The sequence below is a fragment of the Hippopotamus amphibius genome, chromosome 8, assembly GCF_030028045.1.
Source record: "Hippopotamus amphibius kiboko isolate mHipAmp2 chromosome 8, mHipAmp2.hap2, whole genome shotgun sequence".
Classification (NCBI taxonomy): Eukaryota; Metazoa; Chordata; class Mammalia; order Artiodactyla; family Hippopotamidae; genus Hippopotamus; species Hippopotamus amphibius.
The window spans coordinates 97,775,481-98,317,793 of NC_080193.1; the positions used below are offsets into that span (position 1 = coordinate 97,775,481).

Below are 542,313 nucleotides of genomic sequence, written 5' to 3' on the forward strand. Positions count from 1 at the left end.
CTCTGTATTTTCGTCAATTATTAAGTACACCTTGGATAATAATTTAAGTTGAATCTCATGAATTTCACTTTGTAGCAACATGTTTAACATAGCAGTAGCGTCTTCAACTCAGAAATTTGGTGTTTTGGGATAGATGGATGGATGCGTGGATAAATGGAAGGGTAGATGAGTAAATTAATAGATAAGAATACCTGGCAATGTTCTAGCTGCTTAAAAATTGCACCTTTAAAAATAATTCAGGGGACTTCCCTGGTAGCACAGTCGCTAAGAATCCGCCTGCCAATGCAGGGAACATGGGTTCGATCCCTGCTCTGGTAAGATCCCACATGCCACTAAGCCTGTGGCAGGTGGATTCTAAGCCCGTGCACTCTGGAGCCTGAGAGCCACAACTATTGAGCCCACGTGTCACAACTACTGAAGCCCACGCACCTAGAGCCTGTGCTCTGCAACAAAGGAAACCACAGCAATGAGAAACCCGTGCATTGCAAAGAAGAGCAGCCTCCACTCTACACAACTAGAGAAAGCCCGCGCAGCAACAAAGACCCAATGCAGCCCATAAATAAATAAATAAATAAAATAATTCAGTGTTTTCCAGTTTGTTAAACAATAACTACGACTCAGGAGAAAATCGTGATTTCTGTCCTTTCCATGGACTAAATATGTAACTTCAAGCAAGTCATTACAGTGCCAGTTCCATCTGATTGTTGTGAGGATTAAATGAGCTACCTGAAATGAAGTACGTAGCACCCTGCCTAATACATGCTAAACAGCATATTTTATATTGTCTTTAAACTGAAGTAATATATGTAAAAGAGCACAAATTCAAATGATAAGAAAAGCTATACAATGCCAAATAAGTTTCTTTTGGCCAAATTTTCCTAGTATTATTACTACTATAATTAGAGACCTTCAAGCAAAAATAACATCTCCCTGTGGATTAAGCAGTGAGAGGTTTACAGACTAGGAGATAACAGCCTTTGAGTCAGAACCAAGCGAAATAACACATGTATTCTGGCTAAATTCCAGCATGAGTGATTAACATTCTCCAACTTCAAATAATTTTTATTATTAGCCAACACTTGTCCGTCCCCAATAATACACACGTTGCACAAAGGCCACAGAATGAGGCAGCCTCCCTTGGCATGTTCGCAATCTGTGCATACTTTCCACTGAGGGTTTCCCTTTCTTTTTGACTGCTATTCCATAGCTTTTCAACTCCCACTACTTTCAGCCCTGGGATGTTTGCCCACACTGGGTGCCAAGTAGTTCCAAAAAACAACAAAATATGAGCACCTGTAGAATCCCAGGGAATGAAAGAGGTAATGTACATTTTAAACGTATTTCTTAATAGTTTTGATGCTTGTGAAGCAATTGATATTTATTTCTTTGAACTCTGAGCCTGGGGTTAATACACATATTCCTCATTATTTTTCACAAAGTCTTGTTGATAAGTAGGAAGGAGAGGGCTGTTCTGCAATTTTGTCTCTCAGTCTGTGTAAGTGGGATCCAGGACAGGAGAACCACAATAACCGCGGTGCATCTCAGCGCTTTAGTCCAGTCCTGAGTCCTGCAAGAACTCAGGCCCTCCTGCCTTTTTTCCGCCTTCTTCCCAGTAGAAGGAAGGGGTAGGGGAGCAGGAAACAATTCAAACCTTCTTTGTAAGCGTGTGAATGAATTTCAAGAATGCTAAAACACCTCAGTCTTCCAACCTAATTAGAACATGTAGAAAAGAGGCATTTTTTTAGGACATTTAAAGCTTGCAGCATAATAACCCATCTGGAGAGCGCCACAGTGCGTCCCAGTGGTCGAGGAGCCCAGCAGGTCCTCTCGTGGGCTCCCGCTGCTCCGTGCGCCCCGGATCCCCGGCGGCGCGCGGGTAGCCCCGGGGGGGGGGGGGGGGCGGCCCCTGCCCATTACAGAGCTTGGAGCCAGTGTTGTTTTTCTCTGCGGGCGACTTCGGAACTGCCTGGATTTTTAACCCGATAAACTGATAAAGGACTGACATGTCTGGAGTCTTCCAAAGACAGAAAGAAAATCACTCTCTTGTCGCAACAGTAAGATTTTGTTACGAAATGTAAAAGTAAAGGTTAAAGCCTGGGAGATAACCGGGGGCATGTGGTGGGGAGAGGGGAGGGGGTGGTAAAAATTGTGCGTGTCGCGGCCCAACTATCTCGGTTCGAATCCCGGGTTTGTCATTTGAGTGCCTACTCTGTGCCAGGCGCTCGGAATACCGCGCTGAACAAGATTACCTACATTGTGGCTTTCTTGGGGGAACTATGATTAGCTCAGTTGCCTTGGTCATGTTTCTAAACTCTGTTTCGTCACCTATAAGGAGTGCCTGCCTCATAGAACTGTTGCAAGGATCTGAGACTTCCTGTATTAAGATGGGAACGATGAACGCGCTGACACACAGGGGCTCAGTAAGCATTTGTACTTCGCTCAGTTTGAGCTCACCTGGTATGAGGGCAGCGCAGAGAGGAGACAGGTGCCACGGTTAAGAGCGATTCCTTGAGCAGTTCCTCTAAACAAGCGCTGAACTCTAAGGATGCTTAGCTGCAGAGAGGAGACATGGTAGGTGCCCTGCAGCAAGGGTTCCTACGCTAGAACATTACAGGAAACGGAGCCCCGCACCAGCGGGAGCCTACAGAGAACTCGGGAGGGACTTCCAGCTAGGGTTTCCCGCTCCGGGTCTCAAGAAGGCGCGATTAGCATTCGCCCCGCCCCCCACAGCTTCCCGGCCCGCGATTGGCCCGCGCTCCTCGGCCGCCCGCTCCCGGAGGGGCGGGAGGGCGCCTGGGGAGAGGCCGAGCCCGCGGGGCAGTAGGCGGGGACGCGCGGAGAGCGTGGCGGGGCGGCCCACCAACCGAGCCCCAGCGCGAAGGGGCGGGGCCGGGGCGGAGCCTCCCGGCGGGCATTAGAAGCAGGTGACCCAGGCTGGGCGGGAGAGGCCAGTCCGCCCGAGGCCGTGACTCCGCCGCGGACCCCGCCGCCGCTGCCGCCGCGCGCAGTTCAGTACCCGCCGGAGGTGGGCGAAAGGGTGCTAGAGCGCGGGGGAGGAGCCGAGCCCGGCGAGTCCCGGGAGAGCCGCCGCCGCCGCCCCCAGGAGTTCGCTGGAGCGCGGAGCCCCCTGCAGGGGAGGAGGCGAGCGGCGGGCGGGACGCGGCGGCGGGCGCGCCCCGTGCAGTCCCGGCGGGTCCGGCGCTGGCCGCTAGCGGTGCTGTGAGGCGGCGGGATTCCCCGGTCGCCGCGCACCGCCTTCCTCTCGCCCAGGTGCTGCCAGGCGCGCTCACCCTTCGTCCGGCTCCCGGACCCTGGTGGAAGCACGGCCTGCCCCCGCCCTGATCATGCGGGGGGCCCCGGAGGAGGAGAGGGCGAGTGACCGGTCTGCGGCGACCTCGTTCAGGGGGCGACCCCCTCTCTGAGCCGCCCCCACATGCTGCCATGCGCTGCCTCTTCGGGTACCCAGTGTGTTGTCAAACTTTTCCGATGCCAGCCCGTCTCTGAGTCTCGTTTCTGAGCGAAGTGTCCCAGAGACGGAGGACCCAGGCTGGCTACGGACTACTGCTTCTCTCGGGATCCTCGGAGGTGAGAGCCCGCTCCTTCCCCTGCTCCACGTTCTTCTCCCGGCCCCTCTGCCCTTCTCCGGGGGGACTGAGCGCTCTGACCTCGGGGTGCAGCCTGGCAGGCCTAGCGAAAAGGGAGGCGGGGTGAGGGGCGGGGAGCCTGTCGTTTGGTTCCAGGAGGTGGTGGGAGGGAAGGGAGAGAGGTTAACTTCAGAGTTTTGGAGACCGCTTGCGGGGATTGTGCCGTGGACGCCCCTCTAATTGGGAGTGGTCGCAATTTTTCTTCTCCCCCACCTTCTTTTTTCAAGAGTACTTCCCCTGGAATCGGAGCCCTAAACGTGCCTCCCCAGCCCTATCCAGCGAAGAGCTGAGCGCTCCCTGCGGAGGCAGCGCCCTCCCGAAACAGTTTATCTTTGGCCGGATATCTTTAAAAGAAAAAGAAACCAACAGGTTGCCAGCCCCAGCGCCGCACAGGTCCGCGGAGAGGGAAACCCCGATCCCGGTCTCCCCCGCCTGAGCTGGCCCCACGCGGGCTGCGGGAGACGAGGGGAGGGAGGGGGCTATGGCTCGGCCTGACCCGTCCGCGCCGCCTTCGCTGCTGCTGCTGCTCCTAGCGCAGCTGGCCGGCCGGGCGGCGGCCGCCTCCAAGGCCCCGGTGTGCCAGGAGATCACAGTGCCCATGTGCCGTGGCATCGGCTACAACCTGACGCACATGCCCAACCAGTTCAACCACGACACGCAGGACGAGGCGGGCCTGGAGGTGCACCAGTTCTGGCCGCTGGTGGAGATCCACTGCTCGCCGGACCTGCGTTTCTTCCTGTGCTCCATGTACACGCCCATCTGCCTGCCCGACTACCACAAGCCACTGCCGCCCTGCCGCTCGGTGTGCGAGCGCGCCAAGGCCGGCTGCTCGCCGCTCATGCGCCAGTACGGCTTTGCCTGGCCGGAGCGCATGAGCTGCGACCGCCTGCCCGTGCTGGGCCGCGACGCCGAGGTCCTGTGCATGGATTACAACCGCAGCGAGGCCACCACGGCGCCCCCCAGGCCCTTCCCGGCCAAGCCCACCCTCTCAGGCCTGCCGGGGTCGCCGGCCTCGGGGAGCGACTGCGCCGCCGGGGGCCCGTCGGTGTGCAAGTGCCGCGAGCCCTTCGTGCCCATTCTGAAGGAGTCGCACCCGCTTTACAACAAGGTGCGGACGGGCCAGGTACCCAACTGCGCGGTGCCCTGCTACCAGCCGTCCTTCAGCCCCGACGAGCGCACGTTCGCCACCTTCTGGATCGGCCTGTGGTCTGTGCTGTGCTTCATCTCCACGTCCACCACCGTGGCCACCTTCTTAATAGACATGGAACGCTTCCGCTACCCTGAGCGTCCCATCATCTTCCTGTCAGCCTGCTATCTGTGCGTGTCACTGGGCTTCCTGGTGCGCCTGGTCGTGGGCCATGCCAGCGTCGCCTGCAGCCGCGAGCACAGCCACATCCACTACGAGACAACGGGCCCTGCGCTGTGCACTGTCGTCTTCCTGCTGGTCTACTTCTTTGGCATGGCCAGCTCCATCTGGTGGGTCATCCTGTCGCTCACCTGGTTCTTGGCGGCTGGCATGAAGTGGGGCAACGAGGCCATCGCGGGCTACGCGCAGTACTTCCACCTGGCCGCGTGGCTCATCCCCAGTGTCAAGTCCATCACGGCGTTGGCACTGAGCTCCGTGGACGGGGACCCTGTGGCCGGCATCTGCTACGTGGGGAACCAGAACCTGAACTCGCTGCGTGGCTTCGTGCTGGGCCCGCTGGTGCTCTACCTGCTGGTGGGCACGCTCTTCCTCTTGGCGGGCTTCGTGTCGCTCTTCCGCATCCGCAGCGTCATCAAGCAGGGCGGCACCAAGACGGACAAGCTGGAGAAGCTCATGATCCGCATCGGCATCTTCACACTGCTCTACACGGTGCCAGCCAGCATCGTGGTGGCCTGCTACCTGTATGAGCAGCACTATCGCGAGAGCTGGGAGGCCGCGCTCACCTGCGCGTGCCCCGGCCCGGACTCCGGCCAGCCGCGCGCCAAGCCCGAGTACTGGGTGCTCATGCTCAAGTACTTCATGTGCCTCGTGGTGGGCATCACGTCGGGCGTCTGGATCTGGTCCGGCAAGACTGTGGAGTCGTGGCGGCGCTTCACTAGTCGCTGCTGCTGCCGCCCGCGGCGGGGCCACAAGAGCGGCGGCGCCACGGCCGCCGGGGACTACACCGAGGCGAGCGCAGCGCTCACCGGCAGGACCGGGCCGCCGGGCCCCGCCGCCGCCTACCACAAGCAGGTGTCCCTGTCGCACGTGTAGGAGGCGGCCGAGGCCGAGGGACCAGACGGGGGCCGGGAGTGGAGGGAGGGGGGTGGTTTTGTTTGGTAGCTTTGCCAAGGTCACTCCCGTTTACCTTCTTGGTGCTGATGCCCCCTCCTGGGGCCACCTGGAGAGAGGGGAAGGGGGCCGTTTCAAGGGGAGTGCTTGTCCCAGGACTTCTCAAAGGGGTTCAGCTCCCGTTCTGTTCTATCTTACTGCCTTTTCAAGGGGAACCCTGTTTTTAATTTATATGTAGTTTTCTTAATTTTTAACATTGTTGCATTTTGGCAACAAAATTTATCTTTGCTTTGGGGGCTTTACAATCCTAAGGTTGACATTATAATGAAGTTCCACTTGGTTCAGGTTTCTTTGAACTGTGTGCTCTAAATTGGGAAAATATATTTCCTATACTTGTGTCTTTAAAAATAATGTGAACAGTGAAAGTTTGGGTTGCTGTGACTGGGAAGTGGTCCGCTGTGCTTTTCCAAGCTTGTTTCTCCTTCCACTGCTTAAAGTGTTCAAGATGCGTTAAGGTGAGCTGCTTGTCCTTGTTTATGGTTCCTAAGTTAGGGGCACCCCACGTCATACCAAGGAGGGGGAGCATACTGTGGTTCAGGCCTCCTGAAAGTGACAAGGTTAGGGAGTGTTTAGAGATTCTTTGTCCCTCCTGGCTTTGTTTAGCAAGTTTCAGTTCCTTTTCTGTAGTACTTGTAATCATTCTCATTCTTAATAGTGCCAGCTTTGCTTGAGTAAGTTAGAGGTAGCATTGTAGTGTTCAGAATAAATATTTGGAATAGTGAGAACCTAAGGGATGGTGATTGGTTGAACTTGAAGTCTAGATTTTAAGATGGCAGCTTTATGCCGGAGGAGTGGGTGGTTCTTAACAGGCTTAAATGATCCCACTTTTTTAAACTGGTGTTATAATTTTGGTAAAAATAAACCCACTTCCTTCTTCTGGAAGTACTTAGTGATAGTGCTGAAGGGGGCTCCTTTTTACATTCAAGGACTAAAATGGATATACCTCCTGTAATTAAGTAAATTTCCAACACTTCTCTTATCTGCTCCACCCCCATCTCACCTCCTTTATCATGTTAAACACTCTTTTTGCTTTTCTTATTCCTCCTCTCCTGGAGAGCTGTGATTAGAAACCACACCCACCCTTGAATGAGGTGCTTGAACGGGGGGAGAGAGGCTGGCTACCTGTGAACAAACATTGGCAGCAATGAGGGAAAATAAGTGTCCCTGGACTTTGGACTAGGTTACAGCCAGATATTCCAAAAGCAGCAAGACACTGCTCTCTGCAGCCTCTGAAAACAAATGAGACCCATGACACAATTGCATAAGCTTTTAAAACATGGATCAGTGTAGCAAAAGGAGAGCTGTTCCCATCACCCCACCTCAGTATATTTTTCTTTTCCTCCTCTTCTGAGAAAGCCTCGGTATTGATGAGCACACACTCACACACTTTACTGTTAGAGAATTCTGTTTGCTTTTCTAATCTGTTGAATCATTCCCTCATTCATATATGAAAGCCTGTGTATTGATGAATACACACATACACACACTACACACACACACACACTTTACTATTTAAAATTCTGTTTGCTTTCCTAATCTGTTTAATCATTCATTCAAGAAGAGTGTGAGGCCATTACTGGCCAGCAAAATACCAATGACCAGGACCAAGTGGGGACTAAATTTAAAAAGCTAAAACGGCAAAAGCAATTAAAATTTGGGAATGCCTCCCTAGAAAAACAGCAAGTGTAGGGATTTGTGCTTCATTTATACCAATGTTGGAAAAGTAAGATTTAAGCCCAGGCCAGTTTTTACTTTATGGATATTAAGTAAACAAGTATATAGGTTCCATAGTGGATTTAAGCACTTTGCTGGTGGAAGGAAGCCTGGTGTTATAGTTTTCATGGACTTTCAAAAGCTGTTCACATTTATAAAAATGCACTGCTCTTACACACTCATCCTCTGAGTCAAAATTAAATTTCAGTATATTCGACAAAACCTAGTACACAGAGCTACAGAATTTTTTGCGCATCTAATTCCTCTACTTATTCAGAAACTTCTTAGAACCTTGAAATAGATCCTCTCTTGTTTTTCAAATGAGGAGCTTTTCTGATCACCTTGACCTCTTCCCTCATTTAACATGTCTTCCCAGAAAGTACATAGATTATTCTGCTTTGGTCATTGTGCCTAATTTGGGTTGTTCCTGTTCCTTCTTTTTGTTGTTGTTGTTGTTGAGTGTTAAAATGATGCAGAATGTATCTAAAAGTTGTGGGATGATGTGGTCGAAGTGATTTAATTCTTCCTTTTAAAATAATTATTTTTCATTTTGGCAACATACCAAACCAAAAGAGAATAACCAATTTACTTAAAAAAAAAAATAGACAGTTAAGACAAAGGATACTAAGCCAAGGAGAGGCAATACAAGTAATGCATTTAGAGGTCTAGGTCCAGACCAACTCTCAGAGCTGCCTCTGTTTTCAGTCTCTGTTCTCACTCCTGCTCTCCCTCTCCCTTCCCTCAAAGATTAAGCCCACCTGCTTCCCTGAAGTCTTACATCAACCACCCCTCCCCCTACCCAGGGCAGAGAAACCCATCTATTTTACGGTCACCCTCTATTTCCATCCCATATGCTATTTTCTCCTGATTTTTATTTTTATTAGGCAAACAATCCATACTCATGAAAATAATTATAAAATGAAAAGTTGTGGTTTAGCAACTTCTTCACAGCCAGCTCTGTGATTTTCTTGAGGATTTAAGGCCCAGTTTCGTCTCACATATACAGCTTTCGGGCTGTCCCTTTCACGGTTCAATTTTAAGCAGTGTCTCCCGTCATAGATTAGGGGGGAAAGATTTAGAAGGAACTAACATGTGACCTCTCAGTGAATCCGTTGACAAGACGTAGGAAGTCTTTTTAATTTACATTATTAACCTCACATTTTGAAGGTGTCTAAATTGGCTGAAAATAAGTTTTCTTGGTGCCTTATTGGTTTATCCTTGCAAACGTTTGTCATATTTTCTGGTGGTCATTTCCAGTTGATGGGCCTGTGTGTGTGTTGTGTGTCATTGTGCGCATGTACAAGCTGAAATAATGTGCCGACAGCACTGTTTCCAAGTTGGTATTCATTAGGCCGTTTCCTCCTGGGCTAGGGCTGCGCGAATCCTGACACTGGCTGCCAGGAGAAAACCTCGTGGATTCCACACCGAACCGTGATAACAGCATCCGTGACCTGCCGTCTCAAGCACAGAATGGGAACCCCAGAGCTAGGAAATGTCGTGGTATATTTTAATGAACTGCTACCCCTGCTAAAGAGGCTTCTTTCACTTTTGTGCTCTACAGAAAGACCAAGGGGGGTAGGAGGGACAAAGCTTTGACTAACTGCTTTCTAACACTGAAGGTGGCCAACAGGACAGAGACCGTCACAGATCTAGGCAGGTGTGAGGGACAGTGGCTGAGAATTGCCCGCTCCCCCCGTGTGCCCTTTCTTGCCTCCAAAGTCCAATCAAGGGATCCTGGAAAGAAATACGCCTGGGTTGAGGAGGGTGTTTCTGAAAGAAAAAGCTACCAAGACATTAAAGCAGGGTGAAGGGTAGGCAGGATGAAAGTAACTAAGTAACCTGACTCAGAACCCTCAAAAGCTTCTAGCAGCTTGATGACAATTATAGGATTTATTTCAGCCAGGATAATGTCTGTGGTACATCATTTGAAGACAATATTACTTCATGTTGTTACAAACTGTATGTATAGTATGTATGTGTTGTGGGTGTGTATATAAATAATATATATTATATATATGAGAGATTTAGTGACTTTTGATACGGGTTTGGTGCAGGTGAATTTATTACTGAGCCAAATGAGGCACATACCGAGTCAGTAGTTTGAGTCCAGGGCATTCAATTCCTTTTCTGATTTCTGTGTACGTATAGTGCCTGTCCCACGTGGTACTGTCGGTGTCATGTCAAATCCAGAACTCACAGAGCAGAGCCAGCGATATTTTATTTGTAGACAATCAACTTAAACCTATAAATTATTACTGGCAGATGCTTATAATTCTGAATCCCTAACAGTAACAAAAGGAAACCCAGAGCATCTTGAGAAGACGTTTTTTGTTTTTGTTTTGTTCCTGGAAGTCAATAGAACAATGGTTGTATGGTTATATTAGTTTCAAGATCCTTAATTTGGTGACATTATTTCAGAAAAAAATTTGTATGTATTATATTTGTGGGAAGCTAAAATAATGGTTTGAGATTTTTATCAAATATGGAGAGTAGTTATTTATGAAAAACAAAGAAATGTCTATTTTTGTTTCTTTGTTCCCAATTAATGTAGATAAATTTTAAAGTGCATTAAAGCAATGGTAAAGCAAATAAAAAGATGCTGTACAAGTATTTTTCTCCTCATGCTTTTATGGAGAGACGCACTGCTTTCTCAAGAGTATCTGAAGGAGATACGTGGATTCTAACTTCATGATCAGATTCCTCAGATTTACTTAAAATATAAGCAGCAATGTTTTTATTGATAATAAAGTCAAGCAAGTTCCAATCGCCAGAAGCAGAGCTAATGAAAACATGTTTTACTTGAATATACTTCATAGTTTCCTCTGCTGATCCTGTGATTGATTCACTTGAAGAAATGAAGGGAAATACACATAAGAACAGACATTGCCTGAGATGGTGTTCTATTTTATCAACGCTCCGTCGATACTCTATACTGAAGCAATTGGGATAGAATTGGTGTTGTTCTGTGTGTCTGGTTGGCAGTCAGGAACTCCCCAGACTTTATCATTCAGCAGTTAGATCCATAACGTGGTATTTAAGGTCTAAATACAAATCAGGGAACCCAGATAAGAGGATATATAGCTCTCCCTCTATATTTGTGGGGAATTGGTTCCAGGAATCTCCCTCTCCCCACCCCCCACCCAATACCAAAATCCATGGATGCTCAAGTCCCTTATATAAAATGGTATATAAGTGCACTATGTGCATATAACCTACGCACAATCCTCCCATCTTCCCCCGCATCCTCCCGTATACTTTAAATCATGTCTAGATCACTTATAATACCTAATACAAATCCTAAGTAAGTAGTTGTAAATATAATGCAAATGGTTGGTGATGCATAGCAAATTCAAGTTTTGCTTTTTGGAACTTTCTAAAAATTTTTTCCCTAAATATTTTCAATCCATGGTTGGTTGAATCCGCTGATGCAGAACTTGAGAATACAGAGGGCCTAATCAACAGTAAGTTGATTTAGAGTTGGCACTTCCCTGACAACCTGGACAGATGCTTAGTAAACCAGAAATAATTAATTAATGAATTAATTTAGTGTCAAAGTGAGTACTATGAGCATTATTAGATTGGTACATATTAGGGCATTTGGGAGAATGGGAAATACAGCAGTTGAGCTGGATCCTGGTGGAAGATCCACTGGGCCTTATCTGTACAGGTCTCTGTAGTTGGCACATCTTCCCAATGCTTTCTCATTGCTCATTTTCCCCCAGTGGAAAAGGGGGGGCACTGTTGGACTTAGGAGGTTGGAGAAATAGATAATGCTTCTTTTAGTGATTTAGTTACAGAGCTCTTTCATTTGTCATGCCCAACAGAATGAGAGGCGGTAGAATGGTTCTGTGCATAGAATTGAGAGCTATACTGACTAGGGATTCAAATCCCAGCTCCATCATTTATGGGCTCTGTGATCCTCGACAAATTACTTAACTTCTTAGTACTTCATTTGCGTACTTCATCTTAAGACTTTCTCATCTGTGAAAGGGGGATAATGATAGTACTTATATTTTAGGGTTGAGAGGACCTAAAAGATTAAATCAGGCTAAGGTAGGTAAAACAAGGAGGAAGCAGCCATTCAGGAATAGAATGGAAAGAGAACTGAAAGACTAGTTTTCAAATTTGTATCTGCATAAGAATCATTTGGGGTTCCTATTAGAAAGGTAGATTCCCAGCCTTCAGCTCCAGAAATTAATTCCAAGAAGTGGGTCTTTTTGTTTTGTTTGCTTGTTTCAGTAAATTTTTAGAATTATTTTAGGTTTACAGAAAAGTTGCAAAGATAGATCCATTTTATCCTAATATTAACATGTTATAGCACATTTGTTAAACTAAGAAGTCAACATTAATACCGTACTGTTAACTCCAGACTTCATTTGGATTTCACCAGATTTTCCGCTAATGTTCTTTATCTGTTCCAGGATTCCACATTGCATTTAGAGAAGCTTCCTTTCTTACAGGCACTTTCAGCCCATGAGAGGCAGGTGGTCTGGGGGCCACATCTTGCGATGCACTAGGACATGTAAAGGACTGAGGAAGGTCAAATTGCCCCATCCTCATGTTGGGAAGATGAATGCAGTTTTGAAGCAGAAGGAAATAAATTGGGGGTGGGGGGGTGGTGGATATAGAAGTTTGACTTTAAGAGTTGGGATGGAATCTCCTCCATTAGATGAGAGGGGTTACCTTAAGAAGTGAAGCATTGGACTTTTCTGGTGGTCCACTGGTTTCCACACTTCCACTGCAGGGGACACGGGTTCAATCCCTGCTCAGGGAACTAAGATCCCACAATGCTGCATGGCACAGCCAAAAGAAAAAAGAAAAAAAAAAGGTGTCTATTCCTAATGCTTGGAAGGTGGGGTTGCTGTCTAGCCTGAGACACACCTAGGGTTGTGGGCAGGTCAGGGGAGTGCAGCAAATTGGGAACAACTATTGATACTTTGGGGGAACACAGGAGGGCCCAAGTCATTGATTAAAGGGGATTGTTATTATTATATTTCCTGGAACCTGGTGATGTTTTGGAAACGGGTCATAGTAGTAACCGACACCAAGCATTGCCACATTGGACACTAGCAGACAGGCAAAAGGTGAAGCTGATGTGAGCTTGTTGAGAGAGGGCAGTGGGAGGTGGACAAAACACATAAGTTCTGCCTTTGGACGAGTCAGTTCCCACAGTGAGGAGATACAGGGCCACCATCTGCGGAGCTAGAAGTAAAGATTAGTAGAATTGAGAATGGCAAGATGAAGGAATAGATGTTTTAAGAAAAAGCTAGCAGAATAATTTGAGGTCTTGAAGTAGATAATCAACACATTCTTGAGGACCTTAGGTTCTGAGGCTGTCACAGAATTTGTCTAATCATATTCAACTTAGCTCCCTTCACAGCAATTACAACAATCACCTAACTTGTTCCTTTTTTTAAAGAACATGAACCACTTTCCGTTTAACTCTGGATTCCTCTTAATTTCTATAGTTTCACTTTTCCTAGTTCTTTCTGCACCCTAGAGATCCTAAACCATAAACTGGTATTCTTAAAATCTGTTTCACATTAAGTACATGTAATCTGTCAAACCCATTTAAAATAGACTAGTGGAAATTGCCTCAGAAACCAAACAGACGGCACCTGCGTACAAGGGACCAGGCTTCACTGAAGCCCTCCTAGATCTTTTGTATTCTTGCTGGCACAGAGTCAGGCTGGCCAGGTTGGTAAGTGGCAAACAGTTAAGATTTTAGGTGATCTAATCTTTAACTTGATAGTTGCTGAGTATAATCTACAGATTCTGCATAGAAACCAGCACTTACCTGGGAGAGCCTCTGCCAGCTGTCGAGTGCTTTACCCAGTAGCTCTGTACTCAGGAATGTGGCTTCTGGGTGAGGGAACAGTGTAGTCATTTTACATGTGGTTAGAGAGAAGGCTTGGGTGATGAAAGATTTTAGCTAACCTACATGCTGTAGGTAAACATTTCCCAAAACACCGCATAACCTGAATACAGAGTGAATTGTTTTCCAGTAAATACCGGCGTCAGCATTTTTTTTCCAAAATCAAGGAATGGTATATTTAATAGAATGGGAAAACTAAACTGAGAAATGAAACTTGAACTGTTCTAAAACTAGGAATTAGAGCTGTGGGATTTCAATAATGAGCATACAGGGTACACGAGGAGTAAATGTGAAAGAACTGTGTCATGATGGAATCTGATACAGGATGGAAAAAATTCCTTAGCCATAAACACTGGGCCCTAAGCAGTTGTCTTAGGGTGAACCATGTGAATTCAACGTACAAAAATGGCAATTTCATTTGGTTCAAACATACATTTCAAATCTTTGTCTTTTCCTTGTAAAGTTCAGTTCACAGTATACCAGAGCTAAAGTTGCACTGATGTCAGTATTCCAACAGAAAAACAAAAACAAAACACAATTTAAGTTGAGGTAGTCAGATATTCTTTTATTATAGTCTTACTACTTTAGGGAACAAACCCTTCCTAGGTATAAAATTGTGAAAAAACTGCCGTAGTTGCCACCCAACTAGTAACTAGTTTCCATGCTCTACCATATTTGTCAGGGAACCTACTTTCAGTGATGTTTAAATTTTTACCTTAAGTTGACTCAATTTCCCATTTATCAAAATGGCTGTATTGCCTCAGAATTAAAGCTGAAAGAGCAATTTTTTAGTGATTCTCCTTATTCTAGCAACTTATTCTTGAAGCTACAGCTGTGTCCAATGTTCCTACCCATCTTTTTTTTAACCTTCAACCACTCAAGATATGTCAGCATTTCTGCTTAGTAACTGGCATATTACATGATGCGAACTATCAGTGATTTGTGATAGATTTTTTTTTTTCCCTTCTGTACTAAATCAGACCATTTCTCCTAATCAACAACTGATCGACAGGGCAAGAATAAGGATGCAGATGCAGAGAACGGACTGGAGAACACGGGGTTGGGGGGGCGGGGGGGTGAAGGGGAAGCTGGGACGAAGTGAGAGAGCAGCATAGACATATATACACTACCAACTGTAAAACAGATAGCTAGTGGGAAGTTGCTGTATAACAAAGGGAGATCAACTCGATGATGGGTGATGCCTTAGAGGGCCAGGACAGGGAGAGCGGAGGGAGTTGCAGGAGGGAGGGCATATATGTATAAATACAGCTTATTCACTTTGGTGTACCTCAAAAGCTGGTACAAGAGTGTAAAGCAATTATATTCCAATAAAGAGCTTAAAGAAAAAAAAACTTAACAAGAACAAAGTTAAAGATCTGACCTTAGGTAGTGAATTATGGTGAATGAAAACACAGCAAAACTATCAGGACTAATGGAATATTGCTTAGGCGCAGTGGCTAGAGCCTTAAAGAACCTTATAGAGATTTGGTATATTTCTAACTGAAAGGTAAGTGGAAATAGCATTTTAAAGTAATATCATGTGGCTTATTTAAAAGTCACCCTCTTTACAGCAACCACAATTCTACTACTTCCTGTTCTTCCATTTTCTTTTCTGTTCAATTGCTTGAAATCCTCAAATAACTCACATTCTGATTCTACAGTATTCCTGTAATTCCTTTCTCTCTGTATTCTACCTACTTTTACTTCTACCTGCTTTTCCCTCTTGGCACATCTAATGCACTCTGCCACTGAGCACTGTAGCCAGTGATTTTAAGTGTTCTAAATTATCTTCAGGTTGAAAACAGCATAAGCCAGAGAAATAAATGACGACATCTTAACTAAAGGCAAGGGTCAAAACAACTTATGAATGGTTAGTTTGAAAATGCTTTAAAGCCAACTATCAGAGCTGACTGAAAACATCTGAGTTAGGCAGAGTTGTAAGGTTATGTGAATAGTGAGAAGTGTTACACAGTAGCCAATATATTTTAATTAAAATAGAGTTTATTAGCTTTTCTTTTAATATAAACATGAGGGAAAAAAACCACATAAGTTGTAGCAATCTTTTCAAAATAAAACTGCAATCAATACTTGAGTCTCCAAACTCCAAACTCCATAAACAATATTTTTTGAGGTGGTAGATTGTAATATTTTATATACCATTATTTATCATTTAGGTCTCTGTCCTTTAAAAATGATGGAACCTGCAGCACTCAATATAATGTGAAGCCTTGCTATAAAGAGAGAAAGTATTTCTGGCCCAGAAATGCTTTGTTTACAGGCAAAATTCCTAGCACTGTATTTGAGAAGATAGGCAGAAAAAGATTTCACATAGTTGAGAACACTAATCTTTCTTTCCTTTTTTTTTTTTTTTTTAATATTTCAAGTTTAGGTGACATCATTACCAATCTCCTAAAAGACTGATTACTGGACCTCCCCGCCTTTTAAAGCCTGAGGTAAGGGTTCCTAAGGTTTATATGTTTCCTCTTAAAAATAGCAGAACTTGACGTGAGACACCTACAGCCAGATTATTAACACACAGGATAGAAAAGCTGTTGCACAGCACTTACTTTCCTATCACCACTATTAGGGTCCAATTCCTTTCAATTTATTACATGTGTATTAACACTGTTGTTCATAATTACTTTATCAAATCTAGAAGAAAAAAAAAACTTAGGTGATCAAGCAGGTTAACAGCCCAGCCTTGCAAAGGATTATTTTAAAAAGAGGAGGGGCAGGTCTGTGAAGATATAAAGTATCCCTTGAAGTCTTAGTGCAATTTTAAGCTTTGATACCTGTAGATGTATAAATGCTACAGACTTACAAAACAACATTTGAAAGTTTAATTGAATTTCTTCTAAACTCATTTAAGTTTTGTAAATTTTAAATACTAAGCTCTTCGTTTTAATTTTTTGTTTCGGCCCATTGTTTGCTATCTTCAAGAGGGGCTGAAACAAAAAATTAAAATTAAAAGCTTAACGTTTAAAACTTTAAAACTTTCAAATGATGTTTGCCAGTCTGTAGCATTTATACTTCTGCAACAGTGTCCTGCAGTGTCAAGCACACATATTAAAGCTTAAAATTGCACTAAGACTTTTGGGACACCTTCTATTTTATTACCTGCGTGCTAATTACTGGACCACCATGTTGGCTGGAATTATGAAAATATCCCTCAATACAAGTATTTAACAGAGAGGAACAATCATCAGAAAATGAGAAGCACCATTATAGTCAAAAAGAAATACAGCACGGACCCAACAGAAGGAGATAATAACATACTTTCTCTGTTTATGATCCCAAACACGCTAATAATGCTAATAAGTAGTGCTTGCAAAGAATTTGAATGACAAGTGTTATTCAGCAGCTTTTTGGTTTAAATCGATTGCCAATACTGACTAGCAGCTTCAATGATGTAGTAGGGAGGAAGAATCCTTCAAACCGAACAATGCTACAACAGTCTGTTCCTAAGTGGCTTTATGAGTTGTTAGGAGTCCCATGTTTTAATGGTAATACTGCATTGATTCTAAAGGAATATGCAGCAATATGGGGGAGTGGGGCAAGAAAAGAAGGAAAAACGTAAACGCTATAATAGTTAGTGTCTTTAAAGTCTAAAAATTTAAACTGGTAATTAAAAAACCTCACATAGTTCACAGCTATTGGCCTACATAGTAAGCAAATAACTGTGTGTGGGTTGGGAGCTTTTAGCTTTGGAGTAGTTTTTGTAACTCTGTTTACATTAAAAAGGACAGAAGAGTGTGTTGCATTGACAAGGTCCCGTTCTTTCCTATGAGCATAATCCTCACTGTCCATGAGTGTCTTGAATTCAATGTCTTTCTTTTAGGTGAAAATATTAACTTTGCTGGTTTCTGAACAGGAGAGGTGATATTTCTCCAGTCCTTGTTGCGAGGGGTTTATGATGTTACAACCCCTCACTTCTTCCTTAAGAGAGGATGGCGTTGGAGCGCTGAATACCAATGAAATTATCAGCACTGAAAGACCTTCTTATAGCAGCTCTGCACAAGTCTTTGTATTTGTCTTCACACAATCTGGAAATGGCCTAGGAAAGTCACACAGAACACAGGTACAATTAGGGGAAAAAAAGGTTCCAACCTTTAAAAAAAAAAGGCATCATTGATAAGCCACACACATCTACATTCTTTTAGATAGTTCATAGTTACTGCTTCTTTGGAGAGCTGATATCTACACTAACTGCCAATTCCCTAAGGTTATATCCTTTAAGGGCTATGATTAGATTGCTGGGGTAAAGGGGAACTTAAGAGTTATTTAAAAATTGGGTTCCCAAAGATAGGCTCCTAATAGCAGTATCATCTGTTACCTACACACTTGATCCTTAAACATAATGAACATACACTTGGGCTAAATCAGTATTTACTAAGTTATTCAACTTCTATTCAATCTTCATCAGTAATTACATACTCTGAGAAAATTTTAATGAGGTAGGTGTGTGCTGAAGGCAGGAGAGGTCTCATGATCGAAGCACTGAAAGGTGCTATTTCACTTGCATGTAAATTACGATAGAAAAGGATCTTACTCTAAAGTACCACCAAGGTACCACAGAGAGTGTCAATTTTAAATGTGTTCATTTCAGTTGTGAATTTTGCTGCATGCCCACCAAAAATCATAAGCCATAAATTACTTTGTCCCATGTATATTACCATTTCTATTAAAAACTTAAGTACTTTCTACATCCAGTATCTGAACCCACATTATACCTTCCAAGTATAGGTCTCTCAGGTTAGCCACTGATGCTTTGTCTAATAAACTCATGGGACTGAACTGTGATACACACACACACACACAAACTGCAAGCTGAGTAAAAGACAGTTAATAGTGGTAAGTAGATTATGTATATACCTATGATTAGGGATATAACTGTAAGAAATCATTCATGTATGGTTACATGTAAGTGCAGAGGTTCAGATGGAAAACCATTAAGAACAGATTAAATCTAATTGAAAATATTCTGAATTATGGTTAAAGAAGAGATAATATCTATGTTTTTTTTAAAAATAATGTGAGATCCCTGTATAAACCACAGGAAATATGATGCCAGGGTTAATAAGCTCTTCAAACTGTTAATTTAACAGCTTTCCATTTTCCTAATCACTGCTCAATACAATTTGGCCACAGACGCTGGCTCTGGTGGCTGACAGAAAACCCCAGTGAGCGCTCCTCACCTCTAGGTTCTGCGCCCGCTCTTTGCTGAGAGGAGCGAACAGAAAGCTCAGGTTGTTGTCATCTGCTAAGGAGCGAAGGTCAAAGTAGTATTTGGCATAAACACTGGCGGGAACATTAATATTAAACTGAAGTAGCTCCAGAAAGTGCCTTTCCATCTCATTCCTGGGGGAGGAGAAGACAAAACCAACACAGGACAATTTTAGTCAACTGGGCTATTTTCAAAAATACCATTCTGAGCTACAAGGATGGCTCTAAATACTGTTTTGAAACAAATAATGGCTACCCAGCTGGATTAATACACTAATGTTCAAACAAGGCACAGCTATCTGTGGTCCTTTCTGCATCCCAGCACTTTGAGTTTGGGACAAGGGGGAAGAGGTTACGGCCCTCTTATGCTCTCGTGCTGCTGACTCGGGGGCTTATTCTTCAGAGTTCCATTAGTGCAGCTGTACGATTCATGCTCCACGCTCACTCACAAGGCCCCGCTACAGTGATCAGATGAAAGGAATGATGTATGCTGTTTATTAGCTCTGAAGAACTTGCAGACATTTTCACAGGGCCGATAACAGGAAGGGGCTTATTGAAGTAGATATGCGCCAACAAAAGGAGTGGGCACATCACCACGGCAACAAATGGATCCATCGAGAGCCACTGCTATTATCTCTGAGGGGGGAAAACTCTTGAGGCAACAAGGATTCATCGCAAATAAATAAATAAGCTACATTCGATGAGAAAGGGAATCCCTTCCCCCTGCTCCAGTGCATGGGGCTGTGGCAAAGCGCCTAAGGCAAGTTTCTGTTCACCTTAACCTTACTAGGGTGAGAAGTTGTCACTACGACAGGACAGGATGTACTTTCTACGCTTTAGAAGGCAGTAAGATTACAGATAGCTGTCTTGGCTGGACTAAACCCACTTTATGATATGACCTCTGACAGAGCAGCCCAGGATGCTCAGCCCCGCAGCCCCCTGCCTGGGCAGAACACGCACATGCCCGCAGAGGGCGAATTCAGTGAAGTGGGAAAGCAGAGTGCTGGCAGCAAGCCTTTGCTACATAACCATATACAGCCATTTGCTTGCCAAATGTTTAATAAACATAAAATTAAAGTAAATCTTACCATTTTCACAGCAATCACTAAATTTAGAGAGTTAATTATATAAGAATGGTAAATACCCAAACATGAGAGTGGCTTATTTTACAATATATTTGGTCTCTTGGTTTTAAACTGCTAATATTTTATCTATTGGATAAGTCAATAAACGCTTGATGCTCTCCTGTATGGAGAGCAGAGTATGAGCAGAAATGAGGTTTCTCATTTGTTGAACTTTAAACCTAACTGAACCTACTTCCAAAATTAATTTCCTGTTCATATGGCCATAAGTCTATAGAAATGTAAATCAGATAATGTTTTGATAATCAGCTAATCAGGACTTAATTTACTACAGAAATAAATGCACTTCACTATCCCTTTTATATTTTCTCCACTAATACATTTTAATTGTCTGGAAATACAGTACTTCATAGGATTAACATGTCTATTAATAGAGCTTTAATCACTGAAGAAAAGCATTATGCCTACAGAATATGCACCTCCTGTGTTTTTTGTTGTTTTTTAAATGGCTAGATGGCTGAAGAGCAGACCATTTACAGGCGCAGCAAATTTTCTGAACAGCAGCTGCTCAGTTTAACCTAGTCTTTTGAAGGGAAATATATTTTAATAAGACACATAAATGTTAGAAAGTTTTAAGGAAAAGCTGTTAGACACCAATTTTTCAATTTAGACTCAAAATGAGACCATTACAGATAGTAGTCAACAGCAGAGGGATGAAACAAATGTGTATTCAACACTTTGTGGTAATGCTTTCCAATTTCCAAAGATCATAAACAAAAGCAGCCTATTATAAACATAACTCCTGGTGATTCTCTGTCCTACACAGGAAAGTGCTGCTTAAAATGTTTCTTCCTGCAGCTAGACACTGCCACCAAGCCTCCTGGGCTCACATCTATGAACACCCACACACTGCCCTGCGTGTTCTCTGATGTTATAACTGGAACCAGAGCACCGGTCAGCTTAGTGGCAGGTTCTCAGAAAATTTCAGCTGCCATCATGGCAGGGTTGGTGTTTATGATTACAAATTTTCCTTCCTTCAAGGGACCAGTTTAAAGACTGATGATGCTGATGGTCAAAGTCACTTTAGTTTTTGCAACTTCCAAAAGTACTTCTATTCATTTCAAAGCCATTATCCGCCATCACACTGTTTACTACGATGGCTACCAGCAATATCCCCATGACTACTTAGTTTACATTATCACCAACGTGGACATTTTCACCAAAAGCCACTTTGACAGCTACCAAACCAACAATCACTGGTCCCTTCACTTAGTCACAAGTTTCCTCACTTCAGTTTTAAATATGCACCTTGGTAATTCTGAATTATCTAGAGTAAGGTGCAAAGGTACAAAAACAAACTCTGGCCACTGCCTGCCATGATCTTGATCGGCCTCTTCTGTTCAATATTATCAAGATGTGTCCTTTCACATTTTCCTAAATGCCACCCACAAAGACATTTTCACTGTCAAGTGAGCACTTCAAGAGTCTGCTAGAAATACCTCTCTGGCTCATCCTGCCTCCCACCCTTGCGGCCCTTCACCGCAGCCAGATTGGAAGCGTGGTGTTTCATGCCCATGTCAGCATGCCATCTGTGAGGAGCACCTGCCTAGTTAACTCAAGGTCCCACAAAATGCTGCTGTGGTTGCTGAGTGCCCTGGGTGAGGCCCGGGTGATGCTTCCTTGTCTGAGAGATCAGAGTTCCCTAACTCAGCAGACCTATTTCTAAACATGGGCAATACTCCTAAATAGGGGAGGAGACAGGAACACAGGGATCTGAAACCTTTATATGTGGCTATCTGTACATCACAGTTTCTATAACAACAAAACCTTAGATAAAAAGGAGGAAAAAGACCAGCAAAAAAAAATATACAATGTGTGACTCAGGCTGAAGTTATAACCTCTCAGTAGTCTAGAGCCCTAAGACTTTAATGGTGGCCACTTACTTCAGAGGCCAGACGTGTGCCCCTTAAAAATGGACTGAACCTGGCAGACAACTTTAAGAAAGCCGTGAAGTTATCTACCATACCGTGTTGTTCTGTAGTGAGCTTGTAAAATGTCTGGCAAAAACCACCGGAAAAATAATTTCAATTTATCAAGCAGAATATTACAGCAATAACATATCAAGACCTACCAATTAATGATGGGAAATACGAATTGATATACTACAGCTAGGCAGGAAGAAGTCTGTAGTTTTATGCCTTTTTCAGCTCTTTGCACAATATAACCTTTCTTAGTAACATTTCTTAAAATGTAAACTTTATGGGAGCAAATGAGGTATTGGAAAATAGAAAGTTCACCAGAACCTTACAAACTCACATGTCCTCAACTGTAATGTCCTTGAGGATCTGGCAGTAGTCCACATTCCATACAGCCTGATCGTCCCAAACCTTGGAGGCAAGAAGAATGGCTCCCAAAACAATTCTTTTCCAGTTAGTGGGGCAAATGTCGATCTCAGCATAAGTTAAAAGCCTTTCTAAGTAAACCTGCAAAAAGTAGAGCACTGATCTTTGATTTTAGTTCAGTTTAAGTGCTGTGATAAGAATTGTTAGGAATGACAGATGTCACCTGTTTCTGACATGCGTTTTATTCTTAGGTTCTACAGACTTTGCTTGGCCAGCCAAGGCCAGAAGCCAAGTCACAGTTGTAAGTCAGGTATTTCTGTTGGTCTGATATTTCTACTCTGCCCATGTGAATTTCCAACCCAGTTTTGGCCACAGGAATGAAAGGACAAAGGGCATTCTAAAGACAGGCATTGTGCTATTACCTTCCCACTTATAAAGGGCAGCACATACAGCCCAGCATGGATCTCAACTGTTCAGTAAACGCCTGAGTGTCTGCATGTGCAATGTACCTACCACACCTGGTGGTGGTCACATGGCAATTTTACATAACGCTTGAGTATGTAAAACTCTGGTAAGACTGAGCACGTCCTTCTCTCCTCTTCAGAGTAACGAGTCCTTTTACGGCATGCACTTGAAGATAGAAACTGGTGGTCAAGAGAGCCTCCCAGTGGCTGCTGTGTCGCACAGCAGGACAGGCAGTACAGAGGGGCTTTCTAACTGTCGAGCATTCCCATATTTAATACTTTTTTAAGGAATGCACATGCATACAAAGGACAGTTTTTTTCATATCCCCTATTTTTCACATCTCTATTATCATTTAATAATTCCTTTCTGTCTTACATAATCTGCAGCTTATTCAATTCTTTTGGTTTTAAGGTGGAAAGAGCTGCCGGTGTTTGTATCCCTGAGGCCCCTCTAAACCTGCCAGGCAGTGTGTGAGTGAATGTCATGATTTCTTTTCCATGTATCAAGTGTCTATTCTACAAAGAAATGGACAAAGTTAACAGTTGAGTAAAGATGATAGAGGTAAGCTGCGATTTGTGGTTACCTCTGCAGAAGAGTGTATATGCCATTTGACAAAAAGAAAAAGTCCAATTTTAAAGAGTATGTTTAACTATCTTAAGGTTATCACATTGACAGCTCAGATTTGCCAATGCTCTCCAAACTCAACTGTGTTTTCAAACATGCATATTGAGATTATATGTGTATGTTCTGAGTGAAATTCCGCTCCCATTCCCCAGAGAACTCAGCACTCTCCAGTACCCTAAGAATGAATCTCCCTAACAAGTTTCAATTCTCTACGGGACTAATTAGAGGCACTTAAAACGACATTGGCAATCTCTCAATTTCCTCTCACCTTCCCTGGCAAACCTGGTATGTGCCCACACTCATTTATACCACTTGCCCTCCTGTCTCAGTGGAAGTGAGATTTCTTTCTTTTCACTAAAGCCAACTCTTCTATGAATGAAGTGGATCCCATCTCACTTCTGCAGAATACTGTTTCCACAATTAACCTCTTTTTGAACACTTTCTCCCTCTCTGTCAGAGATTTCCTGCACTGTGAACACTTACCTGTTCCCAGCCTATGGCCCACGACCCCTACCATCTGTCCTCAGGAAACGCCCTGACACTGCCTCCTCATCGCCTCCTCTCCTTAGCCCACTGTCGTCCGTCCCCTGCCGCCGTGGCTCTACTGAAACTACTCTTGCCACGGTCACTGGTGTCTTCACCGGGCTCTTCATCCCAACGCTCCCCAGCCCAGGCCTTCCCTCACAACTGAAAGACACTGCCACACGCCTAGCTGCTGGGACCAAAAACCTCCATTTGAGTTCTCTTGCTCCAATCTGTTGGAGATTCTTGTTGTCTCTACCTTCCCTGGTGACCAGACCACTTTTCTCTTCTACTGGGTTGGCCAAGAAGTTCGTTTGGATTTTTCCCTAAGATGTTATGGAAAAACCCAAATCAACTTTCTGGCCAACCCACCATTTGTCACTTCTGACTCGTGTTACTGCCGCTGCCTCTGAACTTCTCTGCCTCCACTCTGACTCGCAACAGACTACAGTCTCTTCTCCCCAAAGCAGCCAGGAGAGCCTCTTAAATTAAGTGCACTTCATGTGCCTGCTCAAGATCTGCCAGAGTTTTCCCACCAAACAAATAACTTCTTGGCGTGGCCTGTAAGTTACAAGGCCCTGTGCGGTATGGCACTGTCCTGCGACCTCATCACCTATGCTCTTTCCCTCATTCCCCACTCTGATCACAACGGCCACCTTGCTGCTCCTTGAACACACAGGACGTGTTCCTGTCTCAGAGCCTTGCACTTGTCCCCTCTGCCTGTAACGCCAGCACTCCTGCTCTTCCTCGGTTCGGCCAGGGCCCAGGTTCAAACACTACCTCTTTAAAGAGGCTCTTCCTGATCTTTCCAGTAAGCCCCTCTAATCACTTTATTCCTTTACCTTGCTTTCTCTTCCTGATTTTTACAACTACTTGAAATATTCATTTTTAAAAACTCATTAAAAAAGATATACTTTGCTGTATACCTGAAACGAACACTACATTGTAAATCAACTATACTCCAGTAAAAATTAAAACAACAACAACAAAACTCAAAAAACCTGAGCGGGACTTCCCTGGTGACACAATGGTTAAGAATCCACCTGCCAATGCAGGGGACATGGGTTTGATCCCCTGGTCTGGGAGGATCCCACATGTTGCAGGGCAACTAAGCCCGTGAGCCACAACTACTAAGCCTGAGCTCTAGAGCCCACAAGCCACAACTACTGATCCCACACGCTGCAACTACTGAAGCCCGTGCACCTAGAGCCTGTGCTCCTGCAACAAGAGAAGCCACTGCAATGAGAAGCCTGTGCACCGCAACAAAGAGTAGCCCCCCGGCTCGCCACAATGAGAGAAAGCCCGTGCACAGCAACGAAAACCCAACACAGCCAAAAAAATAAATAAAATTTAAAAATTAAAAACAAACACAAAAACTTATATCTTCCACACTTGCTCCATAAAGGCAAGAATATTATTCAACCTGTTCTCTCCTCCATCCCCAGCACTTAGAATAGGGACAGAGCAGGTATTAGGGAGTATCTATGACATGAGCAACTCCTTGGCAGCAATTAGCACTTGGACCACACTCTCCTTCCTGAACCTCTCCTGGCGCCTCTTATGTTCCCTCCTGGGTTTCCTACCACTCTAGCCACTCCTCTGGGGACTTGCCCTTAAGTGCTAACAGTCCCTACAGATCTTCTACCCACTTTTTATTTTACCTTCTTTCTCTGCATTTGAACAGCTATACTCAATGCCCTCCCTCTAGCTCAGATTCATGCTCCAGTCCCATGCAGTCGAATGATTACTAGACATCGCCACTCTGCTGTCTCACAGGTACGTCACACTCAACATGTCTACAAAGAAGTGCCCCTCTTCCAGCCCCAGATGCTCTCCTCCCTGCATTTCCTGGCTCTCCACATGCAAGCGCCACTGCTGCCTCTCTCAAGCACGTGCTAAGCACTCCAAGTGGCTTGTAGCTCCAAGAAAAGGCCTGTGTCTGATCCAGTGTCCACTGAGGGGTCTCTTTTCAAAAGGACAAGCCTCCTCTGCTAGATTCTGCCTGGACAGAAGCAGGCAGTGGCCTATTCCTTCCCTCCGGACCATGGAGCTGACTTTCCCGTACAGGTGTGCTATAGGGAGGAATAAGTAAAACAATCCCAACTACCTCTCGCTTGATTAAGATTTATTATTCAAATGATCAAATCTTACCGTAGGAATTCAGTATGGATGACACAAAGGTCCTCACACAACTGTAGCTTAGCAGGCTAACTAGAGTAAAGCCTTTTCAAGTACTACTGGCACCCTAATCCTGGGCAACTCCACATGCAGGCACAAGAGAACAACAGGGATGGTTAACACCATCATCCAAGAACAGAGAACTGAGGGCAGTAGTTCTCAGTCAGCTATACATCAAACTGTCTAGGTAATACAGCCTGGGACTCAGAACTACACTGAGTCCGTTTCTGCCTGTGGACCAGATGAGTCATCGCCCCCATCCTACCACCACTGCATGCCTTGTCTGTGTGTACGTGTGTGCACTGTATGTGCATGTGTGCCCTGAGGTGTGCAAGGAGAAACCAGAACTCTCTCCTGCTGCCTTTAATAGCAATTGTTTTGTGATGAGAAGAGCAACGGCAACATTTTAAATCATAATGACTATTAAGCTCAAATGTGTATATTTTACTTTCTTTTGATAGGTTTCTCTTAGTAAAGTTCTGATCATCATTTCAGGAATCTACTTTCATTTTAAAAACAGGACCATACCTTGTGTACAAGACAGAAATTTCTACAGATGTTTTATGAAAGAAAACATATCTTACCAAAGTTACTATTGCACACTCAGCAGTTAGTTGTGCAGCACTGAACAGAGTCCGAACAAATCTGTAAATGAATTTATGTTCAGGATCATGCTTAAAGTATTCCTCTGGAACCTTTTCTCGCTAAAAGAAGAAAAAATGCAATATAAGCATCCACGGAAGAAAAATACTTAAAAGTACCCTTAAGGTAGCAGTCTTCACATTTGGGCCCATGGGCCCCTTAAATTAATTTTGGTTGGGTGATGTGTCTTCTAGTCTTTTAAATATAAACAATGGGATCCTAAAATACTACAGTGACTTAATACTCACCACCATTCACTAAAGAAAAACAGAGGTGCAACCTCAGAAAATTTACATATTTCCACCTTTCTCCCCAAAGAATTCTAACCAAATGTAAACTATTTTTAGGTTCAAAAGTCTTGCTGATCACTATGTGTCATCATGCTTTTCTGCAATCAACTTTGAAAAAAGCACTTCTAGGGTCCTGTAACCATAAGGCTCTAAGAATGTGCTGTCCTATCCAGCAGTCAGCAGCCATATGTGGCCACAGAGCACCTGAAGAAGTGAATTTTAAAACTTTGTCATTTCAATTGGTTTAAAATTTAAGCAGTTTTCTAATTTTCTTCTTAGAGGTCTTACCATATTTGTTAGGTTTATTTACAAATATTTACATTCTTTGATGTTATGTAAAAACATCCTTCAAAAAGATACATCTTCTGTTACTTGGGTATGTTTACTTACCTGCTCACTAATCATACAACGCACAACTCAGTTCTCATCCATCACACCCCTTATACAACATGCCTTTGGTAAAATGACTAGCCACAACATGGGGTGGGGAAGAAGACTTAAGAGGAAGATGATTTTGACCTTGAGCTGGAGGGAGTAATTTTCTTCTAGTAACTAATTTCAAAGCAAATCAGCATGAAATAAACAACTATAAGAGAAAAATGCTTCAATATAACTGACACTTACTGTGAGTGGATGTGATCTCTCATCAAAAATATCCAGGGATCTATTTGCATCTCTATAAAACAAGAATATGCATTTAAAAAGTTAATTAGGAGTTACTATCTTAGTAACATATCTGCTGGGAGTAGAGAGAGGAGTAGAGGAAGATTAACCTTTGACAAAGCAAACAGCTTTTTACAAATTCTTGTCCTGGATTCTGCCCTTAGAAAGGTTTCCTGACCTATTTTTACTCAGCACATCAAACTCTGAAATCTTTTCTACAACCACCAGCCAGAGTTGCCTTCACAAGCACTAACCCTCCCTAACAGGCAATGCTAGTAAACCAATATATTTCCATTCCTCTAACCTCACACTGAAATATATCAATACAAGAACGTTTTATAAAGCAGTGGTGGTGGGCAATAAAGTCCTCTAACTTCAGTGAATGTGAATGAGAGATTCACAGTTTTTTCCCCTGGTTTTTTTCTCTTTATTTCTTTATATTATATTCTTACTGTGTATTTCTTCTTGTCTCTTTTAAATAGTTTGAGTTAAAAATGTAATTGTCTTTTTATTTTAAAAGAGACCAGGCTTATTTAAAATTTCACCACACTAATACACTGTGCTCATAATTTACACAGCAGTTCTCCAAATGTGGTGTGCAGGGCTCTCCCCTATCTCCTCTTCAGGAGGCCCAAGATGTCAAAACTGTTTTCATAAGAATACTAAGACATTACCTGCCTTTACATTGTTTGACATTTGCTGTGACTGTATAAAAGCAAAAGTGGGTAAAACTGCTGGTATCTGAGCAGTGGTACCAAACTCAATTAGAAGTCATTCAATTATTCACAGCTACTTGCAGTTTAAAAAAAAAATCTGCTTTACTTAAGAACATCCTTGATAAAATAATAAAAATTAATACTGTTCTTAAACCTTGATCCTTCTTTTTAATATTCCGAGTAAGTGGAAAGTATGCATTAAGCACTTTTACATACTGAAATACGGTTGTGTTAAGGAAAAGAATTTGTGACTTAGTGGTAAGTTATTTTTTTCATAGAACACCATCTTTATTTGAATGTACAACTGACAGTCATTCTTCCAAAAATGAACAAAGTGAGCCTGTTACTTCAAGGAAAATAACTCTAACGTATTTGTTGCCAATGATAAAATTCAAGCCATCAAGCTAAAAATATCAGGATTTTTGGAAAACTTGTAACTCCTACTGTGAGCTTGATCTACTGTGAGCTTGACAACTTCTCAATATTTAAAGACTTTTCTGGTAAGACTGGTGGTGATACTAACAAAAGTGAGTTTTTGACATTGTCTAAAGAAATGTGAACCAATACTCTCCAAATGCCTGATGTATAATAATATAAAATCATGTACAGGTAAAAAGATCTACTCAATATGCATGACAGTTCAACGGGTATTAATTTAACATAGTATTTACTACAAGTTCACTGATATGACTTAGAATTCCATTTTAACTAATTTAAGAAACTAGCACATGTGGACTTTTAGTACAGTATCAAAGAATATACCAAATTATCTGAAGGCTTTAAAAATACACCTTTTTCCAACTATATATCTGCATGAGGCTGGATCTTCATGTTGTTTCTTCAAAACAAATGACTAAAGACAGAGTCGATGTAAGAATCAGCTGTCTTCTATTAACAATGAGATACTTTTCTCTCAACTTTTTTGTTGTGGAAAACAGTTTAAAAAATGACCTATGTTAAACACTGGGGTTCCCAATCAGGGGTGATTTCATCCCCCAGGGGACTTCTGGCCATGGCTGGAGAGGTCTGGTTGTCATCATGTGGAGGAAAGAAGAAGGCGCTCCTGGCATCTAGTGAGCAGAGGCCAGGTGTGCTGCTAAATACCCTACGATGCACAGGACGACCCCCCCCCCCCGCCCCGCCCCAAACAAAGCATTACCTAGCTCAAAATTTCAATAGTGCTAAGCAAAACCCTGTTTTAACATACAATGGATTTAATTTTTTAATTCTCAATTTCAGTTTCTAATATAGTAAACATCAATATAACCCACATAAACAAATACTCTGAGATACCCAGTAACTTAAGAATTAAGTCTTGAGATAAAAATAAATGACTCACTTCAACATTATAATAAAAGCATTCTAATAATAAAAGCTTACTCCAATAATGTCTATAGTTATCACCTAACACTAAACATGATCCCTTATAAATTAATTAGCTGGAATAACAAGATAGGTTTTAAAAGAGCTCACCTGTTCTTTATGTGGTAATATATTGCTAAGGTCACACTGTGGAGGGAAAAAAATATATTGTAATAATTGATTTTTATCATATTAGGCCTGAAGACATTTTGGAAAGGGGTTGCCGGGGAGGGAAGACCTTCCAGATGTCCAGGGGCCCTGACATCCTCTAATTCAGAACAGTACTCCATGGGTGCTTTCCCCCTTGTTTTAGGTTTTTCAGCTTTTAGCAAAATTAGGAGACCCAAACTGCTAGATATGCTGTTAGATGATGTGTTTTGGTTGATTATTATAATATATAAATTATTACATATTTCCCGTCATTTGTCCTTCTACCCACAGAAGCTTTCGTCCTGTACAAGCTATATTTACCTATACACATGCTTAGATTCAAGCCATACAGTAGTTTGTGTGTGCGTGTGTGGCTTTTTTGTTAGGCCCTGCATCTCAGTTGATTGAGTTCACTATACACCTACCCATCCATTTTCCATTATTTCCCTAAAAGTAAATAATAAAAGTGCTCTATACCAAATGAAATGATTTAAAATCACTTTTACCTAATTATTAGAAATTTTAATAGCAAAATTTTACAGCCACAAAATTGAGGATAGGTCTAGCTACTCTGAAGTAAGCAGTGCTGATAATGCAGCATACTACAACACAGTATACTATCACTGACAGGTATTTTCAAATTACTTAAAATAAAGTATTAATGAACAGATAGATACAAGTCCTCAGATACTCTTTAAGTTTCTATATTCCTAAGTTATGCACAGATGTTGTGTATGAGGCAACAAAGGGGTTCTCTGGTTAAGTTATATGTTTCCCTTTGTTCTCAGTGTCTAAAATGAAACAATAATTGAGGGAAGGCAAATCTGAATTTTATAAGTAGGTCTATAGAATCTTAGCATTTGTATAAAGGCCTGTAACAGTTAGCATCAAAGATGGATACTTCTATAGTGCTTCAAAGTTTCATCTTCAAATTGATTTTAAAATCACAGAATTAGAAGTTATATGATGAAAGGACCACTGACCCTTAGATGACATTTAATTAAACAACTCATTTTACAGATAAGGGAACCAAGGCTTAAAACTGGCTTACCCAAGGTCCCACCAATTATCAGAAGCAGTTCTCTTTCTCCTACCCTCAAACCAGACAGTGGCTCCCAAGCTCAGCTGCAAACTGGGATCACCTGAGAAGCTTTAAAAACTGCCTGGCTTCTGCTTCAAAATGTTCTGATTTAACTGGCACTGGATGTGACTCGGGCATCAGGATTGTTTTTAAAGATCCCCAGGTGACTGCAATGCGCAGCACAGTTTAGGGTTAAGAGCAGGATCACACGGGATGCTTTTGTCCACAGAATCATGCCTCGCATCATTCCCCCGCTTGTCAAAAAGTGCGTGTGAGAGAGAGAGACAGACACACAGACACTGTGTCTCGGGGGCCGGGGGGAGGTGGTGTTTAGTGACATATATCTTGAAAAAGTTGCATAAGTGATTCTAATAAGGCTCACCTACCCCACTGAGAACAACTACCCCACTGAAAACTAATTTCATGATAAAACATTTTTCAAAATCATTCCTAAAAGCCAATTGTCCCTATTAATTAGCTCAGTAAACCTTTATTTCACCAATAATGAATGTGTTGAATGATTATTTTTAAAACTTAATGAGAGCTAATTAAAATTTACTGTACTTCCAAAAATTAGACTAGATTGCAAAAAAAAAAAAAAGCATGAAACCTACTTGTCTGAGCAAGGTTAATCTTTAAAACTACGTTTGAAGTATATACTAGAACATCAGGCTCTTTTGAATTCAAAAGAAGCTGTGACTTCAAAAGAAGTCAAAAAGTAGTGATTTTTTCACCCACAGATTTAGTGTCTTGGCTAAATAAAAACACTCAGTGCCAAAACTCAGGACTTTAGAGACAGACAGGGCTCCGTTTTTGCTGAAACATGATTTAACCACAACTATTATCATAAGTAAGACAGGAAAGTTGCATTACTGTGATTGTGAACTTGCTGTTTCTAAGTAGAAGTTACTGATAATTTATATAGCTAAAAAAAGGCTGGCACATTAGAAACAAATTACTTATCTTTTTAAGATGGAAAATAAAATTAAGGATATTAATATTTTCAAATAGCATTTCCCAAACTGTGCTCTGCAAAGTCAACATTCACATCCTAAGGAGACATTAATGTTCCAGTGACAACACCAAAGGAGTCAGGAAGCTCTGCATCCTGTTTGGTTTTTTCTTCTCTCTCTTAAATAAACTCGAAAGGTTCATCATTAGGGTGTTTTGAAAGTGCATCTTCAATTGTGGACCATGAGGTGCTCCCGGAAATTAAGGAATAGTTTTCATCATCATGACACTGTTCACGTCTTCAGTATAAACCTGACCACAGCCATGTTTCCGAAACTTCACCTCTTTTATTGTTCTTTTGCTGTGATTGATACGGTGTGTTGGAGATGTATTTATAGATATATAAACAAAAATTAAATGTATCTCAAGTTAAAACCTCAATTGAACAAACTGCATCTACAAAGAAATTAAGCTTGAGAGTGTGTTCCTTAAGACTGGTTTGATATATTTTCCCCCTCTTTTGGGGTCAGGAAGGAGAAGTAAAATTTCATACAGAAATAGTGCAGGAAAAAAAATGCACAGTGGGATAAATCTGACAAAATCCAATGAAATTTAAATGCAGATTCACTACGGTGCCAGTAGGGGACAAGCTGTTCCTTCTTCTAAGAGTAGCTTCCAAAGTAGTATACATTGTTTTAGGACTACAACTCATAAAAAAATAATTTTTTCTAGAACTATCCAATACAAAGTACCTCTCTTTCTCATTATGTTCAACAAGGTCTTAACAACAGAAATGCATCAAATAAAGATTTATACTTTTCCTGGGATTTCTTATTTGCTATCTGGCTTTCCCTTCTATCATGCATTCTAAGATTAAAATGGAAACTGAAAATCCGTATTTAGGTCCCTGAAATCAATATATAGTTGACACCAGTTTCTTAACCTGATCACTGAAAAGGACAATTCAAATGAATGAAATTGTGTATGGCTCGGGTGCTTTTAGCAATGAGGGGGTCTCTGTCACTCAGCCCTTGGCAACCTAGTTGTACTCACCATTTTATTGTGGTTCTAAGATTAGGCTGGCTGACTGTGCTGTCATCTAGAAATATTGTTGAGCATGAGCTATACTTTTTAGTAAGCTGCCCTGGAGATACCTGAAGGGGAAGGGAAATAGAAGAAAATGTCACAGTAAGTTAAACCTATAAAAGTGTGTTTTTTCCTTGGTTAAAATGTCAAACGATAAAGCATTAAGATTTTTCTTACACTCCATGAACTGTTTGAGTGTGATATCCTGTGAAGCTCTATGGGCAATCTCTATACTCTAACTTCCACAGATGAGATCTGAGAAATGGTTTATAAAATGCTGCCCTTGATATAGTACCTACAGTCAAATCTGGCAAGCACCTATTATAAATTACCTTTATAATAATGTAAAAAGTTTAGAATAAGATTTCAGTGTTTTTTCCCTAAGCAAAGAAATGCAGCTGAGATTTTCTATTTCTATTCATTTACTACAATAAAATGTAATGCTTTATTTAATATCAATGCAAGAGCATTTCACTGCAGTAAATGAACACCAATAATAGGAAGACAGTGTGACGAAACAAACGTTTTTGAATCAGAGGCTAGGCATGCCAGGGGTGCTCTATCTCTAACAAGCTCTGGGCCGTAAGTCTCTCTGGGCCTCAATTTCCTTATCTGGAGGACAAAAAGGTACTGCTTTAAGATTCACATCCAAAAAACAGATGAAACAACTCTGAGAGTTTAACTTCTCACTTCATGTTTAAGTAAGATTGCCATTACATTACTCAATTGAGAACCTCAGAGAATACTCTCCATTCATTTCAAAATTTTATCAATTCTATTCTACATATTTGACACTCCTCATGACACTTCCCTGCCTCACGCATTCTGCTCTCTGCCTGCAATGCCTTTTCTTCCCGCCTTGTCCCAGCAAGCTTGACCCCCTCTACCTCCAGGATGTATCTGCCAGCAGCCACACCACAAAACTTCTCCCATTCTGTACACTCATCTAATTTACCAACTGTTACATGGTCTCAACTGCTTGCATGGTATCACCCTCATAAGTAAGCAAGCTTCTCCAGGTTAGGGAAGATTCTTCTCCTACCTCCAGCTGCTGAGCACAGAATGTGGGACAAATTAGGATTCAACAAGTGCTTGAGAAACTATTTAAGATCAATTATAAGTGGAAGGTAAATCTTACTAAAGATACAAATTCGTGAGAATTTATCTGCAGTGGTATTGAATAGGTGACAAAGAACTTTTTGAGACCCTCTAGAGAATAAACTATCTTTAAAACACTTTAGAAGTATCCATTTATTTGTGAAGAACCCAAGAATTTAGCAATAGTCAAATACTAAAATAGCCTAAACTATGTTAGGACAATTCTCTTTCTTAAAGTAAGGCCAGTAACCAAATTCCACTCACTGTCAGCAGTTGAAAGTAATAGCAGCATTCTTTAATATCACAGAATACAAACAATGTTAATGCTTGGTTTTGTTTTTGGTTTCTGTTTGTTTACTAATTCAGATAAGCCTTCCTTCCTCCTATTAATATAAAATAGTTTTCACCATGCTGTCTCGCTCTCCCATCAGTGTCCTCCACAAATACACGAAAGGTGAGGAAGGGAGAAAATCTAGTTGATGCTTTTTAAAATACGCAGCACTTAAATAAAAATTGCCAGCAGCCAATAATCAGAAATATACAAATGGTATAGAAAACACCATTTTGCTTGTTTCAGATGTTTTATGGCAAAGCCACTTATTCCTTATTAACAAAAAGTTCTAGATGGAACATATTTGAAAAGTATCACTATTTGGAGGACTAATTTATCCTTCAAACGAGAACTGTTTCAAACTCAAACTCTGATATGGTCCTTAAGCTATTTGGTTACTGTGTAATTTTAGAACCTCAAAAAACAGATACAGCATGAAAAATGAAAATTCATTCATTCAAATACTTTTATTCTAAATGAAGCAGGTTATCTTTTAAGGTCATTGCTATTAGGGTATAATATGACATACACTCACATAGTAAAAGTCAATTCTGACCAAAAATCCGTATATGAGGGGAATAAAAATAGTAAGGAAATGCTATTTCCTTACTAGAGACTAGTTGGTAGAGCTCTGAGTGATAGTTACCCTGTTTTCCTCTATTAAAATTTTTTTTTTCTATTGTGGTCTTACAGCCCTATGGGGGCTCATTTAACGTATCAGCAACTTACAGTCTACTGGCTCGATCCTACCAAAGAAACACTTCCTCAGGCCTACTCCCAAAACTATTCAAACTTTTCAGCATCGAGTATTCACTAAAGGATGGCAGAATTAAAGCCTCTGAGCAAAGCCTGGATATATTACCTGCCAGCAGGTTACTTTCCTCTCATCTTGCTTGAAAATTTAAGATAACTGTCCTTTATGATTAAAGTCTTACCACTGCTGGCTCACAACCTCAATAAACTACACGGACACACATAGGATATAAAATTCAAATCCAAAAAAAAAAAAAAAAATCAAACAGCTACTGACAGTTTAATGTTCATAGGTATTATTTCAACTGGTTGCTGAAGAACAGTATCTATCTTCATTCAGGATAGAATAGATGGATTTTTACAGTCTTTACGAGGGGAAAAGGTTGCTTAGTAGACTTCAGGTTTAATGGCAAAGACTAAAAAATAATCCTGCCTAGAAGGCTAGTGACAACCCCCAAAACTGCTGAAATCCTGCCCCCACCCAATCACTCTTCTCACTGCGCCTAACGCCTCTGATTTTAACCCATTAAAAAAATAAAGCTAAAGTTCACTTTTTTCCTCCCCCTTTTCACAAGTTTTGGATATGTTTATTAAGAATCAATGACTTTAACTTAAAAATCTGTAATACTTCATGCATAACATTCCATCTATGTTGCACATTAATGAACAATAGAACAATATGGTATGGTGAGTGGTTTGAATTAAATTCTTAACAAAGGCCTTAGCAGAAAAGCATAATACTTTAATTAAGGTATAATCAAACATATTGTCTGAATTAATATCATTATATTGAATTAAAACTGTAAACGTAGAACCTATATTCAAAGTATAAATCTAAGTTTGAGTGGACTGACCACAAATCTATTTCCTCTTCCCCTTTCCAGAGATATCATCTCATTAGAATTAAAGGCATTTTTAAAAAATGCTATAAAGGCTATACATAAGACAGGATAAAGACAGCAGAGGATTTTTAACATTTGAAAGATGAAAAGGCTAGATAAAGCAGTGGTAACTGACATGGCAGGAGAGAGGAAGCACAACCTTGGTACCTACAGAGAATGACTGGGACAGGAACAAGGAAGTCAATTTGCCTTATAGAACCCAAAGAAGGCTCAGAATTCAGAGGCGTGGTCCCCAAAATCCTTACAGTGAAGCCCATCAGTTAACAAGTTCTCTAAGTGATGTTTCCAATTAGGTCTTAACAATCAGTCAGGGCCCACTACATGTTTGAGGGAAGGCCCCAACAAGTAAGAGATCAAAACAGGGAGAAGGAATTGATGAGAGTGATAAAATTCAGAAGCAAATGAAAACTTTAAAAAAATATCTTAAACATCCACAGAAAGATGAGAAATTGCATCAGTGAAAAAAAAAGAATGACAGGATGTAAGAACTCTATAAAAATAAGGTAGACAAAACAATATATTCAATAGAAGAATTAGAGTATAATCAAGGAAATCTCCAGTAAGTGGGACAAAAAAGACAAAATGCAAAACAGAAGGGGAGAAAAATTAATTAGAGATCTGTACAGGAATACTGCTCTAGGACTTCCAACATCTTAATAATAGGAATCCAGGAAAAAAAACAAAAATAAAATATCAAAGAAACACACAAAAAAGGTCTATACCAAACCATATTATGAAATTTCAAAATCCCAGGGAGAGAAGGTACTAAAAGTTTCCAGAGAAGGAAGGGATGGGGGAAAATGACTAAAATCGGTAATGTACAATGTATCACATGTCGACAGACTTAAGAGCAACACTGTCAATGAGAAGAAGAGGGGGAAATGTCTTTAGAATTGCAAAAATTAGTTTCAACCTAGACTTCTATACTTTATCAAACAGGAGTTTCAGAGAGGCTAGATCTCTATAAAATTTCTGCTCATGTGCCCTTTCCCCAGGAAAATGTGTCCAGCAAACAAGGGAGTATAACAAGACAGAGGGAAACACAGAATCTAGGACATCAGGCACCCAACACAAGAGAGCAGTTATGTGAGATCCCAGATGACTTCTCAGATATCCCAGGAAAACAGACACAGAGCTGGGGAAAACTAGTCTATATGGGAGTAGGAAGACAAAAGGTTGGGGAAGAGCATCTCCAAGAAAAAAATGGAACAGATGTGGCTTAGTAGATGGAAAATATTTCTGATAGGCATGTGACAAATGTTACAACATTTGGGGAAAAAAATAGCTGTTAGAAAACAGGCAAGTGAATATAGTCAGGAAATTAATTCCACAGAAAAAATGAAGAATGTGAAAGCAGGGAGACCAGCCAGGGAGCTGTATGAGATCACACTGGACTGGAGTATCCTGCAGAAGTGCAGAAGTGCTCAAATTTCATTAATACTTAAGAATGGTGTACAAGGAGGAGGCACAGTCATAGAACTATATGGCTCAGCAATAAATAATATTTACAGTCTTAATAATGTAAACATTGATTCCGATTTCATAAAAACTGATACATGTTGAAGGAACAGAGGGAAGGAAATGAGGTCATGGTGGAGTGAGGAAGCTAAGCTTTCATCTGCTATGACAAGAAGTTAATGGACAGTGCTAAAAATTAACTTACCTATTACACATTTATTACTTTGGTTAAAAAAATAAGATCAAAAGATTAAGGCAAAAGAATTTAAGGCAGATCTTTATACCACAACCACATTACTGAAATTTAACTTGAATGTCAGAATCCTTAAAAAATGGGCACTACTAAGTCAAAGACTTTCCTGAATACATTTGATAATTAGGAAAAGAGAGCTAGAGAATCTACAAAAAAGAGGTCCACACTAACAGTACTGGGGATTCATCATATTTTTTAGGATTCATGGCAGACATATTTTTAATTCAAACCATTAATTTCTTAACTTTTCAACTGTTTACTTACATGGTTTAAGTGGTTGCTCTTCCTCTTTTCTCGCACTAAGAATAAAAAAAATTAACTGATGAATTATGATACAAATGCCACAGAAAAATAAAAGTAGTCACTATCTGATGGATTACCAATAACATAATGAGATAAAATTCCATTTTATTTTTTAAAATAATTTCCAACACAATATATAATTTAAATCACCCAGCAAGATGAATGCTATAAATAAAATCTAAAAACTTAGTTTTACTTTTTGACCTAATAGATATTCTATATTAGGGACAAATGAAAGACTCCCCATTTACAAAGGAAAAGGACAAAGTAAATTAGGCCAGGTGAGAAATTTAGCTAATGAAAAAATTTACCCTGCTGCACAGCTGAACTACTATTCAGTAGTATATTCTAATTCTACATTTATATACAGCTTACTTTAATTACCAGGATCTAAAAGATAACAACTCTAAGAACGAGTTGGCCAGGCACTCATCTCTAATTGCACTAGTATCCCTGGAAGCATCCTGAATCACTTATTGGTAACCTACCCAAATACCTTACTGAAAAAATACATGGGTCTTTACACAACTGGAAAGTAACCTATCTTAAATTTAAATTTTAAAATGAGTGTGCTAGCCTAACTGAACATTATCTACAGCACACAAAACTGTTTTGCTCCAACAAAGGCCAGAAGAATAAAAGTTCGAGAGGGTCTTAGGCCACACTCCTTCCCACACTACCCCCTTTAACTCAGGATGGGCATTACAGGCACAAATTCTTTAAGACTGAAGAGAGAGATGGGCATGGGACAACTTTTCTTTTACTGTCTCCACAGTATCTCTACACGTGAGCAGCTCATGGTTCTGGAAGAAACTGAGAAATACAGCAATCCTAACCAGAAATTATTGTCTCAAGACAAAGTACACACGCTAGAAAAATGCCAAGTTAAAAACACTAGGAGCTTCCAAGCTGGTGAACATGTGGTGCCCTCGGAGATGGCATGAAAGCTCTGCGCCCTGTCCCTGTGCCTGGCCCTCTGCATCTATTCCACCCGGCTGTTCCTGAGTTATATTCTTTTATAAAAACCAGTGATCTAATGGGGAAAAAAGAAAACTCCATTTTTTATTGTGCTGCATCACTTCAAATATTATGGAAGGTTCACTTGTATTTCTGCTCTGGTAATCAACTGAAAAAGTTGGTCATGGATGGCTTTTTAGTAAATAAACTAGGATTTAACATAACATTAAGGAAGGCAAGCAGGAGTGCAAAAAATTCTACAGTTCTGATTCTCCTCTTAAAACAAGCAGGACACAGGAAATTTACATGAGTTTCACATGCTGAGGATAATCTTCTGTGAAACCCCATAAGGCATGTTGCTCTGATTACCCTGGCACAGCACTACATTAGGATGAGAAAGTTTTGAATAGCTTAAAAATTCTAAGTAGCATAAATCCGGATGTGAGATACGCTCATCTGGTTGAGCACTCTGTAAAACAAGGCCAAAATCACAAGACTCAATTCCCATGTATAACAACTGATTTTTTTGATTTGATCAAATGAAAACCTAACTCTGACTTAAACCCTATCATTCATCTTTAACACATGTGCTCTTTGGAGCAAGGGGGAAAGGACAAAGTATCATGCAGAAACAGACCACATCTAAATCATGTGGCCAGTTGACTATGTTGATAAAGAAGCGGCAAAATGTATAAACAGATGGCTTAAGTGTTCTCCTCACTAAAACAGTGACAACTAAGGGAAACTGAATCATCATATATTAAAATAAGACGAGTGAATACATGAAAAAAAATGAAACATTTAAACCATTGTAAGAGTTTTTCTAAATACTTCCCATAATACAAAACAAAAGCAGTTTTCAATCTTTTTCTCAGGGGAAAAAGAGCATTGTCTTACCATCCGTTTGAGATTTGCTCAGGAAAATTGTGCTTGCCCTTGGGTGGTCAGAAGGGTTTGATTCCAAAGCTAAGTCTGTGTAGGAAGAGAAAAAGGTGTGATAATTTAGTTGAGTAGAAAAATACATGATTTTTAAAATAGCTACACACTGATTTCAATCACTTTTAATAGTCTTGAGAAGAGCTTTTAGTAATGACAAGAAGGCAGTTTTAGTTAAAGGCAACAATATAAAAATTCTATTGGGAAACAGCAAAATTGCAGAAATTCTCCATACAAGTGGAATAAAACCATGGCTATGACTTAGACTTTTCTTAACTTGCACCTAAATAATCAATGCTGCTTTTAGATGAATCATATATGTGACTCCCCTCCTACTTATCAATTAAAAATTCAGTTGGCCTCCTTTAAGCTGATATTACTAGCACATTCCAGGAACAGTCTCAAGAAGCAAGCTATGCTGTGGCCAACTATCGTCAGATACCAGCTCAATATATCAAATATGCCAAAAACTAGCAAGTTGCTTTTGGCAAATGTTCTTCAGACAATCAAATGGCTAATTCTAACACCATTCAACAAATGAACTCATTTAGTTGGCTGTGGTTTACGTGGGGGCTATTCATCATGGCAGATTGAAGAGGACTACATAAAAGTTCAATGTTCTAATCTACAGGAACACTTCCATGATAGTGATTTTTAAATTTGCCCTCTATTTCCAAAGCTAAACTCTCACTTCTTCATTCCATGCTGCATGATTAATTTGGGGCTTCAATAAGAGCACTTTCTGGAGCAGATCATAAGGCTACTTAGAAAAAATTTTAGCCATATACGTAAAAAGGTGGGTCTGCCTGCAGTCCACCTTGCACCAAGGTGGGATAGTCTTCTATTCAGGCAGAAATACAAAACAAGCGCAAGCCACCACATAGGATAGTAAGGTTATTGTTTCAAACAAACAATTAAAGATAAAAGCCCCATGACACTTCCTCAGCAAAGTTCATCTCAAACCACTTAACCAATCTTTTAAGAAACTGGACCAAGATTCAGAGAGAGTAATGGTTAAGGCAATATTTCCCAAACCACATAATAATTGTTTTATTTTTTAAAGAGGGATTTGGTGGTCAAAGTGAAATACACTATATCCCTGACTCTCAGAGAGTCAAAAGAATACACACTGATATATTAAAAACTAATCAGTCTAGTAGTGAATTCTGTCTAACTCCAGTATTTCACAAATTTATTTACCTGGAATCCCATTTTCCCCCAAAAAAGAATTTGGCACGAACAGTAATTTGGGACTTCCCAGTTTAGCAGGAATCTGAGCCATCCATTTTAATGTTACTGCCAGCATTAGAAATTTACATAACTAAACCAACTGCTTTGTTCTGCATGAAAATTCCTTCACTGAATTTGAAGTTTATTAAGCCGCTTTTGCAGAAAATAATTCATTCAACATTTTTATGTAAAAGACCCATAAAATTATTTTAAAGTTTTTTCCCCTACATATTTGAAAAATGAGACAATGGGAAAATAAATTTCAGTTGTACACAAAGTGACAGGCAGAGACTTTCACAGCTGCCTCTAACCTAAGGCTTCTGAAAGGATTCATGACTACTTACTCGTACCAAAAAGAAAGTAAGTAGACTACACTTGAGTCTAAAAAATGAGCAGAAATGTTTGCAAAGTAGCCAAATTATTTATCAGTGTCTATGGCATGGTAAAACTTAATTTTCAATGGTAGTCCAGGAAAAGTAAGTGCCAGAATCAAACAGAAGCAAGTTTTAACAACACCCCCACCCCCTGCCCCCGCAAGATGTGCTACTATGGATCTAAATAGAAAAATCAAGAAGGCTGGGATAAAAGAAATGACAACATGCAGAAAAAAGCAAACAGCCCAAGTGACCAGAAAAAAGCTGGCACTCCCCCTAATCTATCCTAGGGGGTTCAAACATAGGCAACATGACCAAGGACTGGTGGGTCACAGCTGTCCTGGGACTTCCCAAGAAAACAGAGAAAGGCAGAGCTGTGCTCCAGGATCCTCAGCGAGTCTGGAGCTGCCAGACACTCCTCCTGCTATCACGAGGGGAAAGCCTTTTCAGAGACATCAAGAGAGGAAAGCAGAATGGAGACAGGCTCTAAGGAGATCATTTCACTCCTGGTCAAGCAGTGCTTAACTTACTCTGTGAACTCTGGTTCTACAAGTCAATACTTTTTAAAAAATGTAAGCTGTTCTGAGATCGATTTTCTTTAACTTGCAATTGAAGGAGACCTGGTTCATCAGCAGTACAGATGATCACAATAAAGGTGGGGAAAGCTAAAAGTCACTTGCTCGTTCCTTTAACAAATATCATGAACAAAAATCTGAGCCAAAACGATGCTCTATTTAAAAATTAACCCATAAATTCACAACCATTACTTTTCATTGCTTTTCTTACACATTAAAAAAAAGTTCTAATGAGTGTACAATTTAGGTCTTTCTGTTCTAACAAGCGCTCTCCACCCCACTGTTGCATATTTTCTGTTTAATGAATACACATTGGCCCATCGAGTGTTACTCCTATACTGTGCTTAGCCAACCCCCTATTGCTGCGGTTTAGGTGCTTACAAAGTTCTGTTCTTAAAATAGTATGAGGAAAATCTTCATGTATATAGTTGTTGTTGTTGTTGTTGTTGTTGTTAACTACAGTCACCATACATTCCCGCAACTTATTTTTCCCATAGTTTTTTTTTTAATAATATCTATTTATAAATGTAACTCTCCAAGATAAAAGCTCTACAGATTTCTCAATAACTTGTAAGAATGAAAGGATCCTGAGAACAAAAACTTAGGAATTACTGAGCAACGTATGTAAATTTGGGAATCATCAGCTTGGGAGTTTCATGTACTATTGTTTGAGTGGTGTTATTTTTTTTTTAAGCTCTTTATTGGAATATAATTGCTTTACACTCTTGTACCAGCTTTTGAGGCACACCAAAGTGAATCAGCTGTATTTATACACATATCCCCATATCCCCTCCCTCCCGCGGCTCCCTCCCACCCTCCCTGTTCCAGCCCTCTAAGGCATCACCCATTATCAAGTTGATCTCCCTTTGTTATACAGCAACTTCCCACTGGCTATCTGTTTTACAGTTGGTAGTGTATATATGTCTATGCTACTCTCTCACTTCATTCCAGCTTCCCCTTCGCCACCTGCCCCCCCTGTATACAGTTTTCTAAAATAATGGTTTTATCTCCTTAGCACAGATCTTCAAAAGTGGGATGACTAGGCCAAAAGATGAGATCACTTTCATGACTCAATGTATAGTGCTAAACTGCTTCCTAAAGAAGGTGGGGGCACATTAGCATATAATGCTACCAATCACGACACTTTTAGTTCCTACCCCTGCTTTGGATATCTGAAAAAAAAAAACAAAACTCCTACTGACATGAATGAGGAACCTCACTGTAGATCTATTTTGTATTTCTTTTGATTACAGTTTTGACCAATCTTCCCATAGTTATCAGTGTTATTTCCACGTTGGTGAGTTGCCTACCATTTGTATGTACTGTACATACTAGGGCCCTACTGCTGTCAATTTGCATGAGGTTTTCAGAAAACATTAATCCTCTGTTTATAGCCTATATAACAATTTTCTATATAACTTGCACTTTTTGCTAATGAAAGATACCACATCACCATTTTATAGAATGGACACGTAAGCCATTAAACAGTAAACTCATACTTACACACAATATTTCTGCACTCTCATTAACTGTTTTCTCAAGAACCTAAGGAGACTATGATAAAACCTACCACTCCTCACGATCACAGGGTAAGACTGCCAACGCAGTAAGCAAAGCATTACCACCCACCATCCCGCTTATCCCCTCCCCCACCACACACACACACACACACACACACACACACACACACACACACACACTTATTTAGAGAGATTTCAGGAAATTACTGTGCATTTTATATGTGAATTCCCCCTGAAATTATTTCTTTAGATACCTCTAAGAATATTTTAACCCAGAAGAAATATTCCTGAGCTCATGATTAGGGGTTATGATTTAAATTGCATTTTAAGACCCATCACTCTTGTATTATCAATTTAAACTGCAACTTATTTGACAGCATGATAGGTCAATGTAGAAAAAGTATGATTAAAAAAAATTAAACTCGGGTCTTAATGTAAACATTCCTCAGAGAAAACCTGTAAAACACCACTGACATTGAATACTGCTTCTCCTCCAATCTAAGATTCTGTTTTAAGATCCATCTCAATTGCAGATATTAAAAATGTGAAAATAGAGGCAACTGAAAACAAATGAAATGCATTACTAAAGCCTAAAAGTGTTAAAATTATGCTATCAAACTGTCAATAAATAATTTTTCCTTGTCAAAATACTAGAGGGAGAGGGAAGTGACCAAGAAATCATCTGACAGAAGCACCATATTTCAGAAAAAGACTAATTTCAACATACTGATTTCAATATATTCCAATTAAACAGGAGGTGTCAGCAGTTTCTGGGCCAACTGCTGGGCACCAGTTTACTTAAAGATTTACTGTGTTTACTAAACTGCCCTAGCATCCCTATACTGTACAGTGTATTCGTTTTATGGCTCATAATACAAACATTACAACTCTTACAATGACCATGTAAACTGACGATTTCATCCCTTTGAGTCCACACTGTCCACCCCAGTCAGGGAGTTCCTGCCACCCAGCCCTGAGCTGGGCTGCCTCACCAGAGGGCACACAGCAGGCTCCTGCACCTGCCAGTCTACTGCTCACCCAAGCCTTGTACCTGCTTTGCCAGCTTCTGACAATCCTGGCTTCCAAACTTTCCAACTCTGGTTTCCAACTGCTTCTGTACCTGCCTCTACCTTGGTTCTCACTCTTGCCTTATTTTAATCCTCAATCAGTGTTTCAGTGATCATGACTGAGAGGTGACATATAGGTAAGTATACCTGGCTTTGTATATTTCTAAAGAGCATTTTACTCAGTTTCTTGGACTTTTAAGAACCTTTCTGGGTTGTAAGTTACCTTCATTTCATTTCACATTATGCAATGTAACTGTTTTAACTCTAAAGTTTTATTACTTTAACACACTAAAACAAACAAAAAAAGGGGGGTGAGAAAAAAGGCAGTATTCCAAAGAAGCTCACATAACGTCAACAAATAAATTCTGTTCCTATATGCTGTACATTTGGAATTTACAGTCCTGATCGATCAAGACTCATTTTTATAACCTTGGACAACTCAATTTATACCTCAGAGAAGAATTCCTACACTACCTAACTCAGAACATGGTAAGAACATTTCAAATGAAATGCAAGAGCAATCCATATACTACATAAAGCACAATGAATGACAAAACAAAGCTTTCACAAATTAACTCAAAAGCAAAAAGCGAACATTTAGCATTCCACAGGAAAGTGTATGCCCACTCATCATGCCCACCCAAATATCGTCTTAAGCAAATAGTGCTTTGGCTACCCACTAAAGGAAAAGGGGATAACAGTCACACACCCAGCAGGAATGACTCCTAGTGTTTTTGTTTTTGTTCTTAAATAAGAAAATACATATTATTTCTCCTGCTGCTGTCATGGAGATTACTGTATATTCTTTCCTTGCTTTTTTCATATAACATCTCCTGGAGATCAAGTCATAGCAGTAGAGCCCCCTAATTCTTCACTGTGTGGATGCACCAGTTTATTTTACCAGTCCCTTACTGGACATCTGAATTATCTCCAGTATTTTCCTACTGAAGAAATGCAACCAAAGTTTGTGAATGTGCGGTTTCATATTTGCAGGATATATCTTCATTATAAATTCCTTTAGTGGGATCTCTGGATTCAGTGAGATTGTGTCAACTTCCCCTTCATGAGGTCGAACCATTTCACACTGCCACTAGCAATACATGAATGTAACTTTCTTCAGTCTCACCAAAGAAGGCAGTGCCAAGTTTTTAAATTTTCTCCCAACAGGAGAGAAACTATAGTAATTTTATTTTGCATTTCTCTTATGTGTAAGGATATGTTTAAAGGCCATATGTATTTCTTTTTCTGTGACTTCTCCCATTCACACCGTTGTTAACCTACTTTTAGATTCACTCAATTTCTTCAACTCAGCCTATTTTAGGCCTTTATTAGTATCAATGTTTTGTTCAAGCCACTGTTGGCTCTCTCACCTGAACAGGCAGTAGCACCAGCCTAACTGGTCTCCTTGCTTCCTTCCACTCTTGCCTGCATTACCATCTATCTTCACAAAGACGCTGCTCTGATCTCCCTCCACCCTCCCCAAGCCCCTTCCCTTTTTCTAGGAATTAACATCATTCCCCTGCATGTAATCCTTCAATGGTTTCCCATTACAGTTAGACTAAAATCCATCTTTTTTCCTCAAGGCCCACTAGGCATACAAGGTCTTAATCCCCCACATTCCTCCCACATTCTTTCACTTAGCTGCAGTCACTCGTGTTTCTCGGCCCTTTGCGTGCACCAAGCGTATTCCCTTCTGAGGAGCTGCACAGAAGCCCCTTCTCCCGCATCCTCACATGGCTCCCTCTCTCTTAAGACTGCTCACAGGTCACGTGAGGAGAGCAGCTGTCTTTAACCACCCCATGTAAAACTGCCCTCCTCCCCAGTCCACGACCCTCATTTTCTTTCCTCTCAGGGTCTCACTACCTGACATCACGCTTGTGTTGTCAGCCCCTACGCACCACTAGAAAGGAAGGACCTGAGTTACAATACAGGTTTTGTCTTGTATAACCGCTGTTTGCCCTGCCTCTGGAATGGTGCCGATACTCATCTGTTTCGGTGTACCCAAAACCACTTAAGTTTCCCAATTTTCCCATATCATCTAAGATTTCTTCTAATGCAAAATGTCTTTTGATGTGTCTGTCACCTAAGACCAGCATTAATTTTAGATCTCTTAGAGTAGCAGCTTAGTTACTCAGAATCAAAGACACGAGAGAGGTTACCAAGAACCACAAAAACCTAAAAGAGGAAATCTAATATTTAGTGAAAAATCAATGGTAACTTTAATTTGGGAGAACACAATGTTAAAATACCTTAACTACAAAATGACCCTATGAATTTAATTCAGTCATAAGACAAGGTGTATCATCAGAATTCTATAGGGAAGTATCAATACGACGCATCAGTTTTTCTCTGTGTCCCCAGAATAAAGAATTATAATGGGATTATAAAAGATGCTCAACCATAAAGGGTGGATAAATGAATGATGCCCCAACCATTCCATGGCACAGTAAACAGCTGGTAAAAGGCAGACGGTAGAGCTACTTGCAACTGCATGCAAATGTATCCTGGAGCTCTCTCTAGGTGTCAGCACACCTCTAGGAGCTTCACGTCATTACTTTTCTTTATAACAAAAAGTTACAAAGTGGCACATAAAGAACAATCTCATGTTTGTAAAATAAACACAATGTTATGTGTATATGCATACAAAAGGTTCAGGAAGAATCAACACCAAAATATTAATAAAAATTCTGGATATTCTAGTATGAGTGAATGACTTCCTTATTTTCTAAATCTTTTACATCAAATGTTTATTAATATTGTCAACAAAAAAAGTAAAAAAAAAAAGTGTTTAAAATAGCTACTCGAAAGAGGAAAGATCTGTTGCTCAGAGGTTTTTCCACATCATATTGCCAATTGCTTCCCTACCCACTCCTCTGGAGGATGGGAGGAAGGGGTCACTTGAGACAGCACCTTTCACCAGAAAACTAGCAAAGCTCCTAAGGTCAGAACATAAAGGCTCTATGAAAAGTTGATGAATAATAATAAATCAGATAATAGGACCTTAGCATCTCATTTTCTATTACTGACACTATATCAGTTATATTAGATACACTGTTAAAGACAAGGTAGTAAAAAAATTCTTTTGAGTCTATCTGAAATCTATACTAGGTTCTTAAGAGTGATTGCTTTGAAATGGCTTGAACAAATCATGTTCTTCTCAAATGTTTCTGAAAAACAAGAGAAGAGCATCACTTATGTATGATTCTGTCTAAGTAACCAAGTAATTCTTCGTTGCAGAAAGGCCAAAATGTTTGTATCAAAGTAGGTATTTCTCAGTTTCCAGGGAAACTGATATAAAATTGTCTGAAATAAAGACATTAAGAGCAAACTTTCAGTGTGCCTGTATTTTATATTTGGTGTTCTGACCTTGTTTCTATGGAAACTTAATAATAGGCAAATGCAGAAACTGAGGTTTCTCTTATCACTTTATTATGCCAAAAAAAGACAAATTGAAATGAAATTTTAACAATCATGTTAAACATAAAAAGGTAAATTCTGTACTCATGAACTCTACTTTTCCAGTTCCTGGTCTAGCACTCTTTCCATATCTTAGTCGTATGCTAAATGCTCAGTACCTTCCTTACCTGCCTGCTTACCAGCTTCTTCTAATGCCCCTCTGTCCAGGGCATTCTCGGCTTCCACTGGAGGTCACCAGAACAAACTCTTTAAAATATATCAACGTGTTTACCTGACTGGTAAATTTAGGCTATTTCATGACTTTTACTTTTATTCATATCCATTGTAACGAATGTACAGACATAGAACAAAGAGGTAAATGTTGCTTCTGAGTTGTGTACAATAAACTTGAATGGAAATAACCAAAACTGGAGTAAGTTGAGATGGCCTACCTTATGGATAAATTATAAGAAATAAGATGCACTCTAAACAGTTTTTTAAGCACCTCAAGAACTGAATTTGGTGTATCTATCACCTCCTAAGTCTGCCTCTTCTGTTGAGTAGCTGTGTTACACAGTCATTTCAGACCTCTAGGTCTTGGCTTCTTCATCAGCAACACAGGGAAAATATACACGGGCCCTATTTGTAGATGGAAGGGCCAAGTGAAATACACATGAAAATATGTTGTAAATCTTAAAAGCATTAAATTTTGGCCTCTCATCCCACTCTAGCCAACTACTGTTTTTTAAAATCACTTAGAGGCTTACCTTACAGTAACAAGCAGAGCAGTTTTCACAAGTACTTACATGATTTGCGTTTAAAGCTACAATTAATTCACATAATTTGTTCATTATTTCACAATATCTGACTATTCTGAAAAGGGAGTAACTTCCACTTACAAAGCCACGTCCATCATACGGATGAATCCACAGGCTTAATTATTCTAACTTTTAAAGAAATTGCGTAAAGCCAACTAAAATTTAAATACAAGAGCTATAAGACATTTCCTTTATGAAATAACCTCTGGCATTTATTTTTTAATTTATTTTTATTTATTTTTTATTTTTTTTGGGGGGGGGTACACCAGGTTCAATTATCTGTTTTTTTGTTTTTTTGTTTTTTGTTTTTTTAATTTTTATTTTATTTTTTTGGGGGGGGTACACCAGGTTCAATCAACTGTTTTTATACACATATCCCCATATTCCCTCCCTTCCTTGACGCCCCCCCTTGAGTCCCCCCTACCCTCCCGCACCTCTGGCATTTAAATGAAACAAATGGGCCAGTGGGGCTTTAACATCTTTATGATACAATGTTTTATACTTCAAAGAACACAGGCTATTAAAGAGCCACCGTGTTACCCAGAATTTTTTTTTTAACCTATAGCCACCCCTTTCCAAAATTCTGGAGGCAAAAATCAAACATTTCCTGTCTTCTCCTCTCCTCCCTGACAATCCGCCCACCCCCCAGCCATTTAGTCTTCAGAACTTTTACCTGAACGTTCTTCAAGTTGAACAGAATTCTACTGGCGGGGGGGGGGGGGGAAGCCATGGAAACACTTTCCTGCAGGATAGGGCATCTTAACTTCCAAACCTTTATATTACGAATTACAATCGAATTTGTTTTCTCTCCTTTGAAACTTCTGACCAATAATCTCAGGAACCACTCCACCCCTCCCTTAGCACAGGCAACGTGTAAATGAAGTCCGTTAAGGCTGTGGGGCTGAAGACATCTTTGTGTCAAAATGGGAATTTTAAAGTAATCAGAACTCCCGTGGGGGTCTCCTTTGGGTAAAAAAAAAACTATTCTCTGCAGCCATGGAAGTAACGTTTCACACCTTTCCCAGTTATTTTAAGCCCCCCCCGCACCATTTTCTTTCCTACGGAGTTCAAGTTACAGTTAGAAGGAATAAGGTAACTTCTATCAAGGCGACTGAAAACGTTAAAATGCAAAGAATTTTACTTAAGAACACCACATCGACTCTGTCAATCTCTATTTTGAATTTAAACGACAAACCCTAAAATGTTTCTGTCTTAATTGTCCCGATTATGAATTACCTTAACGAGTGGAAGGGTACATCAGATCCTTACCTGGTTCCTTCACTTAGGTACCATCTGGATACGGAGATGGGACGGATACGCCGAAGTTAGAGTATTTAAGTTTGAAGAAAAGAGAAAATACACCAGAAAGCCCTTACAAAGTCCCACGAGATGTTAAATAGAACCACGAACAAGAAGGGCCGCAGATGGGAGGGTCTCAGGCCCGGCTGGGAAATGGGAATGGGGGAAACAACTGGGCGTTGGGGTAGCGAAGAGGGCAGGAGACCGGCCGGGCGCGACGGGCAAAGAATAAGGGGTGGGGACGCCAGACAGAGCCAGCCCTCGTCCCCGGTGCCCAGCCCTGGGAGAGCCAACTCGGGGCAGGAAGAAGCCCTAGGCGGCGGCTCCCTCCCGGGGGACCCTGCGGGCGGCGGGGGCCAGAGGGAAGCCGGAGAGGCGACGGCGCGGGCCCCGCGAGGCGCGCCCTCCGCTTCTTACCTTCGGGCATCTCCCGGTCGCTGATGTGCTGCAGGTGGTGGCCTTCGCCGGCTCCGAAATCCACCTCGGCGGGTTCCACGGCAGCCGGCGCCGGCGCTACCGCCACCGCGTCCCCGGCCGCCGCCTCGTAGACCTCCGACTCGTAGTCCGGCTCCGCCGACCCCGCGCGCCGGCCCAACTTGGGGCTGGCATTGGGGGACACGCAACAGGTCAGCGTGTTCCCCATGGGGCGCGCCTCCGCTCCTCGCCGCCGCCGCCGCCTCGGCTCGACCCCCGACTCCGCCGCGTTCAGCAGCCGCCCCCTCCCCCAACAATGGCGCGGCGGGCACCGGCAGCCCCGGGCTATGCCGGGGCTGCGCCGCGCAAGTAGACGCGGCCTCGCCCGCCGCTCGCCCCTCTGCCCCGCCGCCGCCGCCGCCGCCGCCGGGCCCCGGGCAGGGCTCCGGCCCCGGCCGCACCCCCGCCGCCGCGCCGCCGCCGCCTCCCCGGAGCCAGCTAGTCTGTGAGGGCGGCGACCAGCCGGGCTTATTTAAAAGGGGTGGGGACCGGACAAGCGCTGAGACGCGCAGCCACTGCCGGGAGAGAGCGCGGCCGGAGCTCCTCCTCCTTCCGCCGCCGCCGCCTCCCGACTGAAAGCCGCTTGCCTGGCCGGCCCTTGCCAATCAGAACGCGTTCTTCGGTCACCTGGTTACGACGGACCAATCACGACTAGAGTTCGCCCCACACACCCGCCTCAGACCGCAGGCCGTGACTCATAATGCCCTGCCCCTGCCCCGCGGCTGCTCCGCCCCCCCGCTCCCCAGCGGCTCGCCTGGGACTCCGGTTTCCATTCATCGCTCGCCGCTCATAGCTTTCCGGTCCTGCGGGAAGCGCCCCGGGGTTCGTTAATCGAAGCTGTCCTGAGTCTGTGGGCTCTACAAAAAGCCCCGTTCGTAAACAGGCCGGTTCCCGGTTCCGTTAGCAACTCGGTTTCACAGGGTCTGACAGCTGACTCATTTGATGTATTGCTCCAAGAACTTAGTTACACCCTAATTGTTGACCGTTTTTTTGTAACTAAATGCTCCTCCAGTCTTGCCTTCCACAGAGTGTTAGTTTCCGCCTGCAGTTTAACCACAGCAACCCCTGGGGCCCTGGTCCTACTCTCAATAAAGAGCTGTGGCTGTGTCTTGAATGAGACTTGAGGACACGTCACCCCTCCACTTCCTCATCGGTAAATTGGGGGCTGAACTCCCTCCCACCTCTGAAACGCTGGGATTCAGCAGCTCGCTTTTTCTTGCCTGTTTCTCTCGTTCACGGCAGGAGTTTCCAGGTTTCCCTACTTTCGCCAACAGCAACGCATAAATCACGATTTTTTCATATAGACTTGAGAGTCACAAAGTGGACTTGATTTGATGAAGATGCAAACGATAGTTAACATTTGGCAAACACTGTGCGCCCGACCCCGTTCCAAGTGGGGTGCTCGTTCAACCCTTGGGAACAAAATTCTCAGAAACACTCATTTTACAGATTTTACAGAAACTATGTAACGTTCCCAAGGTCACAAGATTGCTCAGGGGTGTGGCCAGGATTTGATCCCTGATTGTGTGGATCCCTAAAGGCACTTTATTGTGATTATCAGAAAATAAAAGAAGTCAAATTTGGTTGGAAGTGGCATAGTGTATCAGGATTTTCTTTTTTTAAGGAGGAACAATTTCTTGATGTGGATTTTAAAATACTTTCCCTTCGCTCAACATTGATTAGTCCCTCCTACGCGCCAGGCACTGTGTGCCTGAAATAAGCCTGCCTTCAATGAGCTCAGGCAGGTGAGAACAAAGGCTTAGAAAGTCCAATTGTCTGAGGTAACAGTGCTGCAAAGTACTTGAACCTGAAATTCAAACCTAGATCTGTCTAACCCCAAGTAGATGCTGGACTAAAGAGCTTGAATTTTTTCCCAGAAACATGAGTGGCACTGAATGTTGTGAAGTTACGGAGCCACTGTCAGGTGGTTTGTAGTGAGGTCACTCTGGATAATAAGGAGAATTGATGGACGCAACAAGACCCATTAAGAGACTTCATATTCATCTGAGACTGGAGTGAGGGTTCAGACTGAAGGCAGTGGCAGAGACTGGAGTGGAGGGAAAGGATTTGAGGTCATTTGGGAGGTAGAATAGAAGTGCTTGGTGACTAGATATGGAACGAGTGGGGGAAAAGAGAGGCAAAAATGGCTGCTGGGGTTCTGGCTTAGGGAACCAGGTAGAGCACAGTGATTTTTTTCCTAGATAGAGAGTGCAGGAAGAGGAAGAGGTTTGGGGAGGAAGATCTTCTTGGGTTCTGTTAACTGGAACATGGAAATGGAGCTCTCTGGTTGAAAGTTGGATGTAAACCTCTTTAGGCTAAGTCCATTTTGTCATATTCCAACCTACATTTTCAGAAATAACACGTATTAAATGAATTTTAAAATGTGATTGGGGAAATTCCCTAATATTGACCGCTAAGACTATCATGTTTTTCGTGGAGCAACTTGGAATCTATGGTTTTAGTAAAATGAAGCATCCTATGTAAAATAAAACTGGTAAATGAGAACATTTAAAACTGTATTGTCAGAGTATACACAAAGTAATTGAAGCTGTGGGTATAGAAGTGATTGCCTTGAGAAGACGTGTATAATAAGGAAAGGAAGGGAGGAAGGGAGGAAAAGAGGGAGGGAAGAAGGAAAGAAAGAAGAAAGGAAGGGAAAGAAGGAAGGAAGGGTCTTAGAAAATAGGAAGATTTAAGTGGCATTTAGGAAAGCCTGCCAAAGGGAGCAGTGGAAATCAAGGGACCTGAGTATTAATCAGGAATGACTGACCAGGTGAGTCCCATGAGGTTAGGGATCACATCTGCTACTCATTTCTGGAACAGAGCACCTAGCACAGTACCTGGCCAGTAGACATTCCATTGTAATTCCCTAAACAGAATCCAGTGTTGTCCGGAGGGCAGGAGAGCTGCGAATACCATTGGCTGTAGCTACTGGGTGACTGGGGATCTGGGCAAGCTGGAAGGCAGGCAGTGAGTAAAGAAACGAATAGGAGGTGAGAAAGCGAAGACAAGGAGCCTCTTCCCAAACATTTGGCTGAGAAGAGAGATGTGGTAGTCATTAGAAGCAGATGTACAGTTAATAATGCTTTTTTTTTTTTTTTAAGATGGAAAAAAATGTGAGTGTATTTATATGTTAAAGGTTAAGAGCCAATGGAGAAAAAGGAGTTTGACGTTAGAGGAGATGGGAGAACTGACAGAACAAGGTCCCCAAGAAGGCAAAGTGGATGCACTCCGGGGTATGCATAGATTAGCTTTGGACTGAGAGAAAAGCAGGGAATCTGGATCTGATGACCTCTATTTTTCTCTATTATAATAGGCATCTATTTGGAGAGCTACTCCAGGAAAGAGAGGATAATGTGTAGAGAAGTTTACACATCAGAAAATCTGCATATACCTAACAAAAAAACAAATAATATCTTCCCTCAAAGTTGGATAAATTGAAAAGAAATTTGAGGAAAAACCAAGAAGCTCAGGTATAAATAGGTATGTCACAAAAGTGGAAGGTGGGAACTATTTGTTCCTCCAATAGTTAAAAGAAATAACAACAACTTTGCGGGGAAGAGCTTAAAAAATTAAGAAGAAAATGGCATGAAATTGCAAAAAGTGTGAACATTTACAAACTCTTTAATCACATGAGACCAAAAAAAGATGGGAGGGAATATTCTCCTTTATTAAAAGGATACCAGGAGGAAGAAGTCACCTCAAAAATCAGGGAAGCAAGGATGAGTAATATTTAATTTAATTGTTTAAAAGATATAAGTAAGGTTTAGGGACAAAAATAAGCAATATATTGAAATGTGGGAAACCACAGTGGAATGGGAAAGGAGTCAATGAAGTTGAGTTTCAGTAAACAACATCTGTTAAATCCTTAGGACCCAGTGACTACATTCCATGATAATAATAATATTGTCTGAAGTCCTACGAATGTCATTAGATACCATCTCAGATGATTCTTATAGACTTGAGACAATGCCTAAGATTAAGTTTCAAAATGGTGCCTGCATTTAACAACAGACACATACAAAAATAGATATGTGTGACCTTGAAAATTAAAGACGTTTTAATTTTCTAAATAGAAAAAATATCTGGAAGCATCATTATGAAAATGGATTTGAAAATAGTTTAAGAGAACACTGGAAGGCAGTAAGAAAAAACTCTATCCTTTCATGACAGTGGCATTTCTGGGAGAGCAAAAGGAAGCAAAGAGAAGTAATGTGGTTGAATTAAGCAGAGTCTGATTCTGTGATAGAACCTGACACTTTACATATGCCTACTGACACCTGAACATTCCCTGGGAGAACTTTATGGTTAGTGTTTTAAATGGACCTCGAGTAAACTCATTCATTCATTCATCTTACTCATCCAACATCTGTTCAATACCCGAGCCCTTCCCACAGGCCACACTTTTTAAGTGCAGGGACTGTTGCTTTGATCAAGAAAAACAAGGTCCCTGTTCTCATGAAATGTATCTTCTAATAGGGGAGTCAACAGACAGTCTTATCCATCACATCTCAAACTCATGGCCCAGGGTGGTTATTGGTCTCCAGCTATTGTGACTTCATTCCTGACAGTAGGGTGAAGGAGGAGAAGAGGGATTTTTCAGAAGACCCATATAGTATGGTGCTAACATATCATTGGCTTAAAGCTTAGTCTCATGGCCACACATAGCTGCAAGGGAGGCTCAGAAAAATGTAATCATATAGCTGAGTAACTAAATGCAGAATGGAGAACTAGATATTGAAACTGGATATTGAAAGCCCTCTCTATAAGGAACGATCTGTAAGAAAAGATTAGAGAAGTTTCAACTTCAAGAATGATCATGAGGGACTTCCCTGGTGGCACAGTGGTTGAGAATCTGCCTGCCAATGCAGGGGACTTGGGTTTGAGCCCTGGTCCGGAAAGATCCCACATGCCATGGAGCAACTAAGCGCGTGGACCACAACTACTAAGTCTGTGCTCTAGAGCCCATGAGCCACAACTATTGAGCCCATGTGCCACAACTACTGAAATTCACACACCCTAGAGCCCATGGGCCACAACTACTGAGCCCGCGTGCTGCAACTACTGAAGCCCATGCACCTAGAGCCCGTGCTCCCCAACAAGAGAACCCACCACAATGAGAAGCCCATGCACTGCAACGAAGAGTAACCCCTGTTCACAGCAACTAGAGAAAGCCTGGGTTAAGCCAAAAATTAAAAAAAAAAAAAGAGTGATCACGATAAAATTTCATAGCCCTTTGCAAGCATATATGAAAAATTTATGCAAGGAATTCTATAATGATCTTTTCTTAAGCTAAGAGAACAGAAAAAGTGAAGAGAGGCTTAAACTGTAGAATGAAACTAAGTTAGATGCAAGAAAAAGTCTATGATAGTCAATTGAACAGGACTGTATATTATATTTGCGTGTTATGACTAATTGGATTCTATCCTGAGTATTACGACTAGTTGTTCTTATAAAGAGGATTCTACGTGTAAGTAATATGCACATTTTTTCTGGACATAGAGTCTACCCTTATCATCATATTCTCAACAGTGTATGTGAGCAAAAGAGTTAAGAATTAGTTACACCTGATTTGATGTGGAACAACTTGACTTCTCTCATTCCCAACTTCAGAACATTATAATCTGGATTTTTTGGTAAGTGGAGCATTCAATGGTACTGGTAGTCATATTGTAGTAAAATACTCAGCGTAGTAAACTACTCCTTCTGAACTGTTCTCCCACCTTCTCTCTTCTCACAACATCTAGGTTTCTTTCCGCCAAGTGAGTCCGTTGAGATGAGAATGTGAATTTAGTTGAAATGATGCTCTAAAAAAATTTTAAAAGTGTTAGTTTACCATATCATCAGGGCAGTTAATGCTTACTGGACAGGTCAGTTCTGGCCCCAGATATCCTCTGTGGCTACAATTCCAAACATCAGGGCATTTTCTGAGACAAGTTCTAGGAAATGTCTGCAGTTTTAAGACAGACTAGGGGTTTCCTTTTGTCTTCCTGGGACCGTTATTTTTCTCTGCCATTTAATGGTTTATTTATTTTCAGTTCCATTTGTTGGAGTGTTATAGGAAATCTAAAATCTTTCTCAGCCCACTGCTAGTGCTTCCTCCAATCACCTCCAAGTGGGGGTGGAAGAGCCTTTCTCTTCTGGAAGTGCCTTGCTCAGGCTCCTGGTTTTCTAAAGCAGATGCCAGCTCTACTCTGAGCTCCAAAGACTGTAACAGCATGTGGTCTGCACTTAGCTAGTTTCATGAGAGAACTTCCCTCTACACTCTCCCAGGAAATAACTCACTGCCAAATCCACTCAGAACAAGGCAGAATATGAAAAACACATTAGATGCTTTCAATTGTTTTTTTTCTTAACCATGCCAATGCTCCTTTCCCCCCAGCACTTCCATATTTCACTATTTCCAGTTGTGTGATATCCTGGTTTATTTAAGATATGTCAATTTTATTCTCTTAAAATGGAATCTTTGGCCAAGTTGCCTTACTAAAGTCAGAACCATTTTCTTGCAATGATTTAACGTGTTCCCCTCAATTTCTCCTAGTAGCCTTTTTGGCAATGGCCTCCTCAAATGAAGCTGATGTCAGAAACACTATAGGAGGAGGAGTTTCATTAAACTTGACAGCAGGAAAAAAGTTTGAAGATGTCCTTTTTTTTTTTTTAAGAACTTTTCTGAGATACAGTTAACATACAATAAACTGCATATATTTAGAGTGTACAGTTTGGTATCCCAATCTCCCAATTCATTCCCCCCCAACCCTCCCTGCTTTCCCCACTTGGTGTCCATATGTTTGTTCTCTACATCTGTCTCTCTATTTCTGCCTTGCAAACTGGTTCATCTGTACCATTTTTCTATAGTCCACATATGTGTTAATATACAATATTTGTTTTTCTCTTTCTGACTCACTTCACTCTGTATGACAGTCTCTAGGTCCATCCATGTCTCTATAAATGTCCCAGTTTCATTGCTTTTTACAGCTGAGTAATATTCCATTGTATATATGTACCACATCTTTTTTACCCATTCATCTGTGGATGGACATTTAGGTTGCTTCCATGTCCTGGCTCTTGTAAATAGTACTGCAGTGAACATTGGAATGTATGTGTCTTTTTGAATTATAGTGTTCTCTGGGTATATGCCCAGCAGTGGGATTGCTGGGTCATATGGTAACTCTATTTTTAGTTTTTCAAGGAACTTCCATACTGTTCTCCATAGTGGCTGTATCAATTTACTTTCCCACCAGCAGTGCAAGAGTGTTCCCTTTTCTCCACACCCTCTCCAGCATTTACTGTTTGTAGAGTTTCTGATGATGGCCATTCTAACCAGTGTGAGGTGATACTTCACTGTAGTTTTGATTTGCATTTCTCTAATAATTAGTGATGTTGAGCAGCTTTTCATGTGCCTCTTGGTCATCCGTGTCTTCCTTGGAGAAATGCCTATTTAGGTCGATAAAAAAGATATCTTTTTAACCAAGTTTATCTCCTAGAAACAAAACTCATAGATTTTAGGACATGAATTTTTCTCATGACGGCTCTGTTGTCCTATTCTGGAGACAAAAGTTCTAGAAGTACTTCAGCGTGGCATCCACCCTGAAGTACTTCTAGAACTTTCCTATCAGAAGGAATTAGGATAGCAAACTGGATGGAGGTAGGGGCCAGGGAACTTGTCTTAAGAATCATATTTGAATAGAAAGCCCACTTGAAAAAAGCTCCAACTACTTAGGTTACAGTGGTTGTCCCCCTCTGGTGCTAAGGCCTTGTCCCCTCTGGTGAGTAAGCCTGGGCTCTGTAGGGCACCGTCTGATGAGCCTAGGTTGAGTAACACCGTACACCCCATGAACTATTTCTTTCTAGTCGTACTTACTATGCAGATAAAATCAAGTACGCCTCTAAAAATAATACTCTGGTTATGCAATCAATGCTTTGCCCAGGAGAGGCAAAGAAAAGCTGAGACCACAGGAGCAGTTGAAGCCAGTGTACAAAATGAGTCTACCCTGTTCTTTGCAACCATAGTGTTTGCTCTGCCCCAACTTGCCATCTGGTAAACCTCTACTCAGTCTTTGAGGCTTATCTCAAGCAGAGCCTCCTCTGCAATGCTTTTCTGACTCCATCAAGGCTGTGAGATTCTGCATCTTCAAGTGCAATCAGTTCAGTCTGTAAAGCAGCCTTGTATCACATTGTATGGTAATTATTTGACACGTTCATTAAACTAGCCAATCCCCTGAGGACAGAGCTATTTTATTCAGCTTTTTGTATTACTCCGCTATTTTTATTCAGTATGCCCCGCACTAACTGTAATGCCTGGCTTGTGGCAGTCTCAGTATATTTTTCTTGAATGAACAGATAAATGAATGAAAAAGTCGAGAGTACCAACAATCACAATTTGAGAACCGTTATAATTATTTTTTATTTTTCAGTCTTTATTCTCTTTCGTGCCTCTGCTTCTAGTTTCTGTTCCCCTATAGCATTTAAAAAAAAAAAACAATAGTCATTTTCTAACACTCACAACTTTGTGGGTCCGGAAATCAGGCAGGGCACAGTGGGGACTGCTCATCCCTGCTCCAGGTCAGCTGAGGCCTCAGCTAGAGTGGATCCAGCAAGTGGACACAGCTGAGATGGCTCACGCAGGACCACGCAGCTGCAGTGTCTGTTCTAGCTGTCAGCTGGCTTCCTCCGTTCCTCTCCATGTCACGTCTCCTGAGGCTGGAATGTCCACAGTGGCTTCTTTACTCCCATGTCAGATCCCTAGCCTCCGAAGGCTGGGATATCTGGGGTTGGCTGGACATCCCTCACCACACAGTGGTCTCGGAGTAGTCGGACTTCTTACTGGACACAGATATGTAATCCCAGTGTGTTTCACTTCTCTGGTAAACACATTAATCTAAAAATATGAGGGAGGGACTTCCTAGGTGGCGCAGTGGTTAAGAATCTGCCTGCCAATTCAGGGGACGCAGATTCGAGCCCTGCTCCAGGAAGATCCCACGTGCCGCAGAGCAACTAAGCCCGGGCGCCACAACTATTGAGCCTGTGCTCTAGAGCCCGCAAGCCACAACAATTGAGCCTGCGTGCCACAACTACTGAAGCCCACATGCCTAGAGCCGATGCTCTGCAGCAAGAGAAGCCACAGCAATGAGGAGCTCGTGCACCACAATGAAGAGCAGCCTCTGCTTGCCACAACTAGAGAAAGCCCATGCGCAGCAACAAAGACCCAATGCAGCCAATAAATAAATTTATAAAAAAATAAAAATAAAAATAAAAAAATATGGGGGAGGGACTTCCCTGGCAGTCCAGTGGTTAAGACTCCGTGCTTCCAATGCAGGGGGTGTAGGTTCAATCTCTGGTTAGGGAACTAAGATCCCACACGCTGTGCAGTGCAGCCAAAAAATAAAAAATATAAATAAATAAATAAATAAATAACAATATGAGGGAGGTGTGGTGAGCAATATTCCTTCAATTAGAGGAAAAAAACCTCAATGCCAACTTCTTCACTGTTTTGAAGTTCATCCGGACCATCACCTTACATTGGATTATGCTAAACTTACTGTAACCAAATCTAAGTCTTATGCACCACCTGCCATTGAAATAATTCCTTTCCCTGCTTGGTCTCTTGAGTTTTTTGGTAGCTAAAAAGAGCACAGATTTCTTGCAGAAACAAATTTGCCATAGGTTAAGCTTATTTTGTGATGTCCTAACTTATATGTTGAAAATAACATATAGTATATTAAATCAAATGGAGAAGAGTAATAGAGGAAATATACTAAAGTTTACAGGCTAAGAATATCATATTGTTCTAGTGATTACTTTGACAGAGCAACTTCGAATCTATCGTTTCAGCAAAGCAGATGTCCTTTGTAAAATGAAACCACTGATGAAAACAACACTCTGAATGTTATTATCCCTGCTAGTTTTTTTTTTTTTGAAAAGCACTTGTTAACATTTAATGAGTCTCCCATCATGTGGCTTCAAGCTACCAGGACACAAGCCCCACCCACACCCTTAATCTTCTCCTCAGCTCTTCTGCTGAAGAATTTGGCCTTCACGACGACAGGCTGCTTTGGGAGCTTTCCCTTCCCCAGAACTTTGTAGTAACCCTAGAAGAACAGAAAAAAGTGTTTCTAATGCACCGTGGCAGTCACCAACTCTGTGATGGGTATGAAGAAAGATGCCTATCAATCCACTCCATCTTGGAGCCAAGGAGGGCTATCACTGCTAGTTTTAACTAGCAATTTCCATGGGAATGTGTACTGTGAAGGGTTTGACATGCATAAACGAATACCCACAAACCCCCGTGAGACAGTACTACGAAAGCCCCTCGAGGAAGCTCTCCACCTGGGACCAAAGACCCACCTGACCCCATTACATAAGGATCTTCCCTTCTCCTAGGAAGGAGGTGGAATGAACACGCTATTTACTATTGCCTGCCTTTGAAGCAAGGTGTGCCAAGGTGTGTGTGCCCCTCCCCAGAAGTATCAGGGGAGGAGCCTGTAACATCTGCAAACTGTGTTTAGTGCTCTTTGGGGCAGAAATCATGCTCTGCTGGCATTTTATGTTTCTGTAAAAGAATAGGGAGAAACTTGCCTCTCAGAGTCCTCAATGAGACAGGAAGACTGTGGTTAGGGAGCAGCTGTGATTATGTATCTGCTGAGGAGAAAGAAATAAACAAGATCAGAATAATATACATTTCCTTTAGATATCATTACAGGGCCTCGACTGAGGGCCAAACATTACAGAGAGAGCAATGCCAGTTCTGAGGCTCAGGATAATTTGGATAATTAATTATAATTAAATAGCAATGAATAATGATTTGAATAATTGAAAGTTCCCCACCTTCCGTCCGTGGGCTGGGAGCAGCGCCATGCTGAGCCGCAATGGAGCCTGAAACAAAGGAGAAATTAGTCATACTTATCTATCTCTATTAAAAGCGTTGACATTTTGTTCATTATAGATTTTTAAGCATATCTTTATTAAAAATATTCCATTAAATATTATTCATCTTGATCATTGAGTGTCTTGATAGCTCCTTAAAAACTTGGCACCTGAGGCACGTGCCCCTGCCGCCCAGGCCCTGTGCCCAGAGGCAATGTGAGGGGTACAGTGGATATTGCCTGGCCTGTCATTGACAGAGAATAAAGGGAGAGTCAGATCCTTGCATTGGTCCCTGAATTTTGGTGTCCTAAAATTTCCAAATCACTGAGCTCCAAAGAATCAAATTTCAGTCTGGGCCAGAGGTGGAAGGCAGCCCCAAGTCTTGTGTGTACCACTATGACCCCATTTTACAGATGAGAAACTGAGACTCAGTACGATTGACAGGTATGCCTAGATGGCAAATCTAGAAAGTGGCACATGAGGACTTCAATCCAGGCTGCGTGGACTCCACGGGCTATGCTCTCAGCCACTGGGCTCCAAGGGACTGCCCACGCACTGTGTTTCCTACTGTTCCCCAGTGAAAAAGACAAATAATATCCTTTTTCTCTCTTAACAGCCAGTTACATGTTATGAGAAAATATCTTCTATTAACTTTTAATAAATGTATGGTCTTTTTCCTCTTACAGAAGTAATAGATATTCACTGAAGAGAAATTAGAAAATACATATAAATGAGAAATCAAAATCCCGCCCCTAGGGCCACCCACTATTAGCATTTTGTTGCATATCTCTCCAAGCTTTATTTCATTTATTTATTTGTTTTTTGTTCTCTAAGCTTTATTTTAATAAAGATAAATTATATATATATGATTTTAAAATGAAACTATGCTACCCATGCAGTTTTTTAAAATATGCTTTCTTCACTTAACAAGATACTTTGAACATCTTTCTCTGTCATTGTTTTTTTGCAGAGTAATTTGTAATGGCTTCATAATATGCATTCATCCTTTCATGAATATTTATTGAGGGCCTGCTACTTTCCAGGCATCAGCTAGGCACTAGAGACACATCAGCTAACAAAACAAAGAATCTGGCCCTCTAAAGTTGACACTGAAGTAGAAGGAGACCTTCAAACATAAATGAATACGTGTGTGTCCGTTAATAGGGACACTACTTAGGATGTGTCAGGGAGTCTTCTTTGATTAAGAGGCTATTATAGGCTTAACTGTCCCATAAAACTGTTCCCCGTAAAATTTATATGAGGAAGCCCTAACCCCAAGTACCTCAAAATGTGACCATATATGGAGACAGGGTCTTTAAAGTGGTAATAAGCTACAGTGAGATCGTTAGGGTAACCCCTAATCCATTATGACTGGGATCCTTTTAAGAAGAGGAAATTTGGACACAGGCCCATAGAGGGAAGACCAGTGAAGACACAGGGAGAAGACGGCCACCTATAAGCCAAGAAGAGAGACCTGGAACTGATCCTTCCGTCACAGCTCTCAGAAGAAACCAACCCTACTGGCATCTTGATCTTAGGCTTTCATCCTCCAGAACGGTGAGAAAATTAATTTCCATTGTTTAAGCTACCCAGTCTGTAGTACTTTGTTATGGCTGCCCCCGGACACTAATAAATTTGGAGAAAGAGGTCCGAATGAAGTGAGAGGGTACAAGCCCTGTGGAGCCTGGGGACCAGGGAGGGCCAAGGCTGGGTAGTTTGTGTTAGAGGAAAGCAAAGGGGTCTGGGGCCTGGAAGGGTGGCTGAGAGGAGAAAGGAAGCAGGAGGCCAGAAAAGGCAGCAGGGCACCGCTGGGTCCTAAAGCACCCCGCAGGCCCTGGAAAGAACTTCAGGGAATACTCTGGGGAAGCGGGAAACCACTGGAGAACAGCTGGACCTGACATACTTTAACAAAGGCCCCTGGCTCCGGCGTCAAATCCAGATAAAATGTATCAAAAAGTTTGTAACCTTTTATTAATCAATTAAATTATTTAGCAGTGCATCTTAGTGAGAGGAGTGAGACCCAGGGGCAGGGCTTCTAGGACCCTGGCCCCAAGCCCTAAGCCCTCTTCGTGGCCCCACCGTCCCATCCGGCCGTCCTGCTCCCCAGTCTGACAAACTGTATAAACTGTCCTTTTAAATCAGCCTCAGACTTTTCCATGAGTCCTTCCCCACAGGGTCATACAGTGGGACCGATCCTCCCCCAGGCTGAGGCCAGCTGGTTGCTCTCCCTTCTTCACTTCTGTCTGTTCCCTCCTCCTGGGTCTCACACCCAGGTTCCCAGCCCTCAGGCTCCCTCCACCCAGCTCAGGCCGTCTTACTCACTGGCACCAACTGCCATCTGCCAAGATTCCATCTCACTCCTCTCTCTCTCCCCTCGTCTCTTTCCCTCATTCCTAGCTTTTCCCAGGAAATGGAGAAATGGAAGCCTCCTCTGAAATCTCTTCCCTAGAAGTGGACAATCCCCGTACGAAGTCATGGCTACTCAGCCCAACTGGAAACCTCATGCCTTCCTAACAAATCAGAGGTAATGGCTGCATGGACAATAATAGCCCAGGGTTGGACCGAACTTTGACCAGTGTGCTCCTCTCAGGAGGCTTTCATTCGTTTTCAGACTCCTCTTATGCTCTGAGGGGTCCTCTCTTATGGAAAGAGTCCTCATCAGTAAATTCCTTTAAGAATGCTTATTTCTGCCTCCTGCTCAGTCTTTCCACATCCTGCACTGCCTCCCACCCGAGGCCTATGGACTCTATCAGTGCATACCTGTCCTCCTATTTGAGGCTGCATTTTTACTGTTATTCACTGAAAACAAGGGCTCAAACTGATCCTCTTTCTTGAAGAGCAACAAACACATAAAAGTGGAAAAAACAAACTGATTCCATTAGTAAGAGTGCCAGCTCAGCGCAGACTCACAGGCTAATCCACTCATTGACCACAGGAGAGAGTTGACATTAAAAAGACAGGCAGTAGTACCTGTATAAGCTGGATATTCCCAAGTGCAGATGCCCTGGGCCTATGAAGGGGAACACCAGGAGGGCCACTGGCCCCAGTCCTCTCTGTCACAAAGGGCCTCAATGCCACCAGGTTATACCTATAATTACAGAGAAGCGTCGGCAGGTCTGAAGAAAGATGATAATCACTGCCTCATTACTGGGCCACATCTGTTGTGTGTGATGAATCAATATTTTTAATAAATCCCCTAATAACTCCTTTATCATCTTGGGAATGGCATTATTGAACTGAATAAATACATGTATACATGTGTGGATTGAAACAGTTTACTCCTTAGATATTGACATTGAAAATATACCACATATTTTATAACTTTATTTTGCATTTCTTTTCCTTCTTTTTATTTCTTTTTTATTTTGTTTTGGTTTAGTATGGAAGTGGCCTGTGCCTCTCTTGACCTCTGACAGGCCCCATGAAAACTTGAAACCGAGGCAAGGTGACAAAGTCTGGTCCTTCAGCATTAGGGCCTCCTCATGTTACTTCTTTACTTAGAAAAATAAAATGTTGTCGCAGAAGACCCAGAGCCACAAATGTTCTTCCCAGGCGAATCAGTTTCCAGAATTCTTAGGTTTTTAGTTTACTTTAGCTGTCAGGGAATTGTCTAGACTGGAAATATCTAGGCAAGACCAAAACAGAATCTCAAGTGTGCATCCATCTCTTCCAGGTTGAGTTAGAATCAGATACGCCTTTGGGAGGAAGGAAACAAGGGAGCTGTTCTCACCCCACACAGTCACACAATCAGATAGAAGGTGAGTAACTAGTTACACGTCTAACTGCATATCTTACCAGATTCCCATTTCTATTTTTTTGAGCAAAAGAGCAAAGTACCTAATACATGTTGTTAAATATGTTTGCAAAACTATAACTTAATCTTTGTGACTGCCATTGCTAACCAGACACAAACATGATCAAATGTTCAGTGTAGAAATGACAGCATGAAACTTTTTAGCAACTCCTTGGACTTCACAATAATACTGGGTCATCTTGAGTGTGAGGGATCATGACACTGCCTGTATGCAGTTTTAAATTCCCCAAGGATGCCAAATATATTTGTGTCAACAGACACTGTTCCAAAATACCGGAGTTCAATTTAGCTGAATACCAGGGGACTGACTCAAATTACTGCGGAGGAAATAAATATATCTTTAACTCAGGTGGCAAAATGTTGAAAACTCAGAAAAACAAAGAGCTGGAAAGTCGTAAAGTAAGACTTTTCCAGAAAAGCTAATCCATTTTGTGTTTTCTTTAATTATAATTATTGTAACTCTTTTCAATTCACATCTTTTCTCAGCCATATGTGAAAAACTGTTTTTTTTAAACCAGCTTATGATAGCATCTAATTAATTATGAATAATAAATCATTGTTAGGGATATAGAAATCTGTTTTATACTCCAGAACTAGTCAATATAGTAAAATACCAATAATGATAGTAATAATCTCCAAAGTAACATGTAATTCTGATTGAGTACTTACCGTGAGCTGGAAGCTTTGCTGAATACCTACATGGCTTGGTTTATATTACCCTCCCAACAGCCTTGTGAGATAGGTAAAATAATTTGCTAATTCCTATTCTAACGAACAGCTAAGCTTTGTATTGAGAATTTTCTGTGTGTCAGGCAGGGTACATACAACTCATCCATTCCTCACAACGCTCCACAAAGCAGGTGCTCTCATTATTCCCATTTTAGGGATGAGGAAACGGAGGTATAGAGTTCAAGTGACCTGCCCAAGGCTACTAAGCTGTAAGTGACGTAGCCAACCCTCAAACTCCATCTGTCTGGCTCTTTCCTTGCTAGACAGCTGCTCAACACCTGCTATATTTTCTTTGAACCTTTTGTGTGCCAGGCACTGTAGCAAATGATCTCCGTATGTTAGTTATCCCTCCTTCAGGAGCTCGTTGTTTTCCCATTTTTCAGATGACAAAGGAAGGCACTGGCCACTTGCTCAGGGGTCAAAATCCGGTCTTACCTGACTGCCAAGGAAAATGCTGGCCTCAGAGACAGAAAGTAAAGAAGCTGCCATCTTCAAAAGCCAGCTCTAGACGGCACCCATCAGTCTTGCGGCAAGCTTGACTTTTTATGGGCTTGCTCAGGCTGGGAGACATAGGGTCAGAACCTGTCCTCCTGGGCCCACCCCTTTCTTAGATTTCTGAGCTGCTTGTTTAGGCCAGTGGTTTGAAAAAGGCTCAAGTCTTGTGTAGAAGCACAAGAGAAACTATTCTTGTAGAGTGAAAACCAGCTTGTAGTTTTTCCTGTTATTCATTTTGAGCTTCCTCTTCCTTAGCATTGAACATTGTTTAAGGAATTATTTCAGTACTAAATTGCAGTCATTTATATTTTCTTAAATTTCCATTTTCTTAAATTTCTGACATACATTCATAGCCTCCGCTTTTTTTTTTTTTTAACACCTTGTATTTTTTTCTACCATATGTATTCTTATATGGTTATATTCCAAATCAAGTCCAAGCTACATGAAGTCAAGATCTATAGCTTACTCATCTTTTTAATCCTTATAGGACCTTACATCTTATATTGCATAAAGTGGGTGTTTGAGTAATAGCTGGTAAGTTAACCAATTTTATAGGCAGTATGTTTGAAACTTAATGATAGCACCTAAAACTATCCTAAAGGGCAAGTAATTACATTCCCAGCACACAAAATCACATATATAAAAATACAAAATCCATCGTCTTGATACATAGCTTCAGCCTCTGACAGCCGCCTTTCACAACCCTGGTGATGGCGCCAGTCCAGCCTACTGCACTGGGCGAAGGACACTTCCCCTGCAGAACGCTGTTTCATTTTCCTGAACTGTGTGCAGGATTTTCACTTTTATTTATTTCTTCAGAAATGAGTCCCTTCATACAATAAAGCATTGTCATTTCTTCTTTCTGAAGTCATCTCAGTCTGTTGTATTTTATATATAAATATAAATATATATATATTCACAAATTGACTTACAGAGCTTGAGTGCTCAACCAGGGCTCACTGTGAATGACACCCCCTAGGACTCTTCAGTGTGCAAACGCATACCCACGCACAGTGCCCTCGAAGTCAGAGCTCTGCTAGAAGAATCCAACACTAGAGCAGAGAATTTAACAACAGGAATTTGCTGTCCTTTGATTTTTTTTTCCCCCCCATGCTCTATCTTGTTTCCAGACTGTAGCATTATGGCTTTAAAATTTTTTTCTCTGCAATGCAGAACCTGAATAGACAAGCAAAGCAATATGTCTACTTGCGTGTAAGACAGAAAATCAGTTGTTGGCCTATTTGAAATAGGGTCAACTTAACTTTTTTTTAATTTGGATTTTTGGAAATTGTTGCTGTGGGGTAAATTTGACCCATTTGATCACATCAGGTTAGTGCTGCTTCTCTTAGTTGAAATGTAATGAAGAGCTAGAAGTTAAAAACGTGGCTCTGATGGGTGCAAGCTCTAGTTGAATGGACATTTTGGTAAACTAACATAGTTTTTGAATGTAGCTACAAAAGTTGTCATCAAATCCTAGAATTATAATGGGAGAAAGTCTGGGAAGGAAGTAATCTAATTCACCTGTTTTAGTGCAGATGTATTCTAAAGATCAAATGAAATAAACTGGAGTTTTCTCGGCTGGCTTAGATCCTATACCAAGAAGGTAGGTGAGTTCCCTCATGCTTCCTCTTTCCTACTTATTCCTTTTATACACACACATACACACACACACACTCTCTCTCTCTCTCTCACACACACACACACTTACACGTGTGTACGGTTGCCAAATTTTCTACAGTGCATGTGATGCTTTTGACAATCAGAGGGAAAAACACACAATAGTAAGTATATAGCACACAGTAGATACTCAGCAAAATTGTTGAATGGAAAAAAATACATTTGAAAACATGAATTATAAAATCAAGTCTTGTCCATTGATTTAAAAAAAAAATCATAGATACAGCCTTGGGACTTACCTGTAGACAAAGATTTATGCACAAATATTTATTGCAGAGTTATAGAAATGAAAAAAATGGAAGCAAGCTAAATAGGCAATAATAAAAGAATTATGAGATAAACAGTATATCCATGAGGAAATATTATGCAACCCTTTAAACTATATTTATAACAACTTTAAAGGACATAGGTAAATGCTTATGGCAGAACGTTAAACTTATAAAATCAAGGGCCTACTGATTTGTATATCGGTGCAAGCTTAGCTCTGTAAGGACATGTTGCACAGAAAGAACTGGAAGGGAATATACTAAAATGTTAATAGTGTTTCAGGGTAGTGAGATTATTGGGTTTTTTTTTTCCTTTTTTACCTCTTTTCCATATTTCAGAATTTGTCTCAAATAATAAAGATGCATTATTTTGATAATGATAAAAGACCTAAAAGCTAGAAAAACGTTTCTATGGAAGAAAATTTATTCACGTAGCAGCTCAAAATCAATGAAAAGTTTACACATTTATAATCTAAACTAAACCCATCAGATGGTTTTAATTATGATGCTATGAAAATCACATAATTGAGTTTCCATTGTCCCTGCAGGTACTCTATTCCAAAGTGTAACAATCAAAACGTGTCAAGTTTACCTTCAGTTCTTTTGTTTCAATTTGGATCTGTTATGACTCAGTGACTTTGTGGGAATATGTGTGCTTATATCACAGTCTAACATCTTTCTTTTACTAAATAATCTATTCGTTTCATCTTCTCTTCCTTGCATTTTCTTATTTTACTGTCTCTTCATTGTTTTACTTCATTCTGTATTGTCTCAAGTTCCTGGGTGCTAATTCTCCTATTTGTTGTCTCCCAGCTCCCCGCATGGTGGACCATTTCCTCATGTAGTCTGTAACTTTAAATTGTGAGCATATCTTTAGCAGGTACACTGTTTCTTTAGATGTCCCAGGTGCCTTGCATTATAAAAGTGTCCTCAAAGAAAGATTTTATGTTTGCTTCTGGCCTGGCTCTCAGGGATTCCACCCCATTCAGGACCGATTTTCACACTAATTTCTGGGCTTGGGATTCTCATACCATGTGGACGTGGGGTTTTAATTTCTCAAAGGAGACTCCTTCTTATACACAAAGTGTCAAGGGCACAGCTTCCTTTAGGCAGCCAGTGTGGTGTGTCTAATGCTGTCTTCCCGGAGGGGCCAGACCTCCAGGACTCTGCTGTGAAGCACACGTGTACTTGGGAAATGATTTGGGCTTCTTCCCTCTTGGTTCCAGCTCCCTACCTGGTGTGAGCCCTCAGTCATGGCCTTCATCCCTAGATGGATACTAAAATGCCAGCCAACAGCCATTAGGACCTGTGTGTGGGGCCAGCGTCCCCAGCACTTCAATGTCATCCCATACATATATTGCTCTAGTACTGAGTTCCATCTTCTGTTCTAGTGCCTAGCTGTTTCCTTTCAAGCTGTATATATATTTTTAAAGTTTTTGCATCTTATCCAGAAATCCTATAGTTTGGAGTGGGAGGAGTTCTGTGGAACTCTTGGAACTCTAGAGTGGGAAGAATTATCTCAGCTGGCTCTCGAGTCCTCAGGAGGTTTTTCGGACAGGAGCACCTCCGACTATATTATTAGCACACCTGGTGTGTTGCCATCCATTTTGAGGCAGTCACAAGAGATTAGTCATTGACAGCAGTTAGAGCATCCAACTTTCAATTTTTCACCTTTTAAAACAAATGCAAGGCTCTTCCTGTGTGACAACGTGACCTTCATTTCCTTAAATTCTTTACTAGGTAAAAATGCTCTAAGAATGCCATCTTTTGTGTACGTTGAGGTGGGCAAAAAAGCTAAGAAGTTACTCCGGACTGTATTCACCACTCTCTCAGGCATCATCTGAAGACATCCTTAACACCAAACCATGATCAAATTAAGTTTTTAAAAAGAAACATAACGACATAACAACAAGAAGAAAACTAGATTTACTTTCTGCATCTTTCTCGAGATTTTTCTCATGATAAATTCCAAAGTGAAGTTTCACCCAAATAAAACATAATTGATAACGGATGTGCAATAGTTGCTCAGTTACCACACCAGGGAAATGATTTTGGCTTCTTCCCTCACGGCAAGTCCAGCCCTGAGCTTAGGCACAGAGCCCAATAGAGGACAAATGAAAGCTACCTTAATGGGGCACCTCTCACCTTGTGCCTCTTGTCCATGCCAGTGACCACTCTGGCTCCTGAGATCGCTGCCATTTGTACCCACGTTCTCCTTATTGTTGATGACAAATTTAAGGAGAGGCCTGGATACAGGTACGCACAACCCAAAGGCAATTGATGGGTAGGTTCTGATGTTTAGCTACGTCACTAAAATGAGTTTGCTTTAATTATATGATGTCTCAGCAGAGAGTAATGGTAGAAATTAACCTTTTTTAGAAAGACATAAAATTTGTTTCCTGTTGTATAGGACATCACCAAGATTTTTCTAAGCTCTTTCTGTCACCTGTCATCTCGCTGGCTTTAAGAGAGTCCTCTAAGAAAAGGAGAGGTAGTTATTACTCATCTCACAGCAGAAGCTGCCAGTGCTAAAGGCCCTCAGCTGTCCCCTGGGCAAACCTGGGGCATCCAGGTTAGCACTGACCTGAAACCTTCCTTGACTCAAGTTGATTCAGTGGTTTTTTCTAAACTTTGCTTCTCTTAGCTCAATAGTTGAGTCTTACCCTCTCATTCTGATCCCTCTGTGTCTCAGCTCTACTGAGATTCCCACGCATGTCACTTCCCTCCCACCATAAATCTTCCCCCTGTTACTCCTGAAATGAACCCACATGTGAAAGCCAACTGCACATTTATCACTTTGATTGTATCGACCATTGGCCACAATCTTCGAAGTCGTAGCAGACGAGCCCGGGTGATTCACGCAGGAATGGTAGGAATGACTGTGACAAATCTTCGGAAAGATAAACATGACTTGATACCTCATCTGTGATGGGAAAATATTCTAGCATATAAAAGGCATCTGAATTTAATAGCTTGGCGTAGCTATAATGTAACCACTAATGTATGGGATTTTTTTCTCACAGTCTGATAACAGCTTTATTGCATGTGAGCCTTTGTCATTTATTGCTTCCTTTGACTGTAAAAGGGGAAAAGAGCATGTTATGCCTTGATGGCTGGCTTAGATTGGTGATTTATTTGATCAGAAATGTACCCTCTAACCACAGCACTTCAATTTATGGTCGCAGTTGGTGTGACAGTAGGTGAAAAGATACAATTAGAGAGCACTTAGGAAATCGAGCTTCTTCCCTAAATTAGAGTTTCTTAATTTGCTCATTATTTTAGCCCCAAATGCTGCTGCTTGCATTTTGATTTTTGCCCTGTAACTTTATAAAAGTGAAATGGATAAGTCAAAAGGGCTAACTAGGTGATGACAAGCCCTGACGTGTCTTCACGTTGCTTCAGCCTGAAGAGAAGGCTCTGTCCAGGGTCACACTTTTGTGTGTGAGGAGCAGGAAACAGCAGGGAGATGAAAGGGAAGGGGCTGTGAGCTACAAGGCTGCGGCACAAAGATCAAAACACCTGTGGTGGGGACAGAACCTGGACAGAGAGGAGAGAGGCCTGGTGCTCGGCTCTGCCCCTTGCCTGGGCACAGAAACAGTGTTGCAGCATCAGTCTGAAAAAAAAGTAAGAAAAACAGATCTCCCAGAAACAGACTCAGAGACAGATTCACAGACATAGAGAACAGACGTGTGGTTGCCAAAGGGGAAGGGGAGTGCGGGAGGGATGGACTGGGAGTTTGGGGTTAGCAGATGCAAACTATTATCTATAGAATGGATAAACAACAAGGTCCTCCTGTAGAGCACAGGGAACTGTAATCAGTATCCTGTGATCAACCATAATGGAAAAGAATGTGAAAAGGAATACATATGTATAACTGAATCACTTTGCTGTACAGCAGAAATTAACACAACACTGTAAACCAAGTATATTTCAATCAAATAAATTTTTAAAAAAGCATAGAAAACCAGATCTCCAACGTCATGACTCTGATGGGTGGCGGGCATGTCATGCTGGTAGGCATGGTCCCGGGTGCACTAAAGAAGAGAACAACTGAACTTGGCAGAAAAAATAACTGTGAGTGGGATTCTTGATTTATATTCAGTACTTGGCAGATATACTAGATCTCCTTTAAATCTTCCCCACTTTTTTTTAAAAATCAAAGGATTGGTTGAGGTCGAGACAATGACAGTTGTGAGAAAAGGTGGGAAATTTAGAGTTTGGTGCTTATGGGTGCTTATTCAGAAATCTCATCAAAATCCAGGGTAGACACAATATAAAGAGACGAGAGGCATTAACAAAGACAGCAGCTGAGGAATGACGAGGAGATCAAAAGATAAGACACTGGACACCCTTCAATGCTATTTCTCCTAGCATTTGAATTTTTTTAAATCTCACTATCCTCAGGTAATCCTTAAAAAACATAATTTATTTTCCACTTAGTGACTGACAAAGGGCTATATCAATTCTTCATATAGACCATGTGATGATCAGTTTTATGTTAGATCATAAAATCTTAGACTGGGCTAATGGATGCCCAGGTAGCTGGAAAAGCACTATTTCTGGGTGTGTCTGGGAGAGTGTCTCCAAAAGAGATGAGCATTTGGCTCAGCAGACTGAGTACAGATCTGCCCTCACCATTGTGGGCGGGCATCCTCCAATCCATGGAGGGGCTGAATAGGACAAAAAAAGGCAAAGGAAGGGCAAAATCTTGGCTCTCTCTTCTTGAGCTTGAATGTCCGTCTCTTCCGGCCCCCGGACATTAAAGTTCCTGGTTCTCAGGCCTTCACACTCCAGGACTTACACCCGTGTCCACTCCTACCCTTCCAGCCCACCCCCACCCCTCCACTTCACAGGCCTTTGGCCTCAGACGGAATTATTCCACCAGCTTTCTCAGTTCTCCAGCTTGCAGAGGGCAGATTGTGAGACTTCTCAACCTCCAAAGCGGTGTGAGCCAATTCCTACAATAAATCTCTTCTTCAGTCTATCTATCTATCTATCATCTATTATCTATCATTTATCTATCTACCTAACTACCTATCAACTATCCGTCCATCTATCCTATTGGTTCTGTTTCTCTGGAGAACCCTAATACAGGCCATTTCTTAACATAAAAACTACTCTGTTAGAGGGAGAATATGAAACACACTGAAAAATACCAGACTTCTCTTCCTCTTCTGTTCCATTCCCTTTCCTTCTTTCCTCTTCTCTTCCTAAGCAATTCAGTCCTAAAGCTATTAGGTGAGACAAAGCAAGGCATGTGTCTGCGGTAGTAGGAATGGGGCGTGGGGAGCCATGATGGCCCGGCGTGGGGTACCAGAGGCTATACAGAGAGGAAAGGGTGCCCATCAGAGAGGCAGCCCTGTGCGCATGCAGAGCCCCAGGGGCGTATAGAGGCTGTTCCAGGGAGGTGGAGGTCCTAGCCTAAGTAGGGTGAGGAGGTAGGGTTGCCAGATTTAGGCAAGGGAAAAAAAGCCTATAAAACAAAATATGACACTCTATTAAATTTGAATTTCAGATAAACAATGAATAATAATTTAGTATAAATATGTCTCAAATCGTGCATGAATTGTTTGTAGTTTATATGAAATGCAAATTTAACTGGACATCCTGTATTTTATCTGGCAACATTATGAAGAAGGCATCCACACAGAGGATGGATTGGTGTGGGGTGTTGAAGTTCAAGTGGGTGAGGAGGGCATCCGAGCGGAAGGTGGGAAGTGGCTTGGAATGGGGAGTCAGAGCTGGGGCAGAGAAAGAGGACTAACGCGGGAGATGGGGCAGCGGAAGAGGCGTGAGGTTCTTAGGAAATCAAGGTGTCTGCAGGGCAGTGCCAGCTCCGAAGGCTCTAGAGGAGAATCATTCCTTGCCTCTTCCAGCGTCAGCTGGCTACAGACATTCCTTGGCTTGTGGCTGCAGAAGTCTAGTCTCTGCCTCTGTCCTTATATGGTCTTTCCTTCTCCCCGCTGACTGTCACTCTTCCCTGTGTGTCTTTTGTAAGGACACCTGCCATTGGATTTAAGGCTCACATAGATAATCCAAGATGATCCCAAGAGATCTTAACTACATCTGCAAAGCCCCATTTTTCAAGTAAGTTCACATTCACAGGTTCCAGGGGCTAGATAATTTTGAGGACCACCATTCAATCTAGCACAGTTATATACAGGAAATCAATCAAATAAGCAAATGTTTCAAAGATATTAGAAGCCTGGTTTTTCCTAATGGAGAACAATATGAAAAGACATTGGATTGGAATTACGTGTGTCAGTGTGAACTTATGGTTTTCAGTATGTAAGTATAGAAATAATTCTAGATGGAAATGTCTGCCTGTGTGTATGTGTGTGCTGTCTACAGGCCAGCGACATCCCAATAGCAGTGAATACATTTAGCACCCAGGTCTTAGCTTCTAAATACCATTTCCCCTTAAAGGGAATCAGCTTTCCTTGGAGGAATGGCTGATTCCAGGACCAGTGCAAGAAAAGTACAAAGCAATCTTGGAATATTTTGTTGTACCAGAAAACAAAGAGGTTTTCAGAAAATAAAGGAGACGTCAGAAGGACACAGAAGTCAGCTTGAATAGGTTCCCAGTTGTCAAACTGGGAACAATTTGAACATCAACATAAATAATAACAATGGATTATAATCCGCGAATAAAGAAAGAATCCATGAGTCCAAAATAATCTAAATGAATGAATGAATAAATTAAAAGTTTAATGAGAAATAGGATATTTCCATAGTTCCAAAGTACCTCCCCAGAAAGTATTAATTACAAAGGGGAAAAAGAGTAATTTTATAATGAAGAAGCCTGGCAGACACCACCTTCATCAAATGGTCAAAGTGAGTGAGACAAATGTAAATCACGCACCACCTGCCAGACTAGGAAGAGGAACACTCAGCATAGGTTTGGTGTTTTTCTTGCCAAATATTCGTAAGAAATCTCAGTTTAATCATGAGGAAACATCAATTAAACCCAAACTGACAAAATAACAAAATAACAGCTCTGTACTCTTCCAGAGTGTCAAGCCCATGAGATCAAGAAAAGGCTGAACCAATGTTCTAGTACGTAGGCGTCTACAGAGACATGACAACTGCATATAATACTTGACTCTGAATTGGAAACTTTTGCTATAAAGGAATTATTGGAACAATTGGCCAAACTTCAATGGGTACCATGAATGATTAGATGATAGTAGTGTATCAGTGTTAAGTTCTGGACTTGGGTTGTTATTTTACGGTTAAATGGGAGAGTGTTCTTTGAAGGAAAGCACACAGAGAAATATTCAGGGGTGATATGGCATCAGGTTGAGAATTTACTCTCAAATGACTCAAGAAAATAGAATTCTTTGAACTGTACTTTCAACTTTTCTGTAATTGTTTCAAAATTTAAATCTGTTATTTCAAAAATTTTAAAAATGAACAAGCACAGTCAGAAAGGCCGAGAAGTGTGTTCATATATGTCCATTGCAGCACTATTTATAATATCAGAAAACTAAAAACAATGCAACTGTGTAACAATTTGTACATGATGATCTCAACTGTGTTTAAAAATACAGAAAAAATAATTATAAAGAAATATAGGAAAATGTTAAGATTATGTATATCTATGTGGAAGAACTATGATAGTGTGTTTTTGCAGGGGCATGTATCATGTACAGAAGGAATGTTATAGTTCACTAGGACTAGATAGTAGAATTTAATTATAAAGTAAATAGAAGTGAGGAAAGGGATTAGATGAAATCATATGAAGTAAATCATAGAATTGAATCATACAATGAAATTGCATATATATGTCTTTAATTTCTGCCAAGTCAACTGTGCACATTCAGACTGTATTTTCCCGACAATTTAGGGCTGAAATGCAAGCCAACAGCCTCATCTGTTGCCTAAAATAGAAACAATGATGGACTTCAATGCTGTAGGAAGAACTGGCTGCACTGAATTCACTAAGGAATGGTAAAGACTAGACTAATCCTGATTATCACTGTACCCTGGGCAATTCAAGGTCTTTTCCAGAGTAATTCTCATTTAACGTATAGCTGTGTAGGAGGTAACCTTTGGTTAAAAAGTGACTCTAGCTTTGATTTTAGGTTAAATTTTAACATTTAATTCCTTCTAGGGATCTTCACTGAATAGTCTAAATTTGTCTTTTTTTAATTGAGATATAATTCACATAGCATAAAAATTTGGTTTTAATGATCCATTTTTAACATGGTACAAGATATCCACAGTAAAAAAAGAATGTTCATTTTAAATAATTCTATAGATTTGTTTAAAAGAAAAGGAAATTCAAGTTTTAACATCTGGAATGAAGTGATTAGATCAAATCAATGGGAAAACCGTCTGACTGGCCCAGCCCTTCATTAAAAACGATCACGGTGGGGACTCATCGGAGCTTGGCGCTGTAGCCAAAGTATTGATAGACGTAAACAAAGTCTATCTTCAGTGGCACCCCCCTCCCCCTGCAACAGACACACACACACAGACACGCACACACTCACGATCTGCTTTGTCCTTCTTTCTCTCTTTGGCGCTTTTCCTCCCTCACTTCTTTTTGCCCTACTTCTGGACAGACTCCCTTTCCCCACTCAGGAGCCACTGGAGGGAGACGTTGTAGTATACTGTGCGTGAGGCCCTCGGCAATTTCGCAACCTCTCCAAACCTCACTTTCCTCCTGGTAAAATGGTTGTATGAGAAGTTCCAGCTTTGTCAGGATGTTGTGAATAGTATTTAAAGGATTAATATGAAGTGCTTTACAGGAATCCTTTAATGTTACTTCTCTTTTGTATTAGTTTCCTGTTGCTGTAACAAATTACCACACACTTAGTGGTCTAAAACAACACGCTGTGATAACTTACAGGTGTGAAGGTTAGGCGTCTAAGGAGGGTCTCACTGGGCTAAGATCAAGGTGTTGGCAAGACTGTATTCCCTCTGGAGGCTCTGGGGGGTAGAATCAATTTCCTTGCCTTTTCAGCTTCTGGGGGCTTTCTGCCTTTCACGGCTTGTGGCCCCCTTCTTTCCATCCCTCCTAGCTCTGCTTCCGTGGTCACAGCTCCTTCTTTGACTCTCCTGGCTTCCTCCTGTATATAAGGACACTTGTGATTCCATTGTGCCCACCTAGATAATCCAGGATAAACTCCCCATCTCAAGATCCGTAACTCACACCTGCAAAGTCCCTTTTGCCATGTAAGTTGACATATTCGGTCATGGATATCTTTGGGGCCAGCATGCATGACTCTGCTCTGCCATGCTTTCCCTTTCCTCCCATATTTCTTAACTCCCAGGTATTCCCAATCTGTCCTAAACCTCCCTTTCTTGCTTGAGTTCTCTCAGGTCTCCTGCTCATGCCCTCACATTTCCAGCTATTACTCTCTCCTTCTCTTCCAAATGAAAAACCTACCCATTTCACAAGTCCCACGCAAATCATGAGTCCTTTGGTAAAGCCTTCCCAGGCCATTGACTTATAAAGACAGCTTCCTAAACCCCATTGCATACAGTAGTTGTACCATTCATTTGGAAAACACTCTGCCTTCTTGTCATATATGCATGGCACACAAGTGCTGCATGTATGTTGAATGAATAAATAAATCTCCACCACCAGCCCATAAGAAATTGAGAGCTGTGTCTTTTTTTTTTTTTCAGGTTTATTGAGATATAATTAACATATAACATTGTGTTAGTTTCAGGTGTACAATATGATGACATGATATACATATATATTGCAAAATGATTACCATAATAAGGTTAACTAACACATCCATCGCCTAATGTGATTACCATTTTTTTTGGTGTGTGAACATTTAAGATCTCCTCTCAGCCATTTCCAAGTACACGATACAGTATTACTAACAGGGGACATTAGATCCCCAGAACTTATTCACCTAATACTGGAAGTTTGTACCCTTTGACCAACATCTCCCCATCCTCCCCTCCCCCGCCGGCTCCTGGCAACCACCAATCTGCTTTAAGAACTGTGTCTTAAGCTACTTTCTAATGCAGCACTGAAGAATGGTTGAGGGGAGATACATGGCAATGATGAAAAGATAAAACATGTCCAGGAGTTCCAGAAAGGAAATGTCCCCAGAGTCCTTAGTTTAGAGCAACACCAACTCACCTCCTAAAAACACATCTAGGGCGAGGGGTCTTTACGTATTCTCTTTGGGTTGGTTTCAATGACAACCTTTAGTAACAATTTTTCCTGGACTCTTCCTGCCCAACTTCTCATGCCCTCTTGATTTGGTACCCATGTGTATGGCCAATAGAAGCTCTTACAGAAATGGCACCTCTGAGAGGTGCTCCAGAGGCCATGATGGCCTGTAGAGGGAAGGGTAGAAGTGAGAGGTGGGAAACCCTCTCATTCTACCTCAGGATATTCTTCAGAATCTGTGGTCTGCCTCAGTTTGCACACCACTAGTATATTATTTACTGGCTGACATTTTTCATTCTTTTAAGAGTTTTGGAGAGGGGGCTTCTGTTATTCTATCTTACCCCCAAAGACAGATATCACTATTTCATGTGTAATTGTCTTTCCAGTTTATGATGACCACTTTCCTTTTACTTTTCTATTACTAGTTTGAGAAAATATCTTTACCAGAACTTTCTTCTTTGGCTAATGGCATTCACTGGGCAGTTCTTCCCAGTCAAGGGAAAGGGATAAGAAGACTTCTTGGTGACTTTTGTACTTATGATTCTAACTACCAGCCTAAAGTTCACATCAAAATACACATCACACAACGCTATTTGTTGTCTTACACTTTTGACAGATGAGTTGAAATCTTTTTATATAACTCAGCAAACAATACATGAACACTTTTCTGGGGTTTTGTGAAATAAATAGATGAACAACAAACAGTTCTGGCCATCCAAGGAAGATCAGACATGAACATAAAAAGCTGCACATGAACTATTTCAGGCATCCCTTCTGACTCACCACTAGTGATAGATTGGGCCTTAGACCAAGAAAAATTAAACTCCAGATTAAATAAAGAAAAGTCCTTTCAACTTACTGGGCAAACAATCAAAACTGCAGACCTTTCAGTTTTCAGATAACATTACAAAGAATCGTTATTGACTGTAAATTTGCTCTTCCAGCAATATACTACTTTTTCTGTCTTCCTAGTTATTGTGCCGTTTCTGTGACTGTGTATTACAGTTGGGCACAGATGTGGAGTTTTGCTTGTGTTCAATTGTAGAAGATGAATCTGTAATTTTCCCCCCTCCCTTTGGGGAAAAAAATCAGGAAGGAACTAAAATACAAGGCTTTTCCTCCCATTTTACATTCAAACATGTCTTTCAGGAAATGAACAAATAGTGATTCTCAAATATAACATTGTGCTTCTGTGTGCTATAGTACAAAAAGAGCTTTACAGGAATTTTGTGTTCCGGAAATTGAGATTTTTTTTAAGGACAAATGTGGGACTTGGACTTTTTCACTTCCTGCAGAATGGAAATGCCAGATTCCTTAGCCTAACATTCAAGACCTTCAAGAGCTCATCCCAACTCACATCCACTCTTATCTATGTCCATCCTCACTCCATGGACCCAGCAAAATCCTGTGAGCCATGCTGAAGATTTTTATCTCCAAACCTTTTTTGCCCTCTGGATTGTCCTTCTATCTTTCCTTTCCCTCCAATCGCACTGTCAAATTATCTGTTCTTCAAGGTACATGTTCAAAGAAAAGGCATCTGTAAAGCAACCCACTCATCATCTCCAAGCTGGAATTTACCCCTTTCTTGGGTTGTCATAATTTCCTATAATTAATGGTTACAGCTTTTGTAATGAGGAATAAAAACTAAAAACTACTTAACAGCTTCTCAAATAAAACTTGAACATAGTTTTTTTTGAAAAGGGCAAGAAATTCTTTCAGAACCAAAGAGGTACAATTCATACTTTTAAATACTTTCCCTAATAATAAGAAAGAGAGAGAAATGCCAGCCAACATAGGAAGCACTAACAAGATAGCGTTGTCCTGCGGACCACAAATTGCTAGTTTTAAAAATAATGGTAAAGGGGTAGAAAGCAATTAAAAAGCTAGAACTGCCTTAAAAAATGAATGTGACCTACAAGAAGAAAATAAAAAACATTTTAATGGGGGATTTTAAAAATGATAAATTAATGTATGCATTCTCGTGCAAAATTTCTTCAAATTAATATGTGGGTTTAATGCAAATACTAATAAAAATTCCAATGTGATTTTTTTAATTAAAAAAAGGAAGTAAAATTTATTGAGAAAAACTAAACAGACATGAATTAAAACATATTTTGGAAAAAGAAAGAATAACGCAGTGGGATTAGTTCTGCCTGATACTAAAACATATAAAAGCTGCAATAATTAAAGCAGAATGCTATTGGAAGATAACTAGAGAGGTAAATTAATAGAACAGAACAGATAGCTTAGAAATAAATCTTATTATATATAACACTTTACAAAATGATAATGAGAAAAGAAAGGACTTTTCAATAAATGGTACAGAGAAGATTTTAGCTCTTTAAGAAGTTCCTCATCCTATACTTTATAATAAAATGTGTTCTAAGTAGAATTTTAAAATTAATGATTAAAATAAAATATTTGCATCTTCAAAGTAGAAAAGGTGAATATTTATTCAATGTCTAGAGGAGAGAGTTCTTTAAGGTTAGAAGTATGAAGAGGAATCAAAAGAGGAGTGAGGTAATATTTGATCACATAAGTCGCAAAGTTTTGCATGTTAAATATAAACAAAAGTACATGATTGATGTCTGGTCAAGTGGTGAAACAGCTTCAGGCTCTGTTAAAACGTTCCCTCCTAACTTTAGTGCCCACACCTGTTCCTAACACATAGTAATAACAAATAGGATATGAAAAGGGAAAATCAAAATGATGTAATTGGGTTCAAAAAAGAAAACGAAAGCAAAAATAAACAAATGGGATCTAATTAAACTTAAAAGCTTTTTTGCACAGCAAAGGAAACTGTCAACAAAATAAAAAGACAACCTACTGAATGGGAGAAGATATTTGCAAATGATATGACAGATAAGGAGTTAATATCCAAAATATATAAACAGCTCATACAACTCAATATAAAAAAAAAGCCCAAAAAAACCAAACAACCCAATTTAAAAAATGGGCAGAAGACCTGACCAGGCATTTTTCCAAAGAAGACATGCAGATGGTCAACAGGCACATGAAAAGATGCTCAACATCGCTAATCATCAGAGAAGTGCAAATCAAAACCGCAATGAGATATCACCTCACATCTGTCAGACAGGCTATCATCAAAAAGACCACAAATAAATTTTGGTGAGAATCTGAGAAAAAAGGAGCTCTTGTACACTGTTGGTGGGAATGTAAATTAGTGTAGCCACTGTGGAAAAGAGTATGGAGGTTCCTCAAAAACTAAAAATAGAACTACTGTATGACCCAGCAATTCCACTCCTGAGTATATATCTGGAAAAAACCAAAAACACTAATTTGAAAAGATACGTTTTCATAGCAGCATTATTTACAATAGCCAAGACATGGAAACAACCTAAGTGTCCACCAACAGATGAATGAATAAAGAAGATAAACTAGGGAATACTACTTAGCCATAAAGAAGAATGAAATTTTGCCTTTGCAATAACATGGATGGGCCTGGAGGGTATTATGCTTAGTGAAATAAGTCAGACAGAGAAAGACAAATAGTGTATCTTATCACTGAGATGTGTAATCTAAAAATAAAACAAACTAATATAGCAGAACAGAAAAAGACTCCCAGTTATAAAAAACAAACTAGTGGTTACTAGTGGGGAGAGGGAAAGGATTTGTATCAAGATAGATGTAGGGATCAAGGAGTACAATTACTATTATTAAAATAAATAAAAATAAGATAAAAATAAATAAAATTATTAAAATAAATAAGATACAAAGATATAGTGTACAGCACAGGGAGTATAGCCAGTATTATATAAAAACTTTAAATGCAGAATAATGTATAAAAATTTTGAATCATTATGTTGTACACCTGAAACTAGTTATATTATTAGTTATATTAAAACTATACCTCAAAAAACAAATTTAAAAAACACAAGTACCACCATAGAACTGAAACAAACAAAAAATGCCACAGTGAAGACAGCAGAATTGCAGCTGTATACCTACTGGTCTTCCATTCCCATGTCCAAGGCTTCAGCTCCCACAGGAACAGTCTCATACAGAGAAGAGTGAGGACAAGGAGTAGGGCTGGGGCTCTCTCTAGTCATATGAAACTGATAGAAACAGTTGGTTCACCCATTGCTTAGAGGTACGGGTTTACATGAAGCTGCAGATGTTGGGAAGTAGGAGTTCAGACACACAACCGGAGGCAGTGAAGAAATCTGTGATAACTACATCTTCCATCCAAGTACTAACCAGACCCGACCCTGCTTAGCTTCTAAGATCAGACAAGATCAGGTGTATTCAGGGTGGTATGGCCATAGACTGATACCTACACTATCAAAGTAAGTCAGGAATATCAAACTACTACTACATACCCAGTTCTCAACTGGGGACTCCAGTGTGCTATGTGCCAAAAAATATGTTGTCAGGAAGGGGTGAACATAGAGGGAAAGGGAAAGGGAAAGAGAATAAGTAAAAGACTGAAAACCTTTCTACTAAATATGAGCCTTCTGCAAAACAGAATTCCAAAACCACATTAAAGTATCTAACAACAAAAACAGAAAGTTTGAACCCCACCTCCCCAGTTGGACCATGAGTTAATTTTATGGAACTGTTTGACAAGGAACTGGAAAGTAAATGTGCTGATGATGCTCAAAGAAATCAATGAAGATAACCTTTCCATTAAAAAAAGAACAAAAGGGACTTCCCAGGTGGCAGAGTGGTTAAGAATCTGCCTGCCAATGCAGGGGACACGGGTTCAAGCCCTGGTCCAGGAAGATCCCACATACCACAGAGCAACTAAGCCCGTGCACCACAACTACTGAGCCTGTGCTCTAGAGCCCATGAGCCACAACTTTTGAGCCCTCGAGCCACAACTACTGAAGCCCGTGCGCCTAGAGCCCATGCTCTGCAACAAGAAGCCACTGCAATGAGAAGCCTGTGCACCACAGCAAAGAGTAGCCCCTGCTCGCCACAACTAGAGAAAGCCCACACGCAGCAACGAAGACCCAACGCAACCATAAATAAATAAATTAATTTATTTTTTAGAAAAGAACAAAAAAGTATGGCACAAAAAAAAATCAATAGTGAAACAACAAACAGGTGGATCTGAAAAAGAAACAGATAGAAATAAAAAAATAGACATTAACATTTAAAAATCAATAGAAAGAATGAATTTTAGGCTGGAAATATTTGAAAAGAGTATTTAATTGGAGGGAAGAATTCACCCACATCATGGTCAAAGAAAAGAAAAATATGAGTAAATAACTAAAGGATACTGAGGTTAGATGGTGAGGATCCCAGAAGAAGAAAACAGAGGGAAAGAGTTGAATCTTCATATCAAATGTGTTCTGTATACCAAAAGGATGAAAAATTAAATCATTACGGGGTGAGTGCAGAACATCAAGGATGACAAGAGGATGTTAAGAGCTATCATAGATAAAAGAGAGATCATGTGCAGCCAGGCAACAGTCTTCCCATCAGAAATATTAGATGCCACAAAGCAGCCAGTGAAGTAATGTCTTCAAAATGCTGAGGGAACAATAGATATCTACACTGCTAGCCTTTTGCAATGTAGCCACAAAATGAATCCATTTTCCAATAGCAAAGCACAGGACCAAGAGCTCAGCCACCTACTGACTGTGGCTGATACCCACCAGGGCACTGGTATGAGCAAAGCGGAGATCCATTACACAACAATGTGTGCTTTAAAATGATTACAATGGTAAATTCTATGTTATATGTTTCTTACCACAATGGAAATAAAAATATCATGCCCAGGCTCTAAGCAGTTCTACCTTAATTTTTCTGTAGAGGCAGGCAAAGTGCATGGAGCATAGGCAGAAGGTATTTTCTTAAATTTCCCAGTTGATTTTTATTTTTATTTTTTTCTCAGGTGATTTCTAATGTGCAGCCAAGGTGAAAACTGCTGACTTATGCCTAAATCAAAACCATATGAAATTTGAAAGAAAAAACAAAAAGGATGGGAAACAGTGTTTGGAAAGAGAGATATAAGGTAGATATAGAAATAGTGGTAATACTCTCCAAAAAAGCCAGTGTAGTAGTTACTGTAGTAGACAAAATATAATATAAAGCCAAAAACTTAGATAACAAGAGATGCTACATAATCATCAAGGAAAGAAGCATATACAATCATGAACTTGTATGTACCCGACAACATAGTACAAAGTGAGCCGAAAGCTGACAGAATGACAAGGAGATACAAATTCAAAATCATAGTGACATATTTTTAACATCTTTATTAGCAACTATTAGATCAAGAAAACAAAAAAACTTTATGAAAGATATAGAATATTTAAAAAGTAAAACTAACTAGTTTGATCTAAGAAGGATATAGAGAATCCTACAGGTGGTAACAGAATGTTTTTTCTTTTCACAAACACATAAGACAATTATAAAAACTGACACCATACAAGGTCACAAGGTAAGTCTCATCAAATTTCAAGACATCAGTATCCTTCAGATTATGTGTATTTTTGTAATTTGTAACTTTTTCTTCTTGAAAAATTTCTGAAATTATGGCAAAACATTATTGGATAAAGCTGGATGTAGGTTCACGAGAGTTTGCTATATTATTCTCTAAATGTCTCTTTATGTTTGCAATATATGAATAATATTTTTTAGAATTTGAACCACCTGAAAAATATATTTCCAACAAACATAACAGCCAATTAATGTCAGTTTATATAAAAAGCCCCAAAGAAAGATAAGAAAAATACTAAAATGTTAATATGTAAGTACACAAAAGACACTGAATGACATTCAACACAAAGAAAAAACAGGTACTTTACAAATGGAAGAGCATTCATTCTGAATAGAGTCAAAATTGTGAAATAACATGCTTACCAATTTAAGATTTAAAAACTTGATTATACCCACTGCTGGGAAGGCGATAACAACACATTCCTTCTCATACATTTGGGGTGGCAGTCTAGATTGTTTAAAACATTTAGGAAAACAATTTGAGAATAGCCATCAAAAGTCATACAATTTTCCATGATTTTTGACTCAGTAATTTGATTTCTAAGGATCTAGCATATGGATATCCTGAATATATGAAAAATTTTATGTACAATGATGTTCATAGCATGTTATTTATAAAAAATTGAAAACAAATTAAATGTACAGTTATTAAGAAAATAATTCCCCAAATTATGATATATTCCCTTGAAAGATCTTACAGCCATTAAAAGGATAGGTAACAGGGGAAAATGCTTGCTAGAGCATGTCAAGTGAAAAGACCAAAATTCAAAACTATTCACTATGATTACTAGTATTTGTAAGAAAAAAGCTTTGCAGGAACTACATCAAAGTGTTCAACCTGATTATTTTTTGGATGATGGAACCATAGGTGATTTTTCTTTCTATTATTCTTATTCTCTAATTTTTCTTTGTGTTTCTATTACTTTAATAATAACCTTTACACAAACTGCTTTAATGTTCCTGTATCTTTCCTAGGTGATGACAGATTGGCAGATTGTTAAATATGTTATAAACTATGCTGTCTCTCCCCTTTAGACCAGGGAGGCACCCAGTAGAACCCCAAAGAAAACACAGACTCCTTCTTTTTGTCCCATGGTATTCTCATGTCAGTAGACCAGGCTGAAGCCTTGGCTTGAAGGGAAAGTCAGCTCCAAGGTGACGGCCAAGTTTGCTTCTGAACTGGGAGGGGAGAGGAGAAACAGAACACATTCACATGGAAGATGGGGCATCTTTAAACTCATGCTGTGCCATCCCAGATGGGAATAACTATAGCCTCCCTTGGGATGAAATGTGAAAGTTGAATAGTTCCAATAATTTAGGACAAAGCAGACAAAGCAGCAAGTCAAAGGACCCTAAAGGATTTTAATTACTGAAAGAGTACAGAATCCCTTCAAATAGACTCCCTTTATAAAAAGACAGCAATCATAATTCTGAAGGGGTAAATTTAATATTGACTGAGACCACACAGAAAAGTAAGATTGCAAAGGAGAGCTAAGTAATTTAAATAAGAATTTTCTGTAGAACGCATCTTTTTTAAAGATAATATTTAAAAATATTTTGGCCTAGCCTCATTTTATAAATACATTCATAAACAATTTTTTCCCAAATTTCTCCCTAAAGAGAGACAGCATCTCTAAGACAAGAAACAGTATTTTGTAAGCATTTAAAAGAACGTATCTACAAATCAACCACTTATTTTGTCTCAGTGATTGAAATAGGTTCTTGTTCTACAAAGGTGGGTTTGGTCCTCCTACCAAATAAAGCACGTTTTGATTATTAAAATGTTTGCCAGTGTAACTATAGTCAAAACATGTCTACTTTCTGAATTCATCCTTCCTCTCTCCCTCTCTTTCTTTCATCTTCCCTGTCTTTCCTGTCTTCCTTGAGTTACAAATTCAAATGTCCATAAGGGCCAGTCAAGTTGTGTAAATGAACACAAGTGGTGGATGTGCATGTAGGGAGTCTGGGGCAATGGTGGACTGGAGAACATAGGCTCCCTGGGAAGGGGGAAATCACTGCCCAGCAAGAGCCAATGCAGGCTCTGCACTGAGTCCCATTTTTGCAATAACCCAGAATTCTAGATATCATATGAAATCTATCAGGTTTTGAAATGGCTGCAACTGACTCAAATATTTGTTTAAACTGGGCAGGCCAACAGTGAGTGGCCAATTTGCAGTCTCTGATTTAACCTGTTTAAGCCTAACCGTCTCCTCTAGCTCATGGGACTATTATATAGACTGCTAGTTTTTCTTTAAATAACAAAAGCTATACTCATTGAGCCCTTACTTTGTGCTAGGTGATGTCTGAAGTGCTTTACAGGTATTATTTTTTTCCTCATATCAACTCCATGATGAAAGTACCCTATAACTTCATTTTGTAGATAAGAAAGAGAGGTAGAGAAAAGAACAGATAAGATGATGCACACTGGTATGCTAATAACACCATACTGTGCCACAGGAACACTAGGTGGTACTATCATCACCACAGAGGAATAAGAGGACTCATGAAACATCAGAGGGAAAAGTCGAACAATAGGATTCTGAAGAACTGGCCGTCTAGATGTGTTCCAGTTACCTTGCTGTGTAACAAATCACTTCAAAACCTATCCGATTAAAACAATACTTTCCTGTTATTTCTCATGGTTTGGGGGTTGATGGGCTCATCTGGGCAGCTCTTATCGGGGTCACTCATGCAGCTGTCGTCAGATGGCTTCTGAGACTGGAGTCACGTGAAGGCCTCTTCATTCACAGATCAGGTGCCTGGGCCAGGATGGCTGGAACCACTGGGTGCTGGCTGGGCGTGTGTTTCTCCACAGGACCTCTCCACGTGCCCAGCTTTGGCTTCCTTATAGCATGGTGGCCTCAGGGTAGTTGAACTTAAATGGTGTCTCAGGGCTCCAAGAATGAACCTTCCAAGAGACAGAAATGGAACAGGCCACTCTATGGAGAGCTAGGCCCTGAAACGGGCACAGTCCTTTCACTTAGTCTGTCGATCAAGGCAGCTGCAGAACCTACCCAAGATTGAAGGGAAAGGTCATAGATGCCACCTTTCTTTTTTTTATTAATTAATTAATTAACTATTTTTTATCAAAGTATAGTTGATTTACAATGTTGTGTTAGTTTCAGATGTACAGCAAAGTGATTCGGTATATTCTTTTTCAGGTTCACACATATATTCTTTTTCAGGTTCTTTCCCCATATAGATTATTACAAAATATTGAGTATAGTTCCCTGTGCTATACAGTAGGTCTTTGTTGTTTATCTATTTTATATATAGTGGTATGTATATGTTACTCCCAAATTCCTAATTTGATGGGAGGGGTGATCAAGAATAGGTAGCTATCTTTAATCAGCCAAAGGATGGTTGACCAATTGGATAATCTCCATTATCCCAGCTGATAGGCTGCCGCTGGGATGAATCACTGGCAACTTTTGTCCTTGTTCTGCCTGAGTTCTGTCTCCATGAGACTGAGATCATCTAGGCCAAGGGGACATGCACTAGGGGAGTCATAGTTCCCCAAAAGAAAACCACGTAGTCCTTACTACAAAAAAAGATGAATGGATGCTATAGAGTAAAAACAATGTCTGCTTCAGACATTTATTGTTTGATTTAAATCTATTTTTGTCCAATGTAAGAATCTTCACACATGCCCCTCCCTCCATACCCTTCACACCCAAACTCTCTGTCTGCGTCTCTCATTTTATTCAGATAACAGGTGTTTACCGGCAGCAATGCTAGGCGGGCCTAGGTTAGGCTCTGTGTGAGGCATCAGAGAAGAATCAGCCCTGGAGCCTGCCCGCCAGTTGCTCACTCTTAAGTAGTGGGAAAAACTGAGAAACAACAGTAACATCAGAGAGGAAAAGAGGAGGTGCCGTAAGAGCACAGATAAAGTGCTCTGGAAATCTAGACGAGAGGGAGATTACCTCCAGCTGCACCCTTAATCACACACTGCCCCACATCACTTGTATTGTCGTCTTGTCTGGTTATTAACAGCAAACCAGTCACCCTGAATAACTCAGGGTGCTGCTCCTTCCTCTGCCTCCAGGTCATCAGCTCCTCCGAGGCAGGGCTGGAGAACTCTGACAGGCATATCGCAGGGGCCAATGTGGATAGACTTAGAGTGCTGGCTCCAATAGAAGAGAACATCAATAAGATGATATCCGAATAAAGTCTATATTTGCTCACAAATATAGGTCTTTATTAGTTTACTAATATTTCTTCAATGCACTAAACAGAAGAGGAGATTAAGAGATTGCTTTTCTCCATGGCCATTTTTTTTTCTCCTGGGAGGAGGAAATGTCTTTCTACTGGCATCTCCTGCTTCTAATGACTGACATCTCAGTTGGGTGTGTTCTTCCACTGCAGCTACGGAGAGATGTCAAATAAAGGTGATTGAGTGTCATAGTAAAACACATCTCAGTGATGGCTCTACAAGGACCTTTTACACATAGTAATCTCAGATTTCTTCATGGAAAGTTCTTTTGTGTGTGTCCCATTAGAGTATCATTTTTGGCATCAATTCCAAGTCTTTCTGAAAAACGTACTGTTTTCTTTCTTGTTTCTTATTTTTAAATGACAGATGGTGAGGAAATATCTTCTTCACTCTCACAATTATTTTCCTCAGTTTTTCTCCATTAAACAGCAATTACCCTCATGCATAATCTTTCTAAGTAGTTATTTTCTAGCTCCTGAAGAGAATAATCACAGTGAAGGCATTCATCTTATGTACTTCATGATTTTTCTCAGCAGGAAACTTCTATCAAATATAATTTGTACCACAGTAACTAACATAGACACTTAAACATACTTGGTAGTTAATTTTTTTTTTCAGTGGAGCAAGTTTTCAGATGAAACATTCATCTGTTTCACAAAGGGTGGTTTTCCTGGATTCTCTCCAAAAGTACCTTCAAAGAAAATTAGATATGTGACTACTGTTTTCCAAGGGAGAGGTGGAGTGAAAAAAATTGTTTCCTCCCGCTTAAATTACCTCACATTTACACTGCGCTAAGCACTTTACAAAACATGCAAATTGTCTGCTTTATCGAGAAGCAAAACCCCTCCTGGATTTAATTCTTGATGCTAGCAATATTGAGAAACAACTTAACTTACATTATGCAAAAAAAGCTTTAGATAGGTTTACAATTAAACCTATAAATCAAGTCTTAGCAAAGTAGCGGAAAACAGAAACAAGCAGTTATGACATCTTTAGAGGAATTATAACTTACCCAGGCTTGGAAATGGTAAATGAAATATCAAAGGACAAAAACAAGAGATTTGATGATTTGTAACTTGTAATATTAAAGATGATTTTAACAAGCAACATTATTTCACCAAAGGTCATTCATGATTAATTTAGAAGAAATTATTCTTGGCCTTTGGCATTCAATGATGTCCATGTATCACAAGTAATCCCAAAAGCCAACGATATAGAGAACTATGTTATTTTGAGTCAAAATTTGAATTATGCCGAGAGCGTGGTATGCCTGACAGAGTCCCTCACTTGAAAGTACCCTATTTGACCCCCCAGCACCTGAATTTCAAGGTGGCCTATCCTTCTCACCTGCTTATTGTGACACACTTCTCTCTAGAACTCACATGTTAATGTATTTGTACAAAGGAAAGCATTCACTGCAATGGTTTTTCTCAAATGTGGAGATTCAGAAAGGTTTCACCTAGGATACACTTCTGGAGAGTGATATCATTGCTGGGAAATTCCAAAGAATGGAGATAACAGAAAGATCAGTGGAAAGTTGCTGACTTTCTAGAGATATTGCCTGAATCAGGACTCTCTCTAGTTGACTTTAGAAAAACTGCAACTTTGAATATGAATGATAGTATTCAAGGGAATCAATTAATGCTACTGGTTAAAAAAAAATAAAGGAAAAAGAAGAAAAGAAAAAGAAACACACACACACACACACACATACACACACATGACCCTTGTCCCAGTCATACAGAAAAACAATCACAAGCAGTTAATGTGATTTCTCACAGGGAGCCCTCTTGAATCAAATGATCTCTCCAGGCAATGTTAACAACACACTCAGCTGGACAAGGCTCAGAATTGCCCAGGCGGACAGTGTCGAAGGTTACACACCTCAGGAACACAACAGTGGTTCCCAGCCACACCTGCATTCCTGCGTGCTGTCACATCTCCTTCCTGTTTCTCTCTGGGCTGGTCACACTATCACTAACCCACATCTGGACCATGGCAGGTCCTCCAGCTGGTCCCTCTAGGCTCCAGCCCGTTCCACGACCAATCCATCAAACACATTCCCAAGAGGCTGCTGTCAAAAATGCAAGTGTGGCCATGTCCCTCCCAGCTTTAAAATGTTTCAGGGAATGGGCCATGACCTTCAACAGACTTCCCAGTTCTTTTTTTTTTTTTTTTTTTTTTTTGTGGTTAAAGAAAACACAAAACCATAACATGAAATTTACCACCATAGTGTTAATTGACTATAAGCACATTGTTGTGCAACAGATCTCTTGAAGTTTTTCATCTTGCAGAACTGAAACCCTATACCCATTGAACAACTCCCCATTTCCCCTCCCCACAGTCCTTAATAATCACTATTGTACTTTCTGTCTCTACGAGTATAACAACTTTAGATACCTCATGTAAGTGGAATCATGCAGCATCTGTCCTCTTGTGACTGGCATGTTTCACTTAGCATAATATCCTCAAGGTTCATCCATGCTGTAGCATGTGACAGGACTTCCTTTTTAAGACTGAATAATATTCCACTGCATGTATATATCACCACATTTCGTTCAGCCACTCATCCACTGATGGACATCTGGGTTGCTGCCATGTCTTGGCTATTGTGAATAATGCTGCTTTGAGCTTCGAGATCCTGCTTTCAATTCTTCTGGTTAAATACCAAGAAGTAGGATTATTGGATCACATGATAATTCTATTTTTGAGATATGTCCATATTGTCTTCCATAGTGGCCACACTATTTTACATTCCCATCAACAGTGCACAAGGGTTCTAATTCTTCCACATCTTCAGCAATACTTATTACAGTAGTCCCCCCCACCCCATCTGTGATCTCACTTTCTGCGGTTGCAGCTAGCTGTGGTCCAAAAATATTACATGGAAAAATTCTAGAAATGAACAATTCGTAAGTTTTAAATTGTGGGCCATTCTGAGTAGCGTGATGAAATCTCAAGCCATCCCACTCCAAGCCACACAGGACGTGAATCATCCCTTTGTCCAGCGAATCCGCCCCTTCGTCACTTAGCAGCCGTCTTGGTTATCGGCTCAACAGTCATGATATCTCAGTACTTGTGTTCAAGTAGCCCTTATTTTACTTAATAATGGCCCCAAAGTGCAAGAGTAGTGATGCCGGCAGAGACTATTATCTAACAATAATAATTATTATATAATATAAATATAATAATAATAATTAGTGAAATTGAGCATCTTTTCATGTTTGTTGGCCATTTGTACACCTTTTTTGGAGAAATGTCAAGTCCTTTGTTTTTTAATCTGTCTTTGTTTTGCTTCGTTTTGTTTTTCTGTTGTTGAGTTGCTGTTCCTAATTCTTAAGCATGGTCTACACCCTTCCTGATGTGATCTGGTCATAAGCCTCATTTCCGTCCTCTCCTTACCTCACACACTTCTCTTTGGCAAGCTCAGTTCCTAGAAGTTCTCTACTAGAGGAGCCAGGCTATTGATTTCTCCACGTGCAGTTCCTGACGGGATGCTCGCCTCCCTACCCCAGACGCTTCTTGACCACCGGAACAAAATCTACTGCTGTCAGAAAGAAAAATTTCCTTGGGGGAATTACCTTTGAGAAGCCTTCTCTCACCCTGTCCTGTAGCGTACCCACTATCCCTTTCAAATCTTTATTGGTGGATCTAATAAAACATTTCCACCACTAAACAGATACTAAAAATAGTGAATACTCATCAGAGCAAAGGCTTTTTGTTCATGTCCACTATATTTTCCCTTTGTACCTCCCACAGAGTGACTAAACCTATTACACTTGGTAAGGTCAGCCGTAATTATACTTAGGAATTTTATCTGAGGCATTCCGGACTATATCTAGAAATGGAAACCAAGCTAGTTAACAGGTGAGCATACTTTTTAAAACATCATTGATACAGAACACTGTGACAGAATAATAGTCCATATAGCATTTCCAAAAAATGTCTCTGTGATGTACATTCTGTTAAACTGGGCGACATTTCTTGTCGTGAAGGTAGATTTTCTTATCATGGTCTATCATGGAATGTATAAGACCAATTAGAAAGCTGCTTGAAGTTTGGTGGCATGTTGAAACCCCAGGTGGTGCTCAGGCAAAGCCCGCTTGTGTTGTCACCATCCATCTACCCTGTGTTCAGGGCTGAGCACGTGGGCTTGTGATTTTTATTGTTATCTGCCGCCCCTATGAGATGATAAGCTCCTTAGGGTCAGTACCAAGCTTACTTAATATTCAAACTCCGGTGCCAAGCATGGAGACTGCCATGGAATCAATAATGTTACATTTCTTCTGAGGGAAGGAGGGGAGGAGGAAGAAAGATTGGTGGGCAGGTGAGCAAGCAGGCGCAAAGGGAAACAAACAGCCAGGCTTCTCCTCTGTGCTCCGTGCTGCCCAGCTCTCCCGCCCAGAAGCCCTGGTCACCCAGGCTGCGCGCTCAGGTCCCCGCCGCACCCCTGTCTCAACTTCCCCAAGCTGAAATGGCTTAGTCCTCACAAAGGCCACCCTCCACTTCCAGCTGCAGGGTTCAAAGTGGGAGTTTAGATCCAGGGACTGCAAACAACCGTCCCATGCAGTCTGGCAAATATACTGATCAGGTCTCAGATTGTTGAGAGAACTGTCATTTAGGAGGCATCTACTCCACGCCAGCCAGCATGCGAAGGCCTTCAGATTTGTTATCACATTTCACACATTTCGACCCCTTCTCAATCCTTTGGGAACTTTGTTATTATCCCCACATTTCAAATGAGGAAAATGAGAGCCAAGCAGGATTGTAATCAAGTTTTTTTTAATGATAAGGCCGTGCTCTGATTATCATATTATGACACCCAAAGTCAGAGTCCTTAGATTTACAATAGACGTGGTCCATTGTTTTCATACTTATTAGGTGTCGGGGCTGTATAGTTCATAGACTGAAAGTCTTTTAGGCCTGGCAGATATCTTAGAAGACATCAGTCTAATCCCCTTAATTTACAAATGAGGAAGCTGACAATTTGACATGATTTATAAACCATACAGTGAATAGAGTGATATAATCATGCTCTTTAAAGAATTTTTTTTCTATTTGATTTTTAAGTGTTTTTTCCCTGAATATGAAAGCAATACAAGCTCAGGAAAATTGAAAATTAAATAAAATAAAAAATTAAAAATAATCCATAATTCATATTCCAACAGTCCTAACACATTGATAAGCATGGTTTTAGACTTTGTTTGTACCTCGTTTTAGGCCTTAGAAAAAGATATACTTCTTCGGTGAATGGTTATATATTTGTATATATATGCACATGTACATATAGAATTAATTGATATATTCTCTATAAAATATGGTATTCTTGCTGAATATTATGAATAGTTTCTTATTTCATTAAAATTCTTTATAAATATTCTTAAATGATGAAAAGGATTTTTATCATAATCATGACAATAATATTTTTTCACTGAGGAACATTTTAAAAAATATATAATTCCAAAGTAAAACTACCTATTATCCTATCACCAAGAGATAATCACAGTTAACACTGGGTTTTTTGGTTTTTTTTTTTTTCAGGGGTGAGTGTCTTTTTGCTGTTTATGAATGTGTATACAATAGAGACAAATGGAATAGACATTTTCAACCCTTGATATATTTTTGCCAAATTACTTTCCAGAAAGTTTGCTCTTATTTAAATTAACAGCATCAGTGAATGAAAATATTCATCTCACAGTATCCTCACCAACTTCAAATATTATGTTTTAAATTTTTTGGCTAGTTTTATAGTGGGGAAAATGGTTATGAATGTGAATTTTAACATATTGATGGTTGTGAAAATAATGGCTTGTAACTGTCTTATTTTATGAAGCAAAAAAGATTAAGCACGTGACGTTAAGAGCTTTGTACAGCTAAACTCTAGTTTATATCATATCTACTTAGGCTATTTTAAACCAAGATAATGGTGGCTTAAAAACTGTTTTGCAAAACTGCATTATATTAAATGGAATTGAAAGAACAATAAAGTACCTGGTAAGACAGGTCAAACAGCCTCAAATAAAACTTCTGTGGAAGAGATGAAGGTGGCATCTCTCCGTCATCTATTTGTTTATTTGTCTCTTTCCTTTCTACCCTATTTCAAAAAGGGAAAACATCCAATACGTTGATATATACAGCACAATGCAAAGAATCAGACCCTACCTTTAATCAGAATTTTTTAAATGTTCTACTTGGGCATATTTTAAAGCCACTGTTGATTTGGAGGTCTGTACATCAGAGTCACAATTCACAGAACACTAGAGTCAGAAACCTAATACACCTTCAGAAAAAGTTCAATTTCTAGTCCAGTTACTACTTTGCTAAGGCTCCCCAATGCTGCTGTATGTGCCCCTCCTGTCTCTTTGCACCTGAATTTTTAAAAACAAATATTTATGCCCATTATATGTTCAGTATAAATTACACACCCTTGTTGACCCTAATATTGTCACTGTGCCATTAGGGGAAGGGAAGGGAAATCACATTTTTGGAACATGCAGTGTTTGGTGTCGGCATTCAGAGTCCACAGCCCTGGGAAGGTCCTCTGCTGTACCTGAGGGGAAGCCCAGCCGGCTTGTGCTATCGGTGTGTAAGGCTACCCCTGGCATCTCTAGATAACTATGTGAGATAACCCTGGGAGAAGGAGCAAGAGTGAAGTGGAAATGTTTGGATCGTATTTCGTAAACACCAAGACACATGGGAACAAATGCAAAATATTGGAATCTATTACAGCCTGTGAATGCAATACGATGCTGTCATTAGGGTTACCATCTGAAAAAACGAAATCCCTTCATACTGAATGTATTGTCTGGTCTGTGACTGTTATTCATCAGGGATTAATGCCATCATTGTTCTGGGGCCCTTGTGTTAAAAATGCATGATAATCATGATAATGGAAGCACAGAATTCAAACCCTTTCTCCCAACATTCAAGGCCTCCTATAACGTTGACCTAACCAACATTTTAAGCTGGATCTCTCTCCTATGCAAAGCTTTGTTCCAGGAAAACTAATTACGCAACACTCCCTCCCCATCTCCATGCTTCGTTAGTGCCAGTCACTCCATCTGGAATGCCCCTCTTACCAACGCTGTCTGGCAGTGTTCTGTCTGTCAATCAAGAATCATCTTCTCAAACATCCCCTCCACCATACTTCCCTTGTCGACTTTTTTCTCTACTCTGAGGAAGGCTCTTTGAAGATAGAAGCTACATCTTACACAATCTGAATGATAGAGACCTTTAGTTTCTTCCCTTCCTTCCCGAGTGTAAACTTGTTGCAGGAAAGTGGCTACCCAGCCAGGGACTACATTGGTCAGTATTTTACAGCCAGGTGTGCCTGAATGACTTGTTCTTAACTGGCTGAATGTAAGTGGAAGTGATAGGTGTCACTGCTGGGCTGGGCGTTTTAAGAAGTGTGCCTGCGTGAAAAGATGATCAACATCGTTAATTATTAGAGAAATGCAAATCAAAGTTACAATGAGGTACCAACTCATACCAGTCAGAATGGCCATTATTAAAAAGGCTACAAATGGCAAATGCTGGATGAGGGTGTGGAGAAAAGGGAACCTCTCTACACTGTTAGTGGGAATGTAAGTTGGTGCAGCCACTGTGGAAAAACCCTATGGAGATTTCTCAGGAAACTAAAAATAAGAGCTGTAATTCAAAAAGATACATGCACTCCTATGTTCATAGCAGCACTATTCACAATAGTCAAGACAAGAAAATAACCTAAATATCCATTGACAGATGAATGGGTAAAGAAGATGTGGTACATATATGTAATGGAATACTACTCAGCTATAAAAAAAGAATTAAATAATGCCATTTGCAGCAACATGGATACAGCTAGAGATTATCATACCAAGTGAAGTAAGTCAGAAAGAGAAAGACAAATACCATATGATATCACTTGTATGTGGAATCTAAAATATGACAAAATAAACCTATCTATGAAACAGAAACAGAATCACAGACATAGAGAACAGACTGGTGGTTGCCAAGGGGAAAGGGGTTGGGGAGGGATGGAGTGGGAGGTTGGGGTTAGCAGATGTAAGCTATTATATATATTGAATGGATAAACAACAAGTTCCTACTGTAGAGCACAGAAAACTATATTCAATATCCTATGATAAACCATAATGGAAAATAATTTTTTAAAAGAATAAGTAAAAAGAAAAAAGAAGTGTGCCTGCCTTCTTCACTCTTCCTCCCCTTAGGCATCTTGAAGTCAAAGATTCTGGTATCCTACAGCATGGCAGGAACTCAAGATAGGTGGAGCCCGAATCCCTGGATCATCAGGTAGAAGAAAGTTGCCTGCTGACCAAGAACAGCATTGCTGAGTTATTAAGTGAGGGTAAAATCAACTGCCATGGGATAAAGCCACTGAAATCCAATGTTTCCTTCCTTACAGATCTAGAGCCATTTCCCTGACTAATACAACTTGGTATATTCATTTAGTGCTTGGCTCAATCCACTTCATATAGCAGGTGCTCAAAAAGTATTTGTTAAAGTGAACTGAAAAGTCAAAGACAAACACAGAGAAATATAAATTAGGTCATACTGCTAGAACATAGTTCAAGATGTCTGTTGACACCAAAATGCTCTTCCAACCTATTTTCTTAAAAAAATACTCCCCTCACCCCAGTCCCTTATCTTACATAAGTACTTATACTCCAAGATCAGTTGTCACTTATTCTCTGCAAAGAGAAAATAAGATGTTTTGAGAACTGACAGTCATTCTCATTGGATGTAGGTGACAAGTTTTCTTCTGGTTATATGAACCAGATGGCATAACTGTGAAAAATAATGGCAAGATGAAAGATATCCTCTTTGATTGTCAGATACTTGGGTCAGATTTTCAAATAAGACATAATTAGTGGATGGGGCCCTGGGCCAGCAGCACTTTCATTCACATTCCAATCCGACTTTCATTGTAAAGTGATGATGTTATTATCGCTGGTATAATTTTTTAGGCTAAGTTATACAAAAGGGAGATCTCTATTAGCTCCAAGTCCAAAATGTCATCAAAACGAGATTGGGTTGTCAGCCTTCCAAATCAAACTTCAGGCTAATCCAGTATGACTGAATTATTGTGTTGGAAAAATCAGCGTGTAAAGCTTGAAGAGTAAGAGGAAGGTGATAAGGTAACCAGAAATTAGGCATATATACAGCTTTTCTTGGAGTTACTCTTTAATCTCTTCTCAGTGTACTTTTTTTTTGGTTGGGGGTGCTGTGTGGCTTGCGGGATCTTAGTTTCCTGACCAGGGATGGAATCCACACCCCCTGCAGTGGCAGTGCGGAGTCTTAACCACTGGACCACCAGGGAAGTCCCCACAGTGTGCTTCTTCTTTCTTTTTTCTCTTTTTTTAACTTTCTTCACCCATTCTATTTCTCATCTATCTCAATAAACAAGCATCCACGTGGAGCCCTATTCCTGCCTCTGTTCAGATGCATTTTCTTATGACCTATCTGTGTTTCTACACCATTTAATTCACCTGGCTGGTCCACTATACCATCAGATGGTTTTCCATAAAAACATTAATGAACATGTATGTATTTGTTTTCGATAATTTTTTTCCAAATATTTTTTGTTTTTTCCTGCAACAAAAAGCTGAACCCACACTTTCTGATAGCAAGTGGACTAACTATGATTCAGACCCATTTTTGTGGGCCCATTAGTAGTTCATAAGAATCAATTTACTGAGTCACAACCAGCATTTCCAAAAACGAAATAAAATAGCATAGGAAAAAATATTAGAGGGTGTTATACATAGTAGTGGGTAAATATCGATTCATGAAAATTCTATGTAAGCTACTTATATATTGGCATGTACTAGGAGGAAAAATAAAATATTTCTCAGTGTGAGCTGAAGCAAAGTCTGAAACACCTTGATTTAGCAGATATTTTTCTTGTTATTATTGCTGTAATAATTTAGCTACCTATTATTAGGATTTCTTAGGGAGGAGGGAAAATGGGAAAGATCAAGATTTTAATAATTAGTATTGTTCCTTAAGGCAAAATGAAGAAGTAGAGATAATTCCTCAATGAAGAAACAGAATAAAAACTTTAGTAATTGTTTTTACAATGAAGCGCTTTGAAGCCTCGTTCTTAAAACATCCATAAAATTCATAAGGAAATTATCACATTGTCCTAAAATTACATTAATACATTAATTTGCTTAATGATTAGCTTTAAAGGCTAACTCACTTTTTAAAAACACCTTTATTGAGATATAATTCACATATTATAAAATTTACCCAAAGTGTACAACTCAGTAGTTTTTGGTATGTTCAAAGAATCGTGCAATCATTACTACAACCTAATTTCAGAATATTTTCATCACCATGCAAAGAGAGCCCATACCCATAAGCAATAACCCCCAATCCCCTACCCTCCCCAGCTCTAACAAGCCACTATTCTATTTTCTGTCTCTATAGATTTGCCTATTCTGGTCATTTCATATATAGTCAAGCCTTGAAAAACATGGGGGTTGGGGGCACCCATGTTCCTTGCAGTAGAAAATCTGTATATAACTTTGCAGTCAGCCTTCCTATATCCAAGTTTCCACACCCTTGGATGCAATCAACCGCGAATTGTATATTACTGTAGTATGAATTTATTGAAAAAAACTCTATATATAAGCAGACCCACACAGTTTAAGGGTAAATTTTTTTTAATTTTAAATGACTAATTCTAAGTCTTCACTTGTTATCGGTTTATTCAGGTTTTCTATTTCTTCTTAAGTCCGTTTAGGTAGTTTGTGTCTCCTTAGGTGTTCACCGAAGTCATCTAGTTTGCTGGCGTACAGTTGTTCATAGTGTTCCCTTATAATCCTTTTTATTTCTGTAAGGCTGGTAGTGATAGCCCCTTCTTCATTTGCATCTTCTCTTTTTTTTCTTGGTCATTCTAGCTAAAAGTTTGTCACCTGAACTTTTGATCAATTTGATCTTTTCAAAGATTGAGTTTTGGCCTCATTGATTTTCTGTGTTTTTCTATTTGATATTTCATTTTTTCTATGTTTACCATTTGTTTTTCATATAGCTCATATCTTTATTTCTCTACACTTATTGCCTGCTTTTGTGTTACGTAGACATTTTGTAGTGTACCAAGTTTATTCCCCTGTCATTTCTTTTACTATATATTTTTCAGTTATCTTCTCAGTGATTGTCTTTGGGATGGTAATTAGCATCTTAACTGGAAACAATCTAGTTTGGATTAATACTAGCTTAATTACAATAGCATACAGAAACTTTGTTCCAATATAGCTTTGTTTCCTCCATTTTCTTTTGTATTATTATTGTCATATAAATGAATCTTTATATTTTATAAGCTCATGAACATAGTTTTATAATTGTTGCTTTACGCAGTTGTCATTTAAATCTGATAGAAGAAAAGATTTATACATACCCCACCCCCCACAATTCCCATTTATACTGTTATTGATACTCACTTATGCTGTATTTACTTTTGCTCTCTCTCTCTCCCTCTCTTTTTTTTGAGTAGATGCATTCTTGAGAAAATAGGGGAAGCCCAGAAGAGAGAACCAATCAGAAAAATCAAATGTTCCTCCCTATACCATGCTATTGATCTAGAAGACAGAAGTAGGAAGTCTTTGGTAAAGCTTCCCCAAGTGTGTGGCATGTCTGGCCTTTTCCTCCATATTCTTGGTACGCAGTATGGTCAAAGGTGAGAACTTTATCTTTTTATGTAGATTAAATTCCTGTCTAGTGTCTTTTCATGTAATCTGAAGGACTCCCTTTATTATTTCTTGTGGGGCAGATCTACTAGTGACAAATTCTTTCCAGTTTTGTTTATATTTATTTGAATGTCTTCATTTTGAAAGAAAATTTTGCTGGATGTGTAATTCTGTTTTTTTGTTTCAACTTGAAATATATCATCCCACTGACTGCTGGGCTCCACAATTTCAGATGAGAAGTCAGCCATTAATTTCACCAAGGATCTCTTGCACATGATGTGTCATTTTTCTCTTGTTATTTTCAAGATTCTCTCCTCATCTTTGGCTTTAGACAGCTTGACTACGTGTATTTCAGTGTGGATCTCTTTGAGTTGATCCCACTGGAGTTTGTTGAGTTCCTAGGATGTGCAGCTTAAACCTTTTCCATCAAGTTTGGGAAATTTTTGGCCATTATTTCTCCAAATAGTCTTTCTGTCTCTTTTCTCCTTATGGGACTCCCATCATGCATGCATTGGTTAATTTTCATTTCCTTATTCAGATTTTTAAATGCAGGCATAAGTACTCCTATAGGTATATTCCTGTAGGTGAAATTGCTACGTTATGGTAGTGACATAAAGAACTTTGATAGATATTACTAATTGCCTCCTCAAAAGTTTATAACAAGGCACCGTATATCAGCAATACATGAGCAAGCCCATTTCTCTTAGGGACATTTCAGTGATTATACTGGAGGTTCTATTAAATTATTGGATGAGGTGCTTCTTTTCAGTTGGGCTGTAGTTCCTTAGATGTATCTTACTGCCTCTCAGAATCTTTTATCAAAATGCTCTTGTTGCTTCCAGCTCCTCCTAGAATCATTCTTAGAAAACATTCATGAAGAAGAAGAAATGATGGGCATATTTCCCAATGCTTTTTTGTTCTGTCTCGTTTTATTTCTCACTAAAGAGAAGACTATTTGTTCTAAATTACATCTGTCTCAAAGGCTAGGCAGACCTGTGGCCCTTCTCTGAGCCCTCAAGGCCACAAGGAGGCTTATATTGTATACGCAGTTTTGTTAACTGCTTTTTTCCACTCAACCACCTCATGTGAATATTTCCTAGTGTATCCTACAACACAATTTATAATGGCTGCATAGTAATTCATAACTGCAAAAAGAAACACTAACATTGGTCATTTTGTTAGTTTCTGACTTTTCCCTACTATAAATAACACTGCAGTGATTATCAATAACCTCCAGGCGAGCAGGAGCCCTGTCTATTTTATTCTCTGCTGTGTTGCAGCATCTAGCAGTCTGCCTCGTAAAAGACACCAGTAAGTGTGCATAGAATCAGTAAGTGGTTGAATAACAAGCTTTTATGTATTTAAACCTATATTTACACATGTGATTATTTAAAAAAATAACCCAGAGGAGAAATTGGCAGGTGGGTAGATCTGTAGTTTTTAAGCCCTTGGCCAGTGTTTTCAAATTGCCTACAGAAAGATTTTGCCAATTTACACACCCATTGGTATATATGAGAATACCTGTTTCTCTACTCTGGCCAACTGCTCATTTGCTTAAATCTACGCAACTGATGGTTGAAGAATAAGGTATCCTTAGCAGTTTTAACGTGCATTTATTTTAGGACAAGTGATGTTGACCTTTTTAATGTCTTTCACCATTTGCTCCTTTGACCAGCAGAGCTCATCACTTTGAGAGGAAGGCTGGTCTCTCTGAGTCCTGGGGGCCACAACCTGGGGCTGCTCAGGGAATGAGAGGGCTGTTCTGACTGTCACAACCCACCTGCTTCTCAGGCAGTCTCACAGGGTGTCATCCTCATTGACAGGAAGAAAAGTAGGGGCAGGTCCAGTTGTACCTTGCTTCTGGCACCGTGACCCGGGCAATTCTGGTTTACCTTTTGGATCTTAGGAACTTAGGGGGCAGGCTGTCACTGCCACCACCTCTACTGGCATTCACCTCCCTGTAGGCAGAGAGTCTCCAAGCTTTTTGAGTTTGGCGCCCACGTTGGCAAACAATTCTCAAGCATGCCTTTCCAATATACGTCTGTTAACTAATCAAGTCTATATGTGTCCCATAATACTAATGTATTAAACACATATGAAGCTATCACATGAAACTCAGCATTTTAAAGGGTGAGATTAAAAAGGTCAACAGAACCAGCAGTTCCAACGTTTCTTCTTGCTCAGTGATATTTCCCTTTGGGCTCCCCCCACCTTGGAGTCCAGTGCTCTAGGGTATTTGTAGGAAAGTGGGTTGTCTCCTGTCCGAGCAGGTAAGTTGTTTACACAATTCTTAGGGAGCTAGGCTTCCTCCACCACTGTCCAGTTGGCTATGTAGACCAGAACTTTCTGTGGGGTGCTGTAGAAGGGCACGTTCATGACTGTTCCGTCAACTGCCCACTGCCCTCTGAGGCAGACTTTGTATGAGGGCCAAATCCAGAACAGTGACAGTGCTGGCTGTCTTTCCCACTCTCCTCCTTATCTGGCTGCCTCGCAATCTGCAGCTAATCTGCTTATTTAAAGATTGCCTTGATATTAAGCAAAGGAAAGCTGGAGCCTAGTCAGGACCTACACTGTGCTGTTGGATTTTGCATTACAATGATCCAACTGAGTAAAATATTTATATCACATCATGCTGTGTAAACATGTAAGGTCTCTGTGCAGAGAAATACACATGCGAAATGATGTAAAAATTCAACTGAAATAATAAAGGAAACAATATGCAAATAAATATTATGAGACAATTTCTTTGTAGTAAAATTTACCACCAAATGCTCTCATGGAAATAGCTTTCCCCCCCAAAAGAAGAAAAATCCTCTAATAGACTTTAGTTGAAAACTTTGGTGGTGGCAGGGGGAGTGGCACAGTGAGAAGGTTGATGTATTTTTGAAAGGTCAAGGAATTTGGAGACAGACAACTGGATTTGAACTAGGTCTAGACTTCAAGCTTGCCACATGCTAGAGTGTGACCTTTGACACTGAGATTTTTCTTTTAATAAAAGGGGATAATAATCCTCTTACATTGCAAAATTATGAAAATTAAATGAGAGAATGCCCACCAACTGCTTGTCATATGGTATTGCTTGATAAATGTTTTTGTTTTTCTTTTTTTTGGCTGCACCATGCAGCATGTGGGATCTTAGCTCTCCAACCAGGGATGGAACCCATACCCCCTGCGGTGGAAGCACGGAGTCTTGATGGCTGGACCACCAGGGAAGTCCACCAGAGAAGTCCCTGCTTGTTTATTCCTTCCTCACCTTTTTTAGACCACGGGAATTTCTTTCATGACTGCTTATGCCCTAACTTCAAAGTTTGCCTCTTTGTTATTTCAGCATTAAGGATGTAGAACATTTTTCCTAGAGTTTCTTTAAACTGCCTTAAAAATGTCTTAAATTTGAAATTTCTATTTTAAAAGTATCTGCTCTATTTGACCATTTCTAAGTCTGTGAAATGCAAACACATGGGTTTATTCTGATGAAAGCTAATGCATCTGCCCTCAGCTACTTCCATAACGCGATTGGCATCAGAATTAGTTTTGGCCTCATAAGCTGACTTTTCTTTCTTTTTTTAATTATAGGTAACTCTAGTGTTCTAGAAATTCACATATACAGCAAAACACACACCCACACCCACTGAAAAAACCTGTTTTAGGAGACAGCTTCTCCATCCAGCTCTTTCTGTTCAGCTTTTCTTTGCTCCTTCTTCAGTTCTACAAATACAGGTTTATATTTGGCCCCCTTTTGATTCTCCATATGTTCCTTCTAAAAAACATTTCCTATTAAGGACTTTTCAGTGGCTGATCTCTTGGAAAACGATTGAGTGGACGTGACCTGGGGTAGGTGTGAGTGAGGTTTGTCTGCCGGTGGCATCCCGACCAAACCATGAGTCAAGGAAGACCCTCAGGGAAAGTTCTGGCCCGCAGCTCTCCTGTTTTTCCAGAAAACTTATTGCTGATGACCAGAGAGGGTCAAAAACGGTGTGTGCGGGGTCAGTGTCACCTTCCTTTGCCCATGTTCTCCACTCTGTGGGAGGGTGAATGGACAGCCAAAGGATGGGACAGGTCAGGTCCCAGTACCACAAAGAGGTAGCCAGCTTACTGGCAGGGAGAGGCCAGCATACCTACCTGCCCAGGGTCAGGGTGGGCGGGGGCTTCCCAGCTCAGCCGGGGTCCCTGACTCCAGACTGCGGTTCTCCAAGGGAGATGACCCTGGCCTCCTGCTCTCAGGGCGACCATTTACGCTTGGCCTAAAGGACAGGGAGGGATAGGGCAAGGGTTTCGAAGCCAGTGAGACTAGCTCTGGAGTCTTTCCACTGGCCTTTTGGGATCTCTCTGGGCCTTGGTTTCCTCCTCTCTAAAGAGTATATCGTGTGTTACTCATATTTGCTTTATTGCGGAGGCCTGGCACTGAACCCATCATATCTCCGAGGTATGCATGTACTGCAACAAAGCAACTCACATGAGTTTTTTGATTTCCCAGTGCATGTAAGAGTTATGTTTACATGACATTGGAGTCTACTGATGTGCAGTAGCATTATGTCTAAATAAACAATGTACATACCTTAATTTAAAAATATTTTAGGGACTTCCCTGGTGCTCCAGTGGTTAAGACTGCACTTCCAATGCAGGGGACGTGGGTTTAATCCCTGGTCGGGGAACTAAGATCCCACATGCCACATGGTGTGGCCAAAAAGAAGAAGAAGAAAAAAATGATAGCCATCATCTGAGCCTTCAGCAAGTTATACTGTTTTTGCTTGTGGAGGGTCTTGCCTCTTGCTCATGGCTGCTGACTGCTGAGGGTGGTGGCTGCAGCAAGTTCTTAAAAGAAGACGGTAGTGACACTTGCCTCGTTGATTGACTCCTCCTTTCACGAATGATTTCTCTGTAGCGTGCAGTGCTGTTTGATGGCATTTTCCCCACAGTAGAGCTTCTTTCAAAATTGGAGTCAGTCCTCTCAAACCCTACTACTGCTTTATCAACTAGTTTCATGTCATATTCTTTTTTTTATTTTATTTTTTATTTTTTTATTTTTTTGGGGGGTACACCAAGTTCGATCATCTGTTTTTATACACATATCCCCGTATTCCCTCCCTTCCTTGATCCCCCCCCCCCGAGTCCCCCCCACCCTCCCCGCTCCAGTCCTCTAAGGCATCTTCCATCCTCGAGTTGGACTCCCTTTGTTATACAACAACTTCCCACTGTCATGTCATATTCTAATTCTTCTGTTGTCCTTTCAACAACCTTCACAGCATCTTCACCAGGAATTGACTCCATCTCAAGAAACCACTATCTTTGCGCATCCATCAGAAGCAACTCCTCATCCATTAAAGTCTCATCATGAGACTGCAGCAACTCAGCCTCACCCTCAGGCTGCACTGCGAATTCTACTGGGTGGGCCAAAAGGTTCATTCGGTTTTTTCCCGTAAGATGGCTTTAGTAGCACTTAGTTGTCTTTAACTTCATTTGAAACAATTTGTTAGATTGTACGTGACAGCTGTCATATCAGCATGCGTTTAAAGAAAGACTTATCAAAATAGGTGAATTTTTGTGTAGCCATTTCAATGTTAAAGATGGAAGAAAAAAGCAAAAATTTTGTCACATTACGCTTTATTATCTCAAGAAAGGTAAAAACACAACTGAAATGCCCAAAAAGATGTGTGCAGTGTACGGAGAAGGTGCTGTGATTGAGCGAACATGTCAAAAGTGGTTTGCAAAGTTTCACAGTGGAGATTTCTCGCTGGATGATGCACCATGGTCAGGTAGACCAGTTGACGTTGATAGCGATCAAATCGAACAATAATTGAGAACAATTAACGTTATACCATGCCAGAGATAGCCGACATACTCAAAATACCCAAAGCAAGCACTGAAAATCATTTGCACCTGCTTGGTTATGTGAATCGCTTTGATGTTTGGGTTCTACATAAGTTAAACGAAGAAAACCTTCTTGACCATATTTCCACATGCAATTCTCTACTGAAATGTAATGAAAATGTCCCTTTTTTAAAACAAATTGTGATAGGCGATGAAAAGTGGATACTGTACAACAATGTAGAATGGAAGAGATCATGGGGCAAGTGACATGAACCACCACCAATCACACCAAAGCCCAGTCTTCATCCATATGGTGGGATTGGAAGGGAGTCCTCTGTTAGGAGCTCCTTCCAGAAAACCAAACAATTAACTACTCAACAGAAAATGCATAATCTTCCATCAGGATAACACAAGACCACATGCTTCTTTGATGGCCAGGTAAAAAACTGTTACAGCTTAGCTGGGAAATTCTGATTCATCTGCCACAGTCACAAGACATTGCACCTTCAGATTTCCATTTTTTTCGGTCTTCACAAAATTCTCTGAATGGAAGAATTTCAATTCCCTGGAAGACTGTAAAATTCACCTGGAACAGTTCTTTGCTCAAAAAGATAAAAAGTTTTCAGAAGATGGAATTATGAAGTTGGCTGAAAAATGGCAGAAGGTAGTGGAACAAAAGGGTGAAAACGTTGTTCAATAAAGTTCTTGGTAAAAATGAAAAATGTGTCTTTTATTTTTACTTAAAAAACCAAGGGCACTTTTTGGCCCACTCAATAGTTATCTTGCTATTTCTACCACATCTGCAGTTCCTTCCTCCACTGAAATCTTGAGCCCCTCAAAGTCATCCAAGAGGGTTGGAGTCAACTTCTTCCAAACTCCTGCTAATGTTGATATCTTGATGATGATATGAATCATCACTAATGTCCTTCCTGTCCTCTAGCATGGTTAGTCCTTTCCAAAAGGTTTTCAATTGACTTTGCCAAGACCCATCAGAGGAATCACTACCTCTGGCAGCTATAGCCTTATGAAATGTATTTCTTAAATAAGACTTGAAAGTTGGAACGACTCCTTGATCCATGGGCTGCAGAATGGATGTTGTGTTAGCAGGCATGAAAACAACATTAATCTCATTGTACATCCCCATCAGAGCTCTTGGGTAACCAGGTGCATTGTCAATGAGCAGTAAGTAATATTTTGAAAAGAATCTTTTTTTCTGAGCAGTAGGCCTCAACAGTGGGCTTAAAATATTTATTAAACCATGTTATAAACAGAAGTGCTGTCATCCAGGCTTTGTTTTTCCATTTATAGAACACAGGCAGAGTAGATTTTTTTAAAATTTATTTATTTGGCTGCATTTGGTCTTCATTGCTGCACACAGGCTTTCTCTAGTTACAGCGAGTGGGGACTACTCTTTGTTGAGGTGCGTGGGCTTCTCATTGCAGTGGCTTCTCTTGTTGCGGAGTGTGGGCTCTAGGTGTGCTAGCTTCAGTAGTTGTGGCACACGGGTTCAGTAGTTGTGGCTCGAGGGCTTAGTTGCTCTGCGGCATGTGGGATCTTCCCAGACCAGGGATTGAACCCGTGTCCCTGGCATGAATTGGCAGGCAGATTCTTAACCACTGCACCACCAGGGAAGTTCCAGGCAGAGTAGATTTAGCATCATTCTTTTGGACTCTAGGATTCTCAAAATGGTAAATGAGCACTGGCTTCAACTTCAAGTCATCAGCTGCATTAGCCCCTCACAAGGGTGTCAGCCTGTCCTTTAAAGCTTGAAGCCAGATATTGGCTTCTCTCTAGATATGAAACTTCTAGATGACATCTTCCAGTATAAGGCTGTATCATATACACTGAAAATCTGTTGTTTAGAGTAGCCACCTGGGTTAATTATCTCAGCTGGAGCTCCTGGATAACTTGCTGCAGCTGCTCCATCAGCACTTGCTGCTTCACCTTGCACTTTTATATTATAAAGACGGCTTCTTTCCTTCAACCTCATGAACCAACCTCTGCTAGCATCAAATTTTGTTTCTGCAGCTTCCTCACTTCTCTCAGCCTTCACAGAATTGAAGAGGGTTAGGGCCTTACTCTGGATTAGGCTTTGGTTTGAGGGAATGTTGTGGCTGGTTTAATCCTCTGTCCAAACCGCTCAAACTTTCTTTACATCAGCAATAAGGCTATTTTGTTTTCTTACCACCCATGTGTTCACTGGAGTAGTACTTTTCATTTCCTTCAAGAACTTTTCCTTTACATGCACAACTTGGCTAACTGGTGCAAGAGGCCTGGCGTCTTGGCCTCTCTCAGCTGTTGACATGTCTTTCTCACTAAGCTTGATTGTTTCTACCTTTTGATTTAAAGTGAGAGACGGCGACTCTTCCTTTTACTTGAAAACTTAGAGGCTACTATAGGGTTATTAATTGGCTTAATTTCAATATTGTTATTTCTCAGGGAATAGGGAGGCCCCAGGAGAGGGAGAGAGATGGGGGAACGGCTGGGCAGTGGAGCAGTCAGAACACACACAATATTTATGGATTAAGTTTACTGTCTTACACGGTCCAGGTTCTTAGTGCCCTAAAACAATTATAATGGTCACATCAAAGACCACTGATCTCAGATCACCAAACAAATATAACAATAATGAGAAACTATGAAACATTGCAGGAATCACCAAAACGTGACACAGAGACACAAAGGAAGCAAATGCCGTTGGAAAAAATGGTGCCGATAAAGTTGCTCGACACAGAGCTGCCACAAACCATCAATTTGTAAAACAAACGCAATTATCTGTGAAGTGCAGTAAAGTGAAGAGCAATACAGAGAGGAGTGTCTGCACTTGGTGGGGTCGTGAATGTGCTCAGCACCTGCTGGTGCTCGATAAACACGATGGTTCTACCTCAGCCGCTGGCCTTACGTCTCTGCTGCTGGTCGCTGGTCTCTCTCTCTCTCTTTCTCTCTCTCTCGTTTTCCTGACTTTTGGCACCTATCTCATCGGCACATCTTGGATTCCCTTTCAGTTCTTTGTCTTTATCCTTCTGCCTTCATTTTCAATGCTTTTCATTCCAGGTGCTTTGATTCCAGTCTGGTCCAGCTGATTCATCCCTGTTGATCCCAGTAGACAGTGGGTTCTGCTTCTTCCTTTCTAGATACTCTTCTGTTCCCATCGTTGCTGAATGTTATCTTATTTATTTAGAGCTAAAAGCCCCTTGAAGAAATCACCACAACCACAGGAGCAGAGCAGTGTTCCTGGCCTGGCATGTTCTGGAAACCTTCCTCCAGCCTTCCTCAGCCTCAGTGCCCCCCGGGGCCAGGCCAGCGAGCAGTGCTCCTTCCTGTTTCTGGGAGCTGCAGGAGTGTCACTCCAGGCCTCTCTGCCCTTTGACATGCTCTGGGGAGAATAAACTCCTGAGATGGGGCTCAGTTCTGTTCGGAAGCAGTTCTGTCTGCTCCTGGGAGCCGGCCTGCGCACAGCGCCTGCACGCTCCGTGCTGTGAGAATCACCCACGCGTCTCACCCTCACCCAGTCGCCTGTAACCCAGCCATGTAAGTCACGCAATCCATGACCTCCCGCCTCCTCTCTCAGTAGATAAAGGGGATATTTTTGCCTTCGGCTTTATACACTGTTTTATTTCCCAGCTTCTTTAGAACCCAGAGAAGAAAAAAGAGATGCTATTTTTTGGGCCCCCTCAAGACCCCCACTCTATCATCATTGAATGAAGCTGGCTGTAAGGGAAAGGCAGTCAGGAGTGGATGGGACTGTGGCAAACTGGGGAGCGTACCGTCCGGAGAGGGGAGAGCCAGTTCGGCTCTAGCTCATTGCTATGTTGTGGGCATTCAGGCTCACTTTAGCCAGATAATTTCAAAATTTTCAAAGAAAGCCAGAGATCTTGATCTTTATCTGACATCTCCCTAGTTTTAAATGTTGACAACAAAATTAAACAAAAAAAACACCATGACAGCCAAGTCGATATGGGACAAACAAAACACATCTGTAGGCCAAGGCTGTCAGTCAGGGACAGCTGCCCACATCCTGTCCTGGAGCCTCAGCACTGCATCCTCCCTGGTCACATTTGGATGTAATTCCACTTCCATCATCCCATCTGGAAAACTTCCATAGAGTCCATCAGCAAAACTTGAACTCCAAACGCCCTTGTGTTGTCTGAGGAGAACATTGCTGTAAGTGAGTGAGTTCTTTTGGAACTACAAGCTAACAATTTTTATTTGATAACATACAGTTCTCCTTTTGATGGTATCTTTTGATCTGACTTACTTAAAATGTATCCACTTTTATACTAGTTACACATAAATTAACACGCCCAGTATGAAAAGACAAATGGCTCCATCCTTTTTCTTGGGATCATCAAAAAATAATCAACAGCTTCTTACCAAACATGGACCACACCTGTGGATGTTATCAAACCCCGGATTGATAAAACACTGATAACTCTTCAGCATCATTGACTCATAGGTGCCTAATAAGTGGAATCTGAACTTAAAAACTCTTGCAGTGAGGTGGGCGATGATTTTGTGTGATGGTTCTGAATCGTTACATTCATTCATTCGTTCATTCATTCATTCATTCACCAAATATTTACTTGGCGGTTCTCTGAAAACCACAGCTGCGATGGCAAAACCCACTAGAACACAAGACTGGATACTTCTCCCCAAGCTGCCTCTTCTATTGTGCTGTCGAACGAGAACATCGGGCTCGGCTGCAGCTACCACACCGCTGTGAACAAGGGTGACCTTACTGGCAATGTGAAAAATCCATATGTTGCTGCTGCAGCTGCCTGTTCCCTTGGTGTAGGGCTACTGGCAGTTCTCCTTTTCTCTTTGCAGTGAGGTCCTGTGAAAATTCTGACATTCAGAAGCTAGAGGATAACTTCAGAGAGATGGTAGTGAATTGGGTTACGGCCTGACTCTAAATACGGTTATATTTCTGTGGCACCCACATGAGCTTTGGTCCTTAGGCTTCTTGAATATCCTTGAGACTGTCACTCTCGGACTGTGTTCACGTCATCCAGAGCATCAGTCTCTCCCTGGAGTCACCCAGGGCTCTGTGACTCACCAGAGGAGCTGGGTGGTGCTGACGCAGAAACGCCTCTCCTGCAGGGTATAAGCTGTCAGCGGAGTTGGTGTCCCTCAAAGCCTTCGGTCCCAGGTCTGACTGCTCTTCAGGCTGGTCTCCTGCCACCTCCCCCTCGCTCACAGCTGGTCTCCCTTCTGCCTGGGGGCTTTTGTATTTTCTACTCCCTCGCTTGGAAAGCCTCTCCAGCCTCTTTAGGTAGCAGTTTCCTTCTAATCTTTTAAATTTGCATTTAAATATCACCCCCTTAGAGCCCTTTCCTTCCTCTCCTTCAAATGGGCTCCCTCATGTGCTACTGAAGATGGGCCAGGCTACTCTGCGTTTGTGAAGGAGCTCCAAATCTCCGTGGCTTAACAGACAAAGATTTATTTCTTGCTCCTGTCAGAATTCAGTGGCTCAGGGATCCAGCTCCTCCAGTCTGTCTGCCTCTGAGGGTGTCAGGATGGGCAGGAGAAGGCTTTCAGGCAGGGCCACTATGGCCCTCCCCCTCCCCCTCATGGCCAGACCCAGGTACCTGGAAGGGCGCTGGGAAAGTTGGCTTCCTTTACAGGCACTCTTTCAGGTAATCCCCACAGCAGGCCTCTGGGGAAAACAGGAACAGCCTGCTCATTTTCCAGGTAGGACACTGAGAGAGGCTACAGGACCCCTCACCCCCCACCCGAGGCCATGCAGCTAAGTGGTGGTGCTGGGATTTGAACCCAGGGTGCCAGCCTCCAGAGTCCCCTCAGAACCCAAACTCTGTATTGCCTATGTTGCTTCTGTGTTAAAGAGAAGAAAAGTGATAACCTATCATTTATGTATTTATATTCGGTGTTAGAAACCCAGAGTTTTACAAGGATTCTTGTTACTTATTCCCTGAATAATAGTAGTTTAGACTTAGAAGACAGTTTTCTAAGAAGGCTAAGGAACAGTTTAGACAAATGGTTCTCAAAGTGAGGTCTGCAGTGTCTGGGGAAACTGGGGACCTTTTAAGGGGATCCACAAGATCAAAACTACTTTCACAATAATACCACGATGCTATTCACCTTTTTACTCTCCTTCTCTCACGAATGGACTATGGGGTTTTCCAGAGGCTCCCTACATATGATGATGTCATTGCCGTGACAGTAACATATAATGCAGGTGCGGTTGCCACTTTAAAATAAGTTAACACACTGTTTTTATCTTTTAAAACTTATAATTTCTAATACGATAAATATTAATAGATCTAAACCACACAAACAAAAGTTCTTTGGGGGTCTTCAATAATTTTAGAAAGTGTAAAGGATCTTGAGACCAAAAAGTGTGAGAACTGCTACTGAGTTAGAAGTTCAAGGTAATGTGTTTTCCAGTCTCAGTTTAAACTCTAGTGCATAGCAATTAAGAGTCTCAGTTTAAAAAATATCTTTTAAAAATGCCCACATGTCAATTTCTATATCTTTTAAAAATTAATTAATTAATTTATTGGCTGAGTTGGGTCTTTGTTGCTACACCCAGGCTTTCTCTAGTTTTGGTGAGCAGAGGCTACTCTTTGTTGCGGTGTGCGGGCTTCTCATTGCGGTGGCTTCTCTTGTTGCGGAGCACGGGATCTAGGCACATGGGCTTCAGTAGTTGTGGCACATGGCCTCAGTAGTTGTGGCACATGGCCTCAGTAGTTGTGGCACATGGCCTCAGTAGTTGTGGCTCATGGGCTCTAGAGCACAGACTCAGTAGTTGTGGCGCACAGGCTTAGGTGCTCTGCAGTATGTGGGATCTTCCTGGACCAGGGCTCGAACTCGTGTCCCCTGCATTGGCAATCAGATTCTTAACCACTGTGCCACCAGGGAAGCTGTCAATTTCTATACCTTTAAAATGAGGTTATGGTACATCTGTAATATATTACAACTATAATATAAATAATCTATATTACAACATCGAATAAAACAGTAATTTAAAACATCTACCATAGTAGCTTAAATTAGAATCGAGCATTCTAAAAAACCAAGACAGAGAGGAATATTATTATTTAATAATAAATTCAAAGAAACTTCCCCAATTTTCTGTTCCTTTTTCTCTCAACCCCATTCTTTTCAAGAATAGTGGGAAAATATGTCCAATTTGCTCTTACCACAACACTCAATCAGTGAACGCTTCTACTTCTCAGAGATTAATAGTCTAATCAATTTACCTTGGCCCATAATAATGAAAAATCACTACAGGTGAAATTCCATGGTAGCAAAATCCATTTTACCTGTGTACTGTGTAAACAAATAGCTCTTGACCTTGGCTGATGGCTTGGTGTGTTGTCCCATGCTGCTGTCATTATGGTAAATTTTAGTTTAAATAAAGTCAAGGCACTGTCTTCCAGTTCACTGCAGTGGCTATACAATGTCACAAGAACTTGATTTTAAAATCCAATTTACCTTCACATAGAGGGTAGGCCATGTGAGCAGAATATTCACTGCAATTGAATATAGTATCTGAATAACTTGATATTTATAATCCCTGTTACTTAGTAGAAGGTGAGCTGTACGAGCACAGAGTAGCCTGTTTACACAACGACAGCTAAGGCTTGCCCAAGTACACAATAATGCTTGATTTAAGGCTTAATAACAATTCATTTACTTAAGGTATTCTAGTTTTTTGAAAAATTAAGATTCTAAATGATAAATTAAAAAAGAGTAAACCAGAATAAGCGGTCAAACACTACTATTGAATTAATAATAGATAAGTCTTAATAAGAGATTTCTGTGTGCAGGTGTTACACATGGTGACTGGCATGTTTATCATGTCATGTTTAGCATGTTAAGTTGACATGTTCACTGACCACCACCACTTCCCAACAGTTCAATGACATAGGCATTAGTATTAACCTATTTCTAAAAAAAGGAAGAAATTGATCTTTACAGGATTTAAACTCAGATGCTATGATTCAGTGGGCCATGCTCTCAATCAACGTCCTACACTGGTTTCTATTACAAAATTGTGAATTTTAAGCAAATTTAGAGTTTTTAAAAAAGGTATTTTCATTAAAATTTTGTCCTCATTTGTTGTCCTTGCTGCTTTGTTGTGGATTGAATTGTGTCCCCTCAAAAGATATGTTGAAATCCTAACACCTGGTACCTATGAATGTGACCGTATTTAGAAAGAGGGTCTTTGCAGATGTCATCAAGTAAAGAGGTCATGTTAGATTCAGATGGGCCCTAAATCCAATGAATGGTGTCCTTATAAAGAGTGGGAGATCTGGAGACACAGACACACAGGGAGAAGACCACCACATGAAGACGGAGGCAGAGATTGGGGTTACATTGCCACAAACCAAGGAATGCTGAGGGCCACCAGAAACCAGAAGAGGGAGGGAAGGATTCTTCCCTTGAGCCTTTGGAGGGAGTATAGCCCTGCCTACCTACACTTTGATTTCAGATGCCTAGCCTCCAGAACTGTGAAAGAATACATTTCTGTACTTATAAGCCACCCACTTTGTCTACTTTGTTATGGCAGATCTAGGAAACAGACATGCTGACTTCATGGGTTGGAGCCCCAGCTGAACCTAAGGTCCTGAGAGTGAGGCCTTGACTATTGCTGCTCTGCTGTGCCAGGCAGAGTAGATGCCCCCAGACACACCACCAACAAACGAACGGACAAGCTAATAATTCAGTCCGGGTTCTGAGACTATTTTGAAGGTCTAGTTTTGTAGTGAGATCATTGAGAATCTTAAAAAAATAAATAAGATACTACCTTAAATACTTTTTTTAAGCTCTTTATTAGAATATAATTGCTTTACACTCTTGTACCAGTTTTTGAGGTACACCAAAGGGAATCAGCTGTACTTATACACACAGCCTCATATCCTCTCCCTTCTCCCACCCTCCCTGTCCTGGTCCTCTAAGGCATCACCCATCATCGAGTTGATCTCCCTTTGTTATACAGCAACTTCCCACTGGCTATCTATTTTACAGTTGGTAGTATATATATGTCTATGCTATTCTCTCACTTTGTCCCAGCTTCCCCTTCACCCCCGGTCCCCACCAACCTCGTGTCCTGTAGTGCACTCTCTGCATCTGCATCCTTATTCTTGTCTTATCACTGGGTCATCAGTACCTTTTTTTTTTTTTTTTTTAGATTCCGTATATATGAGTTTGCATACAATATTTGTTTTTCTCTTTCTGGCTTACTTCACTCTGTATGACAGACACTAGAACAAAGGAGGATAAAAAGAAAAAAAACCAAAAAAACCCTTAGGTCTTTGAATTTGATGCAATGAATTTATAGGCAATAGGGCGCCACTGAAATGCATGGCTGGAAAGATCACGTGCGGGCAGAGTGATCTTTTTCAGAAATGGGCTTTGAGAAGAGGAGGGCAGCAGAGGGATCACCTGGCAGGACACTGACCCCTGGGGCTGCAACAGGTGAGCCAGCCGGGGAGACAGCCCTCAGGCAGCCAGCTGGACTGTCCTGCAGTGTTTTAACTACCAGCAGGGCTGCCTGCTGTGTCCTGATGTTGGTGGCAGACAGGAGACCAGGAGGCCAGTCTAGAGACACTGGGATTTGCCTCAGAGAAGGAAAGAAGGGTTTAGGGAGAAACAACAAGACCCTGCTACACATTAAGTGTTCAGACAAATAAACCAAAGGACAGCAAATCATGTAAGTCCTTCCCGGCGTCCTCAGGTCTGAGGCAGACCCCATGCCAAGCAGCCTGGGCAGAGGAGGATGTCAGGATGAGGACGAACAGAGGGAAACCACAGGCTTCTTCCCCAGATGTGCACCCCAGGGCCAATGCCTTGAGAACACCTTGGTCACTGAAGCCACCTGGGATCTCATGAGCACTGACTGAACAAATTGAAAGAGATGGGCACTGAAAGGCAGGAAGTTTATAAATCCTGTGGACTAGAAAAAAACTGGGCCAGCAGACAGCAGTGAGGAAATAAGTAACAACAAAGTTAATAAATGCTTCCTGTGTGCAAAGTACTGGTCTAAGCCCTGAGCATGTGGTAACCACCTTCCTCTTCATATCAAGCAGGCAGGGTCATGGTAAGATGCCCATTTTGCAGATGAGGAAAAAGAGGTACTAAAATGCTAATTCATTGGTCAAGGTCATACAGCTAGGAAAGGACACAGCCGGGAGTTAAATCCAGACCTTTGACTCCAAGCCTGTTCTCTTAACTCTTCACTTTAGGGATACTGAATAATCGCAGTGTTCAGTGAGCTTTTCCATACATCACCTTTTTTGATGCCTGCAGTAACCCTGTGAGGTGGGTATTATCAACCCCATTTACAGATGAGGAAACTGAAGCTCAAGGCGTGGTAGTGACTTGCCCAAGATCATGTGATTAGGGACTAGTGGAACTGGGACTTGAGCCCACATCCTGTGATCCCAATCCCCTCCCCCGCTCTTACACTGCCCTGCCATTCTGCTGAGCAGAGCACTGGGCTTGTGCAGAAGTGGTACGTTTGAATATGTTGAACCCAAGTGGTACGTTTGAATATGTTAGTGGCAGTAAACCTGCTAAGTAGGCAAGAGTGTAGGAAGAAAGAAAGGCCAGCTTTCTGAGAAGCTGCAGCAGCCTGGGGGAGCCTGGCGGCTGAGTGGAGGCAGCAGGAGAGGGGGAGACCAGAGACTGGTGCCCCGGTGTCCCAATGCCAAAGAAGTCTGGTGTGCGGCACAGAGGCAAGACCTGGCACTGGCCAGAGTTGCTCTGAGAGGACAGAACTTATCATTTGGGCACAGAGAGCAGAGGGCAGGCTGCAGGCAAGGGCAAGCCTGCATCACTCTTAAAATCTTGAAGTTTTAGACAACAGGGGACTCTTGGACTTGTTTGAAGGCAAAAAAGGAGAAGCTGTTGGTGGAACAAGTTGGGAGCAAGCCTCCCCAGAACTGGAAAGGGGACAGAAGTACCCAGGGCCCGGTGGGGAGGGCCACCTTTTCATTCTAGAATGGACAAGGAAGGTGCAGCCAGAGAACATGCTTCCGTTTCGCCAACCTTTATCAAGGTGTGTGTGGACTCAGGTCATCTGCTGCCTGTGAGTGTAGAGAGAAGGCTTTTGTCTTTCAAACAGAAGTCCATCTAAATATTAGGATCATGTTTGTTGTTTGACAAATACAATAGCAAGTTATCATATATGGGGACCTTATAGACCATTTATATTCTGTTTACATTACTTCCTAAAAACAGAAAATATACCAGCTAAAGTGAAAAGTGAAAATTTATTATCAGGTTACACTGGCATCCTATAGCCCCTGGGAGCACAGGTACAGCCAGGAAGGGCCCAGGACAGGAGAACCCTTGGGAAGCCTTGCTTCTCCACACACAGCACACTGAGGATGGCCCTGCATGGGCATGATTTTATTCTCCTCTGTTCAAGGAAGTAGCCCAGACTGAAAGTATCAGGATTGTTTTTCTTCTGCAGGGGACAAAAGAATAAAGCAGCTCAAACTGGCTTAAGCTAATTAGGGAATTTAATGGCTCAAAGAACTAAAAATTCTTGGCCCACTGGATCCAGGAGGTCACATGGCACCGTAGTGGGCACCTCTCCCTCCACTGGCACCTGTGCTGGCTCCGGTCTCTGCTGGCTCAGCCCTCTTGGGACCGGATGACTAACAGGAACTCTGGTTCTGTGAGAGTCCCAGCAAGTCTCAGGATGGGCTGCGGGTAAGCCCAGCTTTGGTCACGTGGCCACTTCTGACCCAGCCACGGCCAGGTGGAAGGACATGCTCATTGGCCAGACCTGGGACACGTTCCTGGTGGTGGAGCCAAGGCTGAGGTCCGCCCCACCCCGGACACAGAGTAGTAGGAGCAAACGCTGCATGAAGTTCACTGTTCGCTGGGCACGGTTTTAAGTGCTTTAGATAACTCACTGTAACCTCAGCTTATCGTCTTTGTTTACTAATTTAATCAGCATATTATTCCCTTTTTGTAGCTGGGAAAGTTGAGGCACGGCATGAATGTGTTTTAGCCAAGGTCTCATAGCTAGTTGCAGCTAAGTTGCAGAGCTGGGATTTGACCCAGACTCTCAGGCCCCAGAAGCCGGGGCCTGACCATTAGCAAAAGGGGACTGCTACTAACAAAACAGGAAGTGGACAGTGAGCTCATAGAGACAACAAAAGACGTCCAATAGCCACCCTGAATTCTTGCCCTGCGGAGGGAATTATTTGCCCAGCCCAAGTCGGGTATGCACCTCGGCCCAAGGCAGGATCACATTGCCCCAAGGTGGCTGCGTTTACTGGGACCTTGTTCATGGACTAGTTCCAGAAACTAGGAGAGATAAAATGGTAAGCTCCCTTCTACCACTATTCTCGAGTGAGGTGTCATATGATTGGGGAAAGGCAATTTTAGTCACAGGGATAAAAATAAAAAGCTATCAACTAAAAGACCCTGGGCATAGTTATTCTACCCCTAAATTCTGCTCAAGGGGCGGGCGGGCATGAAGGGTCCAAAAGCCTGAAGGTACCTGGGGGAACTGTGGCGCTGGAGGGGATGCCCAGGCATGGTCCCTTTTAGTTGTCTGGGTCAGGAGAGGACCAGGGAATGAAGCCCAGTCCCCCTTGCTATAAGGAAAAAGCACATAGATTTACAGACTGTTCTATTATGACTGAGCCCCATTTTGGAATTACGGATAACCAGAAAGTGAATCTACCTTTTGCACATCTCCCACAAGACTGTCCTAAGATCTTCAAGCCTTAGAATCACAGTTGGATACAGTCAGTAGTCTCAGGTGATGCTGATGCTGACAAGAGGGAGGGGGACAGGTGTGGGGCAATTAAGGCATCATGATGAGCTAGGTGGAGCTTCAAAAAAGGATCCGCTTTACTGAAACTAAGCCTCCCACACTAAAAGTTCCTGTTCTGAGATTTCCGTCCCTTTCACACCTGTGTCCTGTCAGCTTCTGCTGAGTTATACAGCAGTAGCAACCCCCAATCTCAATGGTTAGCTCAACAAAGCTTTCTCACTCACGGCTCACACACTTCACAGGTCGGCTGTGGTTCTGCTACCCTGGGGATGGGGCTAGGGAGCAACCCCATCTGGGACCTGCAGGTCTTTAGCAAAGGGAAAGGGCACAATGACATGGTCGTGCAAGGTACCTCCTGCCCTGGCTCGGAAGTGGCAAGTGTCATTTCCACCCACATTCTATCAGCCAAAGCAAGTCATGTGGCCAAGCCTGACCTCAACAGGATGGGAAGACATCCCTCCTTCGGGGAGGGTCAACCAGGACAGACATTTAGAAGGAAGACTGGGTATTAAAAATAAACAGTACAAGCTGCCACATGCCCAATTTGTTTTCAAGGATTCGAAACTGATTTTCAAGTATTCACAGGGAACCGCTGGCTGTTTTGGTTTATTTTGATAAAAAAAGAGCTGCATTAAAAAAAAAAATAGAGCTGCACTCAATGTTTACAGGACAAGTAGACATTAAGTGTCTACATGAGTTGCATACGTTCTTAAATATTCTTTTTGGTGCTTCCTGAGCCGAATGATACCAATTAGAACATCAGTTGGGCTAAAGGACATTCTTGTGTAATACTGTCAAGGAAAAGCAAATGACAACTTCCTAGATAAACTGTAAGTAAATATAATCAGGCAGATGTCTCTGTCAGTTTAGAGGAGTGCTGGAGAGGTTGGGAGGTTTGGTTTGGTTTTGTAAAGTCCTGCGTGTGATTTCAGCAGTAACCGCGGAGAATAGGGAGAAGGAATGAGGGAGGGGCGCAATCCCTGTGACAGGCTCTATAGATGAGGAACCTGGGATCTTGGGAGGTTTACAGTACAGGTGACCCTTAAGCAACAAGGGAGCTAGGGGCACAGATCCTCTGTGCAAACCAAAACCTGCATATAACTTATAGCCAGCCCTTCCCACCCGTAGCTCCCCCGTATTCTCAGATTCAACAAACTGCGAGTCACGTATACTGAAGCATTTACTATTGAAAAACATCTGCCTATAAGTGGACTGGCCCAGTTCAAACCCACGTTGTTCAAGGGTCAACTGTAATTACTCAAGGTCATACCAATTACATTGTCAGAGGCAGAATTTACATTTTCATGGCTCCTCGGGCTCCAAAGCACATCGTTTTTCTTGTACCCAGTGATGGCACCCCAAAGGAAAGGGACAAAGAGAGGAAAAGAGAAAATAAGGAGAAGAGAGGTTTTAAAAAAAGGAAAGTTGAGAGGGAGAAGCAACATAGAGAGGTAGAGGAGGTAAGAGAGAAAGGAGATACTAGGAGAGAAAACAGGAGAGGCAGAGAAGACCAAAAGGAAAAAGAAAAAAGAAGAAAAGAAAAAGGGGAAACAGTGAATAATAATATTGAAAGAGAAGAATAAAGTTGGAGGCCTGACAATATCTGACTTCAGACTTACTGTAAAGCTGTACTAATCAAGACACTGTGGTATTGGTGAAAGAAAAGACAAACAGACTGAACAGAATAGAGAGCCCAGGAATAGACTCATATAAATACAGTTAACTGATTTTTGACAAAGTAGCAAAGGCAATACAAGGGAAAAAAAGACAGTCTTTTCAACAAATGGTGCTGGAACAACTGGACATCCACATGCAAAAAGTAAATCTAGACACAGACCTATACCCTTCACAAAAATTAACTCGATATGGATAACAGACAAATTAAAATGCAAAACTATAAATCTCCTAGAAGATAACATAGGAGAAGCCCTAGATGACCTTGAGTATAGTGATGCTGTTTTAGGTATAATACCAAAAGCATGATCCATGAAAGAAATAATTGATAAGCTGCAGTTCCATTAAAATTAAACATTTCTGGAGACTTCCCTGGAAGTGCAATGTTTAAGACTCTTCACTTCTGCTGTAGGGGGCTAGGGTTCAATCCCTGGTCAAGGAACTAAGATCCCACATGCCATGTGGCACAGCCAAAAAAATAAATAAATAGAATAAATCAGGGCTGGAAGCCTAATGTGACACAAAAATGAGAAGTGAAAAAGTAATTAAACATTTCTGCTCTGTGAAAGAAACTGTCAAGAGAATAAAAAGATAAGCCACAGACTGGGAGAAAAGATTTGCAAAAGACACACCTAATAAAGGACTGTTATCCAAAATATACAAAGAACTCTTAAAATTTAACAATAAGAAAACAATCAGATTTTAAAATGGTACATGAAAACAGGTACATGAAAAGGTACTCAATAGCACTAATCATCACAGAAATGCAAATTGATGCTACAATGAGCTATCACCTCATACCTGTTGAATGGCTATTATCAAAAAGATAAGAGATAACAAGTGTTGGTGAGAATGTGGAGAAAAAAGGAAACCCTTGTGCACTGTTGGTGGGAATGTAAAATGGTACAACCACTATGAAAAAACAGTATGGATTTCCTCAAAAAAATAAAAACAGAACAGAATTATCATATAATACAGCAATCTCACTTCTGGGTAGATATATCCGAAGGACACAAAATCACTATATCAAAGAGATATCAGCACTCTCACGTTCAAGGCAGCATTATTCACAGTAGCCAAGACATGGGAGCAACCTAAGCTCCATCATCAGACGAATGAATGAAGAAAATGTGGTGTGTGTATACACACACACACACACACACACACACACACACACACACACACACAGAATATTATTCAGCCATAAAAAAAGAAGGAAATCCTGCCACTTTCGACAAGATGGATGACCTTGGGGGCATTATGCTAAGTGAAATAAGTAAGATAGACAAATACTATATGATCTCACTTAAATGTGAAATCTAAAAAACAAACAAACAAACAAAAAAGAACTCATAGAAATAGAGAACAGATTGGTGGTGGCCAGAGGCAGAGGGGGAGGTGGGGGAAATGGGTGTAGGTGATCAAAAGGCACAAACTTCCAGTTATAAGTTCTGGGATGCAATGTACAGAATGGTAACTGTAGTTAACAATACTATTTTGCATATCTGAAATTTGCTAAGAGGATAGATCTTAAAAGTTCTCATCATACAGAAAAACACTGTATGTGAGGTGATGGATATTAACTAAACTTATTGTGGTAATCATTTTGCAATAATTACATATATCAAGTCATTAGGTTGTATACCATAAACTAATACAATGTTATATATCAATTATATCTCAATAAAACTGCAAAAAAAAGATGCTTTACATCATGTCATAAGGGAATTGCAAATTTTTTTTCCCATATCTTTATTGGAGTACGATTGCTTTATACTGTTGTGCTAGTTTCCGCTGTAAAACAAAGTGAATCAGCTGTATTTATACATATATCCCCATATCCTCTCCCTCTTGAGCCTTCCTCCCACCCTCCCTATCCCAGCCCTCTAGGTCATCACCAATCATCAAGTTGATCTCCCTGTGTTATGTAGTTGCTTCCCACTAGCCATTTACTTTACTTTTGGTAGTGTATATTGTCAGTACTACTCTCTCACTTTGTTCCAGCTTCTCCTCCCCCTCTCCCTGCCCCATGTCCTCAAGTCTGTTCTCTACATCTGCGTCTTTATTCTTCCTCTGCCACTGAGTTCATCAGCACCGTATTTTGATTCCATATATATGCGTTAGCATACAGTATTCGTTTTTCTCTTTGACTTATCTCACTCTGTATGACAGACTCTAGGTCCATCCACCTCTCTACAAGTAACTCAATTTCATTCCTTTTTTGGCTGAGTAATAGTCCATTGTATATATGTACCACATCTTCTTTATCCATTCATCTGTGGATGGACATTTAGGTTGCTGCCATGTCCTGGCTATTGTAAATAGTGCTGCAATGAATACTGGGGTGCATGTATCTTTTTGAATTATGGATTTCTCAGGGTATATGCCCAGTAGTGGGATTGCTGGCTCATATGGTAGTTCCGGGAATCACAAATTAAAACAACAATAAGATACCACTACAAGCCCATTAGACTGGCCAAAACCCAAGACACTGACAACACCAAATGCTGGTAAGGATGTGAAGCAACAGGAACTTTCATTTCTGGTGGGAGTGCAAAATTGTGCAGTCACTTTGGAAAACAATTTGGCAGTTTCCTTTCTTTCTTTTTTTAAGTAAAATCACTTTTATTTTCATAAATAAAAAGATATTTCAGTATATAAACAACACTTTTACCAGGATATGTTAGCTGTCATTATCTGGTTTAAACTAAGTATGCAGTAGTTAACACAAACTGTTACATCTCTCTATGACATTCACGCAACTTCTTTATATTTGTTAAGTTCCCCAAATTTCCAACACCATTTCAAAGAATATTATATATAATGGGATAGTTTAGTCACAAAGTGTCACCTTTGCTGAGTCAACAGAATATTTACTATCTGCTTATGTTAAAGTTGCCAATTACTGATTAAATGTAATACCAGTATTTACTGCACTTTACCGAAGCACTGAGCATATGACATGTTTTCATCCCACGTATGGTCGTATGACCCATAAAAATGTTACTGTGAAAATTTAGTAACTAGGCTAATGAGCACTAGTTCCTCAAATAAATAGATCTTACAGGCCAAGGGTAAGAAGCTGGCATCAAGTACTGTTTACAGTTTTGTCAGTAAATGGTATAGAGCACAGAAAATACAGTGAGATTCAAGTGTTTTCCTATAAACGACAAAATAAAACTAAATGTTCAGTTATTACTCCACTTATTTGGAAGCTGCAGCTTCAAATATTAAATATTATATAGCAAGGAGTAATTAGCATTTCCATGTACTAAAAAAACCCTCACTGATTCTATGTCGCATTTTCCCCCAAGAGTATAAACTATGATTTAACTAATCGTTTATTTGAATACAATATTGATTCAGATAGGCATAATCTACTTATTTTTCATAATGAAATGTTTATTGCTATCTCAATACTTTATGCAGATTTTACTTATTTCTCAGAGAATTGCTGTGTGGATTCAAAGGCTTATTTATGTACGTGCTTAGCACAGTGCCTGGTACAGACTAAGCTCTCAACATACACTACTGTTACTATTTCTATTATTTGAATTGATCTGTCATTTATCATAGAAAAATTAGCTACCGCCCCAGGTGAATAATCAGGAGATAAACCTATAGGTGTTAAAGTATCATGTATCCACTATTTCCCAGGTTTGTGTATATATCAAACTATTTCAGGTATTACAAGCTATTTTTAAGATATACTGTATCTGTTTGCTAAGTTTTTGCTGTGGTGTTGGCCTAAAGCAATGCAATTCTGAAGGATAAGTGTATTAGAAAACCATATAAAAACCATGTACACTGAAATCGGGTAACAAAGGCATTTTACTCTAATTTCTATTAACAAAGAAGTAGAGATTTACCAATGTAATTCAGGACAACCTATCTTGTTTAGGTTTAAAGTTCTTTCTTTTCATCATGCAGTATTTGACTTCTGCAAAAACATTTTCACTCTGTCTTTTCACATAGAAACACTAAGAGCTGATAGAAAGTTCTGTCCCCTAAGTAAAAAAATCCATTAGAAAAAGTACTTTAAAAAATACTGTAGGTTTGTTTATTGAAACTGAAATGAAGTGCAGGACTACCAACACAGGGGTAAGTTCTTAAATGGTCTCAGCATACCTATGAACACTGATATGCGAGTAAATTATAGATTCTAACATGTGTAAGGGATTTGGTATGAAGATTTTTTGATCTTTAAAAGTGATTTTTTTTTTCCCACCAGAAAAGGTAACTGACACAGAATATAACAAGTCTGTGCTACAAGTGACATAATGGAGTGTGCAAAAAAACTGTCTCTGTTAAAAATCGGCTCCTGTCATTCTTTTGGTATCAAATAAGAGGAAGGAAAATAAACATTTTTTGTGAAGATAGAAAAACATACCTGAAACCACACGATTCTGGCCTATAGTGTATTACCCTGAAACTTAGTACTACCCAGAGTTCAGGGAAAAAAAAACCCAACCGCCAAATATGCCCTTTAGAGGCACAATAAAAATCTTTCACAGCTTGTCCTGATTAAAAAGGAGTTTGGAAACAAAGCATGAAGCATTCCCGCTTTGTTAAAAATCAAGAACAAATAAACTGAAGGCAGATTCCCTCCAAATGTACTAAATTAATCTATAGGTTTCAAAGAAATCATTTCAAGACATATGAAGCTCCATGGTTTATCTTATCTACTGCAAGAGAAGCTCAAAGTGCGCACTATACTCTATCAATGTATTTTAGGAGATATAGCACCCAGTGTTCTTTTGAGGTTTGATATCTGGTTCTTTCACAGGCTTCACCACTTCTTCTGGTTTGGGTTTAGCACTGTTGTCCTTGGGTCTTTTGGTGAGATCAAAAGCAGCCAACGTTTCTGGTGTCCAGTGAGTGCTTGTAGGAGGAAAGTCGAAAGGTACAGGCTCTACGAGACCGTAATTTGCTTTGAGTTCCAGTTGTGGGTCTTCTGTTGGAACTTTGTGAAAGTAAATAAACCCATTTTCTCTCTGACATTTTTCTAGGGTGTTCTTCACAAGACTTCCAAGTTTTCTAAAGAACAAGTGTCCCGAAGGTTTCACTTTGGTTCAGGTCCTTTGGTTTCTCCATATTCTTTGCATAATGCTTCTGCCTTTGTATATTTTTCTGCCTCTTGGAGAGATCTAACTGCTTCACCACACTTATCACTAGCCAACAAAGTCTGACCATGATAACAATAAGCATAAGCTGTGTAGAAACACATTTTCAAGTGAAGATATTTTCTCCATTTAGCAGAGTATGGCAGGCTCCAAACTGGATAAAGCACGATCAGTTTTTTGATAGAAATTGGCTGTTTCATATTGCTGGGCAGCAATTAGTCCAGGAGCATGTTTCAGCTCAATCGCTCGAGCAATTGTTATTTCTTGAGCTTCAGCCTGACACTGGATAATGTAAGCTTCTATGAGTCGTGCCTCTAAGTCCCTCCCCTTTTCTGCAGGTGTAATAAATTTTGGGATATGACTTTCCTCTAAATGCTTAAAAATTCCAGCTGCAATTTTTAAGTTTCGATGGACTTCTTTTGCTTCATCCTCTGTTATGTTTTCTTTTCCAGCCAGTCTTGAAGCATATTTGGTATACCATAAAGCTACATTAAATCCCATGGAAATTAATTCAAAAACAGCTTCCTGCTGGGCACTTGGAACCTGTCCCTGTAATGTATCAGTCCACTTGAAACTCTGAATATATCGTGTAACTTGCTTTCCTGGGAGGATTCATCCAATGAATTAATGAAACCTTGTAAAAGCGAAAAGTGTGAATCTGCTGCATTCTTCATCGAGTCTGGATTACAGCTCAAATCGGCGAACGATTCAAGCAGTCGTGCTCTAGATGATCTCAAGTCACTGCAAACTTTTGAAGCAGCAGGGCCAGTGACTACGCCATAGTAGTTAAAAGGGACAGGAGCTGTGGCTTTTAATGGGTTCCTATGAAACCAATGTGTCATTTTCTCCAGATGTTTCCGAATTTCTCAGAGTCTCCACAGCACCCCTCCAAGAGGGAAGAAAGGGCAGTTTCTTATAAACCTAAACATACTCTTAGCATATGACTCAGCAATGATGCTCCTTGGTGTCTACCCAAAGGAGCTGGAAACTTATGTCCACAGAGAAGCCTGTACAGAAATGTTTATAGCAGTTTTATTCGTAACTGCCAAAACCTGGAAGCAACCAAGATGTCCTGTAGTGGTTAAATGGAGACACTGTACCACATCCATACAAGGGAATGTTTGTCATTCAGCACTAAAAAGAAATGAGCTACCAAACAATGAAAAGACATGGAAGAAACTTAAATGCATACTAAGCAAAGGATGCCAATCTGAAAAGGCTACATACTGTATGATTCTAACTATAAGACATTGTGGAAAAGGTAAAACTATGGAGAGTAAAAAAATCAATCAATCAGTGGTTGCCAGAGTCTCTGGAGGAAGGACGGATGGATATGTAGAGAACAGAGGATTTTTAGGAAGTGCAACTACCCTGTATGATACTATAATGGTGGCTACATGTCTTAAACATTTGTCTAAGTTTATAAAATGTACAACACCAACCGTGAACCTTAATGTGTAAACTGTGGTCTTTGGGTGATAATGATGTGTCAGTGCAGGTTCATCAACTGTAATAAATGTACCATTCTGATGGAGATGTTGATAATGGGGGAGCCCATGCATGGGGCAGGGAGTGTTTGGGAAATCTCTGTACCTTCTTGCCAATTTTGCTGTGAACTTAAAACTGCTCTCAAAAATAAACTCCATTACATAAAACAAATTCAATAATGAATAACTGAGCAAAGCAAAGAAAGTAAAAAAAAAAAAAGTAAAAGACCTTTGTTGGTAATCTACAAAGTTCACTTCAAGTCACCTTCGCAGCCCCAGGTCCTAGCCTTCTAAGGAGATGTGGACAGAGTGTGGGTCAAGCCCCTGTGCGATGCGAGAGGCGAGGAGAGGGGGTGGTCTAGGCCTGGCCTGAGCCTCTTTGCCGGTAGCTGCCAGAGGGAATCAGCGGGGAAGCTCTGAAAAACAGGAATGCTCAGGCCCCACCGCACACCAGCTGAGAGTTTCTGGTGGCAGCGTCTAGCTCTGCGGGGTTGAAAAGCGCTCCAGTTTATTCTAACGTGCAGGCGGAGCTGAGACTCGCCACGAGATAGCCGCGGCGGGTGGGTTGCGCGGGCTGGGGGTCAAGGTGTGAGAGGAAAAAGAAACAGCCCCGGAGAAGGATGCGTGACCCCCACCCAGGGCAGTCACATGCTTGGATGCTCACTTGAGCCGCGCGCTTCCCAAGGGCCTGCGGCCAGACGCCACACTCTCAGCAGTTTCACCTCACGAACAGGTGTCCCCAGGGCAGGCGCGCTAACCTTCTGCCCCAGGAGGAAGGAGACCGGGTCGGGTACTGGCGCGGACCGCACTTCTCGCCGCGTGTAACGGTCCAGTCCGGGAGCCACGCGCGGGCTCGGCGAAGGGCTTTGTCGCGTTTCCCACTCTACCGCCACGGAACGCGCGATCACACCAATTCGGACTTCACTTTGGTGACACGATTACGCATGGGTGACCACGTATTCTTCCTAGCGCATTTCCTCCTACACTTGCTCACTGATCACCCCTAAAACTAAAAACAAGCAAGCACACACATTTAAGAACACGAACGAAAGACGTGCGCGCGAGAACCAGCACACAGACAAGTGGACCCAGCGCCTGTCCAGCGCCAGGCGGGTGGCTTCCCGGTCCCCGGTCGCCACGGCACCCACGCCCTCCGCGCACCCGCCCGCGGCTCCGCACCTCGCTCTCCCCGCTATCTCTGCCCTCGGCTACCCGAGAAACTACCTCGGGGGCCCGAATACCGTGGGGACCCAGGAAGGAGGAACCCCGCCCCCAGCCCGCCACGGCGTCCGGGCTCCGGGTCCCCGCCCCAGAGCGGCCGGCCCGCGCCATCGGCGCTCGGAGAGCGCTGGTCCTGGAAAGGGGGGGGACGAGGACCGGAAATGTGTAGCGCCAGCGCGGCCCGCCCGCCAGGCCGGTCTAGCGGCTCTGCGGCGCTTTAAGGCGGCTCACTTCCGCCGCCGACCTGGGGGCGGGGAAAGCGGCGCGCGCGCCACGCGGGGGCCGCCTCCGGAGCCGTAAGTAGAGGCCGGGCCGCGCCGCGGGCCCCGGTGCGTGGCAGGCAGGCCCGGCTCCGCGCGGGCCGGCGCGCCCTGGGCCCTCGGCCGGGAGGTGGCCGGCGCCCCCGGGGCGGGGCGGGCTGCCTGCGCGGCGAGGGGGGCGCCTCTCCCCAAGCTCCCGCCCCTGCGGCGCCGGCCTCCGCAGCTCCGGGGCCCGCGGGAAGGACGTGCGTACCTGTCGGCCCTTCACCTGGGCGGGCGGGGGCGGAGTGGGCGACGCCGGGGAGGCCTCCGAACCGCGGGTGGCCGAGTGCACGGGGACCCAGGGACTCGCTCCCAGCGAGCGACTCGGAATCCACGAGCGGCTCTCACCTTCAGTCTCCGGGAAGTGGAGCTGCGTCGACCGTGTATATCCAGCGGGTGTCATAAAGCAGGATAATCATACCGTTCACCCCAAGTTTAAGGTCAGGTTTGAGTCCGTGGTGGTCGCAGTGGAACGCACTGATTTAGAGGGAGTGAGGGAAGAACAAAGCACCACAAAATGCCCTGCTGACCGCAGCTGGTTGCAGCCACAGTCCACGCGGGCCCGAGCAGTTTTAGGAAGCGCTACTTTCTACGCGGCCCTGGGCTATCACCCCCGCTTCGCTCACTCTTACCCCGCGGCGAATGCACTGAGTGGTTCCAGCTGAGTACACACGGCATCCTGCACCTTTCGCATGAATTCAGAGCGAAATCTCACTTCCCAGAAGAGCTCTGCAAAAGGAATCAGAGAAAGCCTTCCCCCAACCCTGTTTCTTCTTTTGAACTTGTAAAACATCCTTAAGAAGCATTTGGGGCTTCTAAAGAGATGATGATGCATTTTTCTGGCTAGAGCGTCACTCGGGATTCTTTTGCCCCACAGCTTGGAGGGAGCAGAAAGCCGGGCGCGGGCGACATGGCCCTGGTGCCCTATGAAGAGACCGCGGAAATGGGGCTGCAGAGGTTCCACAAGCCTCTGGCCACCTTCTCCTTTGCAAACCACACGATACAGATCAGACAGGACTGGAGGCAACTGGGAGTCGCAGCGGTGGTTTGGGACGCGGTGAGTAAGCCCCGGGGGGCCTCTGAAAACTTCCGCAAGTGATTGTAAGACTGGTCTTTATTTTTTAAAGATAACGGCTTTATTGGGATGTAACTCATATACTGTACATTTCACGTAAAGTTATTATTATTTTTTAGTAAATTCAGAATGGTGCAACTTTCACTATGCTCCATTTTAAAACATTGCATCACCCCACCTCCTTCAAAAAACTTCTACCCACTGGACTCACCCCCCTTCTCCCTCCCAACCAAATAGATTGCATTTTAAGAGTGAGTAAAGAAAGCCGAAAGAAATTAAATGACTTACGAGTTATTTACCCAGTCTGGAAGACTGGAAGGAAAGCTAGAGCCCCTAGCTGCTTTGGAGACACACTCATTCAGTTAGTTTTTAAGTTTAACATTGCACAAAGAATGTTGTAAACTGACAAAGCCCAAAATGAAGATTATGTGTTTTTTTTCAGTTTTCCATAGTTGTAATGATTAAAAAATTATGCTATAATTGCTGCTTTACTTTTTCCTCTCCCAGCACTGTTCTTTCAGCTGCTTGTGGCAGAGACTTGCCTTCAGCATCTAGCCACACCTGAGATTCGGTGGGAGCTCAGTGAATGTTGGATAATTGATTGGCGTAGATACAATTTTACAGTCTTAACATTGTATTAGGGGTGTTAGAGAAACATTTGGGAATAAAAATCTTGATATATCATAACCCAAATTACCACTTCTAGGAATCTAGGCCAGGATAACTACAAGAAAAGTTTTCTCAGAAAGAGTAATAAAGATACATGAGAGTGAGGAATGGGTGAGTCTCCTGCATTCTCACCAAGAAGAGGAATTGCTAAGTATACTAATAGGATGTGGCCATAAAGAACAAATTATATTTAAAAATTTTAACAGTACACAGTGATTTATAGAGTTGTATGCAAATGCTAACTCACACAGCAAGTCCAAACCTTTGGCTAAAACTTACCTTTTGATGCCTGGCCCCTGGGGAGGGTGATGAGTTTTAGGGACGTAGGAGAGAGGGACGGAGCTCTGGGAGCCTTGGCACTGCTCTACTTTTTCTCTTTGGTTGTGGCCTAGCTGATTTGAACTTGGTTTAGGAACTGGACATTCCTTTAAGGAAAATTGAAGAGACTGTTAATGCCAGCTCTGCCAGAGTACCTTTGTAAACCGCGAGTGTGAAGATGCTGTGACACAGTAAGAAATAACCCTTCCCGGATTCAGCAGGACCCTGTCTTGGGTGGGCAGTGTCACTGACCACTGCCGTCCCCGTAAGGGCCTCTGGTGGGGCCTGAGGCAGCTGTGCGGTGGCACTCGGGGTCTGTGCTTGCTCTAGGTGACCCCCCAGCAGCCTTTGAGTTCCTGTGTGTGCTGTTAACACTGGGAATTGAGCCTTGCGGTGGGAGGAGGGTATGTGGTGTCTTCCTGGAGCAAGTAGCCTGCTTGAAACCCTTCAGGCCCTGAAGAGCTAGTTGACCTTAATTGTCTCGCTGTGTTTTGACTCAGGCTGTCGTTCTTGCCACCTATCTGGAGATGGGAGCTGTGGAGCTCAGGGGCTGCTCTGTCGTGGAGCTGGGTGCTGGCACAGGGCTGGTGGGCATCGTGGCTGCCCTGCTGGGTGAGTGTGATGCGTGACGCGCTCCTGTGTGAGTGGAACTCGTGGAGGGGCGCCTTTTCCTGATGAGAACCTGTTGTTAGTTTCCCTCTTACTGGATTACTTTCCTTCCCCCGTACTTATTACGAGTCACCCGCCAACTGCTATGCTCTTAACTCCAGGGAGGCTGATTCCTTCTCTCTCTCTCTCATCCTGCTATTTATACTTCTCACGGGAGATTACTTTGGCCCCTTCAATTCTGTGATGCCTATAATATCTTAAGGTGACTAAGTTCAAAGAGAATTATCTTATTCGTGTACAGAGCTTTTTACAGTTTAGGCGCTGTCTCTATGCTCTCAGATTTAACCCCAGGAGGCGGTGAGAGCAGATAGTCTCATACTTCATTGCTGAGGAAACTTTGCTGGTTTTCTCTTTCACGGAGGGCTGCCCCCGCCCCCCACAGTTTGTATTGACTTCTATTATTAAACACTAACTGAATTGATATCAAGGTTTGTCATTTTTTGCTTAGCATACAGACATTAATTTAGGCCTAGAGCATTTTTAAGCTTCATTTCTATTTTATAATTCATTGTTGACTGTTTTCTACAACTTCTGGCTCATATAGTTCAAGCAATCCGATGACTGGATGGACCGGCCTCTAAGATACAATGTACAATATTCCCCACTTCAGTGTTGTCAGCTGTAGCTCTTGTTAAAATGCAGTTTCTGCTTCTGAAGGTCTGGGGTGAGGCCTGAGAACCTGCATTTCTAACAAGCTCCCAGGTGATGAGGAGGATGCTGCCACAGCTGCAGGTCCTCAGGCCACTCATGGTTGGTCAGAATCTGGAATTCTATCAAGGTTATAGATACTTGAGGACCCACTAAAGCCCCACTTTCATCCTGCCTCTTTTCTGGTAACTTACATCTTTTTCAGCATTCCTTTCTCAGTTTAGATTTTGCCTGCCGAGATTTGATGGGGAGTACAGGCGGGGCAGTGGGTGGAAGTGTGTTCATAGAAACTGATTTAGGTCCATCTCTCTGACACTGCAGCACTTTCGGGCACTAAGGAGGCCCTTGCTGATGCACTGCCTTTTGATCTGCTCAGGTTAACCTTGTATCAGTCCCCATGTGTGTTAGGTATATTTTTAATTTTCATTTTTCCTGTGAAGCTGGGATTCCGGGAGATTGAGCCACTTTCTGAAGTCCTGATCAGTGGTGACCTGAGACAAACCAGGCTTCAGGCACAGCGGCCCAAGTTCTTTCCTTTCCATGACACTAACTCCCGTCTCTGTGATGTTTGAGAGGAGTTAACTGGTAGGTGAAATGAGATTTCTTCTGCCTTCTCCTGAGAACAGGGCCTCCTCACTGCTGTCGAGACAGCAGAGCGTGGTGACCTGCATAAGGTTAGAGGCCCACTTGGCTCTGACCTCTTTTTATTTTAATTTCATTTTATCAAAGCATAGTTGATTCACAATGCCATGCCAACTTCTGCTGCACAGCAAAGTGCCTCAGCCATACATATACACATTTTCCATTATGGTCCATCACAGAATGGTGAATACAGTTCCCTGTGCTACACAGTAGGACTCTGTTGTCCACCCATCCCATATACAGTAGTTTGCATCTGCCAGTCCCAAACTCCCAGCACTCCCTTCCCACCACCACACCCCCAGATCCTCCAACCACAAGTCCACTCTCCATGGGCTCTGACCTCTCTCAGCTCTTACTAGCCGTGTCACCTTGGGCAAGTTGCTGAATCTCTGAACTTCGGTTTCCCAATAAACTGGGGATGATAACCATGTTCACTGACCAGCGAGGATCAACTGAGATCACGCGCAATCTGTTAGCTTGCTGACTAGCACAAAGTAAGTGCTCAACAAGTGCTCCCTGCATGTTCGCTTCTGATCTAGAAATCTGGATCTGTGGGCTTGGGAAAGCCGGGATAAGGTTCTTCCAAGACCATCATAGAGCAAGGGACTAGTTAGTTGTCACCACAAAAGATGGGGGCTCTGGGAGGGGCGAGAACAACAAAATGGCAGACGGTGTTCTTGCGATTGCTCCAAAGCAGCACTGGTTGCTGCCTTATTTCTCTGCCCCACAGCGCTCTGTGTCTCCCCACCTCCTGCCCTAGCTCTGTCACGTTTCACTGCAGGCAGTTGTTTCGCGTGTCTGTCTCTCCTGGCAGGCTGAGGCTCCTGAAGAAAGGGGCCACGTCTCATTCTGTGTGTCCCTAGTACAGCAGCTGGCATACAGTAGATGCTCAAATAGTCCTAATAAGAGATGAACTAGAAAATCATGAATATTACTGTTTCTGTTATAAAAAAATATCTCTATTACAAAAATAGCCCTAGAAGCAGTCTTAAAAAAGGGATTTTAAAAAAAAAAGGAAAACCTACGAAAGATTCTGATTATTCATGACTTTGCAACATAATTACCATGAGCATTTTGATGTATTTCCTCCTATTCCTTTTCTCCATCCGTATTTTAATCAGTTATAATCATGATTCCATACGTGTGCTTATGTGTGTGCATGTGTATTTTCACACACATACATATGTATGATGTTTCATTTAACATGTCATATGCATTTCTCTGTGCTAAGGCATGATTTTCACACTCATTTGTGGCTACAAAGTATTAGGCTGGAGAAATTTTGATGTTGAAACCTAAGAGTAAGAAAAAGTTAATCTCTTTAAATTGGAAACAGAACTAGAGTTGGTAGTGATTTTGAAATGTCAGAAAGAGATCGATTGTTCCCCTTTTTAAACTGCTTTCATTTTTTTGGTAACCTTAGTCCTGATCCCTGACTTCGGGGAACACCCACCACGTGCCTGTCACGGTTCTAGAGCAGCGGTCCAGTCAGGCAGGTCACTGATCTCAGAAAGTATCCATTCTAATTCTGGAGGGGGGGGTGGGGGGGGAATTACATTAAAAAGCCCTCCTCCCCCAAATGGTAGATGATATGCAGAATGTTAATATAGGGTGATGAGATTTTCTTTTCTTTTTTAAATTTATTTATTTTATTTATTTATTGGCTGTGTTGGGTCTTCATTGCTGCACACGGGCTTTCTCTAGTTGCTGAGAGTGGGGGCTACTCTTCATTGTGGTGCATGGGCTCCTCATTGTAGTGGCTTCTCTTGTGGAGCGTGGGCTCTAGGCATGTGGGCTTCAATAGTTGCAGTACATGGGCTCAGTAGTTGTGGCTCACGGGCTCTAGAGCGCAGGCTCAATAGTTGTGGCACACAGGCTTAGCTGCTCTGTGGCATGTGGAATCTTCCCATAGCAGGGCTCGAACCCATGTCCCCTGCATTGGCAGGCGGATTCTTAACTACTGCACCACCTAGGAAGTCCAAGGTTTTCTTGTTAAAAGTAAAAACAGCTGATGATTCCTGGGCGGTGCCTGTGTTCTGGATGCTGCGTCTTTACAGCCTTTCATCCTCACCACAACCCCGCAGAGTAGGCCTACTTGGAGCTCTTTTCAAAGTGGCTAAATTAAGGCTTAATAGACATCAAGCAACTTGCCCAAGGTCACACACGAATGGATTGTGGAGTTAGAGTATGAATCCAGTTCTGATTCTCAAATCCTGTTTCTTAGTTTGAAAATCTCTTCAGCCTTTATACTACTTGAAAACTATTCTTAGGAAAAAAATTCCATCTTAAAGACAGGGTTCTGTAAGTTGGAGGGTGGGGTCAGGAATCTGGATTTTAAAAACTTCCCAGGTGATTTGATGCCCAACCAAGTCTAAGGACCACTGTCTTAGATATAATGTTCAGGAAGAAATTGTCTCTTCGTCTTCCGTAATTCCAGTGCCAGTCTCTGCTGAACTTTCACCTTGTATGTTTAAATGAAAGCTGTCGATGTCTCTAACCTGGCTATTTGTCAGCACGTGTTTAAACTTGAATTCTTCTTCCCTTTTCAAACCAGTCCTTTCTCTTTGGTTCTGAGTTAGCATCTCTATCCAAGGAATCACTCAAGCCAACTCCCTGACCTGCCCTCCCCACTGCTCCTGCCCTTGAGCCCTGCTGAGTCTTTTAACTATTTCTTGCTTCCATTTCTCCCTTTCCATTCCCACTGTCTGGCTGGAGCTCTCATCATCTGTCTCCTGCTAGATTCTGTCCACATCCCCACCTGACCTTTCTGCCTCTGTCTTATCAAACCCACTTTTCCCAGCAGCTGTCAGGGTGGTCCATCCAAAATGCCGAAGTGATGGGCTGATCCTGTGCCTCCCCACTGCCTGCAGGCCAGACCCCAGGCTTCTTAGTGAGGCTCTGTGATCTCACCTCGCTGACTCTTTCAGGACAGCTGCACTGCGTGACGCTCCAGTGACACACGCACTGCCGGTGGCCTGTGCCTTCTGCCTTGAATGCCCCTCTTCACCTCTTTCCTCTGGTTAATGCCACATCTTTCAAGTGTAAGCTTCGATTTCCTTTCCTTCTGAAAGCTTTCTCTGCCTGCTGCTCCTCTTGAAGAATGTTTCCTCTGTGACCACATATTTTCCTGGTACTCCCGTGTCCCTGTATTTCACTCCCCATATTGCATCATAGTTACGTGTCTGTGTGTCTCTCTCTCATGAGACGCTCAGTTCCTAGAGGGCAAGGACTTTCTTACCCATCTCTGTATCTTTAGCACACACTCTGTGCTCCAGTGTTTGAATAAATTAAGGCATTGCTTATAAAACTAAAGACTAAAAGTAATGACACATGTTTACATGTTCTTTTTCCATTACCAAGGAAGTGCCAGCAGGCTATGTTGTCCTATTGGGTCAGTTTCTATTAGTTTTTCATGAACTGAATATTGTCTCATCTCCCTCTTTACCCAGCATGGATCTCATGGGCAGTCATTTCATTACCATCTTCACGCACCATCAATACCCTGCACTTCCTTGCTTCATCCTCTTCACTGGGCTCAAAACAAGGTTAAGTGCAGCTCCCCGCTTGTTCCAGGCCTGCACCCGGGCAGCTGAGTGTAGCTGGAGGAAACAGACTGCAGCTGGGTCTCATTTTAAATTCCTGGTCAGGACCCTCTGGGGGGCTCTTTGTGCTGCCAAGGAGTCCAGCTCTGCTCCCCCTCTGCTGACCTCCGCCCTCCTTCCTCTGCTTTCACTCTGAGCTGATGACATTTATTCTTATTTTACTGAGAAGACTGAAGCAGTCGGGAGGGAACTTTTATAATGTCCCAGCACTGCTTCTAACCCCGCTGCGTCCGGACCCACGGTCTGCCTTTGCTCCTGAAGCCACGTGTAGAGGGACTGTCTGTCCTGCCCGGGGCCAGCCCCCTCCGCCTGGTCAAGGATGTTGATCTAGTGGTTCTCCTTCCTGCATTATCACTTTCCCTCTTTCTACCTGATCAATTCCATTAGCATACAAACTTGCTGTTATTTCTCCCATCCAAAAAGTAAAGAATAAAACTTAATAAGTGGCTGACTGTAGTTCTTTAGCAGTAAATGTGTAAGTTGACCCTGGAATATCTGGTCATACCAGATAGCAAGGAAGCTATCAAGGATGACTGGGGTTGTGTCAAAAGTCCATTGGCAAAAGATAGCCAGTGTGAACACTGATAACGATGACGGCGTAGGTTTAAATACACCAGGTATGTTTAATGCCTGACTTCATAACACAACAACAACAAAATAAACCCAACCTGTCATCTTTGGAGGATACTTAGAAACCAGCTGTTTGAAATCTAGTTTATAAAAGAGGAGCTAGGAGCAAAATTGACCCTGCCTTTCCTATTGAAACAATTCCCCTACAAAATGAATAACCAAATAGTAATTGAAAGAAGCTTTCTCAACAAAGAAATGCTCAAGGAATCTAATAAACGAAGGATCTGGGCATTGATTGTTTGTGGTTGCTCAAATCACGAAAAGAGAGCCTACCAGATATTATATCCTCTTGAAGAACACCACCGCCACCTCTGAAATACTCTTGTTCAAAAAGTCAGACTCCAACAAACTTACAGGAGATGCAGAGCGCAGAGGAACATGTCCAGCTACACCAGTGGCATAATCAGCCAAATCTAGATTGTGGGAAACTACAGGACAGATGACTTGTCTCGTCCCTAAATCGCGGGAGAAAAAAAAAATAAAGGAGACCAATAGATTAAAAGAAACTTAAGACATCCTCTGTACCCTTCACCCAAATAAATAAGCAAAAACTCCCAGAACAAAACCACAGGCAAAATGCTAATACTCTGTGAGCTGAGCATTTGGGTGATAAAAATCGTGTAATCAGTGAGGGAGTGATTCCCAGAGAGTCAGGGGAGTGGTTACTGCCGGGTGGGCTGTGTTCGAGACTCGGCCTGTGGTGGGAGTCTGGGAGCAGTGACCACAAGGAGGGAGCCTGCAGCTCCTCCACCCGCATCACTGTGGTGGCCTCCTCACAGGGCTCCTTGCTTCTGGCCTTGCCCCACTGCTGGGAATTCTGTTCAAACCTAAGTCCAATCACTAGCACTTTTGCTCAGCACCCTCCAGTGGCTTCCCATCTCACTCAGAAAAAGCCAGAGCCTTTTTGGAACATGACCCGTGAAGCCCCACCTGGTCTGCCTCCCTCTGGTTAGTTCTTCAACCTGTTATTTCTCTAACCTTGTCTCCTCCTGCTTTATCCCTCCTTCTAGCCACTCTAGCCTCCTCCTCGCCTGCCCTGTAGGGCTTTGCACTTGTTCTTCTACCTGCTAGGAATGTTCTTCCCCCTGAAATGCATTCGGTTATTCCCTCACCCAAGTCACCTTCTCAGGGAGGCTGTCCCTGTCTACCCAACTCTCTTACTTCCTAACATTTTATGTCTCTCTTTCCTGCTTTATTTTTTTCCTTGGTGTTATCTCCAGCCAACATACTTTTAAAAACACCTCTTGCTGCCTGTCTCCTCACTTGAATGTAAGTTCTAATAGGGTAGGGGTTTTTCTCCCATGGCTGATGGCAGGCACATGGATATCTGTAGAATTGACGGATGTTATGGGGAAGGGTCAACTGACATTGAGATCCAACTGAAATTCTTTCTAACCTGGCAGGTTAGAAGTAGCCTTAGAAATCCCTGAGACAGGCATTAGAGGGGGTCTACCTCTAAGAGCTGTTAACATGAACACTGAGGTGACATGCAAAAGACCAGATCACTCCAGTATTGCCGGCAGAGTGCTCTGTGGACTGTTAGGAAATCCAGAGGTAAAGTTCTAAGTCAAACCAGGAATAGGCTGTCTGATTTCTGTTATCAGGAGAGATGAAAAGTATCCCTGAACTCTGCTCATTGGGCAGCACTCTGTCTAGCAACAAATGGTCAAAGTGGCAGGTGCATGCATCTAACAACTTGCATATTTTCACAGTATCACACTTGGGACTGAGTCAAATGTCAACTTGAATTACATACTGTCCTAAAGTTACATGTCAACATAAGAAACATTCAGTATAAGCTGCTGCTGAAATGGCTTCCAGCAGCTGGTCTGGGGCCCTCTGGGTGATCACCCATGAACACTGCCGACTGAAGCACGCAGATGAGAAATCTTATGAAAGAAGGAAACATAATTTTTAAATTTCAGAATTTACGGGGTCAAAACCAAGCAGGATTACAGGTATTATAGTGTTAATACAATGTGGATGAGGTGTTTCAGGGCTGACCTTATGCAGTTGCTTCTCCTGAAGGGTAGCTGCCAGTTCAGACTCCTCTCAGCCATATGGGTTCAGAAACTTGGCTCTCTTAGTTCATGGTAAACAACCCACAAGAAACAGATTAATAAAATATTGCCTTACTCATTTTACACATTGCATGTAGAAACTTACACGTAGAGAACATCATCTCACGTTTTAACCTACGGTACTTTAACACAGTCTAGTAATTTGTAACTTTACCATTTTTCAATGATTATATATAATTACATGAATACATATAGATTGCTCCATGACAGCGTAAGGAGAGGTAGACTGATATTTCTTAGCCAATTAATCTTTCCCTAGATTCTTTCAAAGTTTTAGCCCCAGAAAGGACCCTTTGCCTGTTTATGGTATCTTATCATCTTCATAATTGCTTGCTCCCAGATTTTTCACCTTTGGATTCCATGTTACCTCGAGGACTCCTGACGGGAAGAGAGTGACCTAATGAGTGAAGTATAATGGTAGATACCGGCGGAGGGTGGGCCACTTCTGTCTGCAGAATTCAGAAGCATCAGCTGACTTGTCCCTTGGGGACTCTGGGTTTACTAGGCATGACTTCAGCAAACAGCAAGTGTGTCATCAAGGCAAACCGAAGTTCCGCTTTTACCTGCAGGCAGTAGAGAAGGATGCTGGCCCCCGTTCTGCTGTCTCACAGCTCTCCATGAAGGGCGTGACACTGTGTCTATCAGGTGGAATATGTAGACACTCACGCTGCTGTTTAACTTGATCCCTCTTCTGTCAGTTGTACTGATGTGCGCATTACTTTCTGTCCCACGTTCTAGGTGCTCATGTGACTATCACGGATCGAAAAGTAGCATTAGAGTTTCTTAAATCAAACGTGCAAGCCAACTTACCTCCCCATATCCAGCCCAAAGCTGTGGTTAAGGAGCTGACTTGGGGACAGACGTTGGGGAGTTTTTCACCTGGAGAATTTGACCTGATACTTGGAGCTGATATCATATATTTAGAAGAAACTTTCACAGATCTTCTTCAAACATTGGAACATCTCTGTAGCAACCACTCTGTGATTCTTTTAGCTTGCCGAATTCGCTATGAACGGGATCACAACTTCTTAGCGATGCTGGAGAGGCAGTTTACTGTGAGTAAGGTTCACTATGATCCTGAAAAAGATGTACGTATTTACAAAGCACAGAGGAGAAGCCTGAGAGAGGACTTATAGTTGGCTATAGTTTATAAGAATGTTGTCACTGCGTGTGTCAATTAACGTCTTAGACTGGGAATATAACCATATGTAATGAAATGGCTTACTGTACAAAAAGTCTAACCAAAGGCTCTCAAAAGACAAAGCAAACATGCAGTTTTAAAACAAAGCAGTGCTTGTCCCATTGCTGTGACTTTTTAGTTATATTTTACTCACTCTGAAATTCAATTAACATTAAAGGAAAGTGTGCGATGGTGGTTTATGTTGTTTCTGTATCCCATCCTGCTCCCTCAATAAACAGTTTTCACGGATGCTGTGATGAAGGGTTGATATAAAGGCATCTTCAAAGCAGTGAGCTTGTTTTGGTGAGGCTGGATCATGCAAATCACTTAAAACACATTGTAAGACATACGTTTAGCCCAGTTTTCTAATTTTTTGAGTAAAAAACAAGAGATTTAATGTATATTCCCTGAGCTGTTAATACTCTTGAAATCTTTTGTCTGCTGCATTTAGGTCTTAAATACTTTTGGTTATTTGAGATTAGGATGTGAGTTTTCTGAGGTCTCATATGCTTTTTGACATAATTTCAGATTTAGCTATATAAACAAAGGAGTAAGTAAAAGTAAAATTGTAGTTACTTTTTGATAGCACCTAAAATCTTGGACCTCTTTGTGCTGGGAATAGGTTATCTTCTTCAAATCAAAAACTTTAGTTTCTCCCTTCAGCTTTACCCTTTCTCAAATGTTGTTGTATTTCTTTCCTAGGCTTTCCCTGCCTCCTTATAATGCATAGGATGACAGTGAAAAAAAGTTTTAAACCTCATCCGTCCATGCGAGGTGAGCTCCCCAAGTGTAAGCTCCTCCTGTGCTGTACTCGTAATTGCTTATTCACTGTCTGTGCTCCCCAGAAGACTGTGAGCTTCTTGAGGGCCAGGAATGCTTCTGCCTCCTCAGTATCTAGTGTATCCTAACCAAATATTTGTTGAATGAAAAAGATACATTTAGAGGGTATTGATCTCTGGGTTAATTGATTGCTACATTGTTTTATGATTATCTTTGATAGACTTTATGAAGTCACACACATACCCCTTCCTTTTTTTCATAATGTAAAAGCTTAAACAACAGCTTAAACAGATTTAGATCTCGAGAATATTATAATCTCAGTATGGTATTTGATACTAGAGATAGATTTCCTTCATAAAACATGAGAAATAAGACCTCCTCCCTCTTAACTTTTTAATGAGTATTTTGGATGTGGAAACACCAGATACATTGTTTTCTACACATATTTTAAATAGAGGTTTTACTTTAATAAAGGTGAATGTAAAGTTCTGAGCATTGTGATGTACCAGTTCAACACAATTCTGATAAATGCACATGAAATAGAAATATCCATCCACAGCTTACCAAATTCATAAAATGCTGTATTGCACCAGGGGCATGGAGGTCTTTTAAAACAAGTTAAACTAAAGCCCTGCAATATCAACAACACTATAATGAAAGGCTAATCCCATCTAGGTATGTTATTAGAAATGAATATATTAATTTGAGTTCAAACGTCCCTTTAAGAACTTTTATTGAAATATAATTGACGTTATAAATTGCATATATTTAAAGTGTACAATTTGATTTTTTTTTCTTAATAGTAATATATATATGGGAATCCCAATCTCCCGGTTCATCCCACCCCAACTCTCCCCCCCACCCTGCTTTCCCCCGTGGTGTCCATATGTTTGTTCTCTACATCTGTGTCTCTATTTCTGCCTTGCAAACCGGTAGATCTGTATAATGTCCCTAACTTCGGAGAGAGGTATTAGAATGCCTTTCAGTGTGGATGAGGTGGGTGGAGAGCCTGGATGCTCTTCCAAGTGAAGTAAGCAGTGATTGGGTTCTTTTACATTTTCATAAAACATTAAGAATCAGAAAAGGTTGAAAATAATTCTTTCCCCTTGTCCTACATATAGAAAAAAAGGAATAGCTTGGTTGTTTAAGTGAAAATCAAGTGACTTTTTTTGGCTTTCTGTTCAGAATGTGGTCACAGGTCCAGTACCCTAAGGAAATAGACTCAAAAGTGAAGGTTAAGGTGTAGAAAGTTTAAATGAGGATGCTTTCAAGAGCAACACCTCTGAGGGAGTAAAAGTAGCAGGATTGGGAAAGAGGAAGAAATTGGGTTGGGATGCAGTCAGGAAAGTCCTCAGTGGAATTCAGAGCTGAGGTGGCTGGAAGCTGGGTATCAAGGCAAGGGGGTGAGACTTATATCTTTGTGTAGTCAGTCATTGGATCCAGGTATTGTCTTCGCCCCAAGGTTAAGTCAGTCAAGGCTTAACCTTGGGGCGAAGACAATACCTGAGAGACAGTTGAGAGCCGCCAGCCACCAACATTCCCAGAAGCTGGGACATGAGCGCTTCAGGGATGGGGGTGGGGGCTGGGGGGGAGGTGCGAACATATCTGGATACTGTGCTGCATTGTCCACTATAAATGTCAACAAAGTTGTGGCATTTTTTACTTATGAAACAAGGATTAATTGATCCCATAAATGTGCATTTTAAGTTGCTTGTTTTGTCCTTAAGGACGGAAATCTAGTCTCCTCTAGAGCTACTGTACTGTCTTGATTCTCACATTCCTGTTTCTTTGAACTGTTATGCATTTAACGTAGCCAGTGGGTATCAGTAACTTTTTTCCCAGTTAAAATCAAATACCACTGCCAAGATGCGAAGTTAAAATACACATCAGGTTCTTATAACTAAACTATAAAGCATGCGGTTGTTTTCTAAGCAGTTACCTCTTAAGGTTATCTTGCTTTAGTTCATGACAGAACCATCTAAAGCCATGGTACCATCTCCAAAGAGCTCCTAGAGGTACATTTATTCTTTGATACTAAAAGATCAGAATTATAATCGATCAAAATACTTTATCTAAATGAACTGAACACTAGACTGAAAACTGAGGGCAAAGTAACATTGTCTGAAATGTTTCATCTTACCAAATACAGTTTATGCTCCAATAAGACAAGAACTATACCTCGTATTTATATTTCAAGTGTTAACAGTGTTCTCTTCATAAAGGGAGTTCAATAAACATATATTCATGAGAAGTACAAATTCCTTTACAGATCAGTTACCTTATTAAATTGGCTATTCTCAGGGATGTCAAAATGTAAAGCATATTCCCAATAACAAAACTGTCATGAACTTATATAAAAGATTCACCTCCAACATCATTTCTGTTTAATCTCAATGCTTTTAGTTTATGGTGGTTGATAGAAGCATTTTCAGTCATTTTTTAAATCAAGAAACAAAAATAACAATTTAAGGTACTTTAAAAAAAATTCAAGCACTTTAATTTTGAAAATACCTCTGGCCACACCACTCAGCTTGTGGGATCTTAGTTCCCCGACCAGGGATGGAACCCATGCCCTCGGCAATGAAAATGCAGTCTTAAACCACTAGACCCCTGGGGAATGCCAACAATTTAAGATACTTTTAAAAATCACTTTTTAATGTACCAGTATTGGTAAGAGGTCCTAGATATAGTTGGTGAAATAGACGTGTTGTTTATTTTAGTGTCAGAAAAAGTCATAATTTTACTGCTCCTCAGAACCTCTGCCAAGACAGAAGTAGCATTTTCAAGTTCTTTAACAAGAATGAGGCCAGATTACAGTGAGGATATTTCCCTGTTTTGGGAGACTGGAGACTTGGGTTCTCTTATCATTGCTATGAACTGCAGGAAAAACAGGGCAGTCCTCAGGGTATTTTTTTTTTTTGTCACTTTAAAAATTGAGGATTTATTAGCTCAGAAGTTTCTGCTCTAAAATCATGTTATGCTTTTCTTTCTACAACCAGAGAAGGGTTAAAATTTAACACTAGAAAAGATGGCATACTGAAAAATTCTTTCCTAGCTGAGAACAACTGTTTCTCAGGATGTTAGAAGGGAAAACAGTATAACAGAGGTGAGAAAAGGAAGGACTACATACTTTATAACCTTGTGTAAGGCTGGTTCTGCTACTTCTAAATTTTCTTCATGTAATATGTATGTGAAGAGAGAGACTGTGAAGTTTGACATAAAAAATACTAACCAACATGACATTTTTATTAATTTAGTGGATTCTTAATACTGCTTAGGAAACCACCTCCAAATATGAAGAAAACCATATTTAATAAAGAACAGTTTCCACTTTTCAGTATCTCCTATAACCTGTATGTATCTATACTAACATATATATCTTAACAGTCAATAGTTTCAAACAACCTAAATGTCCACAAAAGAGGGTACTGGTTAAATAAACTATGCTACATCTATACAGTGGAATACTTCATATCTGTTAGACCGAGGTAGATATACATATAGTGAAATACAACTATTGCCAAGACACATTCAATGAAAAAAAGCACCATTTATATTAAGAAAGGGAGAGGGAGGAGAGAAAAGACATTTACATTTGTGTGTATATGCACAGATTGTCACTAAAAGGATATACAAACCCACCCATTTGTACTGTTTAGTTTTTTCCAAATACACATATTACTTTAAAAAACTAAGTTAAAAAATAAGAATGAGGACATTATCAAGAAAGTGAAAAGAAAACTGACTGGGAGAAAATATTTCAAATCATATTATCTGATAAGGGTCTAGTATCCAGAATATATAAGGAACTCATAAAAACAACAAAAAAACATTAAAAACTGAGCAATGAACTTGGACATTTCTCCAAAGAAGATACACAAATGGCAAACAAACACATGAAAAAATGCTCAATATCGTGTCATTAAGGAATTACAAATCAAAATCCCAGTGAGATACCACTTCACATCCATGAGGATGGCTTTACTATATTTTTTTTTTTAAAGCAAAATAACAAGTGTTGGCCAGGATGCAGAGAAATTGGAACACTTGTACGTCACTGGTGGGAATGTAAAATGGTGCAGCCACTGAGGCAGTCTGGCAGTTCCTCAAAGAGTTAAACATAGAATTATCATATGACTCATCAATTCCACACCTAGATATATACCCCAAAGAATTGAAAACAGGGACTCAAACAAAAAACTTGCACATTAATGTTCATAGAAGCATTATTTACAATAGTCCAAAAGTGGAAATAATTGAAATGTACAACAGATAAACTATCATATACATACACTGGAATATTACTCAGCCATAAAAAGGAATGAAGTACTGATAAATGCTAGTGTGGAGGAACCTCAAAAACAGTACACTAACTAAAAGAAGCCAGACACAAAATGTCACGTGATATAATTATGTGAAATATCCAGAAGGTAAATCTACAGAAAGATTGGTGGTTGCCAGGGGCTGAAAGGAGAGAATCGAGAGTGACTCTTTACTGAGCACAGCGTTTCATTTTGTGGCGATGAAAATGTTTTGGAACTAGATATAGGTCATGGTAATGCACTATGAATGCACTAAATGCCACTTAATCACTTTAAAATGATAAATTTTGTTATGTGAATTGCACCTCAATCAAGAACAAAAATTGCATTCAAACTCCTGGAAATTACCTTTCCTCTTCACTTGTAAGGCCCTCAATTAGAATCCTAAGCCCCAGTTTGGTCACTGTGCTTAAGAAAGTTGTGCAGAGATTAAAAGCAGTGAGACAAAGGATAATACTGATTAAGGCAGTGCTTTTCTGGGTTTTTGCCAGTTTAGTGGATAATGGCATCATCTACAAGATGGAGAAGAACCAGCTGAAGGAAGAACAGATTTAGAGGAGAAATTAAACGTTCAGTTTGGACCTATGTTTTATAATCAGAATAGAGATGACAAATGTTGAGTCTGGAGTTCAGGGCTAAAATCCTATAAACGTGTTACTGGAATTGTTTCCTTGACTGTGTGTCTTTCTTAGAGCTTCTTGAGGACAGGAACTTTTCAGTGCCCAGAAGTGTGTTCTCAACAAGTACATATTTGTGAAATGAGCAAGTGACAGCAAAGGATGGAGAGAAGAAAGGCACTCTGTGCTTTTACTGGAGGTCCAAGCACCTGAACACAGCTTACAAGGTGGGTCACTGTAGGTCCCGATTTGCTCAGCACAATCCTGGTTTACACCTCACCCTTTCACTCTCAAAAATGTCTGCTTATACAATAAATTACGTGGTCACTTTTTATAGAAGAAAAAAAATGTAATTCCTTCAATACAATGGTGGATATAACAGGCTTAATAAACAACATGGCAATTAAAAAAAAGTCCTTTAAAAGACAACTGCTTATTTTCAGAAATTGAATCAATAGTACAAGAGAGAATCTTTTATTCTTGTGCTTTAAACAAAGAGCAGATTAACCACAACTCCTCCCCTTTCCTTCCATTTTTTATAATCACAGGACTTTAGAATTACAAGGGGACCCAGGAAGTCATCTATTCTTATCATTCTTCCAATGCAAACATGCATTTTATGACATTAGAGAGAGCTGGCCATATGTTTCCCCTTGGTTGTCTGAAAAGAGCAGTAACATCTCCCCATCTTCAAACAGGCACTGTTTAATCTTAATGAAAAAAATTTTGTGCTAAAAACTAGGAATACAGTAAATTTAAGTAACTAAAGATATGCTCTTGTTGCTCGAGCTTGAGTTAGTTTTCTGTTGCTGTGCAACACAAGCTTGTGATACATTCTAGCATAACTTTTGCCCTTTAACAAAATAAGCCAAGTCCAGAAAATACAGCTTGTCACAACTAGCAAAAACCACACTGTAGAGATCCCATCCCAAAAAAGAGACTTACAGAGTTTTTAAAAGCATGTTTATGTGACTGCACATAAATGTTTGTGTAAAAAGGGCATTATGACAGTTGATACCACAAAGATTACAGTAAGAAAAAGCACTTTATGACAATATTTCACAAATTCACAAGGATCACTTTAATATACAAAGCAATTGCTACCATTCTGAACACAAAGTAGCTAATATGTACATAGTGTTAATAAAATGCATTATAACTCAGTACATTTTTTCTCTTTACACAGATAAAGCACAAAAAGATTTAGGTAAAAAAATTAAAACAGGGATGTTTCTAGAATGTAGGGAATTTTATTAGAAATGTATTTCCCTCACTATAATTACTTATTTAGTATTCAACTCCAATAGCAACATCAGAGTTAAAAAAATCAATACCCTGTTTTGTGCTGATAGTTTTGGGGGGAGGTATTCTTTACCCCAATCCTCAAGCAAAAACCAAAAAAACAAAACAAAAACCGAACAAAAACCAACACCCCCCCCCCCCCCCGCCGCCCCAAAACCAAAAACCTTTCTCTCTAGAAACTTCCCTGATTATTTTGTTTCTAAAGTTTCAAGTGATTCAGCTAGGTTAGAAATAATTCTTTTTCTGGGCAGGGATGACAACTGACAAAACAAATCAGTAGGGAACTTTACATGGAAAACTGCGAACTAGCACTCTTCTTCGCCATCCTAATCTATACTCACAGAAAAATGTTGACAAATTATTTCCCACTTTTAATATAAATAATTTTATTACATACACAAATTGGAGTGGCACCCAGATAAAAATACAATGCCTATAAAGCATATACCAATTCAATTTTAAAAACATAAGAAAATAAAACCTCCCAAACACAATGGTAGATCATTTTACTTGGCCAACTAACGTAAGATCATTACCTGCAGGGATTTTCTTCCTTCCCTACTAATTTTTAAGCTAGCTTAGATTTACTCTCACACCTCTGAGATGCTCCTCAGACAGGCGTAGAAATGCCATACTTCTGTAGGCAATTATTAAATAATGCCTGCATAAAGTGGGTAAAATTTGAATTTCCTACTCTTTGACCCTTTCAAAGACATTTCCTTAAGATTGTTCATTTTCCTTTTACTTGCTGGTGAGAATAACTCAAAATGTATTGTGTTTTCCCCAGCTAGGACCTGTATACACAGTACCAGAATGCAGACAGGTCAATATTTTCTCTCTGTGCTAAACAACTCAGCCTGTTTATAATATCAAATTGCTTCACAGGCTTTGTTCTTTTTTTTTTTTCTATTTTTATTTTTTTAAAAAATAAATTTCAAGCTAAAACACCTGAAATATAATCCCTCCGTTCAAATGTTATCTGGTCCCTCTTAAAGTTTGTCTGCCCCCTGAGGACACATACAAAGGCTTAAGCTACATTCACTAATCAATAAGAACCTATCATAAGCAGATGAGACAGATGGAACTTCAGCACCCTGTTTGATTTATTTGAAATTCTTCCATACTGACTCAGCTTCATGATATGTTCGACCCCTCAGGGATTAGTGCCTCTCTTAGCCATTGATTCTAGAAAGTCAAGGAAACCAGTTCCAAGTACATACAGTGACTGTGCAGTCAACTTAAAAAAGTCAACATATCAACATTAAAAATATTCAAGATGTATGTAAGCCATCCAACAAAAAGTTCTAGTTGTGCTTTGTACAACTGAGCAAACAAATTTATCCCACAATTCTTCACCTACAGGCTTACTAAGCACACCTCACTTTTCCCCTCCTCATCTGAAATCAGCCAAATTTAGGCAGTATTTTTTTGATGTTAACAAAGACAATTTAAAGTGAAAAAATTTAATCAAATTATTACATGTGTTCTCCATGATAACAATAATCAATTGCCTTGAAAAGTCTTTTACTGTTCTGGACAAATTCAAGGATATCTTGGAATCCTACAGACAGTATTAATATTGGGATAAGGACAGTCTTATTTAAAATTAGAAATATTTATTCACTTGAGTTGCTTTTCCTTCTATCTTTATCCATGATGAAAGAGAATAAGATAGGGCTTGAACCCATCTTTTAACTAATTGGGCTAGTCTAATCTAATTTCCTCATATTTTTCTTTAACAGCTGTTTATAAGGCTAGCCTTTAGGTATTAAAATATTTTAATCAATGAAAAGCTTCCATTAAAAAAAAGCCACATGATTTGAAGACAGGAGAAAGACATAAAAAGTCACATGACAATTAATTGATGAGGGAATTTCTCAAGTTTGCTAATACCCAAACAGGGTCATTTTTAAAAGTGCAAGTTACACCAAACATTTACAAAGAATATAATGTAAAAATAATCCAAATAAATATACAACTTTTGTATTAAGTCAATGGGAAACAATATACCAACAGTTTTCAGGGTTACAAAAAAAGGCAACGAATGAAGCCTCTTGAAAAAACTGAAAAGGTGTGTAACAATTGTCTCTAAAACCCACTTAATTCAAAATCTTAACTTTAAGATATTAGCCTTATTTAATCCTGCAAAATGAAACAGCCTTCTGATCTTCAAAATAAAGAGACCAATTTATGCTGATAGCTGACTGTAGCTGATCATAGAACTAAAAACATTAAAAATGAAATCTAGATTGAAGTCACTTAAAGTAAGTAAAAGCATCCTGGTTTAAACAAACTTGTTTCTTCCTAAGCCTTTGTATGATTCCACATGTCACCCCAAATGGTCAAAAGGATCAGGGAATAGGCCTGAGAGACAGAGATAAACTTCAGCCAGATGACTTCTGATCGGACAGCCTGCCTGACTGGTATTGTGCTTTCAGATACTAGCACTGCTGCAGATTTACCATCAAAATACATTTTCTGACAAAAATCCCTGCTCAAATGAAAACACCAAAAATTTTCCCCCAGGATGATTTTTGAAAAATCAGTGGTACCTTTTAGAAGCTATCTTCAAAATGTTCTTACCACTGTTATAGCTGCCAGAGACAAAGCATAAAAACCAAATACTTTTTTGGGGGGCCAGGGGGGTGATGGTTCAAGTGACTAGTAACATATTTAAAAGTATTAAGCCAAAGAAAAGTAACAATAAAAACAAAAAAACAACACAGAAGAAAATACAGGAGATAAAAAAATCAACCATGAGTGCTGGAGTAATGCAGTCCAAGAAACTACCAAAAGGGATGCAATAGAACACACAAAAATGTAAAATTTCATCTGACCTCAATATACTATAATACTCAGCATTCCTGACTTAAGAGCTCTCAGAGCTTCAGATTATATACTGTATGTATATATATATGTACACATATATTATACAAATGCCATTTCCCCCCCAAGAATATCTAAATGAACAGAGCACCTATGACAATATTATGGTTGCCAATATGGTAGTTGAGTTCGAAAAAGAATGAACTTAAAAATTACATCTGATATCATTTTTTTTTAATAATGTGAACACATTGGATCTAGCCCTTTCTAAACCACTTTTCAGTTAAACACTATCAAAGCTTGAAAACTCATAAGAGCGATATATAAAAAATAAACCCCTCCCACTTCATTTTTATTAGAGTTAATCTGTCCTATAGATAAAAGTGCCACATGGCCCTATATTTGCAAAGTGAGCAATACCAAACTTGCTATTTTCTAGGCAAATCAGTAGCATATGTACAGATTCCTATGATGACATTTTTATTCCCTTTTGGCCAATATGAAGAGAGAAAACATAATGTGGCCACATATGTTCTTGGCTATAAGATTTTTAAAAATTATGTTGTTTTCTTAACAAAGATTCTTAAAGTTGCATGCTTAAAAACACCTTTTACCCATTCTCTTAAAAAAAAAGTCTGCACAAAATATGCTTAATTTCTATCTGTCTAAACTGAAATCTTCAAGTCTCTCCAAGAGTCTAAACAGATTTAGCAACAGAATACATTTCTTACCTCACCATTAAGTAACTGACTTCAAACCAGTGCAATCATCCTCAAGGTACAAAGAACCCAGTCTTTTATAATTTATAAATCCAACCAGCTAATATGGATGTGACTGCCTTGATTTATCAGGGACTAAGAGGACCACCAACTTTCTAATTAAATAAAAAGCCTCAACTTTTGAAAACATTTAACTTTCTAAATACTAGGCAATTTTCATTTATAAAGCTTATAACTTTTAAGATGTTCAGTTTGACTTATTAAGAAAGAATTCTAGTTTGTGAACAGATTTGTGACTTTGCTTATTTCTATTAAACCAGTTTTGGAAAATGACATATCTATGCTGGTATACAAATAATTTTTACGCTATAACTTTCCCCATTAGCTCAGCAGGATAAACAACAAATTTACAGTCGTTTGAAAGCCTTCTTGAGAATCTGGTGAACTGTCCAAATATAAGACTACATCACTCAATTCTTAGAATGATGCTCCTTCATAAACTCTGTTCATCCTTGAAAAAAGATAACGGTTTGTTACAAACAAAATATACCATTTACAAATATTAAAAATCTTAGTTTTCAAAATTGACTCAATAATTAACACCCATATCTGCATATTTTTAACACATTAACAAACTTAACTTTTAAAAACAACCCATGACTAAGTATAAAACATTAAAATTCTAGACTCTTTAAAAAGGTATATCTTCTCTGATGAGAAATTATAATCTAACATTATGTCAATCTCCAATTTTTCAAATCCACCTAGTCTTATTTTTTTTTTAAAGGGCAACTTTTAAATTTATCAGGCTTAGTGAATAAAATGAGTATTAACAATTAAAAGTAGTATTGGGAACAATGTGTGATACATACAAATACAGACTGTTATAGTCAGGAGTTAAAACAGGTAGCTCCTTTACAGAATAACAAAGGATATATATAGCATATTGGAAAGCTAAAGCATAACTATCTTTTTTATCAACAGAAGAAAACAAGAAAAAAATGTTTTGCAAGAATCACAATCCAAATATTGTAGTACAGCAGTCATTCAAATATGCCTGAAGATTATTTTCCTTGTGCATATCTAATACTGTACTTTTAAAGAACTATATCCTTATAACTTCTTTCATTAAAAAATTCACTAGATACTCTCTGTTAAAGTATGTTAATATGGAAAAGATTTAAAATCAGTATTTTTCTACAACACATAACATTTTATAAACAAATATATCACTTTGCTTTAACATCTTAAAGGCTTTCCTGTTGGTGATATAAGTGCAAAGGGGAACAGTTTAATTAGAGAAACCTTTTTAAGTAAATGAGTTGACAATATAAATATTTTTGAAGGCGATGACAGAAACATTTATTTAAAAACCTTGTTACGTAACTCAAGGGATTGGTTTATTAATGAGCTTTTTACTAAGAATTTAGTACTAAACTAAAACAAGCTTTGTACTTTTACTTACTTTGATTTAATTTAAAATCAAATACCATGCTTTTTCACTCAGTTGGTTACTTCTTTTAATGTATTCAAAAATGTTGAACACATACAGAACTGAATTAAGAAGCAACAACTGCCCTATGGAAGAGCTGTAGTTAATACAGAATATTTTTAAGAACCAAGGACAAGTTTGCAGTATTGAAGAGAATGTACATAGAAAGCACTCCGAATTCATTCTTAATTTCTTCAACACCATCCTAAGATTCTTTTTTGAGAGGTTATGTCTCAACAATTTTACATAATTCACAATGAAAATGTGAAAACATGTCAATGTGGCAATCAACACTTCTTCATTGCACCTTACTTACTTTATGCATGCGGCCCACACATTACTTCAGCTCAAGAGGCTGGGGTAATTCTGTCCCTAAGGCAATCAAGGAGCTCAGCACAAACCTTGAAATCATTAAAAAAAAAAAAAAAGATTTTCTTTTCCTCATTTCCCCCATCAATTTACAAGTAAACAAATTATTACTTCTTGAAGAGGGTGGGGGATAAAAAGCAGAAGTCTCTTCATGATTCCTGGTGCTGAAAATTTCTTGAGGGGAGAAGTGGAGGCAGGTGTTGGAGCATTCACAGTTTAATGCAAAAGCACAAATGAATGAAATTCTGTAGTTGCTTTCAGGCAGTTTTGAGCATAGAAAAAAAGAAATGTTTAGAAAATAAAATGTTTATTTTGTCTTTCTGGTTGTGGCCAAGCCAGTCCTTTTTCCACCATAATAGGTGAAAATTTAAATCCCAAATTAATCTGATTTGTGGCAGTAAAGGTCCTTAAGTGCTTTTAGCTCCTCAATCAGTGTCTTGTTTTGGTTTTCAAGCACTGCCACTCTATTTTCTAGACATTTCACATATTCTTTCTTCTTTCTACGACATTCTCGTGCTGCTTCCCTACAAGCAAAAAAGGACAGGAAAAATTATGCAACATTTCTGTATCATTTATCTTGCACTAGATGAATGCATTAAAAAAACATTTTAATATATTATAGATTAGGCATTTAAAAAAATAAACAGAATGACCTGGAAACTGTCTAATGTAAAATTTTAACATACCATAGAAAGTTGATTAAAAAAAGTTTAGCGCACAATTTTAATTGATGGGGCAGAAGGGTGGCAAGCATTTTCATATTAAAATAAAATTTACTATATTTTGAAGTAGAATACGAAATTCAAATGAGCTTTAAATAAAAAATTTAAAGAAATCTTTAGCTTGGAGAGTGCCTCTTAAAGCTTCTCAAAAATTTGTACCTAAATATTTTTAGATAGAATGAAAAGATTCTCCTAGTGGATTGCATGGGTGAAAGGATACACAAAACAAGGAAGCATGCTAGACACCCCAGAAAAACCTATACAAATATGGTCATTTAAATTTTGACAAAAGTATACGGGCAATTCCACAGAGAAAGGATAGTTTTTTTAAACAAATGGTGCTGGAACAAACAGGTGTCCATACAGAAAAATGAACCTTGACACATTTCACACCTTATAAAAAAGTTAATTCAAAAGGGATCAGAGACCTAAATGTAAAACATAAAATTATGACATTTGATATATAGCAGTTGGAACTTTCATACATTGCTGGTGGAAATGAAAAATGGTATAGCCACTTTGGAAAACAGTTTGGCAGTTTCTTATAAAAAGTTAAATACACACTTACCATTCCATCCATCCAGGCCACTCCTAGATATTTACTCAAGTGAACTGGAAAGTTCATATAAAAACCTGTATGTGTTTATAGTAACTTTATTTATAATCCTCCAAAACTGGAAACAACAAAGATGAACTTCAAGGTGAACAGATAAATAAGCCACATCCCTACAATACCAGAGATAAAACTAACTACTGATTCATGCAACATTATCAATGAATCTTAAATGCACTGTGCTAAGTCAAAGAGGCCAGATCCAAAAGGTGACATGCTATATTTGTATGAGATTCTGGAAAAGACAAAACAAAAAGATGGAAAACAGTTCAGCAGTTTCCAGGGGCTGGGGGAGGGAGTAGAGGCTGACTACCAAGAGGTATCAGAAGAGATTATTTTTAGAGTGGTATAAATGTTCTGTATGGCACTGTGGTGGCAGACACATAACATTATATGTCTGTCAAACCCCATAGAAATATACAGCACAAAGAATAAAGTAATGAAAATTTAAAAATAAAACACAGGATGTCGACAAATCCCACAATTGAATGAAGATGTTGACAAATCTAACTTTACTATAAATCTACTACATTTACATGACATAACCTCACTGAAGAGGGTGGAGAAAAAAGAAACAGCTAAGTAACTTTGAAAACAGTGCTTTCACTGGTGCTTTAAGGCTAGAACCAAAAAGAACTGTACAAAAATGCTGTATTGTAAATTTGTTTCTCACAGGGGTACAAGTTAGCGATTATGAAACTATTTTATATGATACTAGAGTTTAACAAATGGGAAGCCAAGTTTCTGTCAGAGAACAAAGTTACAAATAAGCAAAGCCCGGAAGGGAAGGCTAAAATAAGCCTTGTGGTTACAGATTAGAGTCAGAGGGGTTAGTACAAACATATTTATTATAGTAACATACAGGTAGAGAAATACAGATGTGTGCACACACGGGCTAGTGTACACACACAGGTATATATTTCCTAGCTATGTCCTTTAAGAGGGCCTGTGAAACCTCAGTAGCAAAGAGCACATTTCTATTTCTAACCATTTTCCAATGAAAGAAACTAGGGCTCACTGAAGAAATGGCTGATTTCAAGGCTAAGGCAGGGAAAAACACAAGATGAGAAATTGAACCTGGATGATCTTGTAGTGCCAGAAAGTAAAGATTTGCTTAAAGAACAGTAAGACACCATCTAAAGGTGTCTTACATAGAAACCAACTTGTTAAGAGCCAAAACTGGAATAATCTTAATGTCTTAAGTAATAATGAGTTATAGCCCAAAGAATGAAGTAAATATCTGTAAGTCCATACTGATATAAATAAATACATGGGAAAGGGACAAATTTTCTTTATAGAAGAATTCCAGTTAATAAATGTAGAAGGGATGGGGAAACAGAAAATCCTCATTAAAATATCACAGTAATAATTACTGCAGGAAAAATTCCCCTGTGAACACTAAAATTAGTGGGGAAAACTTGAAAAAGAAATAAGATCTTTGCATAGTCTCCAAGTATCTCTGTGAAAATACACCAATTACCGTGTTGGTTTTCACCTATAACCAAAAGTTCTTTGATACTCTCCTTTCAAGGAGATGGAGTTTAATTCTCCTCCCTTTCAGTGTGGCCTGGATTTAGTGACTTGCTTCTAAGGAATAGAGTGTAAAAAGAGAAAAATGATAACTGTAGCAGGAACACTTGGACAGCACTTTAACCAAGTGATCGAAGTTAACACTGCCAGTAATGAGTCATGCTGGTATGTGCTCCCTGATAGGAAGTGACAAAAAGGGCAGACCATATCTCTGTAGTGTTCTTCCCCCAAATCCATTACCTTCATCTAATCATAAGAAAACATCACACAGGCTCAAAGTGAGGGATATTCTGAAAGAAACTTAACTACTACTCTTCAAAAGTGACAAGGCCATGAAAGACTAGGGGAAAACTGTCACAGATTAGAGGCGATGAGGAGCCACAATGACTAAATGCAATGTGGTACCTTGGATTGAATTCTGGAAGAGAAAGGGAATAGAAATGGAATAACTGAGGAAATCCAAATAAAACGAATAGTTCAGTTACTAGTGTTATACCACAATAAAAAATACTACATTAATTAGTAGACGTAGTATATGACAATGTTAATTTCTTAAGTTTTGATAAATATAGCCTGGTTATATAATATGCTAAAATTATAGAAAGGTGGATGGAGAGTATCTGGAACTCTGTACTATTTTTATAACTGTTCCCATAAGCTAAAATTATTTCAAAATTAAAAATTAAAAACTGTATACTAAAAATATATTTCTCCTTGCACATATATTTTAGGGGAAAAAATTATACTCCAGAATATTAACATTTTGGGTGGCACAATTAGTGGTGATTAAATATTTTCACTTGTTTTATAATGTGCTTATAATGAGCATGTTTTACTTCTGTAATACAAATATATAAAAATGGGATAATATATATTCTTTGGTAACCTGCTCTTTTACACTATGAACATCTTCCCATCTCAATAAAAACATCTTTATTAATGGTTGGTTTTATACAGTTGAAAGGATGTACCTTAATTTACGTAGCATACACTTTAATTGGTTTGAATTTTCAATTTTCTTACCCATTTCCAATTCATTTTCTTTGAATTACTTATTCATATCCTTAACTTATCAGTCTTCTGACTTTGTTAAATGTTTCTGGTTTATTGTTCACTTTGCTACTTTACCTTTTCCTTGGCTAATCAGAGGTTTTATATTTTTAGATGATCAAACTTACTTAACCTTTTCCTTTATTACTTTTACCTATTAAATTCTTCCTGCACTCTAAAATTATAAGACAGAGGTGGTGGGCTGTATTGCTTCCATAATTTTTTACTCCTCCCTCCCTGTGGGGAAGTGCATACATCCCCATTTCAATGACGTTGGGCTTGTCCTAGCCTGTGCTTTGGCTTATGGTACCTGAGTGGACATGATGTTCACTACCATCAAGCAGATGCTTCAAAAAGCACTTTCCCTTTCCCTTTGCTGCAAGAATGACAGGCCTCAAAGAGGTGCTCCTCTCTGGCTGGGAGCATGTGGAGGAGAGCCACAGCATATGACTTGTAGCTGCCAACATGTAACATAAGTGAGGAAGAAACTTCTGTTGTTCTAGACACTGAGATTTTATTATTTTTTGTTACTGCAGCAACAAATTAATGTAACCATCTACACTTTCTTTTAGAATATTTACTACATTTTCATTTTTGAGTAAATGGCAATTTGAATGTTATAGAATTTGGGGAATCACCACCATTTTTTTAAATCAAATTTTAGAAGACAGGCTGTGTTTGAGGTGCATATGGGACATTTATCCTAGTGAATATGTTCAGGGGAGTGCTTCTCTAACTTTTCCATCTAAGTAACCATAATGGAGGAGGAAACAAAATATGGGGGCACAGTCCAAAGTAACTACTGCTGACGTGAATTTCAATTACCTTAAAAATGTTTATTTCTCTCAAATTTTTGAGCAAAATAAATATTCAAGGAAAGCATTCCATGTACGTCTCTTGGTGTTACATACGTCCAGCACACTGCCACGTGCTGCGGTTTGAGTGGCAGAGTAGGAGATGATGGTTGCGTACTGGAATCTGAGAGGTAGCATGTGCACAGGCTTTGGTGCCAGAGCCAGGCTCATATCTCAGTTCTACCCATTTCTTAAAACATGTGACCTCAGGCAAAATATTTAAATTCTTTCTGAACCATATCTCCTCTGTAAAGTGGAGATAAGCGTCTCTCTCATTGTGGGCAGAACTAATAAAATACATAAAGAAACGAGGTATCGTGTCTAGCACATACTGGGACTTGAATAATATCTCAATGGAAAGGTCAAAGCCAGAATATATATAATTAGGTGGTATCAATATATAGGTGATACCTGAAATATATAGGTATGGATGAAAGTTTCAAGGGAAAATTTGAAAAGTAGGCAGAAAACCAGATAATTAAGCCAAAGAAGAGTTTAGGGTAATGACCAGTCAAAAGTGTCAAATACTCCCATAAAGGTAAAATGAAATGAAAAGAGAATACTAGATTTGCCAAATGGGAGGATATCTGTACCTTTTTATAGAATACTAGACATTGGAGTGGTATAGGGGGCACAGAAGTCAGATTCTAGTGAATGGAAGTTGAAAAAGTAGAAGCAGCAGGAATCTGGGAACAAAGGGAAAAGGGAACTATAGCAGAGCCAGTGGGGAGCTTCCTTATAGCCAGTCGAATTAATGTGTTTTCCATAAAATGGGCAGCTCTCTCTAAACCAGAGCAGACAAGAAGCTACAGCGCTGACTCCTCACCCACTACAATTAAGCTGGTTCTTAAGTCTTTCCTGTATAAGGGGAAATGTTTCTGTTCCATAGAGCCAAACTACACAGACATAATCTGAAGTCCTTCTGTTGTTTTCATCAAGAGATTAATTTTTTCCCTGATTGCTGAGAACTGGTTTCTTTAGAAAATGCTATTGTCTTAAACTTTATAACCTAGCCTTTACCTGAGACTTCTAATCAGGCTTGCTTCTAATTTTCAAAAGGGTTACACATTTCCTTACAAACATTTAGAAAAGTTTAAACACAGAGTTTAATTTATATTTTAAAATACACTTAAATGTGAACACAGCTTTTATGCTTCTGTTTATTATTGTAACTTATATACTTAATGAAAATCACAGATTGGTAGAACACAAATAAAATAAGTTATTTGTGTTTGTTTCCAACTCTTTTCCTAACAACCTGGAAAAAATTCTGCCATTTCTCATAGCCTAGGTGTAATTTACTAACATTCTATAACATCTAGGAATATTATAGGAATGAAAGAGGTTGATATGAGCTGAAACATGAATTGCATAAAAATAGACATTTCAACAGAGCACTGAAGTTACAAAGTGCTTCAAAGGAGTTATCTTATTTGACCCACAGAGCAACCTAGCAACCCTCTGGGTGGGTGGTGGGATACCGTTTTACAGAGGAGAAAACTGAAGTTTAGGTTCTGTTCTTCCAAAGTCCCAGCAAAAGGGATGTAGATCTAGGACCTGAATCCAGATCCTCTAAGTTCAACCTCTATGTTTCCTTCACTTTATTACAGCATTTGAAGAAACTTGGGGTGAAAAGCAGAGAAATATTTTCACTATTTCAAACTTTTAATATCTTTATTTTCATTTTCTTTGGTTTTTCTTTGGTCATTTCTCTACCTTAAGCTAAATGTTTAAATCCTAAGGTAAATAAATAAAAATACTAAGGTAAATATAAGTAAATAAAATCTTACTTATTTTATTCTGTTTTTTATGACAAAGCCATTTACAGCTATGAATTTACCTTATGCGAATAACTTTCCCACATTTAATAAATTTTCGATATGTAGCATTTTCATTGCTGAAGACTAGCTCTATTTTAAGATTTTTGTCAATAAGATATTCTCAGAATTAATCAATTTTTTAAGAATCTTTATTTAGGTGTTGAATTGTTATTTTTTTGAGTAAAGATAATATGCATTAAAACTTCGACCAGACATCATACATTTACCTTATTACAAATACATTTAATATAAATAAAGCTTAACACATTTTATATATATATGTATATATATATATATATATACACACATATATATATAAAAGACTCTTAACCTTGACACTACTACTCATGAAAAGACACAATTTTTAAATAACCTAGTTAGTTGGTTGGAGCAATAGTGAAAATACAGCAAAGTTGCATTAAATCTCTCATGGGGAAATTGCTTGAAATAAAACTACTCTATCATCAAAGATGGACCTGTAATTCCATTAGGCATCTCATTGGTGCAGCTTATTAGGTAAAGAAGTTTTAGCAAGATCCATCAATTCTACCAGAAAAATATCTCACTGCAGAGATCCTATTGTCAGCAGATGTTAAAGACACACATCTGGCAGAATATGAAGGTGTATCTGACCTACAGCAATATAAGTACCTGTTCTTCATGAGGCGAACCTCTCTCTTTCGTGCTGCTTCTTCAGCGGGCTGTGTGGGAAGTGCTGGGGAGGACGCCATAACAACTCCAGGGGCAATGGTGCTAGTGGGTGCTGTGCGAATCTGGTATGTTTGTACGTCTCCAGAGGCGGCTGAAAAGAAAAATAGTGAGCATAGTGTAAGACACTGAAGCACTGTGACTTGGTAAAACTATGTGTCAATCATTGATCTAAACATACATTTTGGATTAAAAGGAAAAAAAGCAACAGATGATTCTGACTAAAATGTTGAAAGAATCAGCACTCTTTGGGTCATTACTCAGAAATAATTCCCAATTTAGTGTATTTATTAGTATAGTCACTTGGATGAAAAAGGCTTAACCTATGTCTGTGGGATCTTATATTTATCTTTCCTTGGAATGTAGTTGTATTCTGTTGTTAACGTGCTTACCAACCTTAAGTCTAAAAGGTAAGTAGGGCACAGCTTGGATAATCTTCCTAGATATAGTCCTCAATGTCTTCCTTTGATATTGGCAAATTCATAAAAAATTTCAAGTAGACTCTTGCCACGATATAAAAACCATGATTTTTCATAAAATAGCAAAATGGAAGAGAAAATAAAGCATTATGGTCAACTATTATAAATTCCTAATTGTAACAAAACAAACTGAAAAAGTGTACCAGTTGATGCCAATTATATTACTTGTAAGCATTGTTTTATTTTAAATGATAATCGCTAAATAAATTGAAGTTTTATTTTTCTAACTAAATGATCCATCATTTGTGAAAAGAAAAACAGTTCTATTTGTCAAATCGCTTCTAAAAACAGCTTAATAATATGCCCTCCTAGGAATAAGAAACCTAACATTATCTGAGAGAATTTGAAGCTCTTTATAAAATCATCCATATTTGTTACTAATATCAATTAAAATGTGTAGTTTGAGTGGAAAAGATTTATATACTAAACATGTTACCATCTTCAAACTGACGTTCAGAATTCAAATTCACTGACATCCTGCTTTACAATTTTTGAGTACCTGCATGTAAAGTGAAAAGGTGTTTTACTCCCATTAATAAGCAAAATATTATCTTCTTCAAATATTGGTTTAGTAACAGAAAATATTATTAGGGCCCTTTAAATAAATTCTGACTCCCTAGTTGGTGTTTTAGAATTATTCAAAATTAATCATTCATGGTGGAGGGGTACATCTGTCACTACCTAACAGAGGCAAAACATATTAATGAAAATATCTTTAGAAACAGATTTATTATTATTTCCTTAATATGCAAATTTTAAATCTGGCATAAATCATATTCTTAAAATAGTCAAATGAATTCAAAGAAAAACGATCAACTCCCATCCATAAATATTTCTGAAACAAATAGGAAGAAAATAAAAAAATTAAAACAAAACAAACAGGACTTCCCTGGTGGCTCAGTGGTTGAGAATCTGGGATTGATCCCTGGTCCGGGAAGATCCCACATGCAGTGGAGCAGCTAATCCTGTGTGCCACAACTATTGAGCCCACGTGCCACAACTACTGAAGCCCACGCACCTAGAGCCCGTGCTCCACAAGAGAAGCCACCACAATGAGAAGCCTGCGCACCACAACAAAGAGTAGTCCCAACTTGCTGCAACTAGAGAAAGCCCGCAGCAATGAAAACCCAACACGGCCAATCAATCAATCAATCAATCAATAAATACTTAAAAACAAAAAAAACAAAACAGAAAAAAGCTATTTCTATAATTTACCATGGATTTAACTACTTTTGCTTTAGACCAGCAGACTTGTACAATGGTATAAGATTTTTCAGAATATAATGCTTTCCTTTGAAATAAAAAATGATGATCTTAGAAATGAAGACATAAACTTCTTTTGACTAAAAAGCAGAGAAACAGAATTTTTTTTTTCTTTTTTAATAGGCGAAAAACAAATTTATGATGGTCCAACAGGTATGAGACTCAAGAAGTGACCAAAGCAGGTTGTTTGTATACCTTTTTATTTTTTATTTTTTTCTTTAAGAACTTTTATTGAGATACAATTGACAGACAATAAACTGCACATATTTAAAGTGTACAATTTGATATTTTTTTTCTTATTAGTAATGTATATATGGCAATCCCAATCTCCCAATTCATTCCCCCCCAACCCCACCCCGCTTTCCCCACTTGACGTCCATGTTTGTTCTCTACATCAGAGAAACAGAATTTTGAACCTCCAAAGATTCTTGTCAGTGATTTAGTACAACTTTTCATTTGACACATGAAAAAAATGAGGCCCAGGGAGGCTGGGTCTTACTCAAGGTCACAAAGCAAATCTATATACACTTAGATTTAGAATCTAGCTTTTTTAACTCCTAATTTTATTGTCTTTCCCTCTAGCCTACCCCATTTTTCCTATATCCAAATGTTAAAGGTGTTAAGGATAGATGCTATAATTTGTTGTTGTTGTTTGTTTGCTTTTATTTATTATTTTTTGGGGGGTACACCAAGTTCAATCATCTGTTTTTATACACATATCCCCGTATTCCCTCCCTCCCTCGACTCCCCCCCTACCCTCCCCGTCCCAGTCCTCTAAGGCATCTAGATGCTATAATTTTAAAACTGAAAATAGTTGTTTTTATGCCATGACATTTTGGTCCAACTGGAATAATGGAAGAAGAGTCCATGGAAAACAGTATCTATAATGAAGAAAAACTATATTTTAACAGTGCTTTGCACTATCATACTTACTTTTTCTGAGTCTATAAAATTTTAACCTATCAAAGAATTTACCACACTTGTGAATTCTGAATTCTCTTACCTTGAACAACAACTTGGTTGCTGGGCACTAATATCTGCTGTCCGTCAGTGGTTTGTGCATACTGTAGGATGGTAGTACCCGGCTGAGTGGCAGCTGCATTGGTCATGGTTAATGTTTGCAGGCCCTGTACCCCATCGGTACCATTGTTAGCCAGCTGTATTGCTCCTCCCTGGGTAATGGCAACTAAAACCCAATGAATTCTATTGTTACAAGTTTAATTAATACCATATAAGACTTATACACACACTAAATTCAAAGCAGAATAATTTGCAAGACATAATCTAGGAGAAATTATTACAGCAAATAGCATCACCAAGGAAGGATTCTGTATACTCAAGTAACTTTCTGCTCAGGAAACCTATATCCAATTTCTAGAATACAAATGCACTCTATAAACCACATTATAATTTATAGTAATGTCAGTTAACAATTAAAAAATGAGAAAATGTTAAATACCACTTCAAGTTATTTCGTTCAGAAGAGGTACCACTCTGTGATCCACACTTAATCTGGCATTAACTACACAATACTTTTCTTCTCTACGTTCATGTACTTATTAGCACAGATATGGGCATGTAATAGACACCCTAGAAATGATTATTTTAATTCATAATTAATAAAGCAGTTCAGCAGTGCATTCTGTTCTCTAACTCAGCAATGCATAAAGTATAACAAAAGTCCGCTCAATGAAACAACTGAAATGTCCTATGGAACTTAACGATCACAGACGTCTCATGAAGTTTAAAATTAGAGCCCAAGATCATCATTTAGAAAAAAATATTTTACTGCTATTTCTAGGTTACCTATTCAAGCATTCTCATGTAGGATCTGTTGATTATTCAAAAATTAATCATACTTGTCATTCATCTGTTACAAAGGAATCAACTTTGGCTTATACTAATAGACATTTCACTTCGTAAAAAAACTGAATTAACCTTTCAGTACATGGAAAAAGTTAATAAGATACTTTCCCTGTTAGAGTTCAAGTTTTCCAGAAAGAGAAGGACTAAAAATCACATTACACACAAAATTGCATAATGGGTTTTAACCAAGTCAACATGTATGACTTGAGCATGTTACTTTTTGTTTGTTAGAAGGAAATCAGTTTGGGATCAACTGTCAGTTAGCTTTGGGTAACTAACATCCTGAGTCATCTGTGTATGAAAAATTGGGATTATTTACTGTTCAATCAATAAATAATAACAGTTAATGGCTATGACTTGGTTTAGTAAATAATACCTGTGGAAATTAAGACACTGGCATATATAATTCATCCACTTTAGCTAATCCCATAAATTTTACTCATTTTAGATAAGGAGAAAAAAAGAAATATGTAAAAACTATTCTGAGATTAATACTGTAGGATAACTTGAAAGAATCAGAAGTTAACAGAATCAAACCACAATTTCTCAAATAGAGTTAATAAGCAAATTCCACTGTATTCAACACACACAACTTTCTTCTTGACTACATACCAATGAACTCAAGGTGGGAGGAAAGAAGAAGGAGACTAGAAATCAGGAGATCTGGGTTCTAGTCCAAGTTCCATCACTAAATTGTTATTTGAATCTGTTATCTCTTCTGTAAAAATAAAAATATCTGGTTCTAGCCACTAAGTACAAATGTTATAAAAATCAAATGAGATCATGTATATATGAAAGTACTCTGCAAACTGAAGTCTCTGATCCTATCATTGTTCTTCTCTTAATATTTATTTATATACTTCATATTTCAAAAGGACTGAAGATAGCTTTCAATAAAACTAAATTCATTAAAACAAGAAGAAAAAGATAGAAATCAAGTAACTGATGTGTCTTTAGGTGTATATAATGATTCTACCACAAAATCTAAAAGGAAAAGAATATAATTATACAAACTAAGCTGAGATTTTGAGGAGCCAAAATGAAGAGGAAAACAGTTTTATTTAGTGAAACAAAACATATTTTTCTACCTAAGAATAAAATGTCGCAAACAGTACTTTATTATCAGGGACTGTGAACCAAGTAATGGATAAAACTAATAACAGTATTAATAATAATAAAAAAATAACCAATTTATTGAAGGAGTACAAATTTGTGTAGCTATTGGGAAGGGTGACTGGGCAGGCTGGCTTGGATTCAACAATTCCACTCTTTAGATGCTATCCTAAGGACAGGATGCTACACATATAAAAGAATGTTCATGTAGCATTGTTGTGTTATTTTTACATAAATGTTATATTTATACAGTGAAATACAATGTAGCTATTTAAAAAAACCACATACATAGCTATATATGCATATATTTGTCTACAGTATATAAATAATGTAGGTCTCACTTGTATAAAAATACGTGACATGTGCATGTATAAACAGAATGAAAAAGAATGGAAGGATATATACTAAAGTCTTACTAATGGGGAGGGATGGGAAGGATTTTTACTTTTTATTAATACTATAAACCTCTACCATTTGAATTTTCACAACCATATATTTGTTTTATAAGTTAAGGAACATATAAAAATTGTTTTTTATCTGTAAGTGGTCATTATACTGATTCTTAATGACAATCAAGAACATAATGTTAAATCAGCCCCAGCAAGGTCACATGTGCACATACAGAGAAAACAAGGGATAGAGATAATATACAAAGCCTTTAAAATCTCAAAGCATTAGCCTTTAAAACTAGCAACTATCAGTTGCTGGAGGGGAGGGGTGTGCCAAATTAAACATGTATTTTTCTCAGCTTCATCTCCTTCAACTTCACTTCCCTATTTGAGATTTTGATATGCTTCTTTCCTTCAGAGCATGCTTTCTATTTCTAGTTCAACTGAGAACTGCGATAAGTGAATGTCTGTTACTAACAGGAGTATGCTGTATCCCTCAAGTATGCCGACGTTGGAGAAGAAGTTCATGTATCAATGTCTTAGAACACACACCTTGAATAACTCAAATTATGTGGATATAAAGCTAAAAAATACACACATACACATATATAGATAGTACCTATTTCTGCCAAACAAAGAACTTAAGAAACGGATGAGTGAACTCTAATAAGCTTACAGAATGGACAAGAAGCTTAGTCAAAAACGCCTGCCTTCTACTTAACTATTAAAAGTTTCATCTTTGGTAGAGCTAAAAAGTCTGCTACTTGTTTTTAATACAGTTGGTGCAAATTAGTTATGCAAACCAAGGCTGAGCTGTAACTGGAAAACTATGAACTTGGGAGTCAAACTTTTATACATATTTCTGACACAGACTACTCCAGGGCATTAGAAAACCAATGCAGCAAGAGTTTCAATGTGTACATTTAATTTGTAATTAAGGAAGAGAGGGAGGAAAACTACATAATGGGCAGCACTGGATTTAATGAACAAATCAAAACGAAGACATCAATGTGTGAGGCACTTTGGGAGGCAAAAATATATTTGGAAAAGAAAGGAAAAAGGCACCATTCACATAAATGCCTTTGATCAAACGAAAGCAGAACTCAAAAGTACTTTATAACAGATTTAGGTGAAAGATAAGAAGAGAGACCTGTGTCAGAGACATCAGAGAAATGGAAACTTTGATAATTTTGCAAAAGAAAGCTTTGCTTTCTGTGAGACAAAAAGCAAAGTGTCCTCTTAATTTTAGCAGTCCTTATGTTCACATTATTATAATTCACTACACTACCTTTTATCTTAAAAGGAATAATAATTAAATGTGCTGGTAGACTGCAACCAGGCCTTTCCACCCCACCCTGAAACATTAATACAATTTAAAAATGCTTCTTTTAGAAGGAAAGATGAATTATTAAAATAGGCGAATTATTAAAATAGATGAATAATTAGACCATTTTTGGCCTTAAACATAATCAAAGAATCATTATCTCAAAAACTCATGTTTTCTGTTAATATCATATGCTATATGAGGACTGAAATATAGTTTTAAGTAGTGGTTCAAAAAACTTCTAACACTCTCCATGCATCTGCACAAAACAAAGAGCCATTTAAAGGTCTTACATACCCGAGCAATCCTAACTAAACCCTGAAGAAAATACTTCTGTTACAAAACTTTGCATATAAGTAAAGGAAATATAATAATGACAACTGAGATTTAGAAAAGAGCTGGCACTTGTAAGATTACTTTAAGGAGAATGAAGCCATTAGTTTTTCATCTCATTTTTCTGAAACAGAAATATCTATTACTCACTATACTGTCCACTGCTAGTTTGGTAAATTGGAGTTGGCACTGTTACAGTGGTGATGGCAGGTGCTGAAGTCTCCTCTTCAGACTTCTCCTCTTCAATCCTTGGCACTCCTGGTGCATCAGAAGATAAGTCATTCAAAATTTTCCTAGAAAAATAGAAAACTATATCAACTAAAATAAAAGTAACATTTACTGGATAAATACAAAGAAGAGGAAAAAATCAGAAAATTGGCAGAAAGCTGACAGTGCTTAAGAGAGAATTTAAAAATTTTACAGTTTAAAATGTAAAAATTTACAACAATAATCAATAAAATTTACAACAATAGACAATAAACTAAAAATGGATCAGGGTATTTACATGTCAGAACCACACAAGGACTAGAAAAAACAGATGCACTTCTCTTTAAAATGAACATAAAGAAGGACTACGATTCAAAATCCAGGTGCAATTAAAGAAGAGATTAATAAAATTGACTACAGGAAAAAAAAACCCTTTTGTATGGCAAATAACACCAAAAATAAAATCAAAGATGATCAATAATACTAGGAGTAAATGTTTACAGATAATACAGATAAAGGTCCAATATCCCTAACATACAAATAACTTGAAAACTGAGGGGAAAAAAAAAGACCAAAAACCTGATTTTTAACTTCTCAACTCTCAGATTAGTAAAAACGAAAAAAAGCATAACAATATATTCTGTAAGCAAAGCTGTGAGAAAATACATGCTCTTGTATACTGCTGTTGGGAGTATAAAACTGGCACAACCCTTATGGAGGGAATTTAGGAAACCAACTGTCTTTACATAGCAATCTTGCTTCCAGGAATTTATCCTTAAGATACACTTACAACAGTATGAAAATAAATATGCACAGGATTAATCATGGCAGCATCGACTGCAACTGCAAAGACTAGAAACAATCTCCACGCTCACATATAGGAGAATGGTTAAATAAACTATGGCTCATCCAAATAATGGATACAGCATGATACCTTTTGTATAAGAATGAAGATGAAATAAGAAAATAAAAAAATCAATTCATGTATCTGTTCATCTGCTCAGGAAAAAAAACAGAAAGGATAAACCAGAGGGAGTTTAACGTGATTAGTTATCTACTGGGGGTGGGTGGGAAAGAAGTAAAAAAAGATGGGTAGAGGGACACTTTGGAGTGTGAGAGTATGTGTGTGTACAATTCTGACTTTTGGAACCATGTTAAATGTTTTACATATTTAAAAAAAGAAATTATCAACAAGGATGGGAAAAAATTCTAAAATGGAATACAAACAAAAAAATGAATCCTATCATATTTCAAATCAATAACATAATCATGGAAGGGGGAAAAAAAACACTAATCCAAGTAATTTTTGAAGTCTTAAATTTCTAACAAACCAGTTTGAAACTCAGCTTCAACGGTCTACCCAAAATTTCCCCCCATGTAGTTATTGTAACAAATTACATCTTCATGCCTTGTGTGTTCATTAACAGATTTATAATTATTGTTTTATGCATTTGGCTTTCAAATCATGGGTGAAAAAGAGGAGTTACAAAGTAAAACTATAATAATACTGGCTTTTATATATTTACATGCTGTAGAGAATATTCTTACAGATTTTTTTCTAAATAATTCCCCTTGGAGAATATTCTTTATTGGTGCTGTAGGGAATATTCTTACAGCTTTTTTAAAAAAAAGTAATTCCCCTTGGAGAATATTCTTACAGCTTTTTTAAAAATAATTCCCCTGATTGTATTTCTCATTTCTAAGATTTCTTCCTCATTCTTTTCCACATTTGCCTGCTCTTATTTAGTAAACTTCTTATTGTAAGAATGTTTTTCTCTTCTCTCTTTGCAAACAAGACACAAAACTATTTTAAACAGGCTGGGAACTGACAGCTGGTCAACAGATCATGATGTGGGTATCACTGTTCTAGAACACTGTTTTTCAAACTTCAATATACAAAGGAAGCTCTTGAAGAGCACGTTAAAACACAGATTCCTGGGTCCCCTCCCTAGGGATTCTAATTCATTAGGTATTGGGTAGGAGCCCGAGAATTTCCATTTATAACCAGATGCTGATTTACCAGTCTGGGCTGTGGACCATATATTGAGTAGTATTGGTCTTTAGAGCAATGTTTTTCAAACTGAAGTTATAACCCCTATGTGGGCCATGAAAACAATGAAGTGTGTTGCAACCAACATAAACAACAAATAAAAAATAGCTAAGCATCACACATAATAAGGGTATAGTTTTGTATAACTTGCACTTCAGATCCCTGTATATAGTATGTACATATGTGCATATATCTGTGTACATACACACCTATATATTATGAGGAGAGAGAGAATTGTAAAGATACATGTCTTACTGTGGTTTAAAAAATGTTTAAAAGCTACAATTCTAGACCTGCAAATAAATCTAATTCTCTTTTGCACAAAGCCAGTGATCATTCTCAGTCTTTTTTTCCAGTTTTTCAAATTGCTGCTCCAGACCATCTTGGACATTTCTCCCCTTAAGAGATACAGTTCACTTTCTCTTAAAGTGTGTTCCAAATGTGGTCTGAGCAGTGGGATTAATTCCCTCCCTTAATCTAGACAGCAGTTTTCTTTTTTTTTAAACCAATGAAGTCTTACAGTGTACTGGCTTTTTGGGCAACCATATCTAATCAATGATAATGAAAGAACAGAATTATCTTTTTTAGATGAATTCTTAATCCAGAATCCTATACTTGAATAACTGATTTTATTTTAAACTCAAGTTCAGAAATTTTACAATTATAACCAACATTTCATCCTATTTGTTTCAATCTATTTCCCTTGGCTGCTATGATCTTTCAAGGTTCTTATTCTACATCTATTAGGGTACTTAGCTCTTAAGTTTATGTCATTTGCAAATCTGATAAGCATGGCTTCTATGTGTTCAGCTAAACTGATGGTAAAAATACCAAGCCAGATGAGACCAAGTGAGAACCCTTCAAGGATTTCATCTGAGTAAAAACTGATCACTACAAAGCTGGGCTGTTCCAGTAAAAATCAAGCATGTATTATTTAATTCCTATTTCTCCAACTTAAAAGTATCCTAAGAATTTTGCTAAAGATCTTGTTAATAATCAAGACAGAGGCTAGGTTTCAAGAGTTCATAAACTAAAAGCAAAATAATGGTATACTCCACTATGGAGGTTTGACTGTAAGGGAAGATACTGTCATCTCTCATAAAAGTAACCCTTTCTCTATGCATGTGTGGTCTCAGGCATCTTTTTTTGATTCTTAACTAAAGTCCTGTATAACGATCTTCGCTGGGATACTACAAGCCAATTAAGGCAAATGAAAGATTTTTTTTTAACATAAAGCTCATATTTTATAAGGTCTACAATTAAGATCTGCCTAGAATTTATATATAGAGAAGCCATGTAGCTTGTTGTTTAGTACCAGGTTGAATTTGCTTCAGGATCAAATGTCTTATCTACTAACATGAGATATATTTCAAAGCTAAAAGATAAAACTAGCTATATTTTGAAAAAATTATGAGTATAAATAAATACAATATATATTTGGTAACACAGAATTTCTTAAGACCTCAAAGTCAATTTATTGGTATTTATTTAGGATTCTTAATTTAATTGTGAGGATAGAGAAAAAGGCTAGTTTAGCAGCCCAGAAAGTGGAAAAAAAAATTTGAACATCCCTTTGAAAAACAGAAACATATATAAATGGAAATAATTTAGGCTAAAACAGGGAAGAATAAGTTTGAAGTTTATTAAACTCTGAAGTAAGCTTATGAAGATTTGTGGAATTGCTCTTCCTGGAGATACTTGACATGGAGCCAATTTCTACACAGTATTAAAAACAGTTTCGGTTCATCTTGGAGGCAAGGCATGGATTAGGCAAATTCTGTAGCTTAACATAAAACTACAGTAAGGTGCCCCTAAAATTAGGGACTACCAGCAAAACATCACCCTAAATAACCATTAAATTAACAAGCAGTTACCATGCTATGTACCATGGCATAAGAAATGTGCTGTGAAGCAGGTAGTGCAGTCTCAGAACTGACATATAACTAGAAAATGGTATAACCTTATCAAGTGTATTCTAATCTTTTTAACAGAAAAGCAGGAGCCAGCACAGTCTACAAAAACAGAAGGAAAAAAAAAGTGTTTATCCAGGACTATTCAGAGTAAGAAGTGCTCTTATTCTGTACAATCAGCTTCAACTTATTTGAGAGAAGCAGCTAAGGATAAAGAGTATTCTGTATGGTCCTAAATCCAGCAGCCAATCAGCCTTCTGATACCTCTTCATCTGCAACTACATAAGGGTACCTTTATACTTTTGATTCTAAATTCTTTTAACTATTAAATTCCATACCTGTAGGAAGGCCTCCTTGAAAGAATTTCTCTTCGTTTTTGGGAATCGGTTACACTATCCACTGACTCCTGTGAATCTTCACTTTCTGCAATAGTTGAAATCTGAAAATAAAGAAGAACTTTATCTTGATAATCAAATTTAGTTCCCATAAAATTTTTATGAATTTTAAGAAAAAGTCAAATACAAAAGGACGTATATAAACCTTATACATGCTTCAGTAGGAAAAAAAAAATCAGTATTTATAGGAGACAACCATACCATTCCTTTCCTCTCCTCTTTACTCATCCTACAGAAATCAGAGGGCCTAACATTTTTTTGTCAAAACCAAACTTTTATGATATCCAAATTCAGCCTCATCTCTTTCAGGACTTCTTGTAATCAACCCTGAATATATCAATATTACTTGTCAGTTGTTTTCTTACAGTTATAACAAAACTACCAAGTAAAATAAAGTTTCTGACACGAAGGAAAGAATAAATGACTAAAGCCTAGTGACTATACAAAAATTTTCCGTTAACTACCATGTAAACACTTTTGAATATATTTACAATTGTACAAGTAAGACTGGTGATCCTTCAACCGTGTTTCAGATGATGGTTTCTAGCAGTTTTGGAAGAAGCCCTCTGCTACATATAAACATGTTTCAAAGTTGGCATTCTACAATTTTTATTAAGCAAAACCTTAAGGTAAAGAACTGTGCGTTTCTGGAAAGTATCCTTGGATTGAGAAGTAATAAAGGTAAGTTGAATACAGATTTTACATGGGATAATAATAACAATAGCAACTGGCACTACTGAGAACTTACTATATGCCAGATGCTATGCTAACGCATATACATATATTACATTACTTAGCACTAATATTTACAGTAACTTTAGGTGCTAGGTAAGTATGATTATTATGTCCAGTTTATAGATGGAAGAACTGAGGCACAAAGAGTTTAAGTAACTCACCCAAGTCACAAAGCTACGAAGTAGTGGAGCCACTGTCAACACTTGACATCTCAATTTTAGACATCCTTACCAGCATCAAAATCCTGTTGGTTCCAATCTCAAACCAGTTTTGTCAGAAGCAACAACCCAGGAGCATTTTTAGATTAGAAGTTCACTCATCTAGGCAAGCCTGTCTGTCAGATTTATACTGCCAAGTTTCTCGCCTAATTAGCAGGAAGCTCCTGCTCTTTTCTGAACTAGGTGAGCATGATGTGGTCAGAGTAAAAGTTAGATTGAACCAAGGCAGAAGGGCCTGTATGGGTTAGCTCCCCATCAAAATTTACGGCAATGGCAATAAGAACAAACACAGTTAGAGGAACTTGAGAAATCAAGTATGTGGTCTGAGCCTAAGGGTTCTGGAGAGCAGAACCTCATTTTCATTTTCACAGGGCTTTGTAACACACACTCACTTTAAAATGAAATTTGCTAAATCTAGTAATGCTTCACAAAATATATCTACAATAAAGTAATGCATGTGCCCCTCCAAACACTTTAAAGTATAAGAAGTATAGTCTTATAGATCTAAAAATTAACAGGCAACATTTAATGAATCCAGAAATGACATATAAAAAGATAGGCAAGGCTGAATTTAGTCTGTGATTCTCTAGAGTTAAAATGCTATATTTACTGCAAAAGGAGCACACAGAACAATTTCTTACTAATCTGTAGCTGCTGTTATCTAGCCCACTCTGCATAGGGTCTGCACAGACGTCGAGCTGATGAGGAGTTCTAAAAAGGCCTTAGCAGAGTCAGAATTTTGAGGAATAACAAGAAGACCGAACTCAAAGTGGATAGTACCCTGACAAGTGTTTACCCTCATTAATGCTTCTCAGAATCTTAGTTTCTCTATTGTTCTTTCTGCCTTTTTTTGCTTGGCCGTTATCCTTACAACCTTCTTTTAAGGATATATAATGACTTAGGCACACTCTCCTAAGTTGAAAGTCAATAAAACAACAATTTTAAAACATGCTATGTAAACACCCATAGGACAATTTTGAAATGAAATAAATTAACACTGCTTTTTTAATATATGGCCTTAAAATTTTCCCCCCAAACTCAATGGATCTATTGCTCCCAGTAGAACAAAAAGTCTCCCATTCCATCAGATCTGAAAGAATTTGTCAATTCATACAAAAGGAATTAACTTATCACTCTGTAGTGACTGCAACTTTAAAAAAAATTGAAGTATGGTTGCTGTACAATATTATATAAGTTACAGGTGTACAGTATAGTTAGTCACAATTTTTAAAGGCTATATTCCATTTACAGTTATTATAAAATATTGGCTATATTCCCTGTGTTGTACAATATATTCTTATAGCTTATTTTATACATAATAGTTTGTACCTCTTAGTCCCTTACTCCCATATTGCCTCTCCCCCCAAAGGTAACCACTACTTTGTTCTCTATATCTGTGAGTCTGTTTCTTTTTTGTTATAGTCACTAGTTTGTTTAAGATTTCATGGAAATGGTATGTACTGCAACTTTTTAAATGTAAAGGGAATTCAGAACTATTCAATACTACACAATGAGTGTAACATTTCCTCTTTGGGGGAATACTATCCAGAGAGAACTTAGAATTATGAATATAAAGCCAATTCCTATGCACTATCAAAACACAAACAAACAAAAAACCCCAATCCCACACTCCCAAAACCAAAACCAAATGAAAAAACAAAAAACCCCAAAACCACTGAACCCACATTTCTAAGACCATTAAAAATCATGTCAAAATCTTTTTAAATTAAACAGTAATAGTTTAATATGTATTTAATAGGTTATTAAAAATAACTGCATGAAAATTTATATCCTAATTGTAAGTTTCACAGACGATCATCACATTCCAGTGACAGAGCCCGTTCCTCTGGTCCTCACCTCCTGTCGCCTCTCTTATTAACTCCTTCCGGAGCTCCTTAAATAGGTCTTTGACTGTGGCCACTCAAAAGCCAAGAAATTTTCAAAAACAAACTACCACTTGTACATGTAAAATTTTAGATCTGTATTTCTCAACTTTCTCTTAGTTTGTCAAAAACCCATTCCTTCTGTTTATAAGGGGGAAAAAAAACTTCCTATTTTGATGTTATTTGAAATTTCAAAATAAAATATACGGTGACTACAACAAAATTTTAAAAATGATTGTATTAGATGTTTTCTCAAGCTATACATGGTCCCCTGGAAACTTAAGTACTTTCCTTGGGTAAAGTCCAGACTCAGGTTTAGGTACAGTTTTTTACTCACTGAATTAAGAAGTTTAATAAAAGTCTAGAGCAATAATCTCCAAACTCTTTTGATCTGCAGATCTCCCTTATAAATAAGAACATTTAATGTAAGCATATATATTTATTTGCAAGTTTTAAGTGTTATCTGTATCATAAAACTAATTTTTAAAGAGTTAGGATAAGTATAAATATTAAAATAATTTGTAAATTTCTTAAAGATAAATCACTTAATATTTCATAACAGTGAGAATGATGTGCTTTAATATAATTCATTAAAAAATCATTTAATATTTTATAACAGTGACTCAAAAATCTGATTCTAAGCTTGGACTTTCTGAAATGTGACTTAACATCTGCTATTGTTGAAAAAGAGAACACATGAGAACACATGAGATGAAAGTAAGTGCACTTTTGGCTAGGCTCACTAAATAAAACAATCATTTTTCATTTTCATCTATCAAGTACACAAAATTTGATGAAATTTACCAGTATATTTTCATCTCCCTGGCTCTTGGTCAGTTATTATAATGCTACTAAAAGGTTTTATATTTTAACAAATAAGTTCAACAGCTACTGAAACTCTAGAAGACTTCTGAATAGTTCAGAAAACTCTATTTCCAGAGTTTTAAAAGTATATAGATGTGAGTGCTAGGTGACAAATTTACACTGTTTGCAGTTTAAAAAAAAAAAAAAAGTATGGGAACATTTCCAAACTTCTATATGCAAAATGCTCTGTCCACAGCACAAGTTCCTTTCAAAATGCAGTTATTCTCTCATGCATTGTTAAAATGTCACTTTCTCTCAGAAAGCATAGATGAATATGTTAGGTAACATATCCCTTGCAAGTCCATCTCTTGCTTGCCATCATTAAAAAGATCAGAAACTGTGGAATACTTGTCTTATGTAAAAAACAAACAAGTAACTCATCCTTATGTTAAGCAACTCAAATATGTCGCTATATGATAAAGACTGTATCAAAACTTTCCTCTCCAACCACTATCCCTCTTGCTCACTCTATTCAGGCGACTTCTTCTTACTATTCTTTGGTATGCAAAGCATACTCTCACTTCTGAGCCTTTGGACTCGCTTTTATTATTTATGTGTGGCTTATCCTCCTTCACTGCTTTCTAGTTTTCTCCTCATTGTGTTCCTTGACCATCCTACATAAAACAAAACACCCTTCCCTCCACATCATTCTCTATCCCTTTCCCCTGCTTTAATCATCTTCCCAGCACTTATCCTCACCTGACATATTTTATTTTTTCATTGTCTCTCTTCGCTCAAATGTGATCTTCATGAGAATAGAGAAGTATTATTTGTTCACTGCTGTCTTTCATAGCACCTAGAACAGTGACTGGCACACAGCATGTGATCAATAAAAATTCACTGAAGGAATGAATGTAATAATTTAGGTAACATAATTCATAAATCCTCTGAAATGTTTTAACTGCACTGTATTAAAGACGCATCCAAAACTAACAAATGAAAAGTGAGGATGTCACTGTTAACTTCTATACATTTGCAACTCCCATTATTTTTGTGGAATTCTTACATAATCTGTGAGATCTGACTTGTACATATACGTAAGGATAAAGGTAGGGCACCACATGTCAAGCCATACATGAAATATTAGTACAGCTTAGTTTCTAATACTGAGATGAAAAAAGATAAACAGAAGTCTTAATATCTTATTCTCACATCAAGAGAAATGTACCTTGTATATTTTGGAAATGCTGTTCTAGAATATCAACATTCTCCCATTGAGAAGTTTGAGGAATCACTTCTCTCCTTGTTCGATCACGTCTGATCACGTCTTCTGATATAAACCACTTCCTAGTTATTAATTCTAATCACTATTAACCAGCTGAAATGATCATTAAAGTTTAATAGCTTCTCCAAGGTTTAGGGCCTTTAAAGAAAAAAAAAGCTGTTTGTGTTTCTGTTTGTAGAATTCAGGCTTTTAATTATAAGCACAGCTCACTTTGATGGAAAAATGTATTTCTGAAAAGATGAATACACATTTCTATAAAGTTAATGGTCATATAACCACAGGTCCAAGTTATTGTTATTATTCTTATCTCAAAGTAAAGATTAAAATTAAGAATATAATCAACAATGAGACATCATATACTAAAACCAGTGTTTGTAATCTTAGGAAATTGTGATAATTTTTGTGTTCTTTATAGAAAGACCTCTTACTGTAAATGAAAAAGAAAAAGTAAAGGTTAATGTGAGGTCTGGAATCTAGGTCTCCTGACTAGCAGGTCAGGTTCTTTCCACTATTATCAAGAGAAAGATATGAACAGGGAATTAGTAATGGTATACACAGTATAAACAATAGTTAGGCAGCATTCAGTGAAATGAAAACTAAGGCAAAGGACAGGAGACTATTGTTCAGTCAGTGTGGTTCCATACAAATATCAAATTCTTCAGTCTTTACCTGGACTATATTGTCTCCTACTCAGTAACAACAAATTCCATTCCCAGTATCTTTCAGTATGTAAATGCATACAACTTGATGATTTTACATCAAAACATTCTTTCTTTTTTTCTCTCCCCCGCTCCCTTAAATGGCCAAGCAAACCAAAAGCACAGGGACAAAATGAGGTAGAGGTGGGTTAACAGTGGCTCAATGACTCAATAGTTTAATATGGCTGACAAAATCTAGTATATCCTTTGGTGATGCTAACAGAACGCTTCCAGGACAAAGGAGGGACTTCTCCCGTCTATAAGTATCAATCAATCGGGCTACTAAACTCAAGGAAAACATAACAGCTCTCACCCACAAGAAGACAAGGATGGTGAAGAGGAATCAAAGCTATATCATATATAAATGCCTGAAGAAAAACAGGCATTTACTTAGTCTGGACATTTTTTTTTTAATGGGAAGCATGTGCGAGATGGGGAAAAGGAAGCAGTCCGACAGAAAAAGGAGTTAAATTTGCTTAACTAGTTTCTGAAAACAGAATTGGGACCACTAGGTAAAAGTTTCAGAAAGATATTCTGGTTCACCACAGGGAAGAATATTTTAGCAATTACCCCTAATTATAAATCAGTTACCTTTGGAGATAGAGCTTCCTTTCTCTGAAAGTACCAAGTAATGCTGGACTATCATTTGAAGGAGGGGGAGTAGGATACTATATAGGGAAATTAAGGAACAGACTAAGGGCTGGGTGGGTAACAAGTTTGGCTTAGACCGAGAAGATCTCTAAAATTTTTACTCAACCTTGAGTTCCAAGTTTATAGAGAGGGACAAAGATATAAAGAATAATTTCTCACCTTCCTTTCTAAAAATAGTTCTCTCCAAATCTAGGACCTAGGACTCACCTGAGTTCCGGAGAAAAGTCTTTTTAAGTCCTTACAGGAAGACTGTGAAGCAAAAAATATGAAATGGGAGGCTGGGGTTATGGCCTACTTGAATGAATGTTGAAGTTTTTTTTTTTTCCCCATTAAACTCATCGCAAAGATGTATACTGCCCTAGGTTCCCTACAGTTAAGTACAGGTTTACATGCCTTTATTCCCTTTGGATCCAAACCAAAGGAACAATCTCTCCAAAGAATAAGATAACATGCATGGAAAAATGCCTGGTTCTTAAGGTGCCCTTTCTGAATATATCATTTCAAAGTTATACACTCTAACTTAGAATCCTAAACATAGCTGGATTTTCTCTACATTCAAATAATATCTTAGGTAAGGTTATTAATTTTTGACAAGGGTTTTTTTTTCCCCCAATTGCATGTTTAGAAAATAACTAAAGTTATTATTTTTATATCTTAATTTTCTCTGAGGTACATCAGCCTTATAGTCTCTCCCAACATTTCCACTTTATCCCATATACTTTATGATTTTCCCCAACCAATTTTTTTTCTTCTTCAGTTTAAGAAAAAGTTTTTTCTTATATGTCTGTTATTGTGTATATATATGTTCCTATACTTAAGGTGACTATACAGATGCAGCATATTCCACAATCACTGTAAAGTAAAATCAACTCTGAACTAGATATGTTCCTATTTTCATAATGAAAGGAGAGAGGCATGGCTATAAAAAACAGTTATGAAAGTAGATGCAGAACTTTTTATACACATACCTGAACTGTCTGGACTTGTGGAGACTGAATAACTGATGGCTGGGCCGCCTGAATAACTCCATGGACTTGAACTGTCTGCCCATTGGGCAGCTGTACTAAAGTTACGGTGGGAGCAGATGATGTTGCGTGAGCTGCTGGCATAGATACCTATGGTGTTGAACATGGAAAAAAATTACCATCACAGATACCTCCTTGGGAATACTCATGTTTAATATGAAGCAACTTTTTAGCAGCAAAAGGATGACCCTTCTGCTAGGTTAAGTATTCCACTGGTGTGAAAGAAACTAATCATTAATATTCTTTCTGAAAAAACACTACAAATGCTTCCCATGCCCCCCACTTTTAAACTCCCCCCAATGACAAAAACCAAAAAACTATTTTAATATAATATAAAAATATGTAACACAGACTTCCTTTGAACACTAAATACCACTTTATCTATATAGTGCTTTACATTTTCCCACCTGCTTTCATATTCAATTTCTCATTGTTTCCCTTCGAAGAAATCAGACTGGTTAGAATAAGGGTTATCTCCATTTTAGAGTCAGAAATACGAAGTGCTCAAAGAGATTAAGTAACTTACCCAAGGTCAAGAGATATGCTAGCTTTGAAGAAACATAAAAGCCTTTAGAATGTCATATGCTAAATAAGTCATGTTCTAAAATGTAACTGTTCCCAAACTTGGGCAAAACTTAGCTACTAAGTCTAGAACAAACACATATCTTACAGTATACAGCATATTTTTCTCTTGTAAACTAATTACAAGTATGTCTTTCATTAATGAGAAAGTGTTAACAGATATTAAGAACTGAAAATTTCTATTCCCCCCATCACTGAACTGGTAATAGATGATGTTTTAAGGATTTATTTTCCTCTTGAAGAAATAAGGGATCAGAACTGAGAGAATATGAGAAACCAGTTATCTCCCGAGGCACAAAGAAGGCAATTTTAATGAGTAAATACCCAGGTTAAAAGGGTTCTTAAGTCAAATATCAGATGGTATTTACTGTTCCTGTGCTTGAATGCATTTAGGGGTAGCAATTTTATTTATTCATTTGGTAAACAGTTATTAGGGATATGTGTGCCAGAAACAATGTTAGAACTGAAACTACAGAAATAAGATAGACATAGGTCCCTACCCTTAAAGAAATTATTGAGGCATGTGTATGAAGGAATGGGGAAAAGAGCATAAATAAATATACTCCAGTGAAGTAACGAAGTTTGCAAAGAGGAAAATGGACACACTGAGGATAGCTACCCTGTACCACCCAAGAGGAGGGGAGGCTACCAGTGAAGCATGTGAATTTGAAATAAAGAATACAAATAAGGCACGCTATTATGATTTGCAGGGGGGAGGCACACAATTTCAGGCAGAGGGTAGCAACGGCAAACACGAAGGGAAACAGCAGTCTCGTAAATGGCAGACAAGGATGACCAGCAGTCAGTACTACTAGAGCACTTAAGTGTGTTACTGCATGAGGTAGGAAGTGTGGAGAGAGGGAATAACAGAGGCGGGCAGAGGACAGATGGGCTAGGAGTGAAAATTCTTACACAAGTTACATTAAAGAACTTGCATTTTATTGTGAGATTGGGAAAAGCACTGAAGGGCTTTTGAACTCCTGAATACCATGGTGAGGCTTGCATTTCAGATAGATCACTTTAGTGGCAGTGTGGAAGATACTTATTTCGAGGAAGAAAAAGTGGAGGTGAGACCAACTGAGAAGGTCAACATATAGTAGTAAAGGTGAGATGATAAAGGCCAGAAATTAGGCACTCGTTGTGGTAGGGATGTGAATGAGAGAAGTGATTTAATGAAAATTCAGGAGGCAGACCACAAAGGGCTTTATAAATGACTGACTGAAGGAGGTGAGAGAGAAATCAAATATGACCCACACATTTCATGTTTGGGTGAGAATTGGTAGACTATGCCATAGAAACAGAGAACACAAGAAGAAGCTTACGGGATAGTGGTGGAAGATGATGGAATTGATATGATATCTGTAACTGCAGAGATGTTTAGCAGGCAATTAAATATCTGACTGTGAAGCTTGGGGGAAAGGTACCTACTGAAGGTAGAGGCTAAGGCCATGAGTTTCCCCTTTGAACAGTCAGGAGGTCCTTCCTCATCAATCACTTTTTTCTGGCCACTATAAATCTTACTTAGTTTTATCTGGTTCTCAAAATGTGGTTCACGGACAACCTCCATTCGAGTTACATAGGGTGCCTGTTTATAAAGTCAGAATCTCTGACGGACCCAAGGACACTTTCCCCTACACCAAAGTCTGAGAACCAAAACCATAAATTATTCAGAGTATACCATCTCAATGAAAAACTCTTCTAATATTTGAAGCAATTAGTATGTCCTCTTCTTTCAGTATTCTCTAGGATAAATATAACAAGCTCACTCAACAAATAAACCCTTTTCTACCCTAATCATTCTACATAATGGCTCCTCTCACTGTAAGTTTATAAAATTCAGATAAACCAAAAAAGAAAAAAACTGCTTATATTCCTACTACTCAGAGCTAACCACTTAATATTTTTGCTGTAGACATAGGTGTTTTTAAAGATGCATGTATACACTCAATTTTTATAATGCTATCATGGAATCTACTTTATTCTTCAAATCCATTCTAAACTCTTCATACCATCAATAGTATTCTTTAATGGTAAAAAATGGTATAATGGTAAAAATTACATAATTTGTTTAATAAATTCCTTATTATTGGATATTTAGGTTTTCAAATTTGCCCATTAGAAGAAAGTTATTTTACAACAATATTGCAACAAATCATCCTTTTACCCAACTCTTCACTTAAAACCATCCATAAAACATTCTCATAGTCAAAACCAACATTGTTTTTTCTACTTTAAAGAAAATCTCTGTAAATTCTAAAAGTAAAATAAGGCATTGTTACTGTTTTAGATTGATTTTCTTCCTTTACTAGTTAGGCTGAATTTGTTTTTTACTGTTCATTGATCAAAGCACAATGGTCTTGGACTTAACAATTTTATTATATATTTCTAGTATTAAAGACTAACAACAAAAAATAACTGGTATCAGAACTGTAAGAAATAATGTCAAAAATGTATAATACGTGTGTTGAGGACTTGGATGAGCAAGTGAAAAAAGAAAAAAAAACCTTTGTAATTAGGTATTAAAAAGAACAACAAAAAATACAAATGGGAACGGACACTAGCTTTCCTAAAACTCAAATATGTCATTCCACTTATCAGTGATTATATGCAAATTGAATATGGGCATATAATTTTGTTCCTTCCTGAATTTCCAATTAAGCTTCATGAAACTGATTTTGTTTTTACAGGCATAACCATACCAGCAGAGAAGAATGGGAAAGAAGATAAAAGTAAGAGTTTGGGAGGTTAGAAACAGATGGATGAATGGTAGTGAACTTGGAAGACCTCAGAAGGCCAACTCATGAGGCGGAGGCAGGGACAGCCTGATCTGTGCCACAAAATCCTTAAGAGGCTCAGGATCTAAGGCACCTTAGAAGGTAGAGTGAAAGGAGAGGCTGAAAATAAGGGAGGCTGATTGAAGGCTCTTTGAAAAGCAACTGGATCCCCTCCTCAACTCTCTGTGGAAGAACAAATAATCTACCCTATGCTGACAGAAAAATGGAGATTTATTTTCTGGATAGAGGGTTTCTTGACTGCCTAACACCAGGCACTGCTGAGGTGAGGTACTAAACCCTAGTCCTCTTCCCTCACTTGGCTTACAGGTCTTTACTATAAGCAGGAGATTAGTAAAGCTTTTCTCTGGCGAACCTGACCAATACCAAGAGGAGAAGACAGACGAGATAATATCGGGAAATCACCCTACCATGAAGCTCACAACTCATAAATGTTAGGCCCCAACCATAACCACAGAACTTCCAATACAGGTTTTTGGTCCTCTACTTTTAAATGTAGGCAGACAACCACGAGTTATCAAATATTTTAGGAAAGCTTCTGACATGAAAGATGGTGACCAAAGCAGATAGAAGGAGGAAAAGGTATATAGAAGAAAATCTATGTGGAGAGGAGAAAACTTAATATTATCATAAATAAGAGAAAATACTGTCTTTGTGAAACAAACAGGATGCTATTAAAACACAAAAGGACTATTCAGAAACAAAGGGAACTCTTGGAAACATGACAGCAGAAATAAAAAAGTCTGACAGATGGGTTGAAATGTGAAGTTGAAGAAATTCCCAGAAAGCAGAGCAAAAAGACAAAGAGACAGAAAACAGGAGAGAAAAGATGAGAAAATCAGAGAAACAGTCCTACAGGTATAACATCTGGATCACAAGAATCCTAGAGAGAAAAGAGAAAGAAGAGGGAAAGAAAAAAAAAAAAATCACCAACCAAATAACTTAAATTGCCCAGAATTGAAGACCCAAGTTTCCACTAAAAAAAAAGAAAGGGCCCACTGAATACAACTGCACAAAGGATGAAAACTGATCCAAACCAAGGCTTTGATAATGAAATAGTGAAGCACTGTGAACAAGAGATTTTTACAAGATCACAGATACAAGATAGGAAATGGATTTAGTCTTTTCAAACAGCAACACTAGAAGTTGACTGTAGATCAATGTCTTCAAAATTTGAAAGAAGAAAAATGATTTCTTTACCAAGAATTCTTTACCCAGTCAAGCTTGCTCAAGGAACCACTGGAAACAAAAAACTACAAGAAAAAGGTGGTAGGAAGAAAGGAATTTCCAGGATGATGTTATATAGCGGCTGTGGACAACAACCAGACCAGAAGAATGATGTCCCAAGAAATAGATATGTTGAAGGTTGTCATCACCAAGATCCCTGCTGGTATTATATCTTCTTTTTACCAGAAGGCTGAATGTTTGGATGAGCCCAGATTCTTAGCTGTGCACATCTGCCTTAACCATGTGCTAATGAAGTCCTGAGGCTCTCACCTTTGTTCCTGCACCTGCGTCATCCTGAGTACGTTTACTTCATCCCTAAATGTATTCTGCTTTGCCTTACTCCTGAGGGCTGGAGGTAGGCCCACGCGATCTTAGGAGAAAACACAAAGCAGCCCATTGCTTATGACTACATTCCTGGTGGAGGTCTAGTATTTGACCCATATTTTAGCTCAGTGTGGTAACTATCTGTGGTTAGCCCTCTATTTCCCAAGATCCATTCTTGTTCAAGACCCCTCTAGAAGAGCTTACAAACCCTTCCGGAAGCTGAAGCTCAACATCCCAGAGCCTCAGTTAGGATTATTTTCTCTTGGGAGCTTTTATCTGAAAGAGGCAAAATCCCACTTTCTTACCTAGCAGGTTATTGTTTGCTATTTGATTTTTATATTAACCACCTTTCTCACTCATATATATGCGAACAATTGTTAATAAAACATCCGAGGAAAAATATATAAGAACAAAAAATAAGGATGAGAGAATATAACCTTAGAATGTTTAAGATAAAGACAAAACGAAAATCATGAATCATACTTTAAAATATACAGGGACAAAAACTACTATCATCCTTGAAGTTTACTTGTGTGTCAGTTTATTTGCTTATCCTATTTTTTAGTTTAAGCACATGTAAATTTAGCCTTTCAGGTTATCTGCATTCCCATGTCTACAAATAAATCTATATGATATGAAAAGAAAGGAGTTATCATATTCGGTTTTCTTCCCTTGTCTAAGAGACAATCTACCCATCAGTTTAAATGGAATTATTTCTGAATCATGTCACTACAAATAGTGTGTCAGTGTTTAACAATACATTTTTGTTATGTTACTGAATTAATACTTATTATTTCTAAAATTAGTCTAATACTAAATAGGAATTTTGATATTCTAAGAATGTTTCTGCTCATTCTATGTATATCTCTGTAATAAAAACTAAGTTCTCTTGTTTAAAACATATTCCTCTTAGAAGAGACAACTTGGAATCTCTCCACGTATTTTATACCTGGGCTAATGTGGCAATCTGTGGCTGGGCTTGAACTGTCATTTGCTGGCTTTCAGCTTCTGTTACAGCTGCATCTCCACTCTGCTGGTTCTCTGCTCCAGATTCCATGGTCATTTAGTTACCTACAATAACATGGAAGAGTGTTACAAGCACTACAGTGCTTTGTGTTTTTGTGGTTTTAAAGGCAATTTTCAAGTTATAAATAAGTATATGTGGTGGTTAGGTTAGCAGATGCACTCAGAAACCTAGTTAAACTACAATGTAGTTGAATTATTGTCAGACTTTTCCAAATATGCTGAGCTGTAAAAGTTCTAGTCTTTTCAAAAAAGAAAAAAACTTTCTTTTTCCTTTGCCATTTCTTCCCAATGGGATATCACTCCATCTATTATAGAAGACCGGATTCCTCTCTTCCCGGAGTCTTCCCTACTAACAAGGGGAGGAAGGCAAGCAGCAAAGTTACCATTTTTTCAAAATGTATCAATCAGGTAAGGAGGGAGGGTAGAGGGAAGAGAGTTGATAATGGGGGTCTATGAGATACTGGCTTCAAGGTACCTCCTGTAAGGGTATCCCCTCCTATTATAGGGAATAAAGAGAAAAATTATAAGCTACTTCCTCAGGAAATTATCTGCAGTAGGACAAAACGGCCCAAGTTTCAAGAGCCCAACTTATGTGGCATCAAGGTAGAACAAAACAGACCAAGTTTTAAGAGCCCAACTTATGCGGCATCAAGGGAGAAAGGTGCGATTAACAGACACAGAGTCAAATTAAAGACCTCAAACATTGAAAAGGTTATTTTGTGTTTGGACCCCTTACCCTATATATAGTGTGCAACATTACACATATGCGCCCACGCACACACACACAGACACACACTCACACAACAAAATACCTTTTAAAATTTTAACTGCAAAATTCTGGATAAGTTAATCAAGGCCAATCTTTCTTACTTTTTGGATCCTGCTTTGCTAAGAGTTAAGTATGTTTGTTAGATCTGCCAGTGGATGACAGCAAAAGTGGAGAACAATTCCTAGCAGCAGTAGCTGCTGCTACCTCGAAATCAGAAACTGATTATATACAGCAGATATAACTGGGGAAGAAACTGTGTCTAAAGGAGTCACAATAAGAGGGATTCTCTCTTACTTGTGTACTACTGTTTTCATTCAGTGCCTAGCATATTACCTGTCAAAAATCAATTTAATAGTGAGTACTACCTATGGTGATTCTATAAACAACACAAAAACTCCAATGCTTTTCCCGAATTTATTACATTTATTTTATAACTCTGAAATTGATAATCAAAATAGTTACTGATCCTTATGTGATTATTACATGCCATCACAATGTATCACATACTAACATTTTGCCGTCATTCACAGGATTCTATAAAAAGAAAACGTTTTTACAAATGACAGTTAAAAATGAAAATCTCTCTGTGGAAATGAATATCAATAATTTAGAAATACAGAAGCCACAAAACAGATGACAAAGGAAGAGATCAACAGACTTGACTACATAATTATTTAAAACATTAACAAAAGCCACCAAGACAAGTACACAAGGAGAAAATATCTGCTACATAAAATCAACACAGTAACATCTAGAATACAGAGAAACTACTGTTCAGTAAGAACCTCTTATTACTGGCTGGTTCACAAAGATATATGTTTTAAGGTTAGAATTATTTTTAAATAATAGCAAAAAGTGGAAACAAGTATCCATCATTAGGAGGACCATTAAAAAATTAAAGCAATAAAAAATAATGGCCTATCTATAATGTAATAACACACACAGCTTTCCAAGACAAGAGTGAAATGGCACGTTATGAACATATATATTATAAAGTAGAAACCCATTTATGTTAAAAATAAGTAAAACAACTTGTTGTAAAGGTGTATGCATGAAAAAAGGTGTGGGAAGTTGTAAGTGAATTGTAATAAGTGGTGGCTCTGAAGAGAGAAAGATTTGGTAGAATTGTATAGGATGATTTTCACCTTTTACTTTTTTACATATTTTAGTACTATACTTTTTTTTTTCTTTCCATGAGCCTGGATTCAGGATTACTTGTACAATTAAAGAAATTTTAAAACCAGAAATGATGGATAACATTTTGAAACTATGAACCCAAAGCTTTACTTCAGTCATGATTTTGAGATACCTGATAAAATTTTTTTAATCTGATACTTTTTATATGAAATTAGTGTTCTTGTTTAAAATTTACCTAAACTGTTTACGCTACACTTCCAAAGAGTAAAAATAACTATTTAAAAAGTATCAAATAACTTTATTACCCCCGTGATAACTCACTGAGTTGTACACTTAAAATCTGTGCTTTTTTAAAATAAAAAAATTTAAGAAAGCCATAAAAAATAACTGAAAGCAACATCAATAACAAAATTGTTTATGTATACTAAATACTGTCCATATTTTTGCTCTGGAAGAAAATGGCACGAAAGCAAAAAATCTAATCTTAATAACAATAAAATAAGTAAATGAATCCATTTGAGGATAGTAATGAGTCAAACTAAATAAGAGCAGAAACCCAAACTTTTCTCTGTCTTCTCCCCTAAGTCATCAATATAATGAGAATGAAGATAAATACAAATTTATCATCATAATACTTTCTTTGTAGACAGAGAATATGCAACCATTTTTGAAAGACGTTAGTCCAGGCACATTTTTTTTAACCTACACTGCCATGCATACAGTTTCACTCCACCATTTGATTAAAAGTAATCCAAAGCACAAATCATATTTCTTTTTTTTCTTTTCTTTCTTTTTTGTTTTTTACTTTTCAATGTCAGGGCTATTTAATTTTTTTTTTTTTTTTTTGACATTTAAGGTATAGGGTATCATTACAACTTTTTGTTTCAGAAAATAAAATATTTATGACTCTATAATAATAACAGAATAAAACCATTAGCTAGTGTAAGTAATTATAGCTACAAGGACACACTCAAAACAGGAATGTGATTTGCATCCTTCTTCCCTCCCCAACTAGATAATACTCTTTTTACTTATTTTTTACTTTCTTCTAAAAAACAGTGTGATATTTCCAATGGTTAGGATCCCCACGTAAATATTTATTACCATTTCATTCAGGCAGACTACCAATCCTTTTTCAAGGTGGGGGACAGCCTTCTTAATTAGCTTGAGTAGGTATCAACCACTTGGGCAACAGTACAATTATTGTCTTTCCTTAGATAATCAAGGCCTTTCTTAAACTACAGGTGAGAATTGTTCACAGAACAACAATTTGTTTCAGATGAGAAATTCAAACAACTCAAGTAAAACAGAACTATTCTTTTGGTTTTCACCTTGAAGGTACTGAAATAGCAGTCTCCAACTAAAGTAAACTAGCATTTAACGTGAGCACATTCATTATGACTTTGAAAGCACTTACTCTTTTTTGTTTGCATTTTCAGGTGGAGAGAGAAGAGATGCTATGGTATGATGTATACAGTCTTCAACTTTTCTATTAACGCAGGAGCAGTCTTAGCCAGTAGAGCAGTATTTCAGACACAGAATCAGTTAACAGAGCCAGTATGTGGGTTTCCAAAATTACTTGAGGAAAGGAGATTCCTAATTCGTTACACAAATGAATGTTTTTTGGGAGTGCAAAAACGAACAAAAGACTGAATACAGTATAAAGTTAAAAAAAGATCAGGTACATGTGAACTCAGAGAGAATGTTGTATAAATATTGGACCTGGAACATTAAAAACAATGAATCTTAGAAATCATGGAAAATCTAGTATTAGCTTGACAGTTCTGTCAAGAATTCTTAAGAGTTCTTCCAATAATTCTGAATTCCAAAATTTATTTGGTATTGGTATTTAAGACTTAGGTAGTTTCATGAATTTATCCCTAAAAATTAAAGTAATTGTTTGAAAAATATGAACTTAAAACAAATTTCAAAATTGTCATGCCTAAAGAAGACAAACTAAAAATAAATTCACAGAGATACATGCCATTTTGCTATAATGGTCTCCAGAGTTCTAACTCTTAACATGAAAAATGAAAAGGTAGTGATCCTGTAGTATAATTCACCCAATCTTGAGCGAAACAAAGAATGCTGTTCCAAGTAGTTGGGAAAGAGCCTAACATTTGGTGGAGACCTGGATCTGTCATCAAATGGTCACTGGACAAATTAAGCTTTTTGTGTTCCAGTTTCCTCATCTGAAAACAAGGGAGATGGATTAAAAGATACTTCTCAATTTTAAATGCTCTGATCTTAGGAAATGACAACACAAGATGTATGCACACACACACATAATTATGCAGACCACTGAATAAAATAATATACATATTATTTCCTTTTACTATATGGTTCATAGTAAAGAAGACAAACTAACAAAGAATAGTTCACCTAGACTCTTAATCTTGGGCAAATATAAAAATATTACCATTCATATACAATATATAAAATTTAACAGTCCCTTTTCTTAATTTTCAGAGCGAATAAAGCATCTTTTTCTTTCCATCTTAGAAAGCTTCAAGAAATTTATCTAAGACTATATCACTTTCGTACCTTTACACAGTAAAGACAGTAGATATTTAAGTTTAAAATGTAGTTTAGATAAACATCCTAGTAAAATGTCAAATGACTGCTTCTATGATATGTAAAAGGAGAGTGTGCTGCAACACTCAAGAGTGGTGGAATGCCAAAGAAACACCGAGGACAAATATAGTATTGATAAATTTGGGAATTTATTCTCTGATCAGAAAAATGGTTTAAGCAAAGGCTTAAATTATAGTAGGCCTTTAGAGAAATGAGTGACTCAGTGGCTGGTGTCTGATTTTGTATAGAAGCAAGGATAAAAGATAAACAATGGTCTTTCCAAATGAATCAGCAACTACTAGGGCAAAATGAGAATATGAGAATGATATCTCTTAAAGTAAGTCACTGGGTTTAGAGTTTTTATGTTGCAATGTACTTTACTTCTCCTCTGTATAGCAATATATCCTGAGGTAATTCAGCACAAGAACCAACAGTATCTTCAATTTTAACAATTTATGTTATATACATTACACTTGTATTATAGTATCATATCTGAGCACTTATATGTCAGGAACTCTTCAAGTTACTGGGAACAAAGAAAAATTTTTAAGAACTTTGTGGAATTTATAATTCTAGTGTGTTGAAATAGGGGAGAGAAAGTAAACAAAATGTATAACAGATCAGAAGTTAAGAAGTGTTAGGTAAAAAAAAAAAAAAAGCTGGGAAGGATGTTGGAGGGACTTTCAATATTATAAGAGTGGACCAGTAAAGCCCTCATTGATAAAGGTAGTATTTAAATTCACCTACCCAGCACCTATACAGAACTATACCAAATCAGGGACAAATTTCTGGCAGCACTAACTGTGTATTTTCTGCCTCTACCAAGTCAAGCCAACTACAGGACATCAAACAAGAAAGCAAGCCCATATCATCACTTTTGCTAACAACCATTAAGGAAAAGGAATGAAGGCTGTAAATTTCCACCTTGTTCTTTTTCCTAAAATATTTTAACCTTTAAGAAGTGCCCAAGTCCTTATGATCCTAAACATTCTAGTTCAAGTTTATGAAAAATAAATCCATCTCCCTCACAACTTAGTTTTAATCCCTTAAATCTATAACAAATTTAATCCAGTTTAGGATGAGAGCTAAGCATTCAGAGAAATGAACTGTGAATTTTGACTCTGAAGAAATAATACATTCGTAACTAATAGAACATATGAATATATGCTGTGGTTTTTAAAAGCAATGACCTTAATTATAAATGAGAAAAAAAAAAAAACTCCCCTGCACCTAGCAAGTGGGTGATTCCTCCTGAACTCTTTCACCAATCCGAAAGTCCAGGGATTTAAGGAAATCACATACGCAGAAGTCTAAAGTCTCCAGAGTATTCATAGCAAAAGTCACACTTGGGCACATGATTTTAAAACTATAAATGACTAGTTTGTTGTCACAGTCAGATATATTACTAAAAATATTTTGCATAAGTATACCTAAAAACATCTAGGGGTGAGACACAATACTTTCTACATAGTTATTCTGTACCTGTTATTTAGTTTTTAGCATATTACAACTGTTTGAAAGCCTTGCTTGCACATTCTTACATCTTCAACGTCTTGATTAATATTCTAAAAGTGTTACGATTAATTTACTAAAAAGAGTGGCAAAATGTTCAGCTGCTACATAATGGACTCTAGCTTTCCAGGAATCAATGACTATGTTGCTCTGTCTCTTTTCCTCTACTTTTTTTCCCCTACGTGTTTTTTGGTTGTTTACCTTGAAATACTTCATTTATCTTTATCGTATGTCCTATCTAGCAGAACTGAGATGTATGCAATCAATACTGGAAATGTAATGCTCCAGGTTTCTGATGCTAATAATAGCCTTTTGGTGTTAAATACAGCATACTTTCACTGAAACCAGATAGGAAAACAGCATATTCAACTGTTGCATGTGTACGTATACATGTGTATAGGTGTGTGTATATATGCACACACACACACTCCCCTCTCAACACACATATCAACTTCAACTATAAGAACCTTATTAGATTAGATTGATCACACCTCAACATTTTTAGGGAAAGAGTAAGAATAGCCAATGTGATAAACTAAAATAAACTGGTGTCTTTATCAAGCTAAGTAAATCCTGACATAATCTTAAGAAACAGTTTTCTCTATGCTCCTGCTAAGGTCTTTCTCCCTTAATTGGAAAACAAACCCATACTTTAGCCTACAGTCTAGATATTAGAGGAAGGCAAGGAAAGTTGTATATGAAACTAATTCTGTGTGATCTGAATTTGATGAGATTTAATCATTTATGAGACAAAAATAGAAGCTTGAAAATTTATTCATGTTTTAATAAGTTCTTTGTATTAATAATAAATGCCAGTACTCAACTACCACTACCTAAAGAGAAGGCATACAGCAAAGGAGAATCTTTTCAATGTTATTTAATAAAACTGATTCCCTTATTTGTTTATTGGACTGAACTCAGAGAAACTGCTTTAAGTTCAAGATTTATATGTTATGATTTATTGCAGTTTTGTAATTACCAGAGTACTTGAATGCTATTTTTAATAAACAAAGTTATTTTAAAATGTGTGGCATGCTCTGTAAGAAAGATACTGTCCTCAAAGGAAGTACTTAACAGAAGTAATTAGCAAAGTATTATTTGATATATAGAAATGTACTGCATGATTTATGACAGCCATCCTCATATACGAGTGTGACTAATTCTATAGTATCTTTCAGTAAGAAAGCTTTAGTGCTTTCTTAAATTAAAGTTACTATTATTTTTTTAAGTATTGGCAAAATGTTATTTGCCTTGTTTTCCTTCAGGTAAGACTACTCATGGCTCTGAAACAAGCCTTCAGGTATCTGGTCACCAAGAGACAAACAGTGTTGCTTAGCAAAGCAGCAACTATGACTATGCATTATTTTAGATAATAACATTCTATCCCAATTACTTCCATTCTCCTTTCTTTCCAAGCACCCATCTGATTCCATTTTCACAGCTTTTTACACCTTGAGCCTTTCAAAGAAGTGACCCTATACATTTCTATATATCAAGTTCTACTAAACATAAAGAAATATCAATTTCTATGTATGAAGTTCTACTAAATAGATTTTTGAAGCTGAATTTTTTTTTTAAGGAAAAAAAGCATTATGCACCTCCCACATACAGTTACTTTTAGAAAAGCAATTTCCATGTTGACTAAAGAGTGAAACTGTCTTCAAATTTTAAGTTCTGCTATAAACTAGCTCAAGGCTAATACTGTAAGGACCTACAAAAGTTATGCCTTGAAGTTAAATATTTATAGCCTACTATTCCATTTATTCAACAAAGCCCAAGGGACTATATGAAAATCACTACATTGAAATGGAAAATGAATGTCCAAGTGTTTTCAAAAAATAAGTTTATAAAGTTAACATTTATTATTTTAACAGTTCTGCTTTGAACTAAATTTTAAAATGCTATTCTTGGTGAATTATTTACAAATTAGACATCAAAGAGTGAAAATCAGTTTTCCTGAAGTGAGACAGCACATGTTATATGGTAGGAGTCATAAGACAGGAATTCTGGTTTTAGCTTTGACTTCACAGATGGAGAGCTAAAGATGTTAAGAGATTTGTAAGAACTTCATAAGACTGTTGAGGGCTATACAACCTAGCCTCCAATATTATAAAAAGTGAAGAAATATTTGGCAGCAGAAATGCATGAACTATTAAGCAACACGCTAATCATTTTAATTATGTCTTGCTTACTAGAAAAACCCCAAACACTCAAAGCACCAAGGATATATTGAACTATCTCTTAAAAATTAGCCATGGTTAATCTACAGAGCTGCAAAATGATATGCAGACAACAGCAAAGAGTTTATGTACAGTTTCGATAAAGGCTCACTTCAGGTTTAGGTATCTTTATTTCCAATCCTGAAAGAATCAATATAAAGTCCAGCATTTCAGGTAAATTTTTTACTAATCGGATAGTGATTTCTGGTAATCACTTTGATTCATACAATCTCATGCTATTTTTCATGTTTCAGAGGTGGGAAGTAGTAGTAAAGCATCAGAATTAACTAAAACTCAAAAGAGAAAATTTTTTTAAGCTATGAAAACCAAACCTAATTTCCTTGGCTTTTAAAAAATAAATCTGTAATTTCAGTGTTTTAGTTGTCTAAGCATATATGTCTGCTTCCTTTAACCTGTGCAAATCTAGAGGGTAAATGGTTTTAATCTTGCTTTTCAAATCTGTGACCCTCCAAGAGGGCCTCATTCATCATAAATAAGTTTCCTGTGCATATTATATAATAAATGTTCTGCCCCAAACTACGGGGACTATAGTTTAAAGCATACAAGAACCCTTCTCTCAGAGAGCTCACAAGCTAATAGTAAGAGAGAAAATAGGTATTTATAAAAGAGATAGGTAAGTATAAACTAATCCCTACCATCAGTTTACCTATAAATTCCCTCCAAAAAGTATTTAGATAACAATGATTTCAAAGCATGAACTTCTATTTTGAAATGATAGGAAAACAATGAATTATGGGAAAAAGGAAATCAGGAGCTGGTTATTTATGGTAACCTTTCTGTTGATGCAGACCTAATTAATAAGATAATGAAATCAACAAATTTTTTCAAGACCTTGGCTACAATACTTCCTTTAAGTGAACTTTTATAAACCAAAACTTAACTATTATTGAGGAACAAAAAAATTCTAGTAATCATCAATAAAGCTAGAACCTTGGAAACTTTCTTCACAAAGAGATAATGCAATTAATATTCAAAGTAATGAAGACTATGCTTTACTGTTACTTCTTGCCCAGGAAAAAGGCTCTACTGGTATGTAAATTTAAATTCTCCAGAGCTCAGTTTAGTCATCTACAAAAAATGAAGGAGTTACTACTGCCTTCATGGTAAAAGTCTGCTAAGTGTGAATTCTCCCAATACAGTAGAATTTATGAGTAATACACTACACCCACACAAACATCATAATAAATTCTCTCATAACAAATAATTTTCAAAATGTACTTTGAATCAAAATGTTTCAGTCAAAGTTGTTATTTCTTGATTTTTATCTTTGCTTCTTTTGGTCAGTCACTCAACTAAGGGATCTGGACACAGGATAAAAGAGAAGATCAGAGCAGCTGGGGTGTAACTCCAAATATGCATCAGTAGATTTAGTTATTTTCATTAAAAAGTCGTGTCCTATTTGCCTGGACTTTCAGAGATATTTAGAAAATGTTTGTAATAATTAAGTCAGAATTTATGATGTCCCAGAAATGACACCAAAAAGCACAAGCAATGAAAGAAAAAAATAGGTGACAATTTTGACAATTTTAATTGTCAAAATTAAAAACTTTCGTGCCAAGCAAGTGAAGACAAACCACAGAATGAAAGAAAATTTTATAAATCATATATATGTGGTAAGAAACTTGTATCTAGAATAATAAAGAACCATTACAACTCAGTAATATGACAAATAACCTAATGTAAAAATGAGCAAAGGATCTGAACACTTCTTCCAAGATATATAAATGGCCAATAAGTACACAAAAAAGATGCCAGACAGCATTAGTCATTAGGAAAATGCACATCTAAACCACAATGAGATACTACTTCACACCCATTAAAATGGCTACAATGAAAAATAAAAACAGGTGTTGGTGAGGATACAGGGAAATCAGAACCCTTATACACTGCTGGTGGAAATGTAAAACCGCAGGTTTGGCAAACAGTCTGGCAGTTCCTCAAATGGTTAAACAGAGTCACAATATAATCCAGCAATTCCACTCCCAGCTACAAACCCAAGAGAAATGAAAACATGTGCAATAAATGAATGTTCATGGCAGAATTATTCACAATAGCCCAGAAGTCCAAATGTCCATGAATTCATGAATAAAATATTGCATATCCATAAAATGGAATATTTAGCAATAAAAAGAAATGAAGTCCTGATAGATTCAACATGGATGAACCCTGAAAGTTATTATGCTAACTAAAAGAAGCTCATCACAATGAAGTCCATTTATATGCAATGTTGAGAACAGGCAAATCTAGAGACAGAAAGTGCACTGGTAGTTGCCTAGGTTTGGGGGTATGGAGAGATTTGAGGGGTGATGGCTAAAGGATGTAGAGTTTGTTTTGGGGGTAACGAAAATGTCCTAAAATTGTGGTGATAGACGCACAACCTTGTGAATATGCTAAAAAACTACAGAACTGTACACTGGAAATTGGCAGATTGTATGGTATGTCAATTGCAGTTCAGCAATGCTGCTAAAAAATGAGTCAATGATGTCCAATTTTTAAACTGTAATATAATCTATCATAAAGCAGAAAGGATTAGGAGTCAGGATATCTACATTTTAGCCCAAGACATCATGTCATTCCTCTGTTTATATCGCTCTGCCTCTTACATGAAATTTAAAGCTTCCTGCCTCATACTCAGGGTTCCTCATAGTGTGGGTTTATAAGTTAATGTGACACTCTCTTCACCTCACCAACTTGTGAACATATTAAGTTCATTCTACTTCCATGTCTTCATTTTTGTTGTCCATGCCACTGCTTACAACACACTCCCCTTTACTTTTACCTTCCAAGTTCTTCCGTATGCAATGTGAATGTTATCTTTCTCACAAAACATTTCCTCACTGAACACCTTCTCTCCTAAACTCAACAGTCCTTCAAGATAGTGAAAACTGATACTCTGCTACATATAAATCATTCTTATACTTATTTTTGTCATCTCCACTATACTATAAGTTCCTTGCGGGCAGTAAAGCCACATATTCAGGCTTTCCTGTTTACGACTAGAATACTTCACTTAATGTCTATAAAAATATCTACATGAATAAATTTTCTTGTGATTATTTCATCAACTATAAAAAAGCTGATGGTCAATAAACATTCATTGAATAAATGACTACATTGATAAATGGCAGTAAGTAAAAGCGTAAAAGCAAACAATAAAGCTGTTATTGACACTTTGAAGAAAATGATACCGCTTTAAGAGTACAGAGTTCAAAACAAGCAATAATTTTCACTTCAGTGACGAAAAACAAGATATTTTTGAGTCTCCTATTGCTAATCACTTACACAAATAGGGATAATCACCCTCAAAATTGTTATTCAGCTTTGTTTAGATTACAAACATTTTTAGTTACATCTGTATTGTCATATAATTATAACCAGAAACTCACATGCAGATAACTGGCTCACTAGGAAAAGACTTAAAATTGAAGAAAGAAATCTATTTTAGTCTCCAAGAAGATTCACTAATCTTTGGGAAAGACATTTTCTATTACCATTGGTATAAATAAACGCTCACACCCACCCTCCACTCAAACACCAAGGTCATTACTCAGCTATTTTAACTTCTCACTTCTCTCTTCTCCAAGCAAATGTCAGTCTTTACTTCTCTCCTTTAGGGAAAAACTCACCATCAATCCCTCAGACCTCTTACTCTCCAAACCTTGACTGTCAATAGATTATTCAGAGATTCTAGACTAATCCAACCAAGAAGAATTTGTTCAGACAGCCCATCTCATTTATTGTAAACTCCTTTATTACCTTACCTCAACCCTGAGAAAAAGCAACTCAGGCATTTAAAAGTTTAATAAGGGGTACTACTGTTAAATTGAGATTCATGTAACTAGCCTCAAGAAATGATTAAATACATAAAGGTAATTCTTCATCACTGGATATGTAAAATACTGTCTTCTACTTACCTGCTGGAATTAACACCAGGGTATGAATGATAAATTGCCCTCCCCCCCCACTGGTAACCTAGGAGACAGGTGAACACAACTAGGTAAAACAACAGAACATATCTTTATAGGGCCAAGGCTGGCAGAGCTAAGAAAAGAGAAGAATGCAAAACAAAATAAAACAAAACAAACAGGACACAAGACAAGACTTTGTATATATTAAGGGGAGAGGAGCATGCTGAGTGAGAAGAGAAACAAATGGCTATTCTTATCTGTTTCAAACAAGTCTCAAAAACCTATATTTACAGATTTGATAGTACAGAATAAACTTAAAATGATTCTTCTTACAACTTCAAAAAGTTGAACAAGATTAACCACATATAGTGACTGTTAGCATGTATATTAAACTGGCAGAGGAAAACAAGTAACCATTTTCACATTACCAGTTTATTGTTTTAGTTCATGATCTTTACCTCCACCCCAAAAGGCAATTCACTGATACAATGATACTGTGAGAAATCATTTAATTCCCTGGTAGCCCCCAGATATGTTCCAGAAGAAAACTTTTCTGCCTTTACAGATTTCAATTATCCACTTCCACACTTCCCACCCCCCAAATCTATAAAGTGCTTTGTAAACATTTTAGTCATTGAGCAGGCAGAAATAGCATGTATTAGTATTTTATATAAAATACTAGTAAATCCTCAAAAAGATGTAATATTCTTACATTAAAAGCTTTAACATATGTAACTGTCAACTTAAGCATACAAAGAATGAGATACACCATAACAGCTTCATTTAATGATTTGTTTTTTTGAAAGATAAGGGACTTTTTTGTGTCCCTGCTGCTAGATTATGTTATCATTTTCTAAGTTTAATCAACTTAAAAAAGTTACAGCATGTGTATTTTAAAGATAAATATACTAACAGCATGTATATTTAAAATGTACTATAGTTAAATGCTGCTTAGAAGGTCCAAAAAAGAAAAAGGAAAAAGTTACTGAAACTTGTTTTGTGCTCTAGTTGAAAGGAGTATTACTTGGGCCAACTGGTTGACCAAGGACTCCCACACTTAAAAAAAAAAAAAAAGAAAGAATAAAGAAAATTCAAAGTTTCAGTAGACAATCATATAGGTGAAACACTATAATATCAAATATAAAACTCACTGATAATTACACTAAGCAATATTAGAAAATCATCAAAAATAAGTTAATGAGTATGTAAAAAATTAACTCAAGGAGAAAGCTCGTACACTCATCAGGAGTACTGGGTAATAATATCCCATGAGAACAGTCTGTTTAAAAAAAGGTCTGGACTACATGAGATGTTCTTTCTCATACAGAGAGAAAACCAGACTTTTTTTGGCTGAAATAACAGAAGGAAGTAGTTTGTGCAGGACTATAAGAACCACAACAAAAAGAGTTAAATTCAGACTAAATTCACTTTGAGAGTTAACTCTTATACAGCTTGCTTCCCTCTTCATGTTCATCTTGATCATTTTACTAAAACTTAAACAAAAACAAAAACTGAAACTAAAAAGGTAATTGAGCCAGTTCGAATAACTTCCTATCACAAACTGGCATCTCTCATTCAAATGAAATCTTTCACTTAAAGGAATGAAGGCATGACAGCTAAAAATAAAATCAGTTCACCAACTGGTTAATAAACACAGGTATATCCAGATGATGAAGTGCCTCATAATTAAAAGAATGACGCCCTTACTGTGCTGACCCAAACCAAGTGCTAAGCCATGTTAAGTGAAAACAGCAAGATATAGGAGTGTACATAGTATACTACCATTTGTATAAAAAGGGAGGTGGGAAGGGAGTAGAGTACATACATTTGTTTGTGTATGGATAGAATACCTCTGAAAGGACGAACAAGAAATTGGTAACACGTGGGTGATTGGAGGGTGAGGGCACACAACACATGACTTTCTGCTGTATTACATTTTATGTGTTTTGAATTATGGACTATCTGAATGAATTACTTATTAAAAATAAAACTGGAAATACAAAAATATAATCCTCTTTTCTTCCATTTTCATCAAGTGTGATCTCTTTCCTTTGACTGCTTTCTTATGCCATATATTCTGCTTTATTAGTCATGTCCTTGAGGGTTGAGATATGACTGTGTAATTCATCTTTGGATTAGCTGCAGCTTCTGGCCCAGTGTATTGAAACATAGTAACAATAATAATGATGAATAATTTAAAACATAACAGGAAACATTTGTTTAGCACTTGTGACATGTGCCGTTCAATGCATGTTAACTTAATTCCCACTTCTGTATGAGTTAGATATTGTACACTTATGACCAAGGAAAGTGAGGTATGAAGAAACTTGCCCAAAGTTCCACTGCTAGGAAGTTAAAATAAAGCCTAAAAATAAACAGCTGTCATTAATTGAATTCCTAAGAAAGTACTTTATAATTATTTCACAATGCTAGAAAGTAGCTGGTATTATTCTAATTTTAACAGATAAGGAAACAAGGCTGAGAAAGACCAAGAAACTTCTTGTAGGTCACAAAATTCCTTGAGGGTAGGCACATGACAGTAGTGGCAACAGCAAGATTCAAACCTGCCTGTGATTCCCAAACCCAAAGCTCTTCCCACTGACTACATTCTCTGTCACAGTAAATGCTAACTAAATATTTGAAGTACCACAAATTGTGTTTCAACTGATAATGTAAGAGATGAATTCACACATGAATTAAAAAAAAAATCATTTTTTTCCATTCCCTATCTACTATATCCTTAATTTCAGATCTGAGCTCTATTCAACAGAGAAGCCATCACTGGAAATGACACTATATATCAAGAAAGATATGCTTATCAGATTATGTCACAGGCTGGCTATAAACACGTCTACATAACCATACCTGATAAGACACTTATGGAATAATAAAATTATAAATTTCAGTGATACATTGTAAGCATTAGGTTACAAGTAAATAATCTTTTTCTGTGTAAAAAAGGGAAAAAGATTTTTTAAATGAGGTGAAGTGGGAAATATATACTTAGTTTTACTGTAACCATATTATACCTCCCAAAACAAAACCCAATGTCTTAGAATGAAAGACAAAATAAAGCTACTTCTCTATGAAGAAACAAAAATATCTATTAATCAGATCTAATCATGAAAATGAATTTCAGAAAGCAGAAAAAGGAAGGTGCCATTTTATGAATCAGCTTTCTAAGTTTCCTTAGGCTCTTATGTGGAAAAAAGAAGTAATTCAAAAGGAGCAATACTGGAGTTTTAAATTCCATAAGAAGCGTCCTTTTAATATTTTTCAGTCAATTTGGGTCAAAGACTCACTAGCTTTCTGAATACAAGTCCATTAAAAAAAAGGTTCAAGTAGATTTAACTATAATTTTTGCTGATCCCTGGGAGGGAGTAGAAGTGCTCCAAATGAATTCAAATATTAATGACTATAAAAGTTTAAAATGTTTTACCTGAGGTTGCTAAGAATTAGATTATGAATTTACAAATAAAAATTTTTTTTAATCTTTTGGGTAAGACTGAAGAAAAAACCTATCAAAACTTTAAAAAAAAATTTTTTTTTTAATTCAACAAAGGAAGAGTCACTGTTATATAGTCTCTGCAAGGGAAAAAAATTCTACTCAACTTATGCTGGTCTGCAGAAAATCCTTAAAGAAAACCAGGAACCTATATATAGCATCACGAAGCCCATAATTTCCTCAGTGTTTGGAAATAAAATCATCTTTCCAATTCTTATGGAAAAACACTCTTTACTGCATCTTCTTAATTAAGTTTCTTGGCAATGACAAATTGCTAATGTGGTTTTTTAGACTTGCAATACAGCAAAGTAGCTTTTGGAGAAGTGACTTGGATAAAGAAAATCAGAAGACAGCGCTTCTACTATTTATTCCTAACAAGAAACCTTGTATCAAATCACAATTCTATCACAGCAGTGAGACAGGTAACTATTTTAAAAGCAAATAACCTGTTCATCTTTTGCATCATCTAAAATAACCTTTTTGGCTTTATTTTTAAATCAGGAAATGAGTGTATTTTTGGCAACCAAAAGTATCTTTTAAACTAAACATTTAGAAGGCAGAACTAACGCAAGCTAAGGCTAACATGAAATTCTAACTTCTGAGGAAGGTAAGACAAACTTAAACAGGTCATATCCCAGGTCCTTTAAAAACTGTCTTTTAATCTTTGATGTGTCAATGACTCTTCTGCTGTCCCTCTTCCCCAACAGGGAAAGAAAAAATAAATCTTGTGGCTTAAATTATTGTCTGTCTGGGGCTGGGGTTACATACTACTTGCGGGACGGATAATGGATACTTTTAAATGCCTATTTTTAGAATTAGTATTAACCAATCTCCTATTTACGTTTAGACAGAAAGATGTGAGAAACATGGTAGGGGGTGCGAGGAGAGGTCCAGAGGACCCAACACCGCGGCTGCCCCCCCACCCCCGAAGGTGATGTAAAACAAAACTACATCGGGTAATATTCGTTTCAACAGTGTTTCAGAATGATAGCTCTCAAGTGATTATTACCTTATTGAAAAGGGTTAAAACCGAAACTGTTTTCAAACATCAGCTTCCCGTTTACAAGATCCCAACAGTTTTTTTTAAAAATTATTACAAATATGTTTTTCTTAGCACCCCATTCCTCCCCCGAAGAATGCATTTCCATGACTACTGATTTAAAAAAAAAGGGGGGGGGTGAGGGAAAGAATCAAAAATTATTTTAAAAAGCCCGAGTTCTCAGGACTTCATGTAAGCAAAAAAGCACAGAAAACAGCATTTTCCCAATGGGGTGGGAGAAGGGGGAAAGGGCGTGAATAAAATACAGTACGAGAGGAAACCTTGGGTTTCGAACTTTATTGCACAAAGAGAGAGAGTGGAAAGAAGAGTAGGTCAGACGGAGCAGCGCTTCCCCTCGCGAAGCGGGCATGGCAGACACGGAGGCCACCGGGAAGGCAGGCACCTTCACCTCCTCTGCCCTCAACTGTCGCCTTCTTCTTCCTCCACCCCCCGCGGGCACCCCGGCGGCGCTGCCCGGGCGGACTGCGGGCCGGGTCGGGCCGGGGGCGAGGTGGGCGGCGAGGGCCGGGCGAGCGGCGCGGGGGGCTAGCGCCGGGCCGGGTCGGGCCGGCGGGCGGCCTCCCCCGGGGCGGCTGCGGGCTCCGGGCTCCCGGCTCCGCGCCCGGCCCGGCCCGGCCCGGCGGCTGTGGCGGCGGGAAGGCGGGCGCCAGCTCGCCGCGGCCGGCCGCCCGCACACACCCCCGGCCGCCGGCTCCCACCCCGCCCGCCGCCCCCCGCCATGAGCGCCGCCGCTGGCTGCAGGCAGAGTCGCTGCCGCCCCGGCCGCCGCTGGCTCCAGTCCGCCGCCATTATTCTTTGTTCGCTGCGAGCGGCGGCGATGGTGTGGGGCTCGGGCGGAGGCTCCATCTTTACCGCGGCCCCTCCTGCGAGGGGAAGGCCCCGAGCGCGGGTGTCCGGCGCCTCCCCGTCCCCCCTCCGTCCCCCCGGCTCTCTCCGGCTCCTGCCTCCTCCTCCTGCTCCTCTTACCGGTGGTACAAGCTCCTCCGTCACTGCTTTCGTTCGCGGCCCGGATCTCGCTGGAGTTTTATTCTCTCCCCCACGTAACACACCGCGTCAAACTACACCTCCGCCGCGTCACTCACCAACACTCCGCTTCTCCCAGCCGCCCGGGCCACAGGCAGCAGCAGCCGCCGCCGACTGAGGACTCGCAGCCAGGGAGCCAGCCAGCGCCGCCCAGTGCCGAGTGCGCAGCGGCTGCGCACGGAAACAGCCGAGCTCGGCCCGGAGGAGCTCGAGCGGCCCCGCCCTCCGCGCTGGAGGCGGAATTTGCCGAAGACCTTCGAGTTCCTTCGGGCGCGGCAGAGGGGTTCCGCGGGGAGAGGGAAGGCGGAGGTGGGCTGGGGTCGGGGGTGGGGAGGAGTGGTCTAAGCTCCCCCGCGGTGTCGGCTGATAAAACGGGCAGCGGAAATTTGCAGGAAGAATTGGGGTTTGTGTGTGGCGGGGTGGGGAATTCCCGAGGGGCGTCGACTGCTCGATGGAAACCCCCGCGCGGGCTGCCCTTGGCGGCGGTAAGCGGCGGGCTCTAGGGCGGCTGCGGCGTGCGGGGCCCGGGCCCCCGAGCGCCGCCAGCCCCGGGAACTTTCAAACGCTGCCGGCGCGAGGGAGACGCGCCACCGGCTTGGGGCTGCGGCTGCGGGAAGTCCTGCGAGCCGGGGAGGAAGGCCTGCCGCGGCTCTGCGGTCGCCCCCGAGGCCTGGGGTTTGGGCTAGGCCGCGGCGCCGCGCCGGCGCAGCCCGGGGGCATCGTTGGCCCCGGTCGGGAGAATTCTACGCCCTTCTGGGCAGGCCGGGCGGCTCTGCCCCGAGAATCCGCCGAAAAACCTGGCGGCCACCGGCGGGGCTATTCTATTTCGGGGGACGGAGGCTCTAGGACTCCAGCCACCTGGCGGAGTTCAGTCCAACAACGAGGACGGCCAGGCCCGTGGGGCACATCTTCGGCCCCCGAGCCGTGGCCTGCCCTGACCGAGGCTGCTCTTCTACGCTTTCGAAATGTCTTGCCCTCCTCCTCCCCCTGCCCGCCTTTTTTTTTTTTTTTTTTTTTTGGCACCATCCTTTGTCGGTTTCTTTTCACAGCTCGTTTTCTACAGCACAGGTTTGCAGCCGCTGCACCCTTTTCTTCACCACCCATTCCCCCTCTGAACCCGCACTGTGACTTCCGTTGCCTCAAAGCTACTGAGACTGCTCTCTCAGAGGTCACCCGAGACACGATACTGACTTGACCATGATCCTTTTTATTGAACTCGGCAGTCCTCTCCCCGGGCTTTCGTGTCTGTTGTAATTCTGTTTCAGTCCCTTAAAGCAAACATGTTTTAGGAAGCCGAGAGGGTCCAAATCTGAGCTCCGCCCCATATTGACTTCCTGTTGAAAAAGAAAGAGCTCCCTAGCCTAGTACTCTAGCCAGGCACTGCAGATCCCCTCCTGCTTTCTCTTCGGGCTGAAGAATATCCTCCTTTCCTTCCGTTATTTTCAACCTTTCCTTCTCTACCCGCGTTTCTGTCTAGTATTTGAACATCCTTAAGTCTCTCATTACTTTGAAAAGATTTCTCTCTAAATCCAGCTCCAACGGCGATTGTCTCTTACCCCATGGACATTCTTTCGTGTCCCACTCCTTAGCTCTCTGCAGTCTAGCTGCTGTTCTTACCACACACCTGAAGCAGCTCTGAATTGTCACAGACAAGCTTCAGTCCTCATCTTACAAGACCTGGTTCTGGCATTTTACACCATCGCCCACACCCTCATCTGAATATGCTCTGCCCTCTGCTCTTGTTTTCCTCTTACCTCTCTGGTTGTTCTTTAACAACCAGCTTCTCCTCCTTTAGCCAACTGTTAAATATTGGAATCCTGTTGAGCTTTGCCCTCTTTTCGAGTCCCACCATCTGCATTTTCCTAGGTGGTCTCATCCTCTTTTGGTAGCTTCACATACCCCCTGCCAAAGACTCCAGCTCAATACTCAAGGCTTGGTCTTGCTCTTGAACTCCAGATTCATATTTCTAACTACCTGTGCTACACTTTCATCTGGACGATTTGATGTCAGACTCAACCTATTCCCTCCAAAACCCTCTTCCCATAGCCCTTGGATGAGTAAAGGACATCCTGTCCATCTACTTGGTTCAGAAACCTAAGACCTCTGACACACATCAGAATCACCTAGACCTGCGTTAAAAAAGAAAGGATTTGTGGCTTCTCTCAGTTCTTATGACCACTTTTTCATCCCACTGTAGTCTAAGCTGCCTTCATCTCTTGCTGGAAGTTCTGCAGTTAAGTACCATACAGGTCCTACAAAACTGCCCTTGGCTCATTCCAATCCATTTGCCATACTGCAACCAGAGTAATTTTTAACAAATACAAATCTGATCAAGTCACTACCCTGCTTGAATTCCTTCAGTCCTTCCCTTTGCTTACTGAAAACTAAGTCCTTATTATGAAGGCCAGACCCTCCATTATGTGGGCTTCTCTTCTTCCCAGCCTCCCCAACAGTCCCTCTAGCTCTCTGTACTCCAGCCATGTTAGTCTTTTTATTTTTACCAGGCTCTTCTCTCTTCCCTACTGTAGACTCTCACCTCAAGGAATTTATACATGCTATTCCCTTCCTCTGAAATTCTTTTCTGTTACCCATTCCTCCTACCTAACTGTAACTTAACACTTCATTTTCTGATTCGTCATACTTGTAATTATTTGTTTAATATCCATGTAAGGTCTGTGCAGGTAGGGACCATGTCTGTCTTGTTCACCACCAGTATTTCTCTCCTTCCATCCCCAGCACAATGTCTAGAATGTAGTGGTGCTCAGTAAATATTTATTGAACAAATAATGAACATCTCTGTGGCCCCAGGCAAAATTTCTTAATATTTGGGGATTCAAATCCTGGTTCAGCCTCTTACTAGCTGTGTGACTTTGGGCATATTCTTCACTCTTTTTTTAAAAAAAAATATTTACTTATTTATTTATTGGCTGTGTTGGGTCTTCATTGCTGCACACAGCCTTTCTCTAGTTGCAATGAGCAGGGGCTCCTCTTTGTTGTATTGCGTGGGACTTCTCATTGTGGCGGCTTCTCTTGTTGTGGAGCGTGGGCTCTAGGCACGAGGGCTCAATAGCTGTGCCTCGCGGGCTTTAGAGTGTAGGCTCAGCAGTTGTGGCACGCGGGCTTAGTTGCTCTGCAGCATGTGGGATCTTCCTGGACCAGGAATTGAACCCATGTCCCCTGCATTGGCAAGTGGATTCTTAACCACTGTGCCACCAGGAAAGTTCCCATATTCTTCACTCTTGCACCTCAGTTTTCCCACCTGTGAAATGTCGATGATAATGGCACCTCCATCATAGTGTTATTGTGATAATTAAATGAGATCATTCATGGAAAGTGTACTTGGCACAATGACATGTAATAAGTGTCACTTTAAATGTTGCCTATTATTAGCTTTATTTGTATATCTCACTCTTGTGTCAAATACATTTTCAAAATTGAGCTGATCATCTCCCTGCTCTTCTTACCCTGGTCCTATACATGATATCAGAATATTGGAATTATTTGCTCATAGCCAATACTTATCACTCATGAAATATGGTAATTTTTTTAAAAAATTATATTTATTTTTGGCTGGTCCAGGTCTTAGTTGCTGCACATGGGATCTTCACTGCGGCATGCGGGATCTTTCATTGCGGTGCATGGGCTTCTCTAGTTACGGCGTGTGGCTTTTTTCTTCTCTAGTTGTGGCTCGTGGGCTCCAGAGCATGTGGGCTCTACAGTTTGCAGCACACAGGCTCTCTAGTTGAGGTGTATGGGCTTAGTTGCCCTGTGGCATGTGGGATCTTAGTTCCCTGACCAGGGATCAAACCAATGTTCCCTGCATTGCAGGACGGATTCTTTACCACTGGACCACCAGGGAAGTCCTGGTAATTTTTTATTTAAAAATTTCCTTATATTCTTCCTCTGTTGACACTGACCTTCATTTAGGCCCTACCTCTTCATGTCTCAGTTACTTTGCTAACTTCCTAGGTGCTTTCTGACTGCAGGCTCACTTCCCCTATTCACTTGTGCCCTAGTATCAGACCAGTGGGCCTCAAACAGTTATTAAGTCATATTTTCTCCTTGATTTCTGTTCTCCTGGCCTCTGTTCTCACCTAACTTTGTTCGTTCACTCATTCATTCAATCATCCAGTCATTCAACTGCAATTTATTTTACTGAACACTTTGGATATTCTTCAGATTTGGAATGTAGTCTCCCAGTTTCATGTAATTGCTCTGGCATCTCTATAAACCATAGAAATGAGCTAGAAATATCAAACTTTAGCATCCATTTTTATCTCTGGGACTTGAAAGCTACTCCCAGTTTTGACTCAGTTTTTCAATTGGAAAACAGGGTCAGTATTGGGGAGATGAAAATAGAGAAGAGCACGTGGATGTAAATTGACATAGTATAAGGTAGATAAGATGGAAAAGGGAAGGTCTCATGAGATGATTATAAAAGGCTTCAAGGAGAAAGTGGTATCTTTTTTCAAACCACGGCTTCCTTTTCCTGTTATTTTTCTTTTTGCTTCCGCTCTTGAACCTAATTTTCACCCTCACTGAACTCAAGTTCCATGAACCCTGCCCATTCTAGTTCACCACCTCTCAGGACTTAATTTGTTTTCCTACCTAACCCCAAGGCCATGGTGACCTATTTCATTTATTCTAAAAATACCTGTTGAGCACCTACTTTGTGCCATGTACCACAAAACTGGGGCTATTGCAGTAAGTAAAACATTATTTTTGCTCTCAAAGTTACTAGAATAAAATCTTCAATTTCTTAGTCTTGGTTCTCCCAGAAAGCAGAGGCAAAGGCTTCTATGCTCTTATCTTAATAAGGAGTACAATCCTGGGGAGATGAGGGTAGGGAAAAGTAGTGAGTCAGGAGAGGACGTTAAGATTCAGTCAGAGGATGCTCATACTACCCTCCTCTGCAACATATACACACTTCCGTTTTGTGTGGGCACCGAACAGACCCTTGTGTGAGATGTGTGGCCTGAGTATGAGGCAACACGCTATTGGGTAGTCACTGCCTGAAGTTGGTTGGCCGTGGCAATGAGGACAAAGTAAGTGGTGAAAGGCCCTATAGGCAAGGAGGCCTAGAGGATCCTAGGTGATACTGAGGTGCCTAACAGACATCTCAAACTCAATATGTCCAAAACTGAACTGATTTCTCTCCTCGTATCTGTACCTGCAGCCTTTCCCATCCTTATTGCTGAGGTTAGAAATCTTGGAATGATTCTTAATACCTTCCTTTCTCTCATATTCCACATCTGTTCCCATAGGAAACTTTATTGGCTGTACCTTCAAATATATCCAAAAACTGACTGCTCACCACCTCCACTGCAAGTGAGCTGGATCTATAATACCTTCATCTCTTGCCTAGATTACTCCAATTGCTTCTTAAGAAGTTCCCTTACTTCCCTTGCCATACACCAGCCATGCTTCTGCCTTAGTGCCTTGGGACTGTTTCAGTGTTTAAAATTCTCTTTTTCCAAATATCAAGAGAGCTAACTCCCTCGCCTCCTTCATGTCTTTCCTGAAATGTAACTTTCTCACTGAAGCCTTGACCATACTATTTGAAATTAGAATTTGACACCCACCTCAACCACCCCTATTTTTTCCTATGACACTTAGTACCTTCAAATGTACTATCTGTTTTACTACTTTTTATGTTTATTGTTGACTGGTTCCCCTGCTAAAATACACATTCTAATAAGCAGTGTCTTTGTTTTGTTCACTGATGTTATCAAACACTTGGAACTATGCCCTGACATATAATAGGTGCTCGATATATGTTTGTTGAATGAATTTCCAACTTGCCTATGTTCAGGTGGTTCATACTGTTCAGATTTATTTTCTTGGTTGCTTTTGTAATGAGGAGGAATATAGTAGGTTTCATTCTTATTTGGTAAGATTTCCTATAATCTTGATATAGCAGATATCAATAAGAATTCCTGGAAGCAATTGAAATCCCAAACACCCCTCTATCTATAACAGAAAAAAAGAAAAAGAAATAACCCAAATGTCCCCATACTAAACGTTTAACTATTTAATTCAACTTTTGTCCCTTATATGTACTTGTGCCTCTTTTCACATTACATGGAAACTATTTATTTGCTTGTCTGCATCCTTTATTGAACCTTGAGCTCCCTAAAGGCAAAGCTGTGTTTTGTGGAACTTGCATCCCTAGTAACTGGCATATAATTGGTGCTCAGTAATGTTTCTTGAATGAAAGAATGAATGAATGATTAGAATTTCTCCAGCACTGGTTAAGGGAGAGAAACCCTGCCCAACTGATTCAAACATCTGATCTACTTAACAGTTCTTCCCCTGCAGTGTAGATGGATGCTTGAGAGTCTTCATAATTGGAAACAGTGCAAGATGGAGCTGTTGTCAGTGCCCATGAAGTAATCCTGTGACTTTAATTGTACTTTCCATATAGTTTTCCAACAGAGAGGAGAAAGCACTGATCTGTTACATCTGTTTTGTTTTGTTTACCAGTTATAGTTCCCTATAACTGGTAAACCAAGGCGAAGACAATGTCCAAGTGGAAGTGTGAGTAGGCAGTTGTTTAAATGACTCTAAAGTTTGGGAGAGTGATTGGGAAGAAGATATATAAATTAATATATCACTTCTTAAAATTAATCTTCAACAACAAAACTCTCCATTTCTACTTTCTCTTCTAGCTACTGTCCCGTTGTCGTTTTTTTTTTTTTTTTACTCTCTACAGTAAATATCTCTGAAAGAGTTCTATATTTACTGTCCCAATTCCTTTTCTCTCATTTTCTGTTAAATCCACTCTAACTAGCTCTTGCCCCCAGCATTCCACCAAAACTGCTCTCCGCATTACTTAATCCAATGGCCTGTTCTCAGTCCTCTCACTTAGCAGCAGCATTTGACACAGTTGATCACAACCTGCTCCCTGTAACACTTCCTTCACTTGTTACACTTGTTTCTTCAGTGTTAAAGGGCACTTCGCTCTCCTGATTTTCATTGTGTACTACTGGTCATTGTTCTCAATCTCCTTTGCTCACTGACCTCTTAATATTGGAATGTCCCAGGTCCTGTCCTTGGACCTCTTCTATTACTATACTCTCTCCCGCAGTGTCTCATTCAGTCTCATGACATTAGATATGATAAATATCCTCAGAACCCCCGAGCCTCAGATCTGGCCTCGTACATCCAAGAAAATCCACATCTCTACTTGTGTATTTAATAGACTTCTCCATTTTATCAAACCCAAAACTAAACTCCAGATCTCTCCTCCCCTCAGAAACCTTCTCTACTTACAACTTTATCTCAATTAATGTCAGCTCCATCATTCCCATTGCTGAGGCCGACTCAGCAGCCCTTTTACACCCTACATCCAATCTGTCATCAAATCCTGTTGTCGTCTGTTCAGCATATGTGACCACTCTTCCCATCTCCACTGATACCACCTTGATCCAAGCCGCTATTACCTTTGATTAGGATTCTATATCAGCCACCCTTAACCTTCATTCTTTTCTCAGCCCAGCAGCCAGAGTGATCCTTTTAAACCATAAAGCCGACCACACCATGGTTCTGTTCAAATCTATCCAGTAGCTCTCCATCTCACTCAGAAAAGGCTGTGATTCTTACAATTAGGCCTATAAGACACCATTTCCTCTCTGATCTTACTTTCTGCTCTTCCTCCCCTACCTTCCTCTGCTCAGGCCCGTTGACCATCTTGCTGTTCCTCAAGCACTTTGGAGACACTCCCCTCAGGGACTTTGCATTTGCATTTCTCTCTGCTCAGGATGCTCCTTCCAGACGTTTCCATGTCCTGATCTCCTCAGGTCTTTGCTCAAACGTCCCCATTTCTGTGAGGCCTTCCCTTACTACCCTGATGAAAATTGTTTACCCTACGCCCCACCTCTCCCTTTGCTCTTTTTGCTCTCCCTCTCTCCCTTTGCTACTTAATTTTTCTCCATAGCACCTGTCACTTTCTGGTATGCTGTATGCTTAGCTCTTTTGTTGTCCTTGCAGGTACTATTGTCTTTTTTCACCGCTATATTCTAAACATCTAGAACAGTGTCTTGTACATAGCTGGCACTTAAATGTTTGTTGAGTGAATGAAGTTGAAATTCTGGACTTAATATTAATCTCCTGGTATTGGTTTCCATAAACAGGTCTCCCTCAGTTTGATCACCTCTGTATACATCTATAAATATTGTTTCTATATTTCGGCCTGAATCATGGTGGGTCCACCAAAGTATTACCTTCTTGTGGGGCCTGATTTCGGCATGGCCACGCTCTTTGCCATCTCTGTCTCAGTTCCATATAACCTGAAAGAGATGAAGGCCTCTTTGAAGCTCTCTGATCTTCCCACGTCTCAGAGTCAGAACTGAAGAACTGATCAGGAAGATTCTGGTTGCTTCTTATTTCTATTTTGAGGATCAGGTGGTAAGCTACTAGTATTCCTGCGTTCTTGTCTTCCTGTGGCTGAAAGCAATGCCATGTAAACAAAAGCAGATGGCTTCTTATCCTCCTGGAAACTACAAAAGGCCAGTGGTTGGCAAATGAAACCGGTAGCAGCAACAAGTGAATATGTATTGAGTTCTTACTTTGTGCCAGGCACTGTTTTAAACACTTCTGATTTATTAACTAACATAATACCCATAATAACTCAATGAGGAAAATACAAATATTAGGAACATTTTATAGATGAGTAAGCTGAAGCATGGAGGGGTGAAGAAATAAACATCTTCAAGGTCTTAGAGCTAACAAGTGGCAGAGTCAAAATGTGAACCCCGGCAGGCAGCCCGCCTCCAGAGCCCACACTCTTAGCCACTGCCTGGTTGTAGAATGAAAAGTGGGGGAGGGAATTTGCTTTGAGAAGAAAGCAAATTATAATTCCATCACTGTGAGTCTATCATTCTGAATGCATCATGGTGACCCAAGCACTTTCTTCTCATATCAGTTCTATTGCCATTTTCATGCATGACACAAGAATTAGGCTAAAAAGCTTCCACAATACCTTGTCACTCTTCCTAGGCGAAGGAGTAGGCTCCCTGAAACCCTCTGCCTAACCACCCCCTTTCATTTTTGCTTCACTAATTCCTGCTCTTTAGCTGAACTCTGAGGGGCATGTTATAAACTCTGAGCACCCTATCTAACTCCCTACCCCAAACCAACACCCTAGTCTGATTTAGATGCCTGAATTCCATGTTTTTGTTTCCATCAAAACACCTATCACACTTGTAACTTCCCTGGCCGTCCAGTGGTTAGGACTCCAAGCTTCCAATTCAGGGGGCAAGGGTTTGATCCCTGGTCAGGGAACTAATATTCTACATGCTGCATGGTGTGGCCTTAAAAAAAAAAAAAAAAAAAGTAACAGATAAATCTGATGGAAAAAAATTATTTTGAACAAAAAGCACCTATGACACTTACTGGTGATTAATTGTTTAATTGTCTAGTTCTCTGCCAGAGTGTAACTTCTGTGAGGGCAGAGGTTGCATCTGCCTTATTCACGGCTGTATCCTTAATACCTAGCATGGTGTTTGGGACATTGGAGAAGTTCAATAAAATGTGTCTTTAATGAGTAAAAGTGGTATTTCTGTAGAATATCTGCAATCATACCCATGCATTAAGTTGAATTTTGTTTTGGCCAGACTAGTCCATCTTTTCAGAAATGGGAAAGATAATTTTCTTTTAGCCTGTGCCTTCCAGCTGCTGGGTTTTTATGTTATCATTGCTTATGCCATAATGCTAGTTTTCAATTAGTGCCTCTTTCTGCTTCATATTCAACTAACATTCAATTGCAATGTAATAAATGTCTCCTTGAGGTCTTTCATATATGTCTACTTATTTAAATTGAGATAACTTCTTTGGGTTTCAGCTTCTTCAGCTATGCAACCAAGATACCTGGTTGACTTGTGCAAGATCAAACTGTAAGTTTGAGAATTGGGGTTTGAATTTAGAACTTCCAATTCTAAATTTAGCTTTCTTTTTTTCATATGTGATGTTGCCTTTCTGTTCCCATCTCTGCTTCTTTTCTATTAGTCTATAGTTAGCACCCTTATTACTGAGTGACAAGCATATTTCATAATCTTATAAGCACTTCCTTCAAAAAAATTTTTCCCAGTCCTTTGTTCTGTTTTCCACTTTTATTTATTTTCTTCCTGTTTCAACTCTGTCAAATTCTCTCCCAAACAGTGGCACTCAGTGTTTATGAAAACATTTCTGGGGCCTGTCCTAATCTCATGTATGGATTAAGGGCTTTAGTGATATTTGGTTATTTCTATTATTATTCCTATTCTATTATTATTACCTATTTGAGAAAAAGATATAAGAAGAGTCCCAGGGATTGGAAACAGGACACATACTATTTGGGCTCCTGATCAAGCAAGGTGATTGAACACATACTTTTTGCTTTGCTTATTCCTGATGCCCCACAGTAAAGGTGTAAGAAAAGTAAAAACCCTTATGATAGACAGAATAATTGTCCCCTCATAAATACTCATGTCTTAGTTCCTAGAACCTATGAATGTTATCTTACTTGAAAAAAAGGACTTTGTAGGAGTGATTATGTTAAAGATTTTGAGATGCAGAGATAAGCCTGGATTATTTGAGTGGGCCCAGTGTAATCACAAAGCGTCTCATATGGGAAAGAGGGAGGCAGGAGAGTTAGAGTGAGAGAAAGAGAGAGAGAGAGAGATTGGAAGATGCTCAGCTGCTGGCTTTGATGATAGAGGATGAGGTCACTAGCCAAGAAATGCAGACAGCCTATAGGAACTAGAAAAGGCAAAGAAACATATTCTCCCTTAGAGTTTCTTCAAGGCATGCAGCCCTGCCAACACCTTGATTTTAGCCCACTAAGACTGATTTTGGACTTCAGATCTCCAGAACTATGAGATAATAAATTTGTGTTGTCTTAAGACAGTAAGTTTGTGGTAATTTGTTACAGCAGCAATAAGATACTGATACAACCCCTCAAGCACAGAAAGAACAGAAAAGTGGACAGTGGCAGTTGAGGAAATTCAGCACATGCTTAAAAGATAGGATGGATGGAGGAAGTGTAACTGACTTGGCAGAGTGGGAGAAGCTGATACCTGAGTGCCTGCAAAAGGGGTATAGATGAGAAGGAAACCAATTTGCCTGACAGAAATCCAGAAGGGTTCTGGAACTAGAGGCCATGCCAGCTTTATCCCAATGCAGAGCCAGAAAAGAGTACAAAAAGAGGCCTGCAGAACATTTGTCCAAATATTTAAAAGTTATAAATCCAGCTAACAAACTGCTAACTAAAATATATTCAATCCTTCTGTCTTGAGAAATGCAGAGAAAGGACCTCCATTTGGGGGTACTCCTGTGAATTTAAGGAAATTGTCCAGCGTGAAAGAGAGAAACCAACTAACCACCAAACGGAAAGTCTAACGTGTATGAAGGTATTGAGATGAAATTTAAACAAGTAGTAGAGAGTTTTGAATTGGTGGTATGCGCTTTGGAAACTAAATGAAAAGAAAATACAGTTATTAACTGGAGGAAAACAAAAAGTTTGGCAGGAGAGGAAAAGTAATCATAGTTATTACGTGACTCTAACTAGAATACAAGGTCCCAATATTGTAAGTACTCATTATTAATCTCATCACAGTTAAAATATATAGGGAGAGGAACATGTATGTAGTGGGTGTACAGAGAAGGAGGAGAATAAATCCTCATTTCCATAATGAAAAGTCAATAAGTAATGCCTAAAACAGAAATATCAAGTTACTACAATTAAAACATGTGTGTAGAGATGTGGAGGTCACTTCCAAAGAATTAGCTAAAAAGATTCACAGTGGCTATCTCTGGGAAAGGGTAAATATTCATTGAGAGAGCTTGACTTTGCAAACTTTGAGCATGTGTATCTTGGATACAACTAAATTCTTATTTTTAAAAAAAGAACAAAACATGATCTTAAGGGGAAAAATATTGAAGATTCTTTCCTGGATTTGAAAAACATGAGTGTTAAGATTGAAAAAGACATTCAAATCTCTTGAAAAACATGATCTTAAGGGGAAAAATATTGAAGATTCTTTCCTGGATTTGAAAAACATGAGTGTTAAGATTGAAAAAGACATTCAAATCTCTTGAAAAATATCAGAGCACATGATCACAAAATTTTAGAACACCCATTAAAAGCCTCTGGGAGGGCACGAAGATACATTCAAAGGACTAGAAATAAAAACAACAGTGGTCTTCTCAATAGCATCATTGGAAACTAGAAGACAATGTCTTAACACTTTCCAATTTTGTGGGAAAATTATTTCAAATTCAGTATTCTATTGCTTTCAGACATATTAGATCTTTCTTGTCATGAACACTTTCTCAGGAAACTGCTCGGAAGATATGCACTACCAAAATGAGGTAGTAGATTAAAATGGGCATCATGAGAAAATCTACAAACAGTAAATGCTGGAAAGGGTGTGGAGAAAAGGGAACGCTCTTGCACTGTTGGTGAGAATGTAAATTGATACAGCCACTATGGAGAACAGTATAGAGGTTCCTTGCAAAACTAAAAATAGAATTACCATATGACCCAGCAATCCCACTACTGGGCATATACCCAGGGACAACCATAATTCAAAAAGACACACGTACCCCAGTGTTCATTGCAGCACTATTTACAGTAGCCAGGTCATGGAAGCAACCTAAATGTCCGTCAACAGATGAATGGATAAAGAAGATGTGGTACATATATACAATGGAATATTAGCCATAAAAGGAACGAAATTGGGACATTTGTAGAGACATGGATGGACCTAAAGACTATCATACAGAGTGAAGTAAGTCAGAGAAAAACAAATATCCTATATTAACACATATATGAGCAATCTAGAAAAATGGTACAGATCAACCAGTTTGCAAGGCAGAAATGGAGACACAGATATAGAGAACAAACATATGGACACCAAGTGGGGAAAGCAGGGTGGGGGGTGGGCGTTGGGGTGGGATGAATTGGGAGATTGGAATTGCCATATATACATTACTAATAAGAAAAAATATATCAAATTGTACACTTTAAATATATGCAGTTTATTGTATGTCAATTATATCTCAGTAAAAGTTCTAAAAAAAAAAGAGTAAAAATATGAGGTAGTAAAACCAAAAAAAGAAGATTCAGGAAACAAGAGCATATGTGTCAGTTTAGGCTATGATGCAGTAACAGACAATACCAAACTCTCCATGGTTTACAATATAGGTTTATTTCTCTTCACCCATGTGTCCTTTGTGTTGTTCTGCTCCTTGTCACCTTCATAATGAGACCCAGGCTGATGGAGCATCCTTTATCTGGGAAATTGCTAGTCTTGTGGCAGAGGGAAAAGAGATGATAGATCTGTCTCTTAAGCTTCCACCTTGGAATGTCACATGTCATTGGTCAAAGCAAGTCGCATGGTCACTTCTGAGTTTAACAACACAGAAATGTAAAATGCTTCCGTAGGATGGGACATCACAAGTCATAACCAAGCCTGCCTTCAATGGGGCAAGTATTGCTATAGTCGACCCCAAGGCAGGAGCAGCGAATATTTTGAACAGTGTTATAGTCTTTCCCAAAGGGAACCCCTGCATAGAAGGAGGCAGAGGGCATACCCAGGTCAGCAGCTGTGAGAAGAAGAGGAAAGCCCCAGGAGGAAGGTCAGACTTGGGGAGGTGAGATTGGCATTGACAGTTTTTCTGACAGGTTTGATTACTAGATAGCTGCTACTCTGGGTAGGCACTAGAGGATAGGAGAGTTGGGGTAGGATACTGCTGTCTTCTTATAAGCTTTTTTTGTAAGAAGTGAGTTTTAAAGAAATATGTAATATAATAATTTAATATAAATTTGAATTATTTTTTAAATGGATAGAAATTTGGCTTTACTTTGATGTGTTTGTGTGTGCTTCTGTGATGTATGTGTCCTATGTTTGTGGATATGTGTGTGATTAAGACAGTTTTTTTCAGACTATAGTTAGGAATAGTTTGTTACCCATCTGCCACAAGGTAAGTACAGAAGTTGAGAATAAACATTTACAAATTTTAATAGCAATTCGACAGAGTATTTTGTGTTTGTTGATATCAGTAATACAAAATTTGGGAACTTATATTTTGTATATTTTGTTTTTTTAAAAAGCTGCCTTTCTAGTAACTCATTTCTACTGTAATTTACAAAAGTTTGCAGTTGATTACAAATCTTAAAATTCGGTCCTTCACCACAGATAGTTTTAGAAGTGCTGATTTACAGTATAAAGGTAAGGATTTAGGATGAATATATTTGAGAATTATTGTGCTAGAACAATCAGCAAAGGGCCAATGCCACATTTTCTGGCCACCCTTCTTCCTCCACAATCATATATATGAGAGTTTTATGTAGAAAGAACAGAGGCATATTGAGGTCAGCATTTTCCATCCTTCCACGATTAAGTTGTTTACGATATTTTCCTCTTCCTCCACCTTACTGTCTCAATAAAGCACCTGGAAAGAAACCAGAGAAAACAGTGGTATTTTCCAAGAAGCCATAGGAAGACAGCATTAGTAACCCTGAGAAGGTGGAGACATTTGACTTTCTAAGGATAACAGCTTTCTTTTTTGCAGTCCTATCCAAATTCTGCATTTTTTTTTTTTACTTTTTTTTTTATTATTATTTTTTTTTTTGGGGGGTACACCAGGTTCAATCAACTGTTTTTATACACATATCCCCATATTCCCTCCCTTCCTTGACGCCCCCCCCTCGAGTCCCCCCCACCCTCCCTGCCCCAGTCCTCTAAGGCATCTTCCATCCTCGAGTTGGACTCCCCAAATTCTGCATTTTTAACTGCACTGCTCTTTCTAGTGTTAATAGTCAAATATCTAAGGCACTAGTAGTAATAATATAAAAAGATAAGGTTTCTCTTCCTTCTTAGCTGTCTTACTAGGATCTTAACTCCTTCCCCTTCAGGCTTTATGCCTTTGCTACCTGATGCTTATTCAAAGAAAACATCCACACTAAATGTCTTTTGGGGCATAAAAACTAATGCTTTACTGTGCTGAAGTAAAATATAATTTATAATAGAATGTACGTCAGAAGTACCAGAGCACATTTCTTCTCTAGAAGAGTAACATTTCTTTCAATATATGGATGAAAAGGATGAAGTGGTCATTAATTCTTTCAATCTTAAAGCTGATGTTCACATGCACCTTGATAAAACTTTTCTGATCTCTGTATAAGTTGTGGTTCAGTCATGTATGTTGTCTTGGTGACACTGGAAAACAACATAGATGATTCATGCCCTAAAAGGAATTGTTACTACCTAAACTCAGGTACAGGATACAGCAGTTCAAATCACACCCTAAGAAGCATCGCATCTCTGCATAGTGAAAGGCCATCAGAGGTTAGCTTGTGAGGTAGGAGCTACTGTATCTCCTAAAACTGCATCAAGGTATCTGGTTTTTGTGTTCAGATACTTAATGAGTAGTTCTCAAGTGTTCTTTTTCACACACAGTACATTTCCATCAATAACATTGAAAGATGGAGTGGGGAAAGGGATATTGTCTATTTTCAAAAGTTCCTGCCAGCTAGATTTTGGCCCCCTCCTTCTACAAGGAATTTAGAAAGAAGTTACTTGTTTGAGTATGTAAGGATCATGGAGAAGGGGAGAATAAATCTATTCATCTGTACACATACCAAGGCCACAGATGAGAATAAGAACCCTTAAAAATCTCAGTGTCATGATTGCCGTGATTTTTTTGTGTAGACATTTCTGAGCCAAGAATCTAGCCCTGTCAGCTAAATTCTTATATGTTAGTATTTGACACACTTTTTTTAAGGGACCTGTCAAAAATGACGGTGGTTTGGTATGTGTTTCTGTAAACCACATTAACTACAGTGTTACTTCTTCCCAGGAAGTATCTTCTTACCAACTGAACTTAGAGGATGCACTTGCTTATACCTCCCTTGCACAAGCAGATTTTATATCATTAGGGTCTTGCATTTGTAGATCAGGAAAAAAAAATTTGTTTCACCCTAATCCATTGTTTTGAGCAGATACTATTGCAGTTCTGAGATCCTCTTAAGATAAGAGGTCCCTTAGTACATGTATTCTCAAACTATGAATGAGGGTTATAAACATCAGTGAAATGGAATTGAATTTATTAGAATTTGGTGTGTTTTCGGCCCTGGTTCTTGACAGCCTTGGTTCCTGTTCTAGGTTCACAGAGTCTCCCTAATTAGACTGATCCTTTTCCAGGATGGACTAGATCCTTTTTTCCCCACTCCCTACCCCGCCCGTCCCCCCCCCCCCAACCCCGCACCAGTATAATTACTCTGTGTAGATTCATATAATGAATCTGCAAATGTTATTAATATATTATTGTCTAATGCTCTGCAAATGTCACTAACATGTATCCTATAGTACATTGCTAAGTGGTTTTTGTAACTGTGGTTTTTTGAGCCCAACCAGTAGAATGCTTTTGTAATTGTGTGTCAGAGTTTCTTGTATTTTTTCTGGGAAGCCGGAACTGAATCATTTTCAGGACTTTTATATAACCTAGTCTGTCATCTTTAATCCAAAATTAAACAAACAGTGTATGCTCTTGTGGCCTATGTGGTACAAGGTATGAAAGAGCTGTAATCAAAACACTGCCTGAGTGGCTCACTGCAGCCCAGAAATGTTTACTGGAATTACCCGTAATATAGTGTGAAGCCAAAGGCGTTTAGAAAACACGCCCTCTTTCCTTCTGCTAGGACTTGCCCGAAGTTGTCGCTTCACTGTCAGAGCTTGCTGCACACACACAGGCAGAGCTCCTGGCACGTGAAAGGAAGTAAATCACCCATTCCTGTGTCATCTTTCCCATTGGACTGTAAGTGCCTCAAGCCCAGGGACAAAATTTTACTCATCCCTTTAGCCGTGCACCTCCTTCTATGTGCCTGTGTTTTTGACCTGAACAGAGGGAACCAAACGAAACCCAAAACACACACAGGACACAAAAGACTGGAATTAGAGGTCTATGTGTAGCAGAGAGAGCTGCTATGCTTGGGGTAACATATGGAGCAGGTGTGGAAGACCCAGGCTAAAGATTTCATTCTTAAAATTCTCAAAGGTGAGGAATTATTAAATAAGAGGCTGATAATTTTTTTCCAAGGGGAAAAAATACAAAAATCAAAGATTGTATGGGACATACAGAGGACACATAAGTTTTCTTCACTATTTTGAGCTTTTTCTCCTAAAAGGGGGGAAACTGGTAACCACTTCACAGGATTGTGGTGAGAGTGAAATAAAAATGTCCATGTGTAGCACTTAGCACTGTCCCTGGCTCATTGTGGCTAGTAAGTATTAGTTATTTTTATCATCATATTTCATTGTATCTAATTAAAAGGTATTTTTTGTGTCACTAAGAAAAATATTGCCCATGAAACTATTACACGGTGATTTCTTATCACCAAAATTATTTTCTATTTCTTGAAAATTTAGGTCTATCTAGATGGATTTTTAAAATCATATTTTATGCTCAGGTCATATATAAAAAGGTAAATGTAAACAAATTATTTGAGGTATTTCTAGAACTTTTTCATGTTCAGAATCTAATTCTTCATAATCACTTTAAGACTCAGAGACATTGATTTCTGTGTTTTTCTTTACAATGTTGTCTGTGAGATCAAGTGCTGGGAATTTGAAATGGAGCACTTCTAAAATGTGCCCCTCTGCTGAATCCCAGATTTTCTTTAAGACCACTGACACCCACTCTCCTTGTGTTTATTCCATCTTGCCAGAAAGTGTCAACAGAACATTTTCAAATAACAACCAAATTCATATTCTTTCATGAATTTCTGCTCTTCACATCCTAACCTGCCTCTTCCATGGTCTTCCCACATTAGTTAGTGATACCTCCATCATAGTAGTTGCTCAGGAAAAAAATCCCTGGAGTCGTTTTTGGCTCTCCTCTGGTTGTTATGCCCCATATCCATTTCACCATGATGCTAAATCCAAAATCTGGCTCTCATCTGCCCCTCTTTACACTACTTCTCTGGCCTGAGGCATCATCCTCTCTCACCTATAATTAGCTTCGAATAGGTTTTTCTACTTCTGTCTTGGCTCCACTAGTTTTATTCTCCACGTAAAGGCTTGAGTGAATCTTGCAAAAATAAGTCAGATCATGTCTCTTTGCTACTCAAAACCCAGCGATAGCTCTCCATTTCACACAGAGTAAGACCTAAAGTGTTTGTAACAGCCCCCAAACCCCTACAACTGATGCTCCCTGCTTCACTTCTCTCCTCCCCTTCTACTCCCTCCACTGGCCTCCAGGCTTCTTCTCAAACTCACCAAGCATATCCCTGCCTGAAGGTCTTTGCTCTCGTTCTTTCCACTACCTGGAATCCTCACCTTCTGGGATCTACAGAGTTAATTTGCTCACTTCCTTCGAGTCTTTGCTCAAATCTCCTGTTCTCACAGAAGCCTACCTTGCCACCCTAATTAATACTATAACCTGAACCTTCCTCTCTACCCTAGTCCGCCCTAGCCCCCTTAACCCACTCCACATTTTCATTTTCCATAGCACTTATCATTGTAACATGCTATAAAATTTACTTATTATAGTTTATTTATCATCTATTTTTCCTCACAAGAGTAGGCACCTTTGATTTCTTCACTGATGTTTCCCAGAATGGTACCTCATCTGCATTCATTCAATACTTGTTGAATCGTACTGAATTGTGATAAAGTCCTGTAACTGAGGTCCGTACAAGGTGCCATGGCCCACACAGAACACGCTAAAACTTGTGAAGGACTTATTGCCTCAGCTGAACTTGTAAGGATAAACACAGTGAGGCAGCCAAAGGAATCATGAGAAGCAATTAAGTTACAGGTGCAAAGTACTCCCCTAGGTATTGTTTCTGGTGGATATTTGGATTGGACTCTACCTGTTGATTACAGTTCCGGGTATGAAAGTCAAGCCTCATAGGTAATAAACATTGCAAAAAAATTTCAACAAAGCTTATTTTTGCCTCAGTGCACCACGTTATCATAGTGAGCACAGATAACATTTCATGGTCAGACCGCGTGGGCCAGGAATTTGTTTGATTAGCCAAGGTGCTAAATTTTTGTTTTGATCAACAGAGTAATCAGTAATGAAAATATTAAGGTTCTGCTAGCCAAAATAGTAGTTAAGGAGGTTTACAATCTTTAGAAAGGAATGCAATGGCATGGAGATTTTTCTCATTTAAGGTATTTTTTCAGCATAGACCAGGTATTGTCCTCAGAGATAGAGCCTTTGCTATTTTGGTACATGGGATAAGATACAAATTCCCTCTCAGTCAGCTTTGTAATTTCTGATGTATGACTTATGTGTTCTTAAACATTTATGCCATCTGGTGGCTTAACATTTAAATAATTATTCTTGATAATTAGATGTCAAGCTCAGTTGTTTCTAGCTGTTGGAGGAGTATATGTGCTGTCAACATGTAAATATAACACATTTTAGAATTGTGCACGGTTTAAAATGTTTGCTTGTGCCCTTTAAATCTCATTAGGCAGATACAAAGCTCTTTCTGCCTCCCTAATTTTGATTCTTTTCATAGAATCACCTAAGCTCAGTCTCTGGCTGGCACACAGTAATCAATACACATTATCTGAATGACTGAATCAAATATATTTTGATCTAGAATAAACATATACTCTAAGCCTCAAGAACTTGGGGAAACTTGACTTAATGTACTCTTCTGTGTCAGTAAAATAGGGCTCATCATAGTTCCCATCTCAGTCTTTGTGAGAACTAATATATGTAAGTCTTTGGCATATTTCTTTTATTAGTAGACTTTGTTTTTTAGAACAGCTTTAGATTTACAGAAGTGAGCAGATAGTACAGAGAATATATACCTACATCCCCTCCTCTCACCCCATCCCATGCCTGGTTTCCCCTATTATTAACATCTTACATTAGTGTGGTACATTTGTTACAGCTATTAAGCCAACATTTATATATTATTATTCATCAAAGTCTGTAGTTTATTCACATTTCCTTAGTGTCTACCTAATGTTCTTTTCTGTTCCGGGATCCCATCCAGGATACTAGGTTACATTTACTATTCCTGTCTTCTTAGGCTCCCTGGGACAGTTTCTCAGACTTACCTGTTTTTGATGATTTTGACAGGTTTGAGGAATACTGGTCAGGGATATTGTAGGATGTTTCTCTGTTGGTACATTTTAGGTGTGTAAAAGTGTTATTATATTATTGCTTCATATTTAGATTACATTGTGGAACAGAGGTAGGACGTGGTGGGGAGATAGTTTTGCTGGATGTAAAAGAAAGATTTATTTGAGGTTTGGTCATTTTATCAGTGCTTAAAGACTTTCTGGAAAAATTGTGGTTTTCCTACATCTATCCTTTCATCTGTCTGTTTGATTCAGTAAATATTCACCAAATCGCTCCTGATTTGCAATATCTGTATGTCTGTATGTCTTATCCTCCTCTGTAGAGCCACTTCCTAAGGCAGTGCCGGAAACATAGTAGATACTCAATAAATATTTGTTGAATTAATTAGTGAAAAATAAAATAAAATAAAATATTCACCAAATCCCTGTTGTGAGGGTAGAAGTGTGTTGGATGCTGGGGATTCAATGATGAACAAAACAAAACTGCCCTCATGGAGCTTCCAGTCAAACAGGGAGACAGTTAATAGGCCAAAAAAAAAAAAAAAAAAACCCTAAAGAATAGCTTGTGACAAGTGAAGAAAATAAAATGTTTTTATATTAAAGAATATCTCAGCTGCTGAGAGGAAGGGGAACTACTTTATTCAAATTATATATTAGTTAGGATCAGATTTAACTGTGAGGGGCAGAAAACTTTAAAAACAGAAGCTTAAGATAGGAATTTCTCTCTCATGTTCAGGAAGTCAGGGGTCAGTCTAGAGCTAATGTGGCAGCTCCATAGTATCCGGGTCCTAGGCTCCTTCCATTTTGTTGCTCTGCTGTGAATGGATTCATTTCCCAGGATCACCTCATGATCTAAGACAGTTTCCAGGGCTCCAGCCATCATATGTGAATTCCAACCAGCATGAAGGTGAAAGAGGCAGAGAAGGGAACACCCCCTTTCCCATTTCTGTTTACTTTTTGCTGGTCAGAACTTAGTCGTGGCCTTACCTAGCCACCTTACTTAGTCTTTATGCAGGTGGCCAGGTATACCAGTTAAGCATCAGAAGTGTTATTGCTATAGAACTGTGGTTTTCAAACTGCAGCATGCATCAGACTCACCTGCAAGACTTGTTGAAATACAGATCGCTGGGCCCCACCCCCAGAGTCTCTCTTTCAGTAGGAGGCCAAGAATCTGCATTTCTGACAAGTTCTCATGTCTTGTTGATACTGCTGGTCCAGGACCACACTTTGAGGGCCACTGCCATGGAAGAAGGGGAGCATGGATATTGGGGGAGTGGTCTCTGATTTGGAGCATAATTTGGGCTTTGATCATTTACATTTTTGTATTGGGACAGATTATGAGTTCAAGTATTTCATCTCTGATGTACCAAATCTTGGTAGCTGTACACAATTTAGTCATTTTTGTGTAAGGTCAGTATTTTGGTTATCTACTGATAGGTAACAAATTATCCCAAAAGACAGTAGCTTAAAGCAGTAATTTGCTTATGATTCTGTAGACCTGCAATTTGAGCAGGACTCAGTAGAAAAGGCTTGCCTCTGCTCTACATGTGTTGGCTGGTCATGACTCGGGCTGGAGGATGCAACATGGCCTCACTCACATGTCTGGGGATGGCTGTCAGCTGGGCACCATGGTGCTCCTCTAAGAGACTCTGTCTAGCAGTACAGCTTAGGTCTCCTTACATGGAGGCTTGGGGCTCCATGAGGGTGCCTAGAAATCACACTGAGTCCCTTCTGCCAAATTGTGAATCAAGCAAGTCACAAAGCCAGCCCAGATTCAAAAGGGGAGGAAATAGACTTTACTTATTGATGGAAGGAGTAGCAGAGTCACGTGGCAAAAGAGCATGCAGTTGAGGGGGATTATTGTGTCTGTCTCTGGCAATAGTCTACTGTAGCCAGGACTGAGAATGTCAATATTACAGCAGGAATCCCTAACAATTGTAAATATGGACATAGACCTGTCTATTGTTGTGTTTTACCCCACCAGGACCAGAGTATCATGTGGATGAAACACTTCCAAAATATTTTTGTGCACTGGCAGAAAAGAAGTACAACAAGATCAAACAGGATTTTAGAAAGGATTTATTGGTTATTGAAAACACTTTCCCATACCTTTATTGATCTAAAAGTTCACACACGAGGAAGAGAACACAAGTTGGAAATAAATTCATAAATATTTTTCTGTTGGCCTTCTTTAGACCCATGGCTATTTTGATTGAAAGTAGTGATCTCAACTTTTGAAAGTCAGTATTTTAAAAAATAGTGTTCTCATACCCATACAACAGGAATCCATACTCCAAAAGAGGTCAAGTTTATGGTATATTTATACGTGGTATCATTTAGGACGTGGGTAAGAGACATTCCTCCCCCCATGAAATCTCTACAAGTTCCTGAAATTTTACAAGGAGTGATTCATTATTTGTTCCAAGCATTGCTTATTTTCACTGGATTCTTACGCAGCAGATACTTCTGGGAAGGGGAGGATAGGAAGTCGGTAGCACTGTAGTATGAATAATTTAGCGGAACACTCTTATCAGAGAATTCTGAGAGTCCTGGATACCTTTGGAGGAAAGGGTTGCTGAAGGCAGAGCTGGGTGAGATGGGGAAAGGGAAGATGAGGACTGGTAAGATGGGGTACTGAGCAACACACCTGCTGCTGAGGTGGCATGCACTGGGCTTATGTGATGTTAAAACAACTGATTCCATACCGGCTTTTTATTTTGGAAAGAACATGTTGTTCCTATAATATGATATACATGGACTATTTGTGGTTTTTCCCTAAACACTTCTCCACAAAGAGTATTTCTTTACCCTTAAAATAGCTCCATGCGCCAGCTTTGAGGTCCTTCTCTTTTAACTTTTAGCTGTTGTGCTTTTCTTCTGGAACAAAGTATCTCTTCCAGCCCTTCCTTCTCACCCTATTTTCTCAGGTCGAGAGACAGCCTTGGCATTCTGCTGGAACTCTGAAGCTGCCGGTCCCGGTCCACTCTGGGAAAAGTTCAGCTTGGGCAGAGACCTTGCTGTTTGTTTGCCAGGTGTTGAATTGACCACAGGACGGAGCTGCCCTGCAGCCTGTGTTTTCCTTGTTTGAATAGCAAGCTTATTTACTTCTTTGATTTTCTTAAGGGTACCCAGTCTTTCCTTTTAATGTATGCCTTTACCCAGTGAAAACGAAATTCAACTCAGAAGCCCTGAGGAGTTACATTTTAGGGAGCTGCTTTTGTTTGAGGAGCTAATTTGGTGTGGGACTGTGATTTTATTATTCCCACAGAATGCGAGAGCCTGTTCCGAGGTTCAGATGAAAAGCTCTGTGACTAACAGGATTCTTTCTTCCTTTCTTTTTTTGGGTTACATTTCTCCCATTAGCTGCCAGGTCCTTTTGTGACACTTCTCCCAACTGAAGTGATTTACCACGCAGAGAGAGTGAAGGAGAGAGAATGTTTGGTTTCCTTTCACCCCGTGATGGTGGGGCTTCTACTCCTGCAATCAGGGCAGGCCAACAGCCTATCTCTTAGGTGGTGTGAGCTGTAGAAAGGAGACTTGACTCAGAACTACTGCAGTTCTGGAGAAATCCCCAGATACAGGGCAGAGAGCCAGTGGGTGCAGTCTGCCTCCTGGTTTTCCCTCCTAAAGCCAAAGGCTCTTCTTGAAAGCCAAGACTTAGTTTTGCAGCCAAACTAGAAATGGGGGTCCTTCTGCGGTAGTCCTGGGGATGTACTCAATATGGATTTTACAGTTAGCCAGAGCTTGTTGTAAACTGGAACTAGAGCTGAGCTAGCGTTTTGCCTCTTTTAAGCCTCTGCAAAGGCTTCCTTCTCCACACCCCAGCTGGCTGGCAGGATCCCAGGGGATACCCACAGGCTCTTGAAGGCTTCTTGATGTTGGAGTATCCCATTTTGCACTCTGAAGTCACTATTTTCTCCCCAACCTCTTCACAGAGACATGCATTTTTTTTTTGAAAATATGTGACAGTTTGACAGATCCACTTAGTAGCTTAGTGTCGTGACAGTAGCTGAAGAACCATGCGATAAAAGCATCTCTAGTCTTGACAGCTTGCAAACGTCCACCTGAAAAACAGGTGAACCATGGGCAATGAATTGGAGGGAAGTGCTAATTTGCTAACAAGATAGACCAACAAGATGTCAACAAGTAGAGAACAAAAATGCAATCCCTGGTATCCTCTTGGAGAAATCTCTGCTGATGAGTCCTCCACTTTCCAGCCTCTGTGCATGGGCTCCATCCAATGCCTAGAACTGCCCCAGTTTCTGAGCCAGTCCTGACAAGTAGGGACTATAGCAGTGTGCTATAAAAGTGTAACCAAGAAGAGAGAAACCATGCTGAGTATTTGAATGGGGAGAATGTAATGCAGATAACTGTTTATACAGGAGATGGAAGAGCTGAGAAGCCAAACAATAGATGGTGAGATAACTCAAAGAATGAGAACAGCAGGAAGCCACTGAAACTTCTGAAGTGGAACTCAGCAGGGAAGAAGTGCTTTTTTTTACCAGAGTGGTGGGGGCACGAAGGTCATCTGGCAGAAAACCATCTGGGACTGTCTGGTGGTAGTGGAGCCACAGAGGAGATGCCAGAGACACTGCCTTATACAGAGAAGGAGGGGGAAAATATCCCGGGAAACATGGCTCACCAAGGGTCAACCTCCTGGAATCCAGAGCAGAGCAGCAGAGGGTGAGGGCTACCCCAGGCAGGGAGTCCCATGTGGGTGTGTGTGGAAGGGAGTTCAGAATCAAGTCTTGCTGCTTGTGGACCTTGTGTCTTCAGTGCCAGGGATGAGTCCTGGCTGCCATGAAATGCACCAGTAACATCACCTCCTGTCATAAGATAGTCTGGTAAAGTGTAATGGTTAACATGTACTATAGAGTTCTTGCTAGGAATGTGGGTTGTATGAATGTATGCATTTATTCAGCTATAATCTTTAAGTTATACCTCAGTAAAGTATAAAAATACAGAAAGGGTATTAGGGTCTGGAGTCATACTCTGTATTTGCTACTCACTACTCTTAAGGACCTAATTGTCTCCTTGCCCCACTCTCCCCCCACGCCCAAATTCAGTGTTGAAGCTCTAACTCCCAATGTGACTGTATTTGGAGATAGGGTTTCTAAGAAGGTAATTGAGGTTAAATGAAGTCACAGGGTGGGGCCCTAACCCCATAGGACTTGTGTCTTCATCAGAAGGGGAAGATAGACCAGAGATCTCTCTCTCCACATGTGTACCCAATTAAAGGCCATGTGAGGACACAGCAGGAAGGCAACCATCTGCAAGCCAGGAAAAGAGGCTTCACCAGAAATCAGCCTTGCCAGCACCTTGATCTTGGACTTTGAGACTCCAGAAGGCTGAGAAAATAAATTTCTCTTCTTTACATCACCCAGTCTGTGGTATTCTGTTACAACAGCCCAAGCTGACTAATACACTAGCTGCGTGACTTTGAGCAAATCACATATCTTCTGTCAACCTTAACTTCTTCATATCAAAAATGGAGATGGTAAAATGTCCCCTTCACAAGGTATTTGGGCAAATTAAGTGATACATGAGTTTAAGGCACTTGCATGTAGTAAGTATGCATATGTAGCTGTTACTATTCATATCCCTGAATTTCTGCCTCTCAAGTCTCATCTGTTATCAGATGCTGCCTCCCAACCCCCCCAGCCTCACACATTATCTTGCTGGTCCTCTCCCTGTGTTCTACTCCTGGCATCCTTCTGCCACCACTTGGGGTCCGGCTGGCATCGCTCACCTGCGTTTCTTTTCGCTGTCAGTGCTCCACTTGCCGACACCATCTCCATGCTAAGAAGGTCGTGTCCCTGTGATTTTCTGCTTTTGTCCATCTACCATGTGGCTCGGGTGGCTGAGCCAGCTGTATCCCTTTCCCATGACCCCATCCCCTCTGGTCCTGGCTGCATCCCATCAGCCTGTGTGCTTAGGTTGGCCCAGCATACTGCCTGTCTTCTTGAGCACTCCAGTCTATTTACACTGAGTCTTGAAACTGTGGCTGCTCTAGATCTTTCTGTCTAGAAATGCATTGGGCAGGGTAAATGGATGAGCTGCTTTTGCATAGCAAGCACACTTTTATGTTTGTTTGTTTTTAGCTTAGATTGTGGGCTTGTTGGGTTGGCTTTTAGGAAAAATAATGGAAATTATATGTTTGGGAGGGTTGGGGGCCATGGTCACAGGCCGATTGGATACAACTTCCCAGCACAGTTCCTCACTCAGCGCTTATTACTGTTTTTATTCAGGCCTTGAGATTTGTGGTTGTCTGACTGAGGTTTGTTGGGTGGTTTGTAAGCAGTGGTTCTCAGGTTTGTTATGACTCGTGTATTAGTTTTCAATTGCCACACACCTCAAACTCAACAGCATCAAACAACACATACACTATCTCAGAGTTTCTGCAGTTTTTGGTCTTTTAAAAGTATAAAAATGATACAAGCTGGTTATAACAAGTTTAAACATTAAGAAGTTTATAAAGTAAAAATGATACGTGTCCTTCTTACTCACCTCTATTCCAATTCTCCCCAGAAATAATTGCTGCTAGCCATTCAGTACAGGCATTCATATTTTTCCATGCTTAGATGAACATACGTTCATTCATACATACCCAGTGTAAGCTCACACTTAAATTAGGCAGGACTTTTGTTTGCAAGTGATAGAAACTCTACGTCAACTATTTTAGGCAAAAAGAGGAATTCACTGGCAGGAGACAATAAACCACAGGACACACTCCCTCTGTCTTTGTCTCTGTTTCTCTCAGATCAGAATTCTCCACAAGTTGGAACTCTGGTTACCAAACCCCCCAGGCTTCTACATACAGAGGACTTATCCCTCTGCCTGCAGCTTTAAGTAAAATAGTCCCAGGAAGTGCTTTGGCTGCAAATAACAGAAAACCCAACTATCAACAACTTAATAGGGAGTTGTTCTTTCCATGGAACAAGATGTCTAGAGGTGGATGGTTCTGTAGTCCAATGGTGCAATGGTTATGGGTCAGTTTCTTACATTCTCTTGGTCTTCCCCCCATGGTTGCAAAACGGGTGCAGCAACTCAATACGTCAATACATCATTTTCTTCCTTGAAAATGTCTCTCTCAAAAAAAAAAAAAAAAGTCTCTCTCTCTCTTGCTCTTTTTTTTTAAACCTGACTTCTCTCAAAAGCAAAGCCTGAGACAAAGGCTGTGTGTGGTGACTTGGGGTGATGATTGCAGGGAGCAGGAGTAAGGACAGAGGGAGTGAAGCAGAGAAGGAGGGACAGCTAACGTAAGGATGCAATATTGAGTGGGACAGTGCTGTGAGTGACTTGTGCTAGATCCTGCTGGCACCTCCCAAGGGGCCTTATGGAATATATCTCAGGACTGTCCCCTGGGGGACCAAAGAGAGAAACATTTTTCTATTGGTGTAGAAACTAAACAATACATCAATGAGCATATTTTCCAATCAGTGTACATATATGTGATATATACAATTCATAACTCATAGTATTTTGCTGTACAGATGAGCCACCCTTTGTATTTTCTCCTATTAATACACATTTAGGTTGCAGCTCTGCTTTTATACCAAGTTGCCATAAACATTGAAAGGGGCATGGCTTTTCTTTCTTTTCATTCTTTTTTCCAATCCCAGTACTGAGGAAATTTTATCCCATTTCATGGTTTTGGCACATTGAAAAATATGGCACTATTTCATCTTGCCAAAACACAACTATTTCACACTAACCTATTCAGAACAAAAATAGAAAAGTGGTAAAAATAGCTGCTAAGTAGCCAAATAGATGTCACACACTCACAAAATCCAATGGAATGGGTGGTGTTGTGTGCAGTGTCACTCTGGTTTTGTCTTAAATCTCACATATTTCACTTGTAAGAGAGGGCTTTACTAGGAGCCTATTTAACCCCCTTTACTTACAATTCTAACCAGCATTGTATCCTAGTTACTATTTCCACAGCAAAGGAGGAAGGGAAGGAAGCTGCTAAGGAAGCCATACTGACAAACTTAAAGTCAAAAACTGACCACTGACCAGCAACAGAGGGGGCCAAAAAACCAAGTAACAATAATGAAAAAACCTTTAAAAAAAGTCATAAACATCAAGAGAATACTGTGTTCTATCTACTCTATGGAACAGTAAATGGACTGAGGTTCACAGCCAGAAAGAATTGTTAAAATTGTATTCAGAGTGCTCTTTACAAGGCAAGGGAATGAATAATTTATTTTATGCTGTTATATTCTTTCACACAGTATTGACTCAGTATGATTATTCCTTATGTGTAGTATATTTTAGAGAGATTTCCCAAAAAATAAGTAGGTTTAAAGTGATGAAAAAAGTTGATTCTAAAACCTCTGGGGAATTTCACTCTTCAAACAACCTTTTTGCATGGAATTTTAGCTAAGAAATTTCCTCCAGCAAATTGATTAGGTAGCCAGAGAAAATGATTTCTCTACCTCTCTGCACAAGGGGGCGATGTCGACCAGCCTTTGCCTCTAACTCAGGCCATCGGTGCTCTGTCTCAGGAGTGCACGTGGACAGTCACCATCCATCCTGGCTCTGAAGGATTAAGCTGGGTAGGCAAATGTTAAGACTTTTATCCATCCTCCTAGAACTTTTCCAGAAATGTTAGAGGTGAGCTGGAATGGAGGGGATAAGAAAAGAATCCTTTTCCAGGAAAAAAGGCATTTAGGAACTTTTTCTACAAAAGTTAAATAACTAGCAAACATGTCGTTCATTTCTTCTTTAGTTTGTCTAATTAGCAAATGGTAATATAACAACTGTGGCATCAGCCAACCAACCAATTACTCTATGTGTGCGTGTGTGTGAGAGAGTGTGCGCATGTCATGCCTGCTCATGGGTTCGCACATGTGCAAACGTGTACGCACTTGGAATTAACTAATAGTATTGAATAGAGGTTTTTTTTTGCTTTCTTCCAGGTTCTTATAGTCTAATGCACTAATTCTTATATATTTGTAATCTTATTACTGTTGTTAATGTCACTACTCCATTCTGTTTATTCATTGTCATTTCTTCCTCTATTCTTTTTCTTTTTTTTTGGTCTTACATGCTTTGTTAGCGAGAATAATGCCCCTGCCCCCCAAAGGAAGTGCATGTCTGAATATGTTATGTTACATGGTAAGGCAAATTAAGGTTGTAGATGGAATTAAAGTTGCTAATCAGCTGCCTTTAAATGAAGGAGATTATCCTGGATTATCTGGTGGGTCAAAAGTAATCAGAAGAATCCTTACATGGGCAAAGCAGAGGCAAAAAAGTTAGAAAAAGAGGAATGGCATTGTGAGAAAGGCCTGAGATTGATGGCTTTGAAAATGGAAGGGAGTCACAAGCTAAGGAATGTGGCAGCCTCTAGAAGCTGGAAAAGGCAAGAAAATGGATTCTCTCCTAGAGCCTCCAGAAAGGAATGCAGCCCTGGAACACCTTGGTTAGCCCAGTGAGACCCATTTTGAACTTCTGACTTCTAGAACTCTAAGAGAATAAATTTGTGTTGTTTTAGGTCACTAAGTCTGCAGTAATTTGCTCTAGTGACAGTATGAAACTAATACACATGCTCATAAATTACATTTAAGATGTATTTATGAATTGTTTTTTATATGCTCAACATTGTACATAGGAAGAAGATGCAAAAGTAGTATAAATGTCACACCTTCTTACCAACCATTGATATTTCAGGAGATGAAATAAGGTTTTATTTCTGTTAAACAGATCCTTAGCTATTATTACATGATGCTCATAGTTGCATAGGTAACTACTATTCATCTATTCATCTACATTTATTAGTGCCTTCTCTGTGCCAGACATTGTGCATATAAAGATAAGTGAGACACAAAGGTGAATAAGGTACATTTACTTCATATGACTAGGCAGAATTCTTCATCTCTGCTACCACCTAATCTGTATCTCCTGCAATCTTTCCCCAGTCTCCCAATTCTTCAAACTCCAAATCTATAGAATAGTTGGAGTAGAGGTGCTCAACAAGTGGTGTGAGTGAGAGACATTGCTGTGGTGGGTATGAGGGTCAGGTGAAAATACAATGCCTGGACCTACCCCTGGAGATTCTGACTCAGTCGTCTGGAGAAACATTTGGCTATAGGTTATTTTGTAAAAGCTCCCTAGGTAATTCTTTACCTTGTTTTAGAGAATGACATAAATATAGTAAGAAAAAAACAGGCCAAGGAAATTCCAAGAAGTTAAATATTTGATATCATACAGGTGGTATCATTAGTTGATTAGAATGTAATACAAGTATAAATTAACAATAACAACAATAAAAGAGAGCTACTCAAAAATCTATACATTTGGAAATTAACAAAGCACATTCCTAAATAGTTAATTTTCTGGATGAAAAGGGAGTCAGAGTAAAAATGCAAAATATTCCGAATGAAACCACAATGAAAACAGTACATACCAAAATTATAAAAAGTAGCCAAGGAGGCATTCAGAGGGAAATTTATAGCCTTAAGTTTTGTTAGAAAATGAGAAAGTTTGAACGTAAAATACCCAGCTCAAGAAACAAAAAGAACAACATAAAAAAATCCTAAAGAGTAGAAATATTGACATCAGGTTAAAGATAAAAACAGAATTAATTAAGCAGAATAACCTTAGTGGAATTGATTAATAAAGCTAAAAATTTGTTCCTTGAAAAAGATGAATAACACAAACAAACTTTAGTTGTGATAAATATATGGTATTATTATTAGTTATAGTATTAGTATTAATAGTAGTGGTAGTAGTAGTATTAAGAAAACATGTATATAATGCTCTATATCAGAGACATTTATTATCTACCAACTATGCATTTACTTGCTACTTTTCCAGGCCCTCTTGGTCATGAGCCTGTAAGCAGAATGACATGTACCATTTCTCAACCAAAGCATTTAAGAGTTTGTGTATGATCCTTCAGCTTCCCTCTCTTCCTCTTTCTCTGCAGCTGTGATCTCGAAGGCCATGTCCTGAGATAGCAAAGCCTTTCAATGGAAGCAGTCTAGATTATTGAGTCCCCAAATGAAGGACAGATGCTCTGGGGAGTTGCCTAATTGACATAGCACCCTGAGTGAGCAAGAAATTAAACTTTCATAAGTCACTGGCTTATCTTTTAAGGTAGCATACTCTATGTTATCCTGACTAATTCATGTTTTAAAAAATGTGTTTTTCTAGAGTACCTCTCAGTTGTTAGATAAATACCTATAACTTGACCAATTTACTGTGAAAGTTAAAGTTTAGGAAGAGAGTGGAAAAGGAGAGATTAGCTGAACTCTTCGAAGTTCATTTTTCCTGTTTGTTTCCGGACAAATATACCTAAAGTCCCAATTAGTTTCCAAGAACTACTAACCCAGGTATGCATCCACAAATATACATATACCTCAAAGCCTGTGAAGAAAGTGGTTTCCAGGCACCTCCTTTACTGTTTTCTGTTTAGACTATTTTTCTTAATTTGTTAATTCACTGTTGCTTTAGAAAGATAGTAAGACTAAGCATCAACCTTTTTATTTCTAACTTCAATAAACTATTAATGTGACTTTATTACAATTAACTTGTTACAGCATATTTCCATCAAAATGAGAAATTGAAGATAATACACAACCAACAGTTCTCTGCATTAAATTACCTGTAACCTGATTTTGATGCTAATTCTCACATTCAAACTGCAGTAGAGCAAGCCATTTATTAACATTGATTGTAACACTAGTTCTGTATTATTCATACAGGAGTGTTTTAAATTATTAGTCATATTTCTGAAATGCACAGAACACTGAAGCATGCACTGGTTTAATATACGGAGTCAGCTTGTTTGAGTTCCTATCCCAATTTCACCACCTCACTAGCTAGGTGGCCTCGGGTATTATTTAACCTCTTTGAGCCTCAGTATCTTCTTCTGTAAAATGGGAATAACAGTAGTTGAGGTGGGGATTAAAAATGGTACTCTAATGTAAGTTGCTCAGTAAGTGTTGCTTTTGGTGGTGATGATGATGCTTATGATGGAACAGGTTTGAGTGTAGTCTAAGTCACGTGGAGCTGGCACTGATGAGCAGCTCTGCCTCTTACTTCCTGTGTATCTTTGAGCATCTCACCCTCTCTCATTTTCAGTTTTCTCATGTACAAATGAGGGTAATTATAGAGTATTACAAATAGTGTTTAGCACAGAGTTGGTAACACAAGGCACTCAGTAAATAATAGCTACTGTTATGAAAACCAAAAGTTGGAAAACTGCTATTTAGTTTACCTATATAGCACAAATATGATCCAAAATAATATTCTCTGTTACCATGCTCTTCCACTCATTCCTGTGGCCTTAAACATCGCTATCTTCTGAAGTCAGGAGAAGTTCTGATACCAAGAATTCCAATATATAAAAATAACTAATTTTTTTTTTGGTTTTTTTGTTTTTGTTTTTGGCAGCACCGTACGGTTTGCGGGATCTCATTTCCCTGACTAGGGACTGAACCCAGGCCACGGCAGTGAAAGCCTGGAACCCTAACTGCTAGACAACCAGGGAACTCTCTGTTTTGTATCTTTTAATGTCTAGGTTTCATGAGGTTTTATATCTGGAAACTTGAAAATCTTTTTGTTGTTGTTATACTTATTTTATTTGCCCATGTTAGATTTAACTGAGTCCACGTTTTTCTTTTCCTCTTTTTTCTTCTTTCTTCCTCCTTCCCTTATTCCACCCCTCAGATTTTCCTCCCTCCCTTCCTTCTTGATAATTAATTATATGTCCAAACTGTCTTCCATGCAACTCTCTATAGCACGAAGGACTAGATCTGTTTTGTGGAAGAGCGGCTCTGAGAACGCAGCATCAAAGCTAGCCCTGATCTTTCTTGGCTCCCATATGCTCATCTAAATGATTATCTCCTCTGCCACACAGAGGCTTACATTGCTCTAATTATTGCTTTTTACACTCATTTCTGCCTAAACTTTACATTCTCCCAATGCACTGAATATTAACTTCAGGTTGTAAACATTCGATAATTTTTAACCCATGCTTTCTTCTTCAATGCTACTGTACAAGCGTATTAGCTTCACATTCTCTATTGCTTACAAATTTAAAATATTAATAAAATCAATATTTTATTTCTAGAGAAGAAAAAGTACCAGTGATATTGATGCTAATGTTAAGATAAACAGCTCTTATTATCTCTTCTCTGAAGAGGGGTGGGTCATTGTGAAGTTTGGGGAGAGAATCCCTTCTTCAGGCAAGTTTGGTGAAGATCTTGGAAGAGCAAGTGTGGGAGGAGAGAGTACCATGAACTTGTAGAGGGGGCATATTTGTGGTCAGCATCCTTGGCCCTTCTGGGGAGTGTGGGCACCGTTGTGTGTGTCCATTCTTGGGGGCAAGGTGGCATAATGATTAAGAGCACAGGCTCTGGAGGCAGACAAAGCTGGGTTCAAGAATCAGCTCTGTCTTTTGCTAGTTGCATGGTCTTGTATAAATTACTTCACTTCACCAAGCCTTGGTTTCTTCATCTGTTAAATTGGGGCAGGAATAGTACCTTTCCTTCAGGGTCGTTGTGAGGATTGAATGAGAATACCTGGAAAACATTTAGCACAGTGAAAGGCACAGGGTAAATGCAGTAAATGTTTGGTATTATTGTGGCTGTTTTATTATTATTATTATTAATTTATATAATTTAATAATTTAGTTTAGTTCCAGAATGAGAGTTTGGTTTTTTTAAAAATTTATTTTATTTTTGGCTGTGTTGGATCTTCTTTGTGGTGCACAGGCTTTTCGTTTCGGTGGCTTCTCTTGTTGTGGCTCACGGGCTCTAGAGCACAGGCTCAGTAGTTGTGGCACACAGGTTTAGTTGCTCTGCAGCATGTGGGATTTTCCCAAGTCAGGGATCAAACCCATGTCCCCTGCACTGGCAGGCAAATTCTTAACCACTGCGCCACCAGGGAAGTCTGAGAGTGAAAGTTTTATCACTCCTCCAATCAGTCATGTGATCCTTGACTTCAATCCCTGGCTTTAAATTAGGAAGCTCTTATTTCTTCTCATGTGTTTTTTTGTGTTTGTTTGACTATAAGGAGGGTAAATCTTCTTCCTTTTCTCCTCACTCTTTTTCTAGTCCATTTAAATCTAATAAAACTCTGCCTGGTGTAGGTTTCACTCGAAACCATATAGACACAGAAGAAAGTGGTTGCTTGCTCCTGCCATTTGAAATATGGATTTGGATGCAGTGGAGCCCTGATGGGTGAGACAGAGTTCTAGAACTCTCGGGGGCTTGACTGCTTGAGTTTGAAGGACTCAGCAGTCTCAGTCTCACTAGGAGGGATTTTGTTTTTGGAGCCTGGGGAGTTTGATAGGGCTGATTTTGTTCTGGTGTGGGGGGACTCCCCAGACATCTGTGTGACCTTCCTGGAGGCCTCTTCCTCTCTCGTTAATCACATGCTGGGATGTGAGAGGACGTCATCTCAGTCCCTCCCCGGCCATCGTCAGCTGCATGCGCGCTGGGAGACGTGAATGTCAGCCTCTGGCTGAAACTGAGAGGTGGCAAGGAAATGGAAGCCTGACAACAGATATGGGCGAGATGAGTACTGAAGCAGCAGGCCTGAAATCAGAATGTGTGCACCGGATCTTTTTGGCTTAAATTATCTGTGATTGCTTCATCACTTCAGTCTATTTTTGTGAATATATTTTTTACTTACAGAGGGCTTTCACATTAAGTAGAAAAATCCAGTGTTGCCCTCCCTATGTTTTTTCTTTACTCTCACAAGACTATCACATTCACAACACTTCTGACACTTCTGGTCACCAGATGTGTGGGTTTTTTCTCCCCACTGAACAGGTCTCTGATACCACCTGGATGTTCTACAATTTAACTCAATTCCAATGCTAGTCATCTGGAGACAGTGTCAGATCCCACAGGTTAAGAACTCAGTCCCACAAGACTGCCCCCCCGTCCCCACTTCAGATACCAATCACAATAGTAGGTCCCCAGGTCACCCACAACTCCTGTTAGGTTTGGCTATAAATGAGAGGTTCCCACAACCCCTTCTTGAGGTTCCACTGATTTGCTGGAGCTGCTCACAGAACTCAGGGAATCACTTAGAATTGCTCGTTTATTAAAAGATATGACAGAGGATACAGACGAACGGCCAGATGAAAAGATACATAGATCGAGGTCTGAGAGGGTCCAAAGCACAGGAACTTCTGGCTCCGTGGAGCTGGGGTATGTCACCAACCTGGAAGCTCTCTGAACTTCATACTACTGGGATTTTGTGGAGGCTTCCTCACGTAGGCATGATCAATTATTAACTCCATTTCCAGCCCTTCTTTCTTCTTAAGAGAATGGAGGGGTGGGGCTGAAAATTCCAAGCTTCTAATCACGGCTTGGTCTTTCTAGTGACAAGTCCTCATCCAGGAGCCCACCCAGAGTCACCTCATTAGAACAAAAGACACTCCTATCACCTAGGAAGTTACAGAGGTTTCAGGAGTTCTGTGCCAGTAACTGGGGGCAGAGACTGATATGTATTTTCTATTATGTCAAACACATAAGTCAACTGGCATGATCCTCACAGTAGTCTTTTGAGGCAGGCTGGGTAGATCTCACCCCTATTTGACAGAGAAGAAAACTAAAGCTTTCGCCAGTAACTCGTTCTCATAAGCAGCGATGCAGTTTCTGGCTCCTAGTCCCATTGTTTAGAATATTTTTGGCTGGGCTGATTGTATCCCTAGATAAGCACTATGGTATGGCTTGGGGCCTGCCGGAACAACCTCCAGGCACCAAATTACTTCTACTTTTCTGCATCATTTTCTGAAATTCCATCATTTTGAATCAATCATACATTTGATTTAGCCAGTACCTCTCCAAGCCCTCTCTTACAAAATGCAAACGGGTAGGTGAATAATAAATGGTATACCAGTTTGCCAGATTGCTTTCGCTCTTGGCAACTAGCTGAGATCAGGGCAGTTGGGGTGGAAATGTTGATGGCAGATGGAGAGAGGGAACCTCTGGAGTTTGAAGGGCTCTCTGAGAAGGGCAGGCTTAGGAAGGTGTGTTGGTTTTCCATTTCTATATAAGAAATTACCACAACCGTAGTAGCTTAAAACAGCATACATTAATATCTTACAGTTTCTGTAGGTCAGAGCCTGGGCATGCCTTAGCTGGGTCCTCTGGTCAAGGTTAAAAAGCTGCAATCAAAATGATGGCTGGGCTACATTCCTTTCCAGAACTCGGGATCTTTTTCCAAGCTCCTGTGGTTCTTAGAAGGATTCATTTCCTTATGGTTGTAGGACTGAAGCCCTCTGTTCCCAGAGGCTGCCTGCAGCTCCCTGACACATGGCCCTCTCCACAGGCTGTTCATATCGCATAGCACCTTGCTTCTTTAAGGCCAGCCACAGATTTTCTCTCTCAAGTCTCTAAGATGGAGTGTTATATAGTGTAATATGATCATGATCATGAGATTTCACCTAAAAAATCTAGATCTTTCAGTGAAGCTGGGCCCACATTCTCACTGGCAAGCAGCTGGTAGGAGCTGACTAGTACTGGTAGTTAGTAGTTTGGACATGAAATGACTTTAGTTTTCTTTAGTGTCCCCGCCTCCCGTAGATGCTGCATCTGCACTGCCATCACCTGCTTCCATCATTCACTGTACTCTTCTGTCCACTGTGGGTATTAGCGTTTGTGACACAGGATTACATTCTTTTTAAAAAAAAATTTTTATTTTAATTAATTAATTAATTTTTGACTGCATTGGGTCTTGGTTGCTATGTGCAGGTTTTCTCTAGTTGTGGCAAGCAGGGGCTGCTCATTGTTGTGATGTGTAAACTTCTCATTGCGGTGGCTTCTCTTGTTACAGAGCACTGGCTCTAGGTGTGTGGGCTTCAGTGGTTGCAGCATGTGGGCTCAGTACTTGTGGTGCACAGGCTTATTTGCTCCGTGGCATGTGGGATCTTTCCAGACCAGGGATCGAACCCGTGTCCCCTGCATTGGCAGGCGGGTTCTTAACCACTGTGACACCAGGGAAGTCCCACAGGATTACATTCCTGAAGAAACTGGGAAAGGGTATGACTCCAGGAAATGGAATAAGGAGGCTGTGATTGAAGAATGGGGGTGGGTCTGAAGCAACTATGGCTCTATACCCTCTCATATGTCTAATTATAGCACAAAAAGGTGGGACTGAACAGATCTGGATTTGTTCCTGGCTCTGCACTAACATGTGTGGATTCGAGTGTATAATTTCACCTCTCTGAGCCTCAGTTTCGTCATTTAGAAAGCTTCCCTTCCCCCAGAGTTTCTGATTCAAATAGGCTGAGGTCAGGGACTCGGAATCAATCATTTTCACAGGTGCCCAAGGTGACTCTTCGTGGTCAGGCAAGTTTAGATGATAAGTCCATTCACAACTGGGCCTTGGCCAGCAATGATGGGCTCAGGAAATAAGAGCCAGTACTTGACATTGACAATTGGGGCTCATCTAAGCAGGCTGGAATTCATGGAAATATTTCAACTCCAAAAGGGATATTCTCAAGGAGAAAATATTGTGAAGTTAAAAATCTAGGAAATTGAGTCAGAAACCAAACCATATAGACTGGGCCATCATGGTGGGGTAGGGGAAGAATGGATGTAGTACACAGGGTCCCCTGAGCACCGTCACTTCCTGCTCACTCCCCAGCAGCTGGCTTCCCACCCTCCATAGCTGCGGCTGCCTGCTGGGTCAGTGCAGGGGCTGTACATTTGTGTCTTATACCTCAAAATATTTTGTAAACTGCTGATGGGGGAAGGCTATGCAGTCCAGTAAAAATCAGGGACTCAGTGAATGTTGGCTGAATAAAGCAATCAATAAAAAGTAAACGTTTTCCAGGGTCTTGTGCTTGGTACCACTTTGATGCACTCTCTCACTCTTAACCTCTCTGAGAACATGGAGAGAAGTTCTCCTCTGTCTCTCCACACACTCTTTCTACTGAACTGAGTGCAATCTATAGAGAGATTATAGTTAATGAAGGGCCCAATTTAGAAAAAAATCTTTTATTTCTAGCCAAAAGCAAAACAAGTGCCCCCAATTTCCTGCTTTAAAAAAAAGACATTTTTCATTGAAAAGGAAATTCTTCTAGTGTCTAGAACAAATTTTTCCCACCTAAGGAGCATTTCTAGTAACTTACAGGTGTGGAAAGCCTCCCTGTAGGCAAAGTTGATTTTATCATTACACTGTCACGTTTGAAAATATAAGAGAATTTTAAGTAGCCTAACACAAATGCTGATTGTTATAAAGCTTTGTTGCTAAAAGAACATGAGATTTATTAATGTTGTGCAGTCTCTTCTTTCCAATCACACCTCAATAAGGCTGTGAAAGCAGGAGACACGAAGCACAGAAGGGCACACACGCTTTATGAAGTCCTGCTTAGGGTAAGACTTTGCTTCCCCTAAAATATATTTTGGTCAATTAGTTCATATATTTTTGGTCCTATCTCTTTTTAATACACAACATTGGTTTGGTTTAATAGCCCAAGAGAGCCTTTAAATATTTCATAGCTGTTAGTCCTGATGAAAACTTAACTTGTACCAAAGTTATTTTTTATTTATGGGCTTCTGGGGGCAGCCATAGTGCTCCACGAAGCATGGGAAAGACAAGTTTATGCTCTGGGCCTTCTGTGAGTGCTTAGCATTTAGATAGCAGTGACAGATAGGAGCATGAGTAGCTTTGTGAGTTATTTGGAATGATAGCCTCCTGGTTGGAATGACATGCTGTCCTGCTTGGGGGATAATGATTATACAGGGTATGGTCACTGGTCACTGCATTTGGAATTATTTTTCTGCAAGTGGTGATGAACATTTAAGGGACAGAAAGATTGGGAGGATAGATGGGAAAAAGAGAGGCATTTGAAATGAGGGAAACAGCATGACCCAGGCGCAGATGTGCTGTGTCTGGTATATTTGGGGAATATATTTGGAGGAATAGCATTAGATGAGGCTGAGGGTGTGGTGGGCCTGGATTATGAAGGCTCTGGAGAGGCAGGCCTTGGCATTCTAGTAAATGGAAATAGAAGGTTTTCTATGGAAGGTTTTTTTTTAAAATTATGGTTTATTTACAATATTATTTTAGTTTTAAGTGCATAGCATAGTGATCCAGTATTTTTATAGATTATACTTCATTAAAAGTTATTATAAAATAATGGCTATCATTCCCTGTGCTGTACAACATATTTTTGTTGCTTGTCTATTTTATCCATAGTAGCTTGTACCTCTTAATCCCATATCCCTACCTTGCCCCTCTCCACTGTGGAAGTTTTCTGAGTAGAGACATGCCATAATAGTAATTAATTTTTTATTGAAGGATTACTATACACAAGTAATAATACAACTTTTTTTTTAGATTAACTAATTAATTTATTGGCTGCATTGGGTCTTTGTTGCTGCGCACAGGCTTTCTGTAGCTACAGAGAGTGGGGCTACTCTTTGTTGTGGTGCGCGGGCTTCTCATTGCAGTGGCTTCTCTTGTTGTGGAGCACGGGCTCTAAGCACATGGGCTTCAGTAGTTGTGGCACATGGGCTTAGTAGTTGTGGCTCATGGGCTGTAGAGCACAGGCTCAGTAGTTGTGGTGCAGGGGCTCAGTTGCTCCGCGGCATGTGGGATCTTCCCTGACCAGGGCTCGAACCCATGTCCCTGCATTGGCAGGCGGATTCTTAACCACTGAGAACCTGGGAAGCCCCCCACAAGTTCTTTTGTATACATTGACTCACAGCAAGCCTGGGATGTAAACACCATTTTCAGGACGTCATTTTTCAGACGAGGAAACTGGGCATAATAAAGTGCCTGAGATAGGATTTGAATCCAAGCCGTTTGGCCCTACTGCCAATGTACTTAAGCAGTAGGCTGTCTAGTACTCTTCAGTTGGATAAGTGGTATCTAAGGAAGGTTAATCTCAGGGTTGATTGGTGTGGTGATGAGAAATCCAGTTAGGAGGATATGGCAGTAATTCTGGGCATGTGAGAAACCATTCACATCTTTGCTTCCTGCTTCTCCATCACTGATTTCATCCATCCCTACTAGTCCTATGCTAATTCTAGGCCCCATTGTTTTGTGCCTCCTGCCTTGCTCCCCAGCAATCCACCCTCCACTCTGCAGCCAGAGCATCTTTGTGAAAGCAAATCGGAGCATGTTGCCCCCTTGATTAAACCATCCATGTAAAATCCAAACTCTTCATGAGCTGGCTCTCATTTTCCTCTTCAGCCCCATTTCTAGGCACCTGCATAATTTCACACCAGTAAATGTCAGCTGGTATTATTATCCTGTCACAACCCACTCATTACATGATTGTATTTGCTGAAGGAAGAAAATCAGTGAGTGGGAATAGAAATTAAGAGATGGATATGGTGAATAGGCAGATGTCTGATTTTAACACTTTCTCCTCACCTGTAGGCCTGAGGCAAAGAAACTCAGAGGAAAAAAGATCTACCTTTCTATTTCAGGGCCTCTGCAATCTTTTCTTCCAGAACCTATCTAGCAAATATTTTTCCTCTTAGCGCAGCCCTTTTTGAGGGTCTGTTTCCTGGCCTCCATCCTGCTTATCTGCCTTGACTCCTAGTTCTGCTGCCTGGAAGCCTTGGGCTTGGCCACACTTACTGTAGCTCCAGCTGCAGGAAGCCAGTTCCAGGAAGTCAGCCCCAGAGCCTCTCGCCCCTCTGGTGCCTTGGGAAGGGGATTCAGATCATTTCAAGGAAAAAGGAGAGGGTGATTCAAAGATGACTAGATAGTTTCAAGACGGCTGACTCAGAGAATGACTAAGAAGAAAGCTGGAGGGGTGAGGAGGGAAGGCAGTAGCTGTGGTGGTAAAGGGCAGGGAGACCTCTGCAGGCAGCGAGGCTGGACTTCAGTCCCAGTTCCTGACCTCAGGCATGTCCCTCAGCTGCCCCAAGTCTCAGCTTACTTTCCCTCAAGTGGGGCCAGTCATAGCATCTGCTTCACAAGAGTATCTTGAAGGTTAAAGGGAAAGTGACCCTCAGGCACTTAGCATGATGGCCCATCGCAGGAAGCACCCTCTAAAAGTCAGCTCTCATTACTTTAAGTGGGAAGTGACAATAAAAGGATATGGCCTAAAAAGGCGACCTTCAAACTTTTTGATATCTGGAGGGCCCCTTAGGCTTGTAAATGTTATTGAGGACTTCAAAGAGCCTTTGTTTATATGTTTGTTATATCTAGTGATATTTACCACATTAGAAATTAAAACTGAAATATTTAAGTTATTTATTAATTATGTAAGCACAATAATAAACCCATTATCTGTTAACATATTAACAAAATGGGAAATAATAAGTTTTTCCAAGACAAAAGTAATTAGAAGAGTGGCATTGCTTTACATTTATGTAAATCTCCTTAGTGTTGGGCTGAATGGAAGACAGCTGGATGATGGTACAGTGTGGTGCAGCACCACATTCAGGAAGCCTCTGGATAACTCCACTGTACTCCTGTGAGACAACGAGCATCAAAAAGACCAATAACATTTGGTGCTGTGATGAAATATTTGTGACCTCAGTGTCTGCCTGAAGGAGTTTCAGGGATCTTCCAGGGGTCCCCAGACCACAATCTGAGAACCACTAACCTATAAGATAATTTTGAAAAAATTCTTTTTCAATCTGTGAATAAAAATAATGCCCAAAATTAGATTATATATTACCTCCATTACGTGGGCAAAAATTAGAGTCTGCCGATATCAAGTGTTTCTGAGGATGTGAAACATAGCACAGGTACAAATCGGCTCGAGTGCTTTGTTAGGCATTACCAAACTTCTCTTTAAAGTTAAAGATGCCCCTACTCTACCACCCAGCTATTCTACTCCTTGGGAGAATTAAGAAACAAATAATGATATCTTTATATAACAGAATACTACAATTAAATACTAAAATGAACAGTAATAGAATAGTATAATAATAGTAATGTGATATACTTACATAATAGAATGCTGCGATTAGAAATGAATTCAATAGAGCTATGTTAATATGAGTAAATCCCAAAAGCAATATTGAGCAAAAACTGAGTAAAAGAGATGAAAGTCCAGAGTAACATTTATGTAAAGTTTGAAAATGTGCCAAATAAAAGTACATGTTGCTGATGGGCACATACTTACTTGTGGAAATATATCATCATGCAAATTCAGGATAATGGTTGCCCCTGAAGAATGAGGACAGGCAATGAAATCAGGGAGAAGTTTGGGGAGACTTTAAATATACCTGCAATGTTTTATTTGTCTATTTAAAAAATCTGAATTTAAAAGGTCTTGTTTAAGTGTTTATTTAGCTGGGAAAGTGAATATGGAAAGGAAACAAGGCCATGACAATAAAAAATGAAAACTTACTGCAAAAAGCCTGTGGGCAATGACACCCCCTGCCCCAACTCCTTCAGTCACACTGACTGTGACGTCAGGGTCCACATAGGAGCAGCTGGGTTTCAAAGGCTCGTTTGTAATTGATCCTTTGGGGTTTACCATGGGTGTTCCCACAGATACAGTTAAGCAAGTTGCATAGACTAGGTCACCTGCCCAGCCCACAGGAATCTATTAACTTCACAGCCTGCCTGACCAATAGAAAGGGATCCGCAGGGTTGAGAAACTTTCCTGGGAAAGTTTGTTCTGTCTTAGCTAGGAACAGATCCTCTCCTGGGCATCCTTGGCGTGACTCACCTTCTACTTCCCTTTCCAGCCAGCTTTGGAGAGAGGGGATTCTCTCACTTCTGAGCCAGTCAAGCTTGGCAGGGGTAGGATCAACATCTGGCAGGACAGTCTGGGGTATGCGGTTCTGTGGGTGGATTGTCTGGGAATTGGGGGCCAGGAGATGGGGCGTGGAGCAAGCCTGTCAGCGCAAATCTCCGAGTTGGAATAACTCTTGATCTGTGGTCAGCTTTAGAGTTACCCCTCACTGATTTTCTGCTAAGACCTCTTTTACTTTCTCCTTTACTGACAATCTGGTTGTTTCTGACCTGAGTTTCTCTCCTCTGTTCCTCTGTAGAAAAAGGCCACAGTCCCACAGAGTCTCCTGGGGCCTTAATAGTAGGCATTCTGCTACTAGTGACTCCAGAATTTCCTTATAGGCAGGGTTTAGGGTGCTGATTTGCTGGGAAAGAGGATTTGAAGGTGTGTTTATGTACCATTTTTAAAAAGATGGAGGCAACATCAGTTGTCCCTATTAAATAGGGTGGGAGCTGGTGAAGAGATGGAAGTTGAGGCTAAGGTACCTACCACTCCCAGCTCCTGCCTCCCCTGGCTCTCCCCTAGTTTTCTTACCCAACTCAGAGAGTACCTTCCCCTCCTCCACTCTTCTCAGTGTCTGAACTAGCACTCAGCTTGAGGGTTTGGGGAAAAAGGCAATGATAAAAGTAAAAAGCAAAAGGAAAGTTAAGAATTTTAAGAATTCTCTGGGTCTCCAATAAGAGTTGGTCCTGATATTCATTGAAACATAGGTCCAGTTCATTAAAAGTACGTCTTAAACTTACAATAATGTATAAAAAAGACACTACTCATCATTCCAACTTAAGTGCTCTCATTTTTCGACAGTCCTTTCAGTCCTTATTACATTGATATGTTTGTATGACTAGATTATAGGGGTATATGCTTTTTATCTTACCATTCTCACTAATTATATACATATTTCTTTATGATCCTACCTGGTCCTCACAGTTTTTTTCCTTTGCAAGCATCTCTATTTTTCTAGTTTTACTGAGATATAGTTAATACATAACTTTGTACAAGTTTAAGGTGTGCAACATGACTTGATATATTTGTATATTGAGAAATGATTACCACAATAAATCTAGTTAACTTCTATCACCACACAGTTACAATTTTTTCTTGTGATGAGAACTTTTAAGACCTACTCTTAACAACTTTCAAATATACAATACAGTGTGTGTGTGTGTGTGTGTGTCTGCATGTGTATACACATACAGTCACCAAGTTGTACATTACATCTCCAGGACTTATTTATCTTATAACTAGAAGTTGGTACCTTTTGACTCCCTTCACCCATTTTGCCCACCTCTTCCAACCCCTGCCTGTTCTCCATTTCTGTGAGTTTGGTTTTTTTATTTTTATGTTTTTTATTTTTTTAAAGAAATTTTATTGAGATACAATTGACACAATAAACTGCATGTGTTTAAAGTCTACAAGCTGATATTTTTTTCTTATTAGTAATGTATACATGGCAATCCCAATCTCCCAATTCATCGCACCCCAACAGCCCCCCGCCACCGGCTTTCCCCACTTGGTGTCCATATGTTTTGTTTTTTTTTTTTAGGAACAGAGGAGTGGTGTCCATATGTTTGTTCTCTACATCTGTGTCTCTATTTCTGCCTTGCAAACTGGTTGGTTTGTACCATTTTTCTATATTCCACATATATGTGTTAATATACGATATTTGTTTTTCTCTTTCTGACTCACTTCACTCTGTATGACAGTCTCTAGGTCCATCCATGTCTCTACAAATGTCCCAATGAGTTTGGTTTTTTATATTCCACATATATATACACCTACTTTTTTTAAGGTCTGGTAATTTTCTATTGAGTGGATATTAATGGATTAGAGAAAGTGTTCTGTATTTTAACTCAGGGAGAACATCAAGACCTCATGGAGTTGATTAAGAGTGAAAGGTTACAGTAATGTAGTGTATTTACAATAGTATCTAGACAGGATAAAGACTGACTAAATGTTGGCCATTATTATCTTATAACATATCTTCAACTTTGCTTTTTAAAAATCCCCACCCATTTAATGAACATCTGGGCCTCTCCAGTGACACCCTGCCACCTCTTTTTTTTTCCTTTTAGAGACAAAGGTACACATAGTTGAGAACTCTGGATCTCAGGCTAGCAAAAGACCAAAGTAGCTTTGTTTGCATTTCAGGAGATCAGCTCAGTTAATTTTTAAAAAATTTTTATTTTATATTGGAGCATAGTTGATAAGCTCAGTTAATTTTATCTTCTTTCTTTACTAGTGAAGAGTAACTTCCAGTGGGAGAAAGCGGGGGGAGGGCTTGAGCAGGGGCTCTGGGATGAGGCAATTGGAAAAGTTCTGGGGCCACTCATTCACGCTACAACAGATATTTTTTTGAGCACCATTGGTGTTTTTGAACCAGTCACTGAACAAGGCTGCTAGGCCCTGAAAATACAGATGAAAGACATTTTCTTCTCTCAAGTTGCTCACTGTGTAGAGAGGAGGATGTTAAATGGGGAAAGAGTACACAGGAAGAATGAACACCATGGGAGCTCAGGGAGGAGCCTAACCCACACTGGACTGATGCTCAAACTGAGCTGGGTAGGCTTCCTCTTGGGAATCAGTCTATTGAGGCCATTACATTTCATTAGAAAAGGCAAGAGCCAGATAATGAAGGATCTTTTGTTCTGTGTTAGGAGGGTTCCCCAAACACCCCTGCCCCCAGCAGGCAATGTAAGAAGTTATAAGGTACAGAAGGGACAGAAGAAATGGATGATGAAGTTTTACGCTTTTTTCTTCCCTGACATTTTCCTTTGCTTCCTGCTCTACTGTCCCTACAGATTTATCCTGAAATATCACAAGGGTTATAGATGTGAAGGAGGAAGGGGAGAGGAGAGGCAGAAGGAGGAAGGGGAGAGGAGAGGCAGAAGAAGGAAGAAATCCCAAATAATGGCGGTGGAGAGGAAAGGAAGTATTGGAGCCACCTGGCTGGTGCAGTCATTTGTATTTAAGAGAAGTACCTAATTTAGGCTGAATCTGAAACCCAGAGACTGCCCTAGAAAATAAATTTCCCATGCTATGTAGCGTTTCATCAACCCCAAACTTCATCTCCTAGTTGTTTATGAGTTTGTAGAACTTGAGTAAATGCCAAGCAAATTTTTCTGAGTTGGGTTCTTTATTTAATAAGTTTATTTTGGAATATTTTTTTTCCTATGACCACGTTAAACGTTAGGTTCACACACTAAAAGGTGAATAGTATTGATATTTGGGGTAAATAAAGCAGTCATCCTGATAGCTCCTAATCCCAAACCAACTTTTCTCTCAATAATGAGGCAATTAAACAAAATTAGGTGGTGTTTTTATTGATACTGCAGGTATATGAATAACTGACAGTAGACTTAGCAGAAAATGTATTGTCATATCAACTTTTTGTAAGTTTTTTCTTAAACTTTTTTAACCTAACTTTTTAAACCTCTGTGAAGTTAAAAATACATGAAGTTTTAAAAAATATTGGGGTTGATTTAAATATTTTTGCTTCTGCTACATGAGTCTAAGGCTAATAAAGTGATGCCTAAGATACTATTTGAATATCTGAAAGAACATGCTGATTCCTTTAACAACAATTTTTGAGCAGTCATTTTAGTGAACTCTTTAGAAGTTACATGAAAACTTTTAGTGGAACAGCTATGATATAGGAGTGATAAAGGTTTCAACTCTAAGAGTATATTATATAATGTTTTAAATCTATTATGGTCTTGAAGATCCCAGATATCATGGTAGTTTAGTGATGGAGCAAGAAATAGTTATTAAAAATAACTGGAAAAGTCTAGTGGGAGATCGTTCCAAAGCCTCATATTAAAGAAACTTGAAGAGGAAAATAGCAAGAACAGTGATTTCATCAAGATGAGGTGTAAAAATTAAACAGATGGGGGGACATTGCAGGAAAAAAATGTTATAACAAATCTACTGTTTTCCTTCCAAATAATTTCCCAAAATAATCAAACCTGTAAAAATTACATAATATGAGATTAGTAATGTTTTATTGTATCTCTTTTAGTTTTTCTTTCTTACCTTTTTTTTTCTCTGCTATCTCTGCCTGTGGCCATCTAGGCAGAAATTAGAAGGCATGTGCTTCTCAAAACCAGTGAGGGGCGGGGACGTATGGATCCATAAGCAGTTACCATCAGTCAGGATTGTGTTCAGCTGTATGGAAGAGCACCCTGGCTTCTTTGGTTTAGACAAGGAGGCATGTGATGAGGAATCTGGGCGGGGCAGTCCAGCACAGGTTCTGGTGCCTGAGGAAGTCACTGAGGACCGTCCCACACTCCGTGGTCACCTTGGCTCCACCATGAGGCGTTGTGTTCATGCTCCAGGCAAGATAAAGGGGCAGGATGAGACCTGTGGAGACAGTACTGTGGAAGGCCCACCCTTGAGTTTTGCTCTCATTTGCAATCAGCCAGCACTGATTTCCATGGCCACCTCTAACCATAAGGAAATCTGGAAGAGGGAAGGATTTTTAACTGGCTGCTTTGCCACCCCAAATAGAATCGAGTTCTCTTGATAAGGAAGAAGGGAAGAATGCTTTCATTCTCGATCTTTGAAGTATTTAGTTTATCCCATTAAATGGAAGTGGGGGTTAATCTATTTCTCTTATTCCCTTCCATCTCCTGCTGCACCTAATAGTAGACATTCAACAAATGTGAGTTGATTGATAGATTGATTTACTCATCTTATCAGAAGTTTTCAAGCATACTTCATGTCAATATTCTAGGGGCTTACAGTTGCAATTTAGACATTCATACACATAAAATAGAGAACAACCCAACTGACATAAAGTGTATATTACCTCCATTTGTGTTTTGTTTTCTGCTTATTTATAATGTTAATGTCCTTATTGAACTGAACTTGGTTCCAAGCATGTTTTCATCAAATTACCTCGTTAAATGTGACCAGAAGGGCAGAAAAATATAATGGGGGCATTAGACACTTGGATTCTCATTGCATCGTGGTTTGTGGGATTATCACACAGCCTTTCTGTTTCTCAGTTTCTCTCTATAGAATACAGGCTGTGGCAATGGCCATCCAGTATAAGGTATTGGGAAGGTGAGAGGCTACATAACACAGTGAAGAGCATGCATGGGCTTGGAAATCAGACCACCTGGATTCCTTTTCCAAATCTGTCATTTACTACCCGTGTAACCAGGGATATGTGCCTCAGTTTCCCTACTGTAAAGTGGGATGATGGAGGTACACAGATAGAGGACTGATGTGGAGATTAAGTGGGCCAATAGGTGCAAAGTGTTTAGCAAGAACTTGCACATAGTAAACACTCAAAAAAATTAGCTACAATTATACAGTGTTTCTAATTGTTTATTTAGAAGTAAAATAGGATCAGTCTAGAAGAATGAGCTTGTTTTTCTCCCATGCATGTTTTCATGAATGCTTCCATAATCACTCCCCTTTCCTTCCTCTTCCCTTCCCCATCCCCCACGCCCTCTCCTCCTCACATATTTTGCCTATGTCTGCTTTGACATCTTTGGGGCCAGAGGGCATAAAGGGAGCAGCTAAGATGTCTTAGGAGGCTGGGAGAAGCAGCCCTGTGGACTGACTGCCCAAAACCAGTGTGGTGGGCTCTTGAGCTGGGTGCCAGTCAAAGGAAAGCAATGAGACCTGTCAGGAGAGATGCTGATTTCAGCTGTCACACATGTCCCTTTTTGGACTCTCCCCAGGACTCTTGACCCTACTCTGCAGTGGTTTGAAATGGATTTTATTAGCCTTTCATTAGTCCTCATATCTATTTTTTTCTCTTGGTATCTGGTGTCTAAGCTACATGCGAGCCAGTACCACATACTTGGCCAGCATTCTACCCAGACCTCTGCTGCATGTTCAGCCCTCTCTCTGCTGCACCAAATCTAGAGAGCGAGGTCAGGGGTTTGGAGGCCCAACCCAACTTGTTAATCAACGGAGCAATGAGGCTATTTCGTGTTCTTCCCCTTCTTCAATTTCCTCCTGAACCAGAATTATAAATAGGATGCTCTGTGACCTTGGCGTCAAAAAGGGAATAATCAGGCAAATGAATTTCGATTATAATGACTATTATGAACATAACATATTAATGATGAATATCGAGGATTCAGCTCAAAGACAATAAAGGCAAAGGCTCCATGAGTCTTTTCTCTCTCCCTTTTTTCAGTTACTTTATAACTTATTTCTGGATAGCATGGTGATAGGACTTTCAAAAGTGAGTAAAAATGTTCACCCTAAAAAATGACTTGCTAATTTTTATCCTGAATAATTCTTGACTGATGAAGCCCATTTAAACTGTTTGCAAACACAAAAGGAACAGTAATCCACACTAATAAACAAATCTGAGAAGGTGTATAAAACCCTTTTATTTGCCTAATTAGAGAAATTTCTGGAGAGCGATTTTCAAATGAAAACAGTTATTGCATTTGTGTCTAAATATATCTTCTTGCTTTTGTTCTACTTCAATCTGAGTGTTTTTAAAATTCTTGTGTAGAGTTGATTCTCCTTTGTTAAGGATACTGTTTTTCAGAATAAGTTAAATTTTTTCTTTTTATTTATACAAACCTGAGCTTCCACGTTTCTTGTTGAGAATATTTTTCTCTCTGAATTTGAAGGGAGCGACATCTTGTCAGCATATTTGATATTGAGAGTATGGGTTTCATTTTACTGCAGCAAAGCATTGAGTTCACACTTTCTCTCATCATCCTGGGTAGAGAGAAATGTAAATAGTGACAAACCAAGCTCTTCACAACTCTTTCCCTGATTTTCCTTTGTGATGTCACCGTCTACAGGGTTCAAATATGTGGGACTTTAAGAAGAAATAATCTCATTCGACAATAAGCAATGGCTATTATGAAAAGGACTAGTAAATATTTTGTGAAATACCAAATTATCAGGTAATTTAAATCTGTGAGATGATTCCCCTTCTCCCCGTATTTTGATTATTAGGTACAAAGTTGATAACTTTCACCCTTCAGACTCCAGATATATTCTTATCATGCTATATCTGAACTTAGGGCGTTTTTTATTTAAGCAAGACTTCTCAACCCATTGCTACTAATTCTTCATTGTGGGGGCTGTTCTGTGCATCACAGGACATGGAGCAGCATCCCTGGTCTCTACTTACTGGATACCGGTAGCATCCCTCCTCCAATGAGGCAACTAAAAATGTGTCCAGACAGGCACAGATGTCCCCTGGGGAGCAATGTCACCCTCCGTTAAGAATCACGGGTTTACAGCGCTATTTGAACTGAGAATACAGTGACAATTTCTCCACAAAGAGTAAAATTTCTAGAGGATGTTAAGAGTTAGAAACTCCACATTCTGATGTGGAAACACAGGCACAGAAATTTACACATGCCTTGCGTGTAATGAAAGAGGGAATCAGAAAAAGTTTCTTCAGTGCTTGGATCAGTCTGCCTAATTGATTCTGATGAGATAAATATTAGAAACGGGAAGGAACAAAATAGCTAATCAGCAGTTTCACCTTGACTAGTCCAGTTTGCTTGCTAGCTAGTAACATCTTTCTCAGGAGATTTCTAATTTTCAGGTTTCTAACGTAAGACATGTACTTACTACAAAAGGAGATTTTAGTGGGCTTCCCTGATGGTCCAGTGGTTAAGACTCTTCGCTTCCAATGCAGGGGCCTGGGGTTCAATACCTGAGCAGGGAACTAAAATCCCATATGCCACGTGGTGTGGCCAAAATATTTTTTTAAAAAAAGGAGATTTTATATATGGTTGCAGTTGAAATCAGTGATTAAAATTGAAAATATAAAGAGGTTTTACTTTATTTCTCCCAATCTCTGCCTTTATTATTATTGTTTGTTATATTTCTTATTACACAGCTTACATATGTTCATTACAGGGGAAGTAAAAAATAGGTATAAGCCAAAGGGGGGGAAATCATCCTTAATCTCATTACCTAGATATAACAACTATTAACATTTTGATGTATATTCTCCAAAGATATGATTATATAGCAACAGCTTCTTTTTTCAAAACAGCTTCTTTTTTTTCTTTGAATAACATTTTAATATTTACTTTATATCTACTGCTGCATCCTGGCGATGCTATCTTGGTCTTTATAGGCTATTCTTCTGTAAACTCAGATGTCTTCTGATTTATGGTTATTGTTACAAAATCCCGGTGAGGTAGAAGGAACAAGTATTTTTATCTCTTACTTATGGAGTATTAAAAGGTAAAGAGGGTTTAAGTGGATTACTTAATGCTACAGAGCTTATTAGGGGAAAAGGTTTAAATAAGATCCCAGTTTTCTGCTTCCTAATTCGATGTGCTTTCCATTAGTCTGATTTAGTTATTTTAAATATAGATTTACATTAAAACTTTCTTTACCAAAACTTTGGGTGCTTTAGAGATAACTTTTAACTCAAATAATGCCTAAAACCCTCATGGGAAGTTATAATCATGAAGGAAGACAATGGAGGAAAAGTGTAGGCGAAATGAAAAGAGATAAATCAGAATTTGTGCTTGTAAACTTTGCCTTTCCCTCCCTCAAGTTGGAGTGCTATTTAAATTTGCTGAGCTCTGTGGCTGCTAAAGAATAAACATGTACAGCACAATTCTCTGAGCAAGAGCAAAAAGGTAAATAACTTAAAGGCCTACAAGGCACAGACAAGTATTGTAAATCAATGAAATGGGCTGTGTGTGTGTCAGAGAGTGCTGGGGACTGGGGTAGACCACAGTGGGCTTGCTCCACTCCTCAGCCCTTGTGCAAAAATAGGACCAGTGGTGTCAGGTTTTTTGATTTTACTGAAAAACCCCAAATTGGTTTTTTTTTTAATTAATTTGTTTGTTTGTTTGTTTGTTTGTTTATTGGCTGTGTTGGGTCTTCATTGCTGCACACAGGCTTTCTCTAGTTGTGGCAAGTGGGGCCTACTCTTTGTGGTGGTGCATGGGCTTCTCATTGCAGTGGCTTCTCTTGTTGCGGAGCGCAGGCTCTAGGCACGTGGGCTTCAGTATTTGTGGCACATGGGCTCAATGGTTGTGGGTCACAGGCTCTAGAGTACAGGCTCCATAGTTGTCGCCCATGGGCTTAGTTGCTCCGCAGCATGTGGGATCTTCCTGGAGTAGGGATCGAACCTGTGTCCCCTGCATTGGCAGGCGGATTCTTAACCACTGTACCACCTAGGAAGTCCCCCCAAATTGGATTATTACGTAAAATATTTTGATCAAACAAACAGGCCACACTAGAATGTTAGCAAGTGAAGTGTGCCTTGCAGGTCTCAGTCTACTCTTGGCATTTGGCTTCCATATATTTTCAGATTTAGAGTTCCATCAAGAGTAACAATTGATTTGGTGAGTGAAAATTCTCCTTTCCCTTGCAGATGTTCTTCAAGAGAGACCTTGATGGTGGCTCTATTTCTTCCTCTTTACACAATGCTCCCCAACCATGTTTCTGAAAGAGGCATGTTCTCCCTTTAGGGCCTGTGTCTACCCACCATCCACGTCATGACGTCCATGCAGGTGTGGCTCTCATAGGACAGGTGCTCATGGCACAGGCTGGGAGGTAGCAGGCTTCTGTTAGTGGTTTTGAGAACTGTCACTCAGGTCTAAGAAAATTGCCTTGCAGTGTCTACTCTTAGTATGGTAACTCTTATCTGACAGTCTCTTCTTGGTCTGCAGTTTCTCTAAGTATAAATGATCTGTCCCTGAAGGAAACCAGAAGGTGATTTTCTATTCACAACCACGGACAGTTCTTTTTACCTAAAATATATTTATGAACTGAGCTGTTGTTTCCTTCAAATATAATAACCCCTTTTCCTTAGAATGGAATGGCATAGTCATTTCTGTCAGATAGTGTTCAGATTGGAGACACACAAGTATTTTCTGCTCTTGAGCTCTTCTAAGTTTTCTGTCATGAGAAAAACACTTCTTCCCTGAGGAACTAAATTCTGATAGTTCAGGAGACCCAGTAGCAATGTGATTTATTTTCCATTTATTTGCTCCAGTGCTCTAGAAAACACACGTAAAAATGATACAAACCCAAATCCAAAGTTATATATAAAAATTTGAGAGGGTTTTGTGCTGTGTAAATAATATATCATATGCATATATGTGATGATAAATGGTTGCAAAATTCTTCAAAGTGCTTTGGGAAAATAGGAACACAAAAATGTTCAGATTTAAACACAGAATCATGTTATTAAGACCTTGGCCAGGAGAGGGCAGCATTGCCTACATAAACCCCAGAATGAAGCCTAAATCTGAACCTCACAGATATTTACGAGGTTCTTCCACCACTTGGTTTCAAAGGCAAGGACTAATGATAGAAGCAGCATTATTTACGTTTGAAAATTTGTAATTTTTTCAATAAAACATCCTTATCTCTTGGTCTAGGTAGCCATTAGGATGAGGCTGTTATCATCCAGCCATGGCACCTATCTTTTTTCTTATGTCTCATTCTTTTTCTCTTTTCCAGCGTGGTTCCTTCACAGTCTCCTCTGTTTCTGTCATTTGATGATTTATTTTGTAAAAAGTCTCCTGACTCTTTTATGATTCTGGTCACATTAGTTAACCCCGAGGGGTCTCCGTCTCTCCATCTATAAAACTCCCAGGCAGTTTAGTGGATAAAATGTGGCTGAAACTGTGGGCAGGTATTGGTTCTGCCACTTAGAGACTTGCTTTTCCCCATCAGCGAACAGAAGGTAATAACAGCATGGATGCATAAGATAGAAAGTCCTCAATCAACACTGCGGGAACCGCCGTGGATTTTTTGTTTTGAATTGAATGGATTGCTAACATTTAAAAATCTGGAGCGATCACGTGAAATTTCTCACTGATCCATTTTCATTCACACATATTGCTGACCTGGCTTCTGTGGGCACTCGGGTTGATGTCCTTTCCTTGGTCCTTCCATCTCCCACTGTCTATTCATTATCTTCCGATGAAATTAAAAACTGCACCATGGCCAGCAAGAACAGCAGAAGAAAAAGAGACTATATCTTTCCCCTAGTTTGCAGATGATTTTGCTTAGTCCTAACAGCTCTGCCGAGTCTTCTATCTGAGCAATCTGAAGCCCTTAGCGCTGCAATTTAATCTAATTTGTTTCTTTTGTCAGATTTCATTTTGAGGTGGAAGCCTTTGAGGGACTAGGAAAGGGCGTTTCCTATGGGAAATTTGGCTTCATTCATTCCTAGGTGGCAGGTTGGGGGGTCAGGACTGTCAAACAGGGGCCAACATCTGGGGCCTGATGGTAGAACAAAAAGTCTCTAGGGACAGACTGAGGACAGTTACACTTTGACATCCTTTCCCCTTATCCTCTACCCCTATGTGTTAGGCTTTTCTGATTTTTAGTTTTAATCTTGGAAAAAAAAGAATTTGTGATTTATAAAATAAGGTTTAAATGGTTATTTCCTCGCAGCAGGAGGCTGGGGTGAAGCTTTGCCCTCCCCAGGAGCCCATAGGAATTTAGTCATCCTCTCCTCTGCCTTCTAGAACTCTGCTAAGTTACCAAAGGAAACCACCACACATTTATTCAACCCTTTGCCCTTAAACATTCGGAGACAAATGTGCTTGTTGGAGCTGCTCTCGGGGTGGCAGCAGACACTCAGAATGGTGTTTCCACTTAATGTTGCATTTCAGCTCATTGAAAAACATAGCACATCGAAGAGCTGCTGTGAGAACACTTTTCAGACTATAAATTGGGACTGGAGGAGATGCTTAATTAAATCAGTCCTGAGGTTACAGGAAGGAAAAGCAAACCTCTCCCTCCCAGAGTTGACATGGTTCAAGTAACATGGCAGCTAGGGAACTTGGAAATGTGTTAGTAGGACTAACGTTAATATACCCGAATAAGGCACTTCCCTGTCCAGCTGACAAGCAAGAAATCGCATGTAGAGACAGATGACGGCTCTGATCTTCCAACTTAATTCTGTGGGCAAGAAACACACATGAAGATGGCCAGAGAGGCTGAATTGCTATGCTTCAGATTACAGTGCCAAGGACAGACTTTTTAAAAAGAACTTATTTCTACAGAATCCTGTTACTCACCAGCAGGCACTTGGGAAGCCTCGAGTGAATGCTGTATCAGGACTCCATGTTTGAAAAGGTAAATTATTAACTAAAACCTACCAGTTCATGAATGAGGAAACCTGGTCAGAATTTGGGATCCTACACCGTGGAGTTTGCCACAAAGGAAAGCCTGTCCACACAAAAGGGACAATGAGCAGATTGTTAGTAGGGCTGGGGTACCGAGTATGTCACCAACTCAGCAGGGCACATGCAGGAAGCCCAAACACCCAGTGGGTCCCCGGTTTCTCACTGATGTCTCTCTGTGGTTCACGGGTACGTGATCGCTGTTCACATAACATCTCTCAATGACACATCTCCCCAAATTTAAAGGCAGGATCACATGACTAAAAGAAAAAGAGCAGGACATAAACGTGAAATCACAGCATTTGGTTTTAGCCAGAAGACAAGGAGGCTGAAGACATAACTAATTCAGTCCAGCCAATCAGTGTAGGTCACCATGGTACACCCCGGTCTAGAGCACACGGGCTCTGGTGATGAATGACACGGAGGGGAGGAAAAAAGCTTTCCTCAACCCTCGTAGCATCCCTGGCTGGGTCTGAAAATTAAACTGATGCAAAGACAGATGGACAGGAGAAAAGCATACACATTTATTTAATATGAGTCTTGTGTGTCACGGGAGCCTCCATGAGGAAATGAGGACCCAAAGAAATGGTTAAAACTGAGTGCTTTTATACCAGGTTGGATGAGGGGTGGAGCGCTGTGGAGGGATATGATGGGGCAAAGAGTGTGAGCTGAATGTAGTAACTGGGGGACTTAGCTAGGTCTGTTGGGGGGGATTCTTTCCATCTCAGGAGATAAGGATGCTCCTGTCCTCCTTCTGGGTACAGGGAGGGCACCTCTCACATGAGGCTGTGACCTGCTTCAGCGGAGACGGGCAAGGGAAGGAGGCCAGAGAGTCCTTCCTGCACTTACTATTTCCTCAGACTCCGTCAGCTTAAAATACTCTATACCCCAAGGTTCTGGGGGTAGCGTGTCCAAAACTCCACCAGGCATGATGGGAAACAAAGGAGTCAGCGCCATGGACTCGTTACCATCCCCCGCTCACATCTATTGTCATATATTGATTGCACTTGTTTTTCATTCATAATTTTGCATGACTCATTGTTTCCCATGATACGTCCACATCAACCCCGTTAGCCCCTTTGGATCTATTTGTTAGCTGATCAATTCTTGTTGGGACTTTAGGTTAAGTTAATAGTGAGAGGGGGAGGGAAGGAGAGCTTTGGGGGGAGGCGTTTATTCACATCTCGTGTGTCTGAGTACATAGACACAAACCTCCCTTCCTTTTTCTGTCTGATCCCTTCCTCTCTGTCTCCTTCTGGTTTTCTTCCTGTTTTCCTCTCCCTTACAAATTGCAAAGCGGGTCTCAACGACCCTCAGGGTTTGTGATAGAAGTCAAGTGTTTGCCTCACACCAAGTGGCTCCCCCTTGTCCCCATGCCTCTTTAATGAATGGCAGAGAAATGAACAGCTGAGGGATCAGAAGTGGCGAGCCAAGGACAGCCAAATGGAAAGGTGTGTGGGAGGCCTGCCAAGCAGGGGAGCTGAAGGCAGGAAGTTGAGATCTGGGGCCGAGATGACGAGCTGTTTGACTTGGGCCATCACTCAGCTGTAAACTCAGGGGGCCAGTCAGCACGTGCTGGGAGGCTGGCTCTGGAGTTCCGTGAGTCCAGGAACTAGGAAGCGGCAGTTTGCCGTTTGAAAACCCTGTGGCACACTCTTAAAGCTAATTTATTAAAAAAGAAACTTTCTGTGATCTATATAGTTATACCCCATTACCAATGCAGTTATATATGAATAACATCATAACCAATCAAAAAAAAGAAAAAAAAGGCAGAATGATGAAGTAGGCGATGAACACTACCAGGCTCATTCTGGTAAGTGAGTAATTTGTTTATTCCCTCTGTACTTGGGGTTGCCACTAAATCTGGACTGGAGAAACCAGTAAATATTTTTAATGTGATAAGAAAATCAAAGCATTCTATGCATTGCGCACTGTTGTTACTACAAGTTTTATTTCTGTTTTTATGATTAGCTGTAACCTCTTGGGCCTGATCTCCTCTGAGAGCCCCGTACGATCCTGAGAGGGGTGAGGGGCCAGCTGGAGCCACCTCCACGTGCCGGGCCATCTGCTAGTAATTCTCAGCACACAATGGCCGGGGCCCTTCTGACGTGGCGCACAGAGCTGATTTGTGGCAGAATTCAAGAATATTTATTTTTATTCTATTTAGTTTATTTATTTTATGGTGTTACCATATCTGTCTTTGGCTAATCATGTAGATGGGTTCAAAACCTGTTTAGGCCCATAGCCATTTCGCACCCAGCTAATACCATTTGCACTGCACATCTTGATCCACATACTAGCTAGTTGATTTCCTTTTCTCCAATGCAGTAAGTAAAGGAAATACACACACACACACACACACAACCATCTGCCCATCCTTGTGAAAACCTAATAAAAATAATAGCAAAAGAGAGGCAGGGTTTATTCAGTTTGGTTTAGACCTGGGCAATATTAATTTCCTTGTCTCCAGATAGCCCATGTCTTGGAGGGTTCAGTGAAACTCAGCAAAGGCAGAAGTAGAGCTGGTGAGGTTCACTTGGTGACTCCTTCCAGCTGGTGCAGAGAGAGTTAAACTGGGGAAAAAAATTGAAATGCAATGCCAGCTCATGTTACCTACTAGCTGGGTATATTGACCAAACTTATAGTCAGATAATGCAAACAATAACAAAGTTATTGATTGAGGAGATGTCAGGCAAATAGGTGCTTATCACGATGCTGCTGATAAGCTCAGGGTCTCCCTCACGTGGCAGCAACAGAGACCTATTGATTCTGCAGTTGGTCATCTGTGGCTTCCAGCCGACGTGGAGTCTGCAGGCTGATTGTATAAGCAGGAGCTAGACTTCCCTAGTGTACCAAGGGAACACAATCACCTAAAAGAATGCCACAAAACTCTGGCTGTGGGGAAGGGAAAGGTTGATGCCACATCGGAAGAAAGGAGCCTGTGAAACAAAGCCTGTCAGTGCCACCAGGGCACAGACCGCTTCGGGGCTGTCTCCTCCTTGGGGCACGCTTCTTTCCCCGTGACGGGAGGGTTCACACAAGAGCAGTGCCTTAAGCAGCTGGCATTAGTGCTGAGCTCTGAGCTGACCAGTAGGGGTGCGGAAGACAGATGAGACCCTCAGACCCTCCCCACTGAAAACCAAATGCATCACCTCCACAGCACATCTGCTCCCCAACCTGGGCCTTCCAGTTGGCAGGGAAATCTGGCCAGACGTATTATTATTGCTTCTCCCAGCATGTGATGAGCCCGAGGCATTCATGGTTGATTGTCTAAATTTTAGATGTGAACCAGCAAAACGCCATCTCTCTTAGCGCTTTTAGTATTAGCCGATTACATGGCCGTGGAGGGGATGTAATAATACTCATTATTTTTTGGATGGCCTTGTTAAGAAAAGGAGGTTTGATGTGTGCCAAGCAGAACTGGTGATTGTTTTGACACTTGCATGTGTGAGGGAGAGAGGGAAGCTGGCGTGGGGGTGTGGTGTAGAGGATGAGAGGAGTAGCGGGTTATTGTGTTTATTTGCTTACTTTGCCATAGGTAATTCTGTAGGTGATCCGCTGGCCTCATAAGTGAGGGAAAAAAAACACTTTGTCGTCATCATTACTGTCAGTTCTTGCTCATGCAGAGAGACACAAAGGGGTATGGGATATTTGCACAAATGTGATGCTCTAGGAAGGAAGAGGAATTCCATCCATTCATTCACTCACTCACTCACTCACTCATTCATTCGACAGATATTTTTTGAGAATCTATCATGTGCCAGGCTCCATGCACAGAGCTGGGTAAATCAGGTGGGCAAGGCAGCCAGTTCCTGTACTCTATGTTGACTTCCATCTGATGAAGGGTGGGGTGGGGGTGGAGGCAGGTAGTACACACACACGTTTGTTTTTAAAGATTTCGGTTGTTTCCAGTTTTCCAGCTCCTATGAATAGGCAGTGGACCTCTGTAGGAGGCCTGGGGTTACTCCTTGGGAGAACCACAGTCCGTTTTAAAGGTACCATGTTCTTAACTGAGACGTCCGGCACTACAGATGTTGTTTCTGAGACTTCTCTTTTGGAGTTATCATTCAGAGCTCATTTTTAATATCCTCAGTCCTTGGAGGGTGGATCTAACTTGACTTTTAGAAATACTCAAGCGTCATCTGGCCTTACATCTGGTGAACGTGATGATGAATCATCGCCATCTTCTCTTACTGTTGTTAAAAATGTGTGACTATAAAGTAATGTGACTGATTTGGGGGAGGGGAGAAGGCTCCTAAAAGCGCTTTAAAAGCAATGCAGAGGAGGGCTTCTAAAGTGTTCTGAACACTGGCAGCATCTTTGTCACAGGGAAGAAGGACAGAGGAGAGCCCATGGGCTATGACATCAGAGCGTTCTTGAGTCTCATCCCCGCCCCTTCCTTTCCTTGCTGTCTAATGTGAAGCCAGTTCCTTAGTCCCTCTAAGCCTCAAGTTGATCATTTACAAAACAAAGCAATTTTACCCGCCATGCAGAGTTATTATGAGGATGAAATAATATAAAATAACTAGCAATTGTTATTATCAATGATACATGAAGCACTTCTCACAAGGAATAAGTTGAAAAAACTTTTTTTTTTTTAAACTATGACTTCAAACCTGTTTATAAAAGATACAAGTTACATGTTTAGGATAATGGGATTCCATGCTGGATATTATCTGTTTGCTGCCCAGATCCACTCTCCACTCTTCCCCAGCCTGCTCTGTGCCTGTGTGGACTGCACTGGGGAGACCCTGGTTCCCTGGTTTGTGGATGGATTTGGACAAGGATGTCACCGACAGGTGATCAGCAGGTAGGAGAAGCGAGTAGTTGGGGGTATTTATTTGCCCCGCTTGCTTTCACAGGAGGTGTAGTCCTCAGCTGGAGGCCACAGCTCTCAGGTCCCAGCCCCTCTCTGCAGCTCCCCTCCGCCTTCCCCCTCTCACCTAGGGCTGGATCCACGACTCATCTAGTTATCACATAGTTAGCCTTCTAGTGATCTATTGCCCTAAGGTTGAGATTAAAATGGTTTAATTGTGTTGTGTTTGGAAATAAAATAGGTTTTTATAAATTTTGAGCTATGCAAAAAGCAGAATTTAACAGAGACACTGAGAGCAGCCTTTAGAAATGCTTGACACTCAGAGTTTGCTTTCTAGGCAAACCATCAGATTTTGCTTTTTCCTCTATCCTCCCGCAATGTTACACATGTCTTCATGTTAAGTGCTTGCATTGTCAGAGGAGCACTCAGAATAAGTAATGCTACTCGGTGAGTCACAAATGGAATCCATGTCAGCCAGTGTCGTGGAATGGATCTATAACTGGCTTTTTGTCCCTCAATTTGAGATGATCTAATTCAATTTCTATGATTTATGGCTTGAGAGAAGACACTTTCTGTCCCCCTCCCAAATTTTATTCTGTTTCTCTCTTACTCCCAAATTTCCTGAGATCTGAAGGAAATTCTTTTCTGAAGACAAACTGGAGCTTATTGCCACTCCTAGCACTAATTATAATCACTTTGTTTTACTACTACTCTTAACACAAGAGATCTGAAGTATCACTGAAACCAATCTACATTTTGATATTGAGATGCAATTTCTTTTGTAGGAAAACCCAGTGATTTTTTTTTAGACATTGGCTGAGCAAATCATGAGGATGTGAAAGGGATAGGCTGGTCTGATTGCCAACATGAACTGCTGATTTAAAGATGATGGATGTAGTGCTCAGGCAGCTACTGTAGTGGACAATGTCCAGCCTAGATCACTCTACCAGGCTGGCACACCAGCCTTTTCCCCAAAGAATTGTCCTTGGCTAACAGGAGTCTCTTTGTGGGAGGTTACTGTCTTCCCCACCCAACCTGTAGTAAATGATTGACAGGATGGGTACAAAAGGAGAAACTCCTTGCCTAAAGGGGTGCACTCTGTAGGGGCCTCCCCTCCTCCATTCTTCATCCCCTCTTCTTCCCCAGGCTGCTTCCCTCACCTCCTGACAGCTCTTTTCTTTCAAGTACATCCCTAGTAAATCATGTATGCTTGAATTCCGGTTTCAGGCTCTGCTTCAGGGAGCCTGGCCCTTCTCCCAATCTTACTATTGAAGACATGGTGAATGTGAGAGGTGGATAGAGAAAGGTGCTCATCCTCTTATGTGTATGCAGTTGCTTTGCTCACAGTTGCTTCTTAGAATGCTCTCGGAATAAATAGATGCCATTTTAATGACTGCATCTGACATGTCTGTAGACATAAACAGTTGAGTTCCAGCTTTCTCCAATTCTGAGAAGACTTTAAATATTCTCACCCTAAATCTTGGATTTATCGTCTTGGGATAGCTTACGTGACCAAAATTCTTGAGTCGTAGAACTGTTTGCTATTTGTTCAGCTGAGAGCATTTTGCCGGATCTTTCATCCTGGAGCCTTCCATTGTAGTCATAGGTCCATGGTGTTTTTGACGACTTGGAAACAGTCTTGGACCATCCGGGAACCTCTTGCTATTCCTTTGTGGGAAGTGCTCTCTCCCTTCCTCTTTGCCAAGTCAAGCCCCTCATCACATGGAAACCACACTCTTGAAACATTGTCTGAGGGATCCTGCCCTTCTCTGTTCCTTCAGCCACTCTTGCATCCCCCCAACAGTCATCATTATAATTCCACACAACTACACTCCATCAAACTTAAGGCCCTTACAGCTTTTCTTTATTTAAAAATTTTAAAAATTGTGGTACAATGTACATAAAGGGCACACATCTTAAGTGTGTAGGTTGATGAATTTTTACATATGTTCTTTCCCAGAAATCCACCACCTGGATCAAGATCTAGAACATTTCCAGCACCCCGTGTGCCTTCTCAGTCTGTTACCATCCAATAGCAGTAAGAGGCAACCACTATTTGACTTCTAATAATAGATTAGTTGTGCCCAGTCTTGAACTTCATATAAATGGAATCATACAGTATATACCTGGCCTCTTTCACTTGTTAAATACATGTGAGGTTCATCTACGATGTTTGGTTTTTTTTAACAGCACTTCTTATGTGTTTGTTTTTTTTCTTAAGAACTTTTCTTGAGATACAGTTAACATACAATAAACTGCATGTATTTAGAGTGTACAATTTGGTATCCCAATCTCCCAATTCATTCCCCCCCAACCCTCCCTGCTTTCCCCACTTGGTGGATAAAAAAGATGTGGTACGTATATACAATGGAATATTACTCAGCTGTAAAAAGCAATGAAACTGGGACAATTGTAGAGACATGGATGGACCTAGAGACTGTCATACAGAGTGAAGTGAGTCAGAAAGAGAAAAACAAATATTGTATATTAACACATATATGTGGACTATAGAAAAATGGTACAAATCAACCAGTTTGCAAGGCAGAAATAGAGATCCAGATGTTGTTATTTGTTTTTTTATAAATTTATTTATTTATTTATTTTATTGGCTGTGTTGGGTCTTCGTTGCTGCACATGGGCTTTCTCTAGTTGCGGCGAGCGGGGGCCACCCTTCCTTGTGGTGCGCGGGCTTCTCATTGTGGTGACCTCTTCTGTTGCAGAGCACAGGCTCCAGGCGTGTGGGCTTCAGTAGTTGCGGCACATGGGCTCAATAGTTGTGACTCACGGGCTCTAGAGCACAGGCTCAATAGTTGTGGCGCACGGGCTTAGTTGCTCCACGGCATGTGGGATCTTCCTGGGGCAGGGCTCGAACCCGTGTCTCCTGCATTGGCAGGCAGATTCTTACCCACTGTGCCACCTAGGAAGTCCCTGTTATTTGTTTTTATGTCTTACTCTTCTCTATGTTTTGCCCTTTCTTCCCTTTTACCTTGCATATCTCTTAAAGTATAGGCTATGTCTTTTATCTATTTAATATTTTAACATATTGTGGACATTTAAAAATATGTGAATGCTGACTAGATTCCAGTTCACATGGCTACTTAGGGAAAGCAAGTGTTTGTCTTCTCTCCCTGGTTGCATGGCATGTATAGCTGAAGTAGTTGTATCTGGGGCTGAAGCATGTTTTACTATAATAATAACAGCAGTAATAAATATTTATAAGATCTTTATCTGAGGGATTCAGAGTGACGTGGAGTTTCTAGTTCATATTTTCATGTTCTTTTAGAGCTTGGCAGGAAAGCCACTGAGGTCCTTTTGCCGATGGGTAAGCTAAGATGCTCTGAGGTTAAGGCACTGACCTCAAGTCCTAGAGAGCATTGGTGCCAAAACCAAAGGTATAATCTAGTTTTAGCTTACTCTCTCTCTTGGATTCAATCCCAGGCAGCTCTCATCCCTAGCAAGTACTTTAGGATTATTCCCATGGAAAGAGATATATTAGTATAACTGCAAATATCAGGAGAGGTTTAAAGTTTTGAAATTCTATTATTACATGAGTTCTTACTATGCTGTAGTCTCAGTCAATGTATGTAAGGGTTGATGGCCTGTCTTTAAATGTATCTTGTCCTCTACCATTTGTGATGCTTTTTGTAGGTGTTGCTTCTACATAAATCAGATATAGGACATTATAAATTTACATTCACAAATACATGCATTTGGAACTTTTCCATGTAAATAACATACAATAGTCACTTTTCACGTGAAGAGTTTGAAGACACAGCAGCTAGAGAAGTGTATGCACAAGTTTTGATAGAATTTGTGAAACAGTTTAAAGTCAAATCCATCTTTTCCTTTCTTGCCCTAAGGTTGGATTTTGCTTTTATTCATGTTGTTTGATCTGTGGTTTGTTGTGCAGGGGAAGAAAAACTTCTTTCCCTTCTACCTTTCTAGATTTTTGGCTGGGGCCCCTGTAACAAAAGACAGATGAACAAGAGAAAAGCATAGACACTTATTTCATGTAAGTTTTATGTGACACAGGAACCTTCATAAGGGAATGAAGACGTGAAGAAACTGTTAACCCTGAGTGTTTTTATACCAGGTTTGATGGAAAGTGGAGAGTTGTTGTAAAGCGTGATAGGACAAAGGGTATGAGCTAAAGGTGGTAAATGGGGGGGACTTAGCAAGGTTTAGATGACTCTCAGCATCCCTCCATCTTTGGAGGTAAGGATACTTCTTTCCTCAAGGTATTTGGGAGGGCACCGCTCACATGACCTGCTCTGGGGGAAGGTCAGAAATTCCTTCCTGTACCTGCTGTTCTCAGATTCCTTCAGCTTCAGCTATCCCATATGCCAAGGTGCCATATTTTGGGGTAGCATGTCCTGAGCCCCATCATCTGGTATAGTGAAAGCTCTTGCTACCACCAGCATTTCGTTGCTTCTATATAAATGGACTGAAATGGGAATGTCTCCCAATTTTTAACTTCTTTCCATTTTTCTTAACCAATCCAAATTCATGACTGGGATAGTTGTAATTCGGGGGATGTAACAAGAAGCTTTAAGAATAACAATATAATATGGCAATCGATCCCCTGACTTTGAGATCTGTTTAAGTGTTTCTGATTCCTCAAGCTCAAATCATGAAAGTACTGAACTAATGAATAAGTAACTATTCTTGCAAACACAGACACTATAGTAAATATTAACAACAGATCTGGTGATGGCACATATTCAAATTCAGGTAGTTATGCTCTTTCTCTGTTTTGAAAAGAGCTCAAAATGCCACGTAGGCGCTGAGTCCAGGAAGGAAATGGCTTTACAATCTACTTTGTTCATGGGTTGCTGTAACAATAAACAGAGCTGCTATTCTGGAAGCATCTGTTAAACCAATTACATGGCAAATTTTCAAGTTCTAGAATGGGTGGATTTGTAATTGATGAAAACTTTGGTAACTGAGAGAAGACAGGATCTAGAGAAGAAGAGGGCAGGTGGTGAACAGAGAATGTGTGAACATGATCTTGATGGTGTCTATGTTTTATTGAAACCTGGAAATGAGACACTTTTACATGCAATATTTTTTTTTCTTCACATAACAGTTCCCAAACAAACAGTTAAAGTGGTTTCAGGTGATTAAAGCAATATAGAAGATTAGTTTTGTTAGGTATAATCACCTTTGCTTCTCCTTTATTGATGAAAAGAGCTTTTCTCAGCGGGTTGTGTTATCTATTTTAGATGTTGCCTGATCTTGTTTTTTAAATGGAAATCAGCTTTTTAATCTTTTTTTATGTAAATTTGATAGCCTGTACCAGCAATTATTCTGCTTTGTTGCAGCTCCCTCTTTAGAACTGTCTCTGTTTTATGTTTAATTGTCCTAATTGTCCAAATTTGAATAAACCTGGAGAACAGCAATGGAGATCATTACTTGTTTTTAAATTTACAAAAAGGTTTAAGCACTCCTTCCTGAACTTCCCTTTAATTCTTTACACTGTTAATTATGATCTGGGAGATTGGAAAACCTTGTTATTGTCCCCAGAGCTGCTACTCCAAATTATAGGTTTGTTTATTTTTGTTTTACTACTTTATATCAGACTTCTCCTTCTTATGAACATGATAAAAAGCTCATCAGAGAAAATTTACATTCATTTTTTAACCAGTGCAGGATTTTAGCAAGGGGGTATCTACATGAAGAGGTACATTCTGTACTCTTGAGGTTGGAACCAGTAACTATAGTCTAGGAAAAGGAATTAATCCATTTCATCTATCCATCTATTACCCATCCATCATGTGTTCACATACCCATCCATCCATCCTTCTACCTTACAATCTATCCACCCACCTATCCATCCATCTAGCCATCAATTTTTGGAGGGCTTGAACTTGATGACATTGATTCAATGAGATTATGTTCTGATTTAATAATTTTTAGAAAATGAGGAGATTAGATTTTAGGTCAAAATTGACTATCTGATTAGATTCTAGGTCAAGTCTGATTGAATATTAATGTTGATTTAGTGCATAATTTAATTGGAGAAAACAAAAACAAAAGAAGATAACCAAGGGAAGTCTTACCTCTGTTTATGGAGGTTCTTGCTGCTTGTGGTTTTATGCTTTGGTTCCGATCAAGGCCTTGGTCAGGAGACAGGGCACTCGATTTAGCACTTTAGCATGAAGGTTGTCTGTGTCTGCACAATGTCTCCAGCAGGGCACTTCCATCATCATCACCATGCTGAAGAGAAGCTGCCTACACAGCCTCACTCAGTACCTGGAGACACTTGGGATGAACAAGGAGGAAGATTAACTTCTGGTCAACCTGATGTGCTGATTGGTTGGGATCAGATATCAGTAAGGGAAATCCTTCATGTAATATAGGCAGTCACATATGGAAACATAGATAACTAGCTTAACTGACTTTCGTGGCCAGATCTGTTCAGAATTGTCTAAGTAGACAGAGTCTTGAGATGACCTTGGGCAAGACACTAAAACCCTCTGAGGTTAATCCCCGCCCCCCCCTCCCCCACCGCCCATGAGGCCAGGGGGATAACTCTCAGGGGTGCAATATATGGAGAACAGACACGTGTCACAGTATTTTAAGGAAGCTCCATTATCATACACAAGGTCAGAGCAAATGAAAATGAAATGTTCTCTCATAGCATCTCCAAGTTTCAGCAAGTGAATTCTAGTCTGGCTTTGTATTCACAGACAGGAAATGTCTCTTCAGAAGGAATGAATAATAGATAACTACTTTCTTTGCTTTACACCTAGTTATAATTCTACAACTAACATAATTTTAAATGAGTTCCCTTCCTCCCAGTGATGTTTCATATTCGAGTTACATACTATAACCTCAAACCTCAACTGTGTGAAAAATCAGACAGCTGGGGAAAATGTATCTTTAATTTTCCCACCAATTTACCACCCCCCTGCCCTCTTGCTCCAGATTATCTGCCTAGTTCTTAGGCAAATGGTATATTCTAAGTCCCTCTACTCTCATAAAGATGATGGACCCCAGCCAATCTTAGCTCCAGTTTTTCAGATCCAGTTTTTATTTGCTGGGGTTTAAAACCAAGGTTTTCTCTCACAGTGGTATGTTAAATACCTCATTTGCTGAATCATACCTGAAATAAATTTAACAAAATTGTTTTAGAAATTGCATGTAGTGTTCATTTTTAGTGTTATATAACTCATGAGTAGTAATTTATGTTTAGTAGGAAGTAGTAATAAAAACTTAGCCTGGTTTTTAAGAATCGTAGATTATGTTGTTATATATAGCATATTAATTGTAAGGAGAAAGGGAATCAGGGTCGAAGAATAACATAACATAGAGTGGGAAGAAATCATAGGCATAATTTTATTAACTGTTCATTAAAGAAGTGAGGGAACAACAGTTCTGAGAGATGCAGTGACTTGTTCAAGGTCACACAGCTGGTTAGCTCCAGAGTTGGCCCTAAACCTCACAGTTTTTGGCGTATGGTCCAGCACACTTTCCATCACAACATGCAGCCTCTTAGTTTGTTGGTTTTGGGTTGGAAATATAATTAACACAGGGCAGGAAGCCTAGATTATGAAAAAGTTGGAGGGGAAATCTAATGAAAATCAAGCTTTTACGAAAGTCGTAGGCAGTCAGCCTGTTCTATGATATATTCATGGTGTCCAGCTGCAAGTGGAGTTTAGCGAGTGGCTCTTCTTTCCTCTTTGACCTCCAGGTTCTCTTTGAAAACTGCTGATTTAAGAGTCTACAGTTAGTGCAGAAATTCTAGCAGAATGAGAAAAGTAATATAGTAATAAATAAATGTAAACAAAAAATACAAAAATAGTGAAAAACATTTCAGAAGAAAGTAATACAGTAATAAAAGTAGTACAGTTCCAAGGATTCTGATGTGAGGTGATGAAGCAGTGGATGGGGAGCACACAGTCCCCATTACAAGAAGTTTAGCCATTCCCCAGAAGTGTAGCCATGACAAATTAGGAAAAGTAGTGTTTGGTGTCAAATGATAATATAAAAATATAGCGCTTGAAAACCAAGATGGCACAAATTCAAAGGGGGCGGGATTTAGGACACTAACGCAGATGCACTGGCCACACAGTGGCATGAGGCATGGGATACAGCAGAGCCCTAAGGGATTGGAAATGAACACCGAGCCCACACAGAATCCTGTTTAAAAATATACACACAAGTATAATATGTGTATGTACATATATGCATACAGATATGTACATGGGTTTGGTTCCCACTCCACAGTGTGGGACTCATTATTATATTTATAATATCTATTGATAAATAACACCCCCAGGAATTGCTCAGGATGCCAAGTGGATCTCATTAACAATTACAGTCAGGATGCTAGGAGAGGCAGGCTAAGTAGCATCTCTGACAGAATGGCTCATTCCTCCCAGGTTGGGATATCCATTACTCCTTTCTTCATCTCTACCTACTGATAAACAGCATCCTCTCACAAGATTCTGGTCTACTGACTCTCCTGTCTTGATAGACACTCTTAAAGAAGGTCCTATGATTCTGTTATGTCTATTAGCATCTATATAAAAAATTTTCTCCAATAGCTCTCTTCAATGGTGATTTGTGGGGAGGGGGACCATGATGAGGCTGACGTATGGCTCTGGTGACAGTCTCTCGGGGGACCAACTCATTTGAACCACCATATTAGAGTGAGGATACTGGGTGTTTTAAGTACTCCTAGACATGATCATTCTTTTGATTATTGACTCATATGATCAATTCCAGTTGACAGCAGAATGTCGTCATTTTAATTTATATTTATCTTAATATATATTTATAATTTTACATCTATATGTTAATTTATAGTTATATTTTAATTTCTATTGAATTATTTGCATTCTCTATCCTGAAATGTCCCTTCCTGATATCAAGTTACCTGGAGGTGAATTTAATCAGAATGCTGACTGGTGAGCATACTGTGTGAAAATTGTTTTGAGAGGAAGTTTTTTTTTTTTTTTTAACTTTATTTATACATTTTTAATTAAAATAGAATAGGCATAAACCAAAGAGAAGGGGAAAAAATCAGGATGACGTGTCTCTGTCATTTTGTTTGCAGGGAGGAGTCAGGAAATGGAACAAATTACCAGGACAGCATTCTAAGACCATCCCAAAGCAGCTAGGTTACAGGTTACAGGTAAATGCCAAAATCAGGTATCATCCCACTTAATCTACACATGAAAAAGGAGTCAAGGTTTATCCTATTTAGTACAAGAATTTTTAATTAAATATATAGTGATTCATTTCTGAGAAAGTGATACCAGTAACTTTTAGAAGAAAGAAGTTTCCATTACACAAGGACTAGAAAATCTCAATGCAAGTGTGTGCCACTGCGCTGCTCTGGTACATTTCAGTTTAATATAGAACTGCATTCGGGCTTTTAGAAAGGCAGCAATAGTTATATTTTGGCTTTTATTCTAGATGCTTAACATAGTTAAGGCGACAGTTCAAGCATATTAAGTGAAGGCAGTTAAAAATGTAATGATAATCAATACAGTCCCTTGCAGCCTACATACACTGTATAATAATGCTCACATGGAATGAAACCAGTGTTACTTAATTGGTGTTTTACACACACACACACACACACAACTGAAAGAAAAAAAAAAAGTAATTCTAAATGTAGTATGGTAACACAGTAAAAATGCAAATATACCATAGAAGTAAAGTGTTATGAACAGCACTACTTGATACCCAAGATGAAGGTTGACTGGTTCTAACAGAAAGCTGAGCCTGTATCAGTCATCCTCATCACACAGCTTGTAAAAGCATCAGGTTTCCAGTAAAGAAACTCGTCTATGAAGGTAAGTCTTTTCAACTGTAAAACCAGGATAAGGCTACAACTATCTTGAAGTCTGAACAAGACATCAGATCAAACAGTAAGATTTCCAGCCCGACTGTAAGACAGGAAGGTCCTCCTGCAGCATATGCTCGCTGGCTCCTAGGAAGCTCCATGTGCATAAGAGAAAGGTAAGTTGCAGAAGACGTAAACGGAAGAACTTCAACGAAGTTTCCACGGTGCTGTGACTTCTAAACCTCAGGAATGGCATGGTCCATCAAGCTCTTCATAATGCTTGGGGCCATCCGTTTAATAATATGTTCAAAGATAAAAGCAGGCATGATTGTGATAGTAACTACATTCCCAGCCGTGGACAGTATGTCTGCAATTTGAGAGTCCTTCAGTCCAATGACATTCTGTCCGTTGACCTCACAGATGTTGTGTTCTGTGAGAAGACCGTTTCTAGCTGCAGAACTGTCTTTCACTATGGATGTGATTTTCCCGTTTTTAAAGACAAAGCCAACGTGTCCAGTGCTGTCCTTATGCATGGTAATTGTCCGTTCAAAGGGCCTGTCACGGATGGTCATGGTAATCTTCTCTCCAAAAGCCTGTTTGAGCACCTTGTGTGCCCGGTCCGAGCTCCAGCCGGCACAGTTCTCCCCATTGATCTGCAGCACCTGGTCCCCAAATCGCAGACCCACCAATGAGGATGGAGAATTGGCCTGGACTAGCTGAACAAATACACCATTATCTATGGATTTAAGCCTGAGCCCAATCTTCCCATCTTGATCCTTACACATAATGACCTCTCGAATCCCTTGCTTAATTTCTGCTCTGCGGGTGCCAGCATCATTACCAATTATAGGTGCCACCATATAGTTCATGCTGGAAGGTCTTGCTACCAACTGCCCCTGACTTGGTGCTCCGGGGACCACGGCCATATTTGCACATATTTCTTCTTCATTTAAACTCAGGCCCATGTACTCAGAGAGCTCCGGATACAGTTTAGGATAGAGATTTCCATCCTGAGAGATGGGAGCAGAAGCTTCAGATAAAATCGCTGGATTCGCAGGGTTTGCAGAAAAGGCCGTTTGTGCCTGAATCACCTTGTCTACCTTCAGGTCTTCGAGAGATGGGTACAGAGACATTTTTGTAGGATTTTTCTTCAAAGCCAGTAAAGTTTAGAATAAAATTTTGGGTTTCTTATGTTCAAGTTGTTATTAAAATTCTGTTTCTAGTAAAACTGGGTTTCCCTATGCCTTTATTTTTGCTTCTGCAAGGTATTCATGACCTAGGCCGCAGACACCCGCTCACCGTCGCCGCCGCCGGTCACTGGCTCTGAGAGGAAGTTTTATGTAAACTCTAGAAAAGCCCAATGAAATATCCATACTCCACAACCGAATAGATGATTTGATGACCAGATAATGGAATCTCCAAATCCGGTACTCTCTTACCATCAAAAGTGTGAGTTCCTTTGGAGTGGAGAAAGTGGTGAGGAGCAAACTTGATAAGCTATATATAACAGACAGAATGGTCCCCCAAAGATGTCCAAACCTTCATGCCTGGATCCTATAAATATTCTTTCTTGTATGACCAAAAGGACTTTGCATCTGCAACTAAGATTATGGACATGGATTATCCAAGTGAGCCCGATGTAATCACAAAAGCTCTTCAAAGCAGAGATGTTTCTCTGGTTGGAGTCAGAGACATGCAGTAGAATCAGAGGCAGGAGAGGGAATCAGAGAGATTCTGAGTGTGAGGAGGGTTTGAAGTGCTGCTGCTTGTTCTGAGTGTAGGAGCCACCTATGAGGCCTGAAGAGAGGTCTTTAGGAGCTAAGGGCTGACAGCCATTAAGCAAATGGGGCCTTAATCCTGCAACCCCAAGGAACAAAATTCTAACAACAACTTGAATAAGCTTAGAAGCAGATTCTTCCCTAGAGCCTCCAGAAAGGAAAGAAGCTCTGCCCACATCTTGATCTGATCTGTGAAGCCTAGAGCACAGGAGCCAGTTGAGCCATGCTCTGCCCAGACTTCTGATCCATGAAGTTGTGAGATAATCCATGTTTTGTTTTGAGTGTCATTTTAAGCCTTTAAATTTGTGGTAATCTGTTGCTTTAGCGGTAGAAAACCAAAGACTATATTAGTATGTTCAAGTTCAATCTAAGAAAAATCATCTGAGAAAAATAATACAGTTGTGCATGTGAACACACACCCCAAAACAGAATTCAAAGGACAAGGACAGTGAAACATGAGGTAGGTCATTCAAATACCAACTGTTATCTGTAAGATAACGAAAAGTAAACATCTGGTTCTTTGCATAATTGTGATCACAGGAGCATAATATGTTTTGCACACATTTGGAGGAAAATCAACTGCATCAGGATTTTCATCAGGGAAGGATTGCACAGGTGTCAAACCAGGGTCCAGGACCCTGAACTAATCTAATCTGGGTACGTAAGTAAGAAGTCATAGAGGGCCCAGCAGAAGATACAGACCACCTCCATTGACATTCTGGGTGGGAACCGTGGTGAAGTCAAAAGAAAGAGGAAAGAGAGACAGACTTTTCTCTGGGCCCACTTTTTATTCTTATCTCTTATTTTCTGTTGACACACTTTTGCTGGCCTTTCCTCTTGGTTCCAGGGTTGGGCATATGATCCAGGGCTGGCCCATCCATGTCTTTTTTTCTCTCTTGCCAAAGGGATTGGTTCAAGATGTGGCTAAAATGCAGTCCAAAGAGCACCAGCACTTTTTTGGGGACAGTTGCAAAGGCGGTGTTCTCGTTCTGCTTGTGTCACTAAACTGGTAAGATGAATGCTCAGATTGTTGGGGGTCCTCTCTCCATCTTGTAGGAAGAGCATACCTGGGAATGAAGTCAGCACAGACAAAGCAGAACTGAGAAGATGGGGCAAGACAGATACCCGACACCATTTTTTTTTCTGAGCATCTAGATCCAGCTAAACCTCTGGATTTTACTCTGAACTTTTTCAGTTGCTTGGTTTAAAGTAATTTAAAGTGAATTTTTTGTCACTTGACATACAAAGAGTTCTGATAAAACTGTTTCAGTTACCATGTCACTGTAGATGACTTGCAAATCTTATTACCTCTCTATTAAGCAATTTCAAGTTGCCTTTAGAGTGTCTACACTGGAGGCAAATTTGACACCAAGATTTAAATGTCTTTAAAACCGAGCTTATAATCTTTACTCCTCTCTGACCACTCTTTATGTTGCCTTTGCCGTGCCTCTTTTCTGTTAGGGTTAGAGACATGGGAAGGGAGCCTGTTTCTACTAGTAAGCATTTCTTTACTCCTTCTGTTAATAGACTGTCCCCTTCTTTGGGTATCTGTCTGTCTCACACTCCACATGGATTTGGTGGCTCTTCCACCCAGAGTTGATACACTACCCTTCTGGAAACTATAATTGACCAAAGGATGAGCATGTGACCCAAGCTAGTTTCTGCCACTTGCACCTAAATAGTTCTGACAAATAAAATGTCTGCCATTTCCTCATCTGCCTACTTCCAATCAGCTTGCTCCATTCTCAGATCCTATAGTTTTGGAATTATTTTTCTATTTCCCTTTTCTTCTTTTCATCTAAACTGACAACACTTTTTCCCTAATTATATGAAAAATAAATGGTTAATGTTGAGATGTAGAGCATATAAATAGGTATATGACAGAAAATGCAGTTCGCTGCTTCTAAGAATTCATATGGTTAGATTGGTCCCACCTGGATAATCTATATCCATAACCTTAATTACATCTGCTAAGTCCCTTTTGTCATAGGGAAACAGATTCATAGGTTCCAGGGATCAGGGCTCGGATATGTTTGGGGGGCCATTCTGCCTGCTATATATAGCTTATCAATTTTCTTTCTTATCACTTTCTTCACTGTAAACAAACTCATACGTTTGATGGTAACAGGGTACTAAATTTAGGAATAACAGTATCGGGTCATCAAAGCAGTGTATTTGGTTACAGAGTAGGGATACTTTATTGAGTTTTTCTAGAGTTTGCATAAAACATCCTTCCAAAGTAATTTTCACTCTATGCTCACCAATCAGCATTCTGATTAAATTTGCCTCCCAGGTAACTTGGTATCAGGAAGGGATTTCTCAGGATAGAAAATGCAAATAATTGGGTCAATAGAAATTAAAATATATGTTAAATACAAGTATAAAATTATAAAGAAAGTAAAGTATAAATATAAAATATAAACTATTATCTATAACTATAATTATATTACATATGATTATAATCTATAATTAGGCCATTGGCATAATATGCTGACATACTGGTTTATTTTCTTTAAGTTAGTTTGCTTATGTATTCATTTATTTATTCAATTTTATTTTGATTTATTCTCATCTGATGCAATCAGACCTCAGTGGTTGGTCAGGTCATTAAAATATTCAGTTAACTTGATGTAATGGATAGTAAATTAGGTTTACAATAGGGAGATCTCAGTTAATTTGAGCAAATTATTTAAGTGTTATATGGTAGAAAGATCCTGGGATTTGGAGCCAGAAGATTCTGGATTTATATCCAGCTCTGGTACTTTCTGTGTGGGCAAGTAACAACCTAACTGAGCAACTAAGCATCAAAATCTTTGTCTATGAAAGGGGCCTAAGGATACTACCTGGCAGGGTTGCGACCTAAATCGGTGATAATGTGAATAGAGAAGGTATTGTTATGCCTGACACATAGTAGTTTCTCAATAAATGGTAACAATAAGTAAGCTTACAGTCTTTCATCTATCTTTTGATGTAGAGCTAAGGCCTTTTCTTTGTGCCTGAGTCTGCTGTGTGGTGAAAAGCCTTTCTTGCATTAAACGTATCCATAATAGGCTATAGTTTCCAATTTCAGTCTGTTTAAAGTGGAGTGAGATCTTAGAGCCCCTTGCAAAGCAATTGGAGTCAAGAATTCTAAAATTTTATATATTTTCCCCTATTCTTTCATGATAGTTTCCACATCTAGTTGAAAACATTTCCCCCAATAACCTTCCTTTATTGAGTCTTTCCAATGATTCAACCAAGTTTTTATAAAGACTCTCTTCACATACACACTTCACTGGTTTCCATAGTTGAATAAATTACATGATTACAATAATAAATACAAATGGCATTAAAAAGGTTTGGAAAAGTAACTGACTTTAGATAAGGATAAAGGAGTTCAATTTTGAGTAGAATCACAGAGTCTGTTAGAGAGGAGTATACCAACATAGGCTCCTTCATCCATTCATTCATTTAATCTTTATTTAGTGACTACCACATGCCAAGCACTGTCTTCCAGACACTACTATATGCCAGGGCACCTGAGTATATAGAAATGAACAAAACTGACAAAAACCTTTGCCCTTCTGGGGCTTCCATCTCATTCTAACATACAGTGTCCTGGGACATCAGTCAGCACATTTTACAGAGGGATTAATGCCATCAGTTAATGAGACAAGTCGGTCCTTTAAAAGCACGCTTACTGTATTTCTGTATTTCCCCTTTTAAAAATCCTCCTGCTTAACTTGAGGTGATTTCAAACCCTCACTCTTCTTTGTGCCTTATTTCTTTTCTATTGTCAACTTCTCTCAGATTTTTTTCTGCAATTTTTCTTGACAAATTACAGTAAAGAGTAACCTTATGAATCTCTTTACCCCAAATATTTTCCTTTTCAATGCATCCACTGAGTAGATGCTAGAATCATAGTCTTTGGGAAGTATTTTCACCATCATCCTCTGGAAGAGAAGGCTGGTTTCATGGGCATGTGACCTGTGTGTTTACACAGGGCTCAGTCTCAGAAGAGTTCCACACTTGGTGTAATGCTCTCCTGTCAGTCCTGAAATTTTTAATAATTTTTGAACAAGGGGACCCACATTTTTGTTTTGCTCTGGGCTCTGAAAATTAAGTGGCTCACCTGCCTAAAGATCCTTATTTTCTGACTCTATTAAATCCAAACTCCTCTGCCTAGCTGCTAAAGTGATTGCCCACCTTCCCATCTCAATAATCTCTTATTTTAACCTCTCCTTGATGGAATCTTTGTTTGAGATTAGCCAGACCTGCTGCCCTTGCATGAAACTGACTCACTGCTACAACTGTGTTGTGGCTTAATCAGCTCTTGCTGATGGAAAGGGGCCCTGTGTTTTCTTGCTCCAACCTGAATCTCCAAACCTTTATAATCTGACTCAGAACTCACCCCCCTCCAACCTGGGTTTGTTTCCTCTCAGTATTTATGTAATTATGAATTTAAGCTTTCTAATAAAATAACCATAATAGCTAGTCCTCCTTTAGTGTTTACTGTGGGTCTCCCTGGCACACAGCTAAGTGCTTTGCATTCATTATCTCATCTTTACATAGACTTCTGTATTCTCTCTTCAGTTTGGGGTATGCTTATTCAGTAAGGTCTGACTCGATGTAGACTTCATGTTTTCTGAGCCCACAGGTTATGTCTTCTGCATTCACTTGCACTCTCTTGGCACTGCGCACATGGTGTTGGTATAGTGCCAGGTCTCTGTGCTTGTTGCCAATTGACTGACAAAATGTTAATGAAAGCTGAAAGTATAAAGTATTGCACTTCTTTCATCTACTGATTTTTTTTTGTAGCTAGCTGTATCCTAGGAAGGCTTTGCTGGCCTGAGGACTTTAAAAACTGGTCTGTACCATGACTTGAAGTAATTGTTCTTGTGATTGAAACTAACAACTATATAATGCCTGCTAGGCATAATGCCAAGACTTGATTTGATTTCAGGTTAAATTCGCAGCTAAGTTGATTTTGCAAAATATGCCCACATGTGCTCAAGCAGTATGAATGCCCTCCCTACCTCCATTCACCCTCAAAATACACTTGTCCGTAGAGTTGGATATCCTTCACTTGCTGGAATATTTGACCCTGTGCATTTAAGGCTAAGGCTTCCAAGACTCATTAGAAAAAATTGTTGTTGATCAGCATCTGCCAAATGGAAAATGCCATTTTCAGATGCCTTTAGGACATCCATAAAAACAGCCAGAAATGGGGCCATGGTATTTATCAAGTCAAGGGAGACTCATGCCTAATAACAGTGAGTTGTTTTATGCTGTTAAGAAATGAGCAGACCTGTCAGGAAAATGTTCAACATAAGCTAATGTCAAACTTGCTGGAATAACTTACTCACTGTGGGGTTCCCATCTGTGAAGTCGCTGGGGAGGTGGCTGCCTCCATGTGATTCTTCAGATTTGTCAGTTAAATTAGATACCCAAGGGCAAAACCAACTGACAGGGGCATTGCGGGATGTTCCTGGAGGATTCAGAATCCATAAGCCATGAGTAGGTCCCATTCACAGTTTTGTTCATGCTGATACTAGGGGTGATATCAGTTTTATGAGAAAGCAAGGGATAAGAGAGCAAGCCAGCAGGTTAGCCCTCTCGAGACTGTCAGTGGCAATAAGCCCAATGCATATTTTGTATGATTGGAGAGAAGGCAATGGCTTTATTTTGTTTTCCAGTAGGAAAGTCCCAGAATATTATCTTGAGAGAAGAGTTTACAGGTTTTTAGAAATGAGATGTCTTTGCCATACCAAGTCAGGCTACCGTCAAGAAAGTTATATTTATGAGATGCTGATCGAAGTTTTACTAAAATTTCCTCATGACACACTGATCTGAGGATAAAACTAGGATACAATAACAAAAAGAGGAGCAAGTTTCTATTCTGAACTCCTTTAGCAACTGTAAGGAAAGCAGCCGTTTCATTTACCTAGTTTATTTTCTCCCTCTTTTTCATTGCCCTCCCTCTTCTCGTCCCCACCATTCCCCACTAGAGGGCCTTCAGGAGATCATGGGTATGGAGTAAGGATATCCTGCCTATGAGAATGTAGAAGGTATATTAACATACTACTCAATACTATCTCAACCCACATCCTCTCCTCCCATCAATACTGATCTAATTGTTTGGACTACTTTGGCAAGGCTCAACTCTCTCTTCTTTTAGGGTAAGATATTTTCCAGGAAGTTCCTTGAACCTCAATGAAAAAGGGCTCCTGGTGAGTTTACTCCATTAGTTCCCAGACCCAACCCCAGATACAGGTATGTCTGGATTGTAGGATGAACACTGAGTCAACTGAGAAAACTCCACCGCCTCGTAGCGGGATAGCATCTCAATGACTTCAAGATTTAAATGTCAGATGGTGGAAGTCAAATATTGACAGGACAATCTCAAGCATTTTGCTTTATGTTCCTCAGAAGCAGACCCTGAGACAAGGAGTCAAGTGGAGATGATATTTTTGAGAGATGAGCCCAGTAAACACTGGCAGTGGAGTGAGGAAGTAGAAGAAAGGAAGGAAAGAGGCCAATAAAGGATATGTTATCACGCTAGTCAACACTTTGGGTAACTGGAGCTTGTTCTGCCCAGGAACCCTGGGAGACAATGTAAAGTATACTTCAGAGCTATCCCAACTGAGAGGTGAGGAAGCTTGGATGTGTATCCCCCAAATACTCTCTGTCATTGGTTAATTGCAGGGGCATCAACCCTCCAGCATTTTAGACGTGTCCTATAAAATATAGACGACCCATCTCTTGAAGCCAGAAAACCTAAGTAGAGAATTGCAGATATTCGCAGTTAGCATCCTTTAATGTGTAGAGGTGAGTGGATATGGATAGGCACTGACCCTGCCTGCTATTGAGAGACCCAGAAGTGGAGTAGTTAATAGTCAAGATCAGAGCAAAAGCCATTTTTTGGTGGTTTTCCTATCAGTGCATTAACAAAGTTCATCTCAGACAAAAGAAAACTGGGAGACTGGCAAGCGAAAACTAAAATACTTGTAGTTTATATAATTTCTGCCAGGTAACTAACACTCAACTTGCTATTGGGTAGGTGTGCAAGAAGTTTTAGCAAGAGAAGAGAAATTTGATCGACAGATAGGCTCAAAGAAATCTGATAGTACAATACACTTAGAAATTATCCATTGTGGACTTAATCTCTTTGCACAAACCCAAGAGTCCTTTAGCTAATTCCTTTCCCAATGAAGGAGGCAATCAATGTTCTTTCAGGGGAGAAAATTACTAGAGATCCTAGTATGTGTTTTGATGCCCTAATGAGGCACTATGAATTACCCAACCCAAACCAATTAAGTTTTAGCCCAGATAGAGGGCTACTGAGGAGATGAGGACACAGCATGCATTTAGGACAGAATTAACTGCTCCCATAGTCTGGAAACATGCTTGGGGGAAAGCCAAACCTTGTAGGCTCTCTGCCGTCCTTAAAGCTGGCAGTTCAAAATGTGATCCAGCCCAATGTTAGCTTTTGACGCTTTTGCTTCTTTGGCCTTAAATTTAAAAAATGTCTGTAAAACGTAAAATATGTTTTGAACATTACATAAGGCTATTAAGAGAGGGTGAATCATGAAAACATTGTATGTCAGAGACAATAAAGTAAGTGAAATGAACTGCCGCTGACTAGCTGCTTGACCTTGGGCCAGTTGCTCAGTCCTTTCTTGTCAATCAAATAGGAAATTATAGCCCAATAATGTGGTTTTGGATTGCAGCTCAATAAGCAAGCTCTAATATCTTGGTTACGCCTTACTGTACGATGGGAAACCAAGCACTTATTTTCATTTTAATGTGATGTATTCCAATGGACTGTGACTTCCTAAAGCACACAGCACAATACCTGGCTTGGCTTAGGGACTCAGGAGCTATGTATTGAATAAATGTGAAATGAATAGTGGAAAAAGTTATTTCAAATATTATGATGCACCTAGAAATATGTGAATAAACATACCATCCACACAAATAACTGTTTTAAAAAGGATGATGAAATTTGAATTTTTATATAGTCCATGTACATCAGTGGGGCAGAGGAAGCATAGCAGGAGGGTTGCCATTAGTGATGTGTGTTGTCTGGTGACTGAGACACAGCCTTTGGAGTCAGGCAGCCCTGGGCTTGGAATCCTGGCTCTGCTACTAGACACACAAGGACACACACTAGCTGTATGTCCTTGTGCAAGTTACTTTACTCCTCTGGGTTTCAGTTTCCTCTTCTGGACTTTATAGTTTGTAATAAGGATCTTGTAAACATGCAACATCCAGAAGGGCTTTAGGAACAATATATTACTTAAAAGAGTTCAGTCCCAGTTGATTATCATGCATGCACACAAAGTCCCAAGTGAGGTGCAAAACTTCTTCCATTGAGTTGCCTTTTAGGCCTACTGGGTCCATTTTGATGGGTATCAGAGCAGGCTTTTTTTCCTCCCAATTTCTCTCTCTCTCTCTCTTTTTGCCTCTAATCCCTCCCCTCCTCCCCCAGGGTCCTAGCTCCATTTTCTTGGGGCTAGGATTGGCCAAAGCTGGTAAAACTCTTGCTCCAGTCTCCATCTGCAAAGGGTGATGATGGTGGTTCACTGGAACAGATGGTAGATTCTCAAGGTCCTCCATGTTATAGGCATGGGTGTTCTCCATGCCATAATGCTTCAGAATACCACATTCTTTTGTTCACATCCACCACTTCTTGTAATATCACTTTGAGCAAATATGCTGAAGTCAGCTCCTGAGGTGAAAGTGGAAAGGCACAGAGGCATGGAGAGAGAACCATTTCCAGCCACACTGGGCTAAAGCAACGTATTCCAGTCCCTCCCACGCCATGGATGGCTGAGACGTGATGGCTGTGCTCAATCTTTATGGCATTTGATAGTGGTCAAGGGGCACTCTTCACCTCTTCTTGCTTTTACCTCCTTACCTCTAATTGCTTTATCTCTTTAAACTTGTTTTGAGTAAACAAATCTGGCAAGGGCAGCAAAAAGGATGATTGAAAATTACACAATTTGAGTCAGTACCAACCCTTGGGCAAAGATCCCTGATCAATGGATTGGATCCTACTTCATCGGTCTCCAAGTAGAGTTTGATATCTTGTCTTCCTCCCTGAAATGGATGCCCACTTCAGAGCCACTGATGTGTGAGTACCTTCCTTTGGGGGATTTCTCCTCCCAGCCCGTGACCATGGAAATGAACAACAACTGCTTGTCCCAGAAATCCTGGGGACCATTCTCTTAGGTACTTTAAATAGACGCTACCCAAGGGAAAGCTTTTGAAAAATATCTATTTAATCTTCTATTATGAAATAATTAACTACTCAGTTTGCTCTTTGTTTATGAATTTCAAGAATTTAAGCAGTGCAAGGATCAAACGCGAATATAGTCCAACTCCCCTTTACTTTAAAGAAGAGGAAATGTAAACTTTGGTTTGCCAGAAATCCTTCATAGCTTTTTTTTTTCTCCTTCTAGCATTTCTGGATGCCAAGAACTTTATTTGAGGGGAAAAATTTAAAAATTACATGGCTGTAGACTATTTTGTGCAGACTGATATTTAAAAAAAATTCCTTAAGATAAAACAAAATTCACAGTTGAAGTTATGTAGCTGCTTGGTGAGGTACTGACATGGCATAATGCTTAATACAGCTTATTTTTATTTATTTTTTTACACCCATGTAATAGCAAAAAGACACAATGACATGGAGAGCCATAAAGCCAAACAACTCTCCCATATCATTTTACAGCACAAGGCGGGGAAAGGCACAATTTGGTATCCTGACCATTTTTATAGGGGTTCGGAGACAGGTTAGACATGTCTGAAATATGTCCTTCAATTCTTAGAACTCTTTCAGGCATTCCTGCTGAAGGATGTTCCTTGGAGAAATACCCCTATAAATACAGGATGTTTTCATTACTGCATGTGGTTGATTCAGCCTGTTGGCTACATGACACTGAGAAGAAGTGCCTGAGAAACGACTTCATATAGACCACGTTCAAACAGTCCCTAGAGCTCCCGGATTAGAATGACTCTAGTGGGAGCGCTTGGAAATGAATGTTCATATATCACTGGGGTCTTTAAAAAAAGGTTTAAGGTTCTGTGGGCTGTCTCTCTTAGTGCAGCAAAATGATGGAATGATAGCATGTATGGAGATGAATTTCTGCCTATGAAAATTTTCACTTCTTATTGAAGGAAGCTACAAAATCAGTGACTCAGATAGCAAGACAACAAAACAAAATGAATCCCCTCCCCCCAAACCAAAACAAGCAACAAAAACCAAACCCATGCAAGGAGATAGCAAGGGGATTTATTTGGGAAAAATAGTAGATATTCAGGCATCTATTGTAGGTTCAATTTGGGTGTTTTCCTCAGGGCTGTAGAGCTACCGGCCAGTGGAGTGGCAGTTGGGCCTTTAAAGTGTTATATGTTATTTTAAATAATAATAATAATATTCCATGTTTATGTAGCTCTTTACAATTTTCAAATGTTTTTACTTCTTTTTTTGAGCCCCCAAATAATCTTAGAAGATGGATGATATTTTTATAGATGATAAACCTAAAGCTCAGAAAGATGAAGGGACTTGCCGAAGGTCACATAGCTAACAGGTCTCTAGATCTTCTGACTCTTAATCTGATGCTTTTTCTACCATCCCATGCTAACAAATAAAATATTTTCTTCTCTGTTTCTGTAATATTGCCAGTGTTGTAAAACTATTACAATCCCCACTTCCCTGATCAAAAGTTAGCTTCTGTTTATTGAATAGAGATTTTATGGTGTGAAAGATTGAGGAATACAGTGCTCTTAATGCTGGGTGAGGAAGGAACTGACTTATGGAAGCATTGCTTTTGGAGAAATGTTGAATTGGTAATGAAACATGCAATTTTGTAGTAGCTTATTGCAAAACTATAGAAAATAATGGGCAGGTTGGAGAAAAGCAGAATTGTGAATTGAGAAAATTATTTACTATAATTATATTGGTCTGTGGGCGGGATAAAATTTATGAAGAAGGCTAATGTTTGCCTGCCAAGACAAGAGTAATACAATCTCATGTGTGGAATAAAACTAATTACCATCAGGAAGGACTTTTTTTCCTCTCTCTCTTTGCTTGTTGTTGCCCTGAGTATTATAAAAATTTTTATCTGACCGTGTATCTTTATTTTTTTTCTTGCAATACCCTAAACAACTGAGAACTGTTGCCAGAGAAATTTAAGGAAACAAAAACAGAAATAAAGTTGTAGAAGAACTGGATTCTAGCTTGATGTAGAAAGCTCATCATTTATGAGCATGTCTGTCCTTTCAAAGAGAATGTATTTAAGACTGAATTGAAGGGCGATTTCTGGGTATTTAGCAGATATAAAAACCAACTGACCATAGAACAAACAAAAACAAAACACTGATCCACAAATGAAAAACACTACCAACTCACTATGACATGCAGTTAAAAGATGGCCCAATGCTAGCCTTCACAGCACTAGATCTCTCACCCACATCTTTCACTGACTTCCCTTCTGCATGTGTGACCTACTCGTGCTTGGCTTTCCTGCGAACTGCCAGATCTTCCTGTCCAGCTCAGAACAATTTCTCACTCAACACCCTTCAAGGTAGCCTCCTAATGTTTGTGCAGGAAATACAAAAGATATTCTAATAAAACATGTGTGTAACCCCCACCCCAAATAAGTGCTAACATTGGTTCTAAAGCAAATATAACCAGTAGTTTGTTTACATTTACTTCCAACTCATAAACTTTTATGGATGATGATGACCAATCCAGGGGTTAATATATGAAGGATGAGAAGTCTGGATCTAAGAATATGCATATTTCAAATCAAAATTGAAAACAGAAATACTGGTTTAGCACAGTGACGTTTCACTAGTTCAGATTAACTTTTAGAAAGAACTGAATTAGTGAAAAAATCTAAATTATACTGCATTTTGTAAAGAAGTGTGGATGTGAAGTTTAATAACTTATAGAAACATATAACTAGCAAAAATTTTCCTAATAGAGTTGTTTTTACAAAGCAAATCAAAAGGAATAATTTTTGAGTGCATACCAGTTCCTTTTAGGCAAATGGAGTCAGAAGTATTCAGAGTGTGGTACTTTGAAACAGCAAGCCTTTGGTAAATATTCATTAAATGAATGTATACTATTTGCCAGGCACTGCATCAGGCACTGGACGTGTGAAAATAAGGAAGCTTTGAGTTCTTTATAGACAGGACTTTTTCTAGGAAAAGATACATATAGGTAGGCAGTTACAATGCAACCTGGTAAGTAAAACTCTAAAGGTAGACAAAAGTTGCATTTTGAAAAAGTACGATGAGTTTTCTTAAAGATTTTTCGTAAAATTTTACATTTACACTATTCATTTACATTATGAATCTTTTGTGTCAGATAATGTTATTATAAGTTTTCAAATGAATAGAATTCAACTTAAAAATGGTTTATTACAGAAAAATAAGAAAGAATGTGTTTGTCCATCATCCTATATTTAAAATGCAACAATTCAGTGTTTTTAAGTGTATTTACAGAATTGTGCAACCATCACTTTTGGAACATTTCATTGCCCCTATAACAAATCCTGTACTCAGTAGCGGTCATTTTCCATTTGCCCCCACAATCTCCCTATCCTTAGACAAACACTAATCTACTTTTTGTCTCTATGGATTTGCCTATACTGAATATTTCATATACATGCGGTCATAAATTTTGTGACCATTTTCTTCCACTTAGCATAATGTTTTCAAGGTTCATCTATGTTGTAGCATGTGTTGTTACTTCATTCCTTTTTTTGGAGGAATAATATTCCATCATATGAATATACCACATTTTATTTATCCATTCATCAGCTTATGGACATTTGGGTTGTTTCCACTTTTTGGCTATTAGGAATAACGCCGCTATGAACATTTATGTGCAAGTTTTGTGTGGACATACATTTGTTTTCACTTCTCTTGAGTATACATCCATGAGTGAAATTGCTGGGTTACACAGTAACTTTGTGTTAAACCTTTTGATTAACTGATAGACTCTTCTTTAAAGTGGTATTGCTGAAAAAGATATGAGTGAAATTGCTGCATCATTTTATATTCCCATCAGCAGTGTATCAGGGTTCTAATTTCTCCACATCCTTGACAACACTTGTTATTATCTGTCTTTTTGGTTCTAACCATCTTAGTGGGTATGAAATAGTAACTCATTGTAAATTTGATTTGTACTTCCCTGATGCTCTGAGTGCCTTTTCATGTGTTTATTGGCCACTTGTATATCTTCTTTGGAGAAATGTCTATTCAAATCTTTTGCCCATTTTAGTTGTCTTTTAATTATTGAATTGTATGTGCTCTTTTTATATGCTAGATACAAGTCTCTTAGCAGGTATGTGGTTTGCAACTATTTTCTTCCATTCTGTCAGCTGTCTTCACTTTCTTGATGATGTCCTTTGCAGCACAAATTTAAAAAATTTTGATGAAGTTGAATTTATTTATTTTTTCTTTTGTTGCTTTTGCTTTTAATGTTTCTATGTAAGAAACCATCACCTAACCAAAGATCATGAAGATTTATGCTTGTCTATTCTTCTAAGAGTTTTATCGTTTTAGATCTTACATTTAGACTTTTGATCCACTTTGAGTTATTTTTTGTATATGGTGTGAGGTAGAGGTCTCACCTTATTCTTTCGTATACTTATCTATTTGTCCTAGGACCATTTTTAAAAAAGACTATTTTTCCCCACTAATGGTCTTGGTACCCTTATTGAAAATCAATTGACTGAGATATGTTGGTTTATTTCTAGACTCTAAGATTTATTCCATTGATCTATCCTTACACCAATATGATACTATCTTATTTGCTGTAGCTTTGTAGTAAGTTTTGAAGTATGAGTCCTACTTATTTTTCTTTATCAATCTTTGGCTACTCTGGTGTTCTTGAGTTTCCATAAGAATTTTAGGATCAGCTTGTCAATTTCTGCAAAGAAGCCAACTAGAATTTCAAAAATTTAATTCAAAAATTTATTACTTAAAAAAGTGAAAACTCTAAAGCCAAAGGAAATATTTAGAAGTACCTTGTGATTTTATAGCTCTGAAAATCCCCATTGATCCATTAATAAACTTTGGTAATGTGGACACACATTTGAGCAGAAGCGCTTCCCTCTAATTAGATATACATCCTGGAAAAGTCATAGGGCTTCTCCAAACCCATTTATTGATCTATTAAAAAGAGAGGTAAATTGGACTCCACTAAATTTAGAACTAGACACTATCAGAAGAGTGGAAAGACAAGCCACAGAATGAGAGGAGAATTTGCAAAACATCTGACAAAGAATTTGTATTCAGGATAAAAAAGACCTCATAAATCAATAAGAAAAAGGCAAATCTCCCAGTAGAAAAGACTTGAGCAAGAACTTCACAGAAGAGGACATAGAAATTAAACGGTGCCCACCTGTAAGCTGAAAAATGGCCCCCTAGAGATATATTCACTTCTTAACCCCAAGAAGCTGTGAATATCACCTTATATGGCAAAAGATATCTGGATAAGCCCTATATGCAGTTACATGTGTCCTTATGAGAGAGACAGCAGGAGTTTTAACACAGACATACACAGAAAAGGCACATAGAGGCAGAGGCTGGAGTGATGTAGCCATAATCTAAGTAGCGCCACCAGAAGCTGGAAGACTCAAGAAATGGATTTTCCACTAGAGCCTTCAGAGGGAGTACAGCCCTGCTGACACCTTGATCTCAGACTTCTGGCCTCCAGAATTATAAGTGAATAAATTAATGTCAGCTTAAACCACCATAAGTATGGTTATTTGTTACAACAGCCATAGCAAACTAATAAACTGTCTTTATTAATTGTCAGGGTTAAGCAAATTGAATGCACAATGTGACACCTCTACCCAGTCCCAGAAAATTAAAATGAAAAAGACGGATAATTTTAAGTGTTGGTGAGGATGTGGAAGTACTTAAACACCCATATGTTGCTGGTGAAGTGTACTTTGCAACCACTTGACTAAACTGTTTAGGAGTATCTTCCCAAGCTTATCCTATGATTCAGCCTTTCCACTTAGACATGATATACCCAAGAGAAATGCATACTTTTACTCAAAATCATGAATGTAAATGTCCAGAATAAAACTGTTCTAATAGCTCCAACTTGGAAACACTCAAATGTCCATGAACAGTAGGGTGGATAAATACATGATGATGTATTCGTACTATAGAATGCTACACAATAATGAAAATGAGTAACTACAGCTTTACAGATTAATCTCACAAACATAATAGTGACAAAAGAAGCCAGACACAAAAAGAGTTTATATATTCTGTATGATACCATTTATATAACATTTCAGAATCAGCAAAACTAGTTCATAGTGTTAGAAGTCAGGATAGTAGTTAGTCTTTAAGATGGGTAATAACTAGAGGGGGGCATAAGGAGTTAGACTTTAATAAAAGGAGATGAAGTTAATAAAATCTGTCAGTTCATAGGATGTGTCTCATCCACTTATTAATTTATTTAAAAGTATTTATTTAATAAATATTTATATTTACTGAGCTTCTATTATTTGCCAGGAACTCTTCTAATTCTAGAGTTATAGCAGTATGCATGACAATGTTTCTGCGCTCATAGAGTTGACATTCTAGTAGTTTCCTCTCTAAATATTGAAATACACTGTTCCATTGTTGGCTCTCTATGATTCACACTACGTGACACACACATCCTTGGGTAGTTCTTTCTCACATTGATTTGGATTTGGCCATGTGAACTGCTTTAGCCAAAAAGATGTTAGCAGGATGCAAGCAGAAGCTTTGAAAAGTGCTTATACATTGGGGCTTTAGCTCTTGGAATGTCCCTTTCTGGAAGCCAGCTACTATGCTGTAAGAAGCTTGGACTTAGTGACTGAATATTGAAAGGTCACATGCAGGAAGTGCCTGGAGGATGAGAGTCGATCTTGGATATTTCAGGCCCAGCCAAGCTCCCATCTCAACGAAACCACATAAGTGACCTCAACTACACCATGGCAGGCAGAAAAACCACCCAACTGTGCCTAGTCAATCACAGCTGTGTGAGAAATAATGAACTGTTGTTTTCTTAAACCACTAAGTTTTGGGAGTGGTTTGTTACACAGCATTCAATAACCAAAACATAAAAATGGGTGAGTAAATAAATAAGAAAAACAAATTTAGAGTGTGATTTGGGCTATAAAAAATTAAATAAGGTAATTCTATAAAGAGTGACTGAAGGGAAATTCAGAGGCTGGTGTGCGCACATTTTTAAAACTTCAAATCATGTGTGCTTGTGAGGAATTACTAGGGTGTTCTATACAGAAACTGAGGAATTAATTGCTTCTTGTTGGGAGTGTCAGGTACTGTAGTGGATCAACAATAGAGGAAAAACATTGGAATTTATAAGAGCCGGATTGGAGTTAAGATCCTGCTTTTGACCTTGGGCAAAGCACTGGTTCCTTTGCACCTCAGTTTCTCATCTTTTATATGGGGATAATAACACTCATCTTGCCTATTTTCCAAGGTTGCTGAGGAGGTTATACTTGGTAATTTGCAAAGGTACTCCAATGTCTTAAAATATTATTAAAGTGAAAGCATTTCTATGAAAAAGGACATTTTGATCACCCACTTACTTTCTGAAGTCTCTGCTCTGTCCGCAAGACGATACATTCAAAGTCAATGAAATAAATTTTACGAGCCATACTCATAGTCTGTCTGTACATTCCAGTGGCATGGCCTTTGTTATACAGTAACCTTTTCTATTTATTTAGCATCCATTGGGACCAAAGTTCTGCAGTTTTGAATAATCCACGAAGTTGTTACTGAAAACTGATATTCTCTATGTCGATAATGAAGAAAAACACCAATGAACAGCCTTATTAGTATAAAAAGTCATACAATCCAAAGCCTCTATCCCATTAGGAAAAAACTCAACATATGCCATGTCACGTTAATAAATACTGCATGTGCAAAGTGCACCTTATATTAACAGTAAATTCCCCCAAGGAAAATTGATTTGCTTTTAAATTTTAATTGACTTCTTTTCTCTTCTATAGACCCTAGCTAGGTCCCCCCCACCCCCACCCTTTTCTTTCACAAATAATGTAAGTTTGTAGGAGAAATGCATCATTCTCTAAACCAAACAGCAAAAAGAGAAACAAAATACAGGAAAAAAGAGGTAAGGAGAAATAAAAGGGGAAAAATAACAAATTGGTCATTAAAAGCAAAAAGATGCATGAGATAAAAGAGAGGGAGGCAAGACGAGCATCTACTATATTGGGCTTCGGTGCAGATGTAAGTATAAAATGCTCCACAAGTCCTGTAATTGAGAAAATCTATCAAATGTCCTGACAGCTGCTCGGGCATTTCCAGAAGCGATAAAACTTGAATTTATTTCACTCCTAGAAAAGGGGCAGTATCACCTTCTGGCGGCTTTAATGAAATGCCATAAAATTCGAGGAAAAACTATGTTGTAAAGTCATAAAATGGTAGTCGGAAGTGGATTGTTGGAAATGTTGCAGGAGGGGTTGCTGTGTCTGAAGAGTGATCCAAGGGGATCAGAGGCCTCTCGGCGTGGTCTGTGGTCACCAGCAAGGCGTTCAGCTTCCCACCGTTCCTGAACCCGGCAGTCCCGGCTGCAGGGCCGGGGAGGGTGTGCGGAGAGGAGGACGCAGTCTGCGCGCTGCCCCTTCCCCTCACGCACTCTCAAAGTTTGGCCCATGGCTTCGCTGCGCTCTGACTTTTCATCTTTGACACCAGGACTACTAAACCCTTTCTCAGGTTTTATTATCCCACTTACACCCATTTGTGTTTTGTAGAGGTGACCCGCAGAAGTACCCTCACCTGCCATTTCTTCAGATGGAAATAATACAGTAAATTGGAATGGATGCTCCCGCCGCCATAAGGTCACCCGTCCTAGCTGCAGACCTGGAGAGGAAGCTACTAGTTCTTGGGGCAGGATTTAGAGCAAACACAGTCAGACACATATTCTGCTTTAGAATGTGGTTATTCTGGGCTTGGCTCACACTTAGCCTTCTTCCAGTTCTCTCTGGCCTTTGTTGTACTGAATGATGTTGTATCTATGGGTCCACTTTTTCTCCTAGATGATGAGCAGCTAAGAGGGCAAGGATTATCTCAAAGTTCCTTTTTAACCCCTTTTGGCCCCTTGCCTCACACTTTGCACACAGTATGAGCTCATTAGATGTTTCCAAGTGGAATAGAATCTTTGAAAGCCTCAGGTTTCGAAATGTCTGTTATTCAGTCACTTCTGTGGTTGAATAACTACCCTTGGTAGAAGTGTGAGCTAAATTCATTTATTGAAGATTATTGTACAAGGAACAGTTACATAGTATTTTACTTTATATATTCAGTTTGGTATTTTAAGAAAGTCACATTAGATCCATATAAAGAATTCTGTTTCAAAGATAAACAGAGGCCCTGAGTCTTACAGTGAATTTCTTTGGACCGTCAAACTCTGTGCAAAGTTTATGAAATTAAACTGTAAACACTGAGAAAAAAGGGCCTAAAATCAGGGGTTTATATGTGAAGATCAAGATATGCCTATGAGATAACGTTATTCAAAAAAGAGAAGGTGAAGAGAAAATTATTTTAACTGGCAGCAGTTCTGAGAAAGATTTTTAGCACAGACCTTTTGAAGCTGTCCTAAAAACAAAAACAAAACCTAACTAAATAAAATAAATGATGATTTCAGGACAGTGGAAGGAAGTGAGAGGATCAATAAGGTTAATGAAGACAAAGAAAATAAAAATGGATTGTGAAGTTTGAAAGTGGGAGTGGGTATTTTTCCTTTAGTAAACTGATGACCTCGTGCCCTTGGCATAAAGGGGAATTTCCACAGTATAGGCTTGACTCAAACCATGGGTTAAAGGAAAATCAGTAAGAATGTCAATCTTTGGAAAATCTTGTGAGCACTATTATTGAGTTATGACTGTCACTTGAGCAATGTCTTCAGAGGAATAGGATATAAATTTCCCCAAGGCAAGAGCAAGTGCTTGGAAGCCAACAAAGTTTAGTGATCATCCTTTCATTTTTCTATGCTCAAGTCCTTTGTCAGCTTCAGTACTGGGAAGTCAGCTATTAAATTAGAGATGAAATAACGCCAGACTACAGATGTGGCTGCCGCACACTCCTGTCTTTAGCCAGATGTGCCCAAACCATCACATTCATCATGATTAGAGTGAAGGTGGTGGGAAAGCAGCATACAACACACCCACAGGAATCCTGATTCCCAGCTCGTTCCCACAGGAGACTCTCCTCCTGAGCGAGCAGAGAGACCCTGCTCGGAGGCAGGGACTAATGGTGAAGGCTCTTCAAAAGTCCAGTAAAAGGAGGTATACATTTTCTTTTTATAGGTAAATAATCCCATCTCTAAGTTCCAGTGATCTCCATTAGGTCATTTACAAAGCTCTTTGCGCAGCCATATTTAAGCAGCCACCTCTGCTCCTGCAACTATCCTGCCTTCTTGGTACAGATCCATCCTTGCTTAATTGCTTTCTGTTTTGGGTAAAGCCTTCCACTTTCCTCTCATCTCCCTTCACCAACTTTTTTTTCCCGTATTTATTTATTTATTGACTGTCTTGGGTCTTCGTTGCTGCACACAGGCTTTCTCTAGTTGCTGCGAGTGGGGGCTACTCTTCGTTGTGGTGTGTGGGCTCCTCATTGCTGTGGCTTTTCTTGTTGCAGAGCACAGGCTCTAGATGCATGGGCTTCAGTAATTGAGGTGCATGGGCTCAATAGTTGTGGCTCACGGGCTCTAAAGTGCAGGCTCAGTAGTTGTGGCACACGGGCTTAGTTGCTCCGTGGCATGTGGGATCTTCCTGGAGCAGGGCTCAAATCCATGTCCCCTGCATTGGCAGGCGGATTCTTAACCACTGTGCCACCTAGGAAGCCCTTCACCCACTTTTGATTGGTGAAAAGCTTGAATCATCACCAAATGGTGTGGGAACTATGCTGAGGGCAACATGGAAGGATCTTGGATCTCAACGAGTTTTTAGAGGACATTGAGGGGGTAACTGAAGCTCATGGTGGTGGTGGTGGGGGCTGGGCCAGCCAGACTAAAGTCCCACCAGGGCTTAAAGGCACTTGGGCATAGTTAATCCTGGTCTAAGTGTGAGCTGGTCTCCAGGATGATATGAAGAGGTCCCAGATTATCGCTGTCCCTCTGATTAGAATCTACAAATCGTGTCTTTCACAAGTGGAGATGAGACTGGGGATAACTGAGGGGTGCGAGAGCCTGGAAGCTGCTGTTTGGACCTGTGTGAAAATGAGCATGTGCTCTGCCATTTCCTCCGCAGCCTGCAGCCCACAGAACTGTAACTGGTTCTGTCAGGTGTGAGGTGAGCCACTGTCGGAATACAATAGGGAAGGAGAGAGCTGTGTCCTGTATGCAGTTTAAGGAACATATCTATCAGGAATGATTTAGCCTAGAGCCATGAACTATCCTCTGAGAATTCTTTGCTCAAAGAGAGACTTCTTTGTTGAATAAAATGATAGTAACTAATACTTGGATTGAATGGTCGCTTTGCATGTTAACACACAAAATGGACACTGGCAACAAAAACGGTCACATTCAGGTTCTAAGTGTTTTATGCTGACCAAGCATGATAGATCACTTCTAAAAATTCCCAGACAACACGATGCTTTTCATTAGGGCAAGGATGTTAGGATTATTTGAAGAAAATCTTTAGGATATTCTAACATTTCTACTGATAAAAAAGCATACAGTATTCTCTGAAATGTTTTCTAATAATATTGTCCACCTTGACAGTATGGAAAAATTTCAATCTTTTGTCACTCTTTCTAAAAAGCAGCGAGAGAGAGAGAGAGAGAAAAGGAGAAAGAGAGAGAGAGAGAAAGGAGGGAGAATGGCAGTGGGAATCATGAACAATTTTAGTTCATTCGGAAGTTGAAGAGACTTATTTTTCAAATGTATTCTTTCAAATCCAGATTCCTATAACAGATGCTCTCAACTCCCAGGCTCCTTCCATCTGTAATTCAATTTCCTTCTAAACGTGATGCTGACATCTGTTGCAATGCAGATACACACTCAAGTACCTGCAATTTCTCTGTCAAGTTCGGTGTCATCTTAAAGAACTGTGAACTTTGCAGGGTTGAGGAGCAGATACTAGAATCCACAGGGCTGCTGGCAGAAAGAAATGTAATGTCTCTTTCATGATTTTGATGCCTCAGCATCTTTTCCTTTCTGACACCGAGGCTCTTGTTAAAGATTTTCAAGGGAACATAAAGTGTTTATTTAATAGTGCAATTAATTGTTTCAGCTTCACTTCTGGAGCCACCTCAAATCAGCACATGCTAAGATTTAGCAGGGAGGCAGAGATTGCATCTTCAGATTCTTCCTGACAGAGTGGATTAGATAAATTACCACAATTCTCTAAAGCATTTTAAAAACAAAGACAAAGCACTACGTGTTGCATTTAAAGATGCTGATCTTTGCCCTCTGTCCTTTCTAATCCCCTTCCGCCCAACATTACTATAAAGCAAGACCACTTGAGGCATGGATCGAGTTCAGTCATTCCAACATTAATTAATTCATTAAATAAGCATTTGTCAAGTCTCGATTCTGTGACCGGTATTGTGCCAGGTGCTGGGGAAAGAAAGGTTGATACGATGTAGGATCCATCTTCAGGAATTTCAGTAGTGCTTCATTTTAGAAAAGCCCTGAGACTTACCAAGCCTACAAGTGGTGAATGAAATCAGGGTTTTATGCTAAAGGAAAATTTATCAATTCTGGCATGAATACAAACCTATTATTGGGTTAAATATTCTTCCGTTAGCAAGAACTTGTTTTTAAGCTTCATAGGAAAGCAGAAATCTCTGCTATCTGCCAACTAATTTGGGGCTGATGGGGTTGGGGGGGAATGGTATATTCCTTCTGACCCTCCCTGCCCTTCTGATGCAGACTACCCGCTGACATCTGAGGCATGACACTTGATTAACTGTGTCATTTCTTCAGGTGGCTTTGCTGGGGCTGTGTTAAAATCATGAAATCATCCAGGCCTTTAAAAAGGTTTGTCATAACATTTAACCTGGACGCCTTCTCTACCAATTACCATCATTTCAGTTTTGTACCGCACCGTCAAAAGGCTCAGTGGCTGTGTGAAAGTGGTTTGTGTCATTCCGTACTGACTCAGGATGAGGCTTGCTACGAGAGCCAGTCCAGCTGTGGCTGGCCATAAGCAGAGACAGAGGATAGGACTGAAGGCTGGGGTCACAAAGCTGCTTGCAGGTGAGTCTGGTGTAAAGGAGAGATAAAGAGAGTCTGAGTTACTCATAATTTCTTGGAACTTCCTTTAACTAAGATATTGAAAATTGTTGGACCTGGGCTAAACCTGGTCCACAGATGTGTAATATTGGGCCTGCATTGTATTAACATTTTTATTTTTTAAATTGCTTGCCTTCATGTAAATGTTGGAAGATGTCACATTAAAAATCTATACTCTGTCTAAAGATGGGAACATCTAGCAACACAGGGCCTATATTACTACATGGCAAGTGTGAAGTGGAGCTGAATTCCAGCTGTCCCCTTAGATGGAACATTCATTTTTCATATAACATCAGTCCCCACTACTCCAGATTGTCTCACACCTAGTCGGCTTCAGTATTCAGTTACTTGCCTGGGTCTCTGATCTACATGAATTAATTAAACAAAAAGTATTTTCAGTCAATCAAAACTTTTTATTGGGTCACTTCTCTACTTTTATTTTTTTTTATTTTTAAGCTCTTTATTGGAATATAATTGCTTTACACTCTTGTACCAGCTTTTGAGGTACACCAAAGTGAATCAGCTGTATTTAGACATATATCCCCATATCCCCTCCCTCCCACGACCCTCTCCCACCCTCCCTGTCCTGGCCCTCTAAGGCATCACCCATCATCGAGTTGATCTCCCTTTATTATACAACAACTTCACACTAGCTAGCTATTTTACAGTTGGTAGTGTATATATGTCTATGCCACTCATTCACTTCGTTGCAGATTCCCCTTCAACCCCTGCCCCCCCACCCCATGTCCTCCAGTCCATTCTTTGCACCTGCATCCTTATTCTTGCCCTGTCACTGGGTTCGTCAGTACCATTTTTTTTTTCTTTTTAGGTTCCATATATATGAATTAGCATACAGTATTTGTTTTTCTCTTTCTGGCTTACTTGGCTCTGTATGACAGATTCTTGGTCTATCCACCTCATTACATATAGCTCCATTTCATTCCTTTTTATAGTTGAGTGCTATTCCGTTGTATATATGTGCCACATCTTCTTTATCCATTCATCTGTTGATGGGCATTTAGGTTGCTTCCATGTCCTGGCTATTGTAAATAGTGCTGCAATGAACATTACGGTACATGTTTCTTTTTGGATTCTGGTTTTCTCTGGGTATATGCCAAGTAGTGGGATTACTGGGTCATATGGTAGTTCCATTTTTAGTTTTTTAAGGAACCTCCAAACTGTTTTCCATAGTGGCTGTACCAGCTTACATTCCCACCAACAGTGCAGGAGAGTTCCCTTTTCTCCACACCCTCTCCAACATTTCTTGTTTCTAGATGTTTTGATGATGGCCATTCTGACTGGTGTGAGGTGATACCTCATTGTGGCTTTGACTTGCATTTCTCTAATGATTAGTGATGTTGAGCATCTTTTCATGTGTTTGTTGGCCATCTGTATGTCTTCTTTGGAGAAATGTCTATTTAGGTCTTCTGTCCATTTGTGGATTGGGTAATTTGCTTTTTTGGTATGAAGCTGCATGAACTGCTTGTATATTTTGGAGATTAATCCTTTGTCCGTTGCTTCGTTGGCAAGTATTTTCTCCGATTCTGAGGGCTGTCTTCTAGTCTTGTTTATGGTTTCTTTGGCTGTGGAAAAGTTTTCAGTTTCCTTAGGTCCCATTTGTTTATTCTTGATTTTATTTCCATGATTCTAGGAGGTGGGTCAAAAAGGATCTTGCTTTGATAGATGTCCTAGAGTGTTCTGCCTATGTTTTCCTCAAGGAGGTTTATAGTGTCTGCCCTTACATTTAGGTCTTCAATCCATTTTGAGTTTCTTTTTGTGTATGGTGTTAGGAAGTGTTCTAATTTTATTCTTTGACATGTAGCTGTCCAATTTTCCCAGCACCACTTATTGAAGAGGCTGTCTTTTTTCCATTGTATATTCTTGCCTCCTTTGTCAAAGATAAGGTGCCCATGTGTAACTTGGGTTTACCTTTGAGTTCTCTATTCTGTTCCATTGATCTACCTTTCTATTTTTGTGCCAGTACCATACTGTCTTGATCACTGTGGCCTTGTAGTATAGTTTGAAGTCAGGAAGCCTAATTCCACCAACTCTGTTTTTCTTTCTCAAGATTGCTTTGGCTACTTGGGGTCTTTTGTGTTTCCATACAAATCGTAAGATTTCTTGTTCTAGTTCTGTGAAAAATGCCGTTGGTAATTTGATCGAGATTGCATTGAATCTGTAAATTGCTTTGGGTAGGATAGTCATTTTCACAATGTTGATTCTTCCAATCCAAGAACATGGTATATCCCTCCATCTGTTTTTATCATCTTTGATTTCTTTCATGAGTGTCTTATAGTTTTCTGCATACAGGTCTTTTGCCTCCTTAGGCAGGTTTATTCCTAGGTATTTTATTCTTTTTGTTGCAATGGTAAATGGGAGAGTTTCCTTAATATCTCGTTCTGCTTTTTCATTGTTAGTGTATAGGAATGCAAGGGATTTCTGTGCATTAATTTGTATCCTGCTACTTTACTAAATTCATCCATTAGTGCTAGCAGTTTTCTGGTAGAATCTTTAGGGTTTTATATGTATAATATCATGTCATCTGCAAAGAGTGACAATTTTACTTCTTCTCCAATTTGGATTCCTTTTATTTCATTGTCTTCTCTGATTGCTGTGGCTAACACTTCCAAAACTATGTTGAATAATAATGGTGAGAGTGGACACCCTTGTCTTGTTCCTGTTCTTAGAGGGAATGCTTTCAGTTTTTCACCGTTTAGAACGATGTTGGCTGTTGGTTTCTCATATATGGCTTTTCTTGTGTTGAGGTAATGTCCTTCTATGCCCATTTTCTGGAGAGTTTTTGTCATAAATGGATGTTGAATTTTGTCAAAAGCTTTTTCTGCATCTATTGAGATGATCATATGGTTTTTATCCTTCAATTTGTTGATATGATGTATCACGTTGATTGATTTGTGTATATTGAAGAATCCTTGCATTCCAGTGACAAACCCCACTTGGTCATGGTGTATGATCTTTTTAATGTGCTGTTGGATTCTGTTAGCTAGTATTTTGTTGAGGATTTTTGCATCTATATTCATCAGTGATATTGGTCTGTAATTTTCTTTTTTTGTGACATCTTTGCCTGGTTTTGGTATCCGGGTGATGGTGGCCTCATAGACTGAGTTTGGGAGTGTTCCTCCTTCTGCTGTATTTTGGAAGAGTTTGAGAAGGATAGAGCTTGTTAGGTACTGTGGGAGAAGCAAAGCCTATTCCTGCGCAAATGAGAAAGAGGACAGTAATGTGCAATAATTAGAGGCATGGCCTGGAAGAGACCACAAATAAATATAAGAATTTACAGAAATGAATGTCACTGATATTCTTAGTCATTAGGCTTCTGTATTTAATTACTTCTATTTTACACAAAAAGAGAAAAAAAATTCTCATTCATGAAAAGGAAGTTCTTAGGAAGTTTAGAATCTAGCCATTTAACACATCTAAGTGCATAAGGCATTTATATTCTAATCACATTTTCAAGAAAATCTTTTTGTTTATGCAGAAAAAGAACACAATCCCAGGCAACAAGTATTACTTACACCTGAGAGAATAGAAAAATAAATGATGCTGAATAGATGACAGAGATTTGGAAGAAGGATTAATAATACTAGCTCTATTTTGCGACTCTCTGGGAGCCCACACAGAAAATGTAATGCTTAAAATGGATTGTAATTGTTGAGAAAGACCTGGGCTATGTTTTAAAATTCTAGGTTTAATTTAATATTGACTCCCTGGCTAGACTTGTGGTCTGGATTTGCTTTGTGAGAGGAAGGCTGACATGGAAAGCAGAAAAGGTCAAGGTCTTATTGGCATTAAATAGGAAAGAGTTGGCTACTTTTCCTAGGTGTGAACTCACAGTCCATTACCCCACCACTTTGCTTATATCTGAAAACAAGAATTAGGCAGCACAGCTGGACAATTTAAAGCCACCACTGACGACTGGGAGATTCTCGTCTCTTGCATGACTTAGGGCACACACGTATATGCAGGAGATGCCATGCTTCGAGTCATGAAGCTGACCAGTGAGGACACTAGCAACTTTGCAGCATCAGTGAAGTTCTCGTTGGAGCCTTAATAAAAGTTAACATTTATTGACCACTTATTATGTCTTAGACACTGAGCTAAGTGCTTTATATGTTTTATTTAATCCTCAGAACAACTTTATGAAGTATGCTCAAGTAACACCCCCTTTTACAAATTAAAAAACAGAGGTGCAGAGAGGTTCAGTAACTTATCCAAGGTTGCCTTGGGCTTTCCCTGTGCAGATTATCAGCCCTCAGACTTTTTCCTCTTTGGAAGAAACTGCATAATTTTAACACCCTGGGCATCCATGGATTTACAAGCAGTCTCCAATACTGAGGGCAGGACCTCAGTCATTTTCTTTAATCCTACTCCTGTACTTCCAGCCAGGGTTGGAGAAAATCACAAAATCAGGACAAGTGGTTTCACTATGAAGTCAGCATAAGCACAGGAAGGGCCCCAGAGCTGCTGAGCCTTGCTTGCATTCGCTCGCAGGGGAGCAGCCCCGCAGCTGCTTCAGACATGACAGGTCTTAAGCTGGAGCTCCAACCCAGCCCCTCTACTATTACAGAACTTGGCAGATACCTTTGCTCTAATTCACTGAGAAAATGAGACCTCTGGGACAGGAGCTAGCCTCCCCTGCCTTGCTAGAACGCTCCTGTGTGCTCACACCATTTCTATTCCTTCCCTCTTGTCTCAGAGGAAGAAAAACTCCAATCTTTCTTTTTAAGATTCACCTACTTGTGTGCCCACCACCTCCTCCCCTCGTGCTGCCTCCAAGCCCTGCTTCCTCAGTTACTCCTTGTGTTTCCTGTGTCTGGAATCGCCCTCCTCTCCACTGCTTCTTCCAGGGTGGCATGAAGGCAGTGGCCTAGTGACCGCGAGCTCAACCTCTGGATCAGGCTGTCTGACACATGCCTATTTCTTAGGCACTGCCACTTACCTCTGTGTGACCTTGGGCAATTTACTTCATTTGCCTATGACTGAACGTTTTCATTTTAAAAATGGAGGTGACTGAGAAGCCTAAAATGGTTGTGAGGATTAAGTGAGATAATTCACGTTGGGGGATACCCATGACCTTGATCTCTCTACTCTGTTTCAGTGCCGACTTTCTTCACTTTCTCCTCCACTGTGAGAGCTCACTACTGTGAAATCCACTAGTAAATATCTGCCTCCCCCGCAATCATCCTCACTGCCCTATGTTCCTTCCCACATTTCCAGGAAAAGCCAGTGGCTCTTGCTTCTACTTTGCAGGGTAACATCTTCCATGGTCCTTATTTTTTTTAATATATTTTTAAAAATTTCCTTATAAGCTCTTATTATACTCCCAATTTTCTTTAAGAGGAAGAAAACTCAGCAGTACCAGAGGGTCTAGGTAGAACAGGAGAATCATCCCCATGGGCTCTGGCATCATACTAGCTGTGTTCAGATCTCAGCGTTGCCTCTTTTTCTCTGTGTGAACTTTGGCAAGTTCCTTAACCTCTCTGTGTCTCAATTTCTCATCTCCCTGTAGGGTTGTTGAGAAGTTTAAGATGAGTTATTATGAGCAAAGTTCTTAGAAGAGTCCCTGTTTTGATTAAACACTCAGGTAAATGTTACGTATTATTAAAAGAACTGGCACTTGGAGACCTCTCTGTTGTCCTGTATCAATAGATCAAGCAAATACACAGAATTACAGGGATCTTAATATCACATCCAGAGGCAAAGGAAGCATACATTATCATCAGGAGGCTCTGTGTGGTAGATAAGGAAGGATGGGGCTACAATGTTCAGTTCAGAATAATAAAGGGCTGGAACCTACCCTCATTCCCACAGCTATGGCCTGGGAATCTTGATAAAGTCCAGAATTCTCCCTAGTTTGGTTCAAAGTCCTCTTGCCATACCAACCTCATTTGTTCTGCTATTACTCTGGTTAGGACAGTCTGCCTCTTGAAGGAAGTTGGGAGCATACGCGTAGAGCATGGCAAAGCTAAAAGGGATTTGGGGATCCTGGCCCATCTTCCAGTTTCTACAGGCAAGGAGTGTGTGCTGTGATGCTTGCGGGCTGGCCCCCTCTTTCGAAAACAGTGGGCTTCTAGACCCAGGGAGCCCCTCTTCCACATGGTGAGAGGCGGACGTCAGAGAGACATGTGCTGCCTGTTGACTCATTTTGTGCATTTCCTGTGTGGTTCTTGCGTCTTCCATCTAAGTTACTGACTCAGCTTAACCCTGCTTAGCTTGCAAGACCTTTCAGGGAAATCAGAGAATGAGATGCAGTCACTGCAAGTTGTCACACATGATTAAGGAGCTGGAGGGAGTGATTTATGTGGAAAGATTAAAATCCCTAACTATGGATGGCAGTGGTGCTCTGATTGAGTAGGGCTTTAGGTATTTGCAAACTGCCCCATAGGAAGGCTGCAGACTTCAGTAGAGGTAGGACTACTCTAAAAGAGTTGAAGGGTGATGCAAATGGCAGAAATGTGATGATATGAAACAGCATACTACTTCCTGATGAAGCTGAAAAGACCAGATTCAGACAGAAATTCTCCTGTGACTTTTATTTTGTCAGGCAACTGACTATCTCTGGAATTTTCTGCATGAAGAACTTGAAGCTCTGTCCCATCAGATAGTTCTCAGTAGCTCTTACCCCCTTCCTCTGTAGTGTCTCCGTGTCTTGGGGTGCCTTTGCTTCCTCCCACTGTCCCTCCACTAAGGCTCCTCCCCCCAGTGTCTCTCTTGAAACCCTGTTGCTCCCCGCCTCCCCAGTACCCCTCATCCACACTCCTAGTCAAATGGGGTTTCCTGGTGTCCTGATTTTAAGTTAGGACTGTGAAGCTAGAGCTAATTGGATAAACTATTTCCCGTTAAACTTAAGCTAGATAATTAACTGGCTCTTCCAGATAACAGAGACCAAGCCCTTAGCAAGTGTTGAGACTTTCAACACTTTGTGTGTGTGTGTGTGTGTGTGTGTGTGTGTCAGTGTGTCTGTGTAAAGAGGGGAAGAAACAGCAGGGTGCCTTTCAGCAGCCTGCACGTGATCCTGAGCAGGCCGCAGCCTACTCTCAACACAGCTCAGCACGGATGTGGGGTCAGTGATCAATCAGTGTGATCAAGGAGGACTTCTTATGGAAGTGATGCTGAAGCCAAAGACTGAAGGCTGAGTCTGAGTTAGCAAGGTAAGGGAGGTAGGAGAGAAGGGGGATATATTTTAATTTCTGAGGATAGTCTTGTTTTCTAATAGTCTACTCCATGCCGTGATTTGGACACCATGTTTACTATACTATCAACTGCAACAAATTCAATACAAAAATGGTGTCCTAGCTGCATAGATGTTCTTTTTCTACAGAGCAAGTCAAAGATAATCTATCTGTGCTTCTTGCCTACCCCAATGGCCTTACTCTGGCATACCAAGCCCTTGGCAGTCTTCTCCTGATCCTTCTCTAAGAGGCCTTATGATCTATCCTTGCAGCTCCCAGATCATACTGTTTCCTTTTGGACCTCTGTACCCTTGAACAGCCTTTTCTTTTTTCCCCTGTATTATCCACTCACTCTTTGGATTTGTCTGCCAAGCTCTTGACTTTTTTTGCTAAGAGCCACCTTAAAAATCAACTCCTCTAGGAAGCCCTCCATGATTAAGGGCATCTTCCTCTATAGCATTCTAGTGTCTTACAGACTTGTCTCTGTTTGGCACATATGTCAATATCATATTTATTTGAATGTAAGTTACTCCTTCTGGCCTGTCAGCATGTTCTGTTCTTTTCTTGGGTCCTTAGTGCCTAGCATAGTGTTGGGCATAGGGTAAGTGCCTAGTAAATATTTCTTGAGTGAACGAATGTGGCATACCTTTGCATGTTCCGTAATTGTAGCGTGCATGTGTAAACATTCATCCATTAGCAGTAAACAGGAGCTCAGATAGTGGAATATTTAGACTTTCTGTTTTGTTGGGTGATTGAAAAAACGTGCATACATTTAATCACTCAGTCCCATGGAGTCTAACTTTTTTAATGGGTAAATTGCAGGTGTCTCTCTTTAAAAATAATTTCTTTGAATTTGGTGAGGCTTATTTTTTGGTTCATATTTGTTAGGTTATTATAGTGTTTTAAAATCTCTGGCTTAGATTACTTAAAAATTTTAAATTATACTTTAAGCAGCTATTAGCATAATGATATTATCTATTAATAGAGATTCCTACAGGAGTAAAGGTACCTGCAATTTACATGAAATCAGAAAACTTGGTGTGATTAGTGGCATCACAACAAACCCAGCATGACTATTGTAATGACTACATTTCCCATCACTGTAATTATCTCCTAAAACTTTTATTGGGAACATTGATTGCCATTTGCTCACTCATTCGCTTTGAGAAAGTGGCCTGATGAACAAGTGCCAGGAGTGAAATAGTGGCTGTGCAGGTCATGTGGAAAATACACGCTGGATAATTACAAAATGAACTGTTCATATTGGCCAGGAGAACTGTGTGACCTTTCCAGGTTCAAAATAAATGATAGATTTCATATTTCTTTCAATTACTAAGAATTTATGTGAAGAAGATGAATGAGAGATGGTGATTTTCTAAGAGAAAATATGAAATGATAATTTGTATTTGAAGGACATTAGGCACAATGTCAGGTCCCCTCCCCGTTGCAGTGCATCATTCCAATTCACCTGTTTGGCGGAAGGTAGGGATTTGACTCCTTGAATCTGTCCACTTCTCTCCGTCTTCACTGTCAAGCCTGCAAGCCAGGCTGCCGTCAGCTCTTGTCTGGGCTACTTCAACTGCCTTCTGACAGCTCTTCCCACCTTTAATTGTACTGCTCTCCAGTTCATTCTCTCTACTGCAGACAAAGGGCTCTTTCTAAAACAGCAAATCTGATCATGTCACTCCCTTGCTTAAAGTACTCTGATTCCCCAATTCTTCATTCAGTTTATAAGGCCTTTCATTATCAGATCCACACTTAGCTCTGCAGCCTTATGACGCACCACATCCCTGTAGAATTTCTCACACACCCCAGTCACAAGGAACCAGAAGGGCTCTCCTTCCTGACTGTGGCCTCCCCTCACCTCCCCTCTTTGATCTAACTTCTAATCACCTTCCAGAAGTTAGATGTTCCCCTCTGCACTCCAAGGACATCCTTAACTGACTCTTCTTTTTGCACTTATCACACTGTCCTGAAATTGCCTCTTGACTTGTCTGTTTCTGCCAGTGTTCTGTAAATTCAATGAGAGCAGAGACTGAGTCTGTCTGGTTTATCTTGTATTCGTAGCACTAAACATGGAGAGAAGACAGCCAGACATGGCTAAGAGAGAGATCGATTCTATTTTCTAATTTTTCTTGCTGCTGCTTTCTAAATTCAGGTCAAAGGCAAAATGATGATTTAGCCCCAGTGTCTATTTCTAGGCATGGCTCCACACTTTCCCCATACAAGTGGATTTTCTTTTTGGAAGATGGCTCAAAGAACAGAACAAAAAGTGAGACTGTGGTTCTAATTGGTTGTTGTGAGTACAGAAGATGTAAATGTGGGTGAACATGTTTAGTCTGTCCCTCCCAGACCCAGGCAGGAAGGACTAGAGACTGATAGGGCAGAATTTCAGAGTGGGTGTGCGCGCGGACACACGCATGCAAATGCCTATGTGGGTATCTAGGTGTATTGTGTTGCCTGGCACAGGGATGGGTTAGCTTTGTTAGAAATTAATGCCTGTGAGTTTTTCTGATAAAGCAGTTGCTGAGCTGTGCTTTCTTTGTCAGGGAATGACCTATGTGTGTCAAAATGGTGTATTTCAGAAAGAAAAAAGCCACAAATCCCGGAAGGTTACCCTGAGATGTCTGATCACTACCCTAGTCCAGATTTAATGACTGGAAAAGTTTTTTTTTTAGCCTTTTTGGATATGGCTATCTATATGTATATATGTGTTTAGTATTATATCAAACCGATTTAGAAGAATGTAGCTTATATCAAGGAAATGAAATTGCAGAATATGAGAAGGGTAACCTGGGATATCTAGTTACAGATAGGCTGTTGATTTTTTTTTTGGCATTTATTAAAATTATTTTGAATATGCATCTTTTTTTTTTTCAAAATTTTTTTTCCAAAGTCTCCCCACAGCTCCCAGTGAGACTCCTTTGGAGGTGTGCTATACAAACGTTGCTGGTGCCCTTCTTTCTGTTACAGACAAACAGATAATCCTGGAAATGTTCCCCTGACATTGCTTAACCCTGTGGCTGCAACAGGCACCTCCAGCAGCATGGCGCCCTTTGTCTCACAAACAATACAAATTGGGTAATGCGTTTGAACAAGCCTAGCAGATTCCTGCCAGGATGAAGACACAGTAAGGAGTGAAGGAAAGCTGAAAGATGTCTGTTTCACTTCCTCCCTGCACTTCCCAATGCTGGGTCCGCATAGTCCAATGCAAGCATGGAGCAAGTTGGCTTACTGATAAATCACAGGGCAAGGCGATGTGTCATTTGCATTTCTTGAAAAACAGTCAGGTGGTGAGAGCCTGTCGTGGGTTGCTGGCAAGAACGTCAGTGATTATATAGCCACCCAAACAATTTCTTCTTTCCCGGGTGTTCCATTTGGGGCATTAAGTTGTGTCTTGTTTCTTTAAGCGAAACAGCTGACTTGACTTATGTCTGACTTCTGGGAATAATTGAATTCTTCTGGCAGGGGCTAAGTAACTGGAGAGCAGCAAATGAAAATTTCACTCTGAAACACACCCACACTCACCCACACACAGACATGTGGGCTCGTCCACAGCACTCTCTGTGGTTTGGAGAGAGAGATTTGGGGAATATTCGTGTATTATTTGCCTTTTTAATTTTCCAGCCTATTTTAGGGGTCAAAGCTATAAATCTCAACATGGGATGTGGGAAAGTGAATTTTTGTATGACCAAGGGGCATGTGGATTTTTAAAAGTTGAGAAATACTATGACAGAGAGAAGTGGGGTCACTTAGTGACCTCTTCAACCCTGCTTTTATGGAAAAACCATGCCTTGGTAGAGAAGGAAGTCAGAAAGGCAAAGAAACTAACAATACTTGAATGTTCAATTCCTGTTAATGCACTTTGGGTGAATTAGCGTATTTAACTCACACAACAAAGCTGCTAGTTCACCTATTTTACAGATGAAGAAGATGAGAATTAGAGAGATTTAGTAAGATGCTCAAGTACACCCATCTGGTGAGAGACTGAGTTAGAACTTGAATCCAGATTTCTCTGATGCCAAATATAGCTCCAATTATATTTCTTTAAATCAGTGGGGGGAAAATATCTACAACCTACATAACTGTGGACCATGGAGTTGCTTCTCCACTTGTCACAGCAGTGTCTTTTCTCTGGCTCCCTTGCCAGCCTGCCTCCCTGCTTCTGAAAGCCTCATTACTGCTGGTAGCTCCAGGGAGCATCCTGAGTGCAGCAGGCCTGCCTTCCCTTTGGAGTTGTGCATAGCACCAGCACGCATGTCTTTACACAGAATTAGGAAGGGACTTTTTAAAATATGTTTATTTATTTATTTACTTATTTATTCAATTATTTATTTATTGGCTGAGTTGGGTCTTTGTTGCTGCGTTTGGGCTTTCTCTAGTTGTGGCAAGTGGGGGCTACTCTTCGTTGTGGTGCGTGGCCTTTTCATTGCAGTGGCTTCTCTTGTTGGGGAGCACGGGCACTAAGTGCGTGGGCTTCAGTAGTTGTGACACATGGGCTCAATAGTTGTGACTTGTGGGCTCTAGAGCGCAGGCTCAGTAGTTGTGGCACACAGGCTTAGTTGCTCTGTGGCATGTGGGATCTTCCCAGACCAGGTCTTAAACCTGTGTCCCCTGCATTGGCAGGCGGATTCTTAACCACTGCACCACCGGGAAGGGACTTTTTAAAAAATATTTTTGTTTTTTTAGAGCAGCTTTGGGTTCATAGCAAAGTTGAGAGGAAGTTTCAGAGATTTCCCATCCACTGCCTGCCCCCACACATTCACAGCCTCCCCCGTTGTCAACATCCCACATCAGAGTGGCACATTGGTCATATTTGATGAACCTACACTGACACGTCATTGTTACCCAAAGTCCAGAGTTTACATGAGGGTTCGCTCTCGGTGGTGTACATTCTGTGGTTTTGGACAATGTATAATGACCTATATCCATTATTATAGTATCATACAGAGTATTTTCACTGCCCTAAAAATCTTTCATGTTCCACCTATTCATAATTCCACCCTTGTCCCCCAATCCCTGGAAACCACCGATCTTTCTACAGTCTCTATAGTTTAAGTCACTGTTTTTTACAACTGGAAAGGTAAGGATGTGGGGTGATTTCTTGAGTTTGGTATTACTTTTCCATCCATTCAGAATTAGCTTATATATTTACACTGAGCCACCAATCACCACATGTTTATAAAGCCCTGTCCGTGAGCAAACTGTAGTAGTTATCTACGTGGGAGATACAAGAAGCCTCCAGCTGCAGTTAGGGTTTGTGAGCAGCTTAACAATCTTGTTAGGGGGATAGACAAAATATATCTATCTCCATATCTCTTTAGATCTCTGTATCTGTATCTATGTCATTGACTATAAAATTAGAGCAGTGAGAAAAATTTTCAGGGCTTCAGACACTTGCTAATTGAGAAAGTGAGTAAACATAACCAGAAGGTTTTGAGAAGACTTGAAATTGAACATGTTCTTTTTAGAACCTGGTAATGCCTACTTATTAGCCTTTTATGAAGATAGATAAGGGTTATTCTTTGAAAAAGCTCCTCTTTTGTACAACAGTAGCCTGAATAGTCAGGAATCGGCAAGGCCTTTTCTGATGTTTATTGGAGCAGCTGTGGAAATAATTTTGTACCTTGAATCCTGTGATTTATTTCCATTAGGAATACATTTGAGATTTATTTTAAGGCTTTCAAAAACTAGGAGTGCTGTGGTCTTAGAATTATTTTTTATTAAACATTGTCTCCCTGGCTGCATTTCAGGTGCTGGCTGAATTCTACATAGTGGATTGTGTTAGCATCAGAAATGCAGTTGAATGATAGTAATTATAATAACTATATATATACAAAGGATGGAATTGGGTTCCAATTCTTTTTGGATAAACTTGATATTTGACTTTGCTGACTCAGTTTGTGCATCTTTAAAGATAATGATAAGTACTCTGTTATCTCTGAAGACTGGACAAAGTCATGCTTGAAAAGAGGTGTGAACACTTGAACACAGGGGCTTTGAATGCAAATTGTTATTTATTTCCATCAATATGTTTACAGATTGACATCTTAGACCAGAAGGAAATCTTCCCTATACTGTCAGTTCAAGACTGACTTCCAAATGAGAACTGAGTAAACATGGTGGGTAAGCAGGCTGGGAAGATGTGATTCTAGAGGCAGCATTGCCGCCTGGCTGCCCACCACAAATGAGAATTGCCATCTTTTTCTCACAGAACCTGATCCTTAAAAGACAAGTTCCATGTTTTGCATCCAATACATAGCCATGTATCCCAACCTCTTTCTTGCTCTCTTCTCACTCTCTCCTTCCCTCAAGCTCATTAATTCTCTGTTTCAGTAGGAGCTTCCGAGAGAAATGAAGTGAATCATTCAGCAAGGAGAAAACATCAACCATCTAGAATCCTCAACATTGGTTTAGAATCCACTTTCTTATGATTTAAATCATGACTAAATAAACAATGCACAGAAGAGGGAAAAGAGTAAAGTGGCTCATCTGGTGAGGGCCGAGGAAACAAATCGAAACATGTTGTATGTACGCTGAGCCAGGGCCTGAGGAAAATATACAAAATGTAAAACTTGTTCTTGGCCCCTAGGAGCATAAGATCAAATTGAAGAGAAAAGCCTGCTGACAGTTTATGAGACATGATGAGACAAGTTATAGCTGTCACCAGAGCATCACTTCCCCTCCATCTCCAGAATACGGAGCCCACTTTCCTGACTCCCAGGGCCCCTGGAAATCCATAATGCAGTCTCTCTCAGTGTCCATGAAAGCATGCTGGTAGCAGTTTGACACCTTGCCTGGGTGAGGGAGCCTCATTCAGCATTATCTCCTATAGCAGACTCTCTCCCTGTTCAAGTCACAGCCACTCCCAGTACCACAAATGGATCCCCCAGTTCTTGGACATGACGGGTTCAGATTGTTGGTTTCAGAGTCCCGACCTCTTTTCCTTCTCTGCAACTCTGGCAGTTTCCTCCTCAGGGTCTGGAAATGTCTTCTCATAGATCTTTTTTTTTTTAAGTTAATTTAATTTTATTTTTGGCTGTGACACGTGGCATGCGGGATCTTAGTTCCCTGACCAGGGATCAGGCCCATGCCCCCGGCAGTGGAAGCATGGAGTCTTAATCACTGGACTGCCAGGGAACTCTCAAGATCTTTTTTTTTTTTTTAAGCTCTTTATTGGAATGTAATTGCTTTACACTCTTGTACCAGTTTTTGAGGTACACCAAAGTGAATCAGCTGTATTTAGACATATATCCCCATATCCCCTCCCTCCCATGACTCCTTCCCACCCTCCCTGTCCTGGCCCTCTAAAGCATCACTCATCATCCAGTTGATCTCCCTTTGTTATACAGCAACTTCCCACTAGCTATGTATTTTACAGTTACTAATGTATCTATGTCTATGCTACTTTCTCACTTCCTCCCAGCTTCCCCTTCACAACCCCCCCATCCCCGTGTCCTCCAGTCCATTCTCTACATCTGCATCTTTATTCTTGCCCTGTCACTGGGTTCATCAGTACCATTTTTTTAGATTCCATATATATGAGTTAGCATACAGTATTTGTTTTTCTCTTTCTGGCTTACATGGCTCTGTATGACAGTCTCCAGGTCTATCCACCTCATTACATATAGCTCCATTTCATTCCTTTTTATGGCTGAGTAATATTCCATTGTATATATGTGCCACATCTTCTTTATCCATTCATCTGTTGATGGGCATTTAGGTTGCTTCCATGTCCTGGCTATTGTAAATAGTGCTGCAATGAACATTACGGTACATGTTTCTTTTTGGATTCTGGTTTTCTCTGGGTATATGCCAAGTAGTGGGATTACTGGGTCATATGGTAGTTCCATTTTTAGTTTTTTAAGGAACCTCCAAACTGTTTTCCATAGTGGCTGTACCAGCTTACATTCCCACCAACAGTGCAGGAGAGTTCCCTTTTCTCCACACCCTCTCCAACATTTCTTGTTTCTAGATGTTTTGATGATGGCCATTCTGACTGGTGTGAGGTGATACCTCATTGTGGCTTTGACTTGCATTTCTCTAATGATTAGTGATGTTGAGCATCTTTTCGTGTGTTTGTTGGCCATCTATATGTCTTCTTTGGAGAAATGTCTATTTAGGTCTTCTGTCCATTTGTGGATTGGGTAATTTGCTTTTTTGGTATGAAGCTGCATGAACTGCTTGTATATTTTGGAGATTAATCCTTTGTCTGTTGCTTCATTGGCAAGTATTTTCTCCCATTCTGAGGGCTGTCTTCTTGTCTTGTTTATGGTTTCTTTGGCTGTGGAAAAGTTTTCAGTTTCCTTAGGTCCCATTTGTTTATTCTTGATTTTATTTCCATGATTCTAGGAGGTGGGTCAAAAAGGATCTTGCTTTGATAGATGTCCTAGAGTGTTCTGCCTATGTTTTCCTCAAGGAGTTTTATAGTGTCTGCCCTTACATTTAGGTCTTCAATCCATTTTGAGTTTCTTTTTGTGTATGGTGTTAGGAAGTGTTCTAATTTTATTCTTTGACATGTAGCTGTCCAATTTTCCCAGCACCACTTATTGAAGAGGCTGTCTTTTTTCCATTGTATATTCTTGCCTCCTTTGTCAAAGATAAGGTGCCCATGTGTAACTTGGGTTTACCTTTGAGTTCTCTATTCTGTTCCATTGATCTACCTTTCTATTTTTGTGCCAGTACCATACTGTCTTGATCACTGTGGCCTTGTAGTATAGTTTGAAGTCAGGAAGCCTAATTCCACCAACTCTGTTTTTCTTTCTCAAGATTGCTTTGGCTACTTGGGGTCTTTTGTGTTTCCATACAAATCGTAAGATTTCTTGTTCTAGTCCTGTGAAAAATGCCGTTGGTAATTTGATCGAGATTGCATTGAATCTGTAAATCGCTTTGGGTAGGATAGTCATTTTCACAATGTTGATTCTTCCAATCCAAGAACATGGTATATCCCTCCGTCTGTTTTTATCATCTTTGATTTCCTTCATGAGTGTCTTATAGTTTTCTGCATACAGGTCTTTTGCCTCCTTAGGCAGGTTTATTCCTAGGTATTTTATTCTTTTTGTTGCAATGGTAAATGGGAGAGTTTCCTTAATATCTCGTTCTGCTTTTTCATTGTTAGTGTATAGGAATGCAAGGGATTTCTGTGCATTAATTTTGTATCCTGCTACTTTACTAAATTCATCCATTAGTGCTAGCAGTTTTCTGGTAGAATCTTTAGGGTTTTATATGTATAATATCATGTCATCTGCAAAGAGTGACAATTTTACTTCTTCTCCAATTTGGATTCCTTTTATTTCATTGTCTTCTCTGATTGCTGTGGCTAACACTTCCAAAACTATGTTGAATAATAATGGTGAGAGTGGACACCCTTGTCTTGTTCCTGTTCTTAGAGGGAATGCTTTCAGTTTTTCACCGTTTAGAACGATGTTGGCTGTTGGTTTCTCATATATGGCTTTTCTTGTGTTGAGGTAATGTCCTTCTATGCCCATTTTCTGGAGAGTTTTTGTCATAAATGGATGTTGAATTTTGTCAAAAGCTTTTTCTGCATCTATTGAGATGATCATATGGTTTTTATCCTTCAATTTGTTGATATGATGTATCACGTTGATTGATTTGTGTATATTGAAGAATCCTTGCATTCCAGTGACAAACCCCACTTGATCATGGTGTATGATCTTATTCTGTTAGCTAGTATTTTGTTGAGGATTTTTGCATCTATATTCATCAGTGATATTGGTCTGTAATTTTCTTTTTTTGTGACATCTTTGCCTGGTTTTGGTATCCGGGTGATGGTGGCCTCATAGACTGAGTTTGGGAGTGTTCCTCCTTCTGCTGTATTTTGGAAGAGTTTGAGATGGATAGGTGTTAGCTCTTCTCGAAATGTTTGATAGAATTTGCCTGTGAACCCATCTGGCCCTGGGCTCTTGTTTGTTTGGAGATTTTTAATCACAGTCTCAATTTCCATACTTGTGATTGGTCTGTTCATATTTTCTATTTCTTCCTGGTTCAGTCTTGGAAAATTGAACTTTTCTAAGAATTTATCCATTTCTTCCAGGTTATCCAATTTATTGACATATAGTTGCTTGTAGTAGTCTCTCATGATCTTCTGTATTTCTGTGTTGTCAGTTGTTACTTCTCCTTTTCCATTTCTAATTCTGCTGATTTGCATCTCCTCCCTTTTTTTCCTGATGAGTCTGGCTAATGGTTTATCAATTTTGTTTATCTTCTCAAAGAATCAGCTTTTAGTTTTATTGATCTTTGCTATTGTTTCCTTCATTTCTTTTTCATTTATTTCTGATCTGATCTTTATGGTTTCTTTCCTTCTGCTCACTTTGGGGTTTCTTTGTTCTTCTTTCTCTAATTGTTTTAGGTGTAAGGTTAGGTTGTTTATTCGAGATTTTTCTTGTTTCTTGATGTAGGACTGTATTGCTATAAACTTCCCTCTTAGAACTGCTTTTGCTGTGTCCCATAGGTTTTGGGTTGTTGTGTTTTCATTGTCATTTGTTTCTAGGTATTTTTTGATTTCCTCTTTGATTTCTTTAGTGATTTCTTGGTTGTTTAACAATGTATTGTTTAGCCTCCATGTGTTTGTATTTTTTATAGTTTTTTCAGGTAATTGATATCTAGTCTCCTGGTGTTGTGGTCAGAGAAGATGCTTGATATGATTTCCATTTTCTTGAATTTACCAAGGCTTGATTTGTGACCCAAGATGTGATCTATCCTGGAAAATGTTCCGTGTGCACTTGAGAAGAAAGTGTATTCTGTAGTTTTTGGATGGAATGTCCTATAAATATCAATTAAGTTGAGATGGTCTAATGTGTCATTTAAACCTTGTGTATCCTTATTTATTTTCTGTTTGGATGATCTGTCCCTTGATGTAAGTGGGGTGTTGAAGTCTCCTACAATTATTGGGTTCCTGTCGATTTCCCCTTTTATGGCTGTTAGCATTTGCCTTATGTGTTGAGGTGCTCCTATGTTGGATGCATAGATATTTACAATTGTTATATGTTCTTCTTGGATTGATCCCTTGATCATTATGTAGTGTCCTTCCTTGTCTCTTTTAATAGTCTTTACTTTCAAGTCTAATTTGTCTGATATGAGTATTGCTATTCCAGTTTACTTTTGACCTCCATTTGCATGGAGTGTCTTTTTCCATCCCCTTACTTTCCGTCTATATGTGTCCCTGGTCTGAAGTGGGTTTCTTGTAGACAGCATATGTAAGAGTCTTGTTTTCATATCCATTTAGCCAGTCTGTGTCCTTTGGTTGGAGCATTTAATCCATTTACATTTAAGGTGATTATTGACATATATGTTCCTGTTACCATTTTCTTAATTGTTTTAGGTTTGTTTTTGTAGGTCTTTTCCTTCTCTTGGGTTTCTTACTTAGAAAAGTTCCTTTAGCAATTGTTGTAAGGCTGGTTTGGTGGTGCTGAATTCTCTTAACTTTTGCTTGTCTGGAAAGCTTTTGATTTCTCCATCGAATCTGAATGAAATTCTTACTGGGTAGGGTATTCTTGGCTGTAGGTTTTTCTCTTTCAGGACTTTCAGTATATCCTGCCATTCCCTTCTGGCCTGCATAGTTTCTGTAGAAAGATCAGCTGTTATCCTTATGGGTTTTCCCTTATATGCTATTTGTTGCTTTTCTCTTGCTGCTTTTAATATTTTTTCTTTGTGTTTAATTTTCATTAGATTGATTAATATGTGCCTGGTGTGTTTCTCCTTGGGTTTATTCTGTACAGGACTCTCTGCACTTCTTGGACTTGGTTTCCTTTCCCTTGTTGGGGAAGTTTTCCACTATAACATCTTGAAATATTTTCTCAGACTCTTTCTTTTTTTCTTCTTCTTCTGGGATGCCTATGATTCGAATGTTGGTGCACTTAATGTTGTCACCAAGGTGTCTGAGACTGTTTTCCATTCTTTTTATTCTTTTTTTCTCTTTCCTGCTCTGTGGCAGTTATTTCCCCCATCCTATCTTCCAACTCACTTATTCGTTCTTCTGCTTCAGTTATTCTGCTGTTTATACCATCTAGAGTACTTTTAATTTCAGCTATTTTGTTGTCCATTACTGTTTGTTTGCTCTTTAGTTCTTCTGAGTCCTTATAAACTGTTTCTTGTATTTTCTGTATTTTGTTATTGAGATTTTGGATCATCCTTACTATCATTACTCTGAATTCCTTTTCCGGCAATTTTCCTATTTCCTCTTCATTTATTTGGTCTTGTGTATTTGTACCTTGTTCCTTCATCTGTGACATATGTTTTTTGTCATCTCATTTTCCCCCAACTTTGGATGGGCAAGATTCTGTTCCTGTCCCACTGGGTGTTTGGCCTGAGGTTTCAAGCACTGGAGTTTTTAAGCTGTTGAGTATAGCTGGGTCTTGGTGTTGAGGTGAGAACCTCTGGGAGACCTCACTCTGATGAATATTCCCTGGGAACTGGGTTTCGCTGTTAGTCCAGTGTTTTGGACTCAGAGCTCCCACTTCAGGAGCTCAGGCCTGACCCTGGGCTTGTGAGTCAAGAACCTACAAGCCATGTGGAGCAGGAAAATGAAAAAAATTAAAAAAAAAAAAGTAGGAGAACAGAACAATAGCAAGATAAAAAATATGATAAGAATAGGAAACTAACAGATATGTTGGAAAAAATTTAAGAAAAAAATAGATGGGGCAAGAACTGGAAGGTAAAACAACTGCAATAGCTGAAGTGAGGAGGTGGGAAGAAAAAAAAAAAGCCTGAAAAGGCCTTGGCTGTGGGGCTGGGGCTTAGACAAGAGCCAGTGGCTGGGTGGGGGGGTGGGGTGGGGGGTGGGTGCAGGGTTAGGCCATGGGCAGGGCCTATGCTTAGAAAAGGCCCTGGGGGTGGTGGGGAATGGGGCTCAGGCCCAATGAGGCAGAGGGGCCCAGGAATGCCTCTGGTCCTGTGGGCAAAGGACCAGGTCCAGGTACCCAACAGGCTCCCTGGGCCCGAGTTGATGGGAGAAATGCTAGGCACCTCCCCTAGTCCTCCAGTCTTGGAGGGCCCCTCCCCCTTGGGTTCTCTTCTTCCTCACCCCCTCCCTCCTATTCCCCTAGGACCCTCACAGCTGCAGGGGGCACTGGAAGGCAGGAGACAAGACTCTGACACTCAACAGGCTTTCTAGGGCCAACTGGGCTAGGGTAATGCCTGCAGCACTTCCCCAGCTCTCCCAGTCTCATAGGGTCCCTGTCTGCCTCTCTTCCTCTCCCCCATCCCCCACTCTCCTAGGTCCCAAGCAGCTGGAGGGGGCCCTGGAGTGTGCTTTCACAGACCAGGTCTGTGAGCCTAGCAGGCTTTCCAGGGCTAGTGGGCAGGGGAAATACCTTCCTCCCTTGAGCCTCCAATCCCAGAAGCCCCCTCCCTGCCCACCTTTCCTCTTCTCCCCTGCTTTCCTTCTACACCCCCTAGGAGCAGTGGGACCTAGAGGGGCCCCTGGAGGACCGAAGACCAGGCCTGGGGGCACCACAGGCCTCCCAGTGCCACGTGGGTAGGGAGATTTCCTGCAGTGTCTCCCCTGATTCTCTGGTCTTGCAAGGTCCCCCCCACCAGTGTCTGCCTCTCTTCCTCTTCCCGTCTCCTCCCTCCCTCCCATACCTGTATGACCTACTCAGCTGGAGAGGGCCCCAGAGACCGAGGGACCAGACTCGGGAGGTTGGGGAAAGGCCCTCCGTGCCTCCCCTGGTCCTCTGATCCTGGAACATCCCACCACCAGGCTGCCTCTCTTCCCCTTCCCCTGCCACGCTCCCACGCCCCAGGGACCAATGCCCCCGGGGCCAACGTGTCTGGTAGGGGACCCTGGAGAGTTGGAGACCAGGCCCTGGAGCCCAGCAGGTTTCCCAGGCCAGTGGGCAGTGTAAATGTCTCCCACTCCTCCTCCCATCCTCTGATCCCAGAGGTTCCCTTCCTCCTCTCTTCTTCTACCCCCCCCCCCCCCCCCGCCCGCTTCCCTCCTGTATTTCTAGGACCAATGGCCTGGAGGAGCCTTAGAAGGTGGAGGACCCACAAGGAAGAAATACCCAGCAGCACCTCCCCTATTCTTCTGACCTGGAGAGATCCCTTCCTACCCCCACTGTCTGCCTCTCTCCCTCCCCTCCCCACCATGCCCCCAGGACCCATGTGCTGAAGGGGGCCTGGAGAGTGAAGGACCAGGCCCAGGAGCCCAGTCAGCCTCCCTGACCAAGAGGGCAGGTGAAACGCCCTCTCGCCTCCCCATCCCCCGAGCTCAAAGCCCCCACCCCCACCAGTCCGCCTCTCCACCTCCTCCCTCCCTCCCACACCCCCAGGACCCAGGCAGCCCGGAGGGGGCCTTGGAGGGTGGAGGACCTGGGGGGCCCAGCAGGCTCCCAGGCCCAGGAGCTCAGCAGGCCTCCTGGCCTCCTGGGCGGGAGAAGCCCAGTTGCGGGTTCCCGATCTCCCCAACCCCCAACAGTCCCTCCAGGCAGGAACCTCCCCCCTCACCCAGCCACCCCCCAGGGGCACTAGTCCCATCCAACTTCCCCTTCCCCACCCCCCTGACTTCCCCCAGGTCCTACCTAGTTGCTCGGGGTTCCTCCGCTCTTCTTGGGCCGCAGGTCCCCCACCGGCCTCGGCAACCCATCTGTTTTTGGGGAGATGCGATGTCTGCGTCTTCCCACGTGGCCATCTTGACTCTGCTCCTCTCCCTAGATCTTTAAAAGACATAATTTATGAATTTGGAGAAATGGAGCCCCCTTCCTATTCTCATTAGGGTGGCTCCTTTGATGATGGTTACTGTCTTAACCACTAATGTGACCTTCCTTCTTATCTCTTGTTAAAGGGAAGAAAAGCAAAGAAAGAAAATGAAAACACAAGAATGGTCAATTATCAAGTAAGTAAAAAAAATACGTGCTGAGCAGCAAAATGACAAAGATTTTCGTACACCTTATTCTATTTAATCTCCATGGTAAAGACCACAGAGTAGTTGTTATTCTTCCTACTTTATTGAACAAAAAGCTGTGTCTCATAGGAGTTAAACAACTTGCTCAAAGTTACACATTTAACAGAACCAATATTGCATATATTTTCTGTTGTCCAGGACTGTGTTCCTTCTGTTGTACCACAGCTGCTCCTAGGTCAAAAGAGGAAGTACTTCCTGCGGGTTGGAATGTTCTAGGGGCAGGTTTATGAGGAGGAGGTATTTGAACTGGCTCTTGACTGAATTATAGGCTTTGGCCAGACAGTGGAAGAAAGCAAGGCTATTCCTGGACTGGGAGGATTAGCATGACTAAAACCACAGGTTGGGAAAGTGGAAGGTGTATTTGGAAGACTATGTGTAGTCTGTCTTGGCTGGAGAGGAGGGTTTTTGCATAGGATGAAATGGCACCTAGCCAAAGAGAGGAGAACAATGAAGACGGCTTCTGCTATTGTTGTGATCCAAGAGTTTCAGGCACCTCTGTTAAATGAGGATAAACAGGGCTGACCTTCCCTCACAGGCAGTCTGGGATTCTGAATCATCAGTGACTGGGAAGTGGCAGGCTGCATTATTTGAGGCATGATATTATATCCACCAGCTATTTTGTGCAGTTGAATTTTTGTTCCATTGAAATGATTCTCTCAGTGTGAGCTCAATAGCAACGGGCATGATGGTGGTTTTTCTATGTTGCCAGAAACTAGGTCTGAATTTCTTCCAGCGCCTCCTGCTCTAAAGCACCTCTTATGATTAATTAACCTTTTGTGGAGTAACTAGGACATCTGTGTGGGATGAGATGTACTTTGGTCAGACTTCAGTTTTCAGTTGTTCAGCAAGAGGGTAATTAATTATAAGAGCTGAATCTGAACAGAAGATTGTTGGAGGAAATCCAAATGAAGCAAAACATCTAATTATCAATGAACAGGATGGTTTTTTTTATTGTTGTTGTTGTAGGAGTGAATAAAATCCTTAATGTGATATAAATAAAAGGTAGTAACAACTTAAGATGCCTGCTTGGAGTGTACACATAATCCAAAAAAAAAATGTGAGATATTTGTATTTTTGGAGATAAAGTACAAGGAACTAACCATAACTAGACAAATAGGAAACAGAGCCAAGTTAGTGTCTGAAATAAATATGTATTCCTCTTTGATATAATTGTTGTGTTGACTTTAACAAGGGTATATCTAGAATCATCTGGCTATTATTACCCCTGACATAGCAGTAAACACCTCTTGTCTAGGGAAGCAGGTTGGATTAAGATGCAAAATAAGACATAAAATGCAGGAAGCTAAAAACAATTCAAAATCAATTTCTTTAACATAAATGGCTACTGTGACAGAGATGGTTTTCTAATGCTTAACCTTCTGAGGTGAATTTCCTTCAGCATTTAGCTTGTGTCTACTTGATGCAATCTCTTAACCGTCCCCCCACCAAGACTGACAAAGCCAGAGATTCTAGATTCTAGCTTGACTTACTTATGAGGAGGAGGTACCTTAATAGACAATGTGAGAAATTCCCACTCTCAAACAAAATGATTCTCAAGGTTAGTTGTTGTCCACATTTGCTGATAACTTTCATACGAGTGCTGCATGATTCAGTTTCAATGAGGGAATGTGATTCTGTTGCTGGAAGGGGGATCCCTTCCAGGGCCTTGAGAGTGGACTCTTATCTGACCCTTGGAGATGAATTGTCCAAGGAGACACACATACCAGAAAAGCAAAAGACTTTATTGGAAAGGGAGAGCAGAGCATAGCAGGGTAAGCGAAGACAGGAGAACTGTTCTGCCACGTGGCTCACAGTCTCAGGGTTTATGGTGGTGGGGTTGCCCTTCCGGGTTGTCTCTGGCCAATCATCTAGCCTGTGCCTACGTATGGCCCGATTCAAGGCCCTTCCTGGTGGTGCATGCATCTCTCAGTCAAGATGGATTCCAGAGTAAGGGTTTTTGGGAGGTTGGCAGGACATATTATGGGCTGGGGTCTCCTCCCGCCTCTTGGCCCCTCCTGATTTCTTTTGGCTGGCAGTAGCTTGTGAGTTCCCCATTCCTTATCAGGACCTCCTGTTGTGAGATAACTCATGCAAGCAGTTATTATCGTGCCTGGCCAGGGCAGGCAGTTTTGGTCAATGGTTCCCTAACAGCTCCAGTTCGTGTTTATAAATAGCACCAGGCTTCCAATGGCATGAAGATGCTGTGTCCTTTCTGACTTATTTCTTCTGCTGCTATCAAATAGTTTCTATTCCTGTTTTCTTTCTCTCTACTTCTGCTGCCTTGAGTTAGTACTTGCTGCCTCTCAGTTTCTACAACTTTCTATAGTATATTGTTGTTGGGAGACAGTTCTTCGTGGGTCTCTTGCATTTCTACACACCTTGCAAGCAGAGGCATTGATAACTTTTGTCCTAGGCTATCTTTTCATGAATGTTTGTATAGCGAGCAGACTTGGAAGATAGTGATAGTGTCTCCCTCTGGAACAGAGGGAAGCTTTATTTGCATTCAGTCTAATAATGTCTCTTTTAGGGGCAAAGGTAAGAAGGTTTGCTAGTAACCCATTATAAAAGATTTAGGTTTCCTAAGTTTGAGTTTCCTCAGTTACAATGCAATCTACTGCAACACATGGCTTCTCTGTGTCACCCCTTTGGGACCTAAAGGGGCGAGGGAAAAGGGGAACCAAAGCAAATATGAAGCTTATGCTGCTTGCTGTGCTGTGAATAATAAGTGCCTTGTCTCTGACTCAGGTGTCCCGTGTCTTCTGCCAGCATCCATGGAAGAGTGGCAGGCTAAATTGTTAGGTGCAGGGAAGGTCAGATTTCTTCATAGTTCTTGACATGTATGTCTTACATCCAAACTCCCCAAGAGAATCTGACTGGGTTAGTTAATCACCATCCAGTATAGAGGACTCCTGTAGTGCTGATCTCTTTTTTTTCCTTCTAATTTTACTGGGATATAATTGACATACAGCATTGTATAAGTTTAAGATGCACAGCACAATGAGTTGACTTACATACATCATGAAGTGATGATCACAATAGGTTTAGTGAATATCCATCATCTCATATAGGTACAAAATTAAAGAAATAAAAAACACTTTTTTGTGTGATGCAAACTTTCAGAATTTACAGTCTTAACAACTTTCATATATAACATACAGCAGAGTTAATTCTATTTATCAGTTGTATATTCTATCCCTAGTACTTCTTTACCTTATAACTGAAAGTTTCTGTCTTTTGACTGCCTTCATCACCCAGGTTCCCCTCCTAGCACTGAGCTGTCATGCAAGACCATCTTACAGGCCAGCCAATAGACTGATACCTTCAGATCAGGTACTTGTGCTCGGACCGGCCATCTGTGACCAACTCTTCAAGGTCACTTTGTTCAAACATTGGGAGCAGTGAATGAGGGACAGGAACTCATTGAAAGGGGCTGTGAGCTTGGCAAACCCTTTGAAGTTCTCAGAAGCAGACATTGTAACTTGTACCTTTCATAGACTGTCTAGGGATATATTACTTAGAAATAGTAAATTCACCTTAACTCTCCTGCAGACTCTGAGATTTTTGTGAACAAAGGTGAGTGTATGTCTTCTTCTGCAACTTACCAGTTCTCTGCCTAAAGGGGAAGCATTTGGTAAATTTGTATTCCTAGTACTGTATATTGGAGATGAATGCTCAGGTTCATTGTAGAGGTTCTTTTTTAGCATTTGTTCCATCATTGGAAGAGCAGCTCTGAATTTGGCTGGGGTTACCTCTGCTGCCAGGTTCAGACATGGACTCTGATTGGTTTAAATCAATCAGTCTTTTATCTACTGTGATTGATGCGGGGGAGGGCCAGTGACTTTAGGGCATTGCTCAGGTAGCTCCCTCTCTTTTTCTGGATGTGAACCTCAACTTTATCTTCCATGTTGTCACTGTTTTAGTGAGGGTTCTTCAGAGAAACATAACTAATAAGAGATATATACAGTTGACCCTTGAACAACACAGGTTTGAAGTGCACAGGCCACTTACATGTGGGTTTTTTTCCTTTTTTTCTTTTTATTGAAGTATAGTTGATTTGCAATGTTATATTATTAATCTCAGGTGGACAACATAATGATTTGATATTTTATAGATTATACTCCATTTAAAGTAATAAAATATTGGCTATACTTTGTATGCTGTACATTACATCCATGTATCTTATTTATTTTATTCCTAGTAGTTTGCAGATTACTTTCAATAAATATCAATATGACACTACTACACGATCCATGGTTGGTTGAATCCATGTATGTAGAACCACAGAGATGGAGGGCCAACTATAAAGTTACACATGAATTTTTGACTGAGGTTTGGTGCCCCTGACCCTGCATTGTTCAAGGGTCAACTGAACACAACTCCATATGTGGAGATTACATATCAATATATTATGTGTGTGTGTGTATGTGTATATGTATAAAATTTCCACATGTACCACACACATACACACATCTCTATACATCTATCTACAGATATCTATATATTTACCTATATCTATCATCTATCTATCTATCTATCTATCTATCTATCATCTATCTATCCATCTATCTATCTTCTATCTATCATCTATCTATCTATCTATCTATCTATCTATCTATCTATCTATCTATCATCTATCTGAGGTTTTTGTTAAGAGGAATTGGCTCATGAGATTTTAGAGGCTAAGAAGTCCCACAGTCTGCGTCTGCAAGCTGGAGATTCAGGAGAGCCAACAGTTTAATTCAGTCTGAATCTGAAGACCTGAGACCCAAGGGACCTCATGGTGTAAATCCCAATCTGAGGACAGGAGAAGAAATGAAATGTTCCAGCTTACACAGCGAGGTAGGAAAAAAAGAGGCACATTTCTCCTTCCACCTTTTGTTCTATTCAGTCCCTCAACAGATAGGATGATGCCCACCCACACTGGCAAGAGCAATCTACTTTACGGAGCCCACTTATTTAAATGCTAATCTCATCCAGAGCATCCTCACAGCACACGCAGGAATAGTGTTTAATCTGGGCACCCCATGGCCAGTTTAGTTGACACATAAAATCAACTATCACAATCACCAGGAGGGAGGTTAGCTTGAAAATAAAGCCAATACTTGGAGGAAGGAAGAGCCAAAAGAATAGCAAACATTGGAGCCAGAGCCCTAATCAAATTATCCCCAAAGACTATGTAATTTCTGGGCTTTTCAGTTATGTGAGCCAATCAATTAACTTCACTGTTAATATCAGTTTGAGTTGGGTTTTCTATTACTTACCAACAAAAAGATCCTAAGTGATTCATTTACTAGTTTTTATAACATCTAAGATCACTCAAGGTTAATGCTGGAAATTACACAGGTAATACAGACATCTCTCTAAAGTTGGGACAGGGCACTTTAGTCCTGGAGACATCAGATGCAACAGTCTCATGGGTATAATTCACTGCTCTTTTCAGTGCCAGGCACGGTATTGCCCATAAGCTGTTGTGGAATGAATCCATGGATACTGCCTATTGCTGCTCATAAGTTATCTGTTATTTCCTGAGTCTGATCACACCTCCTTGATCACTGTTACTGGGCTTTTGCTGCAGAATTTGGAGGATGAGTTTAGTTACTAAAGAGTTAAATCAAAAGACAAAAAAAATCGCTGTTTTCACAAATAGCGGCGACCCGTGTCATCTTGGGCTCCACATTCTTTAGGGGTGGGTTTCCACACTGGTGATTCAGCAGGCCAGGCCATACTACTTAATCAGAAGTTATAATTTTGGTTGGAACTGTTCAGTGGTCCATTATAGTCTATAGTTTACATCTTGTGGTAAATGGACAGACGAACTCGTTTTGCTGGCGTACAATGTTATTTTCTTCAGAAAATAATTGGACTTAGAGCTGTGTTTTAGATCTCAGCACTGCCCTTCTGTATGTTAAAGAATATCATATTTTCTAACTGAAAACTGCCAGATAAAAAATTCAAGACAGAGATGGACCTACCCCACGCACAGGTATCACTACCATCTGTTATAAGTGGAAGTACCAACAAGAATCACACCCGAGGTGAGAGAAAAATACAGCCTAGCTAACTATGGCTGAACTGTGTTAAAATGATGAAGAATTCTGATGGACCGCAGGTTAATACTCGCAGCTTGCCAGGCCACACGCTTGCTGATGTCAGGATTTTCTAGTAGATGTGGAAAACAGTTGAAATCAGAATATCTGGGTCAGCATAAGTGAATGTATACTAGCTGACCAAAATCTAACATGAACAGCCCTCCTCAATGTGTTCTCTTCCTCTCTTTCAAATGCTTCGTAATACTTGAAGAATGGAAGAACTTCTTGGAATGTGGTCTGCGGACAGCAAATCCAAGTTGCAAAAAGTAGGGAGCAGGGTTATTATGCAATGGTGGACTGTCTGGCAATAAGGCACAAGGCTTCTCCCCAAAGGTGCATCATTTATACCACTAAACACACCCACACGCCTTCAGATGTCTTTCTGGAATCTCAAATATGGTTTGAAGAGAAACCCAGACTAAGTAATTGTCTTATAGGTAGACCTAAATCCAAGGCCATGCATCATTGTGGAGAGCAAAGAGCTTGTTGGAGTTTTAAGCAGAAAAGGGCTCTTTGTACTGGTCAGACTTGAATTCAAAGAAACTCTTTTGCTAACTAAATTCTCCATGGTGTTTGCTAATTTGAATTGCATTTCAGTCTTCATTATTTCATTAACATAGCTTTAGGTACACTTGTTTTCTTAAAGTTCAGGCTATCTCCATTCATTCCCTTTAGTATTTAGAAGTCCAAAATACTATCATATCATCACTACTTTCCTTCTACGGTCAAGAAACATCTTGACAGGTTTAGATTGCCAGCTAACTTCTTTTCTGATCAGAAAAAAAAAAAAAATCCTGTTAACCATTTCCCCATGGTATCTTCCCAGCAGTAAAATTCTCAGCAAGGCTACTTAACAATTTCTTAGGTGCTAGTTTTTCCCCCATAATGAGTCTGCCAACAGATGCCCGTGTAGAAATCTCCTTTGATTACAGAGGATCATCTCTATCCAAGCTTTGTAATCTGCATCAGGAAAGCACTTTCAATATTTTCTGTGTTCCTGGATTGTCTGTTTCTACAAGTCCTCTTCACCATGCTTCTACCTTCATGTGTGTGCATTTCTGTACAGGAGTATATCCTCTTCTTATTATTACAGCACTTTATTATACTTACTTTGCTCTATTATTCTCTTCTCTAGTGTTTTTATTTCTTTTTAAGCATGGATTTATTTCACCCAGCTGGTTCCAAGAATAGGAACCATATCTTCTAATTCTTCTTATGCCTCTAAATACCACTTAGCACGCTGAAAATGGCTAATAAATATGCTTCCACAGTAACATGTTTCCTAGTCTTAGTTTCATTTGCATTGGTTTGCTTTCCCTTAAAGACATCCCTCGAATTTATTTTTTATAATTAATATTTAAATGGTTTAAAAGCCATTGGCAGTCCTCTTATAAGCTAACTCACCTGGTTGCAAATATATTGAAACTGGATTTAACTGGAAAGGAATCTTAGGTGTACGGACTGTGACTGGATATATTTTTATGTTTATCTTACCATCTTGTTTGTGTTTTTTTGTTGTTACCACTCTAACTGGTTTATTAAATGTGCTTAACTCAGTAGGGTTTAACCAAGAAACAACATTTATTTTTCTTTCTTGACTGCCCTTAATTATACTTGGTCAGTTTTCTCTTCTCTGCCTCCTTGGTGACAGCTTGGACAGATCTCATAGCTTTTCAGTCAATTTTTAAGTGTTAATAAATAGGTTTACTTTTGAGTATTAAATAGCATCTTGAACCTCCCATCTAATTGAGGTGCCTTCCCCTCTGTGTCCTCCCGTCCCCCTCTACTGCCCACCCAATGCTCAGAGAAGACAGGCACCTTCAGTGCTATAGCCGGGCTGTGAGGCATGTCCTGGCTTCCTTCTGGTTCTCTAATCCGCTCTTTCACTCTAAGTCTCCACTCAGAAGGCTGCTGCTTCCACACTCCTCAGAGTTGGGCTGGCAAGTAGGGAGGAGAGCTAGATGGTGACAGTTTCTAACTTGGCTGGTACTGGTATAAATGGTGCCAGCGTTCTCTCTGTGGCACATACCCCAGTGCTGGGATTCTCTCAGCAGTGTGTTTCATGGGATTTTTGTCCTGCACAGGGAATGTATTCTCTGGCTGACCTCTTGTGATGCCCTCTCAGTTTCTTCGCTCTGGCTGTATACCCTGCTGAGCTTTTGTTGGGGTCCCGGTGCCCTGCTAGCAGAGCCCTTTCAAGATGGGGCCAGCCTGGCTCCCCTCTGTGGCATTCACATGGTCCAGAGTGCCTTTATCCTGCCAGGGCTGGTAGAAGTGCAGTGTGCTCACTCTGGTGTCTTCTCAGTTTGTTTATTCTCCAGGAGTAGCTGCTATTTTGGAAGACAGGCCAGATTCTCTTGAAAACTTTCTAGCCCCATTCTGTATGATCATCAATCATGGACTAGGTATTTCTGTATGCAAGTGGTTGTGCTGAAGCCCTTTCCAGTTGGCCGGGTGTTTTGGGGGGAGGGGAGGCAGAGCACCCCTATTTCCTTCTCCATGGAAAAGGGGCTGCGGAGTCCACCCCCATGAATTTCTCTGAAGATTTTTTTTTTTATTTTTCGTGCCAGGCTGTGGGTGATGGGCTAAAGTTCTGAGGACAGGTTTTAGCCACTTTTAAGCTAGTCCAGTAGAGAAGGTCTTTGGATTATGGGTTGTGTAGCTCCTTGTTCTCAGCTCTGGTTCATCAGGTGAAATTCCAATTAACACCATGTTGTGATACAAAAACAGTTTGTGACACTAAAGGTTTTATGTTTCTCTAATGAAAATAAAGTATGAGTGCTCATTCTTTCAGTGTTTATTCCAGATTCTTCTATAGGGTTCTTATAGGGAAGCAAGGCACTTTGAAAACGTAGATGTTTGCTTTCTAAGTTTAGTATCACACTATTATTACCAAATTCAATGCAATTAAAGAAACATGAATTAGATAAAAATTAGAGTGTAAATTTATTGAATGATATTTGTGTTTGGTATTCTTTGACTCTTTTTTTAGTTGAACAGTTATTTTCACTGAAATATTATTTGGTTGAGAAAAAACTGCTATAGAGTAAAACATATTGTCTGTGATTTTTGGCTTTAGAGAGGTCTAGTTCCTGACATGGTTTTGAGATGTCTTAATGCTGAGTATTGGATTCGTAGCAATGGTTTTCAAGTCAGGTAAACTGCTTAGCCTCATGACCTTGGACAAGACATTTTTATGGGACTAAGTTGTACTATTTTATTTTTTTATTTTTATTTTTAAAAACATGTTTTTATTTCTTTTTTCTTTTTCTTTTTGGCCGCTTAGCATGGCTTGCAGGATCTCATAGTTCCCCAACTAGGGATTGAACCTGGGCCAAGGCAGTGAAAGCCTGGAATCCTAACCAATAGGCCACCAAGGAACTCCCAAATTGTACTATTTTAAAACTGAGAACATTTTACTGGGTGATTTTTACAGTCCTTCAGACCTCTAATAGTTTGCAACATTTGGATAATATATATTTGTGTTGATATAAATTGAAAAAGACCAGCTTAAAGAATGATAACTGCTTTTTAAAAAATATCTGATTCAACATTTGCGTTATCAATAGTGTTGTTAGAATTTCATCATTCACCATATAATTCATATAGTCTTTAATTGTGTTACTTAGTTTTGCTATACTTTCAATAATGGAAAGTTTAATGATCAGTGACTTTAATTAAACAATCTAGTACTAGCATTTTCCCTTTGCTGGTTGTAAAACAAGTTACTGTTTCCTTTAGAATATATATTATAAATAAATAATTCATTTACTTATTTATTTGTAGACTTCCAAATACTGCTAAATGTATTTCATTTTCTCATCTGGACAATGGGTAAAATAACACAGCCAAGGGGGAAAAAAAAAGGCTCAGCATGTCTCCAGTGAAAGTGCTCCTTAGACTTTCCTGCCAGATGATGTGATACCAAGTCACAAGACAGGAGACCCCTATGACTCTCCTTTCCCTCAACTTGACATCCAATCAGCGAGAAAATCCTTGGCTCTACTCCAAAGAGGGTCACAAATTTGTCCATTTCCCTCCACCTATGCTGTTACCACGAATTCTATTAATTCTTGCCCAGATTAAGCAGCCACAGTGGTCTTTAAATACAATACGTAAACCAGGTCACTTCCATCCTCTCCTTGAAACCTTCCAGGGGCATTTGTTTGCAGTTAGAATAAACTCCAAGTTCCTTATCATGGTATATTAATTAAGGTGATACTAGCTGTGGTGAAAAATAAAACTTAAAATATCGGTGGCTTAACACATGAAATTTTACCCCTGGCTCATGTAACAGTTCAACACAGGTGATCCTGGTTTTGAGTAGTTTTCCTCCACTGATGATTCAGGGACTCAGGTTTTTCATCTTGTGGTCCTGTCATTTGCTAGCTGCCTCAGAACCTTCTGCGTCCAGCTGGCCAATGAGGGAGAGAGGGTAGAGAAGGCACACCCACTTCTTAGCTTCCTGTGGCACTAACATGGCTGAGTCACACGGCTGGCATTCCATTGGTCATATGACCCCACTAGAAGTTATGGGGGCTGGGTGATGTAGTGTCTGGCAGGGAGACACTTCCCAGGCTCCACTCCTCACTCTGGAAAGGGTGAATGGATCTGCAGGGGATACTAGCCATCCTGCCATACCCAGTCTTGAAAGCCCCCCACAAATTGTCCCACCCACTTCTTAGCCTCCTCTCATACACTTTCCCCTGGCTGTGTTCCAGCCACACGGACTTTCTCCTCTTCTCATCTTGAGCTTATCCTTGCCTTAGGACTTCTGTGTTCTCTTCCTTCTGCCTGGAAAGATTTATCCGCAGACCTTTTCCTGGGTAGTTCTCTAACTCTCAAGTCTCCATTCAAATATTAATACCATCCCCTCAGGAGTCCCTGCCTGACTACCAACATAGTCCTCTACTACGTCACCAGGTTTAGTTGTCTTCCCAGCATGAATCAACTATCTGGAATTATCTAGGCTTGCTTCTTTAGTTATTGCCCACTTTTCTCCCAGCTCTCACTCCTGCCCCACTCCCCACCCTTACTGTGTGTGATGTAAACTCCGTGCCTGACTGCCTTGTTCACTGCTGTACGTATTTCCAGCACACGGAACTTGACTGGCACATATAAGTCACTCAATACATAGTTATCGAATGAATGGATAGAATCTTTTAGTCCTGAGGGTTCAAAATCCATAAAGGAGAGTGGATATGGGAAGGCTGGCACCACTCCACATTTTCAATCACTAGGATTCAGTTCAGCTAATCAATCATTCAACTGATACAATCACCCATCTCTGTTGCATTAAATCCTCATTGTCCTATCCTGGAAGATTCTGCTGGGGTATGTTAATCCAATAAACATATCTAGAGCCTGTTAGAAATCCATTTTTTTGCAAAATTTTAAAGACTGTACTTGTGTCTGGACATAATTTTTCAAGTAGTCCTTTTCTAACTAAATGTGAATATGCATTACAGGTGGTACAGTTTGCTTGCGAGTGATTCTCATTGCTAAGAGTAAGACCACTGGGGAATACAAATGAACCAACACAAAACAGTTCTAAGGGCTGCTCCGCCAGCCACTTTCAAAGCTGCTAATGGAACCCGAGACCTTTGCGTTTCATGTGTACTCAGAATTTTAGAACTACTATTTAATTCATTTTCCCTTCTATTTCCAGAGTGGAAATTCAAAGCCCTTTTGAATTATCTTGATGAAATTACTCACAGAAATGTAGAGTTTTATGAGGATGTATTTTACTCTACTGAGAGGCAACATAAGGGGGTGGAAAATATTTATTTCAAAGCCCCAAACCCTGAGTTTGAATACTTTGGGTCTGCCATTTGCCAACTGTGTGACCTGTGCAGGTTATTAATTTTTTTCTGTGCCTGAATTTGTCAATAGAAAAAAATAATATCTGTCTCACTGGGCTTTTGTAAGAACTAAATATGACTGGTTAGTCTAAAGCTGGCACTTAGTACATGCTCAAAAAACGTTAGTTTTTCTTCCTTTGTGGTATATAAGTATTTCTTTATTCAACTTAGCTCAAAGTTCTTTAGAAAACAAAGCCTGGCGGGGAAATTATTCAAAAAAATATGGAACAATTTCACACAGAATTTTTCACACACACCCAGGGTCAGATTAGAAATATTGGAGTCACCTCTTTTTCTCTTGATCACATATTTAATACATTATAAGTGATGTTGATTCTACTCCTGAATTATCCCTGGAGGCCATCCACTCCTCCCTGGACACTTCATCTCTGACTTTCTCACTAATTCCCAACTGGCCTTTTCAGCTCCTTTCTCTTTCAAATCTATCTTCTACACTGTGTCAGCATCATTTTTTCTAAAGTTCAGATATAATCATACTACTTTCCTTCTTAAGTCTCTGTGGTGGTTAATTTTATGTGCCAACAGGGCTGTGGGTTACCTGGGTAACCCCCAGTCATAGTGTGTCTGTGAGGGTGTTTCTGGAAGAGATTGGCATTTGAATTGGTAGACTGAGTAAAGCAGAGTGCCCCCTGCCCGCCCCCCCCCCCCAATGCCCCCAACGTGGGTGAGCATCATCCAATCCATTGAGGGCTTGAACAAAAAGGTGGAGGTAGGGAAAAAGTTCCCTGTCTCTATCTGACTGCTGACTGGGACATTGGCCTTCTCTTGCCCTGGAACTGGAACTTACACTCAGTCAGCTCCACTTCTCAGGCCTTTGAACATGCACTGGATTTATAGCACTGACCTTCCTGGAACTCCAGCTTACAGATGGCAGACTGTGGGACTTCTCAGCTTCTGTAATTTTGTGAGTCAATTCCCCATAATAAATCTCTTTATATATCACATTGGTTCTATTTCTCTGGAGAACCCTGACCAGTACAGCTTCCAAGCCTCCAGTTGCCCATAGGTTAAAATTTGTCCATACAAATACTTAGCATGGTAGATCTCTAAACAACCTTACTAGCTAATGTTTCTTCCTTTTTACCCCCAGACACTCAACATTCTTGGTATAGTGACCTTTTTATCATTGCCCAAACACTTGGTCTTCTGTAAGACTTTCTACCTTGAAAAGTAGTTTTCTCTATATAGAATATCCTACCTTCTCTTCCCTACCTGGTGAATGTCTACTCATCCTTCAGGACACATTGCATCTTCAGGTCTATTGACCATGTAGCATTGGTGAGAGTCCAGTGTTTCATCTACTGCTGGAGTATAGGCTTGTCTAGTGGATCTTAAGGATTGGGGTGGGGGTAGGTGGTCAAGCCCAGGGATGACACACAAACATTTCATAAAATTCAAAACATTATTATATTAACTTAATTATATTACTTAATAAGGTAATTCGTATGTTTAAAACCTGAAGATAGAATTCAAACAAAAGCATATAATATTAAAAAGTACTATGGGAAACCACATCTTGCAGTAAGAAGTCTACAAATTCAGTCAAGGAAAAATAACAAACCAACTTCAAAAGCAACTTACTCAACAATAAAATTTGATCACAGGTTCAACATTAAAATCAGATACTGCTGTGTGTGCTAATGGTAAAGTATATGAGATTTTAGCTTGCAATGAAAACCTCTAGTGAAAGGGAATAAAAGAATAATGTTTAAGTTGGTGATATTACATTTCCTGATAATAAAAATATAGCATCTTTTATAAATGAGGTCTGCACACTTTAAATAAATTAGTTAGTAGTTAACCTACATGCAGAGAATGTTGCTCCTCACTGCTTTAGTCAGTCCACCAGGAATCAGTCACCACACATTTTCAGAGTGTTCTCTGTGCTCTGGACACTGTGCTGGGTGCTGTGGGGGTTATAAAGAAGCATAAAAAGGTGGTGCCTGTCCTTAAGGGGCTTTCAATCTATTCTTCTGCTCAGCTTTGCTTCATCTCTGACTTTGTCTCCTAAACCTGTACTCAAGACTTTGATTAATGAGCACTGTCTGTATTCATACCATTCTCCTGCATTGCAACATCAGCTCATCAAGTCCCTGGCTCCAGTTAGGACCATCCTGGTTTGTATCTGTTTCTCTTCCAATAGGGCCATTTTAAACTGGTTAATGTAACCCCCATGTTGCCCCCGGGATCTCCCCACTGCTTATAAGAATTAGTGCCCCTCATTTACATTTTTTAAAAATTTTATTTATTTATTCATTATTTTTTGGGGGTACACCAAGTTCAATCATCTGTTTTTATACACATATCCCCGTATTCCCTCCCTCCCTCGACTCCCCCCCCATCCTCCCTCGAGTCCCCCCCACCCTCTCCATCCCAGTCCTCTAAGGCATCTTCCATCCTTGAGTTGAACTCCCTTTGTTATACAACAACTTCCTCATTTACATTTAATTATGTTTACTTCTGTCCCTCTGACTCTTTCTTTATCCACTGTCATTTCTAGATCCTAATCCTAGCATTAGTTCTTTACATTTAGAAAGCTTTTTGTTTTCTTCTTTTTTTTTTCTAGGAGACTCTTAAAGTCCAAAATGACCTAGGGGAAGTGTTATGTCACAACTTAAGCTCTTAAACTTGAGTTTTCACTAATGTCTTATCAGGAGAGAGGAAGAGTGAAACTAAAGGTAAGAGGATGGAATGATTTGAAGAAACTGGAGTGGGGTGAGGAGTCGAAGGAAGGAAAGAAGCTCGCAGGAGAGGTGGGAGAGAGGGCTAATGATATGCCTTCTAGTCCACAGTTTCCTCTAACGACTGGTTCTGAGTAATTAAAATGGCTTCTCTACTCAGGGTCTAGTTTCATGAACTCTGCTGCTAGACATTTTTTTCTGGTGAATATTTATTACCCTAACTGTAATCCTTCATTTAACATAATATAAAAATTGTAAAAAAAAGAGAGTAATTAGTAATAAATCATCATCTCATCCATTAGCCGCAAATAATGCCACTTTGTCAAAGTCATAATCATCAAGCAGTCAGCTCGGGGTGATTATGTGTGCTACCCAACTGGAAGCAGTCCAGAAACAAACCACAGCTCCCGTTTATTACCCTAATTATGCCTTAATATGATGCTGTCTTTTTCTCCCATAAACTTGATAACAATAAAAGAGTAACAATGAAAACTGACAGGATAAATGAGAAAGAAAGGTAGCCTGAGAAACTTCCCAGTCCTGCTGCCCACCAGCCCCTCTAATTTCTGATGCCGAAAAGGCTGTAAGATTGAGGAGGGAGCTGAACAGAATAGGGGAACTCTTGGGGGTGTTGGATACATGACTATATGGGATAACCTTTCGTCTGTTAGTCCATTAATCTAATTAGAATACAGGCAGTCCTCACTTTATACAATACCATGTTAACTGAAATGTGTGCATATCGGAACTGTGTCATTGTTTTACATGGTTCAGTGAAAACAGAGATTGCTACCATGGAATTCACAGAAGAGAGGACATGGATCGGATATGCACACAACTGAGTTAGCATACAAAGCAAGAACTGCCTGTAGTTTACTGTAAACAAATCTTTGTTAACTTGAGATTTATCTGAGAGTGGTGGAGCTGATGGAAAAATGAATGCAAAAGATTGAAATGAGGCTTTCTATGATGTCCTAATCTATTACCTGGGATGAAAGATACACATCATCTGGGTTAGGTGAATCTGTTGCTGGAGGATGAGACTTCTATGTTGGAGAAGGTGAGAGAGGGGTAAGGTGGCTTAAAGACCTAGTCTAAAGATCAGAGTTAGATGGAGAAAACAGGCTAAAGAATGCCGGATATGGCGATTGATAATGGTTATGGGAGGCTCAGCTCAGGAAAACCAGGACATTCCCCAGAACTAGGAGAAGACCAGTCAAGGAACTATGTGTAGAAAGGCTGGGGAATTTTCTTTGAATTAGTTGCTTAGGTGACTGTTATGTTAGGATTTTCTGACCTTTTGTGGAAACTCCCTAGAGGATTTGCCCAGCTAAAATGAACACCTCAACTGCTCCAACTGGCCACAAACAGCTTTTTGGTTTAAATTAGTCTGAATAGGTTTCTATTACTTGCAGTTAAACAATCCTAATATATGATATGAATCGAAAGGATTTAGGATAGATAGAATGAGGACTAATGAGATCTCGATTGGGAGGAAAAGCAGGTTAGATAAATAAAAAAATCATGGGGACCCCTCACCCCCATTCCAAGGGCTGAGTCTGGAGCAGTGGCTTGTGGCCAGAAAGTTTACAAAAACCTTTAGTGATTGGAAATAGTTTTTAGTGCTCCATGTTTATACCCTGCTGGATGATGTGAGAATTACTTGTGCTGGTCAACTATAGACAGTTGATGCCCTACAACTTAAAAATTGTACCAAACAAGATCTACCATTTTCTGATCCTTATTCTTAAGCCTCCCCTCCAGCCAGTCGCTACTCACATCCTGTGTACCAATCACCTTTCAACTGAATCTCTTTCAGTTCCTTTAGTGGACCATGTGGTTCATCGCCCCTGGGCCCCTACAGAATCTTGCCTGGAAAGTCCTGCTTCTTCTCACCTTCTCTACCTGCTGATCTCCAAGGTGTCCTTCTAGGCACCTCTTTTTAAATAAGCCTTCCCTAACCCCTATAAGCAGAGTAAATCTCTTCATCCTTTACCCCCCATACTGTCTTACCTACTTATTTTTATGTCTTCCTAACAGACTCATAGTTCCTTTAGGGCAGAGAGTAGGCCTTAATCATCTTTATTTCCTCAATGTGAACACAGTTCGTGAACCATATTATATGCTCAATAAATATTTACTGACCCAGCTTAATGACTGCCCTCAGGCTAGAATACAGATGGAGGAGATTGTGTATGAATGGTGTAAGTGTGCTGATGTAGGCTTGCTGAGGAAGGTATACCTCTAGTGAACAGGGGATGAAAAACAGTGGTAATTGAAGAGGCATGGTTACTTTGAAGACAGTTTCTACTCTCTCCCTGATTTTTACCTGTTCCAGATTATGGAAATAGAAAGTCACTCAAGTAAAAGTCAGAAGAACCTAGGCTGTAGGAACCTTCTCTTTGGGGGATGCTCTGGAGAGGACCCACCTAATCACACAGACCCATAGGCCAGGGTTTGAAGGAAATTGGATTTTGCTGATGCCCGTCATGCTGCAATGTCCAAATCTGAATCTCTCCTCAACTTCTGAGTGTCATTACTACATTATCAGCTGCCTAATGGACATTGTCGACTTCGATGTTTCTGGAACTTCCAACTTAATGAGTGTAAAACTAACTCATCAAAAAACCTCCCACCCGAGCTCCTTCTCCAGCCTTGTTAAGGTGTCATCATTTTCTCACTCACCAGCCTCAAATGTTGTAATTTTCTCCCTGTAGCAACTGATAAACCCAAATCTCTTCTACTCTTCCCTCACCATGTATCCATTCTTCCTTTCCAATTTCACTGTCACCACCCTCCTTCAGCCCTGAACTATTACAATAATCCTAAAGTCTCTCGGCATTAAAGCATTTCACTCTCTGATTTATCCTATATGTTTCCACAACTGAATTAGTCTTTCCTTCTCATCATGCTAGTCTCCTGATAAAATCATTCAGAAGCACCTAGCGCAGGGCCATACGAAAAGGTTGTAAGTTAATTAAAATTACAAACTTTATTGCAATTGGGAATTCTGACCATAAAATTGAACAATGAATTGCTGTAATATCTTCATTATTATAAACAGAAAATTTATTTTATAGATTGCTAGATGCTTTGCATTGTTCAGTATTTTTTCTGTATTATTTTACTAGATCTGGTAGAAGCCATATAAACAGAAAAGTGGTAATCATTCATGTTCAGTGGAGCAAGTGAAATACTAAAAGTTCAATTTGTTCATTTATCTGTTCTACGCATTTATTAAGTATTTACTACGTGCATGGTAATAGGTTCTTGGGTATGTGAGGGAGAGAAGAATTGAGTGAGGGGAGATAAAAGAGAATGTGATCCTATTATGAAATGAATGTTTGTGTGCTCTGAAATTCACATGTTGAATCCTAACCCCCCAGTGTGATGGTATTACAAGGTGGGGATTTTGGCAGGTAATTAGGTCATGAATGTGGAGCCTTCATGAATGGGATTAGTACCTTATAATGTGAGATGCACAAGAGCTTTCAGTCTGCTCTCTGTCATGTGAGCACCCAGCAAGACGATGGCCACCTACATGCCAAGCAGTGGCCTTCACCAGACGTTGGACATGTACACATACACACACACACACACTCACGTGTGTGTGTGTGTACACAAAGATCTGTGTATAAAATCTTCTCATATCTCATTGGTTCTGTGTCTTTGGTAGAATCTTGACTGATATATTCCACCCTTGTAATGACTAGCTCTCAGAAGAAATGTTTGGAGGATACTAAGGAATTTATATTTTCAAAATACTGGGAGGAGGGAAGATATAGGAACTGTCTCTAGTTTTGGACTGCCCAGCATGATTTTGTTTTCTCCCTTTTGCTAGTAATAGAATTACTCTGTCTTATAGGGAATCTCATCCCTGTACTTTGAATAGGGCTGACGTACTTTCACTCCAGGGGTTGGCACTTGACCCAGCCTAGCCAATCAGAATAATGCATCTCATTGGGAACAGTGATTGGTGCAGGGACAGGCATATGACTTGAGCTGGACCAGTAACATTCCCCTTGTGACTTTTGCTTAAACTCTCCAGAACCTTGTGGTTTATTATGAAATTTGCCAGCTGACAGAGCAATGTAAGGTTAGAGCTATGGACGAGATCATCTCTTCTTTTTGTTATAGAGCCTGATGAGAATAATATCAACAAAGAGGAAAAGAGGCTGATTCCTGAGGTCAGCTTTTCAACCCCTGGATGGAGTTGTGTGCCCTAAATTTCTCAGTTACATGTTCCAGGAAAATCACTCCCACCTCTTTTTCAGTTTGTCATGTTTGAGCTGGTTTGACCTGTATTTTCTGACACTAGCAACTGAGTTTCGAATAACAAAGAAATTGTATAGGAACCCAGTAAAGAGGTGGAAAATGTTACAATTATAGAGGGGGCTGAAACAAAGCAAAAATTATAGTGTCTGGAGACATAAGGAAGACATTACAGCATGAAACACAGGGGACTGATATAATTCCTCAGTAGGGTGATGTTTTTGCCACTGGTTGAGGTGGTCATATTATAAGATAGCAGCTAAAAGCAGCTTTTCAGAGCTTCAATTGCGATTTAAAGAATATATGTAGGAAAATGAAAATAATTAAAAAATTTAAAACTGTAATAACTTTTACATATAAATAATTTAATTAAATAGTGTGAATTCTTCTTAGGCCTGCACCATATGACAAATCACCTAGTTAATTTAAAAATTATTTTATTGAGGATATTAATAAATACAACATCAATTCTTGATTGGCCATTCTCATTTTGGATACTAGGCAGTCCCAATAGCCATTTCTTTAACACAGACTTGGTTGGCAAAAAGTTATGCTTCTTTTTGGCTAGTTAAAGAAGCAGCTGTGAACCAGTATGGCAGACAGGTAGCTTAATTAGCATTTACTGAATGACACTGTCATACGTACTACTTTAGAGGTAGGCAAAAGGCAACGGAGAGCAAAGAGCAGGGATATCTAGATCAGAGTGGGGGTGGCAAAAGGTTCCTGGGGGATAAGCTTGAGCTGATGTTGGAGGAGGAGTAGGAGTTACTAGATGATGGAGAGACTGAAGGCATCCCAGGCATCACAAATGCAGAAGCATGGGAGACACCAAGCAGCTCAGGATGGTGGAAATGAAATGTACATGAGGGATGGGAGATGATGATAGAAAGGTAAGCAGAGACTAGAGACTTTGTTTGTTAAGCTTAAGAATTTGAACTCTGGCTGCAATGGGGTCCCACTGAAGGACTTTAAAACAGAACAGGGACCATTTATTTAAATCTCCCAAGATGTACTTTTTTTAAAGCCAGGACCATGTGTGGGGCTAGTCATAACTGCAGGGCAAATAAGGAAATGAGCAATTACTCATTGGGTGTTATAGGGAAAACCTTGACTATCTACGAGGTTCTGATCAACAGGACTTCCAAGGAGTGATTGGGTCATTGTTCTCATGGGGCTTAACGAAAGGCCTTGGGCAGAAAGACAGCACTTTGAGAGAAGGAGGCTTTGTACCAGAGGGTGGGTACTGATTCAAATTCATGTGTGTTGAGTCCCCGCTGGGGCCTTGACATTGATCTTCTGTATTCTTGGATCTGAAATAAATTCAGAAATATAGTCCTTTGGAATGAAAGCAAAAATAAGGGTGGGAGAGATAGGGGAAATACAGAAAAGAATTAGCCTTACTTTAGTGAGAAATTCCCAGCAATGTGTTCTTTTAAGTAGCGTGTGTTCTGTTCTATTCCATTAATTTTAAAAGGAGGACCACTAGAAATGACTTATCTGAGTAACCCGAAAGATTCAGATCAGCTAGTCAACTAATGGGACCCAGGTCACCTTTTACATGAATGATGCATGAGCAGATGATAGATACAAAGAGCTCTGCTAAGTCTGCTGATGTTTAGTGTCTAAGAAATTGAAGGGTTTCAGTCAAATGAATAAAGATTCTTCCAGTATAGTGATTTCCTGTGTTTTGGAAAATTAAATAGTGTATGCGTTTGCTAACAGTTTATTTTTCTGCTTTGACAAAGAGAAAAATTAAAGAAAAAGAAAGGATGATATGTACACATATTCGAAAAATGGGGGATTTACAGAACTGTATGGTTTTACTATTTCTAAACGACCCCTTTTTAATGGAAAAGAGACCTGTGACCTTATTTGCATTTCAAATATTCCTGGAGTGGAATAGTGAAGATCAATGAATTGATTGTCAGAGAAACATGAGTGACAAATTTCTTAGTAAAGAGAAAAGAAATGCAAAGGAGGAGGATAGTAAGGTCTTCCCAATTCAGAAGTAATGGAACAAAAAGGTCTCAGTTCTATTCTTGATCTAATTTTTCTAAAATTCAAATAATCTGTGAGGATAAGAAGAAAAATGCTGACCTGAAAAGTGCAGTTAAATATTTTCTCAGTGCATAGTTATGTGACATTTGAACATGGCCTAACATGTATTTTTGGGGTGGGCTGCATTTACCTTGTCTGGGGGATATTTTGAGATGCAATACAACGTAATAGAAAATGAATTGTGTTTGGAAGCTGAAAGCCACCTTGCCAGAAACCTGGTCCTCCCTCAACCATTCAAAGCCAGAGGGCAGGCTTCTTTTCAGAATAAAAATTCTTTTCAGAGTAGTGGAAACATATATTCAGAGGAAGTCTCCCTCCACAGAGGAGGGTGTATACTAGCCCTATGTCTCCAATAAAATAATCACTTCAGCATGTAATTATCCCCAATCTGGACAGTTTACAAATATTAATCTTTAACAATCACTGACTGGGTTAGGGTATCTCGAATAGTATCACCTGTGGGATATCAGTAGTCCTGTCTATGTGGAGCTGCAGTAAGGTTGGTACAGCTCCTTTTCATGGCCCTCCTCCATTTTGGGGTGAAAATCTGGTTAGAAATCTCAGAGTAGCCAAGAGTTAGATAATTTGTGTGTCCTACATGGATGCTCATTGTAATGAGTTGAGTTGTGTCCCTCCAAAGATATGTCCAAGTCCTGACTTCTAGTAACTGTGAATATGACCTTATTTGGGAATACGGTCTTTGCAGATGTATTTAAGTTAAGCATCTCAAGATGAAATCATCCTGAATTTAGGGGGTGGGCCCTAAATCCAATGACTGGTGTCCGTAGAAGAGAAAAGGAGATCTGAAATGCAGGGGCACACAGGAGAAGGCCATGTGAAGACAAGGGCGGAGACTGGAGTTATGCCGCCATAAGCCAAGCAATACCTGGAACCACCAAAAGATGGAAGAGTCAAAGAACATTTGGAGAGAGCACGACCCTACTGACATCTTGATTTTAGGCGTCTCGAGAAAAGGTACCCACAGTCTCTGGAACTGTGCAAGAATGAATTTATGTTGTTTTAAGCCACAAGTTTGTGGTAAGCTGTTACAGCAGCCCCAGAAACCTAATATATTCACGAAAACACTGCTACTCTGGAGACTCTAATTACAACCTCACGCCATTGGATGAAAACGCCAAAGAGGGGGCTATGGTGTTGCTGGGTTGACTGATCCTGACACTAGAAGAGAAATGGGGTGACTACTACCGCGGGAGACAGAGGAGGGTGGACACCCAGTAGCAAAAGTTAACGGAAGACTCAATCATCCTGTACAAATAGGACCACTAATGACTCTGATCCCTCAGGAGGAAAACTCTGGGTCACTTGATGAGGTCAAGAACCCCTAACTGAGGTTCTGCCTGAAGGCAGAGGAACATTAGAACGGGTAGGGAATCCATAAATACCACCTATTGACTCATGGCCAGCTAGAGTCTTTTTGATTGGGTCAAATGTAGTTTTATACTTTAATTTTCTTCCTCTGTTTCTCTTCCTTCTTTTCTGTTTCCTCCATTATGTTTATAGGGTGAATTCATGAGGGTTAGCTTAGTATTTTGATTTAGAGGATACAGAATATCAAGAGAAGGTCATGATGGAACTAGCATAAGAATGGACACTCAGAGATCTTGAAGTTGGAGCTCGGGGCAGGACCTGATGAGACCCTGTGTCCTTGGGCATCAGGTGGTACTTCGCACTTTGGGCATCAGGTGTTACTTCATTGATTATATGAGGGATAGTTATCTTATGTTAAGCAGCACTATTTTAAAAAGCAGATGCATGGGAAGAAAGATGTATGTTGATATTGAAAAGCTAAAAAAGTGGACATTTGTCAACTGTTTTGACACCCAGTATCTGAAGTCATTATCTCTATGTGGGAGATTCACTACCTTATGAATCTTGGGGGAGGCTGAGCCTGCTTCCTACAGTAAAAGCCAAGCAGGTTCCCAGCCTTCCTTGCAGATGGGGCACAGGCACATGACCTGGGCTCCACTAATCAGACTTATTCACCCAGAGTTGGAAACTAGAGCTAGAAGGTGAGATGAAGCAAGAGTCACAGGGCACCCGGTGTCAGCAGCTGTCCCCCATCCAGTTTTGAGAGGCAGTGTGGTAAGTTTCTAGTGCTCTTATCAGTGTCCTGTGCTGGTGACTTGGAGATGTAAGCTTTAGTGTCTGTGTTCAGCGGTGTTTTCCCAGGGCTAGCTCTGCTGCCTGAGTTCTTGCCTGACCCCCAGCCTGGTCTTCTGGTCCTTCTGGTTATTCTGTGAGCCACCCAGTGTCTTATTAATAAGTTCTTTTTCTGTTTAAATAACCCAAGGTTGATTTCCTTGCCTGGAGGAATCTGACTGATATAGTACACAAATAGGGCTCTAATAACTTTTAAAAACACATCTTTTTGTTTTACACATACCAAAGAATACACACACACACACACACACACAGAGGTTATAAAATATAATATCTATCCAAGGTAAGACCTAGAACATTACCCTCCTTGACAAGATATAGCTTCTATTCTGAATTCTGTGTTTATTACTTCTTTGCATCTTAAAAAATTAGTTTTATCACCTATTCAGGTATGTCTAAACAATATAATCTTTAGTATTGCTTATTTTTGAGCTTTATTAAATAGTAGCAGTTTTCTGGGACCACCAATTGTTTTTTTAACTCAATGCTAGCTCATATATGTAAGTAGTAAGAGAATGCTATTAGTGACATGTTTACTTTTTGACTTTTAAAATATCATATATTGAAAAAGATGGCGGCGAAGTAGAGAGACGTGGAGTGCATCCCTCTCCACAGATGCATTAGGAATGCATGGAAGGACGCAGTAATTCCCACAGAGAACCAGCTGAACACCAGCAGACGGCCTCGGACACCAGAAAGGACTGCGGGGAGCCTGACATAGCCGCGCCTCTGCAACAGGCAGTGGAGAGACGCCCCTGGGCCACCTAAGGCGCTCAGGGATAACAAGCACCCTCAGGCACTCGGGCGGGGCTAGATTAAAACCCCTTGCAACGCCAGCAGCAGGGAGGCTGCCGAGAGAAAAAAAAAAAAAAAAACAACAGCATCAAAAAGAAAAAAAACCCCGAGAGAGGCCCAACTCTAAGACTTTCTGTTTACGCCTGAGCTACCAGCATCCCTCTGCAACAGGCACCTCCAAGCCCGACTGAAACAACAGTGCGCCACTGCTCACTCACTCCCAGGAGAAGGATCCACTATTGTACCCTCTCCCTCCCCACACACCGACGCTTACAGACGAACAATAAAGGAACCTCTGCTGGTCACAGAATAATGCAAAAAAACCCAAGGCGAGGAGAAGGACACTTACAGCTGAGACACCAAGGAAACAGAAATAGTAGTATCAATACCTATTGAACTGGTCCATTCTGGGATCAGTTCTGGATTTTTTTTTTTTTTCTTTTTCTTTCTCTCTCTCTCTTTTTTTTTTTTCTTTATTAAATATGATCTTAGCCCTAAGGGATCTACAAGTTTTATAACATAATTTTTTAATGATATTTTTTATTCTTTTTTTTTTGCCTTTTTATATACTTCTATATCTAGCTAAGTTTTTGGTAGTACGGACAATATATCTCTCTCATACTTTCCTTTCATCCCTATCTTTTATACATCTCTATTCCTTTCTTTTTATTTGCATATTTCCAACCACATTATGCTCTTCTGTCCCCCTTTCTTCCAGCCATTTTAAGTTTATTTTATCTTAACATACTTATAAGCAACACTATCGGTCTGCTCAGACTCCTTGCTCTATTCTCCAGATGACGCACTGCCTTGGTATTTAATATTAGGCTTTTGTCTTTATCTTAGTTCTTAGTACAGTTGTCTAATTACACTCTGAGAATCTCCATTCTCTCTGGTGGTACTCTGGCTCTTTTCTATATTTGATCCTAGTTTACAAAATCTCCCTGGATTAATGTTTGTATGTGTAAGGTGTTATTTGTTTGTTTGTTTGCTTTTGCTTTTGTCTCTGATTTGTTCTGTTTCAGTTGTCAATTTCTGTTGGGTTTCTCTTTGAATATCTGATAGCACACTGGGGTTCTGTCAGGTCTTTCTAGAGCCTTATGTCCTAACGGATTCAGTAATTGTGTGTCTTATACATGTATGTGTTTCCTAGATTTAATATTCATTTAATCCAATACTTGGACATTAGTCTGAGGCTTGGACAGTCTTCTATAAACACCTCTATCGCCAGGACAAGCAACCCCAAAAGTTTGGACAACCATGAGGAAACAAAGAAATACCATGCAGGCAAAGGAGCAGGAAAAAACCCCACAAGACCAAATAAATGAGGAGGAAATAGGAAAAATGCCTGAAAAAGAATTCAGAGTAATGATAGTAAAAATGATACAAAATCTCGATAAAATATCATATATTGAGGTAGAGAATTTTATTTTTTGCACATTCTTCACTAGAATTGCTTATAAGAAAATCTGATAGACCTGGAGAAGATCTACACATTCCAGGGACCGCCTTATGCATTTTTCCCCACAAGCAGGAAGGAAAGAACAGGTATATGGAACTACTGTGTCATCCGGCTTTCCAGAGGGGCTGTAACTGGCTGACTGGGGCAAAAGTCTTGGTGGTGACACATTCAAGAAGTGCCTGTGGGTGGGGAAAAGTGACAGTGGAGATAGCATTGTATCAGCAAGGGAGGATGAGAGACAAAAAAGCCATGGTTCCTGGGTGTCAGGTGAAGTGTGTGTGTGTGTGAGTGCATGTGTGGAAGCACACATGCACTCATGCGCTATGTGTGTAGGAATTTGTGAAAGCAAAAGACTTTGGAGAAATTTTAGGTTGTATGATATCTGGAGAGAAGAGGAAAGGGGACTTTAAAGAAGTGTTTTTGTAAGGCAAAAATATAATTTCCTCTAATACTCTTCAAAAGATGAAAGCAAAATTTGGATTGCCTTTAAAATTTTTTAATGAACTTCATTTTTTAGAATAGTTTTAGATTTATAGAAAAATTGAGACAGCATGGAAAGTTCCTGTATACCTATACCCTGTTTTCCCTATTGTTACATCTTACATTAGTGTGGTACATTCATTACAATTAATGAACCAATATTGGCACATCATTATTAACTACAGTCTGTAGTTTATTCATACTTCCTTAGTTTTTACCTAATGTCCTTTTTCCTTTCCAGGATCCCATCCAGAACGCTACATTACATTTAGCTGTCGTGTCTCCTTAGACTCCTTTTGGCTGTGGCAGTTTCTCAGGCTTTCCTTGTTTTTGGTGACCTTGCCAGTTTTGAGGGTACTGGGCAGGTATTCTGTAGGTTGTCCCTCTATTGTCTTTCTTATGATCAGAGCAGGTTATAGGGAGAAGACCACAGAGGTAAAGTGCCAATTTCATTGTATCATATCAAAAGCACATACTATCAATGATTGTCTTATACAGTCATTTTGTTTCTTGGACTTTAAAAAAATGCAGCTTCATGTACTAGCTGGAACTGAAGGAGCACAGAATTTATTCTGGTGGCAACTGAATATAGAAGAAACACCTGCTTATTAAAAAAACAAAGTGAGAATATTATATGTGGCTTCTCTTTTTTATTTTTTATTTTTTTAATTTATTATTTTTTGGGGGGTACACCAAGTTCAATCATCTGTTTTTATACACATATCCCCGTGTTCCCTCCCTCTCTTGACTCCCCCCCCACCCTCCCTCGAGTCCCCCCCCCCCCCACCCTCCCCATCCCAGTCCTCTAAGGCATCTTCCATCCTGGAGTTGAACTCCCTTTGTTATACAACAACTTCCCACTGGCTATCTATCTTACAGTTGGTAGTATATATATGTCTGTGCTACTCTCTTGCTTCGTCTCAGCTTCCCCTTCAGCCCCCGCCCCCTCCCAAACCTAGAGTTCTCCAGTCCATTCTCTGCACCTGCGTCCTTGTTCTTGTCACTGAGTTCATCAGTACCATTTTTAGATTCTGTATATGTGAGTTAGCATACAATATTTGTCTTTCTCTTTCTGACTTACTTCACTCTGTATGACAGACTGTAGTTCTATCCACCTCATGACATATAGCTCCATCTCATCCCTTTTTATAGCTGAGTAATATTCCATTGTATATATATGCCACATCTTCTTTTATCCATTCATTTATATGTGGCTTCTAATGAAGACTCTTACAGTATAGAAGCTGCCATTGAGTGTAGTACGTTATATTCCTTAACTCCAGCTCTCTCCCCTTCCCTGGGTCTCTGTGCTCCTGTGGGAAAGATGGGTCTTGGGCAGCTGGTCTTGGATGGTGCCTATTTGGTATGTTAATTACCTTGTTTTGCTTTTCATTTGTGGTGTAATATTAGGAAGAGGTAACTCTAGATCTGGTCTCTCCTTTTCACCTTAACAGGCTCCCCATTCCCTATCCAAATCTATCATGACTTTCTAGATGGCTAGGGAGAGGGAGGTTTTTGTTTATTTATTTTCTGAACACTTCTGGAGCTCTCTTTTTAGACTCCTGAAGACCCTAATTTGTACATACCTTTGGGATGGGAAGTACTACCACAAAGAAAGTCATACTTGACACTTTTATGTCACATATAGCGTACATAATGTTCTATTAGAATTTGCAAAGTGCTTTTGCATATGTAAGGTTTGCACTCCCACAGTAGATTTGTGAGGTAGGTAAATCATGTATTACTGTCTTGCCTTATAGGAAGTAGATGGGTAAGGAGTTTAACTAACTTGCCCAAGATGACACAAGTAAATGATGAGGACAGAACTCCACACAAGGCCTGCTGGCTGCAAGTTATTATCCCAGTGTATTAGTTTGTTAGAGCTGCTGTAACAAAGTACCACAAACTAAGTGGCTTAAATAACAGAACTATATTGTCTCACAAGTCTGGAGGCTAAAAGCCCAAGATCAAGATGTTGGCAAGGCCATGTTCCCTCTGAAGGAGTCAAGGAATGATTTGTTCCAGGCCTTTCTCCCAGCTTTTGGTAGTTCCTTAGCTTGTGGCAGTGTAGCTCCACCTGGCATTCTCCCTGTGTGTGCGTCTGTCTCTTGCATGCCTCCTTTAACTGTTAAGCCATACTGCCTCTCTCATTGTCCCTTATTTCTTTTATCCACACCTTGCTGTTTGGTTTCTATCAGAGGTCTAGCATAGAGTTTGGAAGCATCTCTAATTTCAGGATCTCAAGACTATCTCTCCTGTGAGTAGAGAGAGGTTCTTCTTTGCATCCAGTGCCCCTACAAAAGGTGCAGGCAGATCTGAACAGCCTTGACTGACTTCCTTTTAAAATGCCAGAACCATTAAGTACAGTAAATTTGTTCTACTAGAGAGGGTGGGGTGTAGTCAGCGGGAGTAAAAGCCATACCGCTTATTGGTCTAAAAAGGTATTTAGCAGCTACAAATAACCTCCCGGATTAATGGAATCAACAGTCTTTAGGTCTCCAGATGTAAAGGGACCATTTATTCGACATCCATTCATTTATTCAACAAGCCGTGGTGCTGGTTTGGGTCAAGCTAACTCTGAATCGAGGCTGCTGTCCTTTCTCTTAAGGCTCTCTTCAATAATTATTCTGTTATTGACACATCACTGACCCAGGCATGACTAATGGGTTAGTTTTACTGAGAGATGCAGCTAAAGGTCACCTCAGGGTGGGGGCTGGCGGGGGGGAGTTGAGCTGACATTTCCATGGTGCAATGGTGGAGCAAATGGAGATTTTAAGGGGGCAGACCCCACTGAGTCTTTACAGGAGACTACAGTGCCATTACAATGCTGTGTAATCAAATTTCTGCCTTTACTGCAATCTTTGTTCCACTTATTAATTAAGTAAAATGACACAAGAGGGTGCGTGCTGGCGATCTGTGGCACACTTCAGTGTACTGTTAGGACAGTGGCACAGGCTTGATTACAGCCAGTGTGAACAGTAGCACGTTACTTATTGGGTAGTAAGACCGACTCAGGAGTGTCTTTATAAGAGTTGAAAGAGGAATTTTTAGATAGAGGAGAAAAAAATGTTTTTTAATGAAATTTAGAAAATGGGGTCAGAGTATAATTTATGGACTAAATCTTGCCCTCTGGCATCTGCAAAAATAGAAAGAAGACAGGGAGGAGGAAAGAATCCAGAGCTCAGGAAGTTTTTCATTAGCCCTCTCTCTCCTTTTCCTGTCCATCTGTAACCCCACGTCATTGGATTACCTACATTTGTAGGCGAGGTTTGCTATCATCTCCTCAGGATGCTTTTTTTCTTTTAAATCCTGGAGGGCTTACCTGTAAAAGACTCTAGCTGATATCTTTTCTCCATCATCAGTTTTCCTATGTGTACAATGGGCAGGTGAGTCCTTGGTACAGTATTGCCTCACAGAGAATTCGGGAGACACAATGAACATAAAGCCCTTTGTGTTCTGTGCCGGAACACACGCTGGAAACATCAATCATTCAGCGTAGATCAGAGAGCCGTGCGCACCGAAATGATGCAACCAATGTTTTCTGAATGAACAGATGAACCTGAAAAGGACTTTTCTGTTTGCTCGTTGTGGTGGATGTGAGGATGTGCTGCTTAGATCCCCTCGCAGTTGTGTGGGTCTGCTGCCTCCAGCTGCTGGGGTGCTGCCGGCAGCCAGCCCCTTCCGGGTTCTCTCTGGTGAGGAAAGTGGCCTTGCACAAAGCCACGCCCCCTTCCTGGGGCAGCTTCATCCAAAGACTAACTGATGAAGGAGTATGGAGCTCTGGCCCTCTCACCCAAGTGGGACAGCGTTGAGAGGTCGGTCCATCTTCAGAACTCTGCAGAGGGTCAGCTGAGATGTCCATTGAAATTGCACTGCAGCCTGACTTCTGCCTCTGCCCAATTTTGTTTCCTTCTCTTTCCTTGCCTTCCATAGGTGTTGGATCCTAAGAGCACCCCTTAGAAATGTCCTGCACACTAATCTCTGTCTGAGAGTCTGCTTCCTGGCGTACCCAAACTGCAACATTCAAGAAATTATGTAGGTGTCATATGCTGTACTACAAATGCAAAAAGATTTGGGGGCTGACTGGTTAGGGTGAAAAAGACATGTGCTACTCATTGATTGCTGAGAGAACTCTTCTTTGTGATGAGAACTTTTATGTGGAATTTGCAGGCTGGAACACAGCAAATTCCGCCAGCAGCCTCACCCCACCCTGTGTCTGCTTCAATCTGGTATCTAATGGCTACCGCCCCCTTGGAGCCAAACTCTTTTTTTGATTCTTTCCCTTTTAAGGCTGGAACATGTGGAGCCTGGTTTGCTGGAAACATGACTATATTATACAGCAGATGTTAATGCAGAATGGACACATGAGGTTAATACTACTTTTTGATTGGCTTATTGCATTTTGAAGAGAACATTGAAGCTATTAAAATGTACAATTGGGAAACAGAGCCTATGATGCCGTCTACATATTTCTGTGACCCATGTTTAAAGGGTTTCATTCAATTCTCCAATAACTGAAGGGAACAATTCTGACATTGCCTGTCCTTTATTGTCTTCCCCCATTTTTCTTTTTCCAAGGCTGAGGACATAGTGCAGACCTTCTATGCATCCCGAATCTATGTTTATTTGTTCTTGCCATTTGCTTGGCTCTATTGTTGAGAGAAGAAAATATGAGAGAAGAAAAGTTATGCTCCTTAGAGTCTTTTCTAATTAACTATTTGAAAGAGACTTTTAAAAAATGCCTAAGTGTGAGGTTATTTGTATGCCTAATTTCGTTTTTATGTTACACTTACTTTTAAGTGTAATTTACCAAGGCTTAACACTTGTATTCTTTCAGGGGCATTACAAAGAGCATTGCACATTTATTACAGCCCTTTAAATGGCTGTATTTTACTTCCATATGCTTTTAAATGGTTATTGAGTGGATTTGGTGCTCTTCCTGTAGTTAAAGTGCATTTTTTTATTGTACATAAATGGTAAATAATTGATACCTGCCATATGCTTCTCTCTCCCTTTCTGAGCTCCCCTTTCCCTTTCCCTCTTCTTTCTCTTCCCTTCTCTGTTCCTATTGGTTTCTGCCCTTATCTTGCTCTTTATCCTTTCCTCCCCTCTCTCTGCAGGTCTCCACTGCTTTCAACACCATTTTCCTTGTCTCTCAATGTGCTCACTTGAGAGGGGGTTTTTACATGAATTCTCGAGACCATTGCATTACCTGGTGTGGGTGAAGGAGGAGGGTAAGGGCATACAGCTTTTTATTAGGTGATGCCCAGATCAAGAATTTAAGATAAGAGAGTGGTTTTAGAGAACATTTCTTGAATATTTTTTTTTCAGATTGTGAATTGATACAGAGCTAATTATTGTTGCCTCTGTTTCTCTGACTAGCCAGTGGCAACCTCTAGAAGCTTGGAATTAAGGACGTTGTGGCCAAGCATCTGAGGTCATTCTTAGCAGGCAAAGCTTCTCAAGTGAACAATTTTAAAGAATCTCTCATTAGGGAAAGAAGAGGATAAATAGTGCAAGAGAAAATGTAAAGAATGTTCAGTTGGATGAATTTTGGGGGGGGGATAGTCCTACTGTACTGAAGCCACAAAACTATAAAAATTTTGATTTCTTTGCTTTCAAATCCCCAGAAAGCAGAAACAAACACCCATTTATAGATATGACAGTCCACTAACACTAGGAGTTTTTCTTCTTGAAATTTTAGAAAGGAGTTGAAAATTCATATGGAAATGTAAGGAACCCAGAATAATCAAAATAACCTTGGAAAAAAAGAATAAAATTGAAGGACTCATATTCTTGATTTCAAAACTTACTATTAATACAAAGCAATAGTAATAAAGACAGTATGATACTGGGATAAGGTTAGACATATTGATCAACGGAATGGAAATGAACCCAGAAGTAAACCTACATATCTGTGGTCAACTGATTTTTGAGAAAAAAAATGCCAACATCATTCAATGGAGAAAGAATAAACTTCAACAAGTGGCATGGGTACGAATGGACTGCCATATGCAAAAGAACGAAGCTGGATCTCTACTTTATACCTGTACAAAAATTAACTCAAAATGGATCAAAGCCCTAAATGCAAAGCTAAAACTATAAGACTCTTAGAGGAAAACATAGTAGTAAATCTTTGTGACTTTGGATTTGGATTCTTAGATATGACACCAAAAGTACAAGCAACAAAATGAAAAAAATAGATAAACTGGACTTCTCTAACATTAAAATTTTTTTTCTTCAAAGTACACTATTAAGAAAGTGAAAAGACAACCTGCAGAATGTATGAAAATATTTCCAAATCATAAATCTGATAAGAATTATTAGAATATATACTTAGAATATGTAAAGAATTCTTAAAGTTCAATAATAGCCAGATTTAAAAATGGGCAAATGATTTGAGTAACCCTCTTTCCAAAGAAAACAACCAAAAGACCAACAAGCTTAAGAAAAGATGCTAAACAGGGAAATGCAAATCAAAACCACCATGAGACACCACTTCACATCTGCTATGATAAAGAAGACAGACAATAACAAGCGTTTGTCGTGGTCCGAGCAGGTTGGAAAAGAATTTCCAGACATAAGGCAGAATGTAAAGAAGATAGGATTTATTAAAGAGAAGGGACGCTGCTAGAACAGTGGGCCAACTTCCTGGTAGCCAGGGAGAGTCAACCCTTTTCGTGGGCCAGTAGCCAATTTTTATAGCCTCAAGACAAAGAAAATTCCTGCTGGAAGGATGGCATTAGGTGATTGATCAGGATGCTATATGGTGAATATTTTACCTAATATGGAGTCGGGGGCTGTCCAGTTTAGGTTAGGAGAGCCCATGGCAACAGTTACTATGGGGCTTGGTTAATTCCAGAGATTTTTTTTGTCCTGTGCCCTTGATATAGGGCTCCACAGTGTTGTCAGGATGTGAAGAAATAGGAATCCTTATACAAGGCTACCAGGAATGTAAAATGTTGCAGTCATTTTGGAAAACAGTCTAGTGGTTCCTTAAAAGATTAAACATAGAGATACCATATGGAGTAGAACCCATCAATTCCACTTTTAGGTGTATACTCAAGACAAACGAAAACATATGTCCACACAAAAACTTGTACATGAAAAGTTCATAGTAGCATTACCTATAATAACTAAAAGGTAGAAATAAACCAAATGTCTATCAACTGATGCATGAATGTGTTATATCTATATAATGGAATATTATTTGGCCATAAAAAGGAATGACATACCAATATATGCTACAGCATGGATGAACTTTGAAAACATTATGCTAAGTGAAAGAAGCCAGACACAAAAGTCTATATATTGTATGATTTCACTTATATGAGACATCCAAGATAGGCAGAAAGTAGAGACAGAAAGTCAATTAGTGGTTATTTAATGCTGGAGGAGAATGGATGAGGAGGTTGAGGGGTAATAGCTAAAGGATATGGGACTTCTTTTTGGAGTGAAAATGTTCTAAAATTGATTGTGGTGATGAGTACATAACTCTATGAATACACTAAAAAAAACCCATTGAATTATATACTTTAAATATTTGAATTGCATGGTATTTTAATTTTATCTCAGTAAAGCTGCTACCCACAAAAACTATAATCTCTAATAATTTAAATAAAAAGCAGTTGGAGCATTTTGAAGTTGTGGAAGGTGACCCTTTACCCTAAGCAAAGCTGCAACTTCTTTGAATAATAACTTCTAAAACTCAAGACACACTGAGGGTAAGTAAGCAATTATTTCTGTTTTATGGATGCAACAATTGAGACTCAGACGGTTAAATGACTTGCCTCAAAGTCATATAGGTAATTGGTGGTAGTGATGAGAAACCTAGATCTCTTACAACCTCTTAGTGCAGGATTCTTTTATTACACCAGCTCCTCTCAAACTCTCATTCCCACAGTCCTTTGGAGGTAGCAGAGTTAGTTATTCTCTCACAACCTTTCAATCAGGTGAAGGCAGATCTCAAGACAAATTTTGCCCCATATATGAACATTAAATAGTTATTATGCAGGCAGCTATTATGCAAAGTAGCTTATACAACCTGCTCTGCAAACATGACGACATCCCAGGGCTCTGTCCTTTGGCTGTGTTCATCCCCACTTGCACGGAAGGGCCATGAGGCAGAGGTGGTGATATTCCAGAGGCAGGATTCCGTTCCCCTATAATTTAGGCAACAGAAATCCTTCTGGCTAATCGCTGGACCTGGGACCATTCAGAGATTAAGCCCTGGGCATCATTTCAAAGAGACAGGCTACAGGTTCAGCTAGATTCTTATACCCAAGCAAGGATGCAGAGAACCTCTTAAATATTTTAGCCAATCTATACATCTTTGAATATATTTAATTTTACCAATAAAGCACATTTTTAACTTTTTGAACCTCAGGTTTCATTTCTGTAAAATGACATATTTAAGGAGTAGTGTTACAAATATGTGGAAACTTCTGTGATATACTAACTAAAAAGCCATTAATTTATTTAATAAATCACCGTTTTAAATATTTCTAAAATTTACTCTGCTAATTAGGAAAACCTTGGGTACTGATTGAGATACAGAAAACAGAAGCATTTGTAGTAGCTGCTTCTAGAGCAGTTCTTTCAAATGTGATGCTAACTGGCACCCCAGGAGTATAGATTTTCCATTAAGGCAGCTGTATGCCCCTGGAGTAGAAGCTTAAACTAACTAGCATATTCAGAATATCTCAGTCTAGGCTGAAATATTTCAAATTAAATTATAATTAATAAATAAATTAATAAATATGCAACAAAACTCCAAGCAATGTACTAGGGCTGCCACTTGCTTTACATATTTTAATTACATATTGTGATGCTCATAGCCTCAGGCTTGTTAGCAAATGACACAACTTTTGAAAAAAATTTTTAACTTTTGTACAATTTTTAAGTGTTACTTTCCATTTACAGTTACTACAAAATATTGGCATATTTCCCTTGAGCCTATCTTAAATACAATATTTTGTACCTCCTAATCCCCCACTTCTATATTACCCCCCCATCCCCAGCTGGGGGACATTAACCATAGTTAATTCTCTGTATCTGTGAGTCTGCTTCCTTTTTGTTATATTCACTGGTTTGTTGTACTTTTTAGATACCACATATAAGTGATATCATACAGTATTTGTCTTTCTCTGTTTGACTTATTTCACTTAGCATAATGCTCTCCAAGTACATCCATGTTTCTGCAAATGGCATTATTTCATTCTTTTTTATGAATGAGTAATATTCCATTCTATATCTAAAACACTTCTTCTTTAGTCATTCATCTGTTAAGGGACACAGGTTGATTCCATGTCTTGGCAATTCTAAAAAATGCTGCTATGAACATTGTATCTTTTCGAATACATGTATCTTCAAATTAGTGTTTGGGGGGGGGTTTGGATATATACGGAGGAGTGGAATTGCTGGTTCATACGGTAGTTCTATTTTTAGTTTTTTGAGAACCTCCATACTATTTTCCACGGTGGCTGCACCAATTTACATTACCACTAACAGTGTACGAGGGTTCCCTTTTCTCTACATCCTTGCCAAAATTTGTTATTTGTAGACTTTTTGATGATAGCCGTTCTGGCAGGTATGATGGGATATCTCGTGGTGGTTCTGATTTGTATTTCCGTAATGACTAGAGATGCTGAACATCTTTTCACGTGCCTGATGGCCATCATCAGTATGTCTTCTTTGGAAAATGTCTGTTCAGGTCTGCTCATTTTTTAAATTGAGTTGTTTGTTTTTGATATTGAGTCATATGAGCTGTTTATATATTTTAGATATTAACTCCTTATTGGTCATATTTACAAACATTTTCTCCCATTCAGTAGGTTGTATTTTCATTTTCTTGATGGTTTTCCATGCTGTGCAAAAGTTTTTGAGTTTAATTAGGTCCCATTTGTTTATTTTTGATTTTATTTCCTTTACTTTAGGAGATGGTTCCAAAAAAATGTTGCTTTGACTTATGTCCAAGAGTGTTCTGCCTATATTGAATTTTATAGTATCCAGTCTTACATTTAGGTCTTTAAGCAAATGATGCAATTTTTCAAATCAAATAAAGAGAAAATGGATAGAAGAGGAAGACATAGAGAATCAATAGAAAGAAAAAAATCAGAGGCAGAGAAAAATAGAAACTGAGGAAGGAACAGAGTGGTGTTTTTAAGATTCAGAGACTCGGAGAGAGGCTCAGAGGGAAGCAGAGACTGAGAACCAAAAAGGTCAGGCATCCTTGTGTTGCTTATTTTCTAATTTCCATGTGATCTTTTCAAACACTTCCTTTCCACTGCCGAGAGTAGCAAGTCTGTCTCATCAAAACTATCCCCAGCCTGTCTGGAGGGATAAACAGAGATCAACAGAAATATCTTCTGGGAACCCCCATGTTCACTGCAGCAGTACTTGCAATAGCCAGGACATGGAAACAACCTGTGCCTATCAATAGATGATTGAATAAAATTATGTGATATATATAAATTTCAGCCATAAAAAGGAAGGAAATTCTGTCATTTGTGACAACATGGATGGACCTTGAGGGCATTATGCTAAATGAAACGTCACACAGAGAAAGACAAACACTGCACGATCTCACTTTTATGTAGAATCTAAAAAATATGAATTAATAGAAACAGAGAATACATGGATGTTTGCCAGAAGTGGAGGATAGGAAGTGGGGGAAATGGGGGAAGGTGGTCAAAAGGTACAAACTTCCAGTTATAAGATAAACAAGTTCTGGGAATGTAATGTACAGCATGGTGATTAGAGTTAACAATACTGTATCATACATTTAAAAGTTGCTGAGAGAGTAGATCTTAAAAAGTCTCATCATGAGGAAAAATAATTGTTACCGTGTGAGGTGATGGATGTTAATTAAACTCACTGTGATAATCATTTTGTAACATATACACATGTCAAACTATTACATTGTACACTAATATGATTAACTGAAACAATGTTATATGTCAATTATATCTCAATAAAATTGGAAAAAAATGAGAAATATCTCCTGAGAGAGTAACCATAAGCTCACTCTCCCTTCCTGAGTCTGGCAGGGTGCTGCTGTGCTGTTAAGGACATGGGTAGGATCCTTCCTGGAGCAGGATGGCAGTGCTGCAGCTACACACCAACTTCTGGAAATCCAGAGGGCTTTTTCATGTAGGTGGAGTGAATGACTGACTGTGGGCAATGATATGGGAGCTTCAGAAAAGGACCTCCTTGTCTCAGTGTTTCTATTCATTGCCTTCCTTGGCTTTGCCACTTAATGTGGTATAGGACAAATTACTCAGCATTTCTGAATCTCAGATTCCACGTTCATAAAGTGAGCACTCGTGCCATAAATATATCCTCTATGTACTGTAAATATTACTTCTTTTTTCTTTTTCCTTAATTTGTTCTCTTTTTTTGTAACAGATTTTTTTTTTTTCCATTAAGAGTATCTTTTAAAAATGTCAGTGGCTCTGGGAGAGATGCATTAAGACAGTTTTTCTCAAATACCCATCAAAGTGCCCCTAATGGAGGAGGAAAATAAACATTTAGACCCCTGAGATCTGGGGAAGGATTTAGAAGATTTTGCCTCAAGCTAAAATTTATTTGCAGTTTTAAGGTTTATTTTATTTTAAAAGTCCATGAATTTTGCATTTTACTCCAAGTTTGCATACTACTCTGGTGTGTAATGCTCTTTTCTTAAAAAAAAAGGCAGTTCCCCTATTATTGGCACTCTAGGAAAATGTGCTATGTTTATCCTGCAGCTTCTTGTTCTCCTGGCATGTGGCCATGTACTCCTCAGAGTCTGTAATCCCTGGCTTGAGCAGGGTGGCCCTGTGTATCAGCTAATATGCTGGCAAATAAAGCGACAAAGGAAATAGGACACCCAAAGATGATTCCAGTTTTGTCTTGAGGGCATTGGGCCTGGTATTCATATCTAGGCTACTGTAAATCTCTAGTTAGAAACTATGGTGATTTTATTCTCAGACTGGGGCAAAAAGATGATAAGAGGAGTAGTGGGTTAAAGAACTTAGGGGTTATCTGATCTTATCTGCATCATAAGAATTTGACTTTAGATTTGAGGTCTTCTTGGCTGTGTAAAGAAAGCCAAGGGATTCTAGTCCTCTCAAAGAAGACCTTTATCAGACTCAGTCATCCTGGGCCCTCTAAGAGGATGAGAGTTTGAAATGGTACATGAACCTGAAATATCCTTTCAGGAAATATTTATAGTCTTGGGGGTGCCCTGAAGTTCTTGAGGTCTTCTTGGTTTGAAAGTGCAAGTGTTACTTCAAGATGGCCATGCTAGTGAGAAGGCATCATTTAGTTTTCTGCAGCCACTAAATTAAAGATCTTGCTGTCATGAAAAGGTACTAAGAGGTTAAATGTTCCTTTGAAGAGGATCTTTTTAGAGTCATCTCTCAACAAGTTGTCTTAGGCTGCACAGATTGTCTCAATCATTACTAACAGATGCATCTGCAACAAGACAATTTTGCAAGCCCAGGCAGAAAAGAACTCATGCTTTTCTGAAATCTTTCCCTTGGCTCATTAAAACTAGCCAGGAGAAGAGACATAGCAAAGTTTATTAGGGACAGTTCCCTGGAGGGGAAAATAATGGGGATAATGAGACAAATATTCTTAAGGCATCCTGCAGCTTCTGAAATAAGCAGATTCTGGTCCACTGAAATAGCTGGTGAAGAAATGGATTTGTTATACATAATTTTAGAAAATGTTTTCTGTTGTTATATTCCAAATACATTTGAAATTTCCTAAAGGGGTTCTAGTCACTTTTTAAAGCATCATTGCCAGGAGCAGCCAACTGAATAGCAATCAAGTTTGCCTTGCTAATGTGGGTGGGGTAAGATTATAGCTTCCTTTGGGGGTAAAATTCACCTGGGCTTCAGAATTGGCCAGACTGAGCAATGTTCACGTTTGGAACCAGAGCAGCCTGCAAGGGTAGGGATATGGGGAGGCAAAGGGGGGGAGCACCCAATTCCTCTCCCAGCTTGGTTCTCTTTAAGAAGTAAGAATGCAGGTTTGGGGAAAAGGTGTTGGTTGGGTCAGCTATCCTGTTTGGGAAGTTTGGGAATCACACTACACCTAGTGTAGCCTAACTTTAATTAAGAAGGAAGCAGTTGGAGTGTGTGTGTGTGTGTGTGTGTGTGTGTGTGTGTGTGTGTGTGTGTGTGTGTGTGTGAGAGAGAGAGAGAGAGAGAGAGAGAGAGAGAGAGACTGACTTTCTGGGTACGGTGAGATAAGCCATCCATTTAATGGTCTAAAACTATTGGAACGGGCATCTTAGCTCCAGATAAATGCTACCAAAGGCTCTGCAAGTCAGTATAAGGTCCACATATGAAGAAAGGAAATTTTATCTGTTCCAAATCACATCACAGAGCCTTGTCTAGTGCATCTTTCCAACGCACTGCAGATAGCCATGACCCCAGGTATATCATGGGGAGGTGCAGGAGGGTGTTCTGTGTGCCAACCAGGGAGGCTCCTCCATGCATTACCTCCAGATGTGTTGCCTATAGGCCTGTGTTCCTGTAGGCCTGGCCTTGACACTGAGAATATGAAGTCAAGTAAATCTGGATACAAGTTGAATGTGAGGAGCTTCTGGTCTATTGTAAAGGATTCAGGTAGAAGCATTACACAGTGGCTAGAGCCATATACAGGGACAATGTAGTGTAGTGGTTAAGCTCACAGGCTTCTGAAGTCAGGCTGCCTTGGTTCTTGTGCTACTGTTGCCACTAATGAGTAGTTCAAGCTCACTGAATCTCAATTGTATCATTTGTAAAATGGGATATGTCCTACTATACATATATAAGTCCTACCATAGGACTATTTTGACTATAAATGAGCTAATATATGTACAGTGCCTGATTCATAATAAACATTTAATAAATAGAGCGATATTATGATTATATATATAAATACGTACTGTTATTATTGACATTCAGGGAGAAAATTATGTCTGGAGACCTTTAGTAACCCCCAAATTTTGGAAAAATGCCATAACATAGCTTTGGAGGCAAAATTTTCTTTACTCCTATAAGGTCATATTTTGGGGAGGAAGAGGCAACTCGGCCTCAATGAGATATTCTAGGGTGGATTTCACAAACCAACTCTCCACCTAGAAAGTGAAACACTGAATTAGTGCTCAGCAAATAAGAAATTGTTTCTTGCCATGGACTTTTGGAGTTAGACAGGAATAGTAAAAATTAGGACCATTAAATTTCAGAGATTGTTGAAGATCTGTAAGATAGCAAATTGAGTATGAGAAGGCCCATTTGCTCAGGGAACAAGAGATGGGGGAGTGCCGAAACAACTGTCCTGTGATGAACTTGGAAATTCTGGCTCTGCTCAAGTCTACCAGGTGAGATGGGAACACATAGGGGTTTCAGGAGCTGAGTTGGGGTTGGGAGTTGTAGGCTGGCCCAAACCCTAAACTCAGTTAGGCTTTGACTGCCTGGCATTTTGTAGATGCTTCCCATTTTTCTGAGCCAGCTATTTATTTCCTTTCTGATTTTGAGTGACTATAACTGGACACTTTCGCACATCTGTGAAGGCTTGAGCAAGTTCAAGGCAAAGTAGAAGTGCAGACCTAGCTGACTTTCAGCACTCTAGCCTCCTTTTTTTCTTGCATATTTTTCTCCCCTCTGCTGAGTGCTCCCTTCTTAAAGGGGTCCTCACCCTTTCCTATCTCTGCCCTTCCCTTCATCAATTTCTGTTTCCGCAAAGGATTTGACATTAGTCATTTATATTTCATAATGAATTTAAGCCAACATGTTACTTCTCTCAGAAGTAATTTCCCCTTAGCCTTAGATATATATGGCAATTGAACTCATCTTGTCTTGGCTTTGACTTTGCTCCTATGTTTGCTGCAGCATGAAAACAGCTCTGGGGACTCTATTGTAGATTTCAGTGTGATACCACATGGAAGAAATTTTGGTTTCAGAAGGAGTTTTAATTCACTGATTTTGCCTTCATTAAACAAAATATTATCTGTACCAGGAAAAGGAACCTTGTTTGTAGGCAAATCAGGAAAGACACTCTATTAGAAACTGATAGCAGAGGGAGGAGAATAAAGAGAAGAGAGAGGAGAAAGAAGGGAAGGAGGAGGAAAAATGAAGGGAAGGGAAGAGAAATAGAGGAAGCATCGCCACCTGGCTAAGAACAAAGAACCCAAATGACACTGTGGACGCGTGGTGCCTGGAATGGTCAGAGCTTGCAGGTGAAAACGGGTGCTACAGGGAACTGCACTGATTTTTACAACTCTTTTCTCCTTTTCTTTGCTTTATAAAACTTTGTCTATGAAAGGACTTCAAAAGCAGCTCACCACTTTTCTCATTTCTTACTTTTTTACTCAAAATTTGCTTGCTTAAAACACACATACACAAAAGAACAAGAACAGAAACAACAACACACACACACTCCATTTTAGGACTTTTCTATGACTTTCTACTCTTGTTAGATTTTTTTTCCATTCTGCTCATGACCTAGTCCTTTCTCTTGCTAATTGATTTCTTTGAGGATTTTAAAGGTTAAAGTTTTTTATGTTATCACCTTTAAAATTTTTACATTAAAAAACAGAACAAAGAATATTCTGGGGAATGAGCCTGGCACTGTACAAAAACCCAGGAATTGTTTCAATTTCTACTTACAGGATTTAAAATTTTGCTTTTAAACGGAGATAAAACTAAGGGGAGAAAAGAAGATCATCAAAACAAAGGGAAAGAAGTCTGAAGTATCCAAAAGTATTATGTTAGCTTTTCTTTTTTTAACAGATTAAACTAATCTAAACAACCTCTGAAACACAGCAGCTTTGCATCTAATAGTTTACATATAGGATGTATTGGAAGTGACATATCAGCTTGAAAATGTTTTAAAAAATCAGCTTTTTTGGGACAATGTCAGACTGATGATGTTGTAGTTGTACCGGGGAATATGTAGCTTGAGGAAACTTGATACCTGAGTTACAGGTTAAAATTAAAATTATGAAATAATGGCTTTCATTCAGCCTGATATAGTATAGGCTATGATGGAAAAGATCCCACTAATACAAGTCACATGTTCTAAGCCACTTGTCCAGTGAATGATTTCACCTTTCTGCTATGTGCTACTACTTTAAGGGCTGAAAGAATTGGGGTTCCTCCCAGCAAAATGTGGGTCCCCAGGGCTCCATCTGTCTGCCACTCTCAGACTGTATTAGTGGTAACCTTCCCCTCGCCCCAGCACTCCGACACAGAATTTTTGAAGATGCATGTCTAAACTCTGTTACAGAGAGCACAAGGATAAAATCTGTGACAACAGTAGCCATTTGCTGCATGTTTCCTATGTGCCAAGCGCAGCACCTGGTGCTTTCTTCAGTCTTCCTTTTCCCTTAAGTCAGGTAAGAGCCACACCTTTAGCCGCACTTCTGGTCTGTGGAAGACAAAGGTTCTTTCCTGCTTAGGCCCCACGTTAATCCGTTTCCCTGTTAGCAGGGCCTTTGGCGAAGGCGTTGCTCCTAGTCAAGCTCACATTGGGTGGGTAGGGTGGGGCACTGTCATTGGCCCTCTGGAGTTTGTCCCCAACAAGGGTCCTCCTGCCCCGTGTCCTTTGGACCAAGAGAACCAGATCGAACTTGGATCAAAAGCGAAGGACAGTTTTATTCTTGGATCAGAGAATGGACACATCAGGGGCAGGGCTGCTTTATAGGAATCATAGCACGGCCCGGAGGGGGCGGGGCTTTCTCGGGTCTGGCGCACGCGCGTTGCTCAGGGCTTCTGCTCGCAGAGCCGGGGGCAGCATGTCTGCACACAGCCCGCCCGCCATCTTGAGTTGCAGCGCTTTTCTCCGCGCTTCTGCACACGGCCCTAAGCGGAGATGTGGGCACAGCCACTTTGCACTAGGAACTGGTCTGAAGACTCTGCGTGCGGCCCTGTGTGAGCGAGTGAAACTCGTCCAAGCACAAAGGAAAAAAAAGGTCTGACTTTGTTTTGTTACCCAGATTCTATTTTTAATTCCTGGGAATTGTTCATGGGCTTTGCTGTGACCAGGCGAAGGTTGCTAGCTGCCTCAGAGCTGTAGTGTTAGAATCCTGCAAAGCAGTGGCGGGTGGCTGGCCCTAGTCACGTGACTAACTCCCCAGCAATGCAGTCCACCTGCAGGTAGTACTGTGCGGTTTCTGTCTTATAGCTGAGATTTTGGCCTGGAAAACAAGCGAACACCTATCCTGTTTTTGACATGTTGTGATGTGACTTGTACATGAGCATCCTCACTCACGTTCTCGTCCTGAGCCACTCGTTGCCACTTATAAGAAAGATTTAAGTGTGGGGTCTGAAGTTAGACCCTTGGATTTGAACCTCAGCTAGACCACGTGTGAAACGCGTGACCTTGGGCGGATCACTCAACTTCTCTGGGCCTGAGGAGATTCCTCTACAAAATGAGGGTTAAACAAGACACATAATATATGCAAACTGCTTAATGTAGAGCCTGGCACTTGGTAAGCATTCAGGAAAAGTTACTCATGGTTATTATTCTGCTCGTCAGGCCGGGAGGCATAAGTAGTGTGCTCTACATGGACTAATGCTTCTGAATACAGATTATTAGCCTTGTTAATCTCGTTGGAAATACACAATGTACTGCATATTTTCTTTTTATAGATCCACAGTTTGTGATGGTCTTACCCTTCGTTTATCTTTTCTTTTTATACTTTTTAATGCTCTCAAGATATGGGCTATTAGGCAATTTTATGTAAAAATAAAAATAACTAAAATAAATATAAATACATAACAAAATATAGAATATATAACATAAATATGTAAATGTGTAACTGCCTAGATAAATTTGCATTAGAACAGGAAAATTTATCAAGCTGGTCTATTATTTTTGTTCATCAAAATACCTCTTTAAAAAAGTTATGAGTTCACTGTCTTTGGGCACAAAACTGGTAAACAACGTGGTAAATAAATCTAATTAATTGCACTTAGAAGCATGCCACATATATGTGTTTGTGTGTATGTATCTGTACAAGGAAATATATATAACTGGCAATCTTAATCAAGAAACTTAAAATATAATTTAGTCTAACATTTCTTAGGCAAAAATAAATTGATTATCCATTTTTGGTGTCATTCACATTGCAGAAAACCTATTTACCAGTTAATGTAGTTAATAAAATTACTTCTGAGGTCCTTCCATATCTAGAGCATATGCAGGCTTTCTCCTGAAAATTTGCACTTTTGTTATCTGAGTGCTATCTGACGTTGCTTAGTTAATTGAGAACTCTTCACCTTTTGATGAGGTAATTTAAACAGGATTTGTCATCATGGAAGGAAGAACTTTCTCTACATTCTCTTCATGAGGTGGTTGGTTTCTTGGACATGGTATTATTTTCCTTTGAGGGATTGTTTCCTGATAAAGGAAATTTAGTTTTTCATAAAGCTAAAAATTGGTTTAATAACCTGTTTCACTTCCTGTGCCCAATATTAGTGTAAAAAAGCTTTTTTTTGACTCTCATAGTTAATTCATGGACTACTACATGTGGCAGATTGAACACTGTAACAGTGCAAGGTACACCTTGGGTTTTTTAAAAAATGTTGAACCTACAGAAAAATTGAAAAAGTAATATAATCCTGATAATATTTACTAGATTCAATGATTGTTTTAACATTTTGCCAGTTTTGTGCTTGCACACACAAGCATCTATATCCCTCAATTTGGACTTGTCTGAGTTTTTCTCTCATGATAAAAATCAGGCTAAACATTTTTGGCAAGACTGCAACACAGCAGAGGGTTGCAAAGCTTTTAGATGAGATAGGAAGGTGACAATGCCCCCTTTTATAGAAGTAAAGAACGTGGGCAGAGTCATCCCTTAGGTCAGGTGACATGGGGTGACTGTTGCATATTTGGGGAGGGGCTTGGAGAGTTAGTCACTTAGGGATTTAGTGGATGAGAAGGGCCAAGACAGAAGGAGGGTGGCTCCTGCCAGGTGGTACATTTCAATATTTCAATATTCTTGCGTCTGATATGTATATATCTCATCAGCTCATGAAACTTTCCTTCTCCTTTTACATTTCTAAGGCAAAATCTATGATGCTGTCCCTAATATATCCATTTACAGCTGCTAGGTTGACCTTCCAAAATCTAGTTTTTTCCCTTTAAGGATATTTTTGATAGTTGTTTATATCAAGTTTGACTTAAAAAGATTTATGGATTGGGGTAAGGGCAGGGGAGGGAATCACAGTATGATTTGCCCCAGGCCTTGTACTTACTGAAGTCATCTCAAAACTTTGCTTTATTGGTCATTTTAAAACCATGATTCTCTAGGAACTTGGGGCAGAGGATTACTTAGAAGGAGAAGAATTGAGAAGTTTTCCTTAAGTGGGCATCTGAAGAAACCATGTTTGTAGTCCTTTAAGAGGGGATAAAACAAATAGGGAGACTGGGGTCACATGCCTGAAGTCCTAGAGTCTTCAGGAAAAGCTGTAAATAATAGCTTGTTCTCCTTAAGATAAAAATTAAAAAAGTAAATGACAGAAAAATAAATGATAAACTTCAGAACGCTTTCCAAAATTATCTATTTTTCTTCTAAACTTTTGTGTCCTGGGGCATACTACCTCTGTCACAAAGATCTCAGAAAATTGATAGAAAAATATTGACCCAACTCCATAAACAGTAATGACAAACAGCTATCAAATAAGTATAGGGAGAATGGGAGGTCCTGGGGCCCGTGTTTAAGCTCTTGAGTCCCTGTGCCAGATCATAGAACACAGTGGTAGCTACTAGGATTTTTTCCACTAGGTGGTTTTATGATTAGCAAAACTGATATGATAAAAATCTGGCCAACTCTGGCTGTGCTCCAGGCCTCAGAATCTCCTCTCTCCTGGTGGATAACAGAAGTGGTAGAACAGGAGATCGACACTAGAGTGAATTCACCAAAAAGACTGTTTCCTACTTTCTGTTGTTATCAATGGCTTCTTGAAGGTCACAGGTGAGTTCACAGAAAAAGTGGCAAATTGGTTGTGAATTAATTACTGATATAATTTCCATCGCTGTCTTCCTTTAGCCTCCACGGGCATGTGGCTCATACATAAGTCCTAAGGAAGTTCAGCCTCGGGATGCCCTGGCGGGGTTGGCATGATGTGAAATGAGCTACACATCCCCAATACCATCATTATCAGTAGCTATGATAAAGAAACATCTGCCCCATGAAGAGTCAAGGGCAGAGGCCATCCGGCATTCCAAGGGAACTCTCCACAGCAGGGAGCCTTCTAATTGGCTGGTATTGATCGGTAAATTGTGTCCCTGCTGTGATTAATTCTAGCCATCCCCCCCCACCTCCCACTCCACCCCCACCCACCCACCCCCAAACTCCCACAGCATGAGCGTGACAGGTCAAGGTTTGGGGCCGCTAAGCATTCTTAACAAATAGAGCTCAGGTCCTCAAAGGTGCCAGTGAAAGACTGTAGCTTGTTAACTCTCTCTCGGCTGCTAGTGCTAACACAGGAAGCTGGTTTCATTCAGTTTCTTTGCTCTCACTAATAGCAGCTTAATGGGATGCTAATGTGAGGAACAGAAGTTATCAGATGGCTTGTACGATTTATGATGGATTTATTACCACTCTGAGTTCCCTTGATGTTCAGTGCATCCTTTCCCCATCCATCCCTGTTATTGGCCTTAGCAAATGGTTTCATAATTAATTAATTTTTTTCCTGGAGGGGGTGAAATTATTTTTGCCCTGCTGCTTTTCCTCCATATTTAACTCCCAATGGATGATTCTCCTCTGTGTGCCTATCAAAAATGGAATATACTAACTAACATCTGTTCTCTCCATGGTCTTCTCTCTTCCCCACCTTTCGTGCCAACTAATGCCTATTCATCTTTCTACAATAGTGATTCTCAAACGTGACTCTTCACTGGAATTACCAAGAGAGCGTTTAAAAGACTTAGGCCTGGGTCCCATTCCCGGAGATTCTGATTTGATTGTTCTGGGGTACTGCCTGGGAATCAGGAGTTGGAAAAGCTCCCCAGGTGATGCTGTTGCACAGTCGAGGTTGAGAACCACTGGAGTAGACTCCTGGATTCATCTTCACTGCTACTTCTCCCATGATACTTTTTCTGGTCCCCCAGTGGGCATGATCTCTCATTCCTCGGAATCCATGTATCGCTTTGTATATGTCCTTGGAACTCAGAGTGCTTTGTATATTTTCATTGGTAGTTTACCTATTTGTGAACTTGTCTTCTTGCCATTATTAGACTGTGAGCTTACTCTGGTCAGTGCCTGGGCCGTCTTTGTGTAGTTGTGGTGCCTTGTACCTGCCTGGTTCTCAGTAAATATTTATCGACCTGAGTTTTACCAGTTACCACACTCTATGGGACGTTGTTCCCTAACCCCCAATCTCACATACATCTCAGGCACTGTGAGTGGATTCTGTTTTATGACCTTTAAGATAGATTTTGCCGGCCAGTATGTCCCTGCTGCCTCCCCCCATCTCTTCTCACCAGGGAGACTACATGTCCTGGTTTCCTGGGGACAGTCACTGTTTATGCTTTTTCTCCCAGCATCATTATGTATAGCACCTCCTTTCACTCTCAAAGGTGTCCCAGTTTGGATGACAAATTATATGGTTCCTTTACTTCTCACCCTCCTCCTCCAGTTCTCTTTCCTCAAGTCAGCCTAGAAAAGACAAACTTCTTTAGGGCTCAGACCTTTATGTGGTAAGCTTAAGTAAGCTTCAGAAGGGCTTGTGCTAATAATACCATATATAAAATTCCATGTCTAATTCCATGTATAAAAAATTATAAAACTGACAAAACTAACCTACAGTGTTAGGAGTCAGGCTAGTGGTTTTCTTTGGAGTTTTCTAGTGCTTGGGATGGAGTACAGAGGGGCACTTCTGTGATGCTGGAAATATTCCTTCTCTTCATCCAAGTGTGGGTTACATACCTGTGTTCATTTTGTGAAAATTCATCAGATTGTAACATTTATCCTTTTTTTCTGTATGTATGTTATACATCCATAAAAAGTTTTTCTAAAAGGAGGGCTAAATTATAATCAGTACAGATGCAAAACTCAACACTTATCCCTAACAATTAACACGATCACCCTGATTGATGAATCCCTGTTAAGCATGAGCAAAGTACTGCAATGGACAGAGCACCCAGGAAATCTACTGTTTATCTTCTTGGAGGCATATGTTGTTATTGCTTTATTAAGAAGATATATGTTGTCAATCACCAAATACAGTGCAGTCTTGTTTATTATATAATTCTTCCGGTGACTCTATGACCTAGGTGGCTGTTTTCTCATATTACAGATGAGAAAGCTGTCACAGAACTGGTAAAAAAAAAAAAAAGTAGGCTGAGTTTCCACACGGGCTGAATTTATGCACAGTGGGTTGAAAAATCAGCTGTTTTTCCCGCTGTCTCGATGACAGAAGCAGATTCAATGTATGGCCAACCTTATTGATTGGGCAGAAATCACGTAAGAGAGAGTAAAACAAAACAAAATTAAACTACAACTAGAAAATAAACAATTTCTTGACTTTAAGTAGAAAAGACCAGAGAGTTGGTAGCTGAATAGAGGTTAGGACCGATAGTTTCTGAGTTTCCAGAGAGCATTATAACTCTCCAGATACCTATGAAGGTCTGAGCCTCAAATTGGGAGAATTCTCTGAGGGCTCAAAGTGAATGCTGCCTGTGTTTAAGCCCTGTTCTCCTAGCCCAGAACAGAGGTTTGCCAGGATGGAAGCATCCCAGAGAATCCTTGATGACTGTCTCTGTCTCCTTTTCATTCTACCCCGTAAGCATGATCAGGAAATAGATGTCTTCCCTTTCTAGATGTAGCAAACATGGACACATGAAGTGAGTTATTTTTCACCATTACAGATAATAAATGTCTTGTGGTGAAATAAATAATATAATATATAATAATGGACTAAAAAATATGGCTCAAAACACACAAAGCTGTATAAAAACAGAAACGATCAAAAGTAGAGAAAGTCTGAGAGCTATCTATTCAAACAAAAATAAAGCAGCAAAATCCTGGGGGCCTCATGCACTGTACCAAAGTGAGTTTTAGCTATTCATGCTGTGTTAACTGCTGATGAAATGTCATTGAGCTTAAAATAAAATAAGTTTGTAGTCCCAGATAACACTTCAGAAGATCAAATAATGTTAGGCCACTCTAGCCAGTTAAATGAAGAAATAACTCATAGCAATGTACCAGTATGTCAAGATTTTTCACAGGAGGCAATATGAAAACTAGCTGGATGGTGTCAGGCTTGTTTAAAGCCCATTTGCTCCCCTTAGTCACTGTCCTTTCACCTTTACATGTCATATATTCCGGTCTCTTGTCGATGTAGTTGTCAAAGCACCAGCTTAATAGTGCTGGTCCCTCAACAGAGATGTGTTAAATGTAAAGATGGCAAAGTTCCCTGCCAAAAGGGAAATGCAAAGAAGTGGAGCCAGCTGAAGTCATGAGATATCAGGTGACAATAAGACTGTGTCATTTCATAACACATTTCCCTAAGGTACCAATGAACTTTACATGGAGTTTTTTTTCTGTTTTATTATTCTGACATCCTGAAAAAAGAAAAGGTTGAGGAAAGACATTTCCATTCTACAGAAAGGGAAACGGGTTCAGAGGAGTAAAATGAATTGCTTTAGATCACTTTAGTTTTGCGATTTCCTGGTTTCCCTAAACAACCACCGATCTGCCTACACCTCTCACACACACCACAAGCACACACCTTTGTCCACAACTCCATAGAAATCTTTGTATTCGGAGGAGCACATTTAATGTCTGGCATGGGGGAGGGAGTGTATGAGGTGAACGAGAAAGTCCGTCGCTTCCTGCCTCCTGAAGTGATCACAACATGAGTCACCCGCAAAATCCCTTCCTGGTTCAGTGCAACGAATGTTTGTTTAGTTAAACTCCACCTGTATGGGCTTCTGGTCCACCTCCTGATATTGCCCATCTGCAAAAGCCAACGAACACCCCCAAGTCACAGGAGGCTGTCCAACGAGAAGACCACACACTTTCCAGGTTTCAAGTCACAAGCCCTGATTTCCACTTTTCGCTCTGCCCACTCACTGAAGAGAACACCCGTGTTTGTCTTCTGTCAAGTGGTCAAGTTCAGTAACCTCTTTTGGCTTCTCATTTCTTATCTAAATGGTATTTATGATAATTTAATGGGCTAACTAATTTTAAACAGTCTCACAGGGCGTTGTCAAAGTATAGTCTGCCTGCTACCTATTTATGGAAATAAAGTTTTATTGGAACAGTCATGCTCATTCATTTAAGGCTATTGTATGCTTATTGTCTATGGCTACTTTTTTGCTACAATGTCAGAGTTGAGTAGTAGCCACACATAGTAGGCATGCACTGTATATTAGTGCCTACTCCTTTTTGTTTTTTATGTTGGTCCTTTGTTAAAAAAAATTAAATAAATAATTAATTTGTTTATTGGCTGTGTTGGGTCTTTGTTGCTGCTGCACAGGCTTCTCACTGCGGTGGCTTCTCTTGTTGTGGAGCATGGGCTTCAGTAGTTGTGGCACATGGGCTCAGTAGTTGTGGCTCTCAGGCTCAGTAGTTGTGGCACACGGGCTTAGTTCCTCTGCGGCATGTGGGATCTTCCCGGGCCAGGGATCGAATCTGTGTCCCCTACATCGGCAGGTGGATTCTTAACCACTGTGCCACCAGGGAAGTCCTTTGTGTTGGTTCTTATTCTTAAATAGGTTCTCCTCATTGGTCACTCTCTGATCATCCACTTCCTCCCTGGAAATGGATTGACTACACTGCCTTTGAGCAGTTGTTTCCTGGAGAGTTTCAACTTTACTTTGGGGACTTACACATCTTCGTAATAATGGGAAATTCATCCGGAGTAGCTAGGGGTTGTTGGTCCTAGAAAACAGGAGAGAATAGAAGCATTGTAGTTCCCTGCTTCTGAGTGGGCTCAGTGAGGAGACATCTCAGATGCTGGTTCAGGCTCACGTCTCTATTTTTTTTTTTTTTTGGCTAAGGTTTCTATAATTTTATTTTTAGTGTTGAAATCTTCAAACAACTACAGGTTGTTGTTTGTTTATCTTTAGTAGGGTCATATGGTGTAAGAGACAAGTCTAAATATTTTTTTCTGTAAATTTCAATATCAGTAGGGAAAAAAAAAGTCCATTCTCCATTGCTTTGTGAGAACAATATAGTGAAAGGAGGCCTGCTTTGGGAGGTCAGAAAATCTGGGCTCAAGTCCACGTTCATCTTCATTTTATTATGTTGGGCAAGTCACTTAATTTCTGAGTATCAGTTGCTTCATAAAGAAAATACGCATAATAATAATACTTGTTTCACTGCATGGTTTTGAAGCATAAAAGATAATGCGGGTAGAAAGCTTTGTAAACTATTGCGCCATCTATAAATGTGACACTAAATGTAACAGAATCTGTTCCAGGGTGTTTGATCATTTTCCTTTGGTTTATATCAAACTCACAGTTTTAATTACTGATGTTTTACACCTATGTCCTGATATCCAACAAGATTGATCCCTAAGAATATATTTTATTAATTTTTCCTGATTAGAGTTTTGAGCCCTTGTTATAAGACAAGCACCAAGCTTAGCAATTAGTCCACACTAATTCTAATGACTTCCCAGAAATGTCCTGTTGTATTTTTGGATAGAATTATTTTAATACCTTTGAGAAGCCTTGACATCTTTACGTTGAACTTTTCCATCTAATAAAAATGTAACTCTTCCTATTAATTATTAAAATTGTACCAATCAAGATTTTTAAAGTTTTAGTATATTTATCATTGAGTTAGTAGGTCTTTTATATTTGTTGCTCTTTGAATAGCTTTTCTTTTCCATTATACGGTCTATTTGGTTATTGTCAGTATATAGGAGTACTATTGCTTTTTAGGTATTTATCTTATTCCAAGACACTTTATAACTCTTTATTAATTAAGAAAGCTTTTAGCTAATTCATTTGGCTTTTCCAGATATGTGCTTATGTGATTTCCAAATACTTTAATATATTAGTTCACAAAATTGATTCTTTTTGTTGCATGACTTATTGCATTAGCCAGAGAATCTGAAGTGATAAGAATATTAAAGGACATCATTGTGTTTGTTTCTGATTTTGAATATTTCCAATGTTTACCTGTTAAATATGCTCTTTATTTATTTTAAGCCGAGAACACCTTTATCACATTTAAGGGGCATCCTAATTCTATTTAAATGTTTACTTCATAATTAGGAAAAGGTGTTGATTTTATCAAATGTGTCTATGAAATTATCACATAGGTTAATTATTGTTGAATCAGTGAATACTCAGTGGATTATTTTTTTCCTTGGAAATCAATCTCTGTGATCAGCTGACTGGCTCTGCTAACAATGACAAATGTGTAAATGGTGCCTTTATGAGTCTGAATATATCAGGACCAAACTCAATACACAAGAAAGTGGGCCAGTACAGAAGCGAGGGTTGTGGGAGAGAATCCCCCTGAGTTTCTCTCCTTGGGCACATTCTCTAAAGGTGGTAGCTTTGGACACTTTTTGAAGAGAATGACAGTTGACATCACAGTTGTTAACACTACGAAGAAAACACATTAGAGGAGGCAGCATGGAATACAGTGAAGAAGCTGAGGACAGGCCACCTGAATATGTGATGCTTTGGCATATTAATTACTATGCATTAAAGGCACTTGAAAAACAGCAGATGCAAGAAGGGCACGCTGATGTTCCTTTTTCTTCCTAAAAGCAGGAAATAACATTCCCATGTGAAAGGTGCCCTCGCTGTACCAGGAGAAACAGTCTTAGCACCAGAGATGGGGAGTCGAAGCTGAGAAAAATTTGTACAAACAGACCTTGTTAGAGTAGCTCATCCTCTTTTAGTCACCCCTTATGTTTTAGCTACTTTTCCACAACTGCTACTCTTTGTTCAACCTAGTATAGAAGCACTTAGGTCTCGTCCCTTCTTTGGGTCTTCATTTTTCTTGTGAGGATGCCCATTTACATGTAAATAAAATGTATATACTTTTCCCCTGTTAATCTATCTTTTGTCAGTCCCAGCTGGAGATCATAGGAGGGCAGAGGAAATTTTACTTTCTCTGCAATGGGAATGAAAATCAGTGGCCTGCTCATGAAATGTGAAGTCCGAAGGTTGTCCAAGATGGTGCCTTTGTGTGTGCGCCTCTCTCTCCAACCGAAGGTGCCAGTCCTGCTCCCTCATCCAGGCCAACAGCCCCCTCAGTTGCATCCCCCCACCCCACTGGCTCATAGTCGACCAGCTCAGGCCTCTGGGCTCAAGGCTGAGAGTAGAATGTCAATGCCGTGAGTCTTACATTTTAAATGCCAAACCTAAAAATATCCTCCAAAATATAGACAAATGAACTGCTAACATCAGTGTCTTTACCAGGCACTTGCTGGCCCTGTGGCCGCTTGCATGACCTTTCAACACAGCATTTGAAAAAATGAGCAGTGCTTTCCTCTTCCCCCAGCAGCTCAGAATAGCTCTGTTTCCTTTCCTATAAACAAGTCATATCTCTGGGAATTTCTAAAGCCGAATATTGTCTGCTCAGAAGCCGTGACTCACACTCTTTCCTGGCAGTCCTGACAAATTCACGAACGCCTCTTGAAGAAAGAATCCCAGACAACAAGAGTGGTCACAGAGAGCCTCAGATTCCCTCGTGTCAAACCCAGGAAGCTGAGAGACAAAGGAAAATACCAGCAAGAGTCCCTGGCCGTGGCACCCGCTCTTCCTGGCTGAGCTCATGTTCATCGCTGTCAGAGCAGGAAGGGGAAACCCGCCTGGAAGCTTGTCCCGGTCTGTCTTGAGGTCATCACCCAGGCAGCCCCCTCTGTCTGGGAATTTACCTAGCTCAGCTTCCTCCTGAGCCTGAGGGTGAAGGTTCTCTGAGGGGGGACTCCCCAGGGAAATTACCAGGAGGTCACACACACTGGGTAGTGGGGCTTCCTAGCTGCTTTTAGCAGGAACTCTGTGGCCAAAACAAAAACAAAAACAAAACTCCTTTCTGCATATTCTCTTCCCAATACTTTCTCCCCTCCTCCACTCCTTGTCCTGCCGCTCCATTTTTTGGTCTCTCTTTAGTGCCACATCATTTTCCTCATACTTGCTAAACTGTCAAGAAAACAAAGGAAAAAAATGTTTATTTGGCTTCTCTCATCTCAACAGCATAAAAATCAGTGTGTGTGTGTGTGTGTGTGTGTGTGTGTGTGGTAATATGTAAACAATAACGCAAGGACCTTGGTTGAAGAGGCTACATGAGAAAAATGGAAAAAACTCTGGGTAAACAGGGCATTGTTGTAGCTCCACCCGTTTCTTGGCTTCATACTAATGAAAGGCAGAGGATTGATCTGCTTATGGCCCAGCAAATGCCCTGTGGTGGAAGGTTGAATCCCAGCATGGCCTGCAGTCAGTCTCAGTACAACCAGAACACTGAAAGTCTGAAATATCCATAACTCTGTGATTTCTGTGAGATAATGCTTACCATATGTAAAATGTGACGTAAGTGTCTGGCATGGTGGTAAGTATTGATACTTCACATTTTCTCAATTGCCACAACCTAATACTTTTTAATATTTCACAGATAAGGAAGCAGTACTGGAGAAGTTTAATTAGTCATTCAAGACTTTTTTAAAAGTTATAGCAAGGCTGAAACTAGGCCCATATCTATTTGGAAACCAGAGTCTGGTTCTTAGTCAGCGTGGCATAGAGCTACCCTAAAGGACTAAGATGGGATGAGAAAGGAGAGACAGAGAGAGAGAAGACAAGCATGTGTGCGTGTGTGTGTGATACTGTGATTCATAATAAGAAATATATATTTGTTCTTCATCCCAGTTTCTTGCACAGAGCTCCTAAAACCCTTAGAATTTTCTAATCGAGAATGATAAAGGTGCCTTCTGTTATATAAGTAAGGTGACTTTTGAACCACATCTAAGGATGGGGGCTGGTTGCCAGTGGAACCAACTGTATGATTAGAGGGTTGGAACTTTCAGTTCCCCCACCCCCTACTCCCCACCTGCACAGAGGGGAGCGGGACCAGAGGCTGAGTTCAATCACCGGTGGCTAACGATTTAATGAATCGTGTGTGTGTAATGAGGGGTCGTGGGGGTTCGGAGAGCTCCTGAGTTGGTGAATGCGTGGAGATTCAGGGAGAGTGGTGGCCGGGAGAAGGCGTGCAGGCTCCACACCTTTCCCCACACCTTGCCCTCTGCATCTCTTCCGTCTGGCTGTTCCTGAGTTATATCCTTGTATAACAAACTGATAATCTAAGTAAGTAAAATGTTGTTTCCTCTGAGTTCTGTGAGCCACTCTAGCAAATTCATCAAACCCAAGGAGGGGGTTATTGGAACCTCCAATCTAGAGCATGTCAGTCAGAAGCACAGGTGTCTGAAGTTGGGCACGGGGGAGCAGAGTTGTAGGACTGAGCCGTTAACCTGTGAGATGTGACGCTATCTCCCGTTACACAGGGTCAGAATTGAGTTGGTTTGTAGGATGCCCAGCTGGTGTCAGAGAGCGGTATGGGAAGAACCTCCACACATTGGAATTGGTGACCAGAATTGTAGTGACTGTTACACTAATATGATTTACTAATTTCTTTTCTTCCTCAGCTCTTTAGGGTGACCAGCTTATCCGGGTTTGCCTGGGACCGTCCCAATTTTAACACTGAAAGTATGGCATCTTAGGAACTCCCTCTGTTTTGGACAGACCTGAACAACTGGTGATTCCATTGGTCACCATCTGGCGAATTTCGGCTACAGATCACATGGATTATTAGAAGACAAAGGCAACCCATTTATGACCTGAAGGAACCCGGGTTATTGGGGGATACCATTGAAATCCACGTCACAAGGGGTGCTGTGCATGTCCTGTCTCTATACCTCTCACAGCGACTGTATAATTTTGGGCATATAAAAGGCATGGGCTAGTTGTTGACTTGGTATATAAAGAGCGCGGTAGTTTATGTGTCAGCATTTGTGGGATGAGCACAATTGCAAATGATATGGTTTTAGGTAAAACCAAATTCATGAATAGTGAAGTTTTAATATAAAGTCATTGTTTTCTATATAAATGTGCAATTTCTTTGGACAATACTAAATTATATACCTTGATTATTTTTTTTCTATGTCTGAGTCCAGGAGTATTCACTTTTTATAATAACTGTGCTCCTGAAAGGTACTATGGAAAAATATATTTGTAAATCATATTTTTAGTGCGTTAGGGAGGTTCTTTGAGAGAACCAATACAACCCCTGATCTGGTTGGTTTTGCAAATATCAGTTTTAGACATGTAGTTACTGTACTAAGTGAAAGTGGAAAATACCTATGCTAAAACAATTAGGGAACAATAAACTTCAAGAGTAACACTAAGCTGGCAGATCTGGTTCTACCCTGATACAGGTTTAATCTTCAACAAAACAATTTTATGTTTCTCTGGAGATAGAAGGAATTAACTTCCTTTTCTCCTGTGGCTCTCTCTCACCCCAGTCTAAAAACTCCCCTATTCTGACACCTGCTTTGTCTTACCTTACAAAGTTTTCTTAGCACCTCATCTTTCTGATGTGAGGTGTTTGGATTTTGTCTTCTTGTACAACTTTCAGAGAACACCAGGAAGAGGTTGCAGAACACAGTAGTGAGGAGTGCTGAAAGGAGGTTTCTCCTGCAATAATGATCTGGGGGTAACCAAAATGGTATCAGTTACAAGCAGACCCCCAAATGTGGTCAACTTGTAGTTCAGTTCAGCTCAGCTCTCTCTCCAGTTACTCACTAGGACCTTTTTTCTTCCATCTGGAGAGAGTAACTAAGACTTCAGACACCCTCCATAGGTGAAGAAACGTGGTTTCCAGGGACAGCAATTCAAATGAAAAATCTAGGACATCCCCTCTCCTCCTCTCACTTTCTCAGAAGCAAAATAGAGATCTGGGTCCCCGTGTGTACTGTGGCCACTGCTGGGTGTGAGCATCTGCTGTTCTCTCTCAAGCGTCCTTCCTTGGCGTCCATCCTCCAAATGTGCTTATTGTTATTTTAAAGTCCTAAATTTGGCTTGACCTAGGCTGGGGAAAGTTATCTTTCTTTTTCACTTCTTCTTCAGGTGAAAAACGAAGCTGACATATTTATGGATTTTTGTTATTTCTTTAATAAATGGCTCCCTGGGATGTGATTCTAGGAAAATGACACTTTAAGGAATAATGTCTCAGAAGGTGGTGACTGGGCAGAATTAGCCATTGTGGAGAGAGATACTCCACACTAGGCATCTCTAGGAGACTGGTGGTGGTCAGACATGCTCCTATTGATTCGTCCACAGAAGTGTATGTGTGTTGGTAAAATGCCTTTCATAGGACTTATGGATGAAGAGAGAAATTCTTTTCCTCCCCACTGTTTATGCTGGTTTGTTGTTTCAAATGGAAAAAGTAGGACTGAAACATGCCAGAGAACTTGCCGTACTTCATCAAGAATCTGAAATACTTTTCTGAAGAACAATTCCCTCCATTCTTTTTAATGACACTCTATTTCTCTTAAGGGAACAGGAAATAATGACTCTGAGTATTTTATAGGGTGTTGGAAGAAGAAGGAGTCTTGGTGATATAGTTGTATAATTTCCTCATTTTTAAAGATGAGGAAACTGAGGCCCAGGGAAGTAAAGGAAATCACCCTTGATCTCACAGTGAGTTTGCATGTGTGAATCAAGCAAAGCTCAGTTTCCCTTTCCGGTGCCCTATAATTACCTGGGAATAACCTCAAGATAATGTGTCCCAAACCCTGGAACCCAATGCCCCAGACCCCCTTTTCCCTTTTTTGCTCGTTGCTCACCTGTGCTTTGTTCAGTAACGACCCTGATGTAGCCAGTTCACCACGTGGCCTGTGGGCTCCTCAGAGAGCATGAGTCATGGGCTCCTGCCTCAAGGGCCCTGATTCATTTCTAGCCATGATTGCATCAGTGTGCATGTGTCTCTGTGTAGAGATGTGGGTAGTATTTCTCCAGTCACATGTGTGAGCTTGCCACAGCTAAACACCCCGCCCCACCCCCTATCACACTCCATCAGCTGTGGCTGAAGAATAAAGCCAAGAAGGAGGCAGCCACTTGGGATCTCATACAGACTAGAGGTCTGGTCCTCTCAAAGATTATAACTGCTGCCATAGGAGACATGAAGAATTAAAATCATGATTATATTGGGTGTTTGCTCTGCAATCCTTACCAACACTTTGAGTCCATGAATAAAGTGAGGTTGGCATTTTAATTGGCTCCTAGCAAAATGGTTGGGCAGGGTACTCGGGCTTTTTGGGGAAGTGTATGGACATCTTGAGATAAAAGGTTTTATATGAGGGAAAGGTTATTGGTATTATTTTGAACTTTCAGAGTGGTTTCCTTTTTGCATATTTATGATATTAATATAACTTTAATAGAAGCCTTAATGTGCAAGTTGCTAAGCACATTGACCCATGGAAGAAAAGATAACGATACAACTACTGCAATGATAAGGCAGTTTTCAGCTACACTTAATCACTTCTCTTTCTTAAGTAGAAAGACTTGAAATCTTAAGAGTGTGCTGGAAAAGTTTCTAGAATGAAATAGTTTAATTTTAAGATTTGTGTTTTTAGTAAAGACCAAATAATATTCTTTCCATTTAAAAAAACAAAATAAGGTGAGATTTAAAAGTTTCATAATTGTGTGATATCTGTTACAATCAGAGAAATTGGATGTTGAAATGGACAAGACTGAAAACTGAAGTGGATATATTCTTAAAAACTGTGTGAAAGAGGCAGGGAACGTGGGAGTCTAGTGAGATAACTCTGACGTTGACCTAACGCTATTTTAGCGCTAGGCTTTGGTGTCGACCATGCATAGCTTGAGTAGGGAAGTTTGGGTGCCTTTCTTTCTTAAATAGTTGAAACTGTGGCTTTGGGCTTGTAGGTCATGTTTTATTAATTCTTAAGAACCTGGATGTGGTCCACTGTGTCTGTGGATGGAAATTTTATTGCAGAAACTGTTTACTGTTATGTAAGTCTGTTTCATACAACCATGTGAGTTGGTTCAGCTGCATATTTACAATCTCTAGCTTTTGCTGGGTCCTCATTGTACCCATAATCCTATGCTTTCTTTCCCCAAGAAAATAAGTTTTTCACCATTCTCATTCTGAACAACCCAGATCATGGTATTACCTCTAATTCACAGAAAATGCATATCCTATCCAGCAAGAACTCTCTCAACTCCTTGCTCCTTTCACATAGAAACAGTGACAGCCATACCCCTCCTTCCCTCCCAAGGCCCCCTTGGTTCAAACCTAGCCCCTCTACGTGAGTTCTGGGTTATAGTCACTTCCACCCCCATCTCTTCAGAGGGCTCAGTTCATCACCCTTCCCTCTACTAGGTGTTTTCAGTCACTCTTTGTCTATTGGCTTTCTTGTTTTCAGCACATAAATATGCTCAAGCCTTCCCCATATTAAAAAAATATACACAACATTTTCTTGACTGAGGGTGTCCTAGCTACCGTGTCTCCTTTCCACATACAGTCATAAGAGTAGTTTATACTTATTACTTCTGCTTCCTTGTGTTTCATTTATTACTTAACTTAGCTGAACCTTACTTCCATCCCCACCAGTCCCCATGAAATGCTCTCACCCAGATCATTTAGCATCTTCTAAACTCCAAAGCCAATAGACTTTTTGTTAGGGCTCTGGTTATTTGGCATTCTGGGGTAGTTGCTTAGGGTAAAATCTTCCATGTGACCTTTGACTCCTCTCTTTCTCTCACATCCCACATGTGATCCAACAGCAAATTCTGTCAGCTCTACTTTCAAAATCTATCCAGAATTCAACTACTTCTCACCATCCCATTGCCACCTGGTCCAAGTTAGGATCACTGCTTGGCTGGATTATTTCAGTGCTTTCTTAACTGGTCTTCTAGTTCCTACCCTCACACTCCTATATCCTATTATCATCCTGCAGCCAGAGAGTTTAATGTTTAAATTTGGCCATGCTATTTCTTTTCTCAACACTCTCCAATGACTGCCATCTCACTCTGAGTAACAGTCAAAGTTCTTAGTAGAAGCCACAAAGCCCTTACAGGATCCTCCTCCTATTCCTATTTGTTTTCATCTCCTACCACTTTTTTTTTTTTTTTGCCTCGCCGGAGCCAGGACTAGCATGAAGCTCTCAAAAGTGCCTGGGGTGCAAAGTTGAAGAAGGAGCCCACTCTCATGGTCTTGAAACACTATTGACAACATCTTAAAATCCCTCTTCTTAAAACTCTTCTTTCCTTGCTTATGTTGCCCAGTTTTTTTCAGTTTTTTTGACTTTCTTCTTAATTCCACTTCCACTCCCATCTAAGCAGCATGGTATGGTCATAGGATGGTCAGGTTTTTGCTGTGCAAATATGGAGTTAGAGTGCTTGAGTTCAGTTTCTAGAACCATGTGATCATAGACAGTTATTTAAACTTTTTAAGCCTCAATTTTCTCATTTGGAAAATTTAAATACTAATGTCTACCCCATAGTGTTGTTGTCTGATGAAGTAGGTCATGTAAGCATTTAGCATGATGCCTGGCATACAGCAAGTGCTCAATAAATATTTATTATTATAATAATAACAACTAATATTATTACTCCTGTGTGCATCCCCTTAAAGCCCACTGTCCTTTCTGGTAAACCAACTGAGTTTTTCCAGAACAGCTGCAAAATAATTCCTGACACAAATCAAGTGATTTTTGTCTCTAAAGGCAAAGAAGAGAATGACATAGTTCACATTTCCTTTCTTGTGGGAAAAATGTTACAGGTCATACTTTTGCCAAGAAGATTGAAGAACAAAGTTAATTAAAACATTATTCCTTGAAAGAATAGGGCATTAACAAAATTTCCTTATGAAATCACATGTTGATGTTATACCATATCAGTGACATACAAGATGGAAGAGAAATTATAATCACGTGTGTGAGGACAAGAAGGGAGTTTTACTTGGCACATCAGTGGGCTGAATCTTGGCATATGAGTGATATATATATACACACACACACACTATATATGTATATGTGCATATATGTATATTGTGTATATATGTATATATATATATAGGTGAAATGTTGGATGACTCTAAGTTATACTTTTCTGAAGCTCCAGGCTGCTGGGAGAGAATTTGTTTTGGTAACAATGATTTTGTGAGTCATTCTGTGAGAAGCAGCATTAGGATTTATACTGACGGAGCACTCGCTGTGGACTCAGCAAGGAACTAGGTGCATTCCTTCTGCCTGGAATACTCTGTCTTCAGATTCTATCTTGACTGTCTCCTTCTTGTCAGTTAGGTGCCAGAGCCTTAATCTCCAAGAGTCGGAACTCCTCACAGTCATTCTCCATCTCATTATCCTGTTTTATTTTTGACTGACAGCCAGCAGTCATCTTTCTGCTTCCTTTCTACTCTTACTTCCCCATATTTCTAACCTTGCTTTGTGACTCCTCAAGTGTTGAAGCTCAAGGAAGGATTTAGTAAATGTTCAATGCTTTCTCTTTTTCTTCTGGATGCTTCCCTGGCTTCTTTGGAGATACTGCTGGTGCTCTCTTACTTGGAGTTCCCTTAACCTAAGTGAATGTATTTCTATTGTGGCAGTGTATGGGAACCCTCAACCAGGCCTCATTGCCTAGCTACAGCAATGAAAAAAATCCCAAACCAATCTCCTTTTCCTGCTCTCTCAACCCATTTTCAGACAAGCTTGGGAAGCCTGCCTTGCTGCCCTCAGATAGTCTCATTATTTAAGGAATGAACCTTTTCATATCCCTTTGGTGTGGTGTCATTGGTCTTGACACTGGAACCAAATTTTGGATAGGGGGGTCCATCTTGCAAGGGACCCACAAAAATTGGTGCAGCAAGCTGCGTGACCACATTATTTATTTTGTTTGATATTAGTATAGCCATTCTAGCTCTCTTGTGGTTGCTGTTTGCATGATATACCTTTTTACATCCTTTTACTTTCAATTTATTTTATTTTCAATGTAAAGTATGTCTCCTATAAGTAGCAGAAAGTTGGATATTGTTTTTTTAAATCCAATCTGATAATCTCTTCTTTTTGATTAGATTGTTTAATTTATTCACATTTAAGGTTATCATTGATATAATTGGACTTACATTTAACATTCTGATTTTTTGTTCTCTGTGTCTCATCTTTTTTCCTGTTTTTTTCCTGTCTCCTTTATTACTTTTTAGAATACTTCTCTATAGAAAAATTTAGAAGATAGTAGAGTTCCTATGTATGCCACCTGTAATTTCCCCTATTATTAGCTTCTTACATTAGTATGGTACATTTGCCACAATTAAAGAACCAGTATTGATATATTAACTAAATTCCATAGTTCATTCAGATTGTCTTAGTTTCTAAAAAATTGTGATAAAATATATATAACTTGAAAGTTACCATTTTAGCCTTTTAAAAATGCACAGTTCAATGGCATTTAGTACATACACATTGTTGTGTGCTCATCACCACCATCCATCTTTTCATCTTCCCAAACTGAAACTCTGTACCTATTAAACACTAACTTCCCAGCCTCCAATCTGCTCAGCTCCTGACAACCACCATTCTGTCTTCTATCGCTGTGAATCTGACTAACTAGCTACTCACATAAGGGGAATCATACAATATTTGTCCTTTTGTGTCTGGCTTATTTCACCTAGTATCATGTATTCAAAGTTCGTTGATGCCAAAATTTCCTTCCTTGAGAAGACTGAATGGTATTCCATTGTATGTACACACCACATTTTGTTTATTCATCTGTTGATGACCAGTTAGATTGTTTCTACCTTTTGGCAATTGGGAGTAATGCTGTTATGAACATGAGTGCGCAAATATCTCTTTGAATCTCTGCTTTTCATTCTTTTGGGTATATATCTCAGATTCCCTTAGTTTTTAGTTAATGTTTTTCCTTCTATGATCCCATCCATGATACAACATTATATTTGGTTTTTGTATCCCCTTATGTTCCTCTTAGCAGCGACAGTTCTCAGATTTTCCTTGTTTTTGATGATCTTGATAGTTTTGAAGAATGTTGGTCAAGTATATTGTATGATGCTCCTATGCTGGAATTTGTCTAGTGTTTTTCTCATGATTAAACTGGCAACATAGGGTTTGAAAAGGAAAACAATAGAGATCAAGTGCCATTTTCATTACCTCATATCAAGGCTCCATACTGTCAGGATGACTTATCATTGTTGATATTGACTGTGATCATTTGGCTGAGATAATGGTTCACAGGTTTCTCCACCGTAAAGTTACTCTCACCCACCCCTATCTTCCTTACTGACCCTTTGGAAGGCAGTTATTGTGAGCAGTCTACTCTTAAGGACTGGGGTGTTATGGTTCCCTCATTAAAGATGGAATATATACATAAATTATTTGAAATTCTCCTGCCAGGAGATTTGTCTCCTCTCCCCATTTATTTATTCATTTTTTTATATCAGTGTGGACACATGGGTATTTATTTTATACTATGGGCTATAATCCAATGCTATTTTATTTATTTATTTTGCTCAAATGGTTCCAACCTTGGCCATAGGGAGCTCTTTCTTGGGAGCTCTTTCACTTGGCTCCTATATCCCTTTGGCATATCTCTGTCAATGTTGGATTTTCATTTATTTTTCAGCACTTCCTTATTTTCTGTCATTACAAGGTGCTCCAGGTTCACCCTGTGTATTTCTTACCCCTCTCCTAGAATCAGTCATTTCTCCAGGAAAATCCCGTTTCCTTTTATTAGAGAATGGTAATAGAAACCCAGATTGGCGCTAGGTGTGCTCATTCCTACTGTTTTGCATGTATCACAAGTTTTTTTGAAACTGGACATTTTGATAGTATATTATAGCAACTCTAGATATTGATTCCCCCCCCCTACTCCCCAGGAGTGGTGGTGATTGTTGTTGGCTTTGTCAGTTGTTTGTTTAGTGACTTGGCTGAACTAATCCTGTGACATCTATTTTCCCCATAGTGTGCAGCCCCTGTTATCCATGCTTACATTTTTTTCCACTTGTTTTTGTCTTCCAGCTCTGGTTACCTGGGTCTGGGTTGGCATAAGCCACTTATTGGTCAAAGGTTGTGTTCAGCCCCCTTAGCAAGTTAGATTTTTGCTCTTTATTTTTTCATGTGTGTGTGGCTTCAAGGTTGCTATTACAGTTCAGGGAATTTGTGTTTATTGCCCCATGTTCAGCCAAGGACTTGGAGCCAAGCTTGGAAGTTCTTTCTCTGATTGTTCCCAAGAGGGTTCAGCCTTGGGCATGCCCACAATCTGCCAGTTTGTCAGGGGAGAGTGTGATTTTAGTTTTAAACCGAGGAGTCACCCTGGATCAGACTACCTCTTGTTCATGGTTTGGTCAGGGGTTGTGTTTAAGCCCTTTGTGCTAGCAAGGCTTCTATCCTGAGCTGACTGGTCCCAGGAGGGCTTTTCCTGTCTGCTCTTTTCCCAGTTCTCTCTATTAAACTTCTGGCTGCACTGCTGTTTTGCTTGTCTCCTGGAGCTATCATTCTCCTCTTAATTACTCTCTACCAAGATCTCCCATGTTTTCAAAAACACCCTTAAGCATGGAGTTTGTTTTACTTTCCATTCCAAACAATCAGCCCCCTCAGGCAGAGCTTCAGAACTCTTCATCCTTCAGGTGTGCCTCGCCCCTGGGTAGGACCCCCATGCCGCGGCACCGCAGCTATCCTCCAGTTCTGTGAGAGGGCGCTGGTTGCAGGGGCAGTGCTAGCCCCTGGCCTCCTCAGCTTGCCCTTCCCCAAATGGAAGCTCTGTGATAGAGCTGTGCAAGGGTGAGCAGGACCCTGTACTTTCAGTGGGCTACAGCTGGCACAGGGCTTGGGAAGGGAGCCCCCTCCCCTAGATCATTCTTCCTAGGAACAGAGCTTCTGTGACACTAGGTTGGGGTGGGGTGGGGGACTGAGAAATATTGCTGGCAACATGCCACTCCTGGGGTGAAATCATAGCCCAGACTGTGCACTTCAGGGAGAGGAGGCCTCTATCTTCGTAGCTGTACGTACCCGGGATATGGGAGCAGGTCATGGCTGACATGCCATAGATGCTTGTTCTTACGAAATTTAGTAGATTATCTTGAATGACTATTTCTCCTTTTGCTCTATGCCCTTAAGATAATTTCCAGAGACTTTAAATGATTTTACTGCAATTTTTGTAATTTTCTCCAGTTAAATTGTTGTTATGCTAGGGAGAGTTCACTGGAAGTCCCATCCATCCTATTTTAATATTCTTTTACACCAACAATATGTTCCCTACCATGAATACTGGAGACAGCCTTCCACTATGTTAATGTTGCTGCTGCCACGGATTGCTTGGTGGGGAGGTGGGGTTTGAGGGTCCATGAGAATGTGAGAGCTATAGGAGGGCTAAGGAAAGCACTGGCCTGACCATACGTGGGGAAGGAAACAGGTTTTATTTTTATCAGTGGCTCCTGATTGTAATTCAGGTTGATGATCATCACCCTGGTCTTCTTAGTACATTCATTACAGCCTTCTGGGGATCCTGATATAGCCGTCGGATGTTTCCTCAGGTATCTGAACTAACATCAGCATCAAGTAGCATCTGTTCACTGTGAGGAGAGAAAATGCACTTTAATTGCAGCAGGAGGAATTTGGGCTAAATGTGAGGAGATAGTCCCTGATCAAAAGCGTCAGCTTGAGAGGTCTTTTTCGAGTGTAAATCAGATCATGCCACTCTCCTGCTTCAAGCCCTCCAATGGCTGCCCAATGCAATTAGAATAAAGTCCAATCTCCCAACCAAAACCTACGTTTCATTTCACTGTCTGTCATTCACCATGCTTCAGTAACCCAGGCTTTCTTTCTGTCCTTCAAGTCCACCAGGCTTGCTCCTGCCCTAGGACTTTGCGTTTGCTGGTTCCTCTGCCTGGGATGCCCTTGCTCAGGTCTCTGCACAGGTAACTGTCATCAGCCGTCTTAATGCCAAGTTCGCCTGCTCAGGAGGCCTTTCTGCAGCACGATATCTAAGGTGGGGCCCTCACTCCCAGTCTGCATGGTTCGCTCTTCACTCTTAACCTGCCACCACTCCTCCACGAGAGCGTACCTTCTAGGAGGCAAGAATCTCGATGAATCTGCATCATGCTGTCTGCTCTCTTCTGAGTACTAGAAGTGCTTGCCATCCGGGGGGAACTTAATAAATCCAAAGGATAAATGGAAGAATGGAAACATGGATGGAATGAATGTCCACGGTTTTCTTTTTAGGTTTTAAAGAAATAAAATACTCTCTTGGTGAGGTGTCTCAGGAGAGAGGCCTAGATGAGGTTCCATGTTGAGGTCTTGCAAAGTGGGGATTCATTTTACTAGCAGAAGAGTGCTTTATAGAAAGTGGCACACTGAAGTGTTTTCCAGGGAAATAAATCCTCCAAACAAGAACAATTCAAAATATATTCAGTCATTCTGTTGTTCAGGTCCTGGTTTTTAGTTCCACTTTGGCCCCTGACTGAAATAATTTCTTGTACACCTGTGCCCTGTTTTGTTATAACACCCAAGGACAGGCACAATAAGAGTGATAGCACCACTGTTGACCTTATACACTTGTGATTGCAGTAACTTTGAATATTATGACTCATGGAAGACACAGAAACCCCGAACAGTGCTGGCTTTGCCAATTTAGACAAATCCTGGCTCCTTTCTAGTTCACCAATCAAATGAATGTCCCTTTCTTCACCCCAGTGGTTAAACCAAATATTTGGTTCCAAGATGTATTTTCTTTATCAATTACTGTGCTGAGAAATTCTTTCATCTTGGATTTAGAAACTAATCTTCTTATGAGAAACACAGAAAAATGACCCTGGTTTTAACAGGTCTAGGACTTTGAAATCTGCTTTACAGAAGGGTATGGAAACATGATATTTGATCAGGGGAAGAGAGGGAGAATTGTATAGGCTCTGTCTAATAAATAATGACCCAGATACATCTATACATGAAATATTGTGTACCTGCTCTGTTTGCTCTTTAAACTCTTAGCAAAGATTACACGTAAAGAATAATTACTACATATTTTCTTTGAAATGGTGACCAAGAGTACCGAGAAATTACATAGTGCACTGAACAGGGCGTAGAGGCCAGATTTAAGATATGCTCTTCCTCCCTGCTACAAATCCCCAATTCCTGAAGTAGAAATGTGAATTCTCAAGTGCCCAAATTGTTAATAACTTTAGAAGTTCACACAGAAAAACCAATATTTCAGAAGTTCTTTTATCATGACAATTTTCAAACATACAAAATTATTGAAAGCATAGTATGATTATTTACCCACATAACAACCACATAGATTCCACAATTGTTAATATTTTACTGATCATTTGGATGTAATATGTTTATATTTGAATACTTCAGTATTCATCTCCCAAAAAGAAGAACATTTTTCGTTATAGTCACATTTAGGACCATTAACAGTGATTCTCTAATATCATCTAACAGTTAACTTCAAATTTCCCCAACAGTCCCTGAAATATCTTTTATATCTGTTATTTTTCAAATGAAGATTCATTGAAAGTCATGCGTTACATTTGGTGTTTCTGGTCTCTTTTAATCTGGATGTTATCCCACCTATTTTTTTTTTCCGTGACATCACTTTTTTTTTAAGAACTTTCATTGAGATACAGACAATAAACTGCATATATTTAAAGTGTACAATTTGGTATTTTTTTTCTTATTAGTAATGTATATATGGCAATCCCAATCTCCCAATTCATGCCCCCAACCCTCCCCGCTTTCCCCACTTGGTGTCCTGGTGTCCATATGTTTGTTCTCTACATCTGTGTCTCTATTTCTGCCTTGCAAACCAGTTGATTTGTACCATTTTTCTGTATTCCACATATATGTGTTAATATACGATATTTTTCGCTTTCTGACTCACTTCACTCTGTATGACAGTCTCTAGGTCCATCCATGTCTCTACAAATGTCCCAGTTTCATTGCTTTTTACAGATGAGTAATATTCCATTGTATACATGTACCACATCTTTTTTACCCATTCATCTGTGGATGGATATTTAGGTTGCTTCCATGTCCTGGCTATTGTAAATAGTGCTGCAGTGAACATTGGAGTGCATGTGTCTTTTTGAAGTATGGTGTTCTCTGGGTATATGCCCAGCAGTGGGATTGCTGGGTCATATGGTAACTCTATTTGTAGTTTTGCAAGGAAGCTCCATACTGTTCTCCATAGTGGCTGTATCAATTTACATTCCCACCAACAGTGCAAGAGCGTTCCCTTTTCTCCACACCCTCTCCAGCATTTACTGTTGGTAGAGTTTCTGATGATGCCCATTCTAACTGGTGTGAGGTGATACCTCATTGTTGTTTTGATTTGCATTTCTCTAATAATTTGTGATGTTGAGCAGCTTTTCATGTGCCTCTTGGCCATCCTTATGTCTTCTTTGGAGAAATGCCTATTTAGGACTTCTACCCATTTTTTGATTGGGTTGTTTGTTTTTTTGATACTGAGCTGGGTGAACTGTTTATATACTTTTGGAGATTAATCCTTTGTCTGTGGATTTGTTTGCAAATATTTTCTCCCATTCTGAAGATTGTCTTTTCGTCTTGCTTATAGTTTCCTTTGCTGTGCAGAAGCTCTGAAGTTTCATTAGGTCTCATTTATTTTTGTTTTTATTTCTATTACTCTAGCGGGTGGATCAAAAAAGATCTTGCTGTTATTTACATCGAAGAGTGTTCTTCCTATGTTTTCCTCTAGGAGTTTGATAGTGTCTGGCCTTACATTTAGGTCTTTAATCCATTTGGAGTTTCTTTTTGTGTATGGTGTTAAGGAGTGTTCTAATTTCATTCTTTTACATGTAGCTGTCCAGTTTTCCCAGCACCGCTTATGGAAGAGGCTACCTTTTCTCCATTGTATATCCTTGGCTCCTTTGTCATAGATTAGTTGACCATAGTTTATCTCTGGGCTTTCTATCCTGTTCCATTGATCTATATTTCTGTTTTTGTGCCAGTACCATACTGTCTTGATCACTGTAGCCTTGTATAGTTTGAAGTCAGGAAGCCTGATTCTACCAACTCCATCTTTCCTTCTCAAGATTGCTTTGGCTATTCAGGGTCTTTTGCGTTTCCATACAAATTGTAAAATTTCTTGTTCTAGTTCTGTGAAAAATGCCATTGGTAATTTGATAGGGATTGCATTGAATCTGTAAATTGCTTTGGGTAGTACAGTCATTTTCACAATGTTAATTCTTCCAATCCAGGAACATGGTATATCTCTCCATCTGTTTGTGTCGTCTTTGATTTCTTTCATTCGTGTCTTATAGTTTTCTGAGTACAGGTCTTTTACCTCCTTAGTTAGGTTTATTCCTAGGTATTTTATTCTTTTTGTTGCAATAGTGAATGGGCATTTTTTTTAAGCTCTTTATTAGAATATAATTGCTTTACACCCTTGTGCCAGTTTTTGAGGTACACCAAAGTGAATCAGCTGTATTTAGACATATATCCCCATATCCCCTCCCTCCAGTGACTCCCTTCCACCCTCCCTATCTTGGCCCTCTAAATCATCACCCATCATCGAGTTTATCTCCCTATGCTATGCAGCAACTTCCTACTAGCTATCTATTTTACATTTGATAGTGTATATATGTCAATGCTACTCTCTCACTTCATCCCAGCTTCCCCTTAGCCCTCTCCCAACCCCGTGTCCCCAAGTCCTTTCTCTACATCTGCATCTTTATTCTTGCCCTGTCGTTGGGTTCGTCAGTACCAATTTTTTAGATTCCATATATATCATTTAGCATACGGTATTTGTTTTTCTCTTATGGCTTACTTCACTCTGTTTGACAGTCTCTGGGTCTATCCACCTCATTACAAATAACTCAGTTTCATTCCTTTTTATGGCTGAGTAATATTCCTTTGTATATATGTGCCACATCTTCTTTATCCATTCATCTGTTGATGGGCATTAGGTTGCTTCCACATGACATCACTTTTTGAGAGACTAGGCCAGTTGTCTTGTAGAACTTCCCACATTCTGAATTTTTCTTATTGTTCTATTGTTGTATTATTTAACTTTTTTCCTTTACTCCCATACTTCTTGTAAATTGGAAATTAGGTCAAAGCCTTAGTTCAATTCAGATTAAACATCTTTGTCAAGAGTTCTTCAAAAGTGACTCATACTGCATCACAGCAGGAGGCATGTAAGGTTAGAATATTCTACTACTAGTGACGCTAACTTTTAAAACTCTTTAAACTTCAGTGTTTCTGTAAGAAAACAGTTTATGTTTTGGACAGTAGAGAGCTCCTTTGTACTAAAATTAAGGTGATTTGCAGCTTACAAAATAGATACAAGCAACAGTTTGCAGGAATAGTCTAAAATGATGACTCATTATCCATTATTCCATCAGTGATGAGGGAGACACAACTGGATGTCAAAAGGACTTGAGAAATAGCTGAGGTCAGACTACTTCTCCCCAGGAGGATGAGCAAATCCCCATGTGGCCTGGGTCCTGGCAATAACTTCAGGGAAGTGGACTTGGGTTCCTAGATGACACCAGGTGAAGGGCTTAGGAGGTTGGTGGTGGAGTTCAGCCACCTGTCCCTGTTGCTCTTCCCCTAAATTTTAGGAATATCTCCAGGGAAATAATTAAACAGCCTGAGTGGAAATTCTGGCCCTACTGCTTGTACTGCTGTTATTTCAAGTGCAACAACTTTACATTTATCTATTTGATTTAAAAAACTGGTTCCTGCTTTAAAAAGCTTTGGGGCACCAGAACAGTAAAATTGTCCAATAAAATACTTAAATCAATTGACAGCACCACATTTAAAAACACAGTGTATCACAAAGCAACATAAATGCCATGACCAGTATGAAATTCCCTTTGGCTACACACATTGTTAAAGACAGACTTTATACTAGATTAAACATATGTAAGCCTGGGTCTGGTTGAGCCACCTAAGGCAGATGGCATGATAGAAAAGTATGTCCTTACCCTGATTTAAATGTGCAAGGTGGGGAGCTAATAGCATACTCAAAATTACTATCAAACCTAACATTTATCTCTTGTTTACTGTGCATTGGGCACTGGGCTAAGAGACTCACATTCTGTGCCTCATTTAATTGCCACAACAAAGCTATAAAGTCACTTATTTATTTAATGAATAATATATGTGCGTGCATGTGTGTGTGCGCACACACCCTACTATGTGCCAGACATTTAATTCTGCCTGGCTCTGGAATGAAATAAAAATCCAAAACACATGGGGCTCCTCAATTTGGGCTGACCCTAAATAAGGGTCTTGGATTTGTAGATAAAACCTGATGAGGGGCCACATGTCAACAAGTTATGTAATTGCTAATGGAGGCATTTCAGGTGAGGAAATCTTTCTGTTCTGACCGTTACATGGACTCTATGCTATTAACATTTACTGGCATGTTGGAGGTCTGTTAAAATTGATCACAGTGTGGGCAACATACTAGCATAAGAATGGGCTCAAGGAAACTGATCTTATAAGAAAGAAATGAGGGAGAGAGAATCAAGAGGTAAGAGGTTTATGTGAAAAGTGTTTCCCATATGGATTGCTCATATTTGCTGTGTTTTCTTTCAGTAATAGAAACTAAAAATAGCAAGAAAAAAACCCCACTTTAACAGAACACATTTATGTTTCTATTTTGGACAGAAGGATTTTTATGAGGAGATGAAGTAGCTTATTTCAGAGAGGGGCTGTTGCCACAATAACAGTGCAAACGGGAAAGACTTCATTTGCACAGTCTGGTTGAAAGCTTATCAAACTTATACAAGTACAGAGACTATGAGGTGAAAACGCACTTGAATTAAAAAAAAAAAAGACCAATAACATTTATCATTGTTTGGGGCTTTATAATGTTCAAATTGCTTTCAGATACTTTGTCAGAAATACCTTATGTATATTCTTTCCTCCTCACTCACCCCCTGGCCTGGACTCTCGGCTCCTTGTTCTGAACAGTGGCCACTCCTGAAGCTGTGGGGTTGTGGGGTTGTAGGTTTTCACCACTGAGGTCAGCCTGCTACAGGCTTGGAGACTCTGGCTCTTCCAGACACTTTCAGACTTGGATGAAATATCACACAAAAGGACATAGGAATAGACTTCCTGGGTGCTTTCAAGGGGTGGATGGATGGGGCAAATCTGAAAGTATGGGGTAGTACATTCTTTAATGGGTAAGTATTCATCAAGGCTCCATCTTTGCTTGATGAGGTATAGTTTCTCCATATTTATCTTGCATGATCCTGTGAATACTCCTGTCAAATGACTGGTTGTGACCCTTTGTGGCTTCACATAAAGCACTGGTCAATGTGGTGACTTATCATCTTTCCATTTCTTCCCATTCTTTTTATTTATTTATTTATTTATTTATTTATTTATTTTCATGGAAAGACATTTTATTTTAAATACAGCAGTGTGTACATGTCAATCCCTAACTTCCCATTCTTCTTGCCTCTTTTCTTTTTGCCTTCAGTCTGGATGCCCTGGGATTGTACCTTGCAAATAAAGCACCAGTGCTTAATTCCTGCCTCAGGCTCTGTATTTTAGGAAACTGGGTCTCATACACATATTTATTTCAGAGTCTCTCCAACACTTTGAAGTAGACAAGAATGGTAGTGTTAGTCATACTTTAAAAGATGAGAGAACTGAGGCTTGTGGAAAGGTTACATGATTAGTCTGAGATTACATTCATTCATTTGTTCATTAATTCACTCATTTATTTAACAGACATTTCTTGAGCTCCTTCTGTGTGCTGATGGAGTCTAAGACAGACAGGGTTTCTACCTTCATGGAAATTAAGTGTTAAGTTGGAGGAGACAGATGGCACATAAGTACCATCCATGTCTTCTGAATGAATGAATTAATGAACAAATGCAAGATTCTTATCTTTTCCATGATTACTACTTAGATTTAAAAAAACATATTAAATTTCAAATATTTCCCCCCAAAACCCTTTTTTTGGAGTGCCATTGCTTTATTGTTGTCCTAGATTTGTGCTTAATCTGCCCATTGAGTCATCCAGTATTTGTTGAGAGCCAAATGATTAGTAGGCTCCAGGCACTTTTAGGACAGTAGAGGCAGAGGGAACAGCAGGTACACAGACAACGAAGTATAAACAAGCCTGGGTGACTTCAGAAACAGAAAGAAGGCTGGTGTGGCTGTGAAGTAAAGGGTGAGAGGGGGAGAGGTGTGGGATGGGGTCAGAGGGATGAGCAACAGCCAGATCATGCGGAGTTCTGAATACGTGTTATGATTTATTATAAGGGCAGTAGGAAGCCACAGGAAGATTTTAAGCGATATGATTAATATGATTGTTAAGTGGTAGTTCTCAGGCCTTCTGACTCCTGGACCTAAGGACTTCTACAAGAAGCAGATGTCAGAGATGGGACTAGAAGCTAAGCTCTGAGTCCCCCTCACTCTGATGGAGTGAAGTCAGTTTCATAATGGTTGCTCAGATATGAGGCCCTCTGATGAGGTAGCAGTAAGTTTCCAATGGCACCCCTTCTCCTATAATAGATGAAAAGACAGACTCATGTAGTCACTTCCACCCTAGATTGGGAATGATATAACCTCTTATCCAATAGTGAGGTGGAGGGGCAGAGACCTACAGGTCCTTGGGAGCAGGGAGCATGTGACCTTGGGTTGCTGAAAATCAGCTGTGGTTCAAATCAGTCTGAGTAATCCAGGCATCAGATTGCCAGTTTCTGTCCCATTCATTTAAGGAGTCAGAATTGTGATATTACCTTGTCTGATGTAAGAGAACTGGGTGGATATGTTCAGAGAGGCGTCAGCGTGGGTTTCACATTGTTTTGAATATTACCCAGAGAAGTCAAAGGCAAGATGGGTAAATGCAAACTCATTAGTGAAGTTTTGTTTTGTTTTTGTTTGTTATTTTGGCATGAAAAGGATGATGGATTTTCCTGCATGGGGCACCTTTGCAAGGGATTCTGTGATCCTCAGTAAATGGGCATGGGAATGCAAATGTTGGGGTCCCTGTCCTGAAGAAGATTCAGGACTTATCCATGGGCTTGAAGCTTGGCTCCCCATTTGCCTCCCAACTTCCATTTTCTTAAAAGAGAACTCCAGCCTGGGGACACAACTCCCGCTTTCACTGGGATGCCTCCCTCCAGGAAGTGTGGACCAGGCAGTCCTCAAGCCTTTGATAACTCATGAACCTTGTGCCTTTGCACCACGAGTCCCCGGTGTGGACACACCTTAATCCCCAGCCTATTCTTTCTTCTGGCTTTGCAGCTCTCGATTCAGTAGTTTGCCTTGGGGCCAGCAGAGACTGTCCCTCTTCAGCTGAGCACTAAGTGACATTTTGATTTTATTAATATGTATTCATCTGCTCCCTTTCTTCTCCCAAAAGGAATTGGGGAGACAGACATTACGGAATAGAGATGGAGGGACTGACCAGTGGGGGAAGGGAGAGAAGAAATTGAAAACGTGGTAAGCTTGATGGAGCCCAGGAAGTGGAGAAGACGCCAAGGAAAGCTGGTAAACAACAGTGTTTGTGCATCGCAGAATCACACCTCTGAGTCCACTGTTTCACCAGCCTGCCCTCACCAGCCCGGCGCCTCTTAGCAATTCCCCAGCTGTCAGCTCCCTACCTGCCTGGCTCTGGCTGCTCGGCTCAGAGCTGCTCCCCTGGGCCTCTCGCTGGCTTGTCAGTGGGCTGCGTCAGCATCACGCCACACGGTCTCCTGTTGGCCCGGTGATCAACGCCTGACGGGCCGGCCCTCTCTCCCCTCTCAGCTGGGGCCAATGGGAGTCGGGGGAAGGTTTTGGTTACAAATGAAAATAAAATAAATAAGTCATACTCCTGCACTCAGGAGTCGGGAGAAGCATCTTCATGGCCTCGTAAATCTTTCCTTTTAAATTTGTCCTTCTCCTTCCAGATGCCCCTCCCAACCCCCTGCGTACACTTGGCCGCCCCTCAAAGGGCAGGGAATGCGAAATGAGAGGCTTGGGCTTAGGCTAGATGTCAATAACCCCCTCCCCCACCAACCCCAAAGGCATTTGTGCTGTGTGTGTGTGTGAAGAGAGGAAGCAGACAAACCGAATCCAGGCCAGTGACAGCTTGTCCCCACCCCTATTCTTCTGACCTTTGCAACAAGACCCAGCCCCTTCCCAAGTCCCTCCCTTCAGCCTGGCTGAATTACCTCCAAAGCTCTTGGTTTCTTTATTTTCTTTCCATTCCAGGGGGTTCTGATAATTAAATGCAATACTCTATTTTGAGATGCCTAGAAGTTTTTCTAAATATATATTAGACATTTTATTAAAGCTTGTTGACTTCGAATGTTTTGCTTAAGACTTTGTTTTCTGTTTAAAGACACATCTTAAGACAGATGATGCTGTTCATCTCATACACCTGCATGTGAATAACAGTGCCCAGACGCTGGGCCTCAGAGGGTCAGGGGAAAGAGCTAGAGGTCCTGAAGTCACCAGGAGGATGACATGTGTGAGAGGCCAAGGGGTGCAAGCTGGAAAAAGCCTTAGGCCCTTGTGCCGGTTTGCCTAGGTGTGCCCAGGTCGTTTCACAAGGAGTATTCACGTCGTTTATCAGAGGTGATGTCCTCTGAGCAGACAGGGTGGTGGTAGGAGGGAAGCATGTTCACAGGGGCCAAAGGATCAGAAGGGAAAGAAAGCAAGAGGGTGGCTGCTTGGGCAACCAGTACTTAGTTCAGGGGAGCTCTTCCCCCTCCCTGCCCCGCAAAGGATCAGCTTTGTCTTAGAAAGTCTTTTTACTTTAAACTAGGTGGGACAATCCTCCTTGACCACTGCTATCCCACACTCCTTCTCCTCTCTCACTTCAATGCATTACCCATGAAGGGAGAGGAGGTGTGCCATCCATTAACTGTGACTGTGGAGGGGTTGAGGAGGGATTTGTACCCAATGTCTTATCGTATGGGGTTAAGAAGGAAGAAGGCGCTGGGAAAGGTTAGGTTTAAGAAAAGTTGCCCAGCTTCTGCCAGATGGGAACACTGGAGGCACCACCTGGCAATGGGGCTGCCCTCGGAGGGCTACTGAGAGGGAGCCGTGGCGGTGCAGGAGGGTAGACAGGCAGGATGTCTGCTGTCATGTAATTATTATCCAGGAAGATTGTAGTGTTCAGAACCTTGTACATTTCTATCTCTGAACTTTTTCTATCTGCCTCCCCTGCATGGTTGCCATGCTGAGGTGGTGGGAAAGTTTCTTTGTTTTTTCTTTTTTTTTTTAATGTCACATTTGATTGATTGATTGATTGGCTGCGTTGGGTCTTCGTTGCTGTATGTGGGCTTTCTCTAGTTGTGGTGAGCAGGGGCTACTCTTCATTGTGCTGTGCGCGCTCCTCATTTTGGCAGCTTCTCTTGTTGCGGAGCACCTGCTCACGGGCTCTAGGCACACTGGCTTTGTAGTTGTGGCACACAGGCTCAATAGTTGTGGCTCACGGGCTCTAGAGTGCAGGCTCAGTAGTTGTGGTGCATGGGCTTAGTTGCTCCATGGCATGTGGGATCCTTCCAGAGCAGGGGTTGAACATATGTCCCCTGCATTGGCAGGCGGATTCCTAACCACTGTGCCACCGAGGAAGTCCTCCTGGTGAAGTTTCTATAGACTGTACTTGTGGTGGGTGGAATAGCTTCCACATTGGCTGGGGGCCAAGATGAAAAGGCGCCATCACAGAGACTCTGGGTGCCACGTAGGGGTACATTTGCCATAATGCTGGTCAAGTTTAAGGTTTAGAGTCCCTCATTTGCACGAGCTCTGTCCATGGCCCTTAGGTTGGCCTGGGACTGGGGTACAGTCTGCCCTTGGGAGGACAGACAGAGGAAGAGGCCTAGGTAGGCCCTGTTTGAAGAAGAAATACTAGGATCCTATATCCTGGAGCAAGATCAGGAAGTGGGAGGCACGGGCTTTGAGTATACATGTCTCTTTGACCCCAGGGACGCCTTGTCATGTGTAGAGGGACAGAAAGGGAGGAGGAGCAGGGTGTAGCCTATAAAGTGCAAATTCCCTCTAGCCTGGGTTAAGGGTGTTTCTGATAGTATCCCAATAAGATGCCTAAGACTGGGAGTACGTATATATACAGGGAGTAAAAATATTTCAGATGTGCAGAGCCAGAAGCTAGTCTGTAGAAAACTCTTCCAAATCCTAAATCTCATATGTATGAAAGAAACTTGATGAAGATTTCCCCAAATTTGACAACCATCCTACAGTTTACCTGACAATACTAATAATGACTTCTGGAACTGAAGAAGCTTTTCTAAATGATCAATAATAGAAGGCAAATTTTGATCAACCATGCTAGAGAAGACACTGAATTATCTTTCTATTTCCTCTATAGGATATGACAAAATCATTGTCATGTGAAGAAGTCCTCAAAGAGCAAGCAGCCAAAAATATAGAGGAAAAAGTATTTATAGAGGCATGTCAGGAAGTTAATAAAAATATTACTTTTTTTCTATTTGTAATATGTGTGATATTTAATCCACTAATTTTAAAAAATTGGATGTGTTTTGTTTCTTTATTCTAAATAAATGTTGTTGTTGTTTTTTTTTTTTTTTTTTGGTACCTAATTTTGAACTTGTAGTTTAACATTATTTTTTTTCAGAGGGGCTTATAAGTGACTTATAAGTGTTATAAACTTCAGCCCCCACAAAACCTGTACCAGCCCCTGCCACCCTATTTTTCCTGGCTAACAGTATTTAATGTTCTTTATGACTGCAGCTGAGAATGAGAGGAAATTATTGTAACCACTTCATGTCCTCAGTAGATTGGAGCATATAGGATAAACCCAAGTTTAATAATGTTTGTGATATTATAATGTTTATAATGTTTGGGTGGTTTATCAAACTTACAGTGTCACATGATCTTGAGTAAGCTACTGAACGTTTTAGATTTTGGATTCTTCATCTGTAAAGTGAGAAGGACAGACAAATATTTTCTAGTTTTCTCTCCAGCACTGATGTTCTGTGCTTTCCCCGCTGAAAAATAAACTCAGCATTAGCAATTGGTATAAGTTGAGTACTGTAGGTCTTAATTATAATCCATGGCAATAACTAGGTCCCCAGAGAATGTCTTCCCTAAACAGCCTCCAATCGCACAGCTTCTCGCCATCCCACCTCCGTGATGGTGTGGCTCACAATTTGCACAACATATGTGCTTCTTCAAAACCATATTTTTCTGATTCAGAGTATATAATGGATATGCTAGGGAGGCCTTTAAGAAAGCAAATCTACCGTGAAGTTCTTATTGGCAAATGTAAGTAAATGTGACCTTATAAAAGGATTCTTCAAGTGGCTTCCCTCCATAGCAAGATATTACACACCTCATATGTAATTTCTTAACATTCATATATTCAGATTAAATTATGTGAAGCCACATTAACAATGGCAAAAGTGACAAATAGGGGAGCCAATTTTGATCTTAGAATGGGGACAATGGGATAAGATGGAGAGATTTGAGGTCTGGAAGTTGAGTATATGCGTAGAAAAGGGCCCCATTATCCCCAAATGTCTGAGTGATACCAAACTGAAAGACAGCTCTTGGAATGTGTCTTAGGTGCCACGCTTACTCCTACTTTGACTATAACACCTTCAGGCACCAGAAATATGGCCAAGACAATTCCATGCATTACTATAAATGGGTTTGTTTCTGCATATTGTGTGTAATGTGTTCATAACGCATAAACATTCATACACGTCCCTAACCGGAAGATCCATGCAGCAATGCAGCTGAAGGACTTTTGCCCAAAGGAGTCTCAAGCTCCAGCTCTAACAAACAGACTGCTCTGACTCCTTGAGATTGCTCAGCAGGCATTTCTCCCCTCCTTTACTGTCCCTGGGAAGCTGTTTCTGTGCATTCCCCATCCCCATGCCCCCTTAAAATGCACACTATCTGGGTGCATATGTTATTCTGAGGCAATAATGGCTCTGAGTACACATTTCTTAATTCGTTCTGCTGTGTCACTGCCTCACCGGATCAATATTTGGCATGGGAAGTGCTAACTCGGAGTGAAGGCTGCTTCCTCCTTCCTCTTGTAGAAGAGCTGGGTCTCCCTGGAGTGTGGCTAACACTTGTGCATTTACCATTTCTTTTTTCCTCCTATTTCTGTCTTCCTTCATCAGCTGAGGCTGACTCTGTTTTTAAGAATGGACTTATGGATGGAGGACTTAGATCTTATTTTTTTTACATTTCATTCCTGTGCGAAGTTTTATTTTAAAAAGAGGAAATAATCTGTTTGTTTTAGCCCAGGCAGTGTCGTGTAGAATTTAAGCATGTGGATGTAGAGAAAGACTTCCTGGGTTCCAGTGTTTCCTGTCTGTGTGTCCTTGGACAAGTCACTTAACCTCTTTAAGTCATAATTTCACAGTTTGGGAAAGGGGGATGAAAAACATACCTCCCTGAAGAGCAGTGAGATTAGGTGACCTGATGCATGTTAAGTTCCTAGCGTGGCTCTGACAGGTGAACAGTAAACGTTCAATGAGTGTTAGCTAGCATTATTGTTTCCCATGTTTCCTCTGCATTTTGTACTCCTGTGGGTGGGGGGTTTTTTTTTTGTGACCTGAGTTTCTGCAAGAGAGAAAAGAGGTTGGCTTAGATCTGTATTTTTAGCCTTTTGGCACTGTATTGCCTTCCCTCCCCCCTTTTCTTTCTTTCTGTTTTTTCTTCCAGACCACTGTCTCCCTCACCTCCTCACCTCACACACACATTCATCTTGACTGGGAGTTTCCCAGTGGTCAGTAGCGAGTGCCTTTATCTCCCGTCCCCAGCTCCTGGCTTAGGACACGATTTATAGCATATGTCTAATAAACGTCTTTCAAGTGATTTCCTTTCTGTATTCTGATCAGCTTCTTGTCTTGTTATTTTTATTAGAGTCCTATATTCTGAACATTTGCTTGTTTTGGCAGCAGAGTCTATGTTTGTAAGATATTCTTGTAAGACTGTGCCCTAAAATATTTCCCATAGTGCGTATGACCTGAAGGGACACCAGCCCAGTGGGAAAAGTCAGGAGAAAAGATGTCTGCGGCCGTATGCCTCCCCTCTCCTGCTTTAGGAGGAGTGGGCACTTAAGGATTGGCTGGTGGAGAGAAAAATCACAACTTGAGACCTGGAGAGGAATGTTGAGGGTCCTGTGCTTTCTTTGTACCTTTAGGCTTTCCTGCACAGAGATTGTCTAGGCAAGTTCCTATCCAACATCCCTACTTGGTCCCCTTCACCTGTCAGCGCCTCCCTTCCCTCTTCTCCAGTCATTCTCCTCAAACATCCTAGTATTGGTGGGTAAGTATTTGGCCACCAGGATTAGCTACCAAATTTTGCCACATTGTTTTGCACTTTTCTCCCTTTTTAAGGACGTCCAATGATGTGATGTCTCCTCCCCCTGTCCTTCGCAGCCGCATTCTCCCCTTAAAAAGCATTATTTTTCATTGGCCTCTTCACAAAGGAGGGTCATAGTAAATTCGGTCATCTTAAGATAACTCCTGGAATTGAGAAGTTGGGAGATACTGACCTAATGTAGCAATTCTTTCTTTTAATTTAAATAAATATTTTATTTTGAAATATTTTTAGATTTACAGAAAAATTGCAAAGATAGTACACAGAGGTCCTATGTACCCCTCATCCAGTTTCACCTCTTGCTAACTTCTTACATGATTATGCTGATTCCAAACAAAGAACCAGCACTGGCACGTCATATTACTATTCATTACACTGCATACTTTCTGTAGATGTCCTCAGTTTTTCCCATATTGTGTCGTTTCTGTTCCAGGATCCCATGTAATCCACATTACATTTAGTCTTCCTGTCTCTTTAGCCTCTCCTGGTTTGTGACTGTTTCTCAGACATTTCTTGTATTTGATGACTTTGACAGTTTTGAGGAGTACTGGTTGGATATTTTGTAGAATGTTACTTAGGTTTTTTTTTTAACAGCTTTATTGAGATATAGTTTACATACCATAGAATTTATCCAGTAAAGTGTACTTTTTCTTAGTGTAGTTACAGATATGTACAAACTTCAGTACAATTTTGGAATATTTTCATCACCTCAAAAATGAATTCCATATCCTTTAGGTATCACTGCTCTCCTCCCCGCCCCCAACCCCTACCCCGGGCCCCTGCACATGTCCCCATTTTCCCTAGCCCTAAGCAACCACTAATCTACTTTCTATCATTGTAGATTTACCTATTCTGGACATTTCATATAAATAGAATTATATAGTATACAGTTTTCTGTGATTGGGTTCTTTCATTTAGCATAATGTTTTTAAGGTTCATCCATGTTGTAAGATGTATCTATACCTCATTCTTTTTTATGGCCAAGTGTTGGGGTCAGGTGTTTGTAATTTGTTCTTACCCCAGAAGGCCAGAAATGACTGGGGTACTTTCCTGCAATTAGGAAGGTACTTGCATAGAGAACTAGATATGCTGCCTGTGCAATAAATGCCCATTGATCCCAAGTAGATGAAGAGTATAGCTTTATAGTTAGTTTAAAGTGATGTAGGGAATTAAGAGCACAGCTTCTATAGTCTGACTGCCTGGGTTTGTGTCTTGGCTTTACCTTTTATTCACTGTCTGACTTTAGGTGAGTTACTTAACTTTCCTATATCTCTGTAAAATGGGAATAATTGTTTTCGCTTTAATAAATGTCAGCCATCAGATGGGTTATACACATAGTGGGCTTTTGAGTTTTGGTAGACAGAAAAGTGGAATTGTCTAATGACAAACATGGAATATCAGTTTTCAAAGAAGGAATTAATAATGCATTCAATTATGATCAGTGTAGTGAAGTGTTTCTGGGGTGATTCAGAAAGCACTTAAGCATTTTACAGGAACCCAGCATCATGCCTCTGAGAGGAAGAGGTGAGGGAGATGGATTGAATCCAGCCTGGCCCAATGACATCCCCTGGAAGTTAATTTTGTAATGAACCCTTAAAATCTGCTTAGCTTACTTACCATTTTTCTCTTTTCTAAAACAAGAGTGCCAAATGTATGAAGCAAAAAACCAGTATTGTTTTGATGCTTTGTATATGAAGTTTTATTGTGTTACAAACACAACAGGTGTCCCAGCATTTCCCGAAGGGTTGGATAAGATGAGCCATAAGGTCTCTTCTCATCCTGACAGTGCGCAGTGCTTCGTATCAGCATCATCAATACTTCTTCCTCCAAAGTCTCCCTCATGGCGCTGCCAAGAAGCAGCCCCACAGAGCCACTTCAGTGAAGTAAAGCTTACTCTTACTCCTTCTGTGATCATTATAAATTTATCATTTCCAGCTGCTTCCAAACTCATTTCTACCTTTCTTCTTCATGCTTTACAAATGGCTTGGGGGTGGAAAGGGGATAACTTTAGTAGGGAAGCTATTGCCAAAAAAGTAAAATGAAAGAACCACTTTTCTTTGTTTCAGTTCTGCTGTCTCAGAGGATTTCTTTTATTTTATTTTTTTCCTGTTAAATTACATCTCCTAATTAGGTCATGCTACTGGAGGTGACCTACATTTCGGAAGCCAACAAGCAACAACAGAGAGGCAGGGAACTGGGTGAGAGAGAAAAAAGAATGACTTCAAAATGGCTTCAAATGCAGCTTTTCTCACGCGATTTGCTTGTGACAGAAGTTTCCATTACACTTGATCTTTAAATGAGTGTTGGTTCAGTGCAATATTTTGAAACCTTATCTAATGGGATACACTGTGCTCTTTTATTCACTCACCGTGCACACATGTTTATCGAGCACATTGTGTGTGTGTGTGAAATACATATATATACACACACATTTACATACATATATTACATATTTACAATGTGAGATATCTATATCTATATATCTGTGTATCTATATCTATCTATCTATATGTATGTATCTATATCTATATATATAATTATTGGACATGGTTGAGGTTGCAAAGAAATCCAAGAAATGATGCCTGCTCTCAAGGTGTCTGTAACCTAGTTGCGGAGTAAAGATCTTCCCAAAAAGAGTTAAGAGATTGAGCTAGTATATGATAATAGGAGTTGTATTATTTATCTATTGTTGCTGATAAAATTACCCCATCACCTAGTGTCCTAAAACAATAGATATTTATCATCTCGTATAGTTTCTGTGGGTTTGGAATCCAGGAGTGAGTTATCTAGGTGGTTCTGGTTCAAAGACTCTTACAAGGTTGCAGTCAAGATCTCAGCCAAGGAGCCTCCTAGATAGCTTCCTGCACAAGAGGGCAGACAGCAGTATCAAGCAGTATCAGCAGTATTTCATCTTGTGGAACTGAAAACCACAGCCACAGAAAGATAGAGAAAATGAAAAAGCAGAGGACTTTGTACCAGATGAAGGGACAGGATAAAGCCCCAGAAAAACAACTAAATGAAGAGGAGATAGGCACCCTTACAGAAAAAGAATTCAGAATAATGATAGTGAAGATGATCCAGGACTTTGAAAAAAGACTGGATGCAAAGATCAAAAAGTTTACTAAAGACCTAGAAGAATTAAAGAGCAAACAAACAGAGATATGCAACACAATAACGGAAATGAAAAATACACTAGAAGGAACCAATAGCAGATTAACTGAGGCAGAAGGGCGAATAAGTGACCTGGAAGACAGAATGGTGATCATCACTGATGCAGAGAAGAATAAAGAAAAAAGAATGAAAAGAACTGAAGACAGCCTAAGATACCTCTGGGACAATGTTAAACACACCAACATTCACATTATAGGGGTCCCAGAAGGAGACGAGAGAGAGAAAGGACCTGAGAAAATATTGGAAGAGATTATAGTTGAAAACTTCCCTAACGTGGGAAAGGAAATAGCTACCCAAGTCCAGGAAGTGCAGAGAGTCCCACGCAGGATAAACCCAAGGAGAAACACACCAAGACATATATTAGTCAAGTTGACAAAAATTAAAGACAGAGAAATGTTATTAAAAGCAACGAGGGAAAAACAACAAATAACATACAAGGGAACTCCCATAAGGTTAACAGCTGATTTCTCAGCAGAAACTCTGCAGGCCAGAAGGGAGTGGCATGATATATTTCAAGTGATGAAAGGGAAGAACCTATAACCAAGAATACTCTACCCAGCAAGGATCTCATTCAGATTCGATGGAGAAATCAAAAGCTTTACAGACAAGCAACAGCTAAGAGAATTCAGCACCACCAAACCAGCCCTACAACAAATGCTAAAGGAACTTCTCTAAGCGGGAAACATAAGAGAAGAAAAGGACTTACAAAAACAACAGCAAAACAATTAAGAAAATAGTAATAGGAACATACATATCGACAATTACCTTGAATGTAAATGGACTAAATGCACCAACCAGAAGACACAGACTGGCTGAATGGATACAAAAACAAGACCCATATATATATATGCTGTCTACAAGAGACCCACTTCAGACCTAGGGACACATACAGACTGAGAGTGAGGGGATGGAAAAAGATATTCCATGCAAATGAAAATCAAAAGAAAGCTGGAGTAGCAATACTCATATCAGATAAAATAGACTTTAAAATAAAAAATATTACAAGAGACAAGAAAGGACATTACATCAAGATCAAGGGATCAATCCAAGAAGAGGAGATAACTTATAAATATATATGCACCCAGTATAGGAGCACCTCAATACATAAGGCAAATGCTAACAACTATGAAAGAGGAAATGCAAGGCAGAGATAGAGACACAGGTGTAGAGAACAAACACATGGACACCAAGTGGGGAAGGCGGGGAGGGTTCGGGGGGGAATGAATTGGGAAATTGGGATGCCAAATTGTACACTCTAAATATATGCTGTTTATTGTCTGTTAATTGTACCTCAGTAAAAGTTCTTAAAAAAAAAAAAATCTCATCCAAGCTACTGGCATCTGAAGGTTTGACTGGGGTTGGAGGATATGCTTCCAAATTGGTTTACTCTCCTAAATGGTGAGTCTGTGAGGGCTGTTACCTGTGTATGTCTGCATATGGCTTTCTGAGTGTACTAATGACAGGGCACCTCACTTCTCCCAGAGTGAATGGGCCAAGAGAGCAGGGCAGAAGTTGCAATGTCTTTTATGACCTGGCCTCAGAAACCGCACATCATTTCCATAATATACTCTTGGAAATATATATCAGTCCTATCAGTAAGCGAGGGAGCTACACAAGGGTATCAGGATCATGAGGTGGGCATCCCTGTGGGCCATGTGGGAGGCTGGCTACCAAAGGGCCACATGATTTGTTTAGAATTTAGGACTCACGGAGGAAAAGAGGGTGACCATGGTTAGAAGCAGTGTATTAGTTTCCTAGGGCTAACATAACAAATTATCACAAATTGGTGATTTAAAACAACGTAAATTTATCCTCTCACAGTTTTATAATCCAAAGTCAAAGTGGTGCAGGGTTCCCCCTGAAGGCTCTAGGGGAGAATCCTTGCTTGCCTCTTTCTTAGCTTCTGATGGATACATCACTGTAATCTCTGTGTCCATTCTCACATGGCATTCGTCTCTCAGTGTGTCTCCGTATCTTTACATGGCCTCCTTATAAGGACACTAGCCATTGGAGTTAGTTCCCACCCTAATCCAATGTCACCCCATCTTAACTAATTACATCAGCAAAGACCCTATTTCCAAAGAAGGTGATTCACAGGTACCAAGTGTTAGGACTTAAGTATATCTTTTAGAGGGACACAGTTCAACCCACAAGTGATTAGGAAAAGGTGTCATGAGGAAACAGAATTAGACTTTCATGTATAGCTAAGATTTAGATGGAGAAAGAATAACATTCTAGGTGGGTGAGGTGTGACTGTAAAAGAGGACGAAAGAGGAGATGAGGAAGGTAAGAAACGATGAGTTTTATTCAGTAAAATCAAGCACAAATAGGTCAGTCTGAATGGAGAAGAGTTTTTATGTAAGGGATGTGGTGGGACTTTATTTGAAAAATTAGGTTATGGATATATTGTGAAAGGTCTTACAAAACACATTAAGAAGTTTGGACAATAATGAATCATTCATGGTTTTCTTTTTTCTTTCCTTTCTTCTTCTTTCTTCCTCTTTCTCCCTTTCTTCCTTTCTTCCTTCCTTTCTTCCTTTCCTTCTTTCCTTCCTTCCTTCCTTCCTTCCTCCCTTCCTCCCTCCCTCCCTCCCTCTTTCTCTTCTCTCTCTTTCTTCCTTCCTTCCTCCCTCCCTCCCTCCCTCTCTCTCTCTCTCTCTTTCCTTTCTTTCTTTCTTTCTTTCTTTCTTTCTTTCTTTCTTTCTTTCTTTCTTTCTTTCTTTCTTTCTTTCTTTCTTTCTTTCTTTCTTTCTTTCTTTCTTTCTTTCTTTTCCTTTCCTTCAGAAGCCCATAACTGCATTTATTTCTTTTTACTATATTAATTGAGGAATAACTTACATATGTAAAAGTGCACAAACCTCAACAAATTTTTACTTAACACACATGTATACCCATGCAAATACCTCCTGGATTACACTATAGAAAATTCCAGCATCCCAGAAGGTGCCCTTTGTGCCTCTACCCGAGGAACACCCTCTGCCAGAAGCAGCCACTGTTATCATGCCTATCACCACAAAGTAGTCTGCTCTTAGATTTCACATGAATGGAATCATACTGCATGTATTCTTTTATGTCTAGTTCCTTTTCCTCATTATTTCTTGTGAGATTTATCCATGTTATGTATAGCGGTAGTTGGTTCTTTTTATTGCTGTATAGTAATCCATTATGAATATATCATATTTTATTTATACTTTGTACTACTGATGAACACACTTAAAATTTTTTAATGTATGGCATGACTTGATGAAAAGAACTGTTTGGGGCATGTGTTGTTGGATAAATGAATGAATAAACTGCAGGTGGATTGAATGGGTAGAGGAAGGTTTCTAAAACTTTAGGATACACCAGTATCACATGGGGAAAGCTTGTTAAAAATTCTGACCTCTGAGACCAAACCCCAGATATTATGAGATAGAAGTATGGGGCATAGGAAATTTGTATTTTCAACAAGGTCCTTTGGTAATTTTGGAGGTGATCTTTGGGCCACCCTTTGAGAAACACTCAGGAAGAGTTTGGAATTTAGGAGACAGGAATTGAACAGTCAAAAATTTTCTCACTGATGTGTTCTAATGATCACCTGAACTAGGATGTTGGCCCTAGGAGTGAAAAAGAGGGGGTGGTTATGAAATGAGAAAGACAGAGGGAAAACTCAATAGGCATTGTTGACAGACCAGCATGGAGCAGTGAGGGAGTCTCAAATGACTGGTGTCAGGCCCGGATGACTGACCAAAAGATGACATCATTTACAGAGATAGGAAAGTCATACTAAACAACTTACTATGGAGCTGATAGGTTCAGGGCAGTCCTGTGGTTTGAGAAAATGATATAGACCCATGACAACATCTGGATGGTGATTGAGGAGGCTGTGTTGAGGGTCACTGTTATTTTCTGATCAGATTCTGAGAGGTCCTCAAAGTCCTTCTGGTCTCCTCTCTGTTGCTAACCAAACCCATCCAGAAAGGAGGTTAGGTATAACTTTTCTCAGAGTTTCCAGGCAGACCTACAGGCTTTTTTGATGTTATTAAAGATGTTTCTGAGTAGCCCTGTAGCTCAAATACCCAAAGATTTAAACACCTGCTCAAATGTAAGTAAAGTATATCTGGTTGTTCTTGAACAGCCTTGCTTTTGCTTCAGTTAATTCATGAAATATGGTTGTGCATATTCCTTCATATACAAGGTTGAGAGCCCCCTTCTCCTACCAATCTTTTCTTCTTCTCGAGGATATATGAAGCCGGTTCCATTCGTCTTTCTGCATGCATTCAGTTTCCCAAACCTTTAATCATTTTTCATGCCTCTCATCTGGAAACATGTGAGTACATGCTTGACTAAGAGAAGCATTCATTTTCTCCATACTGCATTGGGATTGCTGAAAGTGCTGGAAGAGTGTGATCTGCAGGTGTAGTTCACTCTTACCATGGATGTGTTCCCTAAAAAATGTGCATGTAAAATCATCCTTTGAGGGTGAAATTGAATTGTACTTTCCCCTTCGCTCGAATTATAATCTCAGCAATGATTTCACTTATTTCTCATTGACCTTCTCCGAACTCTAACACTTCAGCTGTAAAGTATGTTCCTCTTTCTAAATTGTCAGCGGCTGCAATAATTTCCCCCTGCAAAACATGATAAAAATACATGTTAAAAATTTCTCTTTATCATGATTTAATAATTATCACTTCCTAAAAACTGGATGTATCTAATTGGACATTTTTTAAATCTCTTTAAGTCAAGAAATGGTAAAATACCAGAATGTCAAAAACTCTGGCAGGAGCTCAGGTAGCAGGTAGAGGCCACTAATTCAAAACAAAAGGATATGGAGAGTGATGCAAATTCTCCTTAGCTCAGAGAAGTGTATGCCCCACCCCCCTCTTGTGGACGGCAGAACTCCATCAGTGCTCCCGGTAGAGCTGGGCAGGGCTTTTACATGGAGATGGGAAGGGAGGCAAGAGCAAGCAAGGCTGGTCTTCCCATGCAGAGAATCACTTACGTTTGTGAATGCGCAAAGCAGTACACATGCGTGCTTTATCCTGCTCTTTTGAGTATTTGAAGAGAGATAAAGGCATTTTCAGTTGGCAAACTATTTGCAGTCCAGAGAGGTTCAATGATTAGCTGAAGAAGACAATGCAAGTAAGTGATAGGGTTAGAAGAACTAAAGATTCCAGATCTAGTGTGTTCTTGCCAGAAACCAGAGGGTTACGACCACGGTGAATGATATCAGGCTTGATAAAAATGTTTCTCACTGGGGCAGCATGGATACATGCCCAGAGAGCAGGAAAATCCTGTCTTCCCTCACAGCCATCAGCCTTTCTTGCCTCCAGCTGGAGAAAGCATTCCATACCCATTTCCCAGGAAGGTAGGATAATTTATGTAGGATTTAAAGAGACAGCAGAGCCAAAGTCGGGAATGATGTTCAGTTCTCCCACCTGTTTGTGCTGATTGACAGGGTTTTGTCGATTGCCTCTTCTAATTGTCTGTGTTTATATCGACGCTTGCCCCCAACCCCAGTTTCAGCACTGGGCTTTGTTTCCCCATTGGTGAGCTTCCCTGCCTTGCTTATAGAGGACGTTCTGGACTCCCAGCAGAGAAGTGTAGGTGAGAACGGCAGAGCTCCATGTTCCCCAAATGGAATCATGCCAGAATGCATTAGCTTTATTGTATTTCTTGAGGAAAGTTCAGACCAAATGAAAAGGCTCCATTTCTTAATTCTGGCAGCAGAACTGTAATATTGCTTTTGCAACATCCTCTCAAATCTGAATGATGCTCAGAGGCAGTTTGCAGAATGTGCTCTTTCCCAACCAGGTTGTTTTCTCAAAAGCCAACACAATCTTTTCTAAGGAGTGAGGCTCTCCACACATTTGGCAAGTAGTTCATCTAACTAGAACCACGGACATACCCTCTAAGGAATTCCTGGCTCTATGTGACTGGGTTATGGCGAGGCTGAATAAACACACACTTGGGGATATTTGGCTCAGGGAGGCCATGGGCTTTTCCCTTCTTTTAGGGTAAAAATGTCTTGTTTACCACAATAGTATGAGAAGATGAGGGCTTTTCTTGTGATTGTGAGTTCTTACTCCCTTGAGTCTCTGAAAAATGCAAAGGGTCTGCTCCCCTGCTGAGGGCATGGAGAGTGCAAACCTTATATAGCACTTGCGTCAGCTATGTTTGGAGGGGCACTTTCTTATCTGTCTTCTTATTTTTACCTTTTAAGTAAGCTTTTTGTTGAAGTACAACTTACATATAGAGAAGTGCATAAATCCTAAGTGTATAGCTAGATGAATTTTCACAAAGTGAACCTTGTGTAGGCAACCTATAGATGAGTACATAGGAGCTATCCGGACTCCAGAAGGCTCCTCATTGCCCTTTCTTCTCGCCGCCTTCCTCTCCCAAGGGTTGCCACTATCCTCGACCTCCAACGCCATAGATTATTTTTGCTTTTTAAAAAACTGTACAGAAATGAAACAATACACTCTTCTTTGCATATCTGACTGCTTTTCCCCAACATTATGGGTGTGACATTCATTCATGTTGAAAAGGTAGTAACAGTTCATGCGCTATAATTTCTGCTTAGTATTCTGTGGTATGTAAACACAATTTATTTGCCTATTTCTGTGTTCATGGACATTTGGGTGATTTTAACATTGGATTTTAGCTGTCTTTTGATGTGCCTCTGCCTGTGCACACAGAGTGTTCATGGGGTGTCACATAAATATCTGTGCGTATGCGTGGCCTCATTCTCTGCAGAGATACAGCAGCCAGAGAGCATAGATCCTGGGGCTCAGGCCTGATTTCAAACACTCAGATTTCAGATACACCCGTTGTTCCATGAGTATACTTGAACTTATCAAATCAGTTATGCCAAGTTTGGGTTTGGAGAAAATGGTTTCTGCAAATATAAGACATGTAAATATACTTCTTACAAAAGCCTATTCCTTCTGCATGGATATTTTGATGCTTTGTGATTTTCAGCTAAGCATTACGTATGTGTATTTAGAAAAAGCTTATGTTACATATGAAACCAATCTAAGTTATTTACATGGAATTTGAGCACAGCAAACTTTTACATGACTGATCTAGAGAACATTTTTACCCAAATTATACTTCTTACCCATCTTAGTTGGGTCACCTTGCTAAAGTATATTCTCTTTATCATGCATTATTCATTTGACAAAACTAAGCATTTGTTTACAAACGTGAAGTGAAATGTTTTTGGAGAGAGCATGACTAGGTATAATGTGTGTGGTTTTTTTGTAAGTTTATCTAACTTGAGATTTTTACCTTTCATATTTTTAGCCATTAGGGATGAAAAAATGGTTCATCTTTCTTTTTAGTATATATGTGAACCAAATTATTGAGGTTGTTTTTACTAGATTAATAACTACCCTTCCCCAACCCTGCTCGACTGCTGAAAAGTCCTCAATTATGTTAGCCAGTACCACATAAGGAGCTGTGATAAATTATCCTATAAGCCGACTGGAAGATGAACATAGCTCTTCCCAGGATAAAATGAGGCAAGCAACAAAATTACCAAGAATACTTTTCCCCCTAAAATTACAAGCACTTTTTAATGGATTCAAATATGTGAACAAATATTTGGAGGATAGTGTGTGTATTTGTTTTGAGTAAAACGTTTACAAGAGTCACCAATGAACTACTAACATGGTAATTAATTTACTATGCAGCTGTAGTTGGGAAAATGGCTTGAAATTGTAAAAATGTCTTGTAAAGAATGATTTAATTTAATGATCTAACAGCAAGTATTATCCCCTTTAAACTCAAATTTATGGAAAACCCTTCTGTGATGTATCCACGTGCCTAGCCTGATAATTTAGTGAGGAGTGGGGCACCACTGGAAGAGAGACAGACCCCTCCACTCCAGGAGGGGAAGGTGGAGTGCAATTGCCCTGCTTTATCACTGCTCTTCCCCACTTTTCTTCAAGGAGCCCTTCTTGAGGCTCTCTCACCAACCTGTCCTCCCCCATCTATCCTCACCTGCTATGGAGTACATGAAGATGTGTCCAAAGGAGTGCAGACTTATATGCACATAACTCCCTTCCATCTGGGCCCACATGGAGTCAAGGGCAAAGGCCATGTATGACTGTGTGTTTTCCTTGGTGTTAGTGACCAGCTTTTGTGCTGAAAATTCAAGCAGAAAAATCCCAATGACTTCCATGTTCTGGGATTAGTCAGATAATTGGCCACATACAGCCTGAGTTCCCTCCACTCCTGACTATGGCCTTGGGCAGTCGCTTAGCCAGCCTGAATCTGGAAATGGAGATGACAACAGTCCCTTTGTTGCCTTGCGAAGCTCAAGCAAAATAATATTATTGGAAAGGTCTTTGTATGAGTAAAAAGAGTAAAGCATTATAGTTTTTTTTATTATACTTGAATTAAAAAGTAGATTTTTTTCCATGTTCTTGGATTGGAAGAATCAACATTGTGAAAATGACTGTACTACCCAAAGCAATTTACAGATTCAATGCAATCCCTATCAAATTACCAATGGCATTTTTCACAGAACTAGAACAAGAAATTTTACGATTTGTATGGAAATGCAAAAGACCCCAAATAGCCAAAGCAATCTTGAGAAGGAAAGATGGAGTTGGTGGAATCAGGCTTCCTGACTTCAGGCTGTACTACAAGGCTACAGTGACCAAGACAGTATGGTACTGGCACAAAAACAGAAATATAGATCAATGGAACAGGATAGAAAGCCCAGAGATAAACTATGGTCAACTAATCTATGACAAAGGAGCCAAGGATATACAATGGAGAAAAGGCAGCCTCTTCCATAAGCGGTGCTGGGAAAACTGGACAGCTACGTGTAAAAGAATGAAATTAGAACACTCCTTAACACCATACACAAAAAGAAACTCCAAATGGATTAAAGACCTAAATGTAAGGCCAGACACTATCAAACTCCTAGAGGAAAACATAGGAAGAACACTCTTCGATGTAAATAACAGCAAGATCATTTTGATCCACCCCCTAAAGTAATGGAAATAAAAAGGAAAATAAATAAGTGGGACCTAATGAAACTTCAAAGCTTCCACACAGGAAAGGAAACTATAAGCAAGACGAAAAGACAATCCTCAGAATGGGAGAAAATATTTGCAAACAAATCCACAGACAAAGGATTAATCTCCAAAAGTATATAAACAGTTCATCCAGCTCAATATCAAAAAAACAAACAACCCAATCAAAAAATGGGCAGAAATCCTAAATAGGCATTTCTCCAAAGAAGACATACGGATGGCCAAGAGGCACATGAAAAGCTGCTCAACATCACGAATTATTAGAGAAATGCAAATCAAAACAACAATGAGGTATCACCTCACACCAGTTAGAATGGGCATCATCAGAAACAAACAGTAAATGCTGGAGAGGGTGTGGAGAAAAGGGAACGCTCTTGCACTGTTGGTGGGAATGTAAATTGATACAGCCACTATGGAGAACAGTATGGAGCTTCCTTGCAAAACTACAAATAGAGTTACCATATGACCCAGCAATCCCACTGCTGGGCATATACCCAGAGAACACCATACTTCAAAAAGACACATGCACTCCAATGTTCACTGCAGCACTATTTACAATAGTCAGGACATGGAAGCAACCTAAATGTCCATCCACAGATGAATGGGTAAAAAAGATGTGGTACATGTATACAATGGAATATTACTCATCTGTAAAAAGCAATGAAACTGGGACATTTGTAGAGACATGGATGGACCTAGAGACTGTCATACAGAGTGAAGTGAGTCAGAAAGAGAAAAACGAATATCGTATGTTAACACATATATGCAGACTATAGAAAAATGGTACAAAAAGTAGAATTTTTTTTTTCCAACCTGAGTTGTACCAGCTCTTCTGGTTCACTCCCCCCAGGTCCTTTAACCAGTTTGTGGAGTATGGATTTAGCCTGTTTGTATTCTGATGTTTTGCATGTTTTTGGAATGGTAAAGATTGTGGTGTTCTATGGATTACACAGAGTTCTCATCCAGGCACAGTGGAAAAGCTTCATGTATTTTTAAATAAACAATAACAGAAATTTTACTATTTTAATGAGTGAACATATGGTCTTTATGTGCCTACTACGGACTTTGTAAGATTTCTTTTTATTTTTCAGAAGCAACAACAACATGAGAAAAGCTTCATGGTTTTGCTCCTATAAAGTGTAATAGGAATTTCATCTGGCCTCCAGCCAAAGGATGCAGTTAAGTTGAAATTAAGAGTAAAATACCTAGTCTGTGTTTGATCTCATTCAAGTTCTTCCCTCTGGTTTCAAAAAGGTGTGTGTGTAAGAAGGACTTTGTAAGACTCATCACAGTGTTTTCTCCTAAGATTCCCTTGTGATTCTTGTGATTCCCATGTGATTTCAGCTGATTGTCCCTGGAGGATCTGCCTAGCAATGCTTTGAAGATTCTCACAAGGCTGGAAGGATCTCTATGCAGCTGGAAGCACATGCTTTCAGTTTAGGAAGGAATGATTGAGGCCAGGCGGTGATTGTAGTTTGCTGGTCGCCCTCATATCCGGTGGAGGGAGGGTGCCTCAGACCACTCACAAGGCTATATGGTGCTTCTTCCCAGGACAGGAGTGTGGCCAACTGCTTAACTATTCAGTTTGCTTGTTTTTAAAATGCAGCTGTAATAGTATCCATGTTGACAGTTATTCTGAACATTCAGTGAGATAATACTTATAAAGCACTTACTGCAGCGTCTGGCTGAGGTTAGCTTTTTTAGTTGTTATCGCATGTCTCCCGTTTTCACCTGGATGGAGAGTTCTACCTTGAGATTTCGGTGTCCTTGTCAAGCGCCACCAGCCTCTCTCCTGAAGCTGCAGAGGTCTGATCTCACTGGGGAGCTGTGGGCGAGGGATAAAGCACACCCCTCCCAAGTTTGCAAGGTTTCCACCTTTATCTTATTTCTGTTCATCCAGATCCACCCTCCATCTCCATTAGCAGATTCACCTTTTTGAGCAGATTATAGTTTTCAAAAGCAGGTGCATAATCTTCTGTAAGAACCAACAGTCTCAATCTTCGAAGGGATGACTGGGAGCATAGTTTAAAAACAAGCAACAATTGCAATCATTAAAGCAATAAATATTGGTTGGCCTGGATTGGGTTCTTTCTTGTACATATGATGGGGAAAGAGGGTGAAAGAAAAAAGTCAAACCCTTTGCTTTAGCCTCCTCTGTGTGGGGAACTGAGGACCCTTTCCCAAGTGAAAGGAGCAATGCTGCTTGTCCTAGGTGAGACACAATATGACAGTAACATGCCCCCAAATTCATAAATGTTGGAGGAAGTTGACAGCTGGTATTTTAAGGGGAGGTGATTTAGTGGCTAATTTTATTTATCTTACTTCCTTTGCCAAGATCGGTTGCTTCTTTGCCCTGTGCCATTAAGTCCCAGGGGGTCCATAGGCAGCAATTTAGAAATCTATTCCCTTCCCATGGCTAAGGTTCTCTCTACCACCATGGATTTTTCATAGAGAAAAGAGAGAATCTAGAAGCCATATAACCAGAGACATCTTTAATGTTTCATCAAAGGCTGTCCTATATGAGTATTTATTTATACTTAGCCCTGAGCGAAAGGCCCCAGGAGGCTGCAGCCTTAGCAGATTTGGTTCAATATCTGCAAAGGAATTTAAATAAGCTTACCAATGAAGAAAACGTCCTACATGAAGACAAAAAGTGGGGCTTGATTCTGGTTGACCTTGGGACAAAGACAGGCTGGAAACCATTCAACGTCAATAGCACAGCTGAGCAGCATATGCACATGTCTTTGTGAGTGTGGCTCTGTGTAAATGGGGCCAGGCATGGAGGGAAGGAAGCAGTATCCTCATGCAGGCTCCACGGCTGCATTAGACTGAGAGGAGGAACTGATATTTTGTTATATGGACAGATTTTAAAAATCAACATTTCAAAAAATTTTGACAATCTGGTTTAAAGAAAATCATAACAGATGAATATGAAAATGATATTGCTGGAGATTAACAGTTGTATAATGGATATCCTGCTGTACACCATTTATGAATAATGTATTATAATCTATTATCTTTAAATCTATCCAAGATTAACAGCTTTGCAGATTATTTAGTATCTGTGATTTAAGGGATAAAATCAATACATATATGTTTTGATAATCAATGATAATCAATTCATTAAAAACAAACATCAAGCCAACTTCAGTTAAACCCTTAGAAATGTCCTTATTCTCTAATTGTGTTTATTTCCTAAACTGGAGCTACCACGCTGGTGATTTGGGATGATGGCTTCATAATCTATGTCAATACTGGGGGGGAAAAAAGAAAAGAAAAAAAAGAAAGCAAAGACCTCCAGATCTAAGCAGGGGAAAAAATAAAAAATCTTCTCCAGGAGGTTCATTCTAAAGGAACAGAACTTTTTATTGTCTTTGGGGTTTTGCTGCTGCATCTCCTGGCACTGTGGGTTGAACAGTGATTGGTTTCCTTTGATAAAAAGTTCTACGGGAGAAGAACAGCTGAGTCAGAGAAGGCCACCCGGCTGTGTGACCCAGCAGTGTGGGCTTGGGCAGCGCTGGGGAAGCACAAAGGGGGAGCAGCCACTGCCTTTGCTTCCTGCTGTCCCCAGAGAAAGCAGCTGGCCTGGAAAAGGTGGCAGTCTGCTCCACTCACATTTAGAATGATCTCTGTTTTTCCCCGTTTCAACATGGATGCCTGGGTAGAAAGGAGTTGAGCTTAGCTTACTGTGGGAGTCAGGAGAGATTTCCCCCACCCCCAAATCCTGTGCTATACCTCTCTGTCGTTAGGTTTATCTTCTCAAGGTGACCATATACCCTAATTTCAGAGTTACTATGTCTTCCCTCTCCCTCCACCTTTCCTTCCCTTTTTCTTTCTTTGTAATGCTGAGCTTTTGGCACTTATAACAAATAGACAATCCATTTGCAGCCAAAATGCAGAGTTTATGTGCATGTTGATTGTTTCTGATGAGTGGATTGAAACCTCAGCTTCTCTGTGCCCTTGAGCAAAAAGAGCTGAACAAGTGGTGCGCTTCCACATTACAGATTGTCGAAATAGCTAATTCCTCAGTTGCAGGGTATTGTCATATATTGGATTCTGGGGTTGTAGCTCAATTCACTCTCCTTCATAACCATTGCACACACTCTCCTGACCGTGTGTCACAGCTTTTCGTTTAGACCGATAGCTGGTTTCACAGGGGTTAGAAGCTTGTGTTTGAGAAATGTGTTTTGCATCGATTAAAATTTCTTAAAGGACACGCTGCAATTGAATGACAGACTATTTTTAAATTATTTACAAGCTCGACATTTTACTCAAAGCAAATTGTCAACTAAATCTAGTTATCATTTTATCTACTGGACCCATTCCCCCTGAGCATACCAACCACCAAAAAGATTATCCCCTCAATTTATTGCTTTAGCAATTCAGTAGACATCTTCTTGGCAACCCCCTCCTAGTACTAAATGGTGATAGGAAGGCATTGGTGAGCTTTGGGGAACATTTGTTTCCAGAATTTGCCCAGACACAATTTTTCAATTGTATTATTGAAGAAGGCCATGATGTGAGGGCTTTTTCTGGATTTAATTTCTACTATAATCATTCTACTAAAGAATAATTAGAGATTACTTTTCCACTTACCTTTTCCCCATGTTATTAATAATGTAAGTTGGCATTGTTTCCTTTGTAAGCTTCTATCATGTATGTATTGCTATTAAATATCATTAACACAGTTCCAGGCTCTTCTCCATCTCACTGCTTTTGCACTTTGATTCCCCTCTGACTAGGACGTTTTTCTCACTGAATTTTGCTTGGCTCTGTCCTTGTTATCTTTCAGATCTTCGTTCAAGTATCAACTCCTCTGGGGGTCTTCCCAGGCCACCTTAGCTAATGTTGCTTGCTTTCCTTAACACCATTCCAGTGGCCATCCATTACCATGTTACCTACTTAATGTCACTTATCTAAAATGCTCCCGTTCATTATCCTACATGATTACCATTTGCTTCTCTCAATAGAAGGTAAGAGCCATGAAAGCAAGAATCTCATTTTCTTGTTTCTTACTGTTTCCCAGTGCCTATAGCAGTGCCTGGGATGTAGGCACTCAATAAATATTCGTCACACGAATGAATGAACAAGTGCATGATTGCAGTCAGGAGACCTAGCTACATTTCTGTCTGTACTTTTGGCTTTTTGTATAGCTCTGGACCAACCACTTTCCCTTTGGATAGATTGATTTCTGCAAACCCATGAAACTATAGGCTTCAGGATCAAAGCTATCTTAAAGATGATGTAGTCAAGAGGAAATGGAAGCCCAGAGAGGTTGAATCACCCAACTAGTAAATGGTAAACATGGGATTTAATTCCAGGTCTCCAGTTTCCTTAGACCAGTGATTTTCTACCAGGGCAACTTAGCTCTTAGGTGACATCTGGAAGTATATGGAGACATTTTTGGATAACTTGGTGGGGAGGGAGTGTTGTGTGTTACTAGCATTTAGTGAGTAGAGGTCAGTGATGCTGCTAAATATCATACAAGTCACCTGATAGTGTACCACGACGAAGAATTATCCAGCTCAAAATGTCAATAGTGCCGAAGTGGAGAAACCCTGCTGCACATAGCAATGATGAAACTGCTCCCTTCTGTTTGAGGATCCATAGAGATAAGATCCATAGAGAGATGGGTTTTTAAAACTTTTTTAGTACAGAATTATGTTAGCATTTTTTGCAACTAAATTTAAAAAATTTTCAAAATAAAAGTTACCTTAGTATTTTTTGATTATAGAAATAATACATACTTATTGTAAAGCAATACAGTAAAACACAAAGGTATTAGAAAGAGAAAATCATTCACAATCCTACCACTTGTAAATAAACATATAAGGATGTTGATGTGTTTTTTCAAGACTTTTTTTCTGTGCATACATATGTACACATACACATGTTTCTGACAAAAATAGAATAAATTGTTTAATATACACTATTTTGTGATTTGCTTTATTCACTTGACAGTATTTTGTGGGCATCCTATATATCTATAAATATGAATCTATTCATATTCATATTGTTATTTCTAAAGATTTTGTAATATTTTGCTGTATGAATGATCCAAAATGTGTTTTACCGATCTCTTACTGATGAGGATCTAGGTTGTTTCGATGTTTTAATATTATCAACAACCTTACAGTGAATATCCGTGTTCATTCATTCTTTGTTCACGCTCAATTATTTCCTTAGGATAAACCAGGAGAGTGGGATTGCTGGGGCAAAGGAAACATGATACATTTTGCCAAGTAGCCTGCCTGCAGGTCTGCCCAATTATGAATAGGAACCAATAATTAGAAATCTCAGTATGCTGGAATTCTCTGTGCCACCTCACTTCCAAATGAGAGATGTAATTCACAAAGCAAAAAATCATATTAGGCTTATTTTTTTTCCTTATGCCCTAGTATCCGAAAATATTCATTCTCATTTCCTACACTCATTTCAATTTGATTTGGGAAAAAATTATTTCAGAGCAGCGAAAGGAACATTCACTGAATCCTACTATGTGCCATGTACTATATACTAGGAACTTGTTTTCTGCCAGCTGTGTGTTAGGCAGTCTCTTCCTGCTTGCAGATGGGACACTGGGAATCAGATTCTCTCACTCAAGACACAAACCTCATAACTGACAGAATCAGAATTTGAATGCAGTCCTTGCCTTTAAGAAGTTAAAAGCCTACTGTAAGGCAAAATGTGCCAGAGACACTTTCAATATCAGTGCCATGTATGATGAGATTAATGTTCAAATTATGACCCTGAGGATCTTAAGATTTTATACCTGTAAAGAAATAATCAGCTCTAGTCAGGATATTGTACTTACCAAAGCAGGAAAGTGGATTAATATGTATCTGAAAAATACTTTCAGTAAATAATGCAGAAAATACAGAGATGTCCAATCTTTCCTTAGGAACCAAGAAACTTAATCATTTAATTGAAGTTTGTATTTGATAAGTTCTTTATTTCAAAAGACCTAGGATACTTGCCAGTCATAGACAAACAAGATACACTGCTCAAGTCAATACCTAGGCCATAAATATAATTTCTTTTAGAATGCTGAGAAGCCAAGAAGAAAATCTGTGAGAGAATATTGGAGAGCTTTCTCATCTAAACATTTTGTTATGTCCTTTTATTCCCCCTCATCAGAATTCTTGTCTTCTCCTCAAGGCTGTGTACTCTGGTTAAGCTATTCCAGGGTCTTCAAAAGGAGAAAAAATTGGGCAGGACCCTGGCCAAGAGAGTGCAGACAAATTAGTTTCAGAGTGAGAATTTGCAACATGGGAGAAAACCCATCTGGGAAAAAATATCTTTCCATTGGCCTTTGTAGTTTGAAACTCTGCTTTATCCCATGACTCTGCAGTCCACTTCTGGGTAATTCATTAGGAAAACACTCAAAGATGTACAAGTGTATTCATTACCACACTATTTTTGATAGTGAACTATTAGAAATAGAGTAAATGATCATAACTAGAGGATAAATAGAAGTGATGGAATAATATGCAACATTTAAAGGAATCTGTTCTCGATATGAGCCTTTTGTTAAATATATTTCTTGTAAATATCTTTTGTGACTTGCCTTTTTACTCTCTCAATGGTGCCTTTGATAGAAATTTAAAGTACTATAATCTATCACTTTATACTAAAGCTTTCTGTATCCTGTTTATGAAATCTTTTCACTCTGCATGGTTAAGATATTATTATTATTTAATATTTATTTATTTTTGGCTGGGTTGGGTCTTAATTGCAGCACATGGGATCTTTTGTTGTGGTGTGCAGGCTTCTCTTTAGTTGTGGTGTGGGCTCCAGAGTGTGTGGGCTCTATAGTTGTGGTACATGGGCTCTTTAGTTGTGGTGCATGGGCTCTTTAGTTGTGCTGCGGGCTTAGTTGCCCCGTGGCATGTGGGATCTTAGTTCCCTGACCAGGGGTCGAACCCCCCATCCCCTGCTTTGGAAAGCGGATTCTCAACCACTGGGCCACCAGGGAAGTCCCTATTCTTTGTTTTCTTACAAAATTTATTGTTTTACTTTTCACAGTGAAATCTACAGTCTATCAAGAATTTATTTTTTATTATGGGTGAAGTAGGGGTTAAAATGTATATTTTTCCATATGAATATCCTTTGACCCAACATGATTTACTGTAAGGACATTTTTCACCCACTGTTCATTGTTTCCAGCTTTGTTATAAATCATATGATTATATATGTATGGAATTTCTGTTCTTTTCTATTGATCTATTTGTCTATCCTTATGCCAATACACATTGTCTTAATTAACAGAAGCCTTAAAATAGGCAAAAGACTTGAACAAAATCTTCGTAGAAGAGGATATCCAAATGTCCAATAAACTTATTAAAAAGTGCTCACCTTCATTAATATTCAGGGAAAATACATATTAAAACCACAATGAAGTACCATTACTTATCTACTGGAAAGGTTAGAATGAAAATAAAAAGACTGACGAAAAATATTAGATGTTAATGAAGATGTGGAACAACTCTCATTTACTTCTGAGTACACATCAGTGTAATCATTTTGAAAAGATGTTTGTCAATATCTACCAAGCTGAATATATGTATATTTTATCATTTAGCAATTTCATTGCTAGACATATACTCAACAGAAATGCTTACATGCCAAAACACATGTACATACATACATACATATATACAACAGTCTGGGTGGCAAATGTATTCATAATAGCAAACCCCCAAACAAATGTCCATCAGTGGTAGAAGGAGTAAATTATTTGTGTTATATTCAGTCAATAAAAATGAACCAAGTATTGCTACCTTACAAAACATGGATGGATCTTACGAGGATAGTGTTGAAAGAAAGTAGACACAAAAGAACACACTCTCTGTAATTCCATTGACATAAAGTACACAAACAGGCAAAACTAATATATAATGGTACAAGTTAGGTGAGAGACTAGGGGCTAGAAACAGGGAGAGGACCTGAGGCAGGATTCTTTGGTGATAGTAATGTTCTGTTTCTTGATTTTGTTGCTGGTTACGGGGGGAATGTTCACCTTGCGAAAATTCTTTTGAGCTGTACACTAATAATTTGTGCCCTTCTCTTATTGTGTATTTTTTCAATAAATATTTATTTTAAAAATGAATCAGATGGAGGGACATGCCATGTTCCTGGATTGAAAGAATCAACATTGTGAAAATGACTGTACTACCCAAAGCAATTTACAGATTCAATGCAATCCTGATCAAATTGCCAATGGCATTTTTCACTGAACTAGAGCAAGAAATCTTATGATTTGTATGGAAATGCAAAAGACCCCGAATAGCCAAAGCAATCTTGAGAAGGAAAGACGGATCTGGGGGAATCAGGCTTCCTGACTTCAAACTATACTACAAGGCCGTAGTGATCAAGACAGTATGGTACTGGCACAAAAATAGAAAGGAAGATCAATGGAATAGAATAGAGAACTCAGAGGTAAACCCAAACACATATGGGCACCTTATCTTTGACAAAGGAGGCACGAATATACAATGGAAAAAAGACAGCCTCTTCAATAAGTGGTGCTGGGAAAATTGGACAGCTACATGTAAAAGAATGAAATTAGAACACTTCCTAACACCATACACAAAAATAAACTCCAAATGGTTAAAGACCTAAATGTAAAGGCAGACACTATAAACCTCCTCGAGGAAAACATAGGCAGAACACTCTTTGACATACATCAAAGCAAGATCCTTTTGATCCACCTCCTGGAATCATAGAAATAAAATCAGGAATAAACAAATGGGACCTATTGAAACTTAAAAGCTTTTGCACAGCAAAAGAAACCATAAACAAGACTAGAAGTCAACCCTCAGAATGGGAAAAAATACTTGCCAACGAAACAATGGACAAAGGATTAACCTCCAAAATATACAAACAGCTCATGCAGCTTAATACCAAAAAAGCAAATAACCCAATCCACAAATGGGCGGAAGACCTAAATAGACATTTCTCCAAAGAAGACATACAGATGGCCAACAAACACATGAAAAGATGTTCAACATCACTAGTCATCAGAGAAATGCAAGTCAGAGCCGCAATAAGGTATCACCTCACACCCATCAGAATGGCCATCATCACAAAATCTGGAAACAACAAATGTTGGAGAGGGTGTGGAGAAAAGGGAACCCTCCTGCACTGTTGGTGGGACTGTAAGTTGGTACAGCCACTATGGAAAACAGTTTGGAGGTTCCTTAAAAAACTACAAATAGAACTACCATATGATCCAGTAATCCCACTACTTGGCATATACCCAAAGAAAACCATAATCCCAAAAGAAACATGTACCATAATGTTTATTGCAGCACTGTTGACAATAGCCAGGACATGGAAGTGACCTAAATGCCCATCAACAAATGAATAGATAAAGAAGATGTGGCATATATATATAATGGAGTATTACTCAGCTATAAAAAGGAATGAGATGGAGCTATATGTCATGAGGTGGATAGACCTAGAGTCTGTCATACAGAGTGAAGTCAGAAAGAGAAAGACAAATATTGTATGCTAACTCATATATACGGAATCTAAAAATGGTACTGATGAACTCAGTGACAAGACAAGAACAAGGACACATATGCAGAGAATGGACTGGAGAACTCGAGGTTTGGGGGGGCGGGGGGTGAAGGGGAAGCTGAGACGAAGTGAGAGAGTAGCATAGACATATATATACTACCAGTTGTAAAATAGCCAGTGGGAAGTTGCTGTATAACAAAGGGAGTTCAACTCGATGATGGATGATGCCTTAGAGGACTGGGATGGGGAGGGGGGTGGAGTCAAGGGAGGGAGGGAATATGGGGATATGTATATAAATACAGATGATTGACCTTGGCGTACCTCAAAAATTGGTACAAGAGTGTAAAGCAATTATATTCCAATAAAAAAAAAGAATCAGATATTTATATATTGTTGCATACAAATTACTGAAATAATATGTGTGTGTGTATGCATGTGTGTGTGTATATATACACAGAGAGAGCACTTTTATATAGTACCCACAAAATAATACCACATTTTCTTTATGAACATATACATAAGTGCACATATATATCTAGGGAGGACGCTGAATGGTCAGCATATGTTGGCTTTTTAGAATCAAAATGGTGGTGCAGTGGTTAAGAATCCACCTGCCAATGCAGGGAACATGGGTTCAATCTCTGGTCTGGGAAGATCCCATATGCTGTGGAGTATCGAAGCCCTTGTGCCACAACTACTGAAGCCTGCACGCCCCAGAGCCTGTGCTCTGCAACAAGAGAAACCACCATAATGAGAAGCCTGCACACTGCAACAAAGAGTAGCCCCTGCTCTCTGCAGCTAAAGAAAGCCCGTGTGCACCAACGAAGACCAATGCAGCCAAAAAAATTTAAAAAAAAAATTAACGATCAATCAGTCAAATAGAATCAAAATGATTTTACTTGACTCTATTCTCACAATTCTGCTGGCATCAGTGTTGTGATCAAATTGGAGATGAGATCATTGGTTATATCCAAGTTTCCTAATAGAGCGACTCTTAGCAAAAGGGGTAATCAGGAAACTCCTGTTTTCCTAGCACTAAATGGGGTGGAAATTATAAGTTGACCAAAAATTGAAGGATCCTTGAGTACCAGTTGATCATGAATAATCTCAAACATTGTACAAACTACTTTAACAGTAGCTGGCTGTCAACTTTAACAAAAAAAAAAAGAAAAAAAAAGAAAATCAAGTATTCAAAAGGGCATCTATAAAGAGAACGAACCAAATTCTATAAAAAAAAAAAAGAAAGGGTACTCTTTTACAAATAACTAGAGGAAATTCAATCATACTGATTTCTAGGTAGTTTGGGAGAATAAACATGGGCCAGCATATTTGAGAACTATAGAAAATGACAATTTGCTATACAAAAGGTGAAAGTCAGGACAGCCAATTGAGAAAGACTCTCTGTGCATCTGTCTCCAGCTTCAGGAGGGTAAAAGAGAACAAATGCAATTTGGTTCTTTAAATTGGAGTTTGGATAACACCAAAGCCAGGAGTCCTACTGAAAAATTCCTGTGGATTTGGCCCCTAGGAAGGCAGGTAAGGCCAGTGAGGGATCTCCCCACAGTTAGAGAGCCTGTTTTCTTTTGGAGAGCTTTGTGGCCCATGGGTCCTAGGAGTTCTAGGAGGTTTGGCAGCAGAGGAAAAATACGATCTAGGAGTATTAGGAGAAGCCTTTTAATTTTGGGGTAGAGGGAGGTCAGAAAGGACATTAGCTCATCTGTCATTTCTTTTGTTTGATTTTTGGAGCAGAATATAGCCAGTGGTACTAATAAGTAGTTAAAAATAAATCCATCTATTAATGTAAAGCCTAGAATTGGCTCTTTAGTCTTGGATGGTGGAGACCCTGTTTTAAATGTTTATACTGGAGAAGGGGTTTTCTTGTGTTATGGGCAAGAGACTTGCAGAGGGTGAAAATGCTTTAGAGCTCATGAGTTCTCAGCCCAAGCTGTCTATTAGATTCACCTGAAGGACTTTTACAACACTGCAACTGAATCTCAGGGGTGAGGGCTAGACATGTGTATTTTTTAAATGCCCCCAATGGATTCTGATGCCTGATGTGGGTTGAGAACCACTGATCTATTTGGTCCATTGATTTTCGTCTCTCTAGGACTCTGTGGCCTGCCACAGATGTTTCAAATGAGATGCCCCACTTGATTCTGCTTTACAGTCTCACAATTTGAAGAAAAGGTTCTATTTCTGAAGGCTAAAATATTTAGGACCGCTGATGTAGTCTACTGGGCTTCCAGACTTCCTCTCTCCTCACCTGAATTTGTCTGTCAGGTTGTAGACCCACATTAGTGGGTCTACAAGACAGGTATGAAAATTTTGGGAGGTAGGGAATGCCTGTGGACTGAAGATCTCTGATTCGAGAAGAGGAAGGCGTTCACAGGGGCAGCACAAGCATCATAAACCAGGCTCATGGCAGCGGCATCTGGGAAAGGCTCCTGAAGGAGCAGAGAGAGGTGATGTGAGTTGGAAAACAAACCCTAACCCTAACCTCTCCTCTTCTTGGGACGTCTCATGTGGTAGACCTCCTCTCCATAGCTTCCTCTTGGGGATAAAAATTTTAGGCCTGAGGTGGGGTTAGATAACATTCCAGAGGATATGGTTGTTACCTCTGTCTCTAGCAATAGGTTAACTTAGTATAAAGGAACCTCAACTGTTGCAAGTCAGGTTCAGCCTGCATTTATCAATTCCCTCACATAGGCCACCCTCTGTGTTAGGTATTTTTGTGCATAGTCCCACTGGTCCGTATTCTCATGTTAATCCGTTTGTCATGAAAATTACTCTTGGAGTGATTTTTCTTTTCATTTTTCAACTTACCTACTTGTTTATTTAAAAACTAAATGTAGAGGACATAGTTTTTCTGAACTGAAAACTGTAGAATCCCTAGAAAATCTTGTTACTTATGTGCCAAATCTTGTTCTCATTGTGTTTAAAAGATATACTGTTATCAACACTAATTATACTTGTAAAATAAATCTTTATGAGCAGAAATGCCTTTAGCTATGTCTTAATTTTAAGAGATACAGCAGAGTCCTTTTATAGTGGTTGAGTAGATTAGATCCAGAGCAGTGAACTAATACTGAGCTAATTATCACAAGATTGGTGGTTTATATCAGTCTCCTATGATCAACATAGATTAGAAAAGTAAACACTTGGTTTTCTACTACAAACCACAACATTCAATAGCACATTTCTATAACAAACGTAGGTAGTTTCCCATAGTGAACATTTGTAGTTTTAAGGCTATAACAGTTCTTAGAACTATTAAAACAAACTTTTTAATATCTAAAGAAATCTCTTTGCAGTAAGAACTGAACTTAGGCAGAAGCTTTAAGATGAGGTACAGACAGTGGGTTGATGCAGCTTAAATTACGGGAACTGGTATGTAAATATTCAATAATAATTTTCTTAACCATTTATCAAGAAGTATTTTCTAACTGAAAGATATGCCTACTCAAACTACCTGTGTTGATTGTCTCCCAGGTGTTCAAGGTTTCTCACTAATCTGCTGGCTGAAGCTTGTAACTTCTGGCTGCAGTTATCATTTCTAGCCAGAGGTAGGTGAAAGAATATGGAACCTATTAATTCTGTTGCCACACTAACTAGACTTTAAATTTTGAATAAACTATCTGTTATGCATATTCTCATTTGGCACAAGCGCAGCCTCTAGAACAGGTCCTGAGGCAGGGACAGATCCTACAAATGGCATGTGGGCGGATGGACACCCCCAAAACCAACTGCCACCCCGTGTTTCTGATCAGAAGTGTAAAGTGAGGGTCAGAAACAGAGCTGGACAGATGGCGGCAAAAATAAAGGAGGGAGGGACTTGCCCAGAGCTATTTCAGGTGTCGCTGGGCCACCCCACTCCTATGACCTCCAAATTATGTACAGTATACAGTATGAAAGGGAGGCTGGTCATCAGGGGTGATATCTTTTGTTCATAAATGAAGGCTGGAGCAGGAAGGCGCGTGGAGACATCATGACCTTCATGGGCCCTGTGCCCTCTGCTGTAAGTGCCTAAGTGGGTCAGGTGTAGAGGTGCTGTCCAAATGCAGTTTCAGACTTCTGAGTTTCAAGTCTCAGTTCCATAAATTCAAAATAACACGAGCAGTGCCACCTCCTCTACTTGACTGTGAATCTAGCCACTTCAGCCTCTGCAAGAAAAACTGGATAAGAGGTACTCATCAGGGACATAGGTGAATTATAGCATCTGCTGAAAGAGTCCATAATCCTAAAAGCGCTTCAAAAAGACTCTTTCAATAATTAAGGTGGGGGAAAACATGGGTAGGTTCTAGGGAGCTAGCATTCTGTTGAACCTGCTATTCTCGAAACTGGAAGACCTCAGAGGGAGACAGACAAAGAAGTTAGGAAGGGGCTGAGATTAATGATCACCCACCATGTCGCATCACTATCAAAATCCCTTGAGGGTAAGGCCTTCAAGTTCCCTGCTTCCAGTTCATATCTTATTGCTAAAAGTCTCCTTTCAGGGCTGGCCTTTTAGCATCTGTTGCAACATGCTGCTGAGTGTACAAAAAAACAGCATGAGAAGCCTCCTTTGGACTTTGAAGAATCTATTTAATTTGTGATGGTTTGCATTTTGTTTGTGGGAAGAATAAAAACACAACAAGCCCTAGAAAATAACTACTTCGTTGCGTGTTATAATTTATTTCACCAGGAGGTTGGAAGCATGCCTCCAAATTGCCCTAGCATAATCTTTGAGGATTTGGTGTTTCATACTAGCAAATCTGAAGTCAGTGGAAAGTTTCTGCATGAGAGAATTATAGTATTGGCTCCTTTACAACAACAACACGTGCACGTACCTTCCCCTCCCCTCCCCCCCCATCATGCCCCCAGCATTTCTGAATGTCTGGAAATCCCAATAGGAATTTGAAAAGCAGTCAGGATCTACTGCATCAATTGTGTTCCAAAGTATTTATGCTGTGTATTTTTTTTTTAAGAACTTTTATTGAGATACAGTTGACATACAGTAAACTGCATATATTTAAAGTGTACAATTTTTTTAAATGTATTTATTTATTTATTGGCTGGTTTGGGTCTTTCTTGCTGCACATGGGCTTTCTCTAGTTGTGGCAAGTGGGGGCTACTCTTCATTGTGGTGCTTGGGCTCCTCATTGCGGTGGCTTCTCTTCTTGCAGAGCACAGGCTCTAGGCAGGCGGGCTTCAGTAGTTGTGGCACGTGGGCTTCAGTATTTGCAGCACACGGGTTCAGTAGTTGTGGCTCATGGGCTCTAGAGCTCAGGCTCAGCAGTTGTGGCACATGGGCTTAGTTGCTCTGCAGCATGTGGGATCTTCCTGGGGCAGGGATCGAATCCACGTCCCCTGCACTGGCAGGCAGATTCTTAACTACTGCGCCACCTAGGAAGTCCCAAAGTGTACAATTTGATATTTTCCATGTGTGTTTTAATACCAAAAAATAACTTGGTTAGGCTTAGCATGCTCAGCCTCATTCTCTGAGAGGAGTTCTTAAGTGTTGCCTTAAAAAAGTCCTGATTTAAATCACAGGGGGTTGATGACTTGGATTCTTTTTGAAAGTTAGGTAAATAGTGTAGCAAGTGGTTATAATCCATTGCTGGTTTCTATAAAATAGCTAATGGGAAAGAAACAATCTTTCTTTTTCTGTTGTGTTCTTTCTTTTTTTCCATTTTGTCCCTTCTTTTCTTTGTTGCTTAAACAGTCATAACTAAGACTAACAGTTTGCCAGAGCCACTCTCTTTAGATATTTTGTCTATTCTTGCTCTCAGATGGCAACTGTATATATCTCATTTTGACTCAAAATGCCTTGCGATCTGGAAATAGATGGCAGGTAGAGAGCTAGAAAGGTGCTGATTTTCAGTGTCTGATCTTTCTATTGATCATCTCGGTGCTGCAGTACATGGTCCAGTGCTTTCCTTTAACGGTTACCTGGCTTGGAATTGCTCTCCCCTCTTGGACCTGTTTTCATTTAGATAGAACCTTTTCTTCCTTCAAACCCACGTTTTCCATTCTTATGGGAACTTGAGTGCATGAGAGGAGAGGTAGGAAATGGAGAGTTATGGGATGGACCCTGGGTTGGGCTTGGCAAAATAGGGTGATAGGTCAGTGGAGGCTATAGGGATGGTGAGACCATCAATCCTAATCACAGTTATGACTGTGAGGGTGGGGAAGGGACTGGTGGTACTGGAAACATCCCAATTCAAACTGGGCCAATCAGTCAGTTAATGGAGGTGCCTCAGCAGAAGATGCCATGAAGCAAGCCAATGTTTATACCAGGAGTGCTTGGTAACATAATGCGAGTCATCTCATTAAAACCCCACATCCAAACCACCAGCAAATCCTATTGGCTCTACTCCCCAGAGATATTTAAAATCTAATATTCTCACCACCTCTGCCACTAACACCTGGCTGCAGCCACCACCTTCTCTTACTTGGATTATCAAGTACCTCCTAACTGGTCTCCCTGCTTCTGCCTTTGCCACCCCAACTTCTTGGTCTCAACCTAGCAGCCAGAGTAATCCTGATAAAACCTAAGTCAGGTCATGTCAGCCCTCAATAGCTCAAAGTAAAAGCCAAAATCCTGCCATTGAACTAAAAAGAAAGGAAATCATTGATAACATAAAAAGGCAACCTACTGAATGTGAGGAAATATTTATAAATCATGTTTGATAAGGGGTTAATATCCAAAATATATAAAGATCTTGTACAACTCAAAACCCTCCAAAACCCGAAAGATTTGATTTAAAAATGAATATATGATCTGAATAGAAATTTTCCAAAGACATAAAAATGGCCAACAGACACATGAAAAGATGCCCAATATTATTAATCATGAGGGAAATGCAAATCAAAACCACAATGAGATATCACCTCACACCTATTAGAATGGAAATTATCAAAAAGACAAGAAATAACAAGTATTGGCAAGGATGTGGAGAAAAGGGAACCCTCATGCACTGTTTATAGGAATGTAAATTGGTGCAGCCATTATGGAAAACAGTACAGAGGCTTCTCAAAAAAATAAAAATAGGAGTACCATATGATCCAGCAGTTCCACTTCTGTGTATTTATCCAAAGAAAATAAAAACACTAATTTGAAAAGGTATATGTACACCTACGTTCATTGCAGTATTATTTACAATAACCAAGATTTGGAAGCAACCTAAATGTCCATCAACAGACAAATGGATAAGAAAGATGTGGTATGTATATATCACGGAATATTACCATAAAAAACAGTGAAACCTTGCTGTTTGCAACAACATGGATGGAAGTTGGGGGTAATATGCTAAGTGCAGTAAGTTAGAGAAAGGCAAATACCATATGATTTCACTTCTATATGAAATCTAAAAAATAAAACAAATGAACAAACAAGACGAAACAAAACTCATAGATACAGAGAACAGGTTGGTGGTTGCCAAAGGGGAGGGGTGTTGGGGGAGTAGATGAAATGAGTGAAGAAGATTAAGAGATACAAACTTCCAGTTATAACATACATAAGTCATGGGGATGTATCGTGTAGTATGGTGACTATTGTTAATATTTTATTGCATATTCAAAAGTTGATAAGAGGCTAGATCTTAAAAGTTCTTATCACAAGAAAAAAAATTTGTGTGGTGATGGATGATAACTAGACTTACTGTGGTCATCATTTCACAGTGTATACAAATATTTAATCATTATGCTATACACGCGAAACTAATACACTGTTATATGTCAGTTATACCTCAGTAATAAAAAAATTTAAAACAAAAAGTCAAATCCTTACCAGGGCTGATGGTGCCTTCCATGGGTCTCTCCTTTCACCTCTTCTTTCTGACATTATGTTCTCTGTCTTCCCCTTCTTTTGTCCTGATGCAATGGTCCATCTATTGTTTTCCTTTTCATTCCAGGCACACTCCCACTTCAGAGCTTTGTTCTTCCCTCTGGCTAGAGCGTCTTTCCCCCAGAGAGCTGCATGGGCCACTCCTCCAACTCCTCCAGGTCTTTGCTCACAGGTCACCTTCCTGGTGAGTCTTCCCTGAGCACATCTTTAAACATCTTACTCCTGCCCCTGGCTTGCTATATCCCTCTTTCCTGCTTTACTTTTCTCCATAGCTCTTATCATTGCCTGATATACTATACATTTTTATTTTTTGGCTTATTTTCTGTTTTTTCTCAGAAGAACATAAGCACGTTTGCTTTCTAATGTAGCCACAGAACTTAGAAAAATATATAGCATATAGCAAGCACTTAACTATTTATTAAATGAATAAATTTTTGAGTTAATTAAACAGGCCCCCAATAATGACAAGGGGAACAAGACACCTCAAGAGTCCGTGGGATCATCAGAGTCCCAGTTCATGGTGCCAAGGCTAGGCTTTGGGGAAAACAAAAGCAAATAAGATGTTCGTGTATCTTAGATGCTCAAGTGCAGGAGTCATATACAGGGAGTTATCAGTTTGTCAGAGAATGATCAATGCTTACGCTCAAATAGGCTGAACACAGCCAGAGGCTGGCATCAGGACTCTAGCCCTTCTGTGAACCTCTGTAACAATCATCGTCTCATCCATTCATCCATCCATCCATCCTTCCATCCATCCATCCATCCATCCATCCATCCATCCATCCATCCCTCCACCCAGTCTTGTGACAGTTATTTATCCAATGTTTCTGCAAACCCAGCTTTGCATTGCTCAGCTTTTCTGAACATCTCTCCCACAGAACCAAACATTTTTGTGGGCAGGAACCTCCACATCATCACACCTTGAATACTCTCATTCCCCAACAGGATGTCTTGAATGAATGAACCTTGGATAAAAGGTTGTGCCTTGTTCTTTCTCTTTAAATCCTAGGAGAAAGGATAATGAATGGGTGAATTAATATATTAAAGGTCTCGGAATTTTTCACAGTTAGAGTTGAGATGTTTCTAACTGGCGCCGGATCCTCTTCCAGTGCGGCATGTTTGCCTTTGCTCGTTCAGTGTGTACCCTGCACATGAGAGGGCTCATCCCCCACCATCATTTCCTTTTGTTTGGGAACCTGATAAACCCAAGGCTATTCCCAACAATGGAAAAGAGGCTTTGTTCCTGATTATCTGTTCCATTAACTGCTAGGTTATTTTTGTCCATCTCACTGACTTCATTTCTGTTTCTCACTCCATATTCTTCTTGATATTAAATAACTGTAGCCTTTTCACACAATAAGGATCTTAAAATGGGTGTGTGAGTGTTCCTCTAAAGAGATTTTAATTTCTCACTCTCTGTCTTAGTCTGCTCAGATTGCCATAACAACATATCATTGGCTGGGTGGCTTAAACACAGAAATGCATTTTCTCACAGTTCTGGAGGCTGGAAGTCTGGGATCAGGGTGCCAGCCTGGTTGGGTTCTGGCGAGGCCTGTCTCCCTGGCTTACAGACGGCCACCTCCTTGCTGTGTCCTCACATGGCCTTTCCTCAGCGTGTGCAGGTGGGAGGAAAATCTTTCTCCTCTCCTCTTCTTATAAGGCTACCAGTCCTATTGGATTAGGATCCCACTCTTATGACCTCACTTCACCTTAATTACTGCCCTAAAGTTTCTTTCTCTAAATATATTATTGCATTGGAAGTTGGGACTTCAGCATAGGAATTTGAAGGGGGGACACACACTGCCCTTCTTCAGATATACAATGTCAGGCATCAGTGGGGTTAAATTTGTTGTAACTTTAATTTGATCATAACTTCAAGCTGTGTTTATGCCCAGTTTTTATATTTTCTTCCTCACTTAGCATGCGTTGCAGTTTACCGCTTAAATCAACTTCAGGGAATGTGATTTATAGATTAGTCTTGCTTTGCCCCAGTTGTCAGGTTTTTACTTTCCTCTGAATCTGGTTTCTTTTATTTTTGTTAAAAAACAGGTCAGTATGGAATCCTCTGTCCCCATTAAACATTTTGTACTAGCTGTCCTGTCTGGCCCTCATCTCTTCTATCTTATCTGTAGTTGCACAGTTATAAACACACACACACACACACACACATACACACATGCACATTCTTCACATGGCTGCTTTCTTCTCCCCCGCTGCCCTTGGTACTAGTAGTATCTTTTACTTTTGTGAAGAAAGTCACTAATGTTAGAAGATTTATCAGTGAAATTTTTCTCTGCTTATCTTTTTTTTTAATATTTTAATTTTATTGGAGTATAATTGATGTACAATCTTGTATTAGTTTCAAGTGTACAGCAAAGTGATTCAGTTATACATATACATATATGCATTCTTCTTAGATTCTTTTCTCATGTAGGTTATCACAGAACATTGAGTAAAGTCCCCTGTGCTATACAGTAGGTCCTTGTTAGTTATCTGTTTTGTATTTAATCGTGTGTGTATGTTCATCCCAAGCTCATGATTTATGCCTCCCCCCTGCAGTTTCCCCTTTGGTAACCATAAGTTTGTTTTTGATAGCTGTAAGTCTGTTCTGTTTTGTAAATAAGTTCACTTGTATCTTTTTAAAAAAATTAGATTCCACGTGTGAGTGATATCCTATGATATTTGTCTTTGTCTAACTTACTTCACTTAGTGTGACAATCTCTAGGTCCATCTATGTTGCTGCAAATGGCATTATTTCATTCTTTTTTATGGCTGAATAATATTCCATTGTATGTATATATCACATCTTCTTTATCCATTCCTCTGTTGATGGACATTTAGGTTGTTTCCATGTCCTGGCTATTGTAAACAGTGCTGCAATGAACATTGGGGTGCACGTATCCTTTTGGATTATGGTTTTCTCTGATTACCTGCCCAGAAGTGGGATTGCTGGATCATTTGGTAGCTCTATTTTATGTTTTTAAAGGAAACTCCATACTGTTCTTCATAGTGGCTGCACCAATAAACATTCCCACCGGTAGTGTAGGAGGGTTCGCTTTTCTCCACACCCTTTCCAGAATTTATTGTTTGTAGATTTTTTGATGATGGCCATTCTGACTGGTGTGAGGTGATACCTCATTATAGTTTTGATTTGCCTTTCTCTGATAATTAGTGTTGTTGAGCATCTTTTCCTGTGCTTTTTGACCACCTGTAAGTCTTCTTTGGAGAACACGGCTGCTTTCTTCTAAACATTTGAGTTTCTGTTAAAAAGCTTTACTGAGGTCTTGACCAACTACTGTATCTACAGAAGTCAGTCCCATCACATCACCTGTTTTCTTTTCTCTCTAACACCTAAGACTACCGTCATTTTGTGGATGGGTAAACTGAGGCTAGAGAACATAAGGGATTTGTCCACAGTTGCTCAGTTTCTGAGCAGCAGAGAGAAGCCCCTAGAGGCAGAGGGTGGGACTCAAAGGGGTCTGGAGGCAAACTTGACCTATTGCAAAACATATCTCCTAGCAGTCCCAGCCCTTCCCTCATAAAAAACAAGACAGCCAGTCATTGGCTCTTATCACTTCAAGGTTATCTCAAAGTGGCCCTCGCTCCTTTCTTTTTCTGTCCTATGTGAAGAGACAAGCATGGAAGGGCACTTTGGACCCATCTAGGGTTGCCAGATTTAGCAAATAAAAATGTAGAAGGACAGCTGTCTTTGAATTTCAGATAAACAATAAATATTTTTTGAGAATCACGATGTCCTATGCAATGTTTGGGACATACTTAGGCTAAAACATTATTTGTGTTTCATCTGAAATTCAAATGTAACTGGACATCCTGTATTTTATCTGTCACCCCTAACCAGATGGCTGCTCTCCAACTGCATGTGTCCTGTGGATAATGGTTATAAGCTCTGGTGAGTGTGCTGGGGAAAGCAAGCAAGCAATCAAATCACTTTGAGCTCTGTTGCTTTATTCACTTTAGTGCAACTCTGATGTTCTTTGACAATAAAACCAACAACACAAATATTCCCAAATGAATATAAATTTAACTTTGGAAACTTTGACTTATATCTCTATCAACTCAGTTCCTTTGATTTTCTGTGGATTCATGGCACTTAATATCTAAGCACCAAAGGAACTAGAAAACTGCATGAGTTCATCAGTGCTGAACTCACGTTTAGGTAAACTCGGACAAGCTATTTTACCCCTCTTTTTGCCTGTTTCTTCATTTGCAAAATGAAGATAATAATAGCACCTGTCTTATAAGATTGTGAGGGGTAAAGGAGAAAATGTATATGAAAGCGGCTAGTCCAGTACTTGCCATATAGTAGACACTCAATACATAATAGTTTCCCTTTTCTTGCCTCACCGCTCCATTTCTGAGTGTGAACAGCATTACTTTCCCAGACCATTGCTAAAGAAATTACACAGTATGTCTCAAAGAAATTTTGGTCCTTACTTACCAATAACCAGATAACCAGCAGAGCCAAATCAACTGATATGTTCATTCAACCACTTATTCAGCAGATATTTATTGAGGAGCTAACATGTGCCAGGCACAACGTTCTAGGAGCTGGGGATACATGGTAAACAGAGCAAAGTTGCTGTTTTCCCATGAGAATTGCTTATATTATAGTGTGTGTGTGCGGGGTGGGGCAGATAATGAATGGATAAGCAGGAAAATGTATTGTATTATATCACATGTTCCATGGAGCAACCAATTAGGGCAAGCGTTGTGAAACTGAGTCCTTGAATTTGGTTATGTGGTGATTATTGGTGACCTTGATAACAACTTTTGGTTCTCTGAGGTTAAGAGAACAAGCGGAGGAGGAGGAAGCAAAGAAAGGAACTTCACTAAAAAGCAAGCAGAAAAAAATTGAGGGGCAATGAAAAGAGCATACAGAGTTGAAAAATTTTTGCTTTTTCATGGGAGTTATGCCAGCATATTTAAGCTCAAAAGAATGACCAGTAGAAAGGAACTGATAACGCAGAAGGCAAAGGACAGCTCTGGGAGTGAGTGCTTGGCAAGGAGGCAAGGCAAGAGACTCCAACAGACAAGAAGATTTGGGCTTAAAGTGCTACTGGGACCTTTTGCTCACTGCAGAAAGCGGGGAGGTCAAGTATATGAGGTTGAGGATACAGGGGCTTAGTCAACTTGGCAACGGGAACGTGTGGAAGTTCTCTTCTACCTACTCAGAGAAATAAGATATAAAATACTTTCACTTCTCTTATCAATAATTATTGATTAAGTTGAAAATAATTATTGATATTAAGAAATGATAGCTTCCTCTTGCCAAGCACCCCCAAATATCTGAGATATGTACCATTGCCCTCCCACCCCTCCCGTGCACAGGGGATTGATACTTAATTTATTCATAGTCTGCTCTTTTCAGCTGCCTGTGCTGTGCCCAAGCTGAGGTGCTGGTAGTTTGATGATTTTCAGCCATCACATGTTTCTCTCCATTGAGATAAACTTCTTCCAGAAGAAGCTGCCCATCTTGACAAGTCTGTTTCGCGTCTGTGCTCCACTGCACAGCCAGACCTGAAAGTGACAGGAACTGACAAACTCTCTGAACTTGTCCCATTGGATTTGTCTAATGGGCCTTTCCCTGACATAGATGAAAAAGTCATTGACAGAAACAGACCATTTACCATGAACCTGAGTGGAGGTATATACAGTGACAGATGAAATAGGTCTCGAAATAAAGCTGGGAAATTCAGGACACATGTGATGGGCTCAAGGAGATTTCTGCTTTCGAACGTCAAGATGAAATGGATGGTGTTGGGTTTTGCAGCCTCGAGTCATCTGGCTGTTTAGTAAAAAAGCCAGTCCCCTGCTCCCCTCTCTCTAACTACACCAGAGACAGAAGCTGCTAAGTGGTGATGTTGGGGTCATGGGTGGCTTTCAATAGGAAACTCAAGACCCTAGGGGTAAGTTCTCATTCCAAGGGTAGTGAGACCAAAAAGGAAAACAAAAACAAAAGCAAAAAAAATACCAAAAAAACCCACCAATTAAAAATTTGCAGCCATTTAGAAATTAAAGTCTGAAGGCAGAATTCTTGTTGAAGGAAGCTTTCCAAACAGAAAAGTCACATCTTAGGAGTGATATTTTTAGGTTCTATAATCAACACCTAACATGAACATCATACAAACTTAGTATTACCCTTGAAAAGTCCCTGTATTACCCACAAAACATACAACCTTGTGTTCTAATTTGTATCCACACTGAAATTTGAAAATTATTGCACTTGATTAAAGGAGAAAACAGAAGGGAAATCCCTGTGCAGACGTCTGGCCTTCAGACCATTCTGCCTCTAAGGCAGCTGTCACATCCCTAGCCTTGAATGAGCACTGGGGGGAAAATGCCAGGTGCTCTTTTTGGGCCACAAATTTTACTTTATTTTCTTTTAATCATAAACCTTGACAACCTTTATAAATGGTGGTACAGGATGTGTTTGGCATTGTGGGGGTTAAGTGGACTAGTGACAGGGCATCGAATCCAGGTTGGGGTGAAAGTCTGAGTGTCAATTCCTGCTGAAGTAATACCGTCCCACTCTATTGTCTTTAAGAAAAATCTTCAGATCGTCCAGCGGATATATAAAGTCTGAGTCTACTTTAGAAGGAGTATGTTGGCTCAATGAAGAGATAAAATTGCTTTATTAAGGCAATTTAATTTGTTAAAGTATTAAGGCAATTTCTTAAATGAAAAACTTAAAAAAAAATTAAAAATGCAACCCAGGGTTAGGGGGTCCTCTGCCCAAAGACGGTTGGTTGGTTTTCAAAAGGGAAGAGAAGGACATCTCAGTAGCAGTCCAGCGTCGGAGTCTGGAAACCAGCACTGTGAGGAGAGAGAGAGCTGGCAGGACAGAAAAGGCGCTGAGGAGGAATAAGAGTCTGAGCCACATGATGGGCCCTGGACAAGGAGAGGACCAGCAAGTGTGGATGTACTCAGGGGATATAGATATCAGGCCTCGACTTTCGTTTTTCTATTCTGGCTTTTGAAATGCCCTGTGATCGTCTCAACACTTCAGTAGGGTCAGTGACATGCTACAGGTAATGTGGCCGGGAATTATGCAGTGGGTCAGCGTCCAAGCTGGGATGGGAGAGCGCGGAGTGCTCCCTAGCCTTCCCAGGACCACCCTTCCCCCACGCTTGGAGGCATCACTGTATTATAGACAGATGGCCGTTGCCGGTCCGGGGAGGTGAACCATAGCAAGAGCATCAGAGAAGTTCAAGGTGGAGCCGAGATAGAGACTTAGGGCCTAGGCAGTGGACAGGACCCATCTGCAGGACCTCATGCAGGAGTGGACGGAGACAAAAATCCCTTCTCCCAAATGTGCTAGCATTGGTGTTGCTGACTCAAATGCCTGTGGGACCAGCCAGCGGCACGGAGCACTGAAGGTGCTTAGTGTAAACTTAGTGCTGAGCTCTTCTCCTGCAATTAAACTTCACATCTGCTAAGTTACCTTGGCTTTTAAAACATTGTGGGGATGAGTCAGACAGTGAAACCAAACACTTTCTTGGGCTTCCTACTGCTATAGGCTTCTGGGCTGTGGCCCCCGTTCTAGGGAAGGTAACCCTCCGAGGGGGAAGTGCCATTCTCTATGATGTGGATGGGACCCATGCCTGTTTGTGTTTTCAACAAAGAGTCCTGAGAACGAGCACTGCCTGTTCACCCTCTCAAAAGGGAATTTATGACCGAGGGCCCATGGAGCGTATCCAAAGTTGCATCTCTGCCTGCCCCACGGGACGCAGCTCAGCCTTTGGTCATTATAGAGACGAGCAGAAATCTGTTCTATTTGTTCAGCGTTTTGGGGCTTTAAAGGAAATATGCACTCATGTTTCTGCCCGCATTTCTTGGTCTGTCCACCACAAGGCTGACTCATCCGTCTTGGTCTGGGTTCTCCTGAAAGCAGAATCTCCGTCAAGGACTAAGTGCAGATAATTATTTGGGATCCGATCCCAGAAAACAGGAGAGAGGGAATGGGGTGACCGAGGCAGAGTGTCACCCCAGTGCACCATTCATGTCTCTGGGGTCCGTGTACAGAAAGGGGCTGGGGCACTGATCCACGGGCTCTTGTCTCTCAGTAGTTGCAGGTTGGGGGAAGGGAGCATTAACTCTTCTGTCTGTCTGAGTTTTCCTGTGTGAAGCTCCTACAACTTCAGAAAAGGCCCTAAGGTTGAAAAGCAGAGAGAGCTGGCTGAAGGAGCGAGCTCAAGGTGGGTGTGAATTTTGGCGAGGGGATGTTATGCAGGGCACCCAAAGTGTCTGCTACCATCTCCAGTGCAAGAGATCAGGACCCGTCATTCCTGGGGTTTGCCAGGGTGTGGGTGCTGCTGACCTGACCAGGACTTGGCTTCACAACCCCCCTTTTGCCCCCTCCCTGCTGCTCCATTACATAATCCCAGGATGCCTCTCCTGGATGGTGCTTTTCCTCCCTGCTTTCATAACACTCACTCTCAGGGTTTTCCATGCATTGAAATATGTGAAGAGCCCAGCATGTAGCAGCAACTCAGGGGAAATTAGTTCCCTTCTCTGTTTCCTCCTTTACCTTCCACTGACCTTTCCTTTTCCTCTTTCTTTTCCTCATAAAATATGGTTACCTGTCAGGGGTAAGTCCTGCAGACTCATGTCTTTTCTCCCCACTCTTCCAGCAGTTATTTGGTCCTAGGTTCAGCTCTACCCTCTATGTCAGTGCCTCCACTGGAATGTCTCCAAGTAAGGTCTCTCTTTCCAGCTGTGGCCCTGCATTATCCCTCACCCATCTCAGAATCATCTGGCTATTTTTATGCTCAAGTTTGGGAACCTCGTGCCTCGAGTGGAATCTCCCACAGTTAGTTGAGTGCTCCTCTTTGGCTGTCTCCCACTCACCCCAGCTCCATATGCTAAAGTGACCTGGCTTTCTACTCCCACCGCATGCCTCCCTCACTCTTCCCAGTGTCCTCCCTGCCCCCACAGAAAAAAGAAAACACAGACTCTCTATTTCTGTTCATGCTACTGTCAGTTCGTGTCTACATGTGTTCAGAACCCTGGAACCACCTTTGATTCCTCAGCCCTTCTGGAAGGGGCAGCTGCCTGGTGCTCATAGGCCACAGTGTGGGGTCAGACAGAGGCAGTGGCAAGACTGTCTGGGAGAACAGATCAGGAGGGGACTAGCTAAGTTTGCTAGGGCTTCAGCAACACTCTGGGGGCTGTAGAGTTTGAATGTCAAAGCTAGAAGAATCGTCAGACGCTGGCATGTACAACCTCTCATGTTGCTGATGAAGAAACTGAAGCTCAAAGAAATCTTACGATTTGTATGGAAACGCAAAAGACCCCGAATAGCCAAAGCAATCTTGAGAAGGAAAAATGGAGTTGGTGGAATCAGCCTTCCTGACTTCAAATTATACTACAAGGCCATAGTGATCAAGACAGTATGGTACTGGCACAAAAATAGAAAGGAAGATCAATGGAATAGAATAGAGAACTCAGAAGTAAGCCCAAACACATATGGGCACCTTATCTTTGACAAAGGAGGCACGAATATACAATGGAAAAAAGACAGCCTCTTCAATAAGTGGTGTTGGGAAAATTGGACAGCTACATGTAAAAGAATGAAATTAGAACACTTCCTAACACCACACACAAAAATAAACTCAAAATGGATTAAAGACCTACATGTAAGGCCAGACACTATAAACCTCCTCGAGGAAAACATAGGCAGAACACTCTAGGACATACATCAAAGCAAGATCCTTTTTGACCCACCTGCTAGAATCATGCAAATAAAATCAGGAATAAACAAATGGGACCTCATGAAACTTAAAAGCTTTTGCACAGCGAAAGAAACCATAAACAAGACTAAAAGGCAGCCCTCAGAATGGGAAAAAATAGTTACCTATGAAACAACGGACAAAGGATTAACCTCCAAAATATACAAGCAGCTCATGAAGCTTCATACCAAAAAAGCAAATAACCCAATCCACAAATGGGCAGAAGACCTAAATAGACATTTCTCCAAAGAAGACATACAGATGGCCAACAAACACATGAAAAGATGCTCCACATCACTAATCATCAGAGAAATGCAAGTCAAAGCCACAACAAGGGATCACCTCACACCCATCAGAATGGCCATCATCACAAAATCTGGAAACCACAAATGTTGGAGAGGGTGTGGAGAAAAGGGAACTCTCCTGCACTGTTGGTGGGAATGTAAGTTGGTACAGCCACTATGGAAAACAATTTGGAGGTTCCTTAAAAAACTACAAATAGAACTACCATATGATCCAGTAATCCCACTACTTGGCATATACCCAAAGAAAACCATAATCCCAAAAGAAACATGTACCATAATGTTGATTGCAGCACTATTTACAATAGCCAGGACATGGAAGCAACCAAAATGCCCATCAACAAGTGAATGGATACAGAAGATGTGGCATATATATACAATGGAATATTACTCAGCTATAAAAAGGGATGAGATGGAGCTATATGTCATGAGGCGGATAGACCTAGAGTCTGTCATACAGAGTGAAGTAAGTCAGAAAGAGAAAGACAAATATTGTATGCTAACTCACATATACGGAATCTAAAAATGGTACTGATGAACTCAGTGACAAGAGCAAGGACGCAGGTGCAGAGAATGGACTGGAGAACTCGAGGTTTGGGAGGGGGCGGGGGGTGAAGGGGAAGCTGAGACGAAGCGAGAGAGTAGCACAGACATATATATACTACCAACTGTAAAATAGATAGCAAGTGGGAAGTTGTATAACAAAGGGAGTTCAACTTGAGGATGGAAGATGCCTTAGAGGACTGGGGCGGGGAGGGTGGGGGGGGACTCGAGGGAGGGTGGGGGGGAGTCAAGAGAGGGAGGGAATACGGGGATATGTGTATAAAAACAGATGGTTGAACTTGGTGTACCCCCCAAAAAATAATAAATAAATAAATAAAATTAAAAAAAAAAAAAAGAAACTGAAGCTCAGAGAGAAGAAGAGCATTGGCAAAGGTCCCATGGCCAGTTCATTCAAGAGGGTGGAGCCTTCCCTTCCCAGAGCCTATTCTGCAACGACACCAATCAACAAGGAGCCCGTGTCAGGACTTTTAAATGCAAGGAGCAGAATACAGAGCTCAAACAATAAAGTTACTTCATATAAAGGAAATTCTAGCTTAGAAGTGTCTGGCTTCAGAGGACATTTGAACCAGGAGCTTAAGTATGCCGACAAGGACAGGTGGATGGAGTGCCCTGTTGAGCTGAATCTGGACCCTGTGACCCCAGGGATTGTATGTGAGACTCACATAGAAACAAGGGCTGTTGGAGACAGGGATGGAAGACACTAGATGCTTACAGAGCCAACAAAAAAATCACTACAAAATCCAAAGAAGGACAGAGGTATGTGACCTGAACCCTGAACGGTCCAAGGTCATAGCTAGACTATGTTCATTTCAGGACAATCAGGATAGTGGACTGGGTTTGGGGTTGAAGCCAGAGGGAGCTCTGGGACTTTTTGTTTGACAGCAGGCCTTACATAATCAATCCCTTCCCCCCTCCCCCCCCCAACATTCTTCCTGTTTGTTCAGAGGTCAAGGCTACATTCTTGGGATGACCTAAGACTCCCACTGGAGAGCCTGGTGTGCTGGGTGGTTTTGTTGTTTCTAGGGGGTGGGGAAGGGGAGGGAGGCTGGAAGAGCTGCCCAGCCAGTACCTAGAGCTTCCTTCTGGACAGCTGTCTTTCTTGGTGAGCTGGTCAGTGGTCGAGACCCTGTACCCTGTCTCTCACAGTCAGTGGGACTCGAAGCTCTACTTCTTCTTCACAGTGCCTGTAGCATCAGTCTCTTCCTTTTCTCCCCACTGGCAACCCTCAGCTCAGGTAGGGAGTCTCCTGGTGCCTGGGCTACTGCCAGAGTTTGCAAGCTGGTCTCCCAGCCTTGCTTCTTACCTGTTCCAGTGCATCCTGTGCCCTGTGCCAGGGTGCTCCCTTTCAATACCGATTTTGTCATAATATCATCCTCCTGCTCAAAAGCCTTCAGTGAGCCCGTACTCACTAAAAGCAGAGCATGTCTAGGCTGCTCATCTGGATTCAGATATCACCTCCTCTGAGACCCCTTCACTGTGGTGATCGTTCTTGCCTCCAAACCCCAATAGCACTGAGTGTCTATCACGCTCAGTTGGAACTGACCAGGTATTCCTGCTATCTGTTGTTAATTATGGTTTTATATGTCTGTGTCTTCTTACTCTGATTCCATGATCCTGTAAGACAAAGATATACATATCTAGCTGTCACTCAATGTACAGCTCTGTGCCCTGTACACAATGGATAAACAATTAGTGTGGAGTTAGACTCTTAGACTCGGAATCTTGGTCAATTAAGACTTTCTTATTATAATATTTTAAAAGCTCTAGAAATGTAGGTTCAAATTATGAGATAGGAAGAAGATAAATGGGAGAGATTTTCCCACCTCTTTATTATTCATTTTCCTTGTCTGCTTGAGTATATATCAGCATCAATATCTAGCTCTGACTTAATTTACCAGAAGATGCTCTTAAACTAGCCAGTGTGCATTCCTAGAATTCAAATGGACATATGGATTGAAATACCAAATTTGTCATGTCTCCAGCATGCAGGCTCAGAGGAGTATTTCAAAAAACAAAACACACACACAAAACATGGGTTTAGGGCCAAAACAATTTTAAATGGGAGTTTTTGAAGCATTAAAAAATGTCACAGGAGTGCTCTTTGTTGACTCTCATCCATTTAACCATTCTGTAGTTATGATGCCAAAATTCACTGTTTGAAAGGTCTCAGCATCCCTGTCTTGAAATGGGCTGAGTGCATGGTTGGGACTTCCCTAGCAGGGAGGGATTTCAAATGGTATAGATGTATGCCTTGTGAATTACGCAAAGAGGCTCCTTTAGTGACTTTTGGCTGGGGTAATGTGGCAAGGCACTTGATGGGAATTGGAGGAATCCTGGTGGAGGAAAAACACAAAGTGGAGAAACTCAGGTATAAATCTGCCACTTGGAGTTTTCCTGTAACTTAGGTTGGTCAAATGCTGAATCCCAGTTTATATTCAAAACAAATGGAACCTCATTCTGTAACCAAAATAGGTTGCTTGTTTTTAGTGTTGATAAAGAGGCAGCCAGGCAGAAGCTGCCTTCACTTGAAGGGACCAACATAAGGGAGTCCCTTGGCAGGAGTAGAGAAATAAATGGCAAAGAGTTGATAGGCCTCTTTCCCCTCATCCCACCATAATTATTCTTTCTGCCCTCCCTCCTTCACCAGTGGAATAATTGACTACAAATTGAAACTTAAAAAAAAATCCCTTCCTTTCTGTTGTTACTGCCTGAAACGCTGTGGAATTATTTGGTCTCACCTTGGTGGGTGGGTGGGTTCCGGGAGTGGTGGTGCTTGTGGGTAAGTAGACACAACAGGGACAGAGCCCGAGTCTTCCTGTGTCAAAGGCAGGATATGTGTTTACCAAAATGTTTATGCACACAGAGACTCACATATTTGGTCCTGTGACACAAAAAAATCATAATTGTTTTTATGGGCTGAATCGTGTCCTCCCCAAATTCATATGCTGAAGCCCTAACCCCCAGGACCTCAAAATGTTACAGCATTTGAAAATAGGGCCTTTAAAAGAGTAAGTAAGGTACACTGATGAGAGTAAATAAGGGTCATGTGGGTGGAGCCCTGATCCACTGTGACTGGTGTCCTTATAAAAAGAGGAGATTAGGACGGACACACACACACACACACACACACACACACACTGAGGGAAGACCATGTGAAGACGTGGGCACTTTCATCTAGGACTTTCAGCCTCCAGAACTGTGAGAAAATAAGTTTCTGTTGTTTAGGCTCTCCAGTCCTTGCTACTTTGTTATGGCCGCCCAAGCAGGCCGACGTAGCTGCTTAGGAGGAGCAGAGAGAGAGAGAGACTTAAAACGGACAAGCACAACTTCGGGGCAGCCCTGAGTTTTGTTATGAATGAATAAAGGAGGGAATCCATTCATCCTTTCAGTGTACACTTTTATTTCCGACCCTTCGAGGGTGGCACACAGCAGCTGGAAGGAGCCCTCCCTTTCATCGTCCCCAGTGGAGGAAAGGAAGCATACCAGGAGGCTTAATAACCTCTGGCCACCAGCTGCTGGTGCCCTGTCTCTGGGAGACGAGGATAAATCTGGTGACCCACTGATCACTGCATGCATAACCATGGTCACTGGAATTAAGTAACTATTATCTTCTCATAGTTTCACCGAACCTAACCTCACAGAACCAATGTTATCCCCGAAGTTTATGTCCTCACTTTGTATATAACCCTGGCTTGAATTGTGAGTGTTCACAATAGAAAAAATATTTAATATCTGTTTATTGCCCCTCTAAGCAACGTACAGGGGCCTGGCTGGCCTCGCGCACAGGGTATGGACAAGCGGCTCACTTAGCTGCTCTCACCAGCTGCTTTGCAAATGGCTCTAGCAGGTGGTGCCGTGTCAGGGGGAGGACTTGCAGTCTGTCCCTGGAGACTCGGAGAGCATCTCTGGGTAAATGGGTAGAGTACCATCTTGTCGGCTTGAGACGCGGAAGCTCCCCACGCCCGGCTTCTTGAGCTTGTTTCTCCCTCCTGACTCACGTCTGCTGCCTCATTTGAATTACTGCACAGACGTTTAGCCAAGAAGCCGTACCAGGCCTCGTGCTTATTTACGACTGCCCGGGAGTCACAGGGAGGCACTGAGGCAGCATTCCATGCCGAGCCTTCTGGTCAAATAAGGACAAAGTGAACCACGCCTTCCATTCTTGGCCAGTGAAGTACACGCTTTAGAATGTCATGCGCTGGGTGCAAAAGCCTCCCCCAATGCCGGCTGATCCTTTCCTGGCTCCCCAGTGACCCCAAAGTTGTGGAGCTGTGAATTAGAAGAGAGAAGGGCACAATGTTGTGTAGGGACAGAGGGTGCTGGGGAAGAAGAAGGCCCCCTGCTTGTTCTCCTTTCTGAGTTTCCTATAGGAAGTTGATTGTGCATTCTGAGGCAAAAGTGCTTTTGCCATTGTGTGTGTCCTGTTTGGCAGCAGGAAGCCTTCTAGAAAAAAACCCTCAAAGAGGGGCATGAAACAATGCAGTCGGTCTAAGACACGTGTGTACATGCACACACATGCACACACACCCAAAAAAGAGCCCAAAGGAATGGAGATGCAGCTGCCAAACTGGAGGAAGGACCACAGAAGGATCAACCTCAGTCAGAGGGATCTGAAAATCAGGGTGGCCCTGGCAGGGTTGCTCACTTAAACAGCCTTCAGTTTTGCTTGTCACCAACTGAAAATTTGAATTTGTTCTCTGTAACCCAGGTCCACTTCTTCACCTTGTAAGGGACCAAAAACTCCTCACACCTGGCCAGGAGGATTTTATGATCCAATGAAATGGATGGGTACAATTAAACAAAAAACCATCTCTTTGGCAATTCAAGACCAGAAGCACAAATGATTAGCACTGGGAGTGGGGTTTGATGATCAGGGGAACAGACCCTTCTAGAAGTTCTGTTATTCCATTTTCTTAATAAATGATAAGCCCCACATTTAAGCATTAAGACCTACTGTATGCTACCCGTAGGTAGCAGGGAGTCTAGTGGAAATAGCATCAGCTAGGACAGTTCCATCTATCGGCCCCTTAAACGGAGTCTAGCCTGTCTGTAGAAGGGACCTAATGCTACAAGCTGCGTACTTGCTGGGTGTTCAGGAAGAGAAAGCAAACAAAATAATGCATGCTGGTACTTGGAACACTGTAAGTGCTTTACAAGGCATTTGAAGACAAGAGGGTAAGTGAGCTTCCATTTCCTCCTTTTGCATTAGTGCACAGCACATATTTGGATAGTCATGATGGGGAGGGTTTTGAGGGAATCTCTCTGGGGTGGGGATAGGGAATGCTTCTTTGTAAGATAAATATTTATAGCTACAATAAAAGAGCAAAAGGAAAAGGGAATAGACCCTGGGCTTCCCATACATATTTTCCCACCTCTGGGTCCTTTTTTTTTAGAAGCATTTCTTTCTGTCCCATCCTCTCCAGCCCCAGCCCTCTACCTGCTGCTCCTGTCTTGTCTCCGGGGAAATTCCTCCCCTCCACCCTTTATTACAGCTATCCCCTGGAGGAGGAGCCCCACTCTGCTGGCTTGGAGAGGTGAAAAGGGCCCACTGATGGGAGCTGTTTCACCATCCCTTTAATCAGCTTCCATCCCTGCACTATGGTTTTATCGAGGAGCCTCTCTGACACACATGCTTTCACAGCTTGGATAACGAGGGCTGGCTCTGCCTCACTCCCCTTCCCACCCTTCTTCTCAGTCCCCCCCCTTCTCTTCCCCTGCCACATGCTTTATCTAGAGAGCAGCTTTCAGGAGCACTGGGGACATCCCCATCCCCGTCATCAGGGACAGTCAGGCGGCTGTGTAACTTGCAGGGAGCACAGACCCTTGCAGACAGCGTGGCTGAGATGTGAATTCCCTGCATGTACATCACAGATACATTGTGAAGAATCCTCTTTGGGGGAGGGGGGAGGGATAGGAGGAAACAAAGGAGGACAAAAGAAGAAAGGTGGGCAGCTCAGGACTGCACCTCTTTATTGTTCATTTCCGAATGAGATGGCAAACCTCAGTGAAGTCCATAGGGGCTGTGTCTGGCATGAGTCAGCAACCAGTACAATTTACTGCCAGTTGATTAAATTAGCATTTGTTATAAGCCAGAAAGGAAGGGGGGAGGGTGTTGTGTGCAGGGATAGATGGAGAATGAAGAAAATCTTCATGCCTTTTGAATTATTTATGGCCTGGAACTTTACATGCTAAAACCTAACCAGACTTGATAAAGAGAGCCTGAGAAGGACTCTCTCTCCCCTTAAAGACACAGAGCACATACTTTTGGTCCTTGGAGGACTAGGAGAGTGCTAACAATGACAGACTACGGTGAGAAAGTGGAACTCTTAATTTTATTGTGACCTTGAAAACAGAAATTGCTGCATAGAAATCCTGCTTCCATCAGGCACAGGAAGCCTTAGATTTCTCAGTAACCTTGTGAGCTACGGACATGAATGTGTGAATGCATTCCACTTTGATTTTGCCAAGTGGGAGCTTGGGATGACTGTCAGATCAGTGGACAAAGGATAGGTCTCTTCGATCTTCGCCTCTGGCTTCCAGCCAGATGGGAGAGAAACAAAGACTCTGGAGCCTCTGCCTTCCCTCCCCCACTCCTCTCCCTCCTCCCTCCTTTCCTCTCCTCCTGCCTCAACTGCTTAGAGCCTATTATTTGGATAGAGTCTGCTGACTGCTCTTACATCTTGGGAAATCATGTCTAATTGTTTAGGATGTAAAATGAAGGGATACAGTCTTAGAAAGGGGCCCTCCTTTTGGAAGACATGTAAACGAAAACTCCACGCTGCGGGTGTGTGCAGGGAGCTGGGCAGGGTGGCAACGAGTAGAAGTGCAGGGGAGCAGTGTGTGTCAGATACCCAGTGGCTCCGGCTGGGTACCAGGGTGGCCTGGTGAGCATCTTTTGTTCTTGGCTCTTCTGACTGCCGGAGCAGCAGGACAGCCCACACACCAGCCCAAAGGGGCTGCCTCTGTTCATCCTCGAGATCCGAAGCTTTTGTCTGCGAGCCCCAGTAAAAAGGCAAACTGTTGGGGTTTCCTTGTAGATTCATAGCCTGCCCCCAGAATAGCTTCAGGATAGGGCTCCTTCTTTTCACCTGAACTGTTGCCCATGAAGCACACTGTAATCAAAGTTTTCACTGAACTAAAGGATCCATGGGCCTGTGACTCTTCCTGAGAGATACAAAAAGACAGGAGTGTGGGAAGAGTGGCTGAATGAGAGAAAGACAAAAGCAGCGTGGCGGATAACAGAGAATAGAGTCAGACAAAGAAATGGGACATGTGCTTTGGCAAAAAAAAGAGAAAAAAAAAATGCAGGGAATGCAGTCATTTCCTTGCTTCGTCACTGCTAGCTCAACTTACCCATGAAATAAATACATTAAAAAATAGAGTCCAAGGCTGACCCTTTAGTAAGAACTGAGTCATTTCTTTCCAGTTGTTAGTCTAAGTCCTATATTTTCACCTGTATATAAATGAAATAAAGCAGGTGGTGTCTTTTGCAGTCTGGTAAATGCAAAATGAGTAAATGAGGAACATCCACATATTTTTCATGGAAAACAAAAGGGATCATAGTGTCGAATGGAATTTTCATGGGGTTTTCCCTCCATCCCCATTTCAGCACCAGAGGGGTGCTGTACCCCAGGCCACCAGGGAAGGGCTTGGACCTTACTGCCCACATACCATGAGGGGCCCACTTCTCCCTTAGCTATGCCAAGAAATAAATCGAGGTCATTTTCATAATTTAGGCAAAACCTCCCTTTCCACTAGAATTACTGAGATATTTCAGGCAAATGCAGGTTTCAAAAAAATTAAATGGCAGGATTTGAGTTTGGGAACTCATTAAAAAGCAGTGAGACTTCCTGTATTGCATCAATTATAAACAATTTGGAGGAAAGAGGGGTTGCTTTCTTCTTTTAAAGAAATTATCTGGAAAATTACCCAGGTCTTTGCTTCCTCTTTTCAGATGAGATCTGGACAGACGGTGTTAAGTAGTATAACCTCATTAAAGATGGGTTTAGATGATTAAACCAGGAGAAGAAACCAAGAAGCCCAAACTCTGCCCTCAGGCTTGTCTCCAACCGGCCTAAGTCAGTTCCTCTCTCCAGGCGCTAGTATCTTTTCTCCCCCCCCCCCCCCGCCACTGAAATGAAGCCAATCCCTTTTGCCACTTGTCTAATTTATAGGAATGCTCTAAAAATTAATATTCACTGTGAAACCAGGAGAGCCTCAGAGGAATGATCCTATCTCAATACGAAGCATTATCAGTTTTGTTTTGCCTACCCCTCTGAGTTGGCAATGATATATTGTTCAGAATCTTTCTGAAAATCTCCTTTCTTTTTCTGACCCCCATGACCAATAATGATGGGAAACAGTGTACTGGAATAAATCCAAGGAAGAAATATGTTTGCCTGTCCATCAACACAGCCAATAGCTTTTAAAGTGACTAGGATCATTTTAAGTGGTTCAGTGATTGTATAAACTATGTACTATTGAAGAAGCTTCAGTCACTGACAATCTTATCCTTCCTTGCCCAGGTTTTTCTTAGTGTTAAAAGTGGTATAGAGAGGAGAATGGAGATTTGAGTCTTAGGGATTTGGGGAGGTGAATCACGATGAGGAGCTATGTGGTTTTGGTTACTAAATGTTTCTAGAATCTGTCCTCACCCTTTCCATCCCTAATACCCCACTTTGATTCAGGCTCTTATTGTTTCTTGCCTGGATGCCTGTGGCAGCCTTGGAAGTGGTCCTCTTGACTCCAGTGTTATCTGCCAAGCAATTCTCCACACTGCTGCTGACAGTACTTCCAGAAAGAAGGCTTTGGCTTGTCAGAGCCTCCATTGCCCAGAAGACACAGTCCAGTCCCTTCCAAGGGAGTGATTCCAGGCTCTGTTCACACCTTAGCCACCTGTATCTCCAGCTTCAGCTCCCACCATTCCTTGCCTTACAGATTCTTGTTCAGCAAAAGCAAACGGCATATGCTTTCCTGCCATGGATGGTGCTATTTACCTTTGAACCTTTGCCTTTGCTGCCTTCTCTGCCAGGACCATCTCAAAGCAAGCAGACAAGGAGAACCCATAACTCCTTATTCATCCTTCAGAACTCAGATCATGTCGCACATACCCTGTCCCCCTTTGTCCCCTTCCCCTCTGTCTCCTGCAGGGTGTGCCTGTCTTCTGGATTCTTTCCCTCTGATAAGCTGGGCAAGGCTATAGCATTCAGCTGACATGTAAAGTTATTTGGATCTTGATATATGCTTGTCTGCCCACTGAGAGTGAGCTCTCTGAGGAGAGGGAACCTGTCTTCTGCTGTCTCTTGAGCATCACCTGCCTCAAGAAGGAATCACCCAGTGCATCGCTAGACACACACTTCCTAAGTAGCTTCTATGTGTAAGGCACTGTGCTAGGTGTTTGGAGAAAGTTTCTAATACTAGGCTGTTCAAAGAGAAAAACTGTCTGATAAGTATATCAATGCATACTTAAATGAAGTCTTTATTTTCCTTTGAATGAATGATCCAGAGTTATGCAAATAATTAGCAGTTGGGGGAACCCTGTGTCAACAGCAGGCCATCTGGCTGTGTGAAGTCATAGCAGGTTGCTTCTCATTGCTGCCACCATTCTGGGGCCTGGGGCTTTCTTGTATCTGTGGCCTTGGGTATAGAGACCTCCCCCTTCTCTGAAGTTCTCTGCCTTGTATTCTGTTGCCATGGCAACAACCCACTTTCATTCTGGAACTTCACGCATGGGAGAGGGGAACCCTTTACTACCATGGCATACACGATGAGGTTTATTTAAAAACTAACTTGACAAGGTTAATCATCAACACATTATGCTAGTTCCACAAATTCTCATTTGGTGGTAGCATAGTGTGTTAAGTATTTCTGAAAGCACTGAAAAATGGATTAGTATCAGCATATGAGATTTGGTGTATCCTTTGTTTAAATATCGGTCTATGTGCCTGTTGTGATTCTATTTTTAATGCAAAAAATATTTAGTCCCCTAAGTATATGGAAAACCTGTTTTCAGTCAATCTAGTATATCAAAGAAGAAAAATTTCTAGGAGGAAGGCTGCTGAGTGATCGTGCAAGGTATGAAAGGCTGGGAATACTAAGATACTAACAGCTGTCCAGCGCTATAACAAATCTGCTCAAATCTGTTAAAAGGTATATGGAAGCATAGTAACGTATCATTTAAAGTACTCTTTTTGGAACAGAGTCAGAAAAAAATTGCTAGCAGATTTGCTTTTTAAACACCTCTACATATTCAGGTGAGCAAGTGCAGATACATATTGCAGAGCCTAGTTTATTGTTCAGTGACTGCGGAAGCCTGAGAGAGAGATTCCACATGCTCTAATGACTAAGATGTCTTAGTTGGGCTCCGTGAGCCCAGCCTCCCTGTAGCTCAGCATGTCTTCTCTTTTCTCCCAGAGAAATCAGGATTCTCTTTCCAGGAAAGATTAGGGATTCTTCCAGGAAGGATGATAAGAGGAGAACCCCCAGTGTGCTTCAGTTCCACTCAGGTTCCCAGGGGGTAGCACACACTAGTCCTCAAAGGAGCCAGCCCATCTTTGTGCAAATCTTGGCTCATCACTTACGAGCTTTGTGACTTTGGGCAAGGTACTTAATCTCTCTGTCCCTTAAGTTTCTTCATCTGTAAAATGGGTATAAATACAGTATCTACCTGTTAGGGATATTGTGAGGAACAAACGAGTTAAAATATGCAAAGTAATTACCAGGGTGCCTGGAACACTATGTAGATGTGATCTAATTTTACTACCAGAGTTCTTGGTTTCTACTGAATATCTCTCATACTGCCTCGTGTGGGTCCTGACAGCGGTCACCACCACGCACGCCCCACCCCCGCCATTCCATCTGAGTTGAATACATTTGTGAATATCTGTTCCTTATTATCAAAAACAGCTTAACTGTAACACCTTACGGGTACTTTCCAAATTTTGAATGTAAAAAAAAAAGTCACGTTTTCTTTTGAACTTCATAAATTTAGGATAAAAATAGAAACCAAGTGTATGTCTTGTGGGAACAGAAATAGGCAGAGTGAAAGAGGAGGCTTTCAAAGTGTATGCGTTGTCAAAACAAGCCAACTCTAATTTGGGCAAATGAGGAGGGCAGTCTGCACCTTCCCTTCCTCTAGGGTTACTTCTGGGTCTGAATGCCACATGGGCCATGCTTTCCTTTATGGAAATCTCTCCTCACTACTTTATATTGAATAAACACATTCATTTTTTTGTTTCATTCCATCATATTGTTTAATTTATTCCCTGAAGATTGCAGCCTTCTCTCCTTTACTTCTTGGCAAAAGTGGGATTCCTGCACCATCAACCTACTGTCTGACAGCACTCACCGTGGGTGATTTTATTCTAGGAGTTTTCACAATTGCTGGCAGCAAAGTTTCATTTTCAAACACTGCGAGCAAAGGCCACAGATGTGTCCCACAGTAGCTAACACTGTCCCGAGTCTATTTTGTCCTTTGCATACAGAGAAGGCAGATCTCAGCTATGAGAGTATTGCAGCCCTATGGTTGCCAGTGACAATGACAGTATTAGTTTGCTAGGGCTATCTAGCAAAAGTACCACAAATGGGGCGGCTTAACCGAAGTGTATCATCTCAGAGTTCTGGAGACTAAAAGTCTGAAATCAAGATGTTGGTTCCTTCTGAAGGCTATGAAGGAGAATCTTCCCATGCCTCTGTCCTGGCCTCTGATGTTTTGCTGGCCGTCTCTGGTGTTCCTCGGCTTCTGCTCCATCACCCTGATCTCTGCCTTCATTTTTCACATGACATTCTCTGCGCGCGCACGCGCTCTTTTTGTAAGGATACGGGTTGTATTAGGATCGACCTTAATGGTCTCATTTTTACTCGATTATCTTTGTAAATATCCTATATCCAAGTTAGGTCACATTCTGAGGTACTAGGGGTTAAGGCTGCAACATAACTTATTGTGTTGACACAGTTCAACCCATAACACTGAGATATTTGAGAAGTGAACACTGAGATAACTCTTGGGGTTGACGGGTTGGTGATTGGGCTCAATGTCAGTTTTGCTGTTAATGGGGTATTTGTAAAGCAAGCCCGGTGGCTACGAGAATTGTGAATTATACCCTCATTGCTTAACACTCTCTTGGTTTTTGTAATTTTATACTCTCTTGTTTTTTTTATACTGGCCTTTCCTCCTTAAAATCTTCTTGTTTGCACTTTCACCCTTTTCTTCCCCATCTACACCCTCTCTTCTGGGAATCTCATCCAGTTCCATGGTTTTAAATACCACCATTAGACTAATGTCTCTCAAATTTGTGTGTTCAACCCTGATCCCTTCCCTGAAATCCATACTCATATATTTAATTATATGTTGCCGTCCAGTCACATTCACTTGGATGTTTAATGGGCATCTCAAACTTTTAATATCTAGAGCTGAAATCCTGATTTTCTCCCAGAAGTATGCTCCTTCCTTTGTTTTTCTCAGTAAATGATACCTCTGTGGTTCAAGTCAAATCCTTGGAATCCTCCCTAGAATCCCTTGCTTTTCCTCACTTCCCACCTATATTCAATACAGCTGCAAGTCCTGTTGACTCTTCCTTTTTTACTGAAGTATAGTTGACTTACTATATTATATTAGCTTCAGGTAATGTACAACAGAGTGATTTTTACAGTGAATTGTATAGCTTATACTCATATAAAGGTGTTATAAAATATTGGCTATTCTGTTTTTTTAATATTTTTCCTTGTGTTGTACATTACATCTTTGTCACTTATTTATTTTGTACCTAGTATTTTGTACCTCCTTCACCTATCTTGCCGAGTCCTGTTGACTCTTACTCTAAGATCGCTCCAGTATCTGTTTACTTCTCACCATCCCTGTGGCCCCCACGGTGGTCCAGACCATCAGCATCTCTCACCTGGATGACTACGATAGCTTTCTAAATGCTCTCTCTCCCTCTACTCTTGTTATCCCACAACTATCCTTCCTGATAGTGTTCAGTGTCAGATAGGTCAGCTCTTGCTCCCCTCTTTGCTTTAAATTCTCCACAGATCCTTGTGGCAAAAAAAAAAAAAAAAAAAAAAAAAAAAATACAAGCTCTTTACTCTGACCAAATGGCCTATGATGGATGGATATCTGCCCACCACTCTCCCACTCCTCATATAAAGCTCTCCAACTGCATTCCTGCTTTAAGTCTCTCTTAGCTATTCCCTCTTTCCAGAACACTCTTTTTTCAGATATTCAGTTAGCTTAACTCCTTCTTGTTATTTAGGTCTCAGCTCAGATTTTCCTTCCCCAGAGAGGTCCTCTGTTTACTCAAAATAAATTATTGTTTATATATTACTATATATTATAATTATTTTCTATCTGTTCTATTAATATCCAATTATTTCCTATCATATCTTTCTGATTAATTTTAATCTTAGCACTTATCACTGCCTGCTCTTTTTATCCATTCACTGTCTGTCTCCTCCCACTAGAATAGAAGCTTCATATACCAGGTACATTGTCCTACTTGTTCAGTTTTTATCCTTAGGGTCTGAAGCAGTGCCTTGCACAACTTAAGCATCAATGTGTATTTTTGAAATGAATGAATGAAGAGTTTCTGAACAAGAAAAGTGAGAGGAATGTGTCAGGCGTGGTTCAAGCCTTTGCCACCAGGATTCATTTTGAGCCTCATAAAATCCTTTAAGTTAGGTATTATCCCCACTTGACAGGTGGGGAGACTAAGGCTTTGAGACACTAAATAAGGAGACCAATCCAACAGTTCATAAATTACAGAGCTGAAGTTCTAACTGGCTTCCACATACTTTCTACTATGACACAAACTGGAGGTGGTAAGTACATAATATAGCCAATATTTAGAAATAAGAGTGTAAGCAAGTTATTGAAAAGTATTAAGAACAATGCTTAGTTCTGGGTCAACTAAAGAAGATACACTTTTTGACTTAATCTTTCTATAGCTGGAAAAATTAATTGAAGAATTAAAGATTTCCTCAATGGAAGATATGCTCAGGGCAGATGATTCAAAATAGAAGTTTTAAATTTTAATGAAAGGAAAGTTATTAAAAGGAAGAAAACCAGTGGAATACTTTATTATCCTGTTTTGAGATTCAGTACCAAGAGGCATAATGTAAGTCACGATTAGTGGTGGTGGAGGGGTGGGTGGATGGAGGAGATGCAAATGGTTTTCCAAGATGCTCTATGCCTAGTACAGTCCTACCCAGGCATAGCACCGTAGTAGGTGCTCAAGGATATTTGTTGAATGACTGAATGGGGAGAATTAAAGTATCCAAGTCTATGTAGACTCTCTTTCCCTCTCCCATATGCTCTTTACTGTGAGCAGAGGTGAGGGCGGGGAGGCTTCATGTGGCTAGGTGGCTGGAAGTCAGTCAACAGACTTCACCAGGATGCATAGCCAGCCCTAGTGCTCAAAGTGTGTGAACATTCTCCTCCTGCTTCTGGGTCCCCATCCCCCATCACCTCCATGCACATTTATCCCTCTTATGCCTGTAAGGGAGTGAAGACTTGATGTGTTGCTTTGCGAAGATTACCAACTCTCTCTCCTGTTATATCTTAATGACCCAGCATCCATCTTTTGCTGGTTGTAGTTATGTTTTGGGAGAGCATGATTCAATCCATGATGTATTGTATTCTTGGTGATAACAAGCTGTAAAGAATGGGGTCCCGTTGTAACTTATTTCAATAAATTTCAAATTACTATATAGAAATACTAGGAATAGCCTCATGAATAAAAGAAATAAACGAGGAATTTATGACATCTTTACATTCTCTACAGAAATAATTCAAGTACCAAAATAAGAAACTAAATTTAGGTAATCAAAAATCAAGGTATTTAAAGAAGAGCTGTTATTTTACAAGATCTGAAATAACCACTTGGAATGCAATGAAATGCTGGTTGGGTGCCAGCTTACAGAGAACCAGTGTCATGAACGAATACAACCATTTATGGATAAAATTAACCAGGTCAGAACAAACTAGGTGATTCAGTTTGCAGAGGACATTAAACACAATAGGAAAAGATCCTTTATATACCCAACAGAAAAGCAGAGGGAAAGTTCTGCCTCTTGATTAGTTGTGGAAATGCCAGGATAGATAATGCCAAAGACACATTTTAATGGAAAGTTGTGCTAACATTGGAATTGTGAGTCAGGTTCCCCAGGCAATAGACTCTGCAGTGCATATTTGCATGCAGGTGATTTTGGGGGGAGTACTCTGGGGAACAGTCCCTGTGGGGGTGTGAAGGAAACAGGATGGGGTGGAGGAGAAATTGAATAGTGATTCAGCTGCCACAGAGGCCTAGACCTGGAATGGCCTTTCAGAGGTATCCTGAATTGAGGCGAAGGGATGGGGCCTTTGTATCCCTTTACTGACCAGTTAGAGAGGTGTGTCCTGCCCCGGGGGGTGGGGTGGGGGCTGCATCTTTGAGCAAGGCAGCCCCCTTCAGCAATCTGTGGGGAGGCCCTCAGCGGCGAGCCACTCTGGGCAGCTGGGAGAATGAGTGGCTCAGCCCTAAAGGGGTGGGGGGTCTCCACAGAGCACATGTGTCTAAGCTACTGGAAGCGGCACCGGGGGCTTGAAAAGAGAGACGATGGTACAATGTTGCTTAACATAAGATATTTTCTACGCGTGATGTTGACCGTCCGCTTTTCCCTGGGCCACTGTAATAGCCTTACTACAGTTCACTTCCACGCCTGACCCGCTTCAGACTATAGGTGGAACACTCTGGAGACATAAATCAAGTTGTATCGTACTTCTGCTTAATATCCTTCAATGATTTCCTGTCTTACATATTATAAAATCCCAACTCTTTGACACGCCTATAGGTAGGGTGACCGTAGAATTTATTGTGCAAACCAGGACACTTTCACGAGGGAAAGGAGGCCTTATTAGCAATTACACAGGGACAAAGGTCTAAACCAGGACTGTTCTTGGCAAGTATGTTCAGGCCTGCCTGTAAGGCTCCTGATACTGTGGCATCCCCTCACCCTCCTGTCACCCTCTTCCCAAAGTTCACTCTCCTTTGTCCTCCATTAGGTCCTGGACCAAATGAAACTCTCACCCTGGGACCTTGCGTTCATCATTTCCTTCCACTTACTTTTTTTTTATTTATTTATTTATTTATTTATTTATTTTTTGGGGGTACACCAAGTTCAATCATCTGTTTTTATACACATATCCCCGTATTCCCTCCCTCCCGCGACTCCCCCCCACCCTCCCCGTCCCAGTCCTCTAAGGCATCACCCATCATCGAGTTGAACTCCCTTTGTTATACAGCAACTTCCCACTGGCTGTTTTACAGTTGGTAGTATATATATGTCTATGCTACTCTCTCGCTTCGTCTCAGCTTCCCCTTCACCCCCCGCCCCCCCAAACCTCGAGTTCTCCAATCCATTCTCTGCATATGTGTCCTTGTTCTTGTCTTGTCACTGAGTTCATCAGTACCATTTTTAAATTCCATATATGTGAGTTAGCATACAATATTTGTCTTTCTCTTTCTGACTTACTTCACTCTGTATGACAGACTGTAGGTCTATCCACCTCATGACATATAGCTCCATCTCATCCCTTTTTATAGCTGAGTAATATTCCATTGTATATATATGCCACATCTTCTGTATCCATTCACTTGTTGATGGGCATTTCGGTTGCTTCCATGTCCTGGCTATTGTAAATAGTGCTGCAATCAACATTATGGTACATATTTCTTTTGGGATTATGGTTTTCTTTGGGTATATGCCCAGTAGTGGGATTACTGGATCATACGGTAGTTCTATTTGTAGTTTTTTAAGGAACTCCAAATTGTTTTCCATAGTGGCTGTACCAACTTACATTCCCACCAACAGTGCAGGAGGGTTCCCTTTTCTCCACACCCTCTCCAACATTTGTTGTTTCCAGATTTTGTGATGATGGCCATTCTGATGGGTGTGAGGTGATCCCTCGTTGTGGCTTTGACTTGCATTTCTCTGATGATTAGTGATGTGGAGCATCTTTTCATGTGTTTGTTGGCCATCTGTATGTCTTCTTTGGAGAAATGTCTATTTAGGTCTTCTGCCCATTTGTGGATTGGGTTATTTGCTTTTTTGGTATTAAGCTTCATGAGCTGCTTGTATATTTTGGAGGTTAATCCTTTGTCCGTTGTTTCATAGGCAACTATTTTTTCCCATTCTGAGGGTTGCCTTCTAGTCTTGTTTATGGTTTCTTTGGCTGTGCAAAAGCTTTTAAGTTTCATGAGGTCCCATTTGTTTATTCTTGATTTTATTTGCATGATTCTAGGAGGTGGATCAAAAAGGATCTTGCTTTGATGTATGTCCTAGAGTTTTCTGCCTATGTTTTCCTCGAGGAGGTTTATAGTGTCTGGCCTTACATGTAGGTCTTTAATCCATTTTGAGTTTATTTTTGTGTATGGTGTTGGGAAGTGTTCTAATTTCATTCTTTGACATGTAGCTGTCCAATTTTCCCAGCATCACTTATTGAAGAGGCTGTCTTTTTTCCATTGTATATTCGTCTTCCACTTACTTTTTAAGTCTACTCCTTCCCTTTTTATCCTTTAAATCTCAGCTTAAATTTTTCTTATTTAGAGGCCTTCCCATTTATTCTCTATCATAGTACCTGTTTATTTTATCCACAGTCTTAACTATAATATGAAATTATAATCGCTAGATTTTAAGCTCCATAAGGACATGAATCTATACCATCTTACATCCCACTGTATCCCTAGTCATTAATTAGCCCAGTGCTAGTCTGTACATGTTCAGTACTCAATAACTACAAAGAAGGGAATAAATGAAGAGCTTGGGAAATCGTTCTGAAACAAAACTTTGTGTGTGTGTGTGTGTGTGTGTGTATTCAGTGAAATGTTCAAAGACCAGTAAAGGACAAACACATCACCTACACTGGGAATTGTGGATGTGGCTGCTGACCCTGGAAATGTGGACACAGAGGAATGCAAAACATTAAACAATCAATTTGCAAACACCCAGAGGATCACAGGCTGCTGGATAATAACCCACAGTTTAGTGATGGGGAGATAGTGTCAGAACAATCTAATTTCCTTTTAAGACAGAGGGACCTTCATCAAAAGCATTTATTAAGTGTCTGCACACGGCCAGGAGAAGCCTGTCAGAGGTGGAAGGGCTTGTATTCAGCTGTGAAACATCAGATTTAATATGTGTCTTGACTTTAGCTAAAATCTGATTTTGCTTCTCTGATAATTTCCTTTCACAGGCCAAACAAATATGAGCTCCTTACAGTAGAAGGTGGTAGCAGAATAGTTATAGGGTTAAGCCCAAAATAATGACTAAAGCCTTTAAAAGTTGAAAAAACTCTCATGATTAAAGATGAAATTATTTTAAAGGTGAAAAAGGATGACATTTTGCTCAGGTCACATGAGTTTAACTTTTCAGTGCTCTGCCTCCTAACACCTGACTGTCCCAGAAACCAGAATTGCACTGGGGGTGGCAGGTAAGTTGTTCTAGGTTTGGTGGGAATGGCTCCTGAATGCTCTCCTTTGAGAGAGGATCTAAGTGAACTGCTGGAAGTGTAAACTTTGGTACTAATTCACACAATAAGCATCCAGGTTAAGAGTTGGAGGCAAAACATAATACCCTTTCAGGGTCAAGAAGTCATATGGATGTTCCTGGATATCAGTGCCAGGTATTTTAGCCTTGACTTTTAGACACAGACAACATTTTGGGTCAAAATGACACAGACTCATCCTAGCATCCAGCCATACAGACCTTGCATGTGTGTGAATTGACCTCAAAGTAGCTGAAAAATTCCACAACAATAAACACTTATAAAATCTTAAAGGCAAGGTCCTGGGGAGATGAGTCCCTTAAACACAGTTAAGAGTATGACTTGTCCCAGCTATGGGGATGGGCAGGCCACGAGGAAAGTCACGCCAGCCAGTGAGAAGTCCACATCAGAGAAGTCAGCAGTGGTACTGGGGACCTGGCCTCCGCCTCAGCATCCTACCCAATAAAAACTGAAGAGCAAGATAGGATCCCAGACTTTAGAAACCTCAGTTTGGGGGATGTTGGAAAAAAGCCTTCTATCTGCCCACAGGGGAATATGGTAGGGGCATCATGGTTACCAGGAGAAGCTAAGTACAGCACTGATGGTAGGAGATCAAATGGAATTTGACATTCCTTTATGTACTCAGTGTGTGAATTCATTAGTGGATGGGTACAGTACTAGCAGCTGGGATACAGTGTGAACAAGACAGATGCCATCTTTGTTCTCATGAAACTTAGAGTTTCCACAGACTCTATATCGACTAACCTGAGGGGCCATTATATTTCCAGGCCTATGGAGAGTGGTAGAGTTTGGGGAACAACTGAATGTAGGAGAACAGGGATTAGGAGGGGTGGGGGTTGTTGGTATTAAGTAATCTCAGTTATCCAGTGGCAGAAGCCTGCAGAGACAGCGAGCCCAGAAAATAATTTTACAGTCCATTCGATGTTCTGGGATATGTTATTGCCCTGAAGGGGAAAAAGGCTTTTGAATTTTTGCCACATTCAAGATTGGTGGGAGGTTGCTGTTCCCCATGTCAGTCAGGAGCATTCAGCACTGTTGAGCACCATCTCTTCTTGTCCGTACGACCCTCTTGGTTTTGGTGATACTGTATGTAACTACTTACTTGCCCCTTCCTTTACTGGTGGTTGCTTCTCCGCTTCCTTTGCTGGCTTCTTCTCAATTGCTCAACCTGTAAATGTTGGCATGTCCCAGGGCTCTGTCCTGGGCTCCTGTCTCTTCCGTCCTGTCTCTTCACTGTCCTCAGGTGACCTCATGCAACCCAAGGCTTATACCATCTTCATGCCAGTGACCCTCAACCTATTCCTCCAGTGCTGACCTCTCCCCAGGTCTCCACGTGGCCCCCACATGCTTGGTCTCTCCCCTGTCCTAGTAGACATCTCAGACTTGAGTTGCCCTATCCTCAAGCCTGCCCTCCCCTAGCCTCTTGCATTTTAGCTCATGTAATTACCGAACAAAGATCTAGGTGTTACCCTTGATTCCTCTCTCTCCTTTATCTCATACATCCAATTCATCCCAAGTCCTGTCACTTCTTCCCCTAAAAGATACTTCCCTTAATCTCCATTACTATAACTCTGGCTCAGGCTAAATTATTGCAGGAGCTTCTTAACGGATTCCTTTCTTCCACTTCTGCCCCTTAATAACCACTGTATGCCCATGAGCCAGAGGGATTCATTTAAACATTAATCAGATTATGTTACTCCCTCTTGATTTAAAAAACGATGATAGCTTGCTTAGTGCATTTAGCATAAAATCCGAGTTCTTTTTCCTGGCTTAAAAGCCCTACATGCTCTGTTCTTTGCCCCCAGCCACCCCCCTTCCCTTTCCCATTGTGCTCTGAATACACAGTCTTCTCACTGTTCCTGAGACACCTCATATTCCAGCCTCAGGGCTTTTGCACTCGCTCTTCCCTCTGCTTAGAGTGCTTTTTCCCCCATCTTCACATGGCTCGCTGTATACTGATGTTCAGATCTCAGTCTAAATGTTTCTTCATTGAGTCTTCTTGGCCATGAACCTAAGGTAACCACACAGGTATTCTTCATTGTATACCCCTTCAAATGGCCTGTATATTGCTTACTACTAGCTGATATTTTTATTTATTTGCTCATTTATTTATTTGTAGTTGGTCTTCACCCATTGGAATGCAAACTCTAAGAGAGCAGGGATATTGCATCCCCAAAGCTTGGAATGATACCTGATTTCTATAGGAGTTCAACCAACATCTGTAGAATAAATGAGCATGTGAATGCCTGAAGGGTAGAGTTGCACCACCCTGTCATGCATGTGCCCTCTCCCTTAAATGAATAAGTACATCAGTTGACTATTGCTGTATAACAAGTCACTCCAAAACTTAGTGACTTAAAACAACAAGCATTTATTGTCTCTCACAAGTCTATGGGTCAGCTGGGCAGTTTTGCTGACTAGGGCCACGTTCGGTTGATCTTGGTTTGGCTCACTCATGTGTCTGTGTTCAGCCAGCAGGTTGGCCGAGGGCTGCCTAGTCTAGGAAGGCCTCACTTTCTCCAAGTCTGGCAGTTGTTTGGCTGTCAGCAAGGGTGACCGTGGGACTGGGCTGTGCATCTCTTTCATTCAGCAGTCCTAGCTTGTTCATGTAATCATGAAGTTCAGGAGAGAATGGAAGTACTCCATGCCTCTCAAGGCTGAGACTTAGAATGGGCACATCATCACTCACCCCACATTCTGTTGGTTAAAGTGAGTCATAAAGCCAGCCCAGATTTAAAGGGTGGGGAAATTAACTCCACTTATCAGCAGGAGGAAATGCAAAGCCACCTTGCAAAGGTGTGGCACACAGGGAGAGGGAAAGGACTGTGGGCATTTTCGCAATCCCTCTACCACATTAAGGGTGATGACAGAAGTGGTCACTGCTCATGGCTACACATCCCTTTCCAGAGGAGAGCACAAAGAGCCTGTGTGAGGCCTTTCCATCTGTCTACCAGCGAAGAGTTGGTCACAAAATCCAACATGTCGTTGGTCGCACAGTGGCCGTGACTGAGGGGTGGCAGGGATTGACCCCGAGGTGCACCACTGTATGCACAGCTGTGCAGACTCCTCTGTGGCCAGTGGGAGCCTCAGGACCCCCAGTCCTCCCTGAACCCCCTTCACGCTCGTGGGGCCCGCACCTGATTCCATGTTGTGCTCAGGGCAGGGCCTTGTGAGGTGCTCACGTCTCTGTGAACCTGCCTCAGAAGGGGGCAAGCGTCAGGGGTACTTTTAGTGCCAGATGGCTCCCAGCGTGCGAGCATCTGGTGAAAAACAGTGTCTAGTCAAAGGGCTCTTTTTTGTTTTGGGAAGAGAACTCAAATGACTCGGAATGAAAAGGCCTTGACACAGGTATCTTAAGGGAACGCCTTAAAAAGTGAGGAAAATGGCATGCTCTGCCTTGTCCGTGCCTCCATGCGGAGTAGTACGTCTGCGTCCTGAGAAATTCAAGGCTAAAGTGAAAAGAGAACGCACTTATCCTAACAGATACGTTCTTACATTTTTCCAAAAAAATCCACATGCTGTTGTCAGTATTTAACCGTTATTCATGATGTCTAGATGAGCCAAAGCTTGCCATTGGATCACAGAATTTACAAGCTACCTCTAGGGGGATTAACAACGTGTTTTAGGCCTCTCACTGAGTGGAAAAAGCTTCCCAGTCCTGGCTCCCTGTCCTATTCTTCTCTCCCCCTTCCCAGCTGCCAGTTCACGTTTAAGTTCTTTCTCCACACTAAGATGCAGACGACTGTGTTTAACTTGAACATATTGATTTCAAGCAGGTGAGAGTGGATGTAGTGAGTCAGCTTGACAAATATTTAGATCAGTTAAATGTCCTTTGGTATCAGTTGAACTGAATGTTTCCTTTCCCCAACCATTTCAGTCAGCCATCTATCTCCCCAGCATAAAACATTCAAATTCTTTCTAAATTTCATGTGTTAAAAAAATACTTCTAGACCGTGGCTACATGATATCTCCACTGGGAGCCTTGTTCCTTTCCATACCCTGAGCAAACCAGATCTAAAACAGATTGAAATGGCCCAGCCGTCGGACTCAGGTCTCTCTGTGCCTGCTTAATCATGGCGTCGACCAGACTTTGGTGCTCTCTTGCAATCCAGCACAGCAAGGAAAGAACATCAATGACTCTGTTCTGCTGTATTTGAAACGTCTCATGCTTCCCACAGACACATTCCTGAAGGCACCAGTCTTGGATGAAGAACGCTGCAGGGTCAGGGTTGGATCCCACTGGGCTGTTTGGGACTTGCGGGGGAAGCAGCAGAGACTCATGACTCACAGCTCTCCACCCCAGGCCACGGGACTTGCCCAACTTCACCACAGAAGGAAACAGGTCGTAAGCTTGGAGGGCCAGGGAGGAAACCAGAGGCATGTCTGGGATGATTAGAAACATGAAAAGATCCCCGTGGTAGACTCTGCTTGCCATCCTGTCCGGCTGGAGGTGGGCAGAGTACAATAAAGACAGCATTTGGCTGCAGATGCCAAGGCTCCCACTGGATACAGATGTGGAGCAAAGGCTTCCTGTCATCTTTGCTAAAGCAAGGGAAGGCTTTGGATAGCAGAGGTGCTTCCATGATGGAGTGAAGGGCCTGTGTGGGCATGGTGGTTGCGAACTGCTTCCTGTTCCTCTGCACAGGGAGAGCCCAATTCTTTGTAACCATGGAGGCTCCAGTACTTGATGGTGCTGGCCTCTGATCGCTAGGTCAGAGATGGGGTAGAAGGACTGCTTCCGGCAGACCAGATACCTCCTGACATCCTTAAAAGGAACTAGGATATTTGGTGCTCTGTTGTAACCAACAGATTCCCAAGCTTTGCTAGCAGGTGAGCAAGAATAAGATAAAGTCCCTTTCCCTTTGGTACTCACATCTCCACCAACTCCATGAAAGTTTGCAGTTTTCCTCCATCCCCTCACCCTTTCATCAAAATACATGCCTGAGCTGAGATGGGAGCATTCAGATATCTGCCACCAGCTTCAACCAGAACCATGAATTCCCTCGGATTTCAGGGCCCATTGCCAGGTCTGGTTCACACTCCAGGCTCTCCTTTGTGGTGAGGCCTTTCCCAGGTGCCTTGCTTTCCCTCTGTGCAAACTGACTCAGGTTGCCTTCCCTTCTCCCTTCCTTCCCTTTCCATTAGATGTGTCCATATGTTTGAATCCCAATGGTGCCCAGGCACTGTGCATTCTCTCAGGGTCCCCACAAACCCCAGGTGAATGATTCAAAGTAGGTAACAGCAGAGGGAGGGGTTTTGCCTAGCTTCTCTGCCAGCTGCTTTCAGACCTCATCAGAGTCCAACTGGGACTTTGATAAGTGCTGCCATTTCCGCTAGGTGGCTTGGACATGGCTCCCAGTGTCTGAGTCCCTGCACTCATAGGGCCACTTGGGTTGGCTCACTCAGGATACCAGCCACATGGCCTGTCCCACGGGGCAAGGGCTGTGTTGCCTGGGGAAGGTAATGCAAGACCTGGAAAGCCAGAAGAGGGGCAAACTGAAGATCTGGTACCAGTGAGACCTTGTCCAAACAGGAGTCTGAAGAGGATGGCCTCAAAAGGGTTGTAGATCCAGTGTTCCAGAAGTGGTACTAGATAGGATCAAAACCCAAGCATGCTGAGATCAAGCAAATGGTATTTGAGAGCAATTGTTCTTAACACCTGCACTCGTTTATAACTCACCTGCACAGGCCGGATTGTGCTTGTTCTGCCAATGGGCTGGGCTGGCTTACAGGACCAGGGCAGGCATCTCATGCCTCAGACAGGTGTTATCCAGTGGTTAAACCCCCTTTCTGTGCTTAGAGGATTATTTATAAGCATAAAGATACCCAACGGCTAGAATTCCTTTGTCATGTTGGGATTAACATCTCAACAATATCCTAACTGGATTGGAAATGGGGAATTTTCTATGAAAATTGACTTCTTTTGAATGCAGCAACACGCACAGTAGATTCCCCCACCCCACAATCAGTAGAGGTACATGGCAATCTGGGCGTTTTCTTACTGAAGGAAAGGTAATAGTTTCTTAGTTTTCTCAAGTTCCATTCTCCTTTCCACAAAGAGAGTTGCTTTATATTCTGCTTGTCTTTTTCTATTGTCACCCACTGGGGCCTCTGACATCTCCTTAATATCACCCTCAGCTCTCTTCTCACAACACCTGTTGTGTGTGACAATGTGGTTGCCTAGGGGAAACGTGACAGTGGCAATTCCTTGTACTTCAGGGGATGAGGTGTGATTTGGGCAGCCTGTGAATTATGAGCTGAAGGTCATTATCTCTGTTTCTAGCTCTACAACTGAGCAGCAGCGTCATAACTAACCAATCAGTTTTTCATTTAGTCACTTAATTAGAATCTACCGTGTGCCCATCACTTTCCTTGGCCTCATGGACTGTTAGACATGGTGCCTGTCCTCAAATTGCTCATATGCCCGTTTGGAGATGCAGAAGTTACACCCATGACACAATTAGCAAGTGCTCAACAGCTCAACAACCCTGAATAGAGAAGAGGGAGAGTTTGGTGTGGCCTGAAATGAGAGACAGCTTCAGGAAGGAGGTGGGACCAGAGGTAGAAAGAGCTCGAGTCCCAGCAGTTCTTCTGCCCCTACATCCAGGAGGAGGAAACTAAAGACGTGTTGCACATATACAGCCAGCGTTGGGTGCCAGTGACACTGATATGGTTATTAAGGGGCTCTGGGTGCCAGTGCTGGGATTGGGGAGGGAAAGCAAGATGTCTAGACACTTTCAAGACTTTGAGAGTGACTTCCTTCAACTTAGTGCTCTAGGTGCCTCTGTGACCTCAAGCTGGTCCCAGCATTTCATCGGTCCTATTACCCAGAGACTCCCGTGTTCTCTCTTTTTCATTCTCTGACTCCATTTTCTCTCTGTGTCTCTTTTTATTAGTATTGTTTTACTCCCTCCTGGCTCTTTCTCTCCATTTTTTCTCTTCTGTTCTTTTCTTTTCCCTTTTTTAACCAGTCTGTCTCTGATCCCCTTCCTCTCAGTGATGGGTTCCAGACATTGCTAGATTTTAACGTAGGCCGGTGTCCAGGGCAGGGGGTGGGTATAAGCAGTGACAGTGACCTGCTTTAGCATTATTGTTTTTAATACTGTGATAACAATAATACTGATACATAGTGGAACTTATAAGTCTGGATTTGGTATCTAAGAAAGCCCTATTTTTATGTAAGAACTCCTATGTAAAGAAATAAGATAATTTAAGTTCCTTGGAAAAATTAACTTCAACGAAAGGATATTAATAAATTTTATATTCTTGGCCAACTAATGCTGCCAGACATCTTCCTTTAGGAACATAAATTCCTTGTTTATCTGCCTCGTTCTCCACTGACCCTTCTCCACTTTATCTCCAGCACCTAGAATAGGGCTGGGTGCACATTAGGTGCTCAGTACATATTTGTGAAATGAATCAATGTAGAGTTTTTGGAGTTGAAGGGGTGTTTTAAAATGAGGGAGGGGCTGAGGCATAAATAATCTCATAAATGAGGCAAAATTATGTAACGAATTGGAGAAGTTTGAAATGTAGGCTGCGACATAGCTCAGTATCCCCAGCCGAGAATCGGCACGTAAACTCAGTCTCGTCGTATAAGCACTGCAAGCCTCAGTGCCCTAGTTTGTAAAGTGAATGGGAAACCATCCGGAAGATCTTTCTGCTTAAAAAATTCTCCCCTTGCTGATGAACCCAGTGACAGGGCAAGAATAAGGATGCAGATGCAGAGAATGGACTGGAGGACACGGGGTTGGGGCAGCGGGGGGCAAAGGGGAAGCTGGGACGAGGTGAGAGAGTAGCATAGACATAGATACACTACCAACTGTAAAATAGATAGCTAGTGGGAAGTTGCTGTATAACAAAGGGAGATCAACTGGATGATGGGTGATGCCTTAAAGGGCCAGGACGGGGAGGGTGGGGGGGAGTCGCGGGAGGGAGGGGATATGGGGATATACGTCTAAATACAGCTGATTCACTTTGGTGTACCTCAAAAGCTGGTACAAGAGTGTAAATCAATTATATTCCAACAAAGAGCTTAAAAAAAAATTCCTCCCTTCTTTTCCAGTGTGAAATATGGGTGGTCCCATTGGAAATGGCTCCATTTGGCTTTGATTTTGAATTTGTTGCCTCTCCTTCCACTTCCATCTCCGCTTGGAAGATGCCTGGACAGCCCTTTGATCACAGCCTCAGAGAACTGAGCAGTGTACGGCATCAAACAAAGCCTTGCTTAGGAGCTTTGGGAATAGAAGTAAATTTCTCATCCATGTTTTCAGTTTCAGCTTATATTTTCATTTTATTCTGTGTTATTATTAGCTACAAACATTTAATGTATGGATTGTGCCTTTGGTTCCTGCATTCCTGCTTTCATGGGCATAATGACTCATAAAATAATGAAAATCAGCTGGGCAGCTAAGATTACACGTCCTGAGAATCAGAGTCTGCATGGCCCGCAGGAAAGATGTAGATTATAGTCCCTCCCCATCCTATCTTCTTCTGGTTCCTTCTAGGAAAGTTACCTGGAATTTGCATGGCACAGTCCAAGTAGTCAATAGATGTTCACGCCTTCCTTTTCTTCAAGAAGGAAGAAGCAATCTTTAGATGCTGTGGTCTGATTCTGTATAAAGAGCTGGGGATGTTACGTCTACCTGAACAATCTTGGAAGTCTTCACCGTGCCCTTCGCTTTTTCTGCTTAATGTTATTCAACATTTTTCTTTTTCCACTTCCTCTCCATCTTGGCAGTTGCACTGACGTATTTTAACTAGCTAGAAATGGTGATAGGGATGGTGGCAGCAAAGAGACAGGGGCATGTGGGAGGCTGTTCTCTGACATGAAATTCAATGTAAACCTAATTGTGAGACCACCAATTCAGTTGTGAGTGGGAGCAATGGCAGTGGCAAGTGATTGCTTGAGATAAATTCGGAAAGTCTTCACCTTTTAGGATGGGGGTTGCAAATTGACAGCCTGGGAGTCAAATTCAGCCATAAACACAATAATTTAGACAGCAAAGTGTTTGAAAATGCTCTTACTGGGTAAAACCTAAGAGAAGTCCATGGTTCTCATCACTCCCTATTGTCTTGTCCTGGACACATGACGCACTTATACAAATTGCCTGTCCCCTTTTTGAAATTTAGTTGAACAGTCCGTACATTCTCTGATGTCAGCTGAAACTCCTGTATGGAAGTTCTCTCACCGAAAGAAGACCTATACCAACTCATCACCAGCTCCCTTATTCTTCATCTTGGCTTTGCCCAGAGTAGTTTAGACCATCATAATGAAATTTGATGATCATGTCTGCCAAAAATAACTGCAAAAATTATCACCCTGATTGACTACTAGAAATCGGCTGACTCCATGTTTCACAGGCTCTCCTTCTACTCTTCCCTGCCACGCTAGATATGTGACAAGCCAACCTTTTTCTGTGTCAGTCTTCGCCGTGCTGAACGCTGTTGGAAGCCTCTGGGAGCTCAGTGTGCAAAGGAGATAAGCCAGGGACATGATGCTTGTTTAGCAGTTCTCTCTGTAGTGTCCTTGTATTCTTAGCTGCTTTTTTCTTGCCCATTTCCTTGGCCTTTTATTATAAATTCTCTGTGTTGTTTCTATACCACTCTTGGCAGGGTGGCCCACTATATTCTTTTATTAGCTTGACTCTGCAAGGAAAAGGACGCCATACCATTTTACGTTTTTTTTCTGCTAGCTCTTGGACTCTCATATTTACTGGACTATCACATTTTAATAGCTTTACATACCATCCTTTTGTCCCTTCCAAGAATCTGTACTCTTTTTCTGGCCCACAGTTCATCACCTTACTGAATTCCACGGCTACCCTGGAATTGCTCAGAGATTGGCCTCCCCGATGTAGCACCACCTCCTCTTAACTCCTGTGTGAGAATGTGGAAACCCAAACATAGGGGAGTTTCAACAAAAGGCCATTTGATGCTCTCTTAAGGATATCAAAGAGGGGATTTCTACAGTGACTGGGTAGGAGGTTGGATTTCAAGACCCCTTCAGTCTATTATCTTTCTAAAATAATTTTTAATGCAATAAGTTGATTGGGAGAGTACTCTCAGGATAACATTGTTGAGGGAGTGAATAAAACAGGATTGAGCAGAGGGAAATGTTGGACTGCAATGCAGTCACAGCATTTTTCTACCATTTTTTATAGGGCACTCTGGAGCTGGAATAGATTTTCCAGAGATGTCTCAAATCAGAGCAAGGGGACCAGGTCTTTGTACTCCACACGGACCAGTAAAGTGATGCAGAGTGTCCTCAGGAATGTGGCATGACCTTGGTCATATTCCAACCTTTAGATTCAGAAGGTGTGTTAAAGGACACAGTTGGCCACTTGTGCAGAGGGGTTTGCATGCATACCCACAGGTGTGCACCCAAAGGCCTCAGGATCTGATGCCCCACTAAGATTTGCTATGATTATTGCCTTGAAAATAGTATCTGTTGATGACACTGGTGACCACATTTATTAGTAACAGGGCATTTGTCTCAGCTAGAAGTGAGGGGACAAAGGAAAACACAGCACGCCAGCAGGTAAGACTGGACTCCAGAGAGGATGACAGGGGCTGGGAGGTGGGATATGAAGGAGACCTCACTTCGCAATACACCTCTCAGAATGGAACCTGCTCAATTTTTAATTTTCTGCCTTGGGCATGAAACTTGCCTCGTTTTATCTTTAGCTTCTGCTGGGGGAGTCTGAGTATATTTTCAGCTTACCTTTTCCAATCTTTCAGGCTTTTCACTCCCGGCTGCCTTGCTTGTGGTTTTAACCTTTTATCTTTCTTTGTGATGGCTGTTTTGAGTTTACAACCAATCAAATATTCCACGGGCACCCTGGGGTTTGACCGGTCAGTGAGGAGCCAGAGACAATTCAAAGCCGATTTCCCACTTTGCAGACTCACTGAGTGACTTGAGGAAAGGCGGGAACTCCTAACACATGGAGTGTGAATTGTGTGCATAAGCAACTTGAAACCCAGGCAGACTTCAGCTCCGGGTTTCCTGTTAATCAGCTGGGCTTTCTGGCATAGCAAGGAGCAAGTGGCATTAATGAGGTGGGCAAAGACGATGCCACGGAGGCTTGGGCAGTCAGAAGGAGGCAGGCACGGCAATGGCGGAGAAACAATAAATGAGGGGCTTATTTTATCCCCTCCCCCCTTTTTTTGAGTAGCAACTTTTTGGCTGATTAAAGTACCTTTCAGGGTTCCAGGAGGGAAGTGTCTTTTGTACTACACACTAGAATGTCAGTTCTCATTATGAAGCCCTGGCTGTTCAAATGCTATCTGAATCTCCCCAAGGTCTCCTTGGGGAGGCTGTAGGCAGAAATTTCAAGGAGCTTATGCCAATTATTTTCTTTCTATCTACATATTGATGGCTGACCCACGGTAATCATGTGAGTCAGGTGCGATGAACACAGTTTCCTTTATTTCATTCATGGCTTTTAAGACAGATAAGCTTTTTTTTAAAGACTCTTTTTTCCTTAGCCTCTGGAATTGCTGCTTTTGTTCTCTACTTGAGAATGACATGGCAGACTAGAGAGTTCGTGACCCAGGGGTTTTGTTTTGTTTTATTTTGTTTTCACTTATTTGGGCCTTTTTCACACTGATTACCAGAGTTAGAAAAGGACATATAACCTAAACATATTCGGTGGTTGGGTGGGAGCAGGTGTAGAGCTCTGGGCTTCATTGTTTAAAAAGTCTATAATTTAGGGTCCTTTTATTATGTTACACACATTAACCTGGCAACTCACAAGGGAAAAAAGCAATTAATAGAAGGATATGTAGTGGTCATTTAGTAAAAGCCAAAGCTGAAGACCAAGTATCAGGAAATACTAGAACCAGAGAATTTAGGTAGCATGAAGTAATGGACAGTCTCTTTAGGGAAGTACCAGTGTTTTGAGTTGTCTTCAATTTATGCCTTGTTCTGTTCCAGATTAAATATCCCAAGATAATCTGCTTGACCCAGTTTGGGTTCATGTCAACCTCATGACTAGATAAGGGTGAGGAGCCTTAGCTGATAATCCTTCTAAAACTGTTGACAACCAGGGAAGAAGGCAACGTGTAGCAGAAGAAGGGTGACTAAGATCTGGACAGGCTAAATCAGCAGGTGCCCGTCACAAGCTGAAAGGTTGCAGATTGCCCTAGAAAGGGATGTCCAGTGCCCTAGTCTGATGCTGACTCTTGTCATTGCTACAAAGTGGCAGGAGAGCCTGCTGTGGACTGAATGTTTATGCCCCTCCCAAATTCATATGCAGAAGCTCTAATCCCTCATGTGATGGTTTCTGGAGGTGAGGTCTCTGGGAAGTAATTAGGGTTAGATGAGGTCCTGAGGGTAGGGCCCTCATGATGGGCTTAATGCCCATATAAAATGAGGATCAAAAATGAGATCTCTCTTTCTTCCCATGTGTACACATCAAAGAAAGGCCATGTGAGGACGTAGTGAGAAGACAGCTATCTGAAAACAAGGACGAGGGCTCACAACAGACACCAAATCTGCCAGCACCTTTGTCTTGGACTCCACAGCCTCCTTGGAAGAGTCTTTGGACTCTCCCAGAACTGTGAGAAATAAATATTTGTTGTTTAAGTCACTCAGGCTGTGGCACTTTGTTATAGCAGCCAGGACTGACCGTGACAGAGGTTCTTCCTCCTTTTCTCAAAGCAGCCAGATGGACTCCATGTCGCCACCTTGGAGGGAGGGAAGATGAACCACACTTATCCTTCTGTGTAGAAACCTGATGACCAAGAAGAATCAGGTTTAGCAGATTCCATCCCAGCTGAGAGGGCAGGCTAGGTACAGGGTTGGCAGAAACTCCATCTTCCCAGGCTTTGAAGACTTTTCTTCAGTGGCTAGAAGTGAGAGGAAGGTGATGATTCTCTAAAAACCCCTGTTTTTCAGGCCCTCTGATCACAGTCATTCTCTTCAGCTGATCATCAAGTCTTAGCAGGCCTCATGTGTATTATTTATTTGATTTAAAAAAATTGTGTCATTTGCTTTTAAGGAGCCTCTGGGAATGAGCACAATTAAGCATGGATTAAAATGTCTGAAAGACTGAAAACCACCATAATGATATAGTGAAATTAACACAAGAAGCTTAAAACCATCCTCACATTGTCATTTCATCAAAGCATCCCTATTTGCAATGATACCCTAAAAATCGAGCCTGACTGGAAATGATCAAACTGAGGTTTCAGCTGTTGAACACAGGCAGTGATTCTCAAAATCTGGGAAGGTTAATTTGGAAGAGAGTCCATATGTACCATCAAAGGAGGCATAAAGGGTATCAGTCAGATTTGACAGAGAAGAAAGAAGAGCAAGAGATAAAAAGGAAACAAGAAGAGGAGGAAGAGAAGGAGGAAAAGAAGAGGAAGGAGGAGGAGCTGGAAGAGGAGGAGGAGGAAGAGGAGAAGGACCCGCTGAGACACCTTAGCAAAAACAAGGTTAGCTGGGGATTGCACACCAATGTCTGAACGCTTGCTATGAGCCAGGCGTTGTTCTAGGTGAGTAAGATGGGCAGATTCTCAAGTGCAGAGAGATTTTAAACAATTAAGGTACTTACATAGCATGAGATGTTCCATGAAGGAGAGACACAATGTATAGGACAGAAAGTTGGGTGGCGAGAAAAATGCAGCCCTGTGAAGATCTGTAGAGGTTTTCCCTGCAGAAGGAGTAGTGAGGGCACAGGCCAGGAAATGAGGCAGGATGATGGGCAGGTTATCTTTCCTGGAGTTTCCTGGGGAGGGGAGCAAATGTGTGAGTGAGGGTGGGAACCAATGACCAACACTGAGAACAAGAAATCATTCATACCTGTTCTGGAGGGCTGCTTGTAGGTACCTCTATTAGTTAGGTGCTTTGGGCTGCAAGTAACAGAATACCTAACTAGTGGTAGATTAATAATATACATTTTAAAGTTTTTTCTTTAATCAAAAAGTGCATCAGAAAGTTGGCACTTCCAGGGTTGGTACAGTAGCCCAATGGCATTATCAAGTTCCTGGCACTTTTCTTCCCTCGTATTTATCCTCAGTATGTTAGAGGTGAGTTCCCTCATGGCTGCAAGATAGATGCCACAGCTCTAAGCTCTATGTCCTCACCTAGCAGCAGACCCAGCAGGAAAGAGGATGCATCCAAAACCATTTTCCTTGTGGAGTGTTCTCCTTTTCTCTGAGAGGAAAACCTTCTCCCAGAATCCACCAGTAGATTTCCACTCACACCTCCCTGAACAGGACTGACTAGGTGTGCAGCCTAGGGTGAAGAGGGACTGGAGGGCTGCTGGAGTGCTAGAGAGGACACTGAAGACCAAGTTGTCCTGCGTGTAAGATGGAGGGGCGGGTGGGGTAGGAGCTAGATGGGAGGATGGCATTAGCAGGGCAGAGGTGCAGACTCCAGGTTGGATGTAACAGGAGCAGACTCTGTGGGTGCATATCCCAGCCTGACCGCTGACTAGCCATGTACCACCCTCTACCTCACCATCTGTAAAGTGGAGGTGATAATAGTACCTGTCATAGGATCTTGGGACAGACACTTAGTATATGTAAATGCACACAGAACAATCCCGCATACAGCCTTCAATCCCTAAGGATGGCTGTGATTTTACTGTTATTCTCCACCTCTCACCTCTTCCTGTGTCAGATTATCCTGCGCTTATTTGCAGATCTTCACATTTGCTTTACCGATCACAAAGAATCTTCACTTATGCTGCCTCCCTGGCTGCTGGGTCACACAGCTCTCCTTATAGCACCTTGTGGCCAGAAGCCTGAGAAAACTTTGGTTGGTGCCAGCCCCATAGGTGGTACTGGAGGGCTTTGTGAGAGGCTGCCCTGGGCTCCTTGCAGGAACAGCTCACAGAGAGGGTGCTGTGAGAATGTGGCTGAGAGCCGTCTTGGATGCAGCCTCAGTTAGAGCCAGCAAATGAGGCAGCCGTCTTCTTTGATGCTCATGGGGTCAGAGGTGTTCTTGGCATTGCCTCAGTTGCTTCTCACTGCACCTGGGAGCTTGGGGTGGGGGTGGGCATGAAGGGGAGAGGGGTGAATGGAGAAGTCTGACCTTTTACTTTCTTTCCTTACCAATAGGAGCATTTTCTCCTGCTGGAATCAGGGTATCTGTGGGAGAGCCGAACTCTGTTTTATAGTGAGGATATTTTTCCTTCTCTTTCTCTCTCTCTCTCTCTCTCTCTTTTTTTTTTTCTTTTCCCATCAACACTTGTCAGGGATTCAAGGCAAAAAGCCTGGCAAAGGCCTGGGCTTCTGCACCAGCTCAGGCAAAAGATGGGTCTAAACAGGGAACAGAGCAAGGCATTGTTCCAACGCTGCAGAGTAGGAAAAGTAGGTCAGGGAAGAAAATGCAGGTTTGACAGAACTGGGAATTGAACTTGTCACCTCAGAGCCTATTGGTGTAGAACGTGAACAGCCAGCAAGGGACCAGGGAGTAACTGAAGCCTGCTGCCCCGCTGGGGGCAGACACACACTGTGAGAAGCTGCCTGCACGGGGGTCACTGGCTTCTTCCAAGGCAAATCGCCGCCATCCCCCTCCCCCGACACACTCAACCCCTGCCCTGGGAAACTAAACCAAGTGATGATTCTAGACGGCAAAAGCAGCTGAGACTCTCTCTGGAGAGAATGCCAGGCAGCAGCTTCCCAGCCATCAGCTGCATTTGCAGGACTGGGAATTGAGACAAACCCCCTCTCAGAGAGAGGCTCTAATTACAGTCAACATCACCTTCTAGGAAACTTCTTGGGTGAATGGCTACCAGCGGAGAAGAGCTTTCTGCTCACCACCCTCCTGGTTAGTACTGTAGCCAGGGATTCCAGCTGTAGCCTGGGAAGAGAAAAAAACACCTCTTTCAACAGGACTTGTCCAAACCTTGGTAATTCTCCTACTTTCTCCCCTAGTCAAGGCACTGAGTTCTTTTGGATGAAGGGTGCATTCTCTCTGACTCTTGGGACCTTTCATTTTGGACATATTACAAATTTCTTAATCCGGTTTTGCCTAATATACACCTCCTCTTCCTTGCAGTTGTCAAAAATCTTTCAGTAGCAATAAGAGCAACTTTGAACTGGTCATTTCAGACAACACCATTGGCATCAAGAAGTGCAAGTTCATTGTATGCTCCTTCATCGAATACTTTCAATGTGAACTTGAATCTGAAAGAAACATAGCTAAAGACCACAAACCTCCATGCCTACCGCTCATAGAGTAATTTCTTGGACTTTCTTCTGTAATTAATGACTTTCCCCCTCTCTGTGAAATGGGAATAGCATTGAGAATAACACCACTTATTTACATGGAACCAGTACTGGACTGGATCCAAAGACTCAAATTCCAGTTCTTCCAAATCATTTCGATTTTAGACCATTTACCGAAATTCATCACCGTCAGGTTCCTCAGCTGTGAAATGGGGATAGTTATCATTCAGAGCAGAGTTGTCAAGTTTCAGCCAAACATAAATGAGGTTCATGTATAAAAGTACCATTTTCCAGACCTGGTCCTGGAAGGAGCCTAATCCGAAGTGTGCTTCCTGCCTTCCTCACTTTTGATAATACCGAAAGAATTTCTGAAGGAAGTGTTTGGAGTTAAATATACTTAAGGCTGGTTAAACAACAGCAAAAGAATGGAACGGAGAGGAAGATATGTCTTGACATCTAGTCCTGCACTGTCCAATATAGTAGCCACTAGCCACAAACGGTTATTTAGTTAAAATAAAATTAAAAATGTAGTTCCTCAGTCACACCAGTCACAATTCAAGTGTTCAACGGCCCCATGTGGCTGGTGGCTATCATACTGGACACCACAGATAAAGACTATTTCCATCATTGCAGAAAGTTCTACTGGACAATGTTGAAAGAATTCTTATGGAAATTACCATAATGACAAGAACAAGTTTCTTAAGGTTAAACCCAGATCCCCTCTTGCCTTGGCATATACCATCTTCTCTCGATGGCATTGTGTTAAAACACATAGTATTTATTTCAAACCATAACCAAGAAAGCACACTATATGCGCAGGTGTGCTCACGTCTTCCTCTTAGCCCTGTACATGTGAACATGTGTCCCTTAACCAGCTTCCACTCTTCCTGCCAAGCTCATCAGGGGGAAAGGCCTGCAAGTACAACTGAGGTAAAAATTGAGCTTTCCTAGACCTTGCTACTCTGTATGGCTTTGAGTCTGGGAAATGATGGGAAGATAACGCCACACTCTGTAATGGACTGTGGGACGGAAGAGGTGACGTTAAAGCCCGTAGGAGTGCCTGCTTCTGTCTGCTTTCCAGAGCTGCGCGAGAAAAGAGGCTTTTAATTGTTTTTGGTGGGGTGAAGGAGGTTGTTGCTGCTGTTGTTGGTAATGTGAGTGAGGAAGTTGGGGAAAAAATAATCTTTAAAGAAAAATGAGTGTTGTGAAATTAGAAAGAGGGACATTTTCTAAATCCCAAGTTGCTTTAGCCTCTGGTTATCAGTATTAGTGAAAGGACATTTGGTGGTCATTTTCCACGGGTGTGGCGGATGCCCCAAGGGCCCTGCAAGCTTCCATATGACACCCCTTCTCACCAGGCGAGAAGCGTATCCAACTGCTCTCACTTTCTGTGATCCAAATAGAGCAGAAGAAGTTTCCTAGAGGGATTAAAATGCACACCTGAATGACTCCAGCCAACTCCAGTCTGGAGAGAAGCAAAAGTCAGGGGATGGGGGCGGGGAAGCATGAAATAAGTCAAGGTTAATTCAGCATGTGAGCAAAATTTGAATTATTCATTTTCTGACCCTGTACCAGGTACTTTTTTTACTGCAGTTGGTTACGGTCTCTTTTGGGGCCATTATAGTCACATGCGTTTTTCAGCCATCTTTTAAAAACATGCCTTGTCCTCTAGTTTTAAGCAAAGGGATTGCTGACATAGGCTCCTGTGTCAACAGCAGTCTGGAAGATGCCTTTTAAAAGCACCAAAACGTGGCTCAGCTGAGAGGAGGGAGGGAGCAGCCACTTAGCACTTCGTTCCCATTGGGGCTAAGTGATTGCAAAGGAGAAGAAGAGAGATTAAAAGCAAGAAGTGAGAAAAGCATCTGAAGGTTTGGAGGAGAGTGGGAAGGAGGCGGAAGTTTCATAGAAGATATGTGATTTGGTTTCCTTAAGTCAGTGGTGCTCCTTCTTTTGTCTTTAAATGACATTTCCAATTAGAAGTTCATCGGAACAAGGAAAAATGTAGACAAAGCTGTGTTGACTTAAGTAAGCAGGGAACATCATGGAAAGAGCCTAGTGCCTGTTTGGAGAAATCGGCGCTGTGGACCTCGGCTAGGGAGTTCTTGCCTGTTAGGGGCTATTTCTCGCATCTGGCTGCACCGTGATGGGATTGTCACAAAACACACCAAGCAGTTTCTGGATCTCTGAGGCTGTTCTTGGCTGGCATTTTATTTAGCTTGTGACATTTTTGACTGTTCAGATTTTGGTGGGCATGGATACTGCCCAAACCTGTGATTGTCACTGAATTTAAAATTGTATTCAGATGCCCTTTTGTTCTAATTACCACTTCATGGCCCCCATTCCTGACCAGGATGAAATAGCTGAGTGTGTGTATTCCAAAGCTGAAGCTCTGCATCTGGGAGTGTGGCAGCCTTACCAACAGTTTGGGCTCCCGTGCACGGCTGGAGGGAAGCCTTCCAGGAGCAGGGACTGATGAGTGTCCATGTGCAAACTGTGCTTAGGAGCTCTATAATTTAACCTTTTATTTCTGGTTGAACCTAACTCAGAAGCCATTTCAAATAGAGGTCACAGCTCAGCTCCCTAGGGGGCCCAGGTAGATGTAAATGAATCAAGTAAATAAGCGAAGTGGGTTGAGAGTAAGGTCTTAGAGAGTGGTGAGGACTGTGGCAAACTGGAGAGCAGGTGGCTATTATAAGAGGCAAGCTCGTACTCAGCTTCAGCAAATTAGAGTCAAGCAGGAACACTTGCACAGCATTTCCAGACTTTCTGGGGTTTTCTGTGAAGTCTCTTAACTTTTTAATATTGGCCTAAAATGAATGGTCTGGCCAAACAAAAAGCATCCATGCACCAGATTCAACCAGTAGCACACCAGTTTGCAAACCATGATTTGGAATCAACTGTGACAAGGCTGGTCCTACCAATTTGCCTCCACCAATTTGCAAAAGTAATTAGTTTCATAGTTCCCGTGATCCTGAAATCCCCCCTAAATGGCTCTAGTATCAAACAAGGCCAGGGGAGAAAACCCCACACTCCTTTCATGCATAGCCATTTTGCTAAGTGGCTCTTACCAGCCCTCGGCTGTAAAGCTCCTCACCCTGTTCCAAACACGGCCTGGTCCTTCTTGGGGATTGGAAATTGTGCTCACTCCTCTTCCAGCTAATTGCTTTAATGCATCCCGAATGTATCTAGGCTGCTGCCCCTAACCACTGGGTCATCATTTATTCACAGGCCTGAAGTCCCTTAAGCAGCCTCCTGCTGGCCCTCACACTGCAGGGGATTAATGTAGTCTGGTTGGTGAGTCAAAAAGAAAGATGACATCATTTTCATGTCAAGAATGAGATTGTGTGTTTGTGTGTGTGAAGGTTATAGAGTGCAAAGAGAGGAAAATCAAAGCTACTTCTTGTATAAGGAGGCACAGTGCTCCCCCTCCCCCCATCTTTTGCTTTCAATCCAATCTGGCTTCTCCCAAGTGAGTTATTAATATGGGACACAGCCTGGCTTCTTCCCTTCTGTCTCCTCATATAAATCCAACTAATTAATTTACTTTAACAAGAGGAATCTTTTTCTATCTCTTTCAATCTTTGTCCTTCTAGCTTACATTCTCTCAATTCAAACCCAAGATACACAATGACTTGAATAATCGCATGTAGAACCTTATCCGTGAGGCTCAGGGTATCTTTTATTTTGCATCATGAAATCCACTGTCATAAACTGGGGAGGGAAAGGAATTTTAAATAAAGGGGCCATCAACTGAGAAGACAGTTTGGAGAGCAGGTAAAGGCCAGAATTCACATTCTGTCTGGTCCAATTAATGAAAAGAAAGAATCCTGCCTTTGCTGGAAATTTGGCAATCTAAAGAGATTTACAAATGTTTTTTAGAAAGCTCCACCACAGAGTCCATTCAATGTCACAGAATGGTGGCATAGGAAGGCCTACTCTTGAATTTAGTTAAATCTTGTGTCTCCTTTCAATATATGAATGGAAAACCCCACCAAAAGATGCCGTTTGTTGCCAATTTAGAAAATTGCCCCGCCCTCAAAAAAAAAAAAAAAAAAGAGCTAAAGCAATCAGGGCTGTGTTGGTATCAGTGTTGCCTGTTTTCTGTAAGAGTGTCAGCATGCCACAAGCTGAATAAGGTTGATGTTGCAGAGGAAATTCAGGTCAGATTACAAAGGTGAGGCATGGGCAAACCAAGAGTAAACTGGAGCCGGCCTTCTGTTCATATCAGCTGCAGGAAGGTGTGGGACTGGTTTCCCATGTGAGTGAGGACTGGTAGAACTTCCCAGATCATTCCTTAGAGCTCCTTTAATTCTTTCCTTAGTGCTGCAAGGGATTTTCTTTCTTTGTGGGAAGTGTCAATGCTTGTCTTTCAAAAGCCAAAAAAAAAAAAAAAAAAAAGTGAAAAAGAGGATTTGCAAAAACAAGTGCCATGCTGCCCATTTGCACACTCGTGCAGAGAGAGGAGTCAGGAACTGCTAATGAACGTACCAGCTGTGTGTGGAAAATCAGCCAAGCTCAGTCTTTGGGCTTTCATTTCTCTAGTCTCTTATTCTAGACTGTGTGAGAAATGTGCATGGCTTCAACCACCACATGAATAAAGAGCCAGGGTGACAAAGGTGAAGCTATCCTGAAATAGTTAAAGAAGAGCCCTGTCTTGAGGCAAAGCTGCTATAATCCCATTATTACCTTCAGACTTGGTCTAATAACATCTTAAAATACGGGCAAAACCTCTCTTTCCTTCTTAGGACCAGAGAGCTTTTAAACTCCACTTTCCAGGATTTGAGGACTGGAAATTTTGGTTACTTTTTTTTATCATGCTCTCTCTCTCTCTCTCTCTCTCTCTCTCTCTCCTTCCTTCTCCACTCCCTTATTTTTCTCTAGCTTTATTGAGGAATAATTGACAAATAAAATTGTAATGTCTTCAAAGTGTACCACATGATGACTTGATATTTGTAGACATTGTGAAGGGATTCTCACATATCCATCATCTCACATATTTACCTTTTTTTCCCCCTGAGAATCTTTAAATTCTACTCTCTTAGAAAATTTCAATTATATAATACACTGTTATCCGCTATATTTACCATGTTATGCTTGAAATCTTTAGACCTTATTCATCTGTAACCGAAAGTTTATACACTTTTACCAGCCTCTCCCTAATCTTCCCTGGCAACCACCATGCTACTCTCTTTCTATGAGATCAACTTTTCTTTTTAGAGTCCATATATAAGTGATATCACGCAGTATTTGTTTTTCTCTATCTGGCTTATTTCACTTAGCACAACGCCCTACAGTTTAATCCATGCTGTCACAAATGATAGGATTTCCTTTTTTAAGGCTGAATAATATTCCATTGTAATATTTTCTTTATCCATTCATACATCCACTGACACTTGGGTTGTTTCCACACCGTAGCTATTGCAAATAATGCTGCAATTAACATGGGAATACAGATATCTCTTTGAGATAGTGACTTTGTTTTCTTTGGATATATACCAAGAAGTAACATTGGTGGCTCTTATAGTAGTCCTATTTTTGATTTCTCAAGCCTCCATACTGTTTCCCATAGTGCTTTTAACAATTTTCATTCCCACCAACAGTGTGCAAGGGTTCCCTTTTCTCCACATCCTCACCAGCATTTGTTATCTCTTGTCTTTTTGATGATGGACATCCTGACAGGTGTGAGGTGATAGCTCATTGTGGTTTTGATTTGCATTTCCCTGATGATTAATGATGTTGAATGTCTTTTCATGTGCCTATTGGGCATTTATACATCTTCTTTGGAGAAATTTCTGTTTACGTCCTTTGCTCATTTTCTAATTGGGTTATTCGTGAGGTTTCTTGTTTGTTTGTTTGTTTTGCTATTGTGTTGCATGAGTTCCTCCTATATTTTGTATATTCATCTTTTATCTATTTGATATGTGGTTTGCAAACATCTTCTCCGATTCCCTAGGTTGCTTTTCCATTTTGCTGATGGTTTCCTTTGTTGTGCAGAAGCTTTTTAGTTGATACATTCCCACTTGTTTTGTTTGCTTTTGTTGCCTTTGCATTTGGTTTCAAATCCAATGGTCTTCATTGCCAAGACTAATGGAGCTTGCCACCTGTTTTCTTCTAGGAGTTTTATGATTTCAGGTCTTAAATTCAATTCTTTAAATCATTTTGAGTTAGTTTTCATGTATGGTGCAAGATAGGGGTACAGTTTCATTCCTTCATCCTTTTAAATACTACAAACAATCTAGCTACTATTTGACTGAAATGGATCAAAATCTCACAGTGTGTGAACTTAGGGACTGCAGTCTTGAGTAAGTCCACATTCATGTGTATATGTAAAATGAAAAATATGGTTCACTCTTTGTGCAGCTCTTCTGCCCATTCACTTCTATCATAATAATTGGTACTATTTATTGAGCACTTAGTATGCACAAAGCACCATACTAAGAGCTTTGCTATATTCCCTTATTTTGTGCAATTACTAAACCTGGGGAGAATTGGAACATTTCCGTTCTACATTCCAGTACTTCTTTAGTAATGGATTCCTTCATAGATAGGATTATGCCACTCTGCCTAGCCTAAGCCCATATGCTGACTGTTGCCAAAGATAAAGCTGTTTCAGTGCATAAAGGTTATTCTTATTGTAAAGGAAAGAGGGAAAATGTGTTTTTCAAAATGGTGAGTCCATGCTCATTTGGGGGAAGTTTGCTCACAAGGGTCTTGGATGCTTCAAAGTGAATTAAATTATTTGCTCCCAAAGCTTGGTCTTAGGCAAGCTACTTGTGCTCTAATTTCCTCATCTGTAAAATGATTTAATGGGTACGTGTAAGGGGCTTAGAACAGCGCATGCATATTGTAAACATTCAGTGCATGTTCACAATTATCATCGTTGTCCTTAGTAAATTAGCACAAAAACACCCTGAAGAAGGTATTTTCATCCCCATTTTACAATGGGGAAACTGAGGCAAAGGGATTTACTAACTTGTCCCAGTTGATACAGCCAGTCAGTAATGGAGACAACAGTTCTAATCCCAGGTCATTCTTACTCCAGAAAGTACAACTAAAATTCGATGTTGCTGCACATTACAGAAAGTAGTATCTGGTCAAGCCTGTAGAGAATACAATTTCTTTCTCCTATAGGAAACCTGACCCCTAAAGCAAACATAAAATCTCTTGAAGACTGGACACGAGTCACATGAGAAGCACTTTCGATCCCTCTGGTATAGAGGGAGTGCTTAATTACCATGTGCCACTGCTGTTAACCTCTGCAAATAAGTCTAATTATCACAGATTAATGAACATAGCTTAGGCACATCTAAAGAGGCTTTGCTGAGGGGTTTTCATTTCTGCATTTCATTATCTCCATCAACGCTGTTGTTCCCCATGCACGAGGTTATGGGACTTTTATTATTTTTTTAGTTGCACTCTGAAATATCAACAACAGTACCTGTGAAATAGCTCAGGGCAAGGATCACTTTCCAGGAAATCTTTAGGAAGCCTTTAAGTTGGGTGGCTGCTGTTTCACTGTTTACTGATGAATCATGCCACATTGGTTCATAGGGAATAAAGCTTAGACAGTTGCCAAGGAAACAGGCTGAGATTTTGGAAATATCTGAAACCACGGTGAAATTTCCAGGAAAAATCAATGTCGTAGTCAAGAGTCAGGTTAAGCCTGCTCTGCATCAGAGTGAGTAGCAACAATGCAAATACAGCTTGGAAGATCCATTCCTGTCTGCACCATGACTTAAAACCACACACACTGTGCTGTGATTCTCAGAGAAGGTTTCCTATGAACAGATGAAACCACGTTTGCTATACTCATACTGGATAATGGCCATCGTGCTGGTCCTCAGAGCAAGGCTGTGCAGGCAGCCATCTTTGAGTAAGCCTGTGAGCTCAGGGAGAAAGTCCCTGGTGAGGACCTTGGAAACCCCAATGTCATATTGTGGCAAGAGAGCAAGCTGGCAGCTGGCAAAGGGCTTCAGCCATTCAGAGCCTGGGACTAAGGAAGATCTTGGGCGCAATCCACCAGACACGTTTCATTAATAAATGATTAGATTTGCAAATCTTGTCAGTAGAGATTGCTATCACAAAATTAATGAAATAAATAATGAAACATTTCCAGTGTTTCTGGCTGGCTTTCAGAGCAGAGCAGATCTCTGCCTTTGCTGCAATTTATGGCTGTCTCTTTGATCAACTCCTGGGGAGTTCAAGGAATGATTTTCCTGCTTCCAACATCTGCCTTTGGCTTTTAGGTTTGCCTTTTTTTTTTTTTCTAACTTGACTTTTCATATCATTTTGTGCTTCAAACACAAAGGTTCCCCAGGATAATTTCAGATAAAGAAACCCAACAGGGTGGATAATCTGCAGTGAAGAAAATCTGAATCGTACTTGGAGAAACAACCATTTGACACTGGGTTAGGAAAGGGCTAGGGGAGGAATTTTGCTTATAAATGAACACAAAAAACATTCACAATTTTATTTGAATGTCTTCATTCTACACGACCGAAAGCGGAGAGCATTTCCTGATCCAGAAGCAAACCAAGATGCCACCCAGTGTGGATTACCCAGCGGGCAGACAAAGCATATGCTCAGACATTAGCAATGCAGGGGTATCTCATATTTCTTTTGTTAAGAAAGAAAAAAACCAGACTATTCGTATCTCAAAAAATGTGTCAAGATAGTCACGGAGGAATCAGAATATTGTTGTTTCTTTACACTTATTTTCTGACTTAGTATTCTTTTAGTTTGAATTCCTGTCAGATATGGAAGGGAATGGAGCCCCATTCACTATATGGGATCTCCAAAGATCTTCATGTGCCCCCTGGTGATATATAAGACTTCTTCCTTGACCCATTCCAGTCATAAGGTGATGTGGCCATTATCTATAAGCCTGACACTTTGGGTAACGTTTCAGAGGAAAACATAATATTGACATTAGAAATGGATTTGCAGTTCTCTCCTCTGCATCCCCACCCAGCATATGAACGGGCACACACACAGACACATACTCACTGTTTCCTGGAAATCACAGTGAAGCCAAAGGTCAGGGTCCCAATGGATTGTTTGCTCCTGGACTTATCTTCTTGGGAGCTGTCATAGTGCTCATTTTTAGTTATTGCCATTGGGAAAGATACAAGGGAACAAAGTTCAAATCCACCCAGTTTTTAAAAATCCAATTAAAAACATACCTTTGAGAGAATTCCCTGGCAGTCCGGTGGTTAGGACTCCGAGCTTCCACGGAAGGGGGCCAAGATCCTGAAAAATGAGTGGCACGGCCAAAAACAAACAAACAAACAAAAACATCCCCCTGAGTATCTATATCTCTTCTAGTTTCATTCTATGGCAGTAATTCTATAGGCAAGACACAGACTTTTCTGTTCTACATGATTTAGATTATTTCTCCTGTGATCATATACCTTCTCACTAGAAAAAGATTTGAAAAAGTAGTGAACTGTTAAATTGAGAAAAAAAAATGAATGCTAAAATGATAAGGATCAGAACAAAACAAACAATAAAAACTCCCCTTTAGGCTCATTGAGGGTATATGAGGGCTTATCTACAGGAATAAGTATTCTTATCCTGTAACTTTATGATAGATTTTTTCACTTATCTCCCATAAGTGGCTAGTTCTCTAATGGGAACATAAATATATAGTTGGTTCTCCTCTCCAATATGAGAATTAGATTTTATTGTCATCAAATTATTATTGTATTTCATTGATTCTAAGACACACTTTTTTTTCATATTTTGTCAATTCTGAAATCAGGCGGCACATCAAGGTCACCATCAACAGGGCAGCCATTGCAATGTGGCTGTTAATACTATACACGGGCATTGAAGCTTTCACAGTAGGTACCAGCTACTGCAAAGGAAATCCTGGAGGCAATAAGAAGCACTGCAGCACCGACAGTCTAAAGGGCACAGAACATCATGGTGGGTGAAAAAACGTGGACATTGATGACAGTGGGTCAAAAATTAAACAGAAACCACAACTTGCAAAAATGTAGTGTGATTAGCAAAGCAGGTAAACTATACAAACCATGATATGAACAGCAAACTAAAGTGTTTTAACATCAGCTTGTTCAGACCCATTGATTCCAAGATAAGATCACTGACTTCTGGCAACTCATCTTATTACAAATTCTGACCTATCCCTGCCCAGCCCTCACGTACAGTCTTCTGCCCCAAACCACCCTATGACTACTCCCAGACTTCCCTAAATCCTACAACTACCCTGACTCCTCTTTTGAAAACACTGCTGAGACTTGATCAAGGTGGTGCTTTCTCTTCTTCAGCAGTTTAATAAACCCAGTTTTGTGTGCTCAGCAATTTTCCCTGGTGGTCTTGGTACAGAGCTTCGATAATTCAAAAAGAAATTCAGTAGAATCAGCTTCAATGCTAAAAAATTTTAGGAATACAAAGGTATTTATTTAATGTACATTTCCCTTTTAATGTATGCACAAAAGTGATATGATAAAATATATATCTAATAATTTTTTAAGCTCTTTATTGGAAAATATTTGCTTTACACTCTTGTACCAGTTTTTGAGGTACACCAAAGTGAATCAGCTGTATTAATACATATATCCCCATATCCCCTCCCTCCCGTGACTCCCACCCCCCCTCCCTGTCCTGGCCCTCTAAGGCATCTCCCATCATCAAGTTGATCTCCTTTTCTTATACAGCAACTTCCCACTAGCTATCTAATAATTTTAAGAGAACTTTTGCAGAAGTATAAAATAAAAAGCTAAGAAAGCATTTTGTTGTAATTTATTGGCATCAATTTTTTTTCATAATGGCACATAAACTAATGGTGTATCATACAATGATGGCATTTTGCACTTGATAAAATATGGTAACAATAGCTAGCTCACTTTTACTGGACATTAATCATGAGCCATGCTCTGTGTAAATGTGTACCTACATTAACTCATTTAATTCTAAATTCTAATAGGGTGGCGAGGATTACCCTCATTTTGTAGATGTACAAACTGAGGTGTGGAAAGGGTCCATGGTTGCCTTGAATTAGAGAGCTAATAACTGGTGGAGGAGCTAGGGCTCAGGTCCAAGTAGTGTGCCTCTGCTAGGCTAGGACAGGATGGGAGAAATGGCCCTTGCAGCACTATTTTCTTAAAACCACAGAAAGCATTAATTAGAATGATAGTATTTGCACAAAGCATGTACTAAATTTTGGGATTTGGGCTTTTAAGAGTAATATATTAACCAGTTCTTCGGTGTTCCTGGAAGTAAAATTTTTTCCCTTGGGTGTTTAAGAAAACGTGCATTCTCAACCTAAAACATTTACCAGTTTCTTTCTTCCAAAAAAGAGAGTCTCTCAGTGTTCAAAGCCATATATCAGGGTTAAAAAACAGGCAACCAAATAAAAACAAACCCAGCACTTGGGTCATCCATTTAAGTCACTGCTTGACAGCTGTTCTGGGAATGGCTGTTGCCATGGGTTACTGCAGGGCACTCAGCATCTCGGCCTTACCCATCAGTTTCAGGCTAAGCCCCATCTCTCCAGAGAGACGACTCTTCTTTCCTTTCCCTGTCACACCGCCACCTTAGTGGCTCATACTAAAGATTTTTTTCTTTGAAAGAAAAATGAAATAATAATATGCTGAAAATTCCCTAGATGTCGCCTAGGGTATCTCTGTCTTTGATGCTTTCATTGCCCTCTGTTTTTCCTTGTAGATCATAGCATCAACACCGCTTTTTCTATAAACCTCAACTCAGGGTTCCAACAGCTGCCTTCCACAGGTGGGGCCACATTTGGTCATTACCCATCAATAAATGTATCAATCTAGAGTCAAGCAATTAATGTGTTCTTAATTGGATTTGTCAGAGAGTTGGCCATGACAGTGTAGTTTCAGGACTTATGTTGTCTCTGTTCTCATTTCCTTTCTTTCTCTTTTAAACTCTCCCCTCTTATCTTTTCCATGCATTCCCATATTTCTTTCCACTAAGATGAACTGATTTACCTTCTACCACCTACTTCCCACTCTTCCCACACTGAAGGGTTTAGAAATCCATTAAATGCCATGCCACCCTTACTTTTATGTTTTAGGAAAGGGGAGATTAAGGTAGAACATCTTACTTAGATAGTCCTATTTACTGGAAACATACATGCAAAATACCAGCATTGCATATAGTCTTCTAGGCTAATTGTATTTAAAGTTGATGATTACCAAAGCCTTCAAATCATGAAACGTATTTGTCACCTATGACACAAAAAAGAAACTCTGTAGGAAGCACTTTGAGATTCTTTAAGAAATTTAGCATATTAACATTCCTTTGTTTCAGGTATTGGATAATTTTAAGAATCACAGCGTCTACTGATGCTCTGGGTCAAATCAAGTCTTGTCAAATATGCTGTTGGTTTCTCTGATATTTTATAAAAAGGAATTTACTGCCCATTACTCTTCTTTTTCCTTTGCCTTTTCTTCCTATCACCTGCTCCCCACCATTACTTTCTAGTCAGCACATGGCCCTTTTCTATGGTTTGCTTATAGATTATTAAAAAGAAGATGTAAACTCACAGGAGGATTAAGGTAGACACAGCTGGTGTCAACAAAAACAGAGAGAGATAAAAGACTATTGAGCACGTCTGAATGGACAGCCCGTGGGGCTTTCCTGTGACTCATCCTTGACCTTTACCCTCCCAAGTCATGCCCAAGGCAAGTAAACAGCTTTTCAAAGCAGACTACCTTCTGGGACTCTTCATACATTTTCATTTTAATCTCTTTGCAAAGTGGTCAAAAATAAATGGCTCTATGAAGAGAAGTACTACTGACAAAAGTCGAATTTGAAAAGATGATGGGTGATGCCTTAGAGGGCCAGGACAGGGAGAGCAGGAGTGAGTCGCGAGAGGGAGGGGATATGGCGATATATGTATAAATACAGCTGGTTCACTTTGATGTACCTCAAAAGCTGGTACAAGAGTGTAAAGCAATTATATTCCAATAAAGAGCTTAAAAAAAAAAAAAGAAGGAAGGGAGGGAGGGAAGACAAAAAGACAAAAAAAAAAAAAAAAAAGACATAGAATCACTCCGTTACCTATCACATGGAAGGTCCTAAACTGCTTATAGCCTTATTCCAATCAAAGGAAAGGCAATAGTCTTCAGAGAGGGTTTTAAACATCTCTGCACCATTCACAATGGTTACATGGACCTTTGAAAATATTGCCTTGAGACACTATGGGTGATTTAATTTTTTCTTTGTATTTTGTTGATTATCTATAATGAGCACACATTACTTCTGTAATCCACAAAGACTTTCAACCAAAATGGAATTAGAGTACAAATTTTTAAAATATAAAAACATACCACCCAGTGAGTTATTTTTGTAAATGACTGAAATAAAGAAAGCAGGTTCTTAAACACTGAACTATTTAATAATGTAGATAAATTGTCATATGCCTAAGAAATATTTTCTGGTATAATAGATGAGTTAAAGGTAGACTGAAATGTTTCTTCATTATAAAGTAAATGTTATATCCAAAACCAAATAGTTCTCCCTTTGTGTATTACTTAGCCAAAGGAAAAAAAGACTTTTTTTTAACCTGTACCTGTGGTTTGCAGGTTGTAAGCGAGTTTTGTAATTAGATATACTCAGTCATGTGAAAAGAAACATGAGGCCCCAAAATCACTTAACCTATAAAATCTCAGTCACTGTTTGATAACAAATGGGGCTTTTGGAAGAGTGCACACCAGAATGATGTGTGGGCAGAGATCCATAATCATCCCTCTAATCTCTATGAATTATTTTCATCTGACAGTATCACCCACTTTATTTAAGGTCCCAGTCTGTTAAATCTTACAAATATGGAGAAGGTAGGTAACTAGTTCTCAGGGTCAATTCAAAGAGATGGGAAAACAGTCCTGTTCTTATGTTATGTGAAAATGACTTCAAACAATAATTTTATCCAGTAAAATACACATCGAAGGGAAAACCTACCTGAATGAAACAATAAAACTTACTTCAGTTAAAGCAAACTGTTGAGAAATCTAACAGAGAAATGTGTTCCAATTGCTAGTCCCACTAAATCCTAAACATCTAGCTTTTTACAGACTTGCAAATCAAATTGCTTTATGGGTAAAGGAGCATTTAATACAGTGTGACCAGTTTAAAGTTAACATTTTGTATTCAGGATGATTAATGACACCATATTGTATTTCAATTACTACAAGGTACTTCTCTGTAATAAACGATGGCAATAATATTCACATTAAGTCAATAAAAGGCATCTTTGAAGTGTGATGTATAAGTGCCATTATTATAGTATAAGTTGATCACATCATACAATGAATTATCAGCAATGTAACAGGAAATCTCTATACCAAAGCATATGTTTTCATTTCAGCACACAGGGATTTTGGCAGATCACACTCATCACTATTAATAGTGGTCAAATGAACATCTTCATACACATTACCAGGAGGACCGCTTCTCCTTCTCCTAGCCTAGCTATACTCTACTCTCTCCAAACTGTATCTTTGTAGGTTCAAGTGTAAGAAATCAAATTACTTCTCAGAACATTCAAGTCCAAAGGGAAATAGATGCGGCAAGTGACTGTGTTTATATTCTGGAAAACCAATACTTGGGGAAAACAAGTCTCAAATAATGGGTATTTATTTTCCTAAAGGATCTGACCACTTGAAGGAGAGAGTTTGGGTACCACGAAACTTGGAGAAGCTTCTGGATGATAAATCCCTAGGGGGCCATGACTTTTTAAATTGTCCTGAATGTCGCCGGGTTACAGAGTGAGGTCGTTGATGAGAAGACCCAGGAGCTGGAGAAAGCAGGCAGAGGGAAGGTAGTTGGTTTCTGCCCCCTCCCCCTTGGTGTGCTCTCCTGTCCCTCCCAGTGAGGTTTCAGTTGAATTGATCACGTTGCGAGAAGGAGAAGCATCTTTACAGTGCTGCCAGGAGTGGGAGCCAAGGCCCCTGACCTAACAGAACATCTAATTTGGGGCTGCACTCTACCTAAAGGAGCAGCTGCAGGAGGGAGTGAGTCTCAGATGAAGGAGCAAGGTGCCAGTGTGCAGGGACAGAGATGTTTATCAGTAAAGCTGTCCCTGCACACTTGGGCAGACACATAATTGCGCGTTGCACTTGCATAATAGTCATGCACAAATATGATCTGCAGACTGTAGGGAGAACAATGTGAGCTCCTTCTCTTTTTGTACCATTTAAAGAATTAGTTTTTTGAACAGAATTCTCTCTTGCAGACCTCATGATATCAGATAATTGCTGGTGATATTGTGGAATCAAATGAGTTTTTAAATAACCTTAGATATATTCCTGAAAAATTATCTTTAGCAGAAAATGGAGTGGCTGATGCGAATGATCAGAATGAGCGACCCTCTTTACTCCCGTACAACCCAAAGTCATCAAGGAAGAATTCCAAAATAGCAAGAGACATTTGAAAGCAATGGCAATGCCCATGAAGTGGCAATATGAGACGAATACAGGCCCCAGAATATAGTTAAATAGATGTACGTCAAATCAAAATTTTCTTAGAAATCTGGGTTCACTGCACGTGAGTGGCTTTGCCATGTGACTACCTATATAGTCAGAAAAAGCGGGATCTCTGTCTCTACATCGGATACCTACCTTTGGCTGTGTATTCAAGTTGTAAGTGAGTTGTGAGATGACTGTGAGAATGTTGTTAACCTCCTGGTGCCTCAGCGTCCTCATTTTGCGGTGGAGATGATGCCCATCACCCAAGATTCAATCCACCAGGTATGTGGAGGTCCTCATATGCTTCATCACTTCACACTTCATAAGTGTTCTCTTAGTCCGCAGTCTCATTCGTAATTCTGAACCCCCTGGGTTCTAAAAAACAAAAGTTGTTTTGTTCATTTGTAAACTGGAGTCAACACTCATCTGATGGCAAAGCCTGACCTGAACGGACATGAGGCTGTTTACTGGCTCTGTTTCATCCCACTTAGTGTGATTTGCTGCAGAAATATGGATGCATTTAATTAATGTCATCAACAGATCTAAAGTCCAAAAATTCTGAATTCCAAACCACATCTAGGACTAAGGGGTCCAGAGAGGGGACTGTGGTGATGGTGATGATGGAGACTATCATAGTCCAAACACTTGCCTTTTGTTAGCTTGCTTCTTTCTCCTGGTTATACTATTTGGTTCTTAACTTTTGGCATCCTATATTCCATTGACCTCCCCGAATTGCTCCTTTGCTGCCGTGGAGACACAGTTTCTGAGAAGAACGTACCACCACTTTCTCCTGGTTCCTGGTTCTGCTCTGTCTACTCCTGGTTTTGATTTGTCTCACTCTCTGGTGCTCTGGGTCCAACTGTCAGTGACTTCTGGGAATGAGGAACTTGGCTTTATGATTGTCAAATGGATCAGGACAGAGTGTTGTTGAATTTGGCTGGGAGAAACAGATGGCTTGCTTAGTAAGGATGGAAGAAGGACATGGAAGGTGAAGACAATTAATCTTCTTATAAAATAAAATTCATTCACACTGATACCTTATTTATTTCTTATTCATTATGATTCATTGTATACAAAAAGACTCCATTCAAACAATATGCTTTGTGGTATGAATTCCATCATCAGAAATAGGAATACTATAGGTGTCACCTAGGATGGGGTTCCCCTCTTTGCTCCCTCAGCATGTGAGGTGGGCTATGGCTCCTTGGTCTCTGCCCCATGAGATAAGGATTCTGTCTCTGTCCACTGACATATGGCCATAGCCCAAAGAGCCCTTTCCCTGTTTCCAGGGACCTGCCTTAGATATCTGCCTCAAAGAAGGGCCTCAGCCTGAGACAGTCATCATTGGCTTCACCTCGGCTACTACCAAGCCAACACTGAGGACACCAAAACCTTCTTAGTCCTTTCTGGGTCCAAGTTCACATTGTTTAAAGGCATTTTCTTCTGAAATTTATCAAACGAGGTGTCATGTGAGATGTGCACATTTTGGACTGTGTCAGTTACTAAAGAATCAAAAGGCTTTGTTCTAAGATAATTTCACTTATAAGGTGTTCTCTTGGAATGCAGCTGAAAAACATCCTCATTTAATCACAAAAATAAGACGTGAATACATGAAAGAAGGAGTCCAAGCTTGTCAATATGTACCTTGCAACATAAATGACATGGGAAATAGGTGTCAACTATAGGGTTTGGTGGAGAAAGGAGACTAGTTTGGGTTGAAGTATCAAGAAGACATTTATGAAGGATGCTGGATTGAAAGTAGACGCTTCATTTGTGTACATTTGGATGATGGAGATGGAATGGAGATGAAAGGGAAAAGAATGATATGACCTGTAAATAGTAATGAAATGGAGGTAAGATGGGAAGATAACTTAGCATCTGATAGAAAAAGGCCTTGAATGAGAAGCCAAGGTGTTTGGTATTTGTCTTATGTGCTGGGAGTATAGTTTAGGTTTTGGAACAAAAGATGGCCTGTTGCTGCTTTATTTTAGTAAGAGAAATTTAAGATAGGTATGTAAAGTAAAGTCAAGAGGGAGGAAATTGATTATGCAAAATAGTTCAAAATAATGTAAGCACTTTGGACATATCTTGATTATTTTAACAAACCTAGAGGTGGTCACTCATTGTTATCTCTGTTCTTTGGATGAGGCTTGGAAATATTAAATAACTTGTCCAAGACACACAGCTAGCAAGTGGCTGGTCCATAATTTGAACCTAGATTTGTTTGCATCCAGAGTTGAATTCTTATCTACTTTACAGTAAACCGATGACTGCAGTGATTCAGTTGCTGGGTTATAATGACCTCTATTAAAGTGATGTCAGTGGGAATGGAAGCGAAGGTTGGAGGTGAATGATATTGTAAAGGAAGTATCCACAGACCTAGTGACTAAGTGTGAATGGCAGAGTGAGGACAAGGCAAAGATTTGATTTCACTGCTTCAAGCCTGGATGTTTAGGAGAATATTGGTAACATCAGTGGAGAAAAAGAGTTAAGGGGAAGCCTGAGTTTGAAGAGACAGATTATGAATTATTAATGAAGCCATAATCAACACTGGCCTCCAGTTCTTTCTTCTTCTATCCTTCTCCCTGATCTCATCTCCACTATCTCTCCCCTATATTACCGGCATCTATAGAAGGCAATAAGAGGCTTGTTTTAGTCCTATGCTGAGTCCTATAAGATAAGGCTTATGTAATGTGTGAGATGGTGAGGCAAGAGCAGAGGGGAGAAGAAAGAATTAGTAGTTAATAAGGATCTTCAACAAAATTTATTCTCAATTCTCAGAATTTATTGTAAGTAGATTTCGTTGTAAAAATGCTATTATACTTACCTTGCACCATTCTCTCTGTAATGGCATCGGGCCTGTGGTGCAGTTATAGGACCAAATCACAGTAGGTATTTAAAATTCATGATCTTGCTGCTGCATGGCAGAACAATATAAATTGAAAGGCACAGCCTGGATACCATCTTGTGGTCTTTATAAGAGGAACATTAGTGGCACTGTGATTCACGAAAGGCTTATGACAGGCCTGGGCCTGTGGTGGCACTAATATAGCCATCACTGGAATGCCAAGAGGTGGCCTGCTGTGTTAACAGCTGTCATTTTGCGCCAAACTCACATAAATGAAAGGTTATGGGCCAATAAAAAAAAGATGCTGCTCTTCTCCTTTGGTTATGAGATGCAAGAGCAAGCACTTCGGAAAGCAAGCTACTTTGTTTCCTGCTAAAACATGCCTGTCAAAGTGGCCAGTTTCTAGGGTGACAGACATTTTATACACATGCTCATGTTGGTGCATCTTTGTCATCTGTGAGCCTTGGTAGAGTACCATCCTTAGAGCTGAGTACTGGGCTGGCTGTGGAAACTGACTTAGGATGGGAGTTACTTCAGCATTTCAGTCAGGGTGGTGGCTTGTGTGGGGGCCAAGGCAACTCTGAGAGACAGAATGCCTCATGTGAAACACCTGTGCTCTGGGGTCAGAAAGACCTGGTTCTGACACTTAGCAGCTACTTAATTGGGTGCAAGTCACAGGACTGGTCTGAACCTGCATTGCCATGTCTATACAAGGGGATTAACAGCATCTTTTTTGAAGGGTTGTTTAAAGATCTGAAACAATGTATAAAGTATATTATTTGTATATGGTATAATGTATTGCATAGAATACATTAAATGTATATAAAATAGTAATAACAAATTTGAGTTTTTAACTGCCAGGCCCCATGCTAAGCAGTGTACATGCATTATATCACTTGATTCCATAATTGCCCAAGGTAGTAAGTAGTATTTTTAGTCCCTATTTGACAGGTAAGAAAACTGAGTCTTGGAGAAGTGATTTCCACAGCTAGTAAGTTGGAAAATAAGGATTTGAACCCTAATCTGTTGGCTCCGCATCTTGTATTCCTAAAGACTGTTATAAGGGTTAGGCAAATAGCAGTCATGTTTGTGATCTAGATTCTGCCTTGTGTTGTATAATTCTAATATGAAGAGTTCTGAGTCTATCTCATCTATTACCTGTTTCCAGGTAGGTTAGTTGAATTTTTGTCATTCTCTGAAATTGTATTTCCATGAGATTGCCTGTGGATTTATTTATATAGGCGGTTGCTGGGAAGAGAAAGTGATTTAACATTTGGAGAAATGGGACCAAGTATGGTGATTCCTCTTTCTTTTTACTTTACACTGCCACAGACCTATTGTGTGTCACATCCCAACCATTAGAAGCTCTACATTTGGATTAGCCATCAGGAAAATGCAAATAATGGCCTCATCTAGGAAATGTTTCAAGGAATCAATTAAAGTGCAAAATAGTTCTGCTAATTTCCCTTATGGGGCTGTTCTGGTGCCAACACAATGATCCTGAGGTGTTGAAGATCATTATACAATCAATGGTACACAAAACACAAGGCATCTTTAATATTCAGCAAGCTCCCACCAGAGGCAAAACTTAACCTCCCTTCAGTGTGGATAGTTCTAGAATGTTCCATGCCTTTGCATATTTTCACCCTTGTTCCTGGTGATTATAGTGTTTAAAGGAGGCATGGGTAACCCCTAAGAATTTACTCTTCCATGAAAATGCACTTCAGTATTTAAATGCCTACAGTTCTGAATTAGCACATCTTAGACTCTAGAGGTTTCTTCAAAGTAGGTGATCACATGACTAAAGTCAAGATGGATTCTGTATCTATAAATACTTTCCAACATCCAAATGCTATCATTTTTTCTTAAAGTAATTTGGCTACTTATTCTGACTCCTTTTGTGGTACTCAACAGTGTCCTTTACCTTGTGACAGCCCTATGGTGTAGACACTATTTTATCCCCATGTTATAGATGGGGAAACTGAGGTTCAGAGAAATTAAAACTGCCAGTTTGACCAGCATGTTTGAAAACTGGAATTCAAACGTAGTCTTGGAATTCCAAAGCTCAAGCCATAGAATCCTATGACTTTTCATGAAGGTTTTCATTTCAGCCTTGGCCACGTAGTGGCTTTACTTACAGACAATATGATACTTCCTGGGGAACAGGGTGTGATGATTATTGAGCAAAATGTTGAGGTTGAGTTGGGGTTTTGGAGCCCAACTGCCTGGGTTTAAAACCTGATTCTGCTATGTAACTGTGTAATCTTGGGCAAGTTACTAATTCTCATTGTGCCTCATTCTTATAAAAAAATATCTTTTAAGGTTGGTGTAAAGATTAAAGGCGTTAATACTTAAATCACACATAGGAGCAAAGGGCACACTTTGTAAAAGTTAACTATCTTTATTCTACTAAAAAGGTAAGACCAATGTTTTGTTCCTTGCTATACCTACAGCATCTAGAGAATTGTCTGGCATATAGTAGGTACTCAAGAAATATTTATTTTGTAAATTATTAAATTAAGGAATGTATAAGAGAATTATTGAGAGATTACATTGAGTCCTGGAGCCAAGTAAGAGATTTTGTTAGCTCAGTCCTCTATCTAGTTTCATTTGGCAACAAAAATACAAAGACTAGGAGCACCGGGGTATTTAGGAGCTAGCAGGAACCTGTTATATCATCTGCTATATCTTATTGTGAATGAGGAGAATGAGATTCCAAGAAGTTAGATGACATTATGTGAGGTTACTCGGTGAGTTGACAAAGCTGGTATTAGAATTTAAATTATTTTGCTTCTTAAGGACTTCATAAGCCTGGATGGAACTATCCCAGAAATGATTTGAACTTAGTCCACTTTTTTTTTTTTTTTTTGGAAACTATCTTTTCATAGTTTTTCTTGGAAGGAGGGAAGCACTGTAGAAAATGAAGGACCATCTCCTTTATTGAAGCTATGAGCTAATATAGAATGGAATCTCCATGTTTGTGATATAAATCTGCATTTCAGCTCTGGTTCCTGGTTTTGGATATGGACATGGACTGGGATCCCAACTCTGTAATTTGTAATCTCTGTGAACTTGGGCAAGTCACTTAACCTCTCTGAGTCTTAGCATATCTTTTCTGTGAGGTTAGTTATCACACAGACTCAAAGGGGTATATGAGGAATATTTAATACTCATGAGGAGTATTAAATGAGATGATGAGCACTTAACACAGGGCCTGGCACAGAGGAAGCTCTAATTAATAGTAGTCCTTGTTGTGGATCATGTTGATTTTTTTCCTGTGGAATGTCTCACTTAACTATCCCTTTTTATTTGTGGGATTATTACCCTAGTGTAGGCCCTGCATCTGCCACTGTTTCAATATGTCTTTCTTTCCTCTTCAAGCTCTCCTTCCTATGGCTGTCATCTTTGTTAAATACTCTCCCAAACTGACCACTGGTTCTTATTTCCACATCACATCCAGGCCTTCTGATCTGTTTTTCAAAATCCTCATCATAAAGCCTCACTTTGCCTGTCTTACCTCTTTTCACAGCTCCTCTCAAACTGTACTCTTCCCTTGGCCCATCTCTGCTCTGTCCGTGGTCCTGACTTCTCAGGTTCATATTCTTGGCTGCCCCCCTCTCTTAGGCTATCCAGATTCTTATGTTTCAAGGCAGCTGAAGTTCCAGCTCTTCCAAGAAGCCTTCTATGATTATTCCAGTCCTCACTGAGTTATTATTCTGAGCTCTGACAGTGTTTCTGAAACCTGTTAGGATAGTGCCTGATTTTCACTGCTTTGGGTACCCATCAACTGTGACTGAAGGAAAATTGCTGTTAATTATAAGTGCAATGTTGTATTTGGTGATTGTATCTGATCAAGAACACACCTAATATATTATCCTAAAATGAATTTATCATATTGGCATAATAATATGTCAGTAAATTATACAGCTAGCAGTAAATATATGTATGAATTTCTATAAAATAGTCACAGATGAATACCTGATATTAATTTGCTAAAAGGAGATCAGGGTACTTAAAAGGGTGTTTTTTTCTTATTAAAATATTCATGTAAGTGGGAAAAATGCACAAAGATGTTTTTGGTAGCATGAAGTTATAAAAACATTGAAAACACTCTAAATATATGTCAGTAAGACTTGAGAAGTTATGATACATGCACACACAGGCAGACCATGTACTCACTTCACTCTGTATGACAGTCTCTAGGTCCATCCATGTCTCTACAAATGTCCCAGTTTTTTACAGATGAGTAATATTCCATTGTATATATGTACCACATCTTTTTTACCCATTCATCTGTGGATGGACATTTAGGTTGCTTCCATGTCCTGGCTATTGTAAATAGTGCTACAATGAACACTGGAGTGCACATGTCTTTTTGAATTCTGGTGTTCTCTGGGTATATGCCCAGCAGTGGGATTGCTGGGTCACATGGTAACTCTATTTGTAGTTTTGCAAGGAACCTCCATACTGTTCTCCATAGTGGCTGTATCACTTTACATTCCCACCAACAGTGCAAGAGCGTTCCCTTTTCTCCACACCCTCTCCAGCATTTACTGTTGGTAGAGTTTCTGATGATGCCCATTCTAACCGGTGTGAGGTGAAACTTCATTGTACTTTTGATTTGCATTTCTCTAATAATTAGTGATGTTGAGCAGCTTTTCATGTGCCTCTTAGCCATCCGTATGTCTTCTTTGGAGAAATGCCTATTTAGGACTTCTGCCCATTTTTTGATTGGGTTGTTTGTTTTTTTGATATTGAGCTGGGTGGACTGTATATATTTTGGAGATTAACCCTTTGTCTGTGGATTTGTTTACAAATATTTTCTCCCATTCTGAGGATTGTCTTTTCATCTTGCTTATAGTTTCCTTTGCTGTGCAGAAGCTTTGAAGTTTCATTAGGTCTCACTTATTTATTTTTGTTTTTATTTCCATTACTCTAGGGGGTGGATCAAAAAAGATCTTGCTGTGATTTATGTCAAAGAGTGTTCTTCCTATGTTTTCCTCTAGGAGTTTGATAGTGTCTGGCCTTACATTTAGGTCTTTAATCCATTTGGAGTTTATTTTTGTGTATGGTGTTAGGGCATGTTCTAATTTCATTCTCTTACATGTAACTGTCCAGTTTTCCCAGCAGCACTTATTGAAGAGGCTTCCTTTTCTCCATTGTATATCCTTGGCTCCTTTGTCATAGATTAGTTGACCATAGTTTATCTCTGGGCTTTCTATCCTGTTCCATTGATCTATATCTCTGTTTTTGTGTCAGTATCATACTGTCTTCATCACTGTAGCCTTGTAGTACAGCCTGAAGTCAGGAAGCCTGCTTCCACCAACTCCATCTTTCCTTCTCAAGAGTGCTTTGGCTATTCGGGGTCTTTTGCGTTTCCATACAAATTGTAAAATTTCTTGTTCTAGTTCTGTGAAAAAAGCCATTGGTAATTTGATAGGGATTGCATTGAATCTGTAAATTGCTTTGGGTAGTATAGTCATTTTCACAATGTTGATTCTTCCAATCCAAGAATGTGGTATGTCCTTCCATCTGTTTGTGTCGTCTTTGATTTCTTTCATTCATGTCTTATAGTTTTCTGAGTACAGGTCTTTTACCTCCTTAGTTAGGTTTATTCCTAGGTATTTTATTTTTTTTTTTGCAATGGTGAATGGGATTGTTTCCTTAATTTCTCTTTCTGATCTTTCATTGTTAGTTTATAGAAATGCAAGAGATTTCTGTGTGTGAATTTTGTATCCTGCAACTTTACCAAATTCATTGCTTAGCTCAAGTAGTTTTCTGGTGGCATCTCTAGGATTTTCTATGTATAGTATCATGTCATCTGACAGTTTTACTTCTTATTCTCCAATTTGGATTCCTTTTATTTCTTTTTCTTCTCTGATTGCTGTGGCAAGGACTTCCAAAACTACGTTGAATAGTAGTGGCGAGAGTGGACATCCTTGTCTTGTTCTTGATCTTAGAGGGAATGCTTGCAGTTTTTCACCATTGAGAATGATGTTTGCTGTGGGTTTGTCATATATGGCCTTTATTATGTTGAGGTAGGTTCCCTCTATGCCCACCTTCTGGAGAGTTTTTATCATAAATGGGTGGTGAATTTTGTCAAAAGCTTTTTCTGCATCTATTGAGATGATCATCTGGTTTTTATCCTTCAGTTTGTTAATATGGTGTATCATATTAATTGATTTGCGTATATTGAAGAATCCTTGCATTCCAGGGATAAACCCCACTTGATCATGGTGTATGATCCTTTTAATATGTTGGTGGATTCTGTTGGCTAGTATTTTGTTGAGGATTTTTGCATCTAAATTCATCAGTGATATTGGTCTGTAGTTTTCTTTTTTTGTAGTATCTTTATCTGGTTTTGGTATCAGGGTGATGGTGGCCTCATAAAATGAGTTTGGGAGTGTTCCTTCCTCTGCAATTTTTTGGAAGAGCTTGAGAAGGATGGGTGTTAGCTCTTCTCTAAATGTTTGATAAAATTCACCTGTGAATCCCTCTGGTCCTGGACTTTTGTTTGTTGGGAGATTTTTAATCACAGTCTCAATTTCCGTACTTGTGATTAGTCTGTTCATATTTTCTATTTCTTTCTGATTCAGTCTTGGAAGTTTATACCTTTCTAAGAATCTGTCCATTTCATTCAGGTTGTCCATTTTATTGGCATACGGTTGCTTGTAGTAGTCTCTTATGGTGCTTTTTATTTCTGCGGTGTCCATTGTAACTTCTCCTGTTTCCTTTCTAATTTTATTGATTTGAGTCCTCTCCCTCCTTTTCTTGATGAGTCTTGCTAGAGGTTTATCAATTTCATTTATCTTCACAAAGAACCAGCTTTTAGTTTTATTGATTTTTGCTATTGTTTTCTTTGTTTCTATTTCATTTATTTCTGCTCTGATCTTTATGATTTCTCTCCATCTACTAACTTTGGGTTTTGCTTGCTCTTCTTTCTCTAGTTTCTTTAGGTGTAAGGTTAGATTGTTTATTTGGGATTTTTCTTGTTTCTTGAGGTAGGATTGTATTGTTATAAACTTCCCTCTTAGAACTGCCTTTGCTGCATCCCATAGGTTTTGGATCGTTGTGTTTTCATTGTCATTTGTCTCTAGGTATTTTTTGATTTCCTCTTTGATTTCTTCAGCGACCTCTTGGTTATTTAGTAGCGTATTGTTTAGCCTCCATGTGTTTGTGTTTTTTACAGTTTTTTTTCATGTAATTGATTTCTAATCTCATAGCATTGTGGTTGGAAAAGATGCTTGATACGATTTCAATTTTCTTGAATTTACCAAGGCTTGATTTATGACCCGAAATGTGATCTATCCTGGAGAATGTTCCATGTGCACTGGAGAAGAACATGTAATCTGCTGTTTTTGGATGTAATGTCCTATAGATATCTATTAAATCAAGCTGATTTATTGTGTCAATTAAAGCTTGTGTTTCCTTATTAATTTTCTGTCTGGATGATCTGTCCATTGGTGTAAGTGGGGTATTAAAGTCCCCCACAATTATTACATTACTGTCAATTTCCTCTTTCATAGTTATTAGCATTTGCCTTATGTATTGAGATGCTCTTATATTGGGTGCATATATATTTATAATTGTTATCTCTTCTTCTTGGATTGATCCCTCAATCTTTATGTAGTGTCCTTTCTTGTCTCTTGTAACATTTTTTATTTTAAAGTCTATTTTATCTGATATGAGTATCACTACTCCAGCTTTCTTTTGATTTCCATTTGCATGGAATATCTTTTTCCATCCCCTCACTTTCAATCTGTATGTGTCCCTAGGTCTGAAGTGAGTCTCTTGTAGACAGCATATATATGGGTCTTGTTTTTGTATCCATTCAGCCAGTCTGTGTCTTTTGGTTGGTGCATTTAGTCCATTTACATTCAAGGTAGTTATCAATATGTATGTTCCTATTACTATTTTTTAATTGTTTTGTTTTTGTTTTTGTAGGTCCTTTTATTCTCTTATGTTTCCTGCTTAGAGAAGTTCCTTTAGCATTTGTTGTAGGGCTGGTTTGGTGGTGCTGAATTCTCTTAGCTGTTGCTTGTCTGTAAAGCTTTTGATTTCTCTGTCAAATCTGAATGAGATCCTTGCTGGGTAGACTATTCTTGGTTGTAGGTTCTCCCTTTCATCACTTTAAATATATTATGCCACTCCCTTCTGGCTTGCAGAGTTTCTGCTGAGACATCAGCTGTTAACCTTATGGGAGTTCCCTTGTATGTTATTTGTCATTTTTCCCTTGTTGCTTTTAATAACATTTCTCTGTCTTTAATTTTTGTCAGTTTGAGTACTATATGTCTTGGCATGTTTCTCCTTGGGTTTATCCTGCCTGGGACTCTCTGTGCTTCCTGGACTTGGGTAGCTATTTCCTTTCCCATGTTAGGGAAGTTTTCAACTATAATCTCCTCCAGTATTTTCTTGGATCCTTTCTCTCTCTCTTCTCCTTCTGGGACCCCTATTATGTGAATGTTGGTGAATTTAATGTTGTCTCAGAGGTCTCTTAGGCAGTCTTCAGTTCTTTTCATTCTTTTTTCTTTATTCTTTTCCACATCAGTGATTATCACCATTCTGTCTTCCAGGACACTTATTTGCCCTTCTGCCTCAGTTAATCTGCTATTGGTTCCTTCTAGTGTATTTTTCATTTCCATTATTGTGTTGCATATCTCTGTTTGTTTGTTCTTTAATTCTTCTAGGTCTTTGGTAACCTTTTCTTGCAACTTTTTGATCTTTGCATCCAGTCTTTTTTCAAAGTCCTGGATCATCTTCACCATCACTATTCTGAATTCTTTTTCCAGAAGAGTGCCTATCTCCTCTTCATTTAGTTGTTTTTCTGGGGTTTTATCTTGTCCCTTCATTTGGTACAAAGTCTTCTGCCTTTTTATTTTCTCTGTCTTTCTGTGGCTGTGGTTTTCAGTTCCACAAGATGAAATACTGCTGATACTGCTTGATACTGCTGTCTGCCCTCTTGTGCAGGAAGCTATCTAGGAGGCTCCTGAGTGCTTCCTGATGGGAGGGACTGATGGTGGGTTGGGCTGGGTGAGCTCAGTAAAACTTTAATCTGATTTGGTGGGTGGAGCACAGTGAAACTTTAATGTGCTTGTCTGCCAATGGGTGGGGCTGTGTTCCCACCTTGTTGGTTGTTTGGCCTGAGGCTACCCAGTACTGGAGCTTACGGGCTCTTTGGTGAGGCTAATGGTGGACTCTGCAAGGGCTCATACCCATGAGTACTTCCCAGAACTCCTGCCACCAGTGCCTCTGTCTCCTCAGTGAGCCACAGCTGCTCCCCACCTCTGTAGGCAACCCTCCAACACTAGCAGGTAGATCTGGTTCAGTCTCCTGTGTGGTCACTGCTCCTTCCCCCTGGGTCCTGGTGAGCATGTCTTTTTGTGTGCCCTCCAAGAGTGGAGTCTCTGTTTCCACAAGTCCTGTGGAGGTCCTGCAATCAAATCCCGCTGGCTTTCAAAGTCTGATTCTCTGGGGATTCCTCCTCCCATTGCTGGACCCCCAAGTTGGGAAGCCTGATGTGGGGCTCAGAACCCTCACTTTAGTGGGTGGACTTCTGTGGTATAACTGTTCTCCAGCTTATGAGTCACCCACCCAGCATTTATGGGATTTGATTTTAACGTGATTGTGCCCCTCCTACCATCTCATTGCGGCTTCTCCTTTGTCTCTGGATGTGGGGTGTCTTTTTTGGTGAGTTCCATTGTCTTTCTGTTGATGATTGCTCGGCAGTTAATTGTAATTCCGGTGCTCTTACAAGAGGGAGTGAGCGCACGTCCTCCTACTCCGCCATGTTGATTCCTTTCTCTGAGCTGCATTCAAATTTGATATTATTCCTCTCAAAAACCAATATTTGGGAATTCTTAGGTGGCACAGTGGTTGGGAATCTGCCTGCCAATGCAGGGGACATAGGTTTGAGCATCTGGGAAGATCCCACATGCCACGGAGCTGCTAGGCCTGTTCACCACAACTATTGAGCCTATGTGCTGCAACTACTGAAGCCCACGTGCCTAGAGCCTGTGTGCCACAACAGGAGAAGCCCCTGCTCTCCACAACTAGAGAAAGCCCGTGCACAGCAACTAATGAAGACCCCACACAGCCAATAAATAAATAAAATAAGCATATAAATAATTGAAAAATAAACCCCAATATTCAGTGTCTATAAATTCAGCAACCCATTAAGGAGTTATGGGGGATGATATTTTAAAAAATATTTCATATCCTCGATAACTTTTCACTGGCCAGTTAGAATAGATGCTGGCTGGTGTGCCGGACTAGGCATCCTGGCAGAGCACCAGCCCTGGCCTTAGCTTTGTGAATGGGAAGAAGGTCATCTCTGAAATCTGTTCTTCACCTTTGTTTTCTGGTGCTCAATCCCACCCAACCCAGGATTGGCGTCCCAGAATTATTTTGAAGAAGACAATTCACAGAGTAATGTGAAAGAGACAGTAGATATACAGATGCTTTGGTCAGGATGACAGAGGGCATGAAAGGGATGTCGAGGGATTGGTAAGAGTATGGGCTTTGGAGCAGACAGATCTCAGTTTGAGTACTGGTTTGCTCATTATCTCGTTGTGTAACATGGAGCAAGACAGGTAATCTCTCTGTGCTGCTATTTCTTCATGTGTAAAATGATGTTAATCTCTACCTCACAGGACACATGTTAAGGGAAAACGAGGCAGCCTGTAAATTGTTGGGGGCATAACTGGTGTTCATAAATGTTTGTAATTCCCCCTCTTCCCTTCTCCCCAATCCTACTTCCCACATGCCCTTGATTTACTCTAAGAATGTACGGTTCAGGTCTTTTTAGCATCACTGGTGGATCCACTCTTTCCTTTGTCATGTGCTACCTATCTGAGTTATTGTTCAGTGCCAGCTTATATGCCCATTGTGTCACTGTATCAAGGCATTGACAAGTGAAGTACACATGTTTATTAGGCAGCTTTGCGTGCATAATTGTCAAAACACTCCAGATCAAAGAATACACCAACCTAGCTATTTAGCCATAATTACACATGGGTTCACATGGGTCAGTTTCACCTCTTCTAACTCAATCAGAAGCTCCTTGAGGGCAGAAGCCAATTATTCTTCCACATCTACAACAATACCTTGCACAATTAAGAACACACACACATTTACCAAACATTTGTTGACTGATTGATCAACTGGCCTATGGGTAACAAGGCCTCTTTAGGTGTGGATGAAGCAGTTTTCAAACTGGTTAAGGTCTTGAGAAGAAAGAAAGCCCAAATCTGACTGTTGGAGCTTAATTACACTTTATAAACAAGCACATCTACACCTACACCGTTGTAAATTGGAGAAAATTTTCTATCTGTAGCTAGTCTTCATTTTCTCATTGGCTTTGCAGCGGCTCATTAGTGTAATCAAGATGCCTTGAGGCAAGCTTCGATAGCCTTAGAGTGCAGGCAGACATCCCTGAGCTCCAGAAAGAACCTGGACAGGCCCTGAAAGCATGAAGGAAGCTTTGGAGAAGGCAATTGAGAAACCTCCTGGTGAGACATTGTCTGCGGATCACTGGCCCGATATCACATAAAGGCCCCATCTGAGCCATTACAGCCTATTGTGTCAATGTGTTTTCTGGGAGGCTGTCATCCATAGATCACAGTCGGCAGCGAAGGTAATGCCTCCATGGGAACTGTTACTATTTCCCATCGGTGAATTCTATTAGAGGTCCATGGGTTACTGCCACTGGAGTTCATATTAACTTGGTCAAAGGGATGGTGATTGATTCTGTGGAATTTTGTGAATACACACAAAATACATTTCATACTGTCATCTGGGTTTTGTATTGCACTTCCATGATCCCTGCTACATGGTAAATCCAATATCATCTACTTGAATTGCTACAAAGAAAAAAACAAATTTCCCATGCCATTTTAAAACTGAAATACCTGCCGATTTCCTTTCTTCTCCAGTCACAAAAGATTTAGACCTAACTATAAACCATTGACTTCTCTTCTGACTTAACAACTTGATCTGATAGGAAGGGCATTTATTGAATGCCCACTGTGTACCAAGAAATGGCAGTGGGAACTACAGATGATACAAAAAAATTAATACAGTAGGTTTGTGCCCCCATGAAATTTATAATATAATCAGACAGAAGCACTCATAAAATGATCAAAGATTATAATTACAAAATAGTAACAGGAAGTACCCAAATAAAGCATATTTGCATCACAAACAGTGCAATAGCTACATTCTTCTTCTTCTTCTTTTTTTTTCTTGGCCACACCATGCAGCATGTGGACTCTTAGTTTCCTGACCAGGGATCAGACTCGTGCCTCCTGCATTGGAAGTGCAGTGTCTTAACCACTGGACTGCCAGGGAAGTCCCCAATAGCTATATTCTTGAAAAGATGAATGGGTACTGAGTCTTGTGAAGCACTGGAAAAAATAACTATTTATAGGGCTCCTTTATGATAAAGTGATTTTTTTCCTAGCCCAACTTAGTGATATTAAATTTTCTAAAGTGTGTGAATGGGCTCCTTGATGTGGGTTATATACTTTGGGCTCCTGGGCCAGGAAAAACACCCAAGTTTAGGAGTAACCTTGGAAAGTTTCCTCAATTAATTGAATTTTAGATGAGATATTGAAAGTGAAGGACATGAATTGGTAGTGATTTTAGAGAAGGCCAACTCTCCTACATGCTCAAAGTAGAAAAACATAGCATCAAGTCTCTATTTTCTTCCTGAGTGGATGTTGCATGGCACAGGGAGAGGTGATGCCAAGATGTTCATGCTCGTTGCAGTGGACTTTTGTAACTGGTGTGGGAGTCTTTTCTTGAACATCCCTTCCTGAACTGTATTCTGACATATTCTATATTCAGCACATAAATAGCTGGAGATCTTGTGTGTACATATAGACACTTAGTGGTCCTCTGACCTCACATCTGGACCCCTAAAGGAGAAGCAGGTACTCTCAGGGCAACCCAGGTTACTGTGGTCAGTGGGATACTGAGTGCAAGGATCAGAGAGTCTCATTCATTATGGAAATTCTTTTGTTCCCATGACTCCTCTCTCAGAGGAGGAACCTCTCAGAAATGCTGGAAAGTTTATTTTACTGAGGTCTCCATTTTGAAGAGTGATGATCTGATGGACAGAATTCCTCCTAATTCCTTCCTAAAAACTCTTACAGTGTCCCTTGAGTTTGTACCTCCCTTTGATTCTCAAACTCCCCTGGCTGTTTGGGTTCTCTTTGCCAGATAGATGATAGGTAGGTAGATAGATAGATAGATAGATAGATAGATAGATAGATAGATAGCGACAGCCTCTTAGATGATTATTCTAATTTTCAACCTCTTTTTGGTCCAACCCATTCTAAAACCGCTGGAATGCAACTGCCCTCAAGTTCAGAAACCATCATGTTACTCCTCTGATCAAGAATTTCCTATCGCTTACAATGATAGATCTACATTCTTCATTCTAATATCAAGGTCCCTAACAAATGTCCTCTCATGGTAACTAAATCCCTCTCTCTATCCCCGTCTTTAATCATCTATATTTCTCCTTCCTCTGTACTCTCTGCTATCTCCTAAGTAAAGTTCATTTCTTCCTCTTCTGTGGTTTTCCATGAGATAGCCCACTACACAAAAGCCCCATCACATCTCCCTTCCAAGTCACACCTTTCAAAGCATACGGTTTTTTAGATTATAAATTGAATGTTGTTGAAAGAACTAGCTATGTTAGACACCTTGCTTCTCTGTGACGATGGCTTCAGAGCCTGGCAAGGAGGGATCGTGGAGGAGTCAGAAATGCTCGCGTAGGAGCCCCAGACATGGCAACAATGGAGTCCAATGTCCAAACATCCCCTTGGCAGGGAGCTGGCATTGGCCAAATGCAGACATTAGTTCTACAGGGCTGAGAAGCAATAGAGGATACTTGCCTCAGGCAAGACCAAATGCTGAGAACCAGCATCAGGGGAGCAATTTAAGCTAAAAAGGTACAGGGAAAGCCTATGCTCAAGCCCTGAAAACACCATATTCCAACAACCAGTTCTGAGGTCAGAGGGCAAGGGTCACACAGCGGAGAGTCATGAGGCAAGAGTCAGTCAGCAACAAAGAGTCCTGGGAGCTGATGGCGTCTTTTTGTGGTGGTGGTGGGGTGGGGGTGGGGGTGGCAGGTATGTGGTGTGGGAGAACCCCCTCCCCCTCCCAAGGGCAGCGACAGGGAACACAGTGATAGGAGGCTCCCTTCACTCTCTTGGCCTCTGGGGACTGGAGTGCTCCCTTGACATAGACAACCCTTTAGTCCAGGTCAGGTAAGCATTTATAACAGGCATTATTACATTGACCTGATAAGGGAGCTTAGCTGTATGAGAGTAAGGGCCAGATCTGTCTTGTTCACCACCATGTCCCCAGAGTCTAGCAGGCTGCCTGGTACCACTTCTAATCAGTTTGTAGCTGCTGAGTGGGTAAGGTAGTTGAGAAAATTAAGTGAAATCATATAGGGAAAGTTGCTATGGGCTGAATGTTTATATCCCCTCAAAATTCATGTGCTGAAGCTCTAATTCCCAATGTGATGGGGCCTTTGATTAGGTTTGCGTGAGGCCATGGGAGTGGGGTTCCCATGATGGGATTAGTGCCCTTATAAAGGGAAGAAGAGACCAGCTCTCTGTCAGTCTGTCTCTTTCTCCTCAGCCATGTGGGGGTACAGTAAGAAGGCAGCTATCTACCAACCAGGAAGCAGGCTCTCACCAGACACCAGATCTGCTGGTAGCTTGATCTTGAACTTTTGAGCCTCCAGAACTTTGAGAAATAAATGTTTGTTGTTTAAGCCACCCAGTCCATGGTATTTTTATTATAGCAGTGTAAACTGACTAAGAACAAAGGACTTAGCCAAAGATAATTGAAAGGCTAGTTTAATGATATTAATTAGTGAACAAATCTAACTTGCAATCCTACATCTGTATCTCAACAATGGGTAATATATTTGCTATAATGTGATATACATATTCCTAGAAAAGAACTTGTGTTCTGCAAAAGCCCATACCAAAAATAGCAGCACTTTGGGGAAAAATAAGATTGAGGCAAACCAACTAACACTGAGACAACATTGTAAACAAAGTACTAATGAAACAGTAGTTTCAATTCAATTCTTATACTGTTTTATAAATCAAAGTCATACCATTTTCTTAATAAATATATACTACAGCATATGTAAGACTTTAAAAATGAAGATGGCTTGATGAAAGGGGTGTTCAGGGAAGTATGGAGTCTGCAGATGATGGTACAAGGCCAAAATACAAAAAGATTGGGGACAACTGTGTAAATAATCATTTCTAAGGCAGAGCAGGGTGAACAGAGCAATACCGTATTCCTCTGTGACCTGCTGCATTGAGCTAGGCTAATATACTTTGTATCCGGCTGCCATTACCATGTGACACAAAACATTAACGTGTTGGAAGAAAGCTCTGAAAAACCAGTGTGTTGTTTCTGTTTTATTAACACAGTTCCCTTACTTACCACTCATAGAACAGCTCTTTTACATTCTGAAAACATGTGTAGAAGCAGAACAGACTAGGTTTACACACTTTGAATAAAGGTAGACTGGAGAATTATTTCTCTTGAACATCATGAGTTTTACATTGAAGGAGGTTCATAATGGCTTATAGAAGTCTTTTGTATGGCTGACAAGGTATTTTTAAGTTTTGAATTAGTATGTCCAATATTCAAACATTCAGAGATTTTATATAAGAAAGCAGATTGAATGCCCCTTATTCCTATGTGATAATAATTTGGTGGCCTGGATAGTGGCTGCCTCCCTTTAAAGAGTGGCTATGTTCATATATTCTACCTGCATGACACTGTAGGCACTGGGGTTGGCAAGACTGGTTATACCTTTTATTCTCCAGGGCTCTGCTCCTATGCATGTGTGTTCATAAGCTGGATATTTGTAATTTAGGGAATGCCTGCATTTTATTTATATCCACAGTCCTTTTGTGGACTTTTCATTACCCTAAGATGTATAATCTTTAATTTAAAAGTGACCCAGATCCATACTAAACAGGTCACAGGTAAGTGAGATAAATGAATCCCAGAAATAGAAAAAGAAATAATGAGTTTTATGGGCAAATCAAACATTACCCTCCTAATTATCACAGTTAGGTGCTTAAGAAAGATCTGTTGATCACCTCTGAGCAGTGAGAATTTTAGTACATTCTTTTAAATTTAATCTAACTTGATTGCTGTGATTCTCGTGGAAAGACAAGTGTATATAATGTCAACATAATTTTATTAGTTGCCTCCCACACAATTGCTTTAAAATAAGCTAATTCTTCATTGCTACACCTTGAGGTTCTGTTATTATTATTATAAACACAAATATAGCATAAAACCTTTAATTTTTGTGTGACAACTATCTAATTATTATTTTTACTGTTGATCTTGTTATTGAGATGAAATCAATACACATTTACATAATGTTTTTATTTTTCAAGCAAGATGATGAACACTTCTCTATATTAATCTAGAAAATAAAAACTGGTACTGGACTACTTGTCAATATAATTCTTATGTTTAAAAAGTTTTGCTTTGGAATTTGGCATTTCTTTACATCTTATAGTATGTAACCCGCCCCTCGCAAAGTGAATGATTAAGAGCCCTGTTTCCATGTTTGACCATGGAAGGGTTTGTATTACGTTTAAGCCTTATTTAAAACAGTTCATATTCCTTGACTTGAATTTAATGGATGCGTGTTCACTGCATCAAATTCATCTTCTTCTGTACCAGTAATGATTGACAGTATTGATTTAAGACCAGTAAGTTAAAGGCATGTTGTTCAAAGATGGCCACTATTCCCTATCAGGATGGGAATGGTCTATAGAAGATATACAATCCATAACTTTGGTTATAGCTTTTCGAACAAAAGGTGGAAATAGAGAGAGCATAAAAATATAAATATTATTAAAATATTAGTGTAATAGGTTATTTTCTCCTTCTGATTTTCTTTGGTTAAAAGATTATCGACACCAATTTGAGCATCCATCTAGCATGAGATAATTAAGTGGATTATAACTGAATTTTCGCAAGTCATTATTAATTTAATACCCTACCTGACCTGGAAGCTCAACTCACTGTTCCTTTTGGTTTTATTGCTAATTAGTTGTGTTCTCAGGGTCAGAAATAGTCAATGCGTTTTTTTTCCTGTCCTTCCACCATTGAAGTGTTATATAGATACATATTTTTATAGAGCTTAGTTGTTGATTCTATAGTTAGTCAAAAACCTTGTGATTTTCCACCTTCTTGTCTTTCTGATATCATAGTGTATTTCCATGGAAAGTAAAGTGATCTCAGAATAGAAGGTAAAGTATATTTCTCATAAAGAATAGCTCTCATCTTCTAAGCATCATCTACTACATCTGCTTCCATTGTTTTATCAAACCATCTTTACAAATGTTTCTTTTTCAGCTTTTATCTCTGAGTTCTTAAGTCCATACAAAATTACTTCATGCAAATTTCCCTTCCCCCAAATAGATGCTTATTTATTATTTCCCAAATCTCCTAATTGTCATGGTTTCTAACAAGGACTTCTTTTTTTTTTATTTATTTTATTGAAGTATAGTTGATTTACAATGTTGAGTTAATTTCTACTGTACAGTAAAGTAATTCAGTTATATTCTTTTTCATAATCTTTTCCATTATGGTTTATCACAGGATATTGACTATAGTTTCCCGTGCTTACAGTAGGACCTTGTTGTTTATCTATTCTATATATAATAGTTTGCATCTACTAATTCTAAACTCCCAATTCGCCCCTCTCTGCCTTGGCAACCACAAGTCGGTTCAATATGTCTGTAACTCTGTTCTAACAAGGAGTTCTACTCTCACCTTTGGTAATTTCACTCATGATTATTAAATAAGTTCTTGAATAGATACATGAATTGCCTGTAAAACATTGAAAAAATCACTTTCAAGGAATTTCCAGCTAGGAAGGAAACCTGTAAGTGTGCACAGTATGCTGCTTACTATTGCAAGTCTTCACAGCCCCTGGGACACAGCAGATAGTGTCAGTGACTGTGAAGTAACAGTGACCCTCAGGCTTCTGACACACTAGCCTCTTTGGAGAGAACACTTACACTGGGGATTAGGAGAGCTGTCCTGACTTGTACAAGGTAAATATTTAGTCCCCCACCTCTTACCACAAATGGTTTGGGACAACTTACAACATTATTTCAACAATAATAAAGTCATAAATGGAAATAATAAGTCAGGATAAATGAAAAGAGAAGCAGAAATGTGCCCAGCCTGGAGTTAGCAGAGTAGCTGTTGTTGAACTTGAAGTCAGAAGGACAGGGTTACCGTCTAGATTCCATTCACATCCTGGTGGCCTTGAGCAACATGCTGCATCTGTCTGGGCTGCGACTTCCTCAACTAGGAAGTGTAGGGATTACAATTCTTAGATGATTTCTTTTTTTCTAATATTAATTTAATTTAATTGATTTTTTAAATTAATTGATTAATTAATTTACTGACTGTGTTGGGTCTTAGTTGCTGCAGGCAGGCTTTCTCTAGTTACAGCGAGCAGGGCCTACTCTTTGTTGCGATGTGCAGGCTTCTCATTGCTGTGGCTTCTCTTGTTGTGGAGCACAAGCTTTAGGCACACGGGCTTCAGTAGTTGTGGCACTAGGGGTCAATAGCTGTGACTCATGGGCTCTAGAGGGCAGGCTCAGTAGTTATGGCACATGGGCTTAGTTACTCTGCGGCATGTGGCATCTTCCCGGACCCGGATCGAAACCACTGTGCCACCAGGGAAGTCCCTACAACTCTTAGATGATTTATGAACTATCATCCAGCTGTAAAATTCCAGGTTTCTAGGATTTAGGGCTTTCATGAATCATTTAGCTGAATATAAAGAAAAAAATGATTTTAGGGCTGAGGGTGTATCTTGTAAGTCTAGCCAGTCATCTTACACGTAAGGATACTGTTGTTCCTGCTGTAGACAGTGCAGGAGAATGCAGAAATGTGGAATGCTCTGATCTGCAAAGTCTCCTTTCAATTTTAGACGCAACTGGTGTTTCAGGTTTATTTATTCATTTACTTAGATATAAATATCTGACATTTCTTTTAAAGGAAAATTACTTTATAGTTTTTATACAATATATATTTATATTACAAAGATATTATAAGCAATACAGAAAAGTCAGAAAATAAAAACAAAATGACGCAAACAAGTGAAGAAAAACCACACTAAATCTCACAACCCAGAAATCAGAATCATTGATTGCTCAGGAAAAGCTACTCTGAGCATAGATAAATAGAAATGTTTTTATAACACAGAGTCATATTATACTTACTATTTTAAACAGGAAGAATCAATTTTAATTTAATTCAGATTTAATACAAATAAAAACAAACTGAAGTGAAACAAAAGGAATTACTGAACTTAAAAATGAATGCTTGCTCCCAAATATCTGTTGTGGGGAGGAGACCTCTGCCCTAGTTTATCCCACACATTTATGTTTACGTATAGGGTGGCACAGAAAACAAGAAATTTAATGCTGAACTCATTCCCATCACTTGATTATTTTCTTCTACTGTGATGTTTAAGTGAAACATATGACTATACCTTAGAGTGTAATTCCAGTTAAATTTGAGTGTTTGGACCACTGGTACCATGGGGTTAGGTACCACTGAGCCAAAAGGAAAGAAAATCCATATGTTTGTGTTTAATGTCTGATCCTCAGGGAGGATCTAGAGAGATGTTATAGTGACCCCAAGTATAAGCAGTGCCTGGCATGTGCTCCTTTGCACAAACAAAGTTATTTACTTTCCAAAACTGGCAAAAGGCAGAATGATCAAATAGATGTGCTGAAGGAAGCCTGAGGATTTGCCCCCCTACTCCCACACCCCACTCAATAATTCAGTGGTTTGCAAAGCAGAGAGAACACAGGATAATCTATAACAAGGAAACTAATGTTAAACACGTCCTTACAAAATCTCTGTTTTTAGTGCCTGGGTTTTTTTTTTTTATTATTATTATCTTTTTTTTGGGGGGAGGGGGGGAGTACACCAAGTTCAATCATCTGTTTTTATACACATATCCCCGTGTTCCCTCCCTTCCTTGACTGCCGCCCCCCTCAGGTCCCCCCCACCCTCCCCGCCCCAGTCCTCTAAGGCATCTTCCATCCTCGAGTTGAACTCCCTTTGTTATACAACTTCCCACTGACTATCTATTTTACAGTTGGTAGTATATATATGTCTGTGCTACTCTCTCGCTTCGTCTCAGCTTCCCCTTCAGCCCCCGCCCCCTCCCAAACCTCGAGTTCTCCAGTCCATTCTCTGCACCTGCATCCTTGTTCTTGTCACTGAGTTCATCAGTACTATTTTTAGAATCCGTGTATGTGAGTTAGCATACAATATTTGTCTTTCTCTTTCTGACTTACTTCACTCTGTATGACAGACTGTAGTTCTATCCACCGATTACATATAGCTCCATCGCATCCCTTTTTATAGCTGAGTAATATTCCATTGTATATATATGTCACATCTTCTCTATCCATTCATTTGTTGATGGGCATTTAGGTTGTTTCCATGTCCTGGCTATTGTAAATAGTGCTGCAATAAACATTATGGTACATGTTTCTTTTGGGATTATGGTTTTCTTTGGGTATATGCCCAGGAGTGGGATTACTGGATCATACGGTAGTTCTATTTGTAGTTTTTTAAGGAACCTCTAAATTGTTTTCCATAGTGGCTGTACCAACTTACATTCCCACCAACAGTGCAGGAGGGTTCCCTTTTCTCCACACCCTCTCCAACATTTGTTGTTTCCAGATTTTGTGATGATGGCCATTCTGATGGGTGTGAGGTGATCCCTCATTGTGGCTTTGACTTGCATTTCTCTGATGATTAGTGATGTTGAGCATCTTTTCATGTGTTTGTTGGCCATCTGTATGTCTTCTTTGGAGAAATGTCTATTTAGGTCTTCTGCCCATTTGTGGATTGGGTTATTTGCTTTTTTGGTATTAAGCTTCATGAGCTGCTTGTATATTTTGGAGGTTAATCCTTTGTCCGTTGTTTCATAGGCAATTATTTTTTCCCATTCTGAGGGTTGCCTTTTAGTCTTGTTTATGGTTTCTTTGGCTGTGCAAAAGTTTTCAGTTTCCTTAGGTCCCATTTGTTTATTCTTGATTTTATTTGCATGATTCTAGGAGGTGGATCAAAAAGGATCTTGCTTTGATGGATGTCCTAGAGTGTTCTGCCTATGTTTTCCTCTAGGAGTTTGATAGTGTCTGGCCTTACATGTAGGTCTTGAATCCATTTGGAGTTTATTTTTGTGTATGGTGTTAGGAAGTGTTCTAATTTCATTATTTTACATGTAGCTGTCCAATTTTCCCAGCACCACTTATTGAAGAGGCTGTCTTTTTTCCATTGTATATTCGTGCCTCCTTTGTCAAAGATAAGGTGCCCATATGTGTTTGGGCTTATTTCTGAGTTCTCTATTCTATTCCATTGATCTTCCTTTCTATTTTTGTGCCAGTACCATACTGTCTTGATCACTATGGCCTTGTAGTATAGTTTGAAGTCAGGAAGGCTGATTCCACCAACTCCATTTTTCCTTCTCAAGATTGCTTTGGCTATTCGGGGTCTTTTGCGTTTCCATACAAATCGTAAGATTTCTTGCTCTAGTTCTGTGAAAAATGCCATTGGTAATTTGATCGGGATGGCATTGAATCTGTAAACTGCTTTGGGTAGTACAGTCATTTTCACGATGTTGATTCTTCCAATCCAGAAACATGGTATGTCCCTCCATCTGTTTGTGTCGTCTTTGATTTCTTTCATCAATGTCTTAAAGTTTTCTGCACACAGATCTTTTGCCTCCTTAGACAGGTTTATTCCTAGGTATTTGATTCTTTTGGTTGCAAAGGTGAATGGGAGAGTTTCCTTAATTTCTCTTTCTGCTCTTCCGTTGTTAGTGTATAGGAATGCAAGAGATTTCTGTGCATTAATTTTGTATCCTGCTACTTTACTAAACTCATCAATTAGTGCTAGCAGTTTTCTGGTAGAGTCTTTAGGGTTTTCTATGTATAACATCATGTCATCTGCAAAGAGTGACAATTTGACTTCTTCTTTTCCAATTTGGATTCCTTTGATTTCTTTTTCTTCTCTGATTGCTGTGGCTAAACTTCCAAAACTATGTTGAATAATAATGGTGAGAGTGGACACCCTTGTCTTGTTCCTGTTCTTAGAGGGAATTCTTCCAGTTTTTCCCCATTGAGAACGATGTTGGCTTTTGGTTTTTCATATATGGCTTTTATTATGTTGAGGTAATTTCCTTCTATGCCCATTTTGTGGAGAGCTTTTATCATAAATGGATGTTGAACTTTGTCAAAAGCTTTTTCTGCATCTATTGAGATTATCATATGGTTTTTATCCTTCAATTTGTTGATATGATGTATCACATTAATTGATTTGCATATATTGAAGAATCCTTGCATCCCAGGGATAAACCCCACTTGATCATGGTGTATGATTTTTTTCATGTGCTATTGGATTCTGTTAGCTAGTATTTTGTGGAGGATTTTTGCATCTATATTCATCAGTGATATTGGTCTGTAGTTTTCTTTTTTTGTGACCTCTTTGCCTGGTTTTGGTATCAGGGTGATGGTAGCCTCGTAGAATGAGTTTGGGAGTGTTCCGCCTTCTGCAATATTTTGGAAGAGTTTGAGAAGGATAGGTGTTAACTCTTCTCGAAATGTTTGATAGAATTTGCCCGTGAACCCAACTGGCCCTGGGCTTTTGTGTGTTGGGAGATTTTTAATCACTGCCTCAATTTCTGTACTTGTGATTGGTCTGTTCATGGTTTCTATTTCTTCCTGGTTCAGTCTTGGAAGATTGTATTTTTCTAAGAATGTATCCATTTCTTCCAGGTTATCCAATTGATTGGCATATAGTTGCTTGTAGTAGTCTCTCATGATCTTTTGTATTTCTGAGGTGTCTGTTGTTACTTCTCCTTTTTCATTTCTAATTCTGTTGATTTGCATCTTCTTCCTTTTTTTCTTGATGAGTCTGGCTAATGGTTTATCAATTTTGTTAATCTTCTCAAAGAACCAGCTTTTAGTTTTACTTATTTTTGCTATGGTTTCCTTCCTTTCTTTTTCATTTATTTCTGCTCTGATCTTTATGATTTCTTTCCTTCTGCTCACTTTGGGGTTTTTTTGTTCTTCTTTCTCTAGTTGTTTTAGGTGTAAGGTTAGGTTGTTTATTCGATCATTTTCTTGTTTCTTAAGGTAGGACTGTATTGCTATAAACTTCCCTCTTAGAACTGCTTTTACTGCGTCCCATAGGTTTTGGGTTGTGTTTTCGTTGTCGTTTGTTTCTAGATATTTTTTGATTTCCTCTTTGATTTCTTTAGTGATTCCTTGGTTGTTTAAGAGTTAATTGTTTAGCCTCCGTGTGCTTGTATTTTTTGCAGTTTTTTTCCTGTAATTGATATCTAGTCTCATTGTGTTGTGGTCTGAGAAGATGCTTGATATGATTTCAGTTTTCTTGAATTTGCTGAGGTTTGATTTGTGACCCAAGAGGTGATCTATCCTGGAAAATGTTCCGTGTGCACTTGAGAAGAAAGTGTAATCTGTCGTTTTTGGATGGAATGTCCTATAAATATCAATTAAGTTGAGATGGTCTAATGTGTCACTTAAAGCTTGTGTGTCTTTATTGATTTTCTGTTTGGATGATCTGTCCATTGATGTAAGTGGGGTGTTCAAGTCTCCCACTATTATTGTGTTACTGTCAATGTCCCCTTTTATAGCTGTTAGCATTTGCCTTATGTATTGAGGTGCTCCTATATTGGGGGCATAGATATTTACCATTGTGATATGTTCTTCTTGAATGGATCCGTTGATCATTATGGAGTGTCCTTCCTTGTCTCTTTTAATAGTCTTTACTTTCAAGTCTAATTTGTCTGATATGAGTATTGCTACTCCAGCTTTCTTTTGACTTCCATTTGCATGGAATATCTTTTTCCATCCCTTTCCTTTCAGTCTATATGTATCCCTTGGTCTGAAGTGGGTTTCTTGTAGGCAGCATATAGAAGGGTCTTGTTTTTGTTTCCATTCAGCCAGCCTGTGCCTTTTGGTTGGAGCATTTAATCCATTCACATTTAAAGTGATTATTGACATGTGTGTTCCAATTACCATTTTCTGAATTGTTTGGGGTTTGTATTTGTAGGTGTTTTCCTTTTCTTGTGTTTCCTACTTAGAGAAGTTCCTTTAGCACTTGTTGTAAGGCTGGTTTGGTGGTGCTGAATTCTCTTAACTTTTGCTTGTCTGTACAGCTTTTGATTTCTCCCTCAAATCTGAATGAGGTTCTTGCTGGGTAGAGTATTCTTGGCTGTAGGTTTCTCTCTTTCAGGACTTTCAGTATATCCTGCCATTCCCTTCTGGCCTGCAGAGTTTCTGTAGAAAGGTCAGCTGTTATCCTGATGGGTTTTCCCTTATATGTTGTTTGTTGCTTTTCTCTTGCTGCTTTTAATATTTTTTCTTTGTGTTGAATTGTCATTAGTTTGATTAATATGTGTCTTGGTGTATTTCTCCTTGGGTTTATTCTGTGTGGGACTCTCTGTGCTTCTTGGAGTTGGTTAATTATTTCCTTTCCCATGTTGGGGAAGTTTTCCACTATAACCTCTTCAAATATTTTCTCAGACCCTTTCTTGTTTTCTTCTTCTTCTGGGATGCCTATAATTCGAATGTTGGTACGCTTAATGTTATCACTGAGGTCTCTGAGACTGTCTTCTATTCTTTTTATTCTTTTTTCTTTTTCCTGCTCTGTGGCGTTTATTTCCCCCATTCTATCTTCCAACTCACTTATTTGTTTTTCTGCCTCAGTCATTCTGCTGGTTATAGCATCTAGAGTATTTTTAATTTCAGTTATTTTGTTATCCCTTGCTGTTTGTTTTTCTGAGTTCTTGTGAACTGTTTCTTGTACTTTCTCTATTTTGTTATCGATATTTTGTATCATTTTTACTATCATTACTCTAAATTCTTTTTCTGGCATTTTTCCCATTTCCTCCTCATTTATTTGGTCTTGTGGGTTTTTTTCCTGCTCCTTTGCCTGCATGGTGTTTCTTTGTTTCCTCATGGTTGTCCAAACTTTTGGGGTTGCTTGTCCTGGCGATAGAGGTGTTTATAGAAGACTGTGCAAGCCTCAGACTAATGTCCAAGTATTGGATTAAACAAATATTAAGTCTAGGAAACACATACATGTATAAGACACACAGTTACTGAATCCATTAGGACATAAAGCTCTGGAAAGACCTGACAGAACCCCAGTGTGCTATCAGATATTCAAAGAGAAACCCAACAGAAATTGACAACTGAAACAGAACAAATCAGAGACAAAAGCAAAAGCAAGCAAACAAACAAATAACACCTTACACATACAAACATTAATCCAGGGAAATTTTGTAAGCTAGGATCAAATATAGAAAAGAGCCAGAGTACCACCAGAGAGAATGGAGATTCTCAGAATGTAATTAGTCAACTGTACTAAGAACTAAGATAAAGACAAAAACCTAATATTAAATACCAGGGCGGTGCGTCATCTGGAGAATAGAGCAAGGAGTCTGAGCAGATCGATAGTGTTGCTTATAAGTATGTTAAGATAAAATAAACTTAAAATGGCTGGAAGAAAGGGGAACAGAAGAGTGTAGTGTGGTTGGAAATATGCAAATAAAAAGAAAGGAATAGAAATGTATAAAAGATAGGAATGAAAGGAAAGTATGAGAGATATATTGTCCGTACTACCAAAAACTTAGCTAGGTGTAGAAGTATATAAAAAGGCAAAAATAAATAAATAAATAAATAAAAGAATAAAAAATATCATTAACAAGGACGCAGATACAGAGAATGGACTGGAGAACTCGAGGTATGGGAGGGGGCGGGGGGTGAAGGGGAAACTGAGACGAAGCGAGAGAGTAGCACAGACATATATGTACTACCAACTGTAAAATAGTCAGTGGGAAGTTGTTGTATAACAAAGGGAGTCCAACTCGAGGATGGAAGATGCCTTAGAGGACTGGGGTAGGGAGGGTGGGGGGGACTCGAGGTGGGGGAGTCAAGGAAGGGAGGGAATATGGGGATATGTGTATAAAAACAGATGATTGAACCTGGTGTACCCCCAAAAACATAAAAAATTAAAAAAAAATAAAAAAAAAATCATTAAAAATTATGTTATAAAACTTGTAGATCCCTTAGGGCTAAGATCGTATTTAATAAAGAAAAAAAAAAAGAGAGAGAAAGAGAAAAAGAAAAAAAAAATCCAGAACTGATCCCAGAATGGTCCAGTTCAATAGGAATTGATACTAATATTTCTGTTTCCTTAGCGTCTCAGCTGTAAGTGTCCTTCTCCTCGCCTTGGGTTTTTTTGCATTATTCTGTGACCAGCAGAGGTTCTTTTATTGTTCGTCTGTAAGCATTGGTGTGTGGGGAGGGAGAGGGTACGATAGTGGCTCCTTCTCCTGGGAGTGAGTGAGCAGTGGCGCACTATTGTTTCAGTCGGGCTTGGAGGTGCCTGTTGCAGAGGGATGACAGAAAGTCTTAGAGTTGGGCCTCTCTCGGGTTTTTGTTGTTGTTGTTTTTTCTCGGCAGCCTCCCTGCTGCCAGCATTGCAAGGGGTTTTAATCTAGCCCCGCCCGAGTGCCTGAGGGTGCTTGTTATCCCTGAGCGCCTTAGGTGGCCCACAGGGCGTCTCTCCACTGCCTGTTGCAGAGGCGCGAAAGAGAGAGAGAGTCTGTGCGCGGGGCTCCTCCCCCCCGCCCGGGAGCCTGCAGCCTCCAGCCGCCATCATGGCCGGGCAGCTCTCAGGGGCAGGCACTCCTCGCCCTGGACCTCTTCCCTCCTGTCCTCTCTGTCCGTCACCTTACTGGCAACAATGTTTCTCTCCCTGAACCAGGTCTCCGGTTCCCACGCTCCCGCTCCTGGACCCTCTATTCAGCTGTGGATCGACGTCTGGGTCCGGGAAGGCTGAGCTGCGCTGCGGACCCTCCGTGTGTTTCTCACTCCCTCCCGTCTGCCACAGCTCCGCCGCTTCACCCTCTTTGAGCCCTCGTAGATGCCTCCCTACCGGCTATGTCCGGCTCCTTGCAGTCCTTTCTGGTGTCCGAGGCCGTCTGCTGGTGTTCAGCTGGTTCTCTGTGGGAATTATTGCATCCTTCCGTGCATTCCCAATGCATCCAGAGCGCCTCTATCACGCGGCCGGGATCCAGCTCTGCACCTTCACGTGTTGGCCTAGTGCATGTTTTATAATGTACATAATATATTACTGCAGTGAAACAAGTATATATCACTTACAAAGAAATGAATCAAAAGATATACTTCGAGGGTGCAGACTTAAAATTTTCTTCAAGGTAGGCGTGCCCAGTGAAGACCCCTGCATTAAAAGTGGAAGCAGGACCCATCTTTTTTTGCACTTCTGTCTGCCTATTTGTAAACTGAAGCTTCTCTCCCTTTTCTTTCTGCCCCCTCCCTTCCAGAGAAGTTGGGAGATCCAAAGAGACACTGTTGCCCTAAAGAGCAAAAATTCCATAAACATTCTGCAATAACTGGGTTAATTTAATTCAGATTAAAAAATTGTTTTATAGCACTTATTTTAGTTCTTATGTTAATGGTCTCCATTTCCTATGTTTAATTCATGTTTGTGGGCATTATCCCAAATACATATTCTGAGTTAAATTAAGAAGCCAAAAAAATGTCTAGGAGAGGCTTTTCACTATACCCGACAAATTTGTATTAAATCCTTGTGTCTTAATATATGACTGAAGGGGAATAACATAAAAGGGCTCTGAATTTCTCCCATGTAGCTCATTTACAAGAGTACCTCAGCTTGCTAAGAATTTGCCTCTTGTCGGCCATTAGAACACTTACTAGAATATTTATTAGTTATTAACACAGAAAATGTGCTTGTGTGTGTGTGTGCACGTGCGCATGTGCAGACACTGCTGAGAAAAATGTAGCTCTCTAGCTACTTATTACTGGGGCCAGCCTAGATTGTAATATGTAATAGGTGAATTTAAAAAAATAACTAAACTCAAGAGTGAATTGTTGTGAGACTCAGAAGTAGAGCTGATTAGTTGATTGACAGGGGCAAAAATGGAGAGAACCATCGTGCCTAACATATCTTGTGTTTCTGGGATTCAGAGATGAAATCCCCCAGTAAATCCAGGCTGAAGAACCATTTATGCCTGATACTGTGGCTGTGTCAGATTGCTGGGATCCCATACAGTGCACCACACATGGGGTGGCTTAAACAAGAAAAATCATTTTCTCATAGTTCTGGAGGCTTGAGGTCTGAGATCAAGGTGGCAGTAAGGTTGGTTCCTTTTGATATCTCTCTCCTTGGCTTTAAATGACTACCTTTTCCTGTGTCTTCACATGGTCTTCCCTCTGTGTGTGTCTGTGTCCTAATCTCTTCTTTTAAGGACATATTATAAGGACATATACAACATAAGGACATGCAAGTCATATGGGAGTAGGGTCCATCCTAGTGACTTCATTTCAATTCTCATTTTACCTCTTTAAAGACCCCATCTCCAAATGTAGTAATTCTGAGATACTGGAGTTAGGACTTCAACATATAAATTTTGAAGGGACAGAATTCAACTCATAAATAGTGGCCAAGTTTAGCCCAACAGCATTCCAGCTAAGTTACAGCTAAATTCACGCTGAACAGCAGCATTTTTGGCCTCAACTCTCTTTATACACTACTGTGAAATGCTTTATTGTGTAGCTGTTAAATAAAGTTTGTTGCTTACCATGCCAGAAGTGGCCATACTCCAGCAATGAATGAAATGTTTCCTGTGCCTTTTCTGCAATGAGAGATGGAAAGAAAAGAAAACTAGGGACAGTGCTGTCTGCTGTCAGTTACTATTATAAGGTATTTAGGAGTGCAAGTTTTAATTTATTTGCAGGTTTCATTCTCATGGAGAGAATTTGGTTTCTACATTAGCATAAATTTTGTTTATTTTCCTCCTGAATTTGAACTCTTTAGAACATAGAGAAGAGGGGCCAAAACACAATCAGTTTGCTAAGCTGTCACACAAGATTCTCTTGCTAATATGTGCAGTATTTTCCTTGGCTGACCAAGCACTTTTCTCCCTGGAAAATAAAAGAGCAAATATATTTGATTAGATGCAGGATAAATAGATCATAGATTGACTAAAATAGTCCTAAACAAAACAAAACAAATCTCTAAGCCACACACATCCAACCTGAAGACTTTCAAAGGCAAAACAAACAAACAAAACAAAAATGTCTAGTGTATTCATGACTAGTTCACATTTCTATTAAAGGTATGTGTCTTAAAGTTTTCTTCTCACAACTAAAGATGACCAGAGCATCAACCAACCAACCCCAAACTGTGAGCCTGACAGAATTCTTACAAATATTGATATCCCACGATGTCATAGACCAGAGAGGTGGTCTAGAGATTCTGGAACCCTCAAAATCACAGAAGACATAACGGCGTGATTGCTGCCTCAAGAGATAGGAGGAGAATAGGAGAGGCTGATAACTCAGTATTTCAGTATTTCAGATAATGATGAGTGTACTTTTAATAACCAGGAGAGAATTTGAAAAAATATATGGACAGAGTGTATACAGAAAGAAAATATTCAACTTGTAAAGCAAAACAAAATCCCTCAACTCCACCAAAGATGAAACAAAATAATTATTTTGTGTTTGCAAAGACAATTAGACATTTAACGAATCCGTTAGGTATCAGCTTCCAAAAACCTTTGGATTTGTCCCATTCTATTTCAATTGTATCAGTCTGTTAGCAAAACCTGTTATCATTACAACTGTCAACTGGGATCACAGAATTCTAGAGTTCAGTGGGAGGTTAGCAATTATCCTCCCTTAAAACTCCCTTGGTTTTGATGGTATTGGTCTATCTTGGCTTTTCTTCCACCTTGATTTTTCTCAGTCTTCTGTGCAGCCTCTTCCTTCTCTGTGCATCCTCAGATATCAGTGGTTCAGTCCTTTTCGTTCTTCTCACTCTGTCTGGGTGATCTTATTCACTCCCATATCTTCTGCCATCATCTTCTTGTTGATGCTCACTGAGCACATCTCTCTTCTGATTCACAACCCAGAAGTCAAGCTCTCTACTGCCCATCCCCACCTCAATGTGCTTGATAAGTACTTTATGTTCAAAACTGAACATCCCAGACTGAAGTTTTTGGTGGTAGTCAAGCCACAAGATGACCCCCATGATTCTCACCTCTTGATTTTTATGCCCCAGTTCCCCCTTCCCACACTGGATAGGGCTGACCTGTGTAACCAAAAGTACATTGTGGAAATGATGAAGAGTGCCTTCTCAGGCTTAGTCATGAAAGAAAGACATTGTGGCTTCTTGTTCTCTCTTGATCGTTTGCTCTAGAGGGAGCTTGCTACTATGTCATGAGGACACTCTGAGACAGGCTGGGACCTGGGACCCTGTGCTGCAGTGCTGCAGTGTGTGCACCTGGACAAACCTCTCCTCCAGCAGCAAAATACAAAGAAACTATGTGGGACTAACAATAAACGGGTGCATGCCCAGTTGGGGCAAATTCTGGACAAAAGATACAAAAAGACCAAAAAACCCCTACTGCCACTTCTGAAGAGCCAGGAACAAAAACAGGATGTTGGGAGCAAGCGCAGGGTACTGAGCATGCCCCCTGCACTCAGCACCACCACAGGGGTGGGCAAAACATCTAAGCCACCCCTCCAGCCTGACACCTGGACACACCCCTACCCTAACCCCATATAAGGAACAAGCTTGTCCCCCCAACCCCACCCTGAGCAAGCAAGGACACCTGTTGTCTGTTCTCGCCCCCCACTGCTGCAGCAGGGGCCCCAATAAAGCCTTGCATGAATTTCTTGTCTGGCCTCTAGTCAATTTCTATTGATGGGAGAAGGCCAAGAACCCTGGTTGATATCAACTCAACCTCCCTACAGAGACGACCGTGTGGCATGGAAGATGTCCCCTACCAACATCCAGCAGTAACTTGTCAGGTATGTGAGGGAACCAAGCTGGAAGTGGATCTCCAGTCCCAGTCAAGCCTTCAGATAACTGCAGCCCCAACCAACATTTTGACTGTAATCTCATGAAAGACCCTGAATCAAAACCATCTAGCAAAGACACTCTCAAACCTTGTGTCACAGAAACTGTGTGAAATAATAAATGTTTATTGTTGTTTTGGGACACTAAGTTTGGGGTCATGCAGCAAATATATAACCAAAATTCCAACAAAGCCTAAAACTCCTCTTGTGCCTCCTTCCTCAGACATGTACACCACGATGTAACTTTGACAGTTCAAATAAGAAATAATGAGGACCCTGTTTAAAATAGTGGCAATAGGTGTGGCAGAAAATGAATGGACTAAATAGACATTAAGGAAGTATTTGATAGACTTGGTGGCAGGAGGTGAGGAGTTAGAGAGTGACAGGAGTTTAGGATAAGAGGCTTGTTCATCGCTTTGTGTTTTACTGTGCCCAATTCGAAAAGGAATGAAAGAAAAATCCAGCCAAATAACCTTTAATGAGCTAGGTTTTCATGCATCAGTTTGCACAGTTTCTTCACGGGAATCAAATTTTAAATATCATGATTGAAGAGGGAAAATAGCAAGAGGGGGTTACCTTTATGGTAGATCAACAATAATCTTTCATGCTTTCATAATTCTGTTCATGCCCTTGAAATTTCTTATTTGTTTTATCTCATTTGCTGTTTATGACAATATTGTGTATTAGCTCAGTTTTCATGTGAATATGAAAAATATCGTGACAGAAAACCTAAGTCAAAATGGCTTAAGCTAAAAAGGAATTTTATCACTAAAAGTGTAGGAACAGGTACAGCTTGGGGTCAATATGATTCAGTCCTCAACAAAGCTGCCATGAGGATCCATTTCTCAGCTCTGCTTCATTGATTCCTCTGGCCCGGCTTCTCATTAGCCTCTGTGTGATGTGGCTCAGCGGCTTTCGGCTCCTAGCATGACAACACCCAACAGTCAGATTGATAAAGCTAGAGCAAGTCTCTTCAGGTAGCTTCTAGGGAAGTCCTGAGAGTCATTCCACACCATCTAGGGAAATGTGAAATTCTGAGGGGCCAGGCTTAGTTCGCATGCTTCAGCCCTGGAGCTGAGAATGGATGAAGTCCATCCTGAAGCTCATTGGCTGTGACTGGAAAAGAGGTAGTTCTCAGAGGAAAATCAGAGTAGGGTTACCAATGCAGACAACTCAGGATGCTAGCGGACCAAAAAATCGATAGCTGTCCACTAGAACTATTATATGTAAAAGCAGGGAACATATACCTGGTGCATAGTCATTGTCACGAGAAAAGGCTGTTAGGTCTAAATGTGAAAACCGCAGCAAAGACAGCACCTAAGCTAGAGTTAAAACTCAGAGAGCTTGTGTATTAGATTGATTCACGCTGCGTCTACACCGCCCCTGCTAAGGTGGGAGGTTAACAGTCTCACGAGTTGCAGATAGTGAATGGTTGCCCTCCCATCTCCACCCCCATCCACCTTCTCGTTTCATGGAGGGGTTGAATCATCCTGTATTCTAAATGCTGACAGTGGAGTTCATGGCCATACCCATATACTGTCATCTCTGAGCCTCCTGTGACCGCAAAGATCCCTGAGACTTGCAGAATAGAAGCAAAGTTGAAGGTGGGGAGTTGGCTCCAATGAATCAGGCAGCAACCTGGAAAGAAGGGACACCTCTGGCTGAGCGTGGGGATCAGAACGGATGGCTGAGCAATGGACATGTTGCGCATCCTTCATCAGCACTGAGACTACTTCTGGCTTTGAGTCCCAGGGAAGGGAAACTTCCCTCTAATCCCACAGCAGGGAGCACAGGGAAGTGGGGATACTGCAGTGGAGTTGCGGCAAAAACTCTGAAGTAGTGTGGGAAAGTATGTTTCCAAGGAGGGACCAAAGTGATTCTTCATAAGCAGAGTGCTGTGGGAAGACATTCAGGAGTCTTTCTGAAACCTTGAAAATGTTAAAGTATGTGGGCCGAGCGATGGGATTCAGAACGTCCTGCTTGAGCGGTGGAGGAGCTGAGGGTGCGGGGCGTGGAGACTATGGGGGCATAGGCAGAGGATTGGCCCTCTCTGGGGGCGCAGCCCCTTTCTCACTGCACACCTCATATCACCCTGTTTGGCCCTGGAGGATGGCTGGTTAGCCAAAGACGGGTAAGATTCCTCAGGGGAGGAACAACCTAAGACAGGCACAGCCGCAGAGGGGCCAACAGGGGTGGTGCACAGACCCTTCCTCATATCACCCTGTTTGGCCCTGGAGGAGGACTGGTTAGCCAGAGACGGGTAAGATTCCTCAGGGGAGGAACAACCTAAGACAGGCACAGTCGCAGAGGGGCCAACAGGGGTGGGGCACAGACCCCTAATATCTGAGAGAGGTCTCCTGCCCCCAGGGCTGTTTTGCTCTCCACACCCAGCTCAGATCCACACCTGCTCAACTCGGACCCAGGAGGCAAACAAAGATCATTGCCCCAGTCATGTGAGGCCTTTGATTGTTTATGGGATTAACCTGGGAGTGTTAGCCAAGAACAAATAAAAGCCACGTGGGTTGAATCAGCAAGGCTCTTGATCCTAGAGGTCTTGAGTCCCCCGGTCCCATCTTTCTCTTCAGTCTGTGTCTGTGTTTTCTTCAAGCTTGAGGCACCCGTCACTCACCTCGAGTCACCGAGCTGGTCTCGGCAGAGTGCTGGGAAAATATGAGTAAGAGGTGGATGAAGCAGGCAAGGCGTGATCACTTAGTCATAGCATCACAAGAATTCTGCTCAGAGTCCTTACAAGGTTGTCCAGTAAAGCCCTGGCTCAGGTGGGTCAGCTTTGAAACCATCCAAAATACCCAGTCTTCTGTACTGTGTTTAAAGGAACTTGGAAAGGAAGATCCCTAATTTGGAAACGTGTTCTAATGCTGAAGCACTCTTTCAAGTGAAAATTCTTTCTTATGTATTACTATACTCCATTTTCTGTCTTTAAAGAGAGCTAAATAATTTGAATACAGAAAGTGAATTGAAGGATCAGTTTTTCATGACTGACCTCACATTTTGTCACCTGACTTTTCAGTGCCCTGACTTTTACATCTATAAATCAGAAACCATGTCACCTCCTTTATTGGAAAATAATGATGAGAAGATACACTATAAAAAAACTATACTGAGCCAGAAAGACAAAAAATACTATGTAAACAGGTGTATTATTACAATCTGTATTATTACTAATAATCACAGCTGTAGTTAGACTCCTATATGCAGGAAGAAGAGAATAATTTCTAGTTTGGGCAAAAACATGCATACACAGGAACATATACAGAAATTAAGACAAGATGACACTTAGCTGTCGCTTGATCTTGCATTTGTTATAAGGAAACAACAGAGAATTTCTATCTTTTGGAGTATGTATTTGTGTGCGTGTGGGGGGACTGTACAAAGAATTTGAAAAAAGAATAGATGCATGTATATGTATAACTGAATCACTTTGCTGTACACCTGAAACTATCAAAACATTGTTAATCAACTATACTCCAATATAAAATAGAAAGTTAGAAAAAAGAATAAGCAATATTGTGCATTCAAGGCCAAAGCTGGAAATTGGGGTGACTTCAAGTTTTGTTCATTAATTTTCATACCTTTCTAACAATAGCCCCCAGATTATTAAAGATAGGTTAAAACTAATCTTTTCCTATCTAATTTGGGAGCATTTTCTGGTGTGGATGACCATAAATCTCTAAAAGGAGTATTGCCTACTTCTTTTAACAATTAGTGGTTCTAAGACCAAAAAAAAAGAATTAATGGTGATTCCTAGGTAGGACCAGATAGTCATGCATCATACCCACCATGTATTTCCCAGCGGAGATGCTCAATAGGAGTCTCTCAACTTTCGTAGTTGCCAGCAATTTCACGGTTACTGTCCAAAGCAGAAAGGGCACATCACCAAATTCTTCCTTCTAACGCAATCTTGTCTTCCTGGGATTTGTAATATTTTTCTAATATGGATAGGGAATATTTTTTGAGAGTGCACAGTCATGTTAAAGTAAATACCCTGGAGAAATACTTTCAATTAAAATTCAGAAGGTTTAAAATCCAGGCTAGAAAGGATTTCCCTGACCTACAAAGCCTAATAAGATTTTTCCTTTCCATTTCTCCCTCTTCATCCCCTCTAAGTGTGTGGAGCCGTCCTGCTTTCTTACCTGGTGGCCCCATTTAGCTCTGCCCTCTAGACATTTAAGTCAGAAAATGGCTTTAAAGAATGTTTTGAGAAAACTTGACATACTGATCTACTCTGAAACTCAATGAATTTTTTTTTTAAGCTGGAAAAGAGTAAGAAACCACAAAAGCAAAGCAATAGTAAAATCTTTCAGTCAAGGAAGAAAAATCTGACCAGGCGATGAAGAGGTAGAATTTGTGGTGATTAAGGGAATTAAAACAAGAAAAGCTTAAAAAGTAGAGAATTTGAGGCCTGAAGAGAGTGCAGGCAGCAGGTGCAGACGTGGCACTCATGTTGTGAGTGGCCCTGTCTTCTGTGGGGCTGGGAGCCAGTCATTTACTCTCTCTGGGACTCATCTACCGAGTGGGATATGGACACCTAGACTGCAGAATTTCTTAATGTGTATTACACATAGTATATGTAAAATACCTATACAGTTTGCGCACATAGGTGCTCACTTATTTGAGTTATTGTTGTAAAAAATTAAATGCCTGGGTAGGAAGAGAAGGAAATATCTTTATCTGTGGTTGTGTTCTTATCAGGATTATGGTGAAAAGTATAATCACTATTCAACTGAAATTAATAAAACACACAGGTTAGAACCAAAAAGCAGACATGTAGCAACTGAAATGAATTTGAGGGGTTAATAGTGTCCATTAGAGATCATTGTTACTCGAAGGCAGGGCTGGGAGGAGGGTGAGGCAGGAGAAGCACCCAGGGCAAACGTTAAGAGGTGCTAACCCGGTACTGCCCCATGCTGAGCAGGAGCGCTGCCTTACCTTTTTCTCCAGAGGTTCGCCTCCTGCCTTATTCTAGTCCCTGTCCTGGAGACAGCCTGCCTGGTTCACTGGGAACTGCATCTTGCCCTCTCCCCAGCACTTTCTTTCACACTTACAGTATCTGGAGACACAACAGCCACAGCTGTCAGACTTCTTTAACGTCCCCAAGAATTCCAAAAGAGATCGCTACAGGACGCGGCGTGTGAAAGGGAACAGAGGTGCATTTAAGACTATAAATTTTAACTGCAGAGATGATCTCATGTTCAGTCGTCAAAGAAGTACACGGAGGGACTTGCTAAAATTTCCACTGTAGCGGGTTACAAGTCATGACCTCATTTTCTCACGCCAGAGCCTTAGTTTAAACGCTAAGAATAGCAAAGCAGGATCTTTTTTATTGGCTTGTCAAGAACACCACTGGGGACTGGAAGACCCAGTCACCTTCAAGAACTAGCAACAAAAGGAAGTTGGATGGCAGTTGGTGGACAGCCTCCAACATACATATTTTTCTTAGACATTGTTTTCCAGAATGTCTGCAAACATACGGCACTTCCATTATTCAGTTCAGGCAACCCCGTTTGCAATCTAAATCATTTGTAAACATAGCTTGATAATAAGTAGCACTTTTTCTCTGGATTAATTGGTATTATTTGATAAAATTACATAAGGCCAGCTCTTTGAGAATGTGATATAGTAGGATGTGTTTGGCCGTAAATAACAGAAAACCCTCTATAAGGACATTTAACATAGAGGTTCATTTGTCTTGTGTAACAAGATGAAGAGTCAGGCAGTTCCTAATGTTGGTTCAACTCCTTAGTTCTCTTGGTTTTTTCCTCTTAATCCCAATAAGGGTGGGCAGCTCCCGCTACTGAGACACTATATAAGGCAGAAAGATGGAGGCACAGTGGAAAGATGGCACACTGTGACTGTCCCCTTTCATGAGGAAAGCAAAGTCTTCCCCAGAAGCCCATACTCTCCTCATGTGAGGGTTGAATTGTGTCCCTCTAAAAAAGGTATGTTGGAGTACTAACCCCAGGTACCTCAGAATGTGACCTTATTTGGAGGCAGGGTCTTTACAGAGGTAATCAAGTTAAAATGGGGTCATTAGAGTGAGCCCTAACGCGATGTGACTGATGTCTTCATGAAAAGAGGAAATTTGGACACAGAGATGTGCACACAGGGAGAACACCACGTGAAGGGGAAGGCAGCCAACTCCAAACCAAGGAGAGATGCCTGAAACGGATCCTTCCTTCATAGCCCTTGGAAAGAACCAACTTTGCCAACACCTTGATTTCAGACTTCTAGCCTCCAAAGCGCTGAGATAATACATTTCTATTGTTTAAGCCACCTAGTTTGTGATACTTTGTTATGGCAGCCCCAGCAACCTAATACATTCCGTAAGACTTCTATTTACATCTTATTGGCCAGAAGTGCGCCCATGCCACCCCTAACTACAAGGGAGGCTGGGCATGTAGGTACGTAGCTGAACACAGGCCACCCAAAGCATTAGGATTCTGGCAGCAAATTTAAAAAGGAAGTCAGGCATTGGATAGATAAGCCACAGCATTTTCCATAGGGGAGAGAGTATTTGCTTGGGAGCTGGTGCTAGGATGGGTAGCTCTCCTTCTAACATGGCGCAGAGATTTAATACTTTGGAGATGTGACTGAGCAGCGGCAGGAATCCAATACTAGCGCTGACAGTGCCCCTACTTGCTATATAGTTTCACACAAGTTGCTTTAGCAACTAAGCTTCAGCTTTTTTTATCGGACAAATGGGAATAATAATCTGAGCATTTTAATGTTACCACATCATAGAACTGTTGTGAGGACCAAGTAAAATAGATATGAAAGTACCTTTGAACTTATATATAGTACGTTGTAAATAGTCTGTTCAGATATAAAAGGATAATTAAGGAGGAGATATTTCAGCTTCTATGTCTTGGAAATGAAGGAAAATTGGAACAAAGGCTTCTCTGAGCAGTTAGAGGAAGTGAAAGGGGAGCGGCAGTTCCTCTAAATCTAATTCTTACCAACAAGAAGACACCAATTGATGAAGTGGCAGTGACACCACAGGAAACAACCCCATTATCTCAGAGTAAAAAGGAGTCAGGCAGGTGGGTGTAGCCAGATGGAACCTGCTCTAGGCTTCAGGAAGCCATTTTTAACGGGTTTAGAAAAAGAGAGCCCGTGAGTCCTTGGCCTATAAGGGTGCTTCTCAAGCTTTACATGCACACAAATCACCTGAGGATTTTGTTAAAATGCAGACTGCAATTCAGTAGGTCTGGGATGTGGCTTGCCTTTCTGCAAGTCTCAGGTGTTGTCAGTGCTACTGGTCCAAGGATTACACTTTGAATAGCAAAATCTACATCACTGAAAAGTAAGCTGAAATCAAAAGGGACAGGAATTTTTCAGAACTGAAATTCTGACAACGTATTGGTGAATGACTCTACTAAGGAAAAAATAGTAAGGAATCTGTAGATACTGCCTTGATTGTCTTAGGGTAGTTTCAGAAAGATCGGATTCTAAAAGAACGTGTAGAAGTTGGAAGGAGAGACGTAAAATCAAGGACAATTATGAACAAATGATATAGGCTTGTCTAGAAGGCACAGGAACAGAGTGAGCTATTATTTAAAAGTTATTTTAATGTTATTTAAAAATTAAATTTTAAAAGGCAATGCTGGGACTTCCCTGGTGGCACAGTGGTTAAGAATCCACCTGCCAATTCAGGGCACTCGGGTTCCATCCATGATCCGGGAAGATCCCACATGCCACGAAACATCTAAGCCCGTGCGCCACAACTACTGAAGCCCACATGCTAGAGCCCATGCTCCACAACAAGAGATACCACCACAGTGAGAAGCCCTCACACTGCAATGAAGAGTAGCCCCCGCTCACCACAACTAGAGAAAGCCCGCACGCAGCAACAAAAACCCAACACAGCCAAAAATAAATAAATAAATAAAATAATTAACAAATTAAAAAAAAAAAAAAGCAATGCTAGAGTACCCAGGAGATAGACCCATGGCTAAGAATCCTGTTTTCCTTAGTATCATGTGTGTCCTTATAACAATCTATTTGGGGGTCTACCAAAATCCCCTCTGGGTCAGATTGTGTTTTGAATCTTGACACCATATCTTTGCAAAATTCTACAATTAATTATTAAACCAATAATTTGTATGGACACAAAAAGAGAAGCCACAATCCCCATGAACCAGCATCTATGCCTGAAAGAGTCCAGTGTCCTCATTTAAGTGATGACCTAACCAGTGACAGAGGGACTATGGACCCAGTACATCTATGCAAAGAAGCCAATGAAATCATTCATGGTATCCTCTTTAAAGGGTTGAGCGTCCTAGTCTTGTCTGTATAAATTGCCCTCAGAGATTTGAGGGAGCAAATCATAGGGTAGTGACTAAGCTTGCAGACTTTGGATTCAGATTTGGCCTATCACTTAGGAGTTTTGTGGCCCAAGGTTGGTTACTTAATCTCTCTGTGCCTCAGGTTTTCAATGTGTATAATGGATATACAATTAGTACCGAATTCAGGGTGTTATTATGAGCATGAAATAATACAAGTAAAGCACCAAGAACAGTGCCTAGAACATGGGAAGTGTCATATATGTTAGCTGTTATTATTAGGCCTATCCAATTTGTAGGTGACACAAAATTGAGAGGGATAGCAAATGTGTTAGATTATAAAATCAAGAACCTTTTAGATTTAGATTTAGATTTTTTGACAGAAAGGAAACTTGAGCTGAATACAAAAAATTTTCTGGTGAATAACCATATATTCCTTATATTCGTCTAGATTCTACCATTACCATTCTGCTATACTTGTTTTGTTACGTATCTGTCTAAATATCATCTTTAAGTAGTTCAAAATACATTTTAAAAAATTTTATTGTGATATTGTTTTTAACCTACAGGATATTTAGTAGTATATTTCCTAATTTCCAAACACATGGGAATTTTACAATTATCTTTTGTTATTGATTTCTGGCTTAATTCCCACTATAGTAACATAATCTATTCTGTATAGTTTCACTCTTTGTGGTTTGCTGAGACTTGCATATGGTACAACATATGGTTTATTTCGGTAAATGTTACATATGCACTTGAAAATATGTTTTCTATAGGCATTAAGTGCCACATTCTCTATTTGACAATTAGGTAGACATGCTGTTGATCAGATTCTTTATATCTTTACTGACTTTTGTCTGTTTGTTCTATCAGTTACCAAGCAAAATTAAACTCTACCAGTATGATTGTAAATTTTTCTACTTTTCCTTTAATTCTTCCATTTTACTTTATCATTTTGAGGCTATATCATTCTGAGGCTACATTAGTAGTTTTAGAAGTGTTCTCTGTTTTTGGTGGACTCATAAACTTCTTTTTATGTCTAGTTTATTAACAAAGTTTAATTTGTCTAGTATTCTTAGAACAAATCCAACTTTGTTTTGGTTATATATGCATGACTTGTCTTTTTTCTTTCTTTCACTCTCAACCTTTCTTTTTCCTTATAAGTATCTCTTATAACCACATATATTTCTGGTTGATGCATTTCAAATTGTCAATATTAGACCACTTCTGATCTACAAAAATAGAAGTTTCATTGCACTTGAGTTATTCTTTTTATTTTGTTTGACACTGCCCTTTAATTGGGCATTTCAGCTGTTTTCAATTATTGAAATAACATATACTTGGGCTAAATCCACCATCTTACTATTTGCTTTCTATTTGTACTAATTATTCTATTTTTTCTCTCCTTTCTTAGATTAATAATTTTATTCCTCTTCCTTTATTAGCTTATTATTAAATATTCTTAAATTATTCTTTTAGAGATTACCTTAGGAATTATAACATTTCTCTTTGATTTGTTAAAGTCTGATACATGTTTGAACTTTTTACGCATCCTGGGACCATGCAAGGGTTTGAGGATATTTTAATTCCATTTACTTCCCTACTTTTGTGCTATTTCAATTCCATGTAATTTAAAACCTCATAGACCTTATTTTATTGTTGTATAGAATCAATATTTATATTCACTCTTCCCCACCTCCCCATCTCCACATCTTTGTCTGGCACCATATCCTTCTGACTTTAGAGCTCTCCTTAGTAATATTTTAGAGTGGATCTGCCCGCAACAACTTTTGAAGGACATTTTCACTGGGTATAGAAATCTACATTAACAGTTATTTTTCTTCAGCACTTTGAATGTCATTCCATTGCCTTCTGTTTCCAATGTTTCTGTTGCGAATAAAGAATTCAATCTTATTTTTGTACTCTTGAAAGTAAAATATCTCTTACTTAAATGCTTTTCAGATTTGTTCTTTGGTTGTCAACAGTTTTTCTATGTATTGCTTAGAAATAATTTTGTTGTATTTATCCATCTTGGGGTGTATAGCTCATTGTAGTCCATGGTTTTTTATGTCTTTTGTTTAATTTTGGAAAATTCTCAGTCATTATCCCCTTCTCTCCTGCTCTCTCATTTCTCTTTTACTGAATCCAGTTATACATATGAGAAAATGTTTCATCTTGTCCCCTTGCCATTTATGCTCTTTTTCCTTTTCACCATCTTTTGCATCCCCAGGCTTTTGCCTGAATATTTTCTTCTAACCAACGTCCAATTCTCTCTTTATCTGTGTCTAATTTGTTGTCACACTGTGGATTAGGGTTCTGGTGGATTAGGGTTCTGCACAGAAACAGAACCAATAGGATGGGGATATATATGTATATATATAGCCATTTAATTTCTTGATTATAATAAGGCCAGTTATTTTAAAAATGTCAAGGGAAACCATGAACAAAATAAAAAGACAACCCACAAAATGGGAGAAAATATTTGCAAATAAAGTGACTGACAAGGGATTAATCTCCAAAATATACAAAGAGCTCATGCAGCTCTATGTCAAAAACAAAAAGCAAAAACAAAACAGACAACCCAATCAAAATATGTTTTTCTCTTAATCTAAACAGACACTTTTCCAAAGAAGACATACAGATGGCTTAGAGGCACATGAAAAGATGGTCAACATCACTAATTATCAGAGAAATGCAAATCAATACTACGATGAGGTATCACCTTACACTGGTCAAAAAGGCCATCATCAAAAAGTCTACAAACAATAGATGCTGGAGAGGGTGTGGAGAAAAGGGAAGCTTCTTGCACAGTTGGTAGGAATGTAAATTGATACAGCCACTATGGAGAACAGTATGGAGGTTCCTTAAGAAACTTAAAATAGAATTACCATATGACCCAGCAATCCCACTCCTGGGCATATATCTGGACAAAACTGTAATTAGAAAAGATACATGCACATCAATGTTCATTGCAGCACTATTTACAATAGCCAAGACATGGAAGCAACCTAAATGGATGCTTTTAGGAATGGATAAAGAAGATGTGGTATATATATACAATGGAATATTACTCAGCCATAAAAAAGAACGAAATAATGCCATTTGCAGCAACATGGATGGATCTGGAGATTAACATACTAAGTGAAGTAAGTCAGACAGAAAGACAAATATCATATGATATCACTATGTGGAATCTAATTTTAAAAATGATACAAATGAAGTTATTTACAAAATAGAAACAGACTTACAAATTTTGAGAACAAACCCTTGGTTACCAAAGGGGAAATGTGGAGTGGGGAGGGATAAATTAGGAGTTTGGGATTAACATACACACACTACTGTATATAAAATAGATAATCAACAAGGACCTACTGTACAGCAAAGGGAACTCTATTCAATATTCTGTAATAACCTATATGGGTAAAGAATCTGAAAAAGAATGAATATATGTATATGTAAAACTGAATCACTTTGCTGTACACCTGAAACTAACACAACATTGTAAATCAACTATACTCCAATAAAATTAAAGAAAAAAGTTACATCTGATAATGACAATGTCTGGATTTCTTATGGGTCTATTTCTACTATCTGATTTTTCAAATACTGGTTTTGGGGAAGTTTTATCTTTTTATGCCTCTTTGTTTTTAAATGAGTGCTGGACATTAAATATAAAAAAAATTGTAGATCAGTTCAAGGTTCTAGGTTATCTTTTTGCAGAGAGGATTTACTCTTTTCTTCTGAAGGCAGCTTGACTAGGGGCAGACTATTTTACTCCAGTCAGGTACTGTGATATGTCAAAGCCAGACTTCAGTCCTGGGAAGGTATAGTCTGTTTGTGCCTCCACACCTTCCCTCCCTCGACCTCCTGGTCAGCTCTAAACTCTAATATTTATATGCCCAGCCTTTTGAATTTACTGAATCCTTTGCTCCTCTTTCTTCTCAGTTGTGTTTTCTGCTCAGCTTCACAGCCTCTCAGTTTTCTCCTAGGTAATCACTTCCAGTGGGATAAAACCATACTGATTTTTTAGCTTATCTCTTTGGGTTTCCTTTCTCTCCAGGATCTAGGCTTGATGAGTTACTGCTGCATTGTTACTTCATAATGTGATTTTTATATTTTGTCTAGATTTTCTAATTGTTCTTCAGGGTAGGGAGGGCAGGATTTATCCAATACCAGCTAGTTGACCTTTGCAGGAAGTACACATGATCATTTTTAAGCTCTTTCTAATATACAGCTAGTGCTGAGAATATTGAGTTTAAGAGTGCTCACTGCCAGAAGCGATGTTGAATCTCACTTTCACTTAGATTTTAGCTCAATAATTCCTTATTATCTTGTCAGCTCATCAAGACTTATGTCTTAGCATTTTGGTTGTTTTTACGTAGAGGGAGTGTGACCCAATAATCTAGTTTGCCATATTACTCATGTGACTTTTTATTTAAATCTCTCTTCACTTAACATGTTAGTTCCAGAAGGACAAGAATCCACTCAGAAGACCAAATTATAGATCAGAAGGTTGCCATGGTAAAGACAAGTCAGAAAGGGGAAATTCAAGGTTGCCAAATAACTTACTCTCAAGCTACTAAAGTAGATCTCTTTCTATTCTGTCTAATTGATCTTTAAAGGTCATTTAGCATCAGGACATCCTCTACCCCAGGTCAGTACAAAAGAAAGTCAGATTTAACAAATTCTTATTCTCCAGCTTTCTTTTTGCTAACGTTGTTACTAGTTCCTAGAAAAGTCTGTTATTACATCATTCTGTGAAATATTACAATATTCAAGGTTACAGTTCTCTTACAATGTAGCAACTGTAACAGCGGGCTGTTTCCTGATAGACTAGGTAGTACCTTATTTAAAAATATACATTATCGTTCTAGTTCTGTGAATGTTGGAGAGGGTGTGGAGAAAAGGGAACTCTCCTGCACTGTTGGTGGGAATGTAAGCTGGTATAGCCACTATGGAAAACAGTTTGAAGGTTCCTTAAAAAACTAAAAATGGAACTACCATAAGACCCAGTAATCCCACTCCTGGGCATATACCTAGAGAAAACCATAATCCAAAAAGAAACATATACCATAATGTTCATTGCAGCACTATTTACAATAGCCGGGACACGGAAGCAACCTAAATGCCCATCAAAAGATGAATGGATAAAGAAGATGTGGCACATATATACAATGGAATATTACTCAGCCATAAAAAGGAATGAAACGGAGCTCTATGTAATGAGGTGGACAGACCTAGAGGCTGTCATACAGAGTGAAGTAAGCCAGAAAGAGAGAAACAAATACCGTATGCTAACTCATACATATGGAATCTAAAAAAATGGTACTGATGAACCCAGTGACAGGGCAAGAATAAAGATGCAGATGTAGAGAACGGACTTAAGGACACGGGGCTTGGGCGAGGTGGGCAAAGGGGAAGCTGGGACGAAGTGAGAGAGTAGCATAGACATATATACACCACCAACTGTAAAATAGATAGCTAGTGGGAAGTTGCTGTGTAACAAAGGGAGATCAACTTGATGATGGGTGATACCTTAGAGGGCCAGGACAGGGAGGGTGGGAGGGAGTCACGGGAGGGAGGGGATATGGGGATATATGTCTAAACACAGCTGATTGACTTTGGTGTACCTCAAAAGCTGGTACAAGAGTGTAAAGCAATTATATTCCAATAAAGAGCTTAAAAAAATAAAAAAATAAAAATAAATTAAAAAAGAATTCAGAAACACACACACACAAAATATACATTATCTCTGAATCACTCTGTAAAGTGTGTTCTTTGACAACGTATGTCATATACTTTATGCAGATTTTGGTATTTTAATTACAGAGAATTTTGCTGGGAGCCTTAGATCTTCTTTTTTCTTTCAACCACATTTGACCTCATTTGGGGTAATGCCATTTCCTCCTGCTTAGGCCAACCTAACAGAAGCCAGCAGAAACAATTCAGTGTCCTAACAACACTGGGGAAGGAGTAATATTGTTTTTAAATTTTACTAAAAATATTTTGTATGATCTTTTTAAAGTTAGGTTTTTTTAAAAAAGTTTGTGCTTAGCATAACAGACACTAAATTCTCTATAGGATGCTCAGACAAATGTTCCCTAGGAATTTATAATCTCAAAAGGGCAATGACGCACATGAACACATGGAAAGGACCGTAACACTTGAGAGGGGTTTAACATGGACATACCTCAAAGATCAAGAATCAATATTGCAGAAAGGCAAAGGGTAGGTTAATGTATGGCACAGAGGGGCTGGGTCGAATGTCACATTTGGGCAAATTGGGTGGAGGGAGTGAGCCTCTCTGAGTCATACTGACTTTTGGCCTTCATCAAATGGGATTTCCCTAGCTACCCAGAAAAGCAGAAGAGTATGTCATACATGGGGACCAGTTTGGACGAGACCAAAACGCGATGACCCTGATGATTGTTGAGAACAATCTTTGAGTATTGCAAAGCAGTAGGGGGAGGTGACGAGAGCTGGGAGAGGGTTGTGAAGCATTCTGAGGTGGACACTGACGCATTTCCTATCCACCCACCCCCATTTGGACTGCATAAATGGAAGGTTAGGGCATTTGCCTTGCTTAACCAGTATTAAAAACTGTGACTCAGCTGACTCTTCTAACCATTCAAATAAGCATCCTTCTGGTAAAGAAAATCCAGTGAAATTCAAATGAGCAACCAGTCAGCAAAAAACTGCTGCTGACATTATTAATCTTTCAAATTACCCAGATCTATCATCCACATAAAAACTCATCATTGGGCACTTGTGGAATAGGTATCCTTCACTTAAAGGAATGGTCATTGTCAGCAAAGTTTGCGGTCCAGACTTTCTATCAAATCAATCTTATTCTCCCATTGATTTCCATTACCAAATCTGAGATGCATTCTGCTGTTAAATCCCATTAAGTGTGTACCAAACCCTTTGGAAATGGCAAGTATAAAAGAAAAATGATAATATCCTGATAAAACATTGATATTGATAGTTATATATTAATAGTAATGCTGTGCTGTATTCACCATGTCACAATAAAAATTGTTCAGGATGAAACATAACACAATCCTACAAACTGCCTCACACACTGTAAAGGATAATAATCCCTAAAACATTAGCAATGTAATTTCTCATTAGCTTCACAACTGTCTTGGCATTTCTATCATTACATAACCAAACGAATTCTTTTTATTATTTAAAATCTTTTCTCATTTTCTACCAGTCTCTTTTCCAAAATCATTGTCCAGAAACCCCTGAATAGCTTGTGATGCTATTCTCAGATGGGGAAAATCAGCCAGCCAGACTCAGTCATAATGGTTTATCCCAGTGCCTGTTGGGATTTTCCCATCATTGGAGAAACAAGGCATCTCCTGGAAGGAATGTTGTTGGGGGAAACAGTGGACCTGTGAAAGTAGGACTAGATACTTCAAATGCTTTTTCTAACTTCTGACATACAGCTCTACTATCTGACATTGGTAGCATGTCTGTGTTTACCATTCTATTTTCAACCTATGCACTTTGCATAATATATGCTAAATGACCAAATATTTTGCATAATATATGCTGAATGACTGCATGTTTTGCATAATATATGTTGAATGATTGATTGAATTTAGATGATAATTTTGTTTTTCATTAGAGAATACTGACACTTCTAAGTGCTGGTAGCTCAGGCTGGAGAAGTGGCTACAGACATTAATCTCCATAGGAATTATGCACCATAGGTCATAACGGCATTAAATGCCCAACATTCTAAGGTCTGGACAGGGCATTCCTGAGAGTGAACTTTTACTGAATTCTTGAATTCCTTACCTTTATCATTACTGTGAGTCAATTTTTATTAAGCCATAAATAGACGGCCTTCTTGAATCAGAGCAACATGCCCATCACTGGGAGGCACCGCAGGTATCCCCTTTAATGCCTTTAGTATAGCCCACTGCAATGCAAACTCAACATTCAGGGTAGACTTTAACATCTGATTAAAAAATAAACATTTTTATTAAACTATAATATACCCACAGAATTCTGAAAAGTCAATGGCAAGATTGGGATGTTTTCCTGAGATCAGCAGGCTACATGCCAAGAGTTTTTGGTTAATTCACCAAGAAAAGGGTTTTGTTGTTTGTTTTTTTACCCATCATGTCCAGAAACCTCAACATGTAAGAGTCTCAAAACTGAACACACCCAGAGAGTCAGATCCATGCTAACTAAACTCCCAAGGAACACATGTACAACTAAAAGGACTTTGTGTGGACAAAAACAACCAGAACTGTCACAATGACCACCAGGCTCCTGTGGTTGTAACCAGCACATTCTTTCCCTGCAGGCAGAATAAGTGGGAAGTTAAATTATGAGCTGAAAGTAAGTAGAGAATGAAAACAAGGAGATGTGTATTCTCAAGGAATATTTTGTCCAGGACATGAGAGGCCTGATGAAGTTGCCTTTGTTTTTTCAATCATGAAATAGCTCTCTGGTTGTGTGTATGTATGTATGCGTGTATGCATGCATGTCATTGTATGTATGACCACATACATTTTCCTTCTGATCCAAACTGTATCTCAGAGAGTCTCTTTGGCATTCTTTATCATCTCCATCTCCATCTCCCTGACACTCCTGTTTTCTCTGATACAAATGAAGCCTGCTCCCTAAGTTCACAATATCTTCTACTATAGTAAGACTGTAAAGAGAAGCAAAAGTCAATAGTATATAAAAGTATTATTAATCATATGCCACTTATAAATTAGTCCCCCATTCAAACATCTCTTTTAAATACCATACTCCCTGCCCTGCAATGATGGTGAACTTTTACAGTTCAGTGCAAATACATTCAATTCTATTGCAAAGTGAAATTGCAAATCTTGCAAAAGGTGTAAGCTCAATGAATGTGAGGTTGGTAAAACTGGCACATGAGGATCTATAGAGTTAAACAAATAAAGGTAAAATCAACTGGGAATGATGACTATATTGATGCTTCAGAAGAGAGCCATTTGAATATCAAAGAATTAATTGAGACCCTTGGGAAAACTGAAGAAGCTCTCAAACATTTTTACTAAAAATGACCCTCTTTTTGTTTATTCTCTAACTTGAAATAAAGCATGTTGTAAGGTGCTTCACATTATGTAGGAAAAAAATAAAACTACAATAATCATCTTGAGTTATTGCTTATTCATTCTATAATTAGCACATAGTTGTACTTATAAATTTTGTTCAATATAGGATAGAATAGATGTGTTTTTAAAATGTTGAGTATTATTTTCAAAAACAGTCCCCAGCAAAACTTTTTTCACTAATCGCTCTTAAATTTGTTCCCTGTTTTAAGTAGATTTACTTTAAGGAGGCTTTCCCAGTGCTGATCACACCAGAATAATAAGGACTTCCTGTACTAATGACACAGAACTTTTCTAGTCATTAACAGTCTGATGTCTTGATTGTTTCTATTTATATATTAAATGTTTACTATTTTGTTCATAAAATATCCTCATTTCTCAGTTCTTGGGGGGTAACTTATTATTTACTCTTAGGTGTTTCTTATAGGATCACTTCCAAAGGGTGATATTTTAAAAAGTATCATCAGTATCTTCTAAGACAACACATGTGGAGAACATAGACTTTGGAGTCAACTTGAAGTCAGACCTATATTTGAATCTGCTTTTGCCACTTAAGAGATACATGACAATGGGCGACTTATGTGTCCACTCTGAACTTTGGGGTCTTCATCTGTGAAAATGGAGCAATAACAGCTCCCTCACAAGACTGTGGTGAAGATCAGGTGTGAACAAGTGTAAAATGCCAGGTAGAGAGAAAGCATTCAGTATGCAGTAGTTATAGCAGTGCTATTTATTTTTGGTTTGTTCGACTGCCAAGGTTCCCTTGTGATCTTAATTTGTTCATTATTTTGTACATTTGGATTCTTTGCATGTGCTTTGCAGTGTGAACCTAGGGTCTCTAGGCTATTAAAAATAGCTAAATATGACTAATATTGAAAACGTGCCTTCAAGAGCGCCTTGTTGCATAAATCTCTTAGAATGAATTCTAATCTAT

At 40.2% G+C, this 542,313-nt stretch overlaps 5 protein-coding genes, 1 long non-coding RNA gene and 1 pseudogene across 27 annotated transcripts; 3 read left to right on the forward strand and 4 right to left on the reverse strand.

The window, feature by feature from the left end:
• The first annotated feature begins 2,914 nt into the window (after positions 1-2,914).
• FZD5 (frizzled class receptor 5) lies at positions 2,915-6,791 on the forward strand. Its single transcript, XM_057745329.1, has 2 exons — positions 2,915-3,585; positions 3,872-6,791. Exon 2 carries the CDS (start codon positions 4,126-4,128, stop codon positions 5,881-5,883), a length of 1,758 nt encoding a protein of 585 aa, XP_057601312.1. The 5' UTR covers positions 2,915-3,585; positions 3,872-4,125; the 3' UTR covers positions 5,884-6,791.
• Positions 6,792-15,541: 8,750 nt separating this feature from the next.
• On the reverse strand, positions 15,542-51,058 carry CCNYL1 (cyclin Y like 1). 3 transcript variants are annotated; one of them, XM_057745331.1, is made up of 10 exons: positions 50,614-51,058; positions 39,879-39,953; positions 37,986-38,020; positions 32,894-32,994; positions 29,770-29,805; positions 27,542-27,593; positions 26,570-26,689; positions 22,171-22,241; positions 18,745-18,907; positions 15,542-17,603 (listed from the first exon to the last, which is right to left on the reverse strand). In XM_057745331.1, the coding sequence occupies exons 1-10, from the start codon at positions 50,837-50,839 to the stop codon at positions 17,487-17,489; spliced, it is 996 nt and encodes a 331-aa protein (XP_057601314.1). In that variant the 5' UTR covers positions 50,840-51,058; the 3' UTR covers positions 15,542-17,486. The 3 variants fall into 3 exon arrangements, with proteins under 3 accessions (XP_057601314.1, XP_057601313.1, XP_057601315.1); XM_057745330.1 differs by having other exon boundaries at positions 22,171-22,337; XM_057745332.1 differs by lacking the exons at positions 27,542-27,593; positions 32,894-32,994 and having other exon boundaries at positions 22,171-22,337.
• A 74,172-nt stretch (positions 51,059-125,230) lies between these two features.
• LOC130858968 (BRO1 domain-containing protein BROX-like) lies at positions 125,231-127,529 on the reverse strand (annotated as a pseudogene).
• A 1,719-nt stretch (positions 127,530-129,248) lies between these two features.
• On the forward strand, positions 129,249-192,220 carry METTL21A (methyltransferase 21A, HSPA lysine). 12 transcript variants are annotated; one of them, XM_057744799.1, is made up of 8 exons: positions 129,405-129,841; positions 130,279-130,458; positions 131,964-132,075; positions 140,474-140,790; positions 141,618-141,814; positions 146,710-146,861; positions 182,537-184,166; positions 188,564-192,220. In XM_057744799.1, exons 2-5 carry the CDS (start codon positions 130,312-130,314, stop codon positions 141,636-141,638), a joined length of 597 nt encoding a protein of 198 aa, XP_057600782.1. In that variant the 5' UTR covers positions 129,405-129,841; positions 130,279-130,311; the 3' UTR covers positions 141,639-141,814; positions 146,710-146,861; positions 182,537-184,166; positions 188,564-192,220. The 12 variants fall into 12 exon arrangements, with proteins under 12 accessions (XP_057600779.1, XP_057600782.1, XP_057600781.1 ...); XM_057744798.1 differs by lacking the exon at positions 188,564-192,220 and having other exon boundaries at positions 182,537-184,908; XM_057744800.1 differs by lacking the exon at positions 188,564-192,220 and having other exon boundaries at positions 141,618-141,689; positions 182,537-184,908.
• On the reverse strand, positions 147,581-203,297 carry CREB1 (cAMP responsive element binding protein 1). 9 transcript variants are annotated; one of them, XR_009055050.1, is made up of 10 exons: positions 202,890-203,078; positions 185,142-185,263; positions 179,211-179,357; positions 178,450-178,491; positions 171,912-172,012; positions 167,557-167,699; positions 163,385-163,567; positions 160,583-160,733; positions 153,454-153,866; positions 147,581-151,992 (listed from the first exon to the last, which is right to left on the reverse strand). XR_009055050.1 is itself a non-coding variant. In XM_057744788.1 (9 exons), exons 2-9 carry the CDS (start codon positions 185,253-185,255, stop codon positions 153,722-153,724), a joined length of 1,026 nt encoding a protein of 341 aa, XP_057600771.1. In that variant the 5' UTR covers positions 185,256-185,263; positions 203,006-203,078; the 3' UTR covers positions 147,581-153,721. The 9 variants fall into 9 exon arrangements, 7 of the variants coding, with proteins under 7 accessions (XP_057600771.1, XP_057600769.1, XP_057600773.1 ...); XR_009055049.1 differs by having other exon boundaries at positions 153,290-153,866; XM_057744788.1 differs by having other exon boundaries at positions 147,581-153,866; positions 203,006-203,078.
• A 27-nt stretch (positions 203,298-203,324) lies between these two features.
• Positions 203,325-374,339, forward strand: LOC130858413 (uncharacterized). The gene is made up of 4 exons (XR_009055051.1): positions 203,325-203,431; positions 212,788-212,839; positions 318,460-318,510; positions 374,065-374,339. It is a non-coding gene; the product is annotated as an uncharacterized LOC130858413 (long non-coding RNA).
• Positions 272,250-273,689, reverse strand: LOC130858410 (syntenin-1-like). The gene has a single exon (XM_057744794.1). It carries the CDS (start codon positions 273,552-273,554, stop codon positions 272,658-272,660), a length of 897 nt encoding a protein of 298 aa, XP_057600777.1. The 5' UTR covers positions 273,555-273,689; the 3' UTR covers positions 272,250-272,657.
• Positions 374,340-542,313: the final 167,974 nt, after the last annotated feature.

What these genes read in the sequence shown, in the direction of transcription:
- FZD5 (XM_057745329.1), top strand. Translation starts at nt 4,126, where the DNA reads ATGGCTCGGCCTGACCCGTCCGCGCCGCCTTCGCTGCTGCTGCTGCTC.
- CCNYL1 (XM_057745330.1), bottom strand. Translation starts at nt 50,839, where the DNA reads ATGGGGAACACGCTGACCTGTTGCGTGTCCCCCAATGCCAGCCCCAAG. An exon ending in AGTGTGCAATAGTAACTTTG is followed by an intron (nt 22,338 to 26,569) that starts GTAAGATATGTT and finishes TACTTTTTGCAG; the next exon opens with GTTTACTTAGAAAGGCTTTT. An exon ending in GACATTACAGTTGAGGACAT is followed by an intron (nt 18,908 to 22,170) that starts GTGAGTTTGTAA and finishes CTCCTCCCCCAG; the next exon opens with GAATGAGATGGAAAGGCACT.
- METTL21A (XM_057744796.1), top strand. Translation starts at nt 130,312, where the DNA reads ATGGCCCTGGTGCCCTATGAAGAGACCGCGGAAATGGGGCTGCAGAGG. An exon ending in CAGCGGTGGTTTGGGACGCG is followed by an intron (nt 130,459 to 131,963) that starts GTGAGTAAGCCC and finishes GTTTTGACTCAG; the next exon opens with GCTGTCGTTCTTGCCACCTA. An exon ending in CATCGTGGCTGCCCTGCTGG is followed by an intron (nt 132,076 to 140,473) that starts GTGAGTGTGATG and finishes CCCACGTTCTAG; the next exon opens with GTGCTCATGTGACTATCACG.
- CREB1 (XM_057744788.1), bottom strand. Translation starts at nt 185,255, where the DNA reads ATGACCATGGAATCTGGAGCAGAGAACCAGCAGAGTGGAGATGCAGCT. An exon ending in CACAAGTCCAGACAGTTCAG is followed by an intron (nt 178,492 to 179,210) that starts GTATGTGTATAA and finishes TTTGCTTCACAG; the next exon opens with TCTTCCTGTAAGGACTTAAA. An exon ending in TCAAGGAGGCCTTCCTACAG is followed by an intron (nt 167,700 to 171,911) that starts GTATGGAATTTA and finishes CTATTTTTCTAG; the next exon opens with GAAAATTTTGAATGACTTAT.
- LOC130858410 (XM_057744794.1), bottom strand. Translation starts at nt 273,554, where the DNA reads ATGTCTCTGTACCCATCTCTCGAAGACCTGAAGGTAGACAAGGTGATT.